Raw genomic sequence first — 576,716 nt, forward strand, 5'->3', positions numbered from 1 at the left:
CCCCCAAACATATGAGTTTCAGAACGGCCTGCTGACGTTTACCCCGGGCTGTGCTGAAGTTGGTGGTGAAGGTGTGTGGCTGACTGGATGAGCAGGTGGAAGAAGAGGAGGAGGAAGCTGAGTAGGAGGAGGAGGAGACAGGAGGCAAAGAATGTTGCCCTGCGATCCTTGGCGGCGGAAGGACGTGCGCCAAACAGCTCTCCGCCTGGGGCCCAGCCGCCACTACATTTACCCAGTGTGCAGTTAGGGAGATATAGCGTCCCTGGCCATGCTTACTGGTCCACGTATCTGTGGTTAGGTGGACCTTGCCACAGATGGCGTTGCGCAGTGCACACTTGATTTTATCGGACACTTGGTTGTGCAGGGAAGGCACGGCTCTCTTGGAGAAGTAGTGGTGGCTGGGAACAACATACTGTGGGACAGCAAGCGACATGAGCTGTTTGAAGCTGTCTGTGTCCACCAGCCTAAATGACAGCATTTCATAGGCCAGTAGTTTAGAAATGCTGGCATTCAGGGCCAGGGATCGAGGGTGGCTAGGTGGTAATTTACGCTTTCTCTCAAATGTTTGTGAGATGGAGAGCTGAACGCTGCCTTGTGACATGGTTGAGATGCTTGGTGACGCAGGTGGTGGTGTTGGTGGTACATCCCATGTTTGCTGGGCGGCAGGTGCCAACGTTCCTCCAGAGGCGGAGGAAGAGGCCGAGGCGGCAGCAGCAGAAGAGGTAGCAGGGGGAGCCTGAGTGACTTCTTTGTTTTTAAGGTGTTTACTCCACTGCATTTCATGCTTTGCATGCAGGTGCCTGGTCATGCAGGTTGTGCTAAGGTTCAGAACATTAATGCCTCGCTTCAGGCTCTGATGGCACAGCGTGCAAACCACTCGGGTCTTGTCGTCAGCACATTGTTTAAAGAAGTGCTATGCCAGGGAACTCCTTGAAGCTGCCTTTGGGGTGCTCGGTCCCAGATGGCGGCGGTCAGTAGCAGGCGGAGTCTCTTGGCGGCGGGTGTTCTGATTTTGCCCACTGCTCTCGCTTTTGCAACGCTGTTGGCTCGGTCTCACCACTGCCTCTTCCTCCGAACTGTGAAAGTCAGTGGCACGACCTTCATTCCATGTGGGGTCTAGGACCTCATCGTCCCCTGCATCGTCTTCCACCCAGTCTTGATCCCTGACCTCCTGTTCAGTCTGCACACTGCAGAAAGACGCAGCAGTTGGCACCTGTGTTTCGTCATCATCAGAGACGTGCTGAGGTGGTATTCCCATGTCCTCATCATCAAGAAACATAAGTGGTTGTGCGTTAGTGCATTCTATCTCTTCCACCCCTGGGGAAGGGCTAGGTGGATGCCCTTGGGAAACCCTGGCAGCAGAGTCTTCAAACAGCATAAGAGACTGCTGCATAACTTGAGGCTCAGACAGTTTCCCTGATATGCATGGGGGTGATGTGACAGACTGATGGGCTTGGTTTTCATGCGCCATCTGTGCGCTTTCTGCAGAAGACTGGGTGGGAGATAATGTGAACGTGCTGGATGCACTGTCGGCCACCCAATTGACTAATGCCTGTACCTGCTCAAGCCTTACCATCCTTAGAACGGCATTGGGCCCCACCAAATATCGCTGTTAATTCTGCTGGCTACTGGGACCTGAGGTAGTTGGTTCACTAGGACGTGTGGCTGTGGCAGAACGGCCACGTCCTCTCCCAGCACCAGAGGGTCCACTAACACCACCACGACCATGTCCACGTCCACGTCCGCGTCCCTTATTAGATGTTTTCCTCATTGTTACCGTTCACCACAATTTTGAAAATGGCAAATTTGGGAATAGTTTTTCAACCCAGAACAAAAACTGTGCTTTTACGTTCACTACAAATAACTTGACCAGCTCAAACAGTACAGATTTGGTTGAATAGAAATGTGAGGCCTATTTTTTTTTTTGCGCTGTGTGACAGGTATACGTTTAATCACAGAATTAGTCTTGAATCTGCACGGTAGCGTGTGTGTTAAGTTTTTCTGAATGACACTATCAGCACCTTGAATCTAAGATATCCTTTTTGGGATAGATTTCAAGTAGGCCTCATATAGCATAAACTACTTAGTTATTTTGAGAATGTCAAATTTGGGAATAGTTTTTCACCCCAGAACAAAAACTGTGCTTTTTTACGGTCACTACAAATAATTTGACCAGCTCAAACAGTACAGATTTGGTTGAATAGAAATGTGAGGCCTATTTTTTTTGTACTGTGTGACAGGTATACGTTTAATCACAGAATTAGACTTGTATCTGCACGGTAGCGTGTGTGTTAAGTTTTTCTGAATGACACTATCAGCACCTTGAATCTAAGATTTCCTTTTTGGGATAGATTTCAAGTAGGCCTCATATAACATAAACTACTTAGTTATTTTGAGAATGTCAAATTTGGGAATAGTTTTTCAACCCAGAACAAAAACTGTGCTTTTACGGTCACTACAAATAACTTGACCAGCTAAAACAGCACAGGTTTGGTTGAATAGAAATGTCAGGTCTATTTTTTAGGCGCTGGGTGACAGGCTCAACTTGCCCCTGATGTAGTATATGGCCAAAAAATAACCACACTATTGATGGTTAAATGCACTTGGGTGACACAGGCTCAGCCTGCACCTGATGTAGTATATGGCCAAAAATTAACCACACTGTTGATGGTTAAATGCACTTGGGTGACACAGGCTCAGCCTGCACCTGATGTAGTATATGGCCAAAAATTAACCACACTGTTGATGGTTAAATGCACTTGGGTGACACAGGCTCAGCCTGCACCTGATGTAGTATATGGCCAAAAAATAACCACACTGTTGATGGTTAAATGCACTTGGGTGACACAGGATCAGCCTGCACCTGATGTAGTATATGGCCAAAAAATAACCAGACTGTTGATGGTTAAATGCACTTCGGTGACACAGGCTCAGCCTGCAGCTGATGTAGGATATAGCAAAAAATAACCACACTATTGATGGTTAAAAGCACTTGGTGGTAGCTTGTGCTGGCGCACCACAAGCCACAAAATGGCCGCCGATCACCCCAGAAAAAAGTGATCTAAAAACGCTCTGGGCAGCCTAAAAAAAGTGAGCAAGTCGATATTAGCACTTCAATGATCCACAGCTGGAGATCAATCACAGAATGAAGTCTTTTGGAGGAGTTAATCTGCCTAATCTCGCCCTAACGTCGCAGCAGCAACCTCTCCCGATGCTTGAATCAGCAGAGTGACGTGCAGCGCTACGTGACCCAAGCTTATATAGAGGCTGGGTCACATGCTGCACTGGCCAATCACAGCCATGCCAATAGTAGGCAAGGCTGTGATGGCCTCTTGGGGCAAGTAGTATGACGCTTGTTGATTGGCTGCTTTGCAGCCTTTCAAAAAGCGCCAAGAAAGCGCCGAACACCGAACCCGAACCCGGACTTTTACGAAAATGTTCGGGTTCGGGTCCGTGTCACGGACACCCCAAAATTCGGTACGAACCCGAACTATACAGTTCTGGTTCGCTCATTCCTACTAGTGATCACTGTAAGTATTTTGACATTACAGCAGTGTATTTGATTACATTTCACATGCATGTCAGACCAGTCACTTTATATGCAGATAGAGTGTTATAAAATATTCGTAATTACAAAAATTCCCACTTATGATCCGAATTTTTTTTTGTGATACATATAACTTTACTTTTTTCAGGTCTAAGTAGATATTACTGATTGGTGAACTAAGTATTATTGTGACATCACAGCACTATGTCAGTAGCATGTATGTATATACAGCAGAGAAATATCTCTCACATGCACATTGCACATCCGTTTTCCTGCCGCACACTATATACCCCCCCACGCACACACAAACACAGTCTATAGATTAGAGTTTGTGTCCTGTTGCTCAGGACTCAGGAGAAGCTTTCTTTGTCTTACCACCAGTATTTGCTGGTTCCTTTAGAGTTACCCAGGTTGCACCACGGGGAGGGGAACCAGCTTTACACCCCATACCGTACCGTCACTTCACTAGGCAGGTACATCTCTGCTCAGCTGGCCAATAGCCGATTGCTCAGACGACCACACTTGAGTGCACGCATAAAACCATTTTCATCGTGAAGGAGATCCAAACCGAGCTAAAAAAAATTCAAGATCAATCATCCGAGGATGGCCGTCTTGAAAAAATTGTCCGATCTGAAGAGAAGGCACATTGGCTGGATCACAGAGATCCTTGACTGATCCTTGGCCCCCAATATGCCTGCATTACTTTCATTTTTCCATATTTCGTCCCGTTCCTCCCACCGATGTCTGGAATAGCTGTACGGTCTAACGTTCACACTATTGTTTTTTTCCTCTGTCTCTTTATGATCTCCCTGTTCTGTTTTATTTGCCTTTCTATTTATTTCTGGCCTAAATCTCCACTTGTAAATTTTTTTCATCTCATATTCTTCACACGTTTTTCGATATTTTTTCAGTTTTTTCTCTTTTATTTCTTTATCTATCCCTATGATGCTGGTTTGACATTTTTCACTTAACTTGATATACTCTTTTTCTTTTTTAAAGGGTTTTAATTTTTCTTGTAATTTTTCTATGTTCTGACTTATGTTCTTTAGTTTATTTCTGCGTATTTTTATAATGAACTCCATAACTTTCAAACCACAGTGGTTCATTAATTTTTCCCATTCATCCATATCATTAGTATCCTCCGTATTTAAGGGAAGCTGCCATCGCAGACCCTCTGGGATCTTACCCTCTGCTAGAAATCTCTCCAGGGATAAGTCTTTCTAGGTGGTCCTAATTTCTTTACATAGATCTTTTTTTAGCTCTAAGAACATATCCCTCATAATTTTTTCTTCTTTATTTTTTTCGTTAACAGAGTGCAGGTGCTTGATTAACGCTAACCTACCAAATAAAAGAGAAGGGGGAGGGAGAGATGATGTGTGCCCCTGACGAAGCTCAAGGAGCGAAACCTGGGTCGGGCAAGGATAAAGACGCTGGGATTTTAATGCGATTTTAAAGTGCATGATTAAAATATTGAACCAAAAGAAGTTGGGAATCCCAGCAGACTCACCAGGTGTATGCTTTAATCAAGTCCGTGTTTGAGCCCTGTGTACCAGCGTGTGAGCGTGCATTTTCACTGCGGAGATCCAACTAGTTTGCAGAGGAAATCTGTGATACGCTTGTGATTGGTGGAGTGCCGTGTAAGTACAATCTGTGCATCACAGGGCAGTACAACCATACGGATCTACCCTATTGTTTTTCTTTGTAAGTTGCAGGATATCCATCAGTAGGAGATCTGCAGACCTCGGTACCTTTTTGAAGTGAGGAAGAGAAAATAATCTGTTTTATACCTTATATTTATGATACGCGCGGCCCGAACCTTTTATGTACGTATCTGCAGAGGAGAATGAGGAGGAGGTGGATGAGGGAGAGCAGGCTGGACCCTCCCAGCATGCCGATGCTCCACTACCACCTGATGTTGGAGAAAATGTGGAGGTGGAGGCTGGTCCCTCTTACCAACAGCATCCCCCCCCCCAGTTCCTGATGAGGAAGAAGAGGAGGAGGAGATCACCAGCCCCCGTCAGGAGGGTAAATATTTGCACATAGCAATATAATTTTGTATCCATAACATGTACAGAAACAAAGGGCCAACAATGAAGGTAAAGACACATAATACAGTAAGAGAAAACAACAACACTAGACACTAACTCTTTGTTGGCAGCAGGAATGTGTTCCCATGCATACAAATTTTAATATATTCTTTTTACTATTTTTATTTTAAATGATTTTGAATTTTGTAAAGCATACAAGAAATAAAAAAGAAAAATTATATATATATATATATATATATATATATATATATATATATATATATAGGAAAAGCCTCAAGGAAATGTGCGTTGATTCAACCAAAAGTGACATTTCAGTCCACACAATGGGACCTTGCTCAAGCAGTAACAAAAGTGAATGTTGCCAAGTACAAATACTAACTCAGGTGATTATTTAATGTAAACTAATAATAATCAAATTTGATTTAATGTGTTTGAATCGTATTGTGTTTAAATTTAACACCTTCAGGACCTTTGAGGCCTGCAGGTACTTCACGCACTAGGACGAACAATCTCGTCCTGCAGTTTAACTGTGAGTAAACACACAGTTGATAAGATCTGAGCTACTTGTAATTCTCCTTCTCTAATGCTGAGGAGATCAAAGCTGTGGATTAGCCTGCCCTTCCTCCTCAGCTGCAGAGTTAACCCCTTCAGTACTCCTCACACATCCATAGCCCTTCCTTAGTGCTATGTTTGGGGAGCTGTGTGACGAGTGAATGTCATTTACAAAATGATCCAAACATGAAGTAGACATATGGGAAATGTAAAGTAAACTATTTTAGGAGGCATTACTATCTGTTTTAAAAGCAGAGAAATAAAAATTTTGAAAATTGAGATTTTTTAAAATTTTTGGGTAAATTTGGTATTTTTTTATAAATAAAAATGAAATATTTTGACTCAAATTTACCACTGTCATGAAGTACAATGTGTGACGAGAAAATAATCTCAGAATGGCTGGATAAGTAAAAGTGTTCCAAAGTTATTACCATATAAAGTGTCAGATTTGAAAAAAAAAAATGGCCAGGTCCTTAAGGTGAAAAATGGCAGGGTCCTTAAGGGGTTAAAAAAAATATTTTTAAAAAAAATGCAATAATATACAATTATCCATAATGTGAAGAGATGAATAACTTCCATTACAGTATGTGAATTCATATGATCAGCTTAATTCATCAAATTTCAATATTAGAAAATTATATTAAAAAGCACATTTTTGTCAATAAAATATCCGGTGTACTGATTTAAAAAATAATGGCGGGGGCCAAGAACTATCCAGCATGGATCTAATATAGCGTTCCGTTTGGTTAACTGCGCATGTTGGCGCATAGCTTCCGCATTACATAAATAAAAATGTGATGCAATAATGTGATCGCATCGAAGGAGGAACACACATAGGCCGCGACTGTCCATAGACAGGGCGTTCAAATAATAACAGATCGCGTGTTCGCACCAGACAGTGAACGCAAGATGAGCCACAAACGCATCCAGTCTATGCGGTCACATGATAGCAAACCTTGGAAATGATAAGAATAACTCCCAAAATGGTGACATGGCTGCAAGAATATTATATACACAAAATTCTATATTGTAATTTGAAAAGCTTTGATTCTATAAAAATCGCATATACACATTATCATTGCATAGTTGTCAAGAAGTAACATCCAATAAAAATGTATATATAGATACATACATGTGGCAATAACGCTCTATTACCAATACAGGATTGCCACACGGATAAGTATAACGCTAGTCACACCCAACCATGTGGAGAGTTCAACATGGAAGTAAGGCATCCTGTTCAGGACAACAGACAGCACAATTTCCGAACCTATATCCTCATTAAAACAAACGAGAACATTTTTAGATAATAAAATTTAATTAGGGTCCTCAATAGTGATGAGCGGCAGGGGCAATATTCGAATTCACAATATTTTGCGAATATTTGGGCGAATATTCGCCATATATTCGAGAATTCGCGAATTCATGATCTCCAGGCATTATTTTCTTGATTGCGAAAAAAAAAATCAAATATTCGCAATTACGAATATATTTAGCGATATTCTAAATATTCCCAAATTCTCGAAGTGCCGATATTCGCGATTAAAATTCGCAATTTGAATATTCGTGATCAACACTAGTCCTCAATCAGTCCTGTACAATGTTAACTGCACAAGACCTTTTGACAAGGGAAGCCCACATGCCGCCCCCACCTAATTTTAGGAAGTACCACAAGTAAAGCAAAATTAGAATATATAAAATAAAATTAAAATAAATAAAAAATTGGTGAATGAAGCGTAACACCACATGATTATATTTTATTCAAACAAATCTTAATATATAAATATATATATATATATATATATATATATATATATATATATATATATATATATATAACAAAGAAATCAGACTGCACTCCAGTTGAATCTTCAGTGAAAAAAGGTTTATTCACCCATAGGTGGCACAAGCGACGTTTCGGCTCGCATATGAGCCTTTCTCAAGCCATGGTGGTGCTGCTGGTATTTTTTTTCTAAATATATATATATATAGATAGAAATGGACAGCACATCCAGTAGAAAAAATATTTCAAAGTTTATTCAGCCACAGTGGCACAAGAGGCGACGTTTCGGCTCAAAATCCTGAGCCTTTCTCAAGCCTTGAGAAAGGCTCAGGATTTTGAGCCGAAACGTCGCCTCTTGTGCCACTGTGGCTGAATAAACTTTGAAATATTTTTTCTACTGGATGTGCTGTCCATTTCTATCTATTTACCTTGGGTAAGCAGTGACAACCCTGGACATAGCACCCGTTATATATTGTTATGTTTTGGTGCTGCCACATTTTTCTATTTTATATATATATATATATATATATATATATATATATATGTTGACAATCTATGTTGAACATAGCACAACACAACAGTTTAAGAAAATTCTTATACTCGATAGTTGTAAAAGTCCAAGGGCGAATAAGTGGTCCATGCTGGTAGTCCTCAGCATGATCTGGGCAAACAGCAGCAGCAGATAATTGTTAAGGGCATAGTATAAGGCCTACACCTAGCTAGACCAAACTCAGCAGGAGCAGGTCAGACTGCAGCAGGTCAATGTTAACGTTGTAGTGTAAACCATACACAGAGCTTTACCTAACTCAGCAGGAACAAAACAGACAGCAGCAGTGAAATGATAACGCTGTAGTATAGGGCATACACATAGCTGGGCCTAACTTAGCAATATCAGTACAGAAAGCGGCAGATGTTAAATAGTAACGCTGTATTATACGGCATACACCTAGCTGGGCCTAACTCTGTAATATCAGGACAGATAGCAGCAGATGGAAAATGCTAACGCTGTAGTGTCAGGAGTACACATAGCTGGGCATAACTCTGCAGAAACAGAACAGATAGCAGCAGGAAAATGTTAACGCTGTAGTGTAAGGCATAGACATAGCTGGCCTAACTCAGCAAGAACAGACAGCAGCAGGTTCTTTGCAGTGGGAATGTGTTCCCAAGAATGGGCCCCCACCAGACCTGGGCAAAAAAAAAAAACTTAGGCGCCTCTGAAAGCAGCAGAAGGTTCTTTGTTTGCAGAAGGAATGTGTTCTTAGGAATGGGCCCCCGTCAGACATGGGCAACAAAAAAAAAAAAACTTGGACACCACCCAGCAGGTTCTTTGTTTACAGCAGAAATGTGCTCCCATGCCTACAAAAAGCAATATTTTCATTTGACAAAATAGTTTATCAATAGTTTTTTTATTTTTTTACAGCCCACAATAAATTAGTACAACATTAGCTACACACGCCGCCTGCACCAGTCTGCTCTCAGTTTCCATATCGGGCACTTCGAGTCTGGAGCAGAACACTGCGGTAACGCAGCCTGCCTCACCGTGTGCTGATTCCTCCAAGCCAGAGGGCAGTATGAGTGGCGGGGTTTAGCAGCGGCTCTCTCATCCTCCTTTTGTCTGTGAGGAGGCATGGGTACCGCCGGTCTCCCCACCCATACATAATCGACGCCGCACACATGCCGGGTTCCAGCCATCAGCAGCACCCAGCCGTCCTCTGCCGGTCAGAGCACAGAAGCCAGTGAGGAACCAGCTTGCCTCGGCCCAGGTGTGGAAGTGTCCCTGGCTCTGCCGCCGTGATCAGTTCCCCCACCTTCAGTGATGACTCAGTCAGGCTGCTATCGGGGTCCTCAGCGGCTGTCTCTAGTGCGCAGCCTGGATCATCGATTGCAGGTCAGGCTGCTGAATAAGCCTTTAGCTGCGATGCTTGACTACACACGGTGGGTAGTGTCACAGAATCCAGGCCAGACATCACTAGGAAGGGACTGACAGCCACTGGGGAGCACCAACACTGTCATCAAGCAGAGCGGAGTTAGCAGTCTGTTCTAAAGCCACCATGTGTTCACCAAGACCTAGAACTTCAGGTAAAGTTAATCCACAAAATGAATGCAGCTCTGCTTCATCTCTGTCGACTTGATATAGAAAATGAGATCCGGTAGGGTCATGAAAAACTTACAGCAATCCGGTTCAATACGATTTTTAGGTCTGGAGGGGGAGAAAAATGCAGGACTTCCAAGGAGAGATGGGGTAGATAGGTAAATTCCTATAGAATGAGCCACATGTATATATCTATCTACCCCATCTCTACCTGGAAGCCCTGCATTCTTCTCCCCTTCCAGACCTAAAAATAGTATTGGACCGGACTGCTGTACGTTTTTCATGAACCTACTGGAGGATCAGACAGGCCGCAGGTTTTGCATACGGGCATCCCTCCGGCTGGCTGGGATGAACTGCTCCAGTTTCCCCTTGCAGCGAGGGTCTAAAAGGGTGGCCAGCCAATAAACGTCTCTCTCCTTAATTTTCGTGATCCGGGGATCCCTCCTGAGGCATTGCAGCATGTGGGCAGCCATGGGGAAGAGGACAGCCCGCTGTGACTCTTCTTGGCTGCCCGGGACCATGACTTCATGGTCCTCCTGCTGCTGATGCTGCTGCTCCCTATGGGAGCCGCCCCTCTCCCGGACTAACAGTGCCGCCAGCACCGTCTCTCCCTCCTGACCAGGCCCAGACTCCTGGATGTCGTCAAACTCCTCAAAAAATTCTACCTTCTTCTCCTCCTCCTCCTCGTCCTGGACCTGGTCCTGGTGGAGCATTGTTGGCTCTTCTTGCTCCACTAAAGCACTCTCCCCCGCCTCGAGCAAGCGATCTACAGCATGGCAGGGGTCCTACCACTACGCTAAATATGGTGTGAACACGGTCTGAAGGTGATGAAATCCAGCTCACAGCCAAGCTTCCACACAACCGCATAGCAGACAACTAATGCAATGTGATTTATATGATTATATTTTCATCCGCACAATGCTCCGTTTTGTGTAGGATGCCTTTGTGGCAGTGGCGTAGCTAGAAATGACTGGGCCCCACAGCAAATTTTTTAATGGGGCCCCCCTCCCCGGCAGCTGTTCCATCCATCTATACTGCCACTGTATATCATTTCATTGTGTGTTGAGGGGGCCCTGACAAAATCTTTTAGTCCTCCTCCTGGATGGGCCCCTTCTGGGTCAGGGCCCCAAAGCAGCCGCTTCCCCTGCTTCCCCTATAGTTACGCCCCTGCTTTGTGGTGCATGTGGACCGCGCCGGCATCCTCCATTGTACGCATTTTTTGCTGGGGATGGTCGTTTGCTGCGGTCCACATGCGGTGGGACTGCTCCCCCAATGAGAAACACGCTACAGTGTTTGGGGTTTGAGCAGTTCCCCCATATTTGCCACCATATTTCTATGATTTTGTTTTATATGTATTGAATGTGCCTTTACCTGGCATTTAAACATTCTTTTGCACCTGGTAACCTCCATCACATGGTCTGATATGGATGTGGCTTACAGTCTGGCTTTATTCACATTGCACTAGTTGTCCTGCTAGGCGGTTGTGTGGAAGCTTGGCTGTGAGCTGGATTTCATCACCTTCAGACCTTGTTCACACCATAGTTAGCGTAGTGGTAGGACCCTTGCCATGCTGAGAGACCGTGACGAGGTGCATGATGGGCTCCGATGTGTTCCTGACAGGAATATATTGGCAAAAGTCTCAGCTTTTAATATCTGCTTGTATGACTAACTAGTATAGTCAGTGGCATATCCGTTAGGTGCATTTTTTTCTGTGATTTATATAACTATCTCTATAACCTACACTACACCCTGCACTGGACACTATCAGCTATTCAGCTACACAATTCCCTATTACTATCTAACACTATCAGGAATATTTATATCTGATTTGGAATGTAATTTGAAAAAGCACAGCACAGTATTCAAGCTCCTCTCTCTCCCATGAAACTCCACAAAATGGCTCCTGGGGAGTATCGTAATTTGTATAGTGAAGTGGCAGGCAACTTTCCTATTGGTTGCCAGGGATGTTGCTAATCTGTGACAAAGCCTTCTCATTGGTCCACAAGCTAGAAGGAGGAAGGGATGATGACCTGATGTGTACTGTGAAAAAAAAAAAAGAATATTCGTCATTACAAATATATAGCACTATATTCGTAATATTCGCAAATTCTCAAACTGTCGATATTTACGATAAAAATTTGTATTACGAATATTTGCGCTCAACACTATAGCTGATAGGTTCTGCTGTCCATACATACATGTTATAGACATAGTGCTGTGATGTTGCAAGTTCACAACAATACTTAGGGGTGCAATCAGTAATATGTAGTCAGACCTGCTAAAATGTGAAGTTGCACGTAGTGCGCAAAAATATGCGCATCATTAATTGCCGATTTGCGCAATCGCAAATATATTGGAGCATATAAAGCTATTGTATTGTTCTGCCATGCCAACCACTTTCTCCAGTCTCAAGAAACTTCTAGCAGCTTGAAAAATGTAGCAACAGCAACCCACGCCTGTATTGCGTGCGCATTGCGCAAATATTACATTGCCGAATTTTGCAATCAAGAAAATAATCGCAAATTCGCGAATATATGATGAATATTGACCCAAATATTAGCAAAATATCGCAAATTCGAATATTCCCCCTGCCGCTCAACACTAGTAATGAACCTAATTGCCTGATGTAACACATTCTAGAGACCAAGTCCAGCTTGATAAAAGTCTTGGAGACAGGAGTGAGAGGTGCAGATTAGGGAAGATATTAATCCTAAATCATTAGCAGAATGAATTGCAAGGATAGGATAGTAGACTGATAAGAGGAAGCACTGTGGAGAGCATGGTGGTCAAGGGTTATAAATTTGAATTGTATTCTATACTGTATAGCTAACCATGCAGTCATGGGAACAAGGTACAGTTATTGGTGTATTGGTTGGACAGATAGATGAGCCTAGCTTCTGAACTGAGGATAGATTTAAGATGGGAGAGTTTATTGAGGAAAAAAAACAACTAGTTAGAAGTTACAGTAATCAAGACACAAATTAATCAAATCAATTCATCAAATTAAGCAAATAAGAGTGTTTGCTGTATCAGCGGTAAAACAATTAATAGATTTTGGACAAAGTGGTCTTCACAGATAACATGTTTTGAGGAGTTCCCTCTTTACCTGATCACCCTACTCGTAGGTAGTAGTGATGAGCGACAGGGGTCATATTTGACTTCACGATATATATCGCAAATATTTTGTAGAATATTCGTTGAATATTCGAAAATTCACGATTTTTTTCTCGAAAAATCGGAAAGGTAATGATTGTGTAATATGCGAATTTTCGGATTCGAATTTTTTATTGCAAATTTTTCAATTTACAACTATTAGACGAAGATTATAGCACTATATTAGCTAAATTGCTCTATATTAGATTTTTTTCGAATATTCTCTATATTGCTGTAAAAATAAATTCGAATATTCGAAATTACGAATATATACAACTATATTCGAAATATTCACAAATCTTTCGAAGTACCTATATTCGCGATAAAAATTTGAAATTCAAATATTCGTGATCAACACTAGTAGGTAGAGTGATTCCTGGTCAAATTTTTTTATTCCTGCCCTGTACTCAAATACATTGTAATAGACATACTGTAGATGTTTATGACAAGAGCACACGTGGAATACCGTGACACAATTTAGGCACCCTGTGTGTATAACACAGAACTGAGCTAGAGCAAGTACGGAGGAAGGTAAACAAGGCAATTAATGGAATGGGTAGATTGCAGTACCAAGACAGGTTAAAAAATTTAGTTAAAAATGATAAATAAATGGAAAGAGCATAGATCTGTCTAATAACTGTGTATACCTAGTCCTGTAACCATTACAGAGAGGAATCCACTACAACTAAAGGAAAAATGATTTCCCATCATAAAAGATGCAGATTATTTATTGTAAGAACAATCAGACTATAGGATTCTTTGTTACACAATATGGTGATGGTTAATTTATCGAACGAGTTCAACAAGGGCCTGGATATCTTTCTTGAAAAATATGGATGCTAGATTTCTGGAGATAGGTTGCTGCTCTAGGAATTTATTTTGATTGACATACTGTATTTGGAGTTGGGAAGGAATGCTTACCTTAACATATAGCATTTTTTCCAGCTCATAGGGGTATTTACCTTCCTCTGTATCAAATGTACATTAGGATTTTAGGTTGGACTTGATTCATTTATGTCATTTTTTCAACCTCTTAACCCCTTCACTACTGCAATCCGTTTATATACGTGCTATTTGCACATGCCCCGTGCACCTAGCATTTGTATAAACGTCAAGCCAGCTCTTTAATCCAAGTGCTTTTACAGTGCAGTAATGCCGGCAAGGGACCAATCAGAGTGGTCCCTTGCCGGCAATCGATCCGATTGGTTAGTCTGTGCAGACTATCCAATCGGATCACGGCAGGGTTAAAATGCCGGTTTTAGACTCTGATCTGCACTCTGCAGATCAGAGCCTGAAATCAGGTAGTGTCCTGAAGCCCACGATCTGTGCCCCCTTCCTGTGCGCCTCCAAGCCCCCACCACCACCGTGAGCCCTGCCTCTGCCTGCCCCTGATGCGGTCCCCGCCCCCCCATCCATCATGCCCCTGATGCGGTCCGCCCCCTCCCCGCCCAATACATTCATCCTGCCCCATCTGTGCCCCTCCATGCTGGCCGTACCCCCCATTTCCAGCCCTGCCCCATTTTTGCCCCCTGCCCCCGATGCGGTCCCCCTGCTGTGTTTGATGGCGGCGGCTCCATTCCTGAGCAGTGCCCGATGGTTGCCATGGCGACAGGACGCTTTGCAAAGGCGTCCGGTGTTGCCACCTACAGGAAATCTGGTAGTATAATACTTTGCAATGCAAGAGCATTGCAAAGTATAGTACAGCCATCAGCCCCACTGGATCTTCAAGATCTAAGAGGGACTTGATAAAAAAAAGTGAAAATAATAAAAGTATAAATAAATAAAAATGTTAATAAAATAAATAAATTGCCTTTTCCTATAAAAAAAAAACAAAAAACACACATATTAGGTATCACCACGTCCGTAACGACAGTCTCTATAAATATATCACATGATCGACCCCGTCCGATAAACACCATAAAAAAAAAAAAAAAAAACTGTATAAAAAAGGCCATTTTTGTCACCTTACATCACAAAAAGTGCAACACCAAGCGATCAAAAAGGCGTATACACCCCAAAATAGTACCAATTAGTCACCTCATCCCGCAAAAAATTATACCCTATTTAAGACAATCGCCCAAAAAATAAAAACGCTATGGCTCTCAGACTATGGAGACACTAAAACATAATTTTTTTGGTTTCAGAAATGCTATTATTGCGTAAAACTTAAATAAATAAGAAAAAGTATACATATTGGGTATTGCCACGTCCGTAACGATTTGCTCTATAAAACTGTCACATGACTTAACCCCTCAGATGAACGCTGTAAAAATAAATAAATAAAAACTGTTCCAAAACAGCCAATTTTTTGGTCACCTTGCCCCATAAAGTGTAATAATAAATGATCAAAAAATCATATGTACCCAAAAATGGAACCAATAAAAACCTCAACTCTTTCTGCAAAAAATGAGCCCCTGCACAAGACAATCGGCAGAAAAATAAAAATCATATGGCTTTCAGAAAATGGACACACAAAAACATAATTTATTTTTCAAAAATGCTTTATTATGTAAAACTGAAACAAACAAACAAAGTAGACATATTGGATATCACTGCATCCGTAACAACCTGCTCTATAAAAATAGCGCATGATCTACCCTGTGAGATGAATGTTGTAAAAAATTTTAAGTAACAAAACAGTGCCCAAAACCATTTTTTTGTTACCGTGCCTCACAAAAAACGTAATATAGAGCAATTAAAAATCATATGTACCCCAAAATAGTACCAATAAAACTGACACCTTATCCCCTAGGGCCTCTTTTTTTTGGGAGTTTCTACTGTAAGGGTGCATTAGGGGGGCTTTAAATGGAACATGTCATCTAAAAACCAGTCCAGCAAAATCTGCCTTCCAAAAACCATACATGTGGGGTGTCTCTGTAAACCGCAGAATCAGGGTAATAAATATTGAGTTTTGTTTGGCTGTTAACCCTCAATGTGTTAATGTAAAAAATATAATAAAATGGAAAATCTGCCAAAAAAGTGAAATTTAGAAATTTCATCTCCATTTTCCTTTAATTCTTGTGGAACACCTAAAGGGTTAACAAAGTTTGTAAAATCAGTTTTGAGTAACTTGAGGGGTGTAGTTTCTACAATGGGGTCATTTATGGGGGTATCCACTATGTAAGCTCCACAAAGTGACTTCAGACCTGAACTGGTCCTTAAAAAGTGGGTTTTGGAAAGTTTCTTAAAAATTTTAAGAATTGCTTCTAAACTTCTAAGCCTTGTAACATCCTAAAAAAATAAAATAACATTTCCAAAATAATGCAAACATAAAGTAGACATATGGGGAATGTTAGGTAAGAAATATTTTATTATGAGGCATCACTTTCTGTTTTAGAAGCAGAGAAATAAAAATTTAGAAAATTGTGAATTTTTCAAATTCTTTAGTAAATTTGGGATTTTTTTTATGACTGTCATGAAGTACAATGTGTCACGAGAAAACAATCTCAGAATGGCTTGGATAAATAAAAGTGTTCCAAAGTTATTGCCACATAAAGTGACGCATGTCAGATTTGGACACTGGGGCATCAATGACCTTTGGTCATGAAAAGGTTAACTACCATAAGTAACTTCAGCTCTCCAGGGGAGGAGCTGCAAATTAAATGGTGATTGTCCAGATTAAACCCTTTTGAAATTATTTTTAAGGTCCCTTTATGAGGGCTGAGTCAGCAGGAAATTACTGGGAAAGAACTGTTCAATAACTGCCTGCTCATGAAAGAAGGTGAGAGCTGCACGTACATGATCAACAATCATCACATTTGTATGGGGACAAGTGATCACTGATGAAATCACTCATCCCCACAGAGAATTATTGTATCTGGGTTGCAGATTTTGTTTTTAGACAGACCTGTGGAGGATGCACCAAATCTTTGATGAGGCCTGCATTTTGGTATAAATTAGGTGCATCCTCCAGCAGAGCAGAAGAGATCATAGACTTGCATAAAACACTGTTCTATAATAATTCTACGCCTAAGTCTTTGCATAAACTTGATGTACAATATTTGCAATAAAAGTTGAAAAACTTCAGTATACCATAGAAACATCTGACAAAAAAAGATCTGAAGTAGCAAGTTTTGTCAAAACCAAATCTTTTTTCTGTCTCAAAACATTTGGCCACAACTCTACAATGATACTCTCAGTAATGCCCTGGAGCGTCCATAATACTCAGAACCTCCAGACATAGAGGGCAGCAACCCTGCCACACACCTTAAACTCAATTTTTCCACAAGTCCAATAAAAGAAAGGCAATCCAGCTCAATACGTAGACGGTGCAACAGTACTTTATTTCAGCGATTAAAAGTTAAACATCCAGTTTGACAAATCCTCGTCTACCGGTTTCGGGCTATTGTGATATCTGCCCTTACTCATGACATACTGAGGATACACATAGTTCCAGCATATAAGCCGGCCACACAGCTGCGCCTCCAATTAGGCTGTCATGTGACCAGAAAACATGCCAGTGATTTCCTCCGTTTTAAAATGTTCTATACCAAAAAACCCATGTCATAACATAAAAAATATATATAAAAATAAAATATATAGTGGGAACTATGTTTCATTATTGTTGCAATATTAGATCTAATCTTTTATTTAGACCCTTTGGCTGACAGCTATCCAATTGAAAGATCCAAAAGCATTCCCTGTTTAGGAGTTTCCTCTTGTGATCACCTCCCCTGACTATAATCTTAAAGGGGTATTCTCATCTTAATGATCACTGTTAAATCTGTTAATGATTTAACAGTGATCATTTTTCTAAATATATTTAATTAACTAATTCCCACCCCTTAGAACAGCGGTTCTCAACCTAGGGGTCGCGACCCCTTTGGGGGTCGATCGGCCCTTTCCGGGGGGTCGCCTAAGGCTTATCGTAAAAACTCAAATCCGATGGTATATTCTAACCCCCAGGCGTTCCCATGGTGACAGAGACGCTTGCCTGGGGGTTAGAATATACAGGGCCACGCCGCTCACAGCAGTATATTTATAAACTAATCAGTAACTACTTTAACTTTAAAGGGAACCTGTCACCAGGATTTTGTGTATAGAGCTGAGGACATGGGTTACTAGATGGCCGCTAGCACATCCGCAATACCCAGTTCCCATAGCTCTGTGTGCTTTTATTGTGTCCAAAAAACGATTTGATACAAATGCAAATGAACCCGAGATGAGTCCTGTCCCTGAGATGAGTCAGGGACAGGACTCATCTCGGGTTAATTTGCATATGTATCAAATCTTTTTTTGACACAATAAAAGTACACAGAGCTATGGAGACTTGGTATTGCAGATGTGCTAGCGGCCATCTAGCAACCCATGTCCTCAGCTCTATACACAAAATCCCCGTTACAGGTTCCCTTTAATCATTGCTCATTGCTGAGCTCTTTACTTGGATTATAATTTATTTGGATATGGTATATCTTACTTTGTCTTAGCTCCGGTAATAGCAGGCAGTGCGGGGGGCGGCGCTCACTCACTGACGTCACGCGCCTTCTCCTCCCACTAGGCGGCGCAGGAGCGTGACGTCAGTGAGTGAGCGCCGCCCCCCCCGCACTGCCTGCTATTACCGGAGCTAAGACAAAGTAAGATATCCAAATAATCCAAGTAAAGAGCTCAGCAATGAGCAATGATTAAAGTTAAAGTAGTTACTGATTAGTTTATAAATATACTGCTGTGAGCGTCGGGGAGGGAGATCTGTGGATGGCACTGTAGGGGGATCTGTGGATGGCAGTGCCATCCACAGATCCGCCTACAGTGCCATCCACAGATCTCCCTTCCCCTAAACCGTGCCATCCACAGATCCCCCTAAACAGTGCCATCCACAGATCCCCCCTAAACAGTGCCATCCACAGATCCCCCCCTAAACAGTGCCATCCACAGATCCCCCCCTAAACAGTGCCATCCACAGATCCCCCCCTAAACAGTGCCATCCACAGATCCCCCTTCCCCTAAACAGTGCCATCATGGCACTGTTTAGGGGAGGGGGGATCTGTGGATGGCACTGTTTAGGGGGGAGATCTGTGGATGGCACTGTTTAGGGGAGGGGGATCTGTGGATGGCACTGTTTAGGGGGGATCTGTGGATGGCACTGTTTAGGGTGGAGATCTGTGGATGGCACTGTTTAGGGGAGGGGGGATCTGTGGATGGCACTGTTTAGGGGAGGGGGGATCTGTGGATGGCACTGTTTAGGGGAGGGGGGATCTGTGGATGGCACTGTTTAAGGGAGGAGGGATCTGTGGATGGCACTGTTTAGGGGGAGATCTGTGGATGGCACTGTTTAGGGGGGAGATCTGTGGATGGCACTGTTTAGGGGAGGGGGATCTGTGGATGGCACTGTTTAGGGGGGATCTGTGGATGGCACTGTTTGGGGGGGGATCTGTGGATGTCTTTGTGATTAATTACTCTGCTTTAATTATGTTCAATTTGTAGCAATAAAAATACATCCTGCATATCAGATATTTACATTACAATTCATAACAGTAGCAAAATTAGTTATGACGTAGCAAGGGAAAAAATGTAATGGTTGGGGGTCACCACAACATGAGGAACTGTATTAAGGGGTCACGGCTTTAGAAAGGTTGAGAACCACAGCCTTAGAAGAAAATAAACATATACTTACCTGACTATTGTCTTCCGTCTTCCCTGGTTACGGCCACCGCTCTTCTCAGGAATCGCAGAGGCCGCTCTTGCGCAGACGACTTCTCTTCTCCCGGCCGGCCGCCCTCAGTCCCGAAAGCGCACCCCGAGGCCGCGCATTAGCTATGGTAATTTATTCCTGGCCAGTATAGTATAATTGCCAGGAAGAAGTCACCAGGGCGCATGCACAGCCTCGGCGTGCGCGTTCAGTCCAGCGCGCGGCCCGGCCGGGAGAAGACTTCAATCAAGATGGAGCCCGCCCCCTGCCGAGTGCCGAAACCAGGAAGTGGACAGCGCGCCGGGAGCAGGTAAGTATGAAACGGCGTGTTGATAATACCCCTTTAACTGTTTCTATTCCTTGTATGCACATAACAGACATGTATCCACCATGGGCCACCGCAAAATGCAGACTGACTGCTTATACATTGCGGCTCCCATGGTGTGGCATGTCAGATAAATGTCTGCGTGCCCTCACTTTTATTGCATTAGTCATACAACCGACATACTGTAATTCACGAATTGTGCAACTAATTAAATAAACAGCATATGTAGTATTACAGTTAAGATAAGAATTTATCACAAATTCGTTACCATTCGCAGAAGATTTAAATGTTTTGGCAACCACTGTGTGGTCACAGCAAACGCATTTGCCATGTCCACACCTGTAGCTGCCTTTAGTACTCAGCCATGTAGGTTCTGATTTCTTCTCATCCTGATGGAGACTAGGACTGACTAAATTTGCTATGGTAGGGGCCCTTCGGGCTGCACATCTTACACCTCCTAGTTCTATTTCTGCCCATTGTTTATCATACGTCAAAATTGGGAGATGTTCTGGATATTCAACACTATATTGTGTCACAAAAGTGTTCTGGGGCTTATTAGCTGAGGGCATAAGAGATTTTATATTTTTTGGTTTACACTGAGGGTGTACTAATGACTTCCTATCCAATTCCAGTGTCTGACGCATGCAATTAGTGACATGTCTCACTGAATAAGCCCTCTGTGATAAACTAGTGGTAATATTCATTGCTTCCTGTGCAAATGTCTCCATATCTGAACAGTTCCGTCTTGCACGGATCATTTCACCCTTTGGTATGTTCCACACTATTTGTGATGGAAGGCAGGATGATCCGTGCAATATAGTATTGCCCGCCAGTGGTTTCCTATAAGTGGACGTGCGAATAGTGGAGGTGGTGGAGTCACCCCTCAGGCGCAAGTCCAAGAAATTTACCTCCTCCTTTTCATGATGGACATCAAAAGATATGGTCTCCAAACATGAATTGAGGTATTGGGTAAAGCGTGGTATGGCCGCCACATCACCAGACCATATAAACAGCAGGTCATCAATGTAGCGACCATATATTTTTTTATGTTATGACATGGTTTTTTTTGGTATAGAACTTTTTAAAACTATGGAAATCTCCGGCATGTTTTCTGGTCACATGGCAGCCTAATTACAGGCGCAGCTGGCTTATATGCTGGAACTATGTGTATCCTCAGTATGTCATGAGTAAGGGCAGATCACAATAGCCCGAAACCGGTAGACGAGGATTTGTCAAACTGGATGTTTAACTATTAATCGCTGAAATAAAGTACCGCTGCACTGTCTACGTATTGAGTTGGATTGCCTTTCTTTTATTGGACTTATACTTACCCCCATCCAAGTGCGGTTGTTCTGTGCTCAAAGTAGATGAAGAGCAGGTGAGAGCCGTTTTATTTTTCTTGAAATTTTTCGACAAGTGCCAAATGTTTATGGAGAAACACTAGAAGATTTTCTCCATCTTAAAATTGTTCTGAAAACCTATAACTCAGCCCTTCAACTCACTGAACTATTTCACCACACTTACCCCTTCACAATTCAGTAATCCAAAAACAAAATTGACATTTGTTTTACTCCCTCCTCAGTTGTGAAGTGCATGCATCTATAACAGACCTATGAGCTGAAGATCTGGAAACTTACATGAAAAATTTCAACTAAAGAAATTATCTCCCATCTCCAAATAGCATTTCCTCCTGCAAATCCTCTGCTTCACATTTTGGACCCAATAACAAAATAAGTTTTCCAGTCTCTCTCTTCTTCTCACCCTCCTATCTGCAATACTCATCCTATATTTTCACACCTTCTCTGCTTTCTCTCCACAGATGTCACTTATCACCTAAATAAAAGATTAAAATGGTCACTAACTTTTCAGACATCATCACCTCAATGATCACTTTCCTTACCCTGGACAAATATATAAGTTACTTTGATCATAAAGTTCCATGTTATTCTCCTGGGAAAAAAATAAATAAATAAAAAACTTTCAGGCTCCAGCCAGCAAAGGAAGCAATATGGGAAATAACAATACATTAGGAAGTGGCTTGTTTTAACTTTCTCTACATGATAAATGCCACTTACTGAAGCGAGACAACCCCTTTAATGCCATATTTAGCAGCAAGGGCAGGAGCTGTATCTTTATTCAAAAATGTACTATGATGCTCAGAAGAATCTGCATCTCTACAGAGGTCACTCTCCCAAACTCAACTCTTTCCCTGAACATTGTCAGCATCTCAGACACCAGTTGTATTTTTTTGGAAGGTCAGACACATCTGATCATCAGTAGTGAGTTTAAGTAGTGATTATTGTATAAGCTGTGTGCCTGTTCATGGGGTAGCTATAGTTTATTTGTTAGCCAGCGACCCTCAATAGACTGACATCCCTCATTGCAACTTTTCTCATGGAACGTGCCCTGTCTGGGTTTTCATGAAAATGTATATTTTTTTGCCCTGGATCATTCTCATGTTTGTGCCTTCATCCCATGTATACCCTCTGCCCTGGATTGTCCTCCTGTCTGCACTGTTATCCCCATATATATATTTTGCCTGTCTCTATTGTCACCCCTATGTATATCTTCTGCCCTGGATCATTCCTATCTGTACTATCACCCCAATGGATAGCTTCTTCCTTGGATTATTCTGCTGTCTGTGCTGCCAGCCTCATGTATATCTTCTACCTTGATCGTTCCCCTGTCTGTCCTAGATTGTTCCTCATCTACAGTATGTTGTCATCCCCATATATATCTTCTTCCCTGCATCGTTTCCGCGACTATAATCTCCATACGGTATATGCTTTCTGCCCTGGATTGTTCTCCTATGTGTACTTTCATTCCCATGTACATCTTTTGCCCTGGATTGTTCTGCTATCTGTGCTTGCTTTCCATGTATATTTTCTGCCCTGGATCACTCCATTTTCTGTGCGGTCATCCCCATGGATATTCTGTGCCTCAGATCATTCTCCTGTGTGTGCTGTTAATTATCTAATGCTTCAACCTGGAAAATGTCAGGCTTTAAAGCACCTACAGAATCTAAGCTTTAAAACAAAACATGGCTCATTTCGGTGAGTAATATACAGCCTGAGATATAACACGTAGAGAGGTATCACAGAGAGACATTACATCATGACAAAAGTAGGACGATTACCAAAACTTTTCATAACTGTGAATGGAGGTATATGAAACAAATAATCTTTATGTACACACAGTGAGGGACATTTATCAAGCATTTTATGCCATTATCGTGGTGTGAGAAAGTTGCAAATTATCCTGCATGCCATATTTGCTCAATAATTTGTGACTTTTCACTTATCACCCCAATTTTTTAATTTAGAGAGAAAAGTGGGTAAAGCTTAGTGTAAAGGATGCTGGATGACCAAAAACTGTTGTAAATGATAGTTAAAATGTAATCTCTTTATTGCTGGTGTAAGTTTGAAAGTCTGTGCCAACGTTTGTCATGCCACCCTTTGTATATATGCCCCCATGTGATTCAGACATTTGGAGGATTAGGAATCCTTTGCAATGTCTGTACTCAGCATATGACAGCTATCAGGGAAAACCAGGGGAAGGGGATTATTATGGTGCTTATAGCTGATTAGTCATGTGCAGCATACACTCTCAAGTGAGCCGCACAGCAGCATGGAAAGTATGAGAAAGTATGAGAAAGCACTGGCAGACTGCACACATGTGGACATAGCCCCATGCTCAGAGAGAGCTGTACAATGCAACACTTATGCAATGGATAATTAGGCAATAATAGAAGAGCAGAGCATCTGCAGAAGCTAAAATAGAAACCCCAAATTCTCCCCAAGAACATGCATTATTTCTAAGATTGCATGAAAACTAAGGTACCCTTTAACTTCTTTTTTTTTTTTTTGCTATCTTTCTCTCCTGTTTCAAATGTGCTGTCATAACCTCAACAATGAAATACATTTTCTGGACTCATCCTGTGAAATTAACTACCATAATGTCTAGAGATGAGTGAATCAATTCATTAGAATCAAAATTAGACCAAAATCAGATTTGTTTGGGTGAAATGTTTCCAGAGAGAAAAAATATAGTAGTATATAAATACAGATTTTTTATTTTAGAGCAAGTACTGTATATTAATGTACACCCACCAAAATAACTCGGTTATGTATAAGATGTAGGTCACTGTATAAAATATTCTAAGAGTAAGACAATTATACCTATGTACATAATATACTTATTTGCCACAACAAAGCTAAAATGTTGCTGTATATAATAATTATTGAATACATTCATGGTTATATGATAATTTGTGACATCCTTCTAATCACTCTTGAGCAAAACCCTTATAAAAAGGTATATCTGTCATGCAGTTAGGTCTTATGCAACCAAATGGTCTTTTCAAAATCTACTGTAGGTTTACCACATTTTAGGGCACAGGCGCAAAAACATATTACAGTCCTGTATATCCTCTCAGTTGTATAGGGCCAAAGTATGGCACCTATATAAGCGTTTGAAGCTCTACTGTACACCGATGCCTGCTATCTACATACGTCTTTTACATTATTTGATATCTTTGGCTAATAAGCACTAGAATAGTGAGAGACATTCAGGTTATTAAATGCTGGTTAAATGTCCAATGCTGTTGGGGAGATTGGTGATGTCTACCTAACCCCTTCCCCCCTCCAATCTGCAGATGTACATCCCAGCTAACTATGACTCCTGCAGCCAGGGCATAAATCTGTTTCCAGAGAGAAAAAATATAGTAGTATATAAATACAGATTTTTTATTTTAGAGCAAGTACTGTATATTAATGTACACCCACCAAAATAACTCGGTTATGTATAAGATGTAGGTCACTGTATAAAATATTCTAAGAGTAAGACAATTATACCTATGTACATAATATACTTATTTGCCACAACAAAGCTAAAATGTTGCTGTATATAATAATTATTGAATACATTCATGGTTATATGATAATTTGTGACATCCTTCTAATCACTCTTGAGCAAAACCCTTATAAAAAGGTATATCTGTCATGCAGTTAGGTCTTATGCAACCAAATGGTCTTTTCAAAATCTACTGTAGGTTTACCACATTTTAGGGCACAGGCGCAAAAACATATTACAGTCCTGTATATCCTCTCAGTTGTATAGGGCCAAAGTATGGCACCTATATAAGCGTTTGAAGCTCTACTGTACACCGATGCCTGCTATCTACATACGTCTTTTACATTATTTGATATCTTTGGCTAATAAGCACTAGAATAGTGAGAGACATTCAGGTTATTAAATGCTGGTTAAATGTCCAATGCTGTTGGGGAGATTGGTGATGTCTACCTAACCCCTTCCCCCCTCCAATCTGCAGATGTACATCCCAGCTAACTATGACTCCTGCAGCCAGGGCATAAATCTGCAGTCTTAACTTTAATGGCAATTCACACTGCATAGTCAGCAAAGAGATCAGGCTGAGAGAAAATGCTAAGCACAGTGCTGAAAGTGAAGACTGTCTTTATAACTGGTATCCAAATGCAGGAAGCGTCCTTTGTTCTCAGCAGCTATGTATGTTTGTGTGCAAGGTATACATATGTGATATCGCTATACACAGGAGTTAGAAGATTTTATTGTACTGCAAAACATTTTGGTTGAAGTAGTTATATTAAATTACAAAATGAAAAAAGACAGAAAAGCAGCATAAAAATGTTTTGGTTTAATTTGTAATTTTTTGTTTGTAATTTTCTCCTAAATAAAAATGGAAAAAGTAAACATACAAGTTTTGTTTTGGTGCCCTGTTAACGCTTCACCTATGCCCTCCCAAAAAAGGAAAAAAAATAAAAAAATAAATAGCTAATGTATAAAAGAAATTAATTCATTAATTTAAAAAAAATATGCTCGAGTCATTCAGGCATCTGAAGATCCTAGACCTGAAAGGCTTAAAGGGCTTCTGTCACTCCACTAAACTCATATTATTTGTCTCCTTAAAATCCTTTTGCTGTGATTTCTCAATATATAGGGCTATTACTCAGTTTGGTTCAGTAGTTATATCAAAAAACTGACTTTTATAATATGCAAATTACCTCTCTAGCAGCAGTTTTAAATCTCGCGCCGGTCTTCAGTTGGCGCAGGCGCACTGAGTGGAGGACGCTCGCTCGGCCGCTCCATCCTCAGTGCGCCTGCGCCGATGACGTCACATGTACACCCAGCGCAGGCGCACTGAGGATGGAGCGGCCAACTGAAGATCGGCGCGAGATTTAAAACGCAGACAGGGCCAGTCAGAGGACGAGGGCATTGGCTGGTCCTGTCAATCAACATGAGGAGGGGGCGTCATTATGAATGGAGGATGCGGCTGCTAGCAGCAGGTAGCCGCCCTACCTCCTGCTAGAGAGGTAATTTGCATATTATAAAAGTCCGTTTTTTTTATATAACTACTGAACCAAACTGAGTAATAGCCCTATATATTGAGAAATCGCAGCATAAGGATTTTAAGGAGACAAAAAAAAAAATGAGTTTAGTGGAGTGACAGAAGCCCTTTAATAAGACACTGATGATATTTTTCTGCTGCTAATGTGTGCTGGGCACATTTACACATTTTAGTAATAGGTGAGCTGACTAATGACATGTATAATGCAGACATATTAGACAGTGTAGTATTGATCTGGAATAGCTGCATTGAGATTAGTTACTGCATTAGCGTGGACACATTTTCTTTTATTCTTTGCCTAATAGGAAAAAAAAGGTCTAGGCTAAACTGTTATTCTTGGGAAATGACTGGGAAGACTGTAAAACATCTATGAGTGAAGCACTTCTTCAACAGACCTATTTACTTAGTAGAGTAGAACATTAATTTGGCAAATGGTTTTAGAAGATTACTGTGGGAAACCCATTTATATATGTGGATTAAAAGTAACTGCAGTTACATCTGCGAAAATGGTGTTTAAGATACCTACAGGTACATCTCAATAAATTAGAATATCATCAAAAAGTTTATATATTATAGTAATTACATTCAAAAAGCAAGGGTCATATATTATATAGATTCATTACATACAGAGGGAACTACTTCAAGCATGTCTTTTGATTAAGGTTCACAGCTAATGAAAACTCAAAGGTCATCAAATCATAAAATTAAAATATTATGAAAAAGTTGAATATTGTAGACTCATGGTGTCACACACTAATTAGCTAATCAACACGAAACACATGCAAAGATTTCCTGAGACCTTAAATGATCCCTGAGTCTGGTTGAGTAGAGTACATAATCATGAAGAAGACTGCTGACTTCACAGTTGTCCAGAAGACAATGACACCCTCCACAAGAACTGTGTCTGGAGTCAGTGCTTCAAGAGACAAACATATATATCTAGGACATGGGCTACAACTGTCACATTCCTTGTGTCAAGCCACTCATGACCCAGAGAGAAGCGTCTTACCTAGGCTAAGGACAAAAAGGACTGGGCTGTTGCTCAGTAGTCCAAAGTCTTGTTTTGAGATTAAAGTGAATTTTGCATTTCATTTGGAAATCAAGATGTCAGAGTCTGGAGGAAGAGTGGTGAGGCACACAATTCAAAGCTCTTGAAGTAACGTATGAAGTTTCCACAGTCAGTGACAGTTTGGGCAGTTCATATGATCTGGCGTTTTTGGTCCACTGTGTTATATCAAGTGTAACTCAGAGCAGCCATTTACCAGATAATTGTAGAGCACTTATTGCTTCCCTCTACTGACAAGCGTTATGGAGATGCTGATTTAATTTCTCAGCAGGATTTGGAACCTGCCCATACTGCCAAAAGTAACTTCAGCTGGTTTAATAACCATGGTATCACTGTGCTTTATTTGCCAGCAAAGCTGTTTGACCTAAACCACATAGAGAATCTATGGGGTATTGTCAAGAGGCAGATGAGAGATACCAAACCCAACAGTGCAGACGAGCTGAAGCCCACTAGCTGTAAGGCATAATCATCAAAATTAATAGAAATAAATGCTCAAAATAGATCACTCTGTTTCACTTTTTTAAATGAATTACTGAAATAAATAAACTTTTCTACGATATTGTAATTTATTGAGATGCACCTATATGTACATTATATCTGAGATGATTATGTCAACAAATGTGGATTATTGCAGCAATTGTGTATGTGGCATTCGCAAAGAATACAGTTTTTCTTTAGTAGAATCTAGTAGTGAAAAACAATAAACATATACTGCATTTAGGGTTAACCTAAGCAGAATATCAGAAAAATCCATTTGTATAGAGCATGTAGAGCAGCAAATATGCACATATTAAAGTCACCTAGGCACTCTCTAGGTCATACCTCAGTAAGACTTTCTTCATAAGTACAATTTTCCAGTGTTTTGAAGAGTTAAGAACACAACTAAATTACTGAATCCAGGGAACCATTTTTTTTTCTTAAGTGGATGTATAAGAGGTTGTGATGTATAATTAAAAGTTTTCCACTAAACATGATTCCCCTCATAATTGCCATCATCTGGTTACCAGGAAGCCAGTCTGATCTCCCACATCAAGTATTCTTAAACGCCTGATACCAGGCGTTTCACATGACCAGGCAGTGCATCACTTGACCAGGAATTATGAGGTATTTAAACAGAAAATTGTCCTCTCTTTGTTTTGATCTGGTACATTTAACTCTGACTACTTTGGTTCTAGGTTGTTCTCAGTATTTGTGTGCCTGCCAGTTGCTTTGTTTATAGTATTTTTTTTCTCTGCTTTCCCCTGGTAAGCCCCAGCATGTAAATAAGTAGGGACCATCTACCAGTTGTGGTCTGCCACTTAGAACGGATGTGAATGTAGGCAAGGACAGAAGTGTGGGTGGAATTTAGGGTTAACCCCTTTCTCCCCTGCATAAAAAATAGCCCTTATTGATTGTAAAAAATTGGATTTGTTACAAACTTCACAAACATTTGTCCGTCAACTCAATCTGAAGCTTTTGCAACAAATTGTGTCAAAACAGCACCTAGCAAAATTTTACTGTGAATACTGGCAGGGAAACCCATGAAGGAGGAAGAATATGGATAATCACATGACAGTAGGAGGAAATAGAGGGGAAGGTTTGCCCTAATTGGCTCAGAGGCTTACAGACATCCTGGATCAGCCAATCAGGGGGCAGTATACAGGCAACTATTTATGCTGAGATAGAAGAATTATCTTTCTGTCTTTAGCTTGTGACCTGGAAGGATGTGTGTTGACAAAAAGCAATTGCAGAAACAAGTAAGTAATTAAACTATACTAAGGACACTATAGGAACAGCATAGGGAGATATAATTGAGAAGATTTTAGGGAATTTGTTCAAGGGAAGCTTTGAGAAGGTAAGGTATTGGTCCCTCAGTTATGTTTTTAATATAACTGCTGCTGGCAGCTATTTCTGCACTATATACCCCTATATACTTTTTTATGAACAGACAGCCAACTTTTTTTTTTCTTAATCCCCAGGTTTTTATAGTTCATAGACTTATTGCCAGCACCCAAATAGAAATGCATGCTGCAAACACTGAGCAGTAGCATATTTTTTTTCTAAAAAACATTTCAGTACATTATGCTGTGTTATTTAAAGTGTTGCATATTACTGCAAGATAATGTTTAGCTATACCAAAAGTATTTTACGACAATAACACCATTATTATACCCGTGTTCTTGCATATTACTGCAAGGTAATGGATAGTAATAGCAAAAGCATTTTATGACAATAATGGCAAAATTATACCCATGTAATTAAACATGCTGCATATTGCTACAAGATCACGGGTACTTATAGCAAAATAAATTCTCCAATAACACCATTTTATACATGTGTTATTGAACTTATAGTTCAAAGACTTTTTTCCACAATCATTCCATTGATTTACCCATTAGAGATGGCCTTGCGGTTCGCTCGGCGGTAGTTTCGCGGCAAACTTTGCTTGTTCGCGATTCGCCGAACATGCGTACATATGGAGATATTCGCGCCCGCCATATTCTTTTACATTGTAAAGAACTTTGTCCCATGACACATCCATCAGGTGGTACAGGACAGCCAATTGAGACGTTTCAGCACATGGACATACCCCCTACCTTATAAATAAACCTGATCTGGCCGCCTTTTTGACATTCAGTGTTTTGCCAGTGTAGAGAGAGGTTGTTGTGTGGAGCAGGGACAGACTGTTAGGGACACCAAACGCTAGATAATAGGGCCACAAAAGTCCTTTTAAGGACTGCTATAGGTGTGCTATCGATAGGTGTGATACACCGTTATACTTATATTATATACTTTTATAATGAGTCAAATACACATAGATCTATATAGTGATCACCTGGAAGTCAGGGGCCTAGAGGCTAGGGGCTTACTAGGGCCATTTTGATATAGGGTAAGGTTCTGGATGGGGGTCGCTCTTATCAGGGCGGGTGGTCTGTGGTTAGGCTATCAGGGCCAGAATAGCACCCCCCCTGTAGGGCAATATCAGGGACAGTTCTTTGCCCACCCTGTCCTTCAATACCACATCATCATCTAGCCCAGGGATAGATGTTTTTTGCTTTTCCTCCTGGATTCATGGATGTGCAATGGAACCCCCCCGGATTGTGTTAGGACATATGGTTTATGATTTGGTGCCGACGAGCACCTGATTTAGTGCCGCAGAGCACTTATTATTGCCTACCACATCTATGCTTTTTGCTTAACTTTAATCATTTTATTTATTTTCATTTTGAGGGATATCTTTTCCATTTACACGTCCGCAAAACGGGTCTGCATCTGTTCCGCAATTTTGCAGAATGGGTGCAGACCCATTCCTTTTCAATGGGGCCGGAATGTGCTGTCCGCATTTGCGGATTCGCACTTCCGCATCCGTGCTTCCGTTTCCGCAAAAAAATAGAACATGTCCTATTCTTGTCCGCAATTGCAGACAAGATTAGGCATTTTCTATTATAGTGCTGGCGATGTGCGGTCCGCAAATTGCGGAATGCACATTGCCTGTGTCCGTGTTTTGCTGATCCGCAAAACACTTATGGATATGTGAATGGACCCTCATAGTAACATTATTAAAGGTTACGTTTTATCTTTATGTATATTATAATGGATTGCCTTCCTTGTACAATGTTATAATATACTTTCTATGTTAGAAAGTATATTATAGTGCATTTGTATTGTGTGGCAGTTGTGTGCGGTTCTGCTGCGATACTGCAGGTATATAAAGGGACAAGCGTTATTGGAACAAATAATTTCTACTGGTGTGATATACCAGTCGCCACCCAAAAAAACTGATTGAAGCAGGGTGTTTTATACCTATATACTTTCTTTATAGTGCATTTGTGCATGTACAAAAATAATATTGCCAATATTTCGCATTGAAAAAAATTATGAATGGAGATCGCAAATTCGAATAATACATCTGGTATGTCACTGTCCATGTTGTGGGACTATTTGTGCACTTCTAGTAGTTATTTCTTGGCTGCAAATAGGAGCTGAAGGTTTTTCAGGTTCGACTGCCATTAAAATGAATGGGGCCCGCCGCGAACTTGCGGTTCGCGAACAGATCGTGTTCGCGAACTGTCCTGGCAGATGTTCATCCATCACTAATAACCATGTTCGTGAACACATTATTGCATTAGACTGTGTAGTTCACATATTTCACTGCAACAATTGCAAAAAAGACATTTTACCGCAAACATTACAGTGTTATACACGTGAACACATTACTACAACAGACCATGTAGATTAAACAAAGTTTACTGTAAAAATTGCATTATTAAAAAAGCTATTTGTCAAATTCAGTGTGTAATGTGTTTGTAGAAGGGTAAGGGACATTTAATTGCACCTCTGTCTTTAAATTACAGAAAAACTGTTGCAATTTTGCTAGTATTGTTTAATAATCTGTAATACTCTATACATTTTAATAATCCCATCCACCATGGCAAGTTTGGCACTGTAGGAAGGCGTAAGAGGCCGTCATTGATGGAAGGCTCTTACTGAGAGTAGCCAAAGTGCTGGGTGGGTGGCTTCTCCCCATGCTCCGGGCCGGGTGTTCATTGGCCTATATAAAACCCAGCCAGCAGTCTCAGCTGGATGCGGATTATCCTCCTTCTGACAGTGGAGTGCTCTCAGTCTCTGTGTGTTTTGGAACTGAGAACTTGTGCCATGCTAAAGGGCTGAGAAACGCCTGCTGGGAAACGGGCCCTAAAGCCTGCTGTGGACTGCAGGTGAAAAAACTGCTGACCAGGTGAAGGCTTTTGTTCTGTGGACTTTTTATGGTGTGAACAAACACCAAGACTACAAACCGTTACTTTTTGTTTTCCCCATGTGTGAATAAAACACTGAACTGTTTAAGTTAATGTCACGGGGTTCCGAAGGTGCACTCGGTCCCCCATTGCCCGCAGAACTGTTGCTTAGCTTTTGGAATGAGGTTCTGTGTTTCACCTCATTCCCAGGGTGGCTTTACTAGCTGGGTGGCTCCCTGCTCCTAGTCTGCCTTGAGCGCCGAGCTGATCACTCGGTGCTCGACTGGTTGGTCTGTCGGTCATGTGACGCTGGCCACGTCACATGACCCTCACTCCCCACTATAAATACAGGCAGCCTGCTGGCTACAGGTTGCCTGTTAATTTCTAGGTTCCTGGCTATTTGTTGGACTGCTGTATACTTACCTGATCCTGTTCCCTGACCATCCTTTTGCCTGCTCCGCCTGTACTGCGCATCCGTCCTGGTATTGTGACCTCGGCTCCCACCTGACTACTCTCTTAGGACTCCTCTTGTACTTCTCTGCTCTCCTAGTATTTATGACCCTGGCTTCTCCTGACAATTCTCTGCTTGCTCCATTTGTACTTTGCAGCTTTCCTGTATTGACTCGGTCCGTTCACGTCCTGTTGTTTGTCTGTCTGTCATCCCTGCACTTATTCCAAGTTAGGGATTGCCGTCCAGTTGTCCCCTGTCATTAGGACTCGCGAGGCAAGTAGACAGGGCCAGGGGGAAGGGTGGAGCACAGTGGTCACTTCCCTCCCCCCTGTGTGTACGCGACCGTTACAGTTAAAGTCTTTGTGGTTGCCTCTGTACTGGGTCCGCTAGCCTGTTAACCAGAGCAAATCCCCACAATTGGTGTCAGATGTGGGAAAATGCAGGGAGGCAGGCTTGAAGACCGAAAAGTCTTTTTGTTTTCCCGGGCACAAGTGCATGTCCTATATTAAGCTGGCAAGGTTATGACCAGTGTCCCCTGACAAAATGGAGGCAGTTCTGAAAGCCCCTGTGGAGGCTAACTTGCAGCAGCGGGAGGCTAACAAGCAGCAGCAGGAAACTAACCAGCTGCTATTACAACATGTGATAGCGTTGCAAGCGGCAGGAGCGTCCCAGAACATCCACGATGCCCGGAAAGCTGTCCGTGCGGCGATTCCTAAGATGACCCCCTCGGATGATGTCAAGACCTATCTGGCGGTGTTCGAAAAGGTGGTCGTGAGGGAGAAGTTACCCTGAGACCAGTGGGCTGAGGTCGTCGCTTTGTTCCTGCCGTCTCGACCCCAGAAAGTGTTTTTTGATCTCCCCGATGATCAAGCCGACCGTAAAAGGTGAGATCCTGGCGAGACTGGCGTGAATGTATTGGTCCGGGCCCAGCTGGTGCATCAGTGGGAATTTAACCCGACTGAACCCACCAGACCACAATATTATGACCTGCTACCCCGGTTGCAAAAATGGCTACAGCCTGACATACTGACTCCCACTGCTATGCTGGACCGTCTGTTGGAGGATGTATTCTGGAGGGCTTTGTCATACCCTCTCCAGCACTGGATTGGCCAGGTGTCTTCTGGTAATGCTTTAGAGATGGTCGACCTGGTGGAACGCTACAAGGCTACCAGAAAGCTTCAGGGGGTTCTTTTGGGAGGGGGCCAGTCAAATCCCAGAAATCTCCACCCCAGACCTGCCAGCCAAACCCGCCCGAGACGTACTCCCTGCAGACTCAGCCCCGGTGGTCTGCTGGTGGTGTCACGAGTCTGGACACATAACGGCCGACTGTCCCCATCGGGTAGAACCCATGGATACCAACTATAGCTACCGCCACTCATTGTATGCCAGGAAGATGTGCGCCACAGGTACCTCTGAGACTGTAGACAATAGCCACCTGTGCCAGGTGAAAGTGGTGGACACTGGCGGTGGCACTGTTGGATTCAGGGAGCCTGGTGTCCCTGGTAAGAGCTGCCCTGGTGCGGCCTGTCGAGTATACTGGCCGAAAGGTCGGCATTGTGTGCATTCATGGGGACTTAAAAGACTATTCCACCACACTGGTCTCTCTGTCAATGGTAGCCGGCAGGTGGACTCATGAGGTGGCCGTCGCCACAAAATTACCGCATGAACTAATAATTGGGAGAGACTTCCCGGCACTGTGGCCAGATACCGATATCCGTGAGACAGATGTAACCCTAGCAGAGTAGCCCGGCTAAGGGGGGAGACCAGAACCCTGGGAACCTGAGTCCGAAGGTAAAGGAAGAGAGCATATTTAAAAGAAGAAAAACTACCACAAGAGGACACAGTTTTAAATTAGAGGGGCAAAGGTTTAAAAGTAATATAAGGAAGTATTACTTTACTGAGAGAGTAGTGGATGCATGGAATAGCCTTCCTGCAGAAGTGGTAGCTGCAAATACAGTGAAGGGGTTTAAGCATGCATGGGATAGGCATAAGGCCATCCTTCATATAAGATAGGGCCGGGGGCTATCCATAGTATTCAGTATATTGGGCAGACTAGATGGGCCAAATGGTTCTTATCTGCCGACACATTCTATGTTTCTATGGTTAGGGAGCATATGGAGGCAGCGCAACGAGCCCAGAGTAGAGTATATAATCGGCAGGTGCAGGTCTGGAACTTTAACCCAGGTAATCGGGTGTTGGTTCTGGTACAAACCATAGACAGTAAGTTCCTAGCTTGGTTGCAGGGGCCCTACGAGGTACTTGGAAAAATTGGAGAGGTAGATTACAAGGTACATCAGTCAGGGAGGCGAAAGCCAGAGCAGGTGTACCATGTGAATCTGCTCAAAATATGGAAATATAGGGAAACTGGTACTGAAGACAGCCCACCACCAGGGTTTCTAGGGGAAGCAGTTTCGACCCCTCTGTCTGAAGCAAGGGAAGCGGCTGCCACAGTGAAAATTGCGGACAGCCTCTCCTCTAAACAGGCTCAGAAAGCCAGGGAGTTCATTAGTCGGAACACGGATGTGTTCTTGGACCTTCCTGGAATCACTTCCATAGTCCAACATGACATTATCACTGAGCCTCAGACAAAAGTCTGGTTAAAACCATACTGGGTACCTGAGGCTCGGCGACAAGCCATCGCGGAGGAAGTTCAGCTAATGCTCCAGCTAGGTGTCATTGAGGAGTCAAAAAGTGATTGGGCCAGTCCAATAGTCTTAATACCCAAGCCAGATGGGACATTGCGGTTCTGTAACGACTTCCGCAAACTGAATGGGGTGTCCAAGTTTGACGCATATCCCATGCCCCGAGTGGATGAGCTTATTAGGAAGTTGGGCCAAGCCCGGTATTTTTCTGTGTTGGACCTCACCAAAGGGTACTGGCAGGTACCCTTGACAGAGGCTGCCAAGGAAAAAACGGCTTTCATCACGCCAGAGGGGCTGCATCAGTACAAGGTATTACCCTTTGGTCTACATGGAGCTCCTGCCACGTTTCAAGGGCTAATGGACATTGTACTTTGTCCACATCGTCGGTACGCTGCGGCGTACCTGGACAATATCGTTATCCATCGCACCAACTGGGAAAGTCACCTACCTAAAGCGCAGACTGTAGTGGACTCCCTTAGGAAGGCTGGCTTAAACGCTAACCCAAAAAAGTGTGCAATAGGGTTAGATGAGACCACGTACCTCGGGTATGTAATTGGGTACGGAATTATCAAACCTCAGGTGAACAAAATTGAGGCAAATAGAAATTGGCCCCGACCCGTCACTACTTGGCAAGTAAAGTCGTTCCTGGGTATGGTGGTGTACTATATGAGATTTGTCCTCAATTTTGACAGTTTAGTGGAATGAGCAGGCGGAAAAGGCTTTCTCCGCTTTGAAGTCTGCCCTGTGTGGGTCTCCGGTATTGGTGACGCCTGACTTCAAGAGGGAGTTTGTGGTACAGACCGCTGCCTCTGAAATAGGCCTCAGAGTTGTACTCTCTCAGGACATCAATGGGGAATAACATCCTGTTGTTTTCCTGAGCCAAAAGCTTACCCTAGCCGAGACTAAATATGTTATAGTGGAGAGAGAGTGCCTGGCCATCAAATGGGCACTTGAGTCTCTCCGCTATTATCTGTTGGGGAGAAAGTTCCGTCTGGTGACCGACCACTCCCCTCTCAAGTGGATGTGCCAGGCCAAAGAGGGGAATGCTCGGGTCACCAGGTGGTTCTTGTCATTACAAAACTTAAAATTTTCCGTGGAACATAGGGAAGGCAGGTTATGGGGAAACGCAGATGCCCTGTCCCTGTCTGGCGGGTGTTCACCCCCTTAGGGTTGAAAAAAGGGGGGATGTATGTAGGAAGGCGCAAGGGGCCATCATTGATGGAAGGTATATGTCACCGAGATTCCTGGCCTCGGTGAGGTAAGAGCCAGTAGTTTTAAGTGTCAGCGGCAGTTAGTGCTGGTTGACACTGTTTGTTGTGTGGCTATAAAGCCGATCCGGGCCGGCTCTTACTGGGAGTAGCCAAAGTGCTGGGTGGGTGGCTTCTCTCCATGCTCCGGCTTTATTGGCCTATATAAAACCCAGCCAGCAGTCTCAGCTGGGTGTGGATTATCCTTCATCTGACAGTGGAGCGCTGTCAGTCTCTGTGTGTTTTGGAACTGAGAACTTGTGCCATGCTAAAGGGCTGAGAGACACCTGCTGGGAAATAGGCCCTAAAGCCTGCTGTGGACTGTGGGTGGAAAAACTGCTGACCAGGTGAAGGCTTTTGTTCTGTGGTCTTTTTATGGTGTGAACAAACACCAAGACTGCAAACCGTTACTTTTTGCTGTTCCCTATGTTTGAATAAAACACTGAACTGTTTAAGTTAAAGTCTTTGTGGTTGCCTCTGTACTGTTCAGTAGCCTGTCTACCAGAGCAAATCCCTACAGCACCAAAAGTAGTAACCTTTGGTGTAGATTTCTGTATGAATTAGATTACCTTGCCATGGTGGACGGGTACAAAGTATTATGATTAAAATATTTTTTCCAAGAATTTCACATTTATTAGTACTAATATATTTATTTTATACTAAGTATGGCATTAGTTCATACATTTTGTGTTTGCAGTATGCTGTTGCATCGTATTTGGTTTAAAAATCTGTTTTGATCAAAACACATCTGTGCCCACCTACTTTTGCCCCACCTATCTAATAGTGGCAGATCCAGAGCCTGGTCTCGGGAGGGGCACTTTCAGATTATTTTCTGTCCGCCGCCACAAAACAATGGTGCTTATAGAACAGACTACACAGTGTAGGCTATATGTGTATAACAAACATATTCCACATGAAAACTTACAATTACTTGACTTGGCCCTTGGGGATCTCGGACACCACTTCAACACTTTGGCTGGGGGGCTCGGTGGAGCTGATGTGTTTTATCCTAATGAGAAAGATTTCATAATAAGGATTTGGAGAAGGGGCAGAGGAATAGCAGAGCAGGAAGAGGATGGTGCTGCTACTAGGGGGTTATACCATGGGGGAGTAATAAAGCCCACCATAATGCCCCCCCAGTAGAAATAATTCTCCTTATAATGTGACAGTGCAAAAAATACCCCCTTGTAATGCCCCCAGGTGAGCTAATGTCCCCATAGTGCCCCCATAATGTGCCAGTATAAAATACCCCTATATAGTGCCCCCAGTAAATGCCCCCATAGTGCTCCACACCCTCCATCCTCCTAGTTCCCCCCATAATGTACCAGTATAAAATGCTCCAGTAGATGCCCTCAGTGTCCCCATAATTTGTTTGTATAAAATACCCCTTCTTAGTGCCCCCCGTAGATGACCCCATAGTACTCCTCTCCCCCTTCCCCATAGTACACACCATAATGTGTCCCAGTATAAAATTGTACTGTACAGAGCGACCCATATAAAATACCCAATCTTTGTGGCCTCAGTAGATGCCCCTATAGTGCCCCTAATCATGTGCCAGTATTAATAACACTCCCCCCATGTGCCAGTATTAATAACAGCCCCCCCCATGTGCCAGTATTAATAACAGCCCCCCATGTGCCAGTATTAATAACAGCCCCCCATGTGCCAGTATTAATAACAGCCCCCCATGTGCCAGTATTAATAACAGCCCCCCATGTGCCAGTATTAATAACAGCCCCCCATGTGCCAGTAATAACAGCCCCCCATGTGCCAGTAATAGCAGCCCCCCTGTGCCATCAATAACAGCCCCCCCTGTGCCAGTAATAACAGCACCCATGTGCCAGCAATAACAGCCCCCATGTGCCAGTAATAACAGCCCCCATGTGCCAGTTATAACAGCCCCCCATGTGCCAGCAATAACAGCCCCCCATGTGTCAGCAATAACAGCCCCCCCGTGCCAGTAATAACAGCCCCCCCGTGCCAGTAATAACAGCCCTCCCCTGTGCCAGTAATAACAGCCCCCCCTGTGCCAGTAATAACAGCACCCCCCCCGTGCCAGTAATAACAGCCCCCCATGTGCCAGTAAAATTATTGTATATATAAAAAAAAAAAAAAAAAAAAAAACAAACTTACCTCCATGTCAGTGATGCGATGCAGGCCTCTTCCGGCCTGTGTCCCGCGCTGTATGGCTCAGGCGGCACAATGACGTCATCGCGACGCCTGCGCCGGCCTCTGATAGGCTGCCGACCTAGTGCCTGCAGCCTATCAGAGGAAGGGAAAGGGACATGCCTCTTCCTCCCCTGCCTCAGCACAGCCTGAGAACGGCGATACAGATGACTATGGAGATGAACGCTTCCACAATGGAAGTGCTCATCTCTCTGTACCCCGCCGCCACCGCAGCCAGCTCGGGGGGCGGGGGCAATTGCCCCGTTGCCCCCCCCTTGATTCGCCACTGCTATCTAATAGGCGACCTTGATTAAGGTGGTACATATAGCTGTGTGTGCTCCTCCTCTCATTGGTTGCTGATGCACACCGTGGTAACTAGGAGCAACACACTATGTGCAGGGGCTGCTCTCCTGAACATAGATGCACAACTGCATAGGTAGGTATAGAGTAGGCCCTGCCTGACCTGTGACCACTGTGGCGCTGGGTAGGTGGACACAAATATGTTTTGATCAAAATATATTGGCTAAGAGTCTCAGATTTTAGCATTACAGTGAGGGCTTAGTCCATATGTTATGTTTGCATCTATTTCTATAGTGCAAATTCTGTGACTTTATAACTAACTTCATCTCATCAGAAGCCATATATTTTAATGCTTTATGGAGACAGAGCTCTGTACAGCATTAATCCAAAGTTTTGAGCAAAGTTACTTCTGATCAAGGATCTGAAGCTTGCTTCGCTCATCCCTAGAGGTGACATCAAAGGAAAGGGGCGAATTGCAGATGCAACATACCACCAAAACCTTCCAAAAAGTTGGCAAGGTCAGATCTGCTTCTATTGTGGTCAGCTCAGGAACTGATGATACCGCTGATATTGTGGGCACAGGCAGCAATCACCCTAGACCTAAGCCAAGTTTGGCTGCTTCAAGCTCTGTGCAAGCAATTCCTGCATGGTGTTTTTCAATACAAGACCATAACTTTATGCAAGTTATGCAGGATTAAAAAAAAAGATGTGGGCATTCAAACATAAACATAGGTACCAGTGCTTTATTGCAGTACATGAGGCGACATCACCGGATCCTGTGGAAAAATAGAATTAGCCAGCATTCTGAAACAGAACAAATCCATCTTCCTTCTTCTGGTCATCATCATCAGCTTCTTCATCTCCTGATCAGATTCCTCCTTCTTGTCCTTCACACCATTGTGAGACATCCATAACTGAATGTTCTCAACAAGCAATTGGCTTGCCTGCCAGCTGAACTCCCACTTGGCCAATTTGCTGGTGGTGAAGTTGCTGCATAAATCACTGAAAAAAGGTGCACCATAATAATATGCGACTGACCGTACTGGCCAGACCCTCACACGGATGTTAAAAGCTGAGACTTTAGTCAATCTATTCCAGTCAGGAACATATCTGAGCCCTGCGCACCCGTCAAGGTGTCTCAGTGTCGCATGGGTCCTACCGCTAAACTACCTATCGTGTGTGAACACAGTATGATAGGTGCTAAGGACCGACTCACAGCCAAACTCCTACATACCTCCATAGTAAAATCACTAATACAATGGGAGGGAGGAGGAGGCTGCGAGCCCCACCTATAACAGGCCATGTGACACAGGCTACACTGTAGCGTGTTTATAATCGGGGGAGCAATTCCTCCGCAAGTGATCCGTTGCCAACGGCAATTCCCAGCAAAATTGCATACAATGGAGGATGCCGGCAGTGGACCACATGCACCACAAAAACATCCTACACAAGATGAAATAATGTGTGTATAAAAGTATAAGAATACATAAATCACTGAAAAAAGGTGCGCCACAATAATATGTGACTGATCATACTGGCCAGACCCTCACTCTGATGTTAAAAGCTGAGACTTTAGCCAATATATTCCAGTCATGATCATATCGGAGCCCTGCGCACCCCGTCAAGGTGTCTCAGTGTGGCGTGGGTCCTACCGCTAAACTACCTATCGCAGTTGCTGCCTCACCACTTAGCTATAATAAAGGTGGTGCAGTTCTGCACCTTCACAAAATGTCATTTTGCTGTATTATATTCATACTTCTGCCCAGTTGTCCATTTTTTTAAAGAATTGTTTAAAATTGCAATGCCTAATTACCATGGACACCTGTAGCAGCTGTTAAGGGCAAGGACAGTGCATATCTTTCACTGCACCCACTCCGCCCCCCCCCCCCCCCCCGAAGACTCACTCACCTCCAGCTGTCTCTGAAAAAACAATCAGCAGAAGCCACAGCAGCACCTTGTTTAATATCCTACAGATTATGGAGAATTTTTTTCTCTGTGCCTTACCAATTTGCGTTTGAAACATTAGTCCTGTAAATTCATTCTATATTTGTGGGCATAATTCTTCACGATTTCTGTCACTTTCCAACCATGTATCTTCATTAAACATTCATTAATTATACAAATCAAATCTAAAACAAGAGAAGTGTGTTTATCATATGAGATTAAGGATATAAATAAAAACATTCTAAAGTTAGTCAGGTCTATAAATATTGGGACATCGACACAATTGTAAAATCTTTGGCTCTATACACCCCCTGTCACGGCGGACAGGATGCAAGATGCACAAAATATAAACAAACAAGTGTCTAGGCAAGAAGCTGGGGATGAAGGTCACCTCCTGACAAATCCCTACCAGCTCTCCCTAAACTTCTATGCCCACGTTCAGACCCTGAAGGTGGGAATGACCGTGTCCCCGTGCCTAGGCTGAAGATACCCTAAAATCCCTAAGATGGTGAAAGGGGGAAAGAGGCAGCCTGCTCCCTCAGACTTGGAGGGGGCAGGCGTCTCTCTAACAGCCTAGACAGTCAACCACAAGAAAGCAACACCAACTTATCTTTCTGAGCAGGAACAGCTAATCCTTCCTTCCTCTGAGCCAGACAAAAGCTATAACCCGCACAGGACACTGGGAGTGGGCGTAATTTAAACTAAAACCAACGACCCCACCCAGTGCACCTGAAGGGAGGTGGATATAGCTCAACTCCAAACAAAAACAAAAGGCTACACACGTGCTGCTAATCTGGCAGACCTCCGCACATAGCCTGAGCAGGGCATGACAGTACCCCCCCTTCTACGGGTGACCTCCGGACACCCCGGCCCAACTTTATCTAGGTGGGATCTGTAAAATGCCCTCACCAGTCGGCTGGCACTAACATCCACAGCCGGAACGCACAACCTCTCCTCAGGGCTGTATCCCCTCCAGTGTACCAGGTACTGAAGGGAACCCTGAAGAACTCTTGAGTCAAGAACCCTGGAGATCTCAAACTCTAAATTTCCATCAACCAGAACAGGGGGAGGAGGTAATTGCGATGGTTCCACCGGTTTCACATATTTCTTCAGTAAAGACTTGTGGAACATATCATGGATCCTCCAAGTCTGCGGAAGATCCAGACAAAACGCTACTGGATTGACCACCGCAGATATTTTGTAAGGTCCAATAAATCTTGGACCCAGTTTCCAAGATGGTACTCTCAGTTTAATATTTTCAGTAGACAACCACATTAGATCACCCACACACAGGTCCGGACCAGTCACACATCTCTTGTCAGCCATTCGCTTATACGGCTCACCCATCTTCTCCAAATTCACTTGGATCCTCTGCCAGATAGAAGACAAGGCAGAAGAAAATCTCTCCTCCTCTGGCATCCCAGAGGAACCAGTCCCAGAAAAGGTAGCAAACTGATGATGAAAACCGTATGCGCCAAAAAATGGCGACTTACCCGTGGACTCCTGCCTAGGGTTATTCAAAGCAAACTCTGCTAGGGACAAGAATGAGGACCAGTCCCCCTGATTCTCAGCCACAATATACCTCAAGTAGGTCTCCAGGTTTTGATTAGTACGCTCTGTCTGTCCATTCGACTGCGGATGAAAAGCCGAAGAGAACGAAAGTTGAATGCCAAGCCGAGAGCAGAACGCCCTCCAAAACCTGGAGACAAACTGCGTGCCCCTATCAGAAACCACATCCGAGGGAATGCCATGCAATTTCACGATATTATCAACAAAGATCTGAGCAAGAGTCTTGGCAGTGGGCAGACTGGCTAACGATACAAAGTGAGCCATTTTACTAAAACGGTCAACAACCACCAAAATTACTGTTTTCCAGGAGGAACTCGGCAGATCCGTAATAAAGTCCATAGACAAGTGCGTCCAAGGACGAGACGGAATAGACAAAGGAAGAAGTGAACCAGCAGGTCGAGTGTGAGCAACCTTTGACCGTGCACAGGTTTCATAAGCTGCCACTTAATCCTCAACACTCTTACGTAACCCGGGCCACCAGAACCTCCAGGACACAAGATCAAAGGTGGACTTACGACCAGGATGTCCAGCAAGGACAGTATCGTGATGTTCCTTGAATACCTTGTATCGCAGTCCATCAGGAACAAACAACCTCCCTGGGGGACAAGAACCAGGAGCCCCCTCCTGGGCTCCCAACACCTCCATCTCCAATTCGGGGTACAGAGCGGAGACCACCACCCCATCAGCCAAAATCGGATCAGGATCCTCTGAATCACATCCCCCAGGAAAACTGCGAGACAACATATCGGCCTTGACGTTTTTAACCCCCGGGCGAAAAGTAACCACAAAATTGAACCTGGTAAAGAACAGTGACCATCTGGCCTGTCTAGGATTCAGACGCTTGGCAGATTGTAGATAAGCCAAATTCTTATGATCCGTATATACTGTAACGGGATGAGACGCCCCCTCCAACCAGTGATGCCATTCCTCAAAAGCCAATTTGATTGCCAGCAAATCCCTATCTCCTACATCATAATTCCTCTCGGCAACCGAGAGCTTCTTGGAAAAAAAAAGCACACAGAACCCATTTGCCAGGAGATGAACCCTGCGACAGCACTGCTCCAACCCCCACTTCTGAGGCATCAACCTCCACCACGAATGGTTGAGACACATCGGGCTGCACCAGAAGCAGGAGCAGACGCAAAACATTCCTTAATAGCCGAAAAGGCCTGCAATGCCTCTTCCGACCAGATAGAGACGTCGGCGCCCTTCTTAGTCATATCGGTCAGAGGTTTTACAATGGTAGAATAGTTCAAGATAAATTTTCTATAATAATTAGTAAACCCCAAAAACCGCATCAAAGCTTTCTGATTCTCCGGTCGGTCCCATTCCAGAACCGCCCGGACCTTTTCGGGGTCCATACGAAAACCAGAGTCAGAAAGCAGATAACCCAGAAACGGAAGCTCCTGCACAGAAAACACACATTTCTCCAATTTGGCATATAATTTATTCTCCCGAATGATCGACAAAACCTGTCTCATGTGATCCTGATGGGTCTTCAGATCAGGAGAGTAAATTAGAATGTCATCCAAGTAAACTACCACGAACCTCCCCACAACATAGTGGAAAATGTCATTGACGAATCGCTGAAATACCACTGGCGCGTTAGTTAACCCAAAAGGCATAATCAGATTCTCGAAATGACCCTCGTGCGTGTTGAAGGCCATTTTCCACTCATCCCCTTCCTTGATTCTGATCAGATTGTAGGCCCCTCTTAAATCCAACTTGGAGAACACCTTGGCTCCAACAATCTGATCAAAAAGATCAGAGATCAAAGGAAGGGGATAAGGATCACGGACCGTAATACGGTTCAATTCCCGGAAATCCAAACAAGGTCTCAGCTATCCATCCTTTTTTTTTTACAAAGAATAAACCCACTGCAACCGGAGACTTAGATGGCCTAATATGAACTTTTGCCAAACTCTCGGCAATATACTTCCGCATGACCTCTCTTTCAGGTTGAGAAAGATTATAAAGCCGAGACTTTGGCAACTTAGCCCCTGGGATGAGATTAACTGAACAATCAGTCACGATGAGGGGGCAATTCCTGAGCCCCACCCTCCGAAAAGACATCCGCAAAATCTGAGAGATACTGAGGTAAGGCCGTAGTAGACACACCAGAGATAGATGTGCCAAGACAATTGTCCGAACAAAATTCACTCCAACCAATGATCTGTCTTGCTTGCCAATCTATAATTGGGTTATGTTTTGTCAACCACGGTAACCTTAAGACTATAGGAGCGGGCAAGTCCTTCATGACAAAACAAGACATGATCTCAACATGTGAATCACCCACCCTTAACAGAATACCGTGAGCAATATGAGTGAGACTCCTTTGAGAAAGAGGGGAAGAATCAATTGCGAAACCCGGAATCTCTCTTCCTAAAGTGCAAGTACTTAGACCCAGATTTTGAAGAAAAAGAAAATCAATAAGGTTTACCCCAGCACCACAGTCAATGAATACTTCAACAAATTTTTTTATAGAGTCTAGCGCCACCATAGCTGGAAGGAGAAAACGAGTATTACAGGGAGTTTGCATACCTGCTTGCTCCACCACCCTATTCACACTACCAAAAGAGTCAGGGATATTTTTTTTTCTTTAAGTAAACCTCTTTGTGATTCTCTCTCATCAACATGCGGTTTAACAAAAGGACAAGCAAAAATAAAATGACCACTTTTTCCACAGTAATAACATAGTTTATGCAACCTCCTAAAGCTCCTACTACCAGAACGGATAGATACCTGACCCAGCTGCATTGGTTCCTCCCCTACCCCAGAGTTACCTGTCATATCACCCTGGGAAGCAGGTGAGACGAAACCACTCACAGAAGGGATCCCTTGCGCGGAGGGAACCTTACACCTCTCTCTAATATGTCTATCTAACCGTATTGCCAAAGACATAGCATTCTCCAATGTATCCGGGTACTCATGAAAAGCAAGGGCATCTTTCAATCTCTCAGACAACCCCTGACAAAACTGACTATGTAACGTGGGGTCATTCCACTCTGACTCGGTGGCCCATCTCCTAAACTCAACGCAGTAAGCCTCTGCAGTATTTTCACCTTGTAATAAATTACGCAATTTAGACTCCGCCATCGAGACCCGATCTGGATCATCATAAATTAATCCCAAGGCTTTAAAAAAATTCTTCCACCGACCGGAGGGCCAGAGAACTGGACGGCAAAGAAAAGGGCCAGGATTGCGCGTCCCCTTTAAGCAGGGAAATGATCACCCTACCCTCTGACTCTCATCACCAGACGAAAATGGACGCAGCCAAAAATACAACTTACATGACTCTTTAAAGCGGATAAAGTCATCCACACCCCCTGAAAATCTATCAGGGAGAGCAACCTTAGGCTCCCCATAAATTTGACTTTCTCCTATTGCACCTGATGCCAGCGAATTCTGACACCGTGTGACCGAATTACGCAGATCCGCAACCTCTAGGGATAATCCCTGCATTCGATCAACTAGCGAATCAATTGACTCCATCTCAAAACACCTGAGAAATGGCACTCAAAGTATTTGCAGGTTATAATGTCACGGCAGACAGGATACAAGATGCACAGAATATAAACAAACAAGTGTCTAGGCAAGAAGCTGGGGATGAAGGTCACCTCCTGACAAATCCCTACCAGCTCTCCCTAAACTTCTATGCCCACGTTCAGACCCTGAAGGTGGGAATGACCGTGTCCCCATGCCTAGGCTGAAGATACCCTAAAATCCCTAAGATGGTGAAAGGGGGAAAGAGGCAGCCTGCTCCCTCAGACCTGGAGGGGGCAGGCGTCTCTCTAACGCCTAGACAGTCAACCACAAGAAAGCAACACCAACTTATCTTTCTGAGCAGGAACAGCTAATCCTTCCTTCCTTCCTCTGAGCCAGACAAAAGCTATAACCCGCACAGGACACTCAAAGTGGGCGTAATTTAAACTCAAACCAACGATCCCACCCAGTGCACCTGAAGGAAGGTGGATATAGCTCAACTCCAAACAAAAACAAAAGGCTACACACGTGCTGCTAATCTGGCAGACCTCCGCACATAGCCTGAGCAGGGCATGACACCCCCACAATGGATTTGAAATTAAACGAACAAGATGTGCTTTAACTGCAGACTGTCAGCTTTAATTTGAGGGTATTTACATCCAGATCAGTTGAACGGTGTAGGATTTACAACAGTTTGCATATGTGCCTCCCACTTGTTAAGGGACCAAAAGTAATGGGACAATTGGCTTCTCTGTTGTTCCATGGCCAGGTGTGTTTTATTCCCTCATTATCCCAATTACAATGAGCAGATAAAAGGTCCAGAGTTCATTTCAAGTGTGCTATTTGCATTTGGAATCTGTTGCTGTCAACTCTCAAGATGAGATCCAAAGAGCTGTCACTATCAGTGAAGCAAGCCATCATTAGGCTGAAAAAACAAAACAAACCCATCAGAGAGATAGCAAAAACATTAGGTGTGGCCAAAACAACTGTTTGGAACATTCTTAAAAAGAGGGAACGCAGCGGTGAGCTCAGCAACACCAAAAGACCCGGAAGACCACGGAAAACAACTGTGGTGGATGACCAAAGAATTCTTTCCCTGGTGAAGAAAACACCCTTCACAACAGTTGGCCAGATCAAGAACACTCTCCAGGAGGTAGGTGTATGTGTGTCAAAGTCAACAATCAAGAGAAGACTTCACCAGAGTGAATACAGAGGGTTCACCACAAGATGTAAACCATTGGTGAGCCTCAAAAACAGGAAGGCCAGATTAGAGTTTGCCAAACGACATCTAAAAAAGCCTTCACAGTTCTGAAATAACATCCTATGGACAGATGAGACCAAGATCAACTTGCACCAGAGTGATGGGAAGAGAAGAGTATGGACAAGGAAAGGAACTGCTCATGATCCTAAGCATACCACCTCATCAGAGAAGCATGGTGGTGGTAGTGTCATGGCGTGGGTTTGTATGGCTGCCAATGGAACTGGTTCTCTTGTATTTATTGATAATTTGACTGCTGACAAAAGCAGCAGGATTAATTCTGAAGTGTTTTGGGCAATATTATCTGCTCATATTCAGCCAAATGCTTCAGAACTCATTGGATGGCGCTTCACAGTGCAGATGGACAATGACCCAAAGCATATTGCAAAAGCAACCAAAGAGTTTTTTAAGGGAAAGAAGTGGAATGTTATGCAATGGCCAAGTCAATCACCTGACCTGAATCCAATTGAGCATGCATTTCACTTGCTGAAGACTAAACTGAAGGGAAAATGCCCCAAGAACAAACAGGAACTGAAGACAGGTGCAGTAGAGGCCTGGCAGAGCATCACCAGGGATGAAATCCAGCGTCTGGTGATGTCTATGCGTTCCAGACTTCAGGCTGTAATTGGCAAAGGAATTGCAACCAAGTATTAAAAAGTGAAAGTTTGATTTATAATTACTATTCTGTCCCATTACTTTTGGTTCCTAAACAAGTGGGAGGCACATATGCACACTGTAATTCCTACACAGTTCACCTGATTTGGATCTAAATACCCTCAAATTAAAGCTGACAATATGCAGTTAAAGCACATCTTGTTCATTTTATTTCAAATCCATTGTGGTGGTGTATAGAGCCAAAAATGTTAGAATTGTGTCTATGTCCCAATATTTATGGACCTGGCTGTATGTAACTGTCGGCCAGTACAGGTCCCAAAAATTAGGCATAAAAGGCCTTTTATGCCGCTGTATATACAGTACATAAGGCAAGGACCATTCTTTGTTCTGGGTGTTGGCAGATACATGTGGGCTGGCATTAAGAAATTCAATTACACGTGGTCACCACAGGTGTTGAATTCCTCCAAAATCCATGCCTCATTTATTAAAAAAATGTGAGGTAGTTCACACTGTAGTCAGCTAGGCGAGTGTGCTTATCGGTCACGAACTCCCCCTGCTGCGCTGAACGTCCTTTCGGACAGGACACTCGACAAGGCCAAATTGTGCCAGCTCTGGCCACAGGTCAAGCCTGCACACCCAGTAGTCAAGGGGTTCCTCGCTTCTCAGAGTGTCCACATCGGCCGTTAACCCATTGTAATCGGAAATCTGTTGGTCTAGGCGTTCCCTAAGGCAGGATCCGAAGGATGTTGATGGGTTGGTTGCAAGAATGATCTCATATCCGAAGTGACCAACACATCTTCAAACTGCCCTCTTCTTGCAGGCACGGTAGGATTGGTTGTGGTTTGTGCTGTGGGTGGGAATTCCTCACTCAGTGCCCGCAACAGCAGAATGCAGCATCTCTCGCAGCAAGGCATGGAAATGCTGCATTCTGAAAGCCCTCTGTGATGCTGGTAACATGTGCACCATTTTGTGTTTGTATGGGGGGTCTAAGTATGTTGCCACCCAGTACAGGTACTTGACCTTTATGCTTTTTATACGAGGGTCCCTCTTCAAACACTGGAGCATGAAGGCCTTCATTTGCACTAAATTGGTGTCACGGAACCATGAACCAGACGTACAACAAGAGATAAGTGAAAATAAGAAGGCTTTATTGAAAATCAAGCTATAAAGCAAAAGTCCAAACGGATGGTGAAACCGAAGCAGAGTCCTTGCGTAGCCAGAGGTCAGGAAACCAGAAGGGTAGTCAGACAAAGCCAGGATCAGGAACCAGCAGGGTAGTCAGACGAAGCCAGGATCAGGAACCAGCAGGGAAGTCAGACGAAGCCAGGATTAGGAACCAGAAGCAGCAGTCTTAGAAGCATGTGAACACAGGAGGACCAAGCAAGGAACTGACGCCACAGACATCCTATATATATGAGCTAGGCATCCAGCTCCTCCCAGTGGGAAGGAGGAGCCGCAGGGTGGAAGGCTACAAGAAACCCAGAAACCAAGATGGCCGCCAGCACATGTCAAACGAAGGAGAACAGCAAGAAGGTAAGACCATGACAGTACCTCCCCCTCAAGGGCCCCTCCTCCGCGGAGCAAAAAACGGTTTCTGAGGGAAGCGTGCGTGGAAGGCTCGGAGCAAGGCAGGAGCATGGACATCTGCGGAGGGAACCCAGGAACGCTCCTCTGGACCATAACCACGCCAATGGACCAAAAACTGCACCCGACCGCGGACCAGGCGTGAGTCCAGGATATTGCTCACCTCATACTCCTCATGATTGCCCACTTGGACCGGACGAGGCCGAGGAACCGAGGAAGTGAAACGATTGCACACCAGTGGCTTCAACAGGGAGACATGAAACACGTTGGAGATCCGCATGCCAGGAGGAAGCGCAAGGGCATAGGCTACCGGGTTTACCCTGCGAAGCACTCGGAAGGGACCAACAAAGCGAGGAGCCAGCTTGGGAGTGGGCACTCGAAGGTTGAGGTTGCGGGTGGACAACCATACACGGTCTCCGACCTGGTAGGAAGGAGCAGGCGCTCGTCTGCGATCAGCCTGGAGTTTCTGGCGCCGCGCAGAGACCTCAAGGGACTTCTGGATCTGTACCCAAGAAGCACGTAGGACGGAAAGGTGATCCTCCACAGCAGGAATATCCTGGGGAGAGAATACCTCCGGTAACACGGCAGGTTGGAACCCATAATTGGCCAAGAAGGGAGACGTCCCAGAGGAAGAGTTCACCGCCGTGTTCCTGGCAAACTCAGCCCAAGGCAGGAGGTCAACCCAATTGTCTTGGTGATCGGAGACATAGCAACGAAGGAATTGCTCCAAGGCCTGATTGGATCGTTCTGCGGCCCCATTGGACTGAGGGTGGTAGGCCGAGGAGAAGGAGAGATGAATCCCCAACTGGGAGCAAAAGGCGCGCCAGAACCTGGACACAAACTGACTCCCCCGATCCGACACAATCTCCTTGGGCAAACCGTGCAACCGGAAGACCTCCCTGGCAAAAATCGTGGCCAACTCTTGTGCAGAGGGTAACTTCTTGAGAGGAACACAGTGGCACATTTTGGAAAACCGATCCACAATCATGAGACTGACCGTATGGCCTCGGGATGCAGGGAGGTCCACAATGAAATCCATCCCCAGGTGTGACCATGGGCGCTCCCCGGTAGCTATGGGTTGCAGAAGCCCCAACGGAAGGTGCCGAGGGGACTTACTCTGGGCACAAACTGAGCATGCCGCTACATATGCGGCGATGTCGGAACGTAGGGAAGGCCACCAGAACAGACGTGAAACAGCCCAGGACAGCTGATTCTTTCCAGGATGCCCCGCGGTCTTGGAGTTATGGTAGGTTCGCAACAACCGAGTGCGCAACTCCTCAGGCACAAAACATCTGCCGTTGGGTCTCCCAGAGGGAGCACCAGATTGAGCCGCCAAAATCTGCTCACCCAGAGGAGAGGTCAGGCTGGTGCGAATGGCGGCCAAGATCTTATTCGGAGGTATGACCGAGGTCGGAATCGACTCCTCCCTGGACAGCTCGGAGTACTGCTGTGATAAGGCATCCGCCCTGATGTTCTTGGAACCGGGTAGGTAGGAGACCACGTAATTAAAACGTGACAAGAACAGAGCCCATCTGGCCTGACGTGGTGTCAATCTCTTGGCCTCAGAAAGGTAGGTCAGATTCTTGTGGTCCGTCATGATGAGAACCGGAACCACCGAACCCTCGAGCAAGTGCCTCCATTCTTTAAGAGCCTGCACGATGGCCAATAACTCCCTGTCACCAATCTGATAGTTGCACTCCGCGGGAGACAGTTTCCGGGAGTAAAACCCACAAGGAAGCAGAGGACCCTCTGGTGTTCTACGCTGAGACAGAAGGGCGCCTACTCCCGTCTCAGACGCGTCCACCTCGAGGACAAAGGGCAACCCAGGGTTGGGATGCGACAGAATCGGAGCCGACACAAAGGCGGACTTTAGGGCCTCAAAAGCTCGGATGGCCTCGAGCGGCCAGACCTGGGAATTACTGCCCTTCCTGGTTAGATCCGTGAGAGGCTTGGCCAGCATGGAAAAGTCCCTGATGAACTTCCGATAATAATTGGCGAAGCCCAAAAAGCGCTGCAGGGAACGAAGACCACTGGGCTGGGGCCACTGTAAGACAGCCGAAACCTTCTCAGGATCCATGGAGAACCCCTCAGCGGAAATGATGTACCCTAAGAAGGTTACCTGGGATTGGTGAAATTCGCATTTCTCAAGCTTACCGAACAGCTTGTTCTCTCGTAACCGTTGCAACACACGTCTGACATCCAGAATGTGGGCCTCCATGGATTCAGAATATACCAAGATGTCATCCAAATAGACCACCACACACTGCTGCAACAGATCACGGAAAACATCGTTGATGAATTCCTGAAAGACTGCGGGCGCATTGCACAACCCAAAGGGCATAACCAAGGATTCATAATGACCGGTCCTGGTGTTAAACGCGGTCTTCCACTCATCGCCCGCCTTGATCCTTACCAGGTTATATGCCGCCCTCAGGTCGAGTTTGGTAAAGACCGTGGCCCCTTTAAGGCGATCGAACAGCTCGGAAATCAAGGGTATCGGGTAAGCGTTCTTGATCGTGATGCGATTGAGACCCCTGTAATCGATGCAAGGCCTCAACTCACCGCCCTTCTTTTTCACAAAGAAAAATCCAGCCCCTGCCGGGGACGAGGATTTGCGAATGTGTCCGCGTGAAAGCGCCTCCCTCACGTACTCCTCCATGGCCTCATTCTCCGCTACCGACAGTGGATAGACCTTGCCACGAGGAGGAACGGCACCAGATTGTAACTCTATGGCACAATCGTATGGGCGGTGCGGAGGTAGGGCAACCGCACGCACCTTATCGAATACATCCCGGTACTCCTCATATTCAGGAGGCAACAGAGAGTCCGAGGAAGTACACAGCAACCTGGCAGACCCATGGATGCAACTAGCCCCACACTGCGGTGACCACGAGAGGATCTCGGCCGATCTCCAATCGAAAGTCGGATTATGCTTCTGGAGCCAGGGGTACCCCAAGACCACCGAGTAGTGTGGAGACGAAATAACCTGGAGGCAGACCGACTCTCTGTGAACGGCACCAATGGCTATCCCCACTGGAAGGGTCTCATGAGTCACGTGTGGCGGCGGAAGGGGTCTGCCGTCTATCGCCTCAAGAGCCAGTGGGGAACCTCGAGCTTGCAGAGGAATGGAATTGGCGGCAGCGAACATACTATCAATGAACAAACCACCAGCACCAGAGTCCACCAACGCCTGGGTCGTCACCGAGCCCCCGACCCAGGAGAGGACAACAGTGATCAGTGGTTTGTCAACACGGGAAACCGGGGACGAGGAGACTCCACCCAAGATCTGCCCCCGACAGGATCTCAGGTACGAGCGTTTCCCGGACGGTTCGGACATGCCAACCGAAAATGCCCACCGAGACCACAGTACATGCATCGGCCCTCGCGTCTCCGGAGTGCCCTCTCCCCCTCGGACAGGCGAGCAAACCCCAGCTGCATGGGTTCACCCCCAAACAAGTCATCCCCAGGAGGCGTGGGAGGAGAGGGAGGCACGGGTGGGATAGCAAACGTAGGCGCCAATCTGTTAGAAGACCTCCGCAGGCTCTCCTTAAAGGAAGGTCTCTCCCTGAGTCTGGTGTTAATCAAAATCAGGAAAGAAATAAGAGCCTCGAGCTCCACTGGTAGGTCCTTAGCTGCAACCTCATCCTTCAAGGCATCCGAGAGACCATGAGAGAAAGCAGCGACCAGAGCCTCATTATTCCAGCCCACCTCTGCTGCCAGGGTACGAAACTTAATGGCGTATTCGGCTACGGATCGTGAACCCTGTCTGATGGACATAAGGAGCTTCGCAGCAGAGGCAGCACGAGCCGGCACATCGAATACCTTCCGAAGAGAAGCAACGAAACCGGAAAACTCGGCAACCACCAGATCGTTGTTCTCCCATAAAGGGCTGGCCCAGGCCAAGGCCTTGTCTGCGAGCAGCGAGATCAAGAAGCCCACCTTTGATCTCTCAGTAGGAAAGGCATGTGGCAGCAACTCGAAATAAATGCCCACCTGGTTAAGGAAACCTCGGCACTGAGTTGGCTCCCCCCCAAAGCGCTGTGGAAGAGGGGCAGAACCGGTCATACCCCGAAACACCGCAGGCGCAACAACAGGTGTCGGTGTAGACTCTGGCGCAACAACCGGAGCGGCAGTAGGAGCGAAATGAGCCTTGCGTTCAAGCAGGGTTTGCAACGCCACAGCGAACCGACCCAACAGATGATCCTGCTGATCAAGTCTGGCAACCAGCGTGGGTAGCGAGGATGGCCCTGTACCGTCAGAATTCATGGCTTGGTCCTCATGTCACGGAACCATGAACCAGACGTACAACAAGAGATAAGTGAAAATAAGAAGGCTTTATTGAAAATCAAGCTATAAAGCAAAAGTCCAAACGGATGGTGAAACCGAAGCAGAGTCCTTGCGTAGCCAGAGGTCAGGAAACCAGAAGGGTAGTCAGACGAAGCCAGGATCAGGAACCAGCAGGGTAGTCAGACGAAGCCAGGATCAGGAACCAGCAGGGAAGTCAGACGAAGCCAGGATTAGGAACCAGAAGCAGCAGCAGTCTTAGAAGCATGTGAACACAGGAGGACCAAGCAAGGAACTGACGCCACAGACCTCCTATATATATGAGCTAGGCATCCAGCTACTCCCAGTGGGAAGGAGGAGCCGCAGGGTGGAAGGCTACAAGAAACCCAGAAACCAAGATGGCCGCCAGCACATGTCAAACGAAGGAGAACAGCAAGAAGGTAAGACCATGACAATTGGAAGCGGTGGAGCGCCCTGGCTCCTGCTCATCGCCCTGGAGAATGTCGTCCTCGGAATCCTCCCCCCAGCCACAGACAACACCAGAGATCCCCGAAAAGTTTAAAGCCTGCTTTTCTTGCTCCTCCTCCCCCCAGCCAAAATCCTCCTTTGACTCCTCTTTAGACTCCTGCTGATTTGTCTCAGATGGAGTAGCCCAGAAATTCATTCAGCATTGCGACTTCCTCATCTTCCAGCTCCTGCTCCTCAATGGCTTGATCAATGACATGATGCAATGCACGCTCCAGAAAGAAGGCGTAAGGTACGGTGTCACTGATGGCGCCCTGGCTGCGACTGACCAGTTTGGTGATCTCATCAAATGGCCGCAGAAGTCTGCATGCATCGTGCATGAGCAGCCACTGGCGCGGTGAAAAGAAACCGAGCTCCCCAGAACCTGTCCTGCCGCAGAGTTCGTACAGGTAGTCGTTAACGGCACGTTTCTGCTGGAGCAGTCTATCAAGCGTATACAAGGTGGAGTTCCAGCGCGTCGGGCATTCACAAATCAGACGTCTGACGGGCAGGTGGTGTCGCCGCTGAACGTCAGCAAGGCGAGCCATGGCTATGTAAGATCTTTTAGATTTTCCTGGCCTGACGCAAGACCTCGAGGTACGGATGGAATAGAGCTAACACTCCTGTTTTCTGAGATTTCTGAGTTGTGTTAAATAATGTAAGCAAACACCTTGAATTGCTTTTCAATGTCTTTTGTCTCAAGAAAACGCGATGAGTTAAGAAATTTGAGTTAAGAGCTGGAGTGCTAACCCTGCTCCATCTGCACAACTAAGTTCAGGAAGTGTCCCATGCACGGCACGTGTGTCATTTTGCCCTGTTTCAGCGTGCTCAGCAGATTGGCACTGTTGTCACACACCACTTTACCAACTGTCAAATCGAGCAGGGTTTGCTACTGGTTGGCCTGTGACCGCAGAGCTGAAAGCAGTGCAGAACCGGTGTGGCTCTTGGCTTCCAGGCACAACAGCCGCAGCACAGCATGGCAGTGTCCCACTTCGCACGTCGAATAGGTTCTACACTGTGTGCCAGAGATATATTAAATTGCCTTTGAACGTGGCCATATAGTTGAGGGTTGCCCTTCTGGGAGAAATATTTCCTCCCGTGGACCTTCCATTGCGGTGTGCCAAAGGCCACAAATTTTCTAAATGCCTCAGAGTCCACCAATTTATATTGCAGTAGTTGGCGGGCTAGCAGTTCTGACAAGACGGCGGTTAGCCGTTGGGCAAGAGGATTATCCAGCTTCATCATTTTTTTATGCTCAAACATTTGGGCCACGGAAGCCTGCCTTGTGCCAGATGAACGCGACAACAGCACGGTGGAATGTGGACGACAAATGGGAGGAGAAGGAAAAGAGGCAGGATGTGGAGCGCCGGGGGTGTGGCTTTGTGGATTCTGACGGCGTTGCTCCCACTGGGCTCGGTGATGGGAGGCCAGGTGCCTTATTAAGGCAGTCGTCCCTAGGTGAGTGTTGGGCTTACCGTGACTTATGCGTTGACAGCACAGGCTGCATATGGCAACACTATTATCAGCAGCTGACACATTAAAAAAAGGCCACACTGCGGAGCCATGTGTTAGTGTCCTGGGAGTGCAAGATGTGACCGTGCATGGTCGATGGCTCGCTCCAGATACATTTGCAGTCTGCTTTTGCCTCCTGTGCACTGCGAGTTCTGCTTGCTTCTCCTCCTTCTCCTCCCTATCTGCTGCTCCGTCTCTCCCTCTGAACTCCCCTCCTCTTCATCTCTTGTGGGCACCCATTTGACGTCCATCGACACATCATCATCGTTACCTTCACCACCACTGACATTAGAGATCTCGGAGTAGGCAGCAACAGCTGGGACAGCCCTCCTTGGACTGATCTGGGTACTGTCGTCATACCGCTGGGTGGCGTCCGTTGCTACCTCCTCTTCCTCATCCGGTGCCAAGAATGGCTGCGCATGGGTAAGGTCTGGAAATGGATGGGAAAATAATTCCTCTGACTCGAGTGGAGGGGCTATGGTGGTGGTGGTGTCTTTGGGGGTGCACACGGCAGAGAGTGAGGAGGGTGCAGATACAGAGGATGAAGAGGGTGCAGAAGCGGAAGGCTGAGTGAGCCACTCAACCAACTCTAGTGCGTCCTTTGACATAATCGCATGCACCTTCTCCAACTTCCCATTTAGGCTCCAGACTGGTACACCTGCCCGACCCCTACCACCCCTGCAAACTGGCCTGCCATTTTCTCTGTCTGTTATTTTCAAAATAACCCTGTGCCAAAGTCCCTAGAGAAGAGCAGTATTTGTGGAACCTTATATATTGCAGCCTTAATTAGTTGTTGAAGCTGGTACATCATCCCCAAGCAGTAATTTTCTGGATGCAGGTGTATGGAAAAACTCTATCACAATTTTGTGGAAGCTGATATATGGCAGGCCTCAATCACTTGTTAGTTGAAGCTGATATATCACCCTCAAGCAGTAATTTTGTGGATGCAGGTATATGGAAAACCTCTATCACTAGTTTGTGGAAGCTGATATATGGCAGGCCTTAATCAGTTGTTAATTGAAGCTGGTATATCACCCTCAAGCAGTAATTTTGTGGACGCAGGTATATGGAAAACCTCTATCACTAGTTTGTGGAAGCTGATATATGGCAGGCCTCAATCAGTTGTTAGTTGAAGCAGGTAAATAAAAACCTGCAATTTGTATTTTGTGGACGCAGGTATATGGAAAACTTCTATCACTATTTTGTGGAAGCTGATATATGGCAGGCCTCAATCAGTTGTTAGTTGAAGCTGGTATATCACCCTCAAGCAGTAATTATGTGGACATAGGTATATGGAAAACCTCTATCACTATTTTGGAAGCGGATATATAGCAGGCCTCAATCAGTTGTTAGTTGAAGCTGGTATATCACCCTTAAGCAGTAATTTTGTGGACGCAGGTATATGGAGAATCTCAATCACTATTTTGTGGAAGCTGATAGATTGCAGCCCTAAATCAGAATTTTCTGGAAGCATACAAATGCACTATAATATACTTTCTATGTTAGAAATTATATAATAAGTGTATCACACCTATCGATAGCACAACGTTACCAGTACTTAAAAGGACTTTTGTGGCCCTAGCAGCTAGTGTTTGGTGTCCCTAAATTCCTAACATCCTGTCCCTGCTCCAAAATGCAAACTCTCCGTAAAATGTCAAAACATGTAATGTACAATGGCTGCCAGATCGGGTTCTGTTATAGGGTTGGGGGTGTGTCCATGTGCTTAAACGTCTCAATTGGCTGTCCTGTTCCACCTGATGGATGTGTCATGGTCATGGGTCAAAGTTCGGTGCAATGCAAAAGAATATGGTGCGCGCGGACATCGCCATATGTTCGCATGTTTGGCCGATCGCGAGCGTGCAAATTTCACCTCGATCAGACCCCCATATCAGGATTTTTCATCAGACCCCATATCAGATGCTCAGATCAGATCCCTATCAGACCCCCAACAGACCTCAGATCAGACCTCCATGCCAGACCCCCATAAGACCTCAGATCAGAGATAAAATAAAAAACTGTACTTACCTCTCCTGCGCTAATGCTCCTCTCCAGGTCTGGCGGTCTTTTCAAAAATTGCTCTCCATGGACATGACCCCAGAACCCATGCAGAACAGATGCATGGCATTCCCAGCCCAGACAAGGCCAAAGACAGAGACATGGCGACATTGACCACACAGATTAGGATAGAATGGCAAACACCCAATTCAAGAGCATACAGTCTGCACACAGCCAAGCCAACCATAGCTAGCAAGCACCACAAGCAACCAGCATACATGGGAAACACCCACAGCCGTTATGCACTATCGCAGGCAGCCAGCCAACATGGCAATACATAGAACTATTCTGTGATACAAGCATAGGGGAAATCCACATACACAGGCCCACGTTCAGACACAGAAGACCGAAGCCAGCAATGAGCGCCCAAACAACCAGCATACATGGGTAGCAGCCTACAGCAAGTTCCAAGAGTGCATGCAACCAGCCTACACAGCCAGCAGTATTAGGAACTTCAGAATAATGCAGCCATGGAGAGTACAAATCCATAGGCCCACGTTCAGAGACAGAAGGCCACAGCCAACCTACAGCTCCCAGGCAACCAGCCTTCAAAAGAAAGAGCCCGCAGCCAGTACGCAGAGCACATGCAGCCAACCTGCAAGGCAGCCAGTATCATAGTGAACTGTACTATGACAGTCACACTGCTGGGTCCCTGAGAAATGTGTTTTAATATGTATAGGAACCCATAACCAAGTGCTTAATTTCCATGTAGCTCCATTGCAGAGAAAACTGAGTATTTCCAAGCTCGCATTTAAATCAATAGGATGTGTTCTAGGCAAGTGTTCTCTTCTCTGGCTAATAGGTGAGACTCTGGCTAATAGATGCGAGTTCTGAAAAGGGCCCCCTCGTTGGTTAACCTATAATTCCCCTTTAAAATGATTTAAAATAAAAATAAAAAAATGTATTAGGTTATTTGACATGATGAAATAATTCTGTATTAAAAAAAATAAAAAATAAATGATAGGAATGATAGTTTTATTTTCAAAGTAAAAGGATGTTACAGGAAATAGGCAATTGCTGAAAAAATGGTCAGTATTTTTTTTTTTGCTGTACATTACAGTATCAGATTGATACAGAAGCAACAAACTTTTATTAAAATAAACAATGTAGTATCACCATAGTCTCCATGTCTTGATGTGACTTAGATAATTTCATAATCAATTGCCTATTTGGTGGTTATATACTCCTGCGAATATTTTTACATTTCCTTTGCATTCCTTTTCTAATATTTTTCATATTTCAGAACAGAAAGAAAAATGTAAATTTAATAAAATAATCATAAACATCTATCATTTTTGGACAAACATTTCAGTTAAATCTTTGCTAGTTTCATCCGTGACAATGTAATAACATGCACATTTTTTTCAGTTTTGTTTATTGCATTAATGTGCTCTGGGACTCTGCAGTCCTAATATTAAGTTCAAAGTGAGTTTTATCTGTAGTAAAAATATGTGATCCTCAACTTAAAATCAGATTTTGTGTCTGCTTTTCTATTAAAGTTCTAAGGTTGTATAGAGCTTCTAAAACAGTGTCACAACCAATATCTCAGGAAAATTGCAGAAGACCAAGATCATTGGCCAACGACCCATAAATCTATTCAATTACGGGGCTATGCTCAGTAACTGAACTCTAAAATATTGTGAGAAATGTTTGTCATTGTAATGATACATCAAATAGCATAGACAAATGCTGTGCTGTGAGAAATAACAATAAAGAATACAGACTATTCCAAATCAAGGACATTTTATGGCAAAAAAACACCTGAGTATTGGAAACTCATAGCCACTGTCACCTTGGGGAACCAATTACCATTCAAAGAGTTTTAGTATGCTGTAGCTGATGGAAATTATCCAGATCATATAGTTCAATGTGAATATTCAAACAATCCGAAAACCAACAAAATAATGTGAATTAAAAAATAATTGATAAAATGTAACATATCTATGTTATGTCTTGAATTAATTATTATCTATCACACATTTATAGATAATGCTTTTCTTCACAGTGGGGCACATGTTCAAAGGCTTTATGCCAGTTTTCTTGTGTAGGAAAGTGTAGAAAAATTTTGCTCAAACAGCAGTTTGCACATAAATGTGTGACATATAAGGAATTCCACTACTTTCAACTCACTATAAAAATAGTGTCCTAATTTGATGAAAGGGGGCTAGACCTCCCCTGCCTGACACATTTAAGAAAATTGGTATAAAGTACAGTTTGATAGAAGTTTATTATCGGTACATAGTAGACAGTATAGATTTCAGCTACTTACTTACTGGTGTGAGGGAAACAAATGAATGTGCCCCAATATCTTTAAAGCTATATTTACACATGCTGTTTTTTATAAAGTTTTTGGTGCTGTTTTTGATTTACCATTACCATAACATTCATTATAATCTATGGTAGGAAACTGGCATAGGTAATAGTAGAAATAGATTTCTGGTATTGATCTCTGCTTTGGTGCATGGACCAGCATTTCTTTATAATAGTGGTGTATCTAGTTAGAGCAGAGGGAAGATTAAGATCAGTTTGTAAAATACTGGTCTTGATTAATCTCCCCCAATGTCTTAATTTTATGCTGTTTTATCTTCATGTTGAATGCATTCCCGCCTGCAAACAAATTGCATCAAAAGAGCACCAAAGGGGGGCGTGGCTTGGCCGCTGAGAGGAATGGCCGCTTGATCTTGCAGCTCCTGCACCACAGCGATTATAGAAGAGGTGCCCAGGGCTACTACCACCTCCTCCGTCACATACCCGCCTGGTGTGAAGCTGGACACCCTCCAGGACGAAATGGGGAAGTCTAAAAGGCAGCTCCCTAGGTTGCAGAGTGGAAACCTAGACGGCTTCTTTGAAAGAGGTACGGCTAAAGATGGCGCTGGCTCCCCCGCCGGAACCCTCACTCCATCTCCCCACAACAGCGCATCGCCGAAAGGCGGATCCCGTTCCCCATCGCCTCCTGTGGTGCTGCACTTCCTAGAGGAATGTCAAAATCCTAGGACTGCAGATGCTATATAGCAGTCAACATAGTATAAACCAACAAAAGATGCTTCACAAGAAGAACATTTTTACTCTTAAAAACAAGTAAAAGCAGCACTCATCAATAAAATATTTATACACCATGTTCCAAATTATTATGCAAATTTTATTTAAGTGTCACAAAGATTAAATATTTTGTTTTTCAGTTTATCTCATGGATGGCATTGTGTCTGAGGGCTCTTTTAAATCACTGAAAACAATCTTGGACACCTGTGATAATTAGATTGGCAGGTGAGCCCAATTTAAGGAAAAACTACTAAAGGGGGTGTTCCACATTATTAAGCAGAGCACCATTTTCAAGCAATATCGGGAAGAAAAAGGTTCTCTCTACTGTCGAAAAGAGTGAAATAGTTCAATGCCTTGGACCAGGTATGAAAACATTAGATATTTCACGAAAACTTAAGCGTGATCATAGAACTATTAAGAGATTTGTGGCTGATTCAGAGCACAGAAGGGTTCATACAGATAAACTCACATTGAGGAAAATTTCTGCCAGATCCATGCATCAGATCAAGAGAGCAGCTGCTAAAATACCATTACATAGCAGCAAACAGATATTTGAATCTGCTGGTGCCTCTGGAGTCCCACGAACATCAAGGTGTAGAGTCCTCCAGAGTCTTGCATAAACCTTCTATTTGGCCACCACTAACCAATGCTCGCAAGCAGAAACGGCTGGGGCAGAAAAATACATGAAGACTAATTTTCATACCGTCCTGTTCACTGATGATTGCCGTGCAACCTTGGATGGTCCAGATGGATGGAGTAGTGAATGGTTGGTGAACGGCCACCCTGTTCCAACAAGGCTGCGACGTCAGCAAGGCGATAGTGGAGTCATGTTTTGGGCCGGAATCATGGGAAGAGAGCTGGTCGGCCCCTTTAGGTTCCCCGAAGGTGTAAAGATGACTTCTGCAAAGTATGTGGAGTTTCTGACTGACTACTTTCTTCCCTGGTACAGAAGGAAGAACTATGCTTTCCGTAATAAAATCATCTTCATGCATGACAATACACCATCTCATGCTGCAAAGAATACCTCTGCATTAATGGCTGCTATGGGGATAAAAGGAGAGAAGGTTTGCCTTTTTTTTTTTGTGGGATTATCCATTCCCTCCCAACTACCCCCACTTGCCCCCCCCCCCCCCCCCCCCCATTATTATCGCAGGAGCTGACTGAGGTCATCCACTCGGATCCAGGAGTACACCATACAAGAGAATTCAAATCCATCCTGCCCATATCTGTTCCCAAGCTGTTTTTTTCTCCTAAAATAATACATGTTCCTAATTATTTATCCTGTTGACTAATTGTTTCCATTCCTCAAACTCAGGAAAATTTTCTGATCCCCATTTTTTAACTATTATTACTATTGCAATTAATAGCCCTTTCAACCACGCTATATTTTCCTTCTTATGCTCTTTATCCATGCCCTGTATCTCCTCAAATATCTTACCCCAATATTCTTGAATGATCGGGCAACTCCATATGAAATGAATAAAACTTGTTCATTTCAGCATTTTAAGCATCTATGATCCCTATCATTATATATCTTAGTCAACAGTGAAGGAGTATAATATAAACAATGAATTATATTAAATTGTAATAATATATGATTTTTGATATAGAAGCTATTTTACATAGTAACATAGTACATAAGGCCGAAAAAAGACATTTGTCCATCCAGTTCGGCCTGTCATCCTGCAAGTTGATCCAGAGGAAGGCAAAAAAAAAAACCTGTGAGGTACAAGCCAATTTTCCTCACTTTAGGGGAATAAAAAATTCCTTCCCGACTCCAATCAGGCAATCAGACTAACTCCCTGGACCAACGACCCATCTCTAGTAGCTATATCCTGTAATATTATTACGCTCCAGAAACACATCCAGGCCCCTCTTGAATTCCTTTATTGTACTCACCATCACCACCTCCTCAGGCAGAGAGTTCCATAGTCTCACTGCTCTTACCATAAAGAATCCTCTTCTATGTTTGTGTACAAACCTTCTTTCCTCCAGAGGCAGAGGATGTCCCCTCGTCACAGTCACAGTCCTGGGGATAAATAGATGATGGGAGAGATCTCTGTACTGACCCCTGATATATTTATACATAGTAATTAGATCTCCCCTCAGTCGTCTTTTTTCTAAAGTGAATAACACTAATTTTGATAATCTTTCAGGGTACTGTAGTTGCCCCATTCCAGTTATTACTTTAGTTGCCCTCCTTTGAACCCTCTCCAGCTCTGCTATGTCTGCCTTGTTCACAGGAGCCCAGAACTGTACACAGTACTCCATGTGTGGTCTGACTAGCGATTTGTAAAGTGGTAGGACTATGTTCTCATCACGGCCATCTATGCCCCTTTTGATGCACCCCATTATCTTATTGGCCTTGGCAGCAGCTGCATGACACTGGTTTTTGCAGCTTAGTTTGCTGTTTATTAAAATAACTTTACATTTGTCAGTGTTAAACCTCATCTGCCAGTTATCTTCCCAAGCCTCCAATCTATCCAGATCCCTCTGTAGTAGTATACTGTCCTCCCCAGTGTTAATTCGTTTACACAGTTTAGGGTCATCTGCGAAAATTTTTATTTTACTATGCAAGCCTTCTACAAGATGATTAATAAATATATTGAAGAGAATAGGGCCCAATACTTTTTTTCATATTTTTATAAGCGTCTTCTCATTGCAGTGCACTCCTACACCCAATCTCCTGTTACCATTTATTCTCACTCTTAAATTTAATCATAATACATAATCCCTTCCAAATTCTTTTATATATTTGTGCCATTGTAATCCTTATTTCTTTGCTATTATAGCAAAAATCCGTAAACTCATGATCCCTAATAGAGATGGCCTTGCGGTTCGCCCAGCGGTCGTTTTGCGGCGAACTTTGCGTGTTTGCGATTCGCCGAACATGCGAACATATGGAGATATTCGCGCACGCCATATTCTTTTACATTGTGAAGAACTTTGACCCATGACACATCCATCAGGTGGTACAGGACAGCCAATTGAGACGTTTCAGCACATGGACATACCCCCTACCCTATAAACCAGTGTAGGGTGAGGTTGCTGTGTAGAGCAGGGACAGGCTGTTAGGGACACCAAGCGCTAGCTAATAGGGCCATAAAAGTCCTTTTAAGGACTGGTATGGGTGTGATATCGATAGGTGTGATACACAGAGGGGTGCGATATACTTATAATATACTTTTATAATTTGTCAAAAAACACAAGATCTATATAGTGAACACCTGGAAGTCAGGGGCCTAGGGGCTAGGGGCTTACTAGGGCCATTTGTATATAGGGTAAGGTTCCGGACGGGGTCGCTCTTATCAGGGTCGGTGGTCTGTGCTTAGGATATCAGGGCCAGATTAGCACCCCCCTGTAGGGTAATATCAGGGACAGTTCTTTGCCCACCATGTCCTTTAATACCACATCATCATCTAGCCCAGGGATAGATGTTTTTTGCTTTCCCTCCGGGATTCATGGATGTGCACTGGAACCCCCCGGATTGTGGTAGGACATATGGTTTCTGATTTGGTGCCGCCGAGCACTTCTTATTGCTTACTACATCTATGCTTTTTGCTTAACTTTAATAATTTAATTTATTTTCATTTTGAGGGATATCTTTTAGGGTCCATTCACACGTCCGCAAAATGGGTCCGCATCCGTTCCGCAATTTTGCGGAACGAGTGCAGACCCATTCATTTTCAATGGGGCCAGAATGTGCTGTCCACATGCGCATTTGAGGATCCGCACTTCCACATCTGTGCTTCTGCTTCCGAAAAAAAAAAGAACATGTCCTATTCTTGTCCACAATTGCAGACAAGATTAGGCATTTTCTATTATAGTCCTGGCGATTTGAGTCCGCAAATTGCGGAATGCACATTGCCAGTGTCCGTGTTTTGCGGATTTGCAATTTGAGGATCCGCATAACACTTAAGGACATGTGAAAGGACACTTAGGCCTCATTCAGACGGCCAACATGTCAGTAAAAAAACGGATGGCATTCAGTATTTTTGCGGACCCATAGACTTCAATGGGGCCATGTCCTGATTTTTACGGACAAGTATAGGACATGTTTCATTTGTTTTGTGGAACCTTGGAATAGAAAAGGGCCCCATAGAAGTAAATGGGTCCGCATCTAATCCGCAAAAAAACTGATCCGCATTTTTGCGGAAGCATACGGACATCTGAATGAGAGCTTAATAGTAACATTATTAAAGGTTATGTTTTATCTTTATATATATTCTAATGGATTGCCTTCCTTGTACAATGTTATATTATACTTTCTAACATAGAAAGTATATTATAGTGCATTTGTATTGTGCGGCAGTTGTGTGCAGTTCTGCTGCGATTCCGCAGGTATTTAGAGGGACAAGCGTTGTTGGAACAAATAATTTCTACTGGTGTGATATACCAGTTGCCCCCCTTTAGTCATTGATCCCCTTTAGTATGTCACTGTCCATGTTGTGGGACTATTTGTGCACTTCTACTTAGTATTTGATGGCTGCAAATATTTGCCTGCCATTAAAGAGGTTCGTCCATCACTAATCCCTAATCATAAAATATCTCTTATCCTTTGTGCAATCATATGCGTGTTTTAATTGTGCGTACCTAAACTCAGTAAATTTATCAACCCCTTCCCCTGCACACAGCTACTCAAGTGAACTTATTCTCCCTTGTGTAACTAGATGTGACAACATCACTATATCCCTCTTTTCCCAAAATGTATAATCTTCCAGTGAAAAATTTACATTATGCCATAATGGAGTGTAATGAAGAGCTTGAGATAGCCCAAATATCTTTCTAATTTTATTCCATACATTCTGTAACATTCTACTTATCGGGCATTTTTTCCCCAGTACTCCCAAATAACCTGCTTTCAAAATACTGAAGATATCTTTCTGGGTCCCTTTACATTTGCTTATTAAATGCTGAATAAACCCATCCCCACCATAACCGTTTACACCATTGAATTTGTGCAGCCATGTAATAACCCTGCATATAAGGGGGAGACCCCCCCTCCTCCTCTGCTAACCATAGATATTTTTTTAATTCGAACTCGCTTTCTTCAGCATATCAAATCAATTATAATCCTTTCTAACAAATTAAAAAAGGAATCTTCTATCCAAATTGGGCATGCGGTCAATATGCATAGGACTTGCGGTAGTAATAGCATTTTCACTAGATCAATACTTTTGCACATATTTTAAAGTCTGTATTTAATAAAGATTTTGGTCTATATGATCATATTTCCTGTAATCCTTATCTTTCTTTAAGAGGAGTATAATAGCCGATTACAATAAAGAGGGTGGTAGACTTCCTACTTCTCTAGATTCATTCAAAACTTGATACAGATATGGTAAAAACACCTCCCCATATTGCCTATAAAATTTCAAATGGGAGTTCATCTGAGCCCGGGGAGGAATTTCCCCGAATATCTCTTACAGCTTCCATTAAATCACATAAATGTATGGGGGTATTTAGTATCTCTCTTTCCTCATCCGTTAAAACTGGTATATCTATCATGTTTAAATATGAATCTATTTCCTCATCTTTCCCTCCCACCTCAGATTGATATAATGTGGAGTAATAGTCGACAAACTCTCGCCTAAATAATTCCTGATTTTAATTATTTTACTATCCTTCATCTTAATACTAGTGTTGATCGAGCACCAAAGTGCTTGGGTGCTCTGGCAGAACACATCGGGATGGAAGTCAATGGGAGAACCCGAGCATTAAACCAGGCACCCCCTGCTCTATAGAGTGAAGGGTGCCTGGTTCATAGGAAAAGGTCAGAATGTGATGAAAACACCACCAAAATGGTTCAGGAACAGCATGCGGAGGATGTCTGGGGGCATCTTGGACTCAGGTCACTGCTGGGAACGATGTTGTCCGAGTAGTACACCACTTTTACAGACTGACAATAATACGCACAAAACCGAAGATAAAATTGATTTTAGAGGAAACATTGTGAGGAAACATTATTTCCTGTTTATTTACTTGTATATAAAGTGCAAGTGCTGCCAAACATTACAAGAAAGGGGCACTCCAATACAACCAAGTCCACACTGTAGTGAGCGAGGTGAGTACACTTATCAGTCACTATCCCACTTGCTGCGCTGAATGTCCTTTCGGACAGGACACTCGACGAGGGCCAATCTGTCACGGATGTAGTAAGGGAGAACACCAAAAGACAAGAAGGAAGGGAAAAGACACTAGGCCTCACTGCTAGGGAAGGAAAAGGGTCACCACCTAAAAAACCCTGCTCCTGGCCCTAACTCCTATCCGTATGGGCACCTCTCGATGGTAGAGATGCCCATACACAGGAACCTAGAAAACCCTGGTGGCCCTCGGATGCCCTAATGGTAATGACAGGGCAGAGACAACCTGCTCCTTCCCTGGTGAAGGAACCAGCGTCTTGCTGAGGCCTAGTAAACAACAAAGGTGGGAGGAATACAAAATACAACAAGCAGAACACTTAACTTCTGAGGCTGATGGAGGAACCAGACTTCAACTAGAACCACACTCCAGCTCTTCTAAAAACCAAATGAAGCTATCCAGAGCAAGGAGTGATTGGTAAAGTCAGACTAAATAGGGGGAGGTAAAGGTCACATGATCCACACCTGAACAGGAGGTGTAGACATACAAGCAACACACAAAGTGAAACCAAAACCAAAAGAGTCTGTCAAACCACTAATGTGCAGATAATCTTTCAGACCTTCTAAAACCTTTCACCGGTGTGACACAAGCCAAAAGTTCTATGGCAAATTGTGCCAGCTCTGGCCACAGGTCTAGCCTGCACACCCAGTAGTCAAGGCGTTCCTCGCTTCTCAGAGCGTCCACATCAGCTGTTAACCCGATGTAGTCAGACACCTGTCGGTCTAGGCGTTCCCTGAGGCTGGATCCAGAGGGCGGCTGTCGATGGGTTGGCTGCAAGAATAATTTCATATCCAAAGTTACCAACACATCTTCAAACTGCCCTCTTTTTGCATGTGCTGTAGGATTGGTACCCACAACTGTTTCTCTGTGTGTGGAAATTCCTCTGCCAGCGCCCGCAACAGCAGAATGAAGCATCTCTCAAAGAAAGGCCTGGAAATGCTGCATTCTGACAGCCCTTGTGATGCTGGTAACATGTCCGCCATTCAGACACTGGAGCATGAAGGCCACAATTTGCACTAAATTGGAAGTGGTGAAGCGCCCTTGCTCCTACTCATCGCCCAGGAGAATGTCATCCTCGGTCTCCTCCCCCCATACACGGACAACACCAGGGATCCCAGAAAAGTTTAAAGCCTGCTCTTCTTGCTCCTCCTCCTCCTCACCCCAGGCACCATCCTCCTCTGACTCGTCTTCAGAATCCTGCTGACTTGTCTCAGATGGAGTAGCCCCCCCTTTGGAATTAATTCAGCATTGCGATTTCCACATCTTCCTTCTCCTCGATGGCTTGATCAATGACACGACGCAATGGACGCTCCAGAAAGAAGGCGTAAGGTACGATGTCACTGATGGCGCCCCTGCTGCGACTGATCAGTTTGGTGATCTCATCAAATTACCGCTGAGGTCTGCATGCGACGCGCATGAGGAGCCACTGGCGTGGTAAAAAAAAACAAGCTCCCCAGATCCTGTCTTACCGCAGAGTTCGTACAGGTAGTCGTTAACGGCACGTTTCTGTTGGAGCAGCCTATCAAGCATATACAAGGTGGAGTTCCAGAGCGTCGGGCAGTCACAAATCAGATGTCTGATGGTCAGGTTGTGTCGCCGCTGAACGTCAGCAGGGCGAGCCATGGCCGTGTAAGATCTTCTAAAATGGCCAGAGATTTTACTGGCCTGCTGCAAGACGTCCTGAACCCCGGGGTATTTGGCAACGAATCACTGCACGAATAAGTTCAGGAAGTGTGCCATGCACGGCATGTGTGTAAGTTTTAGCATGCTTAGCAGATTGGCACCGTTGTCGCACACCACTTTACCAACTGTCAAATTCAGTGGGGTTAGCCACTGATCGACCAGGCCTGCATGCAATCCGTAGCGGTAACACAAAATCCACACGGGTGCCAAGGGTTGTATGCTTGACAGCCGTCAGAAGGTTCACCAAGTGGGCTATAAAAGTTATATACCTTCCCTGCCCATGTTTGCTAGACCACGTGTCTGTGGTCAGCTGTATCTTGGCACTAACACTGTGTGCCAGAGATTTGTTCACTTGTCGCTGAACATGGCCATTCAGCTCTGGGAAGCCCTTTGGGGAGAAATATTTCCTTCCGGGGCCCTTCCATTGCGGTGTGCCAAAAGCCACAAATTTTGTAAAGGACTCAGAGTCCACCAGTTTATATGGCAGTAGCTGGCAGGCTATCAGTTCCGATAAGCCAGGGATAAGCCGTTGGGCAAGAGTGTTATCCGGCGTTATTAACTTTTTAAGTTCGAACATTTGGGCCACGGAAGCCTGCCTTTTGCCAGATGAACGTGACGACGGTACGGTGGAAGGTGAAGTGGAGGACAAATGAGAGGAGAAGGAGAAGAGGCATGATGTGGATCACCGGGAGTGTGGCTTTGTGGGTTCTGACGTTGTTGCTCTCACTGGGCTTGTTGATGGGAGGCTAGGTGCCTTCTTAAGGCGGTCGTCACTGGGTGAGTGTTGGGCTTACCGCGACTTATGCTTTGACAGCATAGGCTGCAGCTGGCAGCACTATTGTCAGCAGCTGAAACGTTACAAAAAGCCCACACTGCGGAGCCATGTGCCGGCATCCTGGGAGCGCCAGATGTGACCGTGCATGATGGATGGCTCGCTACAGATACATTTGCGGTCTGCTTTTTGCCTCTTGTGCACTGCAAATTCTGCCTGCTTCTCCTCATTCTCCTCCCTATTTGCTTCTCCGTCTCTCACTCTGAATTCTCCTCCTCTTCCTCTCTTGTGGGCACCCACGTGACGTCTATCGACACATCTTCATCGTCACCTTCACCACCACTGACATTAGAGATCTCGGAGTAAGCAGCAACAGCGGGGACTATTCTTCTTAGGCTGATCTGGGTACTTTCGTCAGACCGATGGGTGGCGGCTGTTGCTACATCCTTTTTCTGATCCAATGCCAAGAATGGCTGCGCAATGATAAGGTCTGGGAATGGATGGTAAAATAATTCCTATGACTCAAGTGGAGGGGCTATGGTGGTGGTGGTGGTGGTAGTGGTGTCTTTGGGGGTGCAAACAGCAGAGAGTGAGAAGGGTGCTGATACAGAGGATGAAGATGGTGCAGAAGCGGTAGGCTAAGTGAGCCACTCAACCGACTCTGGTGCATCCTTTGACATAATTGCACGCACCTTCTCCAACTTCCCAATCAGGCTCCGGCCTGTTTCACCTGCCCAACCCCTACCAACCCTGCGGAATGGCCTGCTTCTTCCTCTGCCTGTCATTTTCAAATGACCCTTTGACAAAGTCCCTATAGAATAGCAGTATTTGTGGAAGCAGGTATATAGAACCCCTTAATGATTATTTGCTGGAAGCAGGTATATCAAACCCTTTAATCATTTTTTTTTTGGGGGGCAACAGGTATATCACACCAGTTGCAATTAGTTATTCCAATAGCGTTTGTCCCGCTGTATAGCTGCAGTATCTCAGCAGAACCGCACTGAATTGCTGTACAATACAAATGCACTATATAGAAATTATATTATAGGTTTATTACACCCCTGCCTCAATCAGTTTTTTTGAAGGGGCAACTGTTATATTACACCAGTAGCAATTAGTTGTACCTATAGCGTTTGACCCTGTGTATAGCTGCTGAATATCAACAGAAACCACACACAACTGCTTTACAATACAAATGCCCTATATAGAAAGTATATTATAAGACAGAAAAAGCCAGCAGCATAAGTATATTATAGGTATATCACACCCCTGCCTCAATCAGTTTTTTTGGGGGGCAGCTGGTATATCAAACCAGTTGCAATTAGTTGTTCCAATAGTGTTTGGCCCTCTGTATAGCTGCAGCATCGCTGCAGATCCACACATAAATGCTGCACAATACAAATGCACTATATAGAAATTACATTATACAGTCGTGGCCAAAAGTTTTGAGAATGACAAAAATATTAGTTTTCACAACGTTTGCTGCTAAACTGCTTTTAGATCTTTGTTTCAGTTGTTTCTGTGATGTAGTGAAATATAATTACACGCACTATATACGCTTCAAAGGCTTTTATCGACAATTACATGACATTTATGCAAAGAGTCAGTATTTGCAGTGTTGGCCCTTCTTTTTCAGGACCTCTGCAATTCGACTGGGCATGCTCTCAATCAACTTCTGGGCCAATTCCTGACTGATAGCAACCCATTCTTTCATAATCACTTCTTGGAGTTTGTCAGAATTAGTGGGTTTTTGTTTGTCCACCCGCCTCTTGAGGATTGACCACAAGTTCTCAATGGGATTAAGATCTGGGGATTTTCCAGGCCATGGACCCAAAATGTCAACGTTTTGGTCCCCGAGCCACTTAGTTATCACTTTTGCCTTATGGCACGGTGCTCCATCGTGCTGGAAAATGCATTGTTCTTCACCAAACTGTTGTTGGATTGTTGGAAGAAGTTGCTGTTGGAGGGTGTTTTGGTACCATTCTTTATTCATGGCTGTGTTTTTGGGCAAAATTGTGAGTGAGCCCACTCCCTTCGATGAGAAGCAACCCCACACATGAACGGTCTCAGGATGCTTTACTGTTGGCATGACACAGGACTGATGGTAGCGCTCACCTTTTCTTCTCCGGACAAGCCTTTTTCCAGATGCCCCAAACAATCGGAAAGAGGCTTCATCGGAGAATATGACTTCGCCCCAGTCCTCAGCAGTCCATTCACCATACTTTCTGCAGAAGATCAATCTGTCCCTGGTGTTTTTTTTTGGAGAGAAGTGGCTTCTTTGCTGCCCTTCTTGACACCAGGCCATCTTCCAAAAGTCTTCGCCTCACTGTGCGTGCAGATGCGCTCACACCTGCCTGCTGCCATTCCTGAGAAAGCTCTGCACTGGTGGCACTCCGATCCCGCAGCTGAATCCTCTTTAGGAGACGATCCTGGCGCTTGCTGGACTTTCTTGGACGCCCTGAAGCCTTCTTAACAAGAATTGAACCTCTTTCCTTGAAGTTCTTGATGATCCTATAAATTGTTGATTGAGGTGCAATCTTAGTAGCCACAATATCCTTGCCTGTGAAGCCATTTTTATGCAATGCAATGATGGCTGCATGCGTTTCTTTGCAGGTCACCATGGTTAACAATGGAAGAACAACGATTTCAAGCATCACCCTCCTTTTAACCTGTCAAGTCTGTATTTTAACTCAATCAGCCTGACATAATGATCTCCAGCCTTGTGCTCGTCAACATTTTCACCTGAGTTAACAAAACGATTACTGAAATTATCTCAGCAGGTCCTTTAATGACAGCAATGAAATGCAGTGGAAAGTTGTTTTTGGGATTAAGTTCATTTTCATGGCAAAGAAGGACTATGCAATTCATCTGATCACTCTTCATAACATTCTGGAGTATATGCAAATTGCTATTATAAAAACTTAAGCAGCAACTTTTCCAATTTCCAATATTTATGTAATTCTCAAAACTTTTGGCCACGACTGTAGGTATATCACACCCCTGCTTCATTCAGTTTTTTTGGGGGGGCAACTGGTATATAACGCCAGTTGCAATTAGTTATTCCAATAGTGTTTGTCCCTCTGTATAGCTAAGGTATCGCTACAGAACCGCACACAACTGCTGCACAATGGAAATGCACTATAAATAAATTTTATTATAGGTATATCACACTCCTGCCTCAATCTGCTTTTTTGAGGGGCAACTAGTATATCACACCAGTTGCAATTAGTTTTTCCAATAGCGTTTGTCTCTCTGTATAGCTGCGGTATTTCAGCAGAACCGCAGACAACTGCTGCACAATACAAATGCGCTACTTAGAAATTAATATAGGTATATCACACCCCTGCTTCAATCAGTTTTTCTGGGGGGCAAATGATATATCAAACCAGTTACAAGTAAAAAGCAATACAAGCACACACCATCTGGAAACAATATTAGATTATAAGGCAATATTTATTAATTTAAAATATAAAAAAATTGGAGATAGATGTCTATATTAACGGTAGAAACTTCAGAAATGCAGTTAATATTAATAGCATTGATAGCAATTCACAAATTGACGAATAAATGCATAGAAAAAATTGGTAAAAGAAACAATGTCTCTTAATATGTGGATAATTGTGCAAAAGTGCAAAAAATGTGTGCAAAGAAAAGTTCATAAAATTCCGGTGTAGGATGTATGGCTTCAGATAGTCATTGAGAGTTGATATAGATGTTTAAAAACGTATCCATCTATTAAAGTGCATATTTGTTGGAAAAAATGAAAAAATGAAAAAAGAAGGGAATAAAAAAGAATTGCAATGTTCCAGATAATAGGTATCAAATGTCCGTACTTGTTGGGGTCTTTCTGGAGATCACACTTAGAGAATATATTGGTGATGATGTTAAGTGTCTTATCATCTTAAATTATAAAATACTGTTGTGGTTTGCATTTATAGGGTCAAATGGGTGAGACCGTCTTTGCTGTCGGCGAAATTGTTGCGGAATTCACGCTTAAGGGATATAGGTATGTGGCGTCTCTATTCCCTGCAGACTTCTATATACATAACACTTAAAGAGTATATTATATAAATATAATGTCTCTACTTGCAGGTGATTTGCTTAGTTACGGCTTGAATCGGGGGCGTCCCACCCGTTACACAGCCACTCACCCGTACTGGTGTGTCTGCGTCTTTTCTATGTTGCTCCGTGTGGAAGTTTTCGTGTTCACTCATTTTTGCACTATACAGTACCCAAATGCACTATAAAGAAAGTATATTGGTATATAACACCCCGCTTCAATCAGTTTTTTGGGGGGATGACTGTTATATCACACGAGTAGAAATTATTTGTTCCAATAACGCTTGTCCCTCTATATACCTGCAGTATCGCAGCAGAACCGCACACAACTGCTGCACAATACAAATGCACTATAATTTACTTTCTAACATAGAAAGTATATTATAACATTGTACAAGGAAGGCAATCCATTAGAATATACATAAAGATAAAACGTAACCTTTAATAATGTTACTATCAGGGTCCATTCACACGTCCGTAAGTGTTTAGCGGATCCGCAAAACACGGGCACCGGCAATTTGCAGACCGCACATCGCCGGCACTATAATAGAAAATGCCTAATCTTGTCTGCATTTGCGGACAAGAATAGGACATGTTCTATTTTTTTGCGGAAACTGAAGCACGGATGCGGAAGTGCGGATCCGCAAATACGGATGCAGACAGCACATTCCGGCCCCATTGAAAATGAATGGGGCTGCACCCGTTCCGCAAAATTGCGGAACGGATTGTGGACCCATTTTGCGGATGTGTGAATGGAAAATATATCCCTCAAAATGAAAATAAATAAAATTATTAAAGTTAAGCAAAAAGCATAGATGTGGTAGGCAATAACAAGTGCTCTGTGGCACTAAATCAGGTGCTCGGCGGCACCAAATCAGAAATCATATGTCCTACCACAATCCGGGAGGTTCCAGTGCACATTCATGAATCCCGGAGGGAAAGCAAAAAACATCTATCCCTGGGCTAGACGATGATGTGGTATTGAAGGACAGGGTGGACAAAGAATTTTCCCTGATATTGCCCTACAGGGCAGTGCTATTCTGGCCCTGATAGCCTAACCACAGACCACCCGCCCTGATAAGAGCGACCCCGTCCGGAACCTTACCCTATATAAAAATGGCCCTAGTAAGCCCCTAGCCTCTAGGCCCCTGACTTCCAGGTGATCACTATATAGATCTATGTTTCTGGCTCATTATAAAAGTATATTATAAGTATATTGCACCCCTCAGTACATCACACCTATCGATAGCACACCTATGACAGTCCTTAAAATGACTTTTGTGGCCCTATTAGCTAGCATTTGGTGTCCCTAACAGTCTGTCCCTGCTCCACACAGCAACCTCTCCCTACACTGGCAAAACACAAAATGTAAAATGGCGGCCAGATCAGGTTTATTTATAAGGTAGGGGGTATGTCCATGTGCTGAAACGTCTCAATTTGCTATCCTGTACCACCTGATGGATGTGTAATGGGTCAAAGTTCTTCACAATGTAAAAGAATATGGCGGGCGCGACTATCTCCATATGTTCGCATGTTTGCCGAATCGCGAACAGGCAAAGTTCGCTGCAAAACGACTGCCGGGCGAACCGCAAATCTCTACCCTGGGGCGAAAAACAATAAGGCCCCCCCCACACACGACACTTGCTGACTTTAACGCCGCCCCCCCATCACTACAGAAATACAGTGCCCCATGCCTCTTACATCCAGTGACGTCTCCTTTGATGTAGATGTTCTCTGTCCTCGTCTTCTCCTTTCAGTCCAGACCACCATTTTGTCACCATTGTCCGTCTCTGCAGTTTGACAACAAAAGAAATCTTAGTTTACTACTTTTCCATCATCCTCCCATCTTCTGGACCAATCATCCTACTACCCCCAATACTGTGCCGCTGTGCTCCCCAATACTATACTTCAGAAACAGATTTATTTATTATTACAAATAAAACAAAAAACAAACACTTATACTTACCTCCATGGCAGCGATGCGATGCAGGCCTCTTCTGGCCTGTGTCCCGCGCTGTGAGGCTCAGGCGTGATGATGTCATCGCGCTGCCTGCACCGGCCTCAGATAGGCTGCAGGCACAAGGCCTGCAGCCTATCAGAGGAACACGGAAGGGAGACGCCTCTCCCTCCCCTGCCCCACAGCACAACCATCTGTATAGGTGTCCTGAGGACGGCGATACAGATGACTATGGAGATGAACACTTCCACAATGGAAGCGTTCATCTCCCTGTTATCTGCCGGTGTCGGGTGGTGGGCTTGGAGGCTCGGGGGCAATTGCCCCCCTTGCCTCTATGGAAGCGCCTGCCCTGGCAGCATGCATGCCCTATGAGTCAGGGAGCAGGTACAGTACAGACCAAAAGTTTGGACACACCATTTCATGACTATGAAGGCATCAAAACTATGAATTAACACATGTGGAATTATATACATAACAAACAAGTGTGAAACAACTGAAAATATGTCATATTTTCTATGTTCTTCAAAGTAGCCACCTTTTGCTTTGATTACTGCTTTGCACACTCTTGGCATTCTCTTGATGAGCTTCAAGAGGTAGTCCCCTGAAATGGTCTTCCAACAGTCTTGAAGGAGTTCCCAGAGATGCTTAGCACTTGTTGGCCCTTTTGCCTTCACTCTGCGGTCCAGCTCACCCCAAACCATCTCGATTGGGTTCAGGTCCGGTGACTGTGGAGGCCAGGTCATCTGGCGCAGCACCCCATCACTCTCCTTTATGGTCAAATAGCCCTTACTTTCAAAGTTTTCCCAATTTTTCGGCTGACTGACTGACCTTCATTTCTTAAAGTAATGATGGCCACTCGTTTTTCTTTACTTAGCTGCTTTTTTCTTGCCATAATACAAATTCTAACAGTCTATTCAGTAGGACTATCAGCTGTGTATCCACCTGACTTCTCCTCAACGCCACTGATGGTCCCAACCCCATTTATAAGGCAAGAAATCCCACTTATTAAACCTGACAGGGCACACCTGTGAAGTGAAAACCATTTCAGGGGACTACCTCTTGAAGCTTATCAAGAGAATGCCAGAGTGTGCAAAGCAGCAATCAAAGCAAAAGGTGGCTACTTTGAAGAACCTAGAATATGACATATCTTCAGTTTTTTCACACTTGTTTGTTATGTATATTATTCCACATGTGTCAATTCATAGTTTTGATGCCTTCAGTGTGAATCTACAATTTTCATAGTCATGAAAATAAAGAAAACTCTTTGAATGAGAAGGTGTGTCCAAACTTTTGGTCTGTACTGTAAGTATGAATGTTTTATTTATGGATGCAGGCTGTGGCCAATTGGTAAGAACTCCGTACTCCCAGAGAACCTCTTTAAGTCACCTGAATTTTGTGATAACTTCATTTATTTGAAAAATATAAAAAAATGTGTTTCCAATTTTAATGTGGTTAAGGTGGTTAAAAGGTGTCCTCTTCATTGCTTATCAGGCACAGCTTCGTAGATATTTGTCAGGTACATTGCCATTGTACTTTCAGCTAGCCAACAACCAGGCCCCTACATTTCTGATACTGATGGTCTATAGTAAGAATAGGCCAGCAATTTTGTAGAGCTGAAGAAAAGGAATATAAATGGAGAGTTTGGCACCACAACGTGTTTTACTATTTTTAAACTGCATCTAAAACTGTCTGTATGGATTTTCCAAATTAATTTTCTTTTTCATAGTGCTCACCTTACTGAAGCACAAGTGGTAAATCCTCAGGCATGTAAAATATAAAATTCCTTTTTTGTTTGACTTCTGAAGATCCTAATATGTTCCTTCCTTTTAACTATTTTCTGGAATTGTACATTTTTGATCTAATAAAATAAACCAGTCGCTTGCACAGTGTTAATTCATGGTAAATTACTGTATGGCAGGAAAGAAAGGAGTCTACTTCTTGGATAATAAATCACATTAACCTTTATTTTTGGCAGCACTACAAACATATCTAATCTTTAGAAATTTAACAAGCAAACAGGAATTGTAGAAAGTCTGTAAAAGGATAAAATGTAGTAGTTATTTAGATACAATTTATTTTTTATAAAACATTTTCATCAATGTAGTAAGGAAGATCTAAGATATTTCTTAATTTACACACATTATTTCTATGACATCCCAAGTCATAATTTTCTGATCACCACTGTGCTAAATGATGTTGAAAATTGTGGGAGATTATAAAACGGTATTCAGCTTTTTTCTCCAAAGGCAGTGCCATTTTGCCCATGGGCTATACTTGAAATTGACACTTAACCATAATAAAATAACAGAACTGGGCTGAAATGCCAGATACAATTAAAAACACAAATAATCTTTAACCTTTGGAATCCCAGCGCCATACATGTAAGGCCAAAAGAGGAGATTTAAAGAGGACCTTTCACCAGAATAAAACATCTAAACTAACTATACAGACATGTAGAGCGGCGCGCAGGGATCCCCCTGCACTTACTGTTATTCCTGGGCGCCGCTCCGTTCTCCCGTTATAGCCTCCGGTATCTTCATAGTTAGGCTCCACCCAGGGGAACCTGCCGCGGTCTCCTTCTCCTATGCTGTAGCGCTGGCCAATCTCAGGCTATGAGCTGAGCGCTGCGATTGGCCAGCGCTACAGCATAGGAGAAAGAGACGCCATCAGGTTCCCCTGGGTGGAGCCTAACTATGAAGATACCGGAGGCTATACCGGGAGAAAGGAGCAGCACCCAGGGATAACAGTAAGTGCAGGGGGATCCCTGGGCGCCACTCTACATGTCTGTATAGTTAGTTTAGATGTTTTATTCTGGTTAAAGGTCCTTTTTAAATATTGTGCCTAATTGTGAGGGCAGTGGAAGCCATAGCCACTGGGTCTTTGTTGTTTCAAACAGCAGAGGATCGAGGCTAATGTCTTTTACTGGTGATAGTACTAATCTCAGGAATTTAACCCTTTAAGTGTCATGGTCAAATGTGACCATGGCATCTAAATGCTGGAAACCTGAAAGCTCAAACGTCTGGACCAGGAACAGCTTGCCTATGTGGCGACCGGAGGAGCTATTCCTTTGCTCAGATAGCAGGGCTCCATATGATAACAGCAACCAAGTCTTACATTGAGAATTTATTGAACTACAATGTAAGCTAAAAGCAATCTGAAGATCACATATTTTAGCCCCCTAGGGAAAAATTTTAAAGAAAAAGTTAAAAAAATATTAAAGTTCAAATCAAAGTAAATAAACAAAAAACAAAGTCATAGGCATCGCAGTGTCCCAAAATGCCTGAACTATTAAAATGAAAAAAAATTTTTTATCCCATACGGCAAATGGCATAATGAAACAAAATTGTTGTTTTGCCATTTTTTCAGCACTTCACTTACCAAAAAATTATTGAATAATATGTCATCAGAAAGCAAATACCTGCTGAACTGGTATCAACTGTCTGTCTTCTTGTGCCTTACTGGGTGTAGCCCCTTGCTGCTAACCCAGGGGGTTTTGCAATCTGCCCTTGTTTGTGGTGTTGCCTGGTAATGCATTGTTGCTGTTACTTTGTCTGTTCTTCTGTACCTGTTCTGGTTTGTTTTGTTGAGGTTGTTATCCTTGTCCATGCCTTGTCTGTTCTTCTGTACCAGTTCTCTGTCTGGATCCACTCTGTTCCATGTCTAGCCTAGAAGTTCTCTAACTGCATCTGATAGCCTGGCAATGCTTACTGCTTCTGATCTAGTGTGTACCTTGTCTGTCCTGCAGTGCCTTACTGCTTTTGTTCCTGTGTTTGTCCTGCCTTCGTGAGATGGTCCCTGGGTTCTCCGGAGGAAGGATCTCTAGTCTGTGTGCAGCTCTGCCCGAGAACGCCATGCTTCCATTCTGCTTCGGGTCCAGGCACCCACTTCTATGCTGATTCCCGTTTGTCTTGTTGTCTGTTCAATGTCCTGTGTTTGCTTGGTTTCCAATTCTGTTGTCTGTTCCTCTGTTGCTTGCACCAGCGTGGTTCTTTGCAGGTAGGTGTTAAGTGTACCAGGACCTTCCTGGAGGTGTGACCAGTGATCCCTCGGCCCAGTATATCCCTACCAACAAGGGCTCTGTGAAGAATGGGGCTCACTCTCTCTGCCCTCTGGGTTTTCCGTCTGGTTTGCCAGTTCACTTGGTTCTGTGGTAGTTTTACCACTATTACCCTTGCCTGCTGTTACTGTCATGTTCCTTTATTACATGTGTGATAAAGTACTCTGTTGGTCCCTGGTCTGTATTTTGCCTGTGTCCTGTTTGCAAGACATCCCAGGGGTCTGCCTTGGGCCTCCGGTACGTGACATATTTTTAAAGAAAAAAGTTTTGTTTTTTTCAGTATTAACACATGAAAAGTATATAAATGTGGCATAACTGTAATTGTACTGACCATAGAGAATAATGGTAGCATGTCAGTTTTACTAAATAGGGAACATAGTTGAGACAAAATCCATAAAACTGTGGTGAAAATACTTTTTTTTTTCCACCACTAGTCTAACCAAATACACTATATGCAATTGATGTAAGTATACGGTAAATGTAAAGTTATTCATCCGGCGGATATGCTAATATAAATTCAGTTGAGTAGAACCACAGAAGGTCTGGGTAATACGGGTATGCAGCCATACCATGCCCCAAGTAAAATTAATCAGATCTGATGGTGGCTGTGAAGACTTCCATTATAACTGGAAAATAAATAGCCCTAGGTTGATACACTTCGGTTCTTTCTGGTTCTTTGGTTACTTTGTCTATGTAATGCTAATTGCATAGATCCCTGCCCAGAACCACAGCCAACACATTCAAAACAGAGACTAAGGCTATCCCTATGCATTCCCTAGAACCTGCTGCAAGGGACACATGTTGTGTCTGTAAGAAAACAGTTGTAAGTTTGCAGGTGAAAGTCCTTACTAAAATATCAAATAAAGAACAATAAAACAAGCTGGGGTCAAAACTAGGAAGGTGCAGATTAGTGGTGACTGAATAGAATCATCCACAGTGGAATTAGACTAGGAAAAATGTGATTTGTCACAAAGTCTAATTTTCTCGGGCTTTGCGGTAACGAATCAGACTTTTTCTAAAATGGCTGCTGCATGTGTTACAAAGTAAAAGTAAGAAGCCCAAAACACATGATATGACCCATAATGTTGAGTAGCTACACAATCAGTAGATAGCCATCCCCTGTGATGTCACAGCCCTATTAAAAGCCTTATTCCACGTGGTCTCCGCCATTTTAATGTGAGCTGAGCATAGGGAAAGACGTGAAAAGCACTTATGCACTAGGGACAGAGCTGCAGAAACCTTTTAATTAAATATTTGATAGAGAGAGCGCAGGGACAGTGCAGAAACAGTATAGGGAGAGTTTTTAGACACTATAGGGAGAGCATAGGGAGCCTGCAGGGACAGAGCAGGTTGAGTGTAATTGCCTCATACATCTTTGTCACCTCATATTTTTACACCAGAATGGATCCAAAAGTTTGGTGCAAAATCTTAGGCCCACACTTTTCTAATGAAGCTCTACCTACTCTCAATTAAAACCTGCCCCATGTCAAGCATATAGGAAAAAAGTGTGAAAAAAGTGTAGAAACCCTAAATACTCCAAATTGCACCATTTTGCACCACATTTTTATGCAGATTTTTGACAAAACATTAGTAATTATTCCACCTGTTACTCTTTGCATGATTTTCATCATATATGTTGCTATATGATTCCATTGTTTTGCAATAAAAGTTATTCAACAATCAAATGAAATAATTGTTTACTGGTGATTTTTCATTTTTTTTTTTAAACAGTATACTGTATTTTTTTTTTATTGTATAATTTTACAATATAATAACAGTTCTGATGCCTGTTGTTTTATTATATTACCCCAGGTTGTGCAGCCAAGCAAAATGTGTCTGAGTAATTTATAATATATAAAAAAAAAGGTTCATTGCTTTTTAATTATCATGTACTTTTTAAACATATTGCTTTCTGGTGAATTCACATCACTGAAGTGCCAAGGATCTCATTACACTTGACCTCATTAACATTTTAAAAATTAGATATGACTAACTAAAGACAAAGACAATTATTTTGTCAACTGGGTGTAAAGAAAAAGCATATTTTTATAAGGGAGTAGAAGAACAAATATAGTCTACAGAATGAACATATATCTTTATGCTAACAAAATACTAACATGCAAAACTGTTAATAGACGTAGCAAGGTTGCTGTCACGCTGGGTAGGATACAAGATACAAAAACACACAGAAAACCACAAAACAAGTGTCTAGGCCAGAAGCTGGGAAAAAGGTCACCTCCTGACAATTCCCTACCAGCTTTCCCTGGACTTCTGTGCCCACGTTCAGACCCTAAAGGTGGGAATCAACGTGCCCCCGTGCCTAAGGCTGTAGATTCCCTAAAGTCCCTAAGATGGTGAAAAGGCGGAAAGAGGCAGCCTGCTTCCTCAGGACCTGTAGGAGGCAGGTGTCTCTCTAACAGCCTAGACAGAACACACAAAAAGAAAACAAAAAACAGCTTATCTTGTAGCTAAGCATAAACAGCAGATTCACCTTTCCTCAGAGCAAGATAGAAGCTATAACCCGCACAGGACACTGGGAAGGGGCGTAATTTAAATTCACACAAACGACCCCAACAAGTGCACCTGAAGGGAGGCGGATACAGCTCAACTCCAAACCCAAGACAAACATAAAACTACACACGTGCTGCTAGCCTGGCAGACCTCCGCACATAACCTGAGCAGGGCATGACAGTACACGCCCCCCTTCAACAGGTGACCTCCGGACACCCCGGCCCAACTTTATCTGGGTGGGCCCTGTCAAAGGCCCTCACCAGTCGGCTGGCACTAACATCCCCAGCTGGAAACCACATCCTCTCCTCTGGGCAGTATCCCCTCCAGTGTACCAGATACTGAAGGGAACCCCGAAGAGTCGAGAACCCTAGAGATCTCGAACTCTAAATTGCCATCAACCAGAACAGGGGGAGGAGGTAATGGCGATGATTCCACCGGTTTCACATATTTCTTCAGTAAAGACCTGTGGAACACATCATGGATCCTCCAGGTCTGCGGAAGATCCAGACGAAACGCCACTGGAAGGACAACCGCAGATATTTTATAAGGTCCAATAAATCTTGGACCCAGTTTCCAAGATGGTACTCTCAGTTTAATATTTTTAGTAGATAACCACACCAGATCACCCACACACAGGTCTGGACCAGTCATACGTCTCCTGTCAGCCATTTGCTTATACCTCTCACCCATCTTCTCCAAATTCACTTGGATCCTCCGTCAAAACGAAGACAAGGCAGAAGAAAATCTCTTCTTTTCTGACATCCCAAAGGACCCAGTCCCAGAAAAGGTACCAAACTTAGGATGAAAACCGTATGCACCAAAAAATGACGACTTACCCGTGGACTCCTGCCTTTGGTTATTCAAAGCAAACTCTGCTAGGGATAAGAACGAGAACCAGTCCTCCTGGTTCTCAGCCACAAAACACCTCAAGTAGGTCTCCAGGTTTTGGTTAGTACGCTCTGTCTGCCCATTCGACTGCGGATGAAAAGCCGAAGAAAACGAAAGTTGAATACCAAGAAGAGAGCAGAACGCCCTCCAAAACCTGGAAACAAACTGCGTGCCCCTATCAGAAACCACATCCGAGGGAATGCCATGTAATTTCACGATGTTATCAACAAAAACCGGAGCAAGAGTCCTAGCATTGGGCATACTAGCTAACGATACAAAGTGAGCCATTTTACTGAAACGGTCCACAACAACCAAAATCAAATTTTTCCCAGAGGAAATCAGCTGATCAGTAACAAAGTCCATAGACAAGTGAGTCCAAGGACGAGATGGAATAGACAAAGGACGAAGTGAACCAGAAGGTAGAGTGTGAGCAACCTTTGACCGTGCACAGGTCTCACAAGCTTCTACGTAATCCTCAACACTTTTACATAACCCGGGCCACCAGAACCTCCGGGAAATAAGATCAAAGGTGGATTTGACACCAGGATGTCCAGCAAGGACAGTATCGTGATGTTCCTTGAATACCTTGTATCGCAGTACAGCAGGAACAAACAACCTCCCTGGGGGACAAGAATCAGGAGCCCCCTTCTGGGCTCCCAACACCTCCATCTCCAACTTGGGGTACAGAGCGGAGACCACCACCCCATCAGCCAAAATCGGAGCAGGATCCTCTGAATCACTTCCCCCAGGAAAACTACGAGACAATGCATCCGCCTTGACGTTTTTAACCCCCGGGTGAAAAGTAACCACTAAATTGAACCTAGTAAAGAATGGTGACCATCTAGCCTGTCTAGGATTCAGACGCTTGGCAGATTGCAGGCAAGTCAAATTCTTAAGATCAGTATATACCGTAACGGGATGAGACGTCCCCTCCAACCAGTGACTCCATTCTTCAAAGGCCAATTTGATGGCCAGCAATTCCCTATCTCCTACATCATAATTCCTCTCAGCGACCGAGAGCTTCTTGGTAAAAAAGCACACGGATGCCATTTGCCAGGAGATGAACCCTGCGACAACACTGCACCAACCCCCACCTCTGATGCATCAACCTCCACCACGAATGGCTGAGACACATCGGGCTGCATCAGAATGGGAGCAGACGCAAAACATTCCTTAATCACCTCCGGACCGCTGTACGCAGCGACGCGTCCTGGAGGTGGTTGATTCATTCCGCCTGGACGCGCCAGCGCGTCCTCTCGCGAGACGCGAGATTTCCTGTGAACGCGCGCACACAGGCGCGCGCGTTCACAGGATCGGAAGGTAAGCGAATGGATCTCCAGCCTGCCAGCGTCGATCGTTCGCTGGCAGGCTGGAGATGTGATTTTTTTAACCCCTAACAGGTATATTAGACGCTGTTTTGATAACAGCGTCTAATATACCTGCTACCTGGTCCTCTGGTGGTCCCTTTTCTTTAGATCGACCACCAGAGGACACAGATAGCTCAGCAATATATAGCACCAAGCACCACACTACACTACACCCCCCCCTGTCACTTATTAACCCCTTATTAGCCCCTTGATAACCCCATATAGACTCCCTGATCACCCCCCTGTCATTGATTACCCCCCTGTCATTGATCACCCTCCTGTCAAGCTCCATTCAGAAGTCTGCATGATTTTTACGGATCCACTGATAGATGGATCGGATCCGCAAAACGCATACGGACGTCTGAATGGAGCCTTACAGGGGCGTGATCAATGACGGTGGTGATCACCCCATATAGACTCCCTGATCACCCCCCTCTCATTGATCACCCCCCTGTAAAGCTCCATTCAGATGTCCGCATGATTTTTACGGATCCACTGATAGATGGATCGGATCCGCAAAACGCATACGGACGTCTGAATGGAGCCTTACAGGGGCGTGATCAATGACTGTGGTGATCACCCCATATAGACTCTCTGATCACCCCCCTGTCATTGATTACCCCCCTGTCATTGATCACCCCCCTGTAAAGCTCCATTCAGACGTCCGCATGATTTTTACGGATCCACTGATAGATGGATCGGATCCGCAAAACACATACAGGCGTCTGAATGGAGCCTTACAGGGGGGGTGATCACCCCATATAGACTCCCTGATCACCCCCTTGACATTGATCACCCCCCTGTCATTGATCACCCCCCTGTAAGGCTCCATTCAGAAATTTTTTTGGCCCAAGTTAGCGGAATTTTTTTTTTTTTCTTACAAAGTCTCATATTCCACTAACTTGTGTCAAAAAATTAAATCTCACATGAAGTCACCATACCCCTCACGGAATCCAAATGCGTAAAAATTTTTAGACATTTATATTCCAGACTTCTTCTCATGCTTTAGGGCCCCTAGAATGCCAGGGCAGTATAAATACCCCACATGTGACCCCATTTCAGAAAGAAGACACCCCAAGGTATTCCGTGAGGGGCATATTGAGTCCATGAAAGATTGAAATTTTTGTCCCAAGTTAGCGGAAAGGGAGACTTTGTGAGAAAAAAATAAATAAAATCAATTTCCGCTAACTTGTGCCAAAAAAAAAAAAAAAAATTCTAGGAACTCGCCATGCCCCTCATTGAATACCTTGGGGTGTCTTCTTTCCAAAATGGGGTCACATGTGGGGTATTTATACTGCCCTGGCATTCTAGGGGCCCTAAAGCGTGAGAAGAAGTCTGGGATCCGAATGTCTAAAAATGCCCTCATAAAAAGGAATGTGGGCCCCTTTGCCCACCTAGGCTGCAAAAAAGTGTCACACATGTGGTATCGTCGTACTCAGGAGAAGTTGGGCAATGTGTTTTGGGGTGTCATTTTACATATACCCATGCTGGGTGAGAGAAATATCTTGGCAAAAGACAACTTTTCCCAATTTTTTTATACAAAGTTGGCATTTGACCAAGATATTTATCTCACCCAGCATGGGTATATGTAAAATGACACCCCAAAACACATTGCCCAACTTCTCCTGAGTACGGCGATACCACATGTGTGACACTTTTTTGCAGCCTAGGTGGGCAAAGGGGCCCACATTCCAAAGAGCACCTTTGGGATTTCACAGTTCATTTACCTACTTACCACACATTAGGGCCCCTGGAAAATGCCAGGGCAGTATAACTACCCCACAAGTGACCCCATTTTGGAAAGAAGACACCCCAAGGTATTCCGTGAGGGGCATGGCGAGTTACTAGAATTTTATATTTTTTGTCAGAAGTTAGCGGAAAATTATGATATTATTTTTTTTTTCCTTACAAAGTCTCATATTCCACTAACTTGTGACAAAAAATAAAAACTTCCAAGAACTCACTATGCCCATCACAAAATACCTTGGGGTGTCTTCTTTCCAAAATGGTGTCACTTGTGGGGTAGTTATACTGCCCTGGCATTCTAGGGGCCCAAATGTGTGGTAAGAAGTTTGAAATCAAAATGTGTAAAAAATTACCGGTGAAATCCGAAAGGTGCTCTTTGGAATATGGGCCCCTTTGCCCACCTAGGCTGCAAAAAAGTGCCACACATGTGGTATCTCCGTACTCAGGAGAAGTTGGGGAATGTGTTTTGGGGTGTCATTTTACATATACCCATGCTGGGTGAGAGAAATATCTTGGCAAAAGACAACTTTTCCCATTTTTTTATACAAAGTTGGCATTTGACCAAGATATTTATCTCACCCAGCATGGGTATATGTAAAATGACACCCCAAAACACATTCCACAACTTCTCCTGAGTACGGCGATACCACATGTGTGGCACTTTTTTGCAGCCTAGGTGGGCAAAGGGGCCCACATTCCAAAGAGCACCTTTCGGATTTCACCGGTCATTTTTTACACATTTTGATTTCAAACTACTTACCACACATTTGGGCCCCTAGAATGCCAGGGCAGTATAACTACCCCTCAAGTGACCCCATTTTGGAAAGAAGACACCCCAAGGTATTCGCTGATGGGCATAGTGAGTTCATAGAAGTTTTTATTTTTTGTCACAAGTTAGTGGAATATGAGACTTTGTAAGAAAAGAAAAAATAAAATAAAAAAATCATCATTTTCCACTAACTTGTGACAAAAAATTAAAAGTTCTATGAACTCACTATGCCCATCAGCGAATACCTTAGGGTGTCTTCTTTCCGAAATGGGGTCATTTGTGGGGTGTTTGTACTGTCTGGGCATTGTAGAACCTCAGGAAACATGACAGTTGCTCAGAAAGTCAGAGCTGCTTCAAAAAGCGGAAATTCACATTTTTGTACCATAGTTTGTAAACGCTATAACTTTTACCCAAAACATTTTTTTTTTTTACCCAAACATTTTTTTTTTTATCAAAGACATGTAGAACAATAAATTTTAGAGAAAAATGAATATATGGATGTCGTTTTTTTTGCAAAATTTTACAACTGAAAGTGAAAAATGTCATTTTTTTGCAAAAAAATCGTTACATTTCGATTAATAACAAAAAAAGTAAATATGTCAGCAGCAATGAAATACCACCAAATGAAAGCTCTATTAGTGAGAAGAAAAGGAGGTAAAATTCATTTGGGTGGTAAGTTGCATGACCGAGCAATAAACAGTGAAAGTAGTGTAGGTCAGAAGTGTAAAAAGTGGCCTGGTCTTTAAGGGTGTTTAAGCTATAGGGGCTGAGGTGGTTAATAGCCGAAAAGGCCTGCAATGCCTCATCTGACCAAACAGAGAAGTTGACGCCTTTCCTAGTCATATCGGTCAACAGTTTTACAATGGTAGAGTAGTTCAAGATACATTTTCTACAATAATTGGTAAACCCCAAAAACCGCATGAAAGCTTTCTGATTCTCCGGTCGGTCCCATTCCAGAACCGCCCAGACCTTTTCGGGGTCCATACGAAAACAAGAGTCAGAAAGTAGATATCCCAGAAACGGAAGCTCCTGAACAGAAAACACACATTTCTCCAATTTAGCATATACAGTTGCAAAGTATGTGAACCCTTTGGAATGATATGGATTTCTGCACAAATTGGTCATAAAATGTGTTCTGATCTTCATCTAAGTCACAACAATAGACAATCACAGTCTGCTTAAACTAATAACACACAAAGAATTAAATGTTACCATGTTTTTATTGAACACACCATGTAAACATTCACAGTGCAGGTGGAAAAAGTATGTGAACCCTTGGATTTAATAACTGGTTGAACCTCCTTTGGCAGCAATAACTTCTACCAATCGTTTCCTGTAGTTGCAGATCAGACGTGCACAACGGTCAGGAGTAATTCTTGACCAATCCTCTTTACAGAACTGTTTCAGTTCAGCAATATTTTTGGGATGTCTGGTGTGAATCGCTTTCTTGAGGTCATGCCACAGCATCTCAATCGGGTAGAGGTCAGGACTCTGACTGGCCCACTCCAGAAGGCGTATTTTCTTCTGTTTAAGCCATTTTGTTGTTGATTTACTTCTATGCTTTGGATCGTTGTCCTGTTGCAACACCCATCTTCTGTTGAGCTTCCACTGGTGGACAGATGGCCTTAAGTTCTTCTGCAAAATGTCTTGATAAACTTGCGAATTCATTTTTTCTTTGAATATAGCAATCCGTCCAGGCCCTGATGCAGCAAAGCAGCCCCAAACCATGATGCCCCCACCACCATACTTCACAGTTGGGATGAGGTTTTGATGTTGGTGTGCTGTGCCTCTTTTTCTCCACACATAGTTTTGTGCGTTTCTTCCAAAGAACTCAACTTGGGTTTCATCTGTCCACAGAGGATTTTGCCAGTACTGCTGTGGAACATCCAGGTGCTCTTGTGCAAACTGTAAACGTGCAGAAATGTTTTTTTTGGACAGCAGTGGCTTTCTCTGTGGTATCCTCCCATGAAATCCATTCTTGTTTAGTGTTTTACGTATCGTAGATTCGCTAACAGGGATGTTAGCATATGCCAGAGACTCTTGAAAGTCTTTAGCTGACACTCTAGCATTCTTCTTCACCTCTTTGAGCAGTCTGCGCGGTGCTATAGCAGTTATCTTTACAGGACGGCGACTCCTAGGGAGAGTAGGAGCAGTGCTGAACTTTCTCCATTTATAGACACTTTGTCTTACCGTGGACTGATGAACAGCAAGGCTTTTGGAGATATTTTTATAACCCTTTCAAGCTTTATGCAAGTCAACAATTCTTAATCGCAGGTCTTCTGAGAGCTTTTTTGTGCGAGGCATCAATGACATCAGGCAATGCTTCTTGTGAAAAGCAAACCCAAAACTGGTGTGTGTTTTTTATAGGGCAGGGCAGCTGCAACCAACACCTCCAATCTCATCTCATTGATTGGACTCCAGTTGGCTAACACCTCACTCCAATAAGCTCTTGGAGATGTCATTAGTCTAGGGGTTCACATACTTTTTCCACCTGCACTGTGAATGTTTACATGGTTTGTTCAATAAAAACATGGTAACATTTAATTCTTTGTGTGTTATTAGTTTAAACAGACTGATTGTCTATTGTTGTGACTTAGATGAAGATCAGATCACATTTTATGACCAATTTGTGCAGAAATCCATATCATTCCAAAGGGTTCACATACTTTTTCTTGCAACTGTAATTTATTCTCCCGAAAGACCGACAAAGCCTGTCTCACGTGATCCTCATGGGTCTTCAGATCAGGAGAATAAATTAGTAAGTCATCCAAGTAAATTACATTGAACCTTCCCACAAGATGATGAAAAATGTCATTGACAAATTGCTGAAACACCGCTGGAGCGTTAGTTAACCCAAAAGGCATAACCAGATTCTCGAAATGACCCTCGTGCGTGTTGAAGGCCATTTTCCACTCATCCCCCTCCTTGATTCTGATCAGATTGTAGGCCCCTCTTAAATCTAACTTGGAGAACACCTTGGCTCCAACAATTTGATCAAAAAGGTTAGAGATCAAAGGCAGGGGATACGGATCACGGACCGTAATGCGGTTCAATTCCCGGAAATCCAGACAGGGTCTAAGCAATCCATCCTTTTTCTTTACAAAGAATAAACCAACTGCGACCGGAGACTTAGATGGCCTAATATGACCCTTTGCCAAACTCTCGGCAATATACTTCCGCATGACCTCTCTTTCGGGTTGAGAAAGATTGTATAGCCGAGACTTTGGCAACTTAGCCTTTGGGATGAGATTAACTGGACAATCATATTCACGATGAGGAGGCAACTCCTGAGCCCCACCCTCCGAAAAGACATCCGCAAAATCTGAGAGATACTGAGGTAGAACAGTAGTAGACACACCTGAGATAGACACACTAAGACAATTGTCCGAACAAAATACACTCCAACCAATGATCTGCCTTGCCTGCCAATCTATAGTTGGGTTATGTTTTATTAACCACAGTAAACCTAAGACCATAGGATCGGGCAAGTCCTTCATGACAAAACAAGAAATGATCTCAACATGTGAATCACCGACCCTTAACTGAATACCATGAGCAATATGAGTGAGACTCCTTTGAGAAAGAGGGGAAGAATCAATTGCGAACACCGGAATCTCTCTTTCTAAAGTGCAAATACTTAAGCCCAGATTTTGAAAAAAAAGAAAATCAATAAGGTTTACCCCAGCACCAAAGTCAATGAATACTTCAAAATTGTATTTTTCTGAGTCTAGTGCCACCCTAGCTGGAAGGAGAAAATGAGTATTGCAGGGAGATTGCTTACCTGCTTGCTCCGACACCCCATTTACACTACCAAGAGTCAGGGATGTTTCTTTTTTTCCTTTATGTAAACCTCTTTGTGGTCCTTTATCATCTACATGCGGTTTAACAAAAGGACAAGCATAAATAAAATGACCACTTTCTCCACAGTAATAACATAGCTTATGCAACCTCCTAAAGTTCCTATTACCGGTACGGAAATACACCTGACCCAGCTGCATGGGTTCCTCCACTACCCCAGAATTACATTTCATATTACCCTGGGGAACCGGTGAGACAAAACCACTCACAAAAGGGATCCCTCGCGCGAAAGGAACCTTACACCTCTCTTTATTGCGTCTATCTAACCGTACTGCTAAAGACATAGCATTCTCCAACATATCCAGATACTCATGAAAAGCGAGGGCATCTTTCAATCTCTCAGACAACCCCTGACAAAACTGACTACGTAGTGCGGGGTCATTCCACTCAGACTCCGTAGCCCATCTCCTAAACTTAACGCAGTACGCCTCTGCAGTATGTTCTTGTAACAGCACCCCGGGCATAAAAGGGGTTAAAACCGTTGAGGTGATCTTCCCCTTCCAGAGCTACAGGCACAGCTACTTACAGAACACCAAACTCCCGAAATGGCATACAAGGGAATGCTCCAAACTCCGAACGGAACCTCATGAATAGCTGCTAGCAGACGAATAGGAAACACACCCAAGCGGCTTACAATCCTAGCAATCAGTCTCTAACAGCATACAGTGAATCCCCCCAAGAATGAGACCAAGCTCTGTGTTGAGGGTAAAGCAGTGGACAGCCAAAGCTGTGTGTTTATTGTTCTTATATACACATTATTACACATTAGTACCACCCACAGGGTTTTGTAAAACAACCAGTAAACACGTACAATACACTCAGACACTCCCACACAAAATCCTCCCCTCTGCCTGTGATACAATTACCTTATACAATGAGTTAATGTAATTATCACAGGCAGGAGAATACACAGTTTTACACAATGTTTTCTGTCCTGGAGACAATTGGTAAGTAATCCAATTTATCTCCAAGGGCAGAGGCAAAACTTCATTAGCCACATGGTAGCAAAAGATAATAAAAGACATAAGAATATTTAACTGTGCAGCTATTGCATAAAGCATAGACATTTAACATATCCCCAGATAGCTTGGATCTGAGCGCTCAATATATCCGAACAGCGCTCAGATTCCACAAACACAGTCAAATCGCCATGGGGTTTAAGTTTAGCATGGGCTGATGAGAGGGCCCATAATCCTGGGGCAAGAGGCTGGCAGCCAGGCTTCTCCAGCACCCAGTGGCGAGGTTGGTTTTGCCACAGTTCTCCTTGTAATAAATTACGCAGCTTAGATTCCGCCATCGAGACCCGATCTGGGTCATCATAAATTAATCCCAAGGCTTTAAAAAATTCATCCACCGACATGAGAGCCAGAGAACCGGTCGGCAGAGAAAAGGCCCAGGACTGCACGTCCCCTTTAAGCAGGGATATGATTATGCCTACTCTCTGATTCTCATCACCAGATGAAGACGGCCGTATCCGAAAATAAAGCTTGCATGACTCTCTAAAGCGGATAAAGTCATCCACACCCCCTGAAAATCTATCAGGGAGAACGACTCTGGGGTCCCCCATAAATTTGACTTCCTCCTATCGCACCTGATGCGGGAGCATTCTGACACCATGCGACAGAATTACGCAAATCAGCAACCTCTAGGGATAATCCCTGCATGTGATCAAATAACGCATCAATTGACTCCATCTCAAAGCAGCTGAGAAATGCCAGTCTAGGTATTGGCGGGTTATAATGTCACGCTGAGTAGGATACAAGATACAAAAACACACAGAAAACCACAAAACAAGCATCTAGGCCAGAAGCTGGGAAAAAGGTCACCTCCTGACAATTCCCTACCAGCTCTCCCTGGACTTCTGTGCCACGTTCAGACCCTAAAGGTGGGAATCAACGTGCCCCCGTGCCTAAGGCTGTAGATTCCCTAAAGTCCCTAAGATGGTGAAAGGGGGAAAGAGGCAGCCTGGAGGAGGCAGGTTTCTCTCTAACAGCCTAGACAGAACACACAAAAGGAAAACCAAAAATTTTTCTTGTAGCTGAGCAGAAACAGCAGATCCACCTTTCCTCAGAGCAAGATAGAAGCTATAACCCGCACAGGACACTGGGAAGGGGCGTAATTTTAATTCACACAAACGACCCCACCCAGGGCACCGGATTGAGGCGGATACAGCTTAACTCCAAACCCAAGACAAACAAAAAACTACACACGTGCTGCTAACCTGGCAGACCTCCGCACATAACCTGAGCAGGGCATGACAGTAGCTTCACGATATTACTTTTAAAGGGGTTGTCCGAGTTATGAAAAAAAAATATATATAGCACTGTAAATCTGATGGGCAGCAATATATAACTAAGCTAAGCAAGTTTTAGGTAAAAAAATATATATATATTTGCTAATATTTTCTGGTTCTCTTCTGGCCGTTTACCTGCAATAACAACAATCTCTGCCCCTCCCCCTGGTCTACATAGGGAGTTAATACAAGTGCTGCCATGAGTGACATGTCTGCCTGCTGGGAGACTAAGCAGGATGTTGTATGTGTAGGACTACAAGTCCCAGCTGTACAATGACACACTGCTGATACACACAGGATCTACCCCCTACATGTTCTTGTGCAAAACTCCTCTAGTCTGTCAGCTCCTGTGCCCAGCATTTGTCTCCTCACTGCTGCAGCTACTCAATAAAGCCTTCAGCCCTGAGTCTGTGCAGCTGAAGGGGTTAAGAATCCAGGGAGAGAGCAATAAGCAGCAGCAGACAGCAGTGAAGGGAGGTGTGTCCAGCACAGTGGTGTCTCTTGTACAGGCACACATCTGCTCTTTCAGGCTTCTGCACGAATCATCATCAGAACAGGGAGAGAAGCTGACATCACAGGTCATGTGACCCTCAGTAAAATCTGAGAAACCAGCAACTGGAGATAAAGTAAGTGAATTGTAAAGTCCTTTCATTTGCCTAGTTAGAAACATACAAAGAATAACAAAATAACTCAGACAACCCCATTAATATAAAGTACAATATCCATGATTAGACTTTTTTACCTTAAAGAGTAAGTCCACTTATAGGACACTACAAACTATGTAAGTGGTGAGACATTTAAAACTGACCTAAGTGGATGCTTCAGGAAAGGCAAGAAAACTTACCATCATGCCATGGAACTTCTCCTGTCATAAGTTTTACACTTTAAGGACACCTGACATGCTTTATAAGTGGAGCTACACCTTGAAGAGGACCTGTCACTCCTCCTGTTGTGCCTGTTTTAGAAACTAGTTGCTTTTCCCATGCAATAACATTACTGCAATATCTCTTCATATAACTCTATGTCGTGCTATTCCACTAGCATTTCTACTAGAGGTGTGTAAATTAATTTCCAGCTAGGTTTTACCATTTGGGGGTGTGTGCCTCCACCGTATGACACTGGTACCATTGATGGATAATGGCAGACTGGGTTGGGAGACACCCTAACAAGTAACACTGGGTTGTCAATTCATTCATATATTTATAGCAGAAATAATGAAATAGAGGAATGGCACAACATAGAGTAATACGAATAACATGCATAGAGAGTCTAGTAGTGAAAAAATACTGTGAGTCATGCAGATGACAGGTGTCACTCTTAGAATCCCTGCACACTCCACTTATTTGAGAAGTCACGGGGCCAAAAATGACCAAATAACTCAAGTATGAACTCAGTCTTACAGGTCAATGTTAGCGCCAAGAAGAATCTAACATCAGCTGATTTCACATAGATGTCTACAGAACCTGTTCTATTAAACGCTTATACAAGTAGATCCCCCCCCGACAGAGTGGAGAGGGTGTCAGCAGTAAGTTTGTATTGACGTATAGTGATGGACGAACATCGGCCGAGACGATTCGCAAACGCGATCGTGCAAACCCGATCGAATGTTCGTGAACCGCAAGTTCGCAGCAGGCCCCATTCACTTTAATGAAAGGGGAACCTGAAAAACCTTCAGGTCATATTTGCAGCCACCAAATACTTACTAGAAGTGCACAAATCGTTCCACAACATGGACAGTGACATGCCAAAGGGGGATCAATGGCGAAAATTCCCTCAAAAAATATGTATTTTAATCAGGGGACATTTTTATGCGTCTTAAAGGGAAACTGTAAAAAAATTCCCTGCTGGAGCCTATAAAATTTTTATTTTAGACCACGGGAGTACAGGCCCCAAACATTAGGCATTCACCGGACATAAAACATCAAGTGATTATGTGGCTGGAGGGATATTAGACGGTCAATGGAAATCAATTTTACTGCAGGCCAGTGAAGAATAGTCCCCAAACATTATGCATTCACAATACAGAAAACATCAAGGAGATAAGGAAATCTACAAGATTAGGCAGAGAGAGGCCAAGCAAGTTATAAGAACTTCTAAAGCGCAGGCAGAAGAAAAACTAGCTCAGTCTATGAAAAAAGGGGATAAGACATTCTTCAGATATATAAATGAAAAAAGGAAATTAAAACAAGGAATAACTAAATTAAAAACAAAGGACGGAAGGTATGTAGAAGAGAATAAAGGGCTAGCCGACTGCCTTAATGAATACTTCTGTTCAGTTTTTACAAAAGAAAAAAAATGACTAATAAATCGTTGGATGCATGTATCTTTACAGAGGAAGATGTTCTAAGTTTGCTGTCTAAGGTGAAGACAAATAAGTCACAGGGGCCTGATGAGATACACCCAAAATTATTAAAAGAGCTTAGTGGTGAGCTGGCAAAACCGTTAACAGATTTATTTAACCAATCATTAGTAACAGGACTCGTCCCGGAAGATTGGAAATTGGCAAATGTCGTGCCCATTCACAAGAAAGGTAGTAGGGAGGAATCGAGCAACTATAGACCAGTGAGTCTGACATCAATAGTAGGCAAATTAATGGAAACCCTATTAAAGGATAGGATTGTTGAACATCTAAAATCCCATGGATTGCAAGATGAAAAACAACATGGTTTACTTCAGGGAGATCATGTCAAACAAATCTTATAGATTTTTTTTATTGGGTGAATAAAATAATAGACAGTGGAGGTGCAGTAGACATCGCATATCTAGATTTTAGTAAGGCTTTTCAAAACTGTCCCACATAGAAGACTTATCAATAAACTGCAGTCATTGAACATGGACTCCCATATTGTTGAGTGGATTAGGCAGTGGCTGAGTGACAGACAACAGAGGGTTGTAGTCAATGGAGAACATTCAAAACAAGGTCATGTTACCAGTGGGGTTCCACAGGGATCTGTACTGGGACCAATTTTGTTTAATATCTTCATAAGTGATATTGCAAAAGGCCTCGATGGTAAGGTTTGTCTTTTTGCTGATGACACAAAGATATGTAACAGGGTTGATGTTCCTGGAGGGAAACGCCAAATGGAAAAGGATTTAGGAAAACTAGAAGAATGGTCAGAACTCTGGAAACTGAAATTTAATGTGGATAAGTGCAAGATAATGCACCTGGGGCGTAAAAACCCAAGGGCAGAATATAGAATATTTGACACAGTCCTGACCTCAGTATCTGAGGAAAGGGATTTAGGAGTAATTATTTCAGAAGACTTAAAGGTGGGAAGACAATGTAATAGAGCAGCACGAAATGCCAGCAGAATGCTTGGATGTATAGGGAGAGGTATAAGCAGTAGAAAGAGTGAAGTGCTTATGCCGCTGTACAGAACACTGGTGAGACCTCACTTGGAGTATTGTGCGCAGTACTGGAGGCCATATCTCCAGAAGGATATAGATACTCTAGAGAGAGTTCAGAGAAGAGCTACTAAACTAGTACATGGATTGCAGGATAAAACTTACCAGGAAAGGTTAAAGGACCTTAATATGTATAGCTTGGAAGAAAGAAGAGACAGAGGGGATATGATAGAAACTTTTAAATACATAAAGGGAATCAACTCGGTAAAGGAGGAGAGCATATTTAAAAGAAGAAAAACTACCACAAGAGGACACAGTTTTAAATTAGAGGGGCAAAGGTTTAAAAGTAATATAAGGAAGTATTACTTTACTGAGAGAGTAGTGGATGCATGGAATAGCCTTCCTGCAGAAGTGGTAGCTGCAAATACAGTGAAGGGGTTTAAGCATGCATGGGATAGGCATAAGGCCATCCTTCATATAAGATAAGGGCCGGGGGCTATCCATAGTATTCAGTATATTGGGCAGACTAGATGGGCCAAATGGTTCTTATCTGCCGACACATTCTATGTTTCTATGTTTCTATCAAGTGATTATGTGGCTGGAGGTATATTAGACGTTTAAAGGGATTCTGTCACCAAGTTTTGGGCTATAGAGCTGCGGACATGCACGGCTAGATCGCCGCTAGCATGTCCGCAATATACCGGTCCTATAGGGCTGTGTGCTTTTATTTTCTTTAAAAAAGGATTTTAGAGATATGTAAATTAGTCTTGTATTTGTCCAAGGGGCTGTACGAACCTTCCTGGAGCCCAGCCACGCCCGCCTGTGAAGAAGCCCAGCACCGCCTATGTCCTCCGAATCTCCTCCTTTCATCAACAATAGATTGCCGTAAACTCGCGATGCGCGAGCTCACGCATGCGCAGTTCTTTCCCTGAGGCTGATGCCAGCACAGGAAAGGAACACTATACCGGCACTGCGCATCGCGAGATTACGGCAATCTATCATTGATGAAAGGAGGAGATTTGGAGGACATAGGCGGTGCTGGGCTCCTTCACAGGCAGGCGTGGCTGGGCTCCAGGAAGATTCGTACAGCCCCTTAGACACATACAAGACCAATTTATTTGGATATCAATTTTACTGCAGGCCAGTGGAGTACAGGCCCCAAACATTATGCATTCACGGTATAGAAAAGAACAATTGATAATGTGGCTGGAGGTACATTAGGCGGACACTGTATAACAATTTTACTGTTGGCCAGTTAGACTATCGGCCCCAAATTTATGCATTCACCATACATAAAAGATCAAGTGATTATGTGGCTGGAGGTAATTTAGACGGTCGATTGATATCAATTTTAGTGCAGGCCAGTGGACTATAGGCCCCAAAAAAAATTAATTCACCGGACAGAAAACATTAAGTGATTATACACAGTAGCTGAATGTACATTAGACGGTCACCGTATAACAATTTTACTTTTGGCCAGTTATATTACAGGCTCCAAAAATTTATAGTTGAAATTCGATAACACGTGGTCGTCACAGGTGTTTAATTCCTCCACGGCCCCAAACATTAGGCATTCACCAGACAAAAAAGGCCTTTTATGCCGCTGTATTTACATAAGAAAAGGACCATTAATTGTTCTGGGTGTTAATGGATATGTGTGTGCTGGCATGAGGAAATTCAATTACGCGTGTCGTCACAGGTGTTGAATTACTCCGAGATACATGCCTCATTCATTTTTAGAAATGTGAGGTAGTCCACGCTGTCGCAAGCTAGGCGAGTGCGCTTATCGGTCACGAATTCTCCTGCTGCGCTGAACGTCCTTTCGGACAGGACACTCGACGAGGGGCAAGCCAATAGTTCCATGGCAAATTGTGCCAGCTCTGGCCACAAGTCAAACCTGCACACCCAGTTATCAAGGGGTTCCTCGCTTCTCAGAGCATCCACATCGGCCGTTAACCCGATGTAGTTAGACACCTGTCGGACTAGGCGTTCCCTAAGGCTGGATATGGAGGGCGGCTGTTGATAGGTTGCCTGCAAGAATGATCTCATATCGAAAGTGACCAAAACATCTTCAAACCGTCCTTTTCTTGCATGCGCTAAAATATTGGTACCCACAACTGTTTTTTGGTGCATGGAAATTCATCTGCCAGCGCCCGCAACATCAAAATGCAGTATCTCTCAAAGCAAGGCCTGAAAATGCTGCATTCTGACAGCCCTCTGTGATGCTGTTAACATGTCCGCCATTTTGTGTTTGTACCGGGGTCTAAGTACGTTGCCACCCAGTACTGGTCCTTACCCTTTATGCTTTTATACGGGGGTCCCTCTTCAAACACTGGAGCATGAAGGCTCCCATTTGCACTAAATTGGAAGCGGTAGATCGCTGTGGCTCCTGGTCATTGCCCAGGAGAATGTTGTCCTCGGTCTCCTCCCCCAAGCCACAGACAACACCAGGGATTCCAGAAAAGTTTAAAGCCTGCTTTTCTTGATCCTCCTCCTCCTCCCCCCAGGCACCATCCTCCTCTGACTCATCTTCAGACTCCTACTAACTTGTCTCAGATGGAGTAGCCCCCCCAGGGAATTTATTCAGCATTGCGACTTCCTCATCTTTCTGCTCCTGCTCCTCGACGGCTTGATCAAAGACACGATCTAATGCACGCTCAAAAAAGAAGGCATAAGGTACAATGTCACTCTTGGTGCCCTGGCTGCGACTGACCAGTTGGATGATCTCATCAAATTGCCGCAGAAGTCTGCATGCATCGCGCATGAGCAGCCACTGGTGCGGTAAAAAAAAAAAAAAAAACAAGCTGCCCAGAATATGTCCTGCTGCAGATTTCGTACAAGTAGTAGTTAACTGCATGTTTCTGCTGGAGCAGCCTATCAAGCATATACAAGGTGGAGTTACAGCACGTTGGGAAGTCTCAAATCAGACATCTGACGGGCAAGTGGTGTCGCCACTGAACGTCAAGGCGAGCCATGGCCGTGTAAGATCTTCTAAAATGGCCAGAGATTTTCCTGGCCTGCCGCTAGACGTCCTGGACAGTATTTGGCAATGAATCGCTGCACGACTAAGTTCAGAACGTGTGCAATGCATGGCATGTGTGTAATTTTGCCCTGTTTCAGCACGCGCAGCAGATTGGCACCGTTGTCACACACCACTTTACCAATTGTCAAATTGAGCGGGGTTAGCCACTGATCGGCCTGTGACCGCAGAGCTGAAAGGAGTGCAGTATCGGTGTGGCTCTAGGCTTCCAGGCACAACAGCCGCAGCACAGCATGGCAACATCTCACCTGGGACGTCAAATAGGTTCTGGGGAGGTGGGGGGGGGGTGCAGCGGAAGAGACGGTAGCAGTGGAAAAGGAGGAGTCAGATGAGGGCGAGATGGAGGATGGAGTAGGAGGAGCAGAAGAAGAGGCAGGCCTGTGGGCAGTAAAAGTTATGTACCTTCCCTGCCTGTGTTTGCTAGACCACGTGTCTGTGGTCAGATGTCTCTTGACACCGACACTTTGTGCCAGAGATACCTTCTCTTGCAGCTGAACATGGCCATATAGATCTGGGATGCCCTTCTGGGAGAAATATTTCCTTCCAAGGACCTTCCATTGTGGTGTGCCAATGGCCACAAATTTTCGAAAGGCCTCCGAGTCCACCAGTTTATATGGCAGTAGTTGGCGGGCTAGCAGTTCTGACAAGCTGGCGGTCATCCGTTGGGCAAGAGGGTTATCTGGCGTCATCAACTTTTTACGTTCAAACATTTGGGCCACGGAAGCCTGCCTTTTGCCAGATCAACGAGACGATGGCACGATGGAAGGTGGAGTGGAGGACAAATGAGAGGAGAAGGAGAAGAGGCAGGATGTGGAGTGTCGAGAGGGTGGCCTTGTGGGTTCTGACGGTGTTACTCCCATTGGGCTCAGTGATGGGCAGCCAGGTGTCTTCTTAAGGCGGTCGTCTCTAGATGAGTGTTGGTGTCTCGGTGAGGAGTGGGGGAAACCCCCTACCGTGCGATGTTAAAGGGATAAAAGGATAATGGGAAGCTGCTAGGCCAGGACGACAGGATCAGGGAGAAGGTCATCTCATAATACGTCCCTAATTCTGACCCTGACTCCTAACCGTATGAGCCAACCCAGATGGTAGGAGAATTTATACTCCGGAACCTCGGGTCCCTACTAGCCCTCAGGAAATCCCTGGAGTAGGAGCAGAGTAAGACGACCTGTTCCTCCACATCACGGACGAACAGGAGTCTCAACTGGCCAAGCTGCAAGAAGAGGAGTACATATACAGCATATGGATATGGCAGGTAAGTGAAAGCAGTTCCACTCCTACCTACCACAGACACACAGAATGGAACCCGTGCACAAGTGCTGATGTCCACACCAACACAAAAGGACACAGCACACACCACGAATCACACAGGAAACCAAAACACCATAGCTGCACTAAGGTGAGACATCACAGGAACATAATCTTAACATCTAAACATTACTTATGACCGGAAGGGTGGCCCTCAATGGACAGTTGGGATAAGAAGACCAGGAGAATGACTCCAGCATACATCATGGCTGGAGTACCCCTCAGCTACAGGTCTCCAGAGAAAGCTAAATAGCCCAAGCAGCCACACCCACTTAGATACACTAGGAAGGGAGTTAACCCTTCCAACACCAAACAGAGTAGTGAAGCCACTAAAAGAGAAATGCACACACAACTAAAGCCCCGTGCACACCAAACAGGGAAAGTGCACACATACAAACACAGGTTAATAGAGGCAACCGCATGCATTGACAGCGAGCCGCCTAGCAACCAGCTCAGGCTGCTACACTGCCAACATCACCACACGTGAGGCAACAAGCTCACAGCCCTCACCTGCAGCAAACCAACAATCCTGGCCGCTGGCAACTGCATGCGGATCTAAGAGTCACGACCATAACCATAGTCGTGACAGTTGGGCTTACCGTGACTTAGGCGTTGACAGCACAGGCTGCAGATAGCAACACTATTGTCAGCAGAGGACACGTTTGAAAAAGCCTACACTGTGGAGCCATGTGCCGGCGTCCTGGGAGCGCCAGATGTGACCGTGCATGGTGGATGGCTTGCTCCAGACACATTTGCAGTCTGCTTTTTGTCTTCTGTGCTCTGCAAGTTCTGCCTGCTTCTCCTACTTTTATCCCCTATCTGCTGCTATGTCTCTCCCTCTGAAATCCCCTCCTGTTCCTCACTTGTGGGCACCCACGTGACATCCATCGACACCTCATCATCGTCACCTTCACCACCACTGACATTAGAGATCTCGGAGTAGGCAGCAACAGCGGGGACCTCCGTCCTTGGGCCAATTTGGGTACTGTCGTAAGACCGCTGGGTGACGGCCGTAACTACCTCCTCTTTCTCATTCGATGCCAAGAATTGCGACACATCGGTAAGGTCTGGGAATTTGATGGGAAAAAAATTCCTATGACTCGAGTGGAGGGGCTATAGTGGTGGTGATGGTGTCTTTAGGGGTGCACACAGCAGAGAGTGAGGAGGGTGCAGAAGAGGAAGGCTGAGTGAGCCACTTAACCAACTCTGGTTCCTCCTTTGACGTAATCACACGTACCTTCTCCAAATTCCCACTTAGGCTCTGGCCTGGTGCACCTGCCCGACACATACCACTTCTGCGGAATGGCCTGCCTCTTCCTCTGCCTGTCATTTTCAAAATGAACCTGTGACAAAGTCCCTATAGAAGAGCAGTATTTGTGGAAGCAGGTATATTGCAGGCCTCAATCAATATTTTGTGGAAGCCAGTATATCAATCCACTCTGTCAGTATTTTGTGGAAACCGGTATATAAAACCCAATAATGAGTATTTGCTGGAAGCTGGTAAATCAAACCCCTTAAATAAATTTTTGGTGGAAGCTGGTGTATCACAGGCCTCAATCTATATTTGGTGGAAGCCATTGTATCACACCCCTCAATTAGAATTTTGCAGAAACAGGTATATTGCATCCCTTAATCAGTTTTTTTGGGGGCAACAGGTATATCACACCAGTTGCAATTAGTTTCTCAAATAGAGTTTCTCACTCTATATAGCTGCGTTATCTCAGCAGAACCGCACACAACTGCTGCACAATACAAATGCACTATAATATACTTTCTATAGAAGGTACAGTACAGACCAAAAGTTTGGACACACCTTCTCATTCAAAGAGTTATCTTTATTTTCATGACTATGAAGGCATCAAAACTATGAATTAACACATGTGGAATTATATACATAACAAACAAGTGTGAAACAACTGAAAATATGTCATATTCTAGGTTCTTCAAAGAAGCCACCTTTTGCTTTGATTACTGCTTTGCACACTCTTGGCATTCTCTTGATGAGCTTCAAGAGGTAGTCCCCTGAAATGGTCTTCCAACAGTCTTGAAGGAGTTCCCAGAGATGCTTAGCACTTGTTGGCCCTTTTGCCTTCACTCTGCGGTCAGCTCACCCCAAACCATCTCGATTGGGTTCAGGTCCGGTGACTGTGGAGGCCAGGTCATCTGGCGCAGCACCCCATCACTCTCCTACATGGTCAAATAGCCCTTACTTTCAAAGTTTTCCCAATTTTTCGGCTGACTGACTGACCTTCATTTCTTAAAGTAATGATGGCCACTTGTTTTTCTTTACTTAGCTGCTTTTTTCTTGCCATAATACAAATTCTAACAGTCTATTCAGTAGGACTATCAGCTGTGTATCCACCTGACTTCTCCTCAACGCAACTGATGGTCCCAATCCCATTTATAAGGCAAGAAATCCCATTTATTAAACCTGACAGGGCACACCTGTGAAGTGAAAACCATTTCAGGGGACTACCTCTTGAAGCTCATCAAGAGAATGCCAAGAGTGTGCAAAGCAGTAATCAAAGCAAAAGGTGGCTACTTTGAAGAACCTAGAATATGACATATTTTCAGTTGTTTCACACTTGTTTGTTATGTATATACACTGCTCAAAAAAATAAAGGGAACACAAAAATAACACATCCTAGATCTGAATTAATTAAATATTCTTCTGAAATTCCTTGTTCTTTACATAGTTGAATGTGCTGACAACAAAATCACACAAAAATAAAAAATGGAAATCAAATTTTTCAACCCATGGAGGTCTGGATTTGGAGTCACACTCAAAATTAAAGTGGAAAAACACACTACAGGCTGATCCAACTTTGTTGTAATGTCCTTAAAACAAGTCAAAATGAGGCTCAGTAGTGTGTGTGGCCTCCATGTGCCTGTATGACCTCCCTACAACGCCTGTGCATGCTCCTGATGAGGTGGCGGACGGTCTCCTGAGGGATCTCCTCCCAGACCTGGACTAAAGCATCTGCCAACTCCTGGACAGTCTGTGGTGCAACATGACGTTGGTGGATAGAGCGAGACATGATGTCCCAGATGTGCTCAATTGGATTCAGGTCTGGGGAACGGGCGGGCCAGTCCATAGCATCAATGCCTTCGTCTTGCAGGAACTGCTGACAAACTCCAGCCACATGAGGTCTAGCATTGTCTTGCATTAGGAGGAACCCAGGGCCAACCGCACCAGCATATGGTCTCACAAGGGGTCTGAGGATCTCATCTCGGTACCTAATGGCAGTCAGGCTACCTCTGGCGAGCACATGGAGGGCTGTGCGGCCCTCCAAAGAAATGCCACCCCACACCATTACTGACCCAATGCCAAACCGGTCATGCTGGAGGATGTTGCAGGCAGCAGAATGTTATTCACGGCGTCTCCAGACTCTGTCACGTCTGTCACATGTGCTCAGTGTGAACCTGCTTTCATCTGTGAAGAGCACAGGGCGCCAGTGGCGAATTTGCCAATCTTGGTGTTCTCTGGCAAATGCCAAACGTCCTGCACGGTGTTGGGCTGTAAGCACAACCCCCACCTGTGGACGTCGGGCCCTCATATCACCCTCATGGAGTCTGTTTCTGACCGTTTGAGTAGACACATGCACATTTGTGGCCTGCTGGAGGTCATTTTGCAGGGCTCTGGCAGTGCTCCTCCTGTTCCTCCTTGCACAAAGGCGGAGGTAGCGGTCCTGCTGCTGGGTTGTTTCCCTCCTACGGCCTCCTCCACGTCTCCTGATGTACTGGCCTGTCTCCTGGTAGCGCCTCCATGCTCTGGACACTACGCTGACAGACACAGCAAACCTTCTTGCCACAGCTCGCATTGATGTGCCATCCTGGATAAGCTGCACTACCTGAGCCACTTGTGTGGGTTGTAGACTCCGTCTCATGCTACCACTAGAGTGAAGGCACCGCCAGCATTCAAAAGTGACCAAAACATCAGCCAGGAAGCATAGGAACTGAGAAGTGGTCTGTGATCACCACCTGCAGAACCACTTCTTTAAAGGGGGCGTCTTGCTAATTGCCTATAATTTCCACCTGTTGTCTATCCCATTTGCACAACAGCATGTGAAATTGATTGTCACTCAGTGTTGCTTCCTAAGTGGACAGTTTGATTTCACAGAAGTGTGATTGACTTGGAGTTACATTGTGTTGTTTAAGTGTTCCCTTTATTTTTTTGAGCAGTGTAATTCCACATGTGTTAATTCATAGTTTTGATGCCTTCAGTGTGAATCTACAATTTTCATAGTCATGAAAATAAAGAAAACTCTTTGAATAAGGTGTGTCCAAACTTTTGGTCTGTACTGTATATTATAGGTATATCACACCCCTCAATCAGATTTTTTTGGAGAGCAACAGGTATATCACACCAGTTGGAATTAGTTATTCCAATAGTGTTTGTCCCTCTATATAGCTGCGGTATCGCAGCAGAACCGCACACTAGGGATGTACCGAATTTTGGGGTGTCCGTGACACGGACCCGAACATTTTCGTAAAAGTCCGGGTTCGGGTTCGGTGTTCGTCGCTTTCTTGGCGCTTTTTGAAAGGCTGCAAAGCAGCCAATCAACAAGCGTCATACTACTTGGCCCAAGAGGCCATCACAGCCTTGCCTACTATTGGCATGGCTGTGATTGGCCAGTGCACCATGTGACCCAGCCTCTATTTAAGCTGGAGTCACGTAGCGCCGCACGTCACTCTGCTATGATCAGTATAGGGAGAGGTTGCAGCTGCGACGTTAGGGCGAGATTAGGCAGATTAACTCCTCCAAAAGACTTCATTCTGTGATCGATCTGCAGCTGTGGATCATTGAAGTGCTATTATTGACTTGCTCACTTTTTTGAGGCTGCCCAGAGCATTTTTAGATCACTTTTTTTCTGGGGTGATCGGCGGCCATTTTGTGACTTGTGGTGCGCCAGCACGAGCTATCACCAAGTGTATTTAACCATCGATAGTGTGGTTATTTTGTGCTATATCCTACATCAGCTGCAGGCTGAGCCTGTGTCACCGAAGTGCATTTAACCATCAACAGTCTGGTTATTTTTTGGCCATATACTACATTAGCTGCAGGCTGAGCCTGTGTCAAAGAAGTGCATTTAACCATCAACAGTCTGGTTATTTTTTGGCCGTATACTACATCTGGTGCAGGCTGAGCCTGTGTCACCCAAGTGCATTTAACCATCAACAGTGTGGTTATTTTTTGGCCATATATTACATCAGGGGCAAGTTGAGCCTATCACCCAGCGCCTAAAAAATAGACCTGACATTTCTATTCAACCAAATCTGCACAGTTTTAGATGGTCAAGTTATTTGTAGTGACCGTAAAAGCAGACTTTTTGTTCTGGGTTGAAAAAGCATTCCCAAATTTGCCATTCTGAAAATAATTAGTTTGTGGTATTTGAGGCCTACTTGAAATCTATCCCAAAAAGAAAATCTTACATTGAAGGTATTGATAGTGTCATTCAGAAAAACCTAAGACACACGCTAGCGTGCTGATAGAAGTGTCATTCTGTGATTAAACCTATAACTGTCACACAGCGCAAAAAAAAAACAGGTCTCACATCTCTATTCAACCAAATCTGCACAGATTTAGCTGGTCAAGTTATTTGTAGTGACCGTAAAAGTAGACTTTTTGTTCTGGGTTGAAAAAGCATTCCCAAATTTGCCATTCTCAAAATTGTGGTGAACGGGAACAATGAGGAAAACATCTAATAAGGGACGCGGACGTGGACATGGTCGTGGTGGTGTTAGTGGACCCTCTGGTGCTGGGAGAGGACGTGGCCGTTCTGCCACAGCCACACCTCCTAGTGAACCAACTACCTCAGGTCCCAGTAGCCAGCAGAATTTACAGCGATATTTGATGGGGCCCAATGCCGTTCTAAGGATGGTAAGGCCTGAGCAGGTACAGGCATTAGTCAATTGGGTGGCCGACAGTGGATCCAGCACGTTCACATTATCTCCCACCCAGTCTTCTGCAGAAAGCGCACAGATGGCGCATGAAAACCAAGCCCATCGGTCTGTCACATTACCCCCATGCATATCAGGGAAACTGTCTGAGCCTCAAGTTATGCAGCAGTCTCTTATGCTGTTTGAAGACTCTGCTGCCAGGGTTTCCCAAGGGCATCCACCTAGCCCTTCCCCAGGGGTGGAAGAGATAGAATGCACTAACGCACAACCACTTATTTTTCCTGATGATGAGGACATGGGAATACCACCTCAGCACGTCTCTGATGATGACGAAACACAGGTGCCAACTGCTGCGTCTTTCTGCAGTGTGCAGACTGAACAGGAGGTCAGGGATCAAGACTGGGTGGAAGACAATGCAGGGGACGATGAGGTCCTAGACCCCACATGGAATGAAGGTCGTGCCACTGACTTTCACAGTTCGGAGGAAGAGGCAGTGGTGAGACCGAGCCAACAGCGTAGCAAAAGAGGGAGCAGTGGGAAAAATCAGAACACCCGCCGCCAAGAGACTCCGCCTGCTACTGACCGCCGCCATCTGGGACCGAGCACCCCAAAGGCAGCTTCAAGGAGTTCCCTGGCATGGCACTTCTTCAAACAATGTGCTGACGACAAGACCCGAGTGGTTTGCACGCTGTGCCATCAGAGCCTGAAGTGAGGCATTAACGTTCTGAACCTTAGCACAACCTGCATGACCAGGCACCTGCATGCAAAGCATGAACTGCAGTGGAGTAAACACCTTAAAAACAAGGAAGTCACTCAGGCTCCCCCTGCTACATCTTCTGCTGCTGCCGCCTCGGCCTCTTCTGCTGCTGCTGCCGCCGCCTCGGCCTCTTCCTCCGCATCTGGAGGAACGTTGGCACCTGCCGCCCAGCAAACATGGGATGTACCACCAACACCACCACCTGCGTCACCAAGCATCTCAACCATGTCACACGGCAGCGTTCAGCTCTCCATCTCACAAACATTTGAGAGAAAGCGTAAATTCTCACCTAGCCACCCTCGATCCCTGGCCCTAAATGCCAGCATTTCTAAACTACTGGCCTATGAAATGCTGTCATTTAGGCTGGTGGACACACACAGCTTCAAACAGCTCATGTCACTTGCTGTCCCACAGTATGTTGTTCCCAGCCGCCACTACTTCTCTAAGAGAGCCGTGCCTTCCCTGCACAAACAAGTGTCCGATAAAATCAAGTGTGCACTGCGCAACGCCATCTGTGGCAAGGTCCTCCTAACCACAGATACGTGGACCAGTAAGCACGGCCAGGGACGCTATATCTCCCTAACTGCACACTGGGTAAATGTAATGGCGGCTGGGCCCCAGGCGGAGAGCTATTTGGCGCACGTCCTTCCGCCGCCAAGGATCGCAGGGCAACATTCTTTGCCTCCTGTCTCCTCCTCCTCCTACTCAGCTTCCTCCTCCTCTTCTTCCACCTGCTCATCCAGTCAGCCACACACCTTCACCACCAACTTCAGCACAGCAAGGGGTAAACGTCAGCAGGCCATTCTGAAACTCATATGTTTGGGGGACAGGCCCCACACCGCACAGGAGTTGTGGCGGGGTATAAAACAACAGACCGACGAGTGGTTGCTGCCGGTGAGCCTCAAGCCCGGCCTGGTGGTGTGCGATAATGGGCGAAATCTCGTTGCAGCTCTGGGACTAGCCGGTTTGACGCACATCCCTTGCCTGGCGCATGTGCTGAATTTGGTGGTGCAGAAGTTCATTCGCAACTACTCCGACATGTCAGAGCTGCTGCATAAAGTGCGGGCCGTCTGTTCGCGCTTCCGGCGTTCACACCCTGCCGCTGCTCGCCTGTCTGCGCTACAGCGTAACTTCGGCCTTCCCGCTCACCGCCTCATATGTGACGTGCCCACCAGGTGGAACTCCACCTTGCATATGCTGGACAGACTGTGCGAGCAGCAGCAGGCCATAGTGGAGTTTCAGCTGCAGCACGCACGGGTCAGTCGCACTGCGGATCAGACCCACTTCACCACCAATGACTGGGCCTCCATGCGAGACCTGTGTGCCCTGTTGCGCTGTTTCGAGTACTCCACCAACATGGCCAGTGGCGATGACGCCGTTATCAGCGTTACAATACCACTTCTATGTCTCCTTGAGAAAACACTTAGGGCGATGATGGAAGAGGAGGTGGCCCAGGAGGAAGAGGAGGAAGAGGGGTCATTTTTAGCACTTTCAGGCCAGTCTCTTCAAAGTGACTCAGAGGGAGGTTTTTTGCAACACCAGAGGCCAGGTACAAATGTGGCCAGACAGGGCCCACTACTGGAGGATGAGGAGGACGAGGATGAGGAGGAGGTGGAGGAGGATGAGGATGAAGCATGTTCACAGCGGGGTGGCACCCAAAGCAGCTCTGGCCCATCACTGGTGCGTGGCTGGAGGGAAACACAGGACGATGACGATACGCCTCCCACAGAGGACAGCTTGTCCTTACCTCTGGGCAGCCTGGCACACATGAGCGACTACATGCTGCAGTGCCTGCGCAACGACAGCAGAGTTGCCCACATTTTAACGTGTGCAGACTACTGGGTTGCCACCCTGCTGGATCCCCGGTACAAAGACAATGTGCCCACATTACTTCCTACACTGGAGCGTGATAAGAAGATGCGCGAGTACAAGCGCACGTTGGTAGACGCGCTACTGAGAGCATTCCCAAATGTCACAGGGAAACCAGTGGAAGCCCAAGGCGAAGGCAGAGGAGGAGCAAGAGGTCGCCAACGCAGCTGTGTCACGCCCAGCTCCTCTGAGGGCAGGGTTAGCATGGCAGAGATGTGGAAAAGTTTTGTCAACACGCCACAGCTAAGTGCACCACCACCTGATACGGAAAGTGTTAGCAGGAGGCAACATTTCACTAACATGGTGGAACAGTACCTGTGCACACCCCTCCACGTACTGACTGATGGTTCGGCCCCATTCAACTTCTGGGTCTCCAAATTGTCCACGTGGCCAGAGCTAGCCTTTTATGCCTTGGAGGTGCTGGCCTGCCCGGCGGCCAGCGTTTTGTCTGAACGTGTATTCAGCACGGCAGGGGGCGTCATTACAGACAAACGCAGCCGCCTGTCTACAGCCAATGTGGACAAGCTGACGTTTATAAAAATGAACCAGGCATGGATCCCACAGGACCTGTCCATCCCTTGTGCAGATTAGATATTAACTACCTCCCCTTAACAATATATTATTCTACTCCAGGGCACTTCCTCATTCAATACTATTTTTAATTTCATTTTACCATTATATTGCGGGGCAACCCAAAGTTGAATGAACCTCTCCTCTGTCTGGGTGCCGGGGCCTAAATGTGTGACAGTGGCCTGTTCCAGTGGTGGGTGACGTGAAGCCTGATTCTCTGCTATGACATGACGACAGATTCTGCGCTGACATAAGGCCAGATTCTCTGTTACGGGACCGCTCTCCTCTGTCTGGGTGCCGGGGCCTAAATGTGTGACAGTGGCCTGTTCCAGTGGTGGGTGACGTGAAGCCTGATTCTCTGCTATGACATGAATACAGATTCTGCGCTGACATAAGGCCAGATTCTCTGTTACGGGACCTCTCTCCTCTGCCTGGGTGCCTGGGCCTAAATGTGTGACAGTGGCCTGTTCCAGTGGTGGCTGACGTGAAGCCTGATTCTCTGCTATGACATGAATACAGATTCTGCGCTGACATAAGGCCAGATTCTCTGTTACGGGACCGCTCTCCTCTGTCTGGGTGCCGGGGCCTAAATGTGTGACAGTGGCCTGTTCCAGTGGTGGGTGACGTGAAGCCTGATTCTCTGCTATGACATGAATACAGATTCTGCGCTGACATAAGGCCAGATTCTCTGTTACGGGACCTCTCTCCTCTGCCTGGGTGCCTGGGCCTAAATGTGTGACAGTGGCCTGTTCCAGTGGTGGCTGACGTGAAGCCTGATTCTCTGCTATGACATGAAGACAGATTCTGTGCTGACATAAGGCCAGATTCTGTGTTACGGGACCGCTCTCCTCTGTCTGGGTGCCGGGGCCTAAATGTGTGACAGTGGCCTGTTCCAGTGGTGGCTGACGTGAAGCCTGATTCTCTGCTATGACATGAAGACAGATTCTGCGCTGACATAAGGCCAGATTCTCTGTTACGGGACCTCTCTCCTCTGTCTGGGTGCCGGGGCCTCAATGTGTGACAGTGGCCTGGTCCAGTGGTGGGTGACGTGAAGCCTGATTCTCTGCTATGACATGAAGACAGATTCTGCGCTGACATAAGGCCAGATTCTCTGTTACGGGACCTCTCTCCTCTGTCTGGGTGCCGGGGCCTAAATGTGTGACAGTGGCCTGTTCCAGTGGTGGGTGACGTGAAGCCTGATTCTCTGCTATGACATGAAGACAGATTCTGCGCTGACATAAGGCCAGATTCTCTGTTACGGGACCTCTCTCCTCTGTCTGGGTGACGGGGCCTAAATGTGTAACAGTGGCCTGTTCCAGTGGTGGGTGACGTGAAGCCTGATTCTCTGCTATGACATGAAGACTTATTCTGTGCTGACATGAAGCCAGATTCTCTGCTATTACATGAAGAGACTGATTCTCTGCTGACATGAAGCCAGATTCTTTGCTATGGCATGAAGAGACTGATTCTCTGCTGACATGAAGCCAGATTCTCTGCCATGGGACCTCTGTCCAATTGATATTGGTTAATTTTTATTTTTTTTATTTTAATTCATTTCCCTATCCACATTTGTTTGCAGGGGATTTACCTACATGTTGCTGCCTTTTGCAGCCCTCTAGCTCTTTCCTGGGCTGTTTTACAGCCTTTTTAGTGCCGAAATGTTCGGGTCCCCATTGACTTCAATGGGGTTCGGGTTCGGGACGAAGTTCGGGTCGGGTTCGGATCCCGAACCCGAACATTTCCGGGAAGTTCGGCCGAACTTCTCGAATTTGAACATCCAGGTGTTCGCTCAACTCTACCGCACACAACTACTGCACAATACAAATGCACTATAATTTGCATGCATGGGCTAGGCATAAGGCCATCCTTCATATAAGATAGGGCCAGGGGCTATTCATAGTATTCAGTATATTGGGAAGACTAGATGGGCCAAATGGTTCTTATCTGCCGACACATTCTATGTTTCTATGTTTGTATAATATACTTTCTATATTAGAAAGTATATTATAAGTATATCACACCCCTCTGTATGTCACACCTATCGATAGCACAACTATACCAGAACTTAAAAGGACTTTTGTGGCCCTATTAGCTAGCGTTTGGTGTCCCTTACAGTCTGTCCCTGCTCCACATAGCAACCTCTCACTACACTGGCAAAAAACAGAATGTAAAATGGCTGCCAAACAGGTTTTATTTATAGGGTAGGGGGTGTGTCCATGTGCTGAAACGTCTCATTTGGCTGTCCTGTCCCACCTGATGGATGTGTCATGGGTCAAAGTTCTTCACAATGCTAAGAATTTGGCACCGGCGGGCATCACCATATGTTCGCCTTTTCGGCGAACCACGAACGAGCAAAGTTCCCTGCGAAATGACCGTCGGGCGAACCGCAAGGCCATCTATATTGATGTCACTGATAATTTTTCCCTTCCTCTGATCCGTCAGAATAATATCCCCCAAAAACGGATCCTGTCTGTTGAGCATCCGCCTTAACTCGGTCAGCATTTGGTCAGTAATCCGTCAGTATTGCTAATGCCCAAAAAAAAAAGGAGGGGATCCAAAACAAAGATGACCAAGTCAACCATTCAAGAACCGCTGAGTTGCTGCTCAAGACACGACAGCTAGATGACACCGGGAGCTCAGGCCTTTCGATGCGACTCATGCTGCCACGCCCCCTTACTCTGCTGTGCCCTTTGCCTGTGCCAGAAACACTTAGGCCTCTGCCATTCCCCTGTGCAGGTCTTGGCACTTCTCTGTCTGACATACTGTTAGATCAGATAAATAAATAAAAAGAAAATAAAAACACCCAAAAAAGTCAGTAATTTTCTCACTTCACCACACAATGGCTAATAAGAGCTTTTTTTCCCCACTTAGGGTCCATTCACAGGTCCGTAAGTGTTTTGCGGATCCGCAAATTGCCCATTTTGCATAAGCTGAACTCAAAGATCTGAAACATTTTCTACATACACAAAAGACCCATTACTCTCAAATATTGTTCACAAATCTGTCAAAATCTGTGTTAGTGAACACTTCTCCTTTGACGAGATAATCCATCCCACCTCACAGGTGTGGCATATCAAGGTGCTGATTAGACAGCATGAATATTGCACAGGTGTGCCTTAGACTGCCCACAATAAAATACCACTCTGAAATGTGCAGTTTGATCACACAGCACAATGCCACAGATGTCACAACGTTTGAGGAGAGTGTGCAATTGGGATGCTGACTGCAGGAATGTCTACCAGAGCTGTTGCTCGTGCAATGAATGTTCATTTCTCTACCATAAGTCGTCTTCAAAGGAGTTTCAGAGAATTTGGCAGTACATCCAACCGGCAGCATAACCGCAGACTACGTGTAACCACACCAGTCCAGGACCTCCACATCCAGCATGTTCACCTTTATGATCGTCTGAGATCAGCCACCCGGACAGCTGCAGCAACAATCAGTTTGCATAACCAAAGAATTTCTGCACAAACTGTCAGAAACCGTCTCAGGGAAGCTCATCTGCATGCTTGTCATCCTCACCGGGGTCTGGACCTGACTGCAGTTCATCGTCGTAACCGACTTGAGTGGGCAAATGCTCACATTCTATGGCATCGGGCATGTTCACGGATGAGTACCATTTTTCACTGTTCAGGGCAGATGGCAGACATTGTATGTGGCGTTGCGTGGGTGAGCGGTTTGCTGATGTCAATGTTTTGGATCGAGTGGCCCATGGTGGCGGTAGGGTTATGGTATGGGCAGGCGTATGTTATGGACAATGAACACAGGTGCATTTTATTGATGGCATTTTGAATGCACAGAGATACCATGACGAGATCCTGAGGCCCATTGTTGTGCCATTCATCCACGACCATCACCTCATGTTGCAGCATGATAATGCACAGCCCCATATTGCAAGGATCTGTACACAATTCCTGGAAGCTGAAAACATCCCAGTTCTTGCATGGCCAGTATACTCACCGGACATGTCACCCATTAAGCATGTTTGGGATGATCTGGATCGGTGTTTACGACAGCATGTTCCAGTACCTGCCAATACTCTGCAACTTCGCACAGCTATTGAAGATAAGTGGACCAACATTCCACAGGCCACAATCAACAACCTGATCAACTCTATGCAACGGAGATGTGTTGCACTGCCTGAGGCAAATGGTGGCCACACCAGACACTGACTGGTTTTCTGCCCCCCCCCCCCCCCCCCAGTAAGGCAAAACTGTGCATATTTCAGAGTGTCCTTTTATTGTGGACAGTCTAAGGCACACTTGTGCAATATTCAGATTGTCGAGTCAGCACGTTGCTATGCCACACCTGTGAGGTGGGATGGATTATCTCGGCAAAGGAAGAGTGCTCACTAACACAGATTTAGACAGATTTGTGAACAATATGTGAGAGTAATGGGTCTTTTGTGTATGTAGAAAATGTTTCAGATCTTTGAGTTCAGCTTATGCAAAATAGGAGCAAAACTGAAAGGCTTCTTTCACACGGGCGTTGCGGGAAAAGGTGCGGGTGCGTTTCGGGAACATGCGCAATTTTTCTGCGCGAGTGCAAAACATTGTAATGCGTTTTGCACTCGCGTGAGAAAAATCGTGCATGTTTGGTGCCCATACCCAAACTTGGCTTGGGATCGGTGTTCTGTAGATGGATCATGTGATGAGCGTAGTGACGTCATCAAAGGTCCTATTGCTCACAGTTAAAGACAGAAGAGATGACGGCTGCGTGAACAAGTGGATTAAGGTGAGTAATTTATTTATTTTTATTTTTTTAACCCTTCCAGCCCTATTTTACTTAGCATTCTGTATTCAGAATGCTATTATTTTCCCTTATAACCATGTTATAAGGGGAAATAATAATGATCGGGTCCCCATCCCGATCGTCACCTATCAACCGTGCGTGAAAATCGCACTGCATCCGCACTTGCTTGTGGATGCTTGCGATTTTCACGCAACCCCATTCATTTCTATGGGGCCTGCGTTACGTGAAAAACGCACAAAGAGGAGCATGCTGCAATTTTCACGCAAAGCACAAGTGATGCGTAAAAATCACCGCTCGTGTGCACAGCCCCATAGAAATGAATGGGTCATGATTCAGTGCGGGTGCAAAGCGTTCAACTCACGCATTGCTTCCGCGCGGAATACTCGCCCATGTGAAAGGGGCCAAAGTGTTGCGTTTATATTTTTGCTCAGTGTATAACTGCACTGTTGAACGGCAAATATGTATTTCTTTTTCCACTTATACATGCTTTAGAACATATAACTGCACCGCTGAATGGCAAATATATTTTTCTTTTGCCACTAATACACAACAAAAAGGGCTGTAATTTTAGCACTTCACCACACAACGGCTAATAAGCCCTTTTTTCCCACTAATGCAAGCCAAAAAATACTTTAGAACATATAACTGCACCGCACAAGGGCAAATAAGACATAGCTGTAACACCCCAATAACAAGAGCGGTTTTCTGGAATTACAGACCTTTATAATGGCAATTTGGGTGCACAGTCAGTGCCACAAGGTGTAATAGTTTTATTCTTATTACCCAGGCTATAAACTCCTCTACAAAACCCTGTTAAACATAAATGCTGTGGAATGATTCCTCCCTATCCTTTCCCTACACCTTGAATAATCTTTCCCTGCATTTGTTTTTTTAGCACAATTAAGTATTTCCTAGCACTGTCCCTAGCGCCCTCTGACGTCTATCCCTGCACTAAGTACACTGGAAAATGGCAGAATCCAAGATGGCTGAGGCTATTTATAGGTCTGTGACATCACACGGCTGGCTGCTGATTGGCTGCATGCATGACATTATGGGTGACCCTGCCTTCCCAGAGTTCCTTGCTCCATGTCCTCACACGTGCAGCAGCCATTTTAGGAGAAAATGTGATTCGTTACCACGAAGCAAGGGGAAATTAGGCTTCGGTGTGAATCAAATTTTTCCTGAAATTTTGATCGAATTCCACTTTGTCAGTTTCGATTTGTTCATCTCTTATTATAAATTATGCAAATGATATATTCAGTATACAAATCAAAATAAGGCTCTTAGGAAATATAATTAGATCAGTCAATATCATCCAATAGTTGGTGTAGAGTAGGAGAAAAGTGTCCATCCCGGCACCAAGTTTATCATCTAGCCTGAGACCCTGGGAGAACTCTGGTACAGATCTAGACTGCCAGTCTAAGATTACACCATCTATAGGATTAGTAATTCTGGGCCTCTATACTTACTCAGTTGTATGTGTGGTATAATACACCAACTGTTCTAATGCATAGTTGGACTCCAAATACCAAGTAGAAAGGGCATAGTTAAACACTTGCCCATATTAAGATTTATAATTTACTTGTTTTGTGCATACTGTACAGTATGTGCTGGAAGTGAGCATGTACATTATGCTTTAAAGCAGGCATCCTCAACCTGCGGCCCTCCAGCTGTTGTAAAACTACAACTCCCACAATGCCCTGCTGTAGGCTGATACCTGTAGGCTGTTCAGGCATGCTGGGAGTTGTAGTTTTGCAACAGCTGGAGGGCCACAGTTTGAGGATGCCTGCTTTAAAGTAAATGTGCCATTTTTTCTTAACAATGTTATTTTTGTATAGCAATTTTTATAAAATAGTGATATTTTAATTTGAGACTTTTATTTAATTATTATTATTAATACTTGATTCCACAGGTGTCTGTCATGTCTAACAACATCTTCATACTGTAGGTTAGACAAAGTGCATAAGAGACTAGGGACAGGAGGTGACCCTATGTCCTATGTTGTTTCCCATACTAGATGTCAAGTATGCATACACAGTTGACACACATAATGGAGTATTAGGGAACCTGCCATAACAGTGAAAGGGAACAAAGAACTGAATGAAAAAGAGCCATGACATCACTGTATAAGATTCCTTATATACCTTTACCACAGTAGTTTAAAAATGACCATCTCCCTTTTCCCTCCCTCCCTACAGGGATGAAGGAGGCATTATTTTCTGCAACACATAGTGGAGCCATCCCACAGTGGAGCCAGCTAGCATACTACAACAGTTTGAAATGTTGCTTGCCTCCATTACTTCACAAATCTGTTATCTCTATGGTATAAGCATGATAAATATGAAAAAAATAAAAAATACTGTTTTATATTTCATGGTGCCTGAAAAAATAACATACAGAATATTATTTTTTTTTATTCTGATCTTGCAACACTTTATAAAACATATAAAAGTGTTGATGAGGCACAGCTGGGTATGAAGTTTTTCCCAGAAGTGATTTATTTTTATTTTTTTGCTTGTTACAGATCTAAGGTTTAGCAACATTATCGACTTTTTTGTACTTATTTCAGTGTTCTTCTGGATTCAAAAGGTACGTGTAACATTGTAAGATAAATTAAAGCAGTTTGTAAGCATTTTGGCACAGCCTGCGAGCAATAGAGAAGCTCAGTTGTCACCATGTTTTGGCTAGTGAAAGCCCTGTAGAAAAAGATTGAAAAGCCATGGGCTATAGTAAAGCAAGGTGACCTTTTGGTTCATTTTAGCCCTTGTGAGGATTTACTCCGGTAGACAGGGATGCGGGTGCAGTATAGAGGCAAATGGAGTCCAGGTAACAAAGCAAAAGAGCATTTATTTTACACTTGCTCAAACAGAAAAGCAAAACAGTCACTTGGTGTTAGTTCACACACAAAATAACACAGAGCTTCACCTGGCTCCTTTACTTGAATGAGTCCTGTCCTGGCCGATCGCACAGCCACATAAAGTATTCCCACAAGATGCTGGGTGCTCTGTACGCCTGTGTCGGGGTCCAGGCCTCAGCTCCACACACTTCAAAAAACACCCAGACTCACTGTGATTTTTCCTTCCTTCTCCTCACAGCTGAGGTTGCTGCCTGGGAATTTGCATCCCAGCTCCAAAACCTGGTTCTGGAACGTGGAGAGTAGACACCCGCCCAACTCTTTACCTACTCCCAATAAAAGTTACCTACTCCCAATAAAAGCCGGCCCGGATTGGATTTGCAGCCATACTAAGTATTAAAGGTGTTAACAGCCTTTGCTGTTAACACACAAAACCCGGCTCTTACCTCACAGAGGCCAGGAACCTCGGTGACACGTATCTGCCATCCAATACGGTACCCTGCACCTTACCACACCCTGCTAACCCTAATCTTTTTGCACTATATAGTAATTCAGTAATACAGTGACAAATAATGCCAGCAAAAAATCAGCAATCAAATATGTTGCTTATAGCGTTAAGCAAAGCAAGCTTCGGATGCTACATCCAAAGACGCTTCGTTCAAAACTTTTGTTTAATACTGTACGAAGATCCGTGTCCGTACAGTATTAAAATATATGGGTTTTGATGAGCCGAAGTTAGTTATTCACGAAGTTGAGCGTGACTTGTGGAAAACAACTTTTAAACTTGAAACTGAACTCGGCTTCAGTTCCGAGGTACTAGAGAATTTGCTTAATTTCCAGCAAATTCCATTCATGCTTAGGTTAAAGGGAATCTGTCACCTGCTTTAACCATTTTTAAGCTGGCACCATCGCTATGTGGACTAAAGTACCTTTTTTCCAGCAGTCTTCTTTTTACTTGATTTCGTTTTGTAGTTTTGATATAAAAGCTCTTTTTCTGATATGCTAATTAGGATCCAAGGAGCCCATAGGGGCGTTTTTTTCCCTCTCCGGAGCCCAGTGACGCCCCCCTGCAGTGCCCAGCCCGCCTTAATTTGAATTCCAAGAATGCCTCCTGATCATCAGATAACCTCCCACAGCCCGGCAAATGGTTCCGCCCCCTCCCCACGTCATAGTCTACCTTATAGAAATGCCCCGTCCTTCTTCCTGTCTGCGGCCAGAAAACTCGCGCAGGCGCAGTACCGCCTGCGGCCTGCGCCTGTGCGATCATCAACCTCCTGAGGGCAACAGCCTCAAAAGTCTCACTGGGCATGCACCGAGCCCAGTGATGTGACCTGAGCGCTACTGCCCTCAGGACGTTGATGATCGCGCAGGCCGCAGACGGTACTGCGCCTGCGCGAGTTTTCGGGCCGCAGACAGGAAGAAGGACGGGCATTTCTATAAGGTAGACTATGACGTGGGGAGGGGGCGGAACCATTTGCCGGGCTGTGGGAGGTTATCTGATGATCAGGAGGCATTCTTGGAATTCAAATTAAGGCGGGCTGGGCACTGCAGGGGGGCGTCACTGGGCTCCGGAGAGGGAAAAAAACGCCCCTCTGGGCTCCTTGGACCCTAATTAGCATATCAGAAAAAGAGCTTTTATATCAAAACTACAAAACGAAATCAAGTAAAAAGAAGACTGCTGGAAAAAAGGTACTTTAGTCCACATAGCGATGGTGCCAGCTTAAAAATGGTTAAAGCAGGTGACAGATTCCCTTTAAGTAATTTGAGTGAATATGCTATTGGTCTGCTAACTTCTCATGTTTCTGTGGCTACAGCAACTTCATTTTCAGCTCATTTTTATACAGAATATACAAATGTACTTGTTGCTCATGGACAGTGGCGTCTCTAGCTTTCAAATTTTTTGGGGGGGGCACACTGGGGGCCAGGACAAAAGTAGGTGGGGCAGCTATAACAACGATACATTTACACAAGTACGCTTAGAAATGCTGCGATACTTTACCCAATACCTAAAACCGCAACAGGGAAGAAAAGTCCTGCAGTCTGTGTTTTTAAAAAAAAAAAACAATCACTCAGATTTCAACATGTCCTAGTTGCCTGTGGATGACACTTTTATAGGGAGGGGGATCTGTGGATGACACTGCTATGGGGGGGATCTGTGGATGACACATACCGTATATAGCATCTTATGCTATATGTGTCATCCACAGAACCACCCCATGACAGTGTCATCCCCATTTCCCCCTCCATAACAGTGTCATCCACAGATCCCCCTCCCTATAACAGTGTCATCCACAGATCCCGCTCCCTATAGCAGTGTCATCCACAGATCCCCCTCCCTATAACAGTGTCATCCACAGATCCCCCTCCCTATAACAGTGTCATCCACAGATCCCCCTCCCTATAACAGTGTCATTCACAGATCTCCCTCCCTGCCACTCACAGGAGTGTACATTTGACATTTCTAAACTGTAATCCATATCCTGCAGTAACTTTAACTTTAAATCAGGATTCAGCGGCCGCTCATCTCTACTAGTACCTTAACCTTACACCACTCGGCTAGCTTCGGTAACAGGGCCAGGCTACAGCCTACAGGCACTGCCTGTTAGTTGTTACCGAGCGAGCGCTGATTTCTGCAGGTCAGAGGTTACGGATTGCAGTTTAGAAGAAATGTACACTCCTGTGAGCCGTCCAGACCAGTGGCGGATCCAGAGCCTGGTCTCGGGAGGGGCACTTCCAGATTATTTTCTGTCCGCCGCCACAGAACAAGGGTGCTTATAGAACAGACTACACAGTGTAGAGGTATACTGTACATTTTGTGGCACAGTGTAGAGGTATACTGTATGTTGTGTGGCACAGTGTAGAGGTATACTGTACATTGTGTGGCACAGTGTAGAGGTATACTGTACATTGTGTGGCACAGTGTAGAGGTATACTGTACATTGTGTGGCACAGTGTATGCTATATGTGTATAACATAAACATATTTCACATGAAAACTTACAATTACTTGGCTTGGCCCTTGGGGATCTCGGACGCCACTTCACCACTTTGGCCGGGGGCTCGGCGGAGCTGATGTTGTGTTTTATCCTAATGAGAAAGATTTCATAATAAGTATTTGGAGAAGGGGCAGAGGGATAGCAGAGCAGGGAGAGGCTGGTGCTGCTACTAGGGGGTCATACCATGGGGGAGTAATAAAGCCCACCATAATGCCCCCCCAGTATAAATAATTCTCCTTAGACCGAATGCACACGGCCGTGTTCCGTGGCCGAGAGCGGTCCGGGGTATGCCGGGCTGGATTCCTGTTCAGAGCAGGAGCACACAGCGTCATTGGTTGCTATGATGCCGTGCACTCCTGCTCTGAACAGGAATCCAGCCCGGCATACCACGGACCGCTCTCGGCCACGGAACACGACTGTGTGCATTCGGCCTTATAATGTGACAATGCAAAAAATACCCCCTTGTAATGCCCCCAGTTGAGCTAATGTCCCCCATAATGTGCCAGGATAAAATACCCCTATATAGTGCCCCCAGTAAATGCCCCCATAGTGCTCCTCTCCCCCCTTCCTCCTAGTGCCCCCCATAATGTACCAGCATAAAATGCCCCATATATCGTGCCCCAGTAGATGTCCTCAGTGTCCCCCATAATTTGCAAGTATAAATTACCCCTTCTTAGTGCCCCCCGTAGATAACTCCTTAGTACTCCTCTCCCCCCTTCCCCATAGTACCCACCATAATGTGTCCCAGTATAAAATGCTACTGTACAGAGCCCCCCATATAAAATACCCCTTCTTTGTGGCCTCAGTAGATGCCCCTATAGTGCCCACCAATAATGTGCCAGTAATAAGTGCCCTCAATAACGTGCCAGTAATAAGTGCCCTCAATAACGTGCCAGTAATAAGTGCCCCCAATAACGTGCCAGTAATAAGTGCCCCCTATCACGTGCGAGTAACAAGAGTCCCCCATCACGTGCCAGTAACAAGAGCCCCCCAATGTGCCAGTAATAAGAGCCTAGCCCCCATCACGTGCCAGTAATAAGAGCCCCCCAATGTTCCAGTAACAAGAGCCCCCCATCATGTGCCAGTAATAAGCCCCCCATCATGTGCCAGTAATAAGCCCCCCCCGTCACGTGCCAGTAATAAGCCCCCCATCATGTGCCAGTAATAAGCCCCCCCATCACGTGCCAGTAATAAGCCCCCATCACGTGCCAGTAATAAGCCCCCCATCACGTGCCAGTAATAAGCCCCCCATCACGTGCCAGTAATAAGCCCCCATCACGTGCCAGTAATAAGCCCCCATCACGTGCCAATAATAAGCCCCCCATCATGTGCCAGTAATAAGCCCCCCATCACGTGCCAGTAATAAGCCCCCCATTACGTGCCAGTAATAAGCCCCCCATCACGTGCCAGTGATAAGTCCCCCCAATGTGCCAGTAATAAGCCCCCCATCACATGCCAGTAATAAGCCCCCCATCCTGCGCCAGTAATAAGCCCCCCCAATGTGCCAGTAATAAGCCCCCCCCAATGTGCCAGTAATAAACCCCCCCAATGTGCCAGTAATAAGCCCCCCCAATGTGCCAGTAACAAGAGCCCCCCTAATGTGCCTGTAAAACTATTGTAAAAAAAAACAAAAACACTTATACTTACCTCCATGTCAGCGATGCGATGCAGGCCTCTTCTGGCCTGTGTCCGCGCTGTATGGCTCAGGCGGCGCGATAACGTCATCGCGCTGCCTGCGCCAGCCTCTGATAGGCTGCCGGCCTAGTGCCTCTCCCTCCCCTGCCCCGCCGCAGCACAGGCAGATGACTATGGAGATGAGTGCAATGGAAGCGCTCATCTCCCTGTGCCCGACTGCGGCGGCTCACTTAGGGGGGGCATTTTAGTTGGGGGGCACATGGGGGGGCACAGCGTGATGTAGGGGGGGGGCGTGGCCCCCTCTGGCCCCCCCCTGGCGACGCCACTGCTCATGGATTATCTCTTATAAAATACTTTATTTTGTTCTTGCTACATTACAAAAATTGAAAAACAATAAAATGCAAAGGTAATGACTAGTGTTGAGCGAAAAGTTCGAGCATAGTTCGGGTCCGTACCGAATTTTGGGGTGTTCGTGACACGGACCCGAACCCGAACTTTTTCGTAAAAGTTCGGGTTCGGGTTCGTCGTTCGGCATGTATTTTGGCGCATTTTGAAAGGCTGCAAAGCAGCCAATCAACATGCATCATACTACTTGCCCTAAGATGCCATCGCAGCCATGCCTACTATTGGCAAGGCTGTGATTGGCCAAGTGCAGCATGTGACTCAGCCTCTTTATAAGCTTGTGCGCACGTCGGGACGTGCTCACTCCCGATGTGAATAGAACAGGGATAGACGCAGCTGATGCTAGGGCGAGAATAGGCAGGGATAATTGAATAACTGGAAGCAAATTTCTCTCCTCCACCTGTGATTCATCTGAACAACTGCAGCTGAGCTGCTTTTTTGATAGGGATTGGCTATTTTTAGAGTGGCCAGAGTGATTTTTCCATCCACATGTACCTGGGCTGACCGCCGGCCGCCATTTTGCGACTTATAGTGCTGCAGCAGAAGCTGCCACAGTGTGCATTCCAAAGCTCCAAACAAGTCAGACATCTACACCTGGGATTCAGACCAATAGCGATTTAGCAGCACAGTCCAAGGCTATTTTTTTTAAAGGTTGTGCAGACCATTTTGTGGCACATGTTACTGGGCTGATAGGCGGCGGCCATCTTGGGACTAGTGCTGCAGCACAATCTCTCCCAACGTCCATTAATCACTTGTAATAGTGGTCTGTGCCATAGAAATCCTACATCAGGGACTTGGGTGTGCTTGTGTCACCCCTACTAATACCAGTCCACCTGTAATCCATACAGTGAAAAGCCATAAAGTATTCCAGTGAGGGAATTTTTTTTTTATTTAAAAAAGGCCAAGTTAGTTTATCTGGCGTTCAATATACTAGATACAGTTAGGCCTGCGTTTCATACATCTGGAATTAGCAAACTAATGTGCTGGGGTTGGGAAAACATATATGTACCCATACTAGAATCTGTCAAAGAAAGCGGTACTCACATATAACAGTCATTCCATCTGTAATCCATACAGTCAAAAGACTGAAAGTATTCCAGTGAGGGAATTTTTTTTATTTAAAAAAGGCCAAGTTAGTTTATCTGGCGTTCAATATACTAGATACAGTTAGGCCTGCGTTTCATACATCTGGAATTAGCAAACTAATGTGCTGGGGTTGGGAAAACATATATGTACCCATACTAGAATCTGTCAAAGAAAGCGGTACTCACATATAACAGTCATTCCATCTGTAATCCATACAGTCAAAAGACTGAAAGTATTCCAGTGAGGGAATTTTTTTTATTTAAAAAAGGCCAAGTTAGTTTATCTGGCGTTCAATATACTAGATACAGTTAGGCCTGCGTTTCATACATCTGGAATTAGCAAACTAATGTGCTGGGGTTGGGAAAACATATATGTACCCATACTAGAATCTGTCAAAGAAAGCGGTACTCACATATAACAGTCATTCCATCTGTAATCCATACAGTCAAAAGACTGAAAGTATTCCAGTGAGGGAATTTTTTTTTTATTTAAAAAAGGCCAAGTTAGTTTATCTGGCGTTCAATATACTAGATACAGTTAGGCCTGCGTTTCATACATCTGGAATTAGCAAACTAATGTGCTGGGGTTGGGAAAACATATATGTACCCATACTAGAATCTGTCAAAGAAAGCGGTACTCACATATAACAGTCATTCCATCTGTAATCCATACAGTCAAAAGACTGAAAGTATTCCAGTGAGGGAATTTTTTTTATTTAAAAAAGGCCAAGTTAGTTTATCTGGCGTTCAATATACTAGATACAGTTAGGCCTGCGTTTCATACATCTGGAATTAGCAAACTAATGTGCTGGGGTTGGGAAAACATATATGTACCCATACTAGAATCTGTCAAAGAAAGCGGTACTCACATATAACAGTCATTCCATCTGTAATCCATACAGTCAAAAGACTGAAAGTATTCCAGTGAGGGGATTTTGCTTATAAAAAATAATATATTTCATTGTGGTGCGAGTTGAATCGCAACAATGAAGAAAAATACTATTAAGGGACGAGGACGCGGTCGTGGTGGTGTCCGTGGAGCCTCTGTTGCTGGTAGAGGACGTGGCCGTTCGGCCCCAGGCGCACACAGTAGGGAACGAACTCCCTCAACTAGCCGGCAGAATGTACCGCAATATCTCGTGGGGCCCAATGCCGCTCTTAGGATGGTAAGGCCTGAGCAGGTACAGGCATTAATCGATTGGGTGGCCGACAGTGCTTCCAGCACGTTCACCACATGGTCTTCCACCCAGTCTTCTGCGGAAAGCGCACAGGTGGCACCTGAAAACCAAGCCCATCAGTCTGTCACATCACCCCCAAGCATATCAGGGAAACGGTCTGAGCCACAAGTTATGCAGCAGTCTCTTCTTCTGTTTGAAGACTCTGCTTCCAGGGTTTCCCAGGGGCGTCCACCTAGCCCTTCCCCAGTGGAGGAAGACATACCATGCACTGACGCACAACCACTTATGTCTCCAGATGAAGAGGACATGGGAATACCACCACAGCAGAGTCACCGACTCTCTGATGATGACGAAACACAGGTGCCCACTGCCGCGTCTTTTTGCAGTGTGCAGACTGAACAGGAGGAGGTCAGGGAGGGAGAATGGGTGGAAGACGATGCAGAGGACGATGAGGTCTTAGACCCCACATGGACTGAAGGTCGTGGCGATGACTTTCACAGTTCAGAGGAAGAGGTAGTGGTGAGACCGAGACAACAGCGAAGCCAAAGAGGGAGCAGGGGGCCAAAGCAGACGAGCCGCCGCCCCCAGAGTTCGCCTGCTACTGGACATCGCCAACAGGGACCCAGTCCCACAAAGGCAGCTTCAAAGAGTTCCCTGGCATGGCACTTCTTTAAACAATGTCCTACCGACAAGACCCGAGTGACTTGCACGCTCTGCCATCAGAGCCTGAGGCGAGGCATTAACGTTCTGAACCTCAGCACAACCTGCATGACCAGGCATCTACATGCAAAGCATGAACTGCAGTGGGGTACACACCTTAAAAACCAGGCACTCGCTGAGGCTCCCCCTGCTCCCTCTACCGCTGCTGCCTCGGCTTCCGCCTCGAGAGGAATGTTGCCACCTGCCGAGCAGCAAACAGAGGATGTGCCACCGACACCACCACCACCGCCACCGTCAACTAGCGTCTCCACTATATCACACAGCAGCGTTCAGCTCTCAATATCTCAAACCTTAGAGAGGAAGCGCAAATTCCCCCCGAGTCACCCTCGAGCCCTTGGCCTGAACGCCAGCATTTCTAAACTGCTGGCCTTTGAAATGCTGTCATTCCGGCTGGTGGACACAGACAGCTTCAAACAGCTGATGGCCATGGCTGTCCCGCAGTATGTGGTTCCCAGCCGCCACTACTTCTCCAAGACAGCCGTGCCTTCCCTGCACATGCAAGTGTCCGATAAAATCAAGTGTGCACTGCGCAACGCCATTTGTGGCAAGGTCCACCTAACCACAGATACGTGGACCAGTAAGCACGGCCAGGGACGCTATATCTCACTAACTGCACACTGGATGAATGTAGTGGCGGCTGGGCCCCCGGCGGACAGTTCCTTGGCGCACGTCCTTCCGCCCCCTAGGATCGCAGGGCATCATTCTCTGCCTCCTGTAGCCTCCTCCTCCTACTCGGCTTCCTCCTCCACTGCTTCCACCAGCTCATCCGGTCAGCCACACACCTTCACCACCAACTTCAGCACAGCCCGGGGTAAACGTCAGCAGGCCATTCTGAAACTCATATGTTTGGGGGACAGGCCCCACAGCGCAAAGGAGTTGTGGCGGGGTATTGAACAACAGACCGACGAGTGGTTTCTGCCGGTGGGCCTCAAGCCAGGCCTGGTGGTATGCGATAATGGGCGAAATCTCGTGGCAGCTCTGGGACTAGCCGGTTTGACGCACATCCCTTGCCTGGCGCATGTGCTGAACTTGGTGGTGCAGAGGTTCATTCACCACTACCCCAACATGTCAGAGCTGCTGCATAAAGTGCGGGCCGTCTGTGCGCGCTTCCGCCGTTCACATCCTGCCGCTGCTCGCCTGTCTGCGCTACTTCGGCCTTCCCGCTCACCGCCTCATATGCGACGTGCCCACCCGGTGGAACTCCACCTTGCACATGCTGGAGAGACTGTGCGAGCAGCAGCAGGCCATAGTGGAGTTTCAGCTGCAGCACGCTCGCGTCAGTCGTACTGCCGAACAGCACCACTTCACCACCAATGATTGGGCCTCCATGCGAGACCTGTGTGCCCTGCTGCGCTGTTTCGAGTACTCCACCAACATGGCCAGTGGCGATGACACTGTTATCAGCGTTACAATACCACTTCTATGTCTCCTTGAGAAAACACTTAGGGCAATGATGTTAGAGGAGGTGGCCCAGGTGGAGGAGGAGGACGAGGATGAGGGCTCGTTTCTAACACTTTCGGGCCAGTCTGTTCGAAGTGGCTCAGAGGGAGGTTTGTTTAAGCAGCAGAGGACAGGTTCACAAGTCGCCAGCCAAGGCACTGTACTGGAGGACGAGGAGGATGAGGAGGAGGAGGTGGAGGGGGACGAGGATGACGCAAGTTCACAGCGGGGTGGCAGCCCAGGCCCATCACTGGTGCGTGGCTGGGGGGATACGGTGGACGATGACGATACGCCTCCCACAGAGGACAGCTTGTCCTTACCCATGGGTAGCCTGGCCCACATGAGCGAATATATGCTCCAATGCCTGCGCAACGACAGCAGAGTTGCCCACGTTTTAACGTGTGCAGACCACTGGGTGGCCACCCTGCTGGATCCCCGGTATAAAGACAATGTGCCCACTTTAATTCCTGAACTGGAGCGCGACCGTAAGATGCGCGAGTACAAGCGCACGCTGATAGAGGCGCTCTTGAGAGCATTCCCACATGTCACAGGGGAACAGGTGGAAGGTGAAGGCAGAGGAGTGGCAAGAGGTCGCCAACGCAGCTGTGTCACGGCCAGCTCATCTGAGGGCAGGGTTAGCATGGCAGAAATGTGGAAAAGTTTTGTCTCCACGCCACAGCTATCTGCACCGACACCTGATACGGAACGTGTTAGCAGGAGGCAGCATTTCACTAACATGGTTGAACAGTATGTCTGCACACCCCTCCACATCCTGACGGATGGTTCGGCCCCATTCAACTACTGGGTTTCGAAATTGTCCACGTGGCCAGAGTTAGCATGTTATGCCTTGGAGGTGCTTTCCTGCCCGGCGGCCAGCGTTTTATCTGAACGCGTATTCAGCACGGCAGGGGGCGTCATTACTGACAAGCGCAGCCGCCTGTCCACAGCCAACGTGGACAAGCTGACCTTCATAAAGATGAACCAGGCATGGATCCCACAGGACCTGTCCCTCCCTTGTGCAGAGTAGTCCTTATTAACTGCCTAAAACATGTCTTGTTGTGCTACGGGCCACTTCTTTATTTGATACAAATTTTATGAAACCCACAGTTGAATGAAACTCTTCTCTGTCTGGGCGCCGGGGCCTAACCAGATGAAAGTAGCCGGTTAAACTAACGGGTGACATGAAGCCATAACCTCTGCCATGCTACCTCTGTCTTCTGTCTGGGTGCTGAGGCCTAAGTCAAATAAAGCGGTCTTCTGCTGTGCTGGGGGATATGAAGCTAATCTCTGACCTCTCTCCTCTGTCTGGGTCCAAAGGCCTAAATCACTGAAAGAGGCCTTCTCCTGTGGTGTGTGATATGATGCCAGAATATGTGCTGTGGGGCCTCTCTCCTCTTCCTGGGTGCAGGGGTCAAATAAACTAAATTGTGGCCTACTCCTGTGGTGGTTGATATGATGCCTGATTCTCTGATGTGGAACCTCTCTCCTCTGTTTGGGTGAAGGGGTCAAAGTAACTAAATGGTGGCTTCTCCTGTGGTGGCTGATATGATGCCAGAATATGTGCTGTGGTGCCTCTCTCCTCTTCCTGGGTGCGGGGGTCAAAGTAACTCAATGGTGGCTTCTCCTGTGGTGGCTGATATGATGCCAGAATATGTGCTGTGGTGCCTCTATCCTCTTCCTGGGTGCGGGGGTCAAAGTAACTCAATGGTGGCTTCTCCTGTGGTGGCTGATATGATGCCAGAATATGTGCTGTGGTGCCTCTCTCCTCTTCCTGGGTGCAGGGGTCAAAGTAACTAAATGGTGGCTTCTCCTGTGGTGGTTGATATGATGCCTGATTCTCTGCTGTGAAACCTCTCTCCTCCATCTGGGTGTAGGGGTCAAAGTCTTTCAAAGTCGCCTTCTCCTGTGCTGATTGATATAAAGCTGATGGTTGTGCCATCTGACATGGTTGCCAGGGTCTGATTCAATGGGGGCCTACTCCTGTGGTGGGTGATCTAAATGCCTGATTCTCTGCTGTGAAACCTCTCTCCTCCGTCTGGGTGTAGGGGTCAAAGTCTTTCAAAGTCGCCTTCTCCTGTGCTGATTGATATGAAGCTGATGGTTGTGCCATCTGACATGGTTGCCGGGGTCCCATTAAATTGGGGCCTACTCCTGTGGTGGGTGATCTAAATGCCTGATTCTCTGCTTTGAAACCTCTCTCCTCCGTCCGGGTGTAGGGGTCAAAGTCTGTCAAAGTCGCCTTCTCCTGTGCTGATTGATATAAAGCTTATGCTTGTGCCATCTGACATGGTTGCCGGGGTCTGATTCAATGGTGGCCTACTCCTGTGGTGGGTGATCTAAATGCCTGATTCTCTGCTGTGTAACCTCTCTCCTCCGTCTGGGTGTAGGGGTCAAAGTAACTAAATGGTGGCCTACTCCTGTGGTGGGTGATATGATGCCTGGTTCTCTGCTGTGGGACCTCTCTCCTTTGTCTGGGTGCTGTGGTCAAAATAATAGTAAGTGACCTTCTCCATTGGTGGGTGACTTGAAGCCTGATTCTGTGCTATGGGACCTCACTCCAATTAATATTGTTTAATTTTTATTTATTTTATGTTAACTCATCATTTCCCTATCTACATTTGTTTGCAGGGGATTTAACTACATTTTGCTGCCTTTTGCAGCCCTCTAGCCCTTTCCGGGTGTGTTTTACAGCCTTTTTAGTGCCCAAAAGTTCGGGTCCCCATTGACTTCTATGGGGTTCGGGTTCGGGATGAAGTTCGGGTCGAGTTCGGATCCCGAACCCGAACATTTTTCGAAAGTTCGGCCGAACTCGTCGAACCCGAACATCCAGGTGTTCGCTCAACTCTAGTAATGACATGTCATTTCTATACATAGTGCACTTAAGAATTTAATTTAAAATGTGCTGTGGCTGGTACTTGTATGAAAGTAATCATCAGACTGTAATTAGGTACAGTCCTTATCCTTATTTTGTACAAACTAATCATGGAAAAGGTGCAAAGAATGATTGCAGCGCCCACTTGGGTGATATACATATTGTTTAACTTTTATACCACATTGAAATAATTTTATACCTGACCTGATTTATGATTGAAATTCAAAAATTGACACAAAATAATGCCCATTAATTTACAGATGAAATAATGAATAATAATTACACTGTGCTACACATCAGGCTAGCCAACCACAAATCAATGAATGTTGAGGCTAGGTGCAGATATGTTCACCACAACTCCATTCAATTGCCTAGTGATAAGACATTTAATATCTGTCCTGCAGACAGGGGATAAATATTGCTAGTGGGATAACCCCTTTGAGTCTTGATTAGTGTTGATCACGAATATTAGAATTTAGAATTTTTATCGCGAATATAGGTACTTCGAAAAAAATTTGCAAATATTTCAAATATGATATGTGAATATGAAATATGAATGTGAATATGTGAATATGAAATGTGATATATATTCGTAATTTCGAATATTCTATTTTTTTTCAATCAGTACACATGATCCCTCCCTGCTTCTAGCTTGTGGGCCAATGAGAAGGCTACAGTATATTTGACTTTAGGAGTAGTGTTGTTTGCGAATTTTCGTAATGCAAATTTTTCAACTTACAACTATTAGACAAAAAGATTATAGCACTATATTAGCTAAATTTCTCAATATTAGTTTTTTTTCGAATATTCGCTATATTGTTATAACTTCGTAATATTCGTAATATTCTAAAACAAGAATATATAGCAATATAGCGAATATTCGAAAAAAAAAAAAAACGAATATAGAGCAATTTAGCTAATATAGTGCTATAATCTTTTTTTAAATAGTTGTAATTTTTTTCCAATCTGAACTTCAGATGAGAAAAAAATTACAACTATTAGACAAAGAAGATTGTAGCACTATATTAGCTAAATTGCTCTATTTTTTTTTTTTTCGAATATTCGCTATATTGCTATATATTCTTGTTTTAGAATATTACGAATATTCAAAAAACGAAGTTAGAGCAATATAGCGAATATTTGAAAAAAACAAAAACGAATATAGAGCAATTTAGCTAATATAGTGCTATAATCTTCTTTGTCTAATAGTTGTAAGTTGAAAAATTTACAATAAAAAATTACAAAAATTCGCATATTACACGATCATTACCTTGCCGATTTTTCGAGTAAAAAATCTTAGAATATAACGAATATTCAAATTTGCGAATATTCTACAAAATATTTGTGAAATATTGCGAATTCGAATATGACCCCTGCCGCTCATCACTAGTCTTGATGACAAAAAGTATTTTACCATTTTGTGTATACAGTTACTATGCAGACCTACAGTATATGCATGACGTTAGTGATCAGCAAATCTTAATCTCGAGGATGATCCATTACTATTAGTATCGGTGCATGCACAAATATACTCAATAACGAATTTGAACCTTGATTCATAATTGATTGTGGTACGAGCCACAATCCTGTGTTGGGTTTGTTATTAAAGGGGTTTTCCGAGATTTTTCTACTGTCGACCTATCCTCAGCCAATCAGCTGTTTGAGAAGGCAGTGGCACAGGAGCTTAATACCGGAAAAATACGCTTTCGTTTTATCCTAATGCATTCTGAATGGAAAGCATTTCGTTCAGTATGCATCAGGATGTCTTCAGTTCAGTCCCTCTTGCTGTATTTGGCCGGAGAAAATACCATAGCATGCTGCGGTATTTTCTCCGGCCAAAATTCTGGAACACTTGATGAAATGCCGGATTAAAATGTATTAATGCCGGATCCAGTACCAAGTGTTCCCGGAAAACCAGATCTGGTTTCCCGGTCTGCGTATGCAAAGACCTTTAAAAATGAGAAAAAAATAAATCCCTGATCCGTTTTTCCGGATGACACCGGAGAGACTGATTCGGTATTTCAATGCATCAGGATCTGGAAACAAATGCTATCCATTTGCACACAGATTTCTGGAATCCTCTAACGCAAGTGTTAAAGCACCCTAAGCTACGAGGAGTTTATCATGGAGCACTGCTGCCTTCTTAAAACAGCTGATCGGTAGGGGTCCCGGGTGTTGGACCCCCACGGATCAGAAACTGATGACCTATCCAGAGGATACACTAAGACATCAGTAAAAAAAATGTCACGGCCATGGTCATGGTCGTGACTCCTGGACCCGCAGGCAGTTGCCTGCGGTTTTGGTTTTCTTGTCAACCACATGGTGAGGGCTGCTAGTATCTTGCCTCACGTGTGGTTGCCGCTGGCAACATGGTTTTATTCCCAGCATAGCAGCCTGAGCTGTTGCTAGGCAGCTTGCTGTGAAGTGCATGCGGTTGCTCCTGGCAACCTGTCTTTGTAGGTGTGCCTTTTGTCTGTGTGGTTTATGGGTGTTTTTCCCTTTAAGTGCTTTCTGTTCCTTGCCTGGTGTAGGAAGGGTTAACCCCCTTCTTTGTGTGTGAACCCTGGGTGTGTCTGTGTGTGGGTGTGGCTACTTGGGGCTATTTAGCTCCTGCTGGATGTCAGTAGTTGAGGGGTACTCCAGCCATGCTGTTTGCTGGAGTCATCCTCCTGGTATTATTCCACCTGTCCAGTGAGGGCCACCCTTGTGGTCATAAGTATGTCTAGGCATAGATGTTCTGATGTTATGCTATGTCTTGTGGTGTCTTTATTGTTTATTGCAGCTTATGGTCCTGGCTTCCTGTGTGATGTGTGGTGTTTTCTGTCTCCGTTTATGTTGTTCTGGACTGCAGCACTTATGCATGGGTTCCAGGCTGTGTGTCTGTGGCAGGTAGCTGTGGTACTAGTTTGACTACCTGCCATTGCCATATGCTGTTTATGTTTCCCCTTTCCTGTGCAGCTTCGCCAGGGAGACTCCTGTTCGTCCGTGCCTAGGAGTAACAGGTCGTCTTACCCTGCTCCTAGCACAGGGCTATCCTGAGCGCTAGTAGGGACCCTAGGTTGCGGAGTATGAGCCCTCCTACCATCAGGGTCGGCTCATACAGTTAGGAGTCAGGGTCAGAATAAGGGACACGTTAGGAGGTGACCTGCTCCCTGATCCTGTCGCCCTGGCCTAGCAGCTACCCCTATCTTTGATACTGCATGGCTGAGGGTTTCCCCCACCCTCAGCCGTGACAAAAAATCACAGAAAACCCTTTTAAGTATAATCGTGCATACACCACTACTCAGAGTAACAGCACATATGCAAGATTAAGATGATCTTGTGAGACTGGCAGCCATCTTTATCTGGCCTCACCAGAAACCACACATTTTTATTTTTATTTTTTTATAAATATATTTATTTTGTTTTCTTCATGATACAAAACAGCAAATATATAAGAAAAACAGCCAATACAGGGTAGGTACTATACAACTGTAATCAACTATACTACAACATACCTGCAAGGATTAAAAATAGAGTTGTAAATTCACACTACAGTAATACTGTATCCACCCCTCCCTTCCCACCCTATTGGCTGTCGTCACTTCAGCTCTAATAGCAACCAACACGGTTTCCAAAATAACCATATCTGATTGGTCATACGTGCCGCTTTCTGTTTCCTTTCCATATCCTCATAGACTTTGATTTGTGGGAGATAAAGACTCCATTCATTTAACGATGGTGGGGAGACAGAGCCCCAATATCTAACTAAAATAACTTTTGCCACCATCAGACCCCTCATCCAAATCTGCCTAACCCGGGTCGGAACATCCATATCTAAGGCATAATCTCCCAGCAACACTGTCACCATCCCAGGGCTATACCTCGAAGAGGCCTTCTTTTGTAGGGCTAAAAAAAACTGTTCCCAATACCTTTTTATTTTCCTACATTCCCAAAGTAAATGCCTGAAATCCGCATTCACATACCCACATTTCGGGCAGCAGCAATCTCGGCCTTTATTTTGGGAGAATCTCGCTTGGATTTTTGGTGTATAGTACAACTGATGGAGGATCTTAAATTGGGCGTTAGAGAGTGTAGCCTTTCTTACATTCCTATACACTCACCTAAAGAATTATTAGGAACACCATACTAATACGGTGTTGGACCCCCTTTTGCCTTCAGAACTGCCTTAATTCTACGTGGCATTGATTCAACAAGGTGCTGATAGCATTCTTTAGAAATGTTGGCCCATATTGATAGGCTAGCATCTTGCAGTTGATGGAGATTTGAGGGATGCACATCCAGGGCACGAAGCTCCCGTTCCACCACATCCCAAAGATGCTCTATTGGGTTGAGATCTGGTGACTGTGAGGGCCATTTTAGTACAGTGAACTCATTGTCATGTTCAAGAAACCAATTTGAAATAATTCGAGTTTTGTGACATGGTGCATTATCCTACTGGAAGTAGCCATCAGAGGATGGGTACATGGTGGTCATGAAGGGATGGACATGGTCAGAAACAATGCTTAGGTAGCCCGTGGCAATTAAACGATGCCCAATTGGCACTAAGGGGCCTAAAGTGTGCCCAGAAAACATCCCCCACACCATTACACCACCACCACCAGCCTGCACAGTGGTAACAAGGCATGATAGATACATGTTGTCATTCTGTTTATGCCAAATTCGGACTCTACCATTTGAATGTCTCAACAGAAATCGAGACTCATCAGACCAGGCAACATTTTTCCAGTCTTCAGCAGTCCAATTTTGGTGAGCTCGTGCAAATTGTAGACTCTTTTTCCTATTTGTAGTGGAGATGAGTGGTACCCGGTGGGGTCTTCTGCTGATGTAGCCCATCCGCCTCAAGGTTGTGCGTGTTGTGGCTTCACAAATGCTTTGCTGCATACCTCGGTTGTAACGAGTGGTTATTTCAGTCAACGTTGCTCTTCTATCATCTTGAATCAGTCGGCCCATTCTCCTCTGACCTCTAGCATCAACAAGGCATTTTCGCCCACAGGACTGCCGCATACTGGATGTTTTTCCCTTTTCACACCATTCTTTGTAAACCCTAGAAATGGTTGTGCGTGAAAATCCCAGTAACTGAGCAGATTGTGAAATACTCAGACCGGCCTGTCTGGCACCAACAACCATGCCACGCTCAAAATTGCTTAAATCACCTTTCTTTCCCATTCTGACATTCAGTTTGGAGTTCAGGAGATTGTCTTGACCAGGAGCACCCCCCTAAATGCATTGAAGCAACTGCCATGTGATTGGTTGACTAGATAATTGCATTAATGAGAAATAGAACAGGTGTTCCTAATAATTCTTTAGGTGAGTGTATATACTAGACCATTGTAAGGGTGGGCAATGCAGCTCTTGCTCCCATTTACTTGAGCTTTTAAATAGAGTTACAGTTGCTAGTGCTGTTCGAAGTTTGCTATATAAACCAGCTATCTTAACCCTCTCATCTGTCTGGGCATAACAAAAATCAAAAAATGCATTCTCCCGTGGGCAAATATTCCCTCTATTCCTAGAGGCCTCATACGCGTGTTTTAATCGTGAATACATAAACACATCTAATAATGTCCTATCGCTGAAATTATAATCCGAAAAGGATTTAAAGTGTCCACTTACAAAAAGATGACACACATTAACCACCCCCCTACGTAACCAGTAAACAAAATCTGTGATTTTAAAGAATTCCGTCAAATTCCTGTTCTCCCACAAAGGGGTGAAAGCGAAAGGGGAGGAGACTTTTAAAGAACCACACATTTTAACAGCACTAAAGACAATTCCTTAGCCGCAGTAAAAATATGGTAATGTGATGAACAAATCGGGCTTATCCATGGAGCTTATCACTAATCACTCCCTACACTCACTGTAAGCAATGACAATGTGTAGTATGATCTTGCAGTCATGTATCACTCCCTCGCTTCTGGATAACATATAGTACTTTTGAGAATTGTAGAAGAATGTGCCTTTAAAGGTTAGTGTTAGTTGCAGACTACCTGTTATATATCACTGGGAAGATCTTTGTTCTGTTTTCTCACAGAAATTATAGCTTATACTGTACATTCACGTCAGTATGAAATATGAAGGGGGTAGGGGAAAAAGGCACCAGGCCTAGAGAAACAAGCAACAGAGGGAACATAAAGAACATGTTTCAAAGAAAAAGTCTACTGAGCTCTATACTTGCAACTTCTCTAGTTATGTCAGAGAAAGATTTATTCCATTAGTATTGTCACCTCAAAAACGCATATAAAACCAGCATTACCTTATAGTAGCCCCCAGTCTGTTCATAATCATATGTTTGATCCGGTAGTCTGATGCTCAATAGCTTAAAAAAAAAAGATATTTTAAGCACCATCAGCGCTATCTTGCCGGTCAGCTTCAAGTCAAGGGGGCAGCGGCTTCCTTGCTTCAAGTCAAGGTAAACACACTCCCAAACTGTCCCCTCTCTCATTTGGTTGACAGCCAGAAGTGCGCCAGGATCGCACAAGTCTCACGCAAGCACTATGCGCCGCTGAAAGCTGGCTAACAGGGGCAGCCGGAGACGGGATTGCGCCTTACCAAGGAGAACACCACGCATGCGCGAGACTTCTGGTTGTCAATCAAAGAGAGGATGGTTAGGGGGCATGCTTACCTTGACTTGAAGCAAGGAACCTGCCTCCTCCTTGACTTGAAGCTGACCGGCAAGATGGTGCTGATGGCGCTTAAAATATAGTTTTTTTTAAGCTATTGAGCATCAGACTACTGGATCAAACATATGAATATGAACAGACTGGGGGCTACTATAAGGTAATACTGGCAGTTTTATATGTGTTTTTGAGGTGGCAGGTTCACTTTAAATATTAATGGGTTATGCTTACATGTATTTTATAGTTTAAGGTAGGGGCGTTGCTAGGTTAAAACATTCGGGGCCTGGGCCCCTGATGTTTTGTCCCAGGACCCGAATGTCCTGCCTGCCTGCTAGATTCAACTGTATTGCCATCCACAGGATGGCAATACAATTGAATCTAATGTGGTGGAAGAGCTGATGGACCTGTGGTGACATCACATGTGAGCAGTAAAACAGTCAGTGGTTAAGAAGGACCTGCGATGATGTCACCATCATGTGACCAGTGCAGGAGAGGGTGGCAGTGAAGAGGGGAAGAAGCTGAGGTGATGCCTGCTACATGAGGAGAGGTAAGTGAAGGGAGAGGCAGAGCAATGCTGGGAGTTGTGGTTATTTAACTGGGACTATATGTTTGGACTGAAAGGAGGGATGTTATTTACATGTAACTGTGTGTTGGAGGTGGCTGGGGAGGGTGTCATGTTATTTACATGGGACTGTATGTTGAAGATGTCTCTGGTAGGGGATTATGTTATTTACATGGGGCTGTATGTTGGAGGGGGCTGTGGGAGGGAGTGATGTTATTTACATGGGACTGAATGTTACAGGGGTCTGAGGGAGTGATGTTATTTACATGGGACTGAATGTTCAGGGGGTGATGTTATTTACGTGGGACTGTATGTTGAAGGTGGCTAGTTGGGGGGAATTATGTTATTTACATGGGACTGAATGTTGAGGGGGTGATATTTACATGGAAATGCATGTTGGAGGCGTCTGGGAAGAGGGTGATATTATTTACTTGGGACTGTATGTTGAAGACGGCTGGGGAGGAGGTGATGTTATTTACATGGGACTGTATTTTGGAGGGGTCTGTAGATAGAGAAGGATGTTATTTACATGGGATTGTATATTGGAGGGGGCTGGAGAGATGGTGTTATGTTATTTACATGAGACTGTATGGCAGAGGGAGGGAAATAGTGTTATTTACATGGAACTGTATGTTGGAGGGGGTGAAGGGAGGGGAGTGATGCTATTTACATAGGATTTTATTTTGGAGGGGGCAGGAGAGATGGTGTGATGTTATTTATATGGGACTGTATAGTGGAGGCGGGAATATTACAACAGGGGGAAATGCAAATTCAGGGGACATTATAGGCGATCTTATTACTACTGAGGGCTCTATAGGAGGGACTTATAGATCTGCCTTATTACTACTGAAGGGTCTGTAGAGAGCTTGCCACTGGGGGAACAATAGGGGGCCTTATTTGTATCTGTGGCTCTGTGGGGGTATATTATTAATACTGGCGGGCTCTTCTACTAATGGGGGCACTCTTGGGGAGCATTATCACGGTTGGGGGCACTGTAGGGGGTAATATTACTATAGGGGCACAAATTTTTCTTCAGGATAGTATCTGGGGATATTGGGGGCACAGTGAGCAGCACGATAACACTGTTGGGACTCCAAATTGGGGGATTATGATAGAAAAGTAAGGAAGCTAAGATGTCTGTGTGTCACACTCTGCAGAGACGAGGTGGCTGAGAAAAGTTGTATGGACCGAATGGAGAAGATGATGACAGAGAAGATCTACATCAGAGGAGACATCACCTGGAGGCCATAGATGTGAGAGATAGGTGCTGCTGTATAGCAAGTACAGCAAAATGCAGTGTGTGTGGGGGAGGGGGGATGACTTAGAGAACTGAGCCATACTCATTGGGGCTTGGGCACAGGATCTTTTGAGACCCCAGCAACGCCACTGGTTTAAGGTCATTTTTGCACAGAATTTCCATTATAGCAAGAGTCTTTTCTGGGCAGAGCAAAAACATATCTAAGTTGGCCCCCAACTCAAGTAACACCATACTATGACCACTACCAATGTCCATAACTAGTGACGGAGTATCTCCACTGGACTTTTACTAAACAAAACACTGTACAAAGACCAATATTACCACCACACAGTGACCATACAGGGTGTGGAAGTTAGCTTTACAAATGGTAGGCAGTTGGCAGGATTGGATGCAACATAAGGGTTTTATTGGGGAAAAAAGACAACAAAATTGTTTCAACAGGATGGCTTGGCTTCAGCCCATCAAAGTTCAGTCACATAAAGCACTTATCTTCAGCCCTTATGTGTCATATAACAGTTCATTTTTAAACAGGCAAAAAAACAGGAGTCACCTTGTGTATTTTCCTTTCTCTGGAACACTGTGGAGAGGAATGCTCCCAAGTCCTCTCCAGACCACTACACCTACACCTACACCTACACACACACACACACACACACACACACACTGGCAGTGTGTCTTTTTAAATTTGCTTCCAGCTGGGTGAGGTTGTAACACACAAGATGGAGTACGGGAGTGACCTTCCCACCCGAACTCTTCATTCACTCCTAAATCCCGGATCCAAATTCCAGCTACCACAAACTCAGCAATCTAACATCACTGGTTGCCATTTACCTCTGGGATTTACATCACTGAGAGCAGCAGCCTCAGTGACACATACTTACCATCAATAACCTCACCCCTTGGATGCTTACAAGGGGTAGATATTCATTTTACACAGGTGCTCTGCAGTACAGCTATGTAGTGCAGATATGTCCATTGACTTACAATTTACATCTCTGATTGAAATCATTAACCTTTCACAACTTCTCCTTCTATTCTGGACCACCAAGATGACTTCTTCCAGCAACAAGTTGTATATGCAGAGATTTTAACAGAGACATCTTCATCTTCTCTCTTTTCCAGCATCCACCCTACCTTTCCCAAACCTACACAAGCTCTTGATTCTGCTAATATCCTCAAATATTTGTCTGTTGCTGACTTATCCATTCCTATTACTATTGTTGAAAGAGTTTAAGCCTCAAAAGTGAAATTCGATCCGAAGCTTCGGAAAAATTAGATTTGCCACAAATCCAAATTTCCTTGAGCTTTGTGCTATTTTTTTTTTTTTGTATTTACTAAAATAGTGTCTACAAGTATGGGAGATCACTCATAATGCCATGCAGCAGCATCTTGTTCAACTGCTGCAGCATTCATCGTTATTCTGCCATTTTACACATAGACTTACTGTGCGTCAGACTCAGCATTAAATTATGGTCTAATATATTGCCCCATTAATTTTGTTCAACTGCTGCGACATTCACAGCTATTCTATTATTTTACACATAGACTTATTGTGCGTCAGACTCAGTATTAAAGGGCATACTAATATATTGCCATGTATATTTTAAAGGGGTTATCCGAGTTATGGGAAAAAATTTTTTAACCTCATAAAACTCATCAGGACTTACATTAAGATTGATTTCTTAAGAGAAAAAAAAACATACTTATACCTTTTCATGGTTCTGTTATTGCTGTGTTTACATGCTGAAGTACATGCTGTGGGGGCGTATAGCAACAATGCCTGAGCTCTCCCTCATAAATATTTGTGGGTGTGAACAATCTGACCTTCCCCGCCCCCTGCTCTGCACATCCTAACTTTGCATAAAAAAAACTGTCACATGATCATCTCCTAGCTCACACAGACAGATCTTCCTGTCATATTGCAGATACACAGGGTAAGTTCTAAGCTATATCTGTATCTATGCTATATCTGTATTGAATCTATATTTGTTTCTAACCAATATCTTTATCTAAGTTATATCTGTATCTAAGCTATTTCTTTATCTAAGCAATATCTGCATCTAAGCAATATCTGTAGCTAAGCAATATCTATATCTAAGCTATATCTGTATTGAATATATATCTATTTGTAACAAATATCTGTATCTAAGCTATATCTGTATCTAAGCTATATCTGTATCTAAGCTATATCTACATTGAATCTATATCTGTTTCTAACCAATATCTGTATCTAAGCTATATCTGTTTTGAATCTATATCTGTTTCTAACCAATATCTGTATCTAACCAATATCTGTATCTAAGCTATATCTGTATTGAATCTGTATTGAATCTATATCTGTTTCTAACCAATATCTGTATCTAAGCTATATCTGTATCTAAGCTATTCATTTATCTAAGCTATATATGTATCTAAGCTATATCTGTATCTAAGCTTTAACTGTATCTAAGATATATATGTATCTACGTTATATACATAAATAAGCTATATCTATCTAATATAGATATAGCTTAGATACAGATATAGCTTAGATACATATATTGCTTAGATAAAGAAATTGCTTAGATGCAGATATAGCTTAGATACATATATAGCTTAGATACAGATTTAGCTTAGATAAAGAAATAGCTTAGATACAGATATAGCTAAGATACAGATATTGGTTAGAAACAGTTCAAGCTTAGATACAGATATAGCTATATCTATAAGATGCACATATATCTGTATCTAATCTATAATTGTATTGAAGCTATATCTGTATCAAAGCTATATATGTATCTAAGCTATATCTGTATCTAAGCTATTTCATTATCTAAGCAATATCTGTATCTAAGCTATATCTATATTAGATAGATATAGCTTAGTTATATATAACACACACATATATATATATATATATATATATATATATACACTGCTCAAAAAAATAAAGGGAACACTTAAACAACACAATGTAACTCCAAGTCAATCACACTTCTGTGAAATCAAACTGTCCACTTAGGAAGCAACACTGAGTGACAATCAATTTCACATGCTGTTGTGCAAAAGGGATAGACAACAGGTGGAAATTATAGGCAATTAGCAAGACACCCCCAATAAAGGAGTGGTTCTGCAGGTGGTGACTACAGACCATTTCTCAGTTCCTAGGCTTCCTGGCTGATGTTTTGGTCACTTTTGAATGCTGCCGGTGCTTTCACTCTAGTGGTAGCATGAGACAGAGTCTACAACCCACACAAGTGGCTCAGGTAGTGCAGCTTATCCAGGATGGCACATCAACGCGAGCTGTGGCAAGAAGGTTTGCTGTGTCTGTCAGCGTAGTGTCCAGAGCATGGAGGCGCTACCAGGAAACAGGCCAGTACATCAGGAGACATGGAGGAGGCCGTAGGAGGGCAACAACCCATCAGCAGGACCGCTACCTCCGCCTTTGTGCAAGGAGGAACAGGAGGAGCACTGCCAGAGCCCTGCAAAATGACCTCTAGCAGGCAACAAATGTGCATGTGTCTGCTCAAACGGTCAGAAACAGACTCCATGAGGGTGATATGAGGGCCCGACGTCCACAGGTGGGGGTTGTGCTTACAGCCCAACACCGTGCAGGACGTTTGGCATTTGCCAGAAAACACCAAGATTGGCAAATTCGCCACTGGCGCCCTGTGCTCTTCACAGATGAAAGCAGGTTCACACTGAGCACATGTGACAGACGTGACAGAGTCTGGAGACGCCGTGGAAAACGTTCTGCTGCCTGCAACATCCTCCAGCATGACCGGTTTGGCATTGGGTCAGTAATGGTGTGGGGTGGCATTTCTTTGGAGGGCCACACAGCCCTCCATGTACTCCCCAGAGGTAGCCTGACTGCCATTAGGTACCGAGATGAGATCCTCAGACCCCTTGTGAGACCATATGCTGGTGCGGTTGGCCCTGGGATCCTCCTAATGCAAGACAATGCTAGACCTCATGTGGCTGGAGTGTGTCAGCAGTTCCTGAAAGACGAAGGCATTGATGCTATGGACTGGCCCGCTCGTTCCCCAGACCTGAATCCAATTGAGCACATCTGGGACATCATGTCTCGCTCTATCCACCAACGTCACGTTGCACCACAGACTGTCCAGAAGTTGGCAGATGCTTTAGTCCAGGTCTGGGAGGAGATCCCTCAGGAGACCGACCGCCACCTCATCAGGAGCATGCACAGGCGTTGTAGGGAGGTCATACAGGCCCGTGGAGGCCACACACACTACTGAGCCTAATTTTGACTTGTTTTATGGACATTACATCAAAGTTGGATCAGCCTGTAGCGTGTTTTTCCACTTTAATTTTGAGGGTGACTCCAAATCCAGACCTCCATGGGTTGAAAAATTTGATTTCCATTTTTTTATTTTTGTGTGATTTTGTTGTCAGCACATTCAACTATGTAAAGAACAAAGTATTTCAGAAGAATATTTAATTAACTCAGATCTAGGATGTGTTATTTTTGTGTTCCCTTTATTTTTTTGAGCAGTGTATATATATATATATATTGGATACAGTTCAAGCTTAGATTCAGATATAGCTTCAATATGGATATAGCTTAGATAAAGATATATCTTAGATGCAGATATAGCTTAGATATAGCAATAGCTTAGATATAGCTATAGCTATATCTATATGATGGACAATTATTTACTTTTTGTGTCCTGGGGGTGGTATTACGAGTGTAACGATCCCCAGGCGCTGGAGGGGAACGTATAGACTGGCCCATGGAAGTGAGGGAAGGAGCCAGACACATACCCTGCTGCTGAAGAAAATCTATCACCACTTTGGTAAGTATCAAGCATAAGCGATCTCTGACAATTACAGAGGCTGTGTGAGGAAAGGGAGAGAGGGGCGGGCACCAGAGGCTCTGACGTCTCGTTTACAGAGCCGAACCACTCCCTCAAGCAGGGAGAAGCTTGTAAACGAGACGTCAGTGCCAGAGAAGGGTTTATGACGTCGGGGTTCACATGACCCAAATCGGCAGTGGCTAAACAGAGCAAAATCAGAAAAGTGATTTACAAAAGAGTTTAATATACTAATATAATAGCTATTAACATACATTTATATAACTCGGATAACCCCTTTAACTGCTGTGACATTCAAAGTAAATCTGTCATTTTACACATAGACTTACTGTGCATCAGACTCAGTATTAACAGGTGGTCTAATATATTGCTGTGTTTATCTTTACAACTGCTGCAACATTCATAGTTAATCTGTTACATTACTGATTCAGTTACTGTACACTATAACCAACAGACAGTTTCCTGGGCCCTCCAAAGGAACGGGCAGTAGCAAAATTGTTGCTGTAGCTGGCACAAGTAGCAGCAGAAGAAGGGGGGGTAGCATCTGCAGTAACAGGCCAGAGCTGCCATTGTCATCCTGCGGTCATGTTTTGACCAACAATCCAGCTATACTGGAATGGTTGACTCGCTCTTCAACATAATCTCAAGTGAGAACAGAGACGCACAGTGAGGAAATAGTGGTTTGCTATGACACCACGCTTAGTTGGTATGGCCCAGGAACTGCCGATGTGCCCTCACCTATCCTAAACCTGCCTCTTGCTTTTGCTGCTCCTTCTGCTAGCTGAGTAATGTATGCTGCCAGTTCTGCTCCTCTTTTCAGCAACGGTGAACTTTGTGAGGACAGTCAGCAGTTACAGTCCAGCACAGGCTTGGAGGAGAGGTCCACTGCAGGCTCCTCTAGGAGAGCAACTACCAATGATGCTGATCACACATGGGAGGCAGGTGAATAGGGGGCAGTGTTTGAAGCGCGCCCGTGAGACAGCAGGTGTAAGCATGCCCATGAGACAGCAGGGTGGAAACAGTGAGAGATCTTGTTCCGTGAGAAGATCTGGCAGACGTTCCTCTCTACCTCTTGTATGATGTTCTTTGTTTTGGTTTCACTTTCTCATCTCCTTTCCTTCTGCCAGGTGTCACTTATTTCGACTAATCGTCTCCCTTTATATTCCCTCCCATACTGCCTCACTTTGCGGTTTATACTACTTCCTGGATGAGGTGTTCACTGCTGGAGGCTGCTTCTGCTGTTTGTTCAGATAAGTCATTTACTTTATTGTGTTTCCTTGCTGGCTTGATTCTAGGTGACCTTGACTCCGTCCGTATTATGTGCAGGGAGCCGGTGGTCATGTCCCCTCACTATTATAGGGTTTTCAGGTGTCACACAGTATTAGGTACGCGGGCATGCATTCGTCTACCATACAGACCCTTGCATGTGCATAGCAGTCAGGGAGAGCTCTTAGGGTTTTATAGGGCTCACCTATAAGCTCCTTAATTTGGGATCAAGCCAGTCGCTCGTTTATTTATATGTTCCAGCTATCTGCTAACTTCACCCGTGACAGATCTGCAGCTAAATGCGGGGGGGGGGGGTGCCCCATATGCTACTCGGGAGACTACCTGTGAGGAATACACTAGCAGTGCATGGTTTAATAAAATCGACTTCTTTAAACTTATTGGATATTTTTTAATTTACAAAAGTCATAGGAGGATCTATAAAACACCAATAATACAAATGGTAATTTGGTGTACAGTCATGCTTGAAAGTTTGCAAACCATTCGTAATTCTTTTTATATTTCTGCATAAATGTGACCTAAAGTCCTAAAAATAAAGATAGCCAAATAAAATAAATGAGTCTAAAATATTAGACCTGGTGTTATGGGCGGTGGGTGTGGAACTATTGAATCAACTGACCAGTTTGACTTTGGGATAAACCTACCTGTAAGAAGATTATCCTGACAATCGCCTGATATTCACCCTTTAACCCCTATACAAGGATTTGCACATCGATGAAGGGGGGACAGCGGGCTGCTACTTCATGTAGAAGACCCAGTGGGGTTAACAACTGACCAAGAGAGGTCAGAGACACCAGTGTGAAACCCTTAGTGAGCAGGCAAAGATCTTAGTCAGTAACAGGCCCAGGTCAGGGCAGGTAGAGTTCATGTGAATCCCTGAAACAGTCGACAGGGCAGGCAGCATAGGGTCAGTATGGTAAAGAGGCATAGGTTGGGTCACACAGTGCAGGGTTAGAATTCATATACAACAGAAGCTAATTAGCAAATTGGAAACAACCTAGCAGCAGCACACAGAACTAAGGAGTGCATTAACCCTTGCATTACTGTAGAAGGGCAGTAGAGGGCTGCTGATATAACACTTGGTCATTTATTTATTGAAGAAAAATGATCCAATAAAACATTTTTATAAGTTGTAAAATTATTTTAACCTATAGGATTAATAGATAATTTGAAGCTGAATTTTGAGTCAGGTGTTTTTAATCAATGAGATGACAATCAAGTGTCAGTAGGCAACATGTTTTAATAAAAAAAAAAATCTATCAAAGTCTGATTTTCAAAATACATGTCTGTGGAAATTTATCAGGGCACAAGCAAGAGAGATTTCTGAACACCTCAGGTGTGGTTGATGCTCATCAGGTTGGAAAAGGTTGTGAAACCATCTCTAAAGAGTATGGACTCTATCAATGCACAGTTAGACATGTTGTGTACCTACAGAGCAATACTAGTTTCATCCTCCCCAGGAGTGGTCAACAAAGATCATCCCAAGAGCTAGGCATGCAATTGTCCACAAGGTCAGAAATTAACCAAAGGTGACTTATAAGCAACTACAGTCCACCATCAGGAGGACACTGAAGAACAATGATGAACAATGGTATGCATGGCAGGATTGCAAGTAGAAAGCTGCTGCTCTACAAAAAGGCATTATTGTCTGTCTGTAGTTTGCTAAAGGTCACCTGGACAAGCCAGAAGGCTGTTGGAACTATTTTTTGCGGACAGATGAAACCAAAATATAACATTTTAGTTTAAAATAGAAGTGTTATGTTTAGGAAAAGGAAACACAGGATTCCTGCATAAAAAACCTCATCACCATCATTTATGGAACAATGAATTATGAATTGTACCAGCAAATCATAAAGCACATTGTCAGGGAGATCTCAAGAGAACCTGGGTCATATGCAGTACTACTTGTGATTGTACTGTGACACCCATCATCCTCAGATAGACTGTTTTCTAATAATAAAGCCAGGCCTGATCATTACCTCTCACCATCCACCATGTCCTTGCATCTTGCCCTCCTGCCTTGCAACCCACTACCCAGCCACCATCAAGGGCACCCCAGCCACCACCAGGCAGGAGACCCTAAAAGCCCAGGGTGTGCCCAGAGGGGAATAAAGTGTGCCCGACCTATGGAGTGCTGGAGTAGGACTGACCACCATGAGTAACTTCAACCACCCTCATTGAAACAACCACCACCACCACTTAAATCATTTCCAGTGCCATCATCACGCCTTCCCAGCAGTCTTATGCACTTCACATTTAGCAAGTCCATGACCCTAAGCATACAAAGTTGTTCTACCAAAGAACGGTTAAAGAATAAAGTTAAAGTTTTGGAATAGCCAAGTCAAAGTTCGGACCTTAGTCCAATAGAAATGTTGTGAAAGGGTCCGAAGTGCGCAGTTCATGGGAGGAAATGCACCAGCTTAAGTTGAAACTGTTTTGTATGAAGGAATGAGCTAAATTTCCCCCAAGCCAATGTGCAGGACTAATCAACCATAACCAGAAGATTTTATATGTAGTTATTGATACACAAGGGGATCACACCAGTTACTTAAAGCAAAAGTAAAGGTGGGTGGGTGTTATAAAAAAGTATCACTCATGTTTAAAAATTCCAGCCACTGAAGTGCACACATGACTGTTGAGACCAATGTTTAGATCAGCAGTTATAGTAAGTAAATGGTCTTACAACCAGAGCCAGCAGACGCACTCCTACGCAAAGCTGCTGGAGTCCAGTTGCCAAGGAGATGGTCAGGTCTTCCTGTGCCAAGGAGATGGCCAATCAAACCAACCCTCTCACATCACTTTTATAGCCGGGGCTGGCAAACACATTCCCCTGCAGAGTAGCTGTAATACTGTTACTAAGAAGACAGTGAGATATCACTGTGAAGCAGCATCGGCCAAACAGGACCAGTGCTCCCAAATCAGGTGTGCTGACACCACTGGGCACAAGACACCAGGCACGTCACATGCCAGGAAGTGCGGTGTATTTAAGCAGGTAATTTGCTCATCACAGGTTGCCTAAGAATGGTTCTCTATACCTCACCAGCACTTAGTGTTTTGGATTACTCTGGACCCTCTGACTACTGACTTTGGCTACTCTGTTGAGCCTGATTCTTGGATTTTGATTTGGCTGTTCTATATCTCCTGGTTTGACCCTGGCTTGGTTTTTGGATTAGCTTCTGCCTGATGATTTGGACCTGTAATTGACCATTTGCGTATGACCCTGACTTGGTATTATATTTGTGATCTGATTTGCCTCTGTTGTCCTCTCATAGTTCTGATCCAGTAAGTCTAACTCGGTGTACCCCGGTTCCGATACTGATATGGTCCTAGTGTGCCTGCCTGTCAATTTGTTTATAGTTTTTTCCTTAAGCCCCAGCATTTAAATAAGCAGGGACTGTCATCCAGTTATGATCCATCACATAGTGTGGTCATGCAAGTAGGCAGGGACAGAGGTGTGAGGAATTTTAATGCTTTTCCATTTTTTAACCAAGTATGTAAAGATGAAGAATTTAAAAAAATAATTGAACAATATTTCTTGAGGCAAAGTAACCATAGGAGATAGACGAATCGAGCAGGTGTTTTTCTTTACTAGAAGACCTAGGCCAATGTTCATTAAAAGTTGTGGACACCTTACTAGCCAGCATATCTAGGAGACCTTTCATTTGAGTTAATAAAATTTATTTGAGATGCATCTATCTTTTTTTCTTTTAGCAGGTAAATTATAAGTAGTTCTGTAAATGACCAAGAACCTGTAGTTTTCATTGGGTCATGGCCACTCAGATGCTGTTCTAACAGCTGAATAGCCCTTGTTTAGGCAAATTAAAATTGGAACTTCTCATCCAACCTGAACCAAAACCTGTAACCCGTCATATGGAAGACTGCATTGTATAAACTACTTGTTTTACTTTTTTTTGTGCCTTGAAATCTAAGGTGAAGGAAATTCTGTAAATAAATACAATTATTTCCAATTACACAGATTTCAATGTTATTTTGAATCTATTATGTCTCCATAAACATGTCAGAACTTTGCCACCAGGGATGCACATTTTAAAAATGAGCAATGCATGTAAAATAATCAATTCCACAGTGAATATGAGGTGTTCTCTATAACTGATTTGACAATATTCTGAGTATGATTTGCTTCTGGTTCCTAGTTTGTTTTTCACTGTTGTTGTCATGCATTTGATTACATTTATCATTCACATTCGTTGTCATTTGCATGGTGTGACATCCCCTGGTATTTCATAGAGAAATGAAAAGTCTTTAAGCTTTAATGCTTTACCTCTTGCAACTTTATGACTGGAACACTGCTTATCATGCTGGAGTTCATTTTCCACAGTATTATCAAGGACAATTCCTATTTAATTTTAGTAATATTACACTTCACTGAAGACAAGTGATGCACGGGCAGCATCTATTTTTACTTATTAAGTTGTTTACTGATTTATTTTATGTTCAAATTAACCTATATCTGAAAATTAGCCTTGTTTGAAAATGTAAGTTATGGCAAGAAAGATAAAGACCTCCAAACCTCCCATATTTCAATGCATTTCTGCTCAGTATCTCTTTGCTTATATAATATATTTTCATATTTTTTGACCCTATTGACCAGATTCACCCATGCATTCACATTTTGAGTATTACATCAAAACCATACTCGGGCAATCAAAAGTCTCGCCAAAAACATTATTCTGGCTAGTAGAATCTTTTTTATACTTATAACAATTTACCTTGGAAAGATCACCCAATATCCAACATTCTACAGTAAATGGGACCATCAGTTTAAATTTTTACATAATGAAATTATTAATCGCATTCCAGTATTCTTTTAGTTCTGTGCAAGACCAAAGCATATGTAAGTGATCAGCCCAAGTGCATCACACCGTGGACAATTTGAACTATCTCTTAACCATTTCGGGGTGACAAACTCTGTGCAAAATATTAAATTGAACCAATACATTATTAAAATTGTGAGATATCAAACTTAAAATCGCAAAGATATTTCTCCAACCATCCAACTGAATCATTGGACAGTCAACACCCCAGGCCCTTTGTCCTGGTGAACAGGAATTAATAAATAATGCCTTAAGTAGAGATTTATGCAAATCGGCAATCTTGACCCTCTGGTCCGAGTTACCCAACAAATTATTCAGAAATGTAGCAGTGTCTATCTCCAATAGTGATTTTTCCTTTACAGTAGAAAGTGCCGAATGTAACTGAAAATATCTAAGCCAGGGCAAATTACCCCTATTCTCACTCTGTGCCAGCCCCGCAATCGGAAGTATTTCTCCATTTTTCACAACCTATACAACATAAAAAATATAACTTTTTTGCCAGTTGTGGTCCCCAGTTAGCTTATCCAAAGCCTATAGATGAAAGTTATGCCAAACAGGAGTACACCGAAGAGATCCCCTTACTCCTAACCATCCTCTAATGGTATCCCATTTCTTAGAGAGTAGCCTTCTAGTCTCTCTATAATCCTGATCCACATTAATTAGCTGCCCAGATTCCAATAATGTAAATATATTATTATTAGATCTCCTCACCAGACTCTTGCAAAGTACACTCTTCTCCCATTGATAGTATAACCATAACTGGCCAGCAATAAAATAGCTCTTGAAATAGGGAAGGTTCAACCCTCCCTGTTCCACCGGCCTATATAGGTATTCTAGTTTAAGCCTTACCCGCTTTATTCCCTATAACAAATCATTAAAGGGAGTCTTTCACCTATACTGACCGTTTTTGAACACTAACTCCATTCTCAGCATTATAGTACCCATATGTGAATGCTACTTACTGTTTAGCTGTTCGTCGCTTATTTCCTTCAAAAAACACTTTAATCCAATATTTAAATTAGGTCTGAAGGTGCCCAGGGGTGGCGTTCAAGCGGCCGGTGCCCAGGCCCCTCTTCGCTATTCATATGAAACCCCTCCCCTTTAAACACTTAGGCTGGCCCTAGGTTCTTCTTATTACTGCCTCCCTTCAGTGTGAAATGCTTCGCCTGCGCCGTGCATCTGAATTGCTGCGCCTGCACACAGCATTAACCATTATGGGCATCAGCATCCAAGCATTTATTGCGCATGCTCTGGCCCCAACATCCCGATCTAGCCGGCGGCTACTTCCGCTGGCTAGATCGGGATGTTGGGGCCAGCGCATGCGCAATAAACGCCCGGATGCCGATGCCCATAATGGTTAATGCTGTGCACAGGCACGGCGATTCAGATGCATGGCGCAGGCACGGCATTTCATACTGAAGGGAGGCGGTAATAAGAAGAACCTAGGGCCGGCCTGAGTGTTTAAAGGGGAGGGGTTTCATATGAATAGCGAAGAGGGGCCTGGGCACCAGCCGCTTGAACGCTTGAACGCTGCCCCTGGGCACCTTAAGACTTATATTGAATATTGGATTAAAGTGTTTTTTGAAGGAAATAAGCGACGGACAGCTAAACAGTAACATAGCCTGGCTATGAGCTGTGCGCTGCGATTGGCCAGCGCTGCAGCAAGGGACACGCCTCATACAAAAAATCAGTCCAGTACAACAGACGGAGCTGCAGACACCGGAGCCTATACCGGGCGAACGGAGCGGCTCCCAGACATACTAGTAAGTGCAGGGGGACCCCTGGGTGCCGCTCTGCCCACAGATATAGTTAGTTTTTAGTTTGTACACTAGTGAAAGGTCTTCTTTAAGTTGTAAAAAGCTTTCAATCTTGAGGGATATCATAATGCCTAAATATCGAAACAAAATACTGTAAGAGAAAATATATTTTTTTTTTTCAAAAACAAAATATACAGACTGCTTATTCATTCAGAATTTATAATAGAAATTAGAGATTAGCAATGCTTTTGAGATTTGTTTCAGTTCCGATTTGACACATTTTTGAAAATGTTCAGTTCGAATACTAATGGATCGACCCAAGCCAAAGTGGCTCTAATTGCCCTGGAAATTGGTATAGAGCACCCTCTAGTCTTATATGCCTCTGACTTTTTAGGAAAACATGAATTCTCTATTTTAGCTTTTTCTCTCCTCCCTCCCACTGCTTGAAAGCAATAGTAAATCATGTCTAAGTGACAATGACATACATAACTATAGGTAAATGCATGTTTGATGGTGTTCTGGAAGAACATGTTTAAAAACACACAGCGCCATTGCATATGTTATGCATTTTCATATTCTAAAGCTTCCAAAAATTGCCCCTTATAGGGTGCAGATGGTGTTTAAACACACACAGTGTCATGAATAGTGGCTCGTTGGGGGACCAAGTGTCCTCAAATTATGCCTTGATAGGGTAAGAATGCCTGTCCATACAACACACACAAGTGTTATTTGTCAGAAGAAAAAGTGCCTCATTCTGAACAAGCCTAGAAAAATTATCTTTAATTGGGAGCAACAGCAGTATAGTGTGGCTATGGAAAGGGTAATGTATTGCATAACTGCAATAGTAGTAGTTGCAGCAGAAGCAGCATAGCATGGAAAATGCAAGCCAGTAGATCGGCTGTCTATGGGTAGTAGTAGTAGTAGTAGTGGTAGATGTGTAGTGTTAATAGGGATGGCTGTAGAGGATTAACAGCAAGAAGTAGCAGCTGCAGTGGTGGACTTAGCAGCAAACATATGTTATTGGTTGGCAGGAAGGGAGCATCAGATTATATTTGTCAATATAATTTTATGGAGAGGGGAGGGGAAAGTAGTGAACAAGAGCTGAGCAGACAGGAGAGCTAGCAGGACTGCACCAACTAAACAGTTTCTGTCCCAGCCCAAGTGCTTTATTCACCTTAGTACAGGTCAGTAATTCTCTCTAAAGTATTCAATGCTATAGGGGCTGCTTCTGAATTAGTGAGAGAAAATTAAGAAAATTTGAATTTTACTCTTCTTTTTGTGTACAGTGTATGGAAGCTAGTTTCAACCCACCAGATCTAGGAAAACTGAAAACTGGAGATACAGCATACAGATGTGAAAGCTGCTAAAATGACAGATACAAGTCAGATAATGACCAGATTTAGTGCTATTAGTCATGTACACATACTGTACTATTGATTAAAAAAAAAAAGTTTATAAAAAAAATTGCTACACTTACACCTCCTCCTCATCAGTACTGCTGATGCCTGACAAGGGAGGTGGCACCCATTCTCGCTCATCCTCCTCTTTTTCCCCAGATATATCAGATCCAGGGCCAACCAGTGGTTGACTGAGGGGAACAGCAGATGTGGAGCCCCTGACCTGGCTCCTCTGTCTCCTCGCTGATGCCTGGGTCTGACTAGGTGGAGGGTTTCGCTTGCTGAAACCACCTGCACCTGTTGGAAGGGATGTCACTGGGGTACATACAGGCGGTACCCCTTCCACCTCCTCCTCCATCCCTTCCAAAAGGTCCTGACCATGAGGACTAAACTGCAATTCAGCCTCCTGCATTACCTTCCCCAAGATGTCCCTCTCACTGTCGCTTTCAAACAGGAGCAGATAAGATTCTTGGGGGATGGGGGTTGGTCCTACAGGAGACAAACTGCTGCTGTTCTGAGCCGGGGCAGAGAACTTTGTGGCACTGGCTTGTGCCACGAGAGACACTACTTCATCCGCATTCTGAGCGGAAATGGGCTGGCTGCCACGGCCAAAAAAAATCACGAATGTGGGGACGCCCCTGACACCTGCATCCACCCCTCGGTGGGTAGTGGAGCGGCCCCGTGCTGGCAGCGGTGCAGCACTGGAACCAACTACTCCACTACCCCTGCTGCTTGAACGCCAACGAGAAGACCTCATATTTTTATTTAAAAAAAATAATAATTATAATAAGGGAATTAGGGATAAATGTTATTAGGATGTGGGCTTTTGTGCAATAATTAAAAAATATATATATAGAAGCAATAACACAATAACAGTTAGTTTTTTTATTTAACTAACCAAAGACGCAGACACTGACACAGACACTACACAAACTAAACAGTTAAAGACTAACACTAAAACTAATAAACTTTTTTTATTTTTATTTAACTAACAAAAGACGCAGACACTGACCCAGACAAGACACAAACTAAACAGTAAAAAACGAACACTAAAACGAATAAACTTTTTTTAGTTTTTTGTTTTTTTATTTAACTAACAAAAGACGCAGACACTGACTCAGACACTACACCAACTAAACAGTAAAAAACTAACACTAAAACTAATAAACTGTTCTTTATTCTTTATACTATAACAACTAAACAGTAACAAACTAACACTAATAAACTTTTTTTATTTTTTTTTATTACGCAAACACTAAACTAAAACACTAAAACACACATAAAGCCTACACAATACTCTACCTAACCTGCACTTGTACCTATCAGCTATACTATTCACTATTAACCTATACTATCTCACATTACATAAATGAATATATTTCAGCTAACTATACCCTACACTACACCCCGCACTTGAACCTACCAGCTACACTGTTCCCTAATCTATACTATTTCACAGTAACTAAACGGATTATATCTTTCACCTAACTAACACTATAAAACAAAATCACAGATATATAGTGGCAAATATGGGGGAACTGCTCAAACCCCAAACACTGTAGGACGACTATCCCCAGCAAAAAAATGCGTACAATGGAGGATGCCGGCGCGGTCTACATGCACCACAAAGGCATCCTACACAAAACAGAGCATTGTGCGGATGAAAATATAATTATCTAAATCACAGAAAAAAATGCACCAAACGGATATGCCACGGATTTGCTGGGATAGTCGTTTGCTGCGGTCCACATGCGGTGGGACTGCTCCCCCAATGAAAAACACGCTACAGTGTTTGGGGTTTGAGCAGCTCCCCCATATTTGCCACTATATTTCTGTGATTTTGTTTTATATGTATTGAATGTGCCTTTACCTGGCATTTAAACATTTTTTTGCACCTGGTAACCTCCATCACATGGTCTGATATGGGTGTGGCTTACAGTCTTGCTTTGTTCACATTGCATTAGTTGTCCTGCTATGCGGTTGTGTGGAAGCTTGGCTGTGAGCTGGATTTCATCACCTTCAGACCTTGTTTACACCATAGTTAGCGTAGTGGTAGGACCCTTGCCATGCTGAGAGACCGTGACGTGGTGCATGATGGGCTCCGATATGTTCCTGACAGGAATATATTGCCAAAAGTCTCAGCTTTTAATATCTGCTTGTATGACTAGCTAGTATAGTCAGTGGCATATCCGTTTGGTGCATTTTTTTCTGTGATTTAACTAACACTATACCCTAAACTAGAAGCTATCTGCTACACTAACCTACCCTATCTAACACTATTAGTTCAGTATCAATTAGATTTTTTATTTGCTTTTAAAAAAGCACAGCACAGGACAGTATTCAGCTCTTCTCACAACCAACACTGCATAAAACTGCAAAAAATGGCTGCTGTGAAAAAATCTTATATAGTAAGGGGTGGGCAACTTTCTTATTGGTTGCTAGGAATGTTGCTAACCTCTTTGACTCCTTTCCATTGGCCCACAAGCTAAAAGAAGGGAGGGATTAGTGTCCTCTAGAAGTGCCGATATTCACATCGCAAATTCACGTTACGAAGATTGACGTTTCAATCGCTTACTCGACAATGTAAGTAAGATTGGAGCCTTAGGACTTTTGAGATACAATCAAGAAACAGGGAGGGATGATGACATTATTTTACGCAGTACAGATCTTTGTAATGTGTACTGTGGGAAAAAAATTATATATATATATATATATTGAATATTCGTAAATACGAATATTTTGATATTCTAAATATTCATGTAATGTAATGACCGGGTTCACGCAAAGGGAGGGAAATGGGAAGGCCCTGTCCAAGGGAGAGGGAAAGGTGGTGACCCCTGACTCACCTTGCGGCTGGCACCTGACTGCCCTGACGTCCCTAGACGGGTTCCTCACCCGTACGCCGATCACGTGCCTAAACCCTGGCTTTCCCTAGGATGAGCCCTGAGTAGTGAACGGGCGGTGGGATCACTAGTCCGCACCACTGACACTAAGAGGAAAACACCAAGGAGAGGACAGACAATACAGACAAACATATAATCCCAGGAGGCCGACAACAACAGACCACCAAGGCCCAACAGGGATCCGGAGGGTAAAGTTCTGGAACAACAACCAGGGAACACAACTACACAGTGGGTCAGTATTGAAGTCCAGGCAGGAAGCTCTATATCTGGCAACCAGAGAAGTGGGAGATGGGAATATAAGGAGGTTGGGAGTGCTGGACAAGAAACAGCTGAGGAGGAGAAGCTACGGATCACTGAGTGAGCCAAAAGGGTTGCAAGGCAAACCCAGAAAGCTACCATTACGAAACAGCACTGTCTTTGTACATCGAGCGCGCAGCCACCCGCTGCGACTTCCTGACCCTGGGTATAACGGAGTCAGGCGTGGCTCTTGACACCCTTGTGACAGTACCCCCCTCTCTACGAGGGGCCTCTGGACACTCAGGATGAGAGGCATGAAAAGCCCAAACTAACCTGTTGGCGTTTACCTCAGACGCTGGAACCCACATTCTTTCCTCGGGACCGTAACCCCTCCAATGCACCAGATATTGAAGAGACCGGCGGACCCGACGAGAATCAACAATTTTGGATATTTGAAACTCTAGATTACCATCCACAACAACAGGAGGGGGTGGCAGCGGTGACGGTTCTAGAGGTGGAACATATTTCTTGAGTAACGACTTATGGAAGACGTTATGGATTTTAAAAGTCTGAGGTAGCTCCAGGCGAAAAGCCACAGGGTTGATGATGGCTACTATTTTGTAAGGGCCAATGAACCTAGGACCCAGTTTCCAAGAGGGAACCTTTAATTTAATATTCCTAGTAGACAGCCACACATAGTCATTCACTCCTAGGTCCGGACCTGGCGACCGTCTCTTATCAGCCATGCATTTATATTTACCTCCCATATTTTTCAAGTTAGCTTGCACCTTCTGCCATACCGATGAAAGAGATGATGAAAACCGTTCCTCTTCGGGAACCCCAGAAGACCCCCCCTCTTTGAAAGTACAGAATTGGGGATGAAAACCATATGCACCAAGAAATGGTGACTTACCAGTAGATTCCTGACGGCGATTATTTATGGCAAACTTGGCTAACGGTAAATATGATGACCACACCTCTTGGTTTTCAGACACAAAACATCTTAGATATGTCTCAAGGTTTTGGTTGGTACGCTCAGTCTGTCCATTCGACTGAGGATGGAAAGCTGAGGAAAAGGATAAGTGTACCCCCAAACGGGAACAAAAAGCTTTCCAAAATTTAGAAATAGACTGGGTTCCCCGATCCGAAACAACATCGGAAGGGACCCCGTGAAGCTTCACGATTTCACTGATGAATACCTGAGCAAGAGTCTTAGCATTAGGTAGTGCAGGTAACGCAATGAAGTGTACCATTTTGCTAAACCTGTCCACTACTACCAAGATAACTGTTTTACCCGCAGACAAAGGTAAGTCAGTGATAAAATCCATTGACAGATGTGTCCATGGCCTATTGGGAATGACCAGTGGCAATAAAGACCCTGCAGGACGTGTATGAGAGACTTTCGCGCGCGCACAAGTAGAACAGGAAGACACAAAATCCATTACATCCTGACGCAACCTTGGCCACCAAAAACGACGAGACAATAGCTCCAAGGTTGCTTTACTACCCGGGTGCCCAGCAAGTGCCGAATTATGATGTTCCTTTAATAATTCGAGACGCAGGTTCAACGGTACAAACAATTTCTCTGAGGGGCAAGAGACCGGGGCGTCGCCCTGGGCCTCTAACACCTTCCCCTCCAGAACAGAGTGTACCGCAGAGACAACCACTCCTCTTTGTAGAATGGGTACCGGATCACTCACATTACCCCCTCCAGGGAAACAACGAGATAATGCATCTGCCTTGGTATTTTTTGCCCCAGGATGATAGGTAATAACAAAGTTAAACCTGGTAAAAAATAGCGACCACCTAGCTTGTCTAGTGGTGAGACGCTTAGCTGATTCGAGGTACAGAAGGTTTTTGTGGTCCGTAATCACAGTGACGGGGTGGATTGCCCCCTCTAAAAAGTGACGCCATTCTTCAAACACTATTTTAATAGCTAATAGTTCCCTATTGCCAATATCATAGTTCTTCTCTGCTGCAGATAGTTTTTTAGAAAAGAAAGCACAAGGACGCCATTTGCCAGGAGACGGACCCTGAGACAGCACAGCCCCCACTCCCACCTCTGACGCATCTACTTCAACAATAAAAGGCTGGGAGACATCAGGATGGATTAGTACAGGTGCCGAGGTAAACCTCTCTTTTAGAGAGGAAAAAGCAATTTTAGCGGCGTCAGACCATTTAGAAAAATCAGTCCCCTTCCTAGTCATGTCAGTAAGGGGTTTTACAATCACCAAATAATTTTTAATGAATTTTCTATAGAAATTTGCGAAGCCCAAGAACCGTTGCAGTGCTTTGAGGTTCTCAGGAAGATCCCAATCTAAAATTGCCTGGACCTTCCCAGGATCCATACGGAAACCTGAAGCAGATAATAAATACCCTAGGAACTGTATTTCCTGAACGGCGAAAACACACTTTTCAATTTTAGCATATAATTTATTCGTCCGTAGGACCTGCCGTACCTGTCTGACATGCACCTCATGTGTTTTCAGATCCGACGAATAAATTAAAATATCATCTAGGTATATCACTACAAACCTGCCGATAAGATGACTAAAAATGTCATTAACGAAATGTTGGAAGACAGCAGGAGCATTGGTCAGACCGAAAGGCATGACTAGATTTTCATAATGCCCCTCAGGGGTGTTAAAAGCTGTCTTCCACTCATCCCCTTCCTTGATACGAATCAGATTGTAGGCCCCCCCCTAAGATCAAGTTTGGAGAACCACCTAGCACCCGCAATCTGATTAAACAGGTCAGGAATGAGAGGAAGAGGGTATGGGTCTCGGATGGTTATCCGGTTTAATTCGCAAAAATCTAGGCAAGGACGCAGGCCCCCATCTTTCTTTTTAACGAAGAAAAACCCTGCAGCCACGGGTGAAGAGGAGGGTCTGATGTGTCACTTAGCCAAGCTCTCGGAGATATAATCTTTCATGGCTTGTCTCTCTGGACCCGAAAGATTATATAACCTGGTCTTGGGTAATTTTGCACCGGGAATCAGGTTAACCGGGCAATCATAAGGACCGTGAGGTGGTAACTTCTGACAACCCTTTTCAGAAAAGACGTCCTCAAAGTCCGAAACAAATGTGGGTAGGGTAGCTATGGAGGCGACTAAGCAATTGCTATTTAAGCAATTTTCTCTGCACTGCTCACTCCACTCCAATATCTCCCTGGCCTGCCAATCCACCACTGGATTGTGCGCTACCAACCAGGGAAGACCCAACACCACCGGAGTGGGAAGCCCCTCCAGAACATAACATGAAAGCAACTCGTTATGGTGGTCCCCTACCCGAAGGTGTAAGTTATGGACAATGTGAGTGAGGTTTCTCTGAGACAGAGGAGCAGAATCAATAGCGAATATGGGAATAGGTCTCTGTAGCGTACAGAGAGACAAACCCATAGTGTGGGCAAAATGGGCATCTATCAAATTTACCCCTGCTCCACTGTCTAGAAAAAAAGAAATAGTCTCCGTCTTAGTAACATAGTAACATAGTACATAAGGCCGAAAAAAGACATTTGTCCATCCAGTTCGGCCTGTCATCCTACAAGTTGATCCAGAGGAAGGCAAAAAAACCCTGTGAGGTAGAAGCCAATTTTCCTCACTTTAGGGGAATAAAAAATTCCTTCCCGACTCCAATCAGGCAATCAGAATAACTCCCTGGATCAACGACCCCTCTCTAGTAGCTATAGCCTGTAATATTATTACACTCCAGAAATACATCCAGGCCCCTCTTGAATTCCTTTATTGTACTCACCATCACCACCTCCTCAGGCAGAGAGTTCCATAGTCTCACTGCTCTTACCGTAAAGAACCCTTTTCTATGTTTGTGTACAAACCTTCTTTCCTCCAAACGCAGAGGATGTCCCCTCGTCACAGTCACAGTCCTGGGGATAAATAGATGATGGGATAGATCTCTGTACTGCCCCCTGATATATTTATACATAGTAATTAGATCTCCCCTCAGTCGTCTTTTTTCTAACGTGAATAACCCTAATTTTGATAATCTTTCAGGGTACTGTAGTTGCCCCATTCCAGTTATTACTTTAGTTGCCCTCCTCTGGACCCTCTCCAGCTCTGCTATGTCTGCCTTGTTCACAGGAGCCCAGAACTGTACACAGTACTCCATGTGTGGTCTGACCAGTGATTTGTAAAGTAGTAAGAATATGTTCTCATCACGGGCATCTATGCCCCTTTTGATGCAACCCATTATCTTATTGGCCTTGGCAGCAGCTGCCTGACACTGTTTTTTGCAGCTTAGTTTGCTGTTTATTAAAATTCCTAGATCCTTTTCCATGTCAGTGTTACCGAGTGTTTTACCATTTAGTATGTATGGGTGACTTGCATTATTCCTTCCCATGTGCATAACTTTACATTTGTCAGTGTTAAACCTCATCTGCCACTTATCTGCCCAAGCCTCCAATCTATCCAGATCCCTCTGTAGTAGTATACTGTACTCTTCAGTGTTAATTACTTTACACAGTTTAGTGTCATCTGCGAAAATTGATATTTTACTATGCAAGCCTTCTACAAGATCATTAATAAATATATTGAAGAGAATAGGGCCCAATACTGACCCCTGAGGTACTCCACTAGTGACAGTGACCCAATCTAAGTATGTACCGTTAATAACCACCCTCTGTTTTCTATCATTGAGCCAGTTACTTACCCACTTACAGACGTTTTCTCCGAGTCCGAGCATTCTCATTTTATATACTAACCTTTTATGCGGTACAGTGTCAAATGCTTTGGAGAAGTCCAGATACACGACATCCATTGATTCGCCGCTGTCAAGTCTAGAACTTACCTCCTCATAGAAACTGATTAAATTAGTTTGACATGACCGATCCCTCACGAAGCCATGCTGATATGGCGTTATTTGCTTATTTCCGTTAAGATGCTCTAACATAGCATCTCTCAGAAAACCTTCAAACAGTTTACCCACAACAGATGTTAAACTTACCGGCCTATAGTTTCCAGGCTCTGTTTTTGGACCCTTTTTGAATATTGGCACCACATTTGCCATGCGCCAATCCTGTGGGACATTCCCTGTCAGTACAGAGTCCGCAAATATCAGAAATAAGGGTCTGGCTATGACATTACTTAATTGCTATGACATTACTTAATTAATGCCAAAAACAACAACCGCTGGCAACACAAATTGCGATGTTCGTATGGAGGAAATGTATACCCCACGGCTGACATCCTCCACACAGCCTGGGGTTAGTAGTTTTCCGACGGTCTTTTGTTTTTGAGGAAGGAAGGACAGACATTAATGAAATGACCCCTCTCCCCACAGAAAAAACAAACCCCACGCCTACGGCGAGCCTCAGGAGGACGGACCTGACGAGTAGTTCCTCCTAGCTGCATAGGCTCGTCTAAGTCCATACAGACTAACTGCTGCTTGGGAGGGGTTACCAATTGCTCTGGATTTTTCAATCTGTCCCTAAGACGTCTATCTATTCTGATAGAAGGGGACATCACCGCATCAAGGGAAAAGGGAGTCTCATACAGCGCAAGCGCATCCTTAATCCTTTCGGATAACCCGGAGCAGAACTGACTCCTGAGAGCCGGGTCGTTCCACTGGGTATCCGTAGCCCACGTACGGAACTCTGCGCAATACTCCTCTACTGGCCGCTCTCCCTGTAGGAGTCTCCGTAATTTTGATTCAGCCAGTGCGACTCGGTCAGGGTCGTCATATATGAGACCCAAGGCCCCAAAAAATTCATCCACTGACCGGAGAGCCTGGGAATAATAATTTACAGGCCTCACGGAACCTCCCAAATTTGTCCCTTCCCCCAGAAAATCTGTCAGGAAGAGCAACCTTGGGTTCCGCAACAACCTGGTTACCTGTCACGTGCCTAAACCCTGGCTTTCCCTAGGATGAGCCCTGAGTAGTGAACGGGGCGGTGGGATCACTAGTCCGCACCACTGACACTAAGAGGAAAACACCAAGGATAGGACAGACAATACAGACAAACATATAATCCCAGGTGGGCGACAACAACAGACCACCAAGGCCCAACAGGGATCCGGAGGGTAATGTTCTGGAACAACAACCAGGGAACACAACTACACAGCTCCAGTGGGCCAGTATAGAAGTCCAGGCAGGAAGCTGTATATCTGGCAACCAGAGAAGTGGGAGATGGGAATATAAGGAGGTTGGGAGTGCTGGACAAGAAACAGCTGAGGAGGAGAAGCTACGGATCCCTGAGTGAGCCAAAAGGGTTGCAAGGTAAACCCAGAAAGCTACCATTACGAAACAGCACTGTCTTTGTACATCGAGCGCGCAGCCACCCGCTGCGACTTCCTGACCCCGGGTAAAATGGAGTCAGGCGTGGCTCTTGACACCCTCGTGACACGTAAATGTTGCTATACATGCTAAGCCCTTTGCCTAATTCTTCCCGTAGAACTGGCGATATTCGCATTGCAAATATATTCGCGTTACGTAGATTCTCACTTCCATCACTTACTCATCAATGAAAGTAAGATTAAAGCCTTAGGACATTTGGGACACAATCCAGAAACAGGGGGGGATTATTGATGACATTATTTTACACAGTACAGATCATTGTAATGTGTACTGTGGAAAAAAAGTTATAATAAAAATCGAATATTCATAAATACGAATATTTCGATATTCTAAATATTCACAAAAATGTTGCTATACATGCTAAGCTCTTTGCCTCATTCTTCCGGTAGAAGTGGCAATATTTTCATTGCAAATATATTTGCGTTACAATGATTTGTGCTTCAATCACTTACTCGTCAATGAAAGTAAGATTGAAGCCTTAGGACATTTGGGACACAATCCAGAAACAGGGAGGGATGATTGATGCCATTATTTTATACAGTACAGATCTTTGTAATGTGTACTGTGGGAATATTTTTTTTATAAAATTGAATATTCATAAATACAAATATTTTGATATTCTAAATATTCACGAAAATGTTGCTATACATGCTAAGCTCTTTGCCTCATTCTTCCGGTACAAGTGGCGATATTCGCATCGCAAATATATTCACGTTACGAAGATTTGCGCTTCAATCACTTACTAGTCAATGAAAATAAGATTGAAGCCTTAGGACTTTTGGGACACAATCCAGAAACAGGGAGGGATATTGACATTATTTTACACAGTTCAGATCAGTACACAGATCTTTGTAATGTGTACTGTGGAAAAAAAAAAATCGAATATTCGTAAATATGAATATTTTGATATTCTAAATATTAGTGGAAATGTTGCTATACATGCTAAGCTGTTTGCCTCATTCTTCGTGTTACAAAGATTTGCTCTTCAATCACTTACTCGTCAATGTAAGTAAGATTGGAGCCTTAGGACTTTTGGAACACAATTAAGAATATATAATAAATATGTACTGTGAATTTGTGTAATAAAAAAATAAAATTAAAAAAAAAGAAATTTAGTTTTTACAAATATACGTATATCACTAATATTCTAAATATTTGCGATATCGTGAAGTGCCGATATTCGCAATAAAAATTTGATTTTCGAATATTCACGCTCAACACTAGTGAAGACGTCACCACGTTGGGATTTTGCGTGGGATCTTCAATCAAGATGGCGGTGGTCGGATCTTCGTGTTCAAATGGATGAGGTAAGTAATTCAGGGAAGCAGTTGAATCTAAATTTTGTATAATTAGTTTTAATTTTTTTTACCGGCATTCAGGGGAAATCGATCTGTTACAATAAAGCACAAGGAAATTCTGCTTTGTCATGAATCATATTTTCCCTGAAATGCGCATAGAATTGGACTTTGATTCGCTCAACACTAATAGCTGCCATAGACCTTTAGTAAAGTCTATTATGGACCTGCTTTTTATGGAGTGAAGGGTTGGTTGGCAGTGAACTCTTCACTTCATCCCAGGTTTTTCCCTAACTCACAGCTGTGGGTTATGTGGCTCGTTAGGACCCTGATATAATCTCCTTCAGAGAATTACAGGTGTGCATTACCTGGGGACTTGCATATGCTGTGTTGCTGTACCAACCAAGGTAATCTTGTGCCACCTGATTCAGTAGAACCATATTGTGGGTCTTGCAGCCAGGCCCTCATTTAGAGATGAATTGTTCTGTGTATTAGCTAGTGGCTGCACGGCTGAGCTGCTTATTTGTGCCTGAGCTAAGGATGTTTATGTTTTATTTTAAAAGTGTGAATAAAACACTTTTGGACTTTATCCAGCTTATGTCCCTCTCTCATTGTATCACTACCACCATGATGTCCCAATACTTTGTCAGGAAATACATATGCAATATGTGCCTGTGTGTGGTTAAACAGTAATTGTGATATTAATTTTTAGCCTGTCAAGAGTTTAAGTACAATGCATATCATCGCTGGTTGTACATACTCTAGCTGTCTTTGAGTGGGAATATGTACAAGGATTGGCAGCCACACTACTACGGTATCATAACTGCTGCAATCAGTGCAAACTCTTTCCGAGCATTTAACATTTAAGACACCATGACCTTTGTCATGTCCCTGTTAGCTACAGCATCACAATTTACAGTGCTGCCAAGGAAATCATAGCAGCCTTGCACCTAATAAATGCTCTAATGACTGTCTAGCAATAGTGTCTTTTACAGAATAGCTTAGGTATGTCCTAACAGATGCCTGTCCATTTTGCATGTAGTATTTTGCATGTATGCTTTAACCTCTTTCTAGCCTGCTCTATAATACCACCTCATTATGTGAAGGTCATTCTCACATGTTGCTGTACTGATACACAACAGTGATAGCACAGCCTCAATTGTGGGTGGCCACACCATCACAACTATAACCTCCCAAAAATTTATAAAAGTTAAACAATGCATCAAATAGTGTCACTTAAATATACAAATTGTGTGGGGAAAAAGGAAGTCCTTATATGGTGATATTGATCAAAAAATAAAAAATAAAGTTATGCCCTTTCAGATGCAGAGAGGAAAATAATAACAAAAAAAAATCTCCATGACTTAAAGTCTAAAATAGGATTTCATCCTTAGGGGCTGAAAATAAACAGCTAAAACTAGAAGTTCCTGAAAGAGACAATAAAAAAGTATATTAGATAATATTTAAAAAGATTACAACACAATGCAAATCAAAATACAAAAACTTATTAAAAAAACAAACAAACTCATATTTTACTCAGTCACAAAATCACCCATAACATCAGATTATGCATGATGCATCTGTAAAACCTTAAAAATAAGACAGTGTAAGGATTCTTTCAAGAATGTAGCAGAAACATGGGCAGTGGCTGGGGTTGGGGTGGCCCCAACGTTACGTGGGGTTGGGGTGGCCCCAAGGGTGAACAAGCATATGAAAACTGAAATTAATTTGCTGGAGCGCTCCAAGAGGAATCTAACCTAAAGAACTCACGAAAATTGACCTATTATCTACAAAGTGGAACCCCGGCAGCTGGAATAAAGAAGTTAAGAGGCGATCCGAACACTGAAGGGGCGGTACTAACATTAAATAGAAACGCCGCCATAGCATGTGGCACGCCGACTTTTAAAACAAGCTGTGACCGGAGGGTCCGAACTACAAAGGTCAGTCTGTTCTCAGAATAGGAGCGGGACGCCGCACCAGAAAACAGCCGAACCGTGAGTAAATAAAATATCTAATGTGCACAATAGAGGATACCTAGTTTCCATAAAAACAGTGGAATACACTATATGGGGATTGATACATGGAACTATTGCCACTAATCCAACCCTAGAAGATATTCCTGCTTTTTTATTATCATCAATTGCTGCTAATATCGCTGCTATCCTCCAACTGTTATTTATCAACTGATATTGCTGCTATTTACTAATTGCCATTTAATTGCCGTTATATTGATATTGCTGCTAAAATTATTTGTATTTAATTGTTGTTATATTATCTATGGTTTTATGCATATATATTTCTATGGTATTTTAAATATTTAATAAAACTGCCTTTCCATGAACCCATAAATAGAGTGCCTGCTCGCTATTACTTTATCTTTTAAACCTATTTATAATTGACGAGGGTGAGTCAAATTGAGCAAGAGCACCTGTCTCCAGAAAACCAGTGGAGAGCCGCCTTTTCTGCTATATTTTTTAACAATTATTATTATTATTATTATTAACCCCTTCAGGTCATTTTTTCACCTTCCTGACACCATAAAATTTTGCAAATCTGACATGTGTTGCTTTATGTAGTAATAACTTTGGCATGTTTTTACAAATTTTTAGGGAATGGTATCATGGTGCTATGTAACATTGGAAGAGACCCTAAGGTACTACTTCAGTGGAAACCCCATATAAGTGACCTGTTTTGGGAAACTACACCATTCAAAGAATTTATTGAGGGGTGTACTGACCTCTTTGATCCCACAGTTGTTTATTAGAATTTAGAAACACTGGACTGTGAAAATTAAAAATTTAATTTCTTCCAAGAAAATGTTGCATAAGCCCCCACTTTTCATTTTCACAAGGGGCAACAGGAGGAAATGCACCCCAAATTTTGTTAAGCATTTTCTCCTGAACACTGCAATACTGTATATGTGGTAATTAACTGTTGTTTGGGCACATAGCAGGGATCAGAAGGGAAGGAGCACCATATGGTTATTGGAGGGCAGATTTTGGTGGAATGGTTTTCAGAAGCCATGTCACATTCAAAGATACCCTGAGGTACCAATACTTCAAGGAAATTATTACTTATTGAAGGGTGTAGTGAGTGCTTGGTGTAAAAATTAAAATTTTCTTTTTTTTTCAATAAAATGCTTTAGGTCCAGATTTTTCATTTTCACAAGGGGTAACATGAGTAGAAAGAAAATACTGTAAAATGTGTTACACAATTTTTACTGAATACTGCAACACCCAATATGTGTAAACTTCTGTATGGGCACAACGCAGGACTCGGAAAGAATGCCAAATGCAGGGCACATTTTGCTGGAATGGTTTTCGGATGCTCTTTCGCATTTGAAGAGACCCTTAGGTACTCCTACAGTAGAAACCGCCAAAAATGTACCCCATTTTTGAAACTACACCTGCCAAGGAATTTTTCAAGGTGTGTAGTGAGCACTTAGACTCAACAGGCATTGCATAGAATTTAGAAACACTTTGCTGCAGACATGAAATATATATATTTTTTTAAGAGATTGTCGCTTTAGAGCCAGATTTACAATTTTAAAAGAGATTACAGGAAAAAAAGGACCCAGTAAATTGTTACCCATTTTCTCCTGAATAAGACAACACTCCATATGTGGTCATACTGTAAACTACTGTATGGGCACACCACACTGCTCAGAAGAGGAAGAGAACCATGTGCATTTCAGGCCGAGTTTGATGATTCATACAGTTCTGGCCAACAACTGTAGAGGCTCAGGATTAATAAAAAAAAAACAAAAAAAAAAACACACCCCTCACAAAATTTGCCAAGGGTTGTAATAAGCATTTTAACCCCACAGCTGTTTTGCAAAAAATATTTTATCGCAGAATTAGCAAAAATTGCTATTTTATTAACAGGCATTTCAGTGCCCAATTTGATGTGCCCATTGTGTGCCAGTATAAAAAGTCAGTCCTCTTATTATTATGATGTGCTTACTGGTTTTATAAACATCCTACATGTAGCCCTAATATTTTTCCTGGACTTATAGCACTGCTCAGGAGTAAAGGAACACCATGCGGATTTCATGCCCAATGTGGTGATTTGTGCCTTTTGTCCTGGCAACTGTTGAGACTCTGGGTCAAAATAATAAATGGAGACACCAAGAAGTGACCCTTTATCAGAAACTTCATCCCTTAAGGTATTTATTGAGGAGTGTAGTGAGGATTTTGATGCCACAGAATATTTTGCTTGCTGTTTGATTACACTCAGGGTTCAGAAGGGAAATATCACTTTTGGCTTTTGTAGCACAGAGTTTGATAGATTGGTTTATGGGCGCCATGTTGCTATTGAAGAGCCTCAGGGTACCAGTACAACCATTTTCTGACAACCATACATTTTATTTTTCTCTAAAATGAGCTGTGTGAAGACTTATTTATTTATTTATTTTTGTGGGATCAGTTGCCACTTACATTAGTACTATTTTGGGATACATACAACTTTTGATCACTTTTATTTAGATTTTTGGGAAGCTTCTGGTCAGTGTAGTTACAGAGTTTTATCACTTTTACACAAAGCATTTTTGAAATATTTTTTTTACATTTTTCTGCTGATCATCTTGTGTGGGGGCAAATTTTTTGTGGGATGGTACTATTTTGCAGTACAAAGTACTTTTTTAATCACTCCCTATTACGCTTTTTGTAAGACAAGGTGACAAAAAATAGCTTTTTGACACAATTTTTATTTTATTTTATGGTATTCATCTGATGTGGTAGATCATGTGATATTTTTATATAGCAGGCCATTACAGATGTTTCTTTTTATTTATTTATTTTATTGTATATGGCTTAAAGAGGGGAAAGGGTGTTTTTTGTTACTTGACTTTTATTTCTAAGAACACTTTTATTTTACTATGTTTTTATTTTTGTCCCAGTATGAGACTTCAACTTTTAGGGGTCTGAACCCCTCTACAATGCATTACAATATATTGTGTATTGTAATGCTTTGTCTGTTAGTGTTGTGACAGAGCTCCATAGGAACATAGCTGTGGCAGGCTTCGGAGCATTCAGAAGGCCTGAAGCTGTCACAGCAAATTAATGACTCCCTTGATCTTGTTGTGGTGGAGCTCTTATGGCCCTAAAAGTACAGCAATCCCAGATAAGAAACTCTCAGATGCTCTGGTCACAATTGAGGGGGTTAAATCTCTGTGATTGGGGTTATTGGCAATGACGGCAATTACTTAAGGCCCCTTGCAGGCGAGCGTGTCTGGATAGGGTCCAGATGCGTTGCGGGTGCATTGCGGCAAACCCGCGCGAGTAGGTACCCAATTGCTCAGTTTTGACTGCAATTGCGTTCCGTTCTTCAGTTTTTATTGCGCGGGGGCAATGTGTTTTGCACGTGCGTGATAAAAATCTGAATGTGGTACCCAGACCCAAACTTCTTCACAGAGGTTCAGGTTTGGGTTCAAGGTTGTGTAGATTGTATTATTTTCCCTTATAACATGGTTATAAGGGAAAATAATAGCATTCCTAATACAGAATGCATAGTATAATAGGGCTGGAGGGGATAAAAAAATAATAATAATAATTTAACTCACCTTAATTCACTCGTTCGCGCAGCCGGCATCTCTTCTGTCTTCTTCTTTGAGGAATAGGACCTTTGATGACATCACTACGCTCATCACATGGTCCATCACATGATCTTTTACTATGGTGATGGATCATGTGACGGACCATGTGATGTTCGTAGTGACGTCACCACAGGTCCTTTTCCTGTGCACAACAAAACAGAAGACAGAAGAGAAGCCGGGCTGCGCGAACAAGTGGATTAAGTTGAGTTAAATTATTTTTTATTTTTTTTAACCCCTACAGCCCTATTGTACTATGCATTCTGTATTCAGAATGCTATTATTTTCCCTTGTAACCATGTTATAAGGTAAAATAATAATGATTGGGTCCCCATCCCTATCGTCTCCTAACCGTGTGTGAAAATCGCACCGCATCCGCAATTGCTTGCGGATGCTTGCGATTTTCATGCAGCCCCGTTCACTTCTATGGGGCCTGCGTTGCGTGAAAACGCAGAATATAGAGCATGCTGCAATTTTCACACAACGCACAAGTGATGCGTGAAAATCACCGCTCATGTGCACAGCCCCATAGAAATGAATGGGTCCGGATTCAGTGCGGGTGCAATGCGTTCACCTCACGCATTGCCCCCGCGCGGAAATCTCGCCCGTGTGAAGGGGGCCTAAGGGTTTGTGCTGTGTAAAGGCATCTGATAGCTATGGAGCCTGCTCAGCTTCTGAGTGGGAGCGATGTTTAAAGACCTTAAAAGGAATGTGTCATCATAAAATGACCTATTGTTTAAATCACATTTTTATGTCAAAACATATTTTTAGAAGTTTTGGTGATTTATTTATTTATTTTTTTACTTTTCCATGCCATTATCTATAAAAAAAAAAACTGCAGTTCTCACACTGAGAGCAACTTCTACAGGATAATTTTCTAGACATGCTTTGTAGCCTGCTCCGATGTCAGGACGGAGCTAATAAGATGTGCTATCACCTATTGTGAATGGGGGATCCTGTGTTATCTACGCAGAGGTGTTACTTGTCATTGTAACTATGCCTGTTTTAATCATGAAAATGGCTACTGTGTGGCTGAGCTACAACCACTGTATCTCAGACATCCAAGATTTTGCAGTAGATAAGCACTTTCACTTTGAAGTGAATAAGTCTAAAGAGTTAGGTTGTGTTTGAATGAGTTTAAAATTTTTAGATATAATTAATTCATGCCCTCATCTCCCACCTTGTGGCCTCCCATCTCACTCCCCTCTAAACTATTCTCAACTCTGCTTCCCGTTTAATACACCTCTTGAATTCAGTTTCAAATACTAACTGCATATAGGACCATCCACAACCATTTCCCACCTTATATCTCTGACCTTCTGTCTCAATACATCCCCACACATAATCACTGACCCTTACAGGATCTCATTCTCTGCTCTCCTATCCTCTGTTGTTCTCACAATTGACTACAAGTTTTCTGATGTACCTCTCCCCTAAACTGGAACTCTCTATCCCAGCACATCAGACTTTTCCCTATCATCCAAACCTTCCAAAGTAACCTGAAATCACTCTTCCACACAAAATCCTACCACCTGCATTGGGCATGGTGCCACAGCACAGCCATACGAGCAGTCTTTACCGCCACCTACTACAGTATGTTCCTCCCCCTTCACTTGTAGATTGTAAGCTCTTGCGGACAGGGTCTTTCCCCCCTTTGCACCAGTGTGTAAATAGTTTGCTGTTTATTGTATTTTTATATTATGTATACGTAACCCTGTCTTGATGTACAGCGACATGGAATTAACAGCGCTGTCAAATAAATAATGGTAATAATTAGGACCCTGACCAATCATATTCATTGTTGCTTGGCTGAGTTTGTGAGGGACATTGTTAATTTTAGGGGTTGGTAGCAAAACATTGGAGAAATCAGTAATTCCGAGTAATTCCTATTTTAAGTGTAGTAAAGAAAAGGTCATGAGAGAACTCTGACAAAACAACCACTACAATAATGTTTTTTCTCTATTAAATGAGATAATGCTGATACCACAATGTTCTCTTACCCATGAGAACATCTAATAAGTTGTGTCATTCTCAAGCAGGTCATGTGTATTCATTTTAATGAACATAAGCCGGGATACATTATGAGCAGGTAATTACTTGCTTTAGTCTTGGATAATGGGGCTTGCCGCACTAAAGATGGATGCATTTTTTTTACTGCTATCCTAGAAAATTCACAAGGAACCATGATAATTTTATTATACTTATTATTAAAAATATAGTGACAGTAATAACAATAATGTTCATACAATCAAACATATGACAGACCACTTGTCTTTAGTGCCTACATGCTTATTATTGGCAGCTATCAGGGCTTTTTATCCCCTTAATGACTATCAATACTGTATGTCTTTATACAGTAGTATTTAACTCCATCATGACCATTCGCTGTACACATGTGTGGGGTGATTTAGCAAACTGGTGTAAATTAGAACTGGCTTAGTTGCCCATAGCAACCAATCAGATTCCACCTTTTATTTTAGACTGCTCCTTTGGGAAATAAAAGGTGGAATATGATTGGTTGCTATGGGCAATTACCCCAAAGGTATGTTGAGCTTAAACTTTAAACAAAAGTCAAGTTAATGTACAGTGCAGGTTTAACACACCTCCTCCTTTCTGCCATAATTTGTGGTGGAGGAAAGGGGGGGGGGGGGGGTTGCACCAACTGCCAGATTTACCATAACTTGTGCCAGAAACTGACATAAGTTATAGCTTCGAGTATAGCTTACTCCAGCACAGGGAATTAAGACTGGCATGTGGGAAAGACAGTTTTGATAAATGTCCTCCAATGCGTTTCAAAGATATATTAAACAAAAATAAAAAATGATATATATACATATATATATATATATGTATATATATATATATATATATATATATATATATACACTGCTCAAAAAAATAAAGGGAACACAAAAATAACACATCCTAGATCTGAATTAATTAAATATTCTTCTGAAATACTTTGTTCTTTACATAGTTGAATGTGCTGACAACAAAATCACACAAAAAAAATATATGGAAATCAAATTTTTTAACCCATGGAGGTCTGGATTTGGAGTCACCCTCAAAATTAAAGTGGAAAAACACACTACAGGCTGATCCAACTTTGATGTAATGTCCTTAAAACAAGTCAAAATGAGGCTCAGTAGTGTGTGTGGCCTCCACGTGCCTGTATGACCTCCCTACAACGCCTGTGCATGCTCCTGATGAGGTGGCAGACAGTCTCCTGAAGGATCTCCTCCCAGACCTGGACTAAAGCATCTGCCAACTCCTGGACAGTCTGTGGTGCAACGTGACGTTGGTGGATAGAGCGAGACGTGATGTCCCAGATGTGCTCAATTGGATTCAGGTCTGGGAAACGGGCGGGCCAGTCCATAGCATCAATGCCTTCATCTTGCAGGAACTGCTGACACACTCCAGCCACATGAGGTCTAGCATTGTCTTGCATTAGGAGGAACCCAGGGCCAACCACACCAGCATATGGTCTCACAAGGGGTCTGAGGATCTCATCTCGGTACCTAATGGCAGTCAGGCTACCTCTGGTGAGCACATGGAGGGCTGTGCAGCCCTCCAAAGAAATGCCACCCCACACCATTACTGACCCAATGCCAAACCGGTCATGCTGGAGGATGTTGCAGGCAGCAGAACGTTCTCCACGGCGTCTCCAGACTCTGTCACGTCTGTCACATGTGCTCAGTGTGAACCTGCTTTCATCTGTGAAGAGCACAGGGCGCCAGTGGCGAATTTGCCAATCTTGGTGTTTTCTGGCAAATGCCAAACGACCTGCACGGTGTTGGGCTGTAAGCACAACCCCCACCTGTGGACGTCGGGCCCTCATATTACCCTCATGGAGTCTGTTTCTGACCGTTTGAGCAGACACATGCACATTTGTGGCCTGCTGGAGGTCATTTTGCAGGGCTCTGGCAGTGCTCCTCCTGTTCCTCCTTGCACAAAGGCGGAGGTAGCGGTCCTGCTGCTGGGTTGTTGCCCTCCTACGGCCTCCTCCACATCTCCTGATGTACTGGCCTGTCTCCTGGTAGCGCCTCCATGCTCTGGACACTACGCTGACAGACACAGCAAACCTTCTTGCCACAGCTCGCATTGATGTGCCATCCTGGATAAGCTGCACTACCTGAGCCACTTGTGTGGGTTGTAGACTCCGTCTCATGCTACCACTAGAGTGAAAGCACCGGCAGCATTCAAAAGTGACCAAAACATCAGCCAGGAAGCATAGGAACTGAGAAGTGGTCAGGTCATCACCTGCAGAACCACTCCTTTATTGGGGGTGTCTTCCTAATTGCCTATAATTTCCACCTGTTGTCTATCCCATTTGCACAACAGCATGTGAAATTGATTGTCATTCAGTGTTGCTTCCTAAGTGGACAGTTTGATTTCACAGAAGTGTTATTGACTTGGAGTTACATTGTGTTGTTTAAGTGTTCCCTTTATTTTTTTGAGCAGTGTATATATATATATATATATATATGAGAAAAATACCCAAGTCAACTGATACCATTATCCTAGCCACCCTACATACTATCTATCAAACCATTCTGAAAAATAAAAAAAATTAAGATTTAAAGGATTTGTTCATTGATTCTTTATTTTTTTATGTGTACCCAAGCCAACTGTAACTGTGGGAAAATCCATGCACACCTGCTCCCTGACAGTCCGCCCCCCGGTCCCGGATCCATGGCTCCCTTTACTAAGCCCCATCCATTAACTTTCCATTGACCTGGTCAAATGCACAGCGACAACCAATATGTGGCAGCAGTGATATGGCCCCAGGTGGAAGTGGTACACATGAAACCATCCGTGTGGACAGACAGAAACCTGAAAACATTGAAAGCAGTCAGGAAGCAGGTTAGTTTGGATACAAGCTCTCTGGAGTGCAATTTTTATTTTATTTTTTGTTAAGGAAAGCTGGATAGTTTTAAAAAAAGCAATAGTTTTAAAAAAAGATTTTTTTTTATTTGCACAGTTTAACCCAAATAAACTGAAATATAAAAAAAAAACAAAAAAAAAAAACATATTAACCCCTTAAGGACACGGCCATATTTCACCTTAAGGACCAGGCCATTTTTTTTGCAAATCTGACCAGTGTCACTTTATGTGTGAATAACTTTAAAACACTTTTACTTATCCAGGCCATTCTGAGATAGTTTTTTCATCACATATTGTACTTCATGACACTGGTAAAATGGAGTCAAAAAAATTCATTTTTATTTATAAAAAGAATACCAAATTTACCAAACATTTAGAAAAATTTGCAAATTTCCAAGTTTCAATCTCTCTATTTCTATAATACATAGTAATAACTCCAAAAATAGTTATTAATTTACATTCCCCATATGTCTACTCCATGTTTCGATCATTTTGGGAATGCCATTTTATTTTTTGGGGACGTTACAAGGCTTAGATGTTTAGAAGCAAAACTTTTTCAGGACCAGGTCAGGTCTGAAGTCACTTTGTGAGGCTTACATAATAGAAAACCACCCAAAAATGACCCCATTTTACAAACTACACCCCTCAAGGTATTCAAAACTGATTTTACAAACTTTGCTAACCCTTTAGGTGTTCCACAAGAATTAATGGAATATAGAGATAACATTTAAAAAAATTTTTGGCAGGTTTTCCATTTCAATAAATTTTTCCAGTTACAAAGCAAGAGTTAACAGCCAAACAAAACTCAATATTTATGGCCCTGATTCTGTAGTTTACATAAACACCCGTATGTGGTCGTAAACTGCTGTATGGGCACACGGCAGGGCACAGAAGGAAAGGAATGACATAAGGTTTTTGGAAGGCAGATTTTGCTGGACTGGTTTTTTGACACTATGCCCCATTTGAAGCCCCCCTGATGCACCCCTAGAGTAGAAACTCCAAAAAAGTTACCCCATTTTGGAAACTACGGGATAGGGTGGCAGTTTTTTTGGTACTATTTTAGGGTACATATGATTTTTGGTTACTCTATATTACACTTTTTGTGAGGCAAGGTAACAAGAAATAGCTGTTTTGGCACCGTTTTAATTTTTTGTTATTTAAATTCATCTGACAGGTTAGATCATGTGGTATTTGTATAGAGCGGGTTATTACAGACGTGGCAATACCTAATATGTCTACTTTTTTTATTTATAGAAGTGTTACAGAATTATTTCATTTTTGAAACAAAAAAAATCATGTTTTGGTGTCTCCATAGTTCGAGAGCCATAGTTTTTTTCAGTTTTTGGGTGATTATCTTGGGTAGGGTATGATTTTTGCGTGATGAGATGACGGTTTGATTGGCACTATTTTGTGGTGCGTATGACTTTTTGATCGCTTGCTATTACACTTTTTGTGATGTAAGGGTCTTTATTTTTATTTTTTTACGGTATTCACCTGAGGGGTTAGGTCATGTGATATTTTTATAGAGCAGGTTATTACGGATACGTCGATACCTAATATGTGTAGTGCATTTTATTTTTTTAATTTTTAATCAGTGATAAATGTTTTTTTTTTATTTTTCCTTTTTTTTTTTTACTTTTTTTGATCCAGACCCACTTGGTTCTTGAGGATCCAGTGGGTCTGATGTCTATATAATACAGTACAGTACACTATATAGGGTACTGTACTGTATTTTCTCTTTACAAAGTCTGATCAGACTTCTGCCTTTAGCAGAAGACTGATCAGCACCATGGACAGCCTCTGATCAGCACCATGGACAGCCAAAAGCCTGTGAAGGCGCCTGGTTGCCATGGTAACCATCCCTCGCTGCCACAACAGAGCAGCGGGTGATGGGAGGGAGGGGGCTACCTCCCTCTCCCATTGGGGGCTGAAAAGGCACAGCAGTCCCCGATGGGAGAGGGAGGGAGTTCCCTCCCTGTTAACTTCTTCCATACAGCGGTCCTATTTGTAGTGGAGATGAGTGGTACCCGGTGGGGTCTTCTGCTGTTGTAGCCCATCCGCCTCAAGGTTATGCGTGTTGTGGCTTCACAAATGCTTTGCTGCATACCTCGGTTGTAATGAGTGGTTATTTCAGTCAACGTTGCTCTTCTATCAGCTTGAATCAGTCGGCCCATTCTGCTCTGACCTCTAGCATCCACAAGGCATTTTTGCCCACAGGACTGCCGCATACTGGATGTTTTTCCCTTTTCACACCATTCTTTGTAAACCCTAGAAATGGTTGTGCGTATAAATCCCAGTAACTGAGCAGATTGGTAAATACTCAGACCGGCCCGTCTGGCACCAACAACCATGCCACGCTCAAAATTGCTTAAATCACCTTTCTTTCCCATTCTGACATTCAGTTTGGAGTTCAGGAGATTGTCTTGACCAGGAGCACCCCCCTAAATGCATTGAAGCAACTGCCATATGATTGGTTGACTAGATAATTGCATTAATGAGAAATAGAACAGGTGTTCCTAATAATTCTTTAGGTGAGTGTATATCTGATCTGACTATCATACCACACTCACTTACTATTTGCATGGGCTGTCATTTGGATACTTATATTCACTCCAGCCCCATGTTAATATATTGTTTATATGTCATGAAGCATGTCATCATGTATATATTGCGTAACATGTCATTATGTCTTGTACAACTAATCATGTCTATTTAAACAGATTTATATATGGCTTTGTTTTATGTATAAATCATGTCCATATTGTACCGTTATATATAAATTATGCAAAAGTGGTATTTTATCAATATTAATGCACATCTTACAGATATGCAGGGCTTTTTTTCTGGCGGAACGCACCGGAACGGCGTTCCGCCACATTTTGACATCGCAGCCTGCCGTGCTCCAGCATCGCAGGCTGCGATGTATCAGCGGGGAGGGACTGGGAGGAGGAGCTGGGGGCCGGTGCGTTCACTGTGCTCCGGCCCCCAGCTCCAGTACAGTTATAGAATGTGTAAAATGAATAATGATTCTATTCATGAGGCCCCCTCTGTAGTAGAACATTCAATATATCCATCCTACTCACAGGGCTGTTATCGTAATCCAGGCCGGTCGGGCAGACGAGCGGCAGCGTCACTGACTGACGTCACGTGCCTGCCCGGCCTACTTTATGAATGAAGCTAGCGGCGCAGGCACGTGACGTCAGTCAGTGACGCTGCCGCTCGTCTGCCCGGCCGGCCTGGATTACGATAACAGCCCTGTGAGTAGGATGGATATATTGAATGTTCTACTACAGAGGGGGCCACATGAATAGAATCATTATTCATTTTACACATTTTATAACTAGTCTGTACTGGAGAGGCAGTGTTATGGGGGGTCTGTGGATGGCAGTGTTATGGGGAGGGGGTGTCTGTGGATGGCACTGGTATGGGGTGGGGGGGCTGTGGATGGCACTGTTATGGGGTGGGTGGGCTGTGGATGGCACTGTTATGGAGTGGGGGGGTGTCTGTGGATGGCACTGTTATGGGGTGGGGGGGTCTGTGGATGGCACTGTTATGGGGTGGGGGGGTCTGTGGATGGCACTGTTATGGGGTGGGTGGGCTGTGGATGGCACTGTTATAGGGTGGTGGGTCTGTGGATGGCACTGTTATGGGGTGAGTGGGTGTCTGTGGATGGCACTGTTATGGGGTGAGTGGGTGTCTGTGGATGGCACTGTTATGGGGTGGGGGGGTCTGTGGATGGCACTGTTAAGGGGGGGTCTGTGGATGGCACTGTTATGGGGTGAGTGGGTGTCTGTGGATGGCACTGTTATGGGGTGGGGGGGGTCTGTGGATGGCACTGTTATGGGGTGGGGGGGGGTCTGTGGATGGCATTGTTAAGGGGGGGTCTGTGGATGGCACTGTTATGGGGTGGGGGGGTCTGTGGATTGCACTGTTATAGGATGGGGGGTCTGTGGATGGCACTGTTATAGGATGGGGGATCTGCGGATGCCATCCCCAGATCCCCCATTAACAGTGCCATCCCCAGATCCCCCATTAACAGTGCCATCCCCAGATCCCCCATTAACAGTGCCATCCCCATTTGGGGGGTTTCTTTGCTGGGCTGGACTTTTATAGTCCCCCCAAATTTTACTTGCATCCCTGTTCTCTAAAGGGGCGGTTTTAGGGGGCGGTCCTAGGGGTGGGTAGGGGCATGGCCAGGGGAGGGGGGCTGAGTTCCACCACCTTTTCTCTGAGAAAAAAGCCCTGCAGATATGTCAATTTATTATTTTTTTGTCAGCCTGATGAAGGGCTTATGTTAGCCCGAAACGTTGCAACTTGTGTACCACTGTGCCCGGCTGAAATAATATGAAATAAATTATCACGTATTATCATCATCATCATCACGGAGTGCTGTCTAAAAATTTGTATGATCGCAGCCTGATGGGAGCGGCTGTTTTGCGGTACTCTGTCCCCAGCCGCCAATATTTTTCACGGTGTGCAGTCCCAGCATGTGTCCCATAATATCACACGTTGTCACAGCCAGACAGCTGAGAAGCGCTCACAGGAGCTTCTCAGATCCTCCTCCTTGAATTTCTTTGTTTTGGTTTAGTTTCTCATCTCGTTAGTCTATCTCAGCTGTCATGCAGTTGGACTGATCGCTACCCTTTAAGTTCCTCCCCATAATGCAGTAGTGTGCGGCTGATACAACTTCCTGGAGTGTGTGTGCATGCTGTTCCCAGTTCCCAGTTCCCAATCCTCAGTCCTCAGTCGTCAGTCGTCTGCAAGATAAGTGCTGTTTATGTATTTATGATTTTGTCTTTTCTGCATCCAGGTGACCCTGACTCCCTCCGTGTCAGTGTAGGGAGCCGGTGGTCGTGTCCCTTCACTATTGTAGGGTCTTCAGGTAATAGATAGCCGAGGAACGTGGATATGCGGCCATCCACCTTTGGGGTGTTCGCATAGGCTGAGCAGTGAGGGAGAGCGGCAGGTCTATTGCAGGGGTCTCCCTTTGTTCCTTAGTTGTGGATCCAGAGAGACATTGTTTATATGGTATTGTCTTGTTTCCTGTACACCATCCGTGACACTCGTGCCCTGACCAACGCAGTTATTGGGAAGCTCCACCTAACGACTGACACATGGACAAGTGCTTTTGGCCAGGGACGCTACATTTCCCTGACGGCACACTGTGTGAATGTTGTGGAGGCAGGGAGCGAGTCGTACCCTGGGATGACACAGGTGCTACCAAACCCAAGGATTGAGGGCCCTACTTTCATCAAGGATTCCACCACCACCTACATTAGTGGCTGCAACCCCCTTTTCTCCTCCTCCGCCTCCTCCTCCACTTGCACCTCTGAATTATCATCGTGCAGCACCAGTCAGACATCAGTCAGTAGCTGGAAGCAGTGTAGCACTGCAGTGGGGATGAGGCAACAGGCCATGCTTAAACTGATTGCAGAGCTGTGGCAGGGGAAAAGGGACCAGACTGAGCTGAGGCTCTCGCCACTCAACCTACAACCAGACATGGTTGTGTCTGATAATGGCCGTAATTTGGTGACAGCTTTGGAGATCGGCAAGCTCACACACATACCATGCCTAGCCCACATGTTCAACCTAGTGGTTCAGAGGTTTCTCAAAACCTACCCCAATTTGCCTGAGATACTGGTGAAGGTGTGCTGCGTGTGTGCCCATTTCCACAAGTCATTTACAGCTTCCGCCGGTCTGGCAATGCTTCAGCAGCACTTGCAATTGCCAGCTCACTGACTGTTGTGTGAAGTGAGCACGCACTGGAACTCGACGTTCCACATGTTGGCCAGGCTTTGTGAGCAGCAGAGGGCAGTAGTGGAATACCAGCTGCAACATGGTCGTCGCCTTTCCAGTCAGCTTCAGCTATTCACAAGTAGAGATGTCCCGAACTATTCTTCGGCGAATAGTTCCCGGCGAACATCACTTGTTCGCGTTGACCACGGCGGGCGAACATATGCGATGTTCGGTCCGCCCCCTATTTGTTATCATTGTGTAAACTTTGACCCTGTACCTCACAGTCAGCAAACACATTCCAGCCAATCAGCATCATACCCTCCCTCCCAGACGCTCCCACCTCCTGGACAGCATCCATTTTAGATTCATTCGGAAGCTGCAGTGTCACAAATTTGACTAAGTTGTAATCGCAATGTGATTAATACAGGTTATATTAATCGCATTGCGAATTCAACTTAGAGCTGGGTTCCTAATGGGTTCCTCTTTATCTCTTTATCTCTTTATTATTGCTTTGGGGGGAAGCAGGGGTGACACCATTTTCTACTGCACCGGGTGACACCAGCCATAACAACGCCAACCATTAGGAAACAACTTTTCCATCACTATTGTGGCCAGAAAGAGTCCCTGTGGGTTTTAAAATTCGCCTGTCTATTGAAGTCTATGGCGGTTCGCCCGTTCGCGAACATTTGCGGAAATTCGCATTCGCCGTTCGCGAACGGAAAATTTTATGTTCGCGACATCTCTATTCACAAGCGAGGAGTGGGCATGGATGTCTCAAACGCTCCCTGCTCACAATTAAGGCAAATGCTTTGCATTTGGAAGAGGTGGAAATGGGAGAAGAAAGTACACAGGGTGATAGCCAGACCACACTCAGTTCGTCTTCTCAGTGCAAATTGGAAGAGGAGGAGAAGGAGGAGAAGGAGGACCAAGAAACGGTTGCCTCCGCTACAGAGGGTAGTACCCATAGAAGTTTTATTCCATCTGTTCAGCTTGGATGGGTAGAAGAGGATGAGGAGATTGAGAATCATCCTCCTGATGAGGACAGTGAAGTCTTGTCTGTTGGGACTCTGGCACACATGGCTGACTTTATGTTAGGCTGCATTTCCTGTGACCCTTGCGTTGTATGCATTTTGTCCAATACCGATTACTGGTTGTTCATCCTTCTCGATCCCCTCTTCAAAGATGGAAAGGATGAGCAAAATGGTGCAATACCAGAAGGTCCTTGTGGAAAAATTGCTCCAAAAATTTTCAGCTGAAAACGCTGGCTGCACAGTACGTAGTTCCTTGGCCAACCGAGGAGGGGGGAGGGGGGCGAGGAGTACACACAGCAGTTCCAACATAGGCAGGGCATTACTCTCTAAGGCCTGGGACTGGGACAGTTTTATGACACCCCACCAGCACCCCCAACCTGATGCACGGCCTAGTGTCACAAGTAGGGAAACATTTTGGAAGGAGTACATAGCAGACCGTGTCAGCGTCCTCAGTGATCCCTCTGTGCCTTACAACTATTGGGTGTCCAAGCTGGAGACATGGCACAAACTGGCGCTCTATTCCTTTGAGGTGCTGGCCTGCCCCGCCACCAGCGTTTTGTCAGAGTGTGTATTTAGTGCTGCTGGGGGCATAATAACTGATAAGCGCATCCGCCTGTAAACTCAAAATGCTGACCGGTTGACTCTTACAAAAATGAACAAGGCCTGGATTGCCCCTGACTTCTCTATTCCACCAAAGGAAAGCGGCTGGACATAAAGGAACTCTAAATGTGTTTTTTATGGTGTATTGAATATACTGTATTCCCATGCACCCCTTCCACCAATAAAAAAGGTATATGGTTCAATCTCCCTTTTCTCATCCTTCTCCATCATATCAACATGCTTATTAGGCTGCCCTCGCTCCTAATATTTTGGAGGGTCAGCTCAGAAGCAGGCCCTCACCCATAATGTTTTAGAGGGTCACCAGCAGGCCCTCACCCATAATGTTTTTGAGGGTCACCAGCAGACCCTCAACCATAATGTTTTAGAGGTTCAGCTCAGCAGAAGACCCTTACCCCTAAATTTTTAGATGGTCAGCTCGCTCGGCAGCAGGCCCTCGTCCATCAAATGTTTGAGATGGTCAGTTCGGCAGAAGGTCCTCTCCCACAACATGTTTTAGATGGTCAGCTTGGCAGCAGGCACTCGCCCATAAAATTTGTTAGATGGTCAGCTCGGCAGCAAGCCCTCGCCCACAACATTTTTTGATGGTGAGCTCAGCAGCAGACCCTCACCCCTAATGTTTTAGAGGGTCACCAGCAGGCCATCAATCATAATTTTTCAAGGGTGTATATGATGCCCTCCTTTATGTGTAATAAAGGGTGCAAAAAAAAAATGCATTTACTGCAGCACTCACCTCCAGTTTTTTATAGGAGTCACGGACTGTACTGGTCTAGACGCAGCCAGGTGAGCAATCCAGGAATAGCAAAATAAAGGTCCAGCTCCTTTTCCTTAAAAAACAATGCTTTATTGTTTCACATATTCAATTAAAATCCATGTGTACAAAATGAGAAACTGTAGCACAATTTGACTCGTTTCGGGCCCTTCATCCAGACAATAATAAAGGGTGTATTGGAGTGCCCGTTCCTTTTTTGGCAGCCCTTTCCCTTAGTTCATAGGCTTTATAAGTGTAGGAGTCCCACTACCTGAACAATTGTACCACAATGTGAATGCCCTCCTTTATGGGAAAAACAGGTTGTATCGGGGTGCCTCTTCCTTGTAATTTTTGGAAGCACTTGCACTTTATATACAAGTATATATACAGGAAAGAATGTTTCCTAACAATTTTTCCTCAAAAATTTTATCTTTAGTTAGTTTGGTGCATATCATTGTCAGTCTGGCGTACTACTCGGACAACATTGTTCCCAGCAGTGACCTGGTAGTCCAAGATGCATCCAGACATCCTCCCCATGCTGTTACTGAACCATTTCAGTGGTGTTTCCTCCAATTTCTGACCTTTTCTTATGAGCCAGACACCCTCCCCTCTTCAGAGCTGGGATTGCCTGGTTTAATTAATGCTCGGGTTCTCCCATTGACTTCCATTGTGATTGGGTGCTCAGTAGAACACCCAAGCATCCCGAGGTGTTCTACTCGAGCACCCGAGCACTCGAGCACTTTGGTGCTTGACCAACACTAGAATCAGGTCATAGTTGGAAATATGGGTTTGAGTATTCTGACAGATTGGGTCAGGAAGTGGGATGCATAGTTTTGTATTTTCTAGCCAATCCATTTTCTATCCAATACAATTATTTTCTATGGACCAACGTTCCATTAGTATGAGACTGCATTACTGGGAATATGCATAACTTCTTCCTGACAGAGTGATATTCATTTTTTTCATTTTTCAATCCCCCCTTCCCTTCCCCCTGTCCCTTTAGGAGCAATAAAAAATTTTTTTTTCATTTATACACTATTATATTATCTGTTTATATAGGTGTAAGAAAAAAAAACTGGAACAATTTTCTTTCATAAAAAGTATCTTGCAAAACAGTTTAATACATGAGAGATGCCTTTTCTGAAGATTACATGATAATTACACTTCAAGTTGCCAGGCAACTCTAATTGCCATGTGATTTGTACTTTTACATCTCTTGATAACATGAGGCAGAAATAATCATGTACTTGTGTGCCCATAATTATATAGAGTATACCGTGCAATTATATGATTACCATGGATAAAAACTAGTATGACGTGATCAATCGATTGTATTAAAAAAATAAAATAGCTTAAAGGAAATAAAAAATAAACCCTTAAAGATAAAATTTTGGATATTTTTCATTTTCTATAATGGCAACTATTTTAAACTGCATATAACAAGAAATGGAAGATGACACAAGCGAAGACTGAACACGTAGGCCAATGTAGAGTATATTTTGAAATTGAAATGAATACATTTGATTGTACTATATATTTTTATATATATTTTTATGTTTAATTCTAGTTTGCTTTTTTATTTCCTTTTTTGTGACAGAGTCAACATTTTTTAAAATAGAAAAGGTTGTCTCATGAAGACAGACCCTGCCATGGGCTATTAGGACACATGGATATCATACATGGAGCCACACTGTACAAGTAGCTCCCTTTGTATGAGTAGCTCTTGTTTTGGCATGTTACAAGTAGTAATGGACAAACATCGGCCGGGACGGTTCGCGAACGCGATCGCGCGAACACGATCAAATGTTCGCGAACCCCATTCACTTTAATGGCGGGCGAACCTGAAAAACCTTCAGCTCATATTTGCAGCCACCAAATACTTAGTAGAAGTGCACAAATAGTCCCACAATATGGACAGTGACATACTAGAGGGGGATCAATGAAAAAATTCCAACAATGTGTCTTAATCAGGGGACATTTTTATGCGTCTTAAAGGGAAATTTTCTTAAATGTGCCCTGTTGCGCTACCTAAATGCACTATATAGAAAGTATATTATTGTTATATACCACCCCTGCTTCAATCACTTTTTTGGGGGGGCAACTGGAATATCACACAAGTAGAAATGATTTGTTCCAATAACCCTTGTCCCTCTATATACCTGCGGTATCGCAGCAAAACCGCACACAACTGCTGCATAATAGAAATGCACTATAATATACTTTCTATGTTAGAAAGTATATTATAACATTGCACAAGGAAGGCAATCCATTAGAATATACATAAAGATAAAACATAACCTTTAATAATGCTACTATTAAAAGATATCCCTCAAAATGAAAATAAATCAAATTATAAAATTTAAGCAAAAAGCATAGATGCTGTAGGCAATAACAAGTGCATGGCGGCACCAAATCAGAAACCATATGTCCTACCAAAATCCGGTGAGTTCCAGTGCACATCGATGGATCCAGGAGGGAAAGCAAAAAACATCCATCCCTGGGCTAGATGATGTGGTATTGAAGGACAGGGTGGGCAAAGAACTGTCCCTGATATTGCCCTACAGGGGGGGTGCTATTCTGGCCCTGATAGCCTAACCACAGAGCACCCGCCCTGATAAGAGTGACCCCGTCCGAAGCCTTACCCTATATAAAAATGGCCCGAGTAAGCCCCTAGGCCCCTGACTTCCAGGTGATCACTATATAGATCTATCTATGTGTTTTTGACTCATTATAAAAGTATATTATAAGTATATTACACCCCTGTGTGTATCACCCCTATCGATAGCACACCTATACCAGTCCTTAAAAGGACTTTTGTGGCCCTATTAGCTAGCATTTGGTGTCCCTCACAGTCTGTCCCTGCTCCACACAGCAACCTCTCCCTACACTGGCAAAAGACTGAATGTAAAATGGCGGCCAGATCAGGTTTATTTATAAGGTAGGGGGTATGTCTATGTGCAGAAACGTCTCAATTGGCTGTCCTGTACCACCTGATGGATGTGTCATGGGTCAAAGTTCTTCACAATGTAAAATAATATGGCGGGCGCGAATATCGTCATATGTTCGTATGTTCGGTGAATTGCAAACGAGCAAAGTTCGCAGCGAAACGACCGCCGAGCGAACCGCAAGGCCATCTCTAGTTACAAGCAATAGGGATTTTCCTGATGCTCAATGCTCATCTATACTAGCGTTGTTGGGGAAGTTGGGTATCACCAAGCCAGGCATAGTTAATTTTGGAGAGAGTTTTTGATTGCTTAGCCTTTATAAGTCCAGACTTTTTTCTTCTCTGATCGCTGGGAATAACGTGCTGTGGGCATTTCTTTCCAGATTCAGTATCTAGTTCTTGCCTAATATGTTTTATCTGTGTATTATGGGATTTGTAGTCTTCTGATTTTCCATTGTTGTCAGCATTTAAGCATTTCTGTTTGCTGAATTGGCTTTTGATTTGTTTTGACTATTTTGCTTTGTTGTATTTCAGAGTAGGGTCAACTTAGTATATCTTTATTTCCATTCACGGTCATTCATTTTTTTGCCAACCTGCATGCCATTAAATCTTCCATATATTTGGGGACACATAATTGCTGAGGCCAATGACTGACTGTAGCAGCATATGTGATCACCCATCAGAAGTTTGCATGCCAGGAACTGGAAGCAGCCAGACTCTCATCACTGCAACAGAGTGGCAGGAAGTGTTTTTTTTTTTTATATACTTTAGGTCACTGTCCTGGCCTGAGATAAAATGAGTGCTGAAGCTAAAAATACCTTTATTTTTTACAGTTTTAAAGGAAAGAAGGAAATGGGGTGACATGATTGTATTGAAACCTTTAATTGTGTTAAAGGTTTATATACAGTTCAGGAGGGAAATGTTTTTAATAAGGAACTGTACAGGAGAACAATCTAAATTAGTTAGAGGAAATATCAGAATTCAGAAGAAATAGCGTAAAAAAATATTATTTTATAGAATGAATAGTAAGGGCTCTTTCACACGAGCGGATCCCGCTCCGGACAGCAGAGACATGGAGCATAAACATGATTAATAATGCTCCGTGCCTCTCTGTGATCTTTTTACTACAAAACCACAGTGACAACTTTATCTCACTGTGATTTTGTAGTAAAAAGATCACAGAGAGGCACGGAGCATTATTAATCACGTGTCTCTGCTGTCTGGAATGGGGCTTGGCTCTCTTTCACACAGTGGATTACCCGCACGGCATCCGCTCGTGTAAACGAGCCCTAATACTTGGAACTTCCAGCAGATGTGGTTCGAAAATCAGCAATAAATGAATTTAATCATGTCTGGAATAAACATATGGTATACTGGGGGGCGGAGCCTGACCGCGTTTCTGGATGGCTGCCTGATCTTGAGCTCCTCATCCACACTTTTTTACCCCTTAATTCTCTTCTAAAAATCCCACAAATGGGGAAAACTGGCAAGGACCGACTCAAGGACTAGCCTGAATCAAATACGATCCGCTCAAAGCAGTCAGATATGGAGCAATTTCTCAGAAAACAGCCAAGATCTCACTCCTCTGCCTCTGAAGCCTCCAAGATGGCGCCGCGCGCGCTACAGCACTACAGCATTCGGATGCAGAGGATCACTCAGAAGCCGACAGCGCATCCGATATATCGGACCGCAGACCCCCTCGGAGAGGTACACCCTTCTTTAAATCTGTTCTTAAAGAACTTTTGGACACCGCGCTGGCGCCTCTAAAGAGAGACTTTGAGGACATAAAAGAAGATCTCCGCCATCTCGGTTACCGGGTAGTGTCTCTAGAAAATACACAAGACGCCATCCGGAAACATGAAGGCAAAACATGTGCAGCTCTGCAGGCTAATAAAGACCTGATCAACAACGTGCTGCTTCGTATTGAAGATCAGGAAAATCGCAGCCGCAACTTACGGATCCGTGGCCTACCTGAAATGATCGCAGTTGAGGCTCTCCACAAGGTAGCGTATGAACTTTTTGCTAATTTGCTGGGCCCGGAGAGAGCGGCGAAAATACTAATCGAGCGCATTCATCGCGCCCTGAGACCCAAACCTAAGCCCACTGATCCACCTTGTGATGTCATCTGTGGACTCCTCAGCTATATGGACACGGCTGACCTCATGAAAGCAGAAAGAGAAGCCGACCTTCTTAACTACAAAGATGCCACTCTTTTATTCTTCCAAGACCTGTTCTGGCCAAACAGTGCATACTACGCCCACTATTAGAAGCTCTCAAAGCCTCAGCCACTCTGTTCAGGTGGCTATATACCTTTGGGCTTACCATCTTGAAGAATGGTAAACAACTTACTGTTTGCTCGCCAGCTGACCTGAAAGCCATCTGGCGCCCGCTTGGAATTTCAACCATTGATGTCCCTTTCTGGATTCCAGCAAACCAAGGGGATTCGCTTCCAACACCGCCACATGCTGAAATATGGCACCTTGTCTTCCCAGGAAAATCTGAGAAGACTAAGAAGGTTCACCCATTACCCGCAAAGACCTGATTCCTGTGATCTACGTCTGACTTGCTACCTCATGGTATCTTCACCATCCATGTCATACCGACCTCAGATTGTCGCCTGACCTTCACATTGACTCTACCACTTTGTTAGCATGTTTAACATTACCTACAGGTTTAATTCTCGGGCCAATCTATCTGCTGGGCATGTGGTTGTTTATCTCCTGTTCTCATACATATTCCCATGCCTAATCTTATGAGTCTCACCTCCCCCCCTCCCCCTTCCCTCTTTCTCTGTAATTTTGCCAGGGTTACACCACTGTCTCCCATTTTCGGATGTTCCCTCATCCCCTGATGTAAGAGGTCTCTGGTCCTATCTCTACTGCAAAAAGACAAAGTCTCCATTGCTTATTTTCAGGAAACCCACTTTAAAACCTGTAAGATTTCAAACTTGTCAATTAGGAAATTCACACAATGGTTTCATAGCTCTCACAGCTCTGCTAGCAGGGGTGTCAGCATATCCACAATCAGCTCCCTTTTAAGCACTCAGCAATCACTTCCAATCCTGAAGGGCGCTTTCTGTTTGTGAAGGGATCTATTGCTGATACACCTATTACATTAGCCAACATATATGCTCCTAATAGGGGCCAGGTCCCTTGGCTCATTCGGACCCTCACCCAATTATCCTCCTTCAAAGAGGGCATAGTTATCTTGGGCGGTGACTTTAATGTGGCCTTAGAACCATTCCTTGACGCTTCCACTAAAAAATCTGCAATATCACATAAGCTTTTGAGACGCTTAAAGATCACCCTGACAAAACTGGATGTCTTAGATATCTGGCGCACCCTAAATTCCTCAGGTAGAGACTATACATTCTATTCCCAACCCAAAACTTCCTTCCATAGACTTGATTATCTTTTCCTTTCCTCAGCTCACATTTCTTGGGTCATTAGTGCTAAGATAGGAAATATTACACTATCTGACAATGCCCCGGTCTTCCTAAATTTCTTACTAACTGACCTCCCAAAGAAGGAATGGACTTGGCGACTTAACGACACACTCATACTAGACCCAAATAATGTCCCTAAATTGTCATCCTCCCTTTCAGAGTTCTTTACCATTAATGCCGAAGGTTCTTCTCCCCCTTCTCCATCTATTATCTGAGAGTCACATAAGGCCGTGATCAGAGGTGAACTACTCGCCCTGGGCTCCTACATCAAGAAAAAAAAATCTCAAGCCCTAAACGCCCTCCTGACCCATATTGCAACACTGCAAGAGCGAATTTAAAAAACCAACTTAACATTACTTCCGCTAAGCTTCTATTCTGCACCAAATCTAAGGCTTATGTCCATGGGGATAGGGGGAATAAACTAATGGCAGCAATCACTAAACAACAACATGCTAATTGCTTTATTCCCTCTATCATAGACGCCAACGGCATTCAGCATAAGTCAACTCCCGATATAGCAAAAACCTTCTGAGTTTTCTACGCCGACCTTTACAATCTCTTGTCCCCTTCACAGTCATCCCCAGAACTCATTGCTAATGCCACCAACAGATTTCTCTCTACATTAAAGCTCCCATCCATCACTACCTCACAAGCTTCCCAACTGACAGCCCCTGTCACGGATTCTGAAATCCTGAAAGTTTTGTCTTCCATCTCTTCGGGTAAGAGCCCCGGCCCTGATGGCTTCACCATCTCCTACTATGAAACCTTTAAAGATATACTATTACCCCATTTTAGATCCTTGTGTAACTACCTTCTTAACAGAGGCTCCCTCCCTCCCCAGTCACATTCGGCACACATAACCATAATTTGTAAGGAAAACAAGGACCTCCTCAGCTGTGGCAATTATCGCACGATTTCCCTGTTAAACACAGATGTCAAATGGTGGGCTAAGATCCTGGCCCAACGTATCCAACTGATTTTACCTGATATCATCAACAGGGAGCAGGTTGGCTTTGTCCTTGGCAGACAGGGGAACGAGAATACCACACGCTTGCTCCACCTACTGACCCTATTAAGTACAGATGCAGAAAAGGCCTTCGATAGGGTCAGATGACCAATTCATTGCTGCAATTTGTACTTTATACTCGACCCCCTCTGCCAGGGTCAAGGTCAATGGCACCCTCTCACCTTCCTTCACAATCTCTAACGGTACGAGACAGGGATGCCCACTCTCCCCTGCCCTCTTTGTCATTGTAATGGAGATGTTGCTTTGTAAAATCCACCAAGACCGAGTTATTAAAGGCCTTATCGTCGGCTCCCAAACCCATTTGAAAGCTGCCTTCGCTGATGTCCTCTTGATTATGACCTCCAATCCCAAAACATCCTTCCCTAAACTGCCTACCATTTTTTTACGAATTCGGCTCCATTTCAAGTCCCTTGCCCTCAACGTCTCCTGCCCTACCGGCACGGTTAACATTCTTAAGCGCACCACCCCCTTTAAATGGGCCCCTCGGGACATAACGTTCATAGGGGTCCGCATCTCAGCATTTGTTAAAGATCTATTCTCCCTCAATTACACCCTGTTATTATATTCTACTAGATCACACCTACAATCTCTGAAACTCCCATTCATCTCCTGGATAGGTAGGAAGAATTATCTTAAGTCCTATATAGTCCCCAAATTTCTCTATTTACTCCAGGCACTCGTAATTTGGTTACCCCACTCCTTCTTCATAGAGATACACCGTGTATTTTCCTCTTTTTTCTTTGGAGAGGTAGATCGCCTAAGATCGCTTTTTCTGTTCTGACCAGAGAGAAGAGATTCAGAGGCTTTGGCCTCCCTGACATATACCTATATTACACAGCTCTCCAACTATGCAGAGGCGTGGCCCTCCTCTCTGGCCAGACCGCAAATCTATGCTCCCAATTGGAGAGAAACCTGTTCACTAATAAGGAGAGACTTGTACTGTGGGGACTCCACTACTACTCCCCTAGCAACACTTGCATAGCTCCAATTTGGAAAGGCTTGTTGGTGGAGTGGTCCAAACTTAACAAGTCCCAAACTCTCAGCTTCCCCAATCCTAGACTACCATTACATCTCTTACAATCCTTTATCCATCCCGCCATCCTAGAATCTTCAGGTGTCTGGTCCCTATTCACGAGTCTCACCTTGCAAGACATATCTAAGCCAGATAGTGATCTAGATTAGGATGGGATTCTTGACCTACCTAAAGTCAAGGCTACTTCTTTTCTCCACTCTAGGAACTTCCTAAGGGACATTAAGTCCCTCAAATGATCGCCCGTCCACCCTGACTCCCCTATCTGGTTGGATAAAAGGCTAAGTGCGGCACGAGCTCCCCACAAACTATTTTCTTCAATGTACAGGGAGCTGCTCTCCTCCTCACCTCCTGAACTTCATTTTTTAAAATCTTGGGAATCAGAGCTTTCTATGTGTCTCTCTGACCCGGAAAAAGCCTTCCTCCTCTCCCATTCACATGGCTTTAACTGTTGTATTAGAATTCAAGAGAACTCATATAAGCTACTCATGAGGTGTTCCAAAACACCAGAATTCTTGCATAAGCTCAACCCAGAGATCTAGGTGCGGAGTAGAACCAGTCTCGTTATCCCACATCTGGTGGCACTGCAGAAAAATACGTCTTTATTGGACTCAGAATATTTAATCAATGAGATCTGTTCCTCTCACATCACGCTAGACCCGAAATTAGTCCTATGGTGCCCTAACAGCTCTCTTACACCATCTAAGTCCAACCTTCCAACTATGCTCGTTACGGCAGCACGACTGCTGATACCCTTATTGTGGAAAAGGGAGTCACCACCCCCTATTTCAGCCTGGATTGAGAAATGAGATCAGATCTTCAGGTTCGAGGAACTAGCACATTGGGAAACACATTCCCGTACTCAATTTCTCTAAACTTGGCACCACTGGAAGAGCTTCAAAAAGCTTCATTATTAGAGCAGAGCCCTTATCCCCTCTCCCTCCCCCCACTCTCCCTTTCCCACTCCTGTTTTCTCTTTAGGATGTTGATTTTGGTGTACTGTTCACATTATTGTATTCATCGAACTGCACAGCATTATGATCATAGCTGTCATACGCCTATCCTGTTAACCCATTTTTACTTGCCTCCACTTGTTTGCATTTTTCTTAATAAAAAGAGATTTGGTTAAACATATGGTATACTGTATCTATCAAAAGTAGAAAACGGAAAGAAAAGAAGGGCAGACTAGATGTACCATGTGATCTTTTTCTGCCATTGTTCCATAATTCTATAACTCCTTTCTGTTACAGTGCAGAAAGTGGGGCTAGGCTAATTACACTATGACGATGAGCGATTTGTCTGTTCCCCAGTATTTACAAAAAATTTGATTTGTGATTAATTATTTTGTCACAAAGCGCATTTCTTTGTAAGTAGTGGGTGCAATTACAGGGAACGGCGATTGTGCCTCCCCCAACATTGTAACTCTCAGATGCCGCATTTATACATGATTGCGGCATTTGATATAAATAACAGAGTGTAAAATTTTATCATACTTACCTGATCTATTTGCTTGTGGCAGGCCAGCTGCCGCCATCTTGCTTGAAGATCTGGCATGAAATCTCGCACAGCCCATGGTGACGTCATCACGCCGGCAAGTGTGGTGTCATCCTACCACACATGGGATTTTGTGCAAGATCTTCAAGCAAGATGGCAGCCAGCCCATCGTAAGCAAATTAATAAGGTAAGCATGATTTTTTTTTTCTGTTTTTTACACTATTTCAGGTTAAATCGATTTGCTACCACAAAGTACGAGGAAATTCAGCTTTGCGGCAAATCAAATTCATCCTGAAATTTTGATCAAAATCCACTTTGTGGACTTTGATTTGCTCAACACTAACTATGATGACCTATCCTAACAAAAAGTTTTTATCTTGGAAAACCCCTTTAACTATAACAAAAATATAGCAAACTAAGTGACAATGCAGTGATAACTATGCACTTTCTAGCACATGCAGTACAAAATCATTTCTAGCTGTGCTAATGCAGTACCAAATATTACATATCTTAACCTTTATTTTAATATGAAAATGGTTAGAGAAAGGAATATAATTAGAAGAATCACAATCTATGATGGGGTATAATTCATTTCACTGAGGTCATTTTGCCAAAGGGGGTGTACATTTAAAATACATGCAGTCTAAATGATTGCATCTTTCACCCAGATAAATTTATTTCCATCCAATGCATTCCAGAAATTTAATTAAGCTGGCAGGTTTCATATTGAGAAGTCCAGCTTGAATATGCAATCATATCTTGCGGCATTTAAATTAAGACACTGTTGCTACTTGGCTTCAGTCTTAACATGTCGCTGATATAGCTATATCCACCAATAAAATTTCATAATCTTCACATTTGAAAATAGGACATACTGTATGACTGTGGGCAAAAAACACAATGAGGGTTATTTACTATTAGCGCTACACCTGCTTTTGTTTTAAAAAAAAGTTGCAAGACCCTATTTTGCAACTTTTTAATGATAGTGTGACAATATTTTGGTGCAAAAACATTTTTCTGCTGTGCTTAACTATGTGGGAGTGGTAAGGAACAGACTGGGTTGCGATCGGTCCTGGCTAATGTGCTAACATTAACGCCTGGAAATAGGTGAAAAGTTGGCAAAAAACTATACAACTCAGGGGCTAGAGTAGTTTTTACTTCATGTGCACAGACTGTGAAAGGTTTGCCAAATTTATGAAGAGGCCAGCACTAGTGATGAGCGGCATAGGCAATATTCGAATTTGTGATATTTGGCACATTTTTGGTCGAATATTTGGCATAAATTAGCAAATTCGAGAATTCGTGATCTCCAGTCATTGTTTACTTGATTGCGAAAATTGGCAATGTTTAATATTCGCGATGAATTCGCGATTAGAATATTCAACACTATTCGTGAATACAAATATATAGCACTATATTCTAAATATTTGTGAATTCTTGAAGTGGCGATATTTGCAATTAAAATTTGCGATTCGAATATTCGCGCTCAACACTAGCCAGCACTTCGTCATAAATTAGGCACTTCATCGGGTAGTGTAGGGGCTATCAAAGATCAATGGCATTTGATAAATTACTTCCAATATATCAAGCTGAAATGTACAAAGTTTATCTATCTATCTAGCTATCTATCTATCTAAGTTGCTAGGACTTAGGTAAATAAAAACTTTTTGAACCTTTAAACAAACCATTTGAGTGCTACACATTTCTTTGGATATTAATTTGGATATCTGATCGGGATTGAGAACACTGGCACCCATATTTCTTTAGGACTTTGGTGGAATGTTGCCTGCTTTTCTATTTCTATCTATCTAAATCATATCTCATATTTTTGCCCTAAAAGACACACCTGTCCATAAGACCCAACTAGGTTTTAGATGAGGAAAATGTGTGTATATATATATATATATATATATATATATATATATACAGTCCTGATCAAAAGTTTAAGACCACTTGAAAAATGGCAAAAAAAAATCATATTTAGCATGGCTGGATCTTAACAAGGTTCCGAGTAGAGCTTCAACATGCAACAAGAAGAAATGGGAGTGAGACAAAACATTTTTTGAGCATTCAATTTAATGAAAACAACGAATAAACTGAAACAGGCAGTTTTTCAGCTGATCAAAAGTTTAGGACCACACCTCCAAAAAAAACGAAACCCCCCCCAAAACATAAATCCAACTTCCAAACATGAACTCAGTAATGAGTAGCTCCGCCGTTATTGTTTATCACTTCAAAAATTAGTTTCGGCATGCTTGATGCAAGCGTTTCCATGAGGTGAGTGGGAACATTTCTCCAAGTGGTGAAGACGGCCACACGAAGGCCATCTACTGTCTGGACTTGTTGTCCATTTTTGTAAACTTCCCTTGCCATCCATCCCCAAAGGTTCTCAATTGGATTTAGATCAGGGGAACATGCAGGATGGGCCAAAAGAGTGATGTTATTCTCCTGGAAGAAGTCCCTTGTCCTGCGGGCATTGTGCACTGTAGCGTTGTCCTGTTGAAAAACCCAGTCGTTACCACACAGACGAGGGCCCTCAGTCATGAGGAATGCTCTCTGCAACATCTGGATATAGCCGGCGGCCATTTGATGCCCCTGCACTTTCTGAAGCTCTATTGTTCCACTGAAGGAAAAAGCACCCCAGACCATTATGGCGCCCCCTCCACTGTAGCGCGTAGAAAACATCTCAGGTGGGATCTGCTTGTCATGCCAGTAATGTTGGAAACCATCAGCACCATCAAGGTTAACTTTTTTCTCATCAGAGAATAAAACTTTCTTCCACCTTTGAATGTCCCATGTTTGGTGCTCTCTTGCAAAGTTCAAACGAGTAGTTTTGTGGCGTTCAACGAGACAAGGTCTTTGAAGACGATTTTTGTTTTTGAAGCCCTTGAGTCTCAGATTCCGTCTGATGGTTATGGGGCTGCAGTCATCACCAGTAAGGGCCTTAATTTGGGTCGAAGATCGTCCAGTGTCTTGACGGACAGCCAATTGGATCCTCCGGCTCAGTGCTGATGAAAATTTTTTGGGTCTTCAACTTGACTTTTTTGTTCCATAAGCCTCAGGATCATTTAAGAAATTCCAAATGACTGTCTTACTGCGTCCCACCTCAGCAGCGATGGCACGCTGTGAGAGACACTGCTTATTCAGTTCAACAACCCGACCACTTTCAAAAAAGGAGAGTTTTTTTGCCTTTGCCATCACAACGTGTGACTACCTGACAGAAAATGACAATGAATCCACATCTTTGCACAGATTTGGCCTTTTAAAGGCATGTGGTCCTAAACTTTTGATCAGCTGAAAAACTGCCTGTTTCAGTTTAATCCGTTATTTTCAATTAATTGAATGCTCAAAAAAAATTTTGGTCTCATTCTCATTTCTTCTTGTTGCATGTTGAAGCTCTACTTGGAACCTTGTTAAGATCCAACAATGTAAAATAAGATTTTTTGCCATTTTTCAAGTGGTCTTAAACTTTTGATCAGCACTGTATATGTATATATATATATATATATATATATATGTATATATATACATATATTTTTTTTTTTTTTTTTTCAGGCCTCAGATCAGACCCCCAATTTTTTTATAATTAACAATTTTTATTGTTTTGTCAAGAAAAGCAAGTTGTACATGTCCATAAATTAAATATCCAGTAGAGGCAATTAACCCATATTCTCAGAAATATATGGTAGATTTTTTTCTCAATTGATGACAATCAGAAAGTGTAGACCAGAACACTGAAGTGGTTAATAACATAACCATAACAACAGTTTGACATGGGTTAATCTATGATAAATACTATATCATGTGTAGGACTCGTGCTGGGTCACAATTCTTATATCATAGCGGGAGTAAGACAGAATATAAAGAATGATCATGAGAAATTCCTGTATTTCTTCCAAGGTGACCATATTTGGAGGAAGGTAGACCTCGTCCTCAATTCCCAATGGGAGATTTCTTCGAACCTATAAATTTGATCAACTTTATTAAGCCAGTGGTCTATCTTTGGGATCTCAGGGGAGAGCCAATGTGTAGGTAGGAGCAGTCTGGCTGCAGCCAGTAGAAAGGAGAAGAGAGGAGCCCTATGCTCTTTTGATCCAGCTACCCCCAAGGAAAGTAGGACTAATTCTGGAGTACACGTAAGTGAGGTTTTGCAAATTTTGTTGCTGAGCTTTACTATCTCAAACCACCATGATTTGATAGGTTCACAAGACCACCAAATGTGGAGATATGTCCCTTTTTTTTTAAGGCATCTCCAACAAATATCTGGAGATCCTGGTTTGTAATGGCAGGTTTTGTCAGGAGTTTTATACCAGCGTAGGAGAATTTTATAACTATTCTCCTGAATGCGGATGCATCTAGAGATCTTGTGTGGAGCTAATAAAATCTTTGCAATTTCAGAGGATGAGAAGGTCTTCTCTAAGTCTCTTTCCCAAAGGCCTAGAGCAGCTGATTTGGGACAAGGGGGGCTGTCTTCAGAAATCTATAGATAGTTGAGATTGTTTTTTTTTGGGGGGGGGGGTAGTAGTTGACTGAACAGCTTTTCAAACCATCTAAGATTTCCCAGTGGGGGGATAATTTTTAGGAGAGGAGGTGTTTTTGATCTAAGAAATCGAGTATGTGTATAATGCTGAGAAGAAAGTCCCAGTTTCTTGTGGAGCTCAGCTTCAGTGGGAACAGACCCCCAATTTTAATCAGACCTCAGCTAGGAGCCCCAATCAAACCCCTAGTGTTAATCGGACCTCATATCAGACCCCCAATCAATAAATATTTAAAGACCCGGCCAGCGCTGTACTATTACAGTGCTGGGGGTGAAGGATGTTTGTGTTGTTACAAGATATCGACAGTATCAACCATAACAGTGACCTCTATAGCCCCCCACAATGCCCCGCCACTTTAAAATGTGACATCCACAGCAGCCTATACCCTTAACTTTGATCTTCACAGCAGCTCGCCCCTTTAGCAGTGAGTTTCACAGCACCCAACTCCCTTGACAGTGACCTCCTCAGGGGCCTGTCCCCTTAACAGTGACCTCCACAGTTCCCACTGCCTTAACAGTGCCCTCTACAGCAGTTGCCCCTTTAATATTGGCCCCTGTCCCCTTAAAAGTGACCTCCACGCTGTCTGCCCCTTTAACAGTGACCACCACAGTGGCCTGCCTCCTTAACAGTAACATCTACAGTGAACGCCTCTTTAACAGGGACCTTAACAGTGACCGCCCCTTTAACAGTGACCTCCACAGCGCCCTGCCCCTTTAATTCTAGGGCTACATGACAACATGTGTCACGCAACATTTTGTCTCAACAATTTTTATAATGATAGGTTATGGTGTCCCACTGCAACATGTGACATGCTGCGACAGTCGCGTCGCAGTCACAGCATGTCACATGTCACAGTGAAACACCATAGACTATCATTATAAAAATTGTTGTGCGACATTGGTGCGACATCAATGTTGTGCGACACACGGAGCAGTGTAGTTGTGCCCTGTGTGTCGTTGTGTAGCCTAAAGCTGACCTACAGCAGTGAAGAAAAATGGCTGGGTTGTTATGGAAACCTGCAATAAAACTGTGTGTATGTGGAGACTATGGGCCTGGGAGCTTCTATTGGCTGATATGGGACATGTGACCGTGTGTATGGTAGTTGGGAAATGAAGAGAAAGACTTGCAGGCTTGTATTGGCTAATTGTCACAGCCACTATCTCTGGCAGTGACCTTCTGTCCTTGCTCGTTCGGCGCTCCTCGCTGAAGTTTTGTTTCTGTGTGTTATTTGTGGTTCTGTATGGGTTAACTCCCCTGTGTTCCTATTAGGAGTTAATCCTCTGTCTGCTCCATAGGTGTGGCATCTCTGCTGCACCCATGGAACCTGTATATAAGGCTGAGGTTTCCTCAGTTCTGGGTCAGCTCTCCTGGTGTGTGTTGTGTTGTCTTGTCCTGTCCTGCTCCTGGTTTGTACTCTCTCTCCCATGCTGCTGACCCATGGGATCTGTCTGTCTGTGCTCTGTGGGTTTCCCTACTTGTTCATTGACGTCCTCTCTCCCGTCCTCTTTGATGTCCTTTTTCCTATGTTTCTGTTATCTGTTCTGCCAGTTATGTTTGTTATGTTATATGTCTCTGTTCAGCAAGCCCTTGCTGCACCTTTCTTTGCAGCAGAGTGCAATGCGCAAGGCCATGCAGTTTACTACTGGTGGAGCAAGTCCTTCTCTGCTCATTGTCACTCCTGTTTCCTTGCTATGTACTCCTGCTTGTGTTATAAGTTGCCCTGTTTGTATTTGCCTGTCTGTTATGTATGCCTATGTGCTGTCGGTACCTTCTGGTACCTGTTGTCCATTCGTTCCTGCTGTCACTGTCTAGTTCACGCTCCAGAGTGGACCCTGGCAACTTCCTGCTGCAAAGTCTAAACCTACCATCTGGGGCCCTAGTGAATACCAGGAGTTGCTTAGTCACGCCCCTCTGGAGTATTACTAGACAGTGGCGCAGTGGGGGTTTTCTCCCACTGTGCTGACGGTACATAGAGCTCATGTTTTGTCTGTGCTGCCTTCCCGGGTTTTTGTTTGTGCAATAAACTCTTGTGTGTCTGTACCTGATTTCCGTTTATTGCTTGACGACGCGGTGGTCTCTCCTGGGACCTCCAACTCGTGACACTAATGCAGGTCATTTTTGGGGGAATATCTCAGGAATGGTACGTCCTAGAGAACTGTGACCGCACAAGATTTCTTTGCAGGTAGCAAGTGATGCGTATACCAAGTTTCGTTGAAATCGATGATTGTGTTTTTGAGTGATCGCGGAACATACATACAGACACACACACACATACAGTACAGACCAAAAGTTTGGACACACCTTCTCATTCAAATAGTTTTCTTTATTTTCATGACTATGAAAATTGTAGATTCACACTGAAGGCATCAAAACTATGAATTAACACATGTGGAATTATATACATAACAAACAACTGTGAAACAACTGAAAATATGTCATATTCTAGGTTCTTCAAAGTAGCCACCTTTTGCTTTGATTACTGCTTTGCACACTCTTGGCATCCTCTTGATGAGCTTCAAGAGGTAGACCCCTGAAATGGTTTTTACTTCACAGGTGTGCCCTGTCAGGTTTAATAAGAGGGATTTCTTGCCTTATAAATGGTGTTGGGACCATCAGTTGCGTTGAGGAGAAGTCAGGTGGATACACAGCTGATAGTCCTACTGAATAGACTGTTAGAATTTGTATTATGGCAAGAAAAAAGCAGCTAAGTAAAGAAAAACGAGTGGCCATCATTACTTTAAGAAATGAAGGTCAGTCAGTCAGCCGAAAAATTGGGAAAACTTTGAAAGTAAGGGCTATTTGACCATGAAGGAGAGTGATGGGGTGCTGCGCCAGATGACCTGGCCTCCACAGTCATCGGACCTGAACCCAATCGACCGCAGAGTGAAGGCAAAAGGGCCAACTTTGTGCTAAGCATCTCTGGGAACTCCTTCAAGACTGTTGGAAGACCATTTCAGGGGACTACCTCTTGAAGCTCATCAAGAGAATGAACTTAGTCCAGCAGTAGAAATAACCCTTTTGAAAATATATATTTTAATAATAACCTTACATAAATGACGTTTACAACTCAACTACTAGGGTAGATCTACCTATATCCAGGCTAATCAATATTGGGTGGGGAGACTCTCCCTAAACTTACACCCTAACCTACACCTCAGCCCAGGGCCGGCCCCTAATGGTGGGGACTCCCTGTCCTCGAACCTTGGCTACCGCTTCCTGACATGCCCTCGATTAGTGCCAACGGATTCGGTGCTAGCCTGGTGGTAGACTACCGGATAAACGTACAATCAGACAACACAAAGATGACCTTTGTATACAACCCTATTGATACTGTCTCATATCAAGAGGTACAAAGTGCATCATAAAGTCTATAAACACCCTAATGCAATGGTACGATAAGTACATTAATTATTGCAAAGAACCCCAACGCGTTTCCCCCACGGTGTGGGATCATCAGGGGGTAAATGAGAGCAGATGTTTCAATCAATATTAGAGATGACGGACACCCATGATACAATGTGAACTCCGTAAGGTGGGTGTAGATCACCGATACTGATACACCGGTGTCATTAAGTATTCGATAATTAATGATTGGACCGGTAGTTGTTACTTAAAAGAGGAGGAGGCCAATCCGGGACAGCGACCCCAGAGTGAGAGGATAGTTGTTTCCATGTGATCGTATGTTCAGGGGAAGCTTCTGTGAAAGAAAGAGATTTGTATATGCACATTTGCATTGATAGCCACAATTCACATACTTAGAAAGTAGCCACCACCAATGAACACCCTGATCAAAGAGATAACTCACTATGTCTGGAAAGAGTAAGGTAACCAGTTGTGTAATGTACAATAGCCAGTTATAATGGCCACATAGGATGACTATAATGGTGAAATAGCAGCAAATCAGCCGCCAGACCAGGTCGTAAGATTGAGGCTTACTGCTGTGGAAGAGGAAACATACACACTAGTACCAGCGGTATATATGTTCACTGTTCAGACAAAAAGCCACCACCTCGAAGTCCCCAAAAAAGTACAAAAGTACCTTATACTGACTGCTCGATGGGCAGAGTCAGGTAGAGAAGTAAAGCGCTGATCGCCGCATTAGATCACCTGTGTTACACAAAAAGCATATTGAGTAAACGCACCCTTCCTCACAGTGAGGCAGAGGCATCCATATCGTACTCACAATCAATAGTTGCGGTGTCCGGTCCTCCATATTGGCTCCTCCTCAGGTCCAATACTCTGTTTATCCTCCACTCCCCATTTAAATATCCCTCCTGGCTCGCCCTACGTCGCCCACAATGTGACATCACTTCTGTTGACGTCAGGTGGTGAGTGGCGCTGGTCGAGTGCATGCGTTCCACCGTGGAACGCACGTGGAGGCGCCAGCTTCCGGTTAGTATGTCAATTGCAGCAAATGCCGCACAGTGTTTACTGGGTGCCAGAGCGTGGAGCGCTACCCGCCCCTTCCGGTGATTGGAACGCATCCCTCATCCGGTCCACTGACAGCAGCACTCCGTCAAAGACCTAAGGGATAGACTCCGGACATGCCAGGCACCACTGACCAGAGGGGGCGACATCGCCCATTGAGAGCAATGTTAGGTCTCTGCTTATATTTGTCCAATAGGACTCTGCTGAAAAGTCACCTCGCTTTAGTTGGAGACATAGGTGATCAGCGCTTTACTTCTCTACCTGACTCTGCCCATCGAGCAGTCAGTATAAGGTAGTTTTGTACTTTTTTGGGGACTTCGAGGTGGTGGCTTTTTGTCTGAACAGTGAACATATATACCGCTGGTACTAGTGTGTATGTTTCCTCTTCCTCAGCAGTAAGCCTCAATCTTACGACCTGGTCTGGCGGCTGATTTGCTGGGCACTGTAACTGTGCACTATTTCACCATTATAGTCATCCTGTGTGGCCATTATAACTGGCTATTGTACATTACACAACTGGTTACCTGGCTCTTAGACATAGTGAGTTATCTCTTTGATCAGGGTGTTCATTGGTGGTGGCTACTTTCTAAGTATGTGAATTGTGGCTATCAATGCAAATGTGCATATACAAATCTCTTTCTTTCACAGAAGCTTCCCCTGAACATACGATCGCATGGAAACAACTATCCTCTCACTCTGGGGTCGCTGTCCCGGATTGGCCTCCTCCTCTTTTAAGTAACAACTACCGGTCTAATCATTAATTATCGAATACTTAATGACACCGGTGTATCTGTAATGACCGGCGTCACACAAAGGGAGGGAAATGGGAAGGCCCTGTCCAAGTGAGAGGGTAAGGTGGTGACCCCTGACTCACCTTGCGGCTGGCACCTGACTGCCCTGACATCACTAGACGGGTTCCTCACCCGTACGCCGATCACGTGCCTAAACCCTGGCTTTCCCTAAGATGAGCCCTGTGTAGTGAACGGGGCGGTGGGATCGCTAGTCCGCACCACTGACACTAAAGGGAAACACCAAGGAGAGGACAGACAATACAGACAAAACATATAATCCCAGGTGGGCGACAACAGCAGACCACCAAGGCCCACAGGGATCCGGAGGGTAACACTCTGGAACAACAACCAGGGAACACAGTTACACAGCTCCAGTGGGTCAGTATAGAAGTCCAGGCAGGAAGCTCTATATTTGGCAACCAGAGAAGTATGAGAGGGGAATATAAGGAGGTTGGGAGTGCTGGACAAGAAACAGCTGAGGAGAAGGAGCTACGGATCCCTGAGTGAGCCAAAAAGGGTTGCAAGGCAAACCCAGAAAGCTACCATAAAGAAACAGCACTATGTTTCTACATAGAGCGCGCAGCCACCCGCTGCGACTTCCTGACCCCGGGTATAACGGAGTCAGGCGTGGCTCTTGACACCCTCGTGACAGTACCCCCCTCTCTACGAGGGGCCTCCGGACACTCAGGACTAGGTCTCTCAGGATGAGAGGCATGAAAAGCCCAAACTAATCTGTCGGCGTTTACCTCAGACGCTGGAACCCACATTCTTTCCTCAGGACCGTAACCCCTCCAATGCACCAGATATTGAAGAGAGCGGCGGACCCGACGAGAATCAACAATTTTGGATATTTGAAACTCTAGATTACCATCCACAACAACAGGAGGGGGTGGCAACGGTGACGGTTCTAGAGGTGGAACATATTTCTTGAGTAACGACTTATGGAAGACATTATGGATTTTAAAAGTCTGAGGTAGCTCCAGGCGAAAAGCCACGGGGTTAATGATGGCTACTATTTTGTAAGGGCCAATGAACCTAGGACCCAGTTTCCAAGAGGGAACCTTTAATTTAATATTCCTAGTAGACAACCACACATAGTCATTCACTCCTAGGTCCGGACCTGGCGACCGTCTCTTATCAGCCATGCATTTATATTTACCTCCCATATTTTTCAAGTTAGCTTGCACCTTCTGCCATACCGATGAAAGAGATGATGAAAACCGTTCCTCTTCGGGAACCCCAGAAGACCCCCCCTCTTTGAAAGTACAGAATTGGGGATGAAAACCATATGCACCAAGAAATGGTGACTTGCCAGTAGATTCCTGACAGCGATTATTTATGGCAAACTCGGCTAACGGTAAATATGATGACCACACCTCTTGGTTTTCAGATACAAAACATCTTAGATATGTCTCAAGGTTTTGGTAGGTACGCTCAGTCTGTCCATTCGACTGAGGATGGAAAGCTGAGGAAAAGGACAAGTGTACCCCCAAACGGGAACAAAAAGCTTTCCAAAACTTAGAAATAAACTGGGTTCCCCGATCCGAAACAACATCGGAAGGGACCCCGTGAAGCTTCACGATTTCACTGATGAATACCTGAGCAAGAGTCTTAGCATTAGGTAGTGCGGGTAACGCAATGAAGTGTACCATTTTGCTAAACCTGTCCACTACTACCAAGATAACTGTTTTACCCACAGACAAAGGTAAGTCAGTGATAAAATTGACAGATGTGTCCATGGTCTATTGGGAGTGACAAGTGGCAATAAAGACCCTGCAGGACGTGTATGAGAGACTTTCGCGCGTGCACAGGTAGAACAGGAAGACACAAAATCCATTACATCCTGACGCAACCTTGGCCACCAAAAACGACGAGACAATAGCTCCAATGTTGCTTTACTACCCGGGTGCCCAGCAAGTGCCGAATTATGATGTTCTTTTAATAATTTGAGACGCAGGTTCAACGGTACAAACAATTTCTCTGAGGGGCAAGAGACCGGGGCGTCCCCCTGGGCCTCTAACACCTCCCCTTCCAGAACAGAGTGTACCGCAGAGACAACCACTCCTCTTTGTAGAATGGGTACCGGATCACTCACATTACCCCCTCCGGGGAAACAACGAGATAGTGCATCTGCCTTGGTATTTTTTGACCCAGGACGATAGGTAATAACAAAGTTAAACCTGGTAAAAAATAGCAACCACCTAGCTTGTCTAGGGGTCAGACGCTTAGCTGATTTGAGGTACAGAAGGTTTTTGTGGTCCGTAATCACAGTGACGGGGTGGATTGCCCCCTCTAAAAAGTGACGCCATTCTTCAAACGCTAGTTTAATAGCTAATAGTTCCCTATTGCCAATATCATAGTTCTTTTCTGCTGCAGATAGTTTTTTAGAAAAGAAAGCACAAGGACGCCATTTGCCAGGAGACGGACCCTGAGACAGCACAGCCCCCACTCCCACCTCTGATGCATCGACTTCAACAATGAAAGGCTGGGAGACATCAGGTTGGATTAGTACAGGTGCCGAGGTAAACCTCTCTTTTAGAGAGGAAAAAGCAATTTTAGCGGCGTCAGACCATTTAGAAAAATCAGTCCCCTTCCTAGTCATGTCAGTAAGGGGTTTTACAATCACCAAATAATTTTTAATGAATTTTCTATAGAAATTAGCGAAGCCCAAGAACCGTTGCAGTGCTTTGAGGTTCTCAGGAAGATCCCAATCTAAAATTGCCTGGACCTTCCTAGGATCCATACGGAAACCTGAAGCAGATAATAAATAACCTAGGAACTGTATTTCCTGAACGGCGAAGACACACTTTTCAATTTTAGCATATAATTTATTCGTCCGTAGGACCTGCAGTACCTGTCTGACATGCACCTCATGTGTTTTCAGATCAGACGAATAAATTAAAATATCATCTAGTTATATCACCACAAACCTGCCGATAAGATGAATAAAAATGTCATTAACGAAATGTTGGAAGACAGCAGGAACATTGGTCAGACCGAAAGGCATGACTAGATTTTCATAATGCCCATCAGGGGTGTTAAAAGCTGTCTTCCACTCATCCCCTTCCTTAATATGAATCAGATTGTAGGCCCCCCTAAGATCAAGTTTGGAGAACCACCTAGCGCCCGCAATCTGATTAAACAGGTCAGGAATGAGAGGAAGAGGGTATGGGTCTCGGATGGTTATCCGGTTTAGTTCGCGGAAATCTAGGCAAGGACACAGGCCCCCATCTTTCTTTTTAACGAAGAAAAACCCTGCAGCCACGGGTGAAGAAGAGGGTCTGATGTGTCCCTTAGCCAAGCTCTCGGAGATATAATCTTTTATGGCTTGTCTCTCCGGACCCGAAAGATTATATAACCTGGACTTGGGTAATTTTGCACCTGGAATCAGGTTAACCGGGCAATCATAAGGACGGTGAGGTGGTAACTTCTGACAACCCTTTTCAGAAAAAACGTCCTCAAAGTCCGAAATAAATGTAGGTAGGGTAGCTATGGAGGCGACTAAGCAATTGCTATTTAAGCAATTTTCTCTGCAATGCTCACTCCACTCCAATATCTCCCTGGCCTGCCAATCCACCACTGGATTGTGCGCTACCAACCAGGGAAGACCCAACACCACCGGAGTGGGAAGCCCCTCCAGAACATAACATGAAAGCAACTCGTTATGGTTAGGGATGAGCGAACCCGAACTGTATAGTTCGGGTTCGTAACGAATTTTGGGGTGTCCGTGACACGGACCCGAACCTGAACATTTTCGTAAAAGTCCGGGTTCGGGTTCGGTGTTCGGCGCTTTCTTGGCGCTTTTTGAAAGGCTGCAAAGCAGCCAATCAACAAGCGTCATACTACTTGGCCCAAGAGGCCATCACAGCCATGCCTACTATTGGCATGGCTGTGATTGGCCAGTACACCATGTGACCCAGCCTCTATTTAAGCTGGAGTCACGTAGCGCCGCACGTCACTCTGCTATGATCAGTATAGGGAGAGGTTGCAGCTGCGACGTTAGGGCGAGATTAGGCAGATTAACTCCTCCAAAAGACTTCATTCTGTGATCGATCTGCAGCTGTGGATCATTGAAGTGCTATTATTGACTTGCTCACTTTTTTGAGGCTGCCCAGAGCGTTTTTAGATCACTTTTTTTCTGGGGTGATCGGCGGCCATTTTGTGACTTGTGGTGCGCCAGCACGAGCTATCACCAAGTGTATTTAACCATCGATAGTGTGGTTATTTTGTGCTATATCCTACATCAGCTGCAGGCTGAGCCTGTGTCACCGAAGTGCATTTAACCATCAACAGTCTGGTTATTTTTTGGCCATATACTACATCAGCTGCAGGCTGAGCCTGTGTCACCCAAGTGCATTTAACCATCAACAGTCTGATTATTTTTTGGCCATATACTACATCAGCTGCAGGCTGAGCCTGTGTCACCCAAGTGTATTTAACCATCGATAGTGTGGTTATTTTGTGCTATATCCTACATCAGCTGCAGGCTGAGCCTGTGTCACCCAAGTGCATTTAACCATCAACAGTCTGATTATTTTTTGGCCATATACTACATCTGGTGCAAGCTGAGCCTGTGTCATCCAAGTGCATTTAACCATCAACAGTCTGATGATTTTTTGGCCATATACTACATCTGGTGCAGGCTGAGCCTGTGTCACCCAAGTGCATTTAACCATCAACAGTGTGGTTATTTTTTGGCCATATATTACATCAGGGGCAAGTTGAGCCTGTCACCCAGCGCCTAAAAAATAGACCTGACATTTCTATTCAACCAAATCTGTACTGTTTTAGCTGGTCAAGTTATTTGTATTGACCATAAAAGCACACTTTTTTTTCTGGGTTGAAAAAGCATTCCCAAATTTGCCATTCTCAAAATAACTAGTTTCTGGTATTTGAGGCCTACTTGAAATCTATCCCAAAAAGAAAATCTTACATTGAAGGTATTGATAGTGTCATTCAGAAAAACCTAAGACACACGCTAGCGTGCTGATAGAAGTGTCATTCTGTGATTAAACCTATACCTGTCACACAGCGCAAAAAAAAACCAGGTCTCACATCTCTATTCAACCAAATCTGCACTGTTTTTGCTGGTCAAGTTATTTGTAGTGACCATAAAAGCAGACTTTTTGTTCTGGGTTGAAAAAGCATTCCCAAATTTCCCATTCTGAAAATAACTAGTTTCTGGTATTTGAGGCCTACTTGAAATCTATCTTAAAAAGAAAATCTTACATTGAAGGTATTGATAGTGTCATTCAGAAAAACCTAAGACACACGCTAGCGTGCTGATAGAAGTGTCATTCTGTGATTAAACCTATACCTGTCACACAGCGCAAAAAAAAACAGGTCTCACATCTCTATTCAACCAAATCTGCTCTGTTTTTGATGGTCAAGTTATTTGTAGTGACCGTAAAAGCAGACTTTTTGTTCTGGGTTGAAAAAGCATTCCCAAATTTCCCATTCTCAAAATAACTAGTTTCTGGTATTTGAGGCCTACTTAAAATCTATCCCAAAAAGAAAATCTTACATTGAAGGTATTGATAGTGTCATTCAGAAAAACCTAAGACACACGCTAGCGTGATGATAGAAGTGTCATTCTGTGATTAAACCTATACCTGTCACACAGCGCAAAAAAAAACAGGTCTCACATCTCTATTCAACCAAATCTGCACTGTTTTTGCTGGTCAAGTTATTTGTAGTGACCGTAAAAGCAGACTTTTTGTTCTGGGTTGAAAAAGCTTTCCCAAATTTCCCATTCTCAAAATAACTAGTTTCTGGTATTTGAGGCCTACTTGAAATCTATCCCAAAAAGAAAATCTTACATTGAAGGTATTGATAGTGTCATTCAGAAAAACCTAAGACACACGCTAGCGTGCTGATAGAAGTGTCATTCTGTGATTAAACCTATACCTGTCACACAGCGCAAAAAAAAAACAGGTCTCACATCTCTATTCAACCAAATCTGCACTGTTTTAGCTGGTCAAGTTATTTGTAGTGACCGTAAAAGCAGACTTTTTGTTCTGGGTTGAAAAAGTATTCCCAAATTTGCCATTCTCAAAATTGTGGTGAACGGGAACAATGAGGAAAACATCTAATAAGGGACGCGGACGCGGACGTGGACATGGTCGTGGTGGTGTTAGTGGACCCTCTGGTGCTGGGAGAGGACGTGGCCGTTCTGCCACAGCCACACGTCCTAGTGAACCAACTACATTAGGTCCCAGTAGCCAGCAGAATTTACAGCGATATTTGGTGGGGCCCAATGCCGTTCTAAGGATGGTAAGGCCTGAGCAGGTACAGGCATTAGTCAATTGGGTGGCCGACAGTGGATCCAGCACGTTCACATTATCTCCCACCCAGTCTTCTGCAGAAAGCGCACAGATGGCGCATGAAAACCAAGCCCATCGGTCTGTCACATCACCCCCATGCATATCAGGGAAACTGTCTGAGCCTCAAGTTATGCAGCAGTCTCTTATGCTGTTTGAAGACTCTGCTGCCAGGGTTTCCCAAGGGCATCCACCTAGCCCTTCCCCAGGGGTGGAAGAGATAGAATGCACTAACGCACAACCACTTATTTTTCCTGATGATGAGGACATGGGAATACCACCTCAGCACGTCTCTGATGATGACGAAACACAGGTGCCAACTGCTGCGTCTTTCTGCAGTATGCAGACTGAACAGGAGGTCAGGGATCAAGACTGGGTGGAAGACGATGCAGGGGACGATGAGGTCCTAGACCCCACATGGAATGAAGGTCGTGCCACTGACTTTCACAGTTCAGAGGAAGAGGCAGTGGTGAGACCCAGCCAACAGCGTAGCAAAAGAGGGAGCAGTGGGCAAAATCAGAACACCCGCCGCCGCTGCTACTAACCGCCGCGATCTGGGACCGAGCACCCCAAAGGCAGCTTCAAGGAGTTCCCTGGCATGGCACTTCTTCAAACAATGTGCTGACGACAAGACCCGAGTGGTTTGCACGTTGTGCCATCAGAGCCTGAAGCGAGGCATTAACGTTCTGAACCTTAGCACAACCTGCATGACCAGGCACCTGCATGCAAAGCATGAACTGCAGTGGAGTAAACACCTTAAAAACAAAGAAATCACTCAGGCTCCTCCTGCTACCTCTTCTGCTGCTGCCTCGGCCTCTTCTGCTGCTGCCGCCGCCTCGGCCTCTTCCTCCGCCTCTGGAGGAACGTTGGCACCTGCCGCCCAGCAAACATGGGATGTACCACCAACACCACCACCTGCGTCACCAAGCATCTCAACCATGTCACACGGCAGCGTTCAGCTCTCCATCTCACAAACATTTGAGAGAAAGCGTAAATTACCACCTAGCCACCCTCGATCCCTGGCCCTGAATGCCAGCATTTCTAAACTACTGGCCTATGATTTGCTGTCATTTAGGCTGGTGGACACACACAGCTTCAAACAGCTCATGTCACTTGCTGTCCCACAGTATGTTGTTCCCAGCCGCCACTACTTCTCCAAGAGAGCCGTGCCTTCCCTGCACAAACAAGTGTCCGATAAAATCAAGTGTGCACTGCGCAACGCCATCTGTGGCAAGGTCCACCTAACCACAGATACGTGGACCAGTAAGCACGGCCAGGGACGCTATATCTCCCTAACTGCACACTGGGTAAATGTAGTGGCGGCTGGGCCCCAGGCGGAGAGCTGTTTGGCGCACGTCCTTCCGCCGCCAAGGATCGCAGGGCAACATTCTTTGCCTCCTGTCTCCTCCTCCTCCTACTCAGCTTCCTCCTCCTCTTCTTCCACCTGCTCATCCAGTCAGCCACACACCTTCACCACCAACTTCAGCACAGCACGGGGTAAACGTCAGCAGGCCATTCTGAAACTCATATGTTTGGGGGACAGGCCCCACACCGCACAGGAGTTGTGGCGGGGTATAGAACAACAGACCGACGAGTGGTTGCTGACGGTGAGCCTCAAGCCCGGCCTGGTGGTGTGCGATAATGGGCGAAATCTCGTTGCAGCTCTGGGACTAGCCGGTTTGACGCACATCCCTTGCCTGGCGCATGTGCTGAATTTGGTGGTGCAGAAGTTCATTCGCAACTACCCCGACATGTCAGAGCTGCTGCATAAAGTGCGGGCCGTCTGTTCGCGCTTCCGGCGTTCACACCCTGCCGCTGCTCGCCTGTCTGCGCTACAGCGTAACTTCGGCCTTCCCGCTCACCGCCTCATATGCGACGTGCCCACCAGGTGGAACTCCACCTTGCATATGCTGGACAGACTGTGCGAGCAGCAGCAGGCCATAGTGGAGTTTCAGCTGCAGCACGCACGGGTCAGTCGCACTGTGGATCAGACCCACTTCACCACCAATGACTGTGCCTCCATGCGAGACCTGTGTGCCCTGTTGCGCTGTTTCGAGTACTCCACCAACATGGCCAGTGGCGATGACGCCGTTATCAGCGTTACAATACCACTTCTATGTCTCCTTGAGAAAACACTTAGGGCGATGATGGAAGAGGAGGTGGCCCAGGAGGAAGAGGAGGAAGAGGGGTCATTTTTAGCACTTTCAGGCAAGTCTCTTCGAAGTGACTCAGAGGGAGGTTTTTTGCAACACCAGAGGTCTGGTACAAATGTGGCCAGACAGGGCCCACTACTGGAGGACGAGGAGGACGAGGATGAGGAGGAGGTGGAGGAGGATGAGGATGAAGCATGTTCACAGCGGGGTGGCACCCAAAGCAGCTCGGGCCCATCACTGGTGCGTGGCTGGGGGGAAACACAGGACGATGACGATACGCCTCCCACAGAGGACAGCTTATCCTTACCTCTGGGCAGCCTGGCACACATGAGCGACTTCATGCTGCAGTGCCTGTGCAACGACAGCAGAGTTGCCCACATTTTAACGTGTGCAGACTACTGGGTTGCCACCCTGCTGGATCCCCGGTAGAAAGACAATGTGCCCACCTTACTTCCTACACTGGAGCGTGATAGGAAGATGCGCGAGTACAAGCGCACGTTGGTAGACGCGCTACTGAGAGCATTCCCAAATGTCACAGGGGAACCAGTGGAAGCCCAAGGCGAAGGCAGAGGAGGAGCAAGAGGTCGCCAACGCAGCTGTGTCACGCCCAGCTCCTCTGAGGGCAGGGTTAGCATGGCAGAGATGTGGAAAAGTTTTGTCAACACGCCACAGCTAAGTGCACCACCACCTGATACGGAACGTGTTAGTAGGAGGCAACATTTCACTAACATGGTGGAACAGTACCTGTGCACACCCCTCCACGTACTGACTGAAGGTTCGGCCCCATTCAACTTCTGGGTCTCCAAATTGTCCACGTGGCCAGAGCTAGCCTTTTATGCCTTGGAGGTGCTGGCCTGCCCGGCGGCCAGCGTTTTGTCTGAACGTGTATTCAGCACGGCAGGGGGCGTCATTACAGACAAACGCAGCCGCCTGTCTACAGTCAATGTGGACAAGCTGACGTTCATAAAAATGAACCAGGCATGGATCCCACAGGACCTGGTTATCCCTTGTGCAGATTAGATATTAACTACCTCCCCTTAACAATATATTATTCTACTCCAGGGCACTTCCTCATTCAATACTATTTTAAATTTCATTTTACCATCATATTGCGGGGCAACCCAAAGTTGAATGAACCTCTCCTCTGTCTGGGTGCCGGGGCCTAAATGTGTGACAGTGGCCTGTTCCAGTGGTGGGTGACGTGAAGCCTGATTCTCTGCTATGACATGAAGACAGATTCTGCGCTGACATAAGGCCAGATTCTCTGTTACGGGACCGCTCTCCTCTGTCTGGGTGCCGGGGCCTAAATGTGTGACAGTGGCCTGTTCCGGTGGTGGGTGACGTGAAGCCTGATTCTCTGCTATGACATGAATACAGATTCTGCGCTGACATAAGGCCAGATTCTCTGTTACGGGACCTCTCTCCTCTGCCTGGGTGCCTGGGCCTAAATGTGTGACAGTGGCCTGTTCCAGTGGTGGGTGACGTGAAGCATGATTCTCTGCTATGACATGAATACAGATTCTGCGCTGACATAAGGCCAGATTCTCTGTTACGGGACCTCTCTCCTCTGCCTGGGTGCCTGGGCCTAAATGTGTGACAGTGGCCTGTTCCAGTGGTGGGTGACGTGAAGCCTGATTCTCTGCTATGACATGAAGACAGATTCTGCGCTGACATAAGGCCAGATTCTCTGTTACGGGACCGCTCTCCTCTGCCTGGGTGCCTGGGCCTAAATGTGTGACAGTGGCCTGTTCCAGTGGTGGGTGACGTGAAGCCTGATTCTCTGCTATGACATGAATACAGATTCTGCGCTGACATAAGGCCAGATTCTCTGTTACGGGACCTCTCTCCTCTGCCTGGGTGCCTGGGCCTAAATGTGTGACAGTGGCCTGTTCCAGTGGTGGGTGGCGTGAAGCCTGATTCTCTGCTATGACATGAAGACAGATTCTGCGCTGACATAAGGCCAGATTCTCTGTTACGGGACCGCTCTCCTCTGTCTGGGTGCCGGGGCCTAAATGTGTGACAGTGGCCTGTTCCGGTGGTGGGTGACGTGAAGCCTGATTCTCTGCTATGACATGAAGACAGATTCTGCGCTGACATAAGGCCAGATTCTCTGTTACGGGACCGCTCTCCTCTGTCTGGGTGCCGGGGCCTAAATGTGTGACAGTGGCCTGTTCCAGTGGTGGGTGACATGAAGCCTGATTCTCTGCTATGACATGAAGACAGATTCTGCGCTGACATAAGGCCAGATTCTCTGTTACGGGACCGCTCTCCTCTGTCTGGGTGCCGGGGCCTAAATGTGTGACAGTGGCCTGTTCCAGTGGTGGGTGACGTGAAGCCTGATTCTCTGCTATGACATGAAGACAGATTCTGCGCTGACATAAGGCCAGATTCTCTGTTACGGGACCGCTCTCCTCTGTCTGGGTGCCGGGGCCTAAATGTGTGACAGTGGCCTGTTCCAGTGGTGGGTGATGTGAAGCCTGATTCTCTGCTATGACATGAAGACAGATTCTGCGCTGACATAAGGCCAGATTCTCTGTTACGGGACCTCTCTTCTCTGCCTGGGTGCCTGGGCCTAAATGTGTGACAGTGGCCTGTTCCAGTGGTGGGTGACGTGAAGCCTGATTCTCTGCTATGACATATAGACAGATTCTGCGCTGACATAAGGCCAGATTCTCTGTTACGGGACCGCTCTCTCCTCTGTCTGGGTGCCGGGGCCTAAATGTGTGACAGTGGCCTGTTCCAGTGGTGGGTGACGTGAAGCCTGATTCTCTGCTATGACATAAAGACAGATTCTGCGCTGACATAAGGCCAGATTCTCTGTTACGGGACCGCTCTCCTCTGTCTGGGTGCCGGGGCCTAAATGTGTGACAGTGGCCTGTTCCAGTGGTGGGTGACGTGAAGCCTGATTCTCTGCTATGACATGAAGACAGATTCTGCGCTGACATAAGGCCAGATTCTCTGTTACGGGACCGCTCTCCTCTGTCTGGGTGCCGGGGCCTAAATGTGTGACAGTGGCCTGTTCCAGTGGTGGGTGACGTGAAGCCTGATTCTCTGCTATGACATAAAGACTGATTCTGTGCTGACATGAAGCCAGATTCTCTGCTATGGCATGAAGAGACTGATTCTGTGCTGACATGAAGCCAGATTCTTTGCTATGGCATGAAGAGACTGATTCTCTGCTGACGTCAAGCCAGATTCTCTGCTATGGGACCTCTGTCCAATTGATATTGGTTCATTTTTATTTTTTTTATTTTTATTTTAATTCATTTCCCTATCCACATTTGTTTGCAGGGGATTTACCTACATGTTGCTGCCTTTTGCAGCCCTCTAGCTCTTTCCTGGGCTGTTTTACAGCCTTTTTAGTGCCCAAAAGTTCGGGTCCCCATTGACTTCAATGGGGTTCGGGTTCGGGACGAAGTTCGGTTCGGGTTCGTATCCCGAACCCGAACATTTACGGGAAGTTCGGCCGAACTTCTCGAACCCGAACATCCAGGTGTTCGCTCAACTCTAGTTATGGTGGTCCCCTACCCGAAGGTATAAGTTATGGACAATGTGAGTGAGGTTTCTCTGAGACAGAGGAGCAGAATCAATAGCGAATATGGGAATAGGTCTCTGTAGCGTACAGAGAGACAAACCCATAGTGTGGGCAAAATGGGCATCTATCAAATTTACTCCTCCTCCACTGTCTAGAAAAAAAGAAATAGTCTCCATCTTAACGCCAAAAACAACAACCGCTGGCAACACAAATTGCAATGTTCGTATGGAGGAAACATATACCCCCCGGCTGACATCCTCCACACAGCCTGGGGTTAGTAGTTTTCCGACGTTTTTTTGTTTTTGAGGAAGGAAGGACAGACATTAATAAAATTACCCCTCTCCCCACAGAAAAAACAAACCCCACGCCTACGGCGAGCCTCAGGAGGACGGACCTGACGAGTAGTTCCTCCTAGCTGCATAGGCTCGTCTATGTCCGTACAGACTAACTGCTGCTTGGGAGGGTTTACCAATTGCTCCGTTTTTTTCAATCTGTCCCTAAGACGTCTATCTATTCTGATAGCAAGGGACATAACCGCATCAAGGGAAAAGGGAGTCTCATACAGCGCAAGCGCATCCTTAATCCTTTTGGATAACCCGGAGCAGAACTGACTCCTGGGAGCCGGGTCGTTCCATTGGGTATCCATAGCCCACCTACGGAACTCTGAGCAATACTCCTCTACTGGCCGCTCTCCCTGTAGGAGTCTCCGTAATTTTGATTCAGCCAGTGCGACTCGGTCAGGGACGTCATATATGAGACCCAAGGCCCCAAAAAATTTATCCACTGACCAGAGAGCATGGTAATCAGCGGGTAAAGAGAACGCCCAGGATTGCGGGTCCCCCTGCAGCAGGGAAATGACAACCCCCACCCGCTGTTCTTCATTACCAGAGGAGTAAGGGCGCAGCTTAAAATATAATTTACAGGCCTCACGGAACGACACAAATTTGTCCCTTCCCCCAGAAAATCTGTCAGGAAGAACAACCTTGGGTTCCGCAACAACCTGGTTACCTGTAGCAACCGCTGGGCTTGCGGTCTGTTGTAATTGCTGCTGTTGCTGTGGACCGACGCCTTCAATCCTGCCACCTCCAAAGACAGGCCTTGAAGTTGCTTTGACAAAGCAGCAATTGGATCCATACTGGATTCTAAGTAGGTAGAAAGAAAATGATATTTTTTTTTCTTACCTACACAAAATAAGGGCCAGATATAATGTAATGACCGGCGTCACACAAAGGGAGGGAAATGGGAAGGCCCGGTCCAAGGGAGAGGGAAAGGTGGTGACCCCTGACTCACCTTGCGGCTGGCACCTGACTGCCCTGACATCCCTAGACGGGTTCCTCACCCGTACGCCGATCACGTGCCAAAACCCTGGCTTTCCCTAAGATGAGCCCTGTGTAGTGAACGGGGCGGTGGGATCGCTAGTCCGCACCACTGACACTAAAGGAAAATACCAAGGAGAGGACAGACAATACAGACAAAACATATAATTCCAGGTGGGCGACAACAGCAGACCACCAAGGCCCACAGGGATCCGGAGGGTAACACTCTGGAACAACAACCAGGGAACACAGTTACACAGCTCCAGTGGGTCAGAATAGAAGTCCAGGCAGGAAGCTCTATATCTGGCAACCAGAGAAGTGTGAGAGGGGAATATAAGGAGGTTGGGAGTGCTGGACAAGAAACAGCTGAGGAGAAGGAGCTACGGATCCATGAGTGAGCCAAAAAGGGTTGCAAGGCAAACCCAGAAAGCTACCATAAAGAAACCCTCGTGACAGTATCAGTATCGGTGATCTACACCCACCTTACGGAGTTCACATTATATCATTGGTCTCCGTCATCTCTAAGATTGATTGAAACATCTGCTCTCATTTACCCCCTGATGATCCCACACCGTGGGGGAAACGCGTTGGGGTTCTTTGCAATAATTAATGTACTTATCGTACCATTACATTAGGGTGTTTTTAGACTTTATGATGCACTTTGTACCTCTTGATATGAGACAGTATAAATAGGGTTGTATACAAAGGTCATCTTTGTGTTGTCTGATTGTACGTTTATCCGGTAGTCTACCACCAGGCTAGCACCGAATCCGTTGGCACTAATCGAGGGCATGTCAGGAAGCGGTAGCCAAGGTTCGAGGACAGGGAGTCCCCACCATTAGTGGCCGGCCCTGGGCTGAGGTGTAGGTTAGGGTGTAAGTTTAGGGAGAGTCTCCCCACCCAATATTGATTAGCCTGGATATAGGTAGATCTACCCTAGTAGTTGAGTTGTAAACGTCATTTATGTAAGGTTATTATTAAAATATATATTTTTATAAGGGTTATTTCTACTGCTGGACTAAGTTTAATCTCATTAATAGACCCATTCTAATTTTGTATTTCTAAGTGCTGGAATTGAATTTTTCATCAAGAGAATGCCAAGAGTGTGCAAAGCAGTAATCAAAGCAAAAGGTGGCTACTTTGAAGAACCTAGAATATGACATATTTTCAGTTGTTTCACAGTTGTTTGTTATGTATATAATTCCACATGTGTTAATTCATAGTTTTGATGCCTTCATAGTCATGAAAATATAGAAAACTCTTTGAATGAGAAGGTGTGTCTAAACTTTTGGTCTGTACTGTACATAAATACGCCCTTCTTTATATATATATAGATAAAAATAAATTTCAGCAAATTTCATGTCTGATGTTCCCATAAATAATGCACATTCATAGGAAAAAAAGAACGATGACTTCTTGTTCTTTATAATTTGTGAATCATGCTGCCTAGAAATACATCCTTTCCAAAACTGATGGATTATCACTCAAGAGTGAGTCAAGAACCTTAGGTGACGTGCATGTTTGTGAGCCAATTTACAAACCATTTATCTTCATGACTCGCTGTCGACCTCCGTCAAAACACGCTTAAAGGAGTAAAGTGATTCCACTTGGGAGGTACTTATGGCCATTTGGGGAAAGTTAGGAGAAATCAATAAAGTTGCTTTGTTAAGCTGCAGCAAACTAAAATGAATGGTAATGAATACACATATTTAATATATAAAAATCCACAGATGAACTATTTAATTTTTACTGTCATATCCACCGAATGCATTGGTATCGACATTACAGTGTTGTATGGGAATTGTAGACTGCTAGGCAGCTGCAAAATGTATATATTTCAGAAAATACCTCTTGGATTATATTGAGAAACCTATTGTATTTTGTACATCCCTTTCTCATGGTTCAAGTCATTGTTCACTGCAACCGCTACAGCGTCCAATTGACCTTTTAATCAAGACTGGATTACAGCAAGAGCTGAAGGAGCTGTACCTTTATAGCCATCACAAAAAGCCCTTCTGATTGCTCACATGAATAATGGATTTACTGCATAGAATACTGTGACGACAATTGCAAGTAAAAACACAAATTCAATGGAGTGTTCCCATTTCACCTCCTTTGCAGCATTTCTTGACCTGTTTCTTCTGTAGTGTGTACAGTATCATTTTTATGCCATTAGAAAGTGCTCCTGATGATATCGCATAATGGGAACCCATCCTGGTGAATGCCTGCAAATCGAACAACTGAAAAGAAGCACTTACAAACAGAAAGCATAGCTAGCTTCTAACGAAATTCACAGTGCATAAAACAGAGCCATAGGAACACATATATAGTCATACAGGATGTTTATTACAGATCCACCGTGCCCTCATCATACAGCATGTGTTACGTATTAGAAGCATAAAGCACACGTCAGCCACTTATTAGATACATACAGCACATATTGCTCACAAATTACATACATACAATATATGCCACTCATATTTCATACATACAGCGCACATATTACTCATATATTACATGCATACAGCAGACATCACTCACATATTACATACATATGATGCACATATCACCCACATATTACATGCATACAGCAGACATCACTCACATATTACATACATATGATGCACATATCACCCACATATTACATGCATACAGCACACATCACTCACATATTACATACATACCACACACGTCACCCACATACTGCACGCATATCACTCATGTATTAGAAGCATATAGCACATGTCAGCCACTTATTAGATACATACAGCACATATTGCTCACAAATTAAAAACATACAACATGCATGTCACTCACATATTACATACATATGATGCACATATCACCCACATATTACATGCATACAGCACACATCACTCACATATTACATACATAACACACACGTCACCCACATGTTAGATGCATACAGCATACATGTTACTCACATATTAGAAGCATATGGCAAATGCCAGCCACTCATTACATACAGTTGCAAGAAAAATTATGTGAACCCTTTGGAATGATATGGATTTCTGCACAAATTGGTCATAAAATGTGATCTGATCTTCATCTAAGTGACAACAATAGACAATCACAGTCTGCTTAAACTAATAACACACAAAGAATTAAATGTTACCATGTTTTTATTGAACACACCATATAAACATTCACAGTGCAGGTGGAAAAAGTATGTGAACCCCTAGACTAATGACATCTCCAAGAGCTAATTGGAGTGAGGTGTCAGCCAACTGGAGTCCAATCAATGAGATGAGATTGGAGGTGTTGGTTACAGCTGCCCTGCCCTATAAAAAACACACACCAGTTCTGGGTTTGCTTTTCACAAATAGCATTGCCTGATGTGAATGATGCCTCACACGAAAGAGCTCTCAGAAGACCTACGATTAAGAATTGTTGACTTGAATAAAGCTGGAAAGGGTTAAAAAAGTATCTCCAAAAGCCTTGCTGTTCATCAGTCCATGGTAAGACAAATTGTCTATAAATTGAGAAAGTTCAGCACTGCTGCTACTCTCCCTAGGAGTGGCCGTCCTGTAAAGATGACTGCAAGAGCACAGCGCAGACTGCTCAATGAGGTGAAGAAGAATCCTAGAGTGTCAGCTAAAGACTTACAAAAGTCTCTGGAATATGCTAACATCCCTGTTAGCGAATCTACAATACGTAAAACACTAAACAAGAATGGATTTCATGGGAGGATACCACAGAAGAAGCCACTGCTGTCCAAAAAAAACATTGCTGCACGTTTACAGTTTGCACAAGAGCACCTGGATGCCCCACAGCAGTACTGGCAAAATATTCTGTGGACAGATGAAACCAAAGTTGAGTTGTTTGGAAAAAACACACAACACTATGTGTGGCGAAAAAGAGGCACAGCACACCAACATCAAAACCTCATCCCAACTGTGAAGTATGGTGGTGGGGGCATCATGGTTTGGGGCTGCTTTGCTGCATCAGGGCCTGGACGGATTGCTATCATCGAGGGAAAAATGAATTCCCAAGTTTATCAAGACATTTTGCAGGAGAACTTAAGGCCATCTGTCCACCAGCTGAAGCTCAACAGAAGATGGGTGTTGCAACAGAACAACGACCCAAAGCATAGAAGTAAATCAACAACAGAATGGCTTAAACAGAAGAAAATACGCCTTCTGGAGTGGCCCAGTCAGAGTCCTGACCTCAACCCGACTGAGATGCTGTGGCATGACCTCAAGAAAGCGATTCTCACCAGACATTCCAAGAATATTGCTGAAATCAAATAGTTCTGTAAAGAGGAATGGTCAAGAATTACTCCTGACCGTTGTGCACGTCTGGTCTGCAACTACAGGAATCGTTTGGTTGAAGTTATTGCTGCCAAAGGAGGTTCAACCAGTTATCAAATCCAAGGGTTCGCATACTTTTTCCACCTGCACTGTGAATGTTTACATGGTGTGTTCAATAAAAACATGGTAACATTTAATTATTTGTGTGTTATTAGTTTAAGCAGACTGTGATTGTCTATTGTTGTGACTTAGATGAAGATCAGATCACATTTTATGACCAATTTGTGCAGAAATCCATATCATTCCAAAGGGTTCACATACTTTTTCTTGCAACTGTACATACAGCACATATTGTTCACTTACAGTATGAACTACTGACATATTTCATACACATCACTTTTTTATTATTAGTCACTTATCCATTAGATATAATAACCATATAGACATATCACTTTTATCAGCATCTCATAATCACATTGTGATGCCTACCTACTTTCTTTTGCAGGAAAGACACAGACTTCTCTTCTAAGGTGGTCTCCAGCCATGGACAGAACTAAGTCCTGACTTATTGTTGGATAAAAGGGTTCAGAGCTGAACCTGGACATATCCCAGTTTTCACCCAGGCAGCCTCCCTGATATGATATGTTTTCCCTCACCCTTCGCTGAATTGCACGGGGCAAATGATTTTTTTCCAAGATCTGGCGACGTATTGGGTTCTCCATGGGGAAAGCTAGGTGGAGGCTTCTGCCTTGCAGTGAGCCTGGTGACATCACCGGCACTAATGGGCGGGCTTTAGCACTGCCCTAGCTTTTAAAAAAGATAGGACAGTGCTAAAACTCGCCCATCAGTGCCAGTGACATCACTAGCAACACTGCTAGGTGGAAGCCTCTGCCTAGCAGTGTAGAAATATGAACAAAAAACCTTGCCCTGCACAATCCACCACAAGGGCATAGGAGACCACCGGAGCATAAAATGCTCCAATGCTCATATCAGGGGGGGCTTCCTGGGTGAAAACTCACGTCAGAGGGGCCAGAGGGATGAAAATGGGGTCAGCTCTGAACCCAGACAGCTCTTTTAAGACCTGCCACATGCCATGACCAAAATACATTTTTTCTCCTAATAATCTCTCATCCTAGCAGTGCAGCAATGATTGCCTGCTGCTTCTTTTCTGTTGGTGGGAATAATTTACCCTTCTTTATCTCTGTACCCATGTGAAGCTGAATAGGCAACGCAGGCATCCAGTGCATTTGTGAGCAGGTGTAATTACAACTCTTCTGTCTATTCACTACAATGGGATGGCTGTGTAGTATTCGCTTGAAGAGGAAGGAGCTGTCTTAACGAAGTAAATGGGAATGGCAAAGATGTAATAACACCTGTTCACTGCTGCAATGTCAACGGCTAGCAGGTAAACAGTGAAGAGAAGGCAGCATTCGTACGAGCACCGCATTCTCTTCAAATAAGAGTGGGACCCCCGCTGATCTGATATTGATCACCTATTCTAAGAATTGGTCATTAATATAAAAAAGCGAAACAACCCCTTTAAGGCATGAAATGGTTAAAGTGACTATATCTTGCCCAGGACAAAAAAAGAATGGAAAATGAACAACTTTCGTAGTCAATTTGTTAAATAACATGTTATCACAGTCTTGGTTCTACTAGGCACAAAAGCAATACAGCATATCCACTGTCCGTAGCCAGTTTTACATCTATTTCTACTTTGAGCTCAGAAGAAGTGATTCACAATTTCAGCATCCAAATAAACCAAGAAGAGATTTATCATGAGGGGAATTTTAAAGTCAGTTTTTGCAGGAGTCTGTGTTGTCATAATTATAAATTATTGCACAAGTCAAACACTTCTGTCTTGAGATGCTACCCCACTTTCTACACCTAGATTTTACTGGAGCAAGATTGTAACCATTTTTGGTACTTTTAAAAAAAATATCAACGTGAACTTAGCATGAAGTGATTATTTGAAGTCAGCTTTGCTTGAATCTGCCTTGGCGTACTTTATGCCACATTTATCAATCATTACATGGTGTTTGATAAATTTTTCTTCTCTTTAAACCTAACATTTTTGTCTAGAAAAGCTACTCCAGTTTTCCTACTCCACCCTCCTACTAGTGTGAGCTTTTTAAAAAGAAAAAAAAGTCTCTATGATAAATCTGGAGCTAACTTAATACACCTTTCCACCTACAGTACATTTCAAAACCGAAATTAGTGGTGTAAAAATGCAAACAGTCTCATGTGATGTTACATCAGTTTTTTTTTTTTCATTTACACTATTTATTTATTTTTATTTATTTATTTTCATATTTCATTGACTGTCAGCATTTTATTATTGGTTCTGGTTATTTAGTACATTGATCTGGATTATATGGACCTCTTCCTAGTGGTTGTATCATGAAACCTGGTGTGAGTGGAGGTACTCCTATATATTGTTTGGAGACCTCCAGTTCCCTTTTGGTGTTTTGAATTATTTTTAAATTGATCCAAAAATTATTATTTTTTATTTACTCTAGTGCATCCACTTTTTCCATATACTTATATCCTACAGTCTGATATATCATAACTGATAAATTCAATCCCTTAAAGTCATTCCAACTTATTGTTATTATTAGAGAGTAACGCACACATCCGTATTACAGCTCTGTTGTTTAGAGCCATCACGGCGGTCCTAAAGAAGTTTATCAATCTCTGCTGTACCTCCAATTTCATATAGAGATACACAGAGATATTTTTTTTTTCCATGGATTTCATACAAACGTGACAAAAAAAAGAAAAAGTGTCATGCTTTATGGACATCACTTCTATGAGAGAGAGTATCTCTGTCCCATAAAGTATATTCAGCAATGAATGGAGACTGTAGAGCTCAGTACTAAAGGAGCCCCACAGCCTCTGTGCCAACGTGCAGGAGCCTTTAACCTCTGCTTCTATTTTATCTCTGCTTTCAGTTAGTGAATCACAAAGCAATGGAAAGTACTTCTGATCATATTGTATAATAAGAACAGTATACAGATGTAATAGCAGCTTTTGATAACTATATACTACTTGCAAGGGTAGAGTGTTGCAGATCGGTAGACTAGACTGTCACAGATAGATTTTGCAGGAAATAGCTTTTCCCATGCCAAGTCCTGATTGACTGGCATTAAATAGTCCCTCGTTAGTAGCCATGGTGTGTATTTAACAGTATTTTATCCCAATGCTGCAAAACAACATGAAACACATGTTAAACGATGCAAACCATTTGAAGAACTTACATATAAATAAGCAAGAGTAAGAGAAAATTTTTTGGGGATAAAATGCTCCTCCTCAAAAAGAGGTTCTGTAGCAGCTGAGTTGTCTACTAAGGATGAGCGGAGTTCTCAAAAATTTGATTTGGCTGTTTCGCTGAATTAAAAAAAAATATACCTTCGTGACAAAATGCATTTTTTTGTAATTAGCGGGTACAAAGACCCTTCCCTACCGCCGTCATTCAACCCCACAGATCATCGCTGATCGTGGCATCTGAGATCCATTTTAAAGCATTTTAGGGGTTGCTCATTAAAAAAAAAGTTGCAATTGTACTTAGATAACTCATCCATTTGATCGCGTAGATCCAGCGAGAAATCTGATACAGCGCATGATGAAGTCATCATGTCGGACGTCATACGTCACCACACTCAAGAATTTGCGTGGGATCTTCAAGCAAAATGGCCACGGCTGCCTCTTCTCGCTCAAATGGAGTTAAAGGGAATCTGTCACCGGGATTTTGTGTATAGAGCTGAGGACATGGGTTGCTGGATGGCCACTAGCACATCCGCAATATCTAGTTTCCATAGCTCTGTGTGCTTTTATTGTGTAAAAAAAAACGATTTGATACATATGTAAATTAAGCTGAGATGAGTCAGAGCTTGAAAATATGACTCTTCTCTGGTCACACAAGTAAGATACAGTCCTGATCAAAAGTTTAAGACCACTTGAAAAATGGCAAAAAATCATATTTAGCATGGCTGGATCTTAAAAAGGTTCCAAGTAGAGCTTCAACATGCAACAAGAAGAAATGGGAGTGAGACAAAACATTTTTTGAGCATTCAATTTAATGAAAACAACGAATAAACTGAAACAGGCTGTTTTTCAGCTAATCAAAAGTTTAGGACCACAGCTCCAAAAAAAAACGAAACCCCTCCAAAACAGAAATCCAACTTCCAAACATGAACTCAGTAATGAGTAGCTCCGCCGTTATTGTTGATCACTTCTAAAATTAGTTTCGGCATGCTTGATGCAAGCGTTTCCATGAGGTGAGTGGGAACATTTCTCCAAGTGGTGAAGACGGCCGCACGAAGGCCATCTACTGTCTGGACCTGTTGTCTATTTTTGTAAACTTCCCTTGCCATCCATCCCCAAAGGTTCTCAATTGGATTTAGATCAGGGGAACACGCAGGATGGGCCAAAAGAGTGATGTTATTCTCCTGGAAGAAGTCCCTTGTCCTGCGGGCATTGTGTACTGTAGCATTGTCCTGTTGAAAAACCCAGTCGTTACCACACAGACGAGGGCCCTCAGTCATGAGGAATGCTCCCTGCAACATCTGGACATAGCCAGCGGCCGTTTGACGCCCCTGCACTTTCTGAAGCTCCATTGTTCCACTGAAGGAAAAAGCACCCCAGACCATTATGGCGCCCCCTCCACTGTGGCGCGTAGAAAACATCTCAGGTGGGATCTGCTTGTCATGCCAGTAATGTTGGAAACCATCAGGACCATCAAGGTTCAATTTTTTCTCATCAGAGAATAAAACTTTCTTCCACCTTTGAATGTCCCATGTTTGGTGCTCTCTTGCAAAGTCCAAACGAACAGTTCTGTGTCGTTCAAGGAGACGAGGTCTTTGAAGACGTTTTTTGTTTTTGAAGCCCTTCAGTCTCAGATGCCGTCTGATGGTTATGGGGCTGCAGTCAGCACCAGTAAGGGCCTTAATTTGGGTCGAGGATCATCCAGTGTCTTGACGGACAGCCAATGGTGAATTTTTTTGGGGTCTTCCACTTGACTTTGTTGTTCCATAACCCTCAGGATCATTTAAGAAATTTCAAATGACTGTCTTACTGCGTCCCACCTCAGCAGCGATGGCGCGCTGTGAGAGACCCTGCTTATGCAGTTCAACAACCCGACCACGTTCAAAAAGGGAGAGTTTTTTTGACTTTGCCATCACAACGTGTGACTACCTGACAGAAAATGACAATGAATCCACATCTTTGCACAGATTTGGCCTTTTAAAGGCATGTGGTCCTAAAATTTGGATCAGTTGAAAAACAGCCTGTTTCAGTTTAATCGTTATTTTCAATTAATTTAATGCTCAAAAAATGTTTTGTCTCACTCTCATTTCTTCTTGTTGCATGTTGAAGCTCTACTTTGAACCTTGTTAAGATCCAACAATGTAAAATATGATTTTTTGCCATTTTTCAAGTGGTCTTAAACTTTTGATCAGGACTGTATGACTCTTTTATGTTCATTTGCATAAGAGGCGGGAAGTAAAAAAATGCATAATAATTATTGAATTTGTCTGAAAATGAAATTAAAAGTGTAATTTATATTTTTAGGGTAACACAATGAACATTTAGAAACGCTCAGTGAGGGTAGCATAGTAGAGGTGACAGGTTCCCTTTAAGTATTTTATTTTTATTTTTTTACCGCCATTTCATGGAAAATCGATTAGTTACCACGAAGCACAAGGAAATTCGGTTTGTAGCAAATCAAATTTTTACTGAAATTTGGATCAAAGTCCTTTGTTAACACGTTAAGGACCCAGGACGAGAATGCTCGTCCTAAAAGGCCGATACTTAGTGCCCCAGGACTAGCATTCTCGTCCTGCGGTCCTTCCTCCCCCCCCGGGTGGGTTGCTGCGATCAGCTGTTACTGTGATACATCCACCAGCATCAGTGATAACGCTGATGCCGGTGGATTAACCCCTCATATGCCACGGTCAGCGCTGACCGTGGCATATGAAAGGTTTGCGCTCACTCACCTTAGCCATCAGGTCCCCGAGCTGCTGTGGCGGGGACTCGATGGTTGCCATGGCAGCCCCAAGCCATTCCAAGGCTTGGGGCCTGGCATGTACGGAGACCTAAGAGGCCCAGCATCCAGGCTGGGTCTCCTAGGCAACTGTTAGCATTAGCGTCTTACAGTGTAAGACACTAACAGTTCAATACAGCACAATACAAATGTATTGTGCTTGATTGAAACAGGGATCAGACCCTCTAATGTTAAAGTCCCAGAGTGGGACAAATAATAAAGTGAAATAAAAAGTGGAAAAAAAAAAGTTCAGCAAAAAATAAATTTCAAGTAAAAAAAATAAAAAAGTGTCATTCTCACAAAATAACGTTGTTTTTTTTTATTGCCGCGGCCGTATCGACCAGCTTTATAAAAATATCATAAGACCTAATCCCTCAGGTGAACACAGTCAAAAAAATTAAATAAAAAAGCCATTTTTTTGTCACCTTACATCACTAAAACTGCAACACCAAGCTATCAAAAAGGTGTATGCCCCCCAAAATTGTACCAATCTAACCATCACCTCATCCCACAAAAAATGAGCCACTACCTAAGACAATCGCCTAAAAAATAAAAAAATATATAGCTCTCAGACTATGGAGGAAATAAAAAAAAATTAAAAAGTAGACATATTAGGTCTCGCCGCATCCGTAACAACCTGCTCTATTAAAAATATCCCATGACCTAACCCCTCAGGTGAACATTGTAAAAAATAAAATAAAATAAAACTGTGTCAAAAGCCATTTTTTGTCACCTTACATCACAAAAATAGTAATAGCAAGCGATCAAAAAGTCATGTACACCCCAAAATAGTGCCAATCAAACCATCATCTCATCCTGCAAATAATGAGCTCCTACCTAAGACAATCGCCCAAAAAATGTAAAAAATATTGCTCTCAGACTATGGAGACACTAAAACGTGTTTTTTTTGTTTCAAAAATGATAATATTGTGTAAAACTTAAATAATTAAAAAGTATACATATTAGGTGTCACCACGTCCGTATCGACCAGTTCTATAAAAATATCACATGACCTAACCCCTCAGGTGAACACCGTCAAAAAAATAAAATAAAAACTGTGCTAAAAAAGCAATTTTTTGTCACCTTACATCACTAAAGGTGCTTCACCAAGCGATCAAAAAGATGCCTGCCCTCCAAAATAGTGCCAAAAAATTAGCCACTACCTAAGACAATCGCCTAAAAAATAAAAAAAATATAGCTCTCAGACTATGAAGACAATAAAAAAAATTAAAAAGTAGACATATTAGGTATCGCCGCATCGTAACAACCTGCTATATAAAAATTTCACATGACCTAACCCCACAGGTAAACACTGTAAAAAAAAAAAAAAAAACAGGGTCAAAAGCGATTTTTTTGTCACCTTACATCACAAAAAGTGTAATAGCAAGCGATCAATAAGTCATATATAGGGTTGAGCAAACCCAAACTATATACTTTAGGATTTCTGGACCCCGGACCCGAACCCGAACATTTTAGTAAAAGTTTGGGTTCGGGTTCGGTGTTCGGCGCTTTCTTGGTGCTTTTTGAAAGGCTGCAGAGCAGCCAATCAACAAGCGTTTAACTCTGTGCCCTTAGAAGCCATCACAGCCATGCCTACTAATGGCATGGCTGTGATTGGCCAGTGAAGCATGTGACCCAGCCTCTATATAAGCTGGAGTCACATAGCGCTGCACGTAACTTTGCTGTTACAAATGTAGGGAGAGGATGCGGCTGGTGATTTCAGGGAGAGAATCTTTGGTTCAGAACATGAATCTAACTCAGCAATCGACATACATTTAGTTGTTTGGCTGCAGGGCACAATCTTTTTACCCTGCCCTGAGCCCAGTGACCGAAAAAAAATAACTTTTATCCGTCTGTTAGTTAGGTGGGCGGAGGCGGTGGCCATTTTATGCAAGCTCAGTGCACCAGCACAGCATCTGAGCTTTTGTGACATTGAAATCCAATCTTGGAAAACTGCACTAATAATCTGTTTGTAAAAAAATCACCCTTTTTGGGCAATATACAACATCTGGTGCATTTGCAGGATTAGTCAGTGTGCAATTTAAGCTAGAAATACAGCCATAATTTTTTATTTTTTTTTAAAACACTCTTTTTGTGCAAAATACGCTATTTTACATCCCTAGCTGAATCTGGACATGTGAAATTAAAACGTTATATACAGCTTTCATATTCTGTTAGTAAAAAAACACACTTTTTTGGCAATATACAACATCTGGATTAGTCAGTGTGCAATTTAAGCTAGAAATACAGCCATAATTTTATGGGTTTTTAAAAACACACTTTTTTTTTCCAAAATCCACTATTTTACTGATCTGCAAGTGTGAAATTCAAGTTTAATATATACAGCTTTCATATTCTGTTTGTAAAAAGCACACTTTTTTGGCAATATACAACATCTGGATTAGTCAGTGTGCAATTTAAGCTAGAAATACAGCCAAAATTTTATGGGTTTTTAAAAACACAATTTTTTTTGGCCAAAATCCACTATTTTACAGATCTGCAAGTGTGAAATTCAAGTTTAATATATACAGCTTTCATATTCTGTTAGTACAAAAACACACTTTTTTTGCAATATACAACATCTGGATTAGTCAGTGTGCAATTTAAGCTAGAAATACAGCCATAATTTTCTGGGTTTTTAAAAACACACTTTTTTGCCAAAATACACCATTTTACAGCCCTTGCAGCATCAGCATGTGTGAAATTCAAGGGTTATATACTGCTGTCATATTCAGTTATTAAACAAACACACGTTTGGGGAAGAAAAGTTTATTTTTCAGCCTTTGCTGCATATGTCACTGTGAGATACACACTTTAGATACTGTGGTTCTATTCAGCCATTTTGGGCATAAATCTTTAATTGCGGCCCAGTGTGGGTCAGGGCGTGTGAGATACACCCTTTATATACAGGGGTTATATTCTTCTATTAATAAAACACCCTTTTTTGGGCAAAATACACAATTTACACAATTTTTCTGCCCTTGCAGCATCAAGACTTGTGAAATTCCAGGGTTATATACTGCTGTCATATTCAGTTATTAAACAAACACCCGTTTGGGCAAAAAAAAAACTTTATTTGGCAGCCTTTGCTGTAGATGTCATTGTGAGATACACCCTTTATATACAGGGGTTATATTCAGTTATTTGAAATACAGCCATTTTGGGCACAAATCTTTAATTGCGGTCTAGTGTGGGTCAGGGCGTGTGAGATACATCCTTTATATACAGGGGTTATATTCAGTTATTTGAAAAACAGCCATTTTGGGCACAAATCTTTAATTGCGGCCTAGTGTGGGCCAGGGCGTGTGAGATACACCCTATATATACCGGGGTTATATTCAGTAATTTGAAATACAGCCATTTTGGGCACAAATCTTTAATTGAGGCCTAGTGTGGGTCAGGGCTTGTGAGAAACACCCTTTATATACAGGGGTTATTTTCAGTTATTTGAAATACAGCCATTTTGGGCACAAATCTTTAATTGCGGCCTAGTGTGGGTCAGGGCGTGTGAGATACACACTTTAGATACTGTGGTTCTATTCAGGTATTTGAAATACAGCCATTTTGGGCAAAAAAATTTAGTTGAGGCCTAGTCTGGATCAGGGTGTGTGAGATACACCATGTACATACTGTCGTTCTATTCTTCTATTAATTAAACACCCATTTAGGGCAAGAGCCAAAATTTTTGAAATATGAGGAGAGCGTCAAATAAGGGACGTGGCCCAGGTCGTGGTGCTGCTGGTGGAGCTCCTGTTGCAGGGTGATAACGCACAAGTAAAACACCTTCCTCAGGTGCGAGTAGGCTACAGAACCTGCAGCGGTATTTGGTCGGGCCTAATGCGGCTCTACGAATGGTGAGGCCTGAATAAGTACAGACGATATTAGATTTGGTTGCTGACAGTGCCTCCAGTTCTTTCACATTGTCTCCTACCCAGTCTCCTGCTGAAAGATCAGAGTTGGCACCTGCAGCCGATGTCTATCAGTCTTTCACCTCACCCCCTTGCAAATCTGCCAAGCAGTCTGAGCCCTAAGTCATGCAGCAGTCTCTTCTGCTTTTTGATGAGTCTGTTAGCAGGGTTTCCCAGGGCCATCCACCTAGCCCTGCCCCAGAAGTGGAAGAGATTGAGTGCACCGATGCCCACCCACTAATCTTTCAAGATGAGTACATGGGAGGACAATCGCAGCCAGTGGCTACTCTAGGAACAATATATAGGGGGGGCACAAAGATAGCACAGTCAAAAATGGGGGGGCAAAAACAAAATAAGTATATATAAATAAGATTACAAAATACAAGAGAATTGCGGTATGCAGGGATACATTTATAATAAAACAATTTACTTACAAAAGAAGCTATTCAGTCGTCTGTTGTGCCGTCCTCTGCTTGCTTCTTCTTTCTTGATTCTTTCCCCTTCTTTCTGTCTCTCATCAGTGCGCAGGCGCACTGTTATGGTGGATCTGTGGAAGACACACTGTTATGGGGGCATCTGTGGATGACACTGTTATTATGCCTCTCATTAGCCCTCATTATGCCTCTCATCACTCCCATATCAGCCCCCATGCCTCTCATTAGCCCCCATATCAGCCCTTATGCCTCATTAGCCCCCATTATAAGCCCTTATGCCTCATTAGACCCCATTATTCCTCTTATTAGCCCCCATTATGCCTCTTATCACCCCTATATCAGCCCCTATGCCTCTCATTAGCCCCCATATCAACCCTTATGCCTCATTAGCCCCCATTATAAGCCCTTATACCTAATTAGCCCCCATTATTCCTCTTATTACCCCCCATTATGCCTCTTATCATCCCCATATCAGCCCCATGCCTCTCATTAGCCCCCATATCAGCCCTTATGCCTCATTAGCCCCATTATAAGCCATTATGCCTCATTAGCCCCCATTATGCCTCTTATTAGCCCCCATATGCCTCATTAGCCCCCATATGCCTAATTAGCTCCCATATGCCTCATTAGCCCCCATTATAAGCCATTATGCCTCATAAGCCCACATTATGCCTCTTATTAGCCCCCATATGCCTAATTATCTCCCATATGCCTCATTATCCCCCATTATGTCTCCAATTAGCCCCCATTATGCCTCTCATTAGCCCCTATTATGCCTCTTATTAGCCCCCATATGCCTCATTAGCTCCCATATGCCTCATTAGCCCCATATGCCTCTAATAGTCTAATTAGCCCCCATTGTGTCTCTAATTAGCCCCATGATGCCTCTCATTAGCCCCATATGCCTCATTAGCCCCCTTATGCCTCATTAGCCCCATATGCCTCATTAGCCCCCATATGCCTCAAATTTGCCCCTTATGCCTCTAATTAGCCCCCATATGCCTCTTATTAGCCCCCATTATGCCTCTCATGATTAGCCCCTATTATGCTCCCAGCAGCCACATTTTTTATAAAATAAAAAAACACTTACCTCTCCTGCTCCTGGACGCCGCCCGCAATTTTCTCTGTCCTCAGTCGACTGTGCTCTGAACTGGCGCGCACAGCGTGAGGTCACAGAGCGCCCTCATGCTGTGCGCAGATCTGAACAGCCGACAGTCGAGGACCAGGAAGTGGTAAGTACAGAGCGTTTACCGCTTCCTGGTCCTTCGGTACTAATGAGCGCTTCCATAATGGAAGCGCTCTTTAGTATTCACCGGCCTGCTTTGGGGGGAATCAGTGAAGGGGGCAACTGGGGGGGCAAAGAATAACATAGGGGGGGGAATTGCCCCCCTCGCCCCCCTGTAGCGACGCCACTAATCTCAGCACATCTCGGATGATGAAGAAACACAAGTGCCAACTGCTGGGGATTTCGAAAGTGTGCAGACCGACAAGGAGGGCAGGGGTGAAGACTGGGTGGAAGATGATGTGGAGGACGATGAGGTTCTCGACTTCACATGGAATCAAGGTCATGCGAGTGACCTATGTAGTTTGGAGGAAGAGGCGGTGGTCCCACAGAGCCACCAGCACAGCAGAAGAGGGAGCAGGGTGCAAAAGCGGAGTGGCCGTCCCCTAGAAAGTACACCTGTTACTGCCCACCGCAGCAAGGGACCGAGCACACCAAAGCCATCTTCAAGGATTTCTCTGGCATGGCAGTTCTTTAGACAATGTGCTGACAACAAGACACGAGTGGTTTGCACGCTGTGCAATCAGAGCCTGAAGTGAGGCATAAACATTCTCAACCTGAGCACAACATGCATGACCAGGCATTTAAGTGAAAAGCACGAGCTTCAGTGGAGTAGACTCCTCCTGCCTCCTCTTCTGCTGCAGTCTCGGCCTCTTCATCCACCTATGGAGTAACAGTGCCACCTGCTAAACCGCAAACAGAGGATCTTCCAGCAACACCACCACCTGGGTCACCAAGCATCTTCACAATGTCCCACGGAAGCATTCAGCTTTCCATCTCCCAAACACTGGAGTGGAAGAGGAAGTACCCCCCTACCCACCCACAATCCCTAGCCCTGAATGCCAGCATTTCTAAATTACTGGCCTTTGAAATGCTGTTATTCTGTCTGGTGGAGACGGATAGTTTTATGGCGGTGGCTGTCCCACAGTACGTCGTGACCAGCCGTCACTACTTTTCTAGGCGAGCCATCGCTTCCCTGCACAACCAAGTTGTCCATCTGTGGCAAGGTGCACCTCACTACGGATACGTGGACCAGTAAGCACGGTCAAGGACGTTATATATCCATTTCAGCACACTGGGTAAATGCAGTGGCTGTTGGGCCTGAGGCAGATAGCAGTTTGGCGCATGTCCTTCCACCACCGAGGATTGCAGGGCGCTTCAGTTTGCCTCCTGTTGCTTCCTCCTCCTACTCTGCTTCCTCATCCTCTACCGACTCCTCATCCGGTCAGCGTAACACCTTCACCACCAACTTCAGCACAGCCAGGGGTAAAAGACAGCAGGCATTTTAAAAACGTATCTGTTTTTGGGGAAAAAACCCACACCGCGCAGGAGCTGTGGACGGGCCTTGAACAACAGACTGATGAGTGGTTGGTGCCAGTAAGCCTCAAGCCCGGCCTGGTGGTGTGCAATAATGGGCAAAATCTCGTAGCAGCTCTGGGACTGACCAGTTTGACGCACATCCCTTGCCTGGCACATGTGCTGAATTTGGTGATGTAGAGATTCCTTAAAAATTACCCCGATATGTCAGAGCTGCTGCATAAAGTGTGGGCCATCTGTGCGCGCTTTCGGCGTTCTCACCCTGCTGCTGCTCGCCTGTCAGCGCTGCAGCGTAACTTCGGCCTTCCCACTCACCGCCTCATATGCGACGTGCCCACAAGTTGGAACTGCACCTTGCACATGCAGGCCAGACTGTGCGAGCAGCAGCAGGCGATAGTGGAGTTTCAGCTGCAGCACGCACGAGTGAGTCGCTCGGCGGAACAGCACCACTTCACCACCAATGACTGGGCCTCCATGCGAGACCTGTGTTCCTTGTTGTGCTGTTTTGAGTACTCCACCAACATGGCCAGTGCCGATAACGCCGTTCTCAGCGTAACTATCCCACTTCTAAGCCTCCTTGAAAAAACGCTGCTGGCGATGATGGAAGAGGATGTGGCACAGGAGGAGAAGGAGGAAGAGGGATCATTTCATAGGGTTTCCGGCCTGTCATTCACAAGTGGCTCCGAGGGTGGGTTCCTGCACCCACAAACTCCAGGTACACAATTGTCCAGCCAGGGCACAGTTCTGGAGGATGACGAGGTGGAGGATGAGGAGGAGGAGATGGAGGAGCAGGAACCATGTTCACAGCAGGGTGGCACCCAGACAAGCTGATGGCCTTCACTGGTGCGTGGCTGGGGGGATACAGAGGACACAGACGATAAAGCTCCCAGAGAGGACAGCTTTTCGTTACCTCTGGGCAGCCTGGCACACATGAGCAATTACATGCTGCAGTGTCTCTGCAACGACCACCAGCTGATATGGAACGTCTTAGCAGGAGGCAGCATTTCACCAACATGGTGGAGCAGTATGTGTGCACACGCCTACATGTACTGAATGACGGGTCTGCCCACTTCAACTTCTGGGTCTCCAAATTGGGCACATGGCCTGAGCTTGCCCTTTAAGCCTTGGAGTTGCTGGCCTGCCCTGCCGCTATTGTATTATCTGAACGTGTGTTTAGCACGCCAGGGGGCGTTATCACAGTCAAGCGCAACCGCCTGTCCACAGCCAATGTGAACAAGCTCACGTTCACTAAAATGAACCAGGCATGGATCCCACAGGACTTGTCCGTACCTTGTGCAGAATAGACATGTATGCCTGCCTTAACCAGCCATTGTTATACTGCAGCACAATTGCTCATTCTTGTATTTTGGATATTTCACACTCTTTTGTAGTGTACCCTAATAAAAAAAAACAGTTTTGGCTACCTCGTCCTCCTCCACCGCCGCTTCCACCTACACCGCTACGTCCATCGCCTCCTCAAACTCCTACTCCATATGGAACTCCACCTCATAAATCTAATTTTTGATATTTTTTATTTGTACGTATTTTATTTTATGTCATTTCACTACTTTGTCAGTAACATTTTCGGGTGAAATTCACCAATTTTTGGGAGTGATGTACCACTGCTATACCTAGTAGACAGTTAAAAAAAAAATTGTAAGTTACATTTTCCGTTGAAATTCAACAATTTTTGGGGGGTGATATACCACTGCTATACCTAGTAGACAGATAAAAAAAATAAAAAAAATTGTCAGTTACATTTTCTGGTGAAATACACCAATTTTTGGGTGTGATGTACCACTGCTATACCGAGTAGAAAGGTAAAAAAATAAAATAAAATTGTCTGTTACATTTTCGGGTGCAATTCACAAATTTTTGGGTGTAATATACCCCTCCCTCTACCTAGTTGACAGCTTAATAAATTTCAATAATTTTTATTTTACATTTTCGGGTGACAATAAACATTTTTTTTTCTGTCATAGACCCCTGCTCTACCAAGTAGACAGGTTAATAAATTTATGTAATTTTTCTGTTACATTCTTGGGTTAACATTTTACAATTTTGGACGTGAATAAACCCCTGCTCTGCATAGCTGACAGGGAATAAAATTTCAGAAATTCTTCTTTAATTGATGCGCGCCACCTCCTTTCATTCAATGCTTAAACTTTAACAAGTTGTACCACATTTGCGCTTCAATAACTTTTCCCACATTTGCACTTCAGTAATTTGTCCCACATTTGCGCCTCAATAACTTTTCCCACATTTGCGCTTCAGTAATTTGTCACACATTTGCGCTTAAATAGCTTCTCCCACATTTGGGCTTCAGTAATTTGTCCCACATTTGCACCTCAATAGCTTCTCCAACATTTCCGCTTCATCCCATTTCAGCCATTAACCTCCTTTGGATGAGGTCTCCCTTTCTCACGCTCCCTCTCCGACGTGGAACCCTGATTCGCCGATAACAACAATCAACATGGTAGGCTCAGAAAAGAATATCGAAAGTTAATAGAGAAGATATTGAAATGGATGGTGGATGTCACTGGGGCACCTCTACATAGGTGACAGGAACATAAATTTTAAAAAATTGTCTGTTACATTGTCAGGTGACATTTTTAAAATTTTGCCGGATAGAAACCCCTGCTCTGCATAGTTGACAGGGAATAAAATTTAAGAAATTCTTCATTAATTGATGCGCGCCACATCCTTTCATTCAATGCTTAAACTTTAAAAAGTTGTTCCACTTTTACGCTTTAATACTTTGTCCCATATTTCCGCCCTATAATTTTAAATTTGAAGAAAATGAATCCTCCCTTGGATGTGGTCTCTCTTTCTCACGCTCCCTCTCCGGTGGACGTCATAGTGACGTGCGATCAGGCAGAAGTTAGAGTCAACAAAGCGGCAGCAGGGCCTCTCCTGGTTAACATTTAAAAATCAAAAATTCCCTATAATTTTTTTATTATTCATTCCAATAACAGGGCATCTTAAGAGTCCTGTATTGTTATTTATTGTCACTACCTCCCCAAGTCGGCAGTGGGTAATTGCCGCGCGCCCCCTTCTTAACTTGGAAGCTTATGCTTCAATACTTTGTCCCACATTTCCGCTCGATTACATTTAATTTCATCCATTCACCTCCCTTGCATGTGGTATCCTTTTCTCAGGCTCCCTCTCTGGCCTGGAACCCTGATTCCCCGCCACCCGTGATCACCATTGTAGGCGCAAAAAAGAACATTGAAAGTTGATAGAGCAGATATCAAATTGGATTGTGAACATCACGGGGACGTGCAACATGGTGGGGCAGTAAGTGTGCACACGCCTACATGAACTGACTGACAGGGGTCAGCCCCTGCAACTTCTGGGTCTCCAAATTGGGCACATGGCCTGAGCTTGCCCTTTACCCATTGGAAGTGCTGGCCTGCCCTGCAGCAAGTGTATTGTCTGAACGTATGTTTAGCACGGCAAGGGGCGTTATCACAGGTTATATTTCCCAATGTTTTGGGGTGTACCCTAATTTTAAAAAAATAAATACATTTAAAACCAAAAAGCAGTGTAGGTTACCTCCTCCACCACCGCCATTTTTTTGTCAACTTACATCACTAAAAATGCTACACCAAGCGATCAAAAATGTGTATGCCCCCCAAAATAGTACCAAACTAATCAACACCTCATCCCGCAAAAAATGAGCCACTACCTAAGACAATTGCCTAAAAAGTAAAAAAATATAGCTCTTAGACTATGGAGAAAATAAAATAAAAAAAGTAGACATATTAGGTCTCGCCGCATCCGTAACAACCTGCTCTATAAAAATATCCCATGACCTAACTCCTCAGGTGACCATTGTAAAAAATAAAATAAAATAAAAACAGTGTCAAAAGCCATTTTTTGTCACCTTACATCACAAAAAGTGTAATAGCAAGTGATCAAAATGTCATGTACACCCCAAAATAGTTCCGATCAAACCATCATCTCATCCTGCAAATAATGAGCTCCTAACTAAGACAATCGCCCAAAAAAAAAAGAAAATATATTGCTCTCAGACTATGGAGACTCTATAAAACATGAGTTATTTTTTTGTTTCAAAAATGATTATATTGTGTAAAACTTAAATAATTTAAAAAGTATACATATTAGGTATTGCCACGTCCGTATCGACCAGCTCTATAAAAATATCACATGACCTAACCCCTCAGGGATCAAAAAGGTGCATGCCCCCCAAAATAGTACCAATCTAACAATCACCTTATCCCGCAAAAAATGAGCCACTACCTAAGACAATCGCCTAAAAAATTGAAAAAACAATATCTCTTTCTATGAAGACAATAAAAAAAATAAAAAAGTAGACATATTAGGTCTCGCCGCATCCGTAACAACCTGCTCTATAAAAATATCACATGACCTAATCCCTCAGGTGAACACTGTAAAAAATAAAATAAATAAAAACTGTGTCAAAAGCCATTTTTTGTCACCTTACATCGCAAAAAGTGTAATAGCAAGCGAACAAAATGTCATATACACACCAAAATAGTGACAATCAAACCGTCATCTCATCCTGCAAAAAATGATCCTCAAACTAAAACAATCACCCAAAAAATAAAAAAAAATTGGCTCTCAGACTATGGAGACACTAAACCATGATTTTTTTTGGTATAAAAAAATTATAATTGTGTAAAACTTAAATAAAAAAAGTATACATATTAGGTATCTCCGCATCCGTAAAAACCTGCTCTATTAAAAAAAAAAAAAAACATGACCTAACCCCTCAGGTTAACACTGTAAAAAAAAATACACAAAAACTGTGTCAAAAGCCATTTTTTGTCACCTTACATCACAAAAGTGTAATAGCAAGCGATCAAACAGTCATATGCACCCAAAAATAGTGCCGATCAAACCGTCATCTCATCCCGCAAAAAATGATACCCTATAAAAAAAATATGGATTTCATAATATGGAAACACTAAAACATGATTATTTTGTTTCAAACATGATATTATTGTGTAAAACTTAAATAAATAAAAAGTATATATACAAACCGGATTTCAAAAAAGTTGGGACACTAAACAAAATGTGAATAAAAACTGAATGCAATGATGTGGAGATGGCAAATGTCAATATTTTATTTGTAATAGAACGTAGATGACAGATCAAACGTTTAATCCGAGTAAATGTATCATTTTAAAGGAAAAATACGTTGATTCCAATTTTCACGGTGTCAACAAATCCCCAAAAAGTAGCAATAAGAGGCTGGAAAAAGTAAATTTGAGCATAACGAAGAGCTGGAAGACCAATTAACACTAATTAGGTCAATTGGCAACATGATTGGGTATAAAAAGAGCTTCTCAGAGTGGCAGTGTCTCTCAGAAGCCAAGATGGGTAGAGGATCACCAATTCGCACAATGTTGCGCAGAAAGATAGTGGAGCAATATCAGAAAGGTGTAACCCAGCGAAAAATTGCAAAGACTTTGCATCTATCATCATCAACTGTGCATAACATCATCCGAAGATTCAGAGAATCTGGAACAATCTCTGTGCGTAAGGGTCAAGGCCGTAAAACCATACTGGATGCCCGTGATCTCCGGGCCCTTAAACGACACTGCACCACAAACAGGAATGCTACTGTAAAGGAAATCACAGAATGGGCTCAGGAATACTTCCAGAAACATTGTCAGTGAACACAATCCACCGTGCCATCCGCCGTTGCCAGCTGAAACTCTACAGTGCAAAGAAGAAGCCATTTCTAAGCAAGATCCACAAGCTCAGGCGTTTTCACTTGGCCAGGGATCATTTAAAATGGAGTGTGGCAAAATGGAAGACTGTTCTGTGGTCAGACGAGTCACGATTCGAAGTTCTTTTTGGAAATCTGGGACGCCATGTCATCCGGACCACAGAGGACAAGGACAACCCAAGTTTTTATCAACGCTCAGTTCAGAAGCCTGCATCTCTGATGGTATGGGGTTGCATGAGTGCGTGTGGCATGGGCAGCTTGCATGTCTGGAAAGGCACCATCAATGCAGAAAAATATATTCAGGTTCTAGAACAACATATGTTCCCATCCAGACGTCATCTCTTTCAGGGAAGACCCTGCATTTTTCAACAAGATAATGCCAGACCACATTCTGCATCAATCACAACATCATGGCTGCGTAGGAGAAGGATCCGGGTACTGAAATGGCCAGTCTGCAGTCCAGATCTTTCACCTATAGAGAACATTTGGCGCATAAAAAAGAGGAAGGTGCAACAAAGAAAGCCCAAGACGATTGAACAGTTAGAGGCCTGTATTAGACAAGAATGGGAGAACATTCCTATTTCTAAACTTGAGAAACTGGTCTCCTCGGTCCCCAGACGTCTGTTGAGTGTTGTAAGAAGAAGGGGAGATGCCACACAGTGGTGAAAATGGCCTTGTCCCAACTTTTTGGGGATTTGTTGACACCATGAAATTCTGATTTAACATATTTTTCCCTTAAAATGGTAAATTTTCTCAGTTTAAACTTTTGTTCCGTGATTTATGTTCTATTCTGAATAAAATATTAGAAGTTGGCACCTCCACATCATTGCATTCAGTTTTTATTCACGATTTGTATAGTGTCCCAACTTTTTTGGAATCCGGTTTGTGTGTATATATATATATATATATATATATATACAGTCAGGTCCATTGCTTGAAAATGGTCCCAGTAAGCGGACCGAAACGTCGCACAGGTGAATAAAGGGTCCCACTTTCTTCACCAAACGGACGTGCTGCGGTGTCTTTCTTTATTTTATATTGTACACCTTGGAAAGGTGTTTTTCGCCGCTGGCACCCATACCCGACTACCAGGAGTGCTGCCTTGATTTCTTTTCCTACAGTCAGGTCCATAAATATTGGGACATTGACACAATTCTAACATTTTTGCCTCTATACACCACCGCAATGGATTTGAAATGAAACAAACAAGATGTGCTTTACCTGCAGACTGTCAGCTTTAATTTGAGGGTATTTACATCCAAATCAGGTGAACGGTGTAGGAATTACAACAGTTTGCATATGTGCCTCCCACTTGTTAAGGGACCAAAAGTAATGGGACATAATAATAATCATAAATCAAACTTTCACTTTTTAATACTTGGTTGCAAATCCTTTGCAGTCAATTACAGTCTGAAGTCTGGAAAGCATAGACATCACCAGATGTTGGGTTTCATCCCTGGTGATGCTCTGCCAGGCCTCTACTGCAACTGTCTTCAGATCCTGCTTGTTCTTGGGGCATTTTCCCTTCAGTTTTGTCTACAGCAAGTGAAATGCATGTCCAGTCGGATTCAGGTCAGGTGATTGACTTGGCCATTGCATAATATTCCACTTCTTTCCCTTAAAAAAACTCTTTGGTTGCTTTGGCAGTATGCTTTGGGTCATTGTCTATCTACACTGTGAAGCGCCATCTAATGAGTTCTGAAGCATTTGGCTGAATATGAGCAGATAATATTGCCCGAAACACTTCAGAATTCATCCTGCTGCGTTTGTCAGCAGTCACATCATCAATAAATACAAGAGAACCAGTTCCATTGGCAGCCATACATGCCCACGCCATGACACTACCACCACCATGCTTCACTGATGAGGTGGTATGCTTAGAATCATGAGCAGTTCCTTTCCTTCTCCATACTCTTCTCTTCCCATCACTCTGGTACAAGTTGATCTTGGTCTCATCTGTCCATAGGATGTTGTTCCAGAACTGTGAAGGCTTTTTAAGATGTCGTTTGGCAAACTCTAATCTGGCCTTCCTGTTTTTTAGGCTCACTAATGGTTTACATCTTGTGGTGAACCCTCTGTATTCACTCTGGTGAAGTCTTCTCTTGATTGTTGATTTTGACACACATACACCTACCTCCTGGAGAGTGTTCTTGATCTAGCCAACTGTTGTGAAGGGTGTTTTCTTCACCAGGAAAATAATTCTTTGGTCATCCACCATAGTTGTTTTCCGTGGTCTTCCGGGTCTTTTGGTGTTTCTGAGCTCCCCGGTGCGTTCCTTCTTTTTAAGAATGTTCCAAACAGTTGTTTTGACCACGCCTAATGTTTTTGCTATCTTTCTGATAGGTTTGTTTTGTTTTTTCAGCCTAATGATGTCTTGCTTCACTGATAGTGACAGCTCTTTGGATCTCCTCTTGAGAGTTGACAGCAACAGATTCCAAATGCAAATAGCACACTTGAAATGAACTCTGGACCTTTCATCTGCTCATTATAATTGGGATAATGAGGGAATAACACACACCTGGCCATGGAACAGCAGAGAAGCCAATTGTCCCATTATTTTTGGTCCCGTAACAAGTGGGAGGCACATATGCAAACTGTTGTAATTTCTACACCGTTCGTCTGATTTGGATGTAAATACACTCAAATTAAAGCTGACAGTCTGCAGTTAAAGCCCATCTTGTTTGTTTCATTTCAAATCCATTATGGTGGGGTATAGAGCCAAAAATGTTAGAATTGTGTCGATGTCCCAATATTTATGGACCTGACTGTATATACCGTATATATATATATATATATATATATATAAAAAAAAAAGGAAAAGTAGCGGCGGCACTGGAAACAAGCAATGTGGGTGCTATGTCCAGGGATATTGCTGCTTACCCCAGATGAACAGAAACGAAGAAAGGACAGCACTCCAAGTAAAAATATACTGGTCTTTAATCACCCATGCAGATGGCAACATTTCAGCTCCAAACAAGAGCCTTTTTCAAGCAATGAACACAGTGTATGCTGGGGTATATATAGTCCAACCCCCATTACATCATGATACAATCAATCAACAATAAAATATACAATTTAAAGTGCAAAAGTGCATATACAATCTCCATATGTAAATACAATTGTGTAATACCCATAGGTAAAAGATGATATAATAATACATCAGAAATATAATATATAGTGTACATATTATGACCTACAGAGAGGTAATTGGTGATAAGGGACAGGTGTACACAATAGTGCAGGAAATAAAAATGATGATGCTGCAAAGAAAGAAAGAAAGTGTTGACATACCCAGCGCCGTCCACCGCATCAAACATGTCGCATATCGATCGAACCGGCGTTCGGAAACAGATAGTGCGCAGACGCCAACCGCGTCCAGTGACGTCACCAACAATAGTTGCGGAGACACGCGCACGGACATGTGCACTACTGCCAAGAAGCTCGGTCGGCCATATTGCAAAAGGTCATTGTGTCCCACCACTGTGTATGCGCATGTCCATGCACATATGGACAGGACAGCGCAACACGGGAATACAAGCCGTGCTATACAACATGTATATAAAGGGGGGGGGCAAGGAGGGCACCGTATCTCAAAAGAACACAGATCCCACCATCCATGGGCGAACAGCGGAGACCGCAACACAAGTGTCACGATCCTCACCCAGATCACCCATAGATCTCCCACAAACCAAACATGTATCAATATACCGCAGTGTGGACTGACACAAAAATGTAGATCGATGCGATGAAAAAATAGCCGAACCAAAATTACAAGTCACAATGAGAGCACTCATATAGACAAGTGAGGACATGTGGATGCAATGTATGTGCACCGGGTACGTCACACATCTTGATTCCGCAGCATCATTCAAATCTGTGAATATAAAAAAGAAAAGAAATAATTAGAAACATGGCTTAATAGTGTTCAAAATACACTATGTAGCACAAGAGAAAAGGCGCATATCACATATAGAGCAAGAGAGGGCAAGCAACTCATTTAAACATAAATCCCCGGATTGTAATCCACATTAAGCCCATTAGGTCTCAAACTGTTGAGAGTGTAAATCCAGAGAAGCTCTCTCTTTTTAAGAATCCGTACCCTGTTCCCCCCACGTCTAGGCATGGGTACATGATCAATGGCCCAACATTTCAGATCTTTTTCAGAATGTTTAAATTCCGTAAAATGTTTGGCAACAGGGAGGTCCTTTCTCTTTTTACGTATGGACAAACGGTGATTGTTGAGCCGCGTCTTAAGATCGGTTGAAGTTTCACCCACATATAATAACTTACATGGACAGATCAAAACATAAACCACGTAACAGGAATTACATGTAAGGTGAAAACGAATAGGGTGTAGAACTCCATTGGTAGGATGAATAAAAGCACTGCCTTTACCCATGTATTTGCAGTCGGTGCAGCACAGGCAGGGAAAGCTACCCTTGCCCAATGTGGTTAGTGCAGTCTGTACCGACCTAGATCTAGGGCCAATATCTGCTCTAACCAGTTGATCCCATAGGCTTCTAGACCTACAATATGAGAATAGGGGGGGAGATCTAAATTTCTGGATCTCACTATGGCAACCTCCCAAAATACCCCAATGCCGTTAAATAATACAGTTAATCTCTTCACTTTGTTCCGTGAATTTGGAAATAAAAGGAATCCGAGTCAAGGATCCTTCAGATGACTTCCTTTTTAGAAGATTACTTCTATCCAAATCACGGACCTTGTTGATGTGGGAATCCAATAATTTGGTAGGGTACCCCCTTTTTTTAAATTTATTAGCCATGTTGTTTAAGGAGGAGTCTAGTTTGTTAGGCTCAGAAACAATTTGTTTGACCCTGAGAAATTGTGAAAAGGGTAAGTACTTGAGTGTATTGCGTGGATGGCCACTGTTGTAACAGAGGAGGGTATTTTTATCAGTTGGTTTGGAGTAGAGCTGAGTATGTATCCCTCTCTCACCAAATGTGACAGTGGTATCAAGAAACTGCAATTCAGTATCCGAATGGACCAACGTGAATTGCAGATCCATGTCAACACCGTTTAAGAACCGATGAAACTCAAGTAACTGGGTGACACTACCAGTCCATATGAGGAAGATGTCGTCGATGTATCTCCACCACCGCAGCAATTGGCTGCGGTGGTGTGACACATAGACGACATCTTCCTCAAAACATCTCATAAAGATATTGGCGTAGGTGGGTGCCACGTTAGACCCCATTGCCACGCCTCTTTTTTGTTGGAAAAAGGTGTCCTGGAACAGGAAATAGTTATACCTCAAGACTATCTGCAATAAATCAATGATGAGCTGCCTAGCAGCCACTGTATAAGGTGAAGAGTCAAGCATACGGGAAATGGCGTCAATACCTAAATCATGATTGATAGAGGTATATAGTGAAGTGACGTCAAAGGACGCTGAATGGACCTCATGGACACCGGTAAAATCAATCTCATTCAACTTGCACAGGAAGTCGGTCGTATCTTGTACATACGACTCAGCCCCTATTGCAAATTCATGTAGAACCTTATCCAGAAAAATAGCAATGCAACTAAAGATGGAGTCCGAACCGGAGACGATAGGCCGTCCGGGAGGATCAATAAGGGACTTGTGCACTTTCGGAAGAATATATAGAACCGGGGTCACCGGATGATCTACAGTGAGAAAAGTGCACAAGTCCTCATCAATAGTGCCCGCCAACACGGCGTCTGCCAAACATCTCTGGATAAGTCTAGCAATCTCAAACTTGGGATCACATTGAAGAACAGAGTAAACATTGGTGTCATCCAGCTGACGTTGAATCTCAGCCACATATTTACCGGTGTCCATGATGACCACTGCGCCACCCTTGTCCGCAGGCTTGACTGTTATTGAAGAATCTTTCCTTAGTTGGTCTAGCGCTTCTATTTCAAACTTAGATAGGTTAGGATGTTTAAAGGCAACATTGTCACATCTCAATCTATAAGCAGAAACATCAGACTTAACTGCAGTAATAAATGCATCAATCGAGGCCTCGTTGATGCATGGAGTGAAGTTACTTTTCAGAGACAGATCGAGGCGGCCCAGGAATAACTCGCTAACCTGAGGCACCACGATCCGTGTCTTAGAGTTAAACCACACTTTGAGTTTAATCCTGCGAAAAAAAGCATGAAGGTCAGTGTCCAGTTCAAACCAGTTAGGCATAGACATAGGACAAAACGAAAGTCCTTTATTCAGGACACTCACTTGAGCCGAAGTGAGCGTCCTGGATGACAGGTTAATCACCGTCACCTCCTCTTGTTCACCAGTGACTTTGTGGTCTGTGCTCTGGTTTTGTTGATTTTGGGCTTGACCGGTTCTGCGATGTCGACGACCCCCTCTTCTGGTCCGCCCACGTCTCTCCTTTCTGGATCCATACTGTTCCCTAAAAAAAGGGGAAGATAAAGTGGAGGTGGCAGGTGTATTTCTTTTATTCTTCCTGGGATCTTTGTAATTAAAATTGCCGCTATCAGACTGCCAGGTGTAAACAGCATCTTTTTTATAATCATCGGAGTCACGATTCCACTTTGACCTTTTTCCTTCCTCCAGCTCCAAATTGGAAAAATGTGGTTTTTTTTAAACTAAATTTTACCACTATCATGAAGTACAATATGTGACGAGAAAACAATCTCATAATTGCCTGGATAAGTAAAAGCGTTTTAAATTGACACATGTCAGAAAAATGGCCTGGTCCTTAAGGTGAAAAATGGCAAGGTCCTTAAGGTGTTAACTTCGATTTGATCAACAATATTGTTTACTATAAGAAGTAATATATGCCTATTATTCACTTCATTGTAGCTCTGTGACCTGTATAAATGTGCTCAGCCTTGTATTTTTCTCGCTATCTGGCCATTATATTGATATTTTCATAAGCTATGATTGCTTTAAGTCCCTTAGTATTTACATTATTCCCTCTAGGTTAATAGAATTCTGCCTAGAGGTTTTTTATCTTTATTTTTCCATTTAGCATTCAAGAGGAAACTGACCATGCACTACAATTATTAGATATGTATCCATGATGCAGGGTAATTGGTCTTAATAGAAAGGAACAGTGACAACCATTTTATATTTGTGTCAATTAAAATCATTCTGCTAACGAAATACAGGACTGCAGGGACAACACTGAGAAGATAATTTATTATGTGCAACAAGACATTTGTGTATACGAACATGAGTTGTTCACAATTGGCTGATTATCCAGAGAACCTATTTTAAAAATGCTAATGCATTACAAAAGTTATTCACAAAGACATTTAGCAACCGAAGCAGCCAGATTCTGCAGAATTTTAAAAGCAGATCTACACATTTAGTCGATTATTCAGATTTCAGCAAATAAAATGTGTTCTTTGTGAAGGTTATGCAATATGCAATGTCCCTAGCTACTTTCTATAGTAATGGCCCTTTTAAACCTACAGGTGTTTCAAGCCTAGGATCTGGCAACCCTAATGGTGGTAACCAGTGGCCCAGTGGAAAAAAAACAACAACTCATCTGTTCGGGGTCACAGCATTTCTGGGCATCTTCCCCACTTCCAGTACCTTGCCTTGGAAGCAGCAGGTCCCATGACAGCTGCAGACCAATCACTGACATCACAAGTCATATACACTAGAAGAGAAAAATGTGTTCCAAATTTACTACCATCTAAGGTCACATATCATATTTGAAAAAATGGGGCTGCACCCTAATATGTTTTGGTTGGTATGTTTTATGTTGATTTATAAAAAAAAATCAAAAATTCACAGAAAGAATAATGGCTTATTTTGGCCTATTTCTGAGGCAGATTGCATCACAAAGGATACCGTATTTGCATCATAATCTGCCACTTTTTCCCACACATGTCAGGTCTAAAAAGGGAGGGGGGGGAGCATGGGCGGGGAAGGGCCGGCATGCCCATCTCATTTATTATTTGGTATGCCTGTTTTAGGTGTAGAAAATGATCTAATTATAAGACAGCAAGAAAGCTGGCATACATTTATTTATTTTCAAATAGTTTTTACTATTTTCGAAAGGTTGCATACCAATGAGAGAATATAGCAAGGTCTGAATATCACATATATCAGTATGCTTATACAAAAACTTGTATAATAGTTATAAATACAATGTTACAATCATCGTATCAATTAATCCAACAGAACATGAAAAATGGGGGATTGGGTGGGGGGGAGTTGTAGGAAAGTCTGAGGGGAAGAGGTTGAAGGGTAATGTAGAGAAGTATGAGATCTCATTTATTCATTTACTACAATAGCAATGAGAGGTCGCTTATACAATCTAAGATGTCCAAAGGAGTTATTCCATAAAACCTCTAAACTTTTTCCATGGCTCCCAGATGTCTGAGAATCGTTGAGGTGTTCTGGCATCCCAGTGTGCAATTTGTTCTAAATGGTAGATCTGGTCACATTTCTGAAACCAATGTTGTGAAGACGGAGAGTCTGGTTTTCGCCAGTATACAGCTATGAGGAGACGGGCAGATGCAAGAAGAATCTTACACAAGATTGGCACCTCTTTTGATTTTGAACATCTAAGTTCCCCAAATAGCCCAAAAAGACACACCTTGGGTGATGCCAGAACATTCACTTTGCAAACTTGGGAAATTGCTTTACATATCTCTTGCCAGTAAGTTTGAACTTTATTACACGACCACCAAATATGACTATGTGTCCCTATAGCTCCCTCACATCTCCAGCAAGAGAGACTAACTTCCGGGAACATACTGTGTAGACGTTGTGGTGTATAGTACCATTGTGTGAGGACTTTGTGGCTATTTTCTTGCAATTTTACACACCTAGATACTTTCACTGGAGCTATTAGTACTTTTGGCAATTCCCATTCATCAAATTTTATTTCTAGTTCATTTTACAATTTACTGACAAATTTGCATCTATCTGTACCAGTAAAGGAGAGAATCATGGAATATAACTGTGAAAACTTCTACTTGGGTTCTAACTTTTGCAAAGCCAATTTCTCAAATGTTGTGTGGTCTGAGTCCCAAATAGAAGCCCTAGTCAATTTTTTTAAGATGTGGTAGCAATGTGTTATTTGGAAGGTAGTGCAATGAGCCATGTCAGGGTGTGTTTCAAGTTCTAGTAGTGATGGCATATCAGCGTCCGTGCACAAGGACAGTACCGACGTCATACTCTTCTTGGCTGCTTCTTTTAAAGTAGTCCAGAAACACAAATTTGACTGACACAAAATGTCCCTTACTTGCATGAGTGTCGCATAATTAGGCATCAGTTTCGATAACATATCCGATGCACACCAACGGGTTATTGTATGTTTAGTGATCGAGCTGTGTGTTGTAAGCCTTTTGTTCACTCTCGCCAAATCAAGGAATAGTAAAGACCTCAAAGGAAGGTTTGACATTGCTTCTTCCAACCTTATGTCTAGCCGACCTGGAGATGGGCGCAACCAGTCTAAACTTCTAGTACAGAGGATTGCTTTATGATAGTTGTATATGTCTGGTATTCCCAGACCTTCTCTCATGGGATGACGTATTACATATGACGAGGGCATCCTCGCTTTTTTCCTTCCCCATAAAAATTTAAGGAATATCTTCTGAACTTTTTTAAAGAAAGCTTGGGGGATGGGGATTGGTAAAGCTTGCAGGTAATATAGCACTTTTGGCAGGAGGATTGTCTTTATAAGGGATCTACGGCCAAACCAGGAGACAAAGGGAATGTCCCAGCTGCTTATCAGGTCCTCTAGTTGTTGGGGGATAGATGAAAATTTCTCACAAAATAAATGGTTAAACTCAGGGGTTAGTTCAATTCCCAAAAATGTTATTGACTTTGACGTCCATTGAAAAGACGTAGTGTTTTTTTAAAATAGTTTGTTCATGGGCGTACAAGGATACATTTAGAACTGTAGATTTTGAAAAGTAAACAGAAAAATTTGAAATATCATGAAATTGTTTTATTGTTTTAGCTGGCATACATTTAGACCGGTGGTGGATGCGCCAAAGTAATGTAGAGGCCGGTGCCTCTTCATAACTTCAGCGGATCCACCACCAGCACATAGGGATAGTAACACTAGGGTTCATAAATGACCCCAAATATTATTATAGGGACCAATTCTGTTCTAAAATGGTTTTGAGGGGCTTATATATTAGAGGACCTCCATAAATTACATATTTTAAAAAACTACACTTATGAAAGCATTCAAAATTGCAATTTTACCTCTTTCCACCCTCCTCAGAGACTATTAAGTACCTCATCAACACAAAACACCATAATAGTATGGCACAGAAGCTGTGTATACGCTATCAATGGTGGGTGCCAGCTTTAATGTACAGGTGGCACTCTGCTCTCACTGCTGGGATCAGAGATAACCCCAATCCCGGCAGTTTAACCCCTTCAAGACATTGAAATTTTCCATTTTTGCATTTCCGTTTTTTACTCCATCCATTTCTGAAGCCATAACATTCTTATCCACATAGACATATGAGAGTGTGGGAAAAGTTTAACTTTCTAATGGCACTATTTAATTTTTCTTACAATGTAGTGGGAAGCTGGAAAAAAATTCCAAATGGTGTGTAATTTAAAACAGAAAAATACATTTTGCCATAGTTTTTTGGGTTTTGTTGTTAAGGCATTCCCTGTGTAGTAAAATTGACCCATGATCTTCATTCTTTGGGTAATTATGATTACAACAATACCACATTTATATAGTTTTTGTTGTGTTTTAATACTGAAAAAAAATTAAGAACTTGGGGATTTTTCTCTTTTCATCACCATATTGTGACCTCCATAACTCTTTTTTAAGTTAGGCATATAAAGCTATGTCAGAGCTAGTTTTTGGTGATGCCAATTTGGAGTGCGTATGACCATTTTTTGGGAGGTGAAGCAACGAAATATTGGTGAATCGTCCATTTTGATATTTTTTTCCTGTTACATCAGAATATATATTTTTTTAATATTATCGGCATTTTGGGATGTGATGATGTTTATGATGTTTATTTTCTTGATAGTTTATCTTTATTCTGGAGAAAAGTGGGTGATTTGAATTTTTATATTTTTAAAAACTTTTTTTGTGTCATGGTCATATTTGCCCATGGCATCCTTGGGGGGTTAAATATCTGTGATCGACATTATTGCTGATCGGAGACATTAGCCCTTGATCGGGTGCCATTTATAAAGACCAACTAAAACCTCCACCATACATGTATGGCCAGGAAAGGGTTAACCCTTCAATTTCCATAGTCAATAGTAATTCTGGCATCTGAATGGTTAGACAAAAGGAAAGGTCTTCCTCTATTATCTAATTAGCACCCCTATAACACAATTGCAGAGTGCCAAGTACTGTAGTTGTCATGGCAGCCAGAGGCCTCCCTCCACGCCCTCTCTACTCTGATTGACAGGGCCAGGCATAATGATGTTTTCACTGCCTGGACCTGTCAAAGTGGAGAGGGTGCAGCAGTTGTAGGAAGAGAGGAGCATCTAGGTGTAATGGTAATGCCCTTGTTGCTCCTAGAGGCTCATTTGCACATATTAAAGCTTAATTTTTCTCAGCAATGCGAGAAAATATGAACATGAGGCCAACACAGATGCCTTTATCTGACAACCACACAAGTAACAGGTCAGCCAGTGTTATAGGTATAAATCTGCTGACAGATGCCGTTTAAGGGGAGTTCACACTCAGCAGAGTTGTTTGCAGAAATTTCTCCAACTGAAAAATCAATTCCTTATTTTGGGAAGAGGTTGTTTCTGTGGCCTGGGAATGGATTTATGCAAGTCCCTCTCAGATAAATTTGACAGTTTTTAAAGTTTATGCAGCAAACCTGTCACATATGTCACTCTCCTCTGAGGATTACATTTAGTCAGTAATGAGCATTTAGAGGATTTTCAAAATGAAAAGACTTACTATTTAAAACTTAACATACTGCTATATTGGCCTTCAAGAAGTATTTTAGGCAAAATACTTTAACTCCACACAAAATAAAGTTTCCAGTTAATGTCTCCTGGCAAGAATTTCCAGGCTCAGCTTGTAGATATAACCCCATTACATATGCAGGGTTTTCTTTTGAAATGCTATCATAAAAAACAGCTAATTCATTAATCTTTCAAAAGACTTGTAGAGATCCCTACAGGCATCTTAGATGGATCATAAGAGCAACATCTATATGAAAAAGTTTAATGGCTAGAAACAACATAACATTACTAGATCTACTGTACAAAAAGGCGTGCGGTGCAGGAAAGTGGAAGAAAAGGATGTTTACAAAAAATGCCTTCTTTGTGATAAGTTGTGCGTGAATTCATTCTGTAATCTGACATTTAAGAGGAGAAATGTGTTCACTGTATAATACAGAATCTCTTTATGTTACAGCTGACAACTGCTAAGTAATAATACCTTGGTGAAAGAATAGAATATGCTCTACACTAAGAAGTTTTACAATTGTAAATCTAATACCTTAAGAAATTTAGGATGGATTTTTTTACATAAATAATGTTGGGTGAAGCGAGCTTTGGATGCTACATCTGAAGTCAATTTGTTAAAATTTTCGTATTAATACTGTATGGAGATCGGACACCATAGAGTATTAAAATCTATGGGCTCCGATAAGCTGAAGTCAGTTATTCGCCAAGTCGTACATGACTTTGTTGAATAACTTTGGTAGTTGATTCCAACTGGTATTTCGCAACCGAACCCAAGTTTGTTTTCAAGTTTTAAAGTTGTTTTCCCACTTTAAAAATCAACTACCGAAGTAATTCAAGAAGTCAAGTACAACTTCGCGAATAACTAACTTCGGCTCATTGAAGTCTATAAATTTTAATACTGTACAGAGACAGATATCCATATAGTATTAATCCAAAGTTTTGAAGAAAGAAACTTTGGATTTAGCATCCAATCGTCGCTTTGCTCAACACTAAACATAACCATTTTCTACCCAACACCTTTACTAACACAACTAATTTATCAACCCATATGTATGGCTGATTTGCTGTTTTTTTTGTCGCATTACCTTCAAAAACACTCTAAACACTCCAAAAGGGATGAATAAAAACTACAGATTGTCTTGCAAAAAATTAGCCCTCACACAGCTCCATAGACATAAAAATAAAAAAACTATGGTTTTCATTTTAAGTATTAAAACTTGAGAAAAACTAAAAATGTGGTATTGCTATAATTGTACGGACCAGAGAATGAAGGGAATGGGTCAGTTTTACAGCATTGGGAACACCATTAAAGCAAAACAGATAAACCTCTTGTGGAATTGCATTTGTTTCCAAATACGCCACATTTCTTATTCATTGATAGCTTCCCACTACACTGAATGTATTATTAAATGGTGCCATTAGAAAGTTCAACTTGTCCCGCAAAAATAAGCCCTCATATGGTTATGCTGAAGAAAAAATATAAAAGTTATGTCTCTGGTAAGTAAAAAAAACTAAATGCAAATATGGAAAATTGCTTGGTCCCGAAGAGGTTCAAGGTAGATCTATATACATGTCTGTCATTAAAAGGAGGGGTGATTTGTAAGTGAAACTAAATGTGTCTTGATATAAGATAAAGTGCACAAAAAAACTAAATTCTGACTGGAGAACCTCGGAGCAGTAGCTCATAGCTATTAATAAACCAAACAAGCATCTTTAATTTTCTAAGATGGAATGTGATTGTTTACTCTGAGCATCTTGTCTTCTTCCTTACTCTAATTTCTTTTCTTTGAGGCCTATTAAAGAAGATGGATTAAGAGTGCTCCAGAGAACATAAGTGAAGATTCAAAGTTTAGCGTGCAAAATATCCTTAGAAATCTATCAGAAGGCAATTTCAATATATATTGGGAAAGATTAAAACTGATGCACATGCACACATTTAATAATTGACAAATCTTCATCTTATAGCAAAGTGAAAGCTATATCAGTGGCTAGTGTAGCCTAGGGGCTTTTCATGGCTTATACACATAAGTAGATGTAAGCAGACAAACAGACATTTAAGCATAAACACTTAAAATTGAGAAGTCTTAAAAATTAAGTACAATTAGCTTAATTTGTGTTCATTAGCCACCTAATTTCTTTCACATTTTCCTCCTCTTGAACATAATTTGCTAATTGTCCCCAGAGAGTTTCCTCATTGATTATATTCTGGACATATTTATCTAAACTAGGGCCTTTGGACCATTGATTAATTGAGGTGTACCCTCCTGGAACTCACATCTTCAATGCAGATCTTATGTCGGTTCTCACTTTGGGAGGTGAAGGAGGCATGGGTGAGCAAGTTTTTTGTAGTCTTCATTACCTAGGGTGTTTATGTCTATGTAAAATACTATCCTACTGATTCAGGTCCAATAGAATTCACAGTACTGTACCCCCTACCAAAAAAAAACTAATATAAAAAACAACCTTAAATGACAAATGACCCCCAATATATTTAAAGAGCATCTGTCAGCAGATTTCTATCTATGAACATGTCTGACCTGCTGCATGTCCGCTTGGCAGCTGAAGGCATCTGTGTTGGTCCCATGTTCATTTGTGCTTTTGTGCACATTGCTGAGAAAAAATGTTTTAATATATGCAAATGAGCCTCTAGGAGCAGCGGGGGTGTTGCAGTTACACCTATAGGTTCCACTTTGTCTGCAACTGCCTCTCCCTCTCCACTTTTACTGACAGGGCCAGGTGTGATAATAGTTTCACTGCCTCAATCTCATTGTCTATGACCATACCACAGCATGACCAACTTGCCGCTTGTTCATTATCACACTCATCAGTCTCACCACTCTAGAATCACAACAAACCTAATTTTAATACAACTAATTAGAAGCTTTTATTAAGTAAATAATCTGAAGTATGATGGGAAAATACATTTGTTACATTCAAACATCACACAGAAGCACATGATCTGTGGTTTTGCAAAAAGCTACTTTCTAAATCATGTCTTGATATATCAGCATTTACTCTACTTGGTAACTTGGTAACAACAAAATTCAAGTTCCTCATACGGAAAACACAGGCTATATACTTATAATGAAACATATGGAGGAAGTAGACAAAATGCTTAACACATATATTAAAACATTTCTGACTTCATCAGTTCCTATTTCCTTACAATCTGTAAAAAATCATGCTTTTTATGACTCATAAGTCGATGTTAGCAAACACACATTTAAGCATAAAGACTGACCGACTCCGATAAGGAATTTAAATTTGCCAGGAATCTCTTCATGAAGTCATGGTATTCTATTAGACTTTGGTTTGGATTGAAGGGCTCAATGGGATGTACTCCCTTGTGGTATAATAGGCACATGCACACCTTACTTGAGTTGGGTAGAGATCCATACTGGCAAAAAAGTAATATTTTATATGTCAGACAGGTAGTAGGTAACGGGGATATAGTTTCATTCACGGCATTATCACAAATAGAAAAGTCGCAGAAACTACTATGGTTTTGCTAGTTACAGTTAAGATCTGCACTTTTAAGTATTAAAAAGAAAAATAGGCTTGAAATACACACTTCTACATAATTTAATGATTTGATAAGGAATTTGGAGCATAGGAGGAAGCTCTCTCAACTTTATAAAAATGTAATTATAGCACAATTTGAAGATACCTGTTCTCCAGGACAGAGGGCTTGGCAAAATGAATGTGCAACGACTTGCCTGGATGATCAGGAAAAGGTAGTTCAGGATTTAAAAATGGTTTCACATAATTTTAATCACGTTGTTGTGCAGTTTAATATTTTACATAGACTTTACTTTACCCCCCTTTGGCTTCAGAGATGTGGTATTAGGAGTGATTCCAACTGCCCGAGGTGTGATATTCCTGACGCTGATTATTTGCATATGTTCTGGTTCTGTCGAAAGCTGAAACAATATTGGGAGACTATTTATGATTACACAGAGGGAAAATTGAATATATTGATTCCTTTTACTGCTCAATGTTGGGTACTGGGCGATCTTGGTGGGATGTAAGCAATACAAAAAAAAGGGAGGACGCATCATGGGTGGGTAGTGGGCGGGACTGGGAGGGTAATTTACAAAAAAAAAAATTAAGATTTATATATTTTTTTGTACTTTGATTGTAAATGTTGGAAGTTAATAAAAAAAACAAAAAAAACAAAAACATAAAGACTTATGATGGAGAATATTAACAATTAAGTACAATTAGCACAATTCATGTTCATTAACCACTTAATTTCTTTCACAATGGTGAGAATGTGAGTCTTTGTAGATTCAGTCTTTCCCCTCCATCTCTATATGTATTTATATGAGCAATATGTATCTATGTCCATGAATATATGTGTTATGTATGTAATATGTATGCATATACAGTATGTGTGTGATGTTTATATGTGTGTGTATATGTGTGTGATATATGCATGAATATGTATAATGTGTTCCATATACAGGGAGAGCAGAATTATTAGGCAAGTTGTATTTTTGAGGATTAATTTTATTATTGAACAACAACCATGTTCTCAATGAACCCAAAAAACTCATTAATATCAAAGCTGAATATTTTTGGAAGTAGTTTTTAGTTTGTTTTTAGTTTTAGCTATTTTAGGGGGATATCTGTGTGTGCAGGTGACTATTACTGTGCATAATTATTAGGCAACTTAACAAAAAACAAATATATACCCATTTCAATTATTTATTTTTACCAGTGAAACCAATATAACATCTCAACATTCACAAATATACATTTCTGACATTCAAAAACAAAACAAAAACAAATCAGTGACCAATATAGCCACCTTTCTTTGCAAGGACACTCAAAAGCCTGCCATCCATGGATTCTGTCAGTGTTTTGATCTGTTCACCATCAACATTGCGTGCAGCAGCAACCACAGCCTCCCAGACACTGTTCAGAGAGGTGTACTGTTTTCCCTCCTTGTAAATCTCACATTTGATGATGGACCACAGGTTCTCAATGGGGTTCAGATCAGGTGAACAAGGAGGCCATGTCATTTGATTTTCTTCTTTTATACCCTTTCTTGCCAGCCACGCTGTGGAGTACTTGGTCGCGTGTGATGGAGCATTGTCGTGCATGAAAATCATGTTTTTCTTGAAGGATGCAGACTTCTTCCTGTACCACTGCTTGAAGAAAGTGTCTTCCAGAAACTGGCAGTAGGACTGGGAGTTGAGCTTGACTCCATCCTCAACCCGAAAAGGTCCCACAAGCTCATCTTTGATGATACCAGCCCAAACCAGTACTCCACCTCCACCTTGCTGGCGTCTGAGTCGGACTGGAGCTCTCTGCCATTTACCAATCCAGCCCCGGGCCCATCCATCTGGCCCATCAAGACTCACTCTCATTTCATCAGTCCATAAAACCTTAGAAAAATCAGTCTTGAGTAGAGTTGAGCGAACACCTGGATGTTCGGGTTCGAGAAGTTCGGCCGAACTTCCCGGAAATGTTCGGGTTCGGGATCCGAACCCGACCCGAAATTCGCCCCGAACCCGAACCCCATTGAAGTCAATGGGGACCCGAACTTTTGGGCACTAAAAAGGCTGTAAAACAGCCCAGGAAAGAGCTAGAGGGCTGCAAAAGGCAGCAACATGTAGGTAAATCCCCTGCAAACAAATGTGGATAGGGAAATGAATTAAAATTAAAATTAAAAAAATAAAAATGAACCAATATCAATTGGACAGAGGTCCCATAGCAGAGAATCTGGCTTCACGTCAGCAGAGAATCAGTCTCTTCATGCCATAGCAAAGAATCTGGCTTCATGTCAGCAGAGAATCAGTCTCTTCATGCCATAGCAGAGAATCTGGCTTCATGTCAGCGCTGAATCAGTCTTCATGTCATAGCAGAGAATCAGGCTTCACGTCACCCACCACTGGAACAGGCCACTGTCACACATTTAGGCCCAGGCACCCAGGCAGAGGAGAGGTCCCGTAACAGAGAATCTGGCCTTATGTCAGCGCAGAATCTGTCTTCATGTCATAGCAGAGAATCAGGCTTCACGTCACCCACCACTGGAACAGGCCACTGTCACACATTTAGGCCCCGGCACCCAGGCAGAGGAGAGAGGTCCCGTAACAGAGAATCTGGCCTTATGTCAGCGCAGAATCTGTCTTCATGTCATAGCAGAGAATCAGGCTTCACGTCACCCACCACTGGAACAGGCCACTGTCACACATTTAGGCCCCGGCACCCAGGCAGAGGAGAGAGGTCCCGTAACAGAGAATCTGGCCTTATGTCAGTGCAGAATCTGTATTCATGTCATAGCAGAGAATCAGGCTTCACGTCACCCACCACTGGAACAGGCCACTGTCACACATTTAGGCCCCGGCACCCAGGCAGAGGAGAGAGGTCCCGTAACAGAGAATCTGGCCTTATATCAGCACAGAATCTGTATTCATGTCATAGCAGAGAATCAGGCTTCACGTCACCCACCACTGGAACAGGCCACTGTCACACATTTAGCCCAGGCACCCAGGCAGAGGAGAGAGGTCCCTTAACAGAGAATCTGGCCTTATGTCAGCGCAGAATCTGTCTTCATTTCATAGCAGAGAATCAGGCTTCACGTCACCCACCACTGGAACAGGCCACTGTCACACATTTAGGCCCAGGCACCCAGGCAGAGGAGAGAGGTCCCGTAACAGAGAATCTGGCCTTATGTCAGCGCAGAATCTGTCTTCATGTCATAGCAGAGAATCAGGCTTCACGTCACCCACCACTGGAACAGGCCACTGTCACACATTTAGGCCTCGGCACCCAGACAGAGGAGAGCGGTCCCGTAACAGAGAATCTGGCCTTATGTCAGCGCAGAATCTGTCTTCATGTCATAGCAGAGAATCAGGCTTCACGTAACCCACCACTGGAACAGGCCACTGTCACACATTTAGGCCCAGGCACCCAGGCAGAGGAGAGAGGTCCCGTAACAGAGAATCTGGCCTTATGTCAGCGCAGAATCTGTATTCATGTCATAGCAGAGAATCAGGCTTCACGTCACCCACCACTGGAACAGGCCACTGTCACACATTTAGGCCCAGGCACCCAGGCAGAGGAGAGAGGTCCCGTAACAGAGAATCAGGCCTTATGTCAGCGCAGAATCTGTATTCATGTCATAGCAGAGAATCAGTCTCTTCATGCCATAGCAAAGAATCTGGCTTCATGTCAGCAGAGAATCAGTCTCTTCATGCCATAGCAGAGAATCTGGCTTCATGTCAGCGCAGAATCAGTCTTCATGTCATAGCAGAGAATCAGGCTTCACGTCACCCACCACTGGAACAGGCCACTGTCACACATTTAGGCCCAGGCACCCAGGCAGAGGAGAGGTCCCGTAACAGAGAATCTGGCCTTATGTCAGCACAGAATCTGTCTTCATGTCATAGCAGAGAATCAGGCTTCACGTCACCCACCACTAGAACAGGCCACTGTCACACATTTAGGCCCCGGCACCCAGGCAGAGGAGAGAGGTCCCGTAACAGAGAATCTGGCCTTATGTCAGCGCAGAATCTGTATTCATGTCATAGCAGAGAATCAGGCTTCACGTCACCCACCACTGGAACAGGCCACTGTCACACATTTAGGCCCCGGCACCCAGGCAGAGGAGAGAGGTCCCGTAACAGAGAATCTGGCCTTATATCAGCGCAGAATCTGTATTCATGTCATAGCAGAGAATCAGGCTTCACGTCACCCACCACTGGAACAGGCCACTGTCACACATTTAGGCCCAGGCACCCAGGCAGAGGAGAGAGGTCCCGTAACAGAGAATCTGGCCTTATGTCAGCGCAGAATCTGTCTTCATGTCATAGCAGAGAATCAGGCTTCACGTCACCCACCACTGGAACAGGCCACTGTCACACATTTAGGCCCCGGCACCCAGGCAGAGGAGAGAGGTCCCGTAACAGAGAATCTGGCCTTATATCAGCGCAGAATCTGTATTCATGTCATAGCAGAGAATCAGGCTTCACGTCACCCACCACTGGAACAGGCCACTGTCACACATTTAGGCCCAGGCACCCAGGCAGAGGAGAGAGGTCCCGTAACAGAGAATCTGGCCTTATGTCAGCGCAGAATCTGTCTTCATGTCATAGCAGAGAATCAGGCTTCACGTCACCCACCACTGGAACAGGCCACTGTCACACATTTAGGCCCAGGCACCCAGGCAGAGGAGAGAGGTCCCGTAACAGAGAATCTGGCCTTATGTCAGCGCAGAATCTGTCTTCATTTCATAGCAGAGAATCAGGCTTCACGTCACCCACCACTGGAACAGGCCACTGTCACACATTTAGGCCCAGGCACCCAGGCAGAGGAGAGAGGTCCCGTAACAGAGAATCTGGCCTTATGTCAGCGCAGAATCTGTCTTCATGTCATAGCAGAGAATCAGGCTTCACGTCACCCACCACTGGAACAGGCCACTGTCACACATTTAGGCCCAGGCACCCAGACAGAGGAGAGCGGTCCCGTAACAGAGAATCTGGCCTTATGTCAGCGCAGAATCTGTCTTCATGTCATAGTAGAGAATCAGGCTTCACGTCACCCACCACTGGAACAGGCCACTGTCACACATTTAGGCCCAGGCACCCAGGCAGAGGAGAGAGGTCCCGTAACAGAGAATCTGGCCTTATGACAGCGCAGAATCTGTATTCATGTCATAGCAGAGAATCAGGCTTCACGTCACCCACCACTGGAACAGGCCACTGTCACACATTTAGGCCCAGGCACAGAGGGAGAGGATAGAGGTCCCGTAACAGAGAATCAGGCCTTATGTCAGCGCAGAATCTGTATTCATGTCATAGCAGAGAATCAGGCTTCACGTCACCCACCACTGGAACAGGCCACTGTCACACATTTAGGCCCCGTCACCCAGACAGAGGAGAGCGGTCCCGTAACAGAGAATCTAGCCTTATGTCAGCGCAGAATCTGTCTTCATGTCATAGCAGAGAATCAGGCTTCACGTCACCCACCACTGGAACAGGCCACTGTCACACATTTAGGCCCAGGCACCCAGGCAGAGGAGAGAGGTCCCGTAACAGAGAATCTGTCCTTATGTCAGCGCAGAATCTGTATTCATGTCATAGCAGAGAATCAGGCTTCACGTCACTCACCACTGGAACAGGCCACTGTCACACATTTAGGCCCAGGCACCCAGGCAGAGGAGAGAGGTCCCGTAACAGAGAATCAGGCCTTATGTCAGCGCAGAATCTGTATTCATGTCATAGCAGAGAATCAGGCTTCACGTCACCCACCACTGGAACAGGCCACTGTCACACATTTAGGCCCCGGCACCCAGGCAGAGGAGAGAGGTCCCGTAACAGAGAATCTGGCCTTATATCAGCGCAGAATCTGTATTCATGTCATAGCAGAGAATCAGGCTTCACGTCACCCACCACTGGAACAGGCCACTGTCACACATTTAGGCCCAGGCACCCAGGCAGAGAGAGAGGTCCCGTAACAGAGAATCTGGCCTTATGTCAGCGCAGAATCTGTCTTCATGTCATAGCAGAGAATCAGGCTTCACGTCACCCACCACTGGAACAGGCCACTGTCACACATTTAGGCCCAGGCACCCAGGCAGAGGAGAGAGGTCCCGTAACAGAGAATCTGTCCTTATGTCAGCGCAGAATCTGTATTCATGTCATAGCAGAGAATCAGGCTTCACGTCACTCACCACTGGAACAGGCCACTGTCACACATTTAGGCCAAGGCACCCAGGCAGAGGAGAGAGGTCCCGTAACAGAGAATCAGGCCTTATGTCAGCGCAGAATCTGTATTCATGTCATAGCAGAGAATCAGGCTTCACGTCACCCACCACTGGAACAGGCCACTGTCACACATTTAGGCCCCGGCACCCAGGCAGAGGAGAGAGGTCCCGTAACAGAGAATCTGGCCTTATATCAGCGCAGAATCTGTATTCATGTCATAGCAGAGAATCAGGCTTCACGTCACCCACCACTGGAACAGGCCACTGTCACACATTTAGGCCCCGGCACCCAGGCAGAGGAGAGAGGTCCCGTAACAGAGAATCTGGTCTTATATCAGCGCAGAATCTGTATTCATGTCATAGCAGAGAATCAGGCTTCACGTCACCCACCACTGGAACAGGCCACTGTCACACATTTAGGCCCAGGCACCCAGGCAGAGGAGAGAGGTCCCGTAACAGAGAATCTGGCCTTATGTCAGCGCAGAATCTGTCTTCATGTCATAGCAGAGAATCAGGCTTCACGTCACCCACCACTGGAACAGGCCACTGTCACACATTTAGGCCCCGGCACCCAGGCAGAGGAGAGAGGTCCCGTAACAGAGAATCTGGCCTTATATCAGCGCAGAATCTGTATTCATGTCATAGCAGAGAATCAGGCTTCACGTCACCCACCACTGGAACAGGCCACTGTCACACATTTAGGCCCAGGCACCCAGGCAGAGGAGAGAGGTCCCGTAACAGAGAATCTGGCCTTATGTCAGCGCAGAATCTGTCTTCATGTCATAGCAGAGAATCAGGCTTCACGTCACCCACCACTGGAACAGGCCACTGTCACACATTTAGGCCCAGGCACCCAGGCAGAGGAGAGAGGTCCCGTAACAGAGAATCTGGCCTTATGTAAGCGCAGAATCTGTCTTCATTTCATAGCAGAGAATCAGGCTTCACGTCACCCACCACTGGAACAGGCCACTGTCACACATTTAGGCCCAGGCACCCAGGCAGAGGAGAGAGGTCCCGTAACAGAGAATCTGGCCTTATGTCAGCGCAGAATCTGTCTTCATGTCATAGCAGAGAATCAGGCTTCACGTCACCCACCACTGGAACAGGCCACTGTCACACATTTAGGCCCAGGCACCCAGACAGAGGAGAGCGGTCCCGTAACAGAGAATCTGGCCTTATGTCAGCGCAGAATCTGTCTTCATGTCATAGCAGAGAATCAGGCTTCACGTCACCCACCACTGGAACAGGCCACTGTCACACATTTAGGCCCAGGCACCCAGGCAGAGGAGAGAGGTCCCGTAACAGAGAATCTGGCCTTATGTCAGCGCAGAATCTGTATTCATGTCATAGCAGAGAATCAGGCTTCACGTCACCCACCACTGGAACAGGCCACTGTCACACATTTAGGCCCAGGCACCAGAGGCAGAGGATAGAGGTCCCGTAACAGAGAATCAGGCCTTATGTCAGCGCAGAATCTGTATTCATGTCATAGCAGAGAATCAGGCTTCACGTCACCCACCACTGGAACAGGCCACTGTCACACATTTAGGCCCCGGCACCCAGACAGAGGAGAGCGGTCCCGTAACAGAGAATCTGGCCTTATGTCAGCGCAGAATCTGTCTTCATGTCATAGCAGAGAATCAGGCTTCACGTCACCCACCACTGGAACAGGCCACTGTCACACATTTAGGCCCAGGCACCCAGGCAGAGGAGAGAGGTCCCGTAACAGAGAATCTGGCCTTATGTCAGCGCAGAATCTGTATTCATGTCATAGCAGAGAATCAGGCTTCACGTCACTCACCACTGGAACAGGCCACTGTCACACATTTAGGCCCAGGCACCCAGGCAGAGGAGAGAGGTCCCGTAACAGAGAATCAGGCCTTATGTCAGCGCAGAATCTGTATTCATGTCATAGCAGAGAATCAGGCTTCACGTCACCCACCACTGGAACAGGCCACTGTCACACATTTAGGCCCCGGCACCCAGGCAGAGGAGAGAGGTCCCGTAACAGAGAATCTGGCCTTATGTCAGCGCAGAATCTGTATTCATGTCATAGCAGAGAATCAGGCTTCACGTCACCCACCACTGGAACAGGCCACTGTCACACATTTAGGCCCAGGCACCCAGGCAGAGGAGAGAGGTCCCGTAACAGAGAATCTGGCCTTATGTCAGCGCAGAATCTGTCTTCATGTCATAGCAGAGAATCAGGCTTCACGTCACCCACCACTGGAACAGGCCACTGTCACACATTTAGGCCCAGGCACCCAGGCAGAGGAGAGAGGTCCCGTAACAGAGAATCTGGCCTTATGTCAGCGCAGAATCTGTCTTCATGTCATAGCAGAGAATCAGGCTTCACGTCACCCACCACTGGAACAGGCCACTGTCACACATTTAGGCCCAGGCACCCAGGCAGAGGAGAGAGGTCCCGTAACAGAGAATCTGTCCTTATGTCAGCGCAGAATCTGTATTCATGTCATAGCAGAGAATCAGGCTTCACGTCACCCACCACTGGAACAGGCCACTGTCACACATTTAGGCCCAGGCACCCAGGCAGAGGAGAGAGGTCCCGTAACAGAGAATCTGGCCTTATGTCAGCGCAGAATCTGTATTCATGTCATAGCAGAGAATCAGGCTTCACGTCACCCACCACTGGAACAGGCCACTGTCACACATTTAGGCCCCGGCACCCAGGCAGAGGAGAGAGGTCCCGTAACAGAGAATCTGGCCTTATGTCAGCGCAGAATCTGTATTCATGTCATAGCAGAGAATCAGGCTTCACGTCACCCACCACTGGAACAGGCCACTGTCACACATTTAGGCCCAGGCACCCAGGCAGAGGAGAGAGGTCCCGTAACAGAGAATCTGGCCTTATGTCAGCGCAGAATCTGTCTTCATGTCATAGCAGAGAATCAGGCTTCACGTCACCCACCACTGGAACAGGCCACTGTCACACATTTAGGCCCCGGCACCCAGGCAGAGGAGAGAGGTCCCGTAACAGAGAATCTGGCCTTATGTCAGCGCAGAATCTGTCTTCATTTCATAGCAGAGAATCAGGCTTCACGTCACCCACCACTGGAACAGGCCACTGTCACACATTTAGGCCCAGGCACCCAGGCAGAGGAGAGAGGTCCCGTAACAGAGAATCTGGCCTTATGTCAGCGCAGAATCTGTCTTCATGTCATAGCAGAGAATCAGGCTTCACGTCACCCACCACTGGAACAGGCCACTGTCACACATTTAGGCCCCGGCACCCAGACAGAGGAGAGCGGTCCCGTAACAGAGAATCTGGCCTTATGTCAGCGCAGAATCTGTCTTCATGTCATAGCAGAGAATCAGGCTTCACGTCACCCACCACTGGAACAGGCCACTGTCACACATTTAGGCCCCGGCACCCAGGCAGAGGAGAGAGGTCCCGTAACAGAGAATCTGGCCTTATGTCAGCGCAGAATCTGTCTTCATGTCATAGCAGAGAATCAGGCTTCACGTCACCCACCACTGGAACAGGCCACTGTCACACATTTAGGCCCAGGCACCCAGGCAGAGGAGAGAGGTCCCGTAACAGAGAATCTGGCCTTATGTCAGCGCAGAATCTGTATTCATGTCATAGCAGAGAATCAGGCTTCACGTCACCCACCACTGGAACAGGCCACTGTCACACATTTAGGCCCAGGCACCCAGGCAGAGGAGAGAGGTCCCGTAACAGAGAATCAGGCATTATGTCAGCGCAGAATCTGTATTCATGTCATAGCAGAGAATCAGTCTCTTCATGCCATAGCAAAGAATCTGGCTTCATGTCAGCAGAGAATCAGTCTCTTCATGCCATAGCAGAGAATCTGGCTTCATGTCAGCGCAGAATCAGTCTTCATGTCATAGCAGAGAATCAGGCTTCACGTCACCCACCACTGGAACAGGCCACTGTCACACATTTAGGCCCAGGCACCCAGGCAGAGGAGAGGTCCCGTAACAGAGAATCTGGCCTTATGTCAGCGCAGAATCTGTCTTCATGTCATAGCAGAGAATCAGGCTTCACGTCACCCACCACTGGAACAGGCCACTGTCACACATTTAGGCCCAGGCACCCAGGCAGAGGAGAGAGGTCCCGTAACAGAGAATCTGGCCTTATGTCAGCGCAGAATCTGTCTTCATGTCATAGCAGAGAATCAGGCTTCACGTCACCCACCACTGGAACAGGCCACTGTCACACATTTAGGCCCAGGCACCCAGGCAGAGGAGAGAGGTCCCGTAACAGAGAATCTGGCCTTATGTCAGCGCAGAATCTGTCTTCATGTCATAGCAGAGAATCAGGCTTCACGTCACCCACCACTGGAACAGGCCACTGTCACACATTTAGGCCCCGGCACCCAGGCAGAGGAGAGAGGTCCCGTAACAGAGAATCTGGCCTTATGTCAGCGCAGAATCTGTCTTCATGTCATAGCAGAGAATCAGGCTTCACGTCACCCACCACTGGAACAGGCCACTGTCACACATTTAGGCCCCGGCACCCAGGCAGAGGAGAGAGGTCCCGTAACAGAGAATCTGGCCTTATATCAGCACAGAATCTGTATTCATGTCATAGCAGAGAATCAGGCTTCACGTCACCCACCACTGGAACAGGCCACTGTCACACATTTAGGCCCAGGCACCCAGGCAGAGGAGAGAGGTCCCGTAACAGAGAATCTGGCCTTATGTCAGCGCAGAATCTGTCTTCATTTCATAGCAGAGAATCAGGCTTCACGTCACCCACCACTGGAACAGGCCACTGTCACACATTTAGGCCCAGGCACCCAGGCAGAGGAGAGAGGTACCGTAACAGAGAATCTGGCCTTATGTCAGCGCAGAATCTGTCTTCATGTCATAGCAGAGAATCAGGCTTCACGTCACCCACCACTGGAACAGGCCACTGTCACACATTTAGGCCTCGGCACCCAGACAGAGGAGAGCGGTCCCGTAACAGAGAATCTGGCCTTATGTCAGCGCAGAATCTGTCTTCATGTCATAGCAGAGAATCAGGCTTCACGTCACCCACCACTGGAACAGGCCACTGTCACACATTTAGGCCCAGGCACCCAGGCAGAGGAGAGAGGTCCCGTAACAGAGAATCTGGCCTTATGTCAGCGCAGAATCTGTATTCATGTCATAGCAGAGAATCAGGCTTCACGTCACCCACCACTGGAACAGGCCACTGTCACACATTTAGGCCCAGGCACCCAGGCAGAGGAGAGAGGTCCCGTAACAGAGAATCTGGCCTTATGTCAGCGCAGAATCTGTCTTCATGTCATAGCAGAGAATCAGGCTTCACGTCACCCACCACTGGAACAGGCCACTGTCACACATTTAGGCCCCGGCACCCAGACAGAGGAGAGCGGTCCCGTAACAGAGAATCTGGCCTTATGTCAGCGCAGAATCTGTCTTCATGTCATAGCAGAGAATCAGGCTTCACGTCACCCACCACTGGAACAGGCCACTGTCACACATTTAGGCCCAGGCACCCAGGCAGAGGAGAGAGGTCCCGTAACAGAGAATCTGGCCTTATGTCAGCGCAGAATCTGTATTCATGTCATAGCAGAGAATCAGGCTTCACGTCACCCACCACTGGAACAGGCCACTGTCACACATTTAGGCCCAGGCACCCAGGCAGAGGAGAGAGGTCCCGTAACAGAGAATCTGGCCTTATGTCAGCGCAGAATCTGTATTCATGTCATAGCAGAGAATCAGGCTTCACGTCACCCACCACTGGAACAGGCCACTGTCACACATTTAGGCCCAGGCACCCAGGCAGAGGAGAGAGGTCCCGTAACAGAGAATCTGGCCTTATGTCAGCGCAGAATCTGTCTTCATGTCATAGCAGAGAATCAGGCTTCACGTCACCCACCACTGGAACAGGCCACTGTCACACATTTAGGCCCAGGCACCCAGGCAGAGGAGAGAGGTCCCGTAACAGAGAATCTGGCCTTATGTCAGCGCAGAATCTGTCTTCATGTCATAGCAGAGAATCAGGCTTCACGTCACCCACCACTGGAACAGGCCACTGTCACACATTTAGGCCCAGGCACCCAGGCAGAGGAGAGAGGTCCCGTAACAGAGAATCTGTCCTTATGTCAGCGCAGAATCTGTATTCATGTCATAGCAGAGAATCAGGCTTCACGTCACTCACCACTGGAACAGGCCACTGTCACACATTTAGGCCCAGGCACCCAGGCAGAGGAGAGAGGTCCCGTAACAGAGAATCAGGCCTTATGTCAGCGCAGAATCTGTATTCATGTCATAGCAGAGAATCAGGCTTCACGTCACCCACCACTGGAACAGGCCACTGTCACACATTTAGGCCCCGGCACCCAGGCAGAGGAGAGAGGTCCCGTAACAGAGAATCTGGCCTTATATCAGCGCAGAATCTGTATTCATGTCATAGCAGAGAATCAGGCTTCACGTCACCCACCACTGGAACAGGCCACTGTCACACATTTAGGCCCAGGCACCCAGGCAGAGGAGAGAGGTCCCGTAACAGAGAATCTGGCCTTATGTCAGCGCAGAATCTGTCTTCATGTCATAGCAGAGAATCAGGCTTCACGTCACCCACCACTGGAACAGGCCACTGTCACACATTTAGGCCCAGGCACCCAGGCAGAGAGAGAGGTCCCGTAACAGAGAATCTGGCCTTATGTCAGCGCAGAATCTGTCTTCATTTCATAGCAGAGAATCAGGCTTCACGTCACCCACCACTGGAACAGGCCACTGTCACACATTTAGGCCCAGGCACCCAGGCAGAGGAGAGAGGTCCCGTAACAGAGAATCTGGCCTTATGTCAGCGCAGAATCTGTCTTCATGTCATAGCAGAGAATCAGGCTTCACGTCACCCACCACTGGAACAGGCCACTGTCACACATTTAGGCCCCGGCACCCAGACAGAGGAGAGCGGTCCCGTAACAGAGAATCTGGCCTTATGTCAGCGCAGAATCTGTCTTCATGTCATAGCAGAGAATCAGGCTTCACGTCACCCACCACTGGAACAGGCCACTGTCACACATTTAGGCCCAGGCACCCAGGCAGAGGAGAGAGGTCCCGTAACAGAGAATCTGGCCTTATGTCAGCGCAGAATCTGTATTCATGTCATAGCAGAGAATCAGGCTTCACGTCACCCACCACTGGAACAGGCCACTGTCACACATTTAGGCCCAGGCACCCAGGCAGAGGAGAGAGGTCCCGTAACAGAGAATCTGGCCTTATGTCAGCGCAGAATCTGTATTCATGTCATAGCAGAGAATCAGTCTCTTCATGCCATAGCAAAGAATCTGGCTTCATGTCAGCAGAGAATCAGTCTCTTCATGCCATAGCAGAGAATCTGGCTTCATGTCAGCGCAGAATCAGTCTTCATGTCATAGCAGAGAATCAGGCTTCACGTCACCCACCACTGGAACAGGCCACTGTCACACATTTAGGCCCAGGCACCCAGGCAGAGGAGAGGTCCCGTAACAGAGAATCTGGCCTTATGTCAGCGCAGAATCTGTCTTCATGTCATAGCAGAGAATCAGGCTTCACGTCACCCACCACTAGAACAGGCCACTGTCACACATTTAGGCCCCGGCACCCAGGCAGAGGAGAGAGGTCCCGTAACAGAGAATCTGGCCTTATGTCAGCGCAGAATCTGTATTCATGTCATAGCAGAGAATCAGGCTTCACGTCACCCACCACTGGAACAGGCCACTGTCACACATTTAGGCCCAGGCACCCAGGCAGAGGAGAGAGGTCCCGTAACAGAGAATCTGGCCTTATGTCAGCGCAGAATCTGTCTTCATGTCATAGCAGAGAATCAGGCTTCACGTCACCCACCACTGGAACAGGCCACTGTCACACATTTAGGCCCAGGCACCCAGGCAGAGGATAGAGGTCCCGTAACAGAGAATCTGGCCTTATGTCAGCGCAGAATCTGTCTTCATTTCATAGCAGAGAATCAGGCTTCACGTCACCCACCACTGGAACAGGCCACTGTCACACATTTAGGCCCAGGCACCCAGGCAGAGGAGAGAGGTCCCGTAACAGAGAATCTGGCCTTATGTCAGCGCAGAATCTGTCTTCATGTCATAGCAGAGAATCAGGCTTCACGTCACCCACCACTGGAACAGGCCACTGTCACACATTTAGGCCCAGGCACCCAGACAGAGGAGAGCGGTCCCGTAACAGAGAATCTGGCCTTATGTCAGCGCAGAATCTGTCTTCATGTCATAGTAGAGAATCAGGCTTCACGTCACCCACCACTGGAACAGGCCACTGTCACACATTTAGGCCCAGGCACCCAGGCAGAGGAGAGAGGTCCCGTAACAGAGAATCTGGCCTTATGTCAGCGCAGAATCTGTATTCATGTCATAGCAGAGAATCATGCTTCACGTCACCCACCACTGGAACAGGCCACTGTCACACATTTAGGCCCAGGCACAGAGGGAGAGGAGAGAGGTCCCGTAACAGAGAATCTGGCCTTATGTCAGCGCAGAATCTGTATTCATGTCATAGCAGAGAATCAGGCTTCACGTCACCCACCACTGGAACAGGCCACTGTCACACATTTAGGCCCCGGCACCCAGACAGAGGAGAGCGGTCCCGTAACAGAGAATCTGGCCTTATGTCAGCGCAGAATCTGTCTTCATGTCATAGCAGAGAATCAGGCTTCACGTCAACGACCACTGGAACAGGCCACTGTCACACATTTAGGCCCAGGCACCCAGGCAGAGGAGAGAGGTCCCGTAACAGAGAATCTGTCCTTATGTCAGCGCAGAATCTGTATTCATGTCATAGCAGAGAATCAGGCTTCACGTCACCCACCACTGGAACAGGCCACTGTCACACATTTAGGCCCAGGCACCCAGGCAGAGGAGAGAGGTCCCGTAACAGAGAATCTGGCCTTATGTCAGCGCAGAATCTGTCTTCATGTCATAGCAGAGAATCAGGCTTCACGTCACCCACCACTGGAACAGGGCACTGTCACACATTTAGGCCCCGGCACCCAGACAGAGGAGATCGGTCCCGTAACAGAGAATCTGGCCTTATGTCAGCGCAGAATCTGTCTTCATGTCATAGCAGAGAATCAGGCTTCACGTCACCCACCACTGGAACAGGCCACTGTCACACATTTAGGCCCAGGCACCCAGGCAGAGGAGAGAGGTCCCGTAACAGAGAATCTGGCCTTATGTCAGCGCAGAATCTGTATTCATGTCATAGCAGAGAATCAGGCTTCACGTCACCCACCACTGGAACAGGCCACTGTCACACATTTAGGCCCAGGCACCCAGGCAGAGGAGAGAGGTCCCGTAACAGAGAATCAGGCGTTATGTCAGCGCAGAATCTGTATTCATGTCATAGCAGAGAATCAGTCTCTTCATGCCATAGCAAAGAATCTGGCTTCATGTCAGCAGAGAATCAGTCTCTTCATGCCATAGCAGAGAATCTGGCTTCATGTCAGCGCAGAATCAGTCTTCATGTCATAGCAGAGAATCAGGCTTCACGTCACCCACCACTGGAACAGGCCACTGTCACACATTTAGGCCCAGGCACCCAGGCAGAGGAGAGGTCCCGTAACAGAGAATCTGGCCTTATGTCAGCGCAGAATCTGTCTTCATGTCATAGCAGAGAATCAGGCTTCACTTCACTCACCACTAGAACAGGCCACTGTCACACATTTAGGCCCCGGCACCCAGGCAGAGGAGAGAGGTCCCGTAACAGAGAATCTGGCCTTATGTCAGCGCAGAATCTGTATTCATGTCATAGCAGAGAATCAGGCTTCACGTCACCCACCACTGGAACAGGCCACTGTCACACATTTAGGCCCCGGCACCCAGGCAGAGGAGAGAGGTCCCGTAACAGAGAATCTGGCCTTATATCAGCGCAGAATCTGTATTCATGTCATAGCAGAGAATCAGGCTTCACGTCACCCACCACTGGAACAGGCCACTGTCACACATTTAGGCCCAGGCACCCAGGCAGAGGAGAGCGGTCCCGTAACAGAGAATCTGGCCTTATGTCAGCGCAGAATCTGTCTTCATGTCATAGTAGAGAATCAGGCTTCACGTCACCCACCACTGGAACAGGCCACTGTCACACATTTAGGCCCAGGCACCCAGGCAGAGGAGAGAGGTCCCGTAACAGAGAATCTGGCCTTATGTCAGCGCAGAATCTGTCTTCATGTCATAGCAGAGAATCAGGCTTCACGTCACCCACCACTGGAACAGGCCACTGTCACACATTTAGGCCCAGGCACAGATGGAGAGGAGAGAGGTCCCGTAACAGAGAATCAGGCCTTATGTCAGCGCAGAATCTGTATTCATGTCATAGCAGAGAATCAGGCTTCACGTCACCCACCACTGGAACAGACCACTGTCACACATTTAGGCCCCGTCACCCAGACAGAGGAGAGCGGTCCCGTAACAGAGAATCTGGCCTTATGTCAGCGCAGAATCTGTCTTCATGTCATAGCAGAGAATCAGGCTTCACGTCACCCACCACTGGAACAGGCCACTGTCACACATTTAGGCCCAGGCACCCAGGCAGAGGAGAGAGGTCCCGTAACAGAGAATCTGGCCTTATGTCAGCGCAGAATCTGTATTCATGTCATAGCAGAGAATCAGGCTTCACGTCACCCACCACTGGAACAGGCCACCGTCACACATTTAGGCCCAGGCACCCAGGCAGAGGAGAGAGGTCCCGTAACAGAGAATCTGGCCTTATGTCAGCGCAGAATCTGTATTCATGTCATAGCAGAGAATCAGGCTTCACGTCACCCACCACTGGAACAGGCACTGTCACACATTTAGGCCCCGGCACCCAGGCAGAGGAGAGCGGTCCCGTAACAGAGAATCTGGCCTTATGTCAGCGCTGAATCTGTCTTCATGTCATAGCAGAGAATCAGGCTTCACGTCACCCACCACTGGAACAGGCCACTGTCACACATTTAGGCCCAGGCACCCAGGCAGAGGAGAGAGGTCCAGTAACTGAGAATCTGGCCTTATGTCAGCGCAGAATCTGTCTTCATGTCATAGCAGAGAATCAGGCTTCATGTCACCCACCACTGGAACAGGCCACTGTCACACATTTAGGCCCAGGCACCCAGGCAGAGGAGAGAGGTCCCGTAACAGAGAATCTGGCCTTATGTCAGCGCAGAATCTGTCTTCATGTCATAGCAGAGAATCAGGCTTCACGTCACCCACCACTGGAACAGGCCACTGTCACACATTTAGGCCCGGCACCCAGACAGAGGAGAGGTTCATTCAACTTTGGGTTTCCCCGCAATATAATGGTAAAATGAAATTAAAAATAGTTGAATGGGGCCGAACCATCAGTCAGTACGTGGAGGGGTGTGCACAGGTACTGTTCCACCATGTTAGTGGAATGTTGCCTCCTGCTAACATTTTCCGTATCCTGTGGTGGTGCACTTAGCTGTGGCGTGTTGACAAAACTTTTCCACATCTCTGCCATGCTAACCCTGCCCTCAGAGGAGCTGGGCGTGACACAGCTGCGTTGGCGACCTCTTGCTCCTCCTCTGCCTTCGCCGTGGGCTTCCACTGGTTCCCCTGTGACATTTGGGAATGCTCTCAGTAGCGCTTCTACGTTGGTGCGCTTGTACTCGCGCATCTTTCTATCACGCTCCAGTGTAGGAAGTAAGGTGGGCACATTGTCTTTGTACCGGGGATCCAGCAGTGTGGCAACCCAGTAGTCCGCACACGTTAAAATGTGGGCAACTCTGCTGTCGTTGCGCAGGCACTGCAGCATGTAGTCGATCATGTGTGCCAGGCTGCCCAGAGGTAAGGACAAGCTGTCCTCTGTGGGAGGCGTATCGTCATCGTCCTGTGTTTCCCCCCAGCCACGCACCAGTGATGGGCCCGAGCTGCTTTGGGTGCCACCCCGCTGTGAACATGCTTCATCCTCATCCTCCTCCACCTCCTCCTCATCCTCGTCCTCCTCGTCCTCCAGTAGTGGGCCCTGTCTGGCCACATTTGTACCTGGCCTCTGGTGTTGCAAAAAACCTCCCTCTGAGTCACTTCGAAGAGACTGGCCTGAAAGTGCTAAAAATGACCCCTCTTCCTCCTCTTCCTCCTGGGCCACCTCCTCTTCCATCATCGCCCTAAGTGTTTTCTCAAGGAGACATAGAAGTGGTATTGTAACGCTGATAACGGCGTCATCGCCACTGCCCATGTTGGTGGAGTACTCGAAACAGCGCAACAGGGCACACAGGTCTCGCATGGAGGCCCAGTCATTGGTGGTGAAGTGGGTCTGATCCGCAGTGCGACTGACCCGTGCGTGTTGCAGCTGAAACTCCACTATGGCCTGCTGCTGCTCGCACAGTCTATCCAGCATATGCAAGGTGGAGTTCCACCTGGTGGGCACGTCGCATATGAGGCGGTGAGCGGGAAGGCCGAAGTTACGCTGTAGCGCAGACAGGCGAGCAGCGGCAGGGTGTGAACGCCGGAAGCGCGAACAGACGGCCCGCACTTTATGCAGCAGCTCTGACATGTCGGGGTAGTTGCGAATGAACTTCTGCACCACCAAATTCAGCACATGCGCCAGGCAAGGGATGTGCGTCAAACCGGCTAGTCCCAGAGTTGCAACGAGATTTCGCCCATTATCGCACACCACCAGGCCGGGCTTGAGGCTCACCGTCAGCAACCACTCGTCGGTCTGTTGTTCTATACCCCGCCACAACTCCTGTGCGGTGTGGGGCCTGTCCCCCAAACATATGAGTTTCAGAATGGCCTGCTGACGTTTACTCCGTGCTGTGCTGAAGTTGGTGGTGATTGTGTGTGGCTGACCGGATGAGCAGGTGGAAGAAGAGGAGGAGGAAGCTGAGTAGGAGGAGGAGAAGACAGGAGGCAAAGAATGTTGCCCTGCGATCCTTGGCGGCGGAAGGACGTGCGCCAAACAGCTCTCTGCCTGGGGCCCAGCCGCCACTACATTTACCCAGTGTGCATTTAGGGAGATATAGCGTCCCTGGCCGTGCTTACTGGTCCACGTATCTGTGGTTAGGTGGACCTTGCCACAGATGGCGTTGCGCAGTGCACACTTGATTTTATCGGACACTTGTTTGTGCAGGGAAGGCACGACTCTCTTGGAGAAGTAGTGGCGGGTGGGAACAACATACTGTGGGACAGCAAGTGACATGAGCTGTTTGAAGCTGTGTGTGTCCACCAGCCTAAATGACAGCATTTCATAGGCCAGTAGTTTAGAAATGCTCAGATTCAGGGCCAGGGATCGAGGGTGGCTAGGTGGGAATTTACGCTTTCTCTCAAATGTTTGTGAGATGGAGAGCTGAACGCTGCCGTGTGACATGGTTGAGATGCTTGGTGACGCAGGTGGTGGTGTTGGTGGTACATCCCATGTTTGCTGGGCGGCAGGTGCCAACGTTCCTCCGGAGGTGGAGGAAGAGGCCGAGGCGGCGGCAGCAGCAGTAGAAGAGGCCGAGGCGGCGGCAGCAGAAGAGGTAGCAGGGGGAGCCTGAGTGACTTCTTTGTTTTTATGATGTTTACTCCACTGCAGTTCATGCTTTGCATGCAGGTGACTGGTCATGCAGGTTGTGCTAAGGTTCAGAACGTTAATGCCTCGCTTCAGGCTCTGATGGCACAGCGTGCAAACCACTCGGGTCTTGTCGTCAGCACATTGTTTGAAGAAGTGCCATGCCAGGGAACTCCTTGAAGCTGCCTTTGGGGTGCTCGGTCCCAGATGGCGGCGGTCAGTAGCAGGCGGAGTCTCTTGGCGGCGGGTGTTCTGATTTTGCCCACTGCTCCCTCTTTTGCTACGCTGTTGGCTCGGTCTCACCACTGCCTCTTCCTCCGAACTGTGAAAGTCAGTGGCACGACCTTCATTCCATGTGGGGTCTAGGACCTCATCGTCCCCTGCATCGTCTTCCACCCAATCTTGATCCCTGACCTTCTGTTCAGTCTGCACACTGCAGAAAGACGCAGCAGTTGGCACCTGTGTTTCGTCATCAACAGAGACGTGCTGAGGTGGTATTCCCATGTCCTCATCATCAGGAAAAATAAGTGGTTGTGCGTTAGTGCATTCTATCTCTTCCACCCCTGGGGAAGGGCTAGGTGGATGCCCTTGGCAAACCCTGGCAGCAGAGTCTTCAAACAGCATAAGAGACTGCTGCATAACTTGAGGCTCAGACAGTTTCCCTGATATGCATGGGGGTGATGTGACAGACCGATGGGCTTGGTTTTCATGCGCCATCTGGGCGCTTTCTGCAGAAGACTGGGTGGGAGATAATGTGAACGTGCTGGATCCACTGTCGGCCACCCAATTGACTAATGCCTGTACATGCTCAGGCCTTACCATCCTTAGAACGGCATTGGGCCCCACCAAATATCGCTGTAAATTCTGCTGGCTACTGGGACCTGAGGTAGTTGGTTCACTAGGACGTGTGGCTGTGGCAGAACGGCCACGTCCTCTCCCAGCACCAGAGGGTCCACTAACAACACCACGACCATGTCCACGTCCGCGTCCCTTATTAGATGTTTTCCTCATTGTTCCCGTTCACCACAATTTTGAGAATGGCAAATTTGGGAATGCTTTTTCAACCCAGAACAAAAAGTCTGCTTTTACGGTCACTACAAATAACTTGACCAGCTAAAACTGTGCAGATTTGGTTGAATAGAGATGTGAGACCTGTTTTTTTTTGCGCTGTGTGACAGTTATAGGTTTAATCACAGAATGACACTTCTATCAGCACGCTAGCGTGTGTCTTAGGTTTTTCTGAATGACACTATCAATACCTTCAATGTAAGATTTTCTTTTTGGGATAGATTTCAAGTAGGCCTCAAATACCACACACTAGTTATTTTGAGAATGGCAAATTTGGGAATGCTTTTTCAACCCAGAACAAAAAGTCTGCTTTGACGGTCACTACAAATAACTTGACCAGCTAAAACTGTGCAGATTTGGTTGAATTGAGATGTGAGACCTGTTTTTTTTTGCGCTGTGTGACAGTTATAGGTTTAATCACAGAACGACACTTCTATCAGCACGCTAGCGTGTGTCTTAGGTTTTTCTGAATGATACTATCAATAACTTCAATGTAAGATTTTCTTTTTGGGATAGATTTCAAGTAGGCCTGAAATACCACAAACTAGTTATTTTCAGAATGGCAAATTTGGGAATGCTTTTTCAACCCAGAACAAAAAGTCTGCTTTGACGGTCACTACAAATAACTTGACCAGCTAAAACTGTGCAGATTTGGTTAAATTGAGATGTGAGACCTGTTTTTTTTTGCGCTGTGTGACAGTTATAGGTTTAATCACAGAATGACACTTCTATCAGCACGCTAGCGTGTGTCTTAGGTTTTTCTGAATGACACTATCAATACCTTCAATGTAAGATTTTCTTTTTGGGATAGATTTCAAGTAGGCCTCAAATACCACAAACTAGTTATTTTGAGAATGGCAAATTTGGTAATGCTTTTTCAACCCAGAACAAAAAGTCTGCTTTTACAGTCACTACAAATAACTTGACCAGCTAAAACTGTGCAGATTTGGTTGAATAGAGATGTGAGACCTGTTTTTTTTTGCGCTGTGTGACAGTTATAGGTTTAATCACAGAATGACACTTCTATCAGCACGCTAGCGTGTGTCTTAGGTTTTTCTGAATGACACTATCAATACCTTCAATGTAAGATTTTCTTTTTGGGATAGATTTCAAGTAGGCCTGAAATACCACAAACTAGTTATTTTCAGAATGGCAAATTTGGGAATGCTTTTTCAACCCAGAACAAAAAGTCTGCTTTGACGGTCACTACAAATAACTTGACCAGCTAAAACTGTGCAGATTTGGTTGAATAGAGATGTGAGACCTGTTTTTTTTTGCGCTGTGTGACAGGTATAGGTTTAATCACAGAACGACACTTCTATCAGCACGCTAGCGTGTGTCTTAGGTTTTTCTGAATGATACTATCAATAACTTCAATGTAAGATTTTCTTTTTGGGATAGATTTCAAGTAGGCCTGAAATACCACAAACTAGTTATTTTCAGAATGGCAAATTTGGGAATGCTTTTTCAACCCAGAACAAAAAGTCTGCTTTGACGGTCACTACAAATAACTTGACCAGCTAAAACTGTGCAGATTTGGTTGAATTGAGATGTGAGACCTGTTTTTTTTTGCGCTGTGTGACAGTTATAGGTTTAATCACAGAATGACACTTCTATCAGCACGCTAGCGTGTGTCTTAGGTTTTTCTGAATAATACTATCAATAACTTCAATGTAAGATTTTCTTTTTGGGATAGATTTCAAGTAGGCCTCAAATACCACAAACTAGTTATTTTCAGAATGGCAAATTTGGGAATGCTTTTTCAACCCAGAACAAAAAGTCTGCTTTGACGGTCACTACAAATAACTTGACCAGCTAAAACTGTGCAGATTTGGTTGAATAGAGATGTGAGACCTGTTTTTTTTTGCGCTGTGTGACATTTATAGGTTTAATCACAGTACGACACTTCTATCAGCACGCTAGCGTGTGTCTTAGGTTTTTCTGAATGATACTATAAATAACTTCAATGTAAGATTTTCTTTTTGGGATAGATTTCAAGTAGGCCTGAAATACCACAAACTAGTTATTTTCAGAATGGAAAATTTGGGAATGCTTTTTCAACCCAGAACAAAAAGTCTGCTTTGACGGTCACTACAAATAACTTGACCAGCTAAAACTGTGCAGATTTGGTTGAATAGAGATGTGAGACCTGTTTTTTTTTGCGCTGTGTGACATTTATAGGTTTAATCACAGTACGACACTTCTATCAGCACGCTAGCGTGTGTCTTAGGTTTTTCTGAATGATACTATTAATAACTTCAATGTAAGATTTTCTTTTTGGGATAGATTTCAAGTAGGCCTGAAATACCACAAACTAGTTATTTTCAGAATGGCAAATTTGGGAATGCTTTTTCAACCCAGAACAAAAAGTCTGCTTTGACGGTCACTACAAATAACTTGACCAGCTAAAACTGTGCAGATTTGGTTGAATAGAAATGTCAGGTCTATTTTTTAGGCGCTGGGTGACAGGCTCAACTTGCCCCTGATGTAATATATGGCCAAAAAATAACCACACTGTTGATGGTTAAATGCACTTGGGTGACACAGGCTCAGCCTGCAGCTGATGTAGTATGTGGCCAAAAAATAACCAGACTGTTGATGGTTAAATGCACTTCGGTGACACAGGCTCAGCCTGCAGCTGATGTAGGATATAGCACAAAATAACCACACTATCGATGGTTAATTACACTTGGTGATAGCTCGTGCTGGCGCACCACAAGTCACAAAATGGCCGCCGATCACCCCAGAAAAAAAGTGATCTAAAAACGCTCTGGGCAGCCTCAAAAAAGTGAGCAAGTCAATAATAGCACTTCAATGATCCACAGCTGCAGATCGATCACAGAATGAAATCTTTTGGAGGAGTTAATCTGCCTAATCTCGCCCTAACGTCGCAGCTGCAACCTCTCCCTATACTGATCATAGCAGAGTGACGTGCGGCGCTACGTGACTCCAGCTTAAATAGAGGCTGGGTCACATGGTGCACTGGCCAATCACAGCCATGCCAATAGTAGGCATGGCTGTGATGGCCTCTTGGGCCAAGTAGTATGACGCTTGTTGATTGGATGCTTTGCAGCCTTTCAAAAAGCGCCAAGAAAGCGCCGAACACCGAACCCGAACCCAGACTTTTACGAAAATGTTCGGGTTCGGGTCCGTGTCACGGACACCCCAAAATTCGGTACGAACCCGAACTATACAGTTCGGGTTCGCTCATCCCTAGTCTTGAGATATTTCTTTGCCCAGTCTTGACGTTTCAGCTTGTGTGTCTTGTTCAGTGGTGGTCGTCTTTCAGCCTTTCTTACCTTGGCCATGTCTCTGAGTATTGCACACCTTGTGCTTTTGGGCACTCCAGTGATGTTGCAGCTCTGAAATATGGCCAAACTGGTGGCAAGTGGCATCTTGGCAGCTGCACGCTTGACTTTTCTCAGTTCATGGGCAGTTATTTTGCACCTTGGTTTTTCCACACGCTTCTTGCGACCCTGTTGACTATTTTGAATGAAACGCTTGATTGTTCGATGATCACGCTTCAGAAGCTTTGCAATTTTAAGAGTGCTGCATCCCTCTGCAAGATATCTCACTATTTTTGACTTTTCTGAGCCTGTCAAGTCCTTCTTTTGACCCATTTTGCCAAAGGAAATGAAGTTGCCTAATAATTATGCACACCTAATATAGGGTGTTGATGTCATTAGACCACACCCCTTCTCATTATAGAGATGCACATCACCTAATATGCTTAATTGGTAGTAGGCTTTCGAGCCTATACAGCTTGGAGTAAGACAACATGCATAAAGAGGATGATGTGGTCAAAATACTCATTTGCCTAATAATTCTGCCCGCAGTGTAGTAGCACTATATAAAGTATGTTTGTATATATATATATATATATATATAGTGGTAATACATATGTGTACAGTACAGCAATATTTATATTATTTAGCATTTTATGGGGGCGAATTATTGTGTTCTCAGTGTATGCGTGATTGTGTTTTTGTATGTGTGTCTGTGGGAGGGCAGTGGCGCCACACTGAATCTTTGTTCTAGGTGAAGAAATGCCTAGCTACAGCAAAAAGGAAACTATTTAAACAGCACTAAAACTTTATATGTACTAACAGATCATAGATTATATATGGATTACAATCTATCTAAATCACATAGCAGTTATTTGAATCTACAGAAATATGGCTCATTCCTTGTCTGCAATCTTTACAACTCCAGGCTTGTTTTTTGTTTTTTCAAGAACCACATAAAAGGTAGGAATTTAACCAGAGAGCTGGCAGGGAAGTGTTGACTGGGTTGATTCCTTTAGTCACTGGGTACATGTTATCCATCACTTTAGTGCCAAGACTTTTTTTCCAAGTTGCTTTACTGATTAGATGTCCAGGATCTGTTGCCGTTATTTTCAAACCAAGTGTCCATGATCCGCTGCCATGATCTGTATAGTAGTATTTTGTGTCACACTTTACACCACATTGACAAAAATCTACAAAAAGGCACACACACAAACCAGATCCCATCTCATATAAATATGGTTTATGAGATGTTTAATAAAATCTAGTTCGATGATGTATAGTTGTAGTTGAATAAATGACACACACAAATAGGTAGTAGCTGACTAGTCACACATATGTAAACATGTACTGTACTATTGTTTTATCCTACACATGATGGTAAATGACACCTAAATCCCTTGGGGCATGAAACATTTTCAGTTTTTTTTATTCTTGTTTTTCAACTCCCTGCCTTCCAAAAGCCATAATGTTTTCCTTTTCCTTTCACATAACTGTATATGGACTTGTCAGAATATTTATACTGCTCTGAAAAACAGTTATTTTTGGAAAAGCAAGCTAGAATTTAAAATAGAGGAGTTTCCGACTTATTTCCACAAATAAAAACAAGAGCTAACAAGAGCTCATTATCTGTGCTAAATGGAGACAAAAGGAAGACAGCTGTAAACAAAAACAATATATATATTAATTAATAATATTTCAGTGCAATAAAAATTATAAAATATAAAAAAGACAATATCAAAATTGGTGACAATAAAATATAGCGATCATTGATATGCAATCAAGAATACAAAATAACCTATAGGATGTAGATATAATTCATAATTAAACTGGTATCTTAGTAATAACAGACACAAAAGAAAACTCAAGATAGACACTTGATTTCTCACAGCGAACAGATTTTCCTGATTCAAAGTAAAGTTAGGCTTTCACCATGTTATGTATAAGCAAGATATTGCTGCATTTGTGGGAGGGGAGGCTGATTACAAGGCTATTTATACGTACCTGTGGGCCCAGGCTGGCTGATTACTAGGCTATTTATAGGCACCTGTGGGCCCAGGCTGATGCTGATTCAGCTGATTTCACTACCTCTGAGTCAGCTCTAGGATACAGCAGCATGGTGTGGAGGCGCCCTACGGCTGGGCGACAGCAGAATGTCTCAGGAGGGTGCTGGTATTTATGGTAGGATCGGAGTTGTTTGCACGGAACCCACGCTGTGGTCCGCGACATGTAGCACTCTGGGATGAAGCAGAGTTTGGGCGCTAATGGTCGAACGATGGTAGTTAGTATTGTTTGTCTGGCTATTCAGAGGCCTGGTGGGGCCATTGCATACAGTTATTGGGGTAGCATGTGCTTAGAGTAGGCATGGTTGTATGTTTTCTGATACCTGGTTTACATGCGGGGCGCGTGTCTGCAGTTGGCTCAAGCTATGCACGCTGTGTTTAAGTGATGGTAAATGTGGATCAATGGTCGATTAAAAAAAAAAAAAAAACAGAAGCATCGTACGGAGGCTCTTTCACGCCTGGGCAACGGCAGAAAGTGCGAGGCGAGTGCTTGTGTTCACGGTAGAATCAGACTCTTTTACACGAGACCCACATTACGGTCTGCGACTTGTCATACGCTGGGACGAAGCAGAGTTGGGCGCTAATGGTCAAACGACTGTGGTTAGCATATTTTGTCCGGCTGTTCAGGGGCTTGTTGGGGCTATTGAATATTGTTATTGGGGTAAGCATGCACCTAGAATAGGTATGGTCGCATGTTTTCTGATACCTGTTACATACGCTGTGTTTAAGTGATGGTATTTTATTCATTTAGTTTTTGTAAGGGTCATGTATCAATGGTCACTTAAAAAAAAAAAAAAAAAAAAAAAACGCAGCATTGTGTGGCAGCTTGTTCACGCCTGGGTAAACAGCAAAAGGTGCCATGCGAATGCTGGCGCTCACGGTAGGATCCAACTTGCTGCACAGGACTCACACTGCGGTCAGTGATTTGCAGTGTTCTGGGGTGAAGGGGGTTGGGCGCTAATAGTCGGATGTTGGTGGTTAGCATTGTTGCCCGGCCGTTTCGGGGCTTGGGGGGGGGGGTCTACTGTATATATAGTTATTGGTATGATAGATGCCTAAAATTAGGCAGGAATGAGCAGAAAAAAAAATAATGGTTGCATGTTTAACTGTCACCTGTTTTACATGTGTGGCGCACGTCCGCAGTTAGCGCCGGACATGCAAGGTGTCGGTAAATGTGTATCAGTGGTCTGTGTATGGGGGCACAAGCAGATTTGGTCAAGGCGTCTGTAATTGAGTTCCGATGTTCTTGTATGTAAGTGTGTTTAATCTATAAAAATTATTTTATGGGCAAGCATGTGTCAGCGGTTCCCTGCTATGTTAATAGGTGCACTATATGTCTATTAGTTGGCGTTGCATCAGGGTTTATGGTCAACCACGTTTATGTTTTTCTTAGGCCAATACGAGGTGGTGCTGTGGTGACCATCGTTGTAAAAAATAAAGAAATAAAAAAAATAATAATAAAAAAAAAACAACACTCCTGCAGCATCATGTGGATGTTCGTTCGCGCCTGGGCAATGGCAGAAGGTGCCAGGCGAGTGCTGGCATTCACGGTAGGATCGGGCGTGATTACACGGTCCATGACTTGTAGCGCTCTGGGGCGAAGGGGGTTGGGCACTAATGGTAGGAAGATTGTGGTTAGGATTGTTACCTTCAAAGCTAAGTCCATGTGTCTGCATTTACATTTTGTCCTATACGCCATTCACTACTAGAGCTGCGTTCATGCGTCCGCTGTTGCATTACATTAATACTCTGCTCACATTCATACGGCTGCTTTATACCATGCTCTTCATGCTCATACTCAGAGCTGTGCCCATACCTTGTTTTAGGCACCACTCACATCCAGAGCTGCATTCACCCACTTGTTCTTACATCATGTGTTATACTCTGCTTCCACTTAAAGCTGCATTTATTTTCATTGATAGGCCAATAGGAGTAAGTTCCTACTATGTTTTTACAAGTTGTTCATTCATTTGTCACGACAATGGTCTTCTCTTAGCGAACTGCAATGCCTCTGGCTCTTGTTTTTCTCCCATCTGTTTCAATTTCACAGTTCGCGGTTGGTTAATGTTTCGGTTGTGCACATGGTTCGGATCACTAATGTCTATGTGTTTTCCATCAGGTCTGGCTCACGTTTAGTTACTTATCGTCACTGTAAGGTCATCCAGTTCAGTCTCTTGGCTTCGGGGTGCCTCATGGCTTCGGGGGTCCGATGACTGTTCTTCATGTTGTTTGTTAGGGGTACAATATGGTTTGGCTCCGCCATTAGAGTCTCTCACGCATGGCTCCGCCATTAGAGACCGGCTGCGTGGTCCCACAACAAGTAGGTTCCATGTCTTTTCTGCCTTCAGACCCGCTCGCATGGCTCCGCCATTAGAGCCTCTCACGCATGGCTCCGCCATTAGAGCCTCTCACCCATGGCTCCGCCATTAGAGCCTCTCACGCATGGCTCCGCCATTAGAGCCTCTCACGCATGGCTCCGCCATTAGAGCCTCTCACGCATGGCTCCGCCATTAAAGGCCTGCTGCGTGGTCCCACAACAAGTAGGTTCTATGTCTTTTCTGCCTTCAGACCCGCTCGCATGGCTCGGTCATCTGTGGCTCGCAATACAATTTTATTGTGGTGGCTCGCACGCGTGGCTTACGCCATTAGTCTCACTTACGTTATTGTTTTCTCTGACTTTTATTTTCTAGGTTGTTGGGTCTTCATTGTTTTCTTTATAAGCAGTCATCCCAAGCCTGCCTTGGCGGACATCATCTTCTCCCAGGCATGCTTACTTCATCTACAAACTTGGGCTGAGGGTGTTGGTGTCCGGCCTAAGCCCTGGGTATCGGTCCGTCTTACAGTAGGAGGTACAGTAACAAGGCGGACTTTACGAAGTCTGTCATGTCTACAGACACGACAAGTCCTATCACGACTACAGGCGCAGCATACATAGTTTATCATGACCTTAAGCTTATTTTCTGTCACAACTGCAGGTATTATGTGTACGTTCTGTCCTTATTACAGGCAACATTAGCTCAAGATAGGCATGTATTCCTGTGTATGGTTCCCCAGGCCTGGTGAGTTTACACATTTCACTTAATCTACTACTACAGTAAGACAGCATATGCCATGTTCTAACTTTTGGGTCCTTAATAGAAAAAAAAAAAAAGAAGTGTGGTCTAGGGAATAAGTAGAGGTGAAGTATTTTGCCACCAGGAACAGTCGGTGCCCGATCAGGGCCCTTGACGGATGGTTGGAGTTCATTTAGGCCCTTCCAACATTCACCATTGTTTGTTTCAGTCTGCAGCTCTCAGGATTCAGACCTTCTCGTTATATGGTCATATGTTGTTAGTCAACATAGGAGTAAATCGTTTCTGGTTACCGGCCACTCTTTCAATCGCATCAGCATTAACCATCTCCAAGAACGATGTGCACATGACAAAGAGGTAAGGTAGATGGAAGTCACTGTGATATATACGGTATATTCCGCACCTTCATCGTGAAAGGTCTTTTCCGTTCAAAATTGGGTGTCGTAACGGTATGTATATATTTACTCTAAACTAAGGTCTGCTCTTTTTGGCCCCTTTAGGCTGCCCTACCACAGCAGTTATGGCATAACTCTACTGCTTGTTGTAGATAGGGTTAGATAGGTTAGGTTCACCTTTCTGATAGCCGATCCGACCACAAATAATATATATCAATTCAATTAGACCATCTGACTAGAACTACAATCAGTTCTCGAGAGATTATACAATTGTAGATATTAGTGATGAGCGACAGGGGCAATATTCAAATTCACAATATTTCGCTAATATATTGTAGAATATTCATCATATATTTTCGAATTCAAGAATTTGAGATTATATTCCTGATTACGAAAATATTCACAATATTTGCGTAATGCGTGCCTAATATAAAGACAAAATGTATACTATACCAGAGAATCTGTCTGGAAGAAATCAGCATCAAGGTTCAAATGTGAAGTAAGATTAAATCCTATTTTCCTTCTGATCTTTCTTCTCTCTTGAGTGTCTCTGTGGCTTTCCTGAATTCGTCATTGTACACCGTCGGTTAGGACAGACCGTGCAAGTCGGTAGGGATAGAGGTGTGGGTGAAGTTTAGGGCTGCACTCATCCCTATCTCGCATGACAGAATCACAGGCCTTACCTAAAACCATGAACCCAATGTGATTCCTTACGGATCAGGTACATAGTCTCACCCAAATGGTGCAGGACTTGGCAGAGAGGCTTCAGCAGCAGGAATTGCTTCAGGCCCCACCTGTAGCGGCCTTCTCCGCTCAGAATCTTGAACCTCATGTTAAGCTGCCTTTTCAGGGGATAAGAAACATTTTTTGACATTTAAAGAGAGCTGTAAGCTTTATTTTTGTCTAGGCCCACACTCTTCGGGTTCCAAACAAAAGAGAGTAGGCATTATTATCTCTTTGATGCAGGGAGACCCACAAGAATGGGCTTACTCTCTCCCCACAGATTCCCCATGCCTAGCTACTGTTGAAGCATTTTTTCTGTCTTTAAGTGTACTCTACGATGAACCCGATAAGGTGGCTGTAGCAGAGTCTCAATTAAATTTATAAGCATGTTGTAACATTAGGCCTCTAAATGTAGTAGGAACTACCCACTGTTGAATTCCATTCTTTGAGGTCCTCATCAATAAACCATCTTGAATATTAAATTGAGATTTGGTTTTCACTAGTAATCGGAGGTCTTCGTTTTGGGCATAAGCATCCTCCGATATGGGATTGCTACTAGAATCTTCTATGTGTTTATAAAAGATTCCAAGTATATGATCTTCCTTTTGGCTTTTAATTAGATCTTTACTTGTAGACTCTTGACTCCTTTGAGCCTAATTTTTTGCAGACTGTTCCCTAGGTGTCTAGTGACAGCTTCAATGGGTATCATCTGTAATAAATGATCTATGTTTACATGATCACCATTTATGACACCTTGTTTGGCAAGATTATCGGCTAGATCATTACCTTCTTTGTCCATGTTCTGGGTTTTAGAATGATCTTTAGTCTTCTTCCAATAAAGGGTTAAATCACTACCTTGGATTAACTCATCTATGGCACCAAACTATTTTGGATGTTTCACAGGTTTGTTATTAGATCGCAACATGTTATTTTGTTGCCAAGTAGGCATATACTCAACAAAACTGTTCCGTACATAATTTGAATCTGTGACTATGACAAATTCTTTAATATTGTGCTCTAGAGCAATTTGAACTGTTTTGTATACAGCAGCGACTTTTTGTGGTACAAATCGTATATTGTAATGGCACCATTAATATGATGTACTGAAAATAAAAAAATAAAAAATAAATATTTGGGGAATGAAACTGAAGAAAAAAACCTGTTCTTGGGGTTTGGCTCTGACAGCATTCTCTGTGTGCTTAACTGATATAATACTGTTTTACTGTTTTCTTTGTCTCACCATTATTAAAGTAAAGTAATACAAATTTTCTGAAAAACTGAAAACGTCACTGACAGTTTATAGTTCAAGGATAAACTTTAAGGAAGAGGGTGGTTCAGTGCTCTCAGCGTACCCTCCTTTGTGTTTTTTGTTTTTTTTTACTCTTCATTCCCATTAGGGCAAGAGTGTGTGATCCTGCTATCTTTTTTCTAATACACTGCAGTGCTGCTATATTCCAATGTAATTTGCATGTCAGTGCATACAAATAAATAACACTGATAAAAATGGCGACTGCATGCTCAATGCATATTACGTCATTGCTTCTTCTGGGGCTATTAATAAAAAAGGGGAGAAACAGAAGAGGCTACAGATATTGTATTAAGCAGATTGCATATACTTATATGATCTCATCCATATATAGAAATCCATGTGGCAAGATCTTGAAAAATGGTGGGAGGAAAGCAAGACACCTCTGCCTGTAAGTGAAAGGTGTGAACATGTACCATGGCAGGTGGAAACAAAGATGTATTTGTCTTGGCTTTGAGAGCATTGAGTAGGATCAGTGGCTGGATTTGAACCTGCTGAGAGAAATATTGACCCTATGATCTGATGGACCATTTCTTATGCCATGGACATGTTCTGGTCTGTGTTGATGATGGGATCTGATAGAATAAGTGTTTCATTGTAGTAAAGATATCCTAAACATAGTCTAGTCTACAGAATGTATTGTGAGTACTCACAGCCTGCCACCTTGGCTTCAGTGAGCAACCTGAGACTGTGACTCTGCCAGCCTGTGAGCTCTGCACCATTCCCACTGTGAGTTATACTGTAGACTGTGAATGTTTGCTATGTGAGCATATAAGGTGAGCTGCACTGTGTCCTGTGTCAAGAGACTGTCGCTAGGTGAAACTTCTTAATATAAGTATAATGTGTTCTGGGGATAGAGACTGTCCAGTTACTATTGGTGAATGCATGAAGAATTATATTGAAAACAACATATGGAGACTGATCCATTGCAATTGATAACCACCATTTATGTCTGTGTAACAACCCAGATCCGTGCCCCAATACCTCATTTAACCACCAAGGTTGTGCCCTCTGTTAGAGACTAGTATTGATCACGAATATTCGAATTGCAAATTTTAATCGCGAATATCGCCACTTCGCGAATATTAGATTTTTTTTTTTAATTTCCAGTTCATGTGAATTTTTATGCAAATATTTTAGGCGAATTTTAGCAATCAAGAAAATAATGCCTGGAGATCATGAATTCGCGAATTCGAATATTGCCCCTGTCGCTCATCACTATTAGAGACTGCAACCATTTGCTCGTTGCCTCAATGTGAGTAAACTGCAGTTCAAATTAAACCTTGCAGAGTCCATCTGAGTCACTTTGTCAACTATGAGTACTGTGCAATGGTAATAGGTCACACCATTTCTGACCTCTTAGCAACCAAAGTTCATTGAAAGTTTGAAAAGTTTGAAATCAAATCATGTTTTTCATAGAAAAGGGTTTTATTGCACTAAAGTTTAAAAAAAAGTTGCTACCTGGCCCAGGTGCCTGAGGGGACCAAGGCCACATAAGAAGACAACAGTATTATATAAAGTGCATGCTGGGAGGCCTCTGTTATAGATTTTGTACTGGAACCCAGAATGTTCAAGTTCGTCCTCTGGCTGGAGTGAAGGGGTTAGGTCAAGAAGTTGGCATGGGGGAGGGGTGTTTCAATTTTTGCTTCAGGCAGCAGGAAGGCTGGCCACAAAGCACTGAGAGAAGGGGGGCCTAGGCTGAACTCTTGCACCAGGGCCCATTAGTCTTTAGCTACCCCCTGATCTTACAGAACAATGACATAGTTGCTTTTTACTTCATTTTTCCCCCATAAAAAAAAATAACTTAATGAGTAGTTCTGTGTAACTAAAAATTTCCCATTTAAACAACACATTGTCTTATGTAAAAAAGTGTTAGGTAATATAGCTTTGCAAAAGACCAAAAATCTCTTCTATCAACAATAATTATGTTACAATAAATTGAAGCATAACATAACTGTTTTTCCCCTTTATCTGAGCTTTTTAGTTTTTTGTTTAAAGAATGCTCTGATCTTTGCTTCTAATAATTATAGATCCAATCACTACTTTCTAAAAGCAAAATTAAAATATACATAGTGATGTTCACAAAAATAATTAGATTGCAGATTTTGTGGGAAATTTTGCAACATTCTTTTATCATTGTATACCCTAGTTGGAGTTTCTGAAAGAGAGAGAAGATTACATTTTTAAGACCTCCTCTCTTACACCTTCACTCCTCTGGCTCATTCCTGTCTCTCCACCGGGCCTTGTGAACAGTTTATATGTAATTTTGTCTTCCATCTGCTTGTTGACATTACATGACCCCTCTCACCAAGGATTCATAACTTCAGCATCTTCACTGCTGATTGACAAAGAAAGCCATTAGAGAAGGTAAGTGTGTATGTATTTATGTATGTATGAGTGTGAATGTATGTAATATATGTGTTAGTGTATATATGCATGGGTTGTGTAGCTGCTTTATTATTTAAAGGAGATATGTCAGCTTTTAAACACTAGTGATGAGCGGCAGGGGCAATATTCAAATTCGCAATATTTTGTGAATATTTGGGCAAATATATTCCCAAATTCGAGAATTTGTGATCTCCAGTCATTATTTTCGGAAAATTTGCGATCAACACTACTCCCTAAAGTCAAAGATATTGCAGCCTTCTCATTGGTCCACAAGCAAGAAGCAGTGAGGGATCATGGGTACTGATGAAAAAAATCTAGAATATTCACGATTACGAAGATATAGCACTATATTCTAGATACTCGCAAATTCTTGAAGTGCCAATATTCGCAATAAAAATTTGCGATTAGAATATTCACGATCAACACTATTAAACACCACCAAACTAGAATAAGTGGCGTATAGTGTAAACAATAATGAGTCTGAATATGCATTTTTCCCCTTTTTGTCTATTTGCCTCCTGCTCCTATTCTGGGGCTTTGTCATTCAACACTGGATGAGGCTACTTACCAGCATAGTCTCTCCACCTCTGCCCATAGGGCATGTATGTGTGCCTCCCCTGGCTCTTAAAGGGCCAGTATGCACCCTAATCTTCACCAGTCAATAGCTGGTAGTCTTGGGGTGGGAAGGTGCCTAAGCAGGAAGGTTCCTTAACTTGCTAAGTTCTCTGCAAATGTGTGCTGTTCTGTTATTTGCCTGTGTACTGACCTCTGCTTATTTATCCATAAGGCCTCTCCCGCCCATTTACCCATATTGCCTCTCTGCTGACTGACTTGTTCTTGTTACCATATTGACCTTTGCTGCCTACCCTGACTTTGGACAATTTCATGTATTGCAGATACTCTGCGAGCCCTCACCTTGGTTTCTTGGTACCAGTTTCTGGATAAAAAAAGGCACAATTGTGCAGCATATCCAGTCAAATGTATGCTTCTGGAGGTGCTGGGAATATGTGCATAAAACAATTATGAACTGTAGAAGCTTGAAGTTTAAAAAAAGGGCTGGCTGCTGATGCACAGGGGAAAAAAAAAAATATGTTTATGCAGGCACTGAAGGACTGCAGAAAAGCTTTACATAAACATTTTCAGCAAGAGAGTAAAACACACACATATATCACTAAACTATCAATAGCTTCAATACCCTAATATGTCTGGCTTGTTTCTGAAAGTGGTGTCTGCAAGAAAAAATTACACACATATCCTCTCATATGTCAGGTTGAGCTCAGAATGGCTCCTGTGCTTTACACATAGCACATATCTGAACGACCTGCCAATATCCTACCCCAAAATTGGCTCACAGACTGTCTGTCAGCCAAATGGTATTCCTATGGGCAAGTCCCACTTCCTCCCAGGGTCCTCTGATTATCATCTTCATCCTCCCTGCCCTGTTTCCATAGTATTTTCACAATAAAATGGCAGGTGCTCTTTTGATCAATTCATCAAAAGTAAATTTCTAAAACTTCAGATTTGTTTAGCAGAAGAATTTTTGTTTAATTTGAAACTAAACCAACCTATGTTTAGAATTGGCTTATCTCTAGCTCTAAGTCATTCCTTAGAACATTTAAACCTTCATTCTTGAGACATTTTAAATCTTGTTACTGATTTACTTACAAACACCGAAAAAAACATCCAAGAACCTTAGTTGGGCACTCATTATGAGGTCTGTTGTACAGGACACTTTGGAGATGTGTTAGAATGTTGACATGGTCAAGGCTACTCTTGGTCAGTTCTTTTACAGCCCAGTCAAATATGTTAAAGTCAACCTTTGCTGCTTTTGATTATTAAAAATTCTAACATTAGTTGCGGTTTTCTAAAGGAATAATGTGATACAGTTGTCAGTTAGCATCCAGCAAAGTAAAAAGGTTTGGTACCGTGTTAGCCAGTAGTAAGAATTCTTGGTGCTCACAAATAGAGAAACAATATAAAATATTGCAATTTGATACCTTTTAATGGCTAACTAAAATAAATTATGTTATAGGGAAAACTTTTGAGACTCTGAAGTCCCTTCTGGCCTGAAGAAGCGACCTCAGAGTCACGAAAGCTTACCCTATAACATCATTTATTTTAGTTAGCCATTAAAAGTATCAAATTACAATATTTTATATTGTTTGTTTTTGAGAGCATCAAAACTTCTTATTATCCAGCAGACACATAGTGGACTTTTTGACAATGTTCATGGTGTTAAGTATTTTTGTGTCAATGATTTTTATCTAAATTAACCAGAAAAAAGGCACACCTTACTTACAATATGCCGAGAAAAAAGAACATATGCTACCATAATTTTTAAAAAAAGCTAAATATGTATTACACATAGAGAACAACATTGAGTCACATAACATGACTTTATTTTCAGAAAGGTTTTTGATTCTTTTATTACATTAAAAAAAAAAAAATATTGACATTAACTGAAAATTCTGAATACTAATGCACATTTCATTCTCCACTTCAGAAGGACACACTATAATTAATTTTTTTTTAACATGGTCCCTTATCAAACAAGAATATAAATATCAAACAAATGGGAGATGCAGCACTTGTGCATCAATGTGGCCATTTCATGCAAATCACAAGTAAACATATTATTTCATGCATGATTATGCGGTATAGTCTTTTATGCCCCCTGGTGAAGTAAATAATGTCTATGCAGTTTACATTTCCTAACATGAAATTGTCACCAACACACTAGGCTCTTCATCTATCTGCAGTCTGCACAAATGTCTTGAAGAAATGACTTGTCAAGTGTATATGTCTATTATTTATAGCTGCATCTTCAATGGGATTTCAACTGCTGTGAAACAGCAGATAAATTGGCTCCATTTATGTGTTTTAACTATAGACCTTTTAGGGAAAATGTTGGCATATTCTACACCTTGCTCTGCTACATAAATTAAGTAAAGCTCCATTTTTTTCCTAGCTTATCTTTGAGGTGGGCTTACCATATTCCTTGCAGGGTCTAGAGTGACTTGACCTCGCCATATGTTTTATTGCACAGGTGCTACTGTATACTTCCAAGTCTTTACATAAGATTATATAGTGAGCCAATTAATATGTTTTCTATATATGATTTTTTTTTTTTTTCATATACAATCTAAAGAAATTAATAAATGCCCTGCAAGGTAATTGCATGATCTTGATAAGAACATTTATAGCAACCACCATTGTATAAACAATTACTACTTCTTTAAATTTCAAGAAAAAGCTATTAGACATTTTAACCTACTGTACACCACAATCTATACATTATTTTTTTTAGCTTTCCTCCTTCCCAGTGTTGTTTCTCAGAAGACCTAAAATAATTCAGACAAAACAGTGATATTTTTGCCAATAGCAACCAATAACATTTCTTCCATTGTTCAATGTTCCTTGGGATGTACATTTAATATCCCTATTTATCAATTTAGTCAGTTTTATTTTTTATTTGTTTGCAGCACTTCTTGGAGTGCAGTTTGCAACTAAGTTCTTTAATATCACATCACATTTGTTAAGTTTGTTTTGATGATTTACAGAAATTAGTTTTAATTTTAATGAGAGAAAGATCAGTGAAAGCTATATCTCAATTTCATGTGTTACTATTAGAGATGAGCGAATCAAAGCTGACAAAGTGGAATTGGATCAAAATTTCAGGAAAAATTAGATTTGCAACAAATGTGAATTTTCTCGCGCTTCGTGGTAGCGAATCACCATTTTCCTAAAATGGTGTCTACACAGGTGAGGACTGAGGGCATGGGGCAAGGAACTCTGGGAAGGCGGGATCACCCAGATTGACATGCCTGCATGCAGCCAATCAGCAGCCAGCTAGCCCTGTGATGTCACAGCCCTATAAATACGGCAGCCATTTTAGATTCTGCCATTTTCCAGCGTTCAGAGTGCAGGGACAGACATGTGAAGGCGCTAGGGACAGCAAGTGGAAAAACAATTGTGGAAAAAAAAGACATAAACGATTTATATGTGCAGGGAAAGGATAGGAATCCTTTCATAGCATCTTAGTGCAGGGAGAGAAGTCAGAAGGCGCTAGGGACATTAATAGGAAAATGATTTACAAGTGCAGGGAATGATTTTTTGGGGATCCAAATAGCCATTAGACAACTCTGTCATTCCAGCTTTTTGTTATTGGGCTGCAAGTGTTATGTTGAAAAGCCATTAGTGGCTTATATCTTAGTATCTTATTCAGTACAACAAGAAAAATATATACTCATTTCACTTCTACAGTTATTTCTGTTGAAAGTGTATAGGGGAGTATTTCAATACAACAAGAAAAATATGTAAGCACTGCACCTGTTGCAGTTATTTCTGGTGAAAGCGTATAGGAACGTATTTCTGTAAAAAAATTTAAAATATTTACGCACTGCACTGTTGCAGTTATATCTGTTTAAAGCGTATAGGGGCGTATTACAGTAAAAAAAGAAAAATATATACCCACTGCACTGTTGCAGTTATTTCTGGTCAAAGTGTATAGGGTTGTATTCCAGTACAACAAGAAAAATATATTCTCAGTGCATTTCTTCAGTTAATTCTGGTGAAAGCGTATAGTGGCCTATTTCAGTCCAACAAGAAAAATATAATTTCAGTTCACTTCTGCAGTTATTTCTGTTGAAAGCATATAGGGGTAAATTTCGATTAAAAAAAAAGAAAAATATATACTGTATTTTTCGCTCTATAAGACGCACCTGCCCATAAGAAGCACCTAGGTTTTAGAGGAGGACAATAAGCAAAAAATATTTTTCATTAGACCTCAGATCAGCAATCAGACCCACAATATTAATCAGACCTCATCTGACAGCCCCAATCAGATCCCCAATGTTAATAAGACCTCAGATCAGACCTGAGATCAGAGCCCAATATAAAGAAGACCCCCAATCATACCTCAGATGAGACCCCCATGCCTCATATGAGCCCCCAGCCATGAATAATCAGCCCCCAGCCATTTATAAGCAGCCCCCAGTCATATATCAGCACCCAGCAGTGATATTTCAGCTCCCATAAGTCTCAGATCACAAAATAAAAAAACACTTACCTCTCCTGCTCCTGGACTCGGCCGCTCCTCACCCACAGCGTGATCCTCTTCATCTTGCCGCCAGCTGTGCTGTGAAGGCTGCGCACAGCGTGAGATCACAGAGCGCACTCACACTGTCTCAGTGTCATGCCCCACTCTGACGAGGTGCGGAGGTCGGCCAGGATAGCAGCACGAGTTTAGTGGTTGTTTTGGAGCCGTGCTGGATCCGCCTCTCATCAGGTGCACTGGGTGGGGTCATTAGTTTAAATAGCACACTAGCCCAGTGTCCTGAGCGGATTATACTAATCATTGTGGTCTTGGAAGCTAGGAAGGAAGGTTGGCTGTCTGTTCCAGCTCAGGAAGATAAGTGCTATTTCAAGTTTGGTTGTTTTGTGTCATCTATCCCATCCAGGTTCTGTGCGAGCAGGCTGCTCCTTTTTCCCTACTTCACCATCTCAGGGAATTCAGGGTTTTGTCAGCCCAGGCACGGGGACACCTCATACCTACTTTAAAGGTCTGTAGGTGGGCTGAGCATTGCAGGGAAAGAGGTCAGGGATTAGTTAGGAGGTGACCCTTCCCCTGTCTCTCGCCCAGAGCCTGGTTGGTGCGTTATCTGTTAGACTAAGTGCACGCCCGCCGTGACACTCAGACTTAACAGCAGAGAACCAGGAGGCGGTGAGTACAGAGCCTTTCACCGCTTCCTAGTGCTTCGGTGCTAATGAGCGCTTTCATAATAGAAGCGGCTAATTAGTATTTGCCCCATAAGACGCAGGGGCATTTCCCCCCAACTTTTTTGGGGAAAAATGTGTCTTATGGAGCAAAAAATACTGTACGCACTGCACTGTTGCAGTTTTTTCTGGTCAAAGCGTATAGTGGCCTATTTCAGTCCAACAAGATAAATATATTCTCAGTTAACTTCTGCAGTTATTTCTGTTTATAAGCGTCTAGGGGCGTATTACAGTAAAAAAATAAAAATATATACGCACTTCACTGGTGCAGTTATTTGTGGCAAAAGCGTTCAGTGGCCTATTTCAGTACAGAAAGAAAAAAATATACGCACTTCACTGGTGCACTTATTTCTGATGAAAGCTTTTACTGGCCTATTTCAGTAGAAAAAAGAAAAAAATATCCTCAGTTAAAGTCGGCGGTTATATGTGTTGAAAGTATTGCTGGGAGTCAGCAGGGTGGCAGCAGGGGGAGGTTGGGAGCCAAACGTGCCTGGGATTGAGTACCTGCTTTGCAGCAGCCTACCTACCCGGGAAGTAGTCGTGCAGAGGTTCACGGAAGTAGCGGCGATAGCAGTAAGTCAGCGCTGCAGTCATATGTGGCAAAATCTTTTGTGACGTATTTTGGTGTTAAACCAAACTGTATTCAGCGTTCAGTGCTGTACTTATATGCAGTCAAATCTTTATTGATGTATTTCGGTGGAAAAACTAATTGTATTCAATGTTCAGTGCTGCAGTCATATGTGGCAAAATCTTTTGTGATGTATTTCGGTCGAAAAACTAATCTTATTCAAAATTCAGCACTGTAGTAATATGCGATTAAATCTTTTGTGATGTATTTCGGTGGAAAAACAAATTGCAATCAGCGTTCAGCGCTGCAGTTATATGTGGTAAAATCTTTATTGAAGTATTGCGGTTGAAAAATTAATTTTATTCAGCGTTCAGATCTGTAGTTATTCAGGGTAAAATCTCCATGATGTCTCCATGATAAATCTGCAGCGTGGGGGCCCCATGTGGCTTCTACACACTTTCAAAATCATCCTTCAGCGTAGCGAATAGATGCCGGATGACCGAAACGCTCCATAACCTTCTCAGGAGCTGCTGTCGGAAGCAGCAGTTCATTTCTGAGACGTCCGTATAGTGCGGGGGAAATCTGAACACCCTCTCCATCTCTGTACTCCGTTATATGCAGTAAAATCTTTTGTGACTTATTTTGGTGGAAAAACTAATTGTATTCAATGTTCAGCGCTGCAGTCATATGTGGCAAAATCTTTTGTGACTTATTTTGGTGGAAAAACAAACCGTATTCAGCGTTCAGTGCTGTACTTATATGCGGTAAAATCTTTATTGATATATTTCGGTGGAAAAACAAATTGCAATCAGCGTTCAGCGCTGCGGTTATATGTGGTAAAATTTTAATTGACTTATTGCGGTTGAAAAACTAATTTTATTCAGCGTCCAGATCTGTAGTTATATGCGGTAAATCTCCAAGATGTCTCCATGATAAAACTGCAGCGTGGGGGCCCCGTGTGGCTTCTACACACTTTCAAAATCATCCTTCAGCGTAGCGAATAGATGCCGGATGACCGGAACACTCCATGACCTTCCCAGGAGCTGCTGTCGGGAGCAGCAGTTAATTTCTGTGACGTCCGTATAGTGCGGGGGAAATCCAAACACCCTCTCCATCTCCGTGCTCCGTTCTATGCGGTAAATTCTTTAGTGACGTATTTCGGTGGAAAAACAAATCTTATTCAGCGTTTAGCACTGTAGTCATATGCGGTAAAATCTTTATTGATGTATTTTTGTGGAAAAACAAATTGTATTCAGCGTTCAGCGCTGCAGTTATATGTGGTAAAATCTTTTGTGATTTCGGCGGAAAAATAAATCTTATTCAGAAGTTCAGCACTGTCGTAATATGCAGTAAAATCTTTTGTGACTTATTTCGGTGTTCAGAGCTGTAGTAATATGTGGTAAAATCTTTATTGAACTATGTAGTTCGAAAAACAAAATTAATTCAGCGGTCTGAGCTGCGGTTATAAGCGGTAAAATCGTTATTGTAGTGTTTCAGTTAAAAAACAAAATGTATTCTGCAGTCAGCACTGCGATTATATGCAGTAAAATCTTTAGTCATTGTGCACTCTGTGGCCTCCTCCTGATGCTGCTGCCACCTCCAGACTCTCTCATTGTGCCACTCTGTGGCCTCCTCCTGATACTGCTGCTGCCACCTCCAGACTGTGTCATTGTGCCACTCTGTGGCCTCCTCCTAATACCGCTGCTGCCACCTCCAGACTGTGTAATTGTGGAACTCTGTGGCCTTCTCATGCTGCTGCCACCTCCAGACTGTCATTGTGCACTCTGTGGCCTACTCATGCTGCTGCCACCTACAGAATCGGTCGTTGTGCCACTTTGTGGCCTATTCATGCTGCTGCCACCTCCAGACTCGGTCATTGTGCACTCTGTGGCCTCCTCCTGATGCTGCTGCCACCTCCAGACTCCCTCATTGTGCGACTCTGTGGCCTCCTCCTGATACTGCTGCTGCCATCTCCAGACTGTGTCATTGTGGAACTCTGTGGCCTTCTCATGCTGCTGCCACCTCCAGACTGTGTCATTGTGCACTCTGTGGCCTCCTCCTGACGCTGCTGCTGCGGGGTTTGATATACCTACTTCCAAAAAATATTGATTGAGGGGTGCGATATACCTGCTTCCACAAAATATTGATTGAGGCCTGCTATACACTAGCTTCCACAAAATAATGATCGAGGGGTGTGATATACCTGCTTCCACCAAATATTGATTCAGGGGTTCTATATACATGTCTCCGCAAAATACTGATTGAGGGGTGCTATATGCTTGCTTCTACAAAATTCTGATTAAGGGGTTCTAAATACCTGTTTCAACAAAATACTGATTGAGGGGTGCAATATTCCTGCTTCCACAAAATACAGATTAAGGGGATTGATATACCTGCTTCCACAAAATACAGATTGAGGGGTGCGATATACCTGCTTCCACCAAATATTGATTCAGGTGTTTTATACACCTACTTCCACAAATACTGCTCTTATATAGGGACTTTGGCACAGGGTCATTTTGAAAATGACAGGCAGAGGAAGAGGCAGGCCATTCTGCAGGGGTGGTGTCGGGCAGGTCAACAGGTGGGAAGTTGGAGAAGGTGTGTGCGATTACTTCACAGGACGCACCACAGTTGGTTGAGTGGATCACTCAGCCTTTCACTTATGCACCCTCCTCACCCTTTGTATCTGCACCCTCCTCACTCTCTGCTGTGTGCACCCCCAAATATACTACCACCACCACCATAGCCCCTCCACTACTGTAGAGTCAGAGGAATTATTTTCCCATCCATTCCCAGACCTTACCAATGCGCAGCCATTCTTGGCATCGGATGAGGAAGCACTCGGATGAGGAGGCATCGGATTGAAGCACTCAGACGGTATAGAAATGCAATGCGCTGTGATGAACGGTTTATGCCGCAAACAATAAAACTGTGTGCAGAATCAGCAAAATTTCTATATATTGATTTTCACTTTTTTCCAATATATGATATTGAAGCACTCAGACGGTATAAAAATGCAATGCGCTGCAATGAACGGTTTCTATCATAGTCAACAAAACTGTGTGCAGATTCAGTGAAATTTGTATATATATTGATTTTCACTTTTTCCCAATATATGGGATTGAAGCACTCAGACGGTATAGAAATGCAATGTGCTGCAATAAACGGTTTCTGCCGCAGACAAAATAACTGGGTGCTGTGTTCACTGATATTCTTCCTATCTATGCCCCTGATACACAGAATGTATTGCACAGATGTCTGAAGTCACTGCAGACACCTTCCATTAAGATAGTCAATGAAGTGATTTTTTTGTAAATGTAAACAAAAAAAGTGCAAATCTGCACTTTAAATTGCTGCCAACACACACAGTAGTCCTTAAAAGCACTTTGGGGTCTTTGAAACGTGTTTAAAATAAGTAATTTGCGATCAAATTCTCTCTATATTGTCTGTTCCTACCTAACAGCAGCTCTCCCTGACTCGCAATGAGCCGAACCCATGTAACCCAGTGCTATATAGCACCCGATGACATGTTCCGGCCAGCCAATCACTGTAATGCCAGTAGAAAACATGGCTAATGGCATTACAGTGATGGCAATACTTACCAGCATGTTTTTTAGCTGCTTATAAGGCGCCAAACGTGCGGGGAGGAGACTCGAGCATGGCACTCAAACACATATGGTACTCGGGCGAGCGCTCGGATCTGCCGAGCATAGTGATGCTCAAGCCGAACCGGTACTTGGCCGAGCATGCTCGCAAATCACTAGACAATAGGCCTTACGTTCCATAGAGTTGGGCTCTATGGCAGATTGGCCAGAAGAAAGACATTACTTTCAGCTAAAAACAAAAAGGAACGTTATGAGTATGCGAAAAGGCATATAGGAGACTCCCAAAATATATGGAGGAAGGTGCTCTGGTCTGATGGGACTAAAATTTAACTTTTCGGCAATCAAAGATAACACTATGTCTGGCGCAAACCCATCACATCACCCAAAGAACACCATCCCCACAGTGAAACATGGTGGTGGCAGTATCATGCTGTGGGTCTGTTTTTCAGCAGCCGGTACTGGGAAACTGGTCAGAGTTGAGGGAAAGATGGATGGTGCTGAATATAGGGATATTCTTGAGCAAAACCTGTAGCACTCTGTGTGTGATTTGAGGCTAGGACGGAGGTTCACCTTCCAGCAGAACAATGACCCCAAACACACTGCTAAAGCAAAACTTGAGTGGTTTATGGGGAAACATGTAAATGTGTTGGAATGGCCTAGTCAAAGCTCAGATCTCAATCCAATAGAAAAATTGTGGTTAGCGCAAACCATCCAACTTGAAGGAAAGAGAAATGGGCAAAAATCCCAGTGGTAAGATTTGGCAAGCTCATAGAGACTTGAATAGTTATGCACATTGACTTGTTCTGTTATTTTGTCCTTCACAATTATTGCTTCACAATAAAAAAATAATAATAAAATCTTCAAAGTTTTGGGCATATTTTGTAAATTAAATGTTGCAAATCCTCAAAAAATCCATGTTAATTCCAGGTTGTGAGGCACCAAAATACGGAAAAAGTCAAGGGGGTGAATACTTTTGCAAGGCACTGTATATCACACCCGTTGCAAATAGTTGTTCCAATTGCGCTTATCCCTCTATATGGCTGCGGTATCGCAGCAGAACAGCACACAATTGTTGCACAATACAAATGCACTATGAATTTTCTATGTTAGAAAGTATATTATTGGTATATCACACCCCTCAATCAGTTTTTTTGAGGGCAACAGATATATCACACCCGTTGCAATTAGTTGCTCCAATAGCGTTTGTCCTTCTATATAGCTGCAGTATTGCAGCAGAACAGCACACAACTGCTGCACAATACAAATGCACGATAACATACTTTCTATGTTAGAAAGTACACTGCTCAAAAAAATAAAGGGAACACAAAAATAACATCCTAGATCTGAATTAATTAAATATTCTTCTGAAATACTTTGTTCTTTACAAAGTTGAATGTGCTGACAACAAAATCACACAAAAATAAAAAAAAATGGAAATCTAATTTTTCAACCCATGGAGGTCTGGATTTGGAGTCACACTCAAAATTAAAGTGGAAAAACGCACTACAAGCTGATCCAACTTTGATGTAATGTCCTTAAAACAAGTCAAAATGAGGCTCAGTAGTGTGTGTGGCCTCCACGTGCCTGTATGACCTCCCTACAACGCCTGTGCATGCTCCTGATGAGGTGGCGGACGGTCTCCTGAGGGATCTCCTCCCAGACCTGGACTAAAGCATCTGCCAACTCCTGGACAGTCTGTGGTGCAATGCGACGTTGGTGGATAGAGCGAGACATGATGTCCCAGATGTGCTCAATTGGATTCAGGTCTGGGGAACGGGCGGGCCAGTCCATAGCATCAATGCCTTCGTCTTGCAGGAACTGCTGACACACTCCAGCCACATGAAGTCTAGCATTGTCTTGCATTAGGAGGAACCCAGGGCCAACCGCACCAGCATATGGTCTCACAAGGGGTCTGAGGATCTCATCTTGGTACCTAATGGCAGTCAGGCTACCTCTGGCGAGCACATGGAGGGCTGTGCGGCCCTCCAAAGAAATGCCACCCCACACCATTACTGACCCAATGCCAAACCGGTCATTCTGGAGGATGTTGCAGGCAGCAGAACGTTCTCCACGGCGTCTCAAGACTCTGTCACGTCTGTCACATGTGCTCAGTGTGAACCTGCTTTCATCTGTGAAGAACACAGGGCGCCAGTGGCGAATTTGCCAATCTTGGTGTTCTCTGGCAAATGCCAAACGTCCTGCACAGTGTTGGGCTGTAAGCACAACCCCCAACTGTGGACGTCGGGCCCTCATATCACCCTCATGGAGTCTGTTTCTGACCGTTTGAGCAGACACATGCACATTTGTGGCCTGCTGGAGGTCATTTTGCAGGGCTCTGGCAGTGCTCCTCCTGTTCCTCCTTGCACAAAGGCGGAGGTAGCGGTCCTGCTGCTTGGTTGTTGCCCTCCTACGGCCTCCTCCACGTCTCCTGATGTACTGGCCTGTCTCCTGGTAGCGCCTCCATGCTCTGGACACTACGCTGACAGACACAGCAAACCTTCTTGCCACAGCTCGCATTGATGTGCCATCCTGGATAAGCTGCACTACCTGAGCCACTTGTGTGGGTTGTAGACTCCGTCTCATGCTACTACTAGAGTGAAAGCACCGCCAGCATTCAAAAGTGACCAAAACATCAGCCAGGAAGCATAGTAACTGAGAAGTGGTCTGGGGTCACCACCTGCAGAACCACTCATTTATTGGGGGTGTCTTGGTAATTGCCTATAATTTCCACCTGTTGTCTATCCCATTTGCACAATAGCATGTGAAATTGATTGTCACTCAGTGTTGCTTCCTAAGTGGACAGTTTGATTTCACAGAAGTGTGATTGACTTGGAGTTACATTGTGTTGTTTAAGTGTTCCCTTTATTTTTTTGAGCAGTGTATATTATAAGTATCTCACACCCCTCAGTATATCACACCTATTGATAGCACACCTATACCAGTCCTACAAAAGGACTTTTGTGGCCCTATTAGCTAGCGTTTGGTGTCCCTAACAGTCTGTCCCTGCTCCACAAAGTAACCTCCCCCTACACTGGCAAAACACAGAATGTAAAATGGCTGCCAGGTCAGGTTCTTTGATAGGGTGGGGGTGTGTCCATGTGCTGAAACGTCTCAATTGGCTGTCCTGTCCCACCTGATTGATGTCTCATGAGTCAAAGTTCGGCGCAATGCAAAAGAATATGGCACAGGTGGACATCGCAATATGTTTGCATGTTCGGCGAATCGCGAACACGCAAAGTTCGCCACGAAATGACCGCCGGGCAAACCGCAAGGCCATCTCTAGTTAACAGTAATCTCAGACCAATTTCCATATTATATACTTTAACATTATACATCTGAATCAACGACTGTCAAGCTAGATAACACGTACGTACATAATCAGTGCTAATAAGAGCAAAAGGTGTTGATAAACTGCAGTCCAAATTGTGTTCATTTTCACGCAAAAAGTTGGTTTGGACTCATTGTGTATAATACCAATTAAATATTAGAAAAAGTGTTTCTATGACTTTTAAATGACTGAAGACTCAGACAGTAACAATCTAAAATCCTGCCACTCTGCACTACTGCTAAGGAAGGCACGTAATGAATCCCTTTGTTGTGTCTGAATGACTGTCATATGTTAGCTTCAGGCAACTAGCTAGCCTATTGAGAAACAATATGAAAAAATCACTTTGCTTTTTTAAATTATTTTTAAAGCCCTCCTACCATATTTGACAGAGGGTGAATCTAGGAAACAGTCAACTACAGTTGAAATACACCAAATGAGAAAGACAAGAGTGACTAAAATATGTTGGTAAAAACATACTAAATTGATTTAAAGAGCATCTGTCTTCAAGATAAACCTTACTAAGCCAGGCATGATACCCGATAGGACTGATCCTGACAATTAAAAGCATACTTTTATTATGAAGATCAGTTGCTTCATTTTGGAGGGTACCTCAGGGGTCAGTATTGGGCCCTATTCTTTTCAATATATTTATTAATGATCTTGTAAAAGGCTTGCATAGTAAAATATCAATTTTCGCAGATGACACTAAACTGTGTAAAGTAATTAACACTGAAGAGGACAGTATACTACTACAGAGCGATCTGGATAGACTGGAGGCTTGGGCAGATAAGTGGCAGATGAGGTTGAACACTGATAAATGTAAGGTTATGCACATGGGAAGGAAAAATGCAAGTCACCCGTACATACTAAATGGTAAAACACTCAGTAACACTGACATGGAAAAGGACCTAGGAATTTTAATAAACAGCAAACTAAGCTGCAAAAAACTGTGTCAGGCAGCTGCTGCCAAGGCCAATAAGATAATGGGTTGCATCAGAAGGGGCATAGATGCCCGTGATAAGAACATAGTCCTACCACTTTACAAATCACTAGTCAGACCACACATGGAGTACTGTGTACAGTTCTGGGCTCCTGTAAACAAGGCAGACATAGCAGAGCTGGAGAGGGTCCAGAGGAGGGCAACTAAAGTAATAACTGGAATGGGGCAACTACAGTACCCTGAAAGATTATTAAAATTAGGGTTATTCACGTTAGAAAAAAGACGACTGAGGGGAGATCTAATTACTATGTATAAATATATCAGGGGGCAGTACAGAGATCTATCCCATCATCTATTTATCCCCAGGACTGTGACTGTGACGAGGGGACATCCTCTGCGTCTGGAGGAAAGAAGGTTTGTACACAAACATAGAAGAGGATTCTTTACGGTAAGAGCAGTGAGACTATGGAACTCTCTGCCTGAGGAGGTGGTGATGGTGAGAACAATAAAGGAATTCAAGAGGGGCCTGGATGTATTTCTGGAGTGTAATAATATTACAGGCTATAGCTACTAGAGAGGGGTCGTTGGTCCAGGGAGTTATTCTGATTACCTGATTGGAGTCGGGAAGGGATTTTTTATTCCCCTAAAGTGGGGAAAATTGGCTTCTACCTCAAAGGTTTGTTTTTTTGCCTTCCTCTGGATCAACTTGCAGGATGACAGGCCGAACTGGATGGACAAATGTCTTTTTTCGGCCTTATGTACTATGTTACTATGTTACTAATCTGCAAATGAGAAGGTATGTTTACTGAGGGCAGTCCCAAGCCATTCTGTGCACCCTGGTCCTTCTGCTCCTCTTGCTTCCTCTGCCAGCCCCTCCTTCTCCTTTTTGATTGACAGATCCAGGAATACGAATATCTGTCCTCATCAACTAAGAAGATGAGAGAGGAGCTGGCAGAGGAAGCAGAAGGTTAGCTTTTTATTAATTCTGCTTAAATCTTAAAGCATGTTGGCCCATTATAAACCATGTCCCCTTTTATTACACCACTTCTCCTTTCCACTAAGCCATGCCCCCTTTTCTAGACACTTTTAATTGAGGTGCAAAACTTATCTAAAGCACAGAATAAATCTAGAGCAATATATATACACTGTACAACAGTTTGTTGCCACAAATTGATCCCAAATTCTCGCACATTCAGTAGTTTAGCTAACCTTCTCCCAATATGTTCATGGAGTTTATGTTTATGTGTTTGCCCACATATAAAATAAAAAAAAAACACAGGTTAATTGACTTCATATGATATTAGTCCTATTTTGTAAGATAGAAGAAATTAGATTGTGAACTGCATTGGTGCGGGCAATTAAAACAAGTGATATTGACATCCCCACATATCCCTTGGTTGAACTTGATGAACTTAGGTGTTTTTATATCTAAATAGCACAATGAGTGATGTTGGTGCTATATAAGCAAAAGGAAACCACAGTTCTTACTATACTAAATTATGACTTCTTGTATACATCAGTCATCAAATGTTATGTGATTATTTAAATATTAATCATCTCTCTAATCACATCATTGCATATACAGAAGGATATTTATCAGAATGGCAATTTTTGATGTCCATTATGCAGCAGTCTGCATTGTCATAACTTGCACCATATTTGTCAAAGGCAACACAATATTTAATAAAGTCGAACACTTCAGTCTTTAAATGCTACTTCACTTCCTACACCACCTCTTTACTGGAGTAAGATTGTTACACATTTTAAAAAACTTTTTAAAAAAGTCTCAGTTGAGAAATTTGGCTTAAATCAGCTCAACAGGCCAACCATACCCATTTACCTGGAGTGGTGTAAATATGCAAAATGTTGCAATATTTTTGCAAAAACAAGCCTAAAAAGTTACAAAGCCTTATTGTACAACTTTTTGGAAGCCAGAATTCTGGAATGCATAGCTTGATAGATTGTCACACTGAGTGCCTATGGTTACATATTATCATTTGAAGGCAAATTATGTACTGTCATGTAATGCCTCTGCATTGCTTCCTCTGTAATACAGCAAGCAATTGAGTATGCCACTATTTATATCACATATTCCCTAATAATCCCTGAGAAGATTTCCTGTATAATGCAGAAGAACATCATGGTATAGTATATGTCTATAGTGGTATGTGAGCTCTGTGCTATGGGAATGTACAGCATAAATGTGTAATATATTCAAGTGAATTTCTAAGGTGGCTGGGTAGGTTATAAAATTATCACTAATTTTCTTACTAAAAGATGACAATTGAAAATGTACCTATAATGTCCAAAGTATATTCAGAAAAATGTGCATATTTTTATTGTGTTATCTTCTCAAAATCAAAAGTATATTCAAAGGTTACCTGTCTGGCTTGAATAATGCACTTGGGTTAACGGTGCCTGTAGCTATGGCAACAGGCTAAATGTGATCCACTGATGATCCTTCTACAGCATCGATGCTTCAAGCTGCAAAATAACTAGAAACAAATGCTAAGAAACAAAATCTTGAATATATTTATCATGTTTTTGTAGTCTGGTGTTCTAATATTAGTCATATATCGGATGCAAACATTATATGAAATATATTAAATATACAAAATAGGATTGCTATAAATGGAATAACTTTTAGAGACATGTTGAGAAAATGCATATATAACTAGAAAAGCTACAATTTCTGGGGAAATTGTGTGAAGTGTTCTTGCCTCCACCAGTAGTCTACAACTGGAGTGGGCGGAGTAACTGGGTGGAGTGGCTTGAGTAACTGTTGTGTGGTTGGAGTGGCTGGAGTAACTGTGGAAAGGTTGGACTGGGCAGAGTAACTTTATGGAGTGGGCAGAGTAACTGTGTGGAGTCTTTGGAGTGAGTAAAGATAGTAAACATTACACTAACCAATTGACTGATCAAATCAACAGTTACATTAAAACATACATTTATAAAAACATGAGCAGCATTATCAAGCCTAGCAGATGCAGGTATGACCACATGCATTTGGGGAGTCTCAGCATCTTGACGTAGAATGGAGGTGAAGGTGTGCTATCTGTTTGATGATAATCAGTGTTCATAACCACTGTTTGCTGGCAACGCTCATGGCCCGTTTATGCAGGCTCTAAGTGTGTTCACAACCACTGCTCAAAACACAATACACAAGATCATGATAGCTGTAATTACTGTGCAGTACTTCTGACTGGAGACAGTGCTGCACCCTGGAGATGTAAATGTGATCCAACAGTGTTTTTTTTTTTTGTGGTGGCTGCCCAGACCAGTTGGGTATATCCTCTTGAGTGAAGAAGGTCAGATATTGGCTTCTTTGCTTTGGACATAAAATCATCATTGACATCTCCACATAGTATTATAGGTTGGCAATCCATTCTTTCCAAAGATTCCAAGAGGCCCAGCAGGTTAGTAAGGAATTGGCCAATACTGTAATCCGGTGGCCTGTAAACAACGGCGATCAAAGCTTGTACAGGGGACTCCAGTTTGACAACCAAGAATGCCAAGTCAGTCACATTATTATGATAGTGCTTTTCAAAGTCCTTGAAATGGTTTCTGACATACAAGGAGACACCTCCGCCACTTTTACTTGCAATGTCAGGAAGGTTTGTGTACGAGAGGTGTCTTTTGCATTTGAACAGGTTGTAGCCCTCCAGCTGGAGACTTTTAGCAAGAGCCTGAGAGATGAGTTTCAGTGAAACATAAAAACATCTCCAAGTATCTACTCATGGTGAGATTTGATATTTTCAATGTGAGCTGGTAATCCTTCCGTGTTGTGATGGAAAATTGTTAATGTTTGCTGTTTGTCTGTTGTCTGTAGAAACTTTAAGAGGGGCATAACACTTTCCAGTGATGCATTCTTCATTGCGTCCAGGGAGGCTGTATTTCAGGATCAGCAAAGATCTTCTTCTCATCAAAGTCGGTTATGTGCAGTCCTTGCAGTGTAGTCGTCCTACTCAGAGCAACATAAGCCATATCCTGGTTGGAAGACCCATTTCAATGAGACCACTGCCGACTGTATTGACATTCCCTGACACTTATGAATCGTACATGCAAAAGCCAACTTAGGGGGGAACTGCCTGCGAACAACTCCTTTCTGTCTCAGGTTTTCCTCTACCCTTTCTATGTAAACCAAGTTGTCAGCATCACCAGACGACTTGTTACGGTATCTCTGTCCTGAATTTGGATTGTCCAGCACAAGCCCAAGCTTGTTTATCGTAGTAGCACCATTCTCAGTCTGGATGATTATTCTTGCAATCTTGCCAAATGTCCCGTTAACAAGCCCGTCTTCAACATCAATGTTTCTTGTGATCATATTACGGGCACCTTAGGCTACTTTCACACCTGCGTTCAGGTGTCCGCTCGTGAGCTCCGTTTGAAGGGGCTCACAAGTGGCCCTGAACGCAGCCGTCTGGCCCTAATGCATTCTCAGTGGAGGCGGATCCACTGAGAATGCATCCGCCTGCCAGCGCTCAGCCTCCGCTCCGCTCTGTGAGCGGAGACCTGAACGCTGCTTGCAGCGTTCGGGTGTCCGCCTGGCCGTGCGGAGGCGAGCGGATCCGTCCAGACTTATAATGGAAGTCAATGGGGACGGATCCGCTTGAAGATGACACCATATGGCTCAATCTTCAAGCGGATCCGTCCCCCATTGACTTTCAATGTAAAGTCTGAACGGATCCGCTCAGGCTACTTTCACACTTAGAAATTTTTCTAAGTTATAATGCAGACGGATCCGTTCTGAATGGATGCAAACGTCTGCATTATAGGAGCGGATCCGTCTGATGAAACATCAGACGGACCCGCTCCGAACGCTAGTGTGAAAGTAGCCTTAAGCTGCTTGCAGTGTGTCAATCAGATTGTCTGTGTCCTTTTGAAAGATTGGTGTTGCCTCTGCATCACTCCTATTTAAGGTATTTTCTGTAATCATCGGCATCTACAATACAGACCAAAAGTTTGGACACACCTACTCATTCAAAGAGTTTTCTTTATTTTCATGACTATGAAAATTGTAGATTCACACTGAAGGCATCAAAACTATGAATTGACACATGTGGAATTATATACATAACAAACAAGTGTGAAACAACTGAAAATATGACATATTCTAGGTTCTTCAAAGTAGCCACCTTTTGCTTTGATTACTGCTTTGCACACTCTTGGCATTCTCTTGATGAGCTTCAAGAGGTAGTCCCCTGAAATGGTCTTCCAACAGTCTTGAAGGAGTTCCCAGAGATGCTTAGCACTTGTTGGCCCTTTTGCCTTCACTCTACGGTCCAGCTCACCCCAAACCATCTCGATTGGGTTGACATACCACCAAAAGGTTTCTTACCGCCTTTGATTTGCTGTAATCTCCAGTTGATGTAGGCAAACAGGGGCTTTGGAATCATTGACATCTCGTCAATATCAATGATCTCCGCATTTGACAGCTGTGCCCTCACTTCATCTATGAGATTTCCAAGTCCTTGGTAGGGTGGCTTCAAGCTTCTTGGCAACTTCAGCAGAGAATGCAAAGTGTTGCCTGAAATGTTGAAAGTTGCTGTTCCTGTAAATGCAGTTAGTAAAACGCTGGGCATGGATATGTCTGCTTCCTCACGTAGTCTGGTAAGTTTACAGAGTATCTTTGCTGCCCTTAGCATAGATGCACTTTATCAGGTGTGATTTGCCTGTCCCTGCGCCAGTGACAAAGTAATAGAATGGGTTAGGATTTAGGCCACGCACATGGTTAGTGCACCAGTCACAAACTGAGTAGAATGTCTGAGCTTTTGTCCGGTTAAGGTTTCTGTACATTTTCCAAAGGAAATCAGGGCACATTTATGGGGCCTTCACAGTAAGGTAAGTATTCCACCTTTTTGCTTGTGACATGTATACTCCGGAACATCATCTTGTTCATTCTCATGAAGTGGCTCCCATTGTTTGTGTTCCTCTATACATTCCAACCTATCCAAATCGGCTTCTGGGCAAAGGTGTTCCAAGCATCTTCAACAGGGCCGTTTTTTACAAAGTCATCCAAGACTTGTTCCACAATTTTGTTGTGTTGTCCGAACTTCTTTTGGTTGCTGGTAACAATTGCAGACACTGCTCGGATTGCTTCTTCTCTTGGTAAGCTCACACAGGCGCCTTTTTAAAAATCCTGGTAAGTTGGGAACCTTACAGTTTTCAGTGATGACTCTGAATGGTGGGGGAGGTAGAGTTTAAGCAGTCTGCCGTAGTAGTTTTCGGGGTCTTTCTTCTCTAAGAAGCATGCGTACCTGATGATTGCAGGCTTCCCTCTTGTGCGTTTTTGAATCATTCCCATTTCATTCAATAGGCTGACGTGCTTGCCGTCTTCATTTTGCTTGCCATAGACAGCCCTGTAATGGAATGCAAAGTCTACCAGACACATGGACTCAAACTCAGGTGTTTCGGGTCTGACTCTGTATTTGTCGACAAAACTTGTCATCCATACATTAAAAGAATTGGCTGGATTGTTCTGCATGCACTGAGTGGGAGACTCATTTTCAGTGCGTTGTCACCAGTTGGCAGAAAAACAACCTCACATGAGCAAGACTTCATTTTCAGGCTGCACGTACAGGCCACAGACTCCTTGGCGCTGAGCTCTCTGTGTTTTGAATAAGCCTGAAGAACTTCTTTCATTTCTTCTTGTTCTGTCACTGTTTCTGGGCTCATTTCTTTGACAATTGTTTTGAGATAGTCACTCAGCTCGCATTCTGGCTTGGATATGTAGGACAACATGTACATGATGCAACCATACTCATCAAGAATGTACTGGATGTCCATGTTGGCGTTCCAGGCCGTCAGCAAATGTGGATTGTAGTTGCTCACCCAGCAGTCCTCGACATCACGCTTCAGTAGAATCACGCTTGAGGAGGTCATGCCTCAATGTTAGAGTTGTACTGATTCAAAGTCATATCACACTGTGCCAGTAGCTGTAACATGCATTTTCGGGTTATTAAGCAAATCCCAGACTGGTTTCAGTTTGTGTAAAAGTAAAAGAAATGTAGGAAATAGCTCACCCACTCGCATCCACTATGAGGTGCTCTAGTCTAAATGTGAAACACCCTTCACGGCAAAAATAAGTAGAATATTGGAAGACTGGCACTCTCAACACAGGGGTCATTAGGTTGCAAATCACAAAATTTATTGTAGGTACATAAAAGGTTAAAATTAATATTAATAAATGTGCAATTCAATACACTGTTAGTAGATAAACACAATCTGGTGTCAGTGGTAACAAATAAATCAAGGTGATAAATTCATTTTATCAGTGTTGCAAGTCCTTGAGAAATTAGCAATAAGGGGATAAACCTTCTTTTTTGTTCCTAATAGAGACAGATCCAGTATTGAAATACTTCAGTTATATTAAACTTTGAGTATGATGTTCCTTTTCAAGCAGGCTGTATATTTTGACAGTTCAGAGTATATCTGATAACACCCACTCTATAGGTATACTTCAATAATAATCAGTCCCTCCGGTATTTCAAGATATGTATAATATATAATGTCAGCCTGCTATACGGGCATATCTCTATATCAGTCCGGCACTCTGAGACGGTGTACAGATGACAACCCACTATGTGGGCTTACCTTCTCCTTTATGTCGGACAATCATCCAAGTGTTCTAAGGGCTGCTGGAAGCCGGCGTCCCGGCTATTCCTTGGTCAGCGTTCCACGTGGAGTCGGAGACAGAATCGTCGCTCCGGAAGTGACGTAGCGGCACTCGGGATTTTGTTCGTTGATATTTTCTTCGGCCAGTTGTATAAGGCACAAGCTTCGTTCCGTCCGATCAGGGATACAGTGCACTGTTATCCCGCAGAATATAAGGAGAATCTTCTTATAGCTGGGTCATATAAAGATCTTTGTCCAGATCACTAGAAACCAAACGCGTTTCGAGGACACCTCTCCTCTTCTTCAGTGGTAATGACCCTACTCCATATTGGATTGATTTTTATACTCCTGGTTGGAAATTCCAAAAGTCAGAAATGGAATATTTTTCAACATCATTTTTTCTCTTTTTAGATGCATTGGATATCATTTTTTCTTTTTTCATGTATATCCTCCCCATTTTTTCTCATCCAGTATTTCATAAATCGCATTATTTTTCAATTTTTCTACTTGCGTTTTTATTGCGTTTTGAGTGCGTTTTTTTGTTTGGCACATGCGTTTTTTTTAACAGAAGCTGTAGATCTTCTCAGGATACAAAAATCCTTCAAGGATTTTGTTGCAACAACTTTACTTAAGCTTTTATAGTGATTTTTATCAACCATTTTTAAAGATCATGTTTCAATTATATCTCATTAATTCATTTGTCATCTTTCCTCATATGCTATATACTAATCAACATCATAAATACATATAAAAAATTGTAAAACTCTTATTATAAAAAATAATAAAAATGTGAGCTGCATTATTGTAATTCCCATTAAATGTAACATCCTATTCGGATTGTTCAAAATACAATGGATATTATCAAAATATTCATCCAATATCAACAAGGTATAGGGATTGAGTCGATTTTGTACTTTAAAGGTATGGCAGTGGTTCTTTTGGGATTATAGATCATTTTCCAGGTATACAATATTAGGTATTAGGTTTCAGTTTGTTTTTGGCTTCTTGTGGTTTCATTGCATGATCTCCTTGATCTTCTGGCATCGGGTAAGTTATCCTCGTTTTTCTAACAGGTGGCTTTGGAAATCCAAATCTGCATACTCTGTTACTTTTCTTGCATGATTTTGAATGAGATCTGCTGTGCATTTGAAGTTCTGTTACAAATCTGTGAAGTAAGGCCTGTTTGGCTTAATCAGGCAGCTGGCATGAGATGTTATGATCTATAAAGGCACACACCTTGTCATCACTGTCTTGTCCAAATATAGGAGCTACTGCTACCCAACAGAGACAATGTATATGAGGGCTCCCTCTCGCCTGAAATTTAACCCGGTAAAAGTAATCGATAACTTCACCGATTGGCTGTGCAGGACCCAACAGCAGCTCTTGCATCAGAGCATCAACCCGTTTGGCGGTCATTGGGTTTCCTCGAAGAATGTCACACTTTTCAGCCCAGTCTAGCTCTGCAAAATCCACCTTTTGACCTTGTTGCGCCTTTATTGCCATTATTACCTCTGGCCATCTGAATTCTGCAGCAGAGAAGGTAAGAAAAAAAGTTGGCTTACCCAATTGTCTGATCATGACTAGCAAATTCTTTAGATTTTAATCCCAGTAAGCTGGACTCCCTCTCAGTGGTTGCTTGAACCTTGTGGCATCTCAGTTTTGCACCAACCTCTCAACCTCACTCTTGTCCTGTAGGAACTTGTTGGATATTTTCCATCCATCCCTGGTATTGGGTTTTCCTTTTCTTAACTGGGTTGACATGCTGATTTTGGCCATGTGTGTCTCTGTGACAAACTGCGCAAAAAAGAGGTAGCTTGTGTCTCTTGCAAAATGAGTATCAACACAAAAAAGACTTGCATTGAAATAAATGCTTGGGGACAGTTTGACTTGTCTTGCCTGGTCCAATGTATTCTGTCCAGTAGGGAACTTAACAAGGAAAGTCATTGCCTCAAGCCTAGGAACTTTAAAGAAGCTGACAGGTGTGTTTCCTTGTGCAGGCGCAATGCTGAATATTCCATCACAATGTGCTTACTCTCCAAGGTCAGATGGCTGCAAACAACTGTCTAGGCCAATTCCAGGTCTTAGTACATCCTTCTAATCCTCTGCATTGGGAGGTTGTTGGTTATGGCCTTCCTGTTGCTCAGAAGCAGCCGGTAAACCTGCAGACTGTACCTTTTGATGCGTTCAAGTATCTCCATCATTTCAGTTTCATCACAACTGTCGAGTTTCATCTCATCATCATTATCAGCATCATCATCATCATCAGCGATTGTCTCATCCACTCTGATTGAAATGTCATAGTAGTCGGGGTGTGTGTCAATGAGTTTTGACAGACCTACTACTACATTTCTCATGTTGACATTGTGAAACAACTGGTGGCCTTTGTAAGTCAGGTGTCTTTTCAGCTTCACTCTGTGTAACTGGGATGTGCTGTGCGATCTTGGTAGAGTATTGACTGTGGTTTCCACCTCGGATGGCACACACACTACAGCGTCGTGTATAGCTGCCTGTTGACCTTTGGGAAGTGTGATGATCTTGGCAAATGGCAGTATTTTGGCCAAAAGTTGTCTTTCCAGCACATTCAAATTGCAGAGCTCTGGGGGAATGGGCACCAGCTCCATGTTGTTAGCCACAGCGATGGATGATTTGTGTCCTGCTTTTAAATGTGAATCACAGTTGTGACAAATCCATTCTTTAGTCCTTTCATCTGCTATGGTGCATTTTTTAGGGCCTTGACAGTGATTGTTGCAGACATGGACATATTTCCCTGTCAAAAAGGCAGCAACAATGTGTAGATTCTTCTTGTAATTCCTGTCAATGCAATGTTTCACATGGTTAGGGAAAAGGGTGCGATGACACATCGTGCACACAGATGCAATCATAAAAGAAACTGCAGCACTCTCCAGCCTTGGCATTCCAAACTTCACCAATACAATGCGACGTTTCGATCTGTGTGATCTTTCTCAAGCAACATCATGCACACAAAAGTCGGCCCAGCTTTAAAGCATTCACGGAAAGTGGATATAGCTGTCTGCATTAGGCTGTTGTCCACTGGTTGACTGCATTCCCGCATGACACGAGTCCATCGTCTGTATTTCATTCTTATTTTGAAGGCATATTGCATCTTATGGGTTATTCGAAAATCTGCTTGAGTGTGACGCTTCATTTTCATGTAACTCATGCACTGTTGCAAGTGACGTTTTCTGAAAGCAAGATCATTATGATATTTTCGGGTGATGTATTGCTTCTTCTTCAAGTTAAAATTGGCATCTGTTGCATATTTGCTGGTTGTGTATTGTTTCTGCTTTAACTTGAAACATGCATCTGTTGCATATTTTCTGGTGATGTAATGCTTCTGCTTCAACTTAAAATCAGCATCTGCTCTCCATCGGCTAGTGATGTATGTCCTCTTCTTATTGGTGACAGACATCTTTGTAGCCTTGAAACCACGCCTTCTTTCATTTCTGTGTCTTGTCTTCAGTTTTTTTCGTTGCTGTGCATTTAATTTGGAAAATGCCTTACTGTCCTTACATATGCCCTGTGAGGATTTTGCATCAAGTGACCGTGGAGAATGCTTGCTGGCTGGGAATCCAGTGTGTGTTGCATCTTTGGTTATCTGTGTAACTTTGTTCTCCACATGCTTTCCATTATGTGGTATGTCAGATTGCACCAGTGGGAACAGAAAAAAACTATGAGGGGCAGTATACTCAGTAAAACTTCACTTTTAATAACGTATAGGAGATAAAAAGATGGCCCCTACAGACATACAACGAGTAAGACCTGCACACGCTCAACCTAGTGGGGTGAGTGGGCATAGACAATTACATAACAAACAGGGATGTAGGTGGTAGACTGGACCAAATATGTGGAGAGGCGGGCGAGACTGTGTTAGAATGTCTAACCAACTGTCCCTATTGCCTCCCTGCTTGTCCTAGTCCGCCCTACAAGGTGTGTCCAAGGGACGGGGTCCAAAAAGCCCCGCAAGGGGTGGCCTAGACTGGAACTCTCTTCCTGTATAGGTAACCCTAATAAGGCATTCACACAAGAAAAAATACCGTCCAATGGAACCACATACATAAAAAAATAAAAATAAAATAAAGATGTTAGCCCACAGAAATACCACTAAAAGGGGATAACGTGGGGATATACTCAAGTGTCCCGACGTGTTTCTTCAAAGGATGCCCCAAGATTCATCAGGGGACACGGGGCAAAGGTGATGGTTATCCCTTCTGGCTAGTTCACCAGAGAATTAGGGAATAGCCTATGTAGTAGCTGCAGTCAATGTGTGGCTGAGTCTGAGGATAACATTGAGAAGTGAAAAAACAAGAGTAAGTAAAGTAATATAGATGAACCCCCATCAGTCATCCCGTATGGGACCATGGAGGCAAATCACTTACTTGCTGTTGGCAGCGGTCAGCGTATGGCTCTAAGTCCACCTCCAAGCAGGACCCAGGGTGGTGGTGTCTGCAGTGGTGGGGTGGCCGGCAACTAGTGGGGCAAAGACCGCCCCCTTATAAGGACTGAAGGGCCATGTGAGACGCCCAATAACCTCCGGCGCCTGTTCATGACGCCATAGGAGGCGCTTCACTAGCGCGGCCATGTGATCGGGAAAGCCGAGATCACATGGCCGCGCATGCGCACATAGCCCCCATGCATTTCATGGAGCTGGAGGTGGAACGCACGGCTGTACTTCCGCATCAGGTGACCGCCGCGATGCGCCAAACGTCAGAGACTGTTGCGTCATGATGGCAGCCACATGATCGGAGTAGAGCCACAGCAAAGGTGTCCCAGATGACTGAAAGAGGCCAGACTCAGTCAAGCTGCATACCAGTTTGGTGCAGCGTCATCTTGGGGCACAATTAGAGTCATGCACAGCTACTCCCCCAGTCTGCATGACACATGACTGGGCAGTCCCCCTCTTAAAAGTATATTAGTAGGGAGAGCTCGGCTCCAGTATAGGTTTCAGGAATGGAATGAGAAGAGAATACATAAAGGAGGAAGTAAACAGCTCATTGGTCTGGTGGGATCATAACCTCCTTATCCCTCTTACACATTCATAGGGGACATGACAGTGTGTGTCCCTTGTCCCACATACTAGACCAAAAGTATACAGGGGTTAAATGACCAAGAATCTGATCCCTGGATTCAAACAGAAGCTATGGTGATTAGAGGAAACAGCTAAAGTTTAGTTGCTCATTCAGACCGTGAGGGGCGACCGTGTTTAAGGTGAACGTTCGCCAACACTCTCTCTGTAGAATGAGTCTATTCCAATCGCCCCCCTGTGCAGGTTTGAGCACACGTTCAATGGCCATGAAGCTGATGGCCGAAGCGCGTCCATCATGGGATAGCTGCACATGACGCTCTATGGGGGTATCTCTGTTATTTTGAATATCTCCGAAATGTTCCCCCATGCGCTTGCGCAATTCCCTAAAGGTTTTACCAATGTAACCTAGCCTGCACACACACGTTACCAGGTAAATCACACCTGCTGTCCGGCAGTTTATGAAACCCTTCACATGGTAAACGGTGTTGTTGGGTTCCCCAGTGAAAGTCTTACCCTGTGACAAGCAGCCACAGAAACTGCAAAGTCCGCATCTGTGGCATCCCGTCACGGGTGTGTCCAGCCACGTCCATGGCTTCACTGGAGGGGCAAAATGGCTGTGCACCAGCCTATCCCTTAGGTTATTACCTCTCCTAAAAGTGAGGGAGACGGTGGGGCTAAGCACATCAGTCAGGTCTGGGTCCATAAGAAGAGTATCCCAGTGCCGTGCCAGGATCCTCTTCACTTGAGAAGCCGCGGCATCGAATGTTCCTATTAACCGGACAGTACCTTGAGATTCACTCGCCCTATCAGTTGTGGGGTGGAGTAACTCAGTTCGCGTACGTACTTTCGTTTTTTCGTATGCCAGTCTGAGGGTCCTGTCTGGATACCCTCTCTCCTGAAATCTAGATCTCAGGTCTCTAGCCTGATGCTTAAAATCACTGAGTTCTGAACAATTGCGTTTTAATCTCAGGTACTGTCCGGTTGGAATTCCTCTCTTAAGGGGGACAGGATGACAGCTGTCCCAACTAAGGAGGGAGTTAGTGGAAGTCGGCTTACGATAAATGGACGTGCTCAGACCGCCCTTGTCGTCCCTGCAAATAACCACATCCAGAAAGGGGAGGCGATCTTTGACAATCTCAGAGGTAAACCTTAGGTTGAAGATGTTCACATTCAACTCAGAGATGAGCCTGTAAAAATCGCTCTCTGGTCCGCTCCACAACACGAAAATATCGTTGATGTAGCGTGACCAGAGAGCGATGTGCTCGATGAACCATAATGATGGCTCACTAAACACTACAGACTCCTCCCACCAGCCCAGGAGCAAGTTGGCATACGAGGGGGCACAGGAACTGCCCATCGCGGTGCCCCTGAGCTGGTGGTATATACGGCCGTCAAATAGGAAAAAATTACTCGACAGAATAAAGTTTAACCTTCGAGGGTAAAGGTGTTGTGCGACGTAAATTGTTGCCCTCTGGTCTTGAGATAATGGCTGGTGGCTTCCAAACCTCGTTTGTGTGGAATGGAGGAATATAGGGCCTCCACATCAATGGAGGCCAAGAACCAGTGTGGCTCAATACAAATATCCTCCAACTTCCCCAGCAGATCCCCAGTATCCCTCACATAGGACGGTAAAGCCGACACAAAAGGACGTAACACCTTATCCACATAAATTCCACAGTTTTGAGACAGACTCCCAACTCCCGAGACGATTGGTCGTCCCTGGCAATAGGGCCAGTTGGTTAGACATTCTAACACAGTCTCGCCCGCCTCTCCACATATTTGGTCCAGTCTACCACCTACATCCCTGTTTGTTATGTAATTGTCTATGCCCACTCACCCCACTAGGTTGAGTGTGTGCAGGTCTTACTCGTTGTATGTCTGTAGGGGCCGTCTTTTTATCTCCTATACGTTATTAAAAGTGAAGTTTTACTGAGTATACTGCCCCTCATAGTTTTTTATGGTTGTAATTTGAGCAGAATTCAGAGAGACACCATTGCCTCTCCTGACTGACCACCTTTAATCTTACCAGTGGGAACAGCAAACCATCTGACAGACATCTTGCACGATAAAAAAAGACTGGCATGAAGTCATAATGCAGTCCATCAATAGGGCCTCTGGTGTCTGTAAGGAGAAATTCATACAACTTATAAATCCTTGCCCCCATATCACTTAAATGTGTAAAAGTGATCATAACAGCTTTTCCTTTTCCAGTGGCAGGAAGTCCATCCTTATATTGACTATGAGAATCAAACAGTCCATATCGCCCAGACTTGTCTCTGAACAATGCAATGCAATATGGCACTACTATTAAAAGTGCATGTGTAACATCTGCATTGAGGCACTGAAGTCTTGTGGAGAAGTCAACAAACCAACCTTGGTTGTCACAGTCTACCATGGCTCTCACACATCCTGATAACACTGGAGATTTAACAACGTTATAATCATATTTGTCAGTGTTGACTCTGAGGGGCACTTCTTCCACTATCAAGTGTTGGTGCTGATAGACATTTCTTCGTTTTAGCTGTTTTATTGTTGTGCCATACAAGCTGTTGCCAGTATTCAGTATTTGATAAAGATCATCCTTCCTCACATCATCAAGCTCACTATGGTATGCCAAAAATGTCAGTCATGCATGTACACTGTTTGTTCCTTAACCTTCCATAGCCATGATGATCCTGATGAAATGATGCCTGCACAGATATCTCACTTGGTACACATGGTTCTTGCATGCCATGGTTCTCAGAAGTGCCCATCACACTGTCACTGTGCTCTTGAACTTGACACTGAGTTGAACATGGGAATGACACCACAGGTTTACTATGTACCTCCTGGGCACATTCACTGTCACAAACCTCTATTTCCACTATGCTGCTGTGGGGCTCCAGATCCTGAAAGGGTGGTTCTGAAGGGTCCAGTTTAGTCCAGCGTATCTTTGCAGCTTTAGATCTCTCTTTTAGATGGCATGATGATATTAACACAGCTCTAATTTCTTTTTATAAATGTAGCTAGTTGAAACACTTCAAATACTCTCTACTGTATAAAACGTATTTCCAAACCTTTAACCAGAAGCCGGCCAAACTGTCACAAATTCAAAATTAGATTTCAAATAAGGCAGAGAAGAGCGGTTAAAAACAAACTGCTTCAAATTGCTCACTTCACTGGCGGTTGACATCTTCAAATGGTTGTAGTTTTAAAAACTATAAATCCTACAGTGAAGAGCTTTATATTGTGAGAATCACAAGACCCAGACCTACATTTTCATGCATAGTATATCTCTGAAATATTAAAAATGAAGGCACAGTCGCAGTTTAGAAATTGCCCTTCAAATTTGAGTTGACTGGAGTGGAGTTTCAATGAATGTCAATGGACGGCGTGAGTTGCAAACAAATGGTCCTATTGTGAAAACTATAAGGACAATGGCTTAGCCGTGGATTTTTAGTGGCAGCAGGGATAGCTGAACGTTTTTATATAAGATTTGTGTAGGTGGGCTTGAAAATGAGAGAGTGGTGGCAGATTAGAAATCATGTCCTGATTTTTCAGCTCACACTCTAGCTTTTGTCAGCTCCCAATCTAGTTTTGAACATTCCGCCATTCATTCCTATGGGACCAATTTCGCCACAAAAACGCTGATATTTCGTGAAACATTAGGCGAAATGTTCCACAAAGTAATAGCACACCAATCGGGAACAATCCGCATGTTTCGGTATATTACTGTCTATGTAGTGTAAAAACTGTGGGAGGAGTTAGGGTGGTAAATTTGGCTATAATAATAAGAATATATATGTGAGATAACAGTAAGTGGTCTTGCCATGCAAGAACACTTAATAAAAGAATGCAGGAAGAAAAAACATGCAAGTGCATGCTGTGCCACGGTAATCAGAAAGGTACCTTTTAGCTCACTTGAGAAGCTCGTCACAAGGCCCCTGCTGACGGTCCCCAGGCTAGGTAAACATCCTAACCACTGTGTCTGCCATGTCCATGGGAACCAAAACGGTAGCAGTCATGACTTCTTTCTTACCTGTCCAAAGCCGGCCATATCCTTATGTGTGCAGGTGCCAAACAGTATTTTGACTGATTCAGTGTGCAGTGTGCAGAAGAGGATGCGGCATCTCAGCAAGGACACAGACATTTTATACTTCAGATTCTGTGGGCAATACTGGAAGTGCTCGCTTTGGGTGATGCTCGGGCTCCCATGTGCGGCGATCGGGGGAGCCGGAGCTTGTGTGCAGCAGCCTAGTGAATGACATAAGGCTGCAGCACAGTGTTTCCTAATGAGCCTGTCTGTAATAAGGCTCCATAGGAAGCTAGTGTTTTTATCATGGACTCCAATGCCAATGCATTGGGGTCTATGAGAATAGCAATCTAATGATTGCTTGTTATAGTTCCCTATGGGGACTATAAAAAATAAATAAAATAAAAATAAAGTTTTTAAAAATGAAAAAAATTAAAATCGCCCCCCCTTTCACCAAAATAAAAATAAAATAACTAAAAAAATAAATAAAATACACATCATGGTTATTGCCATGTTCAAAAACACCCATAGTATAAATATTTGGGCCCCACACATTTGGGCCCCTAGAATGCCAGGGCAGTATAACTACCCCACAAGTGACCCCATTTTGGAAAGAAGACACCCCAAGGTATTCAGTGAGGGGCATGGCGAGTTCCTAGAATTTTTTAATTTTTGTCACAAGTTAGCGGAAAATGATGATTTTTTTTTTTTTTTCTTACAAAGTCTCATATTCCACTAACTTGTGACAAAAAATAAAAACTTCCATGAACTCACTATGCCCATCAGCGAATAGCTTGGGGTGTCTTCTATCCAAAATGGGGTCACTTGTGGGGTAGTTATACTGCCCTGGCATTCTAGGGGCCCAAATGTGTGGTAAGAAGTTTGAAATCAAAATGTGGAAAAAATGACCGGTGAAATCCGAAAGGTGCTCTTTGGAATGTGGGCCCCTTTGCCCACCTAGGCTGCAAAAAAGTGTCACACATGTGGTATCTCCGTACTCAGGAGAAGTTGGGGAATGTGTTTTGGGGTGTCATTTTACATATACCCATGCTGGGTGAGAGAAATATCTTGGCAAAAGACAACTTTTCCCATTTTTTTTTATACAAAGTTGGCATTTGACCAAGATATTTATCTCACCCAGCATGGGTATATGTAAAATGACACCCCAAAACACATTCCCCAACTTCTACTGAGTACGGAGATACCACATGTGTGACACTTTTTTGCAGCCTAGGTAGGCAAAGGGGCCCATATTCCAAAGAGCACCTTTCGGATTTCACCGGTCATTTTTTACACATTTTGATTTCAAACTTCTTACCACACATTTGGGCCCCTAGAATGCCAGGGCAGTATAACTACCCCACAAGTGACCCCATTTTGGAAAGAAGACACCCCAAGGTATTCGCTGATGGGCATAGTGAGTTCATGGAAGTTTTTATTTTTTGTCACAAGTTAGTGGAATATGAGACTTTGTAAGAAAAAAAAAATATAAAAATCATAATTTTCCACTAACTTGTGACAAAAAATAAAAAGTTCTATGAACTCACTATGCCCATCAGAAAATACCTTAGGGTGTCTACTTGCCGAAATGGGGTCATTTGTGGGGTGTTTGTACTGTCTGGGCATTGTAGAACCTCAGGAAACATGACAGGTGCTCAGAAAATCAGAGCTGCTTCAAAAAGCGGAAATTCACATTTTTGTACCATAGTTTGTAAACGCTATAACTTTTACCCAAACCATTTTTTTTTTACCCAAACATTTTATTTTATCAAAGACATGTAGAACAATAAATTTAGAGAAAAAATTATATATGGATGTCTTTTTTTTTGCAAAATTTTACAACTGAAAGTGAAAAATTTCATTTTTTTGCAAAAAAATCGTTAAATTTCGATTAATAACAAAAAAAGTAAAAATGTCAGCAGCAATGAAATACCACCAAATGAAAGCTCTATTAGTGAGAAGAAAAGGAGGTAAAATTCATTTGGGTGGTAAGTTGCATGACCGAGCAATAAACGGTGAAAGTAGTGTAGGTCAGAAGTGTAAAAAGTGGCCTGGTCATTAAGGGTGTTTAAGCTATAGGGGCTGAGGTGGTTAAAACACAAGAAAAATTATACAAATATTGTCTTGTTATAATCATTGTACCACAGAGAATGAAGGTAAAAGGTCAGTTTTACTGCATAGAAAATGCCATAAATACTAATGGGGTTTGTGTGCCCCCGGACTTCCGCTCCGTCCCCATTGACTATAATGGGGGCGGTGCGGAGTTCCGGCAGAGGCACGGCAGCGCACGGTGAGAGGCTGCCGGAATAAATGTCGGACATGTCATAGATTTATTCCGGCAGCCTCTCGCTGCGCGCTGCCATGCCTCCGCCGGAACTCCGCCCCCATTATAGTCAAGCGGCAGTCTGGGGGCACACAGTCACTAGTGGCAGGATGGATCCAACAGGCTGTTCACCCGACGGAACAGCCTGCAGGAGGTCCGTGCCGCTAGTGTGAAAGTAGCCTTATGGCTCTGGGAAGGCAGGTAGTAAAAAGCAAAAACTAAAACATGGAAAATTGCTGCTTCCTGAAGGGGTTAATGTTGAATCATTGTACAGTTGAATGATATCACCAAATATCTTGTTTTTTATTGTTATAATATAATATTTACAATATTTTCAATAATGAATAAAAATTTTCATAGCTTCATTGAAAAAAAATTAATTTGTGACGGGAATCTACAGTATATTGTCTGACTACTATCCCAACCTCTCTACACACATCAGTTTACAACATAAACAATATTGAATTCAGTACTAACTATTAATTCAGAAAGAGAGGATCTGGCAAAGTTAGGAAAATAATGTAAACATGTGAAGACAACTATAATTAAAGGGTAATTAAACAAATGTTAGGGGAGAACTTTGAAGACACAAAGTCTAAATATGTTTTTCCATGAGTTGCAGCATGTATGAAAGATTTTATATAACTTAATATTCTGGCAAAATCTTAAAATGAAAATGCGTATAAATGTTTTCATTTTCCGTTGGTACTTTATTTACATTTTAATATTCTGCAGATTTGTGTTCAAATCTACAAATGTCTGGTACAAACGTATATTAATGAAAATGCATAATTTACCACAAATATTCATAATTCACTGTATTTTAGTATCATTCACCAACAGAACTTGTTATGGAGTTATCTCTACTGCAACAGATTTTTTATTTTTATTTTTTTACCTTCAAGCTAAATGAGTTTTCAGTGGAAAATTGCCATCACCTGAATGTAAAGGTGACAGTGTACATCTGTTTAGTCAACTCTTTAATTTAATGTCAAGTTGCTCCCTATGGCAACATGACCATGTCACTTCCCAATCTGCTGATTTTATACACCTGCCTGGCTATAAAACTGTTGAAATAGAAATCTCAATTATAATTTATTGAATCAGTTAAAAACTTTTTTTTTTTTTTTTTTTAATTTCAATAACTATAAGTTGTTTTGTTTTCAAAAATTACTATTATCAGTTGCTGATAAGCTTATTATAGAATACGATCTCACACATACAGCAAAGGATCAATATGGTAAACAGACTAAGGTCAGGACAGGCAACAGAGGATCAAAGTCAGTAAACAGGCAGAGCTCACTATATAGTAGACAAACAGAACAGTACACATTCACTGGTGACTTTTATAACAAGGAAACCTAAAGCTCAGATACTCTTCCATAGTGTAAGGTAACTTAAATAACCAAAAGTGTCAAGCTATTGGCTGGAGAGAACGAGGGTGCACACACTGGACCTTTTAAGAGTTGAGGAGTGCACTCCCTAGAGACAGGCCGGCATGGCCTTCATTGAGAAGCACACGCTATGGCCTGCAAAAGTCATATGGGACATCATTGGCCGGACCCACTGCTGGAAGGGATTGGAGGGCAAGTGGGTCTGTGCACTTGGCAGAGAAAGAAAAAACAGATGAGTCCCATTATGCCTATGCCTGCACACTGTGAGGTAGGGGGGCAGGCATAGACACCATTGCAACCATAGCTTTATCCAGGCTAAGGTCCCTGGGTCATTTTCAAAATAGGATAATAAGTCTTCTAGGCAAGAAGTAGTTTTCAAAGTACCGAACTAACAATTTGAACAGCATTTTTCACCATTGCAACAACATAGAGCATCACCAAAGTATAGGTATTAAATCTTCTCTGTTGGCTACAGGCTCTATCGTAGGGATGGGCTACAGCTCAATGGGTAAGGGGCAGCTGTGTTGGGGGAGAAGATGGCTAGAAGGTTGGAGGAGTGTTTAAACTAGGGACTGGGGGAGGGTAATTACGTTATAGGATGGGATAGATAGTGTCACAGACGTTCCCGTGGCAGGTACCAGGAGATCGGATTGTCACAGTCGTATTGTTGTTTGACCATAATGCGCTTGCCGTGCAGAGTGGTTGCCTGGGGCAACGTGTCGTTTTTGGTTTGCATGTGCACTTCACCTTTTAGGTGTGTCTCCCTGCTGTTTGGTGAGCGAGGGGTTAATCTTCTAGCTGGTGAGGATTTAGGTGTGTCCTGGGTGTGGCCACTATGTGGATATTACCTGTGGCTTCCTGGCTTGAGTCAGTCGTACTCCAGCCTTGTTTAGTGATGGAGTTCTGCTCCTTTCCTTGGTGAACTTTCTCAGTCCTTGAGGGCCACTTTGTTGGACTTAGATTGTCTCCTTTGTATCCTCTATGTACCCCCACCTCTCTTGTTGTATGTCTGGTGTGGGTTTATGTTCTGGGTGTGGTGTATGTCTAGTGCATTGTTACATGTCTGATCTGTTTATGTTGTGTCCAGCATGTCTGCTAGACATTTCCCCTGTCTGTTGTTTCCTCCGAAAGGGGGTCCCATTGGTTTCCCGGAGGGGTGAACCAGAAGTCTAGGATGTGCAGTTGCTGGAGTGCTGGTTCCTGTGTGTCTGTACGTACTGCATCCTTATGGTGTTGGATTGCAGTGCGTTTGTATGGGTTCCAGTTTTCTACGGTGTGTTCTTCTTTGGTGCCTTCCAGCAGCTGCAGCAGGTAAGTGACCAGGTTTACTGTTGTTCTTGGTTCAGTTGTTTCTGGCCATCGGTTACTTACCTGTCATTCCACTTGGCTTCCTCTCCTTGCTATTAGGCCTGCAGAGACTCCTGCTCTTCTATGTCTTGGAAGAACAGGTCGTCTCCTCCCTGCTCCTATGTGAGGGATTATCAGGGCGACTCAGGGTCCTAGGTATCCTGGGTATGAGCCGTCCTGCCATCGAGGTCCGCTCATACGGTGAGGAGTTAGGGCGAGGATTAGGGATGCTTTAGGAGGTTACCTGCTCCCTGATCCCAGCATATTGGTCTAGCTGTTTCCCCGCTTACCCATTATCGTACAGTGGGGAGTTTCCCCCACTCCCCATCGTGACACGGATAGACTGGCAACTTGTGGGTTAAATTGACAAGTTCACTGTGGATCTTATTGTGTCTGTATTTTGGTGAATGCTACACCCCTTGCTTCAGGTCTTTCTTGTTGGTAATTTACCTCTCCCATAAGTAGCCGCTTCTCACTCTTGGAGGTGCGGTTTATAGATTTTCTTCCTGCCTTCTAACTAGCTGGTCGGTTGTACTCTGTGGTGCTTCTGGAGTTTCCAGTTTTCTACTTTCAGATAAGTCTTGTCTTTTCTTATTGTTTTGTGTTTGTTATATTCCCTGCTGTTTGTATCTGGGCCTGAGACACAGACTTTCATTCATCTATCTGGGGAGGAATGGGTTGTCTCTGGTACTAACCTCATTCCAGGGCCTTATTGGGATATTAGGGCCTAGGTATACAGCATATGAATATTCTTACCTTCAAGGTCTATTCATTTTGATAGGTAGTTAGGGCCCGGATTAGGATTGTTTAGGAGGTGACCTGTTCCTTCCATAGTTTTCAGGCCCAGTTACTGTTCCCCTTCCCTCCTGTGTTTAGTGTGGAGTTTTTCCCCCACACTGATTGTGACAGATAGAGATCGGGGGCAAGGTAATGGGACTGGGGAAGAAATGGAAGGAGGGACTAGAACAGCTCAGAAGCAAAAGTGTAGGGTACAAAATATATATAAACCTTTTAACTGTATGTATACTAATGCCAGAAGCCTGACTAATAAAACTGGGGAACTGGAATTAGTGATGTGTGAGGAAGACTATGACATAGTGGGAATAACTGAGACATGGCTGGATGATAGCTATTTCTGGGCAGTTAATGTACAGGGTTACAGTCTGTTTAGTAAGAATCGCCAAAACTGGAGAGGGGTAGGGGTCTGCCTTTATGTAAAGTCCTGTCTAAAGCCCATAGTCCGAGAAGATATAAGTGAAGTCCATGAACATGTGGAGCCACTGTGGGTAGAAATACATGGAGGCAAAAACAATAATAAATAACTAATAGGAGTTTATTATAAACCAACAATCATTGGGATTTATACTTGGATACTCTGTCACCTATATATCAAAGGGGATTTAAACAGCTAAAGAAAGTGACTTTTGAAAATACCTTTATTGTATTAGAAAGGGTATAGGTATATATATACCGTTATATTGTGCAAAGAGACATGCAAATACTTGAATTTCTTACAGGGGAGTCGTAACCCCCATAAAGAGATTCATAGTGACAGGATAGAGGGAAGGATTCAGAGGAGAGGAACAAGGGCTTATAGAGAGGGCAAGGGCAGACAAATCTCACCCTAGTTGCCCTACAGACTGCTTAGCCCAGGGCGACCCCTTGATGGTGGAGGTTCCCTGTCCCCAAACCTAATACTATCCAGTCCCTATTAGACCCTAACAAGGGGAAGATAATTACATAAAGAGTGTCAACGGTTATCCCAGGGAATGGGTGCCGCTGAAGCTCTCCAGATAGAGAAACGAGACCCCGACGCGTTTCACCTAGAACTTTCTAGGCTCATCAGGGGGTGATCTCAATACAATCATAGATAAACAAATATGATACTGAGTATGATACTTAGCTCCAAGCAGGATACAAATTGTTTTGTTGACCACCAGAAATAGGGCTGTTCTACTGTAGGTACATAGAGAGGATGTATATATTCAATCAGTATAGAGCAGGCATCCTTCAGAGAAGATATGTATTCATATCATGCCAAGATACATCCAAACAGAAAGAAAACGGCCTACTTACATGTGGACAAATGATAAAGTCCCAAAAACCAAATCGCTTGAGCCATGATATGTCTGGCCGGTGTTGCGCTATTTATTCTAATTGGTGCGCTTGCCCAGAGCTGACGTCCGTATGCCGGAGACTTACTTCCGGTATTCTGACCGCACTCTGAAGCGCACACCTTCCTTTCTGGGTAGCTTCCGGTGACGTGAAACGCACCGTGGACCGCGTGTAGTTCAATGTGACAAACCCAGGAACCGGAAGTTCTTATACATCACTTCCGAATTCATGATGGAACTCACACTGAGACGCAAGTTGTCTTCAAAAGTGCAGAGGATAGCGTAGCAATAATATAATCGTTATTAGAACATGGGCTTATTGACGGGGTAAGGATCGCCAATAGACTCCATTTTTTTAAAATTTGCAACTGAAAACGGCCAGGAAAGTAATTGGAAAGGCACTAACGAATGTCTCCCATGGTTCTCATGAATGATCGAAAAAAGATAAAGTTCACTTGGGTCATCTCCCTGATAACAATAAGAGAGAGGGGGAGGACACCAAGTTATAAAAGATATGGTGAACTAATATTTGTTCGCCATTTACAGGATGCTTCTCGCATCAATCAAGCCAGTTAAAGGACCACATAAAAAGTTATTACTGAAGGAAGATATATATTAAAAGGACCAGAGATTCAGATAAAACATGTAAAGTTTAGTCTTTCATTAAGCCCAAGGGGGGACTAGGACTGAAATCGATAGATCCATGCTGTTTCTTTCTTAAGGATCTTCCTGTCCCAGTCGCCCCTCCTTTCAGGAAGGGGGACCACCTCTAACACAGAGAAGCGTGCAGAACCTACATCACCCATATGGTAGTTATTAAAATGGTGAGCTATAGGCGTGTCTTTGAATTTTTTTATATCATTAATATGTTCGCAGATCCTTCTTCGAAATTCTCTTTTAGTTTTGCCTATATAGTCCATAGGACATGTACATTGACAGATATATACTACACCTTTCGTTTTACAGTTCGCAAAGTCCCGGATAGAAAAGGGACGTTGTGTGACGGAACAAGTTACTGTCTATGAGGTGTTAATAAACTTACAGGCTTTGCAGGATCCGCATTTAAAGATGCCCAGGGGCTTTCGGTCTAGCCAGGTACCCTCTCTTTTAGGACCCTCATAATGACTATGAACTAATCGATCCCGTAAGCTCCTGCCTTTCCTGTAGGTAACTTGGGGATATTCCTTAATCACCTGTACTAGATCCGGGTCCATCGTGAGTATTGGCCAGTACGTACTCAGAATAGATACCACCTCCCTGTTACCAGAGTCAAAGGTGGAAATCAGACGTATCAGACCCTCGTCTGTCTTGTCCCTGGACTTTGGTATCAGAAGGTCCTCCCTCTTCCTGGACTCTGCAAACTGACAGGACTCCCTCAGGAGGTTCAGTGGGTAACCTCTCTGTGTCAGTCTGTTTTTAATTTTTTTAGATTCCGAGTAAAAATTACCCCCGAGGAACAATTTCTGCCGACCCGCAGATACTGTCACCTGGGGATACCCCTCTTCATGGCAGTAGGATGGTGACTATCCCAGTGAAGGATGCTGTTAGTAGCTGTCGGTTTCCGATGTACCGACGTGCTGAGGGTCCCTTCGGTTTTTCTCACAACCACATCGAGGAACGTGATTTGTTCAGTCTGAGTTTCAAAGGTGAAGCGCAGACCAATATCATTTTGATTTAGGGTATTGATGAACTTATGAAAGGCAGGTATACTGCCCTCCCAGATCACAAAAACATCGTCGATGTAACGAGTCCATAAGGCGATATTGTCATTCCACCATTGGTGCTGATCTGGGAAGATGTATTTATCCTGCCACCAGCCCAGGAGGAGGTTAGAGTAAGTAGGGGGCACAGGAATTCCCCATCGCCGTCCCCCTGAGCTGGTGGCAGAAAGAGCCGTTAAACAGAAAAAAATTGTGGGTTAGAGTATATTCCAGGAGACGTAAGATGAATTTATTATGTAGGTGAAACTGATTCCCTCTGGTATTTAAAAAGTAGGTAATAGCTCCGATTCCTCTATCATGCGGGATAGACGTGTAAAGTGATTCCACGTCTATGCTAGCCAAGATACTGTTGGGGTTAATAGTTAGGGTTTCTATTTTACGGAGGAAATCCATCGTATCCCTAGTGAAAGATGTTAACGTCCAGACAAATTCTTGAAGCACCTTGTCAAGATAGATTCCACTATGGTGTGTCAGAGAATCTATACCGGATACGATTGGACGACCCCTAAGGGGATGTACCCCTTTATGGATCTTGGGTAGACAGTAAAAGTTTGCGGTTTGAGGGGCTTTTGGAAGAAAATACTCAAATTCAGTCTTATTGACGATTCCCTGTTGTAAACCCTGAACAAAAATTCTGGTCTGGTCTGTAAGAAAAATGTCAGTTGGATCTGAGGGAATTTTTTTATAGCTATTTTTGTCATTTAATAATGTCAGACACACTTAATATACCAGAGTCCACAGAACATCTGCTACTAAACGAGATAGACGAAGTGGAAAATAATAAAGAGGTTGCTATTTTGGGGGACTTCAACTACCCAGATATAGACTGGGATACTGAAACTTGTATATCTAATAAAGAAAACAGGTTCTTGGCAATAACCAAAGACAATTATCTTTCCCAACTGGTTCAGGACCTGACTAGAGGGACTGCCATACTGGACTTAGTATTAACCAATAGACATGACAGAACAACAGATGTGCAGTTCGGGGGACACCTGGGAAATAGTGACAATAAAGTAATAACCTTCCAATTATCATTCAAAAGAGTGTTTCTTCAGGGAGGAACAAAAATACCAAACTTCAAAAAAGCTAAATTTAGCCAACTAAGAGAGGCCATAGGACTAACTAACTGGGACAAAGTTTTATAAAAATAGTTTTATAAAAATAAAATACAGCCACAAAATTGGTTATTTTTAAAAGCATCCTAAAATCTAATTGTTTTTTTCTTGTTCCTTAGCCTTTTATTCACATTAGATATGTACCTCTCACAATGTGGATAAATAGAACTGTAAATAAATAAATAAATTACAAAAAGAAAGCATTTAAATAACTTTAACAGGAGGGTAGTGAGGAAGCACTAAAAAAATAGAATATGTAAAAAACTAAATTAGCCAAACTAGAGACCAAGAGCAAAAAGTATAAATCTGAGGGTGTCGGCCCTCTACAGAGTAATGAGGGGGGAATTGCAAAGAACGATGAGGAGAAAGCAAAGCTATTTTTTTCTCCACTGTATTCAATGAAGAAAATAAACTGTCAGATGAAATGCAGAATGTAAAAGTTAAATCCCCATTAAAAGTACCCTGTCTGACCCAGGAAGAAGTACAGTGGCGGCTTAAAAAGATTAAAATAGACAAACCACCAGGACCAGATAAACTGTATCCTAAGAGAATTAAGTAATGTCATAGCCAGACCCTTATTTCTGATATTTAAGGACTCTATACTGACAGGGAGTGTTCCACAGGATTGGCACATAGCAAATTTAGTGCCAATATTCAAAAAGGGTCCAAAAACAGAACCCGGAAACTATAGGCCGGAAAGTTTAACATCTGTCTTGGGTAAACTGTTTAAAGGTTTTCTAAGAAATGCTATCTTAGAGTACCTCAAGGAAAATAAGCAAATAATGCCATATCAGCATGGCTTTATGAGTAGAGTTGAGCGAACCCGAACTGTAAAGTTCGGGTTCGTACCGAACTTTAGGGTTTTCAGCACCCGGACCCGTACCCGAACATTTACGTAAAAGTTCGGGTTCGGTGTTCGGCGATTTTTATGGCGCTTTTTAAAAGGCTGCAAAGCAACCAATCAACAAGCGTCATAATACTTGCTCCATTGTCTGGGAAAAAATATGTAGAGTCCTGTCGGAGATATGTAAGATACCTTTTCCGGTCTCTCCGAAGGTATGTCTCTTTGGGGTGTTCGGAGATCTCAGGTACCCTAAAGATACGCAAAAGTTGAGCCAGATTTTACTGGCAGCTTCCAGAATACTCATTGCAGTTTATTGTAAAAAAACGGAGATTCCCCCATTAAAACAATGGATCGCTAGATGTGATCAATTGTACCGCCTGGAGCAGATAGCTCACTGGGAAGCCCGAACACCACACAGATTTGAAGCGATATGGAAACCATGGAAAGATTACAGAGGTTTTTCGACCTGATTTGTATAGCTTTAGAGATATCGTGACCATCGAAGGTAGCATAGCAGCAACGACTTGATATTAGTCCTACCTTTTGGTAACTCTGAAGAGTTCTTTCTTACCCCCCCCCACCCTTTTCATCCCCTCAGACCTCCCTACGTTATTGTACCCCCCCTTTTATTTGTTATTATGTGATATGCACTTTCTCATACGACTGTACAACTTCAGATGCATTCGTGTTCTCATGCCTATGTAGGCAAACAAAGATTTTACATCCTACTGCTGTAAAACCAATAAAAACAATTTTAAAACATAATACTTGCTCCAAAAGGCCATCACAGCCATGCCTACTATTGGCATGGCTGTGATTGGCCAACTGCAGCATGTGACCCAGCCTCTATTTAAGCTGGAGTCACATAGCGCCGCCCGTCACTCTGCTCGGATTAGTTTAGGGAGAGGCTGCAGCTGCTGTGAGGGAGAGATCAGGTAGAAATCTTATCAAGAACTGGTACTCAGCGATCTACAGAAAAAGTGTTTTGTGTGTGCAGTGCACAATTTTTTTAAGCCTGCCCTGAGCCAATTACTGCTGAAAATGATTTTTTTCTTTCTTCAGTTAGTCAATATTAATACATGATCAGCAGCCATTTTATGCAACAATAGTGAACCAGCATAGGATACCTGCAAGTCCAGAAATACAGCTTTGGCATACTGGGGTGAAAAAACCCTCTAATATACTGCACATCTGTGATTTGACAAGCATAAGTGACTGTCACATTTAGGACAGAAATACAGCTTTTTGGTTTAGGGTGAAAAAAGCCTCTAATATACTGCACATCTGGGATTAGACCTGCATAAGTCGCTGTCACATTTAGGGAAAAAAATACAGATTTTTAGTTAGGGTGAAAAAACCCACTAATATACTGCACATCTGGGATTACACATGCATAAATCACGGGCACATTTAGGACAGAAATACAGCTTTTTGGTTACTGGGGGTAAAAAAGCCTCTAATATACTGCACATCTGTGATTACACATGCATAAGTCAATGTCACATTTAGGACAGAAATACAGCTTTTTGGTTACTGGGGTGAAAAAACCCTCTAATATACTGCACATCTGTGATTACACATGCATAGGTCACTGTCACATTTAGGACAGAAATACAGCTTTTTGGTTAGGGTGAAAAAAGCCTCTAATATACTGCACATCTGTGATTACACGTGCATAAGTCACTGTCACATTTAGGACAGAAATACGGCTTTGGCATACTGGGGTAAAAAAAAGCCTCTAATATACTGCATATCTGGGATTACACGTGCATAAATCATTGTCACATTTAGGCCATAAATATGGCTTTGGCATACTGGGGTGAAAAAAGCCTCTAATATACTGCACATCTGGGATTACACATGCATAAGTCGCTGTCACATTTAGGACAGAAATACAGCTTTTTGGTTACTGGGGTGAAAAAAGTCTCTAATATACTGCACATCTGTGATTACACATGCATAAGTCACTGTCACATTTAGGCCATAAATCCGGCTTTGTGCTTACTGGGGTGAAAAAACCTTCTGATATGTTGCACATCTGGGATTAGACATGCATAAGTCACTGTCACATTAAGGACAGAAATACAGCTTTTTAGTTAGGATGAAAAAAGTCTCTAATATACTGCACATCGGTGATTACACGTGCATATGTCACTGTCACATTTAGGACAGAAATACAGCTTTTTGGTTACTGGGGTGAAAAAACCCTCTAATATACTGCACATCTGTGATTACACGTGCATAAGTCACTGTCACATTTAGGACAGAAATACAGCTTTTTGATTAGGGTGAAAAAAGCCTCTAATCTACTGCACATCTGTGATTACATGTGCATAAGTCACTGTCACATTTAGGCCATAAATACGGCTTTGGCATACTGGGGTGAAAAAAGCCTCTAATATACTGCACATCTGTGATTACAAGTGCATGAGTCACTGTCACAATTAGGACAGAAATACAGCTTTTTGGTTAGGGTGAAAAAAGCCTCTAATATACTGCACATCTGTGATTACACGTGCATATGTCACTGTCACATTTAGGATAGAAATACAGCTTTTTGGTTACTGGGGTGAAAAAACCCTCTAATATACTGCACATCTGTGATTACACGTGCATAAGTCACTGTCACATTTAGGACAGAAATACAGCTTTTTGATTAGGGTGAAAAAAGCCTCTAATATACTGCACATCTGTGATTACACGTGCATAAGTCACTGTCACATTTAGGCCATAAATACGGCTTTGGTATACTGCACATCTGTGATTACACATCCATAGGTCACTATCACATTTAGGACAGAAATACAGCTTTTTGGTTAGGGTAAAAAAAGCCTCTAATATACTGCACATCTGTGATTACACGTGCATATGTCACTGTCACATTTAGGACAGAAATACAGCTTTTTGGTTACTGGGGTGAAAAAACCCTCTAATATACTGCACATCTGTGATTACACGTGCATAAGTCACTGTCACATTTAGGACAGAAATACAGCTTTTTGATTAGGGTGAAAAAAGCCTCTAATCTACTGCACATCTGTGATTACACGTGCATAAGTCACTGTCACATTTAGGCCATAAATACGGCTTTGGCATACTGGGGTGAAAAAAGCCTTTAATATACTGCACATCTGTGATTACACGTGCATGAGTCACTGTCACAATTAGGACAGAAATACAGCTTTTTGGTTAGGGTGAAAAAAGCCTCTAGTATACTGCACATCTGTGATTACACGTGCATATGTCACTGTCACATTTAGGATAGAAATACAGCTTTTTGGTTACTGTGGTGAAAAAAGCCTCTAATATACTGCACATCTGTGATTACACGTGCATAAGTCACTGTCACATTTAGGCCATAAATACGGCTTTGGCATACTGGGTTGAAAAAAGCCTCTAATATACTGCACATCTTTGATTACACGTGCATGAGTCACTGTCACATTTAGGACAGAAATACAGCTTTTTGATTAGGGTGAAAAAGTCCTCTAATATGCTGCACATCTGTGATTACACGTGCATAAGTCACTGTCACATTTAGGCCATAAATACGGCTTTGGCATACTGGGGTGAAAAAAGCCTCTAATATACTGCACATCTGGGATTAGACATGCATAAGTGACTGTCACATTTAGGCCAGAAATACGGCTTCTTGCTTACTGGGGTGAATAAACCCTCTGATATACTGCACATCTGGGATTAGACATGCATAAGTGAATGTCACATTTAGGCCACAAATACGGCTTTGTGCTTACTGGGGTGAAAAAAACCTCTGATATACTGCACATCTGGGATTAGACATGCATAAGTAACTGTCACATTTAGGCCAGAAATACGGCTTTGTGCTTACTGGGGTGAAAAAACCCTCTGATATACTGCATATCTGGGATTAGACGTGCATAAGTGACTGTCACATTTAGGCCAGAAATACGGCTTTGTGCTTACTGGGGTGAAATAAAACCCATCTGTTTCATATACTGCACATCTGGGATTAGACGTGCATATGTGACTGTCACATTTGGGCCAGAAATATGGTTTTGTGCTTACTGGGGTGAAAAAACCCTCTAATATACTGCACATCTGGGATTTGACATGCATAATTGACTGTCACATTTAGGCCAGAAATACGGCTTTTTGGTTACTGGGGTGAAAAAACCCTCTGATATACTGCACATCTGGGAATACACATGCATAAGTCACTGTCACATTTAAGACAGAAATACAGCTTTTTAGTTAGGGTGAAAAAACCCACTAATACACTGCACATCTGGGATTACACATGCATAAATCACTGGCACATTTAGGACAGAAATACAGCTTTTTGGTTACTGGGATTAAAAAGCCTCTAATATACTGCACATCTGTGATTACACATGCATAAGTCACTGTCACATTTAGGACAGAAATACAGCTTTTTGGTAACTGGGGTGAAAAAACCCTCTAATATACTGCACATCTGTGATTACCCGTGCATAAGTCACTGTCACATTTAGGACAGAAATACAGCTTTTTGGTTAGGGTGAAAAAAGCCTCTAATATACTGCACATCTGTGATTACACGTGCATAAGTCACTGTCACATTTAGGCCATAAATACGGCTTTGGCATACTAGGGTAAAAAAAAGCCTCTAATATACTGAATATCTGGGATTACACGTGCATAAGTCACTGTCACATTTAGGCCATAAATATGGCTTTGGCGTACTGGGGTGAAAAAAGCCTCTAATATACTGCACATCTGGGATTACACATGCATAAGTCACTGTCACATTTAGGACAGAAATACAGCTTTGTGCTTACTGGGGTGAAAGAACCTTCTGATATACTGCACATCTGGGATTAAACATGCATAAGTGACTGTCACATTTAGGCCACAAATACGGCTTTGTGCTTACTGGGGTGAAAAAACCCTCTGTTATACTGCACATCTGGGATTAGACGTGCATAAGTGACTGTCGCATTTAGGCCACAAATACGGCTTTGTGCTTACAGGGGTGAATAAACCCTCTGATATACTGCACATTTGGGATTACACGTGCATGAGTCACTGTCACAATTTGGACAGAAATACAGCTTTTTGGTTACTGGCGTGAAAAAGCCTTAAATATACTGCACATCTGTGATTACACATGCATAAGTCACTGTCACATTTAGGACAGAAATACAGCTTTTTGGTTCCTGGGGTGAAAAGAGCCTCTAATATACTGCACATCTGGGATTACACGTGCATAAGTCACTGTCACATTTAGGCCAGAAATACGGCTTTGTGCTTACTGGGGTGAAAAAAACCTTTGATATGCTGCACATCTGGGATTAGACGTGCATAAGTTACTGTGAAATTTAGGCTACAAATACCACTGTCATATAGAGTAAAAAAAAATAATAATTTGTGCAATACCAGTGTTTTTATTGGCGGTTAATTATTTTTAACAGACTTAACTACTGTTTACTTTGCTTTGTGAACGCTAACTATGAGGCAAACATCTAATATGGGACTCGGTCATGGTCGCGGTGGTGGTGTTGGTGGAGCCTCTGGTGCAGGGAAAGGACGTGGCCGTTCTGCGACAGCTACGCGTCCTACTGAACCTACTACCTCAGGTCCCAGTAGCCACCAGAATCTACAGTGATATTTGGTCGGACTTAATGCCGTTCTAAGGATGGTAAGGCCTGAGCAAGTATAGGCGCTAGTCAATTGGGTGGCGACAGTGGATCCTGCAGGTTCACATTATCTCCCACCCAGTCTTCTGCAGAAAGCGCACAGGTGGCGCCTGAAACCCATGCCCATCAGTCTGTCACATCACCCCCGTGCATATCGGGGAACCTGTCTGAGCCTCAAGTCATGCAGCAGTCTCTTATGCTGTTTGAAGACTCTGCTGGCAGGGTTTCCCAAGGGCATCCACCTAGCCTTTCCCCAGGGGTGGAAGACATAGAATGCACTGACGCACAACCACTTATGTTTCCTGATGAGGACATGGGAATACCACCTCAGCACGTCTCTGATTATGATGAAACATAGGTGCCAACTGCTGTGTCTTTTTGCAGTGTGCAGACCAAAAAGGAGGTCAGAGAGGAAGACTGGGTGGAAGACGATGCAGGGGACAATGAGGTCCTTGACCCCACATGGAATGAAGGTCGTGCCACTGACTTTCAGAGTTCGGAGTAAGAGGCAGTGGTGAGACCGAGCCAACAGCGTAGCAAAAGCGGGAGCAGGGTGCAAAAGCAGAGCAGCCGTCGCCAAAACAGTTTGCCTGCTACTGGCCACCGCCACCAGGGACCGAGCACAGCAAAAGCAGCTTCAAGGAGTTCCCTGGCATGGCACTTCTTCACACAATGTGCTGACGACAAGACCCAAGTGGTTTGCACGCTGTGCCATCAGAGCCTGAAGCAAGGCATTAACGTTCTGAACCTTAGCACAACCTGCATAACCAGGCATCTACATGCGAGACACGGGCTGCAGTGGAGTAAGCACCTTCAAAACCAAGAAAGGGCTCAGGCCCCTCCTGCTCCCTCTTCTGCTGCTGCCTCGGCCTCTTCCTCCGCCTCTGGAGGAACGTTGGCACCTGCCGCCCAGCAAACAGAGGATGTGCCACCAACAACACCACCTCCGTCACCAAGCATCTCCACCATGTCACACGGAAGCGTTCAGCTCTCCATCTCACAAACGTTTGATAGAAAGTGTAAATTCCCACCTAGCCACCCTCGATATCTGGCACTGAATGCCAGCATTTCTAAATTGCTGGCCTTTAAAATGCTGTCATTCAGGCTGGTGGAGACGGACAGTTTCAAACAGCTCATGTCGCTTGCTGTCCGACAGTACGTCGTTCCCAGCCGCCACTACTTCTCCAGGAGAGCCATGCCCTCCCTGCACAACCAAGTATCGGATAAAATCAAGTGTTCAGAAATTCATTCACAACTACCCCGACATGTCAGAGCTGCTGCATAAAGTGCGGGCTGTCTGTGCACGCTTCCGGCGTTCTCATCCTGCCGCCGCTCGGCTGTCTGCTCTACAGCGTAACTTCGGCCTTCCTGCTCACCGCCTCATCTGCAACGTGCCCACCAGGTGGAACTCCACTTTGCACATGTTGGAGAGACTGTGCGAGCAGCAGCAGGCCATAGTGGAGTTTCAGCTGCAGCATGCACGGGTGAGTCGCACTGGGGAACAGCACCACTTCACCACCATGCGAGACCTGTGTGCCCTGTTTGAGTACTCCACCAACATGGCCAGTGGCCATGACGCCGTTATCAGCGTTACAATACCACTTCTATGTCTCCTTGAGAAAACACTTAGGGCGATGATGGAAGAGGATGTGGCCCAGGATGAGGAGGAGGAAGAGGGGTCATCTCTAACACTTTCAGGCCAGCCTTTTAGAAGTGGCTCAGAAAGAGGATATTTGCAACAGCAGAGGCCAGGTACAAATTTGGCCAGCCAGGGCCCACTACTGGAGGACGAGGAGGATAAGGAGGAGGAGGAGGAGGATGGGGATGAAGCATGTTCACAGCGCCTCCCACAGAGGACAGCTTGTCCTTACCTCTGGGCAGCCTGGCACAAATGAGCGACTACATGCTGCAATGACTGCGCAACGACAGAAGAGTTGCCCACATCTTAACGTGTGCTGACTACTGGGAGGCCACCCTGCTGGATCCCCGTTACAAAGACAATGTGCCGTCCTTAATTCCCTCACTGGAGCATGATCGGAAGATGCGCAACTACAGGCGCACGCTGGTAGACGCGCTTCATGAGAGCATTCCCGACTGACGCAGGGGGACAAGTGACAGTGTACTCTCTGAACGTGTATTTAGCACGGCAGGAGGCGTCATTGCAGACAGACGCAGCCGCCTGTCCACAGCCAACGTGGACAAGCTCACGTTCATTAAAATTAACCATGCTTGGATCCCTCAGGGCTTGTCTGTACCTTGTGCAGAATAGACAGTTCTAACAGCCTCAACCATCCATCCTTGTACTCAAGTGCACATTCCTTTTTTTTTTTTTATATGTCCCAATATTTTGGGGGATACCCCTATGTAAAAATGCAAAATAACACACATCTGTGTTGGCTACCTATTCCTCCTTCGCCGCTACTTCCACCTAGACCGCCACGTGAGCCTACACGGCCACATCCACCCATTCACCGCCTCCTCAACCTCTTCCCCATTTTTTTAAGGTCTTTTATGTTTTTTAAATTAATTTCCCTATCCACATTTGTTTGCAGAGCATTTGCCATGCTTTTAATCACATTTTGCTGCCTTTTGCAGCCCTCTAGCTCTTTCCATGACATTTTTACTGTCATTTTAGTGCTCAAAAGTTCAGGTCCCTATTGACTTCGGGGTCAAGTTCAGGTCCCGAACCCAAATATTTTTTTCAAGTTAGGCCAAACCTGCCGAACCCGAACATCCAGGTATCCGCTCAACTCTACTCAATTGGCTGACCTGTACCACCTAATGGATGTGTCATGCGTCAAAGTTCTTCACAATGTAAAAAAGTATGGCGCCAGCTGACATCGCCATATGTTCGCCTATAGAGATGGCCTTGCGGTTCGCCCAGAGGTCGTTTCGCGACAAACTTTGCGTGTTCGCGATTCGCCGAACATGCAAACATATGGAGAATGCTGGGAGTTGTAGTTTTGCAACAGCTGGAGGCACACTGGTAGGGAATCACTGCTCTATACTACAACGTTATCATTTCACTGCTGCTATCTGTTTTGTTCCTGCAGAGTTAGGCAAAGCTCTGTGTATGCTTTACAGTACAGCGTTAACATTGACCTGCTGCAGTCTGACCTGCTCCTTCTAAGATTGGTCTATCATCGTGTATGCCTTATACTATACCCTTTAAAATTATCTGCTGCTGCTGTTTGCCCAGATCCTGATGAGAACTACCAGCATGGAACACGTACCGTATTTTTCGCCCTATAAGACGCACCAGCCCATAAGACGCACCTAGGTTTTTGAGGAGGAAAATAAGAAGAAAAAATTTTTTTAACCAAAAGGAGTGCTTTTGGTGGGTTTGAACTAATGGCGGTCTGTGCATGACACTATTATGGGGGATCTGTGGATGATGCACTGTTATGGGGTAGGGGATTTGTGGGTGGCACTGTTATGGGGGGGATCTGTGGATGGCACTGTTATGGGGGGAGCTGTGTATGGCATTATGATGGGGGGGTCTGCAGATGGCATTATGATGGTGGGGGGGATCTGTGGATGGCATTATGATGGTGGGGGGACCTATGGATGGCATTATGATGGGGGGATCTGTGGATGGCACTGTTATGGGGAGGTGGATCTGTGGATAACACTGATATATGTGTCATCCACAGATCCCCCATAACAGTCCCATCCACAGATCCCCCCATCATAATGCCATCCACAGACCCCCCCATCATTATCCCATTCACAGATTCCTAGGGAGGGACTGTAGTAGGCGGGGAGAGCAGCGGGGCAGTGCAGGCACTGTACTCTGGCCCTGCAGCTCTGTATGTACTGTATTATACGTAGTGTTAATCATCAGATCTAAACTGAATAATGATGCGCTCCCCCTACTCCCCATGTGTACCGTACTTACCGGTACACACATGTCACGCTCCTGTAGTAAGCACTAGCAGCTATCAGGCAGGCCGGGAGGCCGTAACTCACGGAGGTCACGTGCCTGCTCTGCCTACTTTATGAATGAAGTAGGCGGAGCAGCCACGTGACCTCAGTGAGTTATGGCCGCCCGGCCTGCCTGCTAGTGCTTACTACAGGAGCGTGACATGTACCGGTAAGTACGGTACACATGGGGAGCAGGGGGAGCGCATCATTATTCAGTTTAGATCTGATGATTAACACTACGTATAATACAGTACATACTGAGCTGCGGGGCCAGAGTACTGCACTGCCCGCCGCTCTCCCCGCCTACTACAGTCCCTCCTCCCTCCTCACTAATATATTGCAGTCTGCGATGCTGCAGCATTGCAGACTGCTATGTAAATTGCCAGCATTCGCCCCATAAGACGCAGGGGCACTTTCCCCCACTTCTGGGGGGAAGGGGAATGTGTCTTATGGGATGAAAAATACGGTATTCGCCCTTGGAGTTTTTCAACTATCGATTATTAGAATTCTCTTAAAATGCTGTTCATGCTTAATTTTTTCATGCATGTTCTATGTTCATCATAGATTGTCAATATATATATATATATATATATATATATATTGTAAGGGATCGCCTCTTATTTGGGGGTCATTCTCACAGATACGACTTTAGGACACCAGGTTTCAGGTCCAAACCGTGCATTTATTGTGCACACTCCAACCAATACAGGTTATCATGAAGTCGCAGCTTCACCTAACACATGTGACATCCACATAAAATAATAAACACTTGCCCGGCTAGGCTCTAACTAACACAGAGTTTCTTGACTCACCTAAGTCCTTGTTCACACCCTGTGAACACAAGTGGCTTTCTCAGCCAATGTCCCACAGCCTCCTGGCTGTACAGAGCACAGTACGCCCACTGCCTCCAGTCCAGTGTCTCAGCACACATGGGGAATAGTGGTCTCTCAGCCCTCCTGGCTTGGACCACACAGAGCCTCCAGGCCTCTGTCCACAGGTAACACACTCCCCCCTTGCTGACACCCTGGGAGGTGCTTTGTGCCAGGCTGATTACTTCCAGCTGGTCTCGCCTGTGGTGGAATAGGGGTGTGGACCGAACTATCCACCCCTTCCTTGCCTCTAACCTGCGTTAGACCTGTCACTGTCTCACAATATACACTGCGTGCAGAATTATTAGGCAAATGAGTATTTTGACCACATCATCCTCTTTATGCATGTTGTCTTACTCCAAGCTGTATAGGCTCGAAAGCCTACTACCAATTAAGCATATTAGGTGATGTGCATCTCTGTAATGAGAAGGGGTGTGGCATCAACACCCTATATTAGGTGTGCATAATTATTAGGCAACTCCTCTATTTTAAATTCTAGCTTGCTTTTCCAAAAATAACTGTTTTTCAGAGCAGTATAAATATTCTGACAAGTCCATATACAGTTATGTGAAAGGAAAAGGAAAACATTATGGCTTTTGGAAGGCAGGGAGTTGAAAAACAAGAATAAAAAAAACTGAAAATGTTTCATGCCCCAAGGGATTTAGGTGTCATTTACCATCATGTGTAGGATAAAACAATAGTACAGTACATGTTTACATATGTGTGACTAGTCAGCTACTACCTATTTGTGTGTGTCATTTATTCAACTACAACTATACATCATCGAACTAGATTTTATTAAACATCTCATAAACCATATTTATATGAGATGGGATCTGGTTTGTGTGTGTGCCTTTTTGTAGATTTTTGTCAATGTGGTGTAAAGTGTGACACAAAATACTACTATACAGATCATGGCAGCGGATCATGGACACTTGGTTTGAAAATAACGGCAACAGATCCTGGACATCTAATCAGTAAAGCAACTTGGAAAAAAAGTCTTGGCACTAAAGTGATGGATAACATGTACCCAGTGACTAAAGGAATCAACCCTGTCAACACTTCCCTGCCAGCTCTCTGGTTAAATTCCTACCTTTTATGTGCTTCTTGAAAAAACAAAAAACAAGCCTGGAGTTGTAAAGATTGCAGACAAGGAATGAGCCATATTTCTGTAGATTCAAATAACTGCTATGTGAATTAGATAGATTGTAATCCATATATAATCTATGATCTGTTAGTACATATAAAGTTTTAGTGCTGTTTAAATAGTTTCCTTTTTGCTGTAGCTAGGCATTTCTTCACCTAGAACAAAGATTCAGTGTGGCGCCACTGCCCTCCCACAGACAGACATACAAAAACACAATCACGCATACACTGAGAACACAATAATCCGCCCCCATAAAATGCTAAATAATATAAATATTGCTGTACTGTACACATATGTATTACCACTATATATATATATATATACAAACATACTTTATATAGTGCTGCTACACTGCGGGCAGAATTATTAGGCAAATGAGTATTTTGACCACATCATCCTCTTTATGCATGTTGTCTTACTCCAAGCTGTATAGGCTCGAAAGCCTACTACCAATTAAGCATATTAGGTGATGTGCATCTCTGTAATGAGAAGGGGTGTGGTCTAATGACATCAACACCCTATATTAGGTGTGCATAATTATTAGGCAACTTCATTTCATTTGGCAAAATGGGTCAAAAGAAGGACTTGACAGGCTCAGAAAAGTCAAAAATAGTGAGATATCTTGCAGAGGGATGCAGCACTCTTAAAATTGCAAAGCTTCCGAAGCGTGATCATCGAACAATCAAGCGTTTCATTCAAAATAGTCAACAGCGTCGCAAGAAGCGTGTGGAAAAACCAAGGCGCAAAATAACTGCCCATGAACTGAGAAAAGTCAAGCGTGCAGCTGCCAAGATGCCACTTGCCACCAGTTTGGCCATATTTCAGAGCTGCAACATCACTGGAGTGCCCAAAAGCACAAGGTGTGCAATACTCAGAGACATGGCCAAGGTAAGAAAGGCTGAAAGACGACCACCACTGAACAAGACACACAAGCTGAAACGTCAAGACTGGGCCAAGAAATATCTCAAGACTTATTTTTCTAAGGTTTTATGGACTGATGAAATAAGAGTGAGTCTTGATGGGCCAGATGGATGGGCCCGTGGCTGGATTGGTAAAGGGCAGAGAGCTCCAGTCCGACTCAGACGCCAGCAAGGTGGAGGTGGAGTACCGGTTTGGGCTGGTATCATCAAAGATGAGCTTGTGGGGCCTTTTCGGGTTGAGGATGGAGTCAAGCTCAACTCCCAGTCCTACTGCCAGTTTCTGGAAGACACCTTCTTCAAGCAGTGGTACAGGAAGAAGTCTTCATCCTTCAAGAAAAACATGATTTTCATGCAGGACAATGCTCCATCACACGCGTCCAAGTACTCTACAGCGTGGCTGGCAAGAAAGGGTATAAAAGAAGAAAATCGAATGACATGGCCTCCTTGTTCACCTGATCTAAACCCCATTGAGAACCTGTGGTCCATCATCAAATGTGAGATTTACAAGGAGGGAAAACAGTACACCTCTCTGAACAGTGTCTGGGAGGCTGTGGTTGCTGCTGCACGCAATGTTGATGGTGAACAGATCAAAACACTGACAGAATCCATGGATGGCAGGCTTTTGAGTGTCCTTGCAAAGAAAGGTGGCTATATTGGTCACTGATTTGTTTTTGTTTTGTTTTTGAATGTCAGAAATGTATATTTGTGAATGTTGAGATGTTATATTGGTTTCACTGGTAAAAATAAATAATTGAAATGGGTATATATTTGTTTTTTGTTAAGTTGCCTAATAATTATGCACAGTAATAGTCACCTGCACACACAGAAATCCCCCTAAAATAGCTAAAACTAAAAACAAACTAAAAACTACTTCCAAAAATATTCAGCTTTGATATTAATGAGTTTTTTGGGTTCATTGAGAACATGGTTGTTGTTCAATAATAAAATTAATCCTCAAAAATACAACTTGCCTAATAATTCTGCACTCCCTGTATATATATATATATATATACAGTGGAGGAAATAATTATTTGACCCCTCACTGATTTTGTAAGTTTGTCCAATGACAAAGAAATGAAAAGTCTCAGAACAGTATCATTTCAATGGTAGGTTTATTGTAACAGTGGCAGATAGCACATCAAAAGGAAAATCGAAAAAATAACTTTAAATAAAAGATAGCAACTGATTTGCATTTCATTGAGTGAAATAAGTATTTGAACCCCTACCAACCATTAAGAGTTCTGGCTCCCACAGAGTGGTTAGACACTTCTACTCAATTAGTCACCCTCATTAAGGACACCTGTCTTAACTAGTCACCTGTATAAAAGACACCTGTCCACAGAATCAATCAATCAAGCAGACTCCAAACTCTCCAACATGGGAAAGACCAAAGAGCTGTCCAAGGATGTCAGAGACAAAATTGTAGACCTGCACAAGGCTGGAATGGGCTACAAAACCATTAGCAAGAAGCTGGGAGAGAAGGTGACAACTGTTGGTGCGATTGTTCGAAAATGGAAGTGTCACGGCCACTGTTCTGGCCGTGACTCCTTGGGAGCCGCATACAGTTGCCCGCGGTTTGGGTTGTTGTTTCAACCGCAGCTTGGGGCTTGATGTTGTTTGCCTCAAGTGCGGTTGCCGCGGACAACAGGTAAGTGTGCGGTCCCTTTGGAGTTTGTGTGTCTGTATGTATGCACTTATGTATGTCTGTGTGCACTCTGTCTTATGTTTGGTGTGCACTGACAGCTTCCCCTCACTGTGGTTGTCCATGGCAACGTTAGGTTGTATTATGTACATGTGGTGGCAGTGTCCCGGCCTTCGGGCTGACTCCCTGGACACGTGTGCCACCCATGTCGTTGCTTGCGGCAACAGCCACAGTGTGTCTTGTGTTTTGGACACTTCTACTTTAAGTGTGTGTTTCCCTTCCCTGGTGCTGGAAGGGTTAACTCCCTTCCCAGTGTGTGTGATGTCACTGGGTGTGTCTGACCGTTGGGTGTGGCCTCTTCGGCCTATATAGCCTTGGTGTTTGGCAGGGCTCAGGAGGTTGCTTCAGCATGCTTGCTGATAGCAGCCTCCTGTGGTTACCAACTGCCTGTGAGAGCCACCCTTGTGGTTCATAAACCATATGTCACATTTTAGTTTATGTTAAGTTTATGTGTGATGTCAATTTGATGTTTTCCTGTCCTATCTTGTTTTAGTGCAGCTTATGGATCTGGATTCCTGTTTGCACAGGGATCCAGTCAGCAGGGCTGTGGCAGGTAGATGGAACTCGGATAGTTCACCTGCCATATCCGTAAGTTTGTTTGTGTTCCCCTTTTTCCTGCAGCTTGGACAGTGAGACTCCTGCTCCTCCGTGCCTAGGAGGAGTAGGTAGTCTTACCCTGACTCCTAGCGCAGGGACCGGACGGAGGGTGAGTTAGGGATCCGAGGTTCCTGCGCATGGGTCCTCCTACCTTTAAGGTCGGCCCATGCAGTTAGGAGTTAGGGTCAGGGTAGGGACGCTGTTAGGAGGTGACCTGGTCCCTATCCTGTTCTCCTGGCCGAGTAGGCCATAACATCACCTGGCATCGCACGGCTGAGGATTTCCCCCATCCTCAGCCGTGACAGTATGAACCACAAAGGCTCCTCACATGGTATTCCCTCGAAAGAGGGTGAAGCATGCACCGCTATCTACGGATGAGGTGCATGCGCGTTCTCCGGAGGGAGAGCGTTATGGGGCTTTCACCATTTACGGCACGGTGAGTGGCATTCCCCGCCATTCCTTGCTCACCGTTGTCCGTGTTGGTGTCCCCTTTGTTTCTCTTTCCCCTCCCCCCCTCCCATTGTTTTCTTATGCCTCACCAACTTTCCCCTTTTGTGGTTGGGAGGGGCTTTGAGGGGTGGGAGTATGCATTCCCTCGAAAGAGGGTGAAGCATGTACCGCCGTCTGTGAAGGGATAAATGCGCGCTCTTCGGAGGGAGAGCGTTCTGGGGATTTCGCCTCTGACGGCGCGGTGAGTGGCGTTTCCCCGCCATCATCGTTGCCTCGTTTGGCGTCCCCCTGTTTTTACTACACGGTGTGTGTGTTTGGTATGCGGTATGCATACCTTCGAAAGAGGGTGCAGCATGCAGTGCCATATCCTTGTGGCCTGCATGCGCGTTCTCCGGAGGGAGAGCGTTCCTGGGGGTTCTCCGTTAACGGCACGGTTGGTGGCTTATTCCCCGCCACCTTACCTTCCGTGTCCGTGTTGGGGATCCCTCGTCCCTCTCCATGTTCCCATCTCTGGTCGTCTGCTGGCAGCACTCCGTAAGTGGTCCGGCTGTGTGCTGGTTAGGAGTGTCTGCTGGCAGCGACTGGAGTGGGGACGTGAGTGGAGAGTCCCCTCGTTCATCTCTCTGTGGTTCTCCCCCCTGTGTCACTGGTGCGGGCTGCAGGCCTCGTCGGACTGGCTGTGTTGTGTGCTGGGAGAGGATGCAGCTGACAGTGACATTTTGGGAACCGTGTCTGAGAGTGGACGTCCCCTTCTCCCATCCCCTTGTGTGAGTCCCGCACGTGTTTTTTTTTTTGGTGGGGGGGCTTTGAGGGGTGGGAGTGTCACGGCCACTGTTCTGGCCGTGACTCCTTGGGAGCCGCATACAGTTGCCCGCGGTTTGGGTTGTTGTTTCAACCGCAGCTTGGGGCTTGATGTTGTTTGCCTCAAGTGCGGTTGCCGCGGACAACAGGTAAGTGTGCGGTCCCTTTGGAGTTTGTGTGTCTGTATGTATGCACTTATGTATGTCTGTGTGCACTCTGTCTTATGTTTGGTGTGCACTGACAGCTTCCCCTCACTGTGGTTGTCCATGGCAACGTTAGGTTGTATTATGTACATGTGGTGGCAGTGTCCCGGCCTTCGGGCTGACTCCCTGGACACGTGTGCCACCCATGTCGTTGCTTGCGGCAACAGCCACAGTGTGTCTTGTGTTTTGGACACTTCTACTTTAAGTGTGTGTTTCCCTTCCCTGGTGCTGGAAGGGTTAACTCCCTTCCCAGTGTGTGTGATGTCACTGGGTGTGTCTGACCGTTGGGTGTGGCCTCTTCGGCCTATATAGCCTTGGTGTTTGGCAGGGCTCAGGAGGTTGCTTCAGCATGCTTGCTGATAGCAGCCTCCTGTGGTTACCAACTGCCTGTGAGAGCCACCCTTGTGGTTCATAAACCATATGTCACATTTTAGTTTATGTTAAGTTTATGTGTGATGTCAATTTGATGTTTTCCTGTCCTATCTTGTTTTAGTGCAGCTTATGGATCTGGATTCCTGTTTGCACAGGGATCCAGTCAGCAGGGCTGTGGCAGGTAGATGGAACTCGGATAGTTCACCTGCCATATCCGTAAGTTTGTTTGTGTTCCCCTTTTTCCTGCAGCTTGGACAGTGAGACTCCTGCTCCTCCGTGCCTAGGAGGAGTAGGTAGTCTTACCCTGACTCCTAGCGCAGGGACCGGACGGAGGGTGAGTTAGGGATCCGAGGTTCCTGCGCATGGGTCCTCCTACCTTTAAGGTCGGCCCATGCAGTTAGGAGTTAGGGTCAGGGTAGGGACGCTGTTAGGAGGTGACCTGGTCCCTATCCTGTTCTCCTGGCCGAGTAGGCCATAACATCACCTGGCATCGCACGGCTGAGGATTTCCCCCATCCTCAGCCGTGACAGGAAGGAGCACAAAATGACCATCAATCGACCTCGCTCTGGGGCTCCACGCAAGATCTCACCTCGTGGGGTGTCAATGGTTCTGAGAAAGGTGAAAAAGCATCCTAGAACTACACGGGAGGAGTTAGTTAATGACCTCAAATTAGCAGGGACCACAGTCACCAAGAAAACCATTGGAAACACATTACACCGCAATGGATTAAAATCCTGCAGGGCTCGCAAGGTCCCCCTGCTCAGGAAGGCACATGTGCAGGCCCGTCTGAAGTTTGCCAATGAACACCTGAATGATTCAGAGAGTGACTGGGAGAAGGTGCTGTGGTCTGATGAGACCAAAATAGAGCTCTTTGGCATTAACTCAACTCGCTGTGTTTGGAGGAAGAAAAATGCTGCCTATGACCCCCAAAACACCGTCCCCACCGTCAAGCATGGGGGTGGAAACATTTTGCTTTGGGGGTGTTTTTCTGCTAAGGGCACAGGACAACTTATTCGCATAAACGGGAAAATGGACGGAGCCATGTATCGTGAAATCCTGAGCGACAACCTCCTTCCCTCTGCCAGGAAACTGAAAATGGGTCGTGGATGGGTGTTCCAGCACGACAATGACCCAAAACATACAGCAAAGGCAACAAAGGAGTGGCTCAAGAAGAAGCACATTAAGGTCATGGAGTGGCCTAGTCAGTCTCCGGACCTTAATCCAATCGAAAACCTATGGAGGGAGCTCAAGCTCAGAGTTGCACAGAGACAGCCTCGAAACCTTAGGGATTTAGAGATGATCTGCAAAGAGGAGTGGACCAACATTCCTCCTAAAATGTGCGCAAACTTGGTCATCAATTACAAGAAACGTTTGACCTCTGTGCTTGCAAACAAGGGTTTTTCCACCAAGTATTAAGTCTTTTTTTGTTAGAGGGTTCAAATACTTTTTTCACTCAATGAAATGCAAATCAGTTGCTATCTTTTATTTAAAGTTATTTTTTCGATTTTCCTTTTGATGTGCTATCTGCCACTGTTACAATAAACCTACCATTGAAATGATACTGTTCTGAGACTTTTCATTTCTTTGTCATTGGACAAACTTACAAAATCAGTGAGGGGTCAAATAATTATTTCCTCCACTGTATATATATACATACATACATACATATATTAAGATTCATTTGAATGAAATATAATAATGCTGGGTTACACTTCACCAAATATTTTAATTTTTTATTTTATATGTTATAATTTTGCTTTACTTGGGTTTTGGCCAGCCCTAGTTGTGGTTCTTACTAAAATTAGATGGGGACCGCATGTGGGCTTCCCTTATCAAAAGGTCTTGTGCAGTTAACATTGCACAGGACTGATTGAGGACCCTAATTAAATTTAATTATTTTATTATTCTATGGTTTTTTAAAATCAGGATATATGTTTGAACATGGTGTCGTCCATAACAGGATGCCTGACTTCCATTTTGACCTCTCCATATGGTTGGGTGTGACAGGCGTTATACTCATCCATGTGGTAATCCTGTTTTGGGAATGGAGCATTATTGCCACATGTATATATCTATATATACATTTTTATTTGATGTTACTTCTTGACAACTATGTAATGATAATGTGCATATGCAATTTTTATAGAATCAAATCTTTCAAATTTACAATATAGAATGTTGTATATATAAAATTCTTGGAGGCATGTCACTATTTTGGCAGTTATTCTTATCATTTCCAAGGTTTGCTATCATGGGACCGCAGAGACTGGATGCGTTTGTGCCTCAGCTCAGTTATCATTTGAACGTCTATGGACACCCACGGCCTGTGTGTATTCCTCCTTCGATGTGATCACATTATTGCATCACATTTTTATTTATGTAATGCGAAAGCTATGCGCCAACATGTGCAGTTAAACAAACGGGACGCTATATTGGATCCATGCTGGTTAGTTCTTGGCCCCCACCATTATTTTTTAAATCAGTCCACCGGATATTTTATTTAAAAAATTAGCTTTTTGATATAATTTTTTAATATTGAAATTTGATGAATTAAGCTGATAATATGAATTAACATACTGTAATGGAAGTTATTAATCTCTTCACAGTATGGATAATTGTATATTACTGCTCTTATTTTTTATTTTTTTATATTTAAACACAATACCAATCAAACACATTCAATCAAACTCTATTATTAATAGTTTACATTTAATAATCACCTGTTAGTATTTGTACTTGGCAACATTCACTTTTGTTACTGCTTGCGCAAGGTCAAATTGTGCAGACTAAAACATCGCTTTTGGTTGAATAAACGCACATTTCCTTGAAGTTTTGCCTTGGCATCTGTATATATATATATATATATATATATATATATATATATATATAAATTCTATATTTATTGTGGGCTTTACTAAATGTAAAATCATTTAAAATAACAATAGCAAAAGGAATATATTAAAATTTGTATGCATGGGAACAAATTCCGGCTGCCAACAAAGAACATGCTGCTGTTAAAGGTGTATACGTTTATTTTTGTGGTTGCCCGGTCTAGCGGGGGACCATTAGTGGGAAAATATTCATCCTGTTCTGACTGAGTTTGGGCAAGCTATGTGTAGGCCTTATACTACACCATTTAACTGCTGCTGTCTGTCCTGATGAGTGTCGCCGAGCTATGTGTAGGCCTTATGCTGCAACATTACCATTTACCTGCTGCTATCTGTCCTGATGAGCTTCTTAGATTTATGTGTAGTCCTTATACTACAACATTACCATGTACCTGCTGCTGCTACTGTCTGACCTGATCCTGCTAATTTTTGTGTAGGCCATTTACTCCACCGTTAACTTTCCCTGCTGATGCTGTCTGTCCTGATCCTGACGAATTTGGCCCAGGACTAAAGGGTACTTCCTGCAACCTTATAGGTTAAAATTATTCAAAAACATAACAAACAATTGAAAGTACACGTTATAACGTAACAAAATATTTATTAAGAATGTAGAGGACCCAAAATGCCACTAAGGCAACTGTTTTAGTTCCTTATTAAGGGCCAGAAACTCCTGGTTACCTTTACTATGCCTCTCCTCCAGCTGAAGCACCTTCTTTTCGAGATGGCGCAGCTGATGATTCAAACGCCTTTGCTGCTCGCTAATCTTTTTTGGATGTTTTTTTTATCTCCAGTATTTCTTTTTTCCTCGTCCTGCTGCTGGATTATTATTATTTTTTTTTTTCAATTTATGGAGAACTGCTACGATAAAAAAAAAATATATTTACTTTCAATTAAGAATCAGAAGCAATTAGTGCATTGTGTGGAGTATTTGTTAAAGCACTGACAATTTACATTACATTTTTTTTAATGATATTTATGATGCTTATATAGTTGTCTAATTAGTGATAGTTCTGTATAGTATAATGTTATCTAGTTGGTTAGTTAGTGCTAGTTCAGCAGAGTATAATTGTTTTTAGTTGTTTCATTATAGTTATGTAGAGTACAATGTTATTTAGTTGGTTAGTAAATGGTTTTTATGTAGACTACAGTGTTAGTGTCCAGTGTTGTTGTTTTATATTACTATAGTGTGTGTCTTTCCCTTCATTGTTGGCCCTTTGTTTCTGTATATGTTATTAAGGATAAAGAATTATATCGCTGTGTGCACATATTTACCCTCCTGATGGGGGCTGGTGATCTCCTCCTCCTCCTCTTCTTCTTTATCAGGAACTGGGGGGGAGGAATGTGGTTGGTGAGAGGGACCATCCTTTTCAGCCTCCACATTTTCTCCAACATCAAGTGGTGTTGGAGCATCGGCATGCTGGGAGTGTCCAGCCTGCTCTCCCTCGTCCACTTCCTCCTCATTCTCCTTTGCAGACACCACCACAACTTCCATTACTTCAGAGGAAGTCCGGCGGCGCACAGTGGGAACTGGAACCCCTGTAATCACATAGAATTTAGACAAACAACTCAGAACTCATAAGAAATGCAAATTCACCCTTTAATGACCTTGCCATTTTTCACCTTTCTTCCCAGGCCATTTTTAGCAAATCTGACATGTGTCACTTTATGTTACATAGAATGTGTCGGCAGATAAGAACCATTTGGCCCATCTAGTCTGCCCAATATACTAAATACTATGGATAGCCCCTGGCCCTATCTTATATGAAGGATGGCCTTATGCCTATCCCATGCATGCTTAAACTCCTCCACTGTATTTGCAGCTGCCACTTCTGCAGGAAGGCTATTCCATGCATCCACTACTCTCTCAGTAAAGTAATACTTCCTGATATTAATTTTAAACCTTTGCCCCTGTATTTTAAAACTATGTCCTCTTGTAGCAGTTTTTCTTCTTTTAAATATTCTTTCCTCTTTTACCTTGTTGATTCCCTTTATGTATTTAAAAGTTTCTATCATATCCCCTCTGTCTCGTCTTTCTTCCAAGCTATACATGTTAAGGTCCTTTAATCTTTCCTGGTAAGTTTTATCCTGCAATCCATGTACCAGTTTAGTAGCTCTTCTCTGAACTCTCTCCAAAGTATCAATATCTTTCTGGAGATATGGTCTCCAGTACTGAGCACAATACTCCAAATGAGGTCTCACTAGTGCTCAGTAGAGCGGCATGAGCACCTCCCTCTTTCTACTGGTAATTCCTCTTGCTATACACCCAAGCATTCTGCTAGCATTTCCTGCTGCTCTGTGACATTGTCTGCCTACCTTTAAGTCTACTGAAATAATGATCCCTAAATCCCTTTCCTCAGATACTGAGGTTAGGACTGTATCACTGATTTTATATTCTGCTCTTGGGTTTTTACGTCCCAGGTGCATTATCTTGCACTTATCAACATTAAATTTTAGTTGCCAGATTTTTGACCATTCCTCTAGTTTTCCTAAGTCCTTTTCCATTTGGTGTATTCCTCCAGGAACATCAACCCTGTTACAAATCTTTGTGTCATCAGCAAAAAGACACACCTTACCATTGAGGCCTTCTGCAATTTCACTGATAAAGATATTAAACAATATGGGTCCCAGAACAGATCCCTGAGGTACCCCACTAGTAACAAGACCTTGGTCTGAATATACTCCATTGACTACAACCCTCTGTTGCCTGTCCCTCAGCCACTGCCTAATCCATTCAACAATATGGGAGTCCAAGCCCAAAGACTGCAATTTATTGATAAGCCTTCTGTGTGGGACAGTATCGAAAGCCTTACTGAAGTCTAGATAAGCGATGTCTACTGCACCTCCACCATCTATTGTTTTAGTCACCCAATCAAAAAAATCAATAAGATTAGTTTGACAATATCTCCCTGAAGTAAACCCATGCTGTTTTTCATCTTTCAATCCATGGGATTTTAGATGTTCCACAATCCTCTCCTTAAGTATGGTTTCCATTAATTTCCCCACTATTGATGTCAGGCTTACTGGCCTATTGTTGCCTGATTCCTCCCTACTACCTTTCTTGTGAATCGGCACAACATTTGCTAATTTCCAATCTTCTGGGACGAGTCCTGTTGCCAGTGATTGGTTAAATAAATCTGTTAATGGTTTTGCTAGTACACCGCTGAGCTCTTTTAATAGCTTTGGGTGTATCCCATCAGGCCCCTGTGATTTTTTTGTATTGATTTTAGACAGCTGACTTAGAACCTCTTCCTCTGTAAAGACACATGCATCAAAAGATTCATTAGTCTTCTTTCCTAACTGAGGTCCTTTTCCTTCATTTTCCTACATAAAGACTGAACAGAAGTATTCATTGAGGCAGTCAGCTAGTTCTTTATCTTCTTCCATATACCTTCCTTCTTTAGTTTTTAATTTGGTAATTCCTTGTTTTAGTTTCCTTTTTTCATTTATGTATCTGAAGAATGCCTTATCACCTTTTTTCCCTGACTGAGCTAATTTCTCTTCTGCCTGTGCTTTAGAAGCTCTTATAACTTGTTTGGCCTCTCTCTGCCTAATCTTATAAATTTGTCATCCTCGTTTTTTTTTTTTTTTTATAATTCCTAAATGCTATCTTTTTGTTTTTAATGATTTTGGCCACTTCTGCTGAGTACCACAGTGGTCTCTTCCTTTTTTTGCTTTTACTGACAAGCCTAATGCAATTTTCTGTTGCCTTCAATAGTGCCACTTTTAAGTAGTCCCATTTCTCCTGGACTCCAATTAAACTGTTCCAGTCTGATAGGGACTCGTATACCACTAATCTAATTTTAGAGAAGTCAGTTTTTCTAAAATCTAAAACTTTTGTTTTTGTGTGGTGTGACTCAGTCACTGTACTTATAGTAAACCACACTGACTGGTGATCACTAGATCCCAAGCTTTCCCCTACAGTAATATCAGATACCAAATTCCCATTTGTGAATACTAAATCTAAAATGGCCTCCTTCCGGGTTGGCTCCTCCACTACTTGCTGTAGAGATAATCCCAGTAGGGAATTTAGAATATCTGTACTCCTGGCAGAACTAGCTATTTTGGTTTTCCAGTTTACATCTGGAAGATTGAAGTCTCCCATAATGATAACTTCCCCCTTCAATGTCATTTTAGCTATTTCCTCAACTAGTAGATCATCTAATTCTTTGACTTGGCTAGGTGGTCTATATATCACACCTACACGAGTTATCTTATGATTATCAAGCTGCAAGGTAACCCAAACTGACTCTAAATTGTTCTCGCTAACTTGTATCAAATTTTATTTTATGCTATCTTTCACATACAGTGCCACCCCTCCCCCCTTCTTGCCTTCTCTGTCTTTCCTGTATAGAGAGAACCCTGGTATTGATATATCCCAGTCATTACTCCCCTTGAACCACGTCTCAGTAACAGCCACTACATCTATATTCTCAGATGCCATTATAGCCTCAAGCTCATTGATCTTATTCCCTAGACTGCGATCATTTGTAGACAAGACTCTGAGCTTGTCATTTCTTAACCTTTGTGCTACTGGCCTCTTCTGGCATTGTTCCGGGGGGCAGTTGGACTGCTGGATTATCACTCTTTTGCCCCCCTTTCCTAGTTTAAATGCTTCTTAGCAAATACTTGGAACTGTTCACCGAGGACATTCTTTCCCTTGAGAGAAAGATGCAAACCATCTTTCTTGTACAGTTCTTTTCCATTCCAACAAGAGCTATCATGAGACACAAAGCCAAACCCTTGGATTAGACACCATTCACCAAGCCATACATTGAATTCCTTAATGCGCATCTTCCTGTCATGCTGAAGGTTATGCACAGGCAAAACTGCAGAGAATGAAACAGTTGATGCAACCTCCCGTATATCCTTTCCAAGTGTATGAAAAGCTTCTTTCACCTTTGAAACCGCATTGCAAGCCAGATCGTTTGTCCCAAGATGGAGAATAACATCCACTTCCCTTTCCTGCTTTGCTTGCCTAACAATATTTAGGATCCGTCGTCTATCCCTGCTAGCGGTAGCACCAGGGAGACATCTCACAACACCATTCTCCTCAAACTTCACACCTCTTATGATGGAATCTCCCACCAACAGCTGCTTACTATCAATCCTCACCTTCTCCTTTTTGTCTTTGGCTGCAGTCTTACATACTTTAGGCATGGGAGATGATTGTTTCTCACCCACTGTGCTTGAGCCATCCTCCATGTTGCACTTGCACTCTGAAAGTGCTGCAAATGAATTATGGAGAGCCACAGACTGTGGGACATGCCTTCTATCCACAACTCTCAGTCTACCAGAACCTACAGTAACCCATCTTCCATTTCTAGGGGGCCTCTGTGGCAGTGGCATTGCAATGTTCTCAGCCTGAGTTTGTTTAGTGGTTAATTTAAAAATCTCATATTTCAAAAAGGTTATTTCCTGCTGCATTATGGAGAGCTGTCTACAGATCAGACAGTATCCAAACCTTTGAAAAGTCGAACCTGAAATAAAAGCACAACAATTCCTGCACAGAACCAGATCTGCCATTGTAAATGTTGTAGTAATTTAAAATGTTTTTATTTATCCAGGACATTCTGAGATTGTTTTCTCGTCACATACTGTATTTCATGACATAGGTATAATTCAGGCACAAAGTTTCATTGTTGGTTTTAAAAAAATAAAAATGTACCAAAAATGTTATCTCTGTTATTACGCTTTTTGTGTTAGGTGACAAAAAAAATATATTTTTTTAAACAGTTTTTATTTAATTTCTTTTACAGTGTTCACCTAAGAGGTTAGGTCATGTGATATTTTTATACAGCTGGTTATTACAAATGTGGCAATACCTTTTATGTTAAAATTATTATTATTTTTTTATTTTAGTATTACATAATAGCAATTTTTTAAGAGAAAAAAAATCATCTTCTGAATTGTTAAATTTTTTGGGCGATTGTCTTAGGTAGGGGTAAATTTTTTCTGGATGAGGTGACAGTTAGATTGGTACTATTTTGGGGGTCATACGCCTTTTTGATTGCTTGGTGTTGCAAAAAAATTGTTTAATTAGCACAATTTTTAATTTTTTAACGATGTTTACCTGAGGGGTTAAGTCATGTGATATTTCTATAGAGCCGGTTGATACTTTGTTCAAATTTTTATTTAACTTTATTTTGGGAAAAGGTATTTTTTTGGGGGACTTGAAATATATTTTTTTGCGTTTAGTTTTTGTCTTTCTCTGGGACTTCAACTTTTGGGGGTCTTCTGTATTCTGTAATACTTCTGTATTCTAATGCATTTGCTATAAGTGTATTACCAGTGTAATACAGGGGGCTTGATCCCACAGGCTTCCCTAGAGGGCAAACACGATGCCTAAGGAATGCATCGGGCTACCTTCACTGCCATAGGGTCCCCGTCATGTCTGAATCTCGAACGATCCGCGGTCAGCGATGACCACGGCCGTGCAGAGGTAAATGCGCCTGTATCAGTGATTTCACCGATGCCGGCGCATACAGCAGGGGTCCGGCTATCAGTGACTGCCGGAACACTGACCCCTATCGGGCGGACGCAGCTCATGAATAGAGATGTCATGAACATAAAATTTTCCGTTCGCGAACGGTGAATGAGAACTTCCGCGAATGTTTCGCGAACCGGGAGAACCGCCATAGACTTCAATAGACAGGCAAATTTTAAAACCCACAGGGACTCTTTCTGGCCACAATAGTGATGGAAAAGTTGTTTCAAGGGGACTAACACCTTGACTGTGGCATGCCGGAGGGTGATCCATGGCAAAACTCCGATGTAAAATTACGTAGTTGACGCAGAGTGTGGTAAGTTGAATTTGCAATGCGATTAATATAACCTGCATTAATCACATTGCAAATTCAACTTAGAGCTAAGTTCCTAATGGTTGTATTGCTAGAATTGACGAATATAACGAATATAGCACTATATTCTCAATCTTCGTTATATTCTAGCAATACAACCATTAGGAACCCAGCTCTAAGTTGAATTCGCAATGCGATTAATATAACCTGTATTAATCGCATTGTGATTACAACTTAGATCTGAGTTCCTAATGGTTGTATTGCAAGAATTGACAAATACACTGCTCAAAAAAATAAAGGGAACACAACAATAACACATCCTAGATCTGAATTAATTAAATATTCTTCTGAAATACTTTGTTCTTTACATAGTTGAATGTGCTGACAACAAAATCACACAAAAATTAAAAAATGGAAATTAAAATTTTCAACCCATGGAGGTCTGGATTTGGAGTCACACTCAAAATTAAAGTGGAAAAACACACTACAGGCTGATCCAACTTTGATGTAATGTCCTTAAAACAAGTCAAAATGAGGCTCAGTAGTGTGTGTGGCCTCCACGTGCCTGTATGACCTCCCTACAACGCCTGTGCATGCTCCTGATGAGGTGGCGGACGGTCTCCTGAGGGATCTCCTCCCAGACCTGGACTAAAGCATCTGCCAACTCCTGGACAGTCTGTGGTGCAACGTGACGTTGGTGGATAGAGCGAGACATGATGTCCCAGATGTGCTCAATTGGATTCAGGTCTGGGGAACGGGCGGGCCAGTCCATAGCATCAATACCTTCGTCTTGCAGGAACTGCTGACACACTCCAACCACATGAGGTCTAGCATTGTCTTGCATTAGGAGGAACCCAGGGCCAACCGCACCAGCATATGGTCTCACAAGGGGTCTGAGGATCTCATCTCGGTACCTAATGGCAGTCAGGCTACCTCTGGCGAGCACATGTTGGGCTGTGCGGCCCTCCAAAGAATTGCCACCCCACACCATTACTGACCCAATGCCAAACCGGTCATGCTGGAGGTTGTTGCAGGCAGCAGATGGATCTCCACGGCATCTCCAGACTCTGTCACGTCTGTCACATTGCTCAGTGTGAACCTGCTTTCATCTGTGAAGAGCACAGGGTGCCAGTGGCGAATTTGCCAATCTTGGTGTTCTCTGGCAAATGCCAAACGTCCTGCACGGTGTTGGGCTGTAAGCACAACCCCCACCTGTGGACGTCGGGCCCTCATATCACCCTCATGGAGTCTGTTTCTGACCGTTTGAGCAGACACATGCCCATTTGTGGCCTGCTGGAGGTCATTTTGCAGGGCTCTGGCAGTGCTCCTCCTGTTCCTCCTTGCACAAAGGCGGACGTAGCGGTCCTGCTGCTGTGTTGTTGCCCTCCTACGGCCTCCTCCACGTCTCCTGATGTACTGGCCTGTCTCCTGGTAGCGCCTCCATGCTCTGGACACTACGCTGACAGACACAGCAAACCTTCATGCCACAGCTCGCATTGATGTGCCATCCTGGATAAGCTGCACTACCTGAGCCACTTGTGTGGGTTGTAGACTCCGTCTCATGCTACCACTAGAGTGAAAGCACCGCCAGCATTCAAAAGTGACCAAAACATCAGCGAGGAAGCATAGGAACTGAGAAGATGTCTGTGGTCACCACCTGCAGAACCACTTCTTTATTAGGGGTGTCTTGCTAATTGCCTATAATTTCCACCTGTTGTCTATCCCATTTGCACAACAGCATGTGAAATTGATTGTCACTCAGTGTTGCTTCCTAAGTGGACAGTTTGATTTCACAGAAGTGTGATTGACTTGGAGTTACATTGTGTTGTTTAAGTGTTCCCTTTATTTTTTTGAGCAGTGTATAACGAATATAGCACTATATTCTCAATCTTCGTTATACTCTAGCAATACAACCATTAGGAACCCAGCTCTAAGTTGAATTCGCAATGCGATTAATATAACCTGTATTAATCGCATTGCGATTACAACTTAGTCAAATTTGTGACACTACAGCTTCAGAATGAATCTAAGATGGATGCTGTCCTTGCTTTTTGATAGGAGGTGGGAGGGTCTGGGAGGGAGGGTATGCTGATTGGCTGAAATGTGTCTGCTGACTGTGAGGTACAGGGTCAAAGTTTGCTCAATGATGATGTATAGGGGCGGACCGAACATCGCATATGTTCGCCCACCGCGGCGAATGCAAACAAGCTATGTTCGCCGGGAACTGTTCACCGGCGAATAGTTCGGGACATCTTTACTCATGAAGCCACCCGATCACCATGCAGCACATTTACGTCACTGGGCTTTAAGTTACATCATACATCTGTACCTCGCTGTGTGTATAAATATATATATATATATATATATATACTCTTGGCGAGGTAGAGATGTATGATGTAACCTGCTGATTTGCTATGTGTCACACCAGGTACTAAGTAATCATTTGTAAAGGGATGAAATACCTATTTTCCTAACTATATATATATACATTACAGAGTGTTGGCGAGAAAAACAAAAGTAATGTAAGCATTGTACCTGGGCATGTGCGGTCACGGATCTCTGTGATCCAGCCAATGTGCGTTCTCTTCAGATCAGACCATTTTTTCAAAACGGCCATCCTGGGATGATTGATCTTGAATTTTTCTTTTAGCTCGGTCCGGATCTCCTTCACGATCCTCCGCTTTTCTGCCTGGACCCGGGTGCGGTCATAGCCCCGCACCAACATGTGCTGCAGGATAAAGACACAAGCATAGAATCCCAATTTTTTTATTACAAGTATTGAAAATAATATCCTCAACAAAACATCAAAAATTATTTAAGTCTTTGAAGGGGAAATATTAGATTTAATTTTACTGTTATTAGATCGGATTGGATTGCAATTGCATGTGTGTGGGTTATGAGCAATCGTATATTGGCCAGCTGAGCAGAGATGTACCTGTCTAGTGAAGTGATGGTACGGTATGGGGTGTAAAGCTGGTTCACCTCTCCATGGTTCACCCTGGGTAACTCTAAATGAACCAAAAAATACTGGCAGTAAGACAAAGAAAGCTTCTCCTGAGTCCTAACCAACAGCACACAAACTCTAATCTATAGACTGTGTTTGTGTGTGTGTGTGTGTGTGGGGGGGTATACAGTGTGCGGCAGGAAAATGGATGTGCAATGTGCATGTGAGAGATATTTCAATGCTGTCCATACATACAGTGGATATAAAAAGTCTACACACCCCTGTTAAAATGTCAGGTTTCTGTGCTGTAAAAAAATGAAACAAAGATAAATCATTTCAGAACTTTTTCCACCTTTAATGTGACCTATAAACTGTACCACTCAATTGAAAAACAAACTGAATTATTTTTGGTGGAGTGAAGAAAAAAAAATCTATAATAATGTAGTTGTCTGTGTTCAGAATTAAGCAATCACATTGAAAATTATGTTAAATAGGAGTCAGCATACACCTGCCATCATTTATTGTGCCTCTGATTACCTGCAAATAAAGTTCAGCTGCCCTAGTAGGTCTTTCCTGACATTTTCTTAGTCACATCCCACATCAAAAGCCATGGTCCACAGAAAGCTTCCAAAACATCAGAGGGATCTCATTGTTAAAAGGTACCAGTCAGGAGAAGGGTACAAAATAATTTCCAAGGCATTAGATATACTATGAAACACAGTGAAGACAGTCATCATCAAGTGGAGAAAATATGGCACAACAGTGACATTACCAAGAACTGGATGTCCCTCCAAAATTGATGAAAAGTCGAGAAAGAAAAATGGTCTGGGAGGCTACCAAGAGGCCTACAGCAACATGTAGGAGCTGCAGGAATATCTGGCAAGTACTGGCTGTTTGGTGCATGTGACAACAATCTCCCGTATTCTTCATATGTCTGGGCTATGGGGTAGAGTGGCAAGACGAAAGCCTTTTCTTACGAACAAAAATATCCAAGCCATGCTACATTTTGCAAAAACACATCTGAAGTCTCCCAAAAGCATGTGGGAAAAGGTGTTATGGTCTGATGAAACCAATTATGGTCTGATGAAACCAAGGTTGAACTTTTTGGCCATAATTCCAAAATGCAAAAACAACACTGTACATTACAAAAAGAACACCATACCCACAGTGAAGCATGGTGGTGGCAGCTTCATGCTTTGGGGGCTGTTTTTCTTCAGCTGGAACTGGGGCCTTAGTTAAGCTAGAGGGAATTATGAACAGTTCCAAATACCAGTCAATATTGGCACAAAACTTTCAGGCTTAGGCTAGAAAGCTGAACATGAAGAGGAACTTCATCTTTCAGCATGACAGCGACCCAAAGCATACATCCAAATCAACAAAGGAATGGCTTCACTGGAAGAAGATTAAAGTTTTGGAATGGCCTAGCGAGAGCCCAGACCTGAATTGGATTGAAAATCTGTGGGGTGATCTGAAGAGGGCTGTGTACAGGGGATGCCCTCTCAATCTGACAGATTTGGAGTGTTTTTGCAAAGAAGAGTTGGAAAATCTTGCCAAGTCAAAATGTGCTATGCTGATAGACTCATACCCAAATGACTAAGTGCTGTAATAAAATCAAAAAGTGCTTCAACAAAGTATTAGTTTAAAGGAACACTGTCAGACCTTTTGAGCATATTTAGATCTTTATATGCTCTCCTAGGTCTTGTAATAAGTTTCCAATTCATATAAGTATTATCCCTGTGCGCATTGTAAAACGTGAAAAATAATCTTTATAATCACCTGTCAATCAACTGTCCTTTGTGCCCAAGGGGCGTTCTTTGCTCCGTATTTGTGGCCAGCCGGATCCTTAGAGACGCCCATCTCATTAGAATTCACTTCGCTGGGCGGTATTATCCTGTCCCCGACAATCGGAGATCCCGCGCATGCCCAATACGAAGTTACGGTCATCGGCCTCAATAGCATCATCTGCGCATGCGCCCGGCACCCTCACTCGCCGGGATCACATCGCGCCTGCATCCCCTATGTTTCTATGAGGCCGCTTCAGCCTCTCCATTCTGCGCCTGCGTAAATGAGCCTGCCGTAACTTCGTATTGGGCATGCGCGGGATCTCCGAATGTCAGGGACAGGAAAATTCCGCCCAGCGAAGTGAATTCTAATGAGATGGGTGTCTCTAAGGATCCGGCAGTTGGGGCGCGGCTGGGTACAAATGCGGCGCAAAGAACGCCCCTTGGGCACAAAGGACAGTTGATTGACAGGTGATTATAAAGATTATTTTTTACGTTTTACAATGCGCACAGGGATAATACTTATATGAATTGGAAACTTATTACAAGACCTAGGAGGGCATATAACGATCTAAATATGCTCAGAAGGCCTGACAGTGTCCCTTTAAGAGTGTGCACACTTATGCAACAATATTATTTTATTTTTATATATTTTTTTCTTCCCTCTACCTAAAGGATTTCAGTTTGTTTTTCAATTGAGTTGTACAGTTTATAATCACATTAAAGGTGGAAAAAGTTATGCAATGATTTATCTTTGTTTCATTTTTTTTTACATCACAGAAACCTGACATTTAACAGGGGTGTGTAGACTTTTTATATCCACTGTACATACTATTGACATAGTGTTGTGATGTCAAAACAATACTTAGTGCACCAATCAGTAGTATCTACTTAGACCTGATAAAAAGTGAAGTTATATGTATTGCGAAAAATAAATTCGGATCATAAGGGGCGATTTTCGCAATCACAAATATTTTATAACACTCTATCTGCATATAAAGCGACTGGTCTGACATGCATGTGAAATGTAATCAAATACACTGCTGTAATGTCAAAATACTGTACAGTGATCACTAGTTCTGTCTCACTGTCGCAGAAATTGCTTCCCACCATCTTTTCCAATCTTCTAATAACTTCGGGTAGTTTGAAAATAGTTCCGTAATTAGGCCACGCTCCTTGCACATGCGCATTACACGAATATTAGTGTACGCAGATAGCAAATTCGCGAATTCGCGAAATATATGACGAATAATCTTCTATATATTCGCTAAATATCGCAAAATCTAATATTGCCCCTGCCGCTCATCACTATCCATGACTTATTGCAAAGCTGGTTTCCAATTCAGAATATAGCCGTCAAGTGCCTTTGTCTGTAGCAATTATTCCTATTGCCCTAGCTGGAATAAAGTTAATTTTAACTGTGCTATTCTTGCCTTTGTTTCTGTCCCATTTTTGAGTTTGAGTGGAGTGATATGTCAGGGTAAAGGTCACATCCTCTTACATATCTGTTATTTGATATAACATATGTTATTAATTTGTTATATCCACCTTACCTAGAAATCTTGTAAAATTGGGCATAAATATTATATGTGGAAATAGAAGTCAGCATAAGATGTGTATTTCCAGGAGTAGGTGAAAGTTGCATTGACGGAATGCATTTATCAGGCTGATATACAGGGTTGACCACTTTTTTTTTTATTTTCCTGGAAAACTTAAAAAATCACTAGAGATGAGCCAATAAATGAAAAGTTCAATTCGGAGGATTTGTCGAATTTTACAAAAGAATTTGCTTCGTGACAAATTACTTCATCACGAAGCGCATTTTTTAGTAAGTAGCGGGTGCAATGACATAGAGTTGCGATAGAGCCGCCCACCATCATTGTACCCCTCAGATGCTGTGTTCATACATGATCGCGGCATCTGAGTGTTAAAACAGTGTAAAATTAACATAATTTTTTTTTTAAGCAAACTTACTGTCTCCATTTTCTCACATAACGAGCCGGCCGCCGCCATCTTGCTTGAAGATCTAGAGCGAAATTTTGCGCGGCGTGGTGACGTCATCTTTAATCAAGCTGGAGGCTGGCGGCCCATCGCGAGCAAATGGAGGAGGTAAGTTTGATTTATTTTTTTTATTTTTTACACTATTGAAGGATAAATAGATTCGCTGACACGAAGCACAAGGAAATTTGGCTTCAAGGCAAATTAAATTTATCCTGAAATTCGGATCGAATTCCACAAAGTTCGCTCATCTCCAAAAATCACACATAGCCAACATTATTTAATAGAAAGCCATAAAAAATTATAAAGTTTATAAATGATGTATGTCTATAACCCAGAATACTTATATTAAGACATTAGTAGTAGTGTTGAGCGAACACAAACTGCAAAGTTCGGGTCCGTACTGAACTTTGTGAGTTCGAGTACCCGGACCTGAACCCGAACTTTTGCTGCACAGGCAGGGACGTTATATCTCCCTAACTGCACACTGGGTAAATGCAGTGGCGGTTGGGCCTGAGGCAGATAACAGTTTGGAGCATGTCCTTCCACCACAGAGGATTGCAGGACGTTTCTTGTTGCTTCCTGTTGTCTCCTTCTCCGCTTCCTCCTCTACCACCTCCTCATCCGGTCAGCGTAACACCTGCACCACCAACTTCAGCACAGCCAGGGGGAAATGACAGTAGGCTGTTTTGAAACTCATCTGTTTGGGAGAAAAACACCACACCGCGCAGGAGCTGTGGACGGGCATGGAACAACAGACTGATGAGTGGTTGGTGTCACTGAGCCTCAAGCCCGGCCTGGTGGTGTGTGATAATGGGCAAAATCTCGTAGCAGCTCTTGGCCTAGCCGGTTTGACACACATCCCTTGCCTGGCGCATGTGCTGAATTTGGTGCAGAGGTTTTTGAAAAATTACCTCAATATGTCAGAACTTCTGCAGAAACTTTGGGCCTTCTGTGCACATTTGGCCTTCTCACCCTGCTGCTGCTCGCCTATCTATGCTGCAGCGTAACTTCGGCCTTCCCGCTCACCGCCTCATATGCGACGTACCCACAAGCTGGAACTCCACCATGCACATGCTGGAGAGACTGTGCGAGCATCAGCAGGCGATAGTGGATTTTCAGCTGCAGCACACAAGCGTGAGTCGCTCTGCGGAACGGCACCACTTCAACACCAACGAGTAGGCCTCCACGCAGGACGTCTGTGTCGTGTTGTGGTGTTTTGAGTACTCCACCAACATGGCCAGTGCCAATGACACCGTGCTCAGCGTTACTATACCACTTCTATGTCTCCTTGAAAAAACGCTTAAGGCGATGATGAAAGAGGATGTGGCACACGAGGAAGATGAGGAGGAAGAGGGATCATTTCCATGGTTATCAGGCCAGTCATTCACAAGTGGCTCGGAGGGTGGGTTCCTGCACCAACAGAGGCCAGGTACACAACTGAACAGCCAGGACACAGTTCTGGACGATGAGGATGATGAGGAGGAACCGTGTTCATAGCAGGGTGACACCCAAAGCAGCTCATGGGCATCACTGGAGTGTGGCTGGGTTGAAACAGAGGACTAGAGATGGCCTTGCGGTTCGCCCGGTGGTCGTTTCACGGCAAACTTTGCTCGTTCGCAGTTTGTCGAACGGGCGAACATATGGCGATGTCCGCCGGCGCCATAATCTTTTACATTGTAAAGAACTTTGACCCATGACATCCATCAGGTGGTACAGGACAGTCAATGGAGACGTTTCAGCACATGGACATACCCCCTACCTTATAAATAAACCCATTCTGGCCACCATTTTACATTCAGTCTTTTTCCAGTGTAGGGAGAGGTTGCTGTGTGGAGCAGGGACAGACTGTTAAGGACACAAAATGCTACCTAATAGGGACACAAAAGTCATTTTAAGGACTCGTATAGGTGTGCTATCGATAGGTGTGACTTACTGAGGGATGTAATATACTTATAATATACTTTCTAACATAGAAAGTATATTATAGTGCATTTGTATTGTGCAGCAGTTGCGTGCGGTTCTACTGCGATACTGTAGCTACACAGAGTGTCAAATGCTATTGGAACAAATATTTCTGCTGGTGTGATATACTAGTTGCCCCTCCAAAAAAAATGATTGAAGCAGGGGTGTGATACACTAATAATATACTTTCTATATAGTGCATTTAGGTAGTGCAGCATTTGTTTGTGGTTTTGCTGCATTACCGCAGCTACACAGAGTGACAAACGCTATTAGAACAAATCAGTTCTACTCGTGTGATATACCAGTTGCCCCCCCAAAAAAACTGAATAAAGCAGGGGTGTGATATACTAATGATATACTTTCTATTTAGTGCATTTGGGTAGTGCAGTATTTATTTGCGGTTTTGCTGCATTGTCTCAGCTACACAGAGTGACAAACGCTATTGGAACAAATAATTTCTACTGGTGTGATATACCAGTTGCCCCCCTCAAAAAACTGATTGATGCAGGAGTGTGATATACTAATGATATACTTTCCATTTAGTGCATTTAAGTAGTGCAGTATTTGTTAGTGATGAGCAAGCACCAAAGTGTTCTGGTGTTCGGTACTCGGTCCTAACATATAGCAGTATTCGTGCGCTCAGCCGAGCACGCGAGTATAATGGAAGTCAATGGGAGACAACCAGACACCCCCTGCTCGCATGAGATGAGGGTGCCTGGTTCATAGGAAAAGGTCTGAAAGTGATGGAAACACCTCTGAAATCGATCAGGAACAGCAGAAGGACCATGTCTGGATGCATCTTGGACTCCAATGTCGCTGCTGGGAACCATGTTGTACACCACTTTTACAGACTGACAAAAAAACGCCCAACCCCCCCCCCAAAAAAAAAATAACAAAACAAAAAACTTTTTAGAGGAAAAATTGTTAGGAAACATTCTTTCCTGTATATTGAATTGTATATACAGTGTAAGTTCTGCCAAAAATTACAAGGATGAAGCACTCCGATACAGCCTGTATATCACATCCTATGCACTAAGTGAAAGGGCTGCCAAATATTACGAGGAACCGGCACTCCAATACACCCTTTCTTACACATAAAGGAGGGCATCATACACACCCTTGAAAAAATTATCCTTGATGGCCTGCTGATGACCCTCCAAAACATTCGGAGCGAGGGCATGCAGGTGAGCCTATAAAAAATTAGGAGCGAGTGCCTGCTGCTGAGCTGACCTTCTAAAACATTATATGTAAGGGCCTGCTCTTCAGCTGACGCTCTAAAACATTATATGTGAGGGTCTTCAGGTGAGCAGACCGCATAAAACATTACAGGTGAGGGCCTACAGGTGAGCTGACCGTATAAAACATTGGAGGTGAGGACCTGAAGGTGTGCGGACCCTATAAAAAATTGTAGTGGGGGCCTACAGGTGAGCAGACCATATAAAACATTAGAGGTCACGGCCTGAAGGTGAGCGGACCCTATAAAACATTGCAGTGAGGGCCCACAGGTGAGCAGACTGTATAAAACATTGGAGGTGAGGGCCTGAAGGTGAGCGGACCCTATAAAACATTGTAGTGAGGGCGTATATAATGTATGGAAGAGGAGGAGGAGGAGGATGAGAAAACAAGATTCAAACATATACCCTTTTTTGGAGGTGAAAAGGGTGCATCTGAATCTTCTGGATTGAGTACATTATAAAACATACATTTAAATTGCGTTATTGTTCCTCATTAGATCAGCTCTCCTCTGGTGAAGTGGAGAAGTCAGGGGCAATCCAGGCCTTGTTCATTTTTATCTGAGTCAACCTGGCAGCATTGTCAGTGGACAAGCGGATACGCTTAATTGTTATAATGCCACAAGCAGCATTAAATAAACGCTCAGGCTGGGTTCAGACCTGAGCGTATTTGATATGCGCGTTTAACGCGCATTTTTGTCGCGCGTTTTTATGCGCGTTTTTTGCTATAGTAAACGCGCGTTCGACACGCGTTTGTGTGATTGACTGCAGTGTCCTATGGCCACAAACGAGCTTCAAAACGCCCCAAAGAAGCTCAAGAACTTCTTTGAGCGTAGGGCGTTTTTCAGCGCGTTCAAACGCGCTGTAAAATGCTCAAGTGAGAACCAGGGCCATAGGGAAGCATTGGTTTTCATGTGTTGAGCGTTTTACAGCGCGTTTGAACGCGCTGTAAAACGCTCAAGTGTGAACCCAGCCTCAGACAATATGCTGATGGCAGGGCAGGCCAGCACCTCCACGGCATAGAGCACAAGTTCATGCCACGTGTCCAGCTTGACAATTCAATAATCCGCAGCACTCACCGGTAAATGATGAAAATAGTGGTGATTTATTCACTCAAGCAGCCAGTATACAGCGACGTTTCGACCTCAGTTGGTCTTTATCAAGCAGTGAGTGACCATATCCCAGTGTGCCTTAAATAGTGTGTATGGGTGGATACAATAATGGATGTATATAATTCCGCCCCCCAGTGGGAGTATACCTCCATTTACACAAAACATGATTCAATTAACTGAACATTCAACAAATACTTAATTATCATCAAAGTAATTAAACAGCATATAAAGTGATGAAGTGGACATATTCCCCTATACACTGCGTGCAGAATTATTAGGCAAATGAGTATTTTGACCACATCATCCTCTTTATGCATGTTGTCTTACTCCAAGCTGTATAGGCTCGAAAGCCTACTACCAATTAAGCATATTAGGTGATGTGCATCTCTGTAATGAGAAGGGGTGTGGTCTAATGACATCAACACCCTATATTAGGTGTGCATAATTATTAGGCAACTTCCTTTCCTTTGGCAAAATGGGTCAAAAGAAGGACTTGACAGGCTCAGAAAAGTCAAAAATAGTGAGATATCTTGCAGAGGGATGCAGCACTCTTAAAATTGCAAAGCTTCTGAAGCGTGATCATCGAACAATCAAGCGTTTAATTCAAAATAGTCAACAGGGTCGCAAGAAGCGTGTGGAAAAACCAAGGCGCAAAATAACTGCCCATGAACTGAGAAAAGTCAAGCGTGCAGCTGCCAAGATGCCACTTGCCACCAGTTTGCCCATATTTCAGAGCTGCAACATCACTGGAGTGCCCAAAAGCACAAGGTGTGCAATACTCAGAGACATGGCCAAGGTAAGAAAGGCTGAAAAACGACCACCACTGAACAAGACACACAAGCTGAAACGTCAAGACTGGGCCAAGAAATATCTCAAGACTGATTTTTCTAAGGTTTTATGGACTGATGAAATGAGAGTGAGTCTTGATGGGCCAGATGGATGGGCCCGTGGCTGGATTGGTAAAGGGCAGAGAGCTCCAGTCCGACTCAGACGCCAGCAAGGTGGAGGTGGAGTACTGGTTTGTGCTGGTATCATCAAAGATGAGCTTGTGGGGCCTTTTCGGGTTGAGGATGGAGTCAAGCTCAACTCCCAGTCCTACTGCCAGTTTCTGGAAGACACCTTCTTCATGCAGTGGTACAGGAAGAAGTCTGCATCCTTCAAGAAAAACATGATTTTCATGCAGGACAATGCTCCATCACACGCGTCCAAGTACTCCACAGCGTGGCTGGCAAGAAAGGGTATAAAAGAAGAAAATCTAATGACATGGCCTCCTTGTTCACCTGATCTGAACCCCATTGAGAACCTGTGGTCCATCATCAAATGTGAGATTTACAAGGAGGGAAAACAGTACACCTCTCTGAACAGTGTCTGGGAGGCTGTGGTTGCTGCTGCACGCAATGTTGATGGTGAACAGATCAAAACACTGACAGAATCCATGGATGGCAGGCTTTTGAGTGTCCTTGCAAAGAAAGGTGGCTATATTGGTCACTGATTTGTTTTTGTTTTGTTTTTGAATGTCAGAAATGTATATTTGTGAATGTTGAGATGTTATATTGGTTTCACTGGTAAAAATAAATAATTGAAATGGGTATATATTTGTTTTTTGTTAAGTTGCCTAATAATTATGCACAGTAATAGTCACCTGCACACACAGATATCCCCCTAAAATAGCTAAAACTAAAAACAAACTAAAAACTACTTTCAAAAATATTCAGCTTTGATATTAATGAGTTTTTTGGGTTCATTGAGAACATGGTTGTTGTTCAATAATAAAATTAATCCTCAAAAATACAACTTGCCTAATAATTCTGCACTCCCTGTATATTACCTGTGTATGAGGATCTCCACGCTATCACTGCACTCCACGCCAGTCCCGGTAACATGCCAGACACTGGCGTCCCCTCCTTCACAATACGCATGCTCAAGGACCTGCCACAGCACCTAGGCAACGGAGGCGTTCCCCAGCTTCGGCCAATAAGAAAAAAGGCTGTAGATGACGTCACTAGTTGCCGATTCCCAGAGCAAATAAGAATATTCCTCTGCTAGGTGACTGGAGCCAATAGGAAAAATGGGTTTATCGTGACCTCAGCTGTTGCTGTGTGGAGGGGAGATTGCTCCTCCCCTCAACACAGACTCAATGCAGGACAGCTAGCTCCGGTCGTCAGGGAGACAGGGACGCTCCATAATGAAAACGGAGCACTCCATGTCATCTGGCACACCGGGCCAGTCGGACCTGCAGCCATTAATTAGTAGGGGGAGTCAGTCAACCTGCCAGGAGGTTTTTAATGGACCATCCATGCATCCTTCTCCAGCCGTAAATACATCATATCGAGCACATTACCTCCAGGGTGACAATCGGCAACCGCCACTTGCACACCCCCTTGAGGCACCTGTGTTCACATCCATTCCACCCCAGGAAACTGGCCACCGCTCCCGTCCCTACCACGGGACTGGACGTGTGTCCAATTATTTTGGGGATGTGGATACACAAACATGACCCCCGTGGTCCATAACAGCCACCCGCAGGGTTGAGAGTGCACCCACTCATGCATCAGCTAGAGACCACCCAGGAGACAACATGGTCCCCCCAGGGGTACAACCAGCGACAGCCGGCTGAACATCCAGTCGGGGTTCCCATGTACTCAGCCCCAAGAAACAGATCACACCTCCATATTCAAAATATATGGAGTGGCGTATGTCACGTTATTTAGGGGGATTGTGGACACAAAAGATGCCCCACAGCTGCTCATAACAACCAGCCATAGGAACAGGATTGTGTCCACACATGCAGGCAGTCCAAATACACCTCTCCAGACAGGAGTAGCCAGACCCATCCCCAATTCCTTCAAAGCTGGGCAAAACATCCCACAGTCTTCCAAATTGGTATCCAGATTCCCCTGCTGGTTGTACCCCTGGGGGGACCATGTTGTCTCCTGGGTGGTCTCTAGCTGATGCATGAGTGGGTGCACTCTCGACCCTGCGGGTGGCTGTTATGGACCACGGGGGTCATGTTTGTGTATCCACATCCCCAAAATAATTGGACACACGTCCAGTCCCGTGGTAGGGACGGGAGCGGTGGCCAGTTTCCTGGGGTGGAATGGATGTGAACACAGGTGCCTCAAGGGGGTGTGCAAGTGGCAGTTGCCGATTGTCACCCTGGAGGTAATGTGCTCGATATGATGTATTTACGGCTGGAGAAGGATGCATGGATGGTCCATTAAAAACCTCCTGGCAGGTTGACTGACTCCCCCTACTAATAAATGGCTGCAGGTCCGACTGGCCCGGTGTGCCAGATGACATGGAGTGCTCCGTTTTCATTATGGAGCGTCCCTGTCTCCCTGACGACCGGAGCTAGCTGTCCTGAATTGAGTCTGTGTTGAGGGGAGGAGCAATCTCCCCTCCACACAGCAACAGCTGAGGTCACGATAAACCCATTTTTCCTATTGGCTCCAGTCACCTAGCAGAGGAATATTCTTATTTGCTCTGGGAATCGGCAACTAGTGACGTCATCTACAGCCTTTTTTCTTATTGGCCGAAGCTGGGGAACGCCTCCGTTGCCTAGGTGCTGTGGCAGGTCCTTGAGCATGCGTATTGTGAAGGAGGGGACGCCAGTGTCTGGCATGTTACCGGGACTGGCGTGGAGTGCAGTGATAGCGTGGAGATCCTCATACACAGGTAATATATAGGGGAATATGTCCACTTCATCACTTTATATGCTGTTTAATTACTTTGATGATAATTAAGTATTTGTTGAATGTTCAGTTAATTGAATCATGTTTTGTGTAAATGGAAGTATACTCCCACTGGGGGGCGGAATTATATACATCCATTATTGTATCCACCCATACACACTATTTAAGGCACACTGGGATATGGTCACTCACTGCTTGATAAAGACCAACTGAGGTCGAAACGTCGCTGTATACTGGCTGCTTGAGTGAGTAAATCACCACTATTTTCATCATTTACCGGCGAGTGCTGCGGATTATTGAATTGTCTGGATGAGTTGGGACCCCCAGCCAGGATCCCTATCTACGCGCACCATCTGGCTTGTAAGCCATTTTACTGTTCAGTACCCAAATGAGTGGGATGAGTAGTGCTGCCAACCCCTGAATTTTCTACATGTCCAGCTTGGACACCCAGTAGTTGTAAGGCACTAAAGGATCATTGAGGACTCTGACACGGTCTGCTATGTATTCCTTCACCATCTTCCAAAACTTTTCCCTCCTTGGGACAGTAGGCCGCGCTTCAGGGTGTGGTTGCTTGCGGGGTGTCATGAAAGTGTCCCCTGCCTTGGAGAGTGTTGCCCTGCCTTTGTTGGAACTGGAGTGTGCTCTCGTTGTCTGCCTTCCTCGTTTGCCTATGGAAGTACGGACTCTGCCGCCAGCTTTGTTAGATGGAAATGTTTGGAGCAATTTCTCAATAAGGACCTTCTGGTATTGCTCCATTTTACTTGCCCTCTCCATCACAGGAATGAGAGATGAGAAGTTCACTTTGTAGCGGTGGTTGAGAAGGGTGAACACCCAGTAATCTGTGTTATCTAAAATGCATATAACGCGAGGGTCGCGGGAAAGGCAGCCTAACATGAAGTCAGCCATGTGTGCCAGAGTACCAACAGGCAAGACGTCTATGTCGGCGTCAGGATGACTCTCCATCTCCTCATGCTCCTCCTCATCCCCTTGTGCACATCCACGTCGAACCGATGGAATTAAAGTTCCGTCGGTAGCACCCTCTGTAGCAGAGGCAATTGTCTCCAGCTCCTCCTCCTCCTTATAATCCAATTTGCGCTGAGAAGACGAAATGTGGGTGGTCTAGCTATCACCCACACTAAAGTCTTCAGCTATTTCTACGTCTGTCACATTCAGAGTGTCATCCTTAATTGTGAGAAGCGATCATTTGAGTAGACACAGAAGTGGGATGCTTACGCTGATTATAGTGTTATTGCCACTAACTATCTGTGTGGATTTATCAAAGTTTCTTAAATCCTCACAGAGGTCTGCCATCAATGCCCACTCCTCGCTTGTGAATAGTGGAAGTTGACTCGAAAGGCGATGACCATGTTGCAGCTGGTATTCCACAACTGCCCTCTGCTGCTCACAAAACCTGGACAACATGTAGAATGTAGAGTTCCAGTCCATGCTCACATCGCACAACAGTCGGTAAGCTGGAAGCCCTAAGCACTGCTGCAGCATTGACAGAGGGGCTGAAGCTGTGGACGAATTGCGGAAATGGGCACACACGAGGCGCACCTTTACTAGTAGCTCTGTCAAATTTGGGTATGTTTTAATAAACCGCTGAACCACCAAGTTTAATATGTGTGCTAGGCATGGCATGTGCAGTCAGCCACAGCTCGGTCTGGTCCCTTATACCCTGCCACAGCTCTGCAGCGGGGTGCTGTTTGTCCCCTAGGCAGATCAGCTTCAGCACGGCCTGTTGACATTTCCCCACTGCAGTGCTACACTGCTTCCAGCTACCGACTGATGGCTGACTGCTGGAGGTAGAAGTGGTGGAGGTAGCGGCGGAAGAAGTGGAGGAGAAGTGGGGGTTGGAGCCAGTAACATAGCTGCTGGCGGAGACCCTGATGAAAGTAGGACCCGCAATCCTGGGCGTGAGTAGCACCTGTGCCATCCCAGGGTACGACTCACTCCCTCCTTCCACCACATTCACCCAATGTGCGGTCAGGGAAATGTAGCATCCCTGGCCACCAGCACTTGTCCATGTGTCCATGGTCAAGTGGACCTTCCCAGTAACTGTGTTGGTCAAGGCACGTGTCATGTTCTGGGACACATGTTGGTGTAAGGCGGGCACGGCACACCGTGAAAAATAGTGGCGGCTGTTGACTGCATACCGAGGGATGGCCGCCAACATCAGGCTGCGGAAGGCCTCAGTCTCCACAAGCCTATATGGTAACATTTCAAGGGCCAGTAATTTTGAAAGTTGTGCATTTAGTGCTATGGACAGTGGGTGGGTGGCTGGGTATTTCCGCTTGCGTTCAAATGCCTGAGGTAAGGACAATTGGACGCTGCACTGGGACAGGAAAGTGGATGTAGTTGCTGATGGTGCATGCGAAAGGCCCAGGTACAGGGCAAAGGGCATCCGGCCCTGCGCCTTTGACAGGGGATTGGCCAGCAGTGTGTAACACAGGGGAAGAGGAGGCTGTGGGGTGGCCCGCACACCCAGATTGTGTACCCAGGCATTTGGCCCACTGATTAGGGTGCTTGGATGCCATGTGGCGGATCATACTGGTGGGGGTGAGGTTGCTGGTGTTTGCGCCCCGACTCATTTTGGTACAGCATAGGTTGCAAACTACCACTCTTTTGTCGTCTGCACTTTCCGCAAATAAGCACCATACTGCGAAACACCTACCCCTTGGCAAGGGAGATTTACTCATGTGGGTGCTCCGTGTAACGGTTGCGGGCCTGTTTGGTGTGGGCCGACTTCTCCCTTTTGTCACACCACTGCCTCTTACAGCTTGTTGTGGTGCTGCAGATCCCTCCTCGTTTGTACTGCTTTCCTCGCTTGGCTTTTAACCTTCCCAAGTTGGGTCAGTGACCTAATCATCCACCACCTCCTCTTCCAATTCCTCATCCCCATCCTCCTGACTTGACCTACAACCTCAGTAATTGACAACTGTGTCTCATCCTCATCTACCTCATGAACAAATAATTGACGTTCACCACCCTCATCTTCTTGACCCTGTTATAGGTCAAGAGGATGTGAATCAGCGTGCTTCAAGAGTGCTTGGTCCTCAGAATGTCCGAGTGTGGTATCAACGGTTTGTCCGAATCCTGACTCTACATGGTCGGAGGAAGGAGGATCAGGTTGAGGATTTTGTGGACCAGAATTTTTGCTAATGAGACTGATCTTGGTGAAAGAGAGGGTGGAAGAATTATCTTCTGCCATCCAACCGACCACCCGTTCGCACTGGAATTGGACAGTGTTGTCCTGCAACGCCCCGTTAACTGTGAAATGAAACTGGGTATGGTGGATTTTTTCTTTTTTTCAGTTTCACCAGCAGCTGGGACAGTTTCATTGCGCCCAGAGCTACGGCCTCTGCCTGAACCGTCAACAACATGCCCACTTCCCCGTCCCTTAGTGCTCGCCTTCTTTATATTAACAGGTTTACTCAATAGATGTTGGACAACTTATTTAAATTTGCCCCCAGCAAAATTATTATCTGCTGGAATACGGTATATAACGTTTGTGGATTGAACGCACACGCAGGTGTGTCCAAAAGTAGTTAAATGTGTCCCAAATACAAATAATTTGCTGCTGGAATACTGTATATACGGTTGCGGCCTAAATGCACACACAGATGTGCCTAATACTAGTTACATTTGTCCCAAATAAAATGTATTCTCTGCTGGAATACTGTATATAACGTTTGTGGATTGAACGCACACACAGATGTGCCCAAAAGTAGTTAAATGTGTTCCACATACAAATAATTACCTGCTGGAATACTGAATATAACATTTGTGGATTGAATGCACACACAGATGTGCCTAGAACTAGTTAAATTTGTCCCAAATAAAATGTATTCTCTGCTGGAATACTGTATATACGGTTGCGGCCTAAACACACACACAGATGTGCCCAAAACGAGCTAAATTTGCCCAAAATATAAATAATTTTCTGCTGGAGTACTTATTATAACGGTTGCGAATTGAACGCACACACAGATGTGGCACAAATTAGGTTAATTTCCCCAGAATAAAAATTTCTCTGATGGCGTGGTGTATATCTCACTAGCAGCCACACTTTAGTGAATAAGCCCCTTTTTATAATGTCTGTTAAACACACTGCTATCTGATGGCGTACTATAGATCTCACTTGCAGACACACTCTAGTGAATAAGCTCCTTTTTTATAATTGAAAGCAAGATCAAAAAGATGCATCGCACTCACCATCCATGTTCATATTCACGCTTCTTTATTAGTGGTTGCAGAGTTACATGCAGGGGCAGACTCACATGGAATATAAGTTAACAGCTACGGCCGTTTCGCGGTGTGACCGCTTCCTCCGGCTGTTTGATTCACTCTGTGGATCGTGTGCGCGCTGACCTATAACCTCATAGGGGGGAGGGTTCAACTGACCCATCACTCAGAAACCCCTGACGTCACACCAGCAGCGCACACCTGAAACACAGGTGCATCAATCCATTAGTGCAATTTTAAAAACAAAAGTAACAAAGGTGAAATACAAGTTACAACAGTTGCAGAGTATTTCAAAAGGTGACACAAAGTTAATATGAATAGCAGAAATGATATTTAAGTCCTCTGAAGATAAGCTAAATAGAAAAATACCAATATATAAAGATACAAAAATACAAAAATTGTGTATATACAGGGAGGGCAGAATTATTAGGCAAGTTGTATTTTTGAGGATTAATTTTATTATTCAACAACAACCATGTTCTCAATGAACCCAAAAAACTCATTAATATCAAAGCTGAATATTTTAGGAAGTAGTTTTTAGTTTGTTTTTAGTTTTAGCTATTTTAGGGGGATATCTGTGTGTGCAGGTGACTATTACTGTGCATAATTATTAGGCAACTTAACAAAAAACAAATATATACCCATTTCAATTATTTATTTTTACCAGTGAAACCAATATAACATCTCAACATTCACAAATATACATTTCTGACATTCAAAAACAAAACAAAAACAAATCAGTGACCAATATAGCCACCTTTCTTTGCAAGGACACTCAAAAGCCTGCCATCCATGGATTCTGTCAGTGTTTTGATCTGTTCACCATCAACATTGCGTGCAGCAGCAACCACAGCCTCCCAGACACTGTTCAGAGAGGTGTACTGTTTTCCCTCCTTGTAAATCTCACATTTGATGATGGACCACAGGTTCTCAATGGGGTTCAGATCAGGTGAACAAGGAGGCATGTCATTAGATTTTCTTCTTTTATACCCTTTCTTGCCAGCCACGCTGTGGAGTACTTGGACGCGTGTGATGGAGCATTGTCCTGCATGAAAATCATGTTTTTCTTGAAGGATGCAGACTTCTTCCTGTACCACTGCTTGAAGAAGGTGTCTTCCAGAAACTGGCAGTAGGACTGGGAGTTGAGCTTGACTCCATCCTCAACCCGAAAAGGCCCCACAAGCTCATCTTTGATGATACCAGCCCAAACCAGTACTCCACCTCCACCTTGCTGGCGTCTGAGTCGGACTGGAGCTCTCTGCCCTTTACCAATCAGCCACGGGCCCATCCATCTGGCCCATCAAGACTCACTCTCATTTCATCAGTCCATAAAACCTTAGAAAAATCAGTCTTGAGATATTTCTTGGCCCAGTCTTGACGTTTCAGCTTGTGTGTCTTGTTCAGTGGTGGTCGTCTTTCAGCCCTTCTTACCTTGGCCATGTCTCTGAGTATTGGACACCTTGTGCTTTTGGGCACTCCAGTGATGTTGCAGCTCTGAAATATGGCCAAACTGGTGGCAAGTGGCATCTTGGCAGCTGCAGGCTTGACTTTTCTCAGTTCATGGGCAGTTATTTTGCGCCTTGGTTTTTCCACACGCTTCTTGCGACCCTGTTGACTATTTTGAATGAAACGCTTGATTGTTCGATGATCACGCTTCAGAAGCTTTGCAATTTTAAGAGTGCTGCATCCCTCTGCAAGATAACTCACTATTTTTGACTTTTCTGAGCCTGTCAAGTCCTTCTTTCGACCCATTTTGCCAAAGGAAAGGAAGTTGCCTAATAATTATGCACACCTAATATAGGGTGTTGATGTCATTAGACCACACCCCTTCTCATTACAGAGATGCACATCACCTAATATGCTTAATTGGTAGTAGGCTTTCGAGCCTATACAGCTTGGAGTAAGACAACATGCATAAAGAGGATGACGTGGTCAAAATACTCATTTGCCTAATTATTCTGCACCCAGTGTAGATCTCACTTGCAGACACACTCTAGTGAATAAGCTCCTTTTTTATAATGTCTGCTAAACATACTGCTTTCTGATGGCGTACTGTAGATCTCACTAATATCAAATCTTTCTGTCTTTTTAAAGGCTTTTGGGTACTTAAAAAAGTGATTTTCCAGTCCTGCACTATCTGTCTCTTCCTGAAGAGGCCTGTCCCTGATACTGCTGAATTTAACCCCTGATAAAAATAAAAATAAAATGGTGCTGCACTGCTGTCAAACACACACTGCAGTCCTTAAGAGGACTGTTTGGTCTTTCAATAGTTTTTTTGGAGTTAAATCTGTGAATTTCCAGCAAAACAATATCTGTCTCTGCCTACTGTTGGCTCTCCTTGACGCAGAATGATCCGAGTGCAGGACATCGGCTCCTATATAAACTAATATCACGTGTTCCGGGCAGCCAATCAGTGTAAGGCTAATAAGCTACAATTGCTATGGCATTACACTGAAGGAAATTACTTACCTGAACGTTGATTGGCAAACATGCATGGAGAAGACTCGAGCAATGGGACGAGCACACGTGGTATTCGGCCGAGCACCGCCACGTGCCGAGCATAGCAATGCTCGAGGCGAACCGGTACTCGGCCGAGCATGCTTGCTCATCACTACATACTATCTATATTGTGCATTTGGGTAGTGCAGCATTTGTTTGCTGTTTTGCTGTGTAACCTCAGCTCACAGAGTGACAAATGCTATTGGAACAAATAATTTTTACTGGTGTGATATACCAGTTACCCCCCAAAAAACTGATTGAAGCAGGGGTGTTATATACCAATAATATAATTTCTGTATAGTGCATTTAGGTAGTGCACCATTTGTTTGCAGTTTTGCTGCGTTACTGCAGCTAAACAGAGTGACAAACGCTATTGGAGAGAATAATTTAAACTGGTGTGATATACCAGTTGCCCCCCAAAAAAACTGAATGAAGCAGGGGTGTGATAAACCAATAATATACTTTCTATATTGTGCATTTGGGTAGTGCAGCATTTGTTTGCAGTTTTGCTACGTTACCTCAACTACACAGAGTGACAAACGCTATTGGATCAAATAATTTCTACTGGTGTGATATACCAGTTGCCCCCCAAAAAAACTGATTAATGGAAGGTGTGATATACCTTCTTCCAGAAATACTGCTCTTCTATAGGGACTTTTGTCACAGGGTCTGTATAGTGCATTTAGGTAGTGCAGCATTTGTGTGCGGTTTTGCTGCGTTACTGCAGCTAAACAGAGTGACAAACGCAATTGGAGAGAATAATTTAAACTGGTGTGATATACCAGTTGCCCCCCCAAAATACTGATTGAAGCAGGGGTGTGATATACCAATTATATACTTTCTATATAGTGCATTTGGAGAGTGCAGCATTTGTTTGCTGTTTTGCTGTGTTACCACAGCTCACAGAGTGACAAACGCTATTGGAACAAATAATTTCTTCTTTTGTGATGTACCAGTTGCCCCCCAAAAAAACAGATTAAAGCAGGGGTGTTGTATACCAATAATATACAGTCAGGTCCATAAATATTGGGACATCAACACAATTCTGACATTTTTGGCTCTATAAACCACCACAATGGATTTGAAATGAAACAAACAAGATGTGCTTTAACTGCAGACTGTCAGCTTCAATTTGAAGGTATTTACATCCAAATCAGGTGAACGGTGTAGGAATTACAACAGTTTGCATATGTGCCTCCCACTTGTTAAGGGGCCAAAAGTAATGGGACAATTGGCTTCCCAGCTGTTCCATGGCCAGGTGTGTGTTATTCTTTCATTATCCCAATTACAATGAGCGGATAAAAGATCCAGAGTTTTTTTCAAGTGTGCTATTTGCATTTGGAATCTGTTGCTGTCAACTCTCAAGATGAGATCCAAAATGCAGTCACTGTCAGTGAAGCAAGCCATCATTAGGCTGAAAAAACAAAACAAACCTATTAGAGAGATAGCAAAAACATTAGGCGTGGCCAAAACAACTATTTGGAACATTCTTAAAAAGAAGGTGAGCTCAGGAACACCAAAATACCCAGAAGACCACGGAAAACAACTGTGGTGGATGACCGAAGAATTCTTTCCCTGGTGAAGAAAACACCCTTCACAACAGTTGGCCAGATCAAGAACACTCTCCAGGAGGTAGGTGTATGTGTGTCAAAGTCAACAATCAAGAAAAGACATCACCAGAGTTAATACAGAGGGTTCACCACAAGATGTAAACCATTGGTGAGCCTCAAAAACAGGAAGGCCAGATTAGAGTTTGCCAAACGACATCTAAAAAAGCCTTCACAGTTCTGGAACAACATCCTATGGACAGATGAGACCAAGATCAACTTGTACCAGAGTGATGGGAAGAGAAGAGTATGGAGAAGGAAAGGAACTGCTCATGATCCTAAGCATACCACCTCATCAGTGAAGCACCATGGTAGTGTCATGGCGTGGGCATGTATGGCTTCCAATGGAACTGGTTCTCTTGTATTTATTGATGATGTGACTGCTGACAAAAGCAGCAGGATGGATTCTGAAGTGTTTCGGGCAATATTATCTGCTCATATTCAGCCAAATGCTTCAGAAATCATTGGACGGCGCTTCACAGTGCAGATGGACAATGACTAAAACCATACTGCAAAAGCAACCAAAGAGTTTTTTAACCCCTTAAGGACACAGCCCTATTTCACCTTAAGGACCAGGCCATTTTTTGCAAATCTGACCAGTGTCACTTTAAGTGTTGATAACTTGAAAACGCTTTGACTTACCCAGGCCGTTCTGAGAATGTTTTTTCGTCACATATTGTACTTCATGACACTGCTAAAATTGGGTCAAAAAAGTTAATTTTTTTGCATAAAAAAATACAATTTTTGCCCAAAATTTTGAAAAATTTGCAAATTTCAAAGTTTCAGTTTCTCTACTTCTGTAATACATAATATTACCCCCAAAAATTGTGATGACTTTACATTCCCCATATGTCTACTTTATGTTTGTAGCATTTTGGGAATGATATTTTATTTTTTGGGGACGTTACAAGGCTTAGAAGTTTAGAAGCAAATTTTGAAATTTTTCAGAAATCTTCAAAATCCCATTTTTTATGGACCAGTTCAGGTTTGAAGTCATATTGTGAGGCTTAGATAATAGAAACCTCCCAAAAATGACCCCATTCTAGAAACTACACCCCTCAAGGTATTCAAAACAGTTTTTTCAAACTTTATTAACCCTTTAGGTCTTCCACAAGAGTTAATGGCAGATTGAGAAACAATTTCAAAATTTCTATTTTTTGGAAGATTTTCCAATATAATAAATTTTTTCCAGGAGTAAAACAAGGGTTAACTGCCAAACAACACTCAAAATGGGTTGCCCTGATTCTGTAGTTTGCAGAAACACCCCATATGTGGTCGTAAACTACTGTTTGGCCGAACGGGAGCACATAGAAGGAGGGGAACGCCATATGGGTTTTGGAAGGCAGATTTTGCAGGACTGGTTTTGTTTATACCATGTCCCATTTGAAGCCCCCTGTTGCACCCCTAGAATAGAAATTTCAAAAAAGTGACTCCATCTAAGAAAGTACACCCCTCAAGGTATTCAAAACTGGGTTTACAAACTTTGTTAACCCTTTAGGTGTTCCACAAGAGTTAATGGCAGATGGAGAAACAATTTTGAAATTTCTATTTTTTGGAAAATTTTCCATTTTAACCCTTATATTATTACTGGAAAAAATGGGTTAACAGCCAAACAAAACTCAAAATGGGTTGCCCTGATTCTGTAGTGTGCAGAAACACCCCATATGTGGTCGTAAACTACTATTTGGCTAAATGGCAGGACATAGAAGAAGGGGAACGTCATATGGTTTTTGGAAGGCAGATTTTGCTGGACTGGTTTATTTACACCATGTACCCTTTCAAGCCCCCTGATGCACTTCTAGAGTAGAAACTCCATAAAAGTGACCCCATCTAGGAAACTAAGGGATAAGGTGGTTGTTGTTTTGGGACTATTTTAGGGGTAAATTTGATTTTTGGTTGCTCTATATTACTCTTTTTGAGGCAATGTAACAAAAAAATAAAATTCTAAAATTGTTTCTACATTCGCTATTTAGTTTTGTGGAACACCTAAAGGGTTAACATAGTTTGTAAAGTAACTTTTGAATACCTTGAGGGGTGTAGTTTCTTAGATGGGGTCACTTTTTTGGAGTTTCTAGTCTAGGCTACATCAGGGGGGGCTTCTAATGGGACATGGTGTCAAAAAAAAACTGTCCATCAAAATCTGCCTTCCAGAAACCATATGGCGTTCCCTTCGTTCTATGCCCTGCCGTGCGGCTATATAGCCATTTACGACCACATATGGGGTGTTTCTGCAAACTACAGAATCGGGGCAATAAATATTTAGTTTTGTTTGGCTGTTAACCCTTGCTTTATTACCGGCAAAATGGATTCAAGTTGAAATTTTGCCCAAAAATGGGTGTTTTGGCACCATTTTTGTTTTATATTTTTAACATCGTTCATCCGAGGCGTTTGGTCAAAAGTTATTTTTATAGCGACTACTTTTACGCACACGACGATGCCCAATATGTATGTCTCTCAGACTTTGGAGACACTAAGCAGGCATCCTAAAACTGCGGCCCTCCAGATGTTGTAAAACTACAATTCCCACCATGCCCTGCTGATGGCTGTAGGTTGTCTGGGCATGCTGGGAGTTATAGTTTTACAACATCTGGAGGGCCGCAGTTTGAGGATGCCTGCACTAAAACTAATATTTTTTGGGGAAAGAAAAATTGTTTCCGTGTCTCCAAAGTCTGAGAGACATAGTTTTTTATGTTCTCTAGTGGACTGTTTTTTATGTTCTCTAGTACTAAAAATTTAGTACTCCATGGAAGTGTGGTACTCCCTGAAGCAATCGATAACGCAGAGGCCCTGATGATCGGGGCACGTGTCACACTGAGTGGTGGTGTCCTTCCGTATCCCCCTCTTGTGACACAGTCTGCACTTTTTTTGGGTTCGTCCCTTCTTTCCAGTATGGGGGACCACACCTGGAAAGTGTTGGCCAGGGACGATCCGAGCGCCTCCAGTTCCCGAGGTACTCCGGCCTGCTCTTTCCCGGTCCGAAAATATCAGGTCCTTGAGGACTGCCTCATAGAATTGGAGGAATGTCCCTGTCCTGCCAGCGCTTTGGGATAGTACAAAAGAGTTGTACATGGCACCCTGCACCAAGTAGACCGCAACTTTTTTGTACCATGCCCGGGTTTTGCGCATGGCGTTATATGGCTTGAGGACTTGATCAGAGAGATCAACTCCTCCCATATACCGATTGTAGTCGACGATACAATCGGGCTTGAGGACCGTTGCCGCGGTACCTCGCACAGGGACTGGGGTGGTGCTGTTACCGTGGATTGTGGACAGCATAAGGACATCCCTCTTGTCCTTATACCTGACCAGCAACAGGTTTCCACTGGTAAGGGCACGGGTCTCACCCCTGGGAATAGGTACCTGGAGGGGGTAGGCAGGGAGGCCGCGTTGATTTTTCTGCACGGTCCTACAAGCGAACGTGGATCTGGCGGCAAGGGACCTGAACAAGGGGATACTGGTATAAAAGTTATCCACGTACAAGTTGTAACCGTTATCCAGCAGTGGGTACATAAGGTCCCACACGAGTTTCCCGCTAACACCCAGAGTGGGGGGATATTCTGGGGGTTGAATACGGGAATCTCGCCCCTCGTACACACGGAATTTGTAAGTGTACCCTGAGGTACTCTCACAAATTTTGTATAGCTTCACGCCATACCTCGCCCGCTTTGTGGGAATATATTGGCGGAAACTGAGTCTCCCCTTGAACGCAACGAGAGACTCATCAACCGCGACCTCCCTTCCAGGTACGTAGGCCTCCATGAATTTGGCCCCAAAGTGATCGATGACCGGCCGTATCTTATACAGCCGGTCATAGGCAGGATCAACTCGGGGTGAACATGCTGCATTATCGGAATAATGCAGACATTTCCGGATGGCCTCAAACCGGGAGCGTGTCATGACCATACTGTACAGTGGGGTCTGGTATAGGACGTCACCACTCCAGTATTGCCTGACACTGGGTTTTTGGACTAGACCCATATGCAGTACGAGGCCCCAAAATGTCCTCATCTCGGCTGCACTGACCGGCGTCCAGCCACCGGGTCTAGCCAAAAATGAGCCTGGGATTTGAGCGACGAACTGTTGGGCATAGAGATTCGTCTGCTCCACCATCAGATTCACTAGTGGGTTACTGAAAAAAAAACTAAAATAGTCAATTTCAGTAAACCCCACTGTGGGAATCTGGATTCCAGGATTGCCAGCAAAATCCGGAATCTTGGGCTCAAAGTCCACTGGGGGACACCAACTAAGTTCATCGGCAGGGGGCTCCGGTGGACTTATTTGGTGGGCCGGGAAACCAGTACGAACCCCAGGGCGGCTCGTACTAGGGTGGGCCACAGGATCCCTAGCATGTGGGGCCCCTGGCTCCGCCTGGCGGCGTCTCCGCCGCCTTGGTGGCTCATCGTCATCCGATGATGATGAGGAGGATGCGGATGATAAAAGGAACGTGGGGTCATCCTCATCCTCACTGGGGCTCTCAGAGTCGGAGGCAATCTGGGCGTATGCCTCCTCGGCCGAGAACACCCGGCGGGCCATGGGTGTGTGTGCGTGTATGTGTGCGTGTGTGGAAACCTTTATTATATGTGCGTGTGTGTGGGGGCAACGGGTGTTCGCGTACTAAAAAAGGCAAAAAAAAAAAGGGCAAGTGTTAGGAAAAAAAAAAGTTCAAATTTGCTGATCAGCGGTACAACGCTGATCAGCGGTACAACGCTGATCAGCGGTCGGTGGGGTGGTGGGGAGGGCAATGCGCTAACAGTAAACGGACGCTAAAAAGTGCCGGCCAGTCAGCGCACACAGAAAAAAATAAACAAAAGTGGTGGTGAGGGGGGCTGGTGGGGGGGTAAGTGGCAGGGGGGAGATCTGGGGTCTGATGGATGGATCAAAAAAAGTTTTGAATAAAAGTACTTTTTTTTTTCCTAACTAACTTTTCCCTTCTTTCCCTGCCTAACGGTGCCTCTCCCTCACTGACCCTAACCTACCTGGGTGGCGATGGGTGCAGGAGGGTGATGGATGGCGATTAGGGGGGACTCAGGAGCTGGTGCTGGACGATGCTGCCGGGTGCTCGTGCAGAACAGGAAGAGGAGGGGAGAGAGGAGCGCAGGAAGTTTGAATCTCGCGCCTCTCTCCCCTGCACCAATCAGCACCCTGGACAGCAGGCATCAGCACCAGGGCCAGCACCGCCTCTCCAAATCCTCGGACTGCGATAGGTGGTGTATAATAACGCCACCGATCGCAGTCTTTTTCCGGTTCATCGGGTCACAGGACACCCGAATGGACCGGAAACGCAGAAAACCGCAGGTCTGAATTGACCTGCGGTTTTCTGCGATCGTCGATACGGGGGGGTCAAATGACCCCCCCTCCTGCATTGTGACGGGATGCGGCGCCGGAATCCCGATTTTAAGTTTTAAGATACCGGTACGTCCTGTGTCCTTAAGGACTCGGGAAATAGGGCGTACCGGTACGTCCTATGTCCTTAAGGGGTTAAGGGAAAGAAGTGGAATGTTATGCAATGGCCAAGTCAATCACCGGACCTGAATACGATTGAGCATGCATTTTACTTGCTGGAGACAAAACTGAAGGGAAAATGACCCAAGAACAAGCAGGAACTGAAGACAGTTGCAGTAAAGGCCTGGCAGAACATCACCAGGGATGAAACCCAACGTCTGGTGATGTCTATGCATTACAGACTTCAGGCTGTAATTGACTGCAAAGAATTTGCAACCAAGTATTAAAAAGGTGAAAGTTTGATTTATGATTATTATGTCCCATTACTTTTGGTCCCTTAACAAGTGGGAGGCACATATGCAAACTGATGTAATTCCTACACCGTTCACCTGATTTGGATGTAAATAACCTCAAATTAAAGCTGACAGTCTGCAGTTAAAGCACATCTTGTTTGTTTCATTTCAAATCCATTATGGTGGTGTATAGAGCCAAAAATGTTAGAATTGTGTTGATGTCCCAATATTTATGGACCTGACTGTACTTTCTATATAGTGCATTTAGGCAGTGCAGCATTTGTTTGCGGTGTTGCTGCGTTTTCGCAGCTACACAGAGTGACAAACGCTTTTGGAGCAAATAATTTCTGCTCGTGTGATATACCAGTTGCCCCCCAAAAAAACTGATTAAAGCAGGTGTGATAAACCAATAATATACTTTCTATATTGTGCATTTGGGTAGTGCAGCATTTGTTTGCGGTTTTGCTATGTTACCTCAACTACACAGAGTGACAAACTCTATTGGATCAAATAATTTCTACTGGTGTGATATACCAGTTAGGGATCGACCGATATTGATTTTTTAGCGCCGATACCGATACCGATAATTTGTGAATAGAGTTGAGCGAACACCTGGATGTTCGGGTTCGAGAAGTTCGGCCGAACTTTCCGGAAATGTTCGGGTTCGGGACCCGAACTTCGTCCCGAACCCGAACCCCATTGAAGTCAATGGGGACCCGAACTTTTCGGCACTAAAAAGGCTGTAAAACAGCCCAGGAAAGAGCTAGAGGGCTGCAAAAGGCAGCAACATGTAGGTAAATCCCCTGCAAACAAATGTGGATAGGAAAATGAATTAAAATAAAAAATAAAAAAAACAAAAAAAAACAATATCAATTGGACAGAGAATCTGGCTTCACGTCAGCAGAGAATCAGTCTCTTCATGCCATAGCAGAGAATCTGGCTTCATGTCAGCAGAGAATCAGTCTTCATGTCATAGCAGAGAATCAGGCTTCACGTCACCCACCACTGGAACAGGCCACTGTCACATATTTAGGCCCCGGCACCCAGACAGAGGAGAGAGGTCCCGTAACAGAGAATCTGGCTTCATGTCAGCAGAGAATCAGTCTTCATGTCATAGCAGAGAATCAGGCTTCACGTCACCCACCACTGGAACAGGCCACTGTCACATATTTATGCCCCGGCACCCAGACAGAGGAGAGAGGTCCCGTAACAGAGAATCTGGCTTCATGTCAGCAGAGAATCAGTCTTCATGTCATAGCAGAGAATCAGGCTTCACGTCACCCACCACTGGAACAGGCCACTGTCACATATTTAGGCCCAGGCACCCAGGCAGAGGAGAGAGGTCCCGTAACAGAGAATCTGGCTTCATGTCAGCACAGAATCAGTCTTCATGTTATAGCAGAGAATCAGGCTTCACGTCACCCACCACTGGAACAGGCCACTGTCACATATTTAGGCCCAGGCACCCAGGCAGAGGAGAGAGGTCCCGTAACAGAGAATCTGGCTTCATGTCAGCACAGAATCAGTCTTCATGTCATAGCAGAGAATCAGGCTTCACGTCACCCACCACTGGAACAGGCCACTGTCACATATTTAGGCCCAGGCACCCAGGCAGAGGAGAGAGGTCCCGTAACAGAGAATCTGGCTTCATGTCAGCACAGAATCAGTCTTCATGTTATAGCAGAGAATCAGGCTTCACGTCACCCACCACTGGAACAGGCCACTGTCACATATTTAGGCCCCGGCACCCAGACAGAGAAGAGGTTCATTCAACTTTGGGTTGCCCCGCAATATAATGGTAAAATGTAAATAAAAATAGGATTGAATGAGGAAGTGCCCTAGAGTACAATAATATATTGTTAAGGGTAGGTAGTTAATGTCTTATCTGCACAAGGGATGGACAGGTCCTGTGGGATCCATGCCTGGTTCATTTTTATGAACGTCAGCTTGTCCACATTGGCTGTAGACAGGCGGCTGCGTTTGTCTGTAATGACGCCCCCTGCCGTGCTGAATACACGTTCAGACAAAACGCTGGCCGCCGGGCAGGCCAGCACCTCCAAGGCATAAAAGGCTAGCTCTGGCCACGTGGACAATTTGGAGACCCAGAAGTTGAATGGGGCCGAACCATCAGTCAGTACGTGGAGGGGTGTTCACAGGTACTGTTCCACCATCTTATTGAAATGTTGCCTCCTGCTAACACGTTCCTTATCAGGTGGTGGTGCAGTTAGCTGTGGCGTGGTGACAAAACTTTTCCACATCTCTGCCATGCTAACCCTGCCCTCAGAGGAGCTGGCCGTGACACAGCTGCGTTGGCGACCTCTTGCTCCTCCTCTGCCTTCGCCTTGGGCTTCCACTTGTTCCCCTGTGACATTTGGGAATGCTCTCAGTAGCGCGTCTACCAACGTGCGCTTGTACTCGCGCATCTTCCTATCACGCTCCAATGCATGAAGTAAGGTGGGCACATTGTCTTTGTACCGGGGATCCAGCAGGGTGGCAACCCAGTAGTCTGCACACGTTAAAATGTGGGCAACTCTGCTGTCGTTGCGCAGGCACTGCAGCATGTAGTCGCTCATGTGTGCCAGGCTGCCCAGAGGTAAGGACAAGCTGTCCTCTGTGGGAGGCGTATCGTCATCGTCCTGCGTTTCCCCCCAGCCACGCACCAGTGATGGGCCCGAGCTGCGTTGGGTGCCAGCCCGCTGTGAACCTGCTTCATCCTCATCCTCCTCCACCTCCTCCTCATCCTCGTCCTCCTCGTCCTCCAGTAGTGGGCCCTGTCTGGCCACATTTGTACCTGGCCTCTGCTGTTGCAAAAAACCTCCCTCTGAGTCACTTCGAAGAGACTGGCCTGAAAGTGCTAAAAATGACCCCTCTTCCTCCTCCTCCTCCTGGGCCACCTCCTCTTCCATCATCGCCCTAAGTGTTTTCTCAAGGAGACATAGAAGTGGTATTGTAACGCTGATAACGGCGTCATCGCCACTGGCCATGTTGGTGGAGTACTCGAAACAGCGCAACAGGGCACACAGGTCTCGCATGGAGGCCCGGTCATTGGTGGTGAAGTGGGGCTGATCCGCAGTGCGACTGACCCGTGCGTGCTGCAGCTGAAACTCCACTATGGCCTGCTGCTGCTCGCATAGTCTGTCCAGCATGTGCAAGGTGGAGTTCCACCTGGTGGGCACGTCGCATATGAGGCGGTGAGCGGGAAGGCCAAAGTTACGCTGTAGCGCAGACAGGCGAGCAGCGGCAGGGTGTGAACGCCGGAAGCGCGAACAGACGGCCCGCACTTTATGCAGCAGCTCTGACATGTCGGGGTAGTTGTGAATGAACTTCTGCACCACCAAATTCAGCACATGCGCCAGGCAAGGGATGTGCGTCAAACCGGATAGTCCCAGAGCTGCAACGAGATTTCGCCCATTATCGCACACCACCAGGCCGGGCTTGAGGCTCACCGGCAGCAACCACTCGTCGGTCTGTTGTTCTATACCCCGCCACAACTCCTGTGCGGTGTGGGGCCTGTCCCCCAAACATATGAGTTTCAGAACGGCCTGCTGACGTTTACCCTGGGCTGTGCTGAAGTTGGTGGTGAAGGTGTGTGGCTGACTGGATGAGCAGGTGGAAGAAGAGGAGGAGGAAGCTGAGTAGGAGGAGGAGGAGACAGGAGGCAAAGAATGTTGCCATGCGATCCTTGGCGGCGGAAGGACGTGCGCCAAACAGCTCTCCGCCTGGGGCCCAGCCGCCACTACATTTACCCAGTGTGCAGTTAGGGAGATATAGCGTCCCTGGCCGTGCTTACTGGTCCACGTATCTGTGGTTAGGTGGACCTTGCCACAGATGGCGTTGCGCAGTGCACACTTGATTTTATCGGATACTTGGTTGTGCAGGGAAGGTACGGCACTCTTGGAGAAGTAGTGCCGGCTGGGAACAACATACTGTGGGACAGCAAGCGACATGAGCTGTTTGAAGCTGTCTGTCTCCACCAGCCTAAATGACAGCATTTCATAGGCCAGTAGTTTAGAAATGCTGGCATTGAGGGCCAGGGATCGAGGGTGGCTAGGTGGGAATTTACGCTTTCTCTCAAATGTTTGTGAGATGGAGAGCTGAACGCTGCCGTGTGACATGGTTGAGATGCTTGGTGACGCAGGTGGTGGTGTTGGTGGTACATCCCATGTTTGCTGGGCGGCAAGTGCCAACGTCCCTCCAGAGGCGGAGGAAGAGGCCGAGGCGGCGGCAGCAGCAGAAGAGGCCGAGGCGGCAGCAGCAGAAGAGGCAGCAGGGGGAGCCTGAGTGACTTCCTTGTTTTTAAGGTGTTTACTCCACTGCAGTTCATGCTTTGCATGCAGGTGCCTGGTCATGCAGGTTGTGCTAAGGTTCAGAACGTTAATGCCTCGCTTCAGGCTCTGATGGCACAGCGTGCAAACCACTCGGGTCTTGTCGTCAGCACATTGTTTGAAGAAGTGCCATGCCAGGGAACTCCTTGAAGCTGCCTTTGGGGTGCTCGGTCCCAGATGGCGGCGGTCAGTAGCAGGCGGAGTCTCTTGGCGGCGGGTGTTCTGATTTTGCCCACTGCTCCCTCTTTTGCTACGCTGTTGGCTCGGTCTCACCACTGCCTTTTCCTCCGAACTCTGAAAGTCAGTGGCACGACCTTCATTCCATGTGGGGTCTAGGACCTCATCGTCCCCTGCATCGTCTTCCACCCAGTCTTGACCCCTGACCTCCTGTTCAGTCTGCACACTGCAGAAAGACGCAGCAGTTGGCACCTGTGTTTCGTCATCATCAGAGACGTGCTGAGGTGGTATTCCCATGTCCTCATCATCAGGAAACATAAGTGGTTGTGCGTTAGTGCATTCTATCTCTTCCACCCCTGGTGAAGAGCTAGGTGGATGCCCTTGGGAAACCCTGGCAGCAGAGTCTTCAAACAGCATAAGAGACTGCTGCATAACTTGAGGCTCAGACAGTTTCCCTGATATGCATGGGGGTGATGTGACAGACTGATGGGCTTGGTTTTCATGCGCCATCTGTGCGCTTTCTGCAGAAGACTGGGTGGGAGATAATGTGAATGTGCTAGATGCACTGTCGGCCACCCAATTGACTAATGCCTGTACCTGCTCAGGCCTTACCATCCTTAGAACGGCATTGGGCCCCACCAAATATCCCTGTAAATTCTGGCGGCTACTGGGACCTGAGGTAGTTGGTACACTAGGACGTGTGGCTGTGGCAGAACGGCCACGTCCTCTCCCAGCACCAGAGGGTCCACTAACACCACCACGACCATGTCCACGTCCGCGTCCCTTACTAGATGTTTTCCTCATTGTTACCGTTCACCACAATAAGAAAAATATTATTCGGGCCAATGTATTGAATTAAAATTCAGGCCTTTTTTAACAGACACCTAACACTGTCTGGCTATCTATTTAGGTACCGTATTACACTAATACAGGCACACCAGTAATGACAGATTTAGCTGAATATAAATGTGAGTCCTATATTTTATGCGCTGTGTGACAGGTATACGTTTAATCACAGAATTAGACTTGTATCTGCACTGTAGCGTGTGTGTTAATTTTTTCAGAATGACCCTATCAGCACCTTGAATCTAATTGTCCCTTTTAGGGATAGATTTAAAGTAGGTCTGATACAGCAGAAACCACTAATTTTGAGAATTGCAAATTTGGGAATTGTTTTTCAACCCAGAACAAAAACTGTGCTTTGACGGACACTAAATAACTTGACCAGCTAAAGCAGTAATGACAGATTTGGATTAATATAAATGTGAGGCCTATTTTTTAGGCGCTGGGTGACAGGCTCAACTTGCCCCTGATGTAGTATATGGCCAAAAAATAACCACACTATTGATGGTTAAATGCACTTGATGAAAGCTTGACCCTGATGTAGGATATAGCAAAAAATAACCACACTATTGATGGTTAAATGCACTTGGGTGACACAGGCTCAGCCTGCACCTGATGTAGTATATGGCCAAAAAATAACCACACTATTGATGGTTAAATGCACTTGATGAAAGCTTGACCCTGATGTAGGATATAGCAAAAAATAACCACACTATTAATGGTTAAATGCACTTGGGTGACACAGGCTCAGCCTGCACCTGATGTAGTATATGGCCAAAAAATAACCACACTATTGATGGTTAAATGCACTTGATGAAAGCTTGACCCTGATGTAGGATATAGCAAAAAATAACCACACTATTAATGGTTAAATGCACTTGGGTGACACAGGCTCAGCCTGCACCTGATGTAGTATATGGCCAAAAAATAACCACACTATTGATGGTTAAATGCACTTGATGAAAGCTTGACCCTGATGTAGGATATAGCAAAAAATAACCACACTATTAATGGTTAAATGCACTTGGGTGACACAGGCTCAGCCTGCACCTGATGTAGTATATGGCCAAAAAATAACCACACTATTGATGGTTAAATGCACTTGATGAAAGCTTGACCCTGATGTAGGATATAGCAAAAAATAACCACACTATTGATGGTTAAATGCACTTGGGTGACACAGGCTCAGCCTGCACCTGATGTAGTATATGGCCAAAAAATAACCACACTATAGATGGTTAAGGCTGGGTTCACACTTGAGCGCATTTGATATGCGCATTTAACGCGCGTTTTTGTCGCGTGTTTTTGTGCGCGTTTTTGTCCATGGTGAACGCGCGTATTACGCGCGTTTGTGTGATTGACTGCAGTGTCCTACGGCTGCAAACGCGCGACAAAACGCCCCAAAGAAGCTCAAGAACTTGTTTGAGCGTAGGGCGTTTTTCAACGCGCTGTAAAACGCTCAAGTGAGAACCAGGGCCATAGGGAAGCATTGGTTTTCATGCTTTGAGCGTTTTACAGCGCGTTTGTACGCGCTGTAAAACGCTCAAGTGTGAACTTAGCCTTAATGCACTTGATGAAAGCTTGACCCTGATGTAGGATATAGCAAAAAATAACCACACTATTGATGGTTAAATGCACTTGGTGGTAGCTTGTGCTGGCGCACCACAAGCCACAAAATGGCTGCCGATCACCCCAGAAAAAAGTGACTGAAAAACGCTCTGGGCAGCCTAAAAACACTGAGCAATTGAATAGAAGCAGTTCAATGATCCACAGCTGTAGATTGATCACTGAATGAAGTCTTTTGGAGGAGTTAATCTGCCTAATCTCGCCCTAACGTCACAGCTGCAACCTCTCCCTATGCTTGTATCAGCAGAGTGACGTGCAGCGCTACGTGACCCAAGCTTATACAGAGGCTGGGTCACATGCTGCACTGGCCAATCACAGCCATGCCAATAGTAGGCCTCTTGGGGCAAGTAGTATGACGCTTGTTGATTGGCTGCTTTGCAGCCTTTCAAAAAGCGCCAAGAAAGCGCCGAAAACCGAACCCGGACTTTTACGAAAATGCTCGGGTTCGGGTCCGTGTCACAGACACCCCAAAATATACAGTTCGGGTTCGCTCATCCCTATTTGTGAACTTTCAGGCCGATAGCCGATAATTTATACTGATATTCTGGGTATTTTTATTTTTGAGAAAAAATAAATTTCCTACACAAATTTATATGTTTATTGTTAACGTGTATTTTTTATTTTTTTTTGTAAATCTTTTTCATTTATACTTAATATTTTTGTGGTTTTTTTTGTTTAACTTTTAGCCCCCTTAGGGACTAGAACCCTTGTCCTATTCACCCTGATAGATCTCTATCAGGGTGAATAGGAGCTCACACTGTCCCTGCTGCTCTGTGCTCTGTGCACACAGCAGCAGGGAGCTGAACATGGCAGCCAGGGCTTCAGTAGCATCCTGGCTGCCATGGTAACCGATCGGAGCCCCAGGATTACACTGCTGGGGCTCTGATCGGAGGAGCAGGGGAGAGGGGATCCTGTGGCCACTGCCACCAATGATTAATACTGGGTGGGGGGGGGGCGCACTGCGCCACCAATGTTTTTACTATTGGGATGGGGGTGGGGGGAGCACTCCGCCACCAATGATTAATACTGGGGGGCTTGGGGGGGCGCACTGCGCCACCAATGTTTTTACTATTGGGATGGGGGTGGGGTGCGCACTGTGCCACCAATGATTAATACTGGGGGGCTTGGGGGGGCGCACTGCGCCACCAATGAAGATAAAGCAAGAAAACAAAACACGTCCCACGGCGCGAATTACCGTCTACCAGTCACCAGGGTCAAGAAGGAATCTTTTAATGCAGCAATACAACGCGTTTCGGGGAATCACTCCCCTTCATCAGGTACAAAAGAGCTGTAGCTCTTTTGTACCCGATGAAGGGGAGTGATTCCCCGAAACGCGTTGTATTGCTGCATTAAAAGATTCCTTCTTTACCCTGGTGACTGGTAGATGGTAATTCGCGCCGTGGGACGTGTTTTGTTTTCTTGCACTACTATCTTCTTGGGGGCTCCAGGCTTCTCCTTTTGAAGATCCCTCGTGGTCCCGAGGCTGCAGACCGCCATATCCAGACGTCCAGGCTTGTTTGAAAATAACTACAATAGTGTTGTGCCTATATCCGCACAACCACACAAGGTGAGCCTTGCCAATTCTTTTTGTTCACCATTATACACCCACAGAATTACCCTATGGTGCGCCCATCTGTTTCTCTACAGATTTAAAACCAGCCTGCTACATCACACCAATGAAGATAAGTCTCTCATTCATATACAGGAGGCGGGAGCTGGCTGCAGAATCACATAGCCGGCTCCCGACCTCTATGACAAGTAGCTGCGGTCCGCGGCACCTAAGGGGTTAACTACCGTGGACCGCAGCTTCCGCTCATAGAGGCCGGGAGCCGGCTATGTGATTCTGCAGCCAGCTCCCGTCTCCTGTATATGAATTAATGAGAGAGGCATCTTCATTGGTGGAGCGGTGGCCAGAGCCCCTCCCCTTCTCTTGTACTTCTTCCTCTCATTGGCGGCAGCAGCAGCACAGGGGAGGGAGACACTGCTTCCTTCTCCCCTGTGCTGCGGAGGGAACACAGAGAGCGCTGAGAGCAGCGCGTTCTGTGTTCCCAATACGTTATCGGTATATCGGCAAAATAGATGCCGATAACGGTCAAAATCCTCAATATCGGCCGATAATATCGGTAAAACCGATAATCGGTCGATCCCTAATACCAGTTGCCCCCCAAAAAAACTGATTAAGGAAGGTGTGATATACCTTCTTCCAGAAATACTGCTCTTCTATAGGGACTTTTGTCACAGGGTCATTTTAAAAATTACAGGCATAGGAAGAGACAGGCCATTCCGCAGGGGTGGTAGGGGTTGGGCAGGAGCACCAGGCCGGAGCCTAAGTGGGATGTTGCAGAAGCTGCGTGCGATTACGTCAAAGAACACACTAGACTTGGTTAAGTGGCTCACTCAGCCTTTCGCTTCTGCACCCTCCTCATCCTCTCTATCTGCACCCTCTTCACTCTCTGCTGTATGCACCCCCAAAGACACCACCACCACCATATCCCCTTTGCTCAATTCAGAGGAATTATTTTCCCATCCATTACAAGACCTTATCAATGCGCAGTAATTGTTGGCATCGGATCAGGAAGAGGAGGTATTAATGGTCACCACCCAGTAGTCTGACGACAGTACCCATATCAGCCCAAGGAGGGTGGTCCCCACTGTTGCTGCCTACTCCAAGATCTCTAATGTCAGTGGTGGTGAAGGTGACGATGAGTACATGTCAATGGACGTCACATGGGTGCCCACAAGAGAGTAAGAGGAGGGGAGTTCAGAGGGAGAGACGGATCAGCAGAGAGGGAGGAGAAGGAGGAGAAGCAGGCAGAACTTACAGTCGTGTCCAAAAGTTTTGAGAATGACAAAAATATTGGAAATTGGAAAAGTTGCTGCTTAAGTTTTTATAATAGCAATTTGCATATACTCCAGAATGTTATGAAGAGTGATCAGATGAATTGCATAGTCCTTCTTTGCCATGAAAATTAACTTAATCCCAAAAAACCTTTCCACTGCATTTCATTTGCTGTCATTAAAGGACCTGCTGAGATCATTTCAGTAATCGTCTTGTTAACTCAGGTGAGAATGTTGACGAGCACAAGGCTGGAGATCATTATGTCAGGCTGATTGGGTTAAAATGGCAGACTTGACATGTTAAAAGGAGGGTAATGCTTGAAATCATTGTTCTTCCATTGTTAACCATGGTGACCTGCAAAGAAACGCGTGCAGCCATCATTGCGTTGCATAAAAATTGCTTCACAGGCAAGGATATTGTGGCTACTAAGATTGCACCTCAATCAACAATATATAGGATCAAGAACTTCAAGGAAATGAGGTTCAATTCTTGTTAAGAAGGCTTCAGGGCATCCAAGAAAGTCCAGCAAGCGCCAGGATCGTCTCCTAAAGAGGATTCAGCTGCGGGATCGGAGTGCCACCAGTGCAGAGCTTGCTCAGGAATGGCAGCAGGCAGGTGTGAGCGCATCTGCACGCACAGTGAGGCGAAGACTTTTGGAAGATGGCCCTGGTGTCAAGAAGGGCAGCAAAGAAGCCACTTCTCTCCAAAAAAAAACATCAGGGACAGATTGATCTTCTGCAGAAAGTATGGTGAATGGACTGCTGAGGACTGGGGCGAAGTCATATTCTCCGATGAAGCCTCTTTCCGATTGTTTGGGGCATCTGGAAAAAGGCTTGTCCGGAGTAGTGATGAGCGGGAGGTGCCATATTCGATTTCGCGATATTTCGCGAATATTCGCACGAATATTCGTGTTATATTCGTCGAAATCGAATATTCGCAATTATTCCAATTATCGCGAATTTTTTTTTTCGCATATTGCGAAAATTTATCTTGATAGTATAAGGCAACGTTCCTATGCTAATGACTATGGCTAGGCTAATATGTGTATTTTACGAAATTTCGTAATATTGCTCTAACTTCGTCTCTTAGAATATTACGAATATTCTAAAAGACGAAGTTAGAGCAATATTAAGAACATTTGCAAAAGTCGAAATTGCGATGCGAGTAATATAACACGAAATAGTCGCATGAAGATTTCAACTTAGCACAGCTATATTCCATATTCTAGCCTAATATGGAATATAGCTGTGCTAAGTTAGCACTGCTATATTCCATATTAGGCTAGAATATGGAATATAGCTGTGCTAAGTTGAAATCTTCATGCGACTATTTCGTGTTATATTACTCGCATCGCAATTTCGACTTTTGCAAATGTTCTTAATATTGCTCTAACTTCGTCTTTTAGAATATTCGTAATATTCTAAAAGACGAAGTTAGAGCAATATTACGAAATTTCGTAAAATACACATAGATTGTATTTAAGCTAATATACTGCTATAGTAATAATTTTTAATAGTGTACATATTTTACAAAACTTAGGTTCAGAAGAGGCAAAAAAAAATTACAGGAAAAAAAAGGGATTATAGCACTATATTAGCTAAATTACAATCTATATGTGTATTTTACGAAATTTCTTAATATTGCTCTAACTTCGTCTTTTAGAATATTCGTAATATTCTAAGAGACGAAGTTAGAGCAATATTACGAAATTTCTAAAAGACGAAGTTAGAGCAATATTAAGAAGATTTGAAAAAGTCGAAATTGCGATGCGACTTATACAACACGAAATTTTCGCATGAAGATTTCAACTTAGCACTGCTATACTCCATATTCTAGCCTAATATGGAATATAGCTGTGCTAAGTTAGCACTGCTATATTCCATATTAGGCTAGAATATGGAGTATAGCAGTGCTAAGTTGAAATCTTCATGCGAAAATTTCGTGTTATATAATATATAACACGAAATATTCGCATGAAGATTTCAACTTAGCACTGCTATACTCCATATTCTAGCCTAATATGGAATATAGCAGTGCTAACTTAGCACAGCTATATTCCATATTAGGCTAGAATATGGAGTATAGCAGTGCTAAGTTGAAATCTTCATGCGAATATTTCGTGTTATATTACTCGCATCGCAATTGCGACTATTGCGAAATTTCGTAAAATACACATATAGATTAGATTGTAATTTAGCTAATATGGAATATAGCAGTAAGTTGAAAACGCCACTGACTGGAGCAGCCAGGAAGCCAGGAATCCAAAGGACAGGTAAGAACAATTTTAGGGAAGTGGGAAAGAAAAAAATATAATAAAAAAAAAAATAAAAAAAACGAATATTCTATTTCGCGAATATATAGAACGATATTCTAAATATTCGCGAAATCTCGAAATTGCGATATTCGAGAAAAAAATTCGCAATTCGAATATTCGCGCTCAACACTAGTCCGGAGAAGAAAAGGTGAGCGCTACCATCAGTCCTGTGTCATGCCAACAGTAAAGCATCCTGAGACCATTCATGTGTGGGGTTGCTTCTCATCCAAGGGAGTGGGCTCACTCACAATTTTGCCCAAAAACACAGCCATGAATAAAGAATGGTACCAAAACACCCTCCAACAGCAACTTCTTCCAACAATCCAACAACAGTTTGGTGAAGAACAATGCATTTTCCAGCACGATGTAGCACCGTGCCATAAGGCAAAAGTGATAACTAAGTGGCTCGGGAACCAAAACGTTGACATTTTGTGTCCGTGGCCTGGAAACTCCCCAGATCTTAATCCCATTAAGAACTTGTGGTCAATTCTCAAGAGGCGGGTGGACAAACAAAAACCCACTAATTCTGATAAGTGATTATGAAAGAATGGGTTGCTATCAGTCAGGAATTGGCCCAGAAGTTGATTGAGAGCATGCCCAGTCGAATTGCAGAGGTCCTGAAAAAGAAGGGCCAAACCTGCAAATACTGACTCTTTGCATAAATGTCATGTAATTGTCGATAAAAGCCTTTGAAACATATGAAGTGCGTGTAATTATATTTCACTACATCACAGAAACAACTGAAACAAAGATCTAAAAGCAGTTTAGCAGCAAACTTTGTGAAAACTAATATTTGTGTCATTCTCCAAACTTTTGGCCATGACTGTACATTGCACAAAGCAGACTGCTAATGTATCTGGAACGAGCCATCCACCATGCACAGTCACATCTGGCGCTCCCAGGATGCCGGCACATGGCTCCGCAGTATGGGCTTTTTTTAACGTGTCTGCTGTTGACAATAGTGTTGCCATCTGCAGCCTGTGCTGTCAACGCATAAGTCGCGGAAAGCCTAACACTCACCTAGGGAAGACGCCTTAAGAAGGCAACTGCCCTCCCATTACCAATCCCAGTGGAAGTAACGCCGTCAGAACCCACAAAGCCACACTCCCGGCGCTCTACGTCCTGCCTCTTCTCCTTCTCCTCTCTCCTTCCATTTGTCCTCCACTCTCCACCTTCCACCGTTCCGTTGTCGTGTTTATATGGCAAAAGGCAGGCTTCTGTGGCGCAAATGTTCAAACGAAAAAAGATGATGACGCCGGATAACCCTGTTGCCCATCGGCTGACCGCTGGCTTGTCGGAACTTCTAGCCCGCCAACTACTGCCATATAAACTGGTGGACTCGGAGGCCTTTGTGGCCATTGGCACACCGCAATGGAAGGTCCCCAGAAGGAAATATTTCTCCCAGAAGGGCATCCCGGACCTATATGGCCATGTTCAGCGGCAAGTGAATGCATCTCTGGCACACAGTGTCGGTGCTAAGATATATCTGACCACAGACACCTGGTCTAGCAAACACGGGCAGAGAAGGTACATAACTTTTATTGGCCACTGGGTGAACCTTCTGTCGGCCATCAATCATGCAACCCGTGGCACCCGTGTGGAATTGGTGTTACCGCCACCGATTGCATGCATGCCAGCCTTTTCTTCTCCTCCTCCTACTCCATCCTCCGTCTCCTCCTCGGCTGACTCCTCCTTTTCCACTGCTAATGCATTTTCTGCTATGCCCCCCAAGCTCCCCGGAATCTATTTGACGTGTCAGTTGAAACGTTGCCATGCTGTGCTGCGGCTGTTGTGCCTGGAAGCCAAGAGCCACACTGGTCCTTCAATCCTTTCCGCTTTGCTGTCACAGGCCGATCAGTAGCTAACCTTGCTCAATTTGACAGTTGGTAAAGTGGTGTGCGACAACGGTGCCAATCTGCTGAGCGCGCTCAAACAGGGAAAAATGAGACATGTGCCGTGCATGGCACACGTCCGGAACTTAGTCGTGCAGCGATTCATTGCCAAATACCCCGGGGTCCAGGAAGTCTTGCAGCAGGCCAGGAAAATCTCTGGCAATTTTAGAAGATCTTACATGGCCATGGCTCGCCTTGGTAATGTTCAGCGGCGACACCACCTGCCCGTCAGACTTCTGATTTTTGACTGCCCAATGCGATGAAACTCCACCTTGTATGTGCTTGATAGGCTGCTCCAGCAGAAACGTGCAGTTAACGACTACCTGTACGAACACTGCGACAGGACAGGTTCTGAGGAGCTTGTTTTTTTTCACAGCGCCAGTGGCTGCTCATGTGCGACGCATGCAGACTTCTGCGGCCATTTGATAAGATCACTAAACTGGTCAGTCGCAGCCAGGACGCCCTCAGTGACATCGTACCTTATGCCTTCTTTCTGTAGCATGCATTGCGTTGTGTCATTGATCAAGCCGTCGAGGAGCAGGAGCAGGAAGATGAGGAAGTCGCAATTCTGGATGAATTCTGAGGTGGGGCTACTCCATCTGAGACAGATCAACAGGAGTCTGAAGATGAGTCAGAGGAGGATGGTGCCATGGCAGAGGAGGAACAAGAAGAGCATGCTTTAAACTTTCCTGGGATCCATGGTGTTGTCCGTGGCTGGGGGGGAGGAGATCGAGGATGACATTATTCTGGACGATGAGCAGGAGCCAGGCCACTCCACCGCTTCCAGTTTAGTGCAAATGGGGGCATTCATGCTCCAGTGTTTGAAGAGGGACCCCCGTATAAAAAGGACCAGTAGTTGGTGGCAACGTACTTAGACCCCCCGGTACGAACACAAAATGGCGGACATGTTAAAAACATCACAGAGGGCTGTCAGAATGCAGCACTTCCAGGCCTTACTTCGAGAAATGCTGCATTCTGCTTTTGTGGGCGTTGGCAGAGGAATTTCCACACACAGAGAAACAGTTGTGGGTATCAATCCAACAGCGCATGCAAAAAGAGGGCGGTTTGAAGATGTGTTGGTCAGTTCGGATATGAGATCATTCTTGCAGCCAACCCATCAACAGCCGCCCTCCGGATCCAGCCTCATGGAACGCCTAGCCCGAAAGGTGTCTGACTACATCAGGTTAACAGCCGATGTAGACTCTCTGAGAAGCGAGTAACCCCTGGACTACTGGGTGTGCAGGCTTGACCTGTGGCCAGAGCTGGCTCAATTTGCTATAAAACTCTTGGCTTGCCCCTCGTCCAGTGTCCTGTCCGAGCTCACAACAGTGTGGACTACCTCACATTTCTAAAAATGAATGAGGCATGGATCTCGGAGGATTCAACACCTGTGACGACCACGTTTAATTTAATTTCCTCATGACATCCCACAAATTTCCGCCACCACCCAGAACAAATAATGGTCCCTGTCTTAGTTAAATATAGCAGCATAAAAGCCCTTTTCTGTCCATTGAATGACTAATGTTTTGGGCCTAGGAGGAATTCAACACCTGTGACGACCACGTGTTTCAAAGATTATCATTACAAGTTGTTTCAAGGGGGGGAATATTCCGTTAGCCATGTTTTTAACCAAATTTTATATTTTTAGTTCTTTTAAACATCTGTATTTGACCTCTATTTGTACTGGCCTTCAGTAAAATTGATATCCATAGATCGTCTAATAGGCCTCCAGCAACATACTTACTTGTCCTTTTATGTACGCTAAATGCATACTTTTTGGGGCCTGTAGTACACTGGCCTGATAGAAAATTGATATCCAATGACCGTGTAATCTACCTCCAGCCACATACTTACTTGTTCTTTTCTGTACGATGAATGCATAATTTTTGGGGCCTGTAGTACACTGGCCTGCTGGAAAATTGATATCCAATGACCATGTAATCTACCTCCAGCCAGATACTTAAACATCTGTATTTGACCTCTATTTGTACTGGCCTTCAGTAAAATTAATATCTATAGATCGTCTAATAGACCTCCAGCAACATACTTACTTGTTCTTTTCTGTACGCTTAATGCATAATTTTTGGGGTCTGTAGTACACTGGCATGCTGAAAAATTGATATCCAATGGCCGTGTAATCTACCTAAAGCCACATACTTACTTGTTCTTTTAAGTACGCTGAATATATAATTTTTGGGGCCTGTAGTACACTGGCCTGCTAAAAAATTGATATCCAATGACCATGTAATCTACCTCCAGCAACATACTTACTTGTTCTTTTATGTACACTGAATGCATAATTTTTGGTGCCTGTATTAATTTTTGGTGCTGGAAAATTGATATCCAATGACCGTGTAACCTACCTCAAGCCACATACTTACTTGTTCTTTTATGTACGCTGAATACATCATTTTTGGGGTCTGTAGTACACTGGCCTGATAGAAAATTGATATCCAATGACTGTGTAATCTACCTCCAGTAACATACTTACTTGCTCTTTTATGTACGCTGAATGCATAATTTTTGGGGCCTGTTGTACACTGGCCTTCTGGAAAATTGATATTGAATGACCGTGTAATCTACCTCCAGCCACATACTTATTTGTTCTTTTATGTACGCTGAATGCATAATTTTTGGGGCCTATTGTAAACTGGACTGCTGGAGAATTTATATCCAATGACCATGGGATCTATGTCCAGCCACATACTTATTTGTTCTTTTATGTACGCTGAATGCATAATTTCTGGGGCCTATAGCAAACTGGACTGCTGGAAAATTGATATCCAATGACCATGGGATCTACCTACAGCCAGATACTTACTTGTTCTTTTCTGTACGCTGAATGCATAATTTTTGGGGTCTGTAGTACACTGGCATGCTGGAAAATTGATATCCAATGGCCGTGTAATCTACCTAAAGCCACATACTTACTTGTTCTTTTATGTACGATGAATACAAAATTTTTGATGCCTATAGTACCATATAATTTTTGGGGCCTATTAGAAAATGGACTGCTGAAAAATTGATATCCAATGACCATGGGATCTACCTCCAGCCACATACTTGTTCTTTTATGTACGCTGAATGCATAATTTTTGGGGCCTGTAGTACACTGGCTTGTTGGAAAATTGATATCCAATGACCGTGTAATCTACCTCAAGCCACATACTTACTTGTTCTTTTATGTACGCTGAATGCATAATTTTTGGTGCCTGTAGTACACTGGCCTGCTGGATAATTGATATCCAATGACTGTGTAACCTACCTCAAGCCACATACTTACTTGTTCTTTTATGTTCGCTGAATATATCATTTTTGGGGCCTATAGTACACTGACCTGCTGGAAAATTGATATCCAATGAACGTGTAATCTACCTCCAGGCACATACTTACTTGTTCTTTTCTGTACTCTAAATGCATAATTTGTGGGGCCTGTAGTACACTGGCATGCTGGAAAATTGATATCCGATGACCGTGTAATCTACCTCAAGCCACATACTTACTTGTTCTTTTCTGTACGCTGAATGCATAATTTTTAGGGCCTTTTAGTACACTGGCCTGCTGGAAAATTGATATCCAATGACCGTGTAATCTAACTCTAGCCACATACTTACTTGTTCCTTTCTGTACGCTGAATACATAATTTTTGGGGCCTGTAGTACACTGGCATGCTTGAAAATTGATATCCAATGACCGTGTAATCTACCTAAAGCCACATACTTACTTTTTCTTTTATGTACGCTGAATGCATAATTTTTGGTGCCTGTAGTACACTGGCCTGCTGGAAAATGAATATCCAATGATTGTGTAACCGACCTCAAGCCACATACTTACTTGTTCTTTTATGTTTGCTGAATATATCATTTTTGGGGCCTATAGTACACTGACCTGCTGGAAAATTGATATCCAATGACCGTGTAATCTACCTCCAGGCACATACTTACTTGTTCTGTTATGTACTCTGAATGCATAATTTTTTGGGCCTGTAATACAATGGCCTGCAGAAAAATTGATATTCAATGACTGTGTAATCTACCTCCAGCCACATACTTGTTCTTTTCTGTACTCTGAATGCATAATTTTTGGGCCTGTAGTACACTGGCCTGCTGGAAAATTGATATCAAATGCCCGTTTATTCTTCCTCCAGCCAAAACTTACTTGTCCTTTTATGTACACTGAATGAATAATTTATGGTGCCTGTAGTACACTGGCCTGCTGGAAAATTGATTTCCAATGACCGTGTAATCTACCTCAAGCCACATACTTATTTATTATTTTCTGTTCGCTGAATGCATAATTTTTGGTGCCTGTAGTACAATGGCCTGCTGGAAAATTAATATCCAATGACCGTGTAATCTACCTTCAGCCACATACTTACTCGTTCTTTTATGTACGCTGAATGCATTATTTTTGGGGCCTTTAGTACAATGGCTTGCAGTAAAATGAATATCCAGTGATCAATCTACAGCCAGTCACATACAGTTTTTTTCTGTACGCTGAATGCATAATTTTTGGGGCCTATAGTACACTGGCCTGCTGGAAAATGGATATCCAATGACCGTGTTATCTACCTCCAGCCACATACTTACTTGTTGTTTTATGTACGCAGATTGCATAATTTTTGGGTTCTACAGTGCACTGGCCTGCTAGAAAATTGATATCCAATGACCGCGTAATCTACCTCAAGCCACATACTTACTTGTTCTTTTCTATACGCTGAATGCATAATTTTTTGGGCCTATTGTACACTGGCTTGCTGGAAAATTGATATCCAATAACCATGTAATCTACCTCCAGCCACATACTTACTTGTTCTTTTCTGTATGGTGAGGGAATAATTGTTGCGGTCTCGGAGAAATTCAACATCAGTGACAACAACGTGTTATTGAAATTCAACTATTATCATTAGGGTTTTCTTCAAGAGGGGGGATTTTTTTAGCCATGTTTTTAATCCAATTTTACATTTTTAGTTCTTTTAAACATATATATTTGACCTCTATTTGTTCTGACCTGCAATAAAATTTATATCCATTGACCGTGTAATATACCTCCGGCCACATAATCACTTGATCTTTTCTGTCTGGCGAATGCCTAATGTTTGGGGCCTGTAGTCCAGTGGCCTACGTAAATTTTTTATTCATTGACCGCATAATGTACCTCGAGCCACATAATCTGAATTTCTTTTATGTCAGACGAATACCTAATTTTTAAGGCCGTAACTCCCGTGACCTAAAATAAAATGTTTCTAGGCTCCAACAGGGCAAATTTCAGAGAATTTCCCTTTAAGACGCATAAAAATTTATTAATTGATTAATATACATATTTTTTGTTGGAATTTTTGTCATTGATCCCCCTCTAGTATGTCACTGTCCATGCTGTGGGACAATTTGTACATTTCTACTAAGTATTTGGTGGCTGCAAATATGAGCTGAAGTTTTTTCAGATTTGCCTGCCATTAAAGTGAAAGGGGCCCTCCGCAAACTTGCGGTTTGCGAACATTTTATCGCGTTTGCGAACCGTCCCGGCCGATGTTCGTCCGTCACTACTGAGGACACAGACGATACACCTCCCACAGAGGACAGCTTGTCGTCGCCTCTGCGCACATGAGCGGCTACATGCTGCAGTGCCTCCGCAACGACTGCCGAGTTGACCACATTCTAACCAGTGCTGATTACTAGGTGGCCACCCTTCTGGATCTCCGCTACAAGGACAACGTGCCGTCCTTAATTCTGTCACTAGAGCGTGATCGGAAGATGAGCGAGTATAAGTGCACGCTGGTAGACGCGCTGTTCATGGCATCCCTACCTGACAGCGGGGGCTCAGTGGAAGCACAAGGTGAAGGCAGAGGAGGAGAAAGAAGTCCCCAATGCAGTTGGAGCACCACCAGCACCTCAAAAGGGAGGGTTAGCATTGCATAAATGTGGAAAAGCTTTGTCAGCACGCCACAACAACTGGCACCACCAGCTGATACAGAACATCTTAGCAGGAGGCAGCATTTTAGCAACATGGTGGAACAGGACGTGTGCACACGCATACACGTACTGACTGATAGGTCTACCCCATTTAATTTCTGGGTTTTCAAATTGGGCATATGGCCTGAGCTTGCCCTTTACGCCTTGGAGGTGCTGGCCTGCGCTGTGGCCAGTGTATTGTCCGAACGTGTGTTTATCACAGCAGGGGGAATGATCACAGACAAGCACAGCCACCTATCCACAGCCAACGTGGACTAGCTCACGTTCATTAAAATGAACCAGGAATGGATCCCACAGGCCTTGTCCGTACCTTGTTCTGAATAGACAAGTATACCGGCGGCACCCAGCCATTGTTATACTCCAGCGCACATTCTCTTTGTGTTTTCTGATCCATTTCCAAATGTTTTGGGGCCTTCCAAAATTTATAAAAAATGTATTAATTAATAAATAGGCCATCTCCTCCTCCTTCACCCCCGCTTCCACCTACACTGTCACATCTACCTCCTCCTCAACCTCCTACTCCACTTTCACCTCCGCCTCCTAATTCAAAATTATTTTTTTCTTTCTCTTCTATGTTATTTTAAGTTATTTCTCTATCCACATTTGTTTGCATGGCAATTTTCCTGCTCTTATACCCATTTTGCTTCCTTTTGCTGCCCTCTAGCCCTTACTATGACTATTTTACAGCCATTATAGTGCACCAAAGTTCGGATCCCCATTGACTTCAATGGGGTTCGGGTTCAAGTTCGGGTCCCGAATTCAAACTTTCACCTGAAGTTCGGCCGAACCCGCACATCCACGGGTCCGCTCATCCCGAATTAGTAGCACTTACTATGAACTGTAAAATAATGATGATTACAGAATTTACAGTCACAATAACCCACACCAGTTCCAGCTTCATAAAAATTCACAGACATATTACATTTTTGATGGGCAATGGAAGAAAGTACGCTATTTTTACATATTGTCCAAAAATTTACATACAGTTGTCAACCTTGGAGATTTACCGTCATGCTAGTTATGTGCTATAATATGTTTGAAATATCTTTTTTTTTTAAACTGGCATGTGTTATGTTAAACAGCATTCCAAAAATATTAACGGAACTGGAAATACAATTTTGTTCACATACTTGCATTACTGGCTGCATCTTAACTCTTGTAATGATTTTTGCAGTTCAGTGAAGCATTATTATTCAGGGAGCAATAATGTTTAAATATAGTTTGGCCCATTCAGCGGCACCATACTGACACATCATACTGATTAAAAGTCCAAGGGCTGCTAATTATAATAGCTGTGGGGCTGTCAGTCAGTGGGACATGGTGATGTAATGCTATAAAGATTACTCTTAGCAACTAGAGTAGGGAGCCATTACAGTACAGGAACATATGCTGTAACTAATAAACTTTCAACCAGCTCGAAAATAGGCAATTTGAAATATGAAATGATTGGTATCAAAAGCTGTGACCTGTAAATTACACAAAGGTGAATATGTCTGTTAGATTTTTTTCAGTTTAAACATTGTTTTGTTTCCTTGTTTGCAAGTTTTATAATTTAATTTTTATAATGTTCAATATTTCTCAACTTTTTTTTTCAGTTTCATTCTTAGTAAAAAAATAAATAAAATGTCAATAATTTTTCGGCCTTACCAACTATGTTATGTAAGAAAGTTATACATAAAAAAAAACTTACCAACTTTAGATATGTACAGAATTGACAGTCATGTGTGTATTCATGTTCAAACTATAATAAGGCATTTTTGCATAAATACTACTACTTTTTAATTTAAAAAATTGTTTCAAGTTAAAAAATCTTAAACGGCAGTTTCATGCATGGCTTTAAAAAAATATAAGGGGTCATTTATCTTTTATAACTGGTGTAAAGTAGAAATGGCTTAGTTGCCCATAGCAACCAATGAGATTCCACTATTCATTTTGGACAGCTCCTTTGGAAAATGAAAAAAAAAAAAAGAATCTGATTGGTCGCTATTAACAACAAATTCAGTTCTACTTTACCGTTCAACTGCAACATTCTCCTCTGTGGCCTTCCATCTAGCACTCTTGCACCCCTCCAATCTATCCTCAACTCTGATGCCCAACTAATATAACTCTCACTATGTTACTCCTCTGCCTCTCCCATCTGCCCATCCCTCCACTGGCTCCCCATTGCCCAGCGAATTCTGTTCAAAATACTAACAAATACATATAAGGCTGTCCACAACCTGTTGCCTCCTTACATCTCTGAGCTACTTTGCCGATACATCCCCACACATACTCTATGATCCTCACAAGACCTCATTCTCTCCTCTCCTCTTATCACCTCTTCCCACAATTGCCTCCAAGATTTCTCCCATACATCCTTCACACTCTGGAACTCGCAACATATCAGACTCTCACCCACAATGGAATCCTACAAAAGAAACCTGAAAACCCACCTCTTCAGGCAAGCCTGCAATCACTGACCCTGCTGCCTCTATACTACCATAACCAGCTTTACCCTTTCCTACTGTGTCCTTCTCCCATAATATGTAGATTGTAAGCCCTCAAAGGCAGGGCCCTCTGTCCTTCTATACCAGTTTGTAACTTGTCTTGTTCATGCTTAGTGAAATTGTCTGTATTATGTACATATACCCATTTTCATATGTACAGCGCTATGATATGAATGGTGCTTTAATAATAAATAATAATAATAATAATAATAATAATAATAATAATTAGAGATGAGTAAATTGAAGTTGACGAAGTGGAAATCGATCCGAATTTCAGGAAAAATTTGATTCGCGCCAAATCCGAATTTCCTCACACTTCGTGGTAACGAATCACATTTTTTCCAAATATAGCTGGGACTCTGCAAACGAGGGATCATCCACATTGCCATGCATGCAGCCAATCAGCAGCTAGCCAGCTCGTGTGAAATCACAGCCCTATAAATAGCCATTTTGGATTCTGCCATTTTTCAGTGTGCTTAGTGCAGGGAGAGAAGTCAGCAGGCGCTAGGGACAGTGCTTGGAAAGACTTCATTGTGCTGAAAAAACTATTTAAAAGTTCAGGGAAAGATTAGTAAAGGTGTAGGGAAAGGATAGGGAGGCATCGTCTACACTATAAAAGAAGAACAGGGTGCAATAGTAGAGGCTACAGCCTGGGTAATAGGAGCAATTCTATTACACCTTGCAGCACTAATTGAGGATCCAAATTGGTGTCATTCTTCTGCTTTCAGGTTGTTTGCACTACATGATACATCACAGCATTGTATTGTTATATTCCAAATCAAATAAGAAGGACTACAGCGGCTCACCCCCTCACTATATGGAAAAGGTGCTCACCCCCAGGTCCCACCCTCAGGACCGCAAAAATATTTCTAATCAAGTGTTCAATGATGGTGTCAAAACAGCTATTTTTTGTTACCTTGCCTTACAAAAAGTGTAATATAGAGCAACCAAAAATCATATGTACCCTAAAATAGTACCAACAAAACTGCCACCTTATCCCGTAGTTTCCAAAATGGGGTATTTTTTTGTTGTTTCTTGTGGATCACCTAAAGGGTTAACAAAGTTTGTAAAATCTGTTTTGAATACCTTGAGATGCGTAGTTTAAAAAATTGGGTCACTTTTTTGGAGTTTCTACTCTTGGGGTGCATCAGGGGGTCTTCAAATGTGACATGGCAACTTAAAATTATTCCAGCGAAATCTCCCCTCCAAAAACCAAATGGCATTCCTTTCCTTCTGCCCCTGCCATGTGTCCATACAGCATGTGTTACAATCACAAATGGGGTGTTTCTGTAAACTACAGAATCAGGCTAATAAATTTTGAGTTTTGTTTGGCTGTGAACCCTTGCTTTGTTACTGGAAAAAATGGATTAAAATGGAAAATCTGCCAAAAAGTAAAATTCTTGGATAAGTAAGAGTTTTAAAGTTATTACCACATAAAGTGACACATGTCAGATTTGCAAAATGAGGCTGTGTCCTGAAGGGAAAAAATGGCTGTGTCCTGAAGGGGTTAATTAGAAATAAATATATATGTCTTAATTGCCGTTCAGCGGTGAAGTAACATTGTAATATATCTACGTCCCATTAGCCGTTCAGCGGTGAATTGTGATGGTTATATTTCTTTTTCTGGGGTAAAGAAATAGGAAAAAAAAGGAAAAAATATATGTCATAATTGGCATTCAGCTGTGAAGTTACATACATTAATATGTATAAATATATCAGGGGTCAGTACAGAGATCTATCCCATCATCTATTTATCCCCAGGACTGTGACTGTGACGAGGGGACATCCTCTGCGTCTGGAGGAAAGAAGGTTTGTACACAAACATTGAAAAGGATTCTTTACGGTAAGAGCAGTGAGACTATGGAACTCTCTGCCTGAGGAGGTGGTGGTGGTGAGTACAATAAAGGAATTCAAGAGGGGCCTGGATATATTTCTGGAGCGTAATAATATTACAGGCTATAGCTACTAGAGAGGGGTTGTTGATCCAGGGAGTTATTCTGATTGCCTGATTGGAGTCGGGAAGGAATTTTTTATTCCCCTAAAGTGGGGAAAATTGGCTTCTACCTCACAGGGTTTTGTTTTTTTTGCCTTCCTCTGGATCAACTTGCAGGATAACAGGCCGAACTGGATGGACAAATGACTTTTTTCGGCCTTATGTACTATGTTACTATGTTACTACAGTCATTTACGTGGTGTGGAAAAAGGAAATATACGTAAGTCCCATTAGCCATTCTGCGGTGAATTATAATTGTTATGTTTATTTTTTTGGAGTGTAGAAAAAGGAAAAAAAAAGGAAAAAATATATTTCATAATTGGCATTCAGCGGTGAAGTTACATTCTACTACAGCCATTTCTGTGGTGTAGAAAAGGGAAATATACGGCGGTGAATTGAGATTATTATATTTTATTTTTTAGGTTGCAGTTATAGGAAAAAGAATACATCTTAATTGACCTTCTGGAGTGAATTGTGGTTATCATTTTTTTGGGAGGGGGAGTTTATTAATCAGAAGAAAAAAAAAACACATATATATATGCGGTGAAGTAACATTGTACTACAGCCTTTTTTTGGGGGTATTATTTAAATTTAAATTTAATTATTTTACTATATATTATGTCAGGCAGATAGGTAACAGGCTTTTCTAAGGGAACGGGCAGTGGGCAAAATGTTTCTGTTACAGGCAAGAAGGAGGGGTGGCAGCAGGAGTTGCAGCGAGAGGCCTGAGCTCCTGGTGTCATATAGCTGTAGTGTCTTGACCAGCAACCCAGTGGTGCTTGAATGGATAACTCAGTCTTCAACTTCGTCGCAAGTGATATCAGACATCCCCCAGTCAAGAGTCGGTCGGTTCCTCTGACACGACGCATAGTTGTCATGGCCTGGGAGCAGGCCCTGTGCCCGCACCTGGCCTGAACCTTTCTCTGTCATTTTCAGTTCCCTCAATGTGAGAAGTATTATATGCCGTAGGCTCGGCTCCACTTTTCAGCGAGGACGAGCTACTAGAGGACAGTCAGCCACTACTGCTCATCCAAGATCTGTTAGACGGGAAAGTAGTGATGATGAGAGTTGCATGGGAGCAGGTGTTCTAAGTGACAGTCAGGCTCCTGGCCTTGAGACCGTTAAGGGGGGCATCAGTGACATGCAGACAGTAGCGGATGATGATGAAGTAGCCAATCGCACTTGGGAGCCGGGTGAAGAAAGGGCTTCATCATCATCAGGAAAAGAGGGTTGCAGGTTGCGCATGAGGCAGTGGCTGAGCAGCAGGGTGGCAGCAAGTCAGCAGGGTGGCAGCAGTGGGAGGTCGGGAGCCAAACAATCCCGGGGTAGACCATCCGCTTCACAGGAGTCTACCAGCTGGAAAGTAGCAGTGCAGTGGTACACGGAGGCAGCGGTAGCAGGCAGTCAGCACAGAGTGTTGGGGAGAAAATGCCATACTCGGCAGTGTGGCAATTTGTTGTCAGGCCGCCGGAGGAGGTGAACATGGCCATTTGCCAAATTTGTAGGCATAAGGTGAAGCGTGGCCAGGGTGCCATGTTGAACTGTGGCTCCAATGTGGTTGTCCAGCCTGCCGCAGCAACTGCTGCATCACTCAGTGGCATGCACCCAATTTCATGCAGTCAGGGCTCCAACACCTCAGTCGAAGGGAGGTGTCTGTCCTTCCTATCATCTGCTGGTCCTGATGCTCCTGCTCCTCCTACTCCTCGTCAGTCATTCGGTCACCAATCGATCACTGAAGCGAATGCCAAGAGACAACAGTATGTGTGCACTCATCCAACGGCGCAGAAGCTGAACGTGCTCCTCGCCAAGTTACTGGTGCTGCAGTCCCTCCCTTTCCAAGTGGTGGACTCTGCACCTTTCAGAGAACTTATGGCTTGTGCCGAGCCGAGGTGGAGAGTCCCAAGCCTTTATTTCTTTGCCAAAAAGGCAATACTAGCCCTGCACACATACACAGGTGAATCCAATTATGAGAAAGAGTATTTAAGGGGGTCAATTGTAAGTTTCCTTCCTCTTTTAATTTTCTCTGAAGAGTAGCAACATGGGGGTCTCAAAACAACTCTCAAATGACCTGAAGACAAAGATAGTTCACCATCATGGTTTAGGGGAAGGATACAGATGTCTCAGAGATTTCAGCTGTCTGTTTCCACAGTTAGGAACATATTGAGGAAATGGAAGACCATAGGCTCAGTTCAAGTTAAGGCTCGAAGTGGCAGACCAAGAAAAATCTCGGATAGACAGAAGCGACGAATGGTGAGAACAGTCAGAGTCAACCCACAGACCAGCACCAAAGACCTACAACATCATCTTGCTGCAGATGGAGTCACTGTGCATCGTTCAACCATTCGGCACACTTTACACAAGGAGATGCTGTATGCGAGAGTGATGCAGAGGAAGCCTTTTCTCCGCCCACAGCACAAAAAGTGCTGCTTGAGGTGGGCTAAAGCACATTTGGACAAGCCAGCTTCATTTTGGAATAAGGTGCTGTGGACTGATGAAACTAAAACTGAGTTATTTGGCCATAACAAGGGGCGTTATGCATGGAGGAAAAAGAACACAGCATTCCAAGAAAAACACCTGCTACCTACAGTAAAATATGGTGGTGGTTCCATCATGCTGTGGGGCTGTGTGGCCAGTGCAGGGACTGGGAAACTTGTCAAAGTTGAGGGACGCCTGGATTCCACTCAGTATCAGCAGATTCTGGAGACCAATGTCCAGGAATCCGTGACAAAGCTGAAGCTGCGCCGGGGCTGGATCTTTCAACAAGACAACGACCCTAAACACTGCTCAAAATCCACTAAGGCATTTATGCAGAGGAACAAGTACAACGATCTGGAATGGCCATCTCAGTCCCCAGACCTGAATATAATTGCAAATCTGTGGTGTGACTTAAAGAGAGCTGTCCATGCTCGGAAGCCATCAAACCTGAATGAACTACTGATGTTTTGTAAAGAGAAATGGCCCAAAATACCTTCAACCAGAATCCAGACTCTCATGGAAACCTACAGGAAGCGTTTAGAGGCTGTAATTTCTGCAAAAGGAGGATCTACTAAATATTGATTTCATTTCTTTTTTGTGGTGCCCACAAAAAACCAACGATTTATACAGGAAAATCATGACGATTAACAAGGTTGCCCAAACTTTCGCATCCCACTGTATATAGAAAAATTCCAAAGTGCACGGCAGCACCGACATGTGGAGCTATAACTACGGCCAAGGACAATATATGTCCTTTATGGCCCACTGGTTAAATATGGTTCCTGCCCAGCCACACCAGCAACTTGGCCAGGGGACGCCGCTTCCACCTCCATGTTCTCACGACATTGGTCCTGCGACAACGTCTGCCTCTACCTCCTCATCCTCCACCGTGTCCTCAGCCTTCACTGCAGGGACAATTCACAGTTCCCCTGCAGCATACCACATGTGCAGGGCATGGCGGTATCACAGTGTTCTTCACCAGTGATGGCCAGTTCGCGTGTTTTCCCGTGAACACATGAGGGCTGCCATCTTGACTCACAAGTCCGACGAGGCACAGGTAAGCCCTTACCTGTGCCTGCGCTGCGAGCCGGTCTGAAAAAAATGCGGTCACCGGGAGCAGGCAGTTCCGAGAACAGCCTTATGAAGGCCTCCGGTGGCTGTTCTCGGAACTGCCTGCTCCCGGTGACCGCATTTGTTTCAGACCGGCTCGCACACAGGCACAGGTAAGGGCTTACCTGTGCCTCGCCGGACTTGTGAGTCAAGATGGCAGCCCGCTTGTGGGCGAACACGGCGAACTGGCCATCACTGTTCTGCACCTAGTTTTCCTGGGTGAGCAGAGTCACACAGGGAAGGAATTGTTCCGTGTCCTTCATAAAGAAATCGAATCCTGGCTTTCTCCTCGACAACTCAAAATCGGAACCATGGTGACCGACAACAGGAAGAACATGGAGTCGGCTCTGCATCAAGGAGGGCTGAGCCATGCGCCCTGCATGGCGCACATGTTCAATCTGGTTTTAAAGTGGTTCATGAAGTCTTCACCTCATCTACAAGACATCCTGAAATGGCCAGGAAACTTTGCATACACTTCAGTCACTCGTACACCTCAAAGCACACCCTTCTTGAGCTGCAGAGGCAGAATGGCTTCCCCCAACATAGGCTGATATGCGACTTTTCCACCCATTGGAATTCCATCCTCCATATGTTGGACTGATTATATGAACAGAGAAAGGCCATAAACAATTTCTTGATGATACAGGCGGACAGAGGTACTCCCCTGTGTAACTTCGATGTTAGCCAGTGGCAGCTCATGCATGACACCTGCCATTTGCTCGGGCCCTTTGAGGAGGACACTTTATTTGTTAGTCGCCAGGACTACGGGATGAACAATGTAATTTCACTGATTCATATCCTGGAACAGATGCTGCAAAATCTGGCTGGCCAGGGGACAGGAGACGTAGCGACTATATCTCACGGCCACGTGAGCCCTGCGGGGGCTGAAATAGAGAAAGAGGAGGAGGTCATTCGAGCACAAGCAATGTGTAGATAAATGGGTGGTTTTTCTACACAGGTGACAGGAGAGGAGGAGCAGGACCATCCAGAGAAGCTACACTGCGATGAGGAAGATGAGGCAGAGGACCCAGACACACCATGGCAGTATGCAGTGGAGATTGAGGCAGGGAATCTCTCTGAGTCACTTGCACAAATGGCCCGATGCCTGGTCACTTGTTTGCGTAGTGACAGCTGAATTGTCACCATTCGGCAGAGGGATGACTATTGGCTCTCCACCATGTTAGACCCTTGCTACCAGTTTAAAATAAGGGGCCTTTTTTTACACCTGAGAGGGAGGACAAACTGAACTACTATCGAGACATCCTATGTAGTCAGTTGGCTGCTGCCTATGTGGGCCATCGCCCACCCTCACGCAGGTCTGACCGGGGGGGCCCTCTGAGCTCACATTCCACTGCCATGGCTGCTGGGGGAGGGCAGGATCAGTACCAGCTCCATCAGCAGCAACTTAAGTCTAGAGTGGCTGATGAGCAGTTTTCTTAACCAGAGTACTGAAGAAACTACTCACCAGCAGCAGCAGCTATACATAGAGCAGAACCCGAACCAGCAGGTTGTGGTATTCGTGGGAGTGCACCCTGCCACCCCACATCGAAGATCCCCTGGACTACTTGGCAGCCAAACTCGATTAGTGGCCACAATTTGCCAAGTTTGACAAAAGAGACCTGTTTCTTCTGGCTACCTGCTTTAGCTACTATTCTGATGCTGCCACCCGTCTGCTGTCACACCTGCTGCCAGGTGCTCCTACTACCAGCCACCATCTTCATCTGGTATTGCCCCCCACCTCCCCACTTTGTCACTGGGCCACTCTGTGGTCTCCTCATGGTGCTGACACCTCACCACACTGTGGGCTCCTCATGCTGCTGCTACCTCAACATTATGTCACTGGGCCACTATGTGGTCTCCTCATGCTGTTGCCACTTCAACACTATGTCACTGGGCTACTTTGTGGTCTCCTCATTCTGCTCCCACCTCCCCACTATGTCAATGGGCCACTCTGTCGTCTCCTCATGCTGCTGCCAATTCAACACTATAAATACTGACGGTGCCCGTCACGACTTTTGTGGTCAGGCGAGCTGGTGGACGTGAGGTGCAAATCACAACCGGGTTTGACAAGTACGGGTTTATTGAGAGACAATGCGTTTCGGGGTGCGCATGACCCCTTTATCAAGTCTGGTGTGCTGCAGCTGCAGCATTGCCTGACCAAGTATAATAGCAAAGCCACAGCGCTTCAGTCATATCTAATTCATCTCTGGCAAAGCATTGTACTACATTGTCAGTAAAAGTGACCGGGGAGCATTAATCGAACAGCAAACATCCAGCTGCACCTGCAGCTGCAGCACACCAGACTTGATAAAGGGGTCATGCGCACCCCGAAACGCGTTGTCTCTCAATAAATCCGTACTTGTCAAACCCGGTTGTGATTTGCGCCTCACATCCACCAGCTCTCCAGACCACAAATGTTGTGACGGGCACCGTCAGTATTTCTAGTAACTAACGAAGTGGCGACTTGGCCCTCGCCCTTGGTTCTTTTGGACACGGCAGCTCCAACCTGTTACCTAGCTAATCCAGCGGACCTTCATCACGGTTGCACCCAATTGGTGCAACCTAAACAGGTGAGCAGCACATATTCACCTTAAATTGAAGAACGCTGTTTCATCTTTACCTATTTACCCTATGAGCGCCTTTCTCATCCTGTGGCCACAAATTCAACACTATGTCACTGGGTAGAGATGAGCAAATCGAAGCTGACAAAGTCGAATTTGTTCCGAATTTCAGGAAAAATTTCATTCTGAACAAATGCGATTTCCTTGCGCTTCGTGGTAACGAATCGCAATTTTTCTTAACATGGCTGCTAGCCGGCTACAATGGCGGCTAAAATGGCAGCTACACATGTGATGCTAGGGAAAGTCATAGGAAAATCCTCATTGTGAAAAAATTTGATTTACCATTGCAGGGAAACATTACTTGGGGATCCACATAGTCTCATAATACAGCTCTGTCATTCTAACAATTAGTTATTGGGGTGCAAGTGCTATGTTGAAAAGCCTTTAGTGGCTTTTATCTGTGGAAAAAGATAAATATATACGTAGGTCACTTTTGCTGTTAACTGCGCTGATATCATTTAGTGGCCTATTTCAATACAATACCAGAAATATTTACGCAGGTCACTTTTGTTATTTGCACTAAAATCGTTTATTAACTTATTTCTAGAGAAAAATAGACTAAGTTCATATTTGCTGTTATTTGCACTAAAAGCATTTCTTGTCATATTTCACTACAATACGAGAAAGATAGACGCAGTTCACATTTGGTGTTATTTGCGCTAAAAGCGTTTATTGTCATATTTCACAAAAATACAAGAAAAAAAGACACAGTTCACATTTGGTGTTATTTGCGCTAAAAGTGTTTATTGTCATATTTCTAGAGAAAAAGAGAAAAATATTTGCAGTTCACTTTTTCTGTTATTTACTTAGAAATCGTCTAGTGGACTATTTTAGTCCAATACGATAAATATGTACGCAGTGTACTTTTGCTGTTATTTACGCTGAAATTGTTTTGTTTCCAATTTTTCAAATCCTTTAGTTGCCTATCTCAGTAAAAAGAAAGAAAAATATATTTGTCACTTATAGAGGTGAAGCACCAAAAAACAACTATATCATAAATATCTCGCATGGAGTTATTCGTATTATCACCTACACAGCTCAAGGAGCAACCACACAGAGAGTAATTCTAATTAATTATTCTTTATTAGATATCCAACACATAGATGGTATATCAGTTAAAAAAACATATACAACAGACAGTGCATACTGGGAACACAAAGGTGTTACAATAAATGTATAAAAACAGAGTAAGCTCCAAACCAATAAGGGACTAGTATCCCCCCATACACAATAAAGCAGTATCAGCTTGGTGGGGCGCCTATAGCAATAATAGCGTCCAGAGTAACATACACAAACACTCCAAACATTTAAGGGAGTGTGAATCTGGGTGCTGCCCACATCAAACGGAGACTGCAAAGGAAGAGGGGGGAAAAACACAGTTTAAAGTGCAAATGCAATAAATACCTACTGACCCTGGTCTGAAACAGCCGCCCGACAATCGTTTCGCAAAGTGCTTCCTCTTGGGGCCTACTGAACTACTCCATACTGATCTCCTATATACTCCAGACATCTACATTCAACCAATCAACACACACCTACAGAGCTTTCCATAATTTGAGCAAATCAGTTACTCCTGGCCGTGGGGAACATGCCCAACCAATAGTCAGTCATGTTCAGTCTCGTCATCAGTCACCTGATCATAAGGTATTGTCACCACCCACCTCTCTCTCCAGGTCGTATTGCGGCACCGTTCAATCCTGAGCTTTAAACACTATTGTGTCTTTCCTCTCACTATACCTCCGCATCGCTCCCCAAGGTTGCATATACTAAGTCACAGGTGGCACTCAGATGATCCATTGCCGTCACGCGATCCGCATCATGACTCGGCTACGTCAGCCAGCGGCGCCAGGGAGTGACGTCACCCTCTGTACTAACGCCGTACTTCCACGGCAACCTTGTTTCCTAGCGACCGAGTCACGAGGCGGGTCACATGATCGGACCAGCGGCATATCGAAGCTTCAGTGTTATTGTTTGCGTAAGAGACCAGGGTCCACATCATATGGTATATGATCAACATTCTCTGCTATATATATATATACATAGATACATATAATAGTGATAACAAAAGTAAAGATGAATATAGATAAATAAATAAACATACTTGAATACATAAATATATATATATATAAGAGGTTGGATATTTTACATAGACATAAAAGTGGAGTAAATATCTCCAGATAATGAAGGTGACCCGTGCACATACAAATTAATAATATACCTACATTGTGATTAAAAAAGCTACATTCGTTATCTGTAGTATAATTACTGCAATATCCCACATAATATAACAGTCACAATACAAACTAAAGTGCTATAGTGTAAGTTGCATAATATTAATGCCAATAGAAACCAGTGTATATATATCTTTTGGAAATCAAATGTTTGTCTACCATCATTAGATGTTCAACATAAAGGTATCCCAACACCCGGACCATTGAGTTAATGTATAGGGTCCAATTGATACTCTGCGGACCCCTACCTCCAATATCTACCCAAGGACCAGATGTGTTCCGATACCATCAATTATAAAGTGCCTGTGCATGTGCTCAAAAGAAAGAGTGAAGGACAGAGAGAGAAGTGTTAGAAAAGTGCCAGTGCCAGTGCTATAGGAAAGAATTATATTGATGGTATCCAAACCCAGCTCGCCTATTCATATTTCATCACTATAATCATATAAAACCCAAAACAACATGTACCCCATTCCAGAAACCCTTCGGTCACTTCTCTGACTCTGTATGTAAACACAGAAGCATAATGTATCTCCTCAGGGGTTTCCATAAATAGGAAAGTCCAGACCACCTTAGTCTTCTCCACATCTTTTTTTCTCTCTTTTTCTCTTTTTTTCTTTTTTGTTGTTTCCTCTTTTTTTCTCCTTTTTCTCTATTTCTTTTCTCTCTCACACTTATTTTACATTCTTGGTACTGCGAGTATATCTCAAAACACTCCATCAGCCAGGAAGCTCCATGTATGTTATCCAGATCTTCAGATTATACTAAGACAGACCGGAATCGGGAAAAGGAGTACACAAAAGATCAGTATCCATATTAAAACAAATGACAAAGACAGGAAAAACCACCGTGTGGCTGCATAATATACAGGCAGCCCAACACTGGTATCAGAGAAAAAGGACATAAACAAATCACTGCTAAAAAGAAATAATCATTACATCAACAGATAACTAACAATGATTAAAATGAACCCATCTTAACTGGTGGTTCAGTGATGATCCAGACTTCGAAGTACATAAAGAGGAGGGAAGATGATCTAGAGGAATGGAGCATAGCTATTATAGTCATTCAATCCCACAGGGGCCATAGTTTTCAAAGTATATATCCAGCGTGTCTCTTGCTGGGCCAGTAATTTCTTCCAATTCCCACCTCTTTGGGAGATCATTACATGATCAATCCCTCGGAAACGTAGGGCTGATCCATCACAGGCATGTTCAGCTTTGAAATGCCTTGGTATGGTTGTTAGCAGTTGCACATCAGTTATCTCCTGTGCAGCTTCAATCGCTAGCACATGCTCACGGATCCGTTTTTTAAACTGTCGAGAGGTCATCCCCACATAGATTTTTTCGCAGGGGCATATGGCCCAGTAGATTACCCCCACTGTTGTACAATCAATGGGATGAGTGATTTTGTACTCTTTTTTATGGGGCATATCCCAAAAGATGTCACTCCTGTCCATGTTTGTGCATGCGACACATTTGCCACAGGACTTGTTTCCCCATCGTGGGCCTTTTGAGCCAAAAAGATTGGGGGGGCGTGTTACATAGTGACTCTTTACTAAGTGATCCCTTAAGTTTTTTCCTCTTCTAAAAGTAATGCTCGGATGTTCTTTTAGTTGATCCTTCAGACAGGGGTCGAGTTTTAAAATCTCCCAGTGTCTATTAAGTATCTTGGTGATCTCTTTGTTCCTACTGTTAAATGTTGTTATGAATCTGACCTCCTCCATGTTTCCCCCTGGTCTCTTACCTTGCAACAGACTTGAACGTTTCGATAAACTCGCTCGTCTATATGCCCTTTCAATTGATCTTTCAGTATAGTTACGCGCCTGAAATCTATGCCGTAGGTCTGTTGCTTGGTTTTCAAACAGATGATCTGAAGAACATATCCGTCTGGCCCTCAGAAACTGCCCCACAGGGATATTTTCGATCAGTCTTTTTGGATGTGCTGAGTCGGCCGATAGTATACTATTAACAGAGGTAGGTTTTCTATATAGATCTGTCACTATTTTACCATTCTCACCCACGCAGATTTTTATGTCCAGAAACTCCACCTCCGTTTGACTCGTGGTGGAAGTCAGTCGGATGTTTAGGTCATTTCTATTCAGTTGATTCATGAATCTGTCGAACTCCTCATTGGTGCCCTCCTATATAATCAGCAGATCGTCAATATATCTGCCCCAATATTGCACCTTCTGTGCCAATGATGTTACTTCAGTCTGGAGGATTTCCCTTTCCCACAGCCCCAGGAACAAATTAGCGTAAGAGGGCGCACAAGACGCCCCCATCGCTGTCCCCTGGAGCTGTAGGAAATGGAGACCTCCAAACATGAAGAAGTTGTGTGTTAGCACAAATTCAAGTAGAGCCATAATAAACTCACGTTTTTTGGCAGGCATGTTCGAAGTCTGAAGATAAAAATTGGTTGCCCTCAGACCATCTTCATGTTTTATAGAGGTATATAGCGACTCCACGTCACAGGTGGCCAGGAGCATGTCTGGGTCCAGATGCAGATCTTCAACCTTTCGGAGTACGTCAGTGGTGTCCTTCAAATATGAAGACAACTCTTCAACATAGGGATGTAAGTGATGTTCAATATATTTACAAATTACGTCATTTATACTGTTAATCCCCGAGACAATTGGTCTCCCAGGCGGTTGTTGCAAGTTTTTATGTACCTTTGGTAAAAAGTACATTGTTGGAGTTACCGGATGTTCTGTTGATAGGAAGGACATCTGTTGTCTTGTAATGACACCCTCGTCTACTCCCTTTTCCAGGATGACACCCAACTCATCCCTGAATTTGAGGGTTGGGTTGAATGTCAGCCTCTTATAGCATCTGTGATCATTCAGTTGGCGCCAAGCTTCTTTTTCATATGCAATGCGGGGCCAGATCACTATATTGCCTCCCTTGTCCTCCCCTTTTATGATCACATCATTCCATGTTTTCAATTCTCTTAATGCTCTCTTTTCACCACTAGTACAGTTATCATATTCCCCATCTGCAGAGATTCTTTCTAAATCTCTGCAGACCAATTGGACAAATAATTCAATATTGGGAAATAAGGAAATCGGAGGAAATTTTCCCGATTTTGGTTTTAAACGTTTTGGAAACTCACCCATTTGATCAACGTTCTCCTGCTCATCAAGTAACTCCACAAGTGTGGATAAGGCCTCCTGTTCCACCCGTGACGGGAAGTTTGGATCCTCTCTCTGTTTAAACAATTTCTTTAAAACCAATTTGCGTGCAAATAATTGCACGTCTTTTACTGTAGAGAAAAGATCCAGATTACTAGATGGTGAAAAAGACAAACCTTTTTTCAGGATATCAGTCGTATCTTGTGTCAACACATGTGTGGATAGATTGATTACCTGCTGAGTATTTCGGGTCGGATCCATGCGTCTCTTTCCCGCTAGATTTTGGGGTTCCTCATTTTTCCGTTTCATGAAGCGTTGCGGATATCTCCTGAAGCCCTGAGGTCCCATAGATTCGTCCTCACTTCTGGATGTCACTGAGGATATAGAGGTCACTCTAGAGCGACTCCTTATTTCAGTGTTCTTCCACCGATATACTTTGTTGTTTTCAAAGTCCATACGATCCCTCTGTAATTTCTTGGTTTTTGTCATCTTGATCTGATTTTCCCAAGTCAGAAAAGAGGTGTCAATTTCCTTCTTATATACTTCCCATTCGGTCGTCGGCATATTCTGAGTCAATTGTATCTCAGTTTCATCAATTTCTTTTTCTATTGAGTTAAGTGTCTTATTATTTAACTCAATTATCAACTGCATCAGAGTACCTGAGCAGGTGTTACAAGCCGCCTCCCATCTTGAACAGAACTCACTTTCTTCCCTTCCAAAGGAGGGGAATATCTGAACCCTAAGGCCCCTGGGGATTAAAGACTTAGCTATATATTGCTCCAGGGTGGCCTTGTTCCACCATGTTCTCAGTCTTGTGTTGCAGATTTTTAAAACATACTTTTAGTTCCCTCATACTTTTTAGTCCTGGATCATCACCACCGCTCGCGCTCCCAGCAAACACTGCTTCCACTTGGGTTTTCCAAGTTTGATCACGTGATCTAAAATCCATTATACGATCTTCTGTAATACAACAGGCAATTAACATGAAGCACCAAAAAACAACTATATCATAAATATCTTGCATGGAGTTATTCGTATTATCACCTACACAGCTCAAGGAGCAACCACACAGAGAGTAATTCTAATTAATTATTCTTTATTAGATATCCAACACATAGATGGTATATCAGTTAAAAAACATATACAACAGACAGTGCATACTGGGAACACAAAGGTGTTACAATAAATGTATAAAAACAGAGTAAGCTCCAAACCAATAAGGGACTAGTATCCCCCCATACAGGGCCGGCCTTTGGGGTGTGCGGGCTGTGCGGCCGCACAGGGCGCCATAGCAACAGGGGCGCTGGGCGGCCGACAGCTCGCGGTGTAATATGCGGCAGCAGGCGAGACGGCACTTGTGTTCTGAGTTCTCCCTCGGGGCGCCCCCTCCCCTGTCTGACCTGATTCGTTCCTCCTCCCCTGTGTCTGATCTGCCTGCTGCTGCCCCCGCCGCTGCCAATAAGAAGAGAGACGGGAGGAGGAGGAGGGGCTGTGGCCACTGCGCCACCAATGAAGAAAACTGACCTGAAATACAAATACAGGAGGCGGGTGCCGGAATCACATAGCCGGCACCCGACCTCTGTGACAGGGAGCTGCGATCAGCTGCAGTTGAGTTAACCCTTCAGGTGCGGACGGTACCTGAGGGGTTAACTGCCGCTGATCGCAGCTCCCTGTCACAGAGGTCGGGTGCCGGCTATTTGATTCCGGCACCCGCCTCCTGTATTTGTATAAGAAACGTTGGTGGCACAGTGCGCCCCCCCCCAGTATAAGAAACATTGGTGGCTCAGTGGGAAGTGCCAATGACTGTTAAAAAATAATTTAAAAAAATTAACTCACCTCCTCCAGTTGATCGCGTAGCTGCAGTCTCCTGTTTCTTCAGGACCTGTGGTGACGTCACTGAGCTCATCACATGGTCCATTACCATGGTGATGTATCATGTGATGAGCACAGTGATGTCACCACAGGTCCTTTGACAGGTCATGAAGAAAGAACAGAAGACGATCAATTGGAGGAGGTGAGTTAATTATTTTTTTATTTTTTAACCCTCATTGGCACTACCCACTGCACCACCAATGTTTATTATATTAGGGGGGCGCACTGTGCAAATGTTTATTATATTGGGGGGGGCCCACTGCGCCACCAATGTTTATCATACTGGGGTGTTGGGGGGGGGGGCGCACTGCGCCACCAATGTTTATTATATTGGGTGGGGGGGTGCACTGCACCACCAATGTTTGTTATATTGGGGGGGCCCACTGCGCCACCAATGTTTATCATACTGGGGTGTTGGGGGGGGGCACTGCGCCACCAATGTTTATTATATTGGGTGGGGGGGTGCACTGCACCACCAATGTTTGTTATATTGGGGGGGCGCACTGTGCTCATGTTTGTTATATTGGGGGGGCACACTGCGCCACCAATGTTTATACTGGGGTGTTGGGGGGGCGCACTGCGCCACCAATGTTTATTATATTGGGGGGCCCACTGCGCCACCAATGTTTATTATACTGGGGTGTTGGGGGGGGCACTGCGCCACCAATGTTTATTATATTGGGGGGGGGCGCACTGCGCCACCAATGTTTATTATATTGGGGGGGCGCACTGCGCACAACGACGGGTTAGGGAAATTTCACAGCAGAGTGCGCATGCGCTGGGAGCCTCGCCGGCGGTTAGGGTAGGGAAAAACTATGGGCCAGTGCGCAGGCGCAGTGATCGGATGGATGTTCTCAGCTGGACACCGGCCGACACTGCGCATGCACCGGGAGCCTCACCAGCGGTTAGGGTAGGGAAAAAGCACTGGCCCGTACGTAATTTTTCCCTTCCATAACCGCTGGTGAGGCTCCCGGTGCATGCGCAGTGTCGGCCGGTGTCCAGCTGAGAACATCCATCCGATCACTGCGCCTGCGCACTGGCCCATAGTTTTTCCCTACCCTAACCGCCGGCGAGGCTCCCAGCGCATGCGCACTCTGCTGTGAAATTTCCCTAACCCGTCGTTGTGCGCAGTGCGCCCCCCCAATATAATAAACATTGGTGGCGCAGTGCGCCCCCCCCAATATAATAAACATTGGTGGCGCAGTGCCCCCCCCCAACACCCCAGTATAATAAACATTGGTGGCGCAATGGGCCCCCCAATATAATAAACATTGGTGGCGCAGTGCGCCCCCCCAATATAATAAACATTGGTGGCGCAGTGCGCCCCCCCCAATATAATAAACATTGGTGGCGCAGTGCCCCCCCCCAACACCCCAGTATAAACATTGGTGGCGCAGTGTGCCCCCCCAATATAACAAACATGAGCACAGTGCGCCCCCCCAATATAACAAACATTGGTGGTGCAGTGCACCCCCCCACCCAATATAATAAACATTGGTGGCGCAGTGCGCCCCCCCCAACACCCCAGTATGATAAACATTGGTGGCGCAGTGGGCCCCCCCCAATATAACAAACATTGGTGGTGCAGTGCACCCCCCCACCCAATATAATAAACATTGGTGGCGCAGTGCGCCCCCCCCCCCCAACACCCCAGTATGATAAACATTGGTGGCGCAGTGGGCCCCCCCCAATATAATAAACATTTGCACAGTGCGCCCCCCTAATATAATAAACATTGGTGGTGCAGTGGGTAGTGCCAATGAGGGTTAAAAAATAAAAAAATAATTAACTCACCTCCTCCAATTGATCGTCTTCTGTTCTTTCTTCATGACCTGTCAAAGGACCTGTGGTGACATCACTGTGCTCATCACATGATACATCACCATGGTAATGGACCATGTGATGAGCTCAGTGACGTCACCACAGGTCCTGAAGAAACAGGAGACTGCAGCTACGCGATCAACTGGAGGAGGTGAGTTAATTTTTTTTTATTTTTTTTTAACAGTCATTGGCACTTCCCACTGAGCCACCAATGTTTCTTATACTGGGGGGGGGGGGCGCACTGTGCCACCAACGTTTCTTATACAAATACAGGAGGCGGGTGCCGGAATCAAATAGCCGGCACCCGACCTCTGTGACAGGGAGCTGCGATCAGCGGCAGTTAACCCCTCAGGTACCGTCCGCACCTGAAGGGTTAACTCAACTGCAGCTGATCGCAGCTCCCTGTCACAGAGGTCGGGTGCCGGCTATGTGATTCCGGCACCCGCCTCCTGTATTTGTATTTCAGGTCAGTTTTCTTCATTGGTGGCGCAGTGGCCACAGCCCCTCCTCCTCCTCCCGTCTCTCTTCTTATTGGCAGCGGCGGGGGCAGCAGCAGGCAGATCAGACACAGGGGAGGAGGAACGAATCAGGTCAGACAGGGGAGGGGGCGCCCCGAGGGAGAACTCAGAACACAAGTGCCGCCTCGCCTGCTGCCGCATATTACATTGCGAGCTGTCGGCCGCCCAGCGCCCCTGTTGCTATGGCGCCCTGTGCGGCCGCACAGCCCGCACACCCCAAAGGCCGGCCCTGTATGGGGGGATACTAGTCCCTTATTGGTTTGGAGCTTACTCTGTTTTTATACATTTATTGTAACACCTTTGTGTTCCCAGTATGCACTGTCTGTTGTATATGTTTTTTAACTGATATACCATCTATGTGTTGGATATCTAATAAAGAATAATTAATTAGAATTACTCTCTGTGTGGTTGCTCCTTGAGCTGTGTAGGTGATAATACGAATAACTCCATGCAAGATATTTATGATATAGTTGTTTTTTGGTGCTTCATGTTAATTGCCTGTTGTATTACAGAAGATCGTATAATGGATTTTAGATCACGTGATCAAACTTGGAAAACCCAAGTGGAAGCAGTGTTTGCTGGGAGCGCGAGCGGTGGTGATGATCCAGGACTAAAAAGTATGAGGGAACTAAAAGTATGTTTTAAAAATCTGCAACACAAAAGACTGAGAACATGGTGGAACAAGGCCACCCTGGAGCAATATATAGCTAAGTCTTTAATCCCCAGGGGCCTTAGGGTTCAGATATTCCCCTCCTTTGGAAGGGAAGAAAGTGAGTTCTGTTCAAGATGGGAGGCGGCTTGTAACACCTGCTCAGGTACTCTGATGCAGTTGATAATTGAGTTAAATAATAAGACACTTAACTCAATAGAAAAAGAAATTGATGAAACTGAGATACAATTGACTCAGAATATGCCGACGACCGAATGGGAAGTATATAAGAAGGAAATTGACACCTCTTTTCTGACTTGGGAAAATCAGATCAAGATGACAAAAACCAAGAAATTACAGAGGGATCGTATGGACTTTGAAAACAACAAAGTATATCGGTGGAAGAACACTGAAATAAGGAGTCGCTCTAGAGTGACCTCTATATCCTCAGTGACATCCAGAAGTGAGGACGAATCTATGGGACCTCAGGGCTTCAGGAGATATCCGCAACGCTTCATGAAACGGAAAAATGAGGAACCCCAAAATCTAGCGGGAAAGAGACGCATGGATCCGACCCGAAATACTCAGCAGGTAATCAATCTATCCACACATGTGTTGACACAAGATACGACTGATATCCTGAAAAAAGGTTTGTCTTTTTCACCATCTAGTAATCTGGATCTTTTCTCTACAGTAAAAGACGTGCAATTATTTGCACGCAAATTGGTTTTAAAGAAATTGTTTAAACAGAGAGAGGATCCAAACTTCCCGTCACGGGTGGAACAGGAGGCCTTATCCACACTTGTGGAGTTACTTGATGAGCAGGAGAACGTTGATCAAATGGGTGAGTTTCCAAAACGTTTAAAACCAAAATCGGGAAAATTTCCTCCGATTTCCTTATTTTCCAATATTGAATTATTTGTCCAATTGGTCTGCAGAGATTTAGAAAGAATCTCTGCAGATGGGGAATATGATAACTGTACTAGTGGTGAAAAGAGAGCATTAAGAGAATTGAAAACATGGAATGATGTGATCATAAAAGGGGAGGACAAGGGAGGCAATATAGTGATCTGGCCCCGCATTGCATATGAAAAAGAAGCTTGGCGCCAACTGAATGATCACAGATGCTATAAGAGGCTGACATTCAACCCAACCCTCAAATTCAGGGATGAGTTGGGTGTCATCCTGGAAAAGGGAGTAGACGAGGGTGTCATTACAAGACAACAGATGTCCTTCCTATCAACAGAACATCCGGTAACTCCAACAATGTACTTTTTACCGAAGGTACATAAAAACTTGCAACAACCGCCTGGGAGACCAATTGTCTCGGGAATTAACAGTATAAATGACGTAATTTGTAAATATATTGAACATCACTTACATCCCTATGTTGAAGAGTTGTCTTCATATTTGAAGGACACCACTGACGTACTCCGAAAGGTTGAAGATCTGCATCTGGACCCAGACATGCTCCTGGCCACCTGTGACGTGGAGTCGCTATATAACTCTATAAAACATGAAGATGGTCTGAGGACAACCAATTTTTATCTTCAGACTTCGAACATGCCTGCCAAAAAACGTGAGTTTATTATGGCTCTACTTGAATTTGTGCTAACACACAACTTCTTCATGTTTGGAGGTCTCCATTTCCTACAGCTCCAGGGGACAGCGATGGGGGCGTCTTGTGCGCCCTCTTACGCTAATTTGTTCCTGGGGCTGTGGGAAAGGGAAATCCTCCAGACTGAAGTAACATCATTGGCACAGAAGGTGCAATATTGAGGCAGATATATTGACGATCTGCTGATTATATAGCAGGGCACCAATGAGGAGTTCGACAGATTCATGAATCAACTGAATAGAAATGACCTAAACATCCGACTGACTTCCACCACGAGTCAAACGGAGGTGGAGTTTCTGGACATAAAAATCTGCGTGGGTGAGAATGGTAAAATAGTGACAGATCTATATAGAAAACCTACCTCTGTTAATAGTATACTATCGGCCGACTCAGCACATCCAAAAAGACTGATCGAAAATATCCCTGTGGGGCAGTTTCTGAGGGCCAGACGGATATGTTCTTCAGATCATCTGTTTGAAAACCAAGCAACAGACCTACGGCATAGATTTCAGGCGCGTAACTATACTGAAAGATCAATTGAAAGGGCATATAGACGAGCGAGTTTATCGAAACGTTCAAGTCTGTTGCAAGGTAAGAGACCAGGGGGAAACATGGAGGAGGTCAGATTCATAACAACATTTAACAGTAGGAACAAAGAGATCACCAAGATACTTAATAGACACTGGGAGATTTTAAAACTCGACCCCTGTCTGAAGGATCAACTAAAAGAACATCCGAGCATTACTTTTAGAAGAGGAAAAAACTTAAGGGATCACTTAGTAAAGAGTCACTATGTAACACGCCCCCCCAATCTTTTTGGCTCAAAAGGCCCACGATGGGGAAACAAGTCCTGTGGCAAATGTGTCGCATGCACAAACATGGACAGGAGTGACATCTTTTGGGATATGCCCCATAAAAAAGAGTACAAAATCACTCATCCCATTGATTGTACAACAGTGGGGGTAATCTACTGGGCCATATGCCCCTGCGAAAAAATCTATGTGGGGATGACCTCTCGACAGTTTAAAAAACGGATCCGTAAGCATGTGCTAGCGATTGAAGCTGCACAGGAGATAACTGATGTGCAACTGCTAACAACCATACCAAGGCATTTCAAAGCTGAACATGCCTGTGATGGATCAGCTCTACGTTTCCGAGGGATTGATCATGTAATGATCTCCCAAAGAGGTGGGAATTGGAAGAAATTACTGGCCCAGCAAGAGACACGCTGGATATATACTTTGAAAACTATGGCCCCTGTGGGATTGAATGACTATAATAGCTATGCTCCATTCCTCTAGATCATCTTCCCTCCTCTTTATGTACTTCGAAGTCTGGATCATCACTGAACCACCAGTTAAGATGGGTTCATTTTAATCATTGTTAGTTATCTGTTGATGTAATGATTATTTCTTTTTAGCAGTGATTTGTTTATGTCCTTTTTCTCTGATACCAGTGTTGGGCTGCCTGTATATTATGCAGCCACACGGTGGTTTTTCCTGTCTTTGTCATTTGTTTTAATATGGATACTGATCTTTTGTGTACTCCTTTTCCCGATTCCGGTCTGTCTTAGTATAATCTGAAGATCTGGATAACATACATGGAGCTTCCTGGCTGATGGAGTGTTTTGAGATATACTCGCAGTACCAAGAATGTAAAATAAGTGTGAGAGAGAAAAGAAATAGAGAAAAAGGAGAAAAAAAGAGGAAACAACAAAAAAGAAAAAAAGAGAAAAAGAGAGAAAAAAAGATGTGGAGAAGACTAAGGTGGTCTGGACTTTCCTATTTATGGAAACCCCTGAGGAGATACATTATGCTTCTGTGTTTACATACAGAGTCAGAGAAGTGACCGAAGGGTTTCTGGAATGGGGTACATGTTGTTTTGGGTTTTATATGATTATAGTGATGAAATATGAATAGGCGAGCTGGGTTTGGATACCATCAATATAATTCTTTCCTATAGCACTGGCACTGGCACTTTTCTAACACTTCTCTCTCTGTCCTTCACTCTTTCTTTTGAGCACATGCACAGGCACTTTATAATTGATGGTATCGGAACACATCTGGTCCTTGGGTAGATATTGGAGGTAGGGGTCCGCAGAGTATCAATTGGACCCTATACATTAACTCAATGGTCCGGGTGTTGGGATACCTTTATGTTGAACATCTAATGATGGTAGACAAACATTTGATTTCCAAAAGATATATATACACTGGTTTCTATTGGCATTAATATTATGCAACTTACACTATAGCACTTTAGTTTGTATTGTGACTGTTATATTATGTGGGATATTGCAGTAATTATACTACAGATAACGAATGTAGCTTTTTTAATCACAATGTAGGTATATTATTAATTTGTATGTGCACGGGTCACCTTCATTATCTGGAGATATTTACTCCACTTTTATGTCTATGTAAAATATCCAACCTCTTATATATATATATATTTATGTATTCAAGTATGTTTATTTATTTATCTATATTCATCTTTACTTTTGTTATCACTATTATATGTATCTATGTATATATATATATAGCAGAGAATGTTGATCATATACCATATGATGTGGACCCTGGTCTCTTACGCAAACAATAACACTGAAGCTTCGATATGCCGCTGGTCCGATCATGTGACCCGCCTCGTGACTCGGTCGCTAGGAAACAAGGTTGCCGTGGAAGTACGGCGTTAGTACAGAGGGTGACGTCACTCCCTGGCGCCGCTGGCTGGCGTAGCCGAGTCATGATGCGGATCGCGTGACGGCAATGGATCATCTGAGTGCCACCTGTGACTTAGTATATGCAACCTTGGGGAGCGATGCGGAGGTATAGTGAGAGGAAAGACACAATAGTGTTTAAAGCTCAGGATTGAACGGTGCCGCAATACGACCTGGAGAGAGAGGTGGGTGGTGACAATACCTTATGATCAGGTGACTGATGACGAGACTGAACATGACTGACTATTGGTTGGGCATGTTCCCCACGGCCAGGAGTAACTGATTTGCTCAAATTATGGAAAGCTCTGTAGGTGTGTGTTGATTGGTTGAATGTAGATGTCTGGAGTATATAGGAGATCAGTATGGAGTAGTTCAGTAGGCCCCAAGAGGAAGCACTTTGCGAAACGATTGTCGGGCGGCTGTTTCAGACCAGGGTCAGTAGGTATTTATTGCATTTGCACTTTAAACTGTGTTTTTCCCCCCTCTTCCTTTGCAGTCTCCGTTTGATGTGGGCAGCACCCAGATTCACACTCCCTTAAATGTTTGGAGTGTTTGTGTATGTTACTCTGGACGCTATTATTGCTATAGGCGCCCCACCAAGCTGATACTGCTTTATTGTGTATGGGGGGATACTAGTCCCTTATTGGTTTGGAGCTTACTCTGTTTTTATACATTTATTGTAACACCTTTGTGTTCCCAGTATGCACTGTCTGTTGTATATGTTTTTTTAATTGATATACCATCTATGTGTTGGATATCTAATAAAGAATAATTAATTAGAATTACTCTCTGTGTGGTTGCTCCTTGAGCTGTGTAGGTATCACTTATAGAGGTGTTTTAATTTATTTAGTTCAGCTAAAAGTATGTCAGACAGAGAAGTGCCAGGCCCTGCACAGGGGAATGTCAGAAGTGTAAATGATTCTGGCGCAGGCACAGGTCTCAGCAGAGTAAGGGAGCGTGGCAGCATTCCCCCCCCCCCCCCCCCCCCCCGAGGCCTCAGGTCCACATATCAGCTAGCGGTCGTGTCGTGACCAGCAACCCAACGGTTCTTGATTGGTTGACTGGATCTTCGACTTTGTCGCAAGTGACAGCAGCACCAGCAGCCTGAGTCTAGAATCGCTGATGAGCAGCTTTCTTCACAGATCTACTCACCAGCAAAAGCAGCAGGTAGACCTGGAGCAGGACCTGAACCAGCAGGTGGTGGCATACTTTGACAGCACCCTGCCAGACCTTCATAGAAGATCTGCTGGACTACTGGCAGCCAAACTGTATTTGTGGCCGCAACTGACCAAGTTTGCCCTGGAAAAGCTGTCCTGCCCGGCCAGTAGTGTGGCATCAGAGCGGGTGTTTAGTGTGGCGGAGGCCATAGTTACCCCAAGAAGAACTTGCCTGTCCACCCAAAATGTGTAGAGATTTACTTTTTGTCAAGATGAATCAGGATTTCCACCCACCAATGCCTGATGCATCAGATTAGATAATCCATCTCCACACTATGTCACCGTGCCACTCTGTGGTATCATGCTGCTGCTGTTGCTGCCATGTCCACACTATGTCACCATGCCACTCTGTGGCTTCCTAATGCTGCCATCTTCACACTATGTCACCGTGCGACTTTGTGGCCTCCTGATGCTGCCATGTCCACACTATGTCACCTTGTCACTCTGTGGTATCATGCTGCTGCTGTTGCTGCCATCTCTACTCTATGTTACCTTGCCACTGTGTGGCCTCCTGATGCTGCCATCTCCACACTATGTCACTGTGCAACTCTGTGGCCTAATTATACTGCTGCTGTCACCTTCACACTTTGTCATTGAACTTCTCATGCTGTTACCACCCTCCCCACTCTATTACGGGGTCGCTATTTTTCTTGTTTGGCCTTCTTGAAATCACCATTTATTTGACCTTTCTTCTGATCGGTCAGAAGGAAGGAAAAATGAGACGCACAACGGATCCTGTCTGTGTAGCAGCTGTAAGGTCTGTATGGACGCATCAGAATTGGCTTATGATTTGTTAGCCAAAAGCAGGAGTGGGTACAAAACATAGAAGACATGCAAATATTACCTTGTGCTTTTTCATAGGTATATAACTTTTATACCTAAATAACCTAATTATAGTGGATTTGATTAGACCTATAAGAGGCCATATTATTTTATGTAATATATTTTAAAGATGGCCGAGAGAGGGTCATGGAAAGGACACTGGTACATCCATAAGAAGAAATCTTATGAACAATCTGAGAAGAGGCATTCTTTCTCCTTATAGATTTATTACTAAGATAAGGATATTTTTAGACGCAGCTGGTGCTGATTACATCTATAGTTTGTTATTTATTAATGAAGCAGAAAATCAACAATATCTATATGCACGTATAATCAACCTTAGTTTTTGTATAAGCAAATCAATAGGACCTATGTATTGTTTTATATTGAATATTATGAAGGACGTTTAGGTATCTCTAATCATATATATATATATATATATATTTCTCAATCGGAACTCATACCGTATTTTTCACCCTATAAGACCGACCTGCCCATAAGACGCACCTCGGTTTTTGAGGAGAAAAACAAGAAAAAAATATATATTTTGAACCGAAAGGTGTGCTTTTGGTGGGTTTTGAACTAATGGTGGTCTGTGAATGACACACTGTTATGGGGGATCTGTGGAGGACACTGTCATTTGGGATCTGTAGATGATACACTGTTATGGGGGATCTGTGGATGACACACTGTTATGGAGGGGATCTCTGGATGGCCCTGTGTGTCGAACTGATAAGTTTGTGATCATAAACCACACACATGAGGGAAAAAAAGAGCAACAGGAGAAAAGACAGCTAGAACGAGAAAAACACAGAGAAACCAAGAAAGTCCAGGAGAAAGATCCCAATGACCAGAAAAGACTTTGGAGCTGACTTCCCTTAGTCTCTGCACAACATTTGCATTCTCGAGTAATGTATAACTTTATTCCGTGTAGTGTTGATATAAATTAATTAGCCTGATATTTAGAAAACCCCCCGTTGTATGGCTGATATATAGTTGTTAAAAGTGCTACATCAATATTGTCTCTATTCAGTAAAGATGCATATTACTGAATAAAAGATCTAAATATTGATTTCATAGGAAACTCTTCGATTGGAATAATTTCATTCTACAGTCAATGCCAGGTTGGATAATTTAAAAGTTGTGTGGCAATACTACTAGATTATCCAAAATTTGTCATAGTTTTGTGCAGAGCAAGGGATCATATCTATCATTAACATTATTGAATTTTATATCTGATAATTGTGGTCGAGACGGATCGTATAAAATTTTTATGTCATATTAGAGCCATCTAGTGGCGAATTTTGGGTACTGCATATCACTGTGTGTTATTGCATATTATTGACTTTTATATTCATTAAGCTTTGATTCTATCTTCAGTTATTGTATAATAAATCATTAATATTTTTGTATAGATGCTTGTACCGTGATTTATTGATTGCACAACATAATTAAATTAACAACGATCTCTTTTTGAGGTGTTTTATATGTCCACCTCTATGATCAATTCCCTTTGAAATTTATCCTTAGATCCTTTATTTTATAGAAATTTGCTTTATATCCCCAACAACCTTCACGTGTATACTCTGTTTTAGATCCACTCCTGTTTTTTTTTTTTTTTTTTGCATTAACAATACTCATGGATTACTGGCCAAATTCTGACTGAGTGAAGGCATATGCTCCCCAGACAGGATCATTTTTTTCTGGGTTATTGTTCTGACGGATCAGAGAAAGGGCAAAATAATAAGTGACTTCAACACAAACTTACTGCTGACACCCTCTCCACTCTGTCGGGGGGGCTCTACTTGTATAAGCGTTTAATAGAACAGGTTCTGTAGACATCTATGTGGAATCAGCTGACGAGGGTGTAAAAGGAGTGCACTTCTTCTTGATGCTAACATGGAGTTAATACTTGAGTTATTTGGTCAGTTTTGGCCCAATGACTGCCCAAATAAGTGAATTGTGCAGTAATTCTAATAGCGACTCCTGTCATATGCATGTCATACTGACTGACAGTATTATTTCACTACCCTAACACACTCCCTATGCGTGTTACTGCAAGGCACAGTGTTCTACATCCATATAAAGGCTCTATGCAGCCCGGAAATAGAAGTTTTTTATTGCGATTCATCGCGAATATATTCGGATCGAAGCAGATTTTTGGGAATATTCGGCCAACCAATTTTCACTCATCTCTATCAATGGGCCACTTTGTGGTCTCATCATTCAGCTGCCACTTCACCACTCTGTAGTCTCCTCTTGCTGCTGCCAAATCACTACCCTGTGGTCTCCTCTTGCTGCTGCCACCTCCCCACTGTCACTGTGCCACTTTGTGGTCTCCTCATGCTGCTACCACTTCACCAATCTGTGGTCTCCTCATGCTGCTGCCACTTCATTACTCTGTGGTCTCCTCATGCTGCTGCCACATCACTACTCTATAGACTCCTCATACTGATGCTACCTCAACAGAGTAGTGATGTGGAAGCATGCTGCTGCCACATCCCTACTCTGTGGACTCCTCATGCTGCTGCTACTTCAACAGTAGGTCACTGGGCCACTTTGTGGTCTCCTCATGCTGCTGCCACTTCATCACTCTGTGGTCTCCTCATGCTGCTGTCACTTCACCACTCTGTGGTCAACTCATGCTGCTGCTATATCACCACTATGTCACTGGGCAACTATGTGGTCTCCTCATGCTGCTGCCACTTTAACACTATGTCACTGGGACACTTTTTGGTCTCCTCATGCTGCTGCCATTTTAACACTATGTCACTGGGACACTTTGTGGTCTCCTTATGCTGCTGTCACTTCACCAATCTGTGGTCTCCTCATGCTGAAGCCACATCACTAATCTGTGGACTTCTCATACTGCTGCTACCTCAACAGAGTAGTGATGTGGCAGCATGCTGCTGCCACTTCCCTACTCTGTGAACTCCTCATGCTGCTGCTACCTCAACAGTATGTCACTGCTTTGTGGTCTCCTCATGCTGCTGCCACTTCATCACTCTGTGGTCTCCTCATGCTGCTGCCACTTCACCACTCTGTGGTCTCCTCATGCTGCTGCCACTTCACCACTCTTTGGTCTCCTCATGCTGCTGCTGCCATTTTAATGCTAGGTCACTGGATCACTTTGTGGTCTCCTTATGCTGCTGTCAGTTCACCAATCTGTGGTCTCCTCATGCTGAAGCCACATCACTTATCTGTGGACTTCTCATACTGCTGCTACCTCAACAGAGTAGTGATGTGGCAGCATGCTGCTGCCACTTCCCTACTCTGTGAACTCCTCATGCTGCTGCTACCTCAACAGTATGTCACTGCTTTGTGGTCTCCTCATGCTGCTGCCACTTCATCACTCTGTGGTCTCCTCATGCTGCTGCCACTTCACCACTCTGTGGTCTCCTCATGCTGCTGCCACTTCACCACTCTTTGGTCTCCTCATGCTGCTGCTGCCATTTTAATGCTAGGTCACTGGATCACTTTGTGGTCTCCTTATGCTGCTGCCACTTCACCACTCTGTGGTCTCCTCATGCTGCTGCCACGTCACTACTCTGTGGTCTCCTCATGCTGCTGCCACCTCTCCACTATGTCACTGGACCACTCTTTGGTCTCCTCATGCTGCTGCCACCTCACCACTCTGTCATTGGGCCACTCTGTGGGCTTTTCATGTTGTTCCCACCCTCCCCACTCTATGACTGGGCCACTATTTTGCCTTTTGACCTGGTTGACATCATCATTTATTTGACAATTCTTCTGATCTGTCAGAAGGAAGGAAAAATTAGGCGCACAATGGATCCTATCTGTGTAAGGCCTGTATGACATATTCCCTATTTTGCATCAGAATTTGCTTATGATTTGGTAGCCAAAAGCAGGAGTGGGTGGAAAACACAAGACATGCAAATATTCCATTCACGTGTCATCTCTGTTTTGGATTCACTCCTGTTTTTTGCTTTAGCAATACTGATGGATTAATGACCAAATGCTGACCGAGTGAAGGCGGATGCTCCACAGACAGGAACCCTTTTTTGGGGGTTATTATTCTGACAGATCAGAGGAAGGGCAAAATAATCAGTAACGTCTACACAAACTTACTGCTGACACCATCTCCACTCTGTCTCTACTTGTATAAAAATGAGTTCATATTTGAGTTGTTTGGTCAAATATGTGAAGTGTGCAGTGATTCTAAAAGTGACCCCTGTCATCCTCGTGTCATACTGATACGCAATTCGCCACGAATAAATTCGGATCTAATCAAATCTTTTCGGAAAATTCTGCAAACCGATCGAATCGAATTTTTGATAAAGTCTTAAAATAATAATAATAATAATAATAATAATAATAATAATAATAATAATAATAAAAAAGCCTGAGTCCGAACTTCTGCCAGTTCGGGCTGTTAAAGCAGGAGAGAGGCTCTTATATGAGAGCTGAGCCCCATCTCCTCGCTTCACGGGGACCTGCTTATACTGGACCTGCCTAATGCCCCTTAGTGACTGCCATAAAAAAGCGTATGTGTGGTCGCTAATAGGTTAAGGCATGAGACCAAATAGAAAGGATACTGAAATGGAAACATATTTCTATTAAGACTTAAGCAACCCCCATCATTGTTGTGCCATTCTAAAAGGTGTTGTCCCATCTCAGGCATTGATAGCATATCACTTGGACGTGCCATAAATATCAGATAGGTATAGGTCCAACCTCTGGGACCAGCTCCTATCTCCTTAATGAGCCCACCAAAGCGAAGGAGGGTGCTTTGCAAAAACACATCCACTCTCCACTCACCGCTATGGGAGTTCAGAAAATAGCTGAGCGCTGGCTATCTCCAGCAGTCCCATAGTGGTAAATGGAAGGGCAGATGTGCTTGTGCGGTGCGCTTTTCTTCACTTTGGTGACCTCATTCTGGAGATAGGAGCTGGTCCCAGAAATGGGATACACACCTATCCGATAGTGATCGCATATACTATGTGATATGCCATCTATGTCAGAGATGGGCCAACCCCGTTAATGGGAACCTGTCACCGTTTTTTAACCATAAGAATCATTGGCATCCTGAGATAGTTCTCCCCCACCATAATTATCCTATTTTTTTTTTTTAAACACCTCCAAGTACTTTTTTTACAGTTCACTTTTGCTTTTTTCAAGTTATGTAAATTAAATGCTTACCTCATCACTTCCCATTCGTATCCCCACCTCCCGTTACATGAGTGAGAAAATCTAAAGATCCTACCCTCCTCCCGAACTCATGTCCCAAATCCCACGCATGTGCAGAACCAGTCACCTCACTCACTGATGAAAAAAAATCTAGAATATTCGCGATTACGAAGATATAGCACTATATTTTAGATCTTCGCAAATTCTCGAAGTGCCGATATTCGCAATGAAAATTTGCGATTAGATTATTTGCGATCAACACTACTACTGATCATAGAATGTATACTGTGCAGCTGCGAGACTTGGAAGAGAAGGGGTGGAGATTAGCCATCATAGAGGGTGTGTCTTATTAGTTTGTGGGCATGGCTGCACTCCAAGAGTTAGAGAACACTGGACTCATCTTTGAAGCATGGAGGAGACAAGACTCATCTAAGGTGCATTTACATATATGGCGGGAACATTTATTTTAGGTTTTTCTCTGAACTGATAGTTCGTTCAGAATTGATTTTAATATCATTATTAATGTATTAAAAAGTATTTATAGAAAAGTAAGTGGATAAATAGGCTTAGAAAGTGATGACAGGTTTCCTTTAATATGTTGAAATAATTTTTTTGTTGTATTTTTTTAAATCAGGTATCCTCAACCTACGGCCCTCCAGCTGTTGCAAAACTACAACTCCCACATGCTATAATAGCTATAGACTGTCCAGGCATGCTGGGAGTTGTAGTTTCTCAATAGCTAGAGGGCCGCAGGTTAGACATCCCTGTTTTAAATACTTTCTTGATTTCCTGAGAATAATGGAAAAGATTTACTAATCCTGCAGATGAGTTAAATTTAGACAGACTGTCTAGACATGCACCAAATATATCACAGTGGCTCAGGTTGGATGACAAGTTTATTGCAGGGATAAACACTTTTGTCTTACTTTATATCACTTATTGGTTGGCTTAGGCTGTGACAGAATTCTATGCTACAGTTGTAGTGAAAATTTGGTGGAAAATGTTGTTTATTGCTAAACTACACCCATTTTCTATTAATCTACACCCCCTTGGCATGGATGATTTCTCTACAACTAAATGCACTACTATTGCACAAAAAAATGAGCCAAATGCTCCAAATGTTGGCATAGTTTACAATATGACAGTGCCTAGGTGCACTCAAATAAGTAAATGTGAGCCAATGTGTCTTTTTAAATATTCGTAATTTTTAAAATAAATGCAAAATTAACCGTTGATTCATTCTGTTTTTCATGTGTAATAAACATGGATTCTTGACTCACTGCTCAGTCAGTATTTTAATGGACCCATACTGATGCAGAAATGTTTCTTTAATCTTCTTAAATTATGAATTTTAACAACTGCTTTCTAACTCAGCCATGATCAAGCAATTCTTTTAGCAATGAAGTTAAACTAATCCTTTAACTTGAGGATTATGATTAGAGGAGGGTTAAACTAAAAGATTGTAGTCAGAATCTGACATAAAAAACACATCATTTTAGGCAATTATTTCATTTAAAATTGCCTATATTTTTTGCATTTGTGGCTTCATCAAAGAATCATTCAATGTAATCTGTTTAGTTTTTTCTGGTTTAGAAAAAAACATGTTTTCAATAGAGGGTGTAACTCATTCATAACTTCCATCAGAGTGGAAAGCATCTACAAAGAGCACCTTTCTCATATTGAAGGACCCAGCCTGTTTGTGCACTGAATGGGGTTTAAATGAACAGCATGTAAATCTTAATTCGTTCTGTGGGGGTAACTCAGGAGAACTGAACAGTTGCTGCTTGCCTTCTCTGTAGATTATAACTGATCACTGCCTTTGATTAATGTATACTTAACCTATAGATTATTGACCTCTTTGAAAAAAAATGGGATTCCCAAAGCAGATATTTTGTATCTCGATAGCAAAATAGTTACATGCAGTAATATGTATGTGTAGTGCCCTGGAGCAGGGGTACTTTGATGTCTAGACATTTGTCCCTCTTTACCCTATGCAGAGTTATCACCTCCTTACTTCATTTCACTTTTAAAGGGTTAACTTTCACTGTTCACTGTTATACTGTTTCATACTGTATAACTGCATTTTGTTTGTTGTGATATATACAGTATCTTGTTCATTTGCATTGTATTTTCACAGCACTGTGGAAAGAGTTAATGAACACTGAGAGACTTGTGAGACTTTGAATGAGAAGCTGGTAATTTTCCACAGCTACAGTAGGGTTTAAAGAAGAGCATGTTTTGAAGGGAAAAAGACTGTCTGGTTTAGCTCTGTTGTTATGTCTGAAAACCTATTTTTGTGTGGAAAATCTGCTGTGTCATTACCATTGAGAATCATTGAAGCTCTAATTTAAGTCTATGACAGATGGTAGTTGTAATTTTGCATCTGTTTGTGCTGAGTTTCTCCACTCCACCTCTCCCACTAGGAGGTTCTAGTTCAGGAGATCAGTCAGAGCCCCTAGTGTTGTGCAGTTAGGGAACAGTGCTTAGAAGAGGAGACTCTGCCAGACTATTGAGTGACCAGAAGATGACGCAGAGATGGAGATAATCTGCTACAGACCCTGGATCACCAGCCTTTGACCAGGGTACCAGCCTTCTGAAAGAGAGTGAGACAGCTAGGTCAGGTCTTTCCTCAGCATCAAAACCTTTTTCCTCCAGGGAGGAAATTGGATAGGCCAGCCCTATGCTTCGCCTGTTTTGTTTTGCACCTGAATTCCTCTAGTAAAGAAACACCCCGGTTTACTGCAGACCCTTACTCTCTGGATTTATTTCCTATTGGGGTACACCAAGCCTTACCATCCCTTCTGGAGAGCAGCAACATGTGGTAACATCTTGACGGTGTCTTGGGGACTCAGCGTAGCATTGGGGCCACCCCAAGCCCAACCACTGCATATGTGCCAGACGTTAGGACCTCAATTTTTTAAAACATACCTCTGTACTATCTGGAAACTGCCTGTCAAGGTTTGTAGTGAGTAGGGTTGAGTGAACCCGAACTGTAAAGTTGGGGTTCGTACCGAACTTTTGGATTTTTGGACCCCGGACCCGAACCCGAACCCGAACATTTCAGTAAAAGTTTGGGTTCGGTGTTCAGCGCTTTCTTGGCACTTTTTGAAAGGCTGCAGAGCAGGCAATCAACAAGCGGTTAACTGTCTGACCTTAGAAGCCATCACATGGCTTGGCTGTTATTGGCCAGAGCAGCATGTGACCCAGCCTCTATATAAGCTGGAGTCACAAAGCGCTGCACGTCACTCTGCTGTTACAAGTGTAGGGAGAGGATGCTGCTGGACTTGTGATTTCATGGAGAGAATAGGAGAGAATCTAACTCAGCGATCTACATAGAAATAGTTGTGGGTGCAGGGCACAATCGTTTTACCCTGTCCTGAGGCCCTTGACCAAAAAACAACAACTTTTATCCGTCTGTTAGTTAGGTGGGCGGCGACAGCGGCCGTTTTATGCAAGCTCAGTGCACCAGCACTGCATCTGAGCTTTTGGGACATTGTAAATATAATATTTTTTGGCAATATACAACATCTGGATTTGTCAGTGTGCAATTTAAGCTAGAAATTTTCTGGGGTTTTAAAAACACACTTTTTTGCCAAAAAACAGTATTTTCCTTATCTGCAAGTGTTAAATTCAAGTTTAATATATACAGCTTTCATATTCTGTTACCAAAAAAACACATTTTTGGCAATCTACAACATCTGGATTAGTCAGTGTGCAATTTAAGCTAGAAATACAGCCATCATTTTCTGGGGTTTTAAAAACACACTTTTTTGCTAAAAAACAGTATTTTCCTGATCTGCAAGTGTTAAATTCAAGTTTAATATATACAGCTTTCATATTCTGGAGTGCAATCAAAAGCCCTCATAGGGACCCTCGGGATGTTATAATCAATATACTTAACAGTCTGTAGACCAAAAAAAATTAAGTGTGATAAAGAAAAATGTTTTTAAAATTGTCAGAAAACAGTAAGGCCTGGTATATAGTAAACTGGGATTTTTGTCCCATTCAACAACTAATATAGACACCTATTCAGGTGTTCTATTTATAGAAATACTTGAGGGCAGATAGGCTGATGTGTATGGTTGATTTGCCGCTGATGTTAGTGAGGGTAGATATACTACCTCTGTATACTATGCCTCAATTGGTTGTTAGCAGGGATATGGGTATATACAGTGGGATGCGAAAGTTTGGGCAACCTTGTTAATCGTCATGATTTTCCTGTATAAATCGTTGGTTGTTACGATAAAAAATGTCAGTTAAATATATCATATAGGAGACACACACAGTGATATTTGAGAAGTGAAATGAAGTTTATTGGAGTTGCAGAAAGTGTGCTATAATTGTTTAAACAAAATTAGGCAGGTGCATAAATTTGGGCACCACAAAAAAGAAATTAAATCAATATTTAGTAGATCCTCCTTTTGCAGAAATTACAGCCTCTAAACGCTTCCTGTAGGTTTCCATGAGAGTCTGGATTCTGGTTGAAGGTATTTTGGACCATTTCTCTTCACAAAACATCTTTAGTTCATTCAGGTTTGATGGCTTCCGAGCATGGACAGCTCTCTTTAAGTCACACCACAGATTTTCAATTATATTCAGGTCTGGGGACTGAGATGGCCATTCCAGATCGTTGTACTTGTTCCTCTGCATAAATGCCTTAGTGGATTTTGAGCAGTGTTTAGGGTCGTTGTCTTGTTGAAAGATCCAGCCCCGGCGCAGCTTCAGCTTTGTCACGGATTCCTGGACATTGGTCTCCAGAATCTGCTGATACTGAGTGGAATCCATGCGTCCCTCAACTTTGACAAGTTTCCCAGTCCCTGCACTGGCCACACAGCCCCACAGCATGATGGAACCACCACCATATTTTACTGTAGGTAGCAGGTGTTTTTCTTGGAATGCTGTGTTCTTTTTCCTCCATGCATAACGCCCCTTGTTATGGCCAAATAACTCAATTTTAGTTTCATCAGTCCACAGCACCTTATTCAAAAAAATTAAGCTGGATGTCCAAATGTGCTTTAGCCCACCTCAAGCAGCACTTTTTGTGCTGTGGGCGGAGAAAAGGCTTCCTCTGCATCACTCTCGCATACAGCATCTCCTTGTGTAAAGTGCGCCGAATGGTTGAACGATGCACAGTGACTCCATCTGCAGCAAGATGATGTTGTAGGTCTTTGGTGCTGGTCTGTGGGTTGACTCTGACTGTTCTCACCATTCATCGCTTCTGTCTATCCGAGATTTTTCTTGGTCTGCCACTTCGAGCCTGAACTTGAACTGAGCCTATGGTCTTCCATTTCCTCAATATGTTCCTAACTGTGGAAACAGACAGCTGAAATCTCTGAGACATCTGTATCCTTCCCCTAAACCATGATGGTGAACTATCTTTGTCTTCAGGTCATTTGAGAGTTGTTTTGAGACACCCATGTTGCTACTCTTCAGAGAAAATTAAAAGAGGAGGGAAACTTACAATTGACCCCCTTAAATACTCTTTCTCATAATTGGATTCACCTGTGTATGTAGGTCAGGGGTCACTGAGCTTACCAAGACAATTTGAGTTCCAATAATTATTTCTAAAGGTTTTGGAATCAATAAAATGACAACAGTGCCCAAATTTATGCACCTGCCTAATTTTGTTTAAACAATTATAGCACACTTTCTGTAAATCCAATAAACTTCATTTCACTTCTCAAATATCACTGTGTGTGTCTCCTATATGATATATTTAACTGACATTTTTTATCGTAACAACCAACGATTTATACAGGAAAATCATGACTATTAACAAGGTTGCCCAAACTTTCGCATCCCACTGAACCTTCCCATTCGGACTCACCTTCTTCCAAGCAGGACGTCGCCTCTCAATTTCCGCATATGCCGACTTAGTTGGAGCGTTTGAACACCTGCAGATACCCCCACTGGAAGTGGAGAACTGGGAGCTGTACCAGGACATCATAGAGTTGCCAGACCTACCGGAAATCTTGCTGTTTGAACCTCCTCGCACTCCGAAGATGCAGAGATCCAAGCAAAGGACCATACAGCTAACCTCATAGAGACTGGCTCAGTATTGCAATTTACCCTAACTAACCGCCTTGAAGCATGTTAGACCTAGGTCTCTCTCTCTACCTATTCCCTGACTCATCCCCTCCCCTAACTGTCATACCCTAACCCAATACTCTCAGTCCCAAACTGCAATTCCTAGGCATATCCTCTCCTCCTGCCCCTCCCTGTCCTACCCATACCCCCCCTCCCCTTTACCTTTCTTTTCTTTCCATTCCAGCCTTAACTTATTCCCTTGTCTGGATGCCTCACCTCAGAGGACTCTTCTTGTGCCATGAGGATCACAATTGGGTTGAATAACCATTTCCCCCCTTGTGACCCTCACCTCACACAACATTACAACCCGCCTTAACGGACACACCTTGTTGAAAGTTTATACTTATGTTACATGTTTTATTGTTTATGCTTTGTTTAAGGTACATGCTCCATCCTCCTCGAGGAACCAAAAAATGATGGGGACACCTCTGGCATCCAGCCCGCCCAACCAGACAGCTCATATCTTATGTCAACAAAGTGCATCTACCTGGGGAGATGACGCGCATCAGCAAGGTAACCCTCAACGTTTAAGATGCTATGGCTGACCTGTCATTTGCGTCCTACAATGCTAGGGGCTTCAACTCCCCCTCTAAGAGGAGTCAGATCTTAACATGGTTACACAAATCTGGGGCCAGTGTCTTACTCCTACAGGAGACACACTTTAAATTCAACCACTACCCCAACCTCTTCTTTGCTCACTACTCCCAGTGGTATCACTGTGGGGGTGACTCATCTGCCTCTGGTGGGGTGAGTATTGGATTCCAGAGGAAGGTCCCATTCAAATACACCTCTCACTTACAGGATCCAAAGGGGAGATACATTCTGGTCAAGGGCAACATAGGACCCCAAACATACACCATCATTAACCTTTACGCCCCCAACTCGGGACAATCTATGTGGTTTTCCACAGTTTTCCCCATCATTGAGAATTTTGTTGAGGGCTTGGTGGTGCTGGGGGGTGACCTGAACGCCACCTTAACCCCACAACTTGATTTGTCAGCCAACGCCCTACGCTTAATAAGGGAAGGCTTGTGGAACCTACATCTTGTCAATGTATGGCACACATTACACCCCAAAACGAAGGATTACAGCTTTTACTCTCATGTCCACGGCACATATCAACGGTTGGACTACCTTTTTATATCTAAGGCACACCTTCAGCTCTGTCACAAGGCTTAATTGGGCTCAATCCATTTATTCGACCATGCCCCCATCTTCCTTTCAGTTTCAGCACCCCTACCCTACCCGGATAAATTCAGGTGGCGCTTGAACGAATCCTTATTGGGTAACCAAACAACCAGGGAAAAGATCTTTGACCTTTTAAAGGAATACTTCTCCTTGAGCAAACACCCAGAAACATCAGATCAATTACTCTGGGACGCCCACAAACCATACATTAGAGACCATTTAATAAGCCTGGGCTCATTTCTCAAAAAAGAGAGGAGCAAAAAACTTGATGCCGTATGCCAAAAAATACAAACCCTTGAATCCCTACATAAACGTTCCTTTTCGGAATCCCAATTACAAGAACTGTCTAACCTCAGAGCAGAAGTGAAATCCCTCCTATAACATTCTACAGCCAAATACTTCCTAAACTTACAGCACAAGTTTTTTGCTCATGGGGACAAAGCATCAAAGTTCATGATGCGCAGAATAAAGAATAGGAAAGCAGCGAATTACATCCACCAAATAGACTCCCCTCAGGGTAGCCCCCTCTACTCCTCTAAGCTAATAGGCACCCGTTTTCGGGAATTTTATGAATCCCTATATAACTTGCCTTCCCCACTCACGCCAAAGTCCCACTCTTCCCTCATATACTCTTTCCTAGACTCACTTAACCTACCGTCATTCTCCACGGACCTCAAACAAAAGCTAGCCTCACCATTTACACTAGAGGGACTAACAATAGAGTTGAAGCAAGCACCTCCTAGTAAACGTCCAGGCCCAGACGGACTAACCATTTCATACTACAGAACCTTTCAGTAACACATTCTCCCCATCTGCTCTCGGTCTGCAACCTGGCCCTTCAAGGGAAACAACTCTCCAGGGACATGACAATGACCCAGATAACATTGATACCCAAAGAAGGGAAAAACCCTAACCAATGTGCCAACTATAGACCTATCTCACGCCTTAATATTGACCTCAAACTACTAGCGAAGATTCTGGCGATCTGCCTGACAATGATCCTCCCGTCACTGGTGCATGGGGACCAGGTAGGCTTGGTCCGGGGCAGAGAAGGCAGAGATAACACATCCAGAGTTCTCAATGTAGTGTATTACTCTAACTTCCGCTCCAAGCCTCTTCTCCTCCTAAGTACAGATGCGGAGAAAGCATTTGATAGGATAAATTGGACCTACCTGAACCATGTCCTACATGGATTTGGCCTGTACTCCCAAGCCTCTGCCTCGGTCTTAGTTAATGGCAACTTATCAGAACCCTTCCGTATTCAGAATGGCACTTGCCAAGGTTGCCCTCTCTCACCCATACTTTTTGTCCTGGCTCCGGAACCCCTTCTCCTCAGACTGAGAGCAGACCCAGATATATGAGGAACATTGCTGGGGGGTCAGGAGCATAAATTGGTCGCCTTTGCGGACGACATTATGATCATGACCTCAAACCCAGAAACATCACTAACAGCAATCCAAAACCACCTAGACAAGTATAGCGCCCTCTCCAACTTTAAAATAAACATGCAAAAATCGCTAGTCATCTGCATTGCGATTCCCTTAACAACACAACAACGCTTGAAGACCAACTCCCCATTCGATTGGTCATCTCTCTTCCTCACCTATCTAGGGATCAAGATAAGCCCCAATATATCTGAACTCTTCTCACTTAATTACTCCCCTTTATTACAATCTATTACATCCAGCGTAGATAGACTGAATTCCCACATACTTTCTTGGTTCGGACGAAAAAATCTTCTTATGTCATTAATACTCCCCCACCTCGCGTACCTCCAACAGGTCCTACCTATTCATGTACCTAAGTCTTACTATGATTCCCTCAGGAAAATTTTCTGCTCATTTGTCTGGAACGGAAAGAAGCCAAGACTGTCATACGCCACACTCTCTCGCCCTAGGCAGACAGGAGGGATTGCGCTGCCAGACCCTGAACTGTACGGCAAGGCAGTGCTTTTATCCAGAGTAGTGGAATGGCTCAGAACTTCCAACCCTAAACCGTGGGTGGCAATGGAGCAGGAGCTCCTAGGCAAACCGCTACATTTGCTCCTTCTGGGAAATGTTTGCCTAATAAAAATCCCCTCTTCACCATACCCGATTATTCAAGCCACCTTGAAAGCGTGGAAATGGCTTTTGAAATACAGCCATTTGAAATACAGCCAGTTTAGGCAAAAAAATCTTTAATTCAGGCCAACACTGGTTCAGGCCGTGTGAGATACATCCTCTACTTACAGGGGTTTGATTCAGGCATTTGAAATACAGCCATTTGAAATACAGCCAGTTTGGGCAAAAATATCTTTAATTCAGGCCTACACTGATTTCGGCCATGTGAGATACACCCTCTACATAAAGGGGTTTGATTCAGGCACTTGAAATACAGCCAGTTTGGGCAAATAAATCTTTAATTCAGGCCTACACTGGTTCAGGCCGTGTGAGATACGCCCTCTACATACAGGGGTTTGAATCAGGCATTTGAAATACAGCCCTTTAAAATACAGCCAGTTTGGGAAAATAAATCTTTATTTCAGGTCTACACTGGTTCAGGCCGTGTGAGATACGCCCTCTACATACAGGGGTTTGAATCAGGCATTTGAAATACAGCCCTTTAAAATACAGCCAGTTTGGGAAAATAAATCTTTATTTCAGGTCTACACTGGTTCAGGCCGTGTGAGATACACCCTCTACATACAGGGGTTTGATTCAGGCATTTGAAATACAGCCATTTGAAATACAACCAGTTTGGGCAAATAAATCTTTAATTCAGGCCTACACTGGTTCAGGCCGTGTGAGATACACCCTCTACATACAAGGGTTTGATTCAGGCATTTGAAGTACAGCAATTTGAAATAAAGCCAGTTTGGGCAAAAATATCTTTAATTCAGGCCTACACTGGTTCAGGCAGTGTGAGATACACCCTCTACATACAGGGGTTTGATTCAGGCATTTGAAATACAGCCATTTGAAATACAGCCATTATGGGCAAAGAAATCTTTAATTCAGGCCTACACTGATTCCGGCCGTGTGAGAAACACCCTCTACATAGAGGGGTTTGATTCAGGAATTTGAAATATAGCCATTTGAAATACAGCCAGTTTGGGCAAAGAAATCTTTAATTCAAGCCTACACTGGTTCAGGCCGTGTGAGATACTCCCTCTACATACAGGGGTTTGATTCAGGCATTTGAAATACAGCCTGTTTGGGCAAATAAATCTTTAATTCAGGCCTACACTGGTTCAGGCCGTGTGAGATACACCCTCTACATACAGGGGTTTGATTCAGGAATTTGAAATATAGCCATTTGAAATACACCCAGTTTGGGCAAAGAAATCTTTTTTTCAGGCCTAGATTAGTTCAGGCCGTGTGAGATACACCCTCTACATGCAGGGTTTGATTCAGGCATTTGAAATACAGCCATTTGAAATACAGCCATTTTGAGCAAAGAAATCTTTAATTCAGGCCTACACTGGTTCAGGCCGTGTGAGATACACATTCTACATACAGGGGTTTGATTCAGGCATTTGAAATACAGTCGTTTTAAATACAGCCAGTTTGGGCAAAGAAATCTTTAGATCAGGCCCACACTGGTTCAGGCCGTGTGAGATACACCCTCTACATAAAGGGGTTAGAATCAGGCATTTGAAATACAGCCCTTTAAAATACAGCCAGTTTGGGAAAATAAATCTTTATTTTAGGCCTACACTGGTTCAGGCCGTGTGAGATACACCCTCTACATACAGGGGTTTGATTCAGGCATTTGAAATACAGCCATTTGAAATACAGCCAGTTTGGGCAAATAAATCTATAATTCAGGCCTACACTGGTTCAGGCCGTGTGAGATACATCCTCTACTTACAGGGGTTTAATTCAGGCATTTGAAAGACAGCCCTTTGAAATACAGCCAGTTTGTGCAAAGTCAAATTTAATTCAGGCCTACACTGGTTCAGGCCGTGTGAGATACACCCTCTACATACAGGGGTTTGATTCAGGCATTTGAAATACAGCCATTTAAAATACAGCCAGTTTGAGCAAAAGTATCTTTAATTCAGGCCTACACCCTCTACATACAGGGGTTTGATTCAGGCATTTGAAATACAGCCATTTGAAATACAGCCATTTTGGGCAAAGAAATCTTTAATTCAGGCCTACACTGATTCTGGCCGTGTGAGATACACCATTTACATACTGGGGTTTGATTCTGGTATTTGAAATACACCCATTTTGGGCAAAGAAATCTTTAATTGAGGCCTACTGTGGGTCAGGCTGTGTGAGATATACCCTATAAATTCTGTTGTTATATTCTACTATTAATTAAACACCCATTTAGGGCAAGATCCTAAATTCGAGAAATATGAGTAGAGAGTGTCAAATATGGGACGTGGCCCAGGTCGTGGTGCTGCTGGTGGAGCTCCTGTTGCTGGGAGAGGACATGGTCGATCTGTGCCAGCTACACGCACAAGTGAAAACCCTTCCTTAGGTGCGAGTAGGCGACAGAACCTGCAGCGGTATTTGGTCGGGCCTAATGCGGCTCTACGAATGGTGACGCCTGAACAAGTACAGGCGATAGTAGATTGGGTTGCTTACAGTGGATCCAGTTCCTTCACATTGTCTCCCACCCAGTCTCCTGCTGAAAGACCACAGTTGCCACCTGCAGCCCATGTCCATCAGTCTTTCACCTCACCCCCTTGCAAATCAGCCAAGCAGTCTGAGCCACAAGTCATACAGCAGTCTCTTCTTCTTTCTGATGACTCTGTTAGCAGGGTTTCCCAGTGCCATCCACCTAGCCCTGACCCAGAAGTGGAAGAGATTGAGTGCACCGATTCCCAACCACTTATCTTTCAAGATAAGTACATGGGAGGACCATCGCAGCATGTTTCTGATGATGACGAAACACAGGTGCCAACTGCTGGGGCTTTCGAAAGTGTGCAGACCGACAATGAAGGCAGGGGTGAAGACTGGGTGGAAGATGACGTGGAGGACGATGAGGTCCTCCACCCCACATGGAATCAAGGTCATGCGAGTGACCTATGTAGTTCGGAGGAAAAGGCGGTGGTCGCACAGAGCCACCAGCACAGCAGAAGAGGGAGCAGGGTGCAAAAGCGGAGCGGCCGTCCTCTAGACAGTACGCCTGCTACTGCCCACAGCAGCAAGGGACCGAGCACACCAAAGCCAGCTCCAAGGAGTTCCCTGGCGTGGCAGTTCTTCAGACAATGTGCTGACGACAAGACACGAGTGTTTTGCACGCTGTGCAATCAGAGCCTAAAGCAAGGCATAAACGTTCTCAACCTGAACACAACCTGCATGACCAGGCATTTAAGTGCAAAGCACGAGCTGCAGTGGAGTAGACACCTCAAAAACCAAGAATGGTCTCTGGCTCCTCCTGCTTCCTCTTCTGCTGCAGTCTCGGCCTCTTCATTCACCTCTGTAGAGACAGTGCCACCTGCCACCCCGCACTGCCACCAACACCAACACCTGGGTCACCAAGCAAACCCCACACCACGCAGGAGCTGTGGACGGGCCCTGAACAACAGACCGATGAGTGGTTTGCGGCCTGGTGGTGTGCGGTAATGGGCGAAATCTTGTAGCAGCTCTGGGACTATCCAGTTTGACGCACATCCCTTGCCTGGAGCATGTGCTGAATTTGGTGCAGAGATTCCTTAAAAATTACTCCGATATGTCAGAGCTGCTGCATAAAATGTGGGCCGTCTGTGCAAGCTTTTGGCGTTCTCACTCTGCTGCTGCTCGCCTGTCAGCGCTGCAGCGTAACTTCGGCCTTCCCACTCACCGCCTCATATGCGATGTGCCCACAAGGTGGAACTCCACCTTGCACATGCTGGCCAAACTGTGCGAGCAGCAGCAGGCGATAGTGGAGTTTCAGCTGCAGCACGCACGGGTGAGTCGCTCGGCGAACAGCTCTCCTTCACCACCAATGACTGGGCCTCCATGCGAGACCTGTGTTCCTTGTTGCGCTGTTTCGAGTACTCCACCGACACGTTCTCAGCGTTACTATCCCACTTCTATGCCTCCTTGAAAAAACACTCCTGGCGATGATGATGTGGCACAGGAGGAGGAAGAGGGATAATTTCGTAGGGTTTCCAGCCAGTCATTCACAAGTAGCTCCGAGGGTGGGTTCCTGCACCCACAAACCCAAGGTACACAATTGTCCAGCCAGGGCACAGTTCTGGAGGATGACGAGGTGGAGGATGAGGAGGAGGAGATGGAGGAGGAGGAACCATGTTCATAGCAGGGTGACAACCAGACCAGCTCATGGCCATCACTGGTGCGTGGATGGGGGGATACAGACGACACAGACGATACACCTCCCACAGAGGACAGCTTTTCGTTGCCTCTGGGCAGCCTGGCACACATGAGCGATTACATGCTACAGTGTCTCGGCAACGACCGCAGAGTTGCCCACATTCTAACTTGTGCTGATTACTGGGTGGCAACGCTGCTGGATCCCCGTTACAAGGACAATGTACCGTCCTTAATTCCCTCACTGGAGCGTGATCGTAGGATGCGCGAGTACAAGCGCATACTGGTAGATGCACTGCTGGTGGCATTCCCACCTGACAGCAGGGGCACAGTGGAAGCACAAGGTGAAGGCAGAGGACGAGGAAGAGGTCGCCAACACAGCTGGGGCACTGCCAGCACCTCAGAAGGCAGGGTTAGCATAGCCGAAATGTGGAAAAGCTTTGTCAGCACGCCACAACAACCAGCACCACCAGCTGATATGGAACGTCTTAGCAGGAGGCAGCATTTCACCAACATAGTGGAGCAGTATGTCTGCACACGCCTACACGTACAGAATGACGGGTCTGCCCCTTTCAACTTCTGGGTCTCCAAATTGGGCACATGGCCTGAGCTTGCCCTTTACACCTTGGAGGTGCTGGCCTGCCCTGCAGCCAGTGTATTATCTGAACGTGTGTTTAGCACGGCAGGGGGCATCATCACAGACAAGCGCTGCCGCCTGTCCACAGCCAATGTGGACAAGCTCACGTTCATTAAAATGAACCAGGCATGGATCCCTCAGGACTTGTCCGTACCTTGTGCAGAATAGACATGTATACTGGCACTAACCAGCCATTGTTATACTGCAGCGCAATTGCTCATTCTTGTATTTTGGATATTTCACACTCTTTTAGAATGTACCCTAATTTAAAAAATATATATTAAAACCAAATACCTGTGTTGGCTACCTCGTTCTCCTCCACCGCCTCTTCCACCTACACCGCTACGTCCACCATCTCCTCAAACTCCTACTCCATATGGAACTCCACCTCATAAATCAATATTTTTTTTTTTATTTGTACGTATTTTATTTTATTTTATATCATTTCACTACTTTGTCAGTTACATTTTCTGGTGAAATTCAGCAACTTTTGGGTGTATAGTACTACTGCTATACCAAGTATACAGGTTTAAAAAAAAAGAAGTAATTTACATTATTGGGTGAAATTCACCAATTTTTGGATGTATAGTACCATTGCTATACCTAGTAGGAAAGTTAAAAAAAATAAAAAATTGCAATTTACATTTTCGGGTGAAATTAACCAATTTTGGTATGTATAGTACCACTGCTATACCTAGTAGACCGGAATAAAAAATAAATAAAAATTGTCAGTTAGATTTTCTGGTGAAATTAACAAATTTTTGGGTGTATAGTACCACTGCTATACCTAGTAGACAGGATAAAAAATAAAAAATAAATTGTCAGTTACATTTTCTGGTGAAATTAATCAATTTTTGGGTGTATAGTACCACTGCTATACCTAGTAGGCCAGTTAAAAAAAAATAATAATAATTGTCATTTACATTTTTTGGTGAAATTAAACAAATTTTGGTCTGTATAGTACCACTGCTATACCTAGTAGACCGGAAAAAAATAAAAATAAATTGTCAGTTACATTTTCTGGTGAAATTAACAAATCTTGGGGTGTATAGTACCACTGCTATACCTAAAAGACAGGTTGAACAAAAAAAAAAAAAGTCAGTTATATATTCTGGTGAAATTCACAAATTTTTGGGTGTGATGTATTATTGCTATACCTAGTAGACAGGTTTAAAAAAAAAAATTGGCAGTTAAATTTTTGGGTGAAATTCACCACTTTTTGGGTGTAATATACCCCTCCTCTACCTAGTTGACAACTTAATAAATTTCAATAATTTTTCTGTTACATTCTTGGGATGACATTATACAATTTTAGACGTGAATAAACACCTGCTATGCATAGGGGACAGGGAATAAAATGTAATAAATTATTCAGTAATTAATGCGCGCCACATCCTTTCATTCAATGCTTAAACTTTGAAAAGTTGTCCCACTTTTATGTTTTAATAATTTCTCCCATATTTCAACTCTATAATTTTAAATTTGAAAAAATGAATCCTCCCTTGGATGTGGTCTCTCTTTCTCACGCTCCCTCTCTGGCTTGGAACCCTGATTCCCTGCCACCCGTGATCACCATGGTAGGCGCATAAAAGAACATCGAAAGTTGATAGAGCAGATATCAAATTGGATTGTGAACATCACGGGGACGTGCGACATGGTGGGACAGTAAGTGTGCACACGCCTACACGAACTGACTGACAGAAGTCAGCACCTGCAACTTCTGGGTCTCCAAATTGGAAACATGGCCTGAGATTGCCCGTTACCCCTCGGAGGTGCTGGCCTGCCCTGCAGCCAGTGTATTGTCTGAACGTGTGTTTAGCATGACTGGAGGGGGTTATCACAGGTTATATTTCCAAATGTTTTGGGGTGTACCCTAATTTTAAAAATAAAATGTAAAACCAAAAAGCAGTGTAGGCTACCTCCTCCTCCACCGCCGCTTCCACCTACACAGCCACATCCACCGCCTCCTCAACCTCCTACTCCATATGGACCTCGTCCTCCTAGATCAAGATTATTATTTTTAATTTTTACCTATTTTATGTTATTTAAAGTCATTTCCCTATCCATATTTGTTTGCAGAGCACTTGCCATGCTCTTAACCACATTTTGATGCCATTTGCAGCCCTCTAGCCCTTTCCATGACATTTTTACAGCCATTTTAGTGCTCAAAAGTTAGCGGCCCCATTGACTTCAATACGGTTCGGGGTCAAGTTCGGGTACTTTTTTCTGAAGTTTGGCCGAACCTGTCGAACCCGAACATCCAGGTGTCCGCTCAACTCTAGTAGTGAGCAGTGAAGTCATCAAACAGATTGGATATTATGCATCTATTGCTTGGCAATAGTGATGGATGAACATCGGACAGGGCAATTCGCAAACACGAACACGTGTTAGCGATCAAATGTTCGCGAACCGCTCATTTGCGACGGGCACCATTCACTTTAATGGCAGGCGAACCTGAAAAACCTTCAGGTCATATTTGCAGCCAGCAAACACTTACTAGAAGTACACAAATAGGAAAAAATAGGAAACTGTCGGCCAGTATAGGCACCAAAAATTAGCCAATAGGCATTCACCTGACAGCAAACAACTTTAGATTCTGTGGCTGGAGGTACATTTGGCGGTCACATGATTAAAATGTAACTGTCGGCCAGTACAGGCCCCACAAATTAGCCAATAGGCATTCACCTGACTGCACAGAACTTTGGATTCTGTGGCTAAAGGTACATTAGGCGGTCACAGGAAAAATATGAAACTGTCGGCCAGTATAAGCCCCAAAAATTAGCCAATAGGCATTCACCTGACAGCAGAGAACTTTGGATTCGGTGGCTAAAGGTACATTAGGCGGTCACAGGATAAAAATTTAGCTGTCGGCCAGTACAGGCCCCACAAATTAGGCAATAGGCATTCACCTGACAGCAAATAACTTTGGATTCTGTGGCTGGAGGTACAATAGGCGATCACAGGATAAATATGTAACTGTCGGCCAGTACAGGCCCCAAAAAAGAGGCAATAGGCATTCATCTAACAGCAAATAACTTTGGATTCTGTGGCTGGAGGTACATTAGGCAGTCACATGATAAAAATGTAACTGTCTGCCATTAAAGGCCCCAACAATTAGCCAATAGGCATTCACCTGACAGCACAGAACTTTGGTTTCTGTGGCTAGAGGTACATTAGGCGGTCACAGGATAAAAATGTAACTGGCGGCCAGTATAGGCCACAACAATTAGGCAATTTGCATTCACCTGACAGCAGAGACCTTTTCATTCTGGGGCTGGAGGCACATTAGGCGGTCACAGGGTAAATACGTAACTGTCGGCCAGTACATGCCCCAAAAATTAGGCAATAGGTATTCACCTGACAGCACAGAACTTTGGATTCTGTTGCTGGAGGTACATTAGGCGGTCACAGGATAAATATGTTATTGTCGGCCAGTACAGGCCCCAAAAATTAGTCATTCGCCTAACATAAAAGGTCTTTTATTTTGCTGTATACACATAAGGCAATGACCATTCTTTGTTCTGGGTGGTGGCGGATATGTAGGGTCTGGCATTAGGAAATATAATTTCACGTGGTCATCACTGGTGTTCAATTCCTCTGAGATCCATGCCTCATTCTTTTTAAAAAATGTGAGGTAGTCCACACTGTCCTGTGCTAGGCGAGTGCACTTATTGGTCACAGCCCACCCTGCTGCGCTGATCGTCCTTTCGGACAGGACACTCGACGAAGGGCAAGCCATGAGTTCCATGTCAAATTGTGACAGCTCTGGCCACAGGTCAAGCATGCACACTTAATAGTCAAGGGGTTCCTCGCTTCTCAGATCGTCCACATCGGCCGTTAACCCGATGTATTCGGACACCTGTCGGTTTAGACGTTCGCTGAGGCTGGATCCAGAGGGTGGCTGTTGATTGGTTGGGTGTAAGAATGATCTCATATCCGTAAGGGACCAACAAATCTTCAAACCGCCCTCTTTTTGTAGGTGCGGTAGGATTGGTACCCGCAACTGTTTCGCTGTGGGTGGAAATTCCTCTGCTAGTGCCCACAACAGCAGAATGCAGCATCTCTCACAGCAAGGCCTCAAAATGCTGCATTCTAACAGCCCTCTGTGATGATAGTAACATGTCCACCATATTGTTTTTGTACCGGGGGTCTAAGTACATTGCCACCCAGTTCAGGTCTTTGACCTTTATGCTTTTTTTACGGGGGTCCTTCTTCAAACACTGGAGCATGAAGGCCCCCATTTGCATTAAATTGGAAGCGGTGGAGCGCCCTGGCTCCTGCTCATCACCTAAGAGAATGTCATCCTCTGTCTCCTCCCCCCAGCCATGGACAACACCAGGGATCCCCAAAAAATTTAAAGCCTGCTCTTTTTGCTCCTCCTCCGCCTCCCCCCAGCCACCATCCTCCTCTGACTCCTCTTCAGACTCCTGCTGACTTGTCTCAGATTGAGTATTGATTTAGCATTGCGACTTCCTCATCTTACAATTGATTTAGCATTGCGACTTCCTCATCTTCCAGCTCCTGCTCCTCGACGGAGGATGTTAGAAAGTATATTATAAGTATATCACACCCCTCTGTGTATCACATCTATCGATAGCACAGCGTTACTAGTCCTTAAAAGGACTTTTGTGTTCCTATTAGCTAGCGTTTGCTGTTACTAAGTTTCAAACAGCCTGTCCCTGCTCCGAAATGCAACCTCTCCCTACACTGGCAAAACACATAATGTAAAATGGCTGCCAGATGGGTACTGTTATAGGGTTGGGGTGTGTCCATGTGCTGAAACGTCTCAATTGGCTGTCCTGTCCGACCTGATAGATGTTTCACGGGTCAAAGTTCGGCACAATGCAAAAGAATATGGCGCGCACGGACATCGCCAATGTAATACTATTACATTCTTGGTGCCTCTAATGCACAATATTTTCTAGAGCTAGAACCACATACAGAGGGATTAAGTGCCACCTGGTTAGGGAACACTGTATTATAATATGTACATTTCATAGAAGAGGATCCTCCGCTTGGGACTAGCTATGCACCAGAGTTGAAAGCTACCCATGTAGAACAGGCATTACTCTGGTATACTGTACTTGGCCATGCATAGTTGGACCATTCATTAAATGGTTGACATATAATATATTTACACTGTAACACATTGCATTGCTTTGGACTGTGAGTGTCACTGTTAAAAATAGCATCTGGGCTACAAAAAAACAACAACTTGTAGCCACATACTAAAGTTGATGATTGTTACTCCCTTATAGAAATCTTGGAGAATAACCTCAGAAAATGACCACATGGGCCATTCTAGTCTGCCCTTATATTATTCATATTGGACAGATATAAACAATCTAAGTTGGAACAGCAGACATAAATGTGTGACTAAGGCCTCATGCACACGACTTTTCCGTTTTTTGCGGTCCGCAAACCGCAGATCTGCAAAAAACGGAAGCCGCCTGTGTGCCTTCCGCAATGAACGGAACGGGCGGCCCATTGTAGAAATGCCTATTCTTGTCTGCCAAACGGACAAGAATAGAACATGCTATGTTGTTTTGCGGGTCCACGGAACGGAGCAATGGATGCGGACAACACACGGAGTGCTGTCCGCATCTTTTGCGGTCCCATTGAAGTGAATGGGTCTGCACCCGAGCCGCAAAAACTGCGGCTCGGATGCGGAACCGACCAACGGTCGTGTGCATGAGGCCTAAAAGGAAGAAGAGAACTGGATATGTATTTCTATATGCAGGTAAGTGACCTGATGACTAAATACAGCTCTCTATAATCCCCATAGTGGTTGACCACGGCACTTGTTTGTACTTTTACTAAGAATTAAAACTATGTGGGTTGTGTCTAAAAGATATAGGACATATAGGAGATATAGTTTCATAAATTAGAAATTGTTTAGGCTTTGAATTATAATAAAGAATATGAAGTCCTAAGATACTTTATGTTAGATTAATATTACAGAACAAAAATAAAAGTTTTACAAATATGAGATGCAAAAATATCAGCTCATTATGCATTTAATTAAACTGCAGAAAAAAAATTACTATTAAGATTGTGATCAAGATAATAATTTTAAACTCGCTGGAAGGTAATTCTAATACATAGATGAATAATTTCATTATTTCCAGTCTTTTTTTTTTTCTTCTTTTTTTGCATGTAAATGTATACTTCTCCACATTAGTCTCTTGTGCTTGTGATGCTTATTAAAAAGATTACTTGTTAGTTACTGGTGTTTTAGTGTTCCTGTCAATTAAATGAATACAAAGAGAGGAATATTGGTTATTAATTTACAGAAAAAATTCTCATGGAATGGAAAGGTTATGACTAGTGTTGGGTGAGCATGCTCGGCCGAATACTAATATTACTCGAGCATCGTGATGCTCGGCACATCGCGGTGTTCGGCCGAATACCGCGTGTGCTAGAGTGCGATGCTTGAGTCTCCTTCCCGCACGTTTGTTGGCTGCTACGCAGCCAATAAATGTGCAGGTAAGTACTGCTACTGGCTACTGGCATTACAGTGATTGGCTGGCTGGAACGCGTCATCGGGTGCTATATAGCACCCAATGACACGTGTTCGGCTCAGTCTTAGTCAGGGAAGCTGGAGAGCAGAAGGGAGAGATAGTGTAGGGAGTGAAATAGGAATATTTTAGTTTTTATACTTGTTATAGACCCAAAAGTCCTTTTAAGGAGTATTGTGTGTGGCAGAAATATATATTTCTAGCGCAAACCTGCGCTAAATTGCTAAAACTTGTTAGAGACCCAAAAGTCCTTTTAAGGACTATAGTTGTATCTGGCAGCAATATATATTTTTAGTGCAACCTGCGCTAAATAGCTTGCAATTGTTTGGCCGCTGCAGACAGTGACATTATCTGCGCTACATCTCCTGTCTAACGTGTGCACAGCCTAAAAATATATGTGACATCCAGTGTACTTCTTCTGTAACTGCTGCGGACAGTTACATTACCTGCGATACATCTCCTGTATAACGTTTGTGTATCCGAAATATCAGTGACATTCAGTCTAATTTATTTTTTGCTGCTGGTGGAAGCGACATGACCTGCGCTATATCTCCTGTATAATGTTTGTCCATCCTAAATATCAGTGTCATTAATTTAGCGTAATTTTTTATTAGCCGGTAGTAACAGCAACATTACTTGCGCTATACCTCCTGTATAATGTTTGTGCATCCTAAAAATCAGGGATATTCACTCAGTGTAATTTTTTTATTAGGCAGTGGTGACAGCGACATTACTTGCGCTATACCTCCTGTATATTTACTTGTATATAAAGTGCAAGTGCTGCCAAAAATTACAAGGAAGAGGCACTCCGATACCACCTGTATATGACATAAAGGAAGGCCTCATTCACATTGTGGTACAATTGTTCATGTAGTGGGACTACACTCATAAAGCCTAAGTGAAAGGGATGCCAAAAATTACAAGGAACCGGCACTACAATACACCATTTGTTACACATAAAGGAGGGCATCATACACAGCCTTGAAAAATTATATTGATGGCCAGCTGGTAACCCTCAAAAACATTTGGAGCATGGGCCTGCTGATATGACCATTTAAAACTTTATGGGTGAGGGCATGCTGCCGCTTTAATGACTCTAGATAACCTGGGGCCGATAGCACATCCTTGTGACAGCGACGATCCATTCGGATGTCTGGCCTATCAACCTTCGATGTTATTGTCAGCACAAACCATAGTGACTGCGGGTAACAGGGCCTGCTGGTGAGCTGACCATGTAAAAGATTTTAGGTGCAGGGCTGCTGGTGAGCTGACCCTTTAAAAGATTTTAGATGCGGGCCTGCTGGTGAGCTGATCCTGTAAAACATCATATGCGAGGGCCTTCAGGTGAGCTGACCCTGTAAAAGATTGTAGGTGAAGGCCTGCTGGGGAGCTGACCATGTAAAACATTATAGGCGAGGGCCTGATGGTGAATTGACCCTCTAAAAATTATATGCGATTGCCTGCTGGTGAGCTCACCCTGTAAAACATTATATGCGAGGGCCTGCTGGTGAGCTGACCCTCTAAAAAATTATATGCAAGGGCCTACTGCTGAGCTGACCCTGTGAAACATTATATGCAAAGGGCATATATGTGAGGGAATTATATGCAACGAATAAGCATGTGTTGATATGATGGAAGAGGAGAAGGAGGGTGAGAAAAGGAAGATTCAACCATATACCCTTGTTTGTGGTGGAAGGGGTGCATGGGAATACAGTGTATTCAGTACATTATAAACAACACATTTAAAGTGCCTTGTTCATCAGCTTTCCTGTGGTGGAGACGACAAGTCATGGTCAATCCAGGCCTTGTTCATTTTTACAAGAGTCAACCTGTCAGCATTTTCAGTTGACAGGCGGATATGCTTATCTGTTATAATGCCACCAGCAGCACTAAATACCCGCTTAGACAAAATGCTGGCAGCAGGGCAGGCCAGCCCCTCCAAAGCGTAGAGAGCCAGTTCGTGCCATGTGTCTAGCTTGGACACCCATTAGTTGTAAGGCAATGAGGGTTCACTGAGGACGCTGAAACAGTCTGCTATGTACTACTTCACCATCTTTATAAATTTTCCCTCCTTGTGACACTAGGCCGCGCATCAGGGTAAGGGTGCTGTCCCAGGCTTTGGAGAGTGTTGCCCTGCCTCTGTTGAAACTGCTGTGTGTTCCCCTTGTCTCCCCTCCTCGGTTAGCCAAGGAACTACGGACTCTGCCGCCAGTGTTATGAGATGGAAATTTTTGGAGCAATTTTTCAACAAGGATCTTCTGGTATTGCACCATTTTTCTCATCCTGTTCACCAGAGGAATGAGAAATGAGAAGTTCTCTTTGTAGCGGGGTTCGAGAAGGGTGAACAACCAGTAATCTGTGTTGTCTAAAATGCGTATAATGCGCTGGTCGTGGGAAAGGCAGCCTAACATGAAGTCAGCCATGTGTGCCAGAGTACCAAGAGGCAAGACTTCGCTGTCATAATCAGGAGAATCACTCTCAATCTTCTCATCCTCTTCCTCCTCTTCTGCCCACCCATGCTAAACAGATGGAATTAAACTTCCATGGGTACTACCCTCTGTAGCGGAGGCAACTGTCTCCTGCTCCTCCTCTTCGTCATCCAATTCGCACTGAGAAGACAAACTGAGGGTGGTCTGGCTATTACCCTGAGTAATATTCTTCCCCCAGTTTCCACTTCTTCCACATGTAAAGCATCGTCTTTAATTGTGAGCAGCGAGCGTTTGAGTAGAAACAGAAGTGCTTACGCTGATAATAGCGTTATTGCTGCTCACCATCTGTGTTGATTCCTCAAAGTTGCGTAAAATCTCACAGAGGTCAGACATTAATGCCCACTCGTCGCTTGTAAAGAGCGGAAGCTGACTGGAAAGACGACGACCATGTTGCAGCTGGTATTCCACTACCGCCCTCTGCTGTTCATAAAGCCTGGCCATCATGTGGAACATTGAGTTCCAGCGCGTGCTCACGTCGCACAACAGCAGGTGAGCTTGCAATTTCAAGACCGGATAAAGCTGTCGATGACTTGCAGAAATATGCACACATGCGGCGCACCTTCACCAGTACCTCAGGCAAATTGGGGTAGGTTTTGAGAAAGCACTGAACCAAAAGGTTGAACACATGGGCAAGGCATGGAATGTGTCTGAGCTTGCCGAGCTCTAAAGGCGCCACCAAGTTACGGCCATTATCAGACAAAACCATGCCTGGTTGTAGATTTAGTGGGGAGAGCAACAGCTAAGTCTGGTCTCTTATTCCCTGCCACAGCTCTGCAGCAGTGTGCTATTTGTCCCCTAAGCATATCAGCTTCAGCTCGGCATGTTGCCACTTGCCCACTGCAGTGCTACACTGCTTCCAGCTACCGACTGATAACTGACTGCCACTGGTGCTGCACGGGGATAAATCGGAGGTGGAAGTGGAGGAGGAGGCGGAAGAGGAGAAGTGGGGTTTGAAACCACTAACGTAGGTGCTGGCAGAAAGCCTGATCGACGTAGGGCCCACAATCCTTGGCTCGGTAGCACCTGTGCCATCCCAGGGTACGACTCACTCCCTGCCTCCACCTTATTCACCCAGTGTGCCGTCAGGCAAATGTAGCATTCCTGGCCGAATGCACTTATTTATGTGTCCGTGGACCTTCCCTGTAACTGCTTTGCTCAGGGCACGTGTGATGTTACAGGACACATATTGGTGTGGTGGCTGGGGACTGTGTAACGCGGGATGGCCGCCGACATCAGGCAGCGGAAGGCCTCAGTGTCCACAAGCCTAAATGTCAACATTTCCAGGGCCAGTAATTTGGAAAGCTGCATTTAGTGCTATGGCCTGTGGGTGGGTGGTTGGGTATTTTGGCCTGCATTCGAAGGCCTGGGGTAAGGACATTTGGATGCTGCACTGGGACACGGAAGTGGATGTGGTTGCTAATGGTGCTTGCGAAGGTCCAGGTGAAGGTCGGGAGGCATCCGCACCTCTGCCTTCAACAGGGTATTGGCCAGCACGTAACATAGGGTAAGAGGAGGCAGTGGTGTGACCCGCAGACACAGATTGTGGACCCAGGCGTTCGTCCCACTTATTACAGTGCTTGCATGCCATGTTGCGTCTCATGCTGGTGGTGGTGAGGTTGCTAGTGTTCACGCCCCGGCTCATTTTCGTATGGCACAGGTTGCAAACTACTATTTTTTTGTCATCCGCACTTTCCTTAAAAAAAGACCATACTGCGGTACATCTACCCCTTGGCAAGGGAGATTTCCACAAGGGGGTGCTCCGTGGAACAGTTGCGGACCTGTTTGGTGTGGCACGCCTTCTCCATTTTGCCACCCCACTGCCTCTTCCAGCCTGTTGCAGAGCTGCACATCCTTTGCCCTCTCTACTGCTGTGCTTGCTCGGCTTTCCACCTTCCCAGGTTGGGTCAGTGACCTCATCGTCCACCACCTCCTCTTCCACTTCCTCACTCTGATAATCCTCCTGATTTGTTGACCTTGATCTTCTTCATCAACCTCTTAGCTCTGCTGCTCAGACCCGGCTTTATATCAGCTAACGTTAGCTGTTCGACATAAATTATGGGCAAAATTAGCCAGCAGAAAGCAGGGGATTCGTCCCTCTCTCACAAGCACTCGACGAACTGTGGAGATATGGACAAGTTCATCAAAAAGGCCACTGCAGTCTGTGCAGCACGGGAAGCAAAGGTGGTGCCGGAGCCAGGCAGAGAAACAGAGGAGAGTGAGGCTGAGCTACAAGCTGACGGTAGTGATGTGGAAGTTCAAAGACACCGCAAACACCTCCCAATCTCCAGAAAATACCTGGACTCTGCACTGCAAAGGGCAATGGAGCCGCTCGTTAGTGAACTCTCCTCTCTAAGACAGGACGTCAGACATGTAGGCGGTAGGGTGGAAGCCCTTGAAAACAACCAGGCCGCGATCCTGGACTTCCAGGCGGCAGCAGCCATTAGCCTACAGAAATGCCAAACACATCTCAATGACGCGTTCAATGCCCTGGAAGACCAGGAGAATCGTGGGAGAAGAAACAACCTACGTTTCAGAGGGGTCCCAAAGTCAGACTTTTCTCAAGACTCTACAGTCGTGGTTAAAGAGATATGTGAAGGTTTACTGGGCCCAGAACGCTCCGCTTCTATAGTAATTGAGAGAGCTCATCGGGCTTTGCGTCCGAAACCGAAAGGCAATAAGCCCCCTAGAGATATCATCTGCCGATTTCTCCACTTCCAGGATAAAGAAGCGATAATTACCAAGGCTCGTCTGCCAGGTGGATCAAAATACAATGGGTTGCCGATTAATATATTTCAAGATCTGGCTCCGATGACTCTTCGGAAAAGAAGGACTCTCAAGCCTCTCACAGATTGGCTCAGAAGCCATAAAATCCTTTACCGATGGCAGTTCCCGTTCGGATTGTCCTTTTCTCATCAAGGCAAGCGGATCACCATCAAGTCTCACCTGGACTTAGGCCTTGCATTCGATCTTCTGGATATTAACCCCCTGGACATTGAGGATTGGGATGCTGTCCAGGATCTAACTTCATTACCGAAGCTCCCCAGAGTTGTGCCATTTGAAACAAAAGGCACCCCCAAAGCCCAAAGGCAAAAGGAGAAGAAGAAAAATCAGCCTCTCATCCCAAGACGCATAGCTGCTGATGTCTTCTGAAATCCAGAATCGCTGTATCTCCTCACCTTTTGTCCTGAATGATGAGTATAGGCCTTTCAATCTTCTCTCTCTATACCCCTGCCCTTACCTCCTCTCTATATGTCTCTGGGTATACCCCCTGACATTCCCCCTTTCTCTCTTCCCTTGAGATTAAATCTGATATTCCGGGACTAATATCAAGAGTAATACCCAGTCTTATGTTATTTTAACTTATTATGTAATTAGCACCCTATAGCAATTTACTGTCTTAAATGTCGCCAGGCTAAAATTTGTACTCAGCCTCTCATGACCTCCACAGGGCTGTCGCCTAATAACTAGATGTCGCATGACATATTCTGTCTCTTAACTTACCTGTAGGTGTTCTGCCTTGTCGGGTTCTTAGAGCCATCCAGCCATCCTGGACACTCGACATTTCCTGGTTGATGCGGTGCGGTATGCCCGACGTTGTCATGCATTGCGATTTCTCCTCTGTATGTTGACGCATGCTGTGGCTGGTTTCTTAATGTTCTGCGATACTCAGTATATTACCAGGCTATACTGAGTTCTCAATGTTATTTGCCGAATAACCCGGCGGCATATTGCATCGTATCTTTTCCTCATTACAGATACCCATGGTATATTTGTCATTGTATTGCCTTGCTTTGCTTTGGGTGCCTCCAAGATATGCTAAACTATGTTGTTCTGCTTTACATGTCCACTATAATGTAGTCTGTCTGGTGACACTATACCCTACATTTTATCATTAGCTTTCCTGGTAAGGAACAACCTTGAGAAGCTCCTCAAACCGTCCAGTTTTAGTATATACCCAACTTTCCCTATTTACCACAAGGCGGTGTACCCGATGACACTGAACATTAAAATATGTATTCAGCAACCCCTGACGGTGCCCCAGCTGCACATTGCTTCAGTGCTATTTTTTATCTGCGTTGACTCGGTGTGTAGCCGACACCATAAAACTATACTTTGTTCTCAGCGCCTTCGGGCTAACGTATGTATTCAGCAACCCCTGGCGGTATTCCCGGCTACACGTTGCTTCAGTGCTCTCTTTTTTATCTGCATTGACTCAGTGTGTGGCCGGCACCAAGGTGCCATACTATGTTCTCAGCGCCCTGGGGCTAACATATGTACTCAGCAACCCCATTGCTTCGGTGCTCTTTTTTTATATGCGATGACTCACTGTGTAGCCGGCATCATGATGCCATACTATGTTCTCAGCGCCTTCGGGCTAACTTATTTATACAGAAACCCCTGGTGATGTTCCCTGCTGCACATTGCTTCAGTGCTCTTCTTTCTCTGAGATGACTCACTGTGTGGCCGGCATTACATTACCGTTCTATATTCTCATCAACTTAGGGCTAACTTATGTATTCAGCGGCCCCTGGCTTAATTTTATTTTATTCCTCCTGTAAAATTTGGCCCCTCGGGTTATTACTCCAAATCCCAATTTTCCATTTCTCTGAGTCATACGTCCTGAAACTCTCCATTAATCCAAGACATCTTCTAATCCTCTTGTCACCATATTTACTATATTTCGCTCCCTCCCCTTCCTCCCCCATACCATTGCCTATACCCCTATTACTCATCTGTTGGCTCCCTCCTCTCCCTTTAAATACCATTAGACTAAGTGATCTAATAAGGGAATTTAAGGTTCATTACGCCCATTCTTTTTTATCCTCTTCATGTTACAGCCTCAACCGAGCGGCTTCTATGACAATAGTCATAAGAGAGCCGGGTCCATATTTGGCTAATGCCTTTTCCCCCCTCTCTCCAGGTCCCTCAGGACTTATCTGTTATTTTTGTTCTCGTTTTCCCTTTGTTCATTTTTTGTATGTTTTACTATTTTTCATACAGGTTTCTCATTATGTGGAGCTGTGTCCATCCGAGACGGGTCGTCCCATCACCAAGGCTACGACCTCTATATCTACTAGTCCGGCCAGACGTTAAGTACACTAAACAATTCAATATTGTAACAGGCTCTCAAGCTTACATGTTCCAGCGTTTTGCCTCTCCTCTTTACCCCCATGATGGCTATTAAAATTGCCTCTTTTAACGTTAAGGGCTGCAATTCACCATCCAAGCGGAGCCAGATTTTCGGGATATTGAGGAAAGATAAAGCGAACATAGTTTTCCTGCAGGAAACACACTTTAAGACCCATCACTTCCCCAATCTATCCTTTTCATTTTACCCTAATTGGTACCATTGTGGTTCCCCTACGTCAAACTCTAGAGGAGTAAGCATTGGCTTTCAGGGCAAGGTCCCCTTTATCTTAGACGATCATTTATGTGACCCTGATGGTCGCTTTATAATGATCATGGGGAAGATAGGTCAACACCTTTATACCTTTGTGAATATTTATGCCCCGAATAGTCACCAGATACCCTGGCTTAAATCATTATTACTAAAATTGGAGTCTTTTAGAGATGGCGTTACGGTGTTAGGAGGAGACTTAAATCTTGTCCTTAACCCCCTCATCGATTCATCCTTCCGTAAATCTGCCCAATCCCAGAAGGGCATTCGCTCTCTGCTGCGTACTCTGGCCAAAGTTCATTTGATTGACGTCTGGCGTACCATACACCCAGATTCTAGAGATTATACCTTTTACTCACCACTACATAAGTCATATCAACGATTTGACTATCTATTTGTTTCAAAGGAACATCTCCAGTTGTGTTCTAGGGCTGACATAGAATCCATAATCCTATCAGACCATGCCCCCATATATCTTCATATGAAGTCCCCCCTTAACCATAGGCCCAGTAGCCATTGGCGATTTAATGAACAACTCATTAGCTCACCAGACACTAAATCAAAATTGAAACACCTTTTAGAAGAATACTTTACTACAAACTGCACCCCTGAGGTCTCACCACAGATAATTTGGGACGCCCATAAAGCATATATAAGGGGCCACTGTATTAGCCTAGGGGCTCACCTTAAAAAAGAGAGACAAAAACAGATTCCCTACATGAAAAAGTTAGTTCCCTGGAAAGTGCTACAAAAGGTCTCTGTTAGATTCTCACTTACAGGAACTATCCTCGTGCAGGGCCTCCCTTAAAAACCTTCTGAATGTGGCTTCTGCCAAGCTCTTCTTGCACTCTCAATACAAAATATTTGCGCATGGAAATAAAGCCTCCCGCTATATGATGTCCAGGCTCAAATGTAGAAAACTAAATAACTATGTACATAAATTGAAAACCCCAGATGGTGAACTAACCTTTGAGTCAAATAAAATAGCTTCCTTATTCAGGGATTATTAGGAATCCTTGTATAACCTCAACCCAACACATTCTCTCTCGGGTAACACAGAATCCACAACGCCTTCTAGTCTATACTTAGAAGGTTTGACCCTCCCATCTCTTTCGGATCAGGACAAAATCCACTTAGTTTCTCCTTTCTCCTCTGAGGAACTTTTGGATGCCATTAAAAATTCCCCCAGAGGGAAATGTCCAGGTCTGGATGGACTCCCTACACCATACTACTTGTCTTTTCATGAAGAACTGATCCCACACCTTTTACCAGTCTATAATAACTCTCTACGGGGTGTGCCTTTATCAACTGATATGACTAGAGCCCACATTACACTAATTCCCAAAGAGGGTAAAGACCACTCTTTATGCTCCAACTGCAGGCCCATTTCCCTTCTTAACATAGATTTAAAACTTCTAGCCAAGATGCTGGCAAAAAGATTGGCGAAGCTACTTCCCTCACTAATCCACAGAGATCAAATGGGTTTTGTGAAACACAGAGAGGGGAAAGATAATACGACACTGAATACTTAATATCATCCACTATGTCAAGAGAAAAGGCCTCCCCCTAGTCCTTCTTAGCACAGACACTGAGAAGGCCTTCGACAGAGTCAACTGGTCTTTTATGTATTCAGCGTTGCGATCTCGCAATTTTCCCTCCCCTTTTATACATGCCATAGAAGCTATGTATTTTAATGCCTCAGCATCAGTCCGGGTGAATGATACAATGTCTGATCCCTTTAAGATACGCAATGGCACCCGGCAGGGCTGCCCCTTATCCCCCCTTCTGTTTGTCCTCGCCCTAGAACCTCTTCTACAGGCCATCCGGATGGATAGGGACATCCAGGGAATATCTCTAGGGGACCAACAGCACAAAATTGCCGCCTTCGCGGACGACTTGCTCTTAATAGGAAGTAACCCCGAATCAGCTCTTCCTAAGATTTATGGCCACCTGGAAACATATGGATTACTCTCCAATTTCAAGGTGAATCACAACAAATCATTGATAATTTCTACTGTGAAGATCCACCTTGAGGCATGTTCACCTTTTAATTGGTTTTCCCCTTTCCTAACCTACCTAGGTGTGAAAATAAGTACAGACCCAAACCAACTCTTTAACTTGAACTATATCCCCAGAATAAATTGGCAGAGGACTTAACTTCCCTGGATGTCCCTACACTGTCGTGGTTCGGGAGGAAAAATATCTTGCTTTCTCTCATCATTCCTAAACTCACCTATCTTCAACAGACCCTACCAATCCCCGTTCCCTCCACATACTACTCCAAACTTAGATCCATGTTCCGATCCTACATTTGGAACAAGAAAAAGGCTAGAATGTCCTATAAATCCCTGTCTTACCCGAGAGAGAGAGGTGGTATATCATTGCCAGACCCCGAATTATACGGTAGAGCTGTCTTACTCACCAGAGTAGTAGATTGGTTATCTGCCCCCAAACAGAAATCTCGATGGAAGTATCCTTGTTTGGACTCCCTTTCAGAGCGGCTTTATTAGGTCGTATGTCCCAGGTACCTCTCCATCCAAATTTCACCCCGATAATAAAGGCTACCCTGCACGCTTGGTACACCTTGCAAAATACCCCCCTAAACTCCCCACTACCATCCCCTACTCTCAGAATAGATTATATTTTTTTACTTAGCTCCCTAGGCCCTAAGAAACAGCCTTCCTACAGAGATTAGTTGGTCTAAACTGAGATTGACAGATCTTTATAGTAACGGCCAGCTACTATCCTTAAAGGAAATGGGCGATCTCTTGAAAACACCTTGCTCCAGCTTTGTTGGGCTTCACTTTCTACGGGCCTACATGTCCATGATGATGGACAGCACGAAAAAATACGTAACATCTTGGGACGACACTGGCACATTTTACTCTCAGACGGTGAACTAAAAGAAGTTCTAACCCCTAGACCAGCCATCACGTATAGGAGAGGGCAAAATCTAAGAGAAAAACTGGTGCATAGTCACTTTATGCAAGACAAGAAACAAGATAGATCTACCTGGCTCCATACAGTGGGATCATACCCATGTGGTGACTGTAACTTTTGTGGAAAGATGATACCGAAAAAAGAATTTCAAAACCCAGCCGATAATAAAAAGTATCGGATTAAAGAGTACATAAACTGCAAATCGATGGGGGTAATATATGCCATTCAGTGTGGATGTCCATAAATGTATGTGGGGAAAACCACACAAGAGCTTAGAAGGCGAATCTCCAAACACCTTAGTACCATTAACACTCTTAGTGATACACCCCTTGCAAGACACGTGCAAAATATACATCATGGAAACACTCAGAGTTTGGAAGTATGGGGGATCCAAAAATTAAAATTAGGCCCAAGACTGGGTAATTTGGACAAACGACTACAACAGGAGGAAGCTCGGTGGATATACCGCCTACATAGTCAAACCCCGCACGGTCTAAATGAGGGATTCACGTATGTATCATACTTATGAAAGAGATTCTAATCAACACCTTTAATAAGTAATATTGTAAAAACAGAGTATTATAGAACTTCATTAAATAGATAGGGGCAGCAGGGAAGTGGGCACCTCATTTTCAGTATTACAATGACTGCATGATACATCACTATGGAATAAACTATATCCTGTGAGAGAGCTCCCCATAAACAGTATCAAGAATGCAAATCAATATTAGGACCTATTCATTATTAAAAATAATGAAAATAATACACACAATAATTAAATAAATAAAATAAATAAAACAAAAAGTTAAAATAGTATATACATACCTGGTGAGAGCTGGACCTGATGGAGAGCTGTGATCGATACCTATAATAATACAACAAAAGGAGATTCAGTATAGGATTAGCAAGCACCATCACAAAATAGTGGCACATATTTAATAGTCGCACAAGTCTGATCATGGAACACTAATAGGAGAATCACGTAAATCCCCCAATATTCACTAAATGAATTACAAATTATAAAATAATAAAAATATAAAAATTTAAAATAATATAAAATAAAAATAATAATGAATAACAACCAAAAAAATTTAAAAATAATAAAATACAAATAAATATAAAAAATTATATATCAAATAATAAAATTAAAAATAAAAATAGTTTAAATATTGTAGGACTGTTTCATCACACTGGAAAAACTAGGGAATAGTAGGCGCTAATCCTGGACTCCCGCCTAGAAGTTAGAAAGATAATAAGTATATTATATATTATACATACTATAATATTGGTGGGTTTAATTTAATAGCACATAGGAGACTAGTAGACAGGATTCTATAGGTCAATCAGTTACTATCGGAATATCGGATCTAAAAAGAAAACATATGGCTAATACTAGCACAAGTGGACCATCTAATAATCCCACACAACAGTACAGAAATAGCAATACCCAACTGTAAACCACGCACAAATTTATAAAATCATATATCATAAACAAATCAAAAATCATACAGATGGGAAAGTGAAACCTAGGTGTTATAGGTAAGATATAAAAAAATTAAAAATAATAAATAAAAAATAAAAAAAGAATAAAAAAAAGAATAGATCCCCTCATCCCTCTCCCCATCAATCATGCAGGTATATATAGGTCTAAAAACATGGGGAGCATCACCTAGCAATCACATATGTCCAAGAAATTATCATATGCAAGACTAGCAATCTATTCCATGTAAGACACCGAATATTAAAAGTAGGGAGAATAGTCCCCAAAAATAGCAGGTCTAACAGTATAGCGACATGAACAATTACTAAATGGAATGAGTAATCAGGAAGTAGACTGTACCACAGCGATGAATACCAGACCTATTAGAACTATTCAGGACGCAAAACAAAGTGTCTGAGCATGCCCAGTAAATAGTCAGTATCTACGATCGGCACTAAGTCTGGGCGCATGCGCACTAAGATCCGAAAGTAAGACGGACGGAACACCAAGTCCCTGAGTATACTGAAATAACATATGGTGAGAATTACCAGCATTAAGTCCAGACGCAGGCGCCTTACAAAGAAATAATAATGATAACATCAGTAGAGTGCCTGGGCATGCGCAATGAGGGTGAATTCACGATCGCTATAAAGGTTATGCGCACAGACAGGTCGCGCAGCTGATTGCTGGTTTGAGGAAAAGAGGTAGGAAGGTCTTACAAATGGACATCCCACGTGACACCAGTGCTGATTGGCCGGGAGAATATGGTGAGATGAAATAGAGATGGTTATTGGTCCATGCAGCCATGACACATGCAGGGAGGTATTATAAGCCCAGTCCCGCCCCCAACACAAACACTGCCCATTCCCCTGAAGACGCCAAGGGAGCTTGGCGAAACATGTCGGGGGGCAGAGTGTTGTACATGTGATTTTAGCCAGTGAAGTGCCATGTCGAGCCAATGAGTATGATATGGATGCTAGTACCTAGTGCCCAGGGAGGACGCTCTTAGTTAAAGGAGTGCACTGTGGAACCAACAGTGCACAATACAAATAACTGTGGCTACCCGAAAAATCAGATCACAGATATCACTGGAGAAAAGAGCAATAGTGCCCCCTAGTGGCCTATCAGTATAATTATACTACAGAAGAGTGCAATAAGACAGGCACCACTGATAATTTTAAAGTGTGAGTTCTAATCATTTTATGGGTACATAATAAATGTTAAATTTTAATACTGTTCAACCCAGAGCACGTGTCAATCTAGAGACAATTAGTGGTCGCTGACCAATTGAAAAATATAGATTTTGAGTCTCAACACGTGCGAGTGGGTCCAATGTAATTGTAGTACATGTCCCAAAACGCCCATCTGCACACCTTGCTACGTCCCATAACTTGGTTCGAGCACATTATCTCTCAAGACTCCACACCACATAAATTGATATCACAGTGGTATAACAGATTGAAGACTCCTCCTTTCGCCCTAACGCCAGCTTTTATTCGATTATGGGAAAAAGACTTAGATAAATGTTTATCCCCGGTTGATACCATTACTATTTTTAACTCCTCACATAAGGCCTCAAGATGTGTGAAGATCCAGGAGAAAAATTATAAAATTATCACAAGGTGGTATAAAACCCCTGACAAGACATGTTTTTACTCGACTTCAGCTTCCGACACATGTTGGAGATGCCTAAAACAGAGAGGTGCTTTCCTCCACATATGGTGGACGTGCCCATTGTTTTTAAAATGGTGGGATAAAATTTTTCAAACATGTAATGAGATATGTGGGTCTAATATTACTCCTACACCTGAAGTAGCTCTCCTGAATCTTTTCCCGCGAGACCCTCCTCCACCTAATTTGGCGCTCTTTAAACATCTAATAAATGCTGCCAAACTGTTGATCCCTCTATTATAGCTTTCCACTGATGTACCTTCTATAGAACAGTGGTTCCAGAAAATTTATCAGATTTACCGTCTAGAAGAGTTATCCTCATGGGAATTGAGATCTCACCACAAATTTATAAGGGTCTGGGAGCGATGGATCTCCTTTAGAGGTTATTAGACAATATCCTGCAATTTATGTTCTTTCAGGGAACTTATTCCTGCGAGCTAGCTACACTTAATTTCTCCCTCCACTTCTATTACCTCCTTATTTTGCAAATTCTTCAGAGGGCATCACCCTCCCCACTTTGACCCGTCTCGGATGGAATGCGTTATGGAATGCGTTGTGAGGCACAGTGACACTTCGACACAAAGAATGTTAACCACTATCCATCTTATCCATTTGATGTCTTCCTATGGACTTGCCTTAATGATAAAGCTGCATTACTTATTATATACTTGACAGACCTGTATTCTGTTTGTGACCTATACAAGAGTAGTGGAGACATGTCTTCCCTCCACTATTCTAATCCTGTATTTTATTGATTTTGCAGTTGACTCATTGGCAACTGTGTCTCATCATCATTCACCTCATTAAACACTAATTGCCGTTCCCCACCATCATGTTTTTGTGACTGTGGATGCTCAAGAGGTTTGGAATCAGGGCACACAATCTCATTTCCCTCTTCAAACGTGCTTAGCGAGAGGGCCAAATCAAGTGACTGCGATGAAAAGAGGTCCTCGGAATATCCGAGTGTGGGATCACTTGTTTGGCCAGACTGTACATGGTGGGAGGAAGGAGGATCAAGGTGAGGATTATATTGACCAGACTCCTGGCTATTGAGACTAGACTTGGTGGAAGACAGCGTGGTGCTTAACTGACTGGAAGCAGTATCTGCTGCAATCCAACGGACCACCTGGTCGCACTGGTCTGACTTCAAGAGTGGTGTCCTGCGCTGCCCTGCAAACTGGGACATGAAGCTAGGTATCGTGGATGCATGCACCATCAGCATCACGGCCACTTCCCTCTCCCTTACTGCTCGCCTTCTTCATTTTAAATGTGATATATGCTTGAAAGTATGTCACACGAACAGTAGCGTAGGATTTGGAAGTGTATGCGCAAAAAAACTTACAAAGGTATTTGTGATTAGGAAATGCTATACAGGTGAGGTACCATAGGTAATGTCACTGTTCGCAGTGTCTATGGAAAAATGTACACTTGATGTCACTGATATTTCTGGGATGCACACACTTTAAACAGGAGATGTGTCACGGATAATTTAACTGTCCGCAGCGGACAACGTCTACGGAAAAAGTGCATTGGATGTCACTGATAATTTAGGGATGCGCACACTTTAAACAGATGTGGTGCAGATAATTTAACTGTCCGCAGCGGACACCGTCTACGGAAAAAGTACATTGGATTTTACTGATATTTTAGGGATGCACACACTTTAAACAGGAGATGTGCCGCAAATAATTTAACTATCCGCAGAGGCTTATTACACTGTATTTAGCGCAGGATGCGCTAAAAATATATACTGCTGCTGTCACACCCAATAGTCCTTAAAAGGACTTTTGGGTCTTTGAAAAGTTTTTTTGTCTTTCCCTTCCTATGAACAGCTCTTCCTTAGGCCTCATGCACACGACCGTTGTGTCCATCCGCTCCGTCATTTTTCACAGTTTAGCGGAGGTCCCATTCATTTCTATGGAGCTGTGAAAAAAAACTAATAGTCCTCCGTTTTTTCGCCGCGTCCGTGATCCGTGATTCCAGTCCGTAAAAAAAATATAACCTGTCCTATTCTTGTCAGTGGAAAACGGAGGACGGACCCATTCAAGTCAATGGGTCCGTGTCCGTTTTTTGCTACAAGACCTTGGTGCAATAAAATTACACTTTTCATTAACCTTCCTTTTTTTCCCCCTGTCAGACAAAAAAAAGGAAGACACAAGGAAACACAACTAAAGCAAAATCGGACACGGACCACTGAAGCCAAATCACTGACAGTGAAAAAACGTTGTGTGCATGAGGCCTAACCTGAGAAATTTAGCGCTACAAGCATATATTGCTGCTGTCACACACAAATGTCTTTACAAGGACTTTTGGGTCTCTGAAAAGTTTTTGTACAAAAAAATTCTATTACACTCCCTACACTCTCTGTCCCTTCCTATGCTCAGCTCTCCCTGACTACGAATGAGCCGAACATGCGTCATCGGGTGCTATATAGCACCCGATGACTAGTGTTGGTCGAGCATCATAGTGCTCGGGGACTCGGGCCAAACACATCGAGATATTTGGGGGCTCGATGGGAGAACCCAAGGATTAAACCAGGTACCCCCTGCTTTGAAGAGGGGAGGGTGCCTGGTTCATAAGAAAATGTCAGAAATTGTTGGTAACACGACCAAAATGGTTCTGTAACAGCATGGGGAGGATGTATGGATGCATCTTGGACTCGCTGGTAGCTGTTTGGAACTATGTTGTCCGAATAGTATGCCACTTTTACATAATGACTATAATACACACAAACCAAGGGGGAAAAAAATGATTTTAGAGGAAAAATTTATAGAAAACATTCTTTCCTGAATATTTACTTGTATATAAAGTGCAAGTGCTGCCAAAAATTACAAGGAAGAGGCACTCCGATATACCTTAAGTTACACATAAAGGAGGGCATCATTCACACCCTTTAAAAATTATGATTGATGGCCTCCTGGTGATCCTCAAAAACATTAGGAGCAAGGGCCTGCTGATCTGACCATCTAAAACATTATGGGCGGTGGCCTGCTGCTGCTTTGGTGACTCTAGTTAACCTGGGGCCGATGGCACGTCCCCGTGACGGCGACGATCCATTCGGATTTCTGGCCTATCAACTTTCGATGTAATTGTCAGCTCAAAACCATTGTAAACTACGGGTAACGGGGAATCAGTGTTTGATTTCGGAGATGGAGCCTGAGAAACGGCTACGGCTACTACTTTAAAGCAAGGCAGCATGAGTTGCAGGCCTGCAGGTGAGCTGACTCTGTAAATGATTTGAGTTGCAGGCCTGCAGGTGAGCTGACCCTGTAAAATATTTTAGGTGTGGGCCTGCTGGTGAGCTGACCCTGTAAAACATCATATGCGAGTGCCTGTGGGTGAGCCGACCCTGTAAAACATTACATGTGAGGGCAAGCAGCTGAGCTGACCCTCTAAAAAATTCTATGCGAGGGCCTGCATGTGAGCTGACCCTGTAAAAGATTTGAGTTGTGGGCCTGCTAGTGAGCTGAGGTGGAACAGACAAACCCAACTTGATTTTGATGGCTGCATTAATCTGTAGGTGACCGTCATATAGCTCTACAGATTTGTTTCCATCTGCATCTTTTTCAACAATCTGTGGCCTTAGTCTTTTATCCAGACTCAGTCATTGTGCCACTATGTGACCTCCTCATGCTGCCATCTCCACACCATGTCACCTTGCCACTCATTTTTATCACCATGCTGCTGCTGATGCTGCTTGAAAGGCATTAAACTGATCACCAGGCCCACAATTTAATTAAGGTTTTGGAATCGATAAACCCAACTTGCTTTTGTGGGCTGCATCAGTTGCGCAGCTAGAAATGACTAGGCCCACAGCAAATTTTTGAATGGGGCTTCATCCCACAGTAATTTTTTTGCGACCCCTTCCTTTCATGCCGCCCCTATTTCTATGGCTAGTAAAGATTGCTCTCTCAGACCAGGGCCGGCAGCTGTTCCATCCGTTTTATACACTGTCTATACTGTCAATGCATATAATTTCATTGTGTAATACTGTTGAGGGGGCCCTGACCAAATCCTTTAGTCCTCCTCCTCCTGGATGGGCCCCTTCTGTGTCAGAGCCCCAAAGCTGCAGCTTCCCCTATAGCTATGCCCCTGGTCTGCATTATTTTGTAGGTGACCGTGATACAGCTCCACAGATTTGTTTCCATCTGCATCTTTGTAAACAATCTGTGGCCTTAGTCTTTTATCCAGACTAAGTCATTGTGCCACTATGTGGCCTCCTCATGCTGCCATCTCCACAGTATGTCACCTTGCCACTCATTTTTATCACCATGCTGCTGCTGATGCTGCTTAAAAGGCCTTAAACTGATCACCAAGCCCACAATCAAATTAAGGTTTTATGCACAAAAGTAAAAATTTGAGTTTATAGTAAAAATTTATTGAAAACATTATTTCCTGTATATTTACTTGTATGTAAAGTGCAAGTGCTGAAGAGGCACTCCGATACAACCTGTATATCACATAAAGGAGGGCCTCATTCACATTGAGTTGCAGGCCTGCAGGTGAGATGACCCTGTAAAAGATTTGAGTTTGCGGGTCTGAAGGTGAGCAGACCATATAAAAAATTATATGTGAGGGCCTGCTGGTGAGCGCGGACCCTGTAAAAAATTATATGTGAGGGCCTGCTGGTGAGCGGGCCCTATAAAAAATTGGATGTGAGGGCCTGCTGGTGAGTGGACCCTCTAATAAATTAGATGTGAGGGCCTGCTGGTGAGCGGGCCCTATAAAAAAATTAGATGTGAGGGCCTGCTGGTGAGCGGACCCTCTAAAAAATTTGATGTGAGGGCCTGCTGGTGAGCGGGCCCTATAAGAAATTTGATGTGAGGGCCTGCTGGTGAGCGGACCCTCTAATAAATTATATGTGAGGTCCTGCTGGTGAGCGTAGAGCGCCATTTCGTGCTACGTGTCCTGCTTGGACACCCAGTAGTTGTAAGGCACTGAGGGACCATTTAAAACATCAGGGTGAGGGTGCTGGCGGGGTGTCATGAAACTATCCCAGGCTTTAGAGAGTGTTGCCTTGCATCTGTTGGAACTGCTGTGTGTTCCCCTTGTCTCCCCTCCTCAGTTGGCCAAGGAAGTACGGACTCTGCCGCCAGCGTTGTCAGATGGAAAATGGAGCAATTTTCTAACAAGGATCTTTTGGTATTGCACCATTTTGCTTGTCCTCTCCACCAGAGGAATAAAAGATGAGAAGTTCTCTTTGTAGCGGGGGTCGAGAAGGGTGAACAACCAGTAATCCGTGTTGTTTAAAATGCGTATAATGTGCGAGTCGCAGGAAAGGCAGCCTAACATGAAGTCAGGTCTGTGTGCCAGAGTACCAACAGACGAGACTTCGCTGTCATCATCAGGAGGGACACTCCCAATGGATGGCAATCTTGAGTTTCAGATTGCCAGGATAGTGAACTCACGTATTCTTCGTGGATCTCTTCAGTACCTCGTGCACTGGAAGGGTTATGGACCAGAGGAAAGCATGTGGGTTCCTTCGACTGACGTGAATGCCAGTCGCCTTGTGAGGGCCTTTCACAGGGCACATCCTGATAAAGTCGGTCCTGGGTGTCCGGAGAGGTGAGAAGATCAGATAGACTTGCCGCACGTGAGGCTATCTGACAAGTCTCTCTGTTTTCCTCTATGTATGTTGTTGTTGTTTGGCATGATCTCACCTCTCCTCAGGTGCCACTTGTTATCAATGATGAGGCTCTATTTAGATCTGCCTCACACTGCTGACCATGCGGTTGATAGTTTCTGCTTGGAGTTGCTAGTGCTGGTTTGTCATGGATCTTCTACTTTTCCATACATCTCTAAGCTAAGTATGTGCTGCCTTCGCTGTTTCTTATTATCTGGTGTGTGTTGTTTTTAGCCCTCAGGGAGATGCAGGTTCCTTCATTCTGGAAGGAACCAGCTGTCTCATCCCCTGCTACCTATCCTAGGGCTCGTCAGTTTTAGCAGGGCTTTAGGTATCCGGTGTATGAGTATTTCCACCATCAGGATCTGCTCATACTGGCAGGAGTTAGGGAAAGGCCTAGGGATTACTAGGAGGTCACAATCCCTTTTCCTTAGCTTTTGAGGCCTAGAATGTTGTCTATTCGTAGTGGTGTGTATTTGGTGTTTTCCCTTCCCCTTAACCTGTGACAGTTAATCTACCTGAATTATGGGTGGGCCTATTCCTGCAGGTGCACTTGTTTAGCACATATTTCTCCCAGTGTGTCCTATTCCTGTGGCCAGTTCTGGTTTAGGTAGTCAGTCAGTCTGTTCTGTTTACTCTGTTCTATTCTGTCTGTGAGTATGTCTGTCCTGGTCCTGCTTGCTGAGTGTAGTCCCTTGTCTCGCTGACCAAAGGGGCTTTCTGGTTACACTTCGGTGTGGTATCGCCTAGTTATGCATTTATGTTTCCTCTCTGATCCATACCTGTTCTGTGATTATGTTATGCCTTGATGTTGCTATGCTCTGTGTCTTTTAGCTTAGCAGAGCTTATCTGTTTCTGCCCATGTCAGTTTCTGTCCATGTCTGTATCTGCTTGTTTCTTGTCTTTCTTCGGAAGAGGGTCCCTGGATTCCCTGGAGGGGGAATCGCCATCTGTGTGCAGCTCTGCCTGGGGCCGCCTAGCTTCTACTGTGCTTGGGGTGCAGGCATCTGCTTCTGGTTCTGTTCTGTCCTAGGTTCCAGTGTCTTTTGTTCCTGATTACCCGTGTATCCCTGATAGTTACCTTCGTAGGTATCTCTGTGCCCACCTGTTCCTGCTGCCACTGACTCGGTTTACACTCTGGAGTAGCCACTGGCAAATACCGTGGCTCAAGCCTATCCTCACCACCAGAGGCGCTAGTGATGAGGATAGTGATGGTGTTGCATAGTTATGCCCCTCCAGAGTATTGCGAGTCAGTGGCATAGTGGGTTCACACCCGCAGATCCTTGCAGTACATTTTGGTTGCCTGGTTCTTTCTTTTGCTTTTATTACTTGTGTAATAAAGTCCTGTTGTACCTTGGTCTTTTTTGCCTGTGCCTGTTTTCCACACGTCCCGGAGGCTTACCAAGGGTCCCCGGCACGTGACACTGACCTGTGCCCTTCATTCTCTGGGTTAGTACAATTGCAAAGGTACCACATATGTATAGGTTTTATATGTCTAAATCAGGCATCCTCAAACTGCGACCCTCCAACTGTTGCAAAACAACAACTCCCAGCATGCCTGAACAGCCTACAGGTATCAGCCTACAGCAGGGCATTGTGAGAGTTGTAGTTTTACAACAGCTGGAGGGACACAGTTTGAGGAAGCCTGGTCTAAATACTGTAAAAATAAAGAAAATTATTAAAACTTTGACAAAAACATTTTTTTTACCATATTATCACCATATTCTGACCCCCATAACTTTTTTTTTTTATAGTTACTGTTACTGTACCATATGTCTACTGAGCTGTTTGGGGGCTAATTTTTGTGGGACAATGTGTAGTTTTTATTGATATCGTTTTGGAGTGTGTAACTTTTTGATCACATTTTATTCAATTTTTTTGGGGTAAGAAAAGCAATGAAAAAATACAGAATTGGTAATTTTGATTTTTTTTTCGTAATGCCATTCGCTGTATTGGAAAAATATTTTTGTATTTTAATAGTTCGGACGTGGTGATGTCCATTATGTTTATATATTTTTATTTATGTATTTTTTTAATTCTAAAGAAATTTTAATTTTTATATACTTTTAAATTTTTTTATATATATATATATATATATATATATATATTTTACTTTTTTAAATGTTTTTGTAGCCAGTCTATGGGGCTACAAGGTTCAGTAGTTAGTTTTTTATGAATTATTTCTATACACCCACCTGCTGGTCGACATAGGAACTGCGCTTCTAAAACACTGGGTAGCTTCAGAGAGACCCAGCCTATTAGAATTAATTACCAGCATCCCCAATCGCCCCACGGCGATGTCTGTGTTAACCCAGAAGCACGCGCTTTTTGTTTTTCACCCTTTAGATGCCTTGATCACATTTGATCACGGCATCTAAATGCTGTAATGTTTGAAACAGCAGAGATCTACCAGCTATGATGCCCATTGCATGCACGAGCGGGCACCATGTTTTAACATTGCTCCAGTGCCCTACATTTACAGTGCTGGTAGCAAAAGTGTGAACATCATAGGTTTTTTAGGATCTGAATCTAAGCTACAATATAAGACAATTGACGCACTGTTTCTGGAAAAATAATTTAACCCATTACTTCCCTTGATTTTTTTAAATTTTTTTATTATTAAACGTTGACTACTTCACAAATGTGTTCTATCTTGAAGAAAATATTACCAAACAGACAAAATAAATACATTAAAAAGGCTACTTTTTAACTGTATGATTCATTGTCTAAATAACATGGTAGAGTTCTTCATGGCATTTGAGAAAACAACTTATGTATTCTTGTGGGAAAATTGGTGTAGAGAACCTTAAACCCTCAAAGGTTTCCCAGAAGTAAGAAATCTTGGCACTGCAATCAGTCTTTTCTCAGCGCTAATTGCCATTCTCATGAGTTTCCTTCCTTTGAAATAGAGGAATCACAGCTCTCGACAGCTGATTAAAAGATGTCTCAGACATGCTTAAGTACTACTTAATGTCATGTGAGTTATTGTTTTATTTTTAGCTTTAAACTCATCACAGGAGAAAAAAAAGGCTAGAATAGTAACAAACATTCAATTGAATAAATTTTTATACATTTTATATCCATTTCAATTATTGGTCAGGAAAGGGATATCATAGTTCAGTTATGGAACTGACAGAATAAGCTATAATATAGACCAACATTGTTTTGTTTTTTTGCTGTTGTTTTTTAAATTGTAGTTCAGTCAGCATAACTACAGTGCCATGCATGGGTGAATAAATGAGTCTACTTTATCTTTTTCATACCGGAGTGCTTCCTGAAATTTTTTATTTAATCACTTGAGGATCCTAGTCTGGGATTCTTTGAGGATTTGCACCTGGGATCTTTAAGAGTGCTGCTCTTTGCTTTACTTTTATACAGTGCCGCGCAAACCTTTTAGGCAGGCATGGAAATTGTTGCAAAGTAAGAATGCTCTCAAAAATAGAAGTGTCTTTAGTTTATGTTTATCACTTAACAAAATGCAAAGTGAATTTACAAAGGAATTCCCTTCAAAACAGTATCAATTCTTATAGGTACACTTGCACACAGTTTTTGAAGGAAATCAGCAGGGAGATTGTTCAAAATATCTTGGACAACTAACCACAGATCTTCTTTAGATGTAGGCTTGCTCAAAACCCTCTGTCTCTTCATTTATTCGAAGACAGACTCAATAATGTTAACATCAGTAGGGCCATATCATCACTTCCAGAACTCATTGTTCTTCTTCACACTGAATATAGTTCTTAATTACGTTGGCTGTGTGTTTTGAGTCATTGTCCTGCTGCAGAATGAATTTAAACTATCAAAACTTCCATTTGAAAAAATTGAAAGCATTTTTCCTTGCAATATTTTTCCACACCTGCCTAAACGTTTTGCACAGTATTGTAAATATGAACTCATCTAAGGATTCACACACATGTTGTATTATGGCTATGTTTAGTACAGAGTCATAAAATGATTGCAATAGAGCCTCTATTTTATCTTTGTTCTATACTGAGTCATACTGAGTTTTTCTGTTGAAATCCATGTGAATCTGAATAAAGTGACATGTGCCTTTGGACCCTGTATGTATTGTTTCTAGTCCAATACTGCCAGTGTAAGAGAGGATAGAGGCTACATGGCTTGGTACTAGGGAGTCTTACAGCCTCCATACACTACCTTATAGTCTTAATGCACAAGGCTTCACAGTGTCTAAGACTGTACACACCGTTTAACTAATGTCTTATTTAGGGACTATAAGCAGATATTTTGTATTGAAGTGAATAATTGAATAGAATGAGTATATTGGAAAGATGCAGAAGTTTCATTATCTAAACCACATCGATACTTGAACCGTTTAGCAGCTCCACGGCAAGCTACGCACCGTCTGACCCAAGATGCTAAGCTCTGCCTCCCCCCTCGCTCTTGCGGAAATGCCACAGCGTTAGCTGGCCATGAGGTGGCTGAATATGTTGGAGATGCGAGAGAAGTTGGGTGCATGGACGGGCTCGAGATGCACTGAAAGCTCGGTGCAGTGAGATAGAAGGCTAGCGCCTCCGTGTATACCCAATTCCTGCTAAGTCCTCCTTCCAACATCACAAGGGGCACTCCTCCAACCTCCAGCAAATGCCTCCAACAGAACTCGGTGCACTCCTCCAACCTCCAGCAAAATGCCTCCAACATAACCCGGTGCAGTGAGATAGAAGGCTAGCGCCTCAGTGTATACCCAATTCCTGCTAAGTACTCCTTCCAACATCACAAGGGGCACTCCTCCAACCTCCAGCAAATGCCTCCAACAGAACTGCCTGCATGCCAGATTAAACTTCTCCCCCGCCGACCAGCTGCACTGACCGGCTCACCGCCATCTCGGCTCACCACCTTCTTCACAATTGCGACCTTGCCTTCAACGCTCTCATCCGGGCAGAATAGGTGACCTCAGACGTGAGGTGGAAGATGAATGTTAAAGTTGCAGTGTAACATCTGAATTTATTACTACGTTTTATCGCAGTGGATAGCCTTATTTAATATTAAGACTGTTACAGTTGGGAATTGGTTATTAATTGTGATTACAATTTTTGTCTTTGTTTATTTACATATTTAGATTAAAGGACCTTAACATGTATAGCTTGGAAGAAAGACGAGACAGAGGGGATATGATAGAAACTTTTATATACATAAAGGGAATCAACAAGGTAAAAGAGGAGAGAATATTTAAAAGAAGAAAAACTGCTACAAGAGGACATCGTTTTTAATTAGAGGGGCAAAGGTTTAAAAGTAATACCAGGAAGTATTACTTTACTGAGAGAGTAGTGGATGCATGGAATAGCCTTCCTGCAGAAGTAGTAGCTGCAAATACAGTGAATGAGTATAAGCATGCATGGGATAGGCATAAGGCCATCCTTCATATAAGATAGGGCCAGGGGCTATCCATAGTATTCAGTATATTGGGCAGACTAGATGGGCCAAATGTTCCTTATCTGCTGACACATTCTATGTTTCTATGTAGTTACTTTTTTTTTTCTTCAGTCTGAAAAATGCAGCAAAAAAAAAAAAAAGAGAGGATCAGATGGGGCCTAGTAAAAATAGGAGATCTGGAACTGGTTTTGAGACTAGACAGAAACAAAATGCATTGAATAAGTATTTTGTCCCTACATTGACACCTGTTGATACTGGTAAAGAACTAGCAGAGGGAGTAGATTCTTTGTTGAAAGGGAACCTATCACTAAATGATTCTGAGGGACAGGAAATGCAAGATGTAACAACGGAAGTTAAGGAGAAAATGGTTAAAGAGGTTTTCATTTAGCGACTAGACTTGAAAATGTGATGGGGAAATTGGTCAGTTCAAATAGATGAGAGTCTGATTAGAGATGATCTAGTAAAGGTGAGAGAACGATTGCAGGAAATGGAGAATAGAACATCAGCATTGGAAGATTTAACACATAAACTGGAGAAGGAGGTATCATCCCCAAAAGAAATAAAGATGGCTATGGAACATAAAGTAACGGATTTGGAAGATAGGACACGCAGATCCAATTTGAGATGTGTAGGAATACCAGATGGTGTAGTGGGTTCTAATTGTGGAGAAATGGTTCCCAGAAAATTGTAAAGTGGGAACACTCTCTAACCTTTTTGCTATAGAGAGAGCCCACAGTGTGCATAGTCAAAAAATAATACTTGGGGGTATCCAAGAGTAATCTTGGTTAAAGCGGTTCTGCAGTTTGTTTAAACTGATGATCTATCCTCTGGATAGATCATCAGCATCTGATCGGCGGGTGTCCGACCCCCGGGCCCCCTGCCGATCAGCTGTTTAAGAAGGTAGCAGCGCTCCAGGAGTGCCGCGGCCTTCTCACTGTTTACCGCTGGCCCAGTGACATCACGACTAGTATCAACTGGCCTGGGCACGGCTAAGCTCCATTCACTTGAATGAAGTTTGTTATTTCCTGCTAAGTTACGGGTGGAATATCAGGATAGGACTTTTTTTTTTCAGTCACCTGAAGAGGCTTATGAATGGGCAGATTTAAAGGGCCTGTAAGAAATGACTTGTCTGGAATAAATGCGAGGGGGGGGTTATAGGGAGTAATATGCATGGTAGTAGAGCTTTTTCTCTTTTATACAGGGGAGCAACATGGGGGAGGTATGAGGGAGGGGGGAGTGTGTGCTTGGAGAGAGAGATGAGGGAAGGGAATAATTATTATTTATTTATTTTAGATGTTGAGAGTAATATCACTTAATGTACGGGGATTGAGAGAGAGAATAAAGAGATTTGCTATTTTGGACTGGTTGGAGAGATGCATACCATTAGTCATCTGCCTGCAGGAGACCCAGCTAGATAGAGATTCTATGGAGTGGGTGGAGAAAAGATGGATAGAGGGTGGATATCATTCTATACATACTGTACATCTTATTCTAGAGGAGTGTCTATCTTAGTTCATAACAAAGTTAAGTATGAATATGTGGCAAGTAAGGCAGATGACCGCGGCAGATATCTCTTCTTACAGTGTAATATAAATTATGTACAAATGGTTATAGCAAATATTTATATTCTTCCTCCATATAAACCTGATGTGTTATATGACTTACATAAGTATATGGTAGATAGGCAAGAATGTATCTTGATAACAGTAGGGGACTATAACACAGTACTGGATCCAAGTAAGGATAGATAGTAAAGCGGTATAGCATAATATGAACTTGGCTAATTTAAAAGCTGAGTTTGATTGGGTCGATGTTTAGCTATTATGGAATCCGGAGGAAAAAACTTACTCTTGTTAATCAAAAACACACCAAACCTGGTCAAGAATTTATATGACCAGTGGAAAAAAAAAATATTGGGGAAAAATATACTGAGAATAAAATATGTTTCCATGGCCATATCAGACTATTGCGCACTTATAATAGGGGTTGGTATTTCTCCTAGACAGAGTTCTTTATTGTTTAAGCTTAAACCTCATTGGTTAACTCTTTTAAAAGATAAGGAAGATATTAAGATAGAATTCAAGTTTTCTTTCTTTTTTTCAGATTAATAAAGATTCAACTAATAATCAAGTAATTTGGGATACTGCGAAATCCTTTTTAAGGGTACTTTCACACTTGCGTTAAATTTTTACGGTATTGAGTTCCGTCCTAGTTTTCCTAATGCATTCTGAATGGAGAGCAATCCGTTCAGTATGCATCAGGATGACTTCAGTTCAATCACTTTTACGGTATTTGGCCGGAGAAAATACTGCAGCATGCTAAATTCCGGAACACTTGCAGGATCCGGCATTATTTTCCATTGAAATGCATTAATGCTGGATCTGGCACCAAGTGTTCTGGCAAAACGGATCCGTATTTCTGGATGACACCGGAGAGACGGATCCGGTGCTTCAATGCATTTGTTAGAGGGATCCGCATCCGGATCCATCTTCAAATGCTATCAGTTTGCACACGGATTTCAGGATCCAGCAGGCATTTCCGGCGACTTAACTGCCTGCCGGATCCTCACAACGCAAGAATGAAAGTACCCTAAGAAGAACTCTGATTAATAAGGTGAATTATTGGAAGAAAAAACTAAAAGAAAAAATTAAAATCGCAGATCAGAAGAGGCAAGAAGGAATTATATACTAGACCCCTCAGCAGATAGTTTGAAGAAATGAGAGGAGGAGCAAGAGAATGTCCGAAGTATATATATATGAGTGTTGGGCAAGCATGCTCGGCGGAACACTAATTTAACTTGAGCATGCCGATGCTCGGCACATCGCGGTGTTTGGCCGAACACCGCGTGTGCTCGAGTGAGATGTTCAAGTCTCCTTCCCTACGCAGCCAATAAACGTGCAGGTAAATACTGCCATTCACTGTAATGCCGTAGCCATGTTGGCTACTGGCATTACAGTAATTGGCTGGCCGAAACGTGTCATCGGGTGCTATATGGCACCCGATGACACGTGTTTGGCTCAGTCTTAGTCAGGAAGAGCTGTGCTGAAGAAGGGACAGATAGTGTAGGGAGTAAAATACTAATATTTTTATTGAAAAAACTTGTTAGAGACCCAAAAGTCCTTTTAAGAACTATTGTTGTATCTGGCAGCAATATAATTATTAGCGCAACCTGCGCTAAATTGCGTGCAATTGTTAGAGAGACCAAAAAGTCCCTTTAAGGGTCCATTCACACATCCGTGTGTGTTTTGCGGATCCACGGATCCGCAAAACACGGACAGCGGCATTGTGCGTTCCGCATTTTGCGGACCGCACATCGCCGGCACTTAATAGAAAATGCCTATTCTTGTCCGCAATTGTGGACAAGAATAGGACATGTTCTATTTTTTTCGGGATCGGAATTGCGGACCCGGAAGTGCGGGTCTGCATTTCCGGATCCGAGCCGCACATCATGCGACCCCATAGAGATGAATGGGTCCGCAATTCCGTTCTGCAAAATGCGGAACGGAATTGCGGATGTGTGAATGGAGCCTTAGGACAATAGTTGTATCTGGCACCAATATATATTTTTAGCGCAAGCTGCGCTAAATGGCTTGCAATTGTTTGGCCGCTGCAGACAGAGACATTATCTGCGCTACAGCTCCTGTATAACGTTTGCCCATCCTAAATATCTGTGACATTAATTCAGTGTAATTTTTTTTTAGCCGGTGGTGACAGTGACATTACTTGCGCTATACCTCCTGTATAACGTTTGTGCAACCTAAATATCAGTGACATTAATTCAGTGTAATTTTTTATTAGGCGTGGTGACAGCGACATTACTTGTGCTATACCTCCTGTATAATGTTTGTGCATCCTAAATATCTGTGACATTCATTCAGTGTAATTTTTTATTAGGCGGTGGTAACAGCGATATTACTTGTGCTATAATTCATATATAACGTTTGTGCAACCTAAATATGAGTGACATTCATTCAGTGTAGTTTTTTATTAGGCAGCGGTGACAGCGACATTACTTGTGCTATACCTCCTGTATAACGTTTGTGCATCTTAAAATTATCTGTGACATTCAGTGTACTTTTTTCTTAGACGCTGCGGCCAGCGACATTATCTGTGCCACATGCCTGTTTAGAGTTGAGCGGACACCTGGATGTTCGGGTTCGACAGGTTCGGCCGAACTTCAGAAAAAAGTTCGAGTTCGGGACCCGAACTTGACCCCGAACCCGAACCCCATTGAAGTCAATGAGGACCCGAACTTTTGAGCACTAAAATGGCTGTAAAAATGTCATGAAAAAGGGCGTGAGGGCTGCAAACGGCATCAAAATGTGGTTAAGAGCATGGCAAGTGCTCTGCAAACAAATCTGGATAGGGAAATGACTTTAAATAACATAAAATACGTAAAAAAAGAATATAATAATCTTGATCTAGGAGGACCAGGTCCATATGGAGTAGGAGGTTGAGGAGGCGGTGGATGTGGCGGTGTAGGTGGAAGCGGCGGTGGAGGAGGAGGTAGCCAACACTGGTTTTTGGTTTTAAATTTTATTTTTTAAATTAACCCCTTTAGGACCGGGCTCATTTTCACCTTCAGGACCAGGCCATTTTTTGCAAATCTGACCAGTGTCACTTTATGTCGTGATAACTTTAAAAAGCTTTGCCTTATCCAGGACATTCTGAAATAGTTTTTTCGTCACATATTGTATTTCATGACACTGGTAAAATGGAGTCAATAAAATTTATTTTTATTTATAAAAAAAATACCAAATTTGAAAATTTCCAATTTTCAATTTCTCTACTTCTATAATACATATTAATACCTACAAAAATAGTTATTACTTTACATTTCCCATATGTCTACTTCATGTTAGGATCATTTTGAGAATGACATTTTATTTTTGGGGGACATTACAAGGCTTAGAATTTTCGAAGAAATCTTAAAATTTCTCAGAAATTTTCAAAAACCAACCTTTTAATGACCAGTTCAGGTCTGAAGTACCTTTGTGAAGCTTATATAATAGAAACCACCCAAAAATGACCCTATTCTAGAAACTACACCCCTCAAGGTATTCAAAACTGATTTTACAAACGTTGCTAACCCTTTAGGTGTTCCATAAGAATTAATGGAAAATAGAGATACAATTTCAAAATTTCACTTTTTTGGCAGATTTTCCATTTTAATATTTTTTTCCAGTTACAAAGCAAGGGTTAACAGCCAAACAAAACTCAATATTTATGACCCTGATTCTGTAGTTTACATAAACACCCAATATGTGGTCGTAAACTGCTGTACGGGCACACGGCAGGGCGCAGAAGGAAAGGAATGCCACACGGTTCTTGGAAGGCAGATTTTGCTGGACTGTTTTTTTTTACACCATGTCCCATTTGAAGCCCCCCTGATGCACCCCTAGAGTAGAAACTCCACAAAAGTGACCCCATCTAAGAAACTACACCCCTCAAGGTATTCAAAACTGATTTTACAAACGTCGTTAACCCTTTAGGTGTTCCACAAGAATTAATGGAAAATAGAGATACAATTTCAAAATTTTCACTTTTTTGGCCGATTTTCCATTTCAATATTTTTTTTGCAGTTACAAAGCAAGGGTTAACAGCCAAACCAAACTAAATATTTATGACCCTGATTCTGTCGTTTACAGGAACACCCCATATGTGGTCGTAAACTGCTGTACGGGCACACGGCAGGGCGCAGAAGGAAAAGAATGCCATACGTTTTTTTGGAAGGCAGATTTTGCTGGACTGTTTTTTTTGACACTATGTCCCATTTGAAACCCCGCTGATGCACCCCTAGAGTAGAAACTCCATAAAAGTGACCCCATTTTAAAAACTACGAGATAGGGTGGAAGTTTTGTTGGTACTAGTTTAAGGTACATATGATTTTTGGTTGCTCTATATTACACTTTTTGTGAGGCAAGGTAACAAGAAATAGCTGTTTTGGCACCGTTTTTTCTTTTGGTTATTTACAACATTCATCTGACAGGTTAGATCATGTGGTATTTTTATAGAGCAGGTTGTCATGGACGTGGCGATACCTAATATGTATACTTATTTTTTATTTATGTAAGTTTTACACAATGATTTAATTTTTGAAACAAAAAAAATCATGTTTTAGTGTCTCCATAGTCTGAGAGCCATATTTTTTTCTGTTTTTGGGCGATTATCTTAGGTTGGGTCTCATTTTTTGTGGGATGAAATGACTGTTTGATCGGCCCTATTTTGGGGTGCATATGACTTTTTGATCGCTTGCTATTACACTTTTTGTGATGTAAGGTGACAATTTTTTTTTAATTTTGCACAGTTTTTCTTTTTTCTTTTTTACGGTGTTCACCTAAGGGGTTAGGTCATGTGATATTTTTATAGATCCAGTCGATACGGATGCAGCAATACCTAATATGGATACTTTTTTTTATTTATGTAAGTTTTACACAATAACAGCTTTTTTAAAACAAAAAAATTGATGTTTTAGTGTGTCCATATTCTGAGCCATATTATTATTATTTTTTGGGCGATTGTCTCAGGTAGGGGCTCATTTTTTGCGGAATGAGGTGACGGTTAGATTGGTACTATTTGGTGGGCGTACACCTTTTTGATCGCTTGCTGTTGTACTTTTTGTGGTGTAAGGTGACAAAAAAATTGTTTATTTAGCACAATATTTATTTTTTTATTTTTTACGCTGTTCATCTGAGGAGTTAGGTCATGTGATATGTTTATAGAGCTGGTCGATACGAACGCGACGATACCTAATATGTCTTTATGTATTTTCCCTATTTTTTACAATTCTTTTTTACTTTATTTTTGGAAAAGGATGTGTTTTTTTTTTACTTGAATCTTTGATTTTCTTTTATTTTTTTAATTTTATAAACTTTTTTTTTCACTATTATTTTTCTCACTCTGAGACTTCAACATTACAGGGTCTGATCCCTGTTTCAATGCAGCACGATACATCTGTATTGTGCTGTATTGAACTGTTAGGCCTCTTTCAGACGGGCATTGCGGGAAAATGTGCGGGTGCGTTGCGGGAACACGCGCGATTTTTCCGCGCGATTGCAAAAGATTGTAATGCGTTTTTCACTCGCGTGAGAAAAATCGTGCATGTTTGGTACCCAAACATGGTTATAAGGGAAAATAATAGTATTCTGAATACAGAATGCATAGTACAATAGCGCTGGAGGGGTTAAAAAAATAAAATGTAACTGTAAAGGGGGAATATTAATCACCAATATTTATGCAAATATCAATAATTAATATTCATAAATGGGAGGAGCCATCTAGTGATAACTCCGCCCATTTATGCCTTTATATAATAATAACAATAATACCTTCGCTATACTTTACACTGATCACTATGCTAGCTGCATGCGCCTTACTAAACTAACTATCGCCAATAACCACACGCCACACAGATAGTTATAAACCAAACACAGTATTTATTACTAACAATACACTACGCACGCAATACTAACAATACAGCACTAAATATACAATCCTAAACTACACTACACGTTCCCAATTCCACCCATAAACTAACTACACAGTTCACACATACAAGTATATTAACAATCCACCCCACCTGACTATACACTGTCCCTACGGGGTATGACGAAGGGTTATAAGGATTTGTTTGCAGAGCAGAAGCATGCTCTACAAAGGAACCAAGGCAGGGAAACAGGGGTTATTCAGGGTTCAGGGGTCTATGGGGGGTGAACCAGGGGAGAGCAGGCACACAGGGAACCAGGGGTAACCAGGGGAGACCAGGGGTAACCAGGGGAGACCAGGGGTAACCAGGGGAGACCAGGGGTGTCTGTACTCACTGTCCCTACGGGGTTAACGGTGGCACTGCAAGGGAGTGCAGGCCACAGACACTATAGACCAGGGGTACAGCAGGGATCAGGGACACAGCAGGGAGTGGGGGTAATCAGGGGTACTAATAGGGCCACAGGATCAGGGGTACAACAGGGGAATGCAATAAGGCAAGGGTTTGGGGGATCACAGGATCAGGGGTACAAACAAGGATACAATAAGGCAAGGGTTTGGGGGATCAGGGTGTCCAGTACTAGATACAGTGGGGGTAACCACAAATACAATCAGGGGAACCAGTGGCACAGGATCAGGGGTACAAACAAGGATACAATAAGGCAAGGGTCTGGGGGATCAGGGTGTCACATCAAGGACACAAATATAGGGGTTACAGGACCAGGGGTGATACTTAGGCCTTATCCAGGTGGTCATCATGGAGCTCCTCTCTCCTATGCGTTTCTGAATCTAGTCTGGTTGCAAGAGAAGGCACCTCTGTCCGGTTCGGGGTTTTATAGCCCAAAAGCAACCCCCTCCTCCTTCCTCAGGCATGTGACATCATAGTGTGCCTTAGTCCCCCCTCCTAGTCCCAAAAATGCTGGGAGTAATGGGCATGGCCATGGGGCAGAGGTGTGGAAAAACAGGTCTTTGATGTCTCTGATTAGAAGGTCCCCTCACAACGGTGCCACAGAGTCTGATTGCTTTGGGCCTGAACAAAAGGGGACTAGATGCTAATCAGCTGTTATCCTACAGGCTATCAGCACAAGTTTTTCTCTAAACAACTCTGTTGATAACAGTTGGAATTGCATATATGCATATATATATCCACAGATGCTTGGGGGCTCATCTATAAACACATACAAAACCGGGGGTATGAATGGGCAGCAATAAGCCCACATACATACTGTCATGCTGACATAAGTGTATATACATAGACACGTGTGCAAATACATACACACATATCTATATATACACACACCCTCGCATATATCTTGGGCATCACATACAGGGGACATATATAAGGGGGCACATATATATACTAATATAAGGGGGATTATAAGGGGGCACAGCTTCCAGGGACCACATATTTCCCACAGGGGCCACCATGAGCCCCTGGGGATCACCATGGGCATCACCCCATGATGCGGTGGTTAATGTATGCATATATATACCATACATGCCCGCACGTGTTTGCAGGCATGCATGGATATATATGCACACGTCTCAACCGTTCCTCAACAGTAACATTTAACTCACCTTAGTCCACTTGATCGCGCTGCCCGGCTTCTCCTTCTGTCTTCTTTGCTGTACAGGACCTGTGGTGACGCCACTCCGGTCATCACATGATCCATCACATGATCTTTTACCATGGTGATGGATCATGTGATAACCGGAGTGACGTCACCACAGGTCCTGTTCAGCAAAGGAGACAGAAGGAGATGCCGGGCTGCGCGATCAAGTGGACTAAGGTGAGTTAAAATATATATTTTTTTTTTAACCCCTCCAGCGCTATTTTACTATTCATTCTGTATTCAGAATGCTATTATTTTCCCTTATAACCATGTTATAAGGGAAAATAATAATGATCGGGTCTCCATCCCGATCGTCTCCTAGCAACCGTGCTCTTGCTTGCGGATGCTTGCGATTTTCACGCAACCCCATTCACTTCTATGGGGCCTGCGTTGTTTGAAAAACGCAGAATATAGAGCATGCTGCGATTTTCACGCAACGCACAAGTGATGCGTGAAAATCACCGCTCATGTGAATAGCCCCATAGAAATGAATGGGTCAGAATTCAGTGCGGGTGCAATGCGTTCAACTCACGCATCGCATCCGCGCAGAAAACTCGCCCGTGTGAAAGGGGCCTTAGTGTCTTACACTGTAAGACGCTAACAGTTGCCTAGGAGACCCAGCCTGGGGGCTGGACCTCTTAGGCCTCCGTATATGCCAGGCCCCAAGCCTTGGAATGGCTAGGGGCTGCCATGGCAACCATTGAGTCCCCGCCACAGCAGCGCGGGGACCCGATGTATGAGGTGAGGGAGCGCAAACCTCCCATATGCCGTGGTCATCGCTGACCGCGGCATATGAGGGGTTAATCCACCGGCATCGGCGTTATCGCTGATGCTGGTGGATGCAGCAGGGATCCAGCTGTCAGTAACAGCCGGATCTCTGCCGCTGATCACGGTACCGCACGCGGGGGGGGGGGGGGAACAACTGCAGGACGAGAACGCTCGTCCTCTAGCACTAAGTGCCGGCGATTTAGGACAAGCATTCTCGTCCTGGGTCGTTAAAGGGCTCAGGCCATGTGCCCAATTTGGAGACCCAGAAGTTGCAGGGGCTGACCCCTGTCAGTCAGCTCGTGTAGGCATGTGCAAACTTACTGCCCCACCATGTCACACGTCCCCGTGATGTTCAAAATCCAATTTGATATCTGCTCGATCAACTTTCGATGTTCTTTTCTGCTCCTACCATGGTGATCACGCATGGCGAGGAATGAGGGTTCCACGCCGGAGAGGGAGTGTTAAAAAGAGATACCACATAAAAGGGAGGATTCATTTTTTCAAATTTAAAATTATAGAGTTGAATTATGGGAGAAATTATTAAAGCATAAAAGTGTGACAACTTTTTTAAGTTTAAGCATTGAATGAAAGGATGGGGCGTGCATTAATTACTGAAGAATTTATTAAATTTTATTCCCTTTCACCTATGCGGAGCAGGGGTTTATTCAGGTCTAAAATTGTATAATGTCAACCCAAGAATGTAACTGAAAAATTTGTGAAATTTATTAACCTGTCTACTTGGTAGAGCAGGGGTCTATGACAGAAAAAAAATGTTTATTGTCACCTGAAAATGTTAACCTCTTAAGGACACATGACGTACCGGTACGTCATGATGTCCTGGTACTTAAGGACACATGACGTACCGGTACGTCATGTGTTGTTCCGATCACTGCCGCCCGGCCGGCAGTGATCGGAACCCGGTGCCTGCTCAAATCATTGAGCAGGCACCTAGGCTAAATGCGCGGGGGGGTCCCGTGACCCCCCCATGTCGGCGATCGCGGCAAACCGCAGGTCAATTCAGACCTGCGGTTTGCTGCGATTTCTGCAGTTTCTGGTCCCCGCGGTCCCTGACCGCGGAGATCAGAAACTTTAGTATTCCTAAAATAGATCTGTATCCCTCCCCCTGCACCCCCGAGCGATTTTAGCCCGGTGGGAGGTGCAGGGGGAGGGTTGCGGGCGGTGCGGGAGGCGGGCGGTGCGGCAGGCGGGATCGCGATCCCCCGCCCGCCTCCCCTTGAAAATTCATTGGTGTTCAGTGGGTATACCAGGGTGCCAGCACATTGCTGGCACCCTGGTATAAACGGCTGACATCTGCGATGCGATGTCAGCCGTTTAACCCTTTCCATACAGCGGTCCGTACGGACCGCTGTATGGAAAAGGTTAACAGCGCAGGGAGCTCCCTCCCTCTCCCATCGGGGGGCTGCTGTGCCTTTGCAGCCCCCCGATGGAGAGGGAGAGAGCCCCGAGACAGCCCCCCGAGAGATCCCCTCCTTACCCTTCCCCGTCTGAGAAGTTCTGAGCAGACGGGGAAGGTTCCCATGGCAACAGGACGCCTCTCAGGCGTCCTGCTGTCCATGGTGCTGAACAGATCTATGCTGAAAGCATAGATCTGTTCAGTGTAAGTAAAATACAGTACAGAACAATATATATTGTTCTGTACTGTATTATACAGACATCAGACCCACTGGATCTTCAAGAACCAAGTGGGTCTGGGTCAAAAAAAAGTGAATAAAAGTGAAAAAAAAGTAAAAATCAAAAAACACATTTATCACTGATAAAAAATGAAAAAAATAAAATTCCCTACACATGTTTGGTATCGCCGCGTCCGTAACGACCTGATCTATAAAACGGTCATGTTACTTTACCCGAACGGTGAACACCATAAAAATAAAAAATAAAAAACTATGATGAAATTGAAATTTTGCCCACCTTACTTCCCAAAAAAGGTAATAAAAGTGATCAAAAAAGTCGCATGTACGCCAAAATTGTAACAATCAAACCGTCATCTCATCCCGCAAAAATCATACCCTACCCAAGATAATCGCCCAAAAACTGAAAAAACTATGGCTCTTAGACTATGGAGACACTAAAACATCATTTTTTTTGTTTCAAAAATGAAATCATTGTGTAAAACTTACATAAATAAAAAAAAAGTATACATATTAGGTATCGCCGCGTCCGTATCGCCCGGCTCTATAAAAATATCACATGATCTAACCCCTCAGATGACCACCGTAAAAAAATTAAAATAAAAACGGTGTAAAAAAAGCCATTTTTTGTCATCTTACGTCACAAAAAGTGTAATAGCAAGCAATCAAAAAGTCATATGCACCCCAAAATAGATGCCAATCAAACCGTCATCTCATCCCGCAAAAAATGAGACCCTACTTAAGATAATAGCCTAAAAACTGAAAAAACTATGGCTCTTAGACTATGGAGACACTAAAACATTTTTTTGGTTTTAAAAATGAAATCATTGTGTAAAACTTACATAAATAAAAAAAATTGTATACATATTAGGTATCGCCGCGTCCGTGACAACCTGCTCTATAAAATTACCACATGATCTAACCTGTCAGATGAATGTTGTAAATAACAAAAAAAAAAAACGGTGCCAAAAAAGCTATTTCTTGTTACCTTGCCGCACAAAAAGTGTAATATAGAGCAACCAAAAATCATATGTACCCTAAACTAGTACCAACAAAACTGCCACCCTATCCCGTAGTTTCTAAAATGGGGTCACTTTTTTGGAGTTTCTACTCTAGGGGTGCATCAGGGGGGCTTCAAATGGGACATGGTGTAAAAAAAAAACAGTCCAGCAAAACCTGCCTTCCAAAAACCATATGGTGTTCCTTTCCTTCTGCGCCCTGCCGTGTGCCCGTACAGCGGTTTACGACCACATATGGGGTGTTTCTGTAAACTACAGAATTAGGGCCATAAATAATGAGTTTTGTTTGGCTGTTAACCCTTGCTTTGTAACTGGAAAAAAAATATTAAAATGGAAAATCTGCCAAAAAAGTGAAATTTTGAAATTGTATCTCTATTTTCCATTAAATCTTGTGCAACACCTAAAGGGTTAACAAAGTTTGTAAAATCTGTTTTGAATACCTTGAGGGGTGTAGTTTCTTAGATGGGGTCACTTTTATGGAGTTTATAATCTAGGGGTGCATCGGGGGGCTTCAAATGGGACATGGTGCCAAAAAAACAGTCTAGTAAAATCATCCCTCCAAAAACCAAACGGCGCACCTTTCACTCTACGCCCCGCTGTGTGCCCGTACAGTAGTTTACGGCCACATATTGGGTGTTTCTGTAAACAGCAGAGTCAGGGCAATAAAGATACAGTCTTGTTTGGCTGTTAACCCTTGCTTTGTTAGTGGAAAAAATGGGTTAAAATTGAAAATTAGGCAACAAAATGAAATTCTCAAATTTCATCGCCATTTGCCAATAACTCTTGTGCAACACCTAAAGGGTTAACGACGTATGTAAAATCAGTTTTGAATACCTTGAGGGGTGTAGTTTCTTAGATGGGGTCACTTTTAGGGAGTTTCTCCTCTAGGGGTGCATCAGGGGGGCTTCAAATGGGACATGGTGTAAATAAACCAGTCCATAAAAATCAGCCTTCCAAAAACCATACGGCGCACCTTTCCCTCTACGCCCCGCTGTGTGGCCGTACAGTAGTTTACGGCCACATATTGGGTGTTTCTGTAAACGGCAGAGTCAGGGCAATAAAGATACAGTCTTGTTTGGCTGTTAACCCTTGGTTTGTTAGTGGAAAAAATGGGTTAAAATGAAAAATTAGACAAAAAAATGAAATTCTCAAATTTGCTCCCCATTTGCCAATAACTCTTGTGCAACACCTAAAGGGTTAACAACGTATGCAAAATCAGTTTTGAATACCTTGAGGGGTGTAGTTTCTTAGATGGGGTCATTTTTGGGTGGTTTCTATAATGTAAGCCTCGCAAAGTGACTTCAGACCTGAACTGGTCCCTAAAAATTGAGTTTTTGTAAATTTCTGAAAAATTTCAAGATTTGCTTCTAAACTTCTAAGCCTTATAACATCCCCAAAAAATAAAATATCATTCCCAAAACAATTCACACATGAAGTAGACATATGGGGAATGTAAAGTCATCACAATTTTTGGGGGTATTACTATGTATTACAGAAGTAGAGAAACTGAAACTTTGAAATTTGCTAAATTTTTCCAAATTTTTGTTAAATTAGGTATTTTTTGGTGCAAAAAAAAATAATTTTTTGACTTCATTTTACCAGTGTCATGAAGTACAATATGTGACGAAAAAACAATCTCAGAACGGCCTGGATAAGTCAAAGCGTTTTAAAGTTATCAGCACTTAAAGGGACTCTGGTCAGATTTGCAAAAAATGGCCTGGTCCTAAGGTGTAAAAAGGCTGTGTCCTTAAGGGGTTAAAGAAAAATTATTTAAATTTATTAAGCTGTCAACTAGGTAGAGGAGTGCTATATTACACTCAAAAATTTGTGAATTTCACAAAAAAATGTAACAGACCATTTTTTTTTTTTTTTTTTACCTGTCTACTTGGTATAGCAGTGGTACATTACACCCAAAAATTGGTGAATTTAACCCGAAAATGTAACAGACAAATTATAGATTTTTTTTTTTACCTGTATACTAGGTATAGTAGTGGTACATCACACCCAAAAATTGGTGAATTTCACCCGAAAATGTAACAGACAAATTATAGAATTTTTTTTACCTGTCTACTAGGTATAGCAGTGGTATGAACACACAAAAATTGGTGAATTTCACCCGAAAATGTAAATGAAACATATATATTTTTTTATAACCTGTCTACGAGGTATAGCAGTGGTACTATACACCCAAAAATTTGTGAATTTCACCAGAAAATGTAACTGACAACTTTTTTCTTAACCTGTAGGGATGAGCGAACCCCGAATTTTGGGGTAAAAGTCTGGGTTCGAGTTCGGTGTTCGGCGCTTTTTGAAAGGCTGCAAAGCAGCTAATCAACAAGCGTCATACTACTTGCCCCAAGAGGCCATCACAGCCATGCCTACTATTGGCATGGCTGTGATTGGCCAGTGCAGCATGTGACCCAGCCTCTATTTAAGCTGGAGTCACGTAGCGCCGCACGTCACTCTGCTCTGATCAGTGTAGGGATAGGATGCAGCTGCTGCTGTTAGGGCGAGATTAGGCAGTGATTTAATTACTGAAGTGATCGATATACAGCTGTGTATCATACAACCTCTGCTATTCAATTGCTCACTGTTTTAAGGCTGCCCAGAGCGTTTTTTCTGTCACTTTTTCTGGGGTGATCGGCGGCCATTTTGTGTCTTGTCGTGCGCCAGCACAAGCTGCCACCAAGTCCATTTTTAACCATCAATAGTGTTTTGTTTTTTTTTGCTATATCCTACATAAGGGGCTTGGCTGTGCTTGCTATTTTATTGAGGGGTAAAATACAATTGCCAAAATAGCAGTACCCTAAATCTGGTGTTTCAGCTGTGGCTAGCCAATTGTAATACTGTCTGCTGTCTGCCGAAGCACAGTTTTTGTTCTAAGTTGAATACAATTCCCAACTTAGCAATTCCCTAAATAATTGTTTTCTTCTGTATCAGGCCAAGTTTAAATCTATCCATAAAAGGGTATATTAGATTGAAGGTGCTAATAGGGTCATCCTCAATAACTTCACACGCTACCGTGCATTTCCAAGTCTAATTCTGTCCGTAAAAGGGATACCTGTCATCCAGGGCCTAAATACTAGGCCTACAATTTATATTCAGCTAAATCTGTTGTTACTGCTGTGCCTGTATTAGTGTAATACGGTACCTAAATAGATAGCCAGATAGTGTTAGGTGCCTGTAAAAAAAGGCCTGAATTTGAATTCAATACATTGGGCCAAATAATTTTTTTATTATTGTGGTGAACGGTAACAATGAGAAAAACATCTAGTAAGGGACGCGGACGCGGACATGGTCGTGGTGGTGTTAGTGGACCCTCTGGTGCTGGGAGAGGACGTGGCCGTTCTGCCACAGCCACACGTCCTAGTGAACCAACTACCTAAGGTCCCAGTAGCCACCAGAATTTACAGCAATATTTGGTGGGGCCCAATGCTGTTCTAAGGATGGTAAGGCATGAGCAGGTACAGGCATTACCCCCCCCCCCGATTCGCTGCTATGACTTGAAGCCTGATTCTCTGCTATGACTTGAAGCCTGATTCTCTGCTATGGGACCTCTCTCCTCTGTCTGGGTGCCGGGGCCTAAATATCTGACAATGGCCTGTTCCAGTGGTGGGTGACGTGAAGCCTGATTCTCTGCTATGACATGAAGCCTGATTCTCTGCCATGAGACCTCTCTCCAATTGATATTGGTTAATTTTAATTTATTTTATTTTTATTTTTATTCATTTCCCTATCCACATTTGTTTGCAGGGGATTTACCTACATTTTGCTGCCTTTTGCAGCCCTCTAGCCCTTTCCTGGGCTATTTTACATCCTTTTTAGTGCCGAAAAGTTCGGGTCCCCATTGACTTCAATGGGGTTCGGGGCGAAGTTCGGGTCGAGTTCGGATCCCGAACCCGAACATTTCCGGGAAGTTCGGCCGAACTTCTCGAACCCGAACATCCAGGTGTTCGCTCAACTCTATTAACCTGTCTAGTAGGTATAGCAGTGGTATTTCACACCCAAAAATTGGGGAATTTCACCAGAAAATGTAACTGACAATTTTTTTTTTTAAACCTGTCTACTAGGTATAGCAATGGTACATCACACCCAAAAATTGTTGAATTTCAACTGAAAATGTAACTGACAATTATTATTTTTTTAACCTGTCTACTAGGTATAGCAGTGGTACTTCACATCCCAAAATTGCTGAATTTCACCGGAAAATGTAATTGACAATTTTTTTATTTTTTATTTTTACCGGTCTACTAGGTATAGCAGTGGTACTTCACACCCAATAATTGGTGAATTTAACCCGAAAATGTAACAGACAAATTATTGATTTTTTTTTACCTGTCTACTAGATATAGCAGTGGTATATCACACCCAAAATTTGGTGAATTTCACCCGAAAATGTAACAGACAAATTATAGAATTTTTTTTTTACCTGTCTACTAGGTATAGCAGTGGTACGATACACCCAAAAATTGGTGAATTTCACCCGAAAATGTAAATGAAAAATATATTTTTTTTATAACCTGTCTACTGAATTTCACCAGAAAATGTAACTGACAAACTAGTGAAATGATATAAAATAGAATACGTACAAATAAAAAAAAAAATAATTATTTATGAGGTAGAGTTCCATATGGAGTAGGAGTTTGAGGAGGCGGTGGACGTAATGGTGTAGGTGGAAGCGGCAGTGGAGGAGGACGAGGTAGCCAACACAAGTTTTTGATTTTAATTTTATTTAAAAAAATTAGGGTACACTCTAAAAGAGTGCAAAATATCCAAAATACAAGAATGAGAAATTGTGCTGCAGTATAACAATGGCTGGTTAGTGCCGGTATACATGTCTATTCTGCACAAGGTACGGACAAGTCCTGAGGGATCCATGCCTGGTTCATTTTAATGAACGTGAGCTTGTCCACATTGGCTGTGGACAGGCGGCTGCGCTTGTCTGTGATGACGCCCCCTGCCGTGCTAAACACACGTTCAGATAATATACTGGCTGCAGGTCAGGCCAGCACCTCCAAGGCGTAAAGGGCAAGCTCAGGCCATGTGCCCAATATGGAGACCCAGAAGTTGAAGAGGGCAGACCTGTCATTCAGTACGTGTAGGCATGTGCACACATACTGCTCCACCATGTTGATGAAATGCTGCCTCCTGCTAAGACGTTCCATATCAGCTGGTGGTGCTGGTTGTTGTGGCGTGCTGACAAAGATTTTCCACATTTCAGCCATGCTAACCCTGCCTTCTGAGGTGCTGGCGGTGCCCCAGCTGCGTTGGCAACCTCTTCCTCGTCCTCTTCCTTCGCCATGTGCTTCCACTGTGCCCCTGCTGTCAGGTGGCAATGCCACCAGCAGTGCGTCTACCAGGGTGCGCTTGTACTGGCGCATCTTACGATCATGCTCCAGTGAGGGAATAAATAACGTTACGTTGTCCTTGTAACGGGGATCCAGCAGCGTGGCCACCCAGTAATCAGCACAAGATAGAATGTGGGCAACTCGGCGGTCGTTGCGGAGACACTGCAGCATGTAATCGCTCATGTGTGCCAGGCTGCCCAGAGGCAACGAAAAGCTGTCCTCTGTGGGAGGTGTATCGTCTGTGTCGTCTGTATCCCCCCATCCACGCACTAGTGATGGCCATGAGCTGGTCTGGGAGACACCCTGCTGTGAACATGGTTCCTCCTCCTCTATCTCCTCCTCCTCATCCTCCACCTCGTCATCCTCCAGAACTGTGCCCTGGCTGGACAATTGTATACCTTGGGTTTGTGGGTGCAGGAACCCACCCTCAGAGCCACTTGGGAATGACTGGCCGGAAACCCTACAAAATGATCCCTCTTCCTCCTCCTCCTGTGCCACATCCTCTTCCATCATCGCCAGGAGCGTTTTTTCAAGGAGGCATAGAAGCGGGATACTAACGCTGAGAACGGCGTTATTGGCACTGGCCATGTTGGTGGAGTACTCGAAACAGCGCAACAAGGAACACAGGTCTCGCATGGAGGCCCAGTCATTGGTGGTGAAGTGGTGCTGTTACGCCAAGCGACTCACCCATGCGTGCTGCAGCGGAAACTCCACTATGGCCAGCATGTGCAAGGTGGAGTTCTACCTTGTGGGCACGTCGCATATGAGGTGGTGAGCAGGAAGGCCGAAGTTACGCTGCAGCGCTGACAGGCAAGCAGCAGCAGGGTGAGAACGCTGAAAGCGCACACAGACGGCCCACACTTTATGAAGCAGCTCTGACATATCGGGGTAATTTTTAAGGAATCTCTGCACCACCAAATTCAGCACATGCGCCAGGCAAGGGATGTGCATCAAACCGGCTAGTCCCAGAGCTGCTACAAGATTTCGCTCATTATTGCACACCACAAGGCCGGGCTTGAGGCTGACTGGCACAAACCACTCATCGGTCTGTTGTTCAAGGCCCAGCCACAGCTCCTGCGCGGTGTGGGGTATGTCCCCTAAACAGATACGTTTTAAAACTGCCTGCCTATTGTTTACCCCTGGCTGTGCTAAAGTCGGTGGTGAAGGTGTTATGCTGACCGGATGAGGAGCTGGTAGAGGATGAGGAAGCAGAGTAGGAGGAGGAAGCAACAGGAGGCAAACTGAAGCACCCTGCAATCCTCGGTGGTGGAAGGACATACGCCAAACTGCTATCCGCCTCAGGCCCAGCCGCCACTGCAATTACCCAGTGTGCTGTTATGGAGATAAAGCGGCCCTGACCGTGCTTATTGGTCCATGTATCCGTAGTGAGGTGCACCTTGCCACAGATTGTGGAGGGAAGTGATGTGCAGGAAAGGGTTGGCTCTCCTGGAAAAGTAGTGGCGGCTGGGCACGACGTACTGTGGGACAGCCACCACCATAAGGCCTTTAAAACTATCCATCTCCACTAGAGTTGAGCGAACACCTGGATGTTCGGGTTCGAGAAGTTCGGCCGAACTTCCCGGAAATGTTCGGGTTCGGGATCCGAACCCGACCCGAACTTCGTCCCGAACCCGAACCCCATTGAAGTCAATGGGGACCCGAACTTTTGGGCACTAAAAAGGCTGTAAAACAGCCCAGGAAAGAGCTAGAGGGCTGCAAAAGGCAGCAACATGTAGGTAAATCCCCTGCAAACAAATGTGGATAGGGAAATGAATTAAAATTAAAATAAAAAAAATAAAAATGACCCAATATCAATTGGACAGAGGTCTCATAGCAGAGAATCTGGCTTCACATCAGCAGAGAATCAGTCTCTTCATGCCATAGCAGAGAATCTGGCTTTATGTCAGCACAGAATCAGTCTTCATGTCATAGCAGAGAATCAGGCTTCACGTCACCCACCACTGGAACAGGCCACTGTCACACATTTAGGCCCAGGCACCCAGGCAGAGGAGAGAGGTCCCGTAACAGAGAATCTGGCCTTATGTCAGCACAGAATCTGTCTTCATGTCATAGCAGAGAATCAGGCATCACGTCACCCACCACTGGAACAGGCCACTGTCACATATTTAGGCCCAGGCACCCAGGCAGAGGAGAGAGGTCGCGTAACAGAGAATATGGCTTCATGTCAGCACAGAATAAGTCTTCATGTCATAGCAGAGAATCATACATCACGTCACCCACCACTGGAACAGGCCACTGTCACACATTTAGGCCCCGGCACCCAGGCAGAGGAGAGAGGTCCCGTAACAGAGAATCTGGCCTTATGTCAGCGCAGAATGAGTCTTCATGTCATAGCAGAGAATCAGGCTTCACGTCACCCACCACTGGAACAGGCCACTGTCACACATTTAGGCCCCGGCACCCAGACAGAGGAGAGAGGTCCTGTAACAGAGAATCTGGCCTTATGTCAGCACAGAATCTGTCTTCATGTCATAGCAGAGAATCAGGCATCACGTCACCCACCACTGGAACAGGCCACTGTCACACATTTAGGCCCAGGCACCCAGGCAGAGGAGAGAGGTCCCGTAACAGAGAATCTGGCCTTATGTCAGCGCAGAATCAGTCTTCATGTCATAGCAGAGAATCAGGCTTCACGTCACCCACCACTGGAACAGGCCACTGTCACACATTTAGGCCCAGGCACCCAGGCAGAGGAGAGAGGTCCCGTAACAGAGAATCTGGCCTTATGTCAGCACAGAATAAGTCTTCATGTCATAGCAGAGAATCAGGCTTCACGTCACCCACCACTGGAACAGGCCACTGTCACACATTTAGGCCCAGGCACCCAGGCAGAGGAGAGAGGTCCCGTAACAGAGAATCTGGCCTTATGTCAGCGCAGAATCAGTCTTCATGTCATAGCAGAGAATCAGGCTTCACGTCACCCACCACTGGAACAGGCCACTGTCACACATTTAGGCCCAGGCACCCAGGCAGAGGAGAGAGGTCCCGTAACAGAGAATCTGGCCTTATGTCAGCACAGAATCTGTCTTCATGTCATAGCAGAGAATCAGGCTTCACGTCACCCACCACTGGAACAGGCCACTGTCACACATTTAGGCCCCGGCACCCAGACAGAGGAGAGAGGTCCTGTAACAGAGAATCTGGCCTTATGTCAGCACAGAATCTGTCTTCATGTCATAGTAGAGAATCAGGCATCACGTCACCTACCACTGGAACAGGCCACTGTCACACATTTAGGCCCAGGCACCCAGGCAGAGGAGAGAGGTCCCGTAACAGAGAATCTGGCCTTATTTCAGCGCAGAATCAGTCTTCATGTCATAGCAGAGAATCAGGCTTCACGTCACCCACCACTGGAACAGGCCACTGTCACACATTTAGGCCCCGGCACCCAGACAGAGGAGAGGTTCATTCAACTTTGGGTTGCCCCGCAATATAATGGTAAAATGAAATTAAAAATAGTATTGAATGAGGAAGTGCCCTGGAGTAGAACAATATATTGTTAAGGGGAGGTAGTTAATATCTAATCTGCACAAGGGATGGACAGGTCCTGTGGGATCCATGCCTGGTTCATTTTTATGAACGTCAGCTTGTCCACATTGGCTGTAGACAGGCGGCTGCGTTTGTCTGTAATGACGCCCCCTGCCGTGCTGAATACACATTCAGACAAAATGCTGGCCGCCGGGCAGGCCAGCACCTCCAAGGCATAAAATGCTAGCTCTGGCCACGTGGACAATTTGGAGACCCAGAAGTTGAATGGGGCCGAACCATCAGTCAGTACGTGGAGGGGTGTGCACAGGTACTGTTCCACCATGTTAGTGAAATGTTGCCTCCTGCTAACACGTTCCGTATCAGGTGGTGGTGCACTTAGCTGTGGCGTGTTGACAAAACTTTTCCACATCTCTGGGCGTGACACAGCTGCGTTGGCGACCTCTTGCTCCTCCTCTGCCTTCGCCTTGGGCTTCCACTGGTTCCCCTGTGACATTTGGGAATGCTCTCAGTAGCGCGTCTACCAACGTGCGCTTGTACTCGCGCATCTTCCTATCACGCTCCAGTGTAGGAAGTAAGGTGGGCACATTGTCTTTGTACCGGGGATCCAGCAGGGTGGCAACCCAGTAGTCCGCACACGTTAAAATGTGGGCAACTCTGCTGTCGTTGCGCAGGCACTGCAGCATGTAGTCGCTCATGTGTGCCAGGCTGCCCAGAGTTAAGGACAAGCTGTCCTCTGTGGGAGGCGTATCGTCATCGTCCTGTGTTTCCCCCCAGCCACGCACCAGTGATGGGCCCGAGCTGCTTTGGGTGCCACCCCGCTGTGAACATGCTTCATCCTCATCCTGCTGCACCTCCTCCTCATCCTCGTCCTCCTCGTCCTCCAGTAGTGGGCCCTGCCTGGCCACATTTGTACCTGGCCTCTGGTGTTGCAAAAAACCTCCCTCTGAGTCACTTCGAAGAGACTGGCCTGAAAGTGCTAAAAATGACCCCTCTTCCTCCTCTTCCTCCTGGGCCACCTCCTCTTCCATCATCGCCCTAAGTGTTTTCTCAAGGAGACATAGAAGTGGTATTGTAACGCTGATAACGGCGTCATCGCCACTGGCCATGTTGGTGGAGTACTCGAAACAGCGCAACAGGGCACACAGGTCTCGCATGGAGGCCCAGTCATTGGTGGTGAAGTGTGACTGATCCACAGTGCGACTGATCCGTGCGTGCTGCAGCTGAAACTCCACTATGGCCTGCTGCTGCTCGCACAGTCTGTCCAGCATATGCAAGGTGGAGTTCCACCTGGTGGGTACGTCGCATATGAGGCGGTGAGCGGGAAGGCGGAAGTTATGCTGTAGCGCAGACAGGCGAGCAGCGGCAGGGTGTGAACGCCGGAAGCGCGAACAGACGGCCCGCACTTTATGCAGCAGCTCTGACATGTCGGGGTAGTTGCGAATGAACTTCTGCACCACCAAATTCAGCACATGCGCCAGGCAAGGGATGTGCGTCAAACCGGCTAGTCACATAGCTGCAACGAGATTTTGCCCATTATCGCACACCACCAGGCCGGGCTTGAGGCTCACCGGCAGCAACCACTCGTCGGTCTGTTGTTCTATACCCCGCCACAACTCCTGTGCGGTGTGGGGCCTGTCCCCCAAACATATGAGTTTCAGAATGGCCTGCTGACGTTTACCCCGTGCTGTGCTGAAGTTGGTGGTGAAGGTGTGGCTGACTGGATGAGCAGGTGGAAGAAGAGGAGGAGGAAGCTGAGTAGGAGGAGGAGGAGACAGGAGGCAAAGAATGTTGCCCTGCGATCCTTGGCGGCGGAAGGACGTGCGCCAAACAGCTCTCCGCCTGGGGCCCAGCCGCCACTACAATTACCCAGTGTGCAGTTAGGGAGATATAGCGTCCCTGGCCATGCTTACTGGTCCACGTATCTGTGGTTAGGTGGACCTTGCCACAGATGGCGTTGCGCAGTGCACACTTGATTTTATCGGACACTTGTTTGTGCAGGGAAGGCACGGCTCTCATGGAGAAGTAGTGGCGGCTGGGAACCACATACTGTGGGACAGCAAGCGACATGAGCTGTTTGAAGCTGTGTGTGTCCACCAGCCTAAATGACAGCATTACATAGGCCAGTAGTTTAGAAATGTTGGTATTGAGGGCCAGGGATCGAGGGTGGCTAGGTGGGAATTTACGCTTTCTCTCAAATGTTTGTGAGATGGAGAGCTGAACGCTGCCGTGTGACATGGTTGAGATGCTTGGTGACGCAGTTGGTGGTGTTGGTGGTATATCCCATGTTTGCTGGGCGGCAGGTGCCAACGTTCCTCCAGAGGCAGAGGAAGAGGCCGAGGCGGCGGCAGCAGCAGCAGAAGAGGCCGAGGAGGCGGCAGCAGCAGAAGAGGCCGAGGCGGCAGCAGCAGAAGAGGCAGCAGGGGGAGCCTGAGTGACTTCCTTGTTTTTAAGGTGTTTACTCCACTGCAGTTCATGCTTTGCATGCAGGTGCCTGGTCATGCACGTTGTGCTAAGGTTCAGAACGTTAATGCCTCGCTTCAGGCTCTGATGGCACAGCGTGCAAACCACTCGGGTCTTGTCGTCAGCACATTGTTTGAAGAAGTGCCATGCCAGGGAACTCCTTGAAGCTGCCTTTGGGGTGCTCGGTCCCAGATGGCGGCGGTCAGTAGCAAGCGGAGTCTCTTGGCGGCGGGTGTTCTGATTTTGCCCACTGCTCCCTCTTTTGCTACGCTGTTGGCTCGGTCTCACCACTGCCTCTTCCTTCGAACTGTGAAAGTCAGTGGCACGACCTTCATTCCATGTGGGGTCTAGGACCTCATCGTCCCCTGCATCGTCTTCCACCCAGTCTTGACCCCTGACCTCCTGTTCAGTCTGCACACTGCAGAAAGACGCAGCAGTTGGCACCTGTGTTTCGTCATCATCAGAGACGTGCTGAAGTGGTATTCCCATGTCCTCATCATCAGGAAACATAAGTGGTTGTGCGTTAGTGCATTCTATCTCTTCCACCACTGGTGAAGAGCTAGGTGGATGCCCTTGGGAAACCCTGGCAGCCGAGTCTTCAAACAGCATAAGAGACTGCTGCATAACTTGAGGCTCAGACAGTTTCCCTGATATGCATGGGGGTGATTTGACAGACTGATGGGCTTGGTTTTCATGCGCCATCTGTGCGCTTTCTGCAGAAGACTGGGTGGGAGATAATGTGAACGTGCTGGATGCACTGTCGGCCACCCAATTGACTAATGCCTGTACCTGCTCAGGCCTTACCATCCTTAGAACGGCATTGGGCCCCACCAAATATCCCTGTAAATTCTGGCGGCTACTGGGACCTGAGGTAGTTGGTACACTAGGACGTGTGGCTGTGGCAGAACGGCCACGTCCTCTCCCAGCACCAGAGGGTCCACTAACACCACCACGACCATGTCCACGTCCGCGTCCCTTATTAGATGTTTTCCTCATTGTTCCCGTTCACCACAATTTTGAGAATGGCAAATTTGGGAATAGTTTTTCAACCCAGGTTTAATCTCAGAATCAGACTTCTATCTGCATGGTAGCGTGTGTCTTAGGTTTTTCTGAATGACACTATCATTACCTTCAATGTAAGATATCCTTTTTGGGATAGATTTTAAGTAGGCCTCAAATACCAGAAACTAGTTATTTGGAGAATGGCAAATTTGGGAATAGTTTTTCAACCCAGAAAAAAAAGTGTGCTTTTATGGTCGCTACAAATAACTTGACCAGCTAAAACAGTACAGATTTGCTTGAATAGAAATGTGAGACCTGTTTTTTTTTGCACTGTGTGACAGGTTAAGGTTTAATCTCAGAATCAGACTTCAATCTGCACGGTAGCGTGTGTCTTAGGTTTTTCTGAATGACACTATCAGTACCTTCAATGTAAGATATCCTTTTTGGGATAGATTTCAAGTAGGCCTCAAATACCAGAAACTAGTTATTTTGAGAATGGCAAATTTGGGAATAGTTTTTCAACCCAGAAAAAAAAGTGTGCTTTTACGGTCGCTACAAATAACTTGACCAGCTAAAACAGTACAGATTTGCTTGAATAGAAATGTGAGACCTGTTTTTTTTTTGCACTGTGTGACAGGTTAAGGTTTAATCTCAGAATCAGACTTCTATCTGCACGGTAGCGTGTGTCTTAGGTTTTTCTGAATGACACTATCAGTACCTTCAATGTAAGATATCCTTTTTGGGATAGATTTCAAGTAGGCCTCAAATACCAGAAACTAGTTATTTTGAGAATTGCAAATTTGGGAATAGTTTTTCAACCCAGAAAAAAAAGTGTGCTTTTACGGTCACTACAAATAACTTGAGCAGCTAAAACAGTACAGATTTGCTTGAATAGAAATGTGAGACCTGTTTTTTTTTGCACTGTGTGACAGGTTATGGTTTAATCTCAGAATCAGACTTCTATCTGCACGGTAGCGTGTGTCTTAGGTTTTTCTGAATGACACTATCAGTACCTTCAATGTAAGATATCCTTTTTGGGATAGATTTCAAGTAGGCCTCAAATACCAGAAACTAGTTATTTTGAGAATGGCAAATTTGGGAATAGTTTTTCAACCCAGAAAAAAAAGTGTGCTTTTACGGTCACTACAAATAACTTGAGCAGCTAAAACAGTACAGATTTGCTTGAATAGAAATGTGAGACCTGTTTTTTTTTTGCACTGTGTGACAGGTTAAGGTTTAATCTCAGAATCAGACTTCTATCTGCACGGTAGCGTGTGTCTTAGGTTTTTCTGAATGACACTATCAGTACCTTCAATGTAAGATATCCTTTTTGGGATAGATTTCAAGTAGGCCTCAAATACCAGAAACTAGTTATTTGGAGAATGGCAAATTTGGGAATAGTTTTTCAACCCAGAAAAAAAAGTGTGCTTTTACGGTCGCTACAAATAACTTGACCAGCTAAAACAGTACAGATTTGCTTGAATAGAAATGTGAGACCTGTTTTTTTTTGCACTGTGTGACAGGTTAAGGTTTAATCTCAGAATCAGACTTCTATCTGCACGGTAGCGTGTGTCTTAGGTTTTTCTGAATGACACTATCAGTACCTTCAATGTAAGATATCCTTTTTGGGATAGATTTCAAGTAGGCCTCAAATACCAGAAACTAGTTATTTGGAGAATGGCAAATTTGGGAATAGTTTTTCAACCCAGAAAAAAAAGTGTGCTTTTACGGTCGCTACAAATAACTTGACCAGCTAAAACAGCACAGATTTGCTTGAATAGAAATGTGAGACCTGTTTTTTTTTGCACTATGTGACAGGTTAAGGTTTAATCTCAGAATCAGACTTCTATCTGCACGGTAGCGTGTGTCTTAGGTTTTTCTGAATGACACTATCAGTACCTTCAATGTAAGATATCCTTTTTGGGATAGATTTCAAGTAGGCCTCAAATACCAGAAACTAGTTATTTGGAGAATGGCAAATTTGGGAATAGTTTTTCAACCCAGAAAAAAAAGTGTGCTTTTACGGTCACTACAAATAACTTGAGCAGCTAAAACAGTACAGATTTGCTTGAATAGAAATGTCAGACCTGTTTTTTTTTTGCACTGTGTGACAGGTTAAGGTTTAATCTCAGAATCAGACTTCTATCTGCACGGTAGCGTGTGTCTTAGGTTTTTCTGAATGACACTATCAGTACCTTCAATGTAAGATATCCTTTTTGGGATAGATTTCAAGTAGGCCTCAAATACCAGAAACTAGTTATTTTGAGAATGGCAAATTTGGGAATAGTTTTTCAACCCAGAACAAAAAGTGTGCTTTTACGGTCACTACAAATAACTTGACCAGCTAAAACAGTACAGATTTGGTTGAATAGAAATGTCAGGTCTATTTTTTAGGCGCTGGGTGACAGGCTCAACTTGCCCCTGATGTAGTATATGGCCAAAAAATAACCACACTGTTGATGGTTAAATGCACTTGGATGACACAGGCTCAGCCTGCACCAGATGTAGTATATGGCCAAAAAATAATCAGACTGTTGATGGTTAAATGCACTTCGGTGACACAGGCTCAGCCTGCAGCTGATGTAGTATATGGCCAAAAAATAACCAGACTGTTGATGGTTAAATGCACTTCGGTGACACAGGCTCAGCCTGCAGCTGATGTAGGATATAGCACAAAATAACCACACTATTGATGGTTAAATACACTTGGTGATAGCTTGTGCTGGCGCACCACAAGTCACAAAATGGCCGCCGATCACCCCAGAAAAAAAGTGATCTAAAAACGCTCTGGGCAACCTAAAAAAAGTGAGCAAGTCAATACTAGCACTTCAATGATCCACAGCTGCAGATCGATCACAGAATGAAGTCTTTTGGAGGAGTTAATCACTGCCTAATCTCGCCCTAACGTCGCAGCTGCAACCTCTCCCTATGCTTGAATCAGCAGAGTGTTGTGCAGCGCAACGTGACCCAAGCTTATATAGAGGCTGGGTCACATGCTGCACTGGCCAATCACAGCCATGCCAATAGTAGGCAAGGCTGTGATGGCCTCTTGGGGCAAGTAGTATGACGCTTGTTGATTGGCTGCTTTGCAGCCTTTCAAAAAGCGCCAAGAAAGCGCCGAACACCGAACCCGAACACGGACTTTTACGAAAATGTTCGGGTTCGGGTCCGTGTCACGGACACCCCAAAATTCGGTACGAACCTGAACTATACAGTTTGGGTTCGCTCATCCCTAATCTCCACCAGACGGAAAGACAGCATTTCAAAGGCCAGTAATTTAGAAATGCTGGCATTCAGGGCTAGGGATCGCGGGTGGGTAGGGGTACTTCCTCTTCCTCTCCAGCGTTTGGGAGATGGAGCGCTGAACGCTTCCGTGGGACATTGTGGAGATGCTTGGTGACCCAGGTGTTGGTGTTGCTGGCAGATCCTCTGTTAGCGGGATGGCAGGTGGCACTGTCACTCCAGAATTGGATGAAGAGGCCGAGACTGCAAAAACTTTCTTGGTTTTTGAGGTGTCTACTCCACTGCAGCTCATGCTTTGCACTTAAATGCCTGGTCATGCAGGTTGTGCTCAGGTTGAGAACGTTTATGCCTCGCTTTAGGCTCTGATTGCAAACCACTCGTGTCTTGTCGTCAGCACATTGTCTGAAGAACTGCCACGCCAGGGAACTCCTTGGAGCTGGCTTTGGTGTGCCTGGTACCTTGCTGCGGTGGGCAGTAGCAGGCGTACTGTCTAGAGGACGGCTGCTCAGCTTTTGCACCCCGCTCCCTCTTCTGCTGTGCTGGTGGCTCTGTGGGACCACCGCCTCTTCCTCCGAACTACATAGGTCACTCTCATGACCTTGATTCTATGTGGGGTCGAGGACCTCATCGTCCTCCACATCATCTTCCACCCAGTCTTCACCCCTGCCTTCATTGTCAGTCTGCACACTTTCGAAAGCCCCAGTGTTTCGTCATCATCCGAGACGTGCTGCGATGGTCCTCCCATGTACTCATCTTGAAACATAAGTGGTTGGGCATCGGTGCACTTAATCTCCTCCACTTCTGGGGTAGGGCTAGGTGCATGGCCCTGGGAAACCCTGCTAACAGAGTCATCAAAAAGCAGAAGAGACTGCTGCATGACTTGGGGCTCAGACTGCTTCTGGGTGAGGTGAAAAACTGATGGACATGGGCTGCAGGTGCCAACTGTGGTCTTTCAGCAGGAGACTGGGTTGGAGACAATGTGAAGGAACTGGATCCACTGTCAGCAACCCAATCTACTATCGCTTGTACTTGTTCTGGCCTCACCATTCGTAGAGCCGCATTAGGCCCGACCAAATACCGCTGCAAGTTCTGTCGCCTACTCGCACCTGAAGAAAGGTTTTCACTTGTGCGTGTAGCTGATCGACCACGTCCTCTCTCTGCAACAGGAGCTCCACCAGTAGCACCACGACCTGGGCCATGTCCCTTATTTGACGCTCTCCTCATATTTCTCGAATTTAGGATCTTGCCCTAAATGGGTGTTTAATTAATAGTAGAATAGAGCGACAGTATGTACAGGGTGTATCTCACACGGCCTGAACCAGACTAGGCCTCAATTAAAGATTTGTTTGCCCAATATGGCTGTATTTCAAATACCTGAATCAAACCCCTGTATTTAAAGGGTGTATCTCACACGGCCTGAACCAGACTAGGCCTCAATTAAAGATTTGTGCACCAAATGGCTGTATTTCAAATATCTGAATATAACCCAAATATATAAAGGGTGTATCTCAAACTTTTTTTGCCCAAACGGGTGTTTGTTTAATAAGTGAATATGGCAGCAGTATATAACCCTGGAATTTCACACTTGCTGATTCTGCAAGGCCAGAAAAATAGTGGAATCTGGCAAAAAAAATGTGTTTTTAAAAATCAAGAAAATGATGGCTGTATTTCTAGCTTAAATTGCACACTGACTAATCCAGATGTTGTATATTGCCCAAAAAGTTTTTTTTTTTTTGTAACAGTATATGAAAGCTGTATATATTAAACTTGAATTTAACACTTGCAGATAAGGAAAATAGTGGTTTTTGGCAAAAAAGTGTGTTTTTAAAAACCCAGAAAATGATGGCTATATTTCTAGCTTAAATTGCACACTGACTAAGCCTGCAAATGCACCAGATGTTGTAAATTGCCCCAAAAAAATTTAATTTTCAATGTCCCAAAAGCTCAGATGCAGTGCTAGTGCACTGAGCTTGCATAAAACCTAACTGACTTATAAAAGTTATTATTATTTTTTTCGGTCACTGGGCTTAGGGCAGGATAAAAAAATTGTGCCCTGCACCCACAAAACACAATGTATGTAGATCGCTGAGTTAGATTCAGGTTTTGAGCAAAGATTCAGTCCTATTCTCTCCCTGAAATCACCAGCAGCATCCTCTCCCTACACTAAGCACAGCAGAGTGACGAGCAGCGCTACGTGACTCCAGCTTATATAGAGGCTGGGTCACATGCTACACTGGCCAATCACAGCCATGCCATTAGTAGGCATGGCTGTGATGTCTTCTAAGGTCAGACAGTTAAACGCTTGTTGATTGGCTGCTCTGCAGCCTTTCAAAAAGTGCCAAACACCGAACCCGAACTTTTACTGAAATGTTCGGTTTCGGGGTCCAAAAATCCTAAAGTTCGGTACGAACCCGAACTTTACAGTTCGGGTTTGCTCAACCCTACTCCTGTTAAACGTGTGCGCATCCTAAAAATATCTGTGACAATCCGTGTACTTTATTTGCGCATACACTTTCAAAACCTGCACTACTGTACGTGTGACTTACTTGCAAGCATATATACCATTAAATATGCGGAAGGCGAGCAGTAAGGGACAGGGAAGTGTCCGTGCTGCTTATGGTGCACGCAGAGGCGGTGGCCCTGGGCGCGGTGAAACTGTGCCTGCTGCCAGAGCACAAGAAAAACACTCATCCACGATACCTAGCTTCATGTCCCAGTTTGCAGGACGTCGCAGGACACCACTTCTCAAAGTCAGACCAGTGTGACCAGGTGGTCGTTTGGATCGCAGCAGATAATGCTTCCAGTCGGTTAAGCACCACCCTGTCTTCCACAAAGTCCAGTCTCATTAGCTAAGAGTCTGGTCAACATAATGCTCACCCTGATCCTCCTTCCTCCCACCATGGAGAGTCTTGGCAAACAAGTGATCCCACACTCTGATATTCCGAGAAGCTCTTTTCACCGCCATTCCTTGATTTGGCCCTCTCGCCAAGGCTGCTTGAAGAGGGACATGAGGAGATCTTGTGCCCTGATTCCCAAGCTCTTGAGCATCCACAGTCACAAGAAGATGATGGTGGGGAATGGCAATTAGTGTTTCACAAGGTAGATGATGATGATGAGACACAGTTGCCAATAAGACAAACACAATTAGTGTCTCAAAAGGTTGATGCTGAGGATGAGACACAGTTGTCAATAACTGTTGTTTTTGTTAGGTCAACAAGTCAGGAGGATAAACAGAGGGAGGAAGTGGAAGAGGAGGTGGTGGACAATGAAGTCACTGACCCAATCTGGGAAGGTGGCAAGTCGAGCGAGGACAGCAGTACAGAGACGGAGGGATCCGCAGGCTGGAAGAGGCAGTGCGGTGGCAAAAGGGAGAAGGCGGGCGACACCAAACAGGCCCGCAACTGTTCCCCGGAGCACCCCCTTGGGGCCATCTCACTTGCCAAGGAGTAGGTGTTCCGCAGTCTGGTGTTTTTTTTTAGGAAAAAGTGGATGATAAAAGAATTGTCATTTGCAACCTGTGCCATACTAAAATGAGCAGGGGCGTGAACACTAGCAACCTCACCACCATCAGCATGATCCACCACATGGCATCAAAGCACCCTAATAGGTGGGTCGAACGCCTGAGTCCACAATCAGTGTCTGCGGGACACACCACTGCCTCCTCTTCCCCTCTGTTACGTGCTGGCCAATCCTCTGTCCAAGACGCAGGCCTCCCGCCATGCACTTGGACCTTCGCAAGCACCACCAGCTAGCATATCCTCTTCTGTGTCCCAGCGCAGTGTACAGATGTCTATACCCCAGGGCTTTGAACAAAAGTGAAAATACCCAGCCACCCACCCACAGGCCATAGCACTAAATGCGCACCTTTCCAAATTGCTGGCCCTGGAAATGTTGCCATTTAGGCTTGTGGACACTTAGGCTTACTGCAGCCTGATGTCGGCGGCCGTCCCTCATTACTCTGTCCCCAGCCGCCAATATTTTTCAAGGTGTACAGTCCCAGCCTTACACCAGCATGTGTCCCGTAACATCACCCGTGCCCTGACAAACACAGTTATTGGGAAGGTCCACTTAACGACTGACACATGGACAAGTGCTTTTGGCCAGGGATGCTACATTTCCCTGACGGCCCACTGGGTGAACGTTGTGGAGGCCGGGAGCGAGTCATACCCTGGGATGGCACAGATGCTACCAATGCCAAGGCCCTACTTCCATCATGGTTTCTGTCACCACCTATGTTAGTGGCTGCAACCCCCCCTTCTCCTCCTCCTCCTCCACTTCCACCTCTGAATTATCATCTTGCAGCACAAGTCAGACATCAGTCAGTAGCTGGAAGTAGTGTAGTACAGCAGTGTGGAAGGGGCAACAGGCTGAGCTTAAACTGATCTTCTTAGGTGACAAACAGCACACCGTCGCAGAGCTATGGCAGGGGATAATGGACCAGACTGAGCTGTGGCTCTCGCCACTCAACCTACAACCAGGAATGGTTGTGTCTGATAATGGCTGTAATTTGGTGGCGGCTTTGGAGCTCGGCAAGCTCACACACATACCATGCCTATCCCATGTGTTCAACCTAGTGGTTCAGCAAAAAACCTACCCCAATTTTCCTAAGCTACTGGTGAAGGTGCACCGCCTATGTGCCCATTTCCGCAAGTCATCGACAGCTTCCGCCAGTCTGGCAATGCTGCAGCAGCGCTTGCAATTGCCAGCTCACCGACTGTTGTGCGACGTGAGCACGCGCTGGAACTCGACATTCCACATGTTGGCCAGGTTTTGTGAGCAGCAGAGGGCAGTAGTGGAATACCAGCTGCAACATGGTCGTCACCTTTCCAGTCAGCTTCCGCTGTTCACAATCGACGAGTGGGCATGGATGTCTGACCTCTGTAAGGTTTTACGCAACTTTGAGGAATCAACACAGATGGTGGGCGGCGATGCCGCTATTATCAGCGTAACCATCCCACTTCTGTGTCTGTTGAAATGCTCGCTGCTCACAATGAAGGCGGACGCTTTGCATGTGGAAGAGGTGGAGATGGGGGAAGATAGTACACAGGGTGATAGCCAGACCACCTTCAGTTCGTCTTCTCAGGCGAATTGGATGATGAGGAGGAGAAGCAGGAGACGGTTGTCTCCACTACAGAGGTTAGTACCCATGGAAGTTTTATTCCATCTGTTCAGCGTGGATGGGTAGAAGAGGAGGAAGAGGATGAGGAGATTAAGAGTCATCCTCCTGATGAGCCGTACAAAAAATCCCAGCAGTAATGTCTTCATAAATGTATATATTTTATTCTTTGGTGAAATCATGTGTCCCAAACAACCAGGACGCGTTTTGGCAATATGCCTTTATCAACAGGTACATCCTTCTACATACAAATACAATGTATATAGGGAATCAGGCCACTTATAATGACATCAGACGCCCAAACTGGGCGGTAATCAACAGGTAATAGTCCATCCACTTCAAAACAACGTGACATCAAGAAGGCATGGGGACGCTTCAGACAACCACAAAATAATAACATAATATTCACTTTTAGACAGGATATTACATCTGCAAACAAACTGCTACATTTGTAAACAAAGGATATTACTGTCACCATCAGGATCCTTCAATGAGAAGCAGAGGTCTGTGAAAAATATAATATAGAATAAAGCAATCATCAGAGGATACAAGATACAAGGTTTAATCGTCCAAGTGCATAATTTCATAGTCCCTATTTAGGCCTCTGGGATGTAATGTATCCAGTACATGGATCCAGTATGCCTCCCTACGCAATAAAAGCTTCTTAATATCACTCCCTCTCCTTGGTCTTTTTATTTGCTCCAACACCTGAAATCTCAGTTGAGCAATAGTTTGTTTATGTTTATCAAAATGATGAGGGATGGGTAGCATTAAGTTTTTTGTCCTAATAGTTGATTTGTGCTTATAAATCCGATCTCTAATTGCCTGCATTGTCTCTCCAATGTACAATAAGCCACACAGGCATTTTATCAGATAAATCAGGTTAGTGGATTCACAGGTGAAAAAACTTCCACCTCAAAAACACTGGATCTTTTATTATATGTGAACACTGGAGGCAATGCAGGCACGGGAACGTGCCCTTTCTCTGTGTAGGTAGCACACTTTGTCTCAATATTTCTTTCCTGCTACCCAAATCCGCACAAGCCAGTTTGTCCCTATAACTTGGATTTCTCTTATTGCAAATTAGTGGTGGATTTTAAAAATATTCCACTCCCGGGTATGCCTTCCCCAATAAGTGCCAATGTTTTTGGATTATTTTATCAAAACCCGCGTTATAGGGATGCAACTTGTGTGTAAATGTTACTCTTGGTGTTTTTTCACCTATGGGAGGACGTGTTAATTCATCTAATCCTTTTTTTTGCTTCCTTCAAAAGAGGTGCAGGATATCCCCTCTCCTCAAATCTCTTTGTCATTTCCTCAAAAAATGTTTAACACTTTTGCATTGGGATTTGGGTATAACCTTTTTCAAGAATGGTGGGTGGGCGCTAGTAAAATGGAGGATACTGTTTCTGTCAGTTTCTTTCCTATGAAGATTAGTAGATAAACAGTTATACTGATCCTTTATCACTCTGGTATCCAGAAAACTCACCACCTTCTCTTGAAAAAACAAATTCAGAAAATTTCCAAAACCCACTTTTTAAGGACCAGTTCAGGTCTGAAGTCACTTTGTGAGGCTTACATAATAGAAACCACCCATAAATGGCCCAATTTTAAAAACTACACCCCTCAAGGTATTCAAAACTGATTTTACAAACTTTGTTAATCCTTTAGGTGTTCCACAAGAATTAATGGAAAATGGAGATGAAATTTCAGAATTTCACTTTTTTGGCAGATTTTCCATTTTAATCCATTTTTTGCCACGAACAAAGCAAGGGTTAACAGCCAAACAAAACTCAATATTTATTGCCCTGATTCTGTAGTTTACAGAAATACCCCATATGTGATTGTAAACTGCTGTACGGGCAAACAGCATTGCACAGAAGGTAAGGAACGTCATGTTTTTTTTTGGAAAACAAATTTCACTGGGATAATTTTGAGCTGCCATGTCACATTTGAAGACCCCCTGATGCACCCCTAGAGTAGAAACTCCAAAAAAGTGACCCCATTTTTGAAATTTTTGGTTGCTCTATATTACGCTTTTTGTGAGGCAAGGTAACAAGAAATAGCTTTGGCACCGTTTTTTATTTTTTATTTTAAACATTCATCTGACAGGTTAGATTATGTGGTATTTTTATAGAGCAGTTGTTGTTATAGAAACAAAAATACCAAATATGACAACTTTTTTTGGTTGTTTGTTTCAGTTTTACATAACAAAGCATTTTTGATAAAAAATTATTTTTTAGTGTCTCCACATTCTGAAAGCCGTAGTTTTATTATTTTTTTTGGCGACTGTCTTTTGTAGGGGCTCATTTTTTTAGGGATGAGATGACTGTTTGATTGGTACTATTATAGGGAACATATGACTTTTTGATCGCTTTTTGTGATGTTAAGTGACAAAAAATGTTTTTTTTACACAGTTTTTATTTTTAAATTTTTTTATGGTATTCACCTGAGAGGTTAGGTCATGTGATATTTTTATAGAGCAGGTTATTACGGATGTGGCAATACCTAATATGTCGACTTTATTTATTTATGTAAGTTTTACACAATGATTTTATTTTTGAAACAAAAAAAAATCATGTTTTAGCGTCTCCATAGTCTGAGAGCCATAGTTTTTTTCAGTTTTTGGGCGATTGTCTTAGGTAGGGTATAAATTTTGCGGGATGAGATGATGGTTTTATTGCCACTATTTTGGGGTACCTATGACTTTTTGATCGCTTGCTATTACACTTTTTGTGATGTAAGGTGACAAAAAAATGGCTTTTTTGACACCGTTTTGATTTAAAAAAATTTACATGGTCACCTGAGGGGTTAGATCATGTGGTATTTTTTATAGAGCAGGTTGTTACAGACATGGCAATATCTATTATGTATACTTTTTTTATTTACTTAAGTTTTACACAATAACAGCATTTTTTAAACCAAAAAACTATGTTTTAGTGTCTCCATATTCTGAGCCATATTTATTTTTTATTTTTTGGGCGATTGTCTTAGTTGAGGTGACCATTAGATTGGTACTATTTTGGGGGGTATACGCCTTTTTGATTGCTAGGTGTTGCACTTTTAGTGACGTAAGGTAACCAAATTTTTTTTTATGTAGCACAGTTTTTATTTTATTTTTTTGACGGTCTTTACCTGAGGGATTAGGTCATGTGATAGTTTTATAGAGACTGTTGATACGAATGCAGCGATACCTAATATGTGCACTTTTCTTTTTTTTTCCCTTTATTTTAAATTTTTCCCCCCTTTATTTTGGCAAAAAGATTTTTTTTTTTTACTTGAAACTTTTAATTTTTTGGGGAAAACTTTATTTATTTATTTATTTTTTGTCCCACTCTGGGACTTCAACTTTTGGGTGTCTGATCCCCTTTACAATGCATGACAATACTTCTGTATTGTCATGCATTGGCTGTAAGTGTATTACAGACTGTAATACACTTATAGCCTTCCTGCCTGTGGGATCCAGGGGGCTGGATCCTCACAGGCTCTCCCGGAAGGCAGCCATGATGCCTAAGGAAGGCATACTGCTGCCTTCCATGCCACCGGGTCCCCTTCACAGCAGCACGGGGACCCGATGGCAGCTCTGATTCCCGGAAGGACATTGCATGTGCCGCGGGAGGGTTAATGGGTTAATGCGCTGGGATCGGTGATTTTAAGGATGTCGGCGCATTCAGCAGGGGTCCGGCTATCAGTGACTGCCGGACCCCTGCCGCAGATCGGGCTGGCGCATCTCCTGCACCCGCCCGATCACAGTGCCGTACATGTACGGCGCTGGTCCTTAAGTCACGGACATCTGCGCCGTACATGTAGGGCACGGGTCCTCTACGGGTTAACTGCAGGATGAGAATGCTCATCTTAGTGGCTGAAGTACCTGCAAGTTAGGACGAGCATTCTCGTCCAATGTCCTGAACGTGCTATAACGCGGGTTTTGATAAAATAATCCAAAAACATTGGCACTTATTGGAAAAGCCATACCCGGGAGTGGAAGAATTAAAAAATCCACCACTAATATGAGAAACCCAAGTTATAGGGACAAACTGGTTTGTGCAGATTTGGGTAGCAGGAAAGAAATATTGAGACAAAGTGTGCTATCTACACAGAGAAAGGGTACGTTCCCGTGCCTGCATTGCCTCCAGTGTTCACATATAATAAAAGGTCCTGTGTTTTATCATCCCCATACAGGATGCTCATTTGAGGTGGAAGTTTTTTCACCTGTGAATCCACTAACGTGATTTATCTAATAAAATGCCTGTGTGGCTTTTTGTACATTGGAGAGACAATGCAGGCAATTAGGGTCCATTCACACGTGACTGCCGGACCCCACGGAGCCGCGGATCCGCAAAACACGGACAGCGGCAATGTGCGTTCCACATTTTGCGGACCGCACATTGCCGGCACTATAGAATATGCCTATTCTTGTCCGCAATTGCGAACAAGAATAGGACATGTTCTATTTTTTTCAGGAAAGGAATTGCGGACCCGGAAGTGCGGGTCCGCAATTCCGTGTCCGGGCAGCACATTGTGCTGCCCCATAGGAATGAATGGGTCCGCAATTCCATTCCGCAAAATGCGGAACGAAATTGCGGACGTGTGAATGGACCCTTAGAGATCGGATTTGAAAGCACAAATTAACTATTAGGACAAAAAACTTAATGCTACCCATCCCTCCTCATTTTGATAAACATAAACATACTATTGCTCAACTGAGATTACAGGTGTTGGAGCAAATAAAAAGACCAAGGAGAGGGAGTGATATTAAGAAGCTTTTATTGCGTAGGGAGGCATACTGGATCCATGTACTGGATACATTACATCCCAGAGGCCTTAATAGGGACTATGAAATTATGCACTTGGATCTTTAATCCTTGTATCTTGTATCCTCTGATGATTGCTTTATTCTATATTATATTTTTCATAGACCTCTGCTTATTATTGAAGGATCCTGACGATGACAGAGTAATATCCTTTGTTTACAAATGTAACAGTTTGTTTGCAGATGTAATATCCTGTCTAAAAGTGAATATTGTTATTATTTTGTGGTTGTCTGAAGCTTTCCATTGCCTTCTTGATGTCATGTTGTTTTGAAGTGGATGGACTATTACCTGTTGATTACCACCAAGTTTGTGTGTCTGACGTAGTTATAAGTTGCCTGATCGATTCCCTACATATACATTGTATTTGTATGTAGAAGGATGTACCTGTTGATGAAGGCATATTGCCGAAACGTGTCCTGTTTGTTTGGGACACACGATTTCACCAAATAATAAAATATATACATTTATGAAGACACTGCTGCTGGGATTTTTCGTACGGTACTGTTGGGGTTCGCTCCTTCCCTTGGCAGCGTGCACATACAAATGAGTGTCGTCCAGCTTCGCTATTTATCCTCCTAATGAGGACAGCGAAGTCTTGTCTGTTGGGACTCTGGCACACATGGCTGACTTTATGTTAGGATGCCTTTCCCGCATTGTACGCATTTTGGCCAACACCGATTATTGTTTGTTCACCCTTCTCGACCCCCACTACAAAGAGAACTTCTCATCTCTCATTCCTGTGATGTAGAGGACAAGCAAAATGGCGCAATATCACAAGGTCCTTGTGGCAAAAAAATTGCTCCAAAAATTTCCAGCTGACAACGCTGGCTGCAGAGTACGTAGTTCCTTGGCCAACCGAGGAAAGGATACGAGGTGAACACACAGCAGTTCCAACAGTAGCAGGGCAACACTCTCCAAGGCCTGGGACAGTTTTATGACACCCCGCCAGCACCCTCAACCTGATGCGCGGCCTAGTGTCATAAGGAGGGAAACATTTTGGAAGATGGTGAAGGAATACGTAGCAGACTATGTTAGCGTCCTCAGTGATCCCTGTGTGCCTTACAACTATTGGGTGTCCAAGCTGGACACGTGGCACGAACTGGCGCTCTACGCCTTGGTGATACTGGCCTGCCCCGCAGCCAGTGTTTTGTCAGAGCGTGTATTTAGTGCTGCTGGGGGCATAACAACTGATAAGCGCATCCGCCTGTCAACTCAAAATGCTGACCGGTAGACTCTAATAAAAATGAACAAGACCTGGATTGCTCTTGACTTCTTTACTCCATCAGAGAAAAGCAGCTGAACATAAAGGCACTCGAAATGTGGCTTTTATGGTGTATTGAATACACTGTATTCCCATGCACCACTTCTACCACTAAAAAGGGTACATGGTTTGATCTCCCTTTACTCCTCCTCCTCCTCCTCCTCCATTATATAAATCGTTGCCAGCTGGAAATTTTTGGAGCAATTTTTCCGCAAGAACCTTCTGGTATTGCACCATTTTGCTAGTCCTCTCTACCACAGTAATGAGAAATGAGAAGTTCTCTTTGTAGCGGGGGTCGAGAAGGGTAAACAACCAGTAATCGGTGTTGTCCAAAATGCGTATAACGCGAGGGTCACGGGAAAGGCAGCATAACATAAAGTCAGCCATGTGTGCCAGAGTCCCAACAGACAAGACTTTGCTGTCCTCATCAGTAGGATGACTCTCAATTTCCTCATCCTCTTCCTCCTCTTTGGCCCATCCATGCTGAACAGATCGAATAAACCTGCTATGGGTACTACCTTCTGTAGCGGAGGCAACCGTCTTCTGCTCCTCCTCATTATCATCATCATCCAATTTGGGCTGAAAAGACTGTCTTCCCCCATTTCCACCTCTTCCACATACAAAGCATCTGCCTTCATGGTGAGCAGCGAGCATTTCAGTAGACACAGATGTGGGATGGTTAAGCTGATAATAGCGGCATCGCTGCTCACCATCTGTGTTGATTCCTCAAAGTTGCGTAAAACCTTACAGAGGTCAGACATCCATGCCCACTCGTCGCTTGTGAAGAGCGGAAGCTGACTGGAAAGGCGACGACCATGTTGCAGCTGGTATTCCACAACTGCCCTCTGCTGCTCACAAAGCCTGGCCAACATGTAGAACGTGGAGTTCCAGCTCGTGCTCACGCCGCACGACAGTTGGTGAGCTGGCAATTGCAAGCACTGCTGCAGCGTTGCCAGACTGGCAGCAGCTCTAGATGACTTTTGGAAATGGGCACGCACGTGGCACACCTTCACCAATAGCTCAGGCAAATTAGGGTAGGTTTTGAGAAACCGCTAAACCACTAAGTTGAAAACGTGGGCTAGGCATAGTAAGTGTGTGAGGTTGCCGAGCTCCAAAGCTACGGCCATTATCGGACACAACCATGCGTGGTTGTAGGTTGAGTGGCGAGAGCCACAGCTCAGTCTTGTCCCTTATACCCTGCCACAGCTCTGCGGTGGGGTGCTGTTAGTCACCTAAGCAAATAAGTTTACAGCACGACCTGTTGTCGCTTCCCCACTGCAGTACTACACTGCTTCCAGCTACTGACTGATAGCTGACTGGTGCTACAAGATGAGAATTCAGAGGTGGAAGTGAAGGAGGAGGTGGAAGAGGAGAAGGGCGAGTTGAAGCCACTAATGTAGGTGGTGGAGGAAATCCTGAAGGAAGTATAGCCTGCAATCCGTGGCGTCGGTAGCACCTATGCCATCCCAAGGTATGACTAGCTCCCGGCCTCCACAGCCTTTACCCAGTGAGCCGTCAGGGAAATATAGCATCCGTGGCCACAAGCACTTGTCCATGTGTCAGTCGTTAAGTGGACCTTCCCAAAAACGGCGTTGGTCAGGGCATGGGTGATGTTACGGGACACATGCTGGTGTAAGGCGGGGACGGCACACTGGGAAAAATAGTGGCGGCTGGGGACTGAGTAACGAGGGACGGCCATCAACATCAGGCTGCAGAAAGCCTTGGTGTCCACAAGCCTAAATGGCAACATTTCCAGGGCCAGCAACTTGGAAAGGTGCACATTTAGTGCTATGGCCTATGGGTGGGTGGCTGGGTATTTGTGCTTTCGTTCGAAGGTATGGGGTATGGACATCTGTACGCTGCGCTGGGACACAGAAGTGTATGTGGTAGATGATGGTGCTTGCGAAGGTCCAGGTGCAGGGCTGGAGGCATCCAGGCCTGCGTCTTGGACAAGGGATTGGCCAGCACGTAATACAGGGGAAGAGGAGGCAGTGGTGTGACCCGCAGACACTGATTGTGGACCCAGGAATTCGGCTCACCTATTAAGGTGCTTTGATGCCATGTGGCGGATCATGCTGGTGGTGGTGAGGTTGCTAGTGTTCATGCCCCTGCTCATCTTTGTATGGCACAGGTTGCAAATGACAATTCTTTTATCGTCTGCACTTTCCTCAAAAAATCACCAGACTGCGGAACGCCTAACTTTTGGCAAGGGAGATTGCCGCAAGTGGGTTCTCCGTGGAACAGTTGCGGGCGTGTTTGGTGTGGCCCACCTGCTCCATTTTGCCACTCCACTGCCTCTTCCAGCCTGTTGCGGTGCTGCGGATCCCTCACCCTCTGTACTGCTGTCCTAGCTCGGCTTGCCACCTTCCCAAGTTGGGTCAGTGATTTCATCATCCACCACCTCCTATTCCACTTCCTCACTCTGGTCATCCTACTGACTTGTTGACCTAACAAGAACCTCACTTATTGACAACTGTGTCTCATCCTCATCATCAACCTCTTAAAGACACTAATTGTGGTTGACTTATTGGCAACTGTGTCTCATCATCATCATCCACCTCTTGAAAAACCGTTCCCCACCGTCATCTTTTTTTGACTGTGGATTCTCAAGAGTTTTGGAATCAGTGCACAAGATCTCCTCGTGTCCCTCTTCTAACGGGCTTGGTGAGAGAGCCAAATCAAGTAATGGCGATTAAAAGAGCTCCTCTGAATATCCGAGTGTGGGATCACTTGTTTGCCAAGAATGTCCATGGTGGGAGGAAGGAGGATCAGGGTGAGGATTCTGTTGATCATACTCTTGGCTACTGAGACTGGACTTTGTGTAAGACAGGGAGGAGCTTAACCGACTGGAAGCATTATCTGCTGCAATCCAACCGACTATCTGGTCGCACTGGTTTGACGTCGAGAGTGGTGTCCTGCGCCGCCCTGCAAACTGGGACATGAAGCTAGGTATCGTGGATGAGTGTGTTTATTGTGCTCTGGCAGCAGGCACAGTTTCACCGAGCACAGGGCCACAGCCTCTGCGTGCACCATCAGCAGCACGGCCACTTCCCCTTCCCTTACTGCTCGCCTTCAGCATGTTAAATGGTATATATATGCTTGCAAGTATGTTACACGTATAGTAGCTCAGGTTTTGTAAGTGTATGCACAAATAAATTCGACTAAATGTCACTTATATTTAGGATGGGCAAACGTTATACAGGAGATGTAGCACAGGTAATGTCGCTGCCACCAGCAGCGAAAAAATTAGACTGAATGTCACTGATATTTAGGATGGGCAAATGTTATACAGGAGATGTAGAGAAGGTAATGTCGCTGTGACCAGCTGCCAAACAATTGCGCTAAATTTCACAGCACAAATGTAACACAACAGATGTAGCAGAGGTTGTGTCATTGTCAGCAGCAGCCAAACAATTGCACGCAATTTAGCGCAGGTTGCGCTAATAATATATACAGTATGGCAGCCAGATAAAACAATAGTCCTTAAAATGACTTTTGGGTCTCTAACACCTTTCACCAGTAAAACCTGCCTAACAAACAAACCAATTCCTGTCCCTACCCTATCTGTCCCTTCTGCTGCAGCTCTCCTAGACTAAGACTGAGCAGAACCACGTGTCATCGGGTGCTATATCGATGACGCGTTCCGGCCAGCTAATCACTGTAATACCAGTAGCCAAATGGCTACGGCATTACAGTGAGTGCCAGCACCTCCTCACACGTTTATTGGCTGCGTAGCAGCCAACAAACGTGCAGGGAGAAGACTCAAGCATCGCGCTCGAGCACACGCGGTGTTCCGGCGAACACCATGAAGTGCAGAGCATTGCGATGCTCGAGTAAAAAAGTGTTCGGCCGAGCATGCTCGGCCAAAACTACTAATTAACCCTGATACTGATCTCAGCTTTGTTCCCAGATGTTAATTCCTTTGGATGTTTCACCTGGTATCTGTACCTGTTATACTCCTGGTTTAAACCCTTCACTCAGTTACTGGCTATAGTCCCATTTCATCCAATGGCTCTTTACTTATTGCACTCCAAGTTATGACCCGTTGCTGGTAACCCTCCTGCTTATAGTACTCATCACCGTCACAGCTGCTCCAGTGCTACTGATGCCAAGATGTGACTATTTTAAGAATCTCAACCATAAAATCCTCTTTCAGAAATATCCATTGCATACCTCCTTGCAGGGTTAAGGGTAATTATCAGGAGGTCATGTAGACTTTACAGTATAGCCAGCACCAAATGGATTACAGCTTTGAGAATATACCACTCCAGTAGGGAAAGTTAACTATTTAATTGCATATCAATATCTCTGCTATCTTCTGCATGCAGGATTCTGCATGTAGTTTTAGATGCCGAAACCAGGAGTGAACTAAAAAAAGAGGAGGTTGTGTCTGTACTTTATACTTTCTCTCTTTGTATTCCACTTCAGATTTTGACATTCAAAACTACATACAGACACCTGACTGATTGGTCATAACCGAAGGAAGATGAAATGATTTGGTGTAGTCAGAAATTAATACATTCTTCAAGAATCTAGACTTTTGGTAAAATCCTGGTAAAGAATTCAGACTTCTTCTATCACAAGCTGCTACATTTGTCTGACACGGACAGACGTTGCTTTTTCACTAATGCATGCTATACAAGATGTTTGATGTTGTGCTATGATATGCTTCTAGATGAATTTTGGTAAAGATATGACTTGGATGAAAGAAATGATCTTAGATTATTTCACTAGTTGTATTTTGCTTTAAAACCAAATGGTAAAAAATGTCAAAGATACTCTGCTAAATATAGCAAATAGACATTAACTTGGCACTAGCTAAAGAATAGGTGCTTTACCTACTACCATGCCTACTGTATTTTTCAGTTGTGTTTTTTTTTTAAAGGGAATCTGTCACTAGCATATTATCCAAAAAAATTTTTTAGGAATCCATGTGTAATAAAGTACCTTATTTCCATATGTCTTGTTCTTTTTATTCTGTCTTGTCATTTCTTCAAAAAAACGCTTCTTATGATATGCAAATGAAGCTGTAAGGAGCCCAGAGGGGCGTTATTCTTTCTCCACGGTGCCCAGGAACGCCCCTCTGAAGTGCCGTGCCCGTCGAAATTTTAAAACTAAGAACTCCTCCAAGTTCAGCTAAATCGCCTCCCAGAGCCGCAGCTAAGTGCTCACCCCCCCCTCCCCCCCAGCGCCGCGCTCTGCGGCAAACACCCCCGATCCTCCTCTCGCCTGCATCCGAAATCCCGCGCAGGCGATTTAGCTGGCTGAGGAAACAGCGAACACGCCACTGGGATCGGCGCATGCCCAGTGACGCTGTTGCCCCCAGTCGTCTTATCATCGTGCAGGCAATCGCCGGCACTGCGCCTGCGCGGGATTTCGGATGCGGGCGAGAGGAGGATCGGGGTGTTTGCCGCAGAGCGCGGCGCTGGGGGAGAGGGGGATTGAGCACCCTAGCCGCGTCTCTGGGAGGCGATTTAGCTGAACTTGGAGGAGTTCTTAGTTTTCAAATTTCGGCGGGCACGGCACTTCAGAGGGGCGTTCCTGGGCACCGTGGAGAAAGAATAACGCCCCTCTGGGCTCCTTACAGCTTCATTTGCATATCATAAGAAGCGTTTTTTTTGAAGAAATTACAAGACTCACAATAAAAAGAACAAGACATATGGAAATAAGGTACTTTATTACACATGGATTCATAAAAAAAATATGTTGCTAATATGCTAGTGACAGATTCCCTTTAACTCAGTTTTTCATTATACATATTGAATAAAGTACTTTATCAGGAAGCACTGAAAAACTATAAGGAAAAAAATAAAATATGTAAAAACAAATAAAAGTAGCCAAACTACAGACCGAGAGATTAATTGCCAAAGAGAGCAAAACTAACCCTAAAATGTTCTTCAATTAAATAAATGATAAAAAAAAAAGTATAAATCTGAAGGTGTCAGCCCTCTACACAGCAATGAGGGGGGAGTTGCAGAGAGCAATGAGGAGAAAGCAAAGCTATTAAATATTTTTTTCTCCACTGTATTCACTGAGGAAAATAAACTGTCAGATGAAATGCAGAATGTAAAACTAAATTCCCCATTAAAAGTGCCCTGTCTGACACAGGAAGAAGTACAACAGCGACTTAAAAAGAATAAAATTGACAAATCGCCAGGGCCAGATGGCATACACCCCTGTATCCTAAGAGAATTAAGTAATGTCATAGCCAGACCCTTATTTCTGATATCTACAGACTTTATACTGACAGGGAGTGTTCCACAGGATTGGCGCATAGCAAATGTGGTGCCAATATTCAAAAAGGGTGCAAAAACAGACCTCTGTAACTATAGGATGGTAAGTTTAACATCTGTTGTGGGTAAACTGTTTGAAAGTTTTCTAAGAGATGCTATCTTGGAGGATCTCAATGAAAACAAGCAAATAACATCATATCAGCATAGCTTCATGAGGGATAGGTCATGTCAAACTAATTTAATCAGTTTCTATGAGGAGGTAAGTTCTAGACTTGACAGCGGCAAATCAATGGATGTCGTATATCTGGACTTCTCCAAAGCATTTGACACTGTACCGCATAAAAGGTTAATATATAAAATGAGAATGCTCGGACTGGGAGAAAACGTCTGTATGTGGGTAAGTAACTGTCTCAATGATAGAAAACAGAGGGTGGTTATTAATGGTACACACTCAGATTGGGTCACTAGCTGAGTACCTCAGGGGTCAGTATTGGGCCCTATTCTCTTCAATATATTTATTAATGATCTTGTAGAAGGGTCGCACATTAAAATATCAATTTTTGCAGATGACACAAAACTGTGTAAAGTAATTGACACGGAAGAGGACAGTATACAGCTACAGATGGATCTGGATAGATTGGAGGCTTGGGCAGAGAAGTGGCAGATGAGGTTTAACACTGACAAATGTAAAGTTATACACATGGGAAGGAACAATGCAAGTCACCCGTACATACTAAATGGTAAAACACTCAGTAACACTGACATGGAAAAGGACCTAATTACTATTTATCCCCAGGAATCTGACTGTGACGAGGGGACATCCTCTGCGTCTGGCGGAAAGAAGGTTTGTACACTAACATAGAAGAGGATTCTTTACGGTAAGAGCAGTGAGACTATGGAACTCTCTGCCTGAGGAGGTGGTGATGGTGAGTACAATAAAAGAATTCAAGAGTGTATGAATGTATTTCTGGAGTGTAATAATATTAAAGGTTATAGCTACTAGAGAGGGGTTGTTGATCCGGGGAGTTATTCTGATTGCCTTATTGGAGTCAGGAAGGAGTTTTTATCCCCTTAAGTGGGGAAAATTGGCTTCTACCTCACAGGGATTTTTCGCCTTCCTCTGGATCAACTTGCAGTCCGAACTGGATGGACAGATGTCTTTTTTCGGCCTTGTATAGTATGTTATTATGTTACTATGGAACAAAAACCCTCTACGGGTAGCAACTAGTGATGAGCAAAGAGAAGCATTCAAAGCGGACTCTGGTCCGAACTTTAGGAAAACTTCAATTTGCAATAAATTCAAATTTCCTTGCACTTTATGGTAACAAATACGTTTTTCTTAAAGTGGCGGCTACATGCGTTGCAAAGTAAAAGTAAGAAGCCCAGGAAAGCAATATCACCCATAATGCCAAGCAGCCAGCCGAGCCACAGACATCCACCCCCTGTTCTGTTATGTCCTAGCCCTATTAAACTCTAATCCTGTGTGTCTCCGCCATTGCCCTGTGAGCTAAGCATAGGGAGAGACATGACAAGCGCTCGTGAGCTAGGGACAGTGTTGCTGAAAACAATAAATAGAAGAATATTTAAAGGGAAAGTGCAGTGTGTATCGCCATGTGCATCAAGTTTTAGTGCATCAAAATTCAGAGTTAGGGTTCCTTCACACGTCCATAGTGTATTGCGGATCCATAATGCACCCGGCTGGCACCCCCCATAGAACTGCCTATTCTTGTCCGCAATTGCAGACAAGAATAGGACATGTTCTATTTTTTTCCGGAGCCGCGGACCGGAATATCGGGGCCACGTTCCGGAAATGCGGATAGCACACTGTGTGCTGTCTGCATCCATTCCTGCCCCATAGAGAATGAATGGGTCCGCACCCGTTCCGCAATTTGCATAACGGATGCAGACCCATTCTACGGACGTGTGAATGGACCCTTAATCCGTTATTTTAATGTTACAGTTAGTGTGCCTCAGTATTGAAGGCAGGTGTCATATATCACTGTGTACATCTACAACTTCTAGTGCATCAACATCCAGAGTTAATCCGTTATTTTAGTGATACAGTTACTTTACAATATGAACAAAAGACAGTTGTCTGGGTCCTCCAAAGGAATAGCAGCAGAAGAAGGGGTAGTGGTAGCAGCAGCCACAACAAGCCAGAGTTTCCACTGTCATCCAGTGGTCATGTTTTGACCAATAATCCAGCTGTACTGCAATGTTTGACTGACTCTTCAACATCATCTCAAGTGAAAATAGATACACACAGACAGGAATTGGTGGGTTCCTCTGACACCACGCTTAGTTGGCATGGCCCAGGAGCTGCTCTTCTGCTAGCCATGTAATGATAGCCCCTGCCTCTGCTCCACTTTTCACTTTGCTCCCTACTTAGCTGTGCGTTGTGCACAGCACAGCAATGAGTTTACCATGAAAGCTTCAGAAATGTCCATGCTGCCCAGGTAACTGATCAAACTGTGTAAGTCACATCCCTCTGCCTTTATTCACAGATGCAGCAATTGTGTGTTGATTGTGGCATCTGAGGGGTTCATTGACAGGGTTTGGTGGGATTGTTGTTCCCCTGTCATTGCAGCCAAGTGTCTGCGGTGTGGTACACAGCCGACACCTGCCACATATTGAGCAGGCTCACTGCAGCAGTCCACTCCATACATTCCCTCAGCCACCGTGACGTACGGGTATACCTGATTTATAGCAATTCATGACAAATTAATTTGCAACTAATCAAATTTCTTAGCTAACTGAGTGTCTTTTTTCTTAATATTGTTTGCAACATGAAAATATATACCTGGACAAAATGATATGTCCTACATCTGTATTACTATACATTTTATATTCTTAGATATCATAAATATTATATTATGTATGCATGTGAATCTGACAATAGCTTGCCTATCACAGTACCTGTATCATTGTTTCTCTACTAAGCAGTCTACACTGAAGGCAAGATCTGTATCTGTAGCAGTTGCCATGTCTCCTATTAAATATCAGATGTGTTTTGTGTGGTTTGTGTCTAATAGGTGCGGAGGTCAGATCTTGTCTAACCCTGATTGTTTCCCCGTGGTTTAATGACTTCTATTGACTGCTATTTAGACTTTGCTTGATTTAGCTAACCTCAAAATGCAATGCATTCGGAAAGTGTTCAGACCCTTTAACTTTTTTCTCATTTTGTTATATTGAGGCTCTGGGCTAAAAAGTATTCCCCCATCTATCTGCACTTAATATCTCATAATAAGAAAGTGAATGTTCAAAATGCTAATTTATTAAAAAGCAAGAACTAAAATTTTGCATTGACATAAATATTACAAACCTTTATACAGTCCTTAGTTGAAGCACCATTGGCAGCGATTACAACCTCCTGTCTTCTTGGGTATGCTGCCACAAGGTTTGCACACCTGGATTTGGGGATTTTCTGTCATTCTTCTCTGCAGACCCTCAAGCTCTGTCAGGTTGGATGAGGTCAGCCATTTTCAGGTCTCTGCATACATGTTTGATTAAGTTCAAGACCCTGGCAAGGGTCCTCAAGGACATTCACAGAGTTATCCCTAAGCCACTCATGTGTTGGCTTGGCTATGTGCTTACAATCATTGCTATGATGGAAGATGAATCTTCAGCCCAGTTTGAGGTCCAGATTACTCTGGGTCAGATTTTCATTAAGAATATCTCTATACATTGCTCCATTCAGCTTTCCCTCAACCCTGACCAGTCTTCCTCTCAAGATACTGAAAAAGACCCTGCAGCATGATGCTGCCACCATCATTCTTCACTGTAGGGATCTAAAGACTATTTAAAGTACTGTACTTGAAAAAGATGTTAATTTAATATTGACATTGCAAAATCTCTATAACCTACTTGAATGTAGCGCTGTCTAGGATTAAAGTTAACAGAGCCAACTTTGACCCCCTTTTCTTTCCACTTTAACCCCTTAGGGACTTAGGGCGTACCGGTAAGCCCTGTTTCCCGAGTCCTTAAGGAGGGTTAATAGGAATAGGAACAGGATGCCCGCTGAAATCATTCAGCGGGTATCCTGTCACAACGCCGGGGGGGGGGGGGGTCATGTGAATTCAGACCTGCGGTTTGCGGCTTTTACTTGCGGTTGCGACGGCTGTGCGGCGGTGCCATTGGGTCCCCATGCGGCTGTAGGGGGGACACGATGGCATGGAAGGCAGCACGATGTCTAAGGAAGGCATCGCGCTGCCTTCCGGTGAAGAGCCTGTGAGATCCAGCCCCCTGGATCTCACAGGCCGGAAGCTGTATGAGTAATACACACAGTATTACTCATACAGCCAATGCATTCCAATACAGAAGTATTGGAATGCATTGTAAAGGGGATTAGACCCCCAAAAGTTCAAGTCCCAAATTGGGACAAAAAATAAAGTTTTCCCCCCCAAAAATTAAAAGTTTCAAGTAAAAATAAACCAAAATGTCATTTTCCACAAAAAAAGTAAAAAACTAGATTGGTAAAAAATAGGGAAAAACAAAAAAGTATACATATTAGCTATCGCCGCGTCCATATCGACCGGCTCTATAAACATATCACATGACATAACCCCTCAGATGAACACCGTAAAAAAAAAAAAAAAAAAAAAACTGCTAAAAAAAACATTTTTTGTCACCTTACATCACAAAAAGTACAACAGCAAACGATCAAAAAGGCTTTTACCCACCAAAATAGTACCAATCTAACCATCACCTCATCCCGCAAAAAATGAGCCCCTACCTGAGACAATCACCGAAAAAATAAAAAAACTATGGCTCTGAATATGGAGACACTAAAACATAATTTTTTTTTGTTTTAAAAAAGCTGTTATTGTGTAAAACTTACATAAATGAAAAAAAAAAGTATACATATTTGGTATCACCGCGTTCGTATCGACCGGCTCTATAAAAATATCACATGACCTAACCCCTCAGATGAACACCGTAAAAAATAAAAATAAAAACTGTGCTAAATAAACAATTTTTTGTCACCTTACATCACAAAAAGTGTAATAGCAAGCGATCAAAAAGTCATATGCACCCCAAAATAGTGCCAATCAAACCGTCATCTCATCCCGCAAAAAATGAGACCCTACCTAAGATAATCTCCGAAAAACAGAAAAAACTATGTCTCTCAGATTATGGAGACACTAAAACATGATTTTTTTTTTGTTTCAAAAATTATATTATTGTGTAAAACTTACATAAATAAAAAAAAAGTATACATATCAGGTATCGCCGCGTCCGTATCGACCGGCTCTATAAAAATATCACATGACCTAACCCCTCAGATGAACACCGTAAAAAATTTAAAATAAAAACTCTGCTAAATAAACCATTTTTTGTCACCTTACATGACAAAAAGTGTAATAGTAAGCGATCAAAAAGTCACACGCACCCCAAAATAGTGCCAATAAAACCGTCATCTTATCCCGCAAAAATCATACCCTACCCAAGGTAATCGCCCAAAAACTGAAAAAATTATGGCTCTCAGACTATGGAAACACTAAAACATGATTTTTTTTGCTTCAAAAATGAAATCATTGTGTAAAACTTACATAAATAAAAAAAATTGTATACATATTAGGTATCGCCGCATCCGTGACAACCTGGTCTATAAAAATATCACATGATCTAACCTGTCAGATGAATGTTGTAAATAACAAAAAATAAAAACGGTGCCAAAACAGCTATTTCTTGTTATCTTGCCTCACAAAAAGTGTAATATAGAGCAACCAAAAATCATATGTACCCTAAACTAGTACCAACAATACTGCCACCCTATCCCATAGTTTCTAAAATGGGGCCACTTTTTTGGAGTTTCTACACTAGGGGTGCATCAGGGGGGCTTCAAATGGGACATGGTGTAAAAAAAAACAATCCAGCAAAATTTGCCTTCCAAAAACCGTATGGCATTCCTTTCCTTCTGCGCCCTGCGGTGTGCCCGTACAGCTGTTTACGACCACATATGGGGTGTTTCTGTAAACTAAAGAATCAGGGCCATAAATATCGAGTTTGGTTTGGCTGTTAACCCTTGCTTTGTTACTGGGAAAAATGGATTAAAATTGAAAATTTGGCAAAAAAATTAAATTCAGAAATTTCATCTCCATTTGCCAATAACTCTTGTGGAACACCTAAAGGGTTAACGACGTTTGTAAAAATCTGTTTTGAATACCTTGAGGGGTGTAGTTTCTTAGATGGGGTCACTTTTATGGAGTTTCTACTCTAGGGTTGCATCAGGGGGGATTCAAATGGGACATGGTGTCAAAAAAAACTGTCCAGCAAAACCTGCCTTCCAAAAACCGCATGGCATTCCTTTCCTTCTGCGCCCTGCCGTGTGCCCGTACAGCAGTTTACGACCACATATGGGGTGTTTCTGTAAACTACAGAATCAGGGCCATAAATATTGAGTTTGGTTTGGCTGTTAACCCTTGCTTTGTAACTGGAAAAAAATTCTTAAAATGGAAAATCTGCCCAAAAAGTGAAATTTTGAAATTGTATCTCTATTTTCCATTAATTCTTTTGGAACACCTAAAGGGTTAAGGCTACTTTCACACTTGCGGCAGAGAGATCCGGCAAGCAGTTCCGTCGCCGGAACTGCCTGCCGGATCAGGCAAAATGTATGCTAACTGATGGCATTAGTAAGACTGATCAGGATCCTGATCAGTCTTAAAAATGCCTGATCAGTCCAAAAATGCATTGAAATGCCGGATCCGTCTTTCCGGTGTCATCCGGCAAAAACGGATCCGGCATTTATTTTTTCACCTTTTTTTCAGTCTGCGCATGCGCATACCGGAAGGACGGATCCGGCATTCCGGTATTCTGAATGCCGGATCCGGCACTAATACATTCCTATGGGAAAAAATGCCGGATCCGGCATTCAGGCAAGTCTTCAGTTTTTTTAGCCGGAGATAAAACCGTAGCATGCTACGGTTTTCTCTTTTGCCTGATCAGTCAAAACGACTGAACTGAAGACATCCTGACGCAAACTGAACGGATTACTCTCCATTCAGAATGCATGGGGATAAAACTGATCAGTTCTTTTCCGGTATAGAGCCCCTGTGAACTCTATGCCGGAAAAGAACAACGCAAGTGTGAAAGTAGCCTAACAAAGTTTGTAAAATTAGTTTTGAATACCTTGAGGGGTGTAGTTTATAGAATGCGGTCATTTTTGGGTGGTTTCTATTATGTAAGCCTCGCAAAGTGACTTCAGACCTGAACTGGTCCCTAAAAATTTTTTTTTTTACATTTATGAAAAATTTCAAGATTTGCTTCTAAACTTCTAAGCCTTGTAACATCCCCAAAAAATGAAATATCATTCCTAAAATGATCCAAACATGAAGTAGACATATGGGGAATGTAAAATAATAACTATTTTTTGAGGTATTACTATGTATTATAGAAGTAGAGAAATTGAAACTTGGAAATGTGCAATTTTTAAAAAATTTTTGGTAAATTTGGTATTTTTTTTATAAATAAACATTTTTTTTTTTACTTCATTTTACCAGTGTCATGAAGTACAATATGTGACGAAAAAACGATCTCAGAATGGCCTGGATAAGTAAAAGCGTTTAAAGATTTCAGCACTTAAAGTGACACTGGTCAGATTTGCAAAAAATGGCCATGTCCTTAAAGTGAAATAGGGCTGAGTCCTTAAGGGGTTAAAGGAAACCTGTCACATTGTAGTAATGAGCGGCATAGACAATATTTGTTTTCACAATATTTAGCAAATTTTTTGCATAATATTCGCAATAAATTCGTAAATTATAGAATTTGTGATCTCCAGTTATTATTGCGCAAATCGGCACTAATGATGCACATATTTTTTGGGCAATGCATGCAACTTATAATTTATCTGGACTGAGTAGATTTTACTAATTGGTGCACTAAGTATTGTTGTATCATCACAGCACTATGTCTGTAGCATGTATGTATGGACAGCAGAGAAACAGTAATTCCTATCACACTACCTATCACCCTGCACTATAGCTACACTATATCACTATATAACCTACACTGACTATCTCCCACTAACTATCTGTATGATATATATGAGCTAACTAACTTTTTGATGTAATTGAATAAGGAATAGGATCCAGATGAAAGCACAGAGCACAGCAATGTCACTGCTCTCTCTCTCTCTCTCTCTCTCTCTCTCTCTCAGAACTGCAAAAAATCAGCAGAAAATGGCTGCTGGGGAGTTTCTTATATAGTAAAGGGGTAGGCAACTTTCCTATTGGTTGCTAGGGATGTTTCTAAGCTCTGACAAAGATATTGCAGCCTTCTCATTGTCCCACAAGCAAGAAGGGAGGTTACTGATGAAAAAAAAAAATCTAGAATATTTGCGATTACGAATATATAGTACTATATTTTGCATCTTCGCAAATTAGAATATTCGCAATCAACACTATCACATTGTACAAAAAGTCCTATTTTTGAGTAGCAAGGTAGAGCAGAAAGAGCTGAGCAGACTGATACATAGTTTTGTTAGAAAGGATTCAGAATAACCTGTATTTTTCCATTTAATGTCTTGTTTTTCTGCTATATCTCTGCAGATCAGACAACATGTTCAGTGAGGTACTGTAGGTGTCCTTTAAATTACTTGGGCCACTTATGATAGCATTTACAAACAAATCAATGCTTTGTGAAAATCAAGTCACTTTATTTTTGTCATCTGAATAAGTATTTACTATGATCTTTAGCTAGTTTCTGTGTAGAAAACACATTTCTTTTTATATAAAAGCCCTTATTTGTTGAACTAGAAGTTATTGGAAAAGCAAATAAAAAGCCTGTTTCAAGTTTTCTGCAATAAAATGAATATTCCTTTCTCACTTCAAAATGGCAACATGATTATAACACACAGTAAATATTCCTATTATAGTTTATATAACCATAAATTCTAAAATATTTTACTTGCTTTGTGGCTCTTGTTGGCTGGGGATCTCACACAGCATGTAAGTAGACTAGCTATAAAATAAACTGAGACCCTGCAGTCTGTGAATCCATTAAAATTCCATTAAAAAATTAGTAAGTTAATAAAAAAAATCTATAAAGAAAAAATAAATAAAAAGTGAAATAAATAAAAAAAACATATCACTATAGTTATTTGTTTCAGCAATAGTACAGCAGACTAAGTACACACACATACACACATTTATCCCACATTATTATTATTTTTTATTTAGTTGTTTATTATTATTATGTTAATATTTTTTTGCTTTGTGAAGACCCCAAAACATTGGGAAATAGCAAATAGAATGCACAAACTGTGCCGGAGTACAACAATGGTTAGGTGTGTCTGGTATACCTCTCTACTCTGGCCCAGGTACCGACAAATCCTGTTGGATCCATGCCTGGTTTATTTTAATGAACGTGAGCTTGTCCACGTTGGCTGTGGACAGGCGGAAGTGCCTGTCCGTGATCACCCACCCTGCCGTGCTAAACACACGTTTGGACAATACACTTGCCGCAGGGCAGGCCAGCACCTCCAAGGCATAAAGAGCAAGCTCAGGCCATGTGCCCAATTTGGAGACCCAGAAGTTAAACGGGACAGACCCATCAGTCAGTACATGCAGATGTGTGGACACGTACTGTTCCACCATGTTGCTGAAACGCTGCCTCCTGCTAAGATGGTCCATATCAGATTGTGATGCTGGATACTTTTCCACATTTTGGCATGATACATTGGAAACTTCCTCCTCCTCCGCCGTCTCCGCCTCATGCTTCCATTGAGCCCCCTCTGTCAGGTGGCAATGCCAAGAGTAGCGCCTCTAACAGTGTTCGCTTGCACTCACGCATCTTTCGTTCACGCTCCAGTAACGGAAGTAAGGATGGCATGTTGACCTTGTAGCGGGGATCCAGCAGGGTGGCCACCCAGTAATCAGCACCGGTTAGAATGTGGGAAACTCGGCTATCGTTGTCAAGGCACTGCATCATGCAATCGCTCATGAGTGCCAGGGTGCCCAGAGGCAAGCTGTCTTCGGTGGGAAGTGTATCATCTGTGTCCTCTGTATCCCCAGCCACACTCGATTGATTCCCGTGAGCTTATTTGGGTTCCACCCTGCTGTAAGCGGGGATCCTCATCCTCATCATCCTCCTCATCTTCCAAAACTAAGCCCTGGCTGGACTGTTGGTGCAGAAACCCACCCTCAAAGCCACCTATGGATGAATGGCCTGATAACTGTTGGAATGATCCATGTTTCTCCTCCTCTTCCTCCTGTGCCACATCCTCATCCATCAGCGCCTGAAGCGTATTTTCAAGGAGACATAGAAGTGGAATAGTAAGGCTGAGGATAGCGTCATCACTGCTGGCCAAGTTGGTGGAGTACTCGAAGCAGCGCAACATGGCACACAAGTCCCGCATTAAGTCCCACTCGTTGGTGGTGAAATGTAGTTGTTCCGCAGAGTGACTCACATGTGTGTGCTGCAGCTGAAACTCCACTATCGCCTGCTGCTACACACACAGACTCTCCAGCATGTGCAAGGTGGAGTTCCACCTTGTGGTTATGTCGCATATGAGGCGGTGAGCGGGAAGGCCGAAGGTATGCTGCAGTGCTGACAGGCAAGCAGCAGCAGGGTTAGAACGCCGAAAGCATGCACAGGTGGCCCTCACTTTCTGCAGCAGCTCTGACATATCTATGTAATTCTTGAGGGATGTGCGTCAAACCGGCTAACCCAGAGCTGCTACGAGATTTCGGCCATTTTCGCATACCACCAGTCCTGGCTTGAGGCTCAGTGGCACCAACCACTCATTGGTCTATTCTTCCATGCCGGTCCACAGCTCCTGCGTGGTGTGTGGTCTTTCCCCCAAACATATGAGTTTCAGAACAGTCTGCTGTTATTTCCCCCTGGCTGTGCTGAAGTTGGTGGTGCAGGTGTTGCGCTGATGTGATGAGGAGGCGGTAGAGGAAGAACCAGAGGAAGAAGCAGAGTAGGAGGAGGAGGCAACAGGAGGCACCGAGAAATGTCCAACAATCCTTGGTGGCAGTAGGACAATGGACATGCGCCAAACCGCTGTCCGCCTCAGGCCCAGCCACCACTACATTTACCCAATGGCATTTAGGAAGATATAAAGTCCCTGCCTGTACTTACTGGTCCACGTGTCAGTGGTTATGTGGACCTTGCCATTGATGGCATTGTGCAGTGCACACCTGATTTTTTCTGCCACTTCTTCGTGAAAAGTAATGGCGGCTGGGAACCACCTAACGTGGGACAGCTGCCGTCATTATATTTTTTAAACTGTCCATCTCCACCCGACGGAATGGCAGTATTTCAAAGGCAAGCAGTTTTGAAATGCTGGCATTCAGTTCCAGGGCTCGCAGGTGGGTAGTAGTGATGAGCGGCAGGGGCAATGTTCGAATTTGCGATATGTCACAAATATTTCGGCGAATATTTGCCAAATATTCGTCATTTTGTGATATTCTTTTCGATTGCGCTATTATCCGCGCGCGCACATACGCACACACGCACTATTAGCTTCATGAAGTGATGAAAATGGTTGGCAGCAACTTTCGAGATAGTGAAAAACCAACAACCGTTGGTTTTTCTTTGCAGTTTATACTGGAGGTGTGGCTGCCTCCTCAGTCATGCACTCCTAACCACCCTGTCTTCCCTATAGGCTGATTTTAATTAGTGTTAGTACATAGTCAGACCTGCTCCCCTTCACTCACTGAAGCCATGGCACCAGGAGTGGGATAGTTTGTGGACTCTCACTGCAGTCCTTGGTAGCCATTTGGCGCCGGTGATGTCGTGGAGTGGGCCTGCTGTGTAACCTACACTCCCTGAAGTGTATGGTAGCCGTCATGGCACCTAACAGGTAAAATTATCGTAGGTATGTGGAACCTCACTCCCTGAAGTGTATGGTAGCCGTCATGGCACCTAACAGGTAGAATTTAGCGTAGGAACCCGTCTAACAGAGATCGCCTTGACGCTCGGCAGACGGGCTCAAATAATTTTGTACAAAACGATTTGCCAAGTATCTCGTACTTATAGTGTAGCACTTGTTATTATTATGAGATTTTGTACTCTATATTGCAGTTAATTGTCGCACTGCATGTTTCTGTCTTTCGAGATAGTGAGGAAGAACTCCTGATCACGGTATGTAAATGTACTTTACAGCACTGTTTTAGATTATAATTCCATGCACGTCATAACAATAGCTTTATATGCAGATAGAGTTTTTCAAAGTATTCGAGATCGTGCAAATTGACACTATTGATTCAAATATTTTAGCGCAATACATACAACTTCACTTTTAATCAGGTCTGACAACATAATACTGATTGTTGAACTTAGTATTGTTGTGACATCACAGCACTATTTCTGTAGCATGTATGTAAGGACAGCAGAGAAATCTCTCTCACATGCACATTGCACATTTATTTTCCAGCCACACACTATAACCTATACTATCTAAAACTATATGGATTATATATTTCAGCTATCTCTATAACCTACACTACACCCTGCACTGGACCCTATCAGCTATTCAGCTACACAATTTCCTATTACTATCTAACACTATCAGGATTATTTATATGCGATTTGGAATGTAATTTGAAAAAGCACAGCACAGTATTCAAGCTCCTCTCTCTCACATGAAACTATATAGTGAAGGGGTAGGTAACTTTTCTATTGGTTGCTAGGCGTGTTGCTAAGCTGGGACAAAGCCTTTTCATTGGCCCACAAGCTAGAAGAAGGGAGGGATGATCACCCGATCTGTACTGTGTTAAAAAAAAACTTAACAAAAAACAAATATTCGCCATTACGAATATATGGCACTATATTATAAATATTCTCGAACTCTCGAAGCGCCGATATTCGAAATAAAAATTTGTAATACGAATATTAGCGCTCAAAACTAGTGGGTAGGGGGTACTTCCTCTTTATCTCCAGGGTTTGCGGAATGGACAACTGAACACTTCCATGGGACAGTGTGGACATGCTGGATGACGGTGGTGGTGGTGGCGTGGCTGACACATCTTCTGTTTGGAAGGTTTCAAATCGAAACGCGCGTCGGGGTGTGCAGTCTTCCTGTGGATTTTCTACCTTTTATATACGGTATGTGACCTTGCCTTTTCAGACCGCATGGTTGATGTAACTTGTTGCGGTTTTCTGCCTTTTGAACCAACATTGGTTATGTCTTTTCTATTATTTTTTGCAGCTTGCACATGCACTTTACTGTTTTCTGTATATGGCTGAATATATATATATATATATATATATATATATATATATATATATATATATTTAAAAGACCCACATTGGAGAGTTGCTATTTCTTTTTTTGCTTATACTATATAGCATGCACTTGCACTTTACATTTGATGCTATTACTTGCACTCTCATCAATAGTGGATACCCCTTTTCAATATATATTTTATATAGTAGTTTTTCTACTTATAGGCGCCTACATTTAGGTCACTTACCTTATCATACTGTTGTACTTGATAAACTCTCCCAGGATTGTACTGCACTTTTTGCATTTGTCTGTCATCTCTTTGTATATGTTTTTAACTACATACTCAATAAAATAATATTTTTTAGCTTAGTAGTTCTCAGTGTCCTTTTATAGGTTCTCTAGTTATTTTCTGAGTTAAGCTCTAGTTAGGGGCTTTATTGTTTCTTTACGCCATTTCTTTGTAACTTACTTTTGTACTAATCTGTTTGCGGGGTGGTAGATGCCTATGTCGCTCCACAGGGGGAGGAAGAGGCCGAGACTGCAGCAGAAGAGGGAGCAGGAGGAGCCTCTGATCTTTCGTGGTTTTTGAGGTGTCTACTCCACTAAGGCTCGTGCTTTGCAGTTCGATGGCGGATCATGCATGTGGTGCTCAGTTTGAGAACATTTATGCCTCGCTTCAGGCTCTGACTGCACAGCGTGCAAACCACATCTTCAGAACACTGCCTGAAGAAGTGCCACACCAGGGAACTCCTTTGCGCCGGCTTTGGTGTGCTATATTTCTTGGCGTGATGGGCAGTAGCAGGCATACTGGCTGGGGGGCGACCGCTCTGCTTTTGCACCCTGCTCCCTCTTTTGCTGTGCGGCTGGCGCTGCATGACCCCCTCCTCTTTCTCCGACTGCACGTGTCACTGGCATGACCAGAATGTCATGTAAAGTCTATGACCTCATCATCCTCCACTTTATCTTCCACCACTCCTCACCCCTGCCCACCTGGCCAGTCTGCACACTGCAGAAAGCCCCAGCGGTTGACACCTGTGTTTCATCATCAGAGACATGCTGCAGTGGTTCTCCCACGTCCTCATCCTCAAACATAAGTGGTTGGACATTAGTGCACTCAATCTGTCACTTATGGGGCAGAGCTACGTAAATAGAAACATGCAATGGTGATTTCCTCATCTCAAACAATTTATTGAAACAAAAGCAAACAACAGTTGCAGGTATACCCCTACAAAAAATGGCAATGTCTCAAAAACTTGTCATGTGGCCTTGAGCATCAATTACAACTTGACAAGGATGTTTCATGTTGTTCACAAGTCGACCTATTGTCCTCTGAGGCATGGCATCCCACTCTTCTTGAAAGGCAGCCCTCAGGCAGTGGCAACTCTAGGAACAATATATGGGGGGGGGGGGAGCACATAAGATACCACAGTCAAAAATAGGTACTAATAATTTTCACCACTTAATCATACTACTGAAAAAAATGAAATTGGTATATATAAATAAGATTACAAAATACGAGAGTATTGCGGTATGCAGGGATACCTTTTTATTGTACTAACCTAATACTTAAAAGACAAGCTTTCAAGAGTTTTCCTTTCTTCCTCGGTATGGCTTCAGACCTGAGAAAGAGAAAAACACTTTTCTTTATAGTTTAAAGCAGTTTCAGCAAGCACCAGGGCTGTGGAAATAATCCCATATGTTAAACATGTCACTAAAGAATGAACAGACGCTCACAGGCTTATTCACATAAGGGTGAAGAGTTTGGATAAGGGAACAATCTAGGACAACATAACTGAATAGGAAAGTGATCTGAATTGGAAAAAAAAATTCAAATCAGTTATGTTGTCCTATACTGTTCACTTCTCCTGACTTCTCCAAACTCTTCACCCTTTTGTGAAATGAACAGTACTTTCAGTTTGGCAAAACTGGCAGATCCAGAGCCGTCTTTAACCGCCTCACGTCCGCCCATAGGATATAAACGTCCTATGGGTGGACGTCTATTTCTGACAGCACGTTTTAAAACGTCCTGTCAGAAATAGCAGCTGCACGCTAATCGTGCAGCTGCTGATCGGGTTGCCCGCTGTCAGTGACAGCAGGGCAACCCAGAGAGGAGGCAGGGACAGTGCCCAGGTGTCCCTGCCTCCACGATCGCTGCATACACAGCGCTCACCGAGCGCTGTGTCTGCAGAGAAGGAAGCGCACAGCGCTTCCTGTTCCGGTCCGGCGGTCATGTGACCGCCGTGACCGGAGTGTGCAGGAGCTGTGCGAGGTCTCTCAGAGACCTCGATCAGCCCTGCTGTGAGGCTGTACAGTGCAGGATTGCTGCTGTACAGCCTCTATAGGGGTGCATTTGTTCTGTAACTGGGGCTACTATGTCAGCCCCAGTTACAGGAGAAATCAACTGTGAAAAAAAAAATCAAAAGTGAAGTAAATGTCCCCCAGAGGTCTTGTATGACCTTATGGGGGACGAAAAGTGTAAAAAAAAATAAAAAAAATAAAGGGTTGAAAAAATAAAATAAAATAAAGTTTCACATGTAAAAAAAAAAAGTTCCCAAGTAAGGAATAAAAAAAAAAAATTAAAAATAGAAAAATTAAAATAAAATAGACATATTAGGTATCGCCGCGTCCGTAAAAACCAGCTCTATAAAAGTATCACATGACCTAACCCCTCGGGTGAACACACTTTAAAAAAAAACAAAAAAAAACTGTCAAAACAAGCAATTTTTGTCACCTTGCATCACAAAAGGTGCAACACCAAGTGATCAAAAACGCGTATGTCCCACAAAATAGTACCAATAAAACCGTCACCTCATCCCGCAAAAAATGAGCCCCTACATAAGAAAATCTCTTAAAAAATAAAAAAACTATAGCTCTTAGAACATGGAGACACTAAAACATCATTTTTTTGGTTTCAAAAATGCTATTATTGTGTTAAAGTGAAACAAATAAAAAAAAGTATACATATTAGGTATTGCCGCGTCCGTAAAAACCAGCTCTATAAAAATATCAGATGACCTAACCCCTCGGGTGAACACCGTAAAAATAAAAAAATAAAAACTGTGTCAAAACAAGCAATTTTTGTCACCTTGCATCACAAAAGGTGCAACACCAAGTGATCAAAAATGCGTATGTCCCACAAAATAGTACCAATAAAACCGTCACCTCATCCCGCAAAAAATGAGCCCCTACATAAGAAAATCTCTCAAAAAATAAAAAAACTATAGCTCTCAGAACATGGACACATTAAAACATAATTTTTTGGTTTCAAAAATGCTATTATTGTGTAAAACTTTAATAAATGAGAAAAAGTATACATATTAGGTATCGCCACGTCCGTAACAATCTGCTCTATAAAAATGTCACTTGACTGAACCCCTCAGGTGAACGCTGTAAAAATAAATAAATAGAAACTGTGCTAAAACAACCAATTTTTTGGTCACCTTGCCCCATAAAGTGTTATAATGAATGATCAAAAAATCATATGTACCCAAAAATAGTACTAATAAAATTGGCACCTTATCCCCTAGTTTCCAAAATGGGGTCACTTCTTGGGAGTTTCTACTGTAAGGGTGCATCAGGGCGCTTCAAATGGGACATGGCATCTAAAAACCATGTGGAGTTCCTTTTCTTCTGCGCCCTGCCGTGTGCCCATACAGCAGTTTATGACCACATGTGGGGTGTTTCTGTAAACCGCAGAATCTGGGTAATAAATATTGAGTTTTGTTTGGCTGTTAACCATCGATGTGTTAAAGAAAAAAATTGATTAAAATGGAAAATCTGCCAAAAAAGTGAAATTTTAAAATTTGATCTCCATTTTCCTTTAATTCTTGTGGAACGCCTAAAGGGTTAACAAAGTTTGTAAAATCGGTTTTGAATACCTTGAGGGGTGTAGTTTCTACAATGGGGTCATTTATGGGGGTATCCACTATGTAGGCCCCACAAAGTGACTTCAGACCTGAACTGGTCCTTATAAAGTGGATTTTGGCAATTTTCTTAAAAATTTGAAGAATTCCTTCTAAACTTCTAAGCCTTCTAACGTCCTAAAAAAATAAAATGACATTTCCAAAATGATGCCAACATAAAGTAGACATATGGGGAATGTTAAATAATAAATATTTTATGAGGTATCACTTTCTGTTTTAAAAGCAGAGAAATTGAAATTTAGAAAATTGCGAATTTTTCAAATTTTTGGGTAAATTTGGGATTTTTTCATAAATAAAGGTGAAATATTTTGACTCAAATTTATGACTATCATGAAGTACAATGTGTCACGAGAAAACAATCTCTGAATGACTTGGATAAATAAAGGCGTTCCAAAGTTATTACCACATAAAGTGAGATATGTCAGTTTTGCAAAATTTGGCCTGGTCAGGAAGGGGGCAAAGGGCCCAGATGGGAAGTGGTTAATATTGATTGGACCCTGGGCAATAATTTACTTGGGCCCCCTGGATCCCGCCTTCCCACACCCTAGCATGCAATCACGCCCTCCACCACAACACACACACAAAAAAAAAATAATCCACACGCCTTGTAGAGTAGTAAACTTTAATAATGATGAGTGGTCACTAGAGGTGTTTCTTGGCAGTAATGTAAATACTGTCTTTTTTTTCTGAAAAGGCAGTGTTTACATTAAAAAGCTTGCAGAGACATGCTATAGACACCAGAACTACTATGTTTAGCTGTTGTGGTTCTGGTGACTATAGTATCCCTTAATATAGAGGGGGGGGGGAGAATCAGCACAAAAGTATCAAATAAAATGGCTGTATCATTATTTAAAAAGCTCAACTTCTGACACAATTATATAGTATTTTGCACAATGTGCAGATAGTACTGTACTACTAACCCCTCCATCCACACCTACATACTGGGTAATACAGCGTCACATACCTCTTACACCCAGTGACATCTCTTTGATGTAGATGTTCTCTGTCCTCATCTTCTCCTTTCAGACCAGACCACCATTTTTCAGCCATTTCTCATCTCTGCAGTTTGACAAACAAAATCTTAGTTTACTACTTTTCCATCACCCTCCCATCTTCTGGACAAATCATCCTACCACCCCCAATACTGTGCCGCTGTGCTCACCAATACTATACTGCAGAAACAGACAAACCCTCTAATAATAGTAGTAACATTCAGATAAGTGCCCTTCAGTAATTATTGGCACACAGTGCCCTAAAATAACTGAGCCCAGCAAATAGTGCCCCTGACACTAATAGTGTAAACATAACGTCCCCCAAAAATAATTGTGGTAAGCTGATACTGTGCCAAGGTGCCCCCACAGTAATACTCCCAAAAGTCCCACCAATAGGAGTAATTCTCTGCTAGAGCACACATGGTAGTAACAGTGCTCCTACAGTGCCCCCAACATGTCCCCACTGTGCCCCATAAGTAATAATGCTCCCATAGTGCCCATAATAGTAAGCATGTTCCCCATAGACCCCCAGTAGTAATGAAGCCCATCATAATGCCCCCCAGTAGTAATAATTCTCCTTATAATGTGCCAGTGCAAAATACCCCCATTTAATGCCCCCAGTTGAGCTAATGTCCCCATAGTGCCCCATAATATGCCAGTATAAAATACCACTATATAATGCCCCCATAGTGTTTCTCTCCCCTCTTCTTCCTAGTGCCCCCCATAATGTACCACTATAAAATGCCCCATATATAGGGCCCCAGTAGATGCCCTCAGTGTCCCCCATAATTTGCAAGTATAAAATACCACTTCTTAGTACCACCATAGATAAGCCCATAGTACTCCTCTCTCCCCTTCCCCATAGCACCCCACCATAATGTGCCAAAGTATAAAATTCCCCTATACAGATCCCCCCGTATAAAATACCCCTTCTTTGTGGCCTCAGTAGAAGCCCCCATAGTGTTCCTCTCCCCCCATATAAAATACATCTTCTTTGTGTGCCTCAGTAGAAGCCACCATAGTGCCCCCAATAATGTGCCAGTAAGAAGTGCCCCCATTGGTTTCCCCAATCATGTGCCAGTAACCAGTGCCCCCATAGATGCCCCCAATCATGCGCCAGTAACAAGTGCCCCATAGATGCCCCCAATAATGAGCCAGTAACAAGTGCCGCCATAGATACCCCCAATCATGTGCCAGTAACAAGTACCCCCATAGATGTCCCTCAATCATGTGCCAGTAACAAGTGCCCCCATAGATGCCCCCCAATGATGTTCCAGTAACAGTTGCCCCATAGATGCCCCCAATCATGTTCCAGTAATAGGTGCCCCCATAGATGCCTCCAAATCATGTGCCAGTAACAGGTGCCCCCATAGATGCCCCCCAATCATGTGCCAGTAGTAGTACCATATAAAAAAAATAAACACTTATACTTACCTCCATCATGCTGACAGCGATGCGATGCAGGCTTCTTCCAGCCTGTGTCCCGCGCTGTGTGGCTCCGGCGGTGCGCCGCTTACACGCCTCTCCCTCCCCTGCCCCGTAACAGCACTTCCATCTGTATTGCTGTTCTGAGGACGGCGATACAAATGACTATAGAGATGAGTGCTTCCACAATGGAAGCACTCATCTCCCTGTGCCCTGCCGCCACCCCCCACATCACCAGTGGTGAGCACGGTGTAGGAGGCAGCTGCCTTAGGCCCCCCAGGATCAACTAGGCCCGGGGCAGCTGCCCCTTTTGCCCTGCGTTAAAGACGGCCCTGGACAGATTGCCGCTGTACTAGCGGTGGCGGCGGACAGAATTTTAAAGGGGAATCAGCAGGGGGGCAAGGAATAACTTGGGGGCAATTGCCCCCCCTTGCCCCCCTGTAGCAATGCCTATTCCCTCAGGTCATTTAGATTCTGGGGTACAGAGTTATGAGCCTCTACACGGCGAGTCAGCTAATCCCATTGGTTTTCAATGGGATTCAGGTCTGGAGAAGGTGCAGTCATCTCCTTTTAAAGTACCCCAGTCTAAAACAGCCATTCCCTAATTATGCAACCTCATGAGCTGGCGCATTGTCGTCTATGAAGATGAAATTAGGTCTGTGTTGTTCATGTAGAGGCACAATGATTGGATTAATTATGTTTTTCAAGTAATATGGGCTTCACAAAGTGTAGGGCAGTTCTGTCTTGACTAGACACATCTGCCCACACTGTAACACCACCACCAAAAAAGGCTCGTCTGGTGACAACAGTGGCTGATGCATAGAGCTATTCTTGACATCTCCAACATCATTGACAGCAATCATTTCTGCTCAGCGTGAATCAACTTTCATCAATGAACAGCACTGAGGCCCACTGGTCCCTCGTCCAGCGTAGATGCTCCCTGGCCCATGCATGACGATGCACCTGTGGTCACGCACCCTTGCAAGTCATCTAGCACACAGACCATGCCAATGTAAATGGTTTTGAATGATCTGACATGACACTTGGGTGCCTCTAACTTCTATTAAATGTACCTGGAGTTGTGTGGCATTCATCATCACTTTACGCAAGGCATCGTTCAAAATGAAGTAGTCATCAGTTGTGGGATGTGGCCAAAGGACGTCCACTTCTTTTCTGTGACACTCTGTGACACTCTAAGCTCAGTGGCCACTTCCACCTGAGAACATCCTGCTTGAAGCCTCACAATGGCGAGGTACTGTTGATCAATTATTAGGCGTCTTCTTTTTCTCATGATGTCAAAATGTGAACAGCATGATGAGGAGCACTGTTTAAATACTAATTGTAATTGAACCAGGACATTTATTGGGTGATTCATGGATCAAACACCTGTTGTGAATTTTGCTGTTAAGCTCCTTGTTAGAGAACAGCAAGTTGTGCAAAAAGTACTGAAACATTGAACAGTTAGACATGTGCATTCAAAGGTTTAGAGAAGATCACATTAAGTTCACCTGTAAAGGTTAGAGTGCATTTTAGGATCATCCTGAAATTTAACCCACAAGCCAAATGTTCAAAACTTTTTGTGAGTAGCGCATGTCAATTTTGGTTTTTCCATTTTTAATAAACTCACAAAATTTCTGAAATTCTGTTTTCGCTTTCTCATTAAGGGAGACTGAGTGCAGATTGATGGAGGAAAACTTGATTTTTTATTTTTTATTTTAGCACAAGGCCACAACATAACAAAATGTGAAAAATGTGAAAGGGTCTGAGGACTTTCCAAATGCACTGCATCTCCTATCCTTTGGATAGGGTACAAGGTTATATTTTGTGTCAATGCCTTTAAAATCCCAACATTTGATGTACACATAAGTCATAATGCTGGAGGTGGTGCCTGAAGAGAGCCTAAGCTCAGCTCAGTTCATACTTGCAAGTGTACCTGTCTGCAGTGACCAGGACTGGATATAACTCTTATTGCAACTCTTTAACCTTTCAGATGCCTCAGCTTATAGCAACTACGGTATCTAAGTGGTTAGACAAAGGGAGGAGCTTCTTTCATTTGCTAATTACCTACATCTCCCAACAAGAATAATTAAGATGTCCCATTCAGTTATAATGGCAGCCCGGGGTTTCATGAAAATCCCCAGGCCTGTCATTGTAATACTTTGTAACCATGGCTTTATAGCCCTGGCTATGATACACTACAAATGTAATGCAATGTATTGCACTAGCAATCAGAATATTGTATGTTGAAGTATCCAAGTTGGACTAAAGAATGTAAAAAAAAAATTTTTTTTTGAAAATTAAGAAAAAATAGTTTAAAAAAATTCCAGTACATGATATGATACGGAGATAAAAGGGGTTATCCAAAAAGTAAAAAGACCACTGAGAGTGACCGGGTTGATGGGTTACAGCTCCATTGCTTCCCAGCCATTTCTGCAGTTTTTCGATGCTCATACATAATGTTAATGAGCGCAGATCACAGGCCGCACAATTATCCTTTCACTCATGTGGCACATCACAGGGTCATGTACTGCATGTACCATGTACAGGCGCTGGACAGGAGATGTGCTGGTGTACTTGTATCCCCATTCAAGTACACCAGCACATCTCCTGTCCAGCGCCTGCTGAACGGGGATCCTCCTCTGACGCCACCAACCCCGCCTCCAGCACATCAGCTGGTCGGCGCTGCAGAGAGAGGATTCCCGCCTGACGTCATCAACCACGCCCCCGCAACCCCATCTTAAAACAGCGCGCGTTCACACACGTGGTGGGCGGCGCCCTACACAGCAAGACGCACCAGAGGAGCCTCCAAGGTAATCCTATCCAACAGTAGCAAACAGCATACACCGGCGGCAATATTACACTGTACCCACCGGCGTCAATATTACCACAAGAATGTCATCCTGTCCTGCCATCAGCCACCAGTTTTTTCCTTCTTTTATTCCATACAACCACACATATATATATATTCAGTAAACTTATACACCAGCACCAACCAGCATAGACCAGCGGCAATATTACACTGTACCCACCACAAGATTGTCATCCTGTCCTGCCACCAGCCACCAGTTTTTTCCTTCATACAACCACACATATATATATATTCATGCATCTTGTACCTTCTCCTCTTGTTTTCATCCTACAGCCATCTGGCCACTCTTGCTGCTGACGCCCCCAAGGTAAATCTCCCATTTCCCTCTGTTGTGCACACCAATACACCACATTATACAGATCGGTCCAGGAAATAACCTACGATACACTTCACTACATTTACCACAATACACGCCACCATAAAAGCATCACACTAGGATGTTCCTTTACAAATCATGGTCCAGCACTGGGACCTCCCTTCATGCCATATACATCTACCAATGTTATTATAATGACGTCGTTCATTTAGGACACACTGGAGTATGCAAATTTTATACAAGCAGAATTCATTAGACACCACTGGGTCCATGAGTGGCCTTATACGCGTAAAATGCAACATGTGATCCGAAACATCTATTGATTCTCTTCCCTTTTAACTGATTGATTTATTGCAGTTTAAACTGACATTCGCATTTTATTCTTCTCTGTAAACCACAGTTTTTATCGTTTTATATATATATCTTTTATTGTATAATGTACGTACATACCCCTCTAATTATGTGGGGATACATTTGGCTTCGGCACTTTCGTTGTATCTTTTTAGACTTGAGAAAGGAGTTATAAACTCCAAAAGGCGTTGTCTATTGCACAATAAACAGCTATTACACCAAAAGCTCCCGAATTGAGGTTGTTTTTTGTGCGCCAAAGAAGTACCCTACTGTGTGCCAGCACACAAACCGTCCACCACTATGGTGGGAGGAAGGAGGTTCAGAGTGAGGATTCGGTTGACCAGACTCTTTCCTGCAGACATGACAGCTTGGTACGGTGGATGTTTTTTTTTCTGGTGCACTGGCAGCAGGCAAAGTTTCATTTTGCCCAGTGCCACGGCCTCTGCATGCACCATCAGCATATCGCCCACTTCCCCGTCCCTTAGTGCTCGCCTTCTTCATATTAATGGTTTTGTCACAAGATGTGGAGCAGATTGATTTACAGTCCGCTAAATACACCGTTTTTGGATGCAGGACAGTATATGTCACAGAAACCCACATAATATGGACACTATATTAGGCCCAAATTAGTTACGTTTGCCCTGAAGAAACAGTTTTCAAATGGCGTACTGTATTTGTGGCTGGGGCTATGTGTGACAGAACCTACCCCCTGATGTACGCCCCAACAGAACTAGCGGCTTGAGTTGTGCCATAACCGCTTCCGTAGAGAGTACACCTGAAAGAGGCCATACCCTGTAGGAGAGTGAAAGGAAAAGGGCGGGTTGGGAGGGGAACACTGCTGCCGTCCGTCCCCTGGAGAAGGGTGCGTGCCAGATATAGGGCAGGGCGCCCCTCCCACAAATGCAGGCCAATAAATCGGCCTTGATACTTGTGGCCGGGGCTATGTGTGACAGAACCTACCCCCTGATGTACGCCCCAACAGAACTAGCGGCTTGAGTTGTGCCATAACCGCTTCCGTCGAGAGTACACCTGAAAGAGGCCAAAAACCCAGCATGAAAATACAAATCACGTTTATTGACATATTACAACGCCAAACTCTGAAAGGCACAAGAAATCTCGCTAACAGGGTTCGGAACATATCGGCTGTAACAAGACGAACGCCACCGGCCCAACTTACGTATAATGTGTGCTGGCACCTGATTCCTAGAAGCGGCCGAGGCTGCCCCTATCCTGAACGAATGCCCTGACATCGTGAGGGGGTCCAACCCTAGATTGACCGCGAGTAAGCGCGTATGCGCTACAAAGTGGGAGGTGGACAATGCTGCTGTCCCGAAGGGTAACAATGGGGTGTCAGTGCCGCGACCGGCCAGTGCCCCTGACAACTCCTGCAAGACGCGGACCGGACACCATTTGTGAGAAGTGGGGAAGAATCTGATCTGGGTAGGGGGACCTGACTGGGAGGTCTTGGTCACAGGCAAAGACAAGACAAAGCCCTCTGGGCTGGGGACCAGCTGTCGGCGAGCTAGCAAGGGGCCACTAAGTGAAAGTGACGTGAATTCTCCTGGCCTTAAGAAGCCGTAAAAGGCTAAGTAGATGGCGGCTTTGAGCACTAAGCTTTGTAGAACCCCGAAAGGCCTTAGGTCTAACAAATCGGACATGCCTCTGAACACTGGGCCGGAAATGGGCTGTCTACGGGAGCTGACACCTGGGGTACAGTTCTGTAGACCTTTCAACGTGGCCTTGACCACGTGACTGGAAAACAAAGATGTTCTTTCTGGATGGGAGCAGGACAAATGATGTTGGACCCCTGACAGGTAAGTTTTGACGGTGCTATGTGAAAGGTGCATATGCCCATGACAGTACTCGATGAACGACAATATGAAGACAATATGGTCAAGGCCGCCTCGGGGATGTTCCAGCTGGTACTTGCAGTACAGCCGCCAGCCAGTGTTGTACGCCCTGGTGGTATTAGCCGAGAGCGACCTGGCAAACAGCCCATGGGCCGTAGCTAAGTATTTGTTCAACTGGGAATGAGCGCGGTCGGAAGAGGAGACGGGGTTCTCGATGTATCGGCTTCGGGGCAAACCTGAGAAAACAAAGAGTAATTCTGCTTAGCTAGTGCGTAAACTGCTACTACCTGCGCATCGTGTATGAGGGAGCCACAGAACAAGAAATTGTGTAGGAGTGACAACTGGACCAGACGTCTCATCAAGGACATGGCCAGTTGAGACCTGGATTTGCCACTGTCAAGGATAGCCACGGTGGAGGGGCTATCAGAGACAAAGACCACGGTACGGCCTGTCCAATGGTCACCCCAAACATGCGCCGCTGCCACCACGGGATACAAGTCCCTAGCCTCAGTTGACTGGGAAATCCCTGTGGCCTCGCAAAACTCCTCCGGCCACGCCCCATTCATCCAATGGGAGCCAAAAATAGCAGCGAAACCAGTGCTAACCCCGCTGCTGGAGAATATGACGGGGGAGTTGTGCGAGACCGCAGGGACAAACATGGACACGCCATTCCAATGACTCAAGAAGTGGTCCCACATGCTCAAATCCGCTTGCGCTTGACTGTCCAGGAACACAGGACTATCCTGACAGGGGGCTGCCGAGAGGAGTGGTAACAACCTGGCTACGAAAGACCTACCCTGAGGAATGACGCGCATTGCAAAATTTAACATGCCTAACAACGACTGCAGTTCTACCTTGGTGGTGACCCTACCAGTGACGAAACTGTGAATGACTGCCCGGACCCTAACCAACTTGTCTACCGGCAGCCTAGCTGACATGCTCTCTGTGTCTAACACGATGCCCAGGAAGGTGATGGTGGTCGCAGGACCATCCACTTTTTGGGGGGAAACGAGGATCCCTAATTGAGCGAAGCATGTTAACAGGCTCTGGAGATCGTGCCGCGAGCCCCGTGGAGATTCGATCAGCAAAAAATCGTCCAAGTAATGTATGACATGTTCGCAACCAAATCTGTTCTCAAGGATCCAATGCAAGGCTTTCGCCAGCTGATCGAAAATCCAAGGGCTGCTACGGGACCTGAAAGTCAACTTAGTTGCGAAATAATAAAGGGAATTCCACTTGATCCCGTGCCACCGCCATAGCTCTGGCCTGATCGGCATCAACTTGAAAGCGTCGGATATGTCCGCTTTGGACAGGATCGCCCCAGGGCCTGTGGCAAGGATGAGTGTAATAGCCTGATCGATGGAGGCGTACACCATGCTGACCTCCTCCGCTGGAATGAGCGAATTCAGACTGGGTGTGGTTAACCCATGGGGCGCTGACAGATCGAAAATCAATCTTTCTTTGTGGCTGAACTTACCCGTGACTACCCCTATGGGGCTGACCCTCCAACGTTCGAATGGGGAGGACAAGAAGGGGCCGATGATGTACCCCTTGTCTACCTCCAACTGGAGGAGTCTATCTATGGACCCGGGGTTGTGTGACGCAGATTGCAGGTTTCTACACTCATGGGTGTCGTCCGGTAATGCCACAAGACCTGTGTGAAAACCATTAGTAAAACCTGACACAAGAAAGTCGCGAAAGGAAGCATCCTCATGCCCCTGCAAGTAAAATTCAAGGAGGTCTACATTTACCACGCTCATGTAATGTTTATCAGTTTTTAATGAACAGGCAACCTTCAGGTGGGCTCGGAAACAGTTGACGCAAATGTGCAACAGACGGCACTGACTATAATTGCAAGTGGCGAAATTAAAGTTGTTACAAATTTGCGACCTGCCCAGGTACTTGATTGGTTTGTCTACAGTAGGATTCTGCTGGACGCCAGCCGACGGACCAGGGATAGGGGGAGAAGGATTGGACCTCAGGGCACTCGCGGCATTATGACACCATTCTCCTGTGTGATAGATGGACTGGCACGAGGAACATGCCGGGACTTTAAGCCCAGCGAAGTGCCTACAGAATATCTCTGTGTCTATGTTGGACCAGTTGGTGGTAAACTGGAACTGACTGAGCGCTGCTGCCGCCTTTGCGGAGAACGAGCAATGGTAGTCATAAAACCCGAACCCTCCGTACTTGTAGCCTAACTCAGTGACCCTGAACAGATACAGGTCCAACTCTTCTCTCCTATCTGGCCGTACTGAACAGATGATATCTCGGTAGAGACTAAAGGCGAGTACAAACTCCGGAATCGTTAATTTCCTGCTAAGCCTGAGATCGCGTCCCTTCAGGACAACAGAAACATCGCCGCACGCAATGACCCTGTTGTCTGATAGGTCACGAGTGGCAATTAGGAGGGAGGCTAGGTTCACGTCTCTGCCATCGAGGATGTCCTTTTTGATATTTGCCGGAATGAAATGGGCTGGAGTGACGTTGGGCACTGTAACAAAGTTACCTGAGGTACAGGCAACAGGTGCCGTTGCTACTGGTAACAGAGTGGCGGGTGAAGATAAGCCAGTGACCCTAGCCTCCACCGACTCCAACCTGGATTGCACACCAGACATAGAGGAGGTGAGGCTATTCAGCATGACATGGAGCTGCGTCAAGGAGGTCTGAACCGTGGCCATAGAGACCTCTCGATGACTCGGTTCGGCAGGGGTGGACCCCAGCAGCCTGTACAACTCCGCCTTCCGGGCAGTGGCCGGAAAAGGAATGCCTCTTTTGGTTAGTTCAGACATGAGTTTGGGCACAGTCCAATTGCGAAAAGACGGAATACTGCCGGAATCCGATGCCCTGGAACCCAAGTCTTCGCCAGAAGCATCCACGATATCTGATACGTGCGACATGCCCAGACTGAAAACAAACAAAATGACGGATTGTCACTACCACTGTCTAGCACCAACTTGATTAACACCCGTGCCTAGACACCACCACCGCCACTGCAGAAACCGTCATGCAAAGGTTACTGACCCTGGTGACCACCTGACAGCGGAGGTACGGAGAAAGAGGAGACGTGTGACAGTGAAACAAATTGGAGCCAAAGAAGGAGGACCTTACCGAAAACCGGACACGATGCTGATATGAGAAGAATACAGGGATAGACCTGAAATAGACCTGTTCGCATGAATTAAACAGAATAAGTATTTTTCCTTTTTTTTTTTTTTATAGTGCTTGCGCCTGCGTTCAAGTGGCCCGGAGTTGGGTGACGAGACACGAAAGTCAGATATCCGCGGTTCTCGTGGAGTTGGCTGATCGGCTGCCGGGCCTATGCCACAAAATAAAACCCACAGCTATCTATGCAGCAAGCAAATTGCAAAAGTGCATGAAGACAGGCAAATGCACAAAACCTGCACACCTGAACCAGAACAATGGAAGAAACGCCATGCAATGTGAAGGGTCTGGCGTGCCCCTGCTGGCCTACGTCCAGGGGCGCCAGACTTTACCCCCCACAAAGATACTATCTGCCTGAATCCCTACAGTATCAGTTTTCCAGCAACCATTAACTTCCAGAGAAGTACTACTTGACCTAGAAAAGTAACAACTGCGAAATCATGAACCACGCCTCAGGTAGCCACATGTGGCCTGCCGCCATAGCATTACAACGAGACTTCACCAAGCTCCCTGGATTAGCAAATCGCCTCAGTGTCTAAATTCATGAGGTCATAGATGACGTCATAGAAAGCTAGCACGTCACCTAGAGCCAAGGATCCCGGGGAGTATGTGGCCAGCTGTAACAACCCCCCCTCCCCCCCTCCCCCCCCCCCTCCCCCTTCCCGGTCCCTAGCAAGACTACACTATGCGGCTGAATGAAAACCTGACGATAGTATATGAAAGAAACGGAGTCCCGCTGACTCCTGCTACCTGCGTGCAAGTCACGTGGGAGCGGGGCGTGCTGCCAGACTGCCGTTCCAGTGTGGGGATGTCCCTCTCATACCTTAGAGAGACCGACCCCACCGACCGGACTAACGAGCCGACACTGCGCTGAAGCAGCAGTCACTTACCCGCCGCACGAGGAGGAACAGGACGCCGGAGTGCAGGAGGAAGCGCGAAACAGGAAGTGACTCTCTGTCGCCTAGGAGATGCTGACGCCGCCGGCCGTAACAGGAACACTGCTGCCGTCCGTCCCCTGGAGAAGGGTGCGTGCCAGATATAGGGCAGGGCGCCCCTCCCACAAATGCAGGCCAATGAATCGGCCTTGATACCTGTCACAGAAAACCACACAGTATGGACCGAAGATTAGGCCCAGATTGTTGGAATTTGCAATACAAACTCAGTTTTCGGATGCAGGACAGTATATGTCACAGAAATCCACAGAATATGGACACCTATATTAGGCCCAGATTAGTTAAATTTGCCGTAAAGAAACAGTTTTCGGATGGCGTACTGTATATGTCACGGATGTGTATTACACGCACACACTACAAAGACAGTAGATGAGGACTCGCCCCTGATTGTTTAAATTTACGCTAAAGAAGCAGTTTTCGAATGTAGTACTGTATATGTCACGGATGTGTATTAGGCCTCCTGCACACGACCGTTGTGTGCACCCGTGGCCGTTGTGCCGGGTTTTTTTTACGGACCCATTGACTTTCAATGGGTCCGTGGAAAAATCGGAAAATGCACCGTTTTGCAGCCGCATCCGTGATCCGTGTTTCCTGTCCGTCCAAAAAATAGGAGTTGTCCTATTTTTTTGACGGACAACGGTTCACGGACCCATTCAAGTCAATGGGTCCGTGAAAGAGCACGGATGCACACAAGATTGGCATCCGCGTCCGTGATCCGTGGCCGTAGGTTACTTTCATACAGACGGATCCGAAGATCCGTCTGCATAAAAGCTTTTTCAGAGATGAGTTTTCACTTTGTGAAAACTCATATCCGACAGTATATTCTAACACAGAGGCGTTCCCATAGTGATGGGGACGCTTCTAGTTAGAATATACTACGAACTGTGTACATGACTGCCCCTTGCTGCCTGGCAGCACCCGATCTCTTACAAGGGGCTGTGAACCGCACAATTAACCCTTCAGGTGCTGCACCTGAGGGGTTAATTGTGCATATCATAGCCCCCTATAAGAGATCAGGGGCTGCCAGGCAGCAGGGGGCAGTCATGTACCCAGTTCGTAGTATATTCTAACTAGAAGCGTCCCCATCACCATGGGAACGCCTCTGTGTTAGAATATACTGTCGGATATGAGTTTCACGATGTAACTCAAATCCGATGGTATAGTCTAACATAGAGGCGTTCCCATGGTGATGGGGACGCTTCAAGTTAAAATATACCATCGGATTGGAGAAAACTCTGATCCTATGGTATATTAACGCCTGACTTTACATTGAAAGTCAATGGGGGACGGATCCGTTTGCAATTGCACCATATTGTGTCAACGTCAAACGGATCCGTCCCCATTGACTTGCATTGTAAATCAGGACGGATCCGTTTGGCTCCGCACGGCCAGGCGGACACCATAACGACTTATTTTTTCATGTCCGTGGATCCTCCAAAAATCAAGGAAGACCCACGGACGAAAAAATGGTCACGGATCACGGAAAAACGGAACCCGTTTTTGCGGACCGCAAAAATAAACGGTCGTGTGCAGGAGGCCTTACACACACACACACACTACAGAGACAGTAGATGAGGACTGTCCCCTGATTATTTAAATCTACGCTAAAGAAACAGTTTTCGGATGGCGTACTGTATATGTCACAGAAAGCCACACACTATGGACACTAGATTAGGCCCAGATTAGTTAACTTTGCCCGTAAAGAAACAGTTTTCGGATGGCGTACTGTATATATCACAGAAAACAACACACTATGGACAATTGATTAGGCCCAGATTATTGGAATTTACGCTAAAGAAACAGTTTTCAGATGGAGCACTGTATATGGTATGTCACGGATGTGTATTACACGTACACACTACAGAGAAAGTAGATGAGGACTCGCCCCTGATAATTTACATTTACGCTAAAGAAACAGTTTTCGAATGAAGTACTGTATATGTCACGGATGTGTATTACACGCACACACTACAGAGACAGTAGATGAGGACTGTCCCCTGATTATTTAAATTTACGCTAAAGAATCTGTTTTCAGATGGCGTACTGTATGTCACAGAAAGCCACACACTATGGACACTAGATTAGGCCCAGATTAGTTAAATTTGCCCTAACGAAACAGTTTTCGGATGGCGCACTGTATATGTCACGGATGTGTATTACACGCACACACTACAGAGACAGTAGATGAGGGCTGGCCCTTGATTATTTAAATTTAAGCTAAAGAAACAGTTTTATATGTGACGGATGTATATTAAACGCACACTATAGACAATAAATCTGGCGCTGATTATTAGAATTTACGCAAAAAGACACAGTCTGCGGATGATGTACAATATATGTCACTAATAGGTTTTAAAGAAAAATATCTTGCTGCTGTCAAACACACACACACAGTAGTCCTTAAAAGGACTTTGGGGTCTTTGAAAAGCTTTTTGCGAATAATAACTGAGAATGTTGCTCCCTACACTGCCTTTCCCTTCCTACCCTCTGCTCTCCCTGACTATGACTGATCCGAGCACATGTCATCGGGGGTTATATAGCACCCAATGACGCGTTCCGGCCAGCCAATCACTGTAATGCCAGAAGCCAACATGGCTACTGGCTTTACAGTGATGGCAGTACTTACCTGCAGGTTTATTGGCTGCTTAGTACATGCCGAGTTCCGCCATGTGCCGAGCATAGCGATGCTCGAGCCGAACAGTTATTCAGCCGAGCATGCTCGCTCATCACTACTTATTAGCCACTGTGTGGTGAAGTGCGAAAATTACAGCCCTTTTTGGCGTGTATTAGTGGTACAAAAAAAAATATTATTTGCCGTTTAGCGGTGTAGTTATACGTTCTAAAGTCCTTTTTGTCGTGTATTAGTGGCAAAAGAAAAATATATTTGTCGTTCATCGGTGCAGTTATATGTTCTAAAGCCCTTTTTTGAGTGTATTAGTGGCACAAAAAAAGTATTTGCCGTTGTGTGGTGAAGTGAGAAAATTACAGACTTTTTTGGGGTGTTTTAATTTCCTTTTTACTTATTTATTTGATCTAACAGTATGTCAGACAGAAGTGCCAGGCCCTGCACAGGGGAGGGGCAGAGGCCTAAATGTTTCTGGTGCAGTCACAGGTCGCAGCAGAGTAAGGAGGCGTGGCAGCAGGATTTGCAGTGAGAGGCCTGAGCTCCCGGTGTCATTTAGCGGTCGTGTCTTGACCAGCAACCCAGCGGTTCTTGAATGGTTGACTCGGTCATCCACTTCGTTCCAAATGACATCAGACACCCCTAACCAATCAGTGAGGTCAACACAAACTTACTTCTGACACGCTCTCCACTCTAACATCTACCTGTAAGGCTGAGTTCACACTTGAGTTATTTGGTCAGTTTTGGCCCCGTGACTGCCCAAATAAGTGAAGTGTGCAGTGATTCTAAGAGTGACGCCTGTCATCTGCATGTCATACTGACTCATAGTATTGTTTCACTACCACAGCAGACTCCCTATGCATGTTACTGCAAGGCACAGTGTTCTACACCACTATACAGGCTCTCTGGAGCCAGGAAATAAACGTTTTTTAACGCGATTCGCTCATCTCTACTAATAATCAGTCGCAGATAACATACAGACGCGGTGCGAATTTGCGTGACAAACTCGTACACAGTCATTTTTCATCTGTTAGCAAAAACTCATCATGGCTGCGGTGCAAATTGGTAGGTAGCCATAGATGTGGCAGGTGTGTTGCCTGCAAACACATTTTGACTACCAAATCTTTCACCAGTACGGTCACTGGCAAAACGTATTCCATCCCGCATTTTATCAATTGCAAATCCAGAGGAGTGGTGTACCGTATCCTCTCTGAATGCGGGCTGGAATACGTTGGCAAGACCATACGGGAATTTCGGAGGAGGATCGGTGAGCACATGGGGGACGTGACACACAAGAGGGACACCCCGGTGTCTAAACATGTGCACACCGACCATAATGGTAAAGCCTGGTTGAAATTCATGGGCATCGATCTTGTGAAACCCCCTCCAAGAGGGGGGGACTGGGATAAGAGCCTCGTCCAATGTGAGGCGCGTTGGATCTTCAATCTTAAAACAGCGGCACCTATGGGCATGAACGAGAGATTGAACTACTCCTGCTTCCTCTGAATAATCATGTGGCAGGGAAGCGGGGGGCAATTTCCACCACAATGCCGCTGTTTGATTGATGATTTATGGCTCTGTACACATGTATATTTGTTCATCTATTCATGAGCTACTGTCTCCACTCTCTGTCATACTGCTGCCGCTGTGGCCCGGATGTTACATCAAGGGCAACATGCACTTTAATCAGCAATTAGGGCCTTTTGCCTTAGCCTGCGCCTGCGTACCCTTCATGCACATTGCCTTTGTACTTTTCTGCGCATACAGTTTGGCTGGTATACACCTTGCTGCACATGGATCCATGCTGGCCTACACCGCTACGAGCATGGGGACCCTGTGGCGGCAAAAGCAGGTGCACAACCAGACTGCACCTGCCTCCTCCATGAGCGCTCCTAATCTGTAGAGCGCCTCTTTAATACCAGCAACTGTTCCCGATTGCAGGATTTACCGTGTAATCAGGACATTTATAAGCTTTGATCTCATGTCACTCTGCCGGGGGTCCCCCCCCCCCCCGGCAGCAATTCGCTGCATTGATCACCTGTCTGCTTGTGACTCCTGCACCAAATGCCATTAGCCGTTTTTAGGCTTTACTACTTTGTTTACCATCAATGGTGACGCATACCCTGTGCGTCCCACACGATCATCAGACCATTTGACCATTGGCTGTATGATCCCGGATTCCGCCCATCTCCTATCGCGCTCCCGCCCATCTCACGTGATGTTGCCGACGTGTGACGTCACTGACGGCGTCTGCCTCTTGCCCTGTGGATGTTGCCTCGGCGCAGGCTCTCTGACGCTGGGGTCACGTGACCGGGTAGGAGCGGCGCTTCAGGTAGGCGTGGCAATGCGATGACGCAACTGAGAGGGAGGGGCGAAGGACCTGGGGCGCGATTATTTAAAACCCATTACTAGGGTACATCACTGCGGCTGGTTCATTGCATTGCTACCCCAACCAGAAGGGTCTCATTTGCCTGGGACCATTGTGTCTCCCGGACCGTCCTGCACTGGACTACCCCTCCAGTGTAATACTGCATCCCACACCAGGATAGCAGCACACAAGCTTCCCAGCTTGTCTCTTTTTCTCCAGTGTGCTATTGAGCCCCAGGCCAGATACCTGTGGCTCGCTACCCCCCTGTCTTCCTGCAGTCTTTCCCTGAAGAGTCACGGACAGAAACGTGCCACGTCGGGAGACCTTTGGAAGCACCTTTATCAACAATCCACTGGCATAACTTCTGTAGTTTGTAGGGTAAGGTCCACCTTAGGGACAGGCTACCGGACGGGGTCGCCTTTTTCAAGGCGAGTGCTCCGTGTAGATAGGTAGCAGTATAATAGCCCCCTTCACATTAGGCAGGGCTTGTTTAGGAATCCTCCTAGTGCTCCAGCTGCACGGTTCCATTTTTACAGCACTCATTCCCGAACGGCTTGGTCATCACGTCTCCTGTATCCGAGGACCTCTCCCACTACCTACAAAGGGTCTGGTAAGACTGTTCACGTCTCCCCGGACGGAACAGTATTTTGTCTTTACCAGCCGGGCACCATTCCTTTGGTCCCTATGTGTATGTATGTCTTATTTATGTAGTGAGTTTTATTAATCTGATATTTTTTGACCCCATTAAAAGTTACATTTTAAATAACGATACTCCCCCCTCCTGCTATAGGGGCCCATTGTCTGTTCTCGCCTTGGAGTGTTTACATAGCCTGAATTGCATCAGTGCTCTGAACAATTTATTGTTTAATAATCAGTCGCCAACATTATATGATAAACTAAGAAGAACCTATGACCTAGTGAAATGAAAATGTTCACATAATCTGCTAGAATGGAATCTCTAGTGTGACAGCCACTGTCGTTGGGATGCTTCTGGGGAAGATCATTTTCAGAAACGGTGGTCAAAATATCTGAGACAGTAATTGTGTTCTACATCTAGACATCAACAGATTCTTGTTATTAATATGTTAACTCTCGCTATTAGCTTTGCAAATCGGAAGGATAATGCTCTAAAGGCAAGAGGCCAGAAAAATGGCTTATAAGCCCCTAGTTTTGGGACTCGAGCCAGATCTCTTTCTGGTTATCTCTTTGACTGTGTGAGCTCTCCATGCAGCATGCATTTTACTAATTCTATTTCCCTTTTATATCTTTACTGTCTTTGTAAACTCTTGTTCAGAATAAAATGTGAGACAAGAGACCTTTTCTTGAATACGTACTGTACCAAAGTTATTTATCAATTATTCATAACGGAAATTTCCACATCTGAAAAATTGCAAACTATTAACCCCTTCACGCATTTTTACTTATATATACAGATCTAGCCGAGCTAAAATTGAATCTGATAACACATGGCAAAGTGTGATCTGGGTTATCTCGTGACTAAAGCCTTTGAAATCCATTGAAAAGTTGGTTACCTTTTTCATGCCATTCTTTACTTTACAGCAGTACATTCCCGGCTGTTACTGACAGTCAGGCCCCTGCTGTATCCTCCGGCACCGCTTTATCTGCCGATGCCAGTGGTCTAACCCTTCACATGCCACAGTCAGCCCTGACCGTTGCACGTGTGTGTTTTACAGAGGGAGGGGGCTCCCTCTGACTCCATCGGCCCACCACACTGCCGTGATAGGGGGCCAATGGTTCCTATCGCAGGTCCAATTCCTTACATAAGCAGAGCCTGCCTTCTATGGAAGCCTAGGAGATCAAGCCCCCCAGGGTTAATTAGCAGAAGACTGCCTAAGGGTTAATAAATTCCTACAAGTTCTCAGTTGAAGATCCTGAGAATACATGGAAAGGTGAGCTTTTGATTTCTGTTCACATGGTGAGGAAGTACATGAATGCCATTGTTGCTATGATGCTGTGCCTGTGGGTTGGTGGAGCTTAGTGCCAAGGGGATATACAGTAGTCTCAAAGCAGGGGTGCTTTAGGACTACTGCGTTAGGAGGCCTATTAATATGGTGCTGTATCATCGGTGGTCACCACGTGCTGTGGAGCCAAATTAAAGTAGGTACAAACTAGTAAAGGCATACTTATGCATTTTGAACAAAGTGTATACTAATGCCTAGTGTACTGTATGTATATTATGGGGCGGTACACAATTAATCATGCTGATAATCAATATTAATTGTGCTGAGAAGCAATGAAGCGATCCATGTTATTCTCTTTGTGTTGAATAGTAAATCAATGATCAGAAAATAAAACAGGATTAGGAAAAAAAGATATGTGTTTCTATCTGGTTTTACATGAATTACCAGAATCTTTATCACAAAATTCACAATTAGATATGAGCGAATCCGTTCTAAATGAATAAAAAGTGTATTGAATTTCTCAAAAAGTTGAACTCTCAGCGAATCCAAAACATTTTTATTCGATTAAGATGAATCACTGAAAAGGGCATTTTACAGTTTAGAAAACAGTATAGTGGGGCAGGGAAGATGAAGAAAGAGGATCTTATGATCTTAGGCAATGTCCTGTCCAGTGGGCTTTCCCATATTGTCTTGTGGCCAGTCAAGTAGAATTACATCCATGTGTAATAGGCACTATATATGATCCCAACCAGGGAATTCATGGATATTCTTAGTTTGTACACTGATTTGACAGGTTGTCTGCCACAATGATGTCAAAGAAAGCAGATAGTTTAGGATCAAACAGGAAAGACTATGGTGAAAATAATAACTAATTGGATTAGTTAATTGATAGAGAGATAGGTTTTAGCAAAGGATAGGATAGGGCCAGTGTATTGAGTGTTCCATTGAATTCTGCCATTTGCAATGAGTTTTACACTTCCACAGCAATACTTAAAGCTGGAGTACTCAATTTTTATTAATGTGTATCTGCCCAATGTGCAACACATAATACATAAACACATTGCCTTGCCCATAATATTCCATTCTGTGGTTTTTGCTACTACTACTACTACTACTACTACTACTACTACTACTACTACCCCTAGCCAAACCGGCCTTGTCCATTATGTTCAATATTGTACTACGGAGGCTGGAAACCCTACCCTGCACAGTAAAAAGCCATTGGTTCTTTATTTTCCATGACAAAATATATTTTCATTAAAATAGCAGCAAACCTGTTTCTACTGCTCCAAAACAAAATTATATTTTAGATTATTTGTTAAAAAACAACCAGCCATTGATATCCAGCCTTCTGCTGATACCCCTGTGTATATGTAAACACTAGCAGACATCTTCCCAAAAAAAGGATAGTTTTTGGGATGTTTTTTTATTTTCAAAATCTGAAACTGTTGCAGCGTGTTTTTAAACTGGGTATGTGTTTCCATTGGCAAACATGGGTTTACCCATAGCTATATATGATTGTCACTAGAGATGAGCAAATTTAAAAAAAATTTGATTTGCCGTTTCGCAGAATTTTTTGGGAAAGATTTGGTTTGATCAGAACAAATTTGCGGTGAATTACGTTGAAAAACATCTATTTCCTGGCTGCAGAGAGACTTTATAGAGGTGGAGAACACTGTGCCCTGCAGTAACACGCATAGGGAATCTGCTTTGGTAGTGAAATAATACTGTGAGTCCGTATGACATGCAGATGACAGGCGTCACACTTAGAATCACTGCACACTTCACTTATTTGGGCAGTCACGGAGCAAAAAGTGACCAAATAACTCAAGTATGAACTCAGCCTTTCAAATTGATGTTAGCGCCAAGAAGAAGCGCACTCCTTTTACACCATCATCAGCTGATTCCACATAGATGTATACAGACCATGTTCTATTAAACGCTTATACAAGTAGAGCTTGTATAAGCTGACAGAGTGGAGAGGGTGTCAGCAGTAGTGATGGACGAACATCGGCCGGGATGATTTGCGAACGCGATCAAATGTTCGGGAACCGCAAGTTTGCAGCGGGCCCCATGTACTTTAATGGCAAGCAAACCTGAAAAACCTTCAGGTCATATTTGCAGCCACCAAATACTTACTAGAAGCACACAAATTGTCCCACAACATGGACTGAGACATACCAGAGGGGGATCAATGGTAAAAATTCCCACAAAAATATGTATTTTAATCAAGGGCCATTTTTATGCGTCTTAAAGGGAAACTGTCAAAAATGTGCCCTGCTGGAGCCTAGAGAAATATTATTTTAGACCACGGGAGTACAGGCCCCAAACATTAGGCATTCACCAGACAGAAAACATCAAGTGATTATGTAGCTGGAGGTACATTAGGCAGTCACCGCATAACAATTTTACTGTTAGCCAGTTAGATTATAGGCCCCAAAAAATATGCATTCACCGTACATAAAAGATCAAGTGATTATGTGGCTGGAGGTATATCAGATGGTTGATGGATATCAATTTGACTGCAGGCCAGTGGACTACAGGCCCCAAAAATTATTCATTCACCGGACATAAAACATCAAGTGATTATGTGGCTGGAGGTATATTAGAAGGTCATTGGATATCAATTTTACTGCAGGCCAGTGGACTACAGGCCCCAAAAAATATTCATTCACCGGACAGAAAACATCAAGTGATTATGTGGCTGGAGGTACATTAGGCGGTCACCGTATAACAATTTTACTGTTGGCCAGTTAGATTACAGGCTCCAAAAATTCTTCATTCAACGTACATAAAAGATCAAGTAATTATGTGACTGAAGTTATATTAGACTGTCATTGAATAACCATTTTAATGCAGGCCAGTGGAGTTCAGGCCCCAAACACTATTTATTCAACGTACAGAAAAGAAGAAGTGATTATGTCGCTGGAGGTATATTAGACGGTCATTGGATATAAATTTTACTGCAGGCCAGTACAAATACATGTCAAATACATATGTTTAAAAGAACTAAAAATATAAAATTGTATTAAAAACATGGCTAACGAAATCCCCCTCTTGAAAAAACCCCAAATAATAATAGTTGAAATTCGATAACACGTTGATGTCACAGGTGTTGAATTCCTCCGTGCCCCCAAACATTAGGCATTCAACGGACAGAAAAGGCTTTTTATGCCGCTGTATTTACATAATACAGGGACCATTATTAGTTCTGGGTGATGGCGTATATGTGTGGGCTGGAATGAGGAAATTCAATTAAACGTGGTCGTCACAGGTGTTGAATTCTTCCGAGATACATGCCTCATTCATTTTTAGAAATGTGAGGTAGTCCACACTGTAATGAACTAGGCGAGTGCACTTATCGGTCACGATCCCCCATGCTGTGCTGAACGTCCTTTCAGACAGAACACTCGACAAGGGGTGAGCCAAGAGTTCCAATTCAAATCGTGCCAGCTCTGGCCACAGGTCAAGCCTGCACACCCAGTAGTCAAGGGGTTCCTAGCTTCTCAGAGCGTCCACATCAACCGTTAACCCGATGTAGTCGGCCACCTGTCGGTCTAGTTGTTCCCTGAGGCTGGATCCGGAGCGAGGCTGTCGATGGGTTGGTTGCAAGAATGATCTCATATACGAAGTGACTCACACATCTTCAAACCGCCCTCTTCTTGCATGCGCGGTAGGATTGGTACCCGCAACAGTTTTTTTGTGGGTGGAAATTCATCTGCCAGTGCCTGCAACAGCAGAATGCAGCATCTCTCGTAGCAATGCCTGGAAGTTCTGCATTCTGACAGCCCTCTGTGATGTAACATGTCTGCCATTTTGTGTTTGTACCGGGGGTCTAAGTACGTTGCCACCCATTACTAGTCCTTGGCCTTTATGCTTTTTATACGGGGGCTTCTCTTCAAACACTGGATCATTAAGATTCCCATTTGAACTAAATTGGAAGCGGTGGAGCGCTTATTGCCCAGGAGAATGTTGTCCTTGCTCGCCTCCCCCCATCCATGGACAACACCAGGGATCCCAGAAAAGGTTAAAGCCTGCTTTTCTTGCTCCTCATCCTTCTCCTCCCCCCAGGCATCATCCTCCTCTGACTCTTCTTCAGACTCCTGCTGACTTGTCTTAGATGGAGTAGTGATGAGCTGTAGGTGTCAAATTCGAATTTGCAATATGTTGCAAATATTTTGTAGAATATTCGTCGGATATTCGCAAATTCGAATATTCGTTACATTCTATCTTTTTACTCGAAAAATCAGCAATGTAATGATCGCGTAATATGCGAATATTACGTGATCAATATATGCGTGGGTCAAAAACGAATATATAGCACTATATTGAATATAGTGCTATATCGTATATTCATTTTTTAGAATATTCGTAATTTTTTTCCATCTGAAATCATGATTCCTCCCTGCATAAGTTGCTTGACAAGCAACTTAAGCAGGGAGGAATCATAACTTAAGATGGAAAAAAATGAAGAATATTCCAAAAAGCGAATATATAGCACAATATTCAATATAGTGCTATATATTAGTTTTTGACCCACGCCTGTATTGATTGCGTAATATTCGCATATTACGCGATCATTACCTTGGCAATTTTTTGAGTAAAAAAAATGACGAATATTCGAAAAACGAATATATGGCACTATATTCAAAATATTAGCGAATTCTCGAAGTTGCGATATTTGCGATAAATTTTCGTAATTCAAATATTCGCGCTCAACACTAAGATGGAGTAGTCCCCCCATGGAATTCATTCAGCATTGCGACTTCCTCATCTTCCTGCTCCTTCTCCTTGATGGCTTGATCAATGACACAACGCAATGCATGCTCCAGAAAGAAGGTGCAAGGTACGATGTCACTGATGGCGCCCTGGCTGCGACTGACCAGTTTGGTGATCTCATCAAATAGCCGCAGAAGTCTGCATGTGTTGAGCATGCGCAGCCACTGGAGCGGGGAAAAAATAAACAAGCTCCCCAGAACCTGTTCTGCAGCAGAATTCGTACAAGTAGTCGTTAACGGCACGTTTCTGCTGAAGCAGCCGTGTAAGATCTTCTAAAATGGCCAAAGATTTTACTGGCCTGCCGCAAAACATCCTGGACCCCGGGGTATTTGGCAATGAATTGCTGCACGACTAAGTTCAGGACGTGTGCCATGCACGGCAGGTGTGTCATTTTGCCTTGTTTCTGCCCACTCAGCAGATTGGCACCCTTGTGATATATATCTCCCAGTTGTATACCGCACTCAGAACTGGAGGTATTATCCTTATATGGGTATGATTTAACTTTGATACTGTATATCGCATGTCACTTTGTATTTGAAGGTAGGCTGGGGATACTGCCTTTGGAATGCAATAGGACTTGTTTTGCACATTACCAGCACAGCACTTGGCACTTATGCATGACATCCCAAGAATATTGCTGAACTGAAACAGTTCTGTAAAGAGGAATGGTCAAGAATTACTCCTGACCGTTGTGCACGTCTGATCTGCAACTACAGGAAACGTTTGGTTGAAGTTATTGCTGCCAAAGGAGGTTCAAACAGTTATTAAATCCAAGGGTTCACATACTTTTTCCACCTGCACTGTGAATGTTTACATGGTGTGTTCAAGAAAAACATGGTAACATTTAATTATTTGTGTGTTATTAGTTTAAGCAGACTCTGATTGTCTATTGTTGTGACTTAAATGAAGATCAGATCACATTTTATGACCAATTTGTGCAGAAAACCATATCATTCCAAAGGGTTCACATACTTTTTCTTGCAACTGTAGATGCCCATTCAGTGGTCATTTCTTTGTATTCCCTCCCTTTACCTCTCTTTGGTTATACTCAAAATATACATTCTTACATCTGTCATCTCTTTTTGTATGTTTTTTTTAAAATATATTCTTAATAAAATAGCTTTTTCATTATACCAGTCTAGCCTCAGTGCTTTGTTGTAGGTTTATTCATGTATGTACTAATGAGCTAGCTTTTCTTTGAGGGTTTTGTAAGTGACTTATTGCTCTCAATTAGAGTTGAGCGAACACCTGGATGTTCGGGTTCGAGAAGTTCGGCCGAACTTCCCGGAAACGTTCGGGTTCGGGATCCGAACCCGAACCGAACTTCGTCCCGAACCCGAACCCCATTGAAGTCAATAAGGGGCCGGACTTTTGGGCACTAAAAATGCTGTAAAACAGACCAGGAAAGAGCTAGAGGGCTGCAAAAGGCAGCAACATGTAGGTAAATCCCCTGCAAACAAATGTGGATAGGGAAATGAATTAAAATAAAAATAAAAAAAATAAAAATGACCCAATATCAATTGGACAGAGGTCCCATAGCAGAGAATCTGGCTTCATGTCAGCAGAGAATCAGTCTCTTCATGCCATAGCAGAGAATCTGGCTTCATGTCACCCACCACTGGAAGAGGCAACTGTCACATATTTAGGAACCGGCACCCAGACAGAGGAGAGCGGTCCCGTAACAGAGAATCTGGCCTTATGTCAGCGCAGAATCTGTCTTCATGTCATAGAAGAGAATCAGGCTTCACGTCACCCATCCACTGGAACAGGCCACTGTCACACATTTAGGCCCAGGCACCCAGGCAGAGGAGAGAGGTCCCGTAACAGAGAATCTGGCCTTATGTCAGCACAGAATTTGTCTTCATGTCATAGCAGAGAATCAGGCTTCACGTCACCCACCACTGGAACAGGCCACTGTCACACATTTAGGCCCAGGCACCCAGGCAGAGGAGAGAGGTCCTGTAACAGAGAATCTGGCCTTATGTGAGCACAGAATCTGTCTTCATGTCATAGCAGAGAATCAGGCTTCACGTCAACCACCACTGGAACAGGCCACTGTCACACATTTAGGCCCAGGCACCCAGGCAGAGGAGAGAGGTCCCGTAACAGAGAATCTGGCCTTATGGCAGCGCAGAATCTGTCTTCATGTCATAGCAGAGAATCAGGCTTCACGTCACCCACCACTGGAACAGGCCACTGTCACACATTTAGGCCCAGGCACCCAGGCAGAGGAGAGAGGTCCCGTAACAGAGAATCTGGCCTTATGTCAGCGCAGAATCTGTCTTCATGTCATAGCAGAGATTCAGGCTTCACGTCACCCACCACTGGAACAGGCCACTGTCACATATTTAGGCCCAGCCACCCAGGCAGAGGAGAGAGGTCCCGTAAAAGAGAATCTGGCATTAGGTCAGCGCAGAATCTGTCTTCATGTCATAGCAGAGAATCAGGCTTCACGTCACCCACCACTGGAACAGGCCACTGTCACACATTTAGGCCCAGGCACCCAGGCAGAGGAGAGAGGTCCCGTAACAGAGAATCTGGCCTTATGTCAGCGCAGAATCTGTCTTCATGTCATAGCAGAGAATCAGGCTTCACGTCACCCATCAATGGAACAGGCCACTGTCACACATTTAGGCCCAGGCACCCAGGCAGAGGAGAGAGGTCCCGTAACAGAGAATCTGGCCTTATGTCAGTGCAGAATCTGTCTTCATGTCATAGCAGAGATTCAGGCTTCACGTCACCCACCACTGGAACAGGCCACTGTCACATATTTAGGCCCAGGCACCCAGGCAGAGGAGAGAGGTCCCGTAACAGAGAATCTGGCATTAGGTCAGCGCAGAATCTGTCTTCATGTCATAGCAGAGAATCAGGCTTCACGTCACCCACCACTGGAACAGGCCACTGTCACACATTTAGGCCCAGGCACCCAGGCAGAGGAGAGAGGTCCCGTAACAGAGAATCTGGCCTTATGTCAGCGCAGAATCTGTCTTCATGTCATAGCAGAGAATCAGGCTTCACGTCACCCATCAATGGAACAGGCCACTGTCACACATTTAGGCCCAGGCACCCAGGCAGAGGAGAGAGGTCGCGTAACAGAGAATCTGGCCTTATGTCAGCGCAGAATCTGTCTTCATGTAATGGCAGAGAATCAGGCTTCACGTCACCCACCACTGGAACAGGCCACTGTCACACATTTAGGCCCAGGCACCCAGGCAGAGGAGAGAGGTCCCGTAACAGAGAATCTGGCCTTATGTCAGCGCAGAATCTGTCTTCATGTCATAGCAGAGAATCAGGCTTCACGTCACCCACCACTGGAACAGGCCACTGTCACACATTTAGGCCCAGGCACCCAGGCAGAGGAGAGAGGTCCCGTAACAGAGAATCTGGCCTTATGTCAGCGCAGAATCTGTCTTCATGTCATAGCAGAGAATCAGGCTTCACGTCACCCACCACTGGAACAGGCCACTGTCACACATTTAGGCCCAGGCACCCAGGCAGAGGAGAGAGGTCCCGTAACAGAGAATCTGGCCTTATGTCAGCGCAGAATCTGTCTTCATGTCATAGCAGAGAATCAGGCTTCACGTCACCCACCACTGGAACAGGCCACTGTCACACATTTAGGCCCAGGCACCCAGGCAGAGGAGAGAGGTCCCGTAACAGAGAATCTGGACTTATGTCAGCGCAGAATCTGTCTTCATGTCATAGCAGAGAATCAGGCTTCACGTCACCCACCACTGGAACAGGCCACTGTCACATATTTAGGCCCAGGCACCCAGGCAGAGGAGAGAGGTCCCGTAACAGAGAATCTGGCCTTATGTCAGCGCAGATTCTGTCTTCATGTCATAGCAGAGAATCAGGCTTCACGTCACCCACCACTGGAACAGGCCACTGTCACACATTTAGGCCCAGGCACCCAGGCAGAGGAGAGAGGTCCCGTAACAGAGAATCTGGCCTTATGTCAGCGCAGAATCTGTCTTCATGTCATAGCAGAGAATCAGGCTTCACGTCACCCACCACTGGAACAGGCCACTGTCACATATTTAGGCCCAGGCACCCAGGCAGAGGAGAGAGGTCCCGTAACAGAGAATCTGGCCTTATGTCAGCACAGAATCTGTCTTCATGTCATAGCAGAGAATCAGGCTTCACGTCACCCACCACTGGAACAGGCCACTGTCACATATTTAGGCCCAGGCTCCCAGGCAGAGGAGAGAGGTCCCGTAACAGAGAATCTGGCCTTATGTCAGTGCAGAATCTGTCTTCATGTCATAGCAGAGAATCAGGCTTCACGTCACCCACCACTGGAACAGGCCACTGTCACACATTTAGGCCCACGCACCCAGTCAGAGGAGAGAGGTCCCGTAACAGAGAATCTGGCCTTATGTCAGCGCAGAATCTGTCTTCATGTCATAGCAGAGAATCAGGCTTCACGTCACCCACCACTGGAACAGGCCACTGTCACACATTTAGGCCCAGGCACCCAGGCAGAGGAGAGAGGTCCCGTAACAGAGAATCTGGCCTTATGTCAGCGCAGAATCTGTCTTCATGTCATAGCAGAGAATCAGGCTTCACGTCACCCACCACTGGAACAGGCCACTGTCACACATTTAGGCCCAGGCACCCAGGCAGAGGAATGAAGTCCCGTAACAGAGAATCTGGCCTTATGTCAGCGCAGAATCTGTCTTCATGTCATAGCAGAGAATCAGGCTTCACGTCACCCACCACTGGAACAGGCCACTGTCACACATTTAGGCCCAGTCACCCAGGCAGAGGAGAGAGGTTTCGTAATAGAGAATCTGGCCTTATGTCAGCGCAGAATCTGTCTTCATGTCATAGCAGAGAATCAGGCTTCACGTCACCCACCACTGGAACAGGCCACTGTCACACATTTAGGCCCAGGCACCCAGGCAGAGGAGAGAGGTCCCGTAACAGAGAATCTGGCCTCATGTCAGCACAGAATCTGTCTTTATGTCATAGCAGAGAATCAGGCTTCACGTCACCCACCACTGGAACAGGCCACTGTCACACATTTAGGCCCAGGCACCCAGGCAGAGGAGAGAGGTCCCGTAACAGAGAATCTGGCCATATGTCAGCGCAGAATTTGTCTTCATGTCATAGCAGAGAATCAGGCTTCACGTCACCCACCACTGGAACAGGCCACTGTCACACATTTAGGCCCAGGCACCCAGGCAGACGAGAGAGGTCCCGTAACAGAGAATCTGGCCTTATGTCAGCGCAGAATCTGTCTTCATGTCATAGTGCGGTACGCCAGACCTGCAGGGTAATGCGATTGTGAGGTCACGGTTAATGGCAAGCGAGGGTTACTCACAGTTCTGTAGGGAACCCTGGGCAGGCATAAGGCAGTGAAGGAGAGGCTGGCACAGGAGTCCTCTGGGGCACACTCTGTATTTAGGGACCAGGCCTGGTGGTGGATGAGGTGCCCTGGATGTTGCAGGTGTTTTATGTGCCTGGGGCAAGGTCCCTTTAAGGTACGTGACGCCAGTGCCTGTAACGGTGGCACACCGGTTGGTAGTATTAATAAGTAAGGTACACAGATGGTATGGTGAACCAAACTTTGCTTTACTGTGATCAATTCAACTTTATACAGTTGGATGTCAAACTCAGTTCCACATATCAAGTACACTTCGCAAGCAGGTTTTCACAATTATGGCAGGTATACTGTTTCTTGACAAGATACACAGAGGGTAAACATCCACATGCGCAGAATCAGGCTGTACAGACTCCTCGGAGATAGTGTACACCGTTCCTTAGAACTCCTGTCTGGCTTTGATCCCAAGGCCCGGATACCTTATTGTAGGCTTTTATCCTTGGTAAATAATCCTCCTCAGGTACTCATTCTTGCATAACATTTCTACTCTTTCTGCCCTTCAGCTTACTTGTATTAGCTGGACATGTTGACTCTGCTTGGCTTGATGGGAACTACAGGGTTTCTCTCCCAGGAGGTAAACTCTTCCCTTGGGGTAGATCTTCTGAGCTAACCATGGCTCTCTTGATCAGCAGGTAGAATAGGATCCCTCTACTAGTCTCCTGGTAGCAACTAGAAGCCTAGGCTGTCTAGTTGCATGTCAGGAGAAGGCTCTGGCTTGTGCCTTCTAGCTTGTCTCTGCAGACTCCTGACCTTCAACTCCCCTTCCCTGTCTGGGCCTGAATATATATACCAGGGGTTCTCTAACTCCCTCTAACGTCTGGGATGACTAACTGCAGCTAACTATGCCTTATGTTACATATTACAGGGGAACATTGCATGCAAACAATACCTTATAAAATACATAAGATGCACAATTAAAGATAACATTCCTGTCCCTAGTGAGGAGGAGTAACGCACACACCAATTGACCCTTGTGTAGTGCCCACGCTTATCTAGTGGGGACACTACATACAACCACGCTTTAACGTTGCCCGACCTCGGCGCAACATGGAGGGGCCCTGCCCAGCTGGATACTGCACCTGAAAAAGAGACAAAAATGCAAAGCAGGAAGAACACATCTACATTTGCAGAAGCACATTACATGCATAAATCAGGCAGTCCACTGGCTTAGGAACAAGTAACGGTGAAAAGGGGCGTCGTTCTCTTCTCTCAGGATCATGTGAGGGAACAGGGTAACATTATTACCAAGATAGTCCATATGTGCAAATTGTCATTAATAGAACAGCAGGAAAATGTAAACAATTTAAAAGTTCTTGGAGGCTCAAGGAACAAATATGAGTCCGTACCCAGGTTCCTTTCTTATTTAGAGTGAGTGCCTTTCACCAGCAAGGTAGGGTAGCCAATCACAGAGGCTCGCTTACAGTGGAGTCCATCTCTGGGCACATTTCTTTAAAAAACAAGAATCTCAGAGGCTCAGGTACTTTTGAGTCTATCACTTGGCACGTATCCTTAGAATTCAGTTGCACAATAAAATTACAGCACATAAAATAGCCCACATTTTTCAAATGTCATAATATAAAAACAAGTGCTATAATACCCTTAATCAACCTGAAAAGGGGGTTAAAGGGTTTAAAGGTGCAACGTAGGAACAGGCACAACTTGGTGTGAGATCGTAGAAGCAGGCAGGAGGTCCTGTAAACAAGATGGTTTTGCTGACATTTTTATTTCAGTGGGTGACCACTACCACTGAGCCGTGGGTAACTGGCAGCAGCAACAAGGGACCATAACAAAGGACTCCTGTCCTGAAAGAGCTAAATCTACTAGAAATAAATCCCTTGGCAAAGCAAATAAATCAAGGGCCTAGCAGGCCAATTCACAGGTGCAAATCATAATCACCTGGTACTTCAGTGGTGTTCCCTGGCTCTGCTGGCAAATGAGGCCTGTAATAATCCTCCACAGGCGGATGTGCCCACAACACAGTATTAGGGGGCAGCTGCAGCACGAAGGGACCCCTAATAGGTATTGGCCCCATAGGCCTAGGGGTGATGACAGCTGCAGACCGCACCGGTGCAGGGATGACAATCGCAGGTGGCGTTTGCCTAGATACCGCCGCCGCAAGCGGTCCGGTGGGCGCTGTAACAACTGGCTCTGCGCAGCAAGTCACAGGGTGAGAGGGCCTTCTTGGGGGCCTCAACGTAGCTGTGGTAGCAGAAGGTGGTCGACGGGTGGGGACAGGCACCCTTACCTCTTCCTTCTTAGGCGGCGTCTGGATCCTGGCGGTGGCAATCTTACGCAACTCCCGCAACTTTTCCTCCAGTCGGACGATCTGGTCATCGAGGCTCTCGTTCTCAGGATCGCTGTCTTCCGCTGTCGCCGCCGGCACAGGTACAGCATAGGATGCATCGGACGCGGCCGCTGCAGGCTCCGGTGGCGCATCAGGTCTCCTACCCTTCCGGATATTCTCCAGGGTGACGCGGAGTCCTTTTAACTTTTCCATTTCTTGGATGGTTTTCTCCCGGCGAGGCAGCTCGGGGGATGGATAGGGACTCACCCATTTCTCTAACACGGTTGGCTGCCAAAATACGTTAGGGCCAATGAAAGAGCCCCGCTCTTGGAATGCGTGATGGGCCGGTTCTGGAGAGCGCACAGGTTTGCACTCGCAGCCAGAGTAGTCCTCATCTGCCTCCCAGTCCTCCGGTTCTTTCTTGGGACGGGTCACGGCAGTAGCATATGGGCCTCGCAGGCTCTCGGCAGGGGTGAATTCCACTTCCTCTCCCTCGCGGAGGTTATGCAGATGCTCGGGGAGGTAACCCCGCTTGACGGATCTCTGGTTTACGTATAAGTCTCTGCCGGTAATATAGTCTTGTATGAACCCGTAGCCACGGTTCTTATCAAAAGACACAACCAACCCCTTTCTCCTTTCCAGGCGGGGTTGAGCGTTAGTGTGACGCTCGTGAACGGTCTTTGCCAGTTCTTCGTAGTATATCTTAGTCTTGGTATTTTTCTTTATGGCGGCCTCCCGGATCTCTGCCATTAGTGCTGACCACTTGAACGAGGGCTGAAAGAAATCCCTCCAGGAGCCATAGTAGTTCTCCGGTTCTGTCCCCAGTGGCGGGCAGGTGG

The sequence above is a fragment of the Bufo bufo genome, chromosome 8, assembly GCF_905171765.1.
Source record: "Bufo bufo chromosome 8, aBufBuf1.1, whole genome shotgun sequence".
NCBI lineage: Eukaryota > Metazoa > Chordata > Amphibia > Anura > Bufonidae > Bufo > Bufo bufo.